Genomic DNA, 525,035 nt, shown 5'->3' with positions numbered 1-525,035 from the left:
AGCATTGCGGTCCTATGGAGCGTGTTTGAAGTGAACAGCAGAGACGAAAGGAACAAGGCAAAGTGTTGTGAAATAAAATATTACCTGTAATACGCATTTTGTTATTTGCTGATTGAGACTGCTAATTAAACTGAATTGAAACTAATAGGTGGAGAACTCAACTCTCGCTCTTTATAGAGCTGACGTGTCTTGCGCATCCGTTCTGCGCATCTGTAATGGCGGCCTCCGTATGATACCCGGTGTGCGTGTGTGCGCGTGTGTGCGAGAGCGAGAGAGAGCGAGAGAGAGAGTGCGAGAGAGAACGCTCAACCGTAGCGCGCCGCCGACCGCGCATTATTGTGACAGAGCCGTCGCTGAAATTTAGAAGATATTTTTAAAGTCCTGATGTACTTTCTAAAATTTAAGTAGACCTCAGTGCGCACTGCGCAGGGAGCTTAATTTGGTCGGGCGCTCACTGTCGCATTGCTTAAAGAGCGCCTTTGTGTTTTAGGATGAACAGCAGAGACCAAAGGAACAAGGCAAAGTGTTGTGAAATAAAATATTACCTGTAATACGCATTGGTGCTGCTTATTTATGATTTCGTTGGATATTGATCCGTAAACGCACTCGAAAACAGGAACGGAACAGCCTATTTTGAAATGAAATAGCCTCGCGGGTGCAACAGCTATTCAGTGACGCCCCCTGACCACGGTTGCCGTAATGCTGGGAAGCGATGCGACATTGTAATTTACTAGTCGTACTAAAACGTATTGAAACATTTTGGCAGAGCGCTGTGTACAACCAGTATGGATCAACAAATTCATCAATGGATCCATATATAAGGCGCTCTGCATTATAAGGCGCACTGTGGGTTTTTGAGTACATTTTAAGTTTTCAAGTGCGCCTAATAGTGTGGAGAATACGGTATATACATCATTTTGAAATTTAAACACCACTGTGTTGAAATTTCAGCACAATGGTGCACTGGTTTAGCACGTCCGTCTCACAACTCAGGGTGCGGGTTCAATTCCACCTCCGCATGTTCTCTCCATGCCTGATTGGGTTTTCTCCAAGCACTCCAGTTTTCGTCCACATCCCAAAAACATGCATGGCAGGCCGATTGAGAAATTGCCTGTAGGTGTGAGTGTGGGTGGTTGTTCAGCTCTGTGTGCCCTATGATTGACTGGCAACCAGTTCAGGGTGTCCCCTGCCTCCTGCCCAATGACTGGTGGGATAGGCACCAGCACGTCCGCGACCCTCGTGGGGACAAGTGGTACAGAAAATGGATGGATGTGTTGAAATTTCCAACAGGGTGTTTCTTCTTGCCCGCAAGAGGGCATAGGTGTATTGTAAGTTAATTAGAAGTATAGTTTATCTTGCAAAGCAATGCAAAGTGTCCGTCAAGAGAATTGCCACACTACACTAACCTGGGGGACATCATGCATAGAAGAAAACAAAAGTGAGTCATGGTTGCACATGAATCTCCTGTTGTGTTAATAATAATAATTCATTAAATTTGTATAGCGCTTTTCAAAAACCCAAAGACGCTGACAGGGAACAAGGCAAAGACATACATGAGGGGAGGGGGACGGGGAAGAGACAATGGGATAAAATTTAAAAGAGGAAACCAGTTATGGGTAGGGGAGGTCATAGGCTTGAGAGAAGAGGTAAGTTTTTAGACGGGACTTAAATATGGGGAGTGTGGGTGAGTCACAGACAGACTGAGGGAGAGAGTTCCAGATGTGCACGAGAAGGCTCTGTCACCGGAGGATTTGAGTTTAGATTTTGGGACTGTCAGACGTGAAGTATTGGAGGATCGGAGGGGACGGTTGGGGCAGTAGGAGACGAGGAGGTTGGATAGGTAAGTGGGAGCCAGGTGGTGAAGGGCTTTGGAGGTGAGGAGTGTCTTGAAGATGATACGCTCCTTAATGGGGAGCCAGTGAAGAGAGTTGGGATCCAATACACAATATTAAAGTTTTTTAAACCCTCCCCAGTACTTTGACGCTACATTAACCTTTACCTTTCCCTTAATAACCATTCCCACATTGTTCCGTGCATGTATTGTACCTTTACAGTAAATAAAAGAAAAAACATGTGATATTGTCACATGTCGCGACTCCTGCACTAGTTGGTGCTTTTTCCCTCGCGCATGACCACATGCCGCCTCCTGCACTTGAACTCAGTCACGTCTGCAGTGAAGCACATTGCTCAGAGGCACTTGCCGCGCTATCAGCGTGTATTTAAAGACGGTTTACCTATCACTTATGAAGCCGCAAAGTAGCACATTCGCGAAGGATGAAGCGTGAAATGGCGAGGGATCACTGTACTACAAAAATTATATATACATGCACACACAAGCACGCACGCACGTTCTATTATGTGCTTTCTAAGCTGTGGAGCCAAGGAGTATTTTGTGTAGGAACTTCTTACTAAGAAGGTATGTCATTTTTTTAAATTAAACACAATAGTTTGCTTTTTACTTTACCTGGAGTCTACTACAATAAAAGTGACAGCTGTTGGCCCTGACCATATAAACGTCACGATTACAAAATGCTGTTTCTCACAATGAAAGAAAATAATCTATCCCCCTTGACAAACATTAAAATCTTTTAAGTCAAAGTCAAAGTCAGCTTTATTGTCAATCTCTCCACATGTCACAACACACAAAGAGACCGAAATTACGTTTTTCTCTATCCCACGGTGACGAGACACATAACACGATAGACATACATGTACGCGACACAATATAAAAACAAGAAGGCAAAAATTCTAACAATCAATAGGAAGAGTGATGAATAAATAATAAATAAACAGATAACACAATAAATAACGGAGCCAGCAAACATAGCGCAAAAGTAAAAAACATCATAAACAAAAAGGCACAAACAATAAATAAGAGTAATAACAAATAATAAATAATAAGAGCCAGTGTGCAGTCAGACAGTCCAGACAGTAAAAGTACAGGACGCTACGCAGAACGGGGGAGCGAGTTCAGGATCCTAACAGCCTGGAGTATGAAGCTGTTTGAGAGTCTGGAGGTGCGGGAGCGCAGGCTTCTGTACCTCTTCCCAGAGGGCAGAAGCTCGAACAAAGAGTGAGCGGGGTGACTCGCATCACTCACAATCGTGGTCGCCTTGCGGGTGAGATGGGAGGTGTAAATGTCCTTCAAGGAGGGGAGCGAAGCACCAGCAATCTTACCAGCAGTGTTCACTATGCGCTGCAGGGCCTTCAAGTTGTAGTCAGTGCAGCCGCCACCCCAAACAGCAATACAGCTGGAGAGGACGCTCTCAATGGTGCCGCGGTAAAATGCAGTCATGACGGCCGGAGGAGCGCTCGCTCGCCTAAGTTTCCGCAGGAAGTACAGGCGGCGCTGGGCTTTCTTTGCCAGTGATGCGGTGTTGGTGGACCAGGAGAGATCCTCACTGATGTGCACCCCCAGGAACTTGGCGCTGCTCACTCGCTCCACCACAGCACCGTCGATGGTCAGCGGCAGGTGTTGGGTGTGACCCTTCCGGAAGTCCACAACAATCTCCTTGGTCTTGTCGACGTTCAGCAGGAGGTTGTTGTCCCTGCACCACGTGGTCAGAAGGTCAACCTCCAGCCTGTATTGAGTCTCGTCTCCCTTGGTGATGAGACCCACCAGAGTCGTGTCGTCAGCAAACTTCACGATACGGTTGTCGCTGTAGGTTGCAGTGCAGTCATGCGTCAGGAGGGTGAAGAGCAGTTTTAATTTGGCATTGGCAATAATTGTTTGATTTGTTTGGTCAACCTGCCTCAAATAAGTAAATGATGACTCATTGCCAGTCCACCCATGTCTTTCATTTGGCTTAGGCTTTTAAGGTACTTGACACTGACTAAAAATGACAATTCACTACGGACATGTCATAGCCAGTCAATGACGACTAAAGCTACTTTAAATTCAGACGCAAGGGGCACAGAATTAATCTTCAATCAGGTCAAGGACGCAAATTGAGTACTGTAATTTTAGCGGTGAGTCATTTAAAAATACCGTATTTTCCGGACCATAAATCGCTCCGGAGTACAAGTCGCACCAGCCATAAAATGCATAATAAAGAAGAAAAAAACCACTGTATTTTTCAGACTAAAAGTCGCTCCGGAATATAGGTCGCATTAGCCATAAAATGCACAATAACGTGGAAAAAAAACATATATACGTAAGTCGCTCCGGAGTACAAGTCGCATTTTGGGGGAAATGTATTCGACAAAATCCAACACCAAGAACAGACATGAACGAGCAACAACAGGCTAAACGATAGGTATGCTAACGTGACAAACACAAACGAAGAGCTGATAACGGGCCTGACGTAACATTCAGTGTTATTCAATGAACTATTACATAAATAACACATTTATAAAACCATCTGTGTCACTCCAATTCATTAAATTCATCGATCGTCCTTTATGGAAACGATGCCGCGTATGCGCTGCTGACGTCTAAATATTCTAAATATTCCACAGAGCCATATAACAATATATAAAATATATATCGAATAACTATCATATAAACAACAATATTATCAAACAATCTGTGTCACTCAAAATCATTAAATCCATCGATCAAATTCCTCGTCTTTTGTCAACAACGCCGCGCGTGCGCCCTGACGTTAGCCTCGTCGTTATTCCAAAGATCTAGTATATAACTATATTATAGCGTGAACAAAGTACAAGGAAAGACGTGGGTTTGGTAAACGTCTCTTTATTTAACAAAACAAGAGTTCAACGAGCCAACAAGTACTGAACTGTAACGATAAAAACATACAAGTTGCTATACGAAATAAAATATATCAAATAACTATTACATAAAGAGTTCACCACCACACGGCCCCAAGCACCGGCGTCGACTTTCAGGTGTGTGGCGGCGTGGACTTCCATCCCCGGAGGTGGCACTTCCAGCCACGGAGGTGGAAGAGCGCTCCATAGAATAGGACCGGGCGTGCGTAAAAGCCATGTCCGAGCCCCATCCACCGTCCCTGGACAGCCACCCGGCCGAGCGCCGGCCCCCAACTTCAATCCACGGAGGTGAAAGAGAGCTCCGTAGAGTAGGACCGGGCGTGTGTAAAAGCCATAATAGTTTTTCAAACCTTCTGTGTCACTCCAAATCATTAAATCCTTCAAACTCTTCGTTCTCCGTGTCACTTGCAAACAAAGCCGCTAATGATGCTGATAGTACGTGGAGCCCTTCGTCATCCCGTGATCGAATCTTTGTCCTTTATGTAAACAACCGCCGCGCCGCGCCACTGACGTCACTTGAAATTCAAATTACAGTACCGTGATTTTCCATGCATAATGCGCAAAATTTAACAAATTTATTGTCCTAAAATCTGGGGTGCGCATTATGCATGGGTACAACAATTTTTGAAGAAAATCTCCCTCGAAATAAAACTTGAAATCACCTTTCTTCTTGTTTGTTGTCAATCGCGCATCGCATTCAGCCATCCTGCCCAACACAGTCAGTAAAATTCATAATTGACGACACATCGTTTGATGCGATGGTGCAATCCTTGGTGTGTTATTGTCAAATATTGTTTGTTTTTTAATCTCCATCGCAGACCGGATATCATACGGAGGCCGCCATGACAATATGCGCAGAACGGATGCGCATGACACGTCAGCTATATAAAGAGCGAGAGTTCAGTTCTCTACATATGTTTGTTGTCAATCGCGCACCGCATTCAGCCATCCTGCCCAACACACTTAGTCAGTAAAATTCATAATTGACGACATCGTTTGATGCGATGGTGCAATCCTTGATGGTGTGATATGGGCAAATATACTTTTTTTTTTAATCTCCATCGCAAACCGGATATCATACGGAGGCCGCCATTACAGATGCGCAGAACGGATGCGCAAGACACGTCAGCTATATAAAGAGCGAGAGTTCAGTTCTCTATCTATGTTTGTTGTCAATCGCGCATTGCATTCAGCCATCCTGCCCAACACAGTCAGTAAAATTCATAATTGCCGACACATCGTTTGATGCGATGGTGCAATCCTTGATGGTGTGTTATTGTCAAATATTGTTTGTTTTTTAATCTCCATCGCAAACCGGATATCATACGGAGGCCACCATTACAGATGCGCAGAACGGATGCGCAAGACACGTCAGCTATATAAAGAGCAAGAGTTCAGTTCTCTACCTAAATGCGTATTACAGGTAATATTTTATTTCAGAACACTTTGCCATGTTCTTTTCTTCTCTGCTGTTCACTTCAAACACGCTCCACACGAACACAATGCTCTCGTATCAGACGCTTGCTCGATCACCTTCTCGTTTGCTGTCACAATGTACCCTACGCAAATCCGAAACATTTCTTCGCTATCGAGTTCGCTAGCGCATGCGCAGTGATACTGACCGGCAGAATAACATCCGGTTGTTCCCAAAGATGATCTTTTTTCTGACATAATTTTACGTTTACGGACTTAAGTAAAAGTCAAAATTTGGGTGCGTATTAGACATGGGTACAGGCTTTTTTCCAGTATCGACATGCCATTTTTAGGGTGCGTATTATGCATGGGGGCGTATTATACATGGAAAATTACGGTAATCGGTAATCCCTTGCTACATTGTGGTTCGTTTATCGCAGTTTAACTTTTTTCCTTTTTTTTTTTTGAATTTTGAAAATCTGTGAAAAAATTCACATATAAGTCGCTCCTCAGTATAAGTCGACTGGTCTTTGAATGCACCCCGCTTCAATGGCAGAACGCGGATGAATTTAAAGACATCAAATGAGAATAATCCTTTATAAAAATTAAAATTGACCGACGCAAACGTGAGTTCTTCATGTTTTTATTGAAAACAACATAGTGCCGACGGCGTACGACATCGGTTTTTCGCTATAATCTGTATAATTCGAAGTAGTCCACCCTCACCCAAAGTTAAGGTTTCATGGGAATATTATTGTCATAATTGTCTGGACCATGTATGATAATTGTTTAATGGTAGTTATTGATAGATCTTGAAGATGTCAAGTTATAGGTGCATAGGACTATGTTGTTCATGCATCAGGCAGGTTCATTGTAAGAGGGGAAGAGATGTTGTGTATTTTGGGCTAACTCAAATTCCGTTGTAGAAAAACCCCGGAAGTGGGATGGGCAGTCTGTGTTGTTGTGGTACGCCCTGTGAACGCACTGTGAGTAAGGAATAAAGCAGTTATCATTCACGTCGTTGTCCGACCTATTCTTGCTATCTAAGAAAATACCTGGAAAATAGTAAGGATATAACATATATCACGGGTCATTATGACGAGTTTGGTGGAGTTTTTACTGCTTCTTCCAACTCCTACCGCGCTGACTGTAACCTGACACTCTCTGGCTGCGTCCTGCCTTTTTTTTTTTATTGTCGGACTCGGTGGACTCGGTCAAAATCAGCACCGAGTCCGAGTCCGGCAAAAATGACCGAGTCCGACCGAGTCCGAGTCCGAACCGAGTCCACAGCCCTGGTGTGTACCCTCACTCTAACAACGCGCCCAGGCTCTCTCTTCCCGCAATCGGAAACTACAGAAATGTATCTATATACAAGTTACTACACTATAAACTACAGGACTGTCTCAGAAAATTAAAGTATTGTGATGAAGTTCTTTATTTTCTGTAATGCAATCAAAAAAACAAAAATGTCATACATTCTGGATTCATTACAAATCAACTGAAATATTGCAAGTCTTTTATTATTTTAATATTGCTAATTATGGCATACAGCTTAAGAAAACTCAAATATCCTATCTCAAATTATTAGAATATTTCCTCAGACCAAGGAAAAAAAAAGATTTATAACAGCAAAACAAAATCAAACATTTGAAAATGTCCGTTAATGCACTCAGTACGTGGTTGGGAATCTTTTTGCACGGATTACTGCATCATTGCGGTGTGGCATGGAGGCAATCCGCCTGTGGCATTGCTGAGGTGTTACGGATGCCCAGGATGCTTCAATAGCGGCCTTTAGCTCATTTGCATTGTTGGGTCTGGTGTCCTTCAGCTTCTCCTTAACAATACCCCACAAATTTTCTTTGGGGTTCAGGTCAGGGGAATTGGCAGGCCAATCGAGGACAATAATGCCATGGTCAGTACACCATTTACTGCTGGTTCTGGCATTGTGGGCAGGTACCAGATCATGCTGGAAAATGAAAATCATCATCTTCATAGAGCACTTCAGCATGCCAAGACACACAAAGAAATCGGAATTACGTTTCCACCATCCCGCGGTGACAAGACATAGTACACGACATACGTACAAGCAAACAACACAAAATAAAAACAAGGCACAACGAATGAATAATTCAGCTCAGCTCAGTGACCTAGTGGTTAGAGTGTCCGCCCTGAGACTGGAAGGTTGTGGGTTCAAACCGCGGCCGGGTCATACCAAAGACTGTAAAAATGGGACCCATTGCCTCCCTGCTTCGCACTCAGCATTAAGGGTTGGAATTGGGGGTTAGAAGGAGTGGAGCTCTTTACAAGCCCTAGGCTTCGTCTCCCTCCTTGCACAGTTATTGATATAATAATATGTGCTAAACAATAAACTAAACTAATAATAAGAGTGATGAATAAATAATAAATAAACAAATAACACAATAAATAAATAAATAAATAAATAAATAAATAAGAGGAGCAAGTGTGAATACAGCAGACAGTCAGAATATAGCGCAAAAGTACAGGACGCTACGCTACCATAAACAGCAATATTAAAATAATAAAAGGCTTGCAATATTTCAGTTGATTTGTAATGAATCCAGAATGTATGAAATTATTTTTTTAATTGCCATCCATCCATCCATCCATTTTCTGTACCGCTTAGTCCCCACTGGGGTCGCGGGCGTGCTGGAGCCTATCCCAGCCGTCATCGGGCAGTAGGCGGGGGACACCCTGAACCGGTAGCCAGCCAATCGCAGGGCACACAGAGACAAACAACCATTTGCACTCGCACTCACACCTAGGGACAATTTGGAGTGTTCAATCAGCCTACCAAGCATGTCATAAAATCCAATAAAATCTTCGTCCCCTTTGTCAATCTGTGCCCTGTGTTATAAACAACTCAGCTGACTCTGGAAATCAGTGGATGGATTCAGACTCATATTCAGTTGCAGTTCCAATTATTCCACAGGCCTAGATCGCCCTCATGGGGTTTAAAGTGAAAACAACATGTGAAGTGATAAACTACTAGTAAGTAAGTAATGTGTTAATGATCAAGGTATAATGTGTTAATAATTTCACATATAAGTCCCTCCTGATTATAAGTCACACCCCCCAGCCACAATATGAAAAAGAACTGCGACCGGAAAATCCGGTAAGTCTCTTTTTTTCTCATAGATTTGGACAAGTGCCATCCCAAATTTTGGTTTCACTTCCTTCCCAAAAATAAAAAGTACAGAAAAGTACATCATATGATTTCTACACTCTATTGTACTTTTAAATACGTAATTGTATTTTAAACACTTATTAAAACATTTTAAGCGTCACGGCTCCGCTCTGCTCTTGCAGTGTTGACCGGCTGACACACCCCTGGAGCCCAGCGTGAGGGCATCCGCACAAGACATTTATAATTCTATTTTTAAGTACTTTATTGTATTTTTAAAAATTTTAAAGTGTGAACGTGTCATGGCTGCACAAGACTTTTATAATTTTAATTTTAAATACAATAAAGTACAAGTAATAACTTTTAAACACTTTATTGTATCTTTAAATACTTCTTAAATAGCTTTAAAAAGCTTGCTATGCCCTTCTGCTTCAATGATGCAAGACGTGAGCTCGCTGACCGGCTTATCAGCTTGCCTCGTAGTCCTGCTCTGCCGGCATTCCAGACCACCTTGTTTCCTTTAAACTTTGCCCAATTAAGCCCATGTTGCATTTGGTTGTCCTGCCTCATTTGTTACAACAAAACAAAGCGCAATTCAGAGATGCTGCAGATTCTGGTGACACAAACGGAGTGGAAAAGTGGATACGTATAGGAGATTGAGATCTGCTCACACGTTTTGCCTGGTTTGTGATGTTTTCACCGATTCACGACCACAGTCCATTCTGCGCCGTTGAACTGGACTGCCCTTACACCTGTCTATGGACCCCGTGGAGGCTATTTTGTGTGTTTTGGGGTGTTCTCTGATATTGAGGGGTGCTGGTTGGCTGCTGTTACTTTTTTTCCCTTTGTCTTTTTGCTTTGCTTTGCTTTACTTTGCTGGCTTTTATCTTTCGCACTTTCTGGCTTTCCTTGTGGCGCCGTTGTGTGGCAGCCTTATGAGAGCCTATTGAGTTGCGCTCATGTCATCTGTGTGTCTTTTGTATACCCACTCTGTGGTATGGATACTGCTGGGGCCTGAATTTCCCCACCCCCGGGATCAATAAATGTTCAATCAATCAATCAATCAATCAATCAATGATAAAAATCCGCACTGCACCAAGGCCGCGATAGGTGACCCGCGAAGTAGTGAGGGATTACTGTATTCTCTTACAAATGGTAATTAAACATTAAAACACCTGCGGTTTATAGTCCGGTACATCCTATACTATATGAACAAAACAAGACTTTCTCTTCATTCATTTGAATTAATAGATTTCATTGTGTGCACGCACGCGCGCACACACACACACACACACACACACACACACACACACACACACACACACACACACACACACTGTATATATATTTATACATAACAGGTAATATGCTTACCTGGATGAATTTCATGAATCGACGGCACTTGCCACAGCGAGACATTGGCTTGCCTGCTTCAGCAATTGGTGAAAAGGACACTTCCATCAATTCATCCATACCTGCAAATTAGGAAGGCATATTATTGAATTTCAAGTTGGAGTTCCCCTTGGTACATCTGCACAAATCTGGACACACAAACAAAATACAATAAAATCATAATGAGTTTACATTCTTAAACTTGAAGAATAGAGCTTCACAAGCCTGCCTAAAATGATAGTGTTGTTATCTGAAATCTGTAAATCACCAGAAATATTAAATATGACTCATTTTATTTTAAAATGACATGTTGAGATGATAGAATGCATGGTTTTAGATGGTTAGACTGTGATTCTAATGACAGTCAATGTAGCATTTCTGGCTGCAAAGACGGAGGATTAGGCAATAGCATGAGACAGCTTAATTATTTTGGCACTTGTGGTATCTTGGTGGCAAGTAACTATATTGAAGTTAAATAAAGAAATTCTTAGTTAAAAATATCCACAAAGTTTTTTTACTGTATATCTGTATCTCTTACATTTGTCTTTTTTTGGGCGGATAACTTGTAAATAGCAAAACACGTACACACGCATGAGAGCACACGCACACGTCTCAAGATTTGTTAATAGGTTGTCAAATGTGAAAATGTATTATGAAATATGTAAATAAATGTCTTTGCCGTCCGTCCGTCCTTATATTTTATGAGTTGAACTCCTTTCGTTCAACAAAGTTCTTCTGATCTAGTTCCAGGGATGTCCTTAAACGCCTAATCAGTTTTATGTATCCTTCCTGTCCTTTCTGTTTGTTCTTGCAAGAGGCCTTCACTAGCTATGAGCAGAGCTCCTTCGCACAGGCAACATGTTCTTTATTTAGTTCAAAGGAATTCCTATCATTTTTGTTAACTCTGTAGTTGTGATTCATAGATTGTTGTTGATCGGAACTGTTTTTCTTTGGTAAGTGTTATAGAAAAGACATACAGTTTGAAATAGTTGCATGTAGGTTATCCCATCCATCCATCCATCCATCCATCCATCCATCCATCCATCCATCCATCCATCCATCCATCCATCCATCCATCCATCCATCCATCCATCCATCCATCCATCTTCTTCCGCTTATCCGGGGTCGGGTTGCGGGAGCAGCAGCTTCAGGAGGGACTCCCAGACTTCCCTCTCCCCAGCCACTTCATCCAGCTCATCCCGGGGGATCCCAAGGCGTTCCCAGGCCAGCTGAGCGACTCTACTCCGAGCCTCTCCCGGATGACCGAGCTTCTCACCCTATCTCTAAGGGAGAGCCCGGACATCCTGTGGAGAAAACTCATTTCGGCCGCTTGTGTCCTGAATCTCGTTCTTTCGGTCACGACCCATAGCTCGTGACCATAGGTGAGGGTAGGAGCATAGATCGACCGGTAAATTGAAAGGTTTGCCTTTTGGCCCAGCTCTCTCTTTAACAAGACGGACTGGTACAGAGTCTGCTTTACTGCCAACGGTGCACCGATCCGCCTGTCGATCTCGCGCTCCATCCTGTTACTCGTGAACAAGACCCCAAGATACTTGAACTCCTCCACTTGGGGCAGGATCTCATCCCCGATCCGGAGAGGGCATTTCACCCTTTTCCGACCGAGGACCATGGACTCGTATTTGGAGGTGCTGACCCTCATCTCGACCGCTTCACACTTGGCTGCGAACCGCTCCAGTGAGAGCTGGAGATCACGGCCTGAAGAAGCCATCAGCACCACGTTGACTGCAAAAAGCAGAGACGCGATGCTGAGGTCCGCAAACCGGACCCCCTCAAAGCCTCGGCTGCGCCTAGAAATTCTGTCAATAAAAGTTATGAACAGAAACGGTGATAAAGGGCAGCCTTGGCAGAGTCCAACCCTTACTGGGAACGAATCCGACTTACTGCCGGAAATGCGGACTAAACTCTGGCATCGGTGATACATGGACTGAACCGCCCTTATCAGTTGGCTCGGCACCCCGTATGTCACGCCTCCGCGTCACCTGACTTCCAGCCAAGCCCTACTCAGGGAATTGCCAGCACCTGCTACAGCTCGTTAGGTCCCCTACTTAACCTAACCTCTCTGTGTTCTGCCAGTGGTTGTCAGTTCGTCTGCTTACCCTGCCCGTGATACTCCTGCCTTTCTTCCCTGGACCGATCTGTGTAGCCACCTGCTTCCGTGATCTTCGACCACGCTTCTGCTCGCCGCCTGTCCTGACCACTTGCTCGCCCTTCGACCACGCTTCTGCTCGCCGCCTGTCCTGACCACTTGCTCGCCCTTCGACCACGCTTCAGCTCGCCGCCGGTCCTGACAACGTGCTCGTCCTTCGACTGCCTGCCTGCCTCCGACTACTCCTACGCGCTGTGCTCTGCCACGCCAGGCCGACTGCAGGTCCAGCGTTCCATTTCCCCTTTGGCAATAAAGGATTGTGCTGCACTTGGTTGCCCTGCCTTTGCCACCTGACACCGTACTCCCGAAGCACCCTCCACAGATCCCCCCGAGGGACACGAAGGCGGGAGTTGAAGCTCTTCCTGACAGGGGGTTCTGCCGGACGTTCCCAGCAGACCCTCACAGAGCGTTTGGGTCTGCCAGGTCGGACCGGCATCTTCCCCGGAGCCAACCCACCACCAGGTGGTGATCAGTTGACATCTCCGCCCCTCTCTTCGCCCGAGTGTTCAAAACATACGGCCGCAAATCCAATGACACGACTACAAAGTCGATCATTGCACTGCGGCCTAGGGTGTCCTGGTGCCAAGTGCACACATGGACACCCTTATGTTTGAATATGGTGTTTGTTAGGGTTTGCAGAATATCTTCATCGTATGATTATGTTGGAATGTAACCTGTAATAATTTAACTAGCTTGTCCTGTCTAGACAGAAGTAGTTGACCAAAGTGCTAAGATCTTTTCAACTGATTGACTAGACGCAGAGGAAACAATCAAAGCTGCTTTGTTTACAGAAAGTCGTAAAAGGCCCCCTGCTATGCTTTGATCAGCAGGGGAGCGGCTTCACCCTATCCTGTGTGTTCCCACACCCCCACTTTCAACCCCACTCTATTTCTCTCAATAAATATGCACCTGAAAAGGCCTGAGTCAGACCTCCATTCGACCATCGCTGTAAGCACAGCTATGAATGGACTCTCCGCCTGCAGGTGTTTGAAATGACTTGCTTGACTCCTGTGTGGTTCTTGCAAAATAAGTTAGAGTGAGCACCACCCTAACATTTTGGTGCCGAAACCCGGGACCCTCATTCCCGCCATCTGGCTGACGGAGGAGGACGTGCTGTATTGTCGACAAGCCAGCGTCCTTTAGGGGGACCTGGAAAAGAAAGTCCTGGGAAGAGAATTTCTTCGCTGGGCCAGCATCTTAGGTCTGCCTTCGTCTGCCAGAGGTGGATTGACGGGTTCCGGCAGTGCAACGGACCAGGGGTCAGGTAAGTTAAAAATTGTGTGGTGAAATGCGTAAAAGGTGCACAGGAGATAGCTTGGGTTCAAGTCCCAGGGGAAGAAACAGGCTAAGAAAAGCAGAGCTTCTTTTTCGTTCATCGAAGAAGTGCGTAGATTCTTCTTTGTCTGTTTTTCCAAGCTGAGGGATCAGGCTTGGGTTAGAGTCCCAGTGGAAGGAACATGCTAAGAAACACGGAGCTTCTTTTTTGGTAATCCAAAAAGAGTGTCGATTTTTCTTTGTACGTTTTTCCGGCCAAAGAACAGCTTGGGTTCAAGTCCCAGTGGAAGGAACGGGCTAAGAAAAAGAACAGAGCTTCTTTTTCTTAATTGAAGAAGGGCGTAGATTCTTTTTTCTTTTTGTCCGTTGTTCCAAGCTGTTTGCATGAATGTTGTGTGGTTGAGAGAGTGCAACTGGTGGGATAAATTGACTGCAAAGAGAATTTGGTGGAAGGTCAATTTAAACCTGCATTGAGGATCCTCAAAGAAAAGAAAAAATTGTAAAAATGGTATAAACCTAAAAAAAACGAATTAAGATGGGAAATAAGAACGGTAAATCCCTAGCTCTTGAAGGAGATGAGAAGTACATGGCAGGTAAATTTCTTAATTGTATACAATACATGCCAAAGTGGAAGAAAAAGTATGGAGTAGAAGGGAAGTTGAAAGTTGAAGTGTGGAAGATAGTGGTTGATGTTTTGGAGGAGAGTGTAGATAGGACGACAAAGGGACAGAAAAAGAAAAGGAAAGAGAGAGAGTTGGATTGTGCTAGAATGTGGTTGAAAGCTTCACAAGAGAAAAGAGAACAAATTCAAGAGACAAAAAATGGAAAGATAAAAAGTGATGAGACCACGATTCAATTAAGATTTGGAAAAGAATTCTGGGTGCACAGTGGCATCCCATTCGATGATGCAGCTGAGAGTGCTTATCTGCAACATCTTAGAAATGCGCTCCTCACTGTTTCACCCCCCGTCTTAGGCAACTGGGTGAGAAAACACTTGGTGGAAGCAGACACTGATTGTGTTGCGCCGATTGAGAAAAGCAAATGTTCTGATGTATTTTATCTAGATGATGGTAATGATCTAGATCACATATGTCAGAGTCAAGGCCCGCGGGCCACATCCGGCCCGCGGGAAAGTTTTTTACGGCCCCTGGGATGATCTTGATTTATTATTAGAACCGGCCCGCAGACCGCAGCAAGCCGGCAGCCCGCAGATCTTTTACACGCACCAATACTACATTTCCCACAATGCAACGGTGACGCACCGAGCAGTAGGCTGCTTCATTTCAATATTTATTGGCACAGCAGTCGTCAGCATCACAGTAAAATTAACTTTCAGATACCCATCAAAAATGGCAAAACGGAAGGTGGACACTGAGAACCGGGGGTTTCAAACAAGGTGGGAGTCGGAGTATATGTTCACGGAGGTAGCTGGAAAACCTGTGTGTCTTCTGTGTGGAGAAAGTGTGGCGGTACTGAAAGAGTATAATCTGAGACGACATTATGAAACGAAACACGCGGACAAAAACAAGAATATGGACATGGAACAAAGGCTACAAAAGGCAGAGGAATTAAAACGAGGCCTCAAATCTCGACAGGATCTGTTCAAAAAAGCCAAATCACAAGGCCAGGCTGCTGTCAAGGCCAGTTTTATTTTGGCAGAAGAGATCGCTAAATCAGCCCGGCCATTTACGGAGGGGGATTTCATCAAAAACTGCATGATTAAAGTTTGTGACGAAGTTTGCCCAGAAAAAAGGCAACTCTTTTTAAATGTGAGTCTGAGCAGAAATACCATTGCCGAGAGAGTAGACCAGTTGTCCATCAATCTAAAAGAGCAGCTTGTGAAAAAGGGAAAAGATTTCATTGCATATTCCTTGGCCGTGGATGAGAGCACCGACATTTCTGACATTGCCCAGTTGTCAATTTTCATCCGCGGAGTGGACTCCAGCCTAAGCGTGACAGAGGAGTTTTTGGCTTTACGTCCTATGCATGGCACAACTACGGGGCATGATTTGTATGAAGAGGTGTCAAGATGTGTAAATGAGATGGAGCTGCCTTGGGAAAAACTCGTGGGTTTGACAACCGACGGAGCACCTGCGATGTGTGGACACAGAAGCGGACTGGTGGCGAAGATACGGGAAAAGATGCAAGAGGAAAACGCGACAGGTGAGCTGACAGCTTATCATTGTATCATACACCAGGAAGCGTTGTGCGGTAAAGCCTTGAAAATGGAGCATGTAATGAGCATCATCACGCGCACAGTTAACTTTATCAGAGCCAAAGGTTTGAATCACCGCCAGTTCAAGGCATTTCTGACGGAGTTAGAAACGGAGCATGGTGATTTGCCTTATCAGAGTCAGAGTCAGAGTCAGCTTTATTGTCAATTCCTTCATGCCAAGACACACAAAGAAATCGAAATTACGTTTCCTCCATCCCACGGTGACGAGACACAGTACACGAGTAACATACAAGTAAACAACGGGGGAGAGAGTTCAGGACGCCAAAAGCCTGAAGATCACAAACTTCGCCAGAGGCGAGCAGTGCTTGCATCCCACCACAGAGTCCCGGCACCATTCGTCACGGATGTAGACACGCATTCCACCTCCTCGCGATGTTCCCCCTCGTACAATGGCCCGGTCCGCCCGATAGCACGCTAGCCGCTCCAGATGCACAGCAGTTACGCACTGTCCGTTTCATAGATCTCAGCAGGCATGTTGATGCCCAGCGATCGAACGTTCGCCCGAAGAAAGGAAGGCACGGCCGGTCGAGCTGGGTTGGCCGCCAGCCTGGCCCGGACGCCCCCGCTCTCGCTTCAGGACGGAGCAGACCGAGCGCCTTTAATGTCCCTGCTTCAAAGTCCAGATCGCCACAAAACTCGCTTCCGCCGATGTCGAGCTGAACCAGCCCGCTGTACTTGTAGCACAACCCGGTGCGACGAGACGAACACACAAAACTGTCGGACAAACCCACATTAAACGACAAAACAAAACACCGTTCGGGACAGAGAGAGGCCGCTGCGTGTGCACGCGCCGCCATCTTACTTCCATCCTAGGCTATAGGCTGGTTATCACACAGAGGTGCGATGGCTAAGCCAGGGAAAGGTGCTTCAAAGATGTTTCGAGCTTCGTGAGGAGATTTGTCTGTTCTTGGACAGCAAAGGGAAAGACACAACACAACTCCGAGACGAAATGTTTCTGTGTGAAATGGCTTTTCTGTGTGACAGTACGAGTCATCTGAATGCAATGAACTTGCAGCTGCAGGGTCGGGATCGTGTCATCTCTGATATGTACAGTACAGTGAAGGCATTTAAAACCAAACTGACTCTGTGGGAGACGCAGATGCGGAAAGAAAATTTGAGCCACTTTCCCAGCTGCCAGACCATGAAAGAGAAGCTCTCTACCAGTGCGTTCCCGAGCGCACAGTTGGCTGATAAAATAGGTATGCTTGCCGCTGACTTTCGACGCCGATTTGCTGACTTTGAAGCACAAAAAAGCAGGTTGGAACTGCTCGGTAACCCATTTGCTGTTGACGTGGAAAGCTCACCACCAAACCTCCAAATGGAGTTGATTGACCTCCAATGCAATGATGCACTGAGGGCAAAATATGCGGCAGTGGGTGCTGCGGAGTTCGCCCGTTTCCTCCCCGACACAATGCCCCAGCTGCGCATCCAGGCTGCTCAAACGTTGTCTATGTTTGGCAGCACATACCTGTGTGAACAACTGTTTTCTTTGATGAACCTGAACAAAACATCACACAGAAGTCGACTTACTGCTGAACACCTCCACTCAATTCTGAGGATTTCCTCAGCTCAGAGCCTTACCCCGAACATTGATGAACTTGTGGAAAAGATGGGACACCACCAAGTATCACCCTCAACCTCAAACAAGTGAACATTACTGTGCAATCACATATTTAGAGTTTTTACTCAGTTCAAGTTTAAAAGTTAAAGTTTAATATTTGTTTTCACTCCATGTTACTTCTCCTTATACAAAGTGTTGTTTTTGATTAATAGATTTTTGCACTTTATTTTATTGTATTTCAATCCAATTATATTTTAAAAATATTTCAGTTGAGTGGATGATAGAAAATTGCTATTATTGTTTTTTTCTTTGAAGTAAATTTAGCCCACTTTTGCTAAAATAGAAAATATAGGCTACTGATGGTGCCTTGAATACCGGTTTCTTTCATTTAATGTTCATGTTATGGGGATTTTTATATAAAGGAAATTTGTATTTTGTGTCTGTTGAAAATTAAAGATTACTGACAGAGCCATAAGAAAATATTGCTTTATTTATCTGATCATATTGGAATATATTTGTTAGGTTTTCAGTAGGTTCAATTAGGTTCACTAGACTATATGCGTCATTTAAAAATTTTTCAATGAACATTCGAACAGTCCGGCCCTCGGCTTGTAACTAAATTTTTTATTTGGCCCTCCGTCCATTTGACTTTGACACCCCTGATCTAGATGAAGATACAACGGTCTTCTTCCGAAGTTCCCAAAGGAGCAGAGGAAGAGTTAGAGACCAACAAGGTCGCAGGCCGCCATTCAATTCAAACTCCAGTTCAAATTTGGACTGTTGGAACTGTGGGAAACGGGGACACTTGGCAAGAGTGTGTCGTCGTGTAAAACAATACCAATCAAAGGGTGGAGGACGAGGCAGAGGAAGAGCCAAATTTTCAACATGTCAAGCTCCCCCCCCCCTTTTCTTTTTTTGACCGCTCATGCTAATACAGAGACATTGTATGCTACATTTAATAGAAATTATTGATTGGTTGTGTTGTAAGAATATACAAACTTCTATATGCGAGCTAAATCTGAGAGGTTGAGTTCTTTAAATTTGAAAACAAAGGAAAGATTCTGATTAATTTGCCAGCATTTTTTTTTTGTGTGGAGTTTTTTGGATTGGTGGATTGTTCTATCAGGAACCTTGAGTTGAAAATAGTATATAAATGTTGTGTGGAGAGCTTGGATGAATTGGGACCAATGTGATAGAAAGACTCCTTTTTGGAGGCTGTGTGTGAGATGCAAATGAGCATTGATGACTGAATGCCCGACTGAAGGGAAAATACAGGTTGAATGGTTGAAGTTGTTGGAGACTGCTATGGACAAGTAGTTGAGCGACTTTGAAGGAAGAATGATTTTGAGTAAGTTAGATGCTAGGAAGGAAAGAAAAAAAAAAGAAACAAATACAAACAAGAGAAAAATAAGGCTTGCTTTTGACAAGAGTTGCAAAGAACAGACGAAGAACAGTCCTTGACCCAGCATTTGCGTTTGGCGGTCGTTGATGTGGTTCCAAGACCTGAGTCTTGTGGTTTGTCATTTGTAACGTTTGGCTGTTGTGAATTCCCAAACAGACATAAGTGATTTGGGCTTTTGTTGTTTGTTGTACCGTTTTTTTCCATGTATAGTGCGCAAAATTTTACTAATTTATTGTCCTAAAATCCGGGGTGCGCATTATACATGGGTACAAAAAAAAAAAAAAAAAAAATTTTTTTTTTTTTAATTTTTTTTTTTAAGTCCCAATAATCGTCACACACGCAGGGAGGCAATGGGTCCCATTTTTATAGTCTTTGGTATGGTCTTAACTAGGCTGGATGTAATTTTTTTGTTGGCGTTGATTTCTCCGACTGCCCGTAAACGCACCACCGCGCTTCGTGCGCGCACGGGACAGCAAACGAGCAGGTGATCGAGCAAGCGTCTGATACGAGAGCATTGCGGTCGCATGGAGCGTGTTTGAAGTGAACAGCAGAGAAGAAAGGCAAAGTGTTGTGAAATAAAATGCACAGAACGGATGCGCAAGACACGTCAGCTATATAAAGAGCGAGAGTTGTTTTCTTCCTATTAGTTTCAATTCACAGTTTAATTAGCAGTTTCAATCAGCAAATAACAAAATGCGTATTACAGGTAATATTTTATTTCACAACACTTTGCCTTGTTCCTTTGGTCTCTGCTGTTCATCCTAAAACACAAAGGCGCTCTTTAAGCAATGCGACAGTGAGCGCCCGGCGCGCTGCGGTTGCGCGACCGCACCAAATTAAGCTCCCTGCGCAGTGCGCACTGAGGTCCACTTAAATTTTAGAAAGTACATCAGGACTTTAAAAATATCTTCTAAATTTCAGCGACGGCTCTGTCACAATAATCGGCCAGCCCGGTGCAGTTGGGCGGTCGGCGGCGCGCTACGGTTGAGCTTTCTCTCGCACGCTCTCTCTCTCGCTCTCTCTCGCTCTCGCACACACGCAAACCGGATATCATACGGAGGCCGCCATTACAGATGCGCAGAACGGATGAGCAAGACACGTCAGCTATATAAAGAGCGAGAGTTCTCTACCTAAATCCGTATTACAGGTAATATTTTATTTCACAACACTTTGCCTTGTTCCTTTCTTCTCTGCTGTTCACTTCAAACACGCTCCATGCGCACGGAGCGCGGTGGTGCGTTTACGGGCAGTCGGAGAAATCAACGCCAACAAAAAAAATTACATCCAGCCTAGTTAAGACTATACCAAAGACTATAAAAATGGGACCCATTGCCTCCCTGCGTGTGTGACGATCATTGGGACTTAAAAAAAAAAAAAAAAAAAAAAAAAAAATTTTTTTTAAAAAAAAATTCATAAAAATTCGGTGCGTATTATACATGGGTACAAGCTTTTTTCCAGCATCAGCATGCCATTTTTAGGGGTGCGTACTATACATGGGGGCGCACTATACACGGAAAAAAACGGTAATTGGTTAGTGGGAGGACTGCTGGAGCTTGCTCCTCCAGTGTCTCACCTGTGCCTTCCTGCCTTCCATTGTCTCCACTTAGACTGGACTGTGGAGGGGGGACTGTGGTATTGTGGTGTGAAAAGGGTGTAGGAGCCGGCTCCTGTGGTGATTGATATTGTAATTTGATTGTGGGGGAGACTGATGTAGGTGTGGGGCTCTGGACTCTGCAGGTAGCTGTTTGCTGGGTTGGCGCAGGTGGGGGACGACGGCATTGATGGTCCCAGTACTGGCCAGGCTGGGATAAATCAGTATGAAAATGCCGGGCCCCCCCTGTTGCTTCCCTTGCTGTGGCTGTGGGCTCGTACCCACTCCAGGGGTGTGCTGAGTGCGTGGGGGCAAGTGATATTGAAGCAGGGTGATGCCTAGGGAAGCTGTGACAATAGTTGCACGAAGGATAAAAGGCACTGAGGAAAGAAAAAAGAAAAAGTACAACCAAAACGTAAAAAAAAAAGAGGATGGCGTTTGCGCAGCGTTGTTTGTTGGTATTGTTTGTGAGCTGTCTCTGCTGTTTTTGTGTTGTCTGTGTGTTGTGTTAGGTGTTAAAAGGATGAAAATGGCTAATATAGATGCACTAAAGAATTTATCTATCTGTAGTCTATCTGATTTGCACCGCAAAACAAAAACGATTTTGTTAAGATAGGAAGGAAAAATAAAAAAGCGAGCAATTTGTTTATGGGCAGAAACTGGTCCACGCTCCTTTAATGCCTAGCCTTGGTTAAACAAAATTTGAGAGATGGAAGGAACTTGCTTTCTGGAATTGGATGATGAACAATTATGACATAACGACATTTCAAAGCTAAATTTAAAATTTGAGAATAAGAGAGCGATTGAGTTAGTTAAAGTTAAGAAACTACAACAGTTAACTATTATATTACTTTACCAGCAGTTATTTTGTTTATTTTTTTATTCGATTGGTGGATTGGGTTGTCACGTTGAGAAAGGAAAGGAAACGATACAAATGGGCAGCTGTATTGAGCCATGGTGTTGTCACGTGCCGTTGACACCTGGCTCAATAGGGGGGATGGAAGGGCAGTTCATTCAGCTTTATACAACATATGAATTTAATTCATGTTCAAAACGTTTATAAAAATGTTTTTGTAGAGCTTGTCTAACATGTGCTAAACACAATCCACAGGGTTATAATGCCTGGTGATAATAGATGCATTCTAAAAATGGATTGAATTGGCTTCAAAATAACCACTGAATGCCTTAACAGTGGCAAAAACGTTGTGTAAAGAAATAATACCTTGTCAACAACTGCTGTAGATGTTAAAGGATGGAATCACTATCTCTAAAATGAATGCGGATAGTTTGTTTTAGGTGACTATAAGAGTAACTGGTAAAATAAACAATTGATTGCTAATGGCAAAACAAGCTGCAAAGACAGGAAAAATAATGAATGTCATGTGTATGGGTTTACGACCGATTCTTTATGTTGTACCGTTGCCATTGATAAAAGATTGTGTGAAATCTGTCACGTCTACTGATTGTGAAATGTGCGACAGAGTGTTCTATATAATATCCGTTGAAGAAAAAAAAAGAAAAGTAACCATTGCTTTTAGAGAATGTAGTCAACCAAAATTGTATATGTACCGACATGCCAAGATCTGGGAAAAAGCTGGAAAAAACAAAAACATAATATCTTTAAATTTGAGAGGCGACGATGATCTGACTGAAATTGATGCAATTAAAGTCCCCAGAGGAGTTCCTGATAAATAAGAATTAATTGACCAAATTGAAGCGGGATGGGAGTCCTCCATTTGCTGCTGGTGGACGATGAACAAGAACGTTGACAGGATAAATTACATCCATTGCAACATGCAGAAATTGGGCAAACGGACACAAGCGGGACTTGAGGCAGTGCAGGAACAGCTAGCCACGCCTTCCCTAATGTCAATCCAGAACCGCAATGCTCCTGTTATGTTGTTGTCTGGGAAAGGAAGGGTCTGCGCAATGTTCAGGGAACAATGCTGCATTTTCATCCAGAATGACACCGCCCCTGATGGGAGCCTGACGAAGGTGATTGCAAGCTTGCAATCCCTCAACACAAGGATGAAAGCGCACAACAAGTGGATGACTGCTTTTGGGAAGTATAAAGCCCTTGTGTCCTCAATTACTGCTATACTCATCTTGTGTGGATGTTGTTGTATTCCATGTCTCCGTGCTCCGTTTAACCGTCTTATCACTACAGCAATCTCGCCCATCGACGACGAGATGGCCCGGGTATGCCTAATGTCTGAACGGCAGCATGTTGATGATAACGATGATGATGATGCAATTTTTGCACTTGAGTTTACAGACTTTTTCCCAGATCTGTGTGTTTCCGAATGATGATGTCGCAACATTTATCCTTTTGGGTGGAAATATTTGTGCGCATACTTGTGATCCGACAACTGAAAATCGAGAGAAGTGGTCGTTTTTGGTGATGTAAAAATTGAGCAAATATGTGATAAACAGGACAAGGTGGGCTTTTTGAGGATGGGGGTGATGGCTGCAAGTTTATAGACAGTGGGAAAGTGGCCTAGGGATAAAGACTGATTAAAAAGAGTGGTGAGGTAGGGGAGGAGGACAGGGAGGCAGGCCTTAGTTAAGGTCCTTGGAAGAGGGTCAAGAGAGCAAGTGGTTGTCTTGGATGAGGTAATGATGTCTAGGATAGTGGAGGAGTCAACAAGGGAGAAGGCAGTGAGAGAGGGAAAGGGCGGGCGGTCAGGAAGGGGGGGCAGGAGGGCAGGGGAGGAGGAGTTATTGATGGTGTCGGTCAGAGAACTGTTGATTTGGGCGATTTTGTTGTTAAAGTTGACAAGGAAGGAGTTACAGAGTGCGGGTGAGGAGGGTGGCTTAGTGACCGGTGGCTGGCGCAATTTGTTGATGGTGGAGAACAGTATGCGGGGGTTTCGGTTGGTGTTATTAATGAGAGATGAGAAGTAAGCAGATTTGGCAGCAGGAAGAGCATCACGATAGGAGGAGATGTGTTGTTTAAAGGTTTCGGCATGGACGGTGAGGCGGGTTCTTTTGTAGAGGCGTTCGAGTTGACGGCCAGTTTGTTTCATGGTGCGGAGTTCCGGTGTGTACCAAGGGTCTGAGTTAGTGAATGTAACAGAGGAGGTTTTCCAGGGGGCTAGGGAATCAAGGGAGTCAGAAAGGATGTTGTTGAGCGTGGTGGCAAGGTCATCAGGGGAGGAAGAAGTGGGGTCGGAGGGAAGAGCAGAGGATAAGAGCTGGCAAAGCGTGATTGGGTTTACAGTCTTGATGTTGCGGTAGGAGATGGTGCGCTTTGTGGATTTATGAGGCGAGGGTAGAGGGGCGGAGAAGAGGATGCAGAGATGATCTGACAGTGGAAAGGTGAGAGGACGGGGGTCGGATGTGAGTGGAAAGGAGGAGCATACTATATCCAGAGTGTGGCCTTTGGTGTGGGTGGGGAAGTTGATGTGCTGGGTGAGATGAAAGCAGTCCAGAACGGAGATGAAGTGAGACGTCAGTGGAGCAGTTGGCTGGTCGATGTGGATATTGAAGTCACCGATTAGTAGGAGGCAATAGGAGACTGAGGATACGATGGTGAGAAGTTCAGAGAGTTCAGAGAGAAAAGACGGATGTGACTTGGGGGGGCGGTAGATAAGAACAGCAGTGGTAGAGTTGGGGAGGGAAAAAGCGAGATATTCAAAGGATGAAATAGATGGGAGGTTGAGGTCCAATTCAGTGATTGATAGGGACCGCTTATGGATGACAGCAATACCACCTCCTCGCCCAGAGAGGCGGGGTTTGGCGATGTAGCTGTAGTTAGACGGAGTGGCTTGGTTGAGAGAAAAATAGTCCAGGGGCTGTTGCCATGTTTCACAGAGAAGGAGCAGATCCAAATTATTGTCCAATAGTAGTTCGAAAATAACTAGTGATTTGTTGGAGAGGGAGCGACAGTTCAGCAGTGCAAGGTAGATGGATGAAGGAGCGGGGGTGGGGGAGCGGAGATTGTTGAAGTTGACAGTACGGGAGGTGGGGTGACGGCGGGGCAAGAGGTAGTCCAGGAAGAGGGGATGGGTGAGCCATCAGGGAAATGTCGGCTAAAAGACAGTCTGGAGCTACGATGGATGTAGCGGCGACGGCGGAGGATCCCAGCCTTGCTGGCAGCTGAGGCAGCAGCAGCAGGGAGATGGTGATTATTGTTGAAATGATGAAGATCAGCAGCAGTGTAGACAAATGGACGGGAAGTTAGTGGAATGGAAGCCTGGAGTAGCAGAAGTGATAGTTCATGCAGGAGATGAGACGTGACAGCAGCAGGAAATAATCCAGATAAGATGGTAGAAATGGCTAGTAGCTGGTTAACTAGAAGTTGGTAGGCAGTGAAATGCATGGAAGCAGAAGTGGACCGAGTCGTGATGGTGATGGAGTGGGTGGTGGTGTTGGTCAATCCCGACTGTACCCGTGCAAACGGCACGCCCCAGTGTGTCATGGCGGCACACAGCCGAGCCACGACCGGCGAGCTCGCAGCGAGCGGGTGCTCCCCCCCCGAGGACGCCAGCCAAGTGGCCAGCAAGTTGGGTTGGAGCCATTTGCCGAGCCAAGAGCAAGCAGCTACAGGCTCAGAGCCGGGAGGTACGAGGGTCCGGTGGTGGGTTGGCTAGCTGGCTAGCGTAGTTCGTAGTCAGAGGGAGCGGGATCGGAGAGGTGCAAGCAGAGCTCCAGAGATACGCGGTGGGCAGGAGAAAAGGCGAGAAAATAAAAGAAAAAACGGGCACACTTAAAACGGGAAACACAAAACAGACGGGGGACAAACAAGTAGCGGACACGGTACGGGGTAGAAGCGGCAGTCAACAGTCCAGACGCCAGCGTTGCTCTAACTCGGAAGACAAGAAAAGGGGGGCGGGGCAATGTCATTTCGCCATTTCTTTCCTGACAACAATATGCAATGCAATATATATATCACACCTCACTATTAAAAGGAAATGTACTTTCGGCAGTTTGCAAACACATTTGATTAAGGCTGCGTTAGACACATATAATCATATCAATATAATTTCTAGTAATAGTAATGTGGTCGCTCGTCCCCTCGTCCAGGGGCGCTGTGCCGAGGATACCGCAAAGGCGGGGCTGGGTCCCCCGGGAGAGGTCAATGTTGAGGAGAAGTGAGAGAAGAGAGGGGGGCTAACTTGTAAATAGTGAGGAGATAATTGCTCAATTGATGGGGGTTAATAATTATCCCCATTTTAGTCACATGTTTTGAGGGACCACAGCAATAACATTGTATTTGCAGGCCATTAATTTAGTAGGTGATGACAGTGTTTAGATAAGTAGACTGTTTTATCAAAAAATGTGAGAGTGAAGGATTTGGGTGCCACTTTTAAGAGTCTGTGTAGGAGCATAGATTGTTTTTGGTTGTTTTTAAAGATATATTTAACAGTTTATTTCGGTGCAGTAAGGCAAAATTAAAAGAAAAAATGCATTTTAATTCTGACATATGCCAGCTAACATGAGGATGGCAAATAAATAAATGAATAAATACTAGCTCAAATGTGGCATGTGTTTTAAATTGGGCGATAAGGCATTCACTTTCGAGCACTATCATTTAGCGCTGCTGACAACAATAACTTATGAGATGGTAAATCAAGGAGGAATGTCATAGTTGGAACACAGGCGCTGTATGACCTATAGATTGAACAATAACATTCACCGCATATGTTGGTAGATTGTTAAATTATATTACAGTTTATTACAAAAGATTTCGGAACTATATTTGATGATAAACACTGGAACGAGGATTTTAGCCGTGTTGATGGGTAGAGTGGATGGATTGCTCAGAAGAAAAAAAGCATTTGATAAGGGCGGCTTGATAGTAAGATGATGTGTGTGCGCAACTGATAGGATACAAAATGTTAATAGGAAGATTTGGGGTGTAAGGAACAAATACTACACAGGAAGACTGATAACATGAAGATAGTTTTGTTAAATTTGTGTCCCAGTGTGTTCTTCCCTAGCGCGTGGCACGATTCCTGAACTGAGTCCTCTTACTCCACTGGCTGTCTCAAAATCAACAGAGGACTGTCCCTGGTCATGAGACACCTTTGACCTTTGGGAGAACAACAGGAGCTGTTGTCATGCTTGAAGGGAGCAAGCACAGCTCTTCACAGGACAAGAACTATACAGTTGGTGGAATACACACAGTTGCAGATCAAAAAGAAAATGGACTGAAAGAACAAAGACTAGATGGACGCATTTGAGAGTGGCGGACGGTCCAGCCCTGAATCATCATCATGGGAATCTAAGAGGAGAGGCTGCTAAAGACTTGCACGAGTCACATGAAGTCAAACTGGACACATTGCTAAAGACTGCTGAGGCATTACAAAGTTGGTGGAGTGTGGGACAAAAGGGATGGAAGTGTGTTTGGGTGCTGGGGCGGACATATCTGAGGAGTTTTGATAAAAGAGGGAATAATAAGGCTGCTTATTGACACTGAAACAGGGATAACAACAAAATAAATAGATATGGACAGTGAAGATGCACTAATAATAACAAATCATACGACAGCGTGATCAGAAACTTTGCAAAGTGGATATTGATCGATAGAAATTAAATTTATCAAACTGACAGAATTTAATTATACATCAATTGCGACTGATTTATAGGATGCATATTTTTGCTTGAAGGGGTGAGGGGCCATAAGAAAGTTGGAATTTTGGATAGTCAGCAAAATAGTAATACAGGGCACTACTTAATTAGAAAGGATACAGTTGGGTTTTAAATAACAAATACAGTAACATGACCCCTGCGACAATTGATTTAAATGACACTTTATCATAGGCATTTATGGTTAGGGTTAACAATCCATCCATCCATCCATCCATCCATCCATCCATCCATCCATCCATCCATCCATCCATCCATCCATCCATCCATCCATCCATCCATCCATCCATCCATCCATCCATCCATCCATCCATTACTGGTGCGGCTTGTCCTTACGAGGGTCACGGAGGATTAACAATAATAATTAGAATTTGTAATTTCTGGAGAAATTGTGTGTGAAGGCAAAGAGGCTGAATACAAATTCGGGGAATGCTACAAGATTATGTTTAAATTTGGAACGTGTTAAATTCGTCAGAAAATGGATGAAAATTACGAAAGAATTTTACAAAATTGGGCGTGAATTTTAAAGTTGAAAATTTGAAATTTTTCACAAGTGGGAAGTTTTGGAATAGGTAGGCATAAGATGAACAGTAAAAAAAAAATTTGCAAAATGTTACTGCAATTTTAATCTAGAAAGTGAGAGAAGGTGAATTGGAAAGTGAAAGAAGGTGAATTGGAGGAATTATGTGGAAGAAAATGAGAAATATTGAATGTGCCATGAAGAATGAATGGTGAAATATTGGCTTAAAATTTGTAAATTTCTCGAAAATCGTTAATATTTAGAATATTTGGCATGAATATTTGGAATGTGTTAAAAGTGGAATGAAGTGAATCGGATGAATTCGTAGAAGTAGTTAAGCTAAAAAATTAATGAATAAATAAAAAAGAGGCAGAAGAATGCAGAAGAAGTTGAATAATGATAAAGTCAAGGCAAGGCAAGTTTATTTATATAGCCCACAAGCAAGTCTCAAAGGGCTTCAAATGTACAAAAATTGACAATTTAAAGTACAGGAACAATAAGTGTGAGGGCCACAATGATGATCATGACAGCAAAAGTATTTCTAATTGGTTTTGATAGGTACAGAGGGGGAACGTGGAAGAAGGTTTTCAAAATTTGTGATATAGCGTGACTCCATTAGCAAAAGTAAGCATTTCTTTTTAATTCTAAGAATTGGCATCAACAAAAATGAGAACGATAATCTTCAAGATGATAGCGTAAGTGGCAGGAGGAAGCTGTGTATATTGTTTTTAAACATTATTTTTGGTGTCATTATTTTTTAGGAGGGTCAGTTATGCTTGTGAGAAGATGACTGAGGGAACAAGGTAACAGTAAAAGGGAGTGCTCTATAAATTTTTGGTTCTTTGCCAGAGGTAGTTATTTGGAGGGATGAATTTAAACTGAAAGCCAAATGGAACTGTTTAGTGGAAGAAATATGGAAATGTGGAAATATTGAAGTTACAGCTCAACACAAAGTGTCAAATAGTCTAAGTGGGAGATGTGAGCAAACTAAATGGGGAGTTAAATCATGTTCTAGCATTATGCATATTGGCAAACGATGAGAGGACAGGAAACCAGACAATTAGATATTAATTTTGGATTTAAAATAAAAAAGGGAAATTTTAATTGAGGAGAAAATTTTGCGTAGGGAGGATTCCTTTTACAATTTAATATTGTATGGGGTTTTATGTGTGTGTTGTGTAATGACAGTTTTTTTGTAATGGTGTATGAATGTCAAGTCTGTGCTTGTGGTGTGGTGTTTGTGTATTATGAATGGTTGACATGATTCAAAGTTGGGGTGATGTGATCACAGCAGAGGATAACATTCCTCTCACCTGAAAAATATAAAGATACTACAGATTTGAAAAAGCACGATTGATCAGGACTAATTTTGGACCAAATATGGGTTTAGGATTACTCAGGGGCACCATCGACAACAAAACAGTGCGATGGAGAAGGCCCATTTCAGTAATATGGTTAGACAAGACAGAACTAGTATTGAACATTAAGACTTTGGACGATTTGACGTGTGACGACTTTGAGCTCACCCGACGGGGTGACGGACTAGGTGGACAGTGACCAAATGTTTGACGCTTGAGCTTGCTTGCGACAAGTGCACGCTCTGCTTTGTTTTTCTGTGTGACTTAATTTTTTTGCAGCAGCAACAGCCACCAGCCAAGGAGCGGATTGCGCGCTGCTTGCGTAACTTGTTTTCGTTCTTGCGGGTTGTCGATTGCGTTCGTGGAAAATTTGTGTTGAATTTACAAGAATATGTTGACCCTTGCCCTTTTGGTTTTTATGATGAACTTGTTGATGACATGGTTTTCAGGACATGATCCGCGGGCGCCAGGATTCGTTTTATGACTGTTTTTATTTTGTTACTTGATGTCTGTTTTTGTGTGTACAAATGTCCGCTGTCAGCAGGGCTATAAGCTCAATGACAGGAGTGCGATGATTTTGTTTGTGTTGCTGAGTGTGTGGTAGAGGAGCTAGAGGTTCCGAGGGCCTGACTACAATGATGGTGATGAGAGGGGACGGATTTGCAGGTTCCTTTTGATACATAAAGACACATTGGATGAATGTGTCAAAAGGGGGAGTGGTAAAATAGAAATGGGTGAGTATGTTGTAAAATAGAAATGGGTGAGTAGGTTTCAATTTGTAATTGTGATATACAAAGTATTTTCTCCAAATTCACTTGTTTTTAAGCTTTAACAGGACATGCCAGAATTCAACTAGCAGTGATGGAAGGAGCAGAGGAAGACCAGCGACATCTGGTTGTAGTGTGGTGACAACAAATTATATCATCGCTTGCCAAAGGATGCATCAGGTATCTGTGCCCTCGTGTCTTTGATAATGCCTATGGTGGTTGTCCCCATTGAAATGCAGAATCTCAATTGGAACATGGAGTCCCCAATAAAGCCAATGGAGCCAATAAAAATGTATCATTTGCAGCGGTCCATGAACAATTGGCATTGATGTCGTTCCAAAATAGAATCGCGTTGGACATGCTATTGGCTAAGGAACATGGTGTGCGCGGAATGTTTGGTGATGCATGTTGTACTTTCATCCCCAACAACACGGCATCAGGGGGCCGACTGACCCAGGCGTTGGAAGGACTAAGGACACTGAATAAAAAGATGAAAGATCATTCAGGTGTACACGTAAAAACGTTCGGAAGCTGGAAAGGCCTCATTATGTCTGTGCTCGTTGCTGTGGCTTTACTGCAGTGATGATTTTCTGTGGTTGTTGTTGTATTCCATGTATTAGGTCACTCACTGTCCGGTTGATCGAGAAAACCGATGGCCCGTTGTCACCGAATGGCCAATATACCCTGGTGACTCAACATGAGCCGCGGGGGGGAAGAAAGGACCGACAGTGTGCTGGTCGCTGCTTGCTAGAGTAACGGGTGATGACCTCATAAATGAGGTCATGAGAGGGAATAAAGGGAAATGTACTTTCGGCAGTTTGCAAACACATTTGATTAAGGCTGCGTTAGACACATATAATCATATCAATATAATTTCTAGTAGTAGTGTGGTTGCTTAATAAGTAGAAAGGAATGTGCAGACTACATGAATTTGTTTTCTTCAAAGTATTGTGGAACAGGATGTCCAGAAAGGGAGGATATCTCAAGGCCGATGGGGAACGCGAAAAACAACTCGTCTTTGTGGTCTAGACACCTGTGCTGAGCAGGGGAAAACCCAAACGAGGAGGAGATGACCATCAACCATCGACCAATCACCACACAATATTTTGCATGCTTGAATATTCATATTGTGTTTCTTTAAAACTGGGCAACCTGGAAGAATGTGTTGTCTTTCTGGTTACGAAGGCACACGGGTTTTTGTGTTAAGGACCCAAGGCCCAAGGCGCCTGTATTAGCTTGCTTTGTCAGGATTAAACAATTGGTAAATTCGGTCTGATTGATCTACTGGTCTTCTCTTTGACAGAACGAACTCGCAAAATTGTTAGGTGCGCCAGTGTGTGGATTAGAACATAGCAATCTTTGGGTTAAGTGTTGATCATAATTTGGAGTCAGATCAATAGCTAAAATCCGTATCCTAACACTATGAAGAAAATTGTTGAATTTGTTGAGTGCAATTCAAGCTAATGTTTGCTATTAACTATTTGTAGATCTATTGAGTAAATATTTGATAAATTATCAGGGAAGTACGATTGTAATCCTTCTGTCTTTGTTTTCACAGATGATTTATCTAACTTTTTTTGTGGGGAACCTACACATGACAGACAACAGATGGGTAATTATGTCAGGTCTTGTTAACTAATGCATGTGATGATTAAGAATATATTGAATTACACATTCATTGTAAATTAATGTTATATTTATATTTATTAATGTAAATTGTTCTATGTTATCAACAGTGCACATTTTGATGTTTTTAACTTCCTAACGTGTAATATTTTAAAATGTATGTGCTGCATTGTATAATCTTGCTTTTTTTCTTTGTTTACCAGATTCAGTGTGACGAGTGTGACGAGTATTGCAGGTGGTTCCATCCATATGTGTCAGGGAGCCTCCAACCGAAGGCTCTTTGTGTACAACATGTACAGAGATTAAATGCTAAATATTTGAAGCTTGCTTGAAGAACATTTTGCTTTTTTTTTATTTCTTAATAAAGTTTAAAGTTATTATTTCTGATGTATAGTAGTTTGACCAAAATAAGGACAACGAAATTGATAAAGTGCAGTAATAAAGGTATCACTGCACAAATCATTTATTTTTTCTTCTCCGTTATTATTAAGTTCAAACTGCACAATGCATTCAATAATTTCTTCACTATGAGTACTCAGTCATACATCAGTTAAAAGGAACATTTGTAATCCTCTCCTAAAATATGTATTGGTTTAGCTTTTCAAACATGTAAATCTAAGTGCACCTCATTAATTAAACACACACACATATACACCGTTTTGAATGGGGGGAACACATCCTCACGGGGTGCCCCTTCTAATTTGCTAATTTGGCCTAGGAATGAGGGAATCTGTTCAAATTTGCCACACAACCTGAACAGACCCCCAGGAAGACAGAAAAAAACGGCAATCGATGTCTAGGACTCACCGTTCTCAAAATGGGAGGGGGGCACAAATTCTCACAGAGACTGTCACTTTGCTTGGTACAAAAGGACCCTTCAGAACTGAGATTTCTTCTCAATTATTAAATCAAATCAATTCACTCAAATCCTTCTTGTTATGAAAGATTTGATCACAAAACGTGTGTGGCTTTTTCTTAAACACGTTTGGCATTGCTATAGTGCAGGGGTGGGCAATTCCGATAAAACATGCAGGACACCGGCCTTCGAGGACCGGAATTGCCCACCCCTGCTATAGTGTCAGCTTTTAATTATATTGCGCTGTCATTTTAAAGCAAATTAATAAATGCAACAATATTAATTTGCTTTGAAAATCCCTGAGTAATAAAATGGATGGATGAATGATGATCACAATTAAGAATAAAGTCTCCTTTGTAATATATACTCCTTGTAGCATGTAATGGTACCCAAAAAGAGGAGTTTCTTTGTATCGAGGTTTATGCAAAGAGCTCACGTAATTATATCGTTGCTTTTTGATGAAGTGAAAATTTCTGGTCTTTGAATGCACCCCGCTTCAACGACAGAACGCGAATGAACTTAAAGACATTGCGGTGAATGGTCTTTGTTGTTTCGCTGGTCTCCAAAAAAACACTCAGTGGACGATGGCTGGCCCGGCCGGGTAAAGAAGCACTTCGGTGACACACGGAAAAGATTTTATTCAACCGATGTCAAAGTGATGTCTCTCCAAAAGTTAGAGTGGCCCCAAGAGCAAAGATGTTTCAGCTCTCAACAGCCAAGATGTTCGCCCCCAAAAAAGCCCTCGCGCTTCATGCTCTTGTCCCTTGCCCCTCTCTCCATCTGTTCTCTCCCATCATTTGTACCTCGTAAGAGAACAGATGCGGTTCGAGTCTCACTCTACTGGTTACTTCCGATGCCCTTAAAAGGGCATGGACATAGGTCTTCCTGGTCACGGACGAATGGCCCTTCCATATTCTAAGTACCTACACATTACTGAAACTAGAGCTTCTCTGTACCGCAAAAATAGCTTAGGGTCTTCTCACTGCTGCAAGGTCGCCATTTAAGGTGACATACAGAATCCAAACTTTACCTCAACATCAAGTGAGAATAATCCTAAAAATTAAAATTGTCTGACGCCGTACGCCGCAGGGGTGTCAGGATCCAGTCCTCGGGGGCCGAATCCCTACATGTTTTCCAAGTTTCCCTCGTTAAACACACCTGATTCAATTAATCAGGCTCCTGCTGAAAGTGAGGACGAACTGGACATTTGTGTAATGATATGTGGTTGCAGACGATCACCCACAGAGGGCTGTATAGCCTCAAGGGAACTCTGTAGGACGGACGGAATGTATGCACAGGCAGGAGAAGAAGAGTGTTAGCATGAGACTACGTGAGTGATTAAATAAACAACTAGCTGAAGCTAGTATAAAGTTCAACTGAAGCCTTATTTAAGGAGCATAAGAACTTTACATGGTACCAGGAAGGGGTTAAAAAAAAAATAAAAAATAAAACAAAAGAAGCAACACAATGGATGCAGTAAAACCGCCAGGTCAGTTAAAACTAACTGTAAGCGTAGATGCAAGTTGGAGGACATTCAAGCAGCAGTTCCTGCTGTACATCGCCGCGGTCGGAGTGGATCGAAGAGCGGAGGGAAGAAAAATAGCAATGCTGCTCACCATCGCCGGCCCAGAGGCAATTGAAGTCTTCAACACCTTTGTGTTTGCTCAACCCGAAGACGGAGAGAACTTTGAAGAGGTCTTAAAGAAATTTGACGAGCATTGCATGTCAAAGAAGAATGAAACGTACGAGAGATACGTATTCCGCTCACGTGTGCAGCGCCAGGGTGAGTCATTTGATAATTTTCTCACCGACCTAAAGATCAAAGCTCAGTCCTGTAATTTTGGAGAACTCAGAGACTCTATGATAAGAGATCAAATAGTTTTTGGAACAAATGAAAAGAAGCTCCGGGAGAAAATGTTGAGGGAGACAGACCTCACACTTAGCGGTGCCATAAAAATATGTCAAGCCAGTGAGCTTGCACGACAACAGGTACTGACTTTCAGGGAGCCTGCTCACGGAGCTGCGCACCAAGATAACGAGGATGTGAACGCTGTGTTTGTGAAAGGAAAGCCACAGAGCAAATTTAAGAACAGTGACACCAGGAATAAAAACAAGGACAAGGAGATGTTCACTTGCAAGAGATGTGGTGAGCGACACAGACCAAGACAATGTCCTGCCTTTGGAAAAACATGTGTAAAGTGCAAAGGACAAAACCATTTTGCCAGAATGTGTCTCTCTAAGAAGGGACGGGGTGTGCACACAGTGCAGGAAGAATCAGATGACAGTGATGATCTGAGTGACACATTTTTCATAAAGATGGTGTCACACGATGAAGACGTTAAGACAGTGTCTTCCAGAATCAATGGTTCAGATCAGGCTGTAAATACAGTAACAGATGACAAATGGACTGCTTCACTGTTAGTTAATGGGACAATTGTAACATTTAAAATTGACACTGGGGCTAAAGCTAATTTGATCAGTGAGAAAGATTTAAATGCACTGACTGAGAAGCCTAAAAAATTCACAGAAAGAGTCACACCCCTGAAGGCTTATAATAATCAGCCAATACAGACAAAAGGTGGATGCAGACTTAAAATAATGGCAAAAGGCAAACAGCATAACCTGTTATTCACCATTGTGCCAAATGGACACGAGTCTCTTTTAGGAGACAAAGCCTCTGAGGATCTAGGTCTAGTAAAGAGGATCTATCAGATTAATACTGACAACATTAAAGTAGTCATGCAAGACAAAGGACAGGAACAAAAACAGTGTGAGGGAAGTGCAAACATAGTGGAGAAGTTTTCTTCTGTCTTCAAAGGACATGGGACTTTACCTTACACTTACAAAATACAACTCAAAGATGATGCCAAGCCTGTTGTGCACGCCCCAAGGAGAGTGCCAGCACCACTCAGAGCTGGCTTGAAAAAAGAACTTGAAAGAATGACTCAAATGGTGGTCATTGAGCGAGTGGAAGAACCCACAGATTGGGTCAACTCAATCACGTGTGTCAAAAAGAAGAACACAGGTGCCTTAAGAGTTTGCCTTGATCCCAAAGATTTAAACGAAAACATAAAGAGAGAGCATTATCAGATCCCAAAACGGGAAGAGATCGTTAGTGAAATGACTGGTGCTAAGTTTCTTAGTAAACTAGATGCCTCTCACGGATTCTGGCAACTGGGGCTTGACCCGGAAAGCAGCAAGTACACCACCTTAAACACACCGTTTGGACGTTACTGTTTCTTGAGACTCCCATTTGGCATTAAATCAGCGCCAGAGATCTTCCACAGAGCAATGGAGTCCATGATAGAGGGTCTGGACGGCACCAGAGTTTACATAGATGACTTGGTCGTCTGGGGAAAAACACAACAATAACATGATGAAAGACTGGAGAAACTCTTTCAGAGAGTCAAAAAGCATGGACTAAAACTGAATAGAGACAAGTGTCTCTTTGGTGTCAAAGAGATGACTTTTTTGGGAGACAAAGTCACAAGTGAAGGTGTGGAACCGGACCAGTCAAAAGTGCAAGCCATATTGGATATGCCTGCCCCCACTGACAAAAAAGGTGTCCTGAGAGCCATGGGGATGATCAACTTCCTGGGCAAGTTCATCCCTAATCTTACCTCTAAAACGGCATGCCTCAGGGAGTTACTACAGCACAACACAGTATTTGAATGGACTTATCGACATGAGAGGGAGTGGAAAAAATCAAAGGAAACTGTAACTACAGAGCCAGTCCTCACATTCTTTGACCCGTCAAAACCCACAAAGATCTCCACTGATGCCTCGAAAGATGGTTTGGGAGCAGCACTGCTACAAATGAATGAGGACATATGGCAACCTGTAGCATATGCGTCTAGATCAATGACAGAAACCGAGCAGCGCTATGCTCAAATAGAAAAAGAGACTTTGGGGTTAGTGTTTGGATGTGGAAAGTTTCACAGTTATGTGTATGGACTGCCAACCTTTACAGCAGAGACCGACCACAAACCGCTCATCACAATCAGAAAAAAGAACCTTAACGACATGTCACCCAGAATTCAGCGCATGATGATGGCATTGCAGCGCTACGACTTTGAACTTATTTACACACCTGGAAAATATATTTTACTGGCAGATGCTTTATCTCGAGCACCAGCACCAAACAGTGACATGCTGGTCACCCCGGTGACTGATGAGTCTGAAACACACATAAACATGGTGACTGCTTCACTCCCAGCATCAGATGGTATGCTACAGAAAATTGTACAGGAGACAGCAAAAGATCCTCTGCTGCAGAAAGTTTCACACCATCTACAGAATGGATGGTCGAGAGGAGTCTGCTCAGGGTTTTACCCTGTGCGAGCGGACTTGTGTGTGGCGGATGGGCTGCTACTGCGACAAAACAGGATTGTCATCCCACAATCCATGCGCCAGGACATGCTTCAGCGAATACATGAGGGACATCTGGGCGTGGAGAAATGCAAAAGGAGAGCAAGAAGAGCAGTTTCTTGGCCGGGCATCAACAAAGACATTGAGGAGATGATACAGCAGTGTGAAACGTGTCTCAAACATCATTACAAACAAACAAAAGAGCCGATGCTAATCGTAGACCCACCCACTGCACCATGGCAAAAAGTGGGAACAGATTTGTTTCATCTGCATGGCAAGGACTATCTTCTGGTGATAGACTATTATTCTAACTATCCAGAAGTTGCACAATTATCCAGTACATCAGCACAGTCTGTCATCACACACATGAAAGGTTTTTTTTGCCAGACATGGAATTCCGCGATGTGTTGTCAGTGACAATGGTCCACAATATGACTGTGGGGAATTCAGTGAGTTTGCACAGGTATATGGATTTCAACATGTCACCTCTAGCCCGTTGTATCCACAGGCTAATGGACAAGCTGGAAAAGGGGTGCAAATTGTAAAGAGACTGTTGAAAAAAGCAAAAGACTGTAAAGCTGACCCTTACCTGGCTTTGCTAAGCTACAGGTCTGCAGCTCTGGAGTGTGGTGCATCACCTGCTGAGCTACTCATGCATCGCAAGCTGCGCACCACACTTCCACACATTTCAAGACACAATGATAACAAAAACACAGATGGACTGACTGACAAACAAATGAGACTCAAGTACAGACAGAAAATGAACTATGATAAAACCGCAACACAACTGGAACCTCTTCAGGAAAGGGATGTGAGGATTGAGGGTCCTGAGTCCTGGGACAGAAAAGCCAGAGTCCTCAGTGAAGTAGGTCCCAGGTCTTTTGTGGTCGAGACAGAGAATGGACAGGTATCAAGGAGAAACAGGAGGAGTCTGCTAAAGACTCGGGACATTGAGAATCAAGCTGAGGAGGTTGGAGCTGAACAGCCAGAAGGTGCTACTCCAGATGTGCACCACAGTGAGCCTCCTTCACCTTCCTCAATGACTGTGACACTCAGAAGGTCTACTAGACCTAGAAAGCCCTGGGAGGCTCATAGAACAAGAGTGAACTGTTCAACTAATATAAAGTGAAAGAAAGTTGTTGGCACTAGGCACTGTTACATTAAAAAAAATATTAAAAAAATAAAAAAGGTTCATACTTGTACTGAATTTGGTATGTTAAATGTGTTATTGACTTTTACAGTGGTGTAAATGTGAAGAACAATTCAGTGTTTTATATTCATTGGATTTGATCCAGAAAAGTTAATGGTATGTTGTCATCATATCGAGTATATGGGTTAGACGACATTTTGTGTTGCACGATATGTTCATGTTGTGTTTGCCTGTTTGGAAGGGGGATGTAATGATATGTGGTTGCAGACGATCACCCACAGAGGGCTGTATAGCCTCAAGGGAACTCTGTAGGACGGAATGTATGCACAGGCAGGAGAAGATGAGTGTTAGCATGAGACTACGTGAGTGATTAAATAAACAACTAGCTGAAGCTACTATAAAGTTCAACTGAAGCCTTATTTAAGGAGCATAAGAACTTTACAATTTGAATCAGGTGTGTTTAACAAGGGAAACTTGGAAAACATGTAGGGATCCGGCCCCCGAGGAAAGGAGTTTGACACCCCTGCGGCGTACGGCATCGGTTTTTCGCTTTCCAAACAAGGCGTGCGCACTCCCGCGGCAGGTTGAACAAAATCGAGCACAACACTTGTCCGCGTACATCTGATTCCCCTTGCCTATTTGGTACGTTCTTTGTTCCGTCTGCCTCGATCGCCCGCTTGCGTGGCCGATCATCTCAGTTGTTGTGTTCTAGCCCGCAGCCAGCCCGTCCCGCTGAGGAGCGCAGCTGAACGCTATTCTGCCTGGTCCGTCATCCAGCCACTCTCCCATGAGAACACCCCCGTCCGATTGCCGCTCCACTGATTCCTTCCAACACCCCTTTCCCGCAATAAAGTCTGTGACGCCCTACATTTGGCTGTACTGCTCGATCTTTCACAACTTCACGGCTTTTCAATTATCGTCTTGGAACCAATCATCAGCAATTGTTGTGTTCCTCAATAAAACAGTCTTTGTTTAACTTCAACTCCTTTATTTCCACATGTCCGTTTCTTGTTAGCTGCTAGTTCCTTGCTCGCTCTCTAGTCATTTGCTGTTCTCGCGATAACATAACAGCGATACTACATATTCCTCCTTTGTTTAGAATACAAAAACATTTTTTTTTCTTTTTACATCAATACAAGTTGTCTCACATATAACAACAAACAAACTTATAGTCTCTCTTTTCAAGTCTCTCTGTATCGGATGGGCTTTCTTATCACTCGGCCCTTCCTGGTAGTGATGATATCAGATACAGCTGGGTCCGGTTCAGGTGGTCTCTCGGTTGCATGGTCGGTATTAGCAATCGGCACATCCACAGAGTCACTGTTGATTTGAGCATGAACCAATGGATGCTCAGGAACATCAAAGTCCATTATAATGGGCGTATGTCGTAGATGTTTGACATTCCTGATCACTTTTGATCCATCCTCTGTATTGACCAGCTCAAAAGAATTGTCGGCTGTGTTTCTCAAAAGAACATATCTGACATCTTTAAAAGTAGAATCCAGCTTTCCGTTCTCCATACTAGCAATGTAAACAACATCACCAACTTTAAAGTTGTGCTCCTTTGCTCTGTTGTGCTGGTCAGCATACTGTTTCATTTTAGTTTTGTACTCCGTGTGATGGCGTCTGATATCAACAGTTTTCTCCTTTTCTTTTGGTACTTCACTCGCCTTCTCCAGAGTTGGACACTTGGTGCGGATGTCTCGTCCAAACATAAGCATGGCTGGCGTCTCTCCTGATGCTCTGTGTGGTGTAGAGCGATATGCCATTAAAATTTGTGAAAGCTCCTTTTTCCACACCTTTCCTTCACATTTAGTTGCTCTTAAGGCTTTCTTTAGGTATCTATGAAATCTCTCAATTTTCCCATTGCTCTTTGGATAATAAGGTGATGCTCTAATGTGCTTGATTCCACAGGATTTAAGGAAGTCTTCAAAACAGTTTCCTACAAACTGCCCGCCATTATCAGTGACTGCCTCTAAAGGGTAACCAAATCCAGCAAACACCTTCTTTACTTCTGCAACTACAGTGTCTGATGAAATGTCAGAAATGATGACAGCCTCTGGAAATGAAGTATAGTAGTCTATCATGGTTAGGATGTACTGGTTCTGGATAGGACCTATCAAATCAATACCTATCTTGGTCCATGGTCTAGGTGGTAGCTCTAATGGTTGAAGAGGTTGATCTTCATGTAATGGCTGGTTAAGAACACAGGCGGAGCAGTTTCTAATCAGTCTCTCAAAATCAAGGTCCATGTTGGGCCAATAGAATTTGCTCCTTAGATATTGTTTTGTACGGACCACCCCTTGGTGAGTCTCGTGTCCGATCCTCAGTGCTTGTTTCACCATTGCTCTCGGCAGCACTATCCTGTGTCCTCTCAGCACAAGTCCATCATACCTGCTCAAGTCTCCAGCACATCTGTTATAGGGCTGTAATTCCTCTGGAATTGGGTTTGGCCATTTTCCTGTCTCCAGTATTAACTTTAGTTTCTCCATTGTGTCATCCTCTGTCATTTTCTGTTTTATGTCATCGATACTTATGGCTTGTATTTCATTCAGGGTTACTGACAACACTCTGTCCACGTATGTTTCTACATACTCACAGCAGTCTCTTGTCTCTTGTAATGGAAGTCTCGATAGTGAATCTGCAACATTGGTCTTTCCAACTATGTGTTCTATTTTGTAGTCATATGGTAGTAGTCTTAAACCAAGTCTCTGTATTCGCGGTGGTGACAGTGTTGCTTTCTCAGGGTTGAACATGTAAATGAGAGGTTTATGATCTGTTTGTAAAGTAAACTTGGCCCCCCATAGGTAAGGTCAAAATGTTCCACTGCCCATACACATCCTAAAGCCTCCCGTTCTATCTGTGAATAACGACGTTCTGTTGGGGTCAGTGAACGGCTTGCATAGGCTATTGGCTTGTTCTGTCCATCCGATTGTGTCTGCATCAAAACAGCACCAAGTCCAACGGGACTTGCATCACTGATCACAACAGTTGGTGCCTCTAGTTTAAAGTAGGCCAAGCATGTCTCACTCACCAAAGCATCTTTCATTGCTTGGAATGCTCTTTCTGTTTCTTTTGTCCACTTCCATGCTTGTCCTTTTCTAGTGAGTTTCCTTAGTGGTTCTGATAAATTTGCATAATTTGGTATGAACTTCATCAGAAATCCACAAGTACCTAGAAATGAACGAAGCAGTTGAATGTTCTCAGGTCTAGGCGCTTTGCAGACAGCCTCAACCTTTTTTGGGTCTGGTTTGATTCCTTCGGAAGAGATCACATGTCCAAGTATCTCTATTTGTTGTAGTCCAAAAGCACACTTGTCTCTGTTCAGGGTTAAACCTCTGTTCTTGAATCTCTGAAAGACTTGTCTTAGTCTCTGTTCCAGTTGCTCATCATTCTCTCCAAAAACCACTACATCCTCCATGTAGCAAACTGTGCCAGGCATTCCGCATAACATAGAGTCCATAGCCTTCTGATAGGCTTCAGGTGCACTTGATAGTCCAAAGGGAACTTTCTTGAAACGGTAGCACCCTCTATGTGTGATAAATGTCGTCAAGGGTCTGGATTCTGGAGCTAGATCACATTGCCAAAACCCTTTCCTGGCATCCAGCTTAGCGAACACTTTTGCTCCCTGCACTGCTTGTAAGATGCTATCTACTGTTGGTACTGGGTGTCTTTCCCTAATCACTGCTTTATTCACTTCCCTGAGGTCTTCACATAATCTTACTTCTGGCGTTTCTTTCTTGGGAATGATTAGGATGTTAGAAACCCATTCAGATCCTTCATTCACTTCCTCTATAATATCTTGTTCTAGCATCTTGTCTAGCTCCTGGTTTACAGCTTCTATCATGTGGTAAGGGACTCTCCTTAGTCTCTGTGCTATAGGTGGTACTTTTTCATCGACTGTTACCTTGTGGCTGTATCCTTTAATCTGACCAAGTCCTTTGAAAACTTGTTGGACCTCGCTGACAAGTTTGTCAAATCTCTCTTCTTGTGATACTTTGTTCACCGTTTCTCCTGTGTTAAGTATTTCTAACTCAAAGCTTGTTTTTCTGCCTAACAGTGCTTCTACATTTCCTTCTATCACATATATGTTATCTTTGACTTCATTGTTTTTCCATCTAAATACTGCCTCAAAGTAACCTACACATTTAAGTGGAGTAGTTTGTGCATATGCATAAAATCTCTTTTTAGTTGGTTTAAGTTTTGTTAAAGTGGATAATGTTCTTTGGAACAGGTCCTCTCCTATGAAGTTTCAAAGTCAAAGTCAGCTTTATTGTCAAATCTCTCCACATGTCACAACACACAAAGAGACCGAAATTACGTTTTTCTCTATCCCACGGTGACGAGACACATAACACGATAGACATACATGTACGCGACACAATATAAAAACAAGAAGGCAAAAATTCAAACAATCAATAGTAAGAGTGATGAATAAATAATAAATAACGGAGCCAGCAAGCATAGCGCAAAAGTAAAAAACATCATAAACAAAAAGGCACAAACAATAAATAATAAGAGTAATAACAAATAATAAATAATAAGAGCCAGTGTGCATTCAGACAGTTCAGACAGTAAAAGTACAGGACGCTACGCAGAACGGGGGAGCGAGTTCAGGATCCTAACAGCCTGGAGTATGAAGCTGTTCGAGAGTCTGGAGGTGCGGGAGCGCAGGCTTCTGTACCTCTTCCCAGAGGGCAGAAGCTCGAACAAAGAGTGAGCGGGGTGACTCGCATCACTCACAATCGTGGTCGCCTTGCGGGTGAGATGGGAGGTGTAAATGTCCTTCAAGGAGGGGAGCGAAGCACCAGCAATCTTACCAGCAGTGTTCACTATGCGCTGCAGGGCCTTCAAGTTGTAGTCAGTGCAGCCGCCACCCCAAACAGCAATACAGCTGGAGAGGACGCTCTCAATGGTGCCGCGGTAAAATGCAGTCATGACGGCCGGAGGAGCGCTCGCTCGCCTGAGTTTCCGCAGGAAGTACAGGCGGCGCTGGGCTTTCTTTGCCAGTGATGTGGTGTTGGTGGACCAGGAGAGATCCTCACTGATGTGCACCCCCAGGAACTTGGCGCTGCTCACTCGCTCCACCACAGCACCGTCGATGGTCAGCGGCAGGTGTTGGGTGTGACCCTTCCGGAAGTCCACAACAATCTCCTTGGTCTTGTCGACGTTCAGCAGGAGGTTGTTGTCCCTGCACCACGTGGTCAGAAGGTCAACCTCCAGCCTGTATTGAGTCTCGTCTCCCTTGGTGATGAGACCCACCAGAGTCGTGTCGTCAGCAAACTTCACGATACGGTTGTCGCTGTAGGTTGCAGTGCAGTCATGCGTCAGGAGGGTGAAGAGCAGCGGACTGAGCACGCAGCCTTGGGGGGCCCCCGTGCTCAGCGTGATGCTGGCGGAGATTTTGTCGCCAACACGTACTACCTGTGGCCTCTGACAGAGGAAGTCCAGTAGCCAGTTGCAGAGGTAGGTACTGAGGCCCAGCGCGTCAAGTTTGCTGATGAGGCGTTGTGGCACAATGGTGTTGAAGGCAGAACGTAAGTCCACAAACAGCAATCTCACATACGAGTCCCTCCTCTCCAGGTGGGTGAGGGCCGAGTGGAGGGCAGAGCAGATGGCATCCTCAGAAGACCGCTTGGCTCGGTACGCAAACTGGAAGGGGTCAGTGGTGGGGGGGAGAACGGATCGGATGTGCTCCATGACAAGCCGCTCAAAGCACTTCATGATGATGGGCGTAAGTGCCACGGGGCGGTAGTCATTGAAGCAGGACGGAGCGGGTTTCTTCGGCACAGGTACGATGGTGGCAGCTTTGAAACACGACGGGACGATGGCCTGCTGCAGGGAAGTGTTAAAGATGTCCGTGAAGACATCCGTCAGCTCACCAGCGCAGTCCTTCAGCGCCCGACCCGGGATGTTGTCAGGGCCCGCCGCCTTACGGATGTTGATGGCGGCAAGCGCCCTCCTCACGCTGTCGGCGGAGAGGCACAGGGGCAGCTCGTGTGAAGGGGGAGTGGCCTTCAGCGGGCAAGTGCTGTTCTGAGCGTCGAAGCGAGCAAAGAAGCGGTTGAGGTCATCGAGCAGACGGACGTCGCCTTCACAGCTCTGCGGCGCGGGCTTGTAATCCGTGATGGTCTGAATGCCCTGCCAAAGGCTCCGTGCGTCCCTGCTGTCCTTGAAGTGGGCGGCAATTTTGCACGAGAACGCCCTCTTTGCTTCTTTGATGCCCCGGGACAGGTCGGCCCTCGCAGTCCTCAAGCCAGCCTCATCCCCTGCTCTAAAGGCTTTGTCCCTGGCCCTCAGCAGCCTGAAGACAGCCCCTGTCAGCCATGGCTTCCGGTTAGCCCGAGTGACGATGGATTTTGAGAGAGTCACATCATCAATACACTTCCTGATGTAGGAGGAAACAGAGTCAGTATACTCCTCAATGTCTGTCCGATCGTCGCAAGTGGCAGCCCTCCTAAACATGTCCCAGTCAGTAGAGCCAAAGCAGTCACGCAGTGCATCAGAGGCACCCTCAGGCCACACCCGTACCTGCTTGCGAACCGGCCTGGACGCTCTCACCATTTGTCTGTTTGCGGGCAAAAGCATAACAGTGATATGGTCAGAAAGTCCAAGATGGGGGAGGGGGGCGGCTTTGAAAGCTCCTTTATGCGAAGAGTAGACCCGGTCCAGGAAGCTGTCGCCACGCGTAGGAAAATTAACATGCTGGTGAAGCCTCGGAAAAACAGACTTCAGGTTAGCATGATTAAAATCCCCAGCGAAGATGGTGAAACCGTCAGGGTGCGCTGTCTCTTGTCCACTGACAGCCTGGTACAGTTCACTAAGAGCCGCGACCCTGTCGCCTTCGATGTTGGAAGGCGGGATGTAAACCGCGACTAGCAGAATCGCGGTAAATTCCCTTGGCAGGTAAAAAGGACGGCACTTAATGATCACGAACTCCGCCAGTGGCGAGCAGTGCTTGCATACCACTACAGAGTCCCGGCACCATTCGTCACGGATGTAGACGCATATTCCACCTCCACGAGATTTCCCCCCTTGTACAATGGCCCGGTCCGCCCGATAGCACGCTAGCCGCTCCAGATGTACGGCAGAGTCCGGAATGTTGACAGTCAACCAAGTCTCAGTGAACACGAGCACACAGCAGTCCCGCACTGTCCGGTTTGTAGATTGCAGCAGGCGAATGTAATCCATTTTGTTGTCCAGCGATCGAACATTCGCCAGAAGAATGGAAGGCACGAGCAGGGCTGGCCGCCAGCCTGGCCCGGACGCCCCCGCGTTTGCCCCTCTTCAGCCTCCTCGCACACCGCTTTCGACGCTTCCCAACCGGGGGAGGAATAGCAGACGAGCCCGGCGACGCTTCAGGACGTAGCAGTCCGAGCTCCTTTGATGTTCCCGCATCAAAGTCCAGAACTCGACAAAACTCGCTTTTGCCGATGTCAAGCAGAACCTGCCTGCCGTACTTGTAGCACGACTCAGTACGACGAGACGAACAAAAAAAACTGCCGGACAAACACTCATTAGACGGACAAAACACTTTCTTCCACTTCCTGTATCTATGACCTTTTTCAGCCATTGTCCATTTACATTGACTCTTTCTGTGCCTTCAGGATCTACAGCATGGATAAACTCATCTGAGTCTGAATCAGAAAGTTCCTGCACTACTGCTCTCACTGGTTTACCAGTCTTTGATTTATCTTTTTCCTTATTTCTGTCTTTATATTTGTCACTGTTACTTTCTCCCTGTGCTTTCTTTTTCTTCTTGAGACACATGCGAGCATAATGTCCCGTTTTCTTACAGAAAAGACACGTTGCTGTCTTAGCTCCACAGTCGTCTGCTGTGTGAGTGTCCATTCCACATCTGTAACACTGGGTGGTGCTGTTGGCTTGCCCTTGGCTGCCTCTCCTTCCTTGCTTCGCATCTCCGGTCCGTCTGGGATCCACACGCACACTCCTCTCGGTGAAGCGAATGCGGTCGTCTCCAGCTTTGTGATAAGCACTCTCCGTGAAAAGTTTAGATTCTGCCTGCGCTGCTTCAAAAGCTCTCGCAGTTGACAATGCTCTATCTAAACTCAGTCCATCATCCTGAAGCAGTTTGTCACGCAGCTTTCTCATTGCACATTTTTCCACTATTTGATCTCTTATCATATCGTCCTCCAGTGCACCAAAGTCACATGATTTCGCCAATTCTCTCAACGCATTCACAAAAGCATCTACTGACTCATCAGTACACTGAGCTCTCTGTCTAAACTTGTGTCTCTCCAGGACTACATTTCTTCGTGGTGTGAAATACGAGTCTAGAGCAGCAACAGTCTGTGCATACGTACTTTTGCTTCCAGGTAGATTGGCAAAAATTCTTTGCGTAGGTGCTCCAATGCAATGCAGTAATGTGGCCCTCCTCACTAAGTCTGGTGCATTAATAGTTCCACTGGCAACTTCGAAAAAACTGTAGGAGTCCTTCCACAGGCTATATTCTGTGAATAAATCAGACGCCCCAAGGTTCAACGCAGCAGGCGCGTTCAGTTGGGCGTACCTGGGTTCAGGTGCAGCTTGTCCCAGCGCGGCTCCATCGCCGCTCGACATGGTCAACACGATACAGTTGTCTTCTCACTTTTTTTTTTCCAGTATGGACGTAGAATCCCAGTCGTCCTTTCTTGCTTCTGGGTTCGCGATAAACCGTTTCCTCGTCGCCAAAATGTTGTGTTCCTCAATAAAACAGTCTTTGTTTAACTTCAACTCCTTTATTTCCACATGTCCGTTTCTTGTTAGCTGCTAGTTCCTTGCTCGCTCTCTAGTCATTTGCTGTTCTCGCGATAACATAACAACAGCGATACTACAGCAATAAACGAGGTGTGTGTGTGCATGCGTGTGTGTGTGTGTGTGCGCGCGCGCGCACACACTAATCTATCCATCCATTCATTTTCTGAACAGTTTAATCCAATAACAGGTCACACGTAAGGGGCTTTCACACCACAGGACATTACTCAGGAACTTCCCCATCTACCCTGGTAGTTTGTGTCGTTCTTGTTCACAAACACGCAACAAAGGTTCCGGTTCTGGAAGGTTCCACCAGGGTCTTCCTGAGTACATACTCGCTACCAGGGTCTTTGTTTAACTTCCTGGATCAGTTGAGGGGACATGCTGTGGCCGTGCTGTACTGACAAACGCTGCTTGGTTTCTTGAAGAAACTTTCTTCAACTTGGGGGTGAGTTGTTTTGGGTGTGGGTTGTTCTCATCACAAATATGCACAATTGTAAAACTTTTTTTTTTCATGGGTGAAGCCACAGGGCAAAGAAAGTCGGTAAAGAAAACCAACTTCCTAAATCTTTTCCAAAAGAAATGATGGTACATTCTTAATGTGTGTCGTGCTAGTATTCCACATTCGATTATCATAATTTGTTTTCTATGTGTGCGTTTAGTTAGTCTTTTTAACTTAATTTTCTGAGGAAATGAAAGCTGAATTCGGCAATATGATTTAAAAATCCAAGTTGATAAACAATACAACAGAATCTAGAGAAACATTTTATTTCACATGCTAAAAACAATTAAAAACATGTACAATTGTATACTAAATATTGTTTACAAGAGATGAATGATTTTAAATGCTGTAATTAGTAGAGTAGATGGCATATCACCTGTCTTTAAGAAAGTGTATTTAAATTGCTTTAAAAATAAAAAGCCGTATTCATTAAATGTTGCTTGAAATTAAATCAGATATTTATATGTACAGTACTTGACATCCTGTTTTCAATTGTTTTTCATAGTTCATGAATTTAAAAAAAATCCATAATCAAGAAAAGCCACACAAATCCCTGCTACCTTGACTCCGAAAAGTATATTATTTTTTGTATCCGCTTATGATGAGTCTTGAAAAATTTGAAAATCGGTTGCGAGACACTGCAGGTTTGCATCATTCACTGGGATACCAACTTGAGATTCAAGGTCGATGATCATAATCACTGATCATCCTTTTGATGTGGGACAGCTTGGACCTGAGATACTTGCACCGCTTCCTATTGATCAGGTAATCAGGGGACTGAAGGAAAGGAATGCGAAAACAGAACTCAAAATATATCAAATTACTAACAAAAAAACTGAAATAATATCATATAACAAAACAAAAAAAACTATGGCATTTGTAATGACTTACTTTCTTTAAGTTCTTCAGTCTGGTGTACTGTTCCATGGCATCCTGAAAATGAAAAAAAAAAAGAACTTAAATAACAAAAAAGGATTAAAGGTTTGACTATCATACAATCATGTGCACGATGAAATTGCCAATTCACTACGGTTCTGTATATTAGCAAGGACTAACCAACATAATTTTCTTCATAAACAGGTATTGTAGCTATATTTCTATTTATATTGTGCAGCAGCTGCATTTATGGGTGTATTATATTATTATCTATGTTGCGTAATCAAGCTGCCTTTTTTAGCAGCTAAGGAGAGTGTAAACATAATTAGATCTGACATTAACCAGCTTGTACCTTTCACACAGCAATGCATTCTACTACCGAATTTTTAAATTCGCAAATGTACTTCTAATATTTAGGATAAATTCACTTCCTAATTTTGTATTTATTTATTCTTGAGTTAATAAGGCCTCAAAATCTTGATCTTCTGAAGTAACAAAGGAATTGAGTACACCCAGCCCTCTTCCAAGTCAACTGTCCATATAAATTTGATAAATACTGAGGCTAGTAGACATGTTTCTTGCCATGAGTTGATATTTTACTGACTTTATCTCACCACAGAATGTAAGGCTCATGTTTCTGCTTTTTAATAGTAATTATCATTGGACACAGACAACGGACATCCAAGTTTCTTTTTCAAAACATGTCCACTGTGGAGTGTGGCTGGGTATGTCACAGCAACGCCAAAAAGACAACCTTCAACATTCTACATTCTGTTTTTGTAGTTCCCCTCACACGCATCCTACCTTTTTACTTTACTATTAGGAGTCTACTATCTTTATCTTTGTAAGCAGCAAACCATCAATCCTTGCCAGTTTCGACCACGTCACTGCTTGCAATTCAGCGGGGCTCCGTGGCTGTTTGTCTACTGTCGTTCACTGGACATGCAAGTATGGCTTCGGATAAACGGGTTTTTATGGCTCTGTGCACCAATTGCACCCTTCTTCTAGAGAGGCTGTCCCTGCTAGAGGGACGTGTCCGTGAGAACAGAACAACCCGATAACCATAGATGTGGCGGACACATATGCGGGCTGGCCCGGTTATCATTAAGCGGCTTGCCTTCAGCGATGAACCTGTAAAGAACCATACCCGTCCCAATCCACCTTGGTCATAGATGACTCCATTAACCGCAACATCACGCTTAAAAGTCCAGGCACAGTAATGTGTGTTCCTGAAGCCAGAGCACCTGACATTGAAGCTAACCTTAGGGAGCTGACTCGCAAAAGGCCTAGTCAACAGCGAAGCACCGACAACACTTGTACACAAATATAGTGATACACGTCCCCTCCATTGATACTAGGATAAGGCAATCAGAGATAAAAAAAAAACATAGCGAGGGCTTGCAGTCTCGCCAGAAAGATGAGTCGGCATCGAGTAATTATCTCTGGCCCCTTGCCTGCAAGAGGCAATGATGAGAGGTTTAGCAGATTATTCTTGCTTAATCGGTAGATGGCTGGTTTCTGCAAAATTTAAAGATTGCAGTATGTCGATAACTGGCCGCCCCGACCGGGTGAGGATGGACAGCCTTCACCCTAACCATGAAAGCGCCATCACTCTTTCTAGAAACATAGATTACTGTTTGAGCTGTTCATGAAAGTCCACAGTAAAGCAGGCAGGGTCACAGGTGGCTAGACCACCTGTTGGAATGGTTTGGAGTCTGCATAGTTAAAGTTAACTAGTGCTAGGCTAGAGTCGCATAATGCACATAGCTGTTTGTGTAGACTAGAGTGTCATGATTTGCCACACTTTCTGCTGAGGTAGTAGACAAGTCTAGTCACTCCTCCCTGACTGGTCTCATTGATGATATGGTGCTTGCTCCCAATAACGCATGTGCTGAAAATTAACTATCAAATTTCTACAATTGTCTCCTCCCGTTGCGTTAATAATATAATAATAATAATAATAATGGATCGGTTTTATATCAAGTCAAGTCAAGTTTATTTGTATAGCCCTAAATCACAAGCAGTCTCAAAGGGCTTCACATAGACAGAAATTGACAATTATTCTCAAAGCATCCCCTGATCTTAAGTGTTAGAATAATTAGTTTTGCTGAAGCGCTGGTCGGCCTGGAACCGAAGGTCACATATCTTCGGTCAAGTCAACATATGTGCCTTATGAGCCTTGGGGGAGTCCTTATACTCCCTTCCTTGTCTTATCTGTGAAGAGGCCCTCACTAGTTAGAAACAGAACACCTTTGTTCTTTGTTCTTTGTTAGTTCAATAGAAGTCCTTTCTCTGTTAATTGTTTTGTCCGAGACAGTTTTTAGTTATCCCATATTTACTCAATGTTTGTTTAAGTAGACTTCATGCAAGTTATCTCACATCTACTTAACGTTTGTTAGAGTGTTTGCACGAGAGGTATCTGATTATTTACTTATTATTATTACTATTGTGTGAAATGTAGCAAGAAAGTCTAGAGCATTGTTTTACAGAGACACGGCATCCAGGTTTAGAGATTGCACCCAGGAACAAGGATGCCAACCATCTAAGAACAGACTCTGCATTCCTGGGGTCACAGATCGGCCAAGGCCATGCGGCCTCGCACCACACAACATGATTAGCTAGCTGAAACAGCGTTGCTACAGACACACTCTCCCCTCCCTTTAGTGTAGCAACGCCTCTTGTAACCAGGGCAACCCAAAATAAAAAGAGGAGATGACGGTAGGGCAGGCCAGAATTAGTAGAGGACTGTGAACTGGGCCCTCTACCTAATTCTCCTCGCGAGCAAAAGAATACTGGTTGTCTTCTCCTCTTTGTTTCCAGCGTGTAAATAAATGTCTGATGGTATTTAGACCTGACATTTTATTGGTCCTTCGAGCCGGATGCCAATACACCCGAGGATTCCAGCGGGCGGCAGCGGAGATCCAGATAGACCGCGCGCGGCAGGACCTCCCTAGGTGAGGTCCTAGAATCCTTTTCAAGGGCTGGCTGTCTGCTCGTCAGCTGGGATCCAGAGGTTGAAGGCGATCCGAAGTGCAGAGGTGAAGAGAACCAGAGGGTGAGTTTGTTTTTGTTTAAAAGTGTGGTGCGGCCGAGGGCTCGTCGTGCCCTATAAAAGTCCTAGGACAGAACGGAGAGGTCCGTTCTAAAGGTACCAAAACGGAGAGGTCCGTTGAAATAAAAGGACAGAGGTGTCCAAGAAAAGTTACAAAACGGAGATGTCCGTCTAAAGTAACAAAACGGAGAGGTCCGTTGAAATAAAAGGACAGAGGTGTCCAAGAAAAGTTACAGAACGGAGACGTCCGTCTAAAGGTAACAAAACGGAGAGGTCCGTTTAAATAAAGGACAAAGGTGTCCGACGGAGAAGTCCGTTCAAAAGGGTTAGCGTAGTCCGCGGGAAGTTAAACCGAAAGTCACGCAAAACTGTGTGAATGAGAGTGTGAATGGGAATACATATCACTAGATATAGTATTCCATATTAAAGCAGTGGGGAACACATAACGTGGTTCTGTGGACACAATAGGCAAGGATTCTCCACCAGAACCCACCAGAACGCTGGTAAAAGTGAGAATCACCACAGGATCTTTTCGGTATCCCACTGGGAACACCCGACTTTAGAAACCCCTATGGTTTTACAGTTGGGACCAAATTGATTAAAATGGGGAACTTGCAGACCAAAAATAAGATCCGAGATGCACTTAAATGTAAGGATTGGAAAATAATTGAAAGGCAGGATCCTGACCGACTTAAAAATCTTGATAAATGGGTTAAAAAAAAATATAAATTTGAGGGTCAACTTAAAACAACCAAATTGACCGAACTTAGAGGTGCCATAAAAGAAAAGACTAAAAGAAACCCCAAAAAGATGAAGGAGGAGGGGGATGAGGATGTAGTGTTTTGGTTGAAAGTAGCAGGAGAGAGAGAGAAAGGAAAAGGAAAAAAAAAAGAAAACTCAGAAAGCGCTGTATTGCAGGCAGGAAGATGATGAGACGGGGCCTAACAGTAGGCAGGCAAGAGAAAAACAAAATTTACAGAGTTAGAGAAGAAGGGAGAGGTCTAGAGAAAGTAGAGAAGCACGTAGAGAAAACACATGCTACAAATTCAAAACTAAAGATCATAGCGGGAGGAATACATAAATCACGCCCTCCATGCAGAAAGAGTAGTAATAGACAAACGAAAACGAAAACAAATGAAAGCTTCAAAAAACACTTTTTTGGTAGACCAGGATAGTGACACTTTTTACCAAAATGCAGGCAGAGGACAGAAAGGCCAGAGAGGGCGAGCAATACCCAACAGAGAAGGCCTTAGAGGCCGAGGAAGAGGAGTTGTGCAACCTCGAATAGAATGCTGGAGTTGCGGAGAAAACGGTCACATGACACGTGACTGCACAAATTAACAAAGACAGTTATGACTAGGCCAAAGTCAAATCAAGTCAGGTTTCCATGTAATGAAGTGGGAACCTAGCTGGCAAAATTAAAAAGAAATTAGCTTAAATATACAGGAGATATTTGTGTTAAAAGGTTAAAGTAATATAAAGTAACACTGAAGTTAAAATTTGCAAAATAAATGGAAAGGAATTACAAATAGCTTCTAAAAGTAAAATAGAGAATAAATCTGACAAGTAATACGAGCAAAAAGGTGTTCTTAGTGCGTTCTATGTGTTCTTATATGTTGTGCGTCATCCTTTTGTGCTGGTGTGTGTGTGCGTGTGCGCGCAGAGGATCCTCATGAATGAGTGTGTGTATGAGTGTGAGTGAGATGTGTGTCCTATGGAAGAAATCAGTAATGGAGAATGTTCTGGAGGCTGTTGAGCAATAATAGGGAAATTGAGAAGTGGAAAATGGTGTGTTTAAGTTGGTTGGAGAGACTAAGATGAGCAGTGTGTGGCAGTAGAGAAAATAAGACGTGCGTGGCAGACAGTGACTAGGATGGTGGCTTGATAGGACGAGAATAAGATACAGCAAATGTTGTGTAGAAGACTGAAAGATGTTGAAGGTGAACATGATGGGGGAGGGCAACAGCAAAGTTGGCCTGCCCTTTGAGAAGGTGAAACTGATAAGCGTGCCTGCGCTCGCGCGTTGTCGCGGGGCGGGGCTGTCCGCGTGGGCTTTTGCTATGCTCGTGTGGGCGGTGGGCCGGCATCATGGTTGTTGCAGGAAATGGCCAGCCTGTGACCAATCAACATTGATGCTGCGCCCTCCCCCTCGCACGAGGGGTGCTATGGCTGCGGGCGGGGCAGGGACAGTGTGATTTTCTCAGAGAGTGATGCTTAAGGAAGATGTGACAATATTTGCATGAAGGATAAAAGGCACTGATGAGAAAACAAAAGTATAACCAAAACGTCAAGATAGAGGATGACGTTTGCGCAGCGTTGTTTGTTTGTTTGTATTGTTTGTGAGCTGTGTCTCTGCTGTAAGTTTTTGTGTTGTCTGTGTGCTGTCAGTGTTATGTGTTAAAATTGGCTAATGTAGGTGCACAAAAGAATTTGCTAGATTGTAGTCTATATGATTTGCACCGCAAAACAAAAGCAATTTAATGAAAATAAGAAGAAAAGAAAGGCAAGCAATTTTTTGTGGGCAGGAACTGGTCCACACTGCATTAATGCCTAGCCCTGATGAAACAAAATTTGAGAGATGGAAAGAACTTGCTTTCTGGAATTGGATGAAGCAAAATTATTAAATAACAACATTTCAAAGCTAAATTTAGAAGAAATAGTCGATTGGTTGTGTCAAGACTACACAAGTTTTTACATTTGAGGATAAGAGAGTGATTGAGTTAGTTAAAGTTAAGAAACAACAACAATTGACTATTATATCAATTTACTGGCGGTTATTTTGTTGTTTTTTATCTTTATCTTGATTGGTTTGACACCTGGAGGGAGGAAAGATTAGGATGTGGAACACGGGTTGAGACACCCAGTTACACACGCAAAGCATGTGTGCACTGGGACACTGAGAAGCATTTTGAAAGGTGTGTCAAAATTAAATGAAGATGAAATCATATGTAGTAATACAACGCTTTACTACATATGGATTCTCTAAATCGTTTGAGTAAATTGAGTAAAATAAAACATACCTTTTGATTTTTGTTCAAATTACTAAGATTCTTGTGATAAACGATGAGAAACTGATTGAAAAGAAACTACAAGAAACTACAACTGAGCTAGTTGTGGAAGCAGTCCAATTGCCACGAAAAATAGCTATATGCACGTGTGCAGGGCACACACACAAGAAGCTGATTAAATTCAAGAGGGAACGAGCTTGCAGACGGAACCGCATAGCTGTGGTGCAAGAGATGCTTCAAATTTTATACACACAAGAAGCAGATTAAACTCCTGAAACGTTTTTAAAGATGTGCAGCGACAAAGTCCATAAACTGAAATTCAATCATGGACAAAAAGAGGGGCAAGAGTAGAGAATGGCATCTATAAATGACCAGAAGACAGACCTATCCTACCAAAGAACCTATACCAATTGGCAGCAATATTGAGCCATACGTAGTGCGTGTCACATGGCTCAAGAGGAGGGATAGTGGGGCAGGTCAGTCGTCAGCTTTATACAACATACGGATTTGATTCATATTTAAAACATTTTCAAAACAAATTTTTTTGTAGAGCTTGTTTAACATGCAATCCACAGGGTTATACTGCCTGGTCATAAAAGATGCATTCTCAAAATGGTTTGAATTGGTTTCAACAAAAACACTGAATGCCTTAACAGTGGCAAACACGTTATGCAAAGAAATAATACAGAGATATGGGATTTCGGAGATAAATTCTCATGATAATGGGGGCACTTTGTAAATCAAGTAATGAGGAGAAGAAGCACAATGTTCAATAAAGATTTAAAAATCATTGTGCACACCATCGCCGAAGTGCAGGATTAGTATAAAGTGTGAAGAAGTGCATGGAAGAAACTGGAAGATAATGGACAAAATGTTTAGACCTGGTCAAACTGTACATAAATATTACAAGTATTGTGGGTTTAACCCCGTATGAAAGATTGTTTGGGCGACAATATAGATTACAATGTTTTAAAACCAAGTGGGAAACTAAGGATGATTCAAATTTGGCATTTACATTCTATATTTATAATTAATATTTTAAAGGCAAAAAGAACAAAGCACGTTCTCATTAAGAGCATTGAAAATGAAACACTGGTGTTCTTCCAAAGGGGAAGGGCCACATTGAATATTGATAATTACGTCAACTGCCATTAAAATAGCAGAAAGGTCAGTTGAGGTGGTCCTTGCAAATTACAAAAGGGTAATTTCTTTTGAGGTAACGTTCAATCGGGAAAAAGTGACCCAAAGGGAGCCTTACCTCTTAGAGAAATGCCGGGAACAAGAAAATGGAACAATGACGCTATTGCATGTAAGGTGGCCATCTTTGTTGCCACTTTGTTAACTTCAGCAATATGGTATTTGTGGGAACTAAGTCATAATGAGTAGGGGAGAGATGAGTGAACAACTTATATTGATCACTCCTAAAAAATTATGCTGCATTGTAGCGATTTAAAAGATCAATTTGACCTTTGCAGGATGATCTGCTGTGTCGGATCTGGACTGCCATGAAAGTATGATGTTTATATGTGTACTTTGTTAACAATCGCTGTAGATGTTAATGAATGGGATGAATATATCTAAAGCGAATGTGGATAATTTGTTTCAGGTAACTAGTATAAGAGTAAACTGCTAAACGAAACAATTGATTGCTAATGGCAAAACAAGCTGTAAAGACAATTGAATATGTCATATGTATGGGTTTGCGACCATTGCTTTATGTTGTACCGTCACCATTGATCAAAGACTGTGTGAAATCTATCTATTGGATTGTGAAATGTGTGACAGAACATTCTATTGAGCATCCATTAAGAAAAAAAAAAAAGAAGAAGCCATTGCTTTCAGAGAATGTAGTCAAGTGAAATTGTATATGCATCAACATGCCAAGATCAGGAAAGAAAGCTAGTAAAAACCAAAATATTTTTAAATTTGAGAGGCGACGATGATCTGACCGAAATTGATGCAATTGGAGTCCCTAGAGGAGTCCCTGATTAATAAGAATTAATTGACCAAATTGCAGCGCGATGGGAGTCCTCCATTTGCTGTTGGTGAGCGGTGAACAAGAACGTAGACAGAATAAACTACATCCACTACAATGTGAAGAAATTGGGCAATTGGACACAAGCGGGGCTTGAGGCAGTGCATGAACAGCTAGCCACAACCTCCCTAATGGCATTCCAGAACCGTATTGCTCTTGATATGTTGTTGTCTGAGAAAGGAGGGGTCTGCGCAATGTTCGGAGAACAATGCTGCACCTTCATCCCCAACAACACCGCCCCTGATGGGAGCCTGACGAGGGCTATTGCAGGCCTGCAATCCCTCAATGCAAGGATGAAAGAGCACTCTGGTGTGGACACATCAGTCTGGGACAAATGGATGGATGTTTTTGGGAAGTATAAAGCCCTTGTGTCCTCAATTTTGATATCAGTTGCAGTATTTGCTGCTATACTCACCTTGTGTGGATGTTGATGTGTTCCTTGCCTGCGTGCTCTGTTTAACCGTCTCATCACTACAGCAATATCGCCCATGGAGGACAAGATGGCTCGGATGTACCTAATGTCTGAGCGCCAAGATGATAGCGATGACGATGATAATGATGTCGATGACGGGATTTGTACACAGACGCTAGAGGACTTTTTCCCCGATCCATGCGATTCTGAATGATGACGACGCGACGTTTATCCTTTGAGTGTAAACATATTTGTTTTCATAAATGTGATCCGACAACTGAAAATCGAGAGAAGTGGTTGTTTACGGTGATGTGAGGATTTGAGCAAATATGTGATAAACAGGAGGGAAATGTTAGAATAATTAGTTTTGCTGAAGCGCTGGTCGGCCTGGAACCGAAGGTCACATATCTTCGGTCAAGTCAACATATGTGCCTTATGAGCCTTGGGGGAGTCCTTATACCCCCTTCCTTGTCTTATCTGTGAAGAGGCCCTCACTAGTTAGAAACAGAACACCTTTGTTCTTTGTTCTTTGTTAGTTCAATAGAAGTCCTTTCTCTGTTAATTGTTTTGTCCGAGACAGTTTTTAGTTATCCCATATTTACTCAATGTTTGTTTAAGTAGACTTCATGCAAGTTATCTCACATCTACTTAACGTTTGTTAGAGTGTTTGCACGAGAGGTATCTGATTATTTACTTATTATTATTACTATTGTGTGAAATGTAGCAAGAAAGTCTAGAGCATTGTTTTACAGAGACACGGCATCCAGGTTTAGAGATTGCACCCAGGAACAAGGATGCCAACCATCTAAGAACAGACTCTGCATTCCTGGGGTCACAGATCGGCCAAGGCCATGCGGCCTCGCACCACACAACATGATTAGCTAGCTGAAACAGCGTTGCTACAGACACACTCTCCCCTCCCTTTAGTGTAGCAACGCCTCTTGTAACCAGGGCAACCCAAAATAAAAAGAGGAGATGACGGTAGGGCAGGCCAGAATTAGTAGAGGACTGTGAACTGGGCCCTCTACCTAATTCTCCTCGCGAGCAAAAGAATACTGGTTGTCTTCTCCTCTTTGTTTCCAGCGTGTAAATAAATGTCTGATGGTATTTAGACCTGACATAAGCTCCCAAAAGGGCAAGGAAAAACTTAAAAACCCCTACCGGGGGAAAATGAGAAACCTTGAGAAGGGACCACAGATGGAAGGATCCCCCTTTCAGGATCACCAGGTTGAAATGGACGCAGATAGGGCACAAATGATACAACATGAAAATCAATGAAATAAAAAGTGGATGTCCATGTCAGAGCAGAGGGCTGCCGAAGGAGCCCTCAATTGTCCTGGCAGTGTCTTCGAGGAGGTTGAGCTGCAGTTCCCCCATCCTGAATTGGCCCACGAGAATCCAGATAGCCGCTGTCAGCAGGGGGGCCACCTAACCACCTCCCCGGCCGGGGAGGGGGGAGGGACGGGGTGGAGAGGGAGAGAAAACAAACTCCAGCCGAATCAGCCACTACAGGTTAGTTTAAGGCCATGTCATAGAAATGTGTCTTTAAACGTGTCTTAAATGTTTCTATTGAGGTAGCAGTCCTAATATCCATTGGTAGGGCATTCCAAAGCTCTAGAGCCCGAATAGAAAATGCCATTTTCTTGGCCCTCGGTGTCGCTAAAAGGGTAGCGTTTTGCGAACGAAGGTTACGAGACGGAACATAAGGAACAACTAGGTCGACGAGATATGAAGGCGCTAAGCCATGCAGTGATTTATAGGTTAATCGAAGAACCTTGAAGTCACATCTTAAATGGACCGGGAGCCAATGTAAGTTGGCTAGTATTGGGGTAATGTGATCAAATTTTCCTGCCAGAGAGAGCAGCCTTGCAGCAGCATTTTGTACTAACTGTAGACTTTTGATGCGGGACTTAGGAAGACCCGAAAATAGTACATTACAGTAGTCCAGGCGCGACGTGACGAACGCATGTATAATAGTTTCCGCATCACCGGTCGAGAGGATCGGACGAATCTTTGCAATATTACGAAGGTGACAAAATGCAATTCCGCTTATATTCTTAATGTGCTTTTGAAAGGAGAGAGTTTGGTCAAATATTACCCCGTGATTAGTTACAGTATCGCTTTGAGTGATAGTACGGTTATCCATAGTTATAGCGGTTTCCTTGAATAAGTGTTGATAACGAGTTGGACCAATTATCAACATCTCAGTTTTATCTGGGTTAAGACGAAGGAAGTTGAGAGACATCCATTGCTTGATCTCCGCAAGGCACGCCTCAAGATTACAACAATCCCGCGGATTTGTCATCGATAACGGCATATATAATTGGGTGTCATCCGCATAGCATTGAAAACAAATACCGTTTTTTTCCGTGTATAGTGCGCCCCCATGTATAATACGCACCCTAAAAATGGCATGCTGATGCTGGAAAAAAGCCTGTACCCATGTATATTACGCACCCAATTTTTATGATTTTTTTTTAATGAAATTTTTCTTTTTTTTTTTTTTAAGTCCCAATGATCGTCACACACGCAGGGAGGCAATGGGTCCCATTTTTATAGTCTTTGGTATGGTCTTAACTAGGCTGGATGTAATTTTTTTTGTTGGCGTTGATTTCTCCGACTGCCCGTAAACGCACTACCGCGCTCCGTGCGCGCACGGGAAAGAGCCGTGCGGACGTGAAAAAGGCGGCTCTGTATGGGAGAGACGTTGAAGAGGAATAAAAACACCCTTGGAAACCAAAACTTGCCCCTCGTTGTGACTCGGAGCCGCAACAAATGTTTCGGATTTGTGTAGGGTACATTGTGACAGACAGCAAACGAGCAGGTGATCGAGCAAGCCTTGTCTGATACGAGAGCGTTGCGCTCGTATGGAGCGTGTTTGAAGTGAACAGCAGAGACGAAAGGAACAAGGCAAAGTGTTGTGAAATAAAATATGACAGACCTGTAATACGCATTTTGTTATTTGCTGATTGAAACTGCAAATTAAACTGTGAATTGAAACTAATAGGTGGAGTGTAGTTGGTTGGCATAATTCACCCGGAATCTAAGTTCACGTTGCCGAGTTCCGGTGGGATGGTTTAGAGGTGTGGGAGTTTCCTGTTTGGTTTAGTTGGTGTTAGGATCTCGAGGGGAAAAGAGTCGGCCCGTGGTTGAATGAAGATAATTATAAATGTCATTAAAACAACTGCCGTTGGCACCGTCATTTGTCACTCCGCCTCCAACTCCAGTCCTTGCACACCACAGGAGAACTGAACTCTCGCTCTTTATATAGCTGACGTGTCTTGCGCATCCGTTCTGCGCATCTGTAATGGCGGCCTCCGTATGACGTCCGGTCCGCGATGGAGATTAAAAAACAAACAATATTTGACAATAACACACCATCAAGGATTGCACCATCGCATCAAACGATGTGTCGTCAATTATGGATTTTTTTGACTAAGTGTGTTGAGACAGGATGGCTGAATGCGATGCGCGATTGACAACAAACAAGAAGAAAGGTGATTACAAGTTTTATTTCGGGGGAGATTTGTCATGTCTCGTCCGCAGTTTTGCCTTTTTGTCTAGGTTGCCATAGTTTCTGTTTGCGTCGCCCCTCTCTTCCTGTGTCACCTCAATCGATGTAACGTGTTTTGTATTTAAGTCCTGTCTGCCCCTCTCTCACCGTCGGATCATTGCATGTGTTACTGTCATGATGTCTGCTTTCTGTTCCTGTCTTTTTGTTCCACGACTTTGTCGGTCAGTCCTGTTGTTGGTTTTGTTTTCTAAAAAAAATAAATAAATAAAAAATAAATAAATAAATGATTAAAAAAATTTTGTACCCATGTATAATGCGCACCCCAGATTTTAGGACAATAAATTCGTTAAATTTTGCGCACTATACACGGAAAAAAACGGTATTATATTTACGTATTATGTCTCCAAGCGGAACCATATAAATATAAAAAAGAATTGGTCCGAGAACCGATCCCTGTGGGACACCACACGTAACATTATAGAGCTCCGAGGACGCATTGCCATGGACCACTCGGTGCGTCCTCTTTGATAGATAGGAATGGAACCAGCCTAGTGCTGACCCTGAAATACCAACACAACTTTTAAGACGCCCTAATAAAATATCGAAGTCTACAGTGTCGAAGGCAGCACTAAGATCGAGTAGTAACAGTACAGACGAAGTGTTTGAATCCATAGCTATGAGGAGATCGTTAGTCACTTTAGCAAGTGCTGTCTCAGTGGAATGATTAACTCTAAAACCAGACTGAAAAGTGTCATATCGATTATTGGCGACCATGTAATCAATAAGCTGCTGCGCTACTACTTTTTCAAGAAGTTTTGCTATGAATGGGAGGTTTGAAACTGGCCTATAATTACTGACACAGTCCGGGTCAAGATTTGGTCGCTTAAGTAACGGTTTAATGATAGCGGTTTTAAAGGCTGTAGGCACTATCTCAGAGGAGACAGACAGATTGATTATATTTAAGACGGCCGGTCCCAAAATTTGAAATAATTCTTTAAGTAGTTTGGCTGGAAGAGAGTCGAGTAAACATGTTGTTTGTTTAGCCGCACTAACCAATTGTGTAAGCCTTTCAAGAGACACGCTTTTAAAAGTTGAGAGGGTTGTTGCATGATCATCAGCGTTGGTAAACGGCGGGCTCGACCGAGCGATTGGAATGGTATTCTTGATCTCATCCCTAATGGATTCAATCTTTTGAGCAAAAAATTTCATGAACTCGTCAGCTGAGTGGAAGGAACTATCGGGGGTCGGCTGGCGCAGAGTCAGCTTTGCCACTGTATCAAATAGGTGTTTCGGATTGTTTTTATTGAGATTAATAACTTGCGAAAAATACCGAGTTTTTGCTAAGATAAGCGCATCTTTATATTTCAGGAGGCTATCCTGCCATGCCTGATGGAAAACCTCAAGTTTGGTTAGACGCCATCTGCGCTCATGCTTTCTACATAATTGCTTAAGCGTACGCGTTTCATCTGTGAACCACGGAGTAGGCACTCTACGGCGAGTTTTCAGACGTAACGGCGCCACAGCGTCAATGGCATTTAACAATGTCGCATTGAATTCATTTGTAAGATTATCAATAGAGCCGGCGTGTGTGAGAAATATAGCGGTTGTCGGCGACAGTATCTCAGATAGCGCAGTTGCAGTCATGGAGTTGAAATGACGGCTCCTATAATGCTGATTGCTCTCTTGTCTTTGACAAGGAACTAGAATTTCAAACTTTATTAAGTAATGATCAGACAAAACAGTAGTGTATGGCAGTACTGCTATATTTGAGGTTGCAAGTCCTCGGGATAATACCAGATCTATGGTATTTCCATTCTTATGCGTTGCTGCCTGTACGGCTTGCGTAAAACCAAACGTATCAGTTAAAGTCTGAAACGCCGAAGTAAGTGGCTCTGACGGTAAATTCATGTGGATGTTGAAATCGCCCATGATAATTATATTATCCGCATTGGTTACTAGATCAGCCACAAATTCTGAAAATTGGTGGACGGTGTTAGGGTTTGCAGATGTTAGGGTTTGCAGAATATCTTCATCGTATGATTATGTTGGAATGTAACCTGTAATAATTTAATTAGTTTGTCCTGTCTAAACAAAATTAGTTTACCACTGATCGACTAAACGCAGAGGAAGCAATCAAAGTTGCTTTGTTTACAGAAAGTCGTAAAAGGCCCCCTGCTATGCTTTGATCAGCAGGGGAGCGTCTCCACCCTATCCTGTGTGTTCCAACACCCCCACTTTCAACCCCACTCTGTTTCTCTCAATAAATAAGCACCTGACGAGGCCTGAGTCAGACTTCATTCGACCATCGCTGTAAGCACAGCGACGAGTGAACTCTCCGCCTGCAGGTGTCTAAAACGACTAACTTGTCTCCAGTGTGGTTCTTGCAAAATAAGTTAGAGTGAGCACCACCCTAACATTTTGGTGCCGAAACCCGGGACCCTCATACCCGCCATCTGGCTGACGGAGGACCACGCGCTGTACACCGTCGACGGGCCAGCGTCCATTAGGAGGACCTGGTAAAGAAAGACCTGGGAAGCAAATTCTTCGCTGGGCCAGCATCTTAGGTTGGCCTTCGTCTGACAGAGGTGGATTGACGGGGACCCGACAGTCCAGCTGACCAAGGGAGACAAGTAAGTCATAGAAAAAAGCGCAGATACGGCTTTGGTTTGTCCGAGCTATGAGATACAGCTTTGGTTTGTCCTAGCTATGAGATACGGCTTTGGTTTGTCCGAGCTATGAGATACGGTTTTGGTTTGTCCGGGCTATGAGATACGGCTTTGGTGTTTCCAAGCTATGAAACAGCTGGGATTCTAGTCCCAGTGGAAGGAACGGGCTAAGAAAAAGGAGTTTCTTTTTCCTAATTGAAGAAGGGCGTAGATTCTCTTTTTTTTTGTCGGTTTTTCCAAGCTGTTTGCATGAAAGTTGTGTGGTTGAGTGAGCGACTGGTAGGATAAATTGACTGCAGAGAGAATTTGGTGGGAGGTCAATTTAAACCTGCATTGAGGATCCGAAAAGAAAAGAAAAAAGAAATAAAAAATTGTATAAACCTAAAAAAAACGAATTAAGATGGGAAATAAGAACGGTAAATCCCTAGCTATTGAAGGAGATGAGGAGTACATGGGAGGTAAATTTCTTAATTGTATGCAATACATGCCGAAGTGGAAGAAAAAGTATGGAGTAGAAGCAAAGTTGAAAGTGGAACTCTGGAAGATAGTGGTTGATGTTTTGGAGGAGAGTGTGAATAGGAAGTCAAAGGGACTGAAAAAGAATAGTAAAGAGAAATAATTGATTTGTGCTAGAATGTGGTTGAATGCTTCGCAAGAGAGAAGAGAACAAATCCAAAAGACAAAAGATAGAAAGTTGAGAAGGGATGAGGCTGCATCTATGTTTGTCAGGCCGGAAGACAATGAGGCCACAGTGCGCAGGCGCACTGTCCCGGCCACGGCTCCAGCCGCAGCTGGAAATGCAGCTCAAGCAGAGCAAGAGGGATCTTCCGCTCGTATGCAAAACTTGTATCCAGGTTTAACAGACCTGCACCCTCCCCCATATAACAGAAAGAAAGTCAGTGTCACATTGCTAGAAGTCCTGTACAAACAAGAAGTTTGACCACTGCTGCTAGGTTTTCCCAAAATTTGGACAATGTTGATGTGTGCCCAATGATACAGGTGCCAAACCCTATTGTAGGGGAAGGCCAACCTCCACATACGTATGTTTTTCGGCCATGGACTTTGGAAGAGGCAAGAAAAGCAGTTGAAGGGGTTACCCCTGTTGCTGAAGACCCAGATAAATGGGCAGAAGACATAGCTGGAATCATACATTCCTATAGACTGAATGGGCATGAGGCAGGAGAAGCTGCAATGTCTTCTTTGGGAAAAGACTGGGCAAAGGTTAGAGGTCATTATACAGGTAGAAATAATCAAGGGCCCTTTCCCTATCCCGGTGAGGGAAATCGATTGGTAGGGGAGTATGCAGCACAATGGAATGATCTTGTGCAAAGAGTGAGAACTATATTTCGAAGACGAGCGAATTATGGTCATTTGGCAGGAATTAAACAGAAGCCTGGGGAAGATACTGATGATTTTCGCTCAAGATTTGAAAAAGAATTCAGGGTGCATAGTGGCATCCCATTCAATGATGCAGCTGAGAGTGCTTATCAGCAACAGCTTAAAAATGCGCTCCTTACGAATTTCCGCCCTGAAATCGGCAACTGGGTGAGAAAACATTTGGTGGAAGTAGATGTTGCAAGTGTGACAACAACTATGCAATGGGCCAGACATGCTGAAAAAGTGATCAAAAGAGGCAAAAGTTCTGATGTATTTCATCTAGGCCAGGGGTGGGCAAACTACGGCCCGCGGGCCACATACGGCCCGTTGGGCTTTTTAATCCGGCCCGCCGAACTTGTCCAAATTATAGTAAAAACCTCCTTAATTTTCCCCTTTCCCTGCAATACCCACGTTCCCCAAAAGATGGCGCACTTAAAACACATTGACCGTTGTTGGAGTGTCGCGTGTTTCTCTTTATTTCACTTTAATTTTCACTTCGTTTCATGTCACCATTTGAGCCCTTCTGTGAAAATGAGTGGACCAAAGAGAAGGAAAGTGGACAGTGAATGCCGAGTTTTTAATAAGGAGTGGACAACAAAATACTTCTACACCGAAGTCCGATCAACGGCTGTATGTCTGATATGCCGAGAAGCTGTTGCGGTTTTCAAAGAGTACAATATCAGCCGTCACTTTGCCACGAAGCATACAAACTATGCTAGCAAGCAGTCAACACAAGAACGGGCGGCTACTGCTCAAAGGTTGGCAGCTAATTTACATAGTCAACAGAACTTTTTTCACAGGAAAACTACAATTCAAGAGTCAAGTACCAAGGCTAGTTATTTGCTGGCATTCAAATTAGCAAAGGCTAGCAAGCCTTTCTCCGAAGGCGAGTTTTTGAAAGCGTGCATGGTAGAGACAGCAGGTCTCTTGTGTCCGGAAAGCAAAGCCAAGTTTGAAAAAATCAGTTTAGCACGCAGGACAGTGACTCGCCGCGTGGAACTGATTGACGCAGATATAGTGAGCGAGTTAAACAAAAAGGCAGAGTCCTTTAAGTTATATTCACTAGCACTGGATGATAGTAACGACATAAAAGACACTGCTCAGCTCCTAATTTTTATACGAGGGATTAACGACAGTTTTGAGATAACGGAGGAGCTTTTGAGCATGGAATCACTGAAAGGGAAAACGCGAGGAGAGGACTTATATGAACAGGTGTCAGCTGTCATCGAGAGAATGAAGCTACCTTGGAGTAAACTTGCTAATGTCACTACGGATGGATCGCCAAATTTAACTGGAAAAAACGTCGGGCTGCTGAAAAGAATCCAGGATAAAGTGAAAGAAGAAAACCCTGACCAGGATGTTATTTTTCTTCACTGCATCATTCATCAGGAGTCTCTGTGTAAGTCTGTATTGCAGCTTAATCACGTCGTGGATCCAGTTGTAAAACTTGTTAACTTTATACGAGCAAGGGGACTTAATCATCGTCAGTTCATTACGTTCCTGGAAGAAACTGATGCGGATCACCAGGACCTACTTTACCACTCTCGCGTCCGCTGGTTAAGTTTGGGGAAAGTGTTTCAACGAATCTGGGAGCTCAAAGAGGAGATTCACTCATTTTTGTTGTTAATGGGAAAACCCGACGAATTCCCCGAGCTGAGCGACACGAACTGGCTTTGTGACTTTGCATTTGCTGTGGACATATTTTCACACATGAATGAGCTGAACGTGAAGCTACAGGGGAAAGATCAGTTTGTGCACGACATGTACACAAATGTGAGAGCCTTCAAATCCAAGCTGGGGTTATTCTCCAGGCAAATGTCAAACAAATCTTTCGCACATTTCCCCACACTAGCCGTGCAGAAAGAGGCCGCCCGCAATGCGAAGAAATACTGCAAATCACTGGACGACCTGCACAAAGAATTTTGCCGTCGGTTCTGTGATTTTGAAAAAATTGACAAGTCACTTCAACTGGTGTCCTGTCCCCTGTCACAAGACCCCGAATCAGCACCGCAGGAGCTGCAATTGGAACTGATTGATCTTCAGTCTGACTCCGTCTCAAAGGAGAAGTTCAAGTCTCTTAAACTGAATGACTTTTATGCTTCACTTAACGAGACCATGTTTCCAAACCTTCGAAAGACTGCACAGAAGATGCTGGTGTTGTTTGGCTCGACCTACGTGTGTGAGCAGACGTTTAGCGTCATGAAAATCAACAAAGCTCATCACAGATCCAAGTTAACAGACCAACACCTCAGATCTGTCCTGAGAATTGCCACAACAAAACTAACTCCAGACTTTGATGCACTGGCAAAAAATGGAGACCAACAGCACTGTTCCCACTGAAATTGGTGAGTTTTTCTGCTGTGTTATGAAAAACGAGTTTGCAGAGTTTGATTTTGCGGAGTTTAACACAAGTAGATTTTATTGAGCTTGAGTATATCGTTGTGTAATAATATGTTTTGAATGTTGAAAGTGATTTTTTTTTCAATAAATGTTGATTTATTTAACTTTGCACCTTCGATTGAAACTTATTAAAAACAGATGCAATCTTGATAAATCACAGTGCGTATGCTATTTTAATCTATTTACATTTTCTCCTCCCAGTATCATGCAAAATAGTATGTAAACGCTATGTCTTGCATATTGCTTGAGACAAACTTATTAACTGATAAGGGCTATTTTAATATTTGAAAGATAGTTAATAAATTGGGTTGTAGTGTTCTTACTGTGCTATGAGGTTTGCATACACTACATGTAATGCTTTAGTATATCCGGCCCAAACACTCCATCCAAATGCTCCTGGCCCGGCCCCCCAGTCAAATTTTAGAACCCAATGTGGCCCGCGAGCCAAAAAGTTTGCCCACCCCTGATCTAGGCAATGATGATGATGATGACCTAGAGGAAGATACAACAGTGTTCTTCCATGTGTCCCAGCAGGCCAGAGGAAGAGGTAGAGGCCAACAAGGTCGCAGGCCTCCATATAATTCAAACCCCCACCAGATTCAGAGAACTGTTGGAACTGTGGGAGACGAGGACACTTGGCAAGATCGTGTCGTTTTGCAAAACAATACCAATCAAAGGGTGGAGGAAATGGCAGAGGAAGGGGCAGAGGAAAAGCCAAATTCTCAGCATGACTAGATTGCCCCCCTGTGATCTCTTGTCCTCCTACAGAGGAAGAGATGGTAGATGTCCATGCAGCATGGGACATTTTGAATGCATTGAAAGAAAAACCATATGTTACCTTAAACATTGGAGGACGTGAGGTAGAGTTTTTGTGTGATACCGGAGCGTGTAAGACCGTAATAAAAACTAAAGTCCCAAATCTAAAGGCCTCCCAAAATACTATTTGGGTAAAATCAGCTGATGGGCAGGTACACAGGGAGAGTATCTCCAATCCAGTTGTAGTGAGAGATGATGAAACGTGAGTCATAGCTTCAGTCTCGATTGTGCTATCCCCAAAATGTCCCATAAACCTTCTGGGACGAGATCTGATGACTAGATTGGGAATTGCAATAATTCCAGTAAAGGATGGCATGCGAGCATGTAGTGAGAGATGTGGATTCATATGCTGCACAAGCAGGTGAGCGGATTTTCTGTTCCTATGACGTCTCAGCTGAACAGAATCCCAAGCTACCAGGCAATTTGCTGAGTGAAGCCCGAAAACAATTGACACGACCTGAATCAGAAATGCCTTGTAATCAATTACATGTCACCATGAATATCCTCACTGACCCACATGATGACTATATTGAAAGTTTTCTCAGTGACACAGAAGTAACTTTAACAATCACTGCTCTGTACACTGATCGCAGGTCATTTGCAGCCGCTGCTGTGCTTCTGCCCGCTCCTCAGGATGACAAATACAAGTTGTCGGCTGTACCCCACATTTCATTGTTTAAACCTCACAGTATAACATGGGCAGATGTGGGTTGCCGGATTAAACTTGCTGATTCTGTCACTGATTATGAGGATAAAGGTGATGGGTGGAGCTACAGTACCAGTTGTGACATGTGGAAGCGAACTGTGTGTGAAGTAGGTGTTGGTGGGGCAGGCGCGTATGCGCGTCCCTGACTAGTTAACATTTGTTTGAATGAAAAGGAGGAGGGGGAATTGGCTGGGCTTCCTGACAAGCTGTGGACAAAGGGGCCATCTGATGTAGGACAGTTAACATCCATTCCGCCAGTGCAGATCAAAACAAGATCAGAGTGGCGTCCAAGAGTTAAGCAATATCCTTTAAAACAGGAGGCAATAAACGGGATTGCCCCTGTTATAAATGATCTTTTGTCAGGAGGAATCATTAGGAAGTGCTCGGATTCTCCTTGCAACACCCCTATTTTTCCAGTTCGAAAGGCCAATAAAATTGATTGGCGAATGATACAAGATTTACGAGCAGTGAATGATGCAGTGCAGACAAGAGCACTTAATGTGCCTGACCCACACACACTTCTGAACACTTTGAAACCTACCCAGAAGTTTTTCACGGTAATTGATCTTAGCAATGCGTTTTTCTCGGTGCCAATTCACCCAGACTCACAGTTCTGGTTTGCGTTCACCTTTAAAGGGCAAAGTTATACGTACACCAGATTGCCACAGGGATTTGCTGATAGTCCAACTATTTTTATGCAAGCTATCATGGCCTGTTTGGCTGATTTTCAGATGTCAAACAAAAGCCAACTTCTAGTTTATGTAGATGATCTCCTGGTGGCCTCTGAAACTGAAGCTGCTTGCAGGGAAGACTCCTTAGCATTGTTACGCTATCTCTGCAAAACAGGGAATAAAGTGAACAAGAACAAACTCCAATGGGTCAGACAGGAAGTGAACTATTTAGGTCACACGTTGACAGCTTCTGGAAGACAGATACAGAAAACCAGAAAGCAAATCATTGCAGATGCACCAAAACCGGAGACGAAGAAACAAATTATGTCATTTTTGGGGCTCTGCAATTACTGCAGAGCATGGATCCCACATTATGCGGAAAAGACGCAACCGCTGTTAGATATTGCGCATGGAGTCCCCATGGCAATGACAGAAAAATTAATGTGGACTCCAGAAGCAGACGATGCTTTTGTAGTGCTGAAACAGGCTCTGATGGAAACCACATCTCTTATCTTGCCAGACTACAGTAAAACCTTTGTACAAACAGCAGACTGCAGGAATGGTTTTATGACCTCAGTGTTGCTGCAGAGCCATGGCAGCAAACTACGACCAATTGCATTTTATTCGAAAAAATTGGATCCAGTGGCTCTACCCTTGCCAGACTGTGTCCAAGCAGTATGCGCGGCAGCGCTTGCAGTGAGACAATCTGCAGATGTGGTGCTCTTTCACAAAATGGAGCTGCTAGTTCCACATGCTGTAGATGTGTTGCTACTGCAAAGCAAGATGAACTTTTTGTCACCTGCCAGTTACCTATCCTACACTGCTACGCTTCTGTCACAACCACACATTGTGATTAAGACGTGCACAGTCCTTAACCCAGCAACGTTGATTCCGTTGCCGGGGGATGGTACACCACATAACTGTTTGGATGCTACAGAACATCTACAGCTGCCCAGACAAGATTTAATTGACACACCACTTGACAAAGGGGAAAGGTGGTTTGTGGATGGGTCATGTTCGAAGGATCCTAGAGGGAACAATCAAAGTGGGTATGCAATTGTGAGATTGCCAGACCAGATTGTTGAAGCAGAGAAGCTTCCATACAACAGGTCAGCGCAGGCTGCTGAGCTGATTGCACTAACAAGAGCTTGTGAATTGGCGGAAGATAAGGAAGTCACTGTATACACAGACAGTCAGTATGCGTTTTCTACTCTGTTCTATTTTGCAAAACAATGGGAGCGCAGGGCGATGACAACATCAACTGGTAAGCCTCCTTGTTAAAATACTTGTTACAGGCCATTCATTTACCTGCTAAACTAGCTGTGTGTAAATGTCCTGCTCACACCACAGGCACAGAAGCCTCGAATGGAAACAGATTAGCAGACAGGATTGCTAAGGAAGCAGCGGCAGGGAAACATGGCCATGAATTTTTTTTAATAGATTCAGAGGACACGCAACTCATAGATAAGACTATACTGACAGATATGCAGGGCAATGCTCCAATGGTGGAAAAACAAATGTGGACAACAAAAGGTGCGATAACGGATACAGATAATATCCTCCGCATCAATGACAAACCTGTTTTACCTAAATCACTTTTTAAGGCAGCAGCAATTGCGACGCATGGGCCGTGCCATGTGTCGACAGGGGTGATGAGGTCCATTATACATCGACAATTCACTACTTTTGGTTTGAATGTTTACTTAAAACATTTTTGTAAAGCATGTCCCGTTTGTGTGAAACATAATCCACAAGGAAACATGAGACCTAAGAGAGGCTCATTTCCAAAACCGTCTTACCCATTTCAAATCATGCACATGGATTTTATTGAGCTCACACAAAGTGGACCTCACAAATACTGCCTAGTGATGATTGATGCATTTTCCAAATGGGTGGAAATAGTTCCATCTAAACATGCAGATGCCTTAACAGTGGCAAAAGCCATTTGCAAAGCCATCATACCGACTCATGGCATTCCCCAAACCATTTACAGTGATAATGGTCCACATTTTGTGAACCAAGTGGTACAGAACATGGCTGTACACCTTGGGATAACGTTAAAAAACCACTGCGCTTATCACCCTTCCAGCGCTGGCCTGGTTGAACGAGCAAACTATACTATTAAAAGCAGGTTGAAAAAATGCATGGAAACAACAGGCAGACCTTGGCCAGAGTGCCTAGACTTAGTGAAGCTCTATATGAGAATCACTCCCACTTCAGAAGGGCTAACACCTTTTGAAATCATCCACGGGAGGCCATATAGACTACCTGTGTTCCATGCAGATTTACAAAAGGCAGAGGAAGAACAGTCTTTGGCAGATTACATGGTCAGAACGCTCAGACTGACAGAGGTGTCAAATGCAAATTTACTGCCGCCTGATCTTTCATCCTCACAGGTCGACAACACCATCAAGCCAGGAGACTGGGTCTACATCAAAGTCATCAAAAGAAAGAACTGGGCCAGCCCACGGTGGGAGGGACCATTCCAAGCCTTGCTGACTACCCCCACTGCAGTAAAGATCGCTGAACGGCCCAGCTGGATTCACCTCAGCCACTGCAAGCTACAAGGAGCGCTGGACCCCTAATTCAAAACGTGGATTGCATAGATGCTGTTTGACTCGGCATTATTTTACGGAAACTTGATGATTTGACCATCGAAAATGCCTTGCAAGTGATGGATTCAATGATGTACCATTTCTGTGTTTTTCTTTTTCTTTTTTTATTGATAACAGTCTGGTCGCCTAAGGCAGAGGGACCGTGTAACTCTTTTCCTGCATTTAATCTGGCCGCAGGTTTTTTAAGTTGCACATACTTTGGACTGGAGTATTGTGGGAAAACCTCACCTTCACTGGAAGTTATTGCTTTCATTGTTATTTTCTTACTTATGCTTGATTGTTCGGGTTGACATAATCATATGATAAAACAGGAGGGATATGTTAGGGTTTGCAGAATATCTTCATCGTATGATTATATTGGAATGTAACCTGTAATAATTTGATTAGTTTGTCCTGTCTAGACAAAATTAGTTTACCACTGATCGACTAAACGCAGAGGAAGCAATCAAAGTTGCTTTGTTTACAGAAAGTCGTAAAAGGCCCCCTGCTATGCTTTGATCAGCAGGGGAGCGTCTCCACCCTATCCTGTGTGTTCCAACACCCCCACTTTCAACCCCACTCTGTTTCTCTCAATAAATAAGCACCTGACGAGGCCTGAGTCAGACTTCATTCGACCATCGCTGTAAGCACAGCGACGAGTGAACTCTCCGACTGCAGGTGTCTAAAACGACTAACTTGTCTCCAGTGTGGTTCTTGCAAAATAAGTTAGAGTGAGCACCACCCTAACAGACGGTAAATAACAGCAAGATAAAATGACGGTAAAGCGCTGGATCGGACAGTGAGAACCTCAAATGTTTTAAATACGTACGTATAGCGGCTTTCTAAATACTCAAAGCCGCTTTGCATAGAAAATTCGCACACACACACACACACACACACACACACGAAGAAGGCCCAGCGCCGCCTGTACTTCCTGCGGAAACTCAGGCGAGCGAGCGCTCCTCCGGCCGTCATGACTACATTTTACCGTGGCACCATTGAGAGCATCCTCTCTAGCTGTATTGCTGTTTGGGGTGGCGGCTGCACTGACTACAACTTGAAGGCCCTGCAGCGCATAGTGAACACGGCTGGTAAGATTATTGGTGCTTCACTCCCCTCCTTGAAAGACATTTACATCACCCATCTCACCCGCAAGGCGACCACGATTGTGAGTGATGTGAGTCACCCCGCTCACTCTTTGTTTGATCTTCTGCCCTCTGGGAAGAGGTATAGGAGCCTGCGCTCCCGCACCACCAGATTCAACAACAGCTTCATACTCCAGGGTGTTAGGATCCTGAACTCGCTCCCCCTTTCTGCGTAGTGTCCAGTACTTTTGCGCAATGCTTACTGTCTGCTGTATGCACACTGGCTCCGTTTTGCTCCTCTTATTTATTGTGTTATTTGTTTATTTATTATTTATTCATCACTCTTATTATTTATTGTGCCTTCTTGTTTTCATATTGTGTCGTTTACTTGTATGTCTATCGTGTACTATGTCTCGTCCCCGTGGGATAGAGGAAACGTAATTTCGGTTTCTTTGTGTGTCTTGACCTGTGAAAAGATTGACAATAAAGCAGACTTTGACTTTGACACACACACACACACAAACACACACACACACAAAGAGTTAGGGGTTATATGCAGAGTTGAAGAGGTGGGTCTTGAGATGGTGTTTGAAGGAGTGCAGGGAGTTAGCATTACGGATGGTCAGAGGGAGAGAGTTCCAGAGAGTGGGGGCAGCAATGGCAAAGGCTCTATCCCCAATGGTCCGCCGGTACTTGGTCGAGGTAAAGGGGGTGAGCAAGTTGGCGTCAGCAGAGCGGAGTCGGCGGGTGGGGGTATAGCAGTGCAGGAGTTCAGATAGGTAGGTGGGGGCAAGATTGTTTAGGGCCTTATATGTGGTTACAAGAATCTTGAAATGTATGCGCTGTTTTATGGGGAGCCAGTGAAGATGATGGAGGACAGGGGTGATGTGCTGTCTGCTGGGTGAGCGGGTGAGCAGTCTTGCAGAGATTTGAACATACGTATTGGTTAGAGTGTCCTCCCTGAGACTGGAAGGTTGTGGGTTCAAACCCCGGCCGGGTCATACCAAAGACTGTATAAATGGGGCCCATTGCCTCCCTGCTTGGCACTCAGCATTAAGGGTTGGAATTGGGGGTTAGAAGGAGTGGAGCTCTTTACAAGCCCTAGGCTTCGTCTCCCTCCTTGCACAGTTATTGATATAATAATATGTGCTAAACAATAAACTAAACTAAACTAATGTCTCTGCTGCAGGGGTGGAAAGAAAGGGACATAGGCGTGCAATGTTACGCAGATGGAAGAAGAATGTTTTGGTGACGTGGGTGATATGTGGTTTGAAGGAGAGTATGGGATCTATATAAAGTCCAAGATTTCTGACTCGAGTGGAGGGAGTGACAGAGTGGCCGTCAATGCAGAGTGTGAAGTTGTGGTAGGTGGGGAGGCTGGATTTAGGACCGAAGATGATGAATTCCATTTTCTTACTTTTTAGTTTGAGAAAGTTTTGAGTTATCCAGCCTTTAATGTATGTGAGGCAGCGAGTGAGGGTGGAGAGAATGGCAGGGGAGATGGTTTTGGTGGAGATGTAGCGTTGAGTATCATCAGCGTAACAGTGGAAATTGAAACCATGGCAGTGAATGATGTGTCTAATGGGAAGCATGTACAGAGTGAAAAGAATGGGGCCCAGAACTGATCCTTGAGGGACTCCGTGTGCAGCAGGGGTGGTGTAGGATTTGTGTTGTTCAATGGTGATGTAGTGAAATCTGTCAGACAGGTAGGATTTGAACCAGGAGAGGGCAGTGTTGGTGATGCCGATGGATTCTAGGCAGTTGAGAAGAATGGAATGGTTTACTGTGTCAAAGGCAGCACTGAGGTCAAGGATAGTGAGAGAACCAGAGTCAGAGGAAAGCAGTGGCTTGTTAGTGACTTTAAGTAGGGCCGTTTCAGTGCTGTGGTGTGTACGGAAACCAGATTGGAATGGTTCATACAGGTTATTTGAAAGGAGGTGGGTCTTGAGTTGAGATGTGACGGCTCTTTCCAGTAGTTTTGATAGAAATGTGAGATTAGAGATGGGTCTGTAGTTGTTGGGGTCCTCAGAGTCAAGGCCGGGTTTTTTGAGGAGTGATGGCTGCACGCTTAAGGGGTGAGGGGACTGTGCCAGAGGTGAGGGAGGAATTGATGAGTGAGGCAATGGGGGTGAGGCAGTCTTTAACTAATTAGGATGGCATGAGGTCCAGGGGAGAGTTAGAGGATTTCATGGTGGAGAGTATTTGGGAGAGGTCAGCAGAAGTTATGGGGGAAAAAGTTGATAGCCGGGGGACGGATGATGAAAAGAATGTCGGTTCAGGTTGTGGGGTACTAGAGGGGGAGGATAAGAGCTTGTGGTAGTTGTTTTCTATTTTTGAGTTGAAAAATGACAAAAGAGTGTCGCATTTCTCTGGGGTGAATGATGATGAAGTATTGTTGTGAGGTTTGAGGAGTTTGTTTATGGTCAAAAACAGGGAACGTGGGTTTGAAGAACCAGAGTAGATGATACCAGAGTAGTAAGATGAGTGGGCTTTGTTGAGGCCTGATTTGTAGTAATGCATAAGGTCTTTGTAGGTGAGGGCATGGACTGTGAGACCGGTTTTCTTGCATAGTCGTTCTAGCAGTCAAAGTTGTTTCTTAAGTTTATAGAGTTCCGGGTTGAACCAGGGCGCGGAGTGAGTAAAGGTGACTGTTTTGGTTTTCAGAGGAGCCACTGTGTGCAAGGAGGTACACATAATATTGTTTTAGGACAGGGGTGTCCAAACCTTTTGCAAGGAGGGCCAGATTTGATAAAGTAAAGGGGCCCGGGGGCCAATAGTTTTTTTGGACATTTTTTAACTACAAAAATGTCATGCAAATACACACTGTTATAAAACAAATTTCATTGTCACGATTGTCTTTATTTTTCAAATGACAAAATAACCAAATATGAGTCACTCAGGCAGATGTGAAAAACTCTAAAAACACAAATTCTGCCTTTCATTCATATCTGAAGAGTCGGATAACATTGAACAAACTGTATGAAATACCTGAAATTTACATGAGTTTAGAATTACTTATGCCTCATGAACATTTTAAACGGGAGGTATAAGTAACGCAAAGTTGTCTGTTATTATTAAAACTTAAATACTAGTGAATCTTGCTCTTGTCATTTACATTATCTTTCAGAAAATAATAGTTTGTGTCAGGTCTACAGGTCCATAACATCAACAGTCTTAACATGGCCACTTCGTAGCTTGCTTTAGTAATGTTTATTTTTGACTCACAGTCCCGTGTGAAGAATCGCTGTTGTGATGCCAGTTCAGCTTGGAGCTGCTTCACTTTATTAGCGCGGTCACTCCCTGTCAGCTGGTCGTTTGCGTTTGCATGGGTAGTCTGATAGTGTCTCTTTAAGTTGAAACCCTTAAACAAGGCGACCGTCTCTTTACAAATTAGACAAACACAATTGCCTTGATTTTCAGTGATGTACAGTAATCCCTCGCTACATCACGATTTGTTTATCGCGGTTTCACTACATCGCGGATTTTTTTCCCAAATTGAAATAAAGAATTAAAAGTCAAAATAAAACTTCTAAATTGAGGAATTATGGCACAAAACTTGCCCACACGGAAGCAGAAGGCAAGGAGTGCCCACACAATTGCAGTGCGTACACGTGTACCTTTAGTTTAAAAAAAAAAAAAAGGTTATTATAATAAGAGTTCTAAAAACATATTTACAGTGTTGTACCTTGTTATAGATTTTTTTTATAATAATAAGAGTTCTAATAACATATTTACAGTATGTACACTTCTACCTTGTTATAAAAAAATGTATAATAATAAAAGTTGTTCTAAAAACGCATTTACTACCGGAAGCCCTGTCAGAAAGCTCGGTGCACACTCACAAGTGCGTGTACGTACTCAGTAGTACGGACATGGCGCACTCGCGCTCTATTTGTATCAGTCCCGAATTTAGAGCGTGGGCTCTGACGACAGCATTCTTGTAATTCGCGCGCTGAGCTTTCAGATACAGTTTTACGCTAAAGCCACCCACAAACCTTCCCCTGGAATCCTTCTATTAAAATGAGTCGCCCAATGAAAAGCAAGGTGGACACAGTGCCGAGTGTTTAAAAAAGAGTGGCCAATTTGGCTCGACGTATGCGACGTGACGTTCAGCCACATGAACATCAACATCAACCCGTCACAGATCGAGGTAAACGGACCAACACCTCGGATCTCTCCTATGAATTGCCACAACAAATTTTACTCCAGACTATATGACGCACTAGCAAAAAAGGGAGACCAACAACACTGTTCCCACTGAAAATGAAGGGGAGGCTCTCAAGTTGGTTGTAAAAAAATGCATTTTAAATATGATTTGTACACATAGCAGGGATTGAAACTAGCGACCATTCTCATTTTCAAACAATGCAGGATGCTCAAGGACATTGATGCACCACCTGTTTGCGACTAATCTTAACCTGTAAAGTTCTTAAGGCTTACTTTAAGGAAGTGTTTCCCGTTTCCTCACCTCTGTTACCAGGTGTTTGTGAGTTAAAACTCTGCTCTGATGTTCAGATACCCCTCACCGTGTTGCCGTTTTGATTACTTTATTTGGATGTATGCTTTCACCGATTCTTCAAGATGATATATTTGGTCAGAATGTTTGCCGTTTGATGTGATCTCATAAGATCTTTCATTAATCTGACCTGCATGCACTGATGGAGACTGTTATTCATAATAACAGTGTCGTATTTTATGAAAATCACTGATAGCAGTTTTTTAGTGATTTTTTTTTTTAATGTTGTTAATAAATGCATTTGTTTTCAAAAAACTTGTTTGGAATATCCATGCTTTACTACCTACTAAAGGCCAAAATCTTTTATGCAATGACCTTTACAGGTCGCTTATATTACTTCACACAAACACTACGTCCATCTGCTCCTGGTTCGGCCCTCCGGTCCAAATTTAGAACCCAGTTCGGCCCGCGAGTCAAAAAGTTTGCCCACCCCTGGTCTAAGCAGATGGACTTAAGGTTGCGAAAGATTATTGTGCGGTTTTGTTTAGGTTCGAGGGTGGGGGTGTCAATGTTGTATAAGATGGCGAGGTGGTCAGATATGGTGAGGTCGAAGCTAGAAATGTTGTGGATGTGGAGGCCAGGGCTGCAGACCAGGTCTAGGGTGTGTCCATGCTTGTGGGTAGGGAAGGTAATGTGTTAAGTAAAGCCGGAGCAGTTGAGGAAATCCAGGAAGTCCCTAGAATGTTTACAGTCAGGGGAATCGATGTGCAGGTTAAAATCACCAAGAAGTAGGAGGGATGATGAAACAGAAAAGTGCAGTGATGAATTCTGAGAGGTCAGACAGGAAGGATGGGTTTGGTTTGGGGGGGGCGGTAAATAATAATAGTAATGAGGGGTTTTGGTCCTGGAAGTTTAAAAGCCAGATGTTCGAATGATGGGGCCGAGGGTAGGGACAGGGCGCGGAGTTTGAGTTTTTGATTAAAAATGGCAGCGATGCCACCCCCTTTGCCCTCAATGCGTGGGCTGTCCAAGTAAGAGTATCCTGAAGGGGTGGTTTGATTTAGTGAGAAATAGTCCAGGGTTTTTTCCCATGTTTCATTTAGGCAGAGCAGATCAAGTTTGTTTTCTATGATGAATTCGTTGAGGATAAGGCTTTTATTGTTGAGGGAACGTGTGTTGAAGAGGGCGATTTTCAGGGGCTTTTGTTTTAAGGCTGTTGGGGAGGTGATTGGGATTGTCAGGAGGTTGAAAAGTTTTGCAGAGGACGAGTTCTGATTACGTGTGTTGGTGTGATGACGCAAGGAGGAAGTGTGGAAGCTGTTGTGTGAGCTGCGGTCAGTCCAAATTGTTGGAATACAGCAGGGGTGGCCAACCAGTCAGAGACTAAGAGCCACATTTTTTACTGTGTCATCGCAAAGAGCCACAACATACACATGAGCACACACAAACACGCACGTGCGCGCGCACACACACACACACACACACACACACACACACACACACACACACACACACACACGCACACACAAAACCACAGACCAAAGACCACATTTTCAACAATGAACATTGTATGCATTGTCTCACACAGACAAACTCTCAGTTCAACAAATTCCACAAACAAAAACATAAGTTTTTTCACTTACTATGTGTGGCGGGACAGACCATTCGTTTTAGTTTGTCGTTTTCAGGAGACAAGATTTCAATAACGTCACCGAGGCATTTATTAACGAACTCCACTTCATTGTATGGCTTTTGTACCTATTCTTCTGTCTGACTTTTCAAAGTGTCCAAATTTGTGCTTGCGAAATTCAGTCCCTTTTGCAAAGTCCTTATTGATATTGGCATGAAGTGAGCTGAAGTGGTGCTGAACATTTGAAGCTTTTAAATGCGCTAATGACGTCCAACATATCAGGCAGATATGAACGTAAAAGAGCCGCAATTAACCAGCCAAAGAGCCGCATGCGGCTCGCGAGCCGCGGCTTGGCCACTCCTGGAATACAGTTTTCAGTATTTGAAGTGCAAATGAATTTTTGGCGAGCTCCGCGGTTGATGTAAGGGGGTTGGCGTAGAAGGGCAAGATCTCAGAGTGCGCTAACCAACTCCCTGGAAGGAGGAAGCGAGGGAACGAGTCGGCGAAGCTCGGCGGGCGTGTAATGGAGTAGTACCATGACGGACGTGGGGAAGTGGCATATCCTGGAGATGAGTGGGGGCGTTAGCCGCAGCCAAGAGCCAGATGGTGAGTAGCGCGAGCGGCAACGACGTCGTCCTCGACGGCGGCACGCCGGGCAAAGCCCTGGGGGCAGGAAGCCGCGGCAGCGCCGGCCAGCAATGCAGGGCCACCAAGGAGCCCACCACGTCCAGGTCGCGTCGATGGCTCCCACGCCAAGCCTCACGGCACCAACAAGTCCAGCCAGCACACAGCAGGCACCGATCACGCAGAGGTTCTTGAAACTGTAACCTCGGTATTTCGGCGGGTAATCTGATTTGAGATCGAGGTAAAAATCTGACGAAGTCGGAGCAGCGAGAAGCGGCAGCCAGGTGCGCCCACGTCCTCATGCATGCTCAGTCAATAATCATTTCAAATGTAATGTGGGACTTGGACAACGCATTTTCACTCAAATTTAATCTAAAAATTCTCCCATGGGTAAGAAATCTGATGAACCTTTTAGATTCAAACTCAGTTTTATTATTATTAGATCACTCTCGACAAAAGCGCTTCTAGTTAATGACCTCATAAGAGACCAAATTCTTAATATGATTGGTCTTTGTGAGACCTGGTTAAAACCTAATGAATTGCTGTGGCTTATTTAGGCCTCGCCTCCAAACTTTGCGAGCTTTCATGTTACGCTTCCGCGTGAGAAGGGTGGGGGTGTAGCCCTCATTTCCGATTCTGATCTCAGATTTAGCCCTCGCTTAAAGAAGGCATTTAAAACTTTTGAAGTTCTCGTCATCCGATCCACAGCCTTACTGTCGGATAGAGTGTCTGTGTGCTCGCCCCTCCCCTCCTGTGTGCCATGATCAGTGTGATCATTCTCACCTGCCTCTTATTACCTGTCGCGTATTTAAGTTCTGTTTGTGTGTTAGTCCCTGTCGGAGCATTGCATTCTGTTGCTGCTGTCATGGAATGCCACCCTGTCCGTTTTGTCTCACGTCGCCGTTCGGTTCCTGTTATTGATTTTGTCAGTAAGTTATGTTAGTTGCCGAGTATGTCTTTTGAGTTCCTGCTATAAACCCTGGTCTAAGCTGCACTTGGTCGCCCTGCTCCATTCTACACTCCATCCGTGACAGAATGCTCCGACCACTACAGCGACCAGCGCTTGGACTTTCCTCCACCACCAGCTCCCGTCTGCGACGCCCGAGCCACGTACGTCGTCCGAGCATGTTCCAGCGCGATCGGCTCCGCTGTCGCCATCGGGCTTCGCTCCAGCGACGCCGGCTCCACGGCAGCCATCGGGACCTTACTCCAGCGACGCCAGACTCGCGGCCGCCATCGGAGTTCCTCCCGTCGCCATCGGCTGCGAAAGTCATCGGACTTTGCTGCCGCGACGCCGGACATGCGGCCGCCATCGGGGTTCCTCCCGGCGTCATCAGACTCGCGGTCGCCATCGGATGCTTCTGGCGACAGCAGCTTCGCGGACGCGATTGGACTCCACTGCGGCGATGCCGGACCCCTGGCCGCCATCGGAGTGCCTCCCGGCATCATCACACTCGCGGGCGCCATCGGGCTCCACCCCAGCGTCGCAGGGCCCTTTCACGTCGCCTGACTTTAATGCCAGCTGCGCCGGAACCGCGATCGTCCCTGGCCCCACTCCCACTGCTGCGGCGCATGGTGGCTCTTACTGCTGCCACAGCTCCGCCTTACGAATGCCGCTGATCGCGGTCCGGACTTTCGAGTGCCGCTGATTGCGGTGAGGAATTTTTCTTTTTTTTGCCGCTCGAGTGCGGGTTTGTGTGAGTGGCCGCCCGAGTGCGGTTCGGTTCCCCTAGTCGCCACCCGAGAGCGGTTCTGTGCCCCACGTTGCCGCCCGAGTGCGGTTCTGCTCCCCAAGTTGCTGCCGTTTGCGGTTCTGTCCCTGAGTTGCCGCCGTTTGCGGTTCTGTTCCCCAAGTCGCTGCCGATTGCGCGTCAGGCCCCCAGTGTGTGCCGCGAGTGTGGCCCTGGGCCCCTGACCGCCGCTGCGTGCAGTTCTGTTCCCCAAGTTTCTGCCGATTGCGCGTCAGGCCCCCAGTGTGTGCCGCGATTGTGGCCCTGGGCCCCTGACCGCCGCTGCGTGCAGTTCTGTTCCCCAAGTGTCTGCCGATTGCGCGTCAGGGCCCCAGTGTGTGCCGCGATTGTGGCCCTGGGACCCTGGACGCCGCAGAGTGCGGTTCTCTGCCCCGAGTCTCCGCCCGAGTGCGGTTCTTTGCCCCGAGTCTCCGCCCGAGTGCGGTTCTGTGCCTCAAGTCTGCGCCCGAGTGCGGTTCTGTGCCCCAAGTCGCCGCCCGAGTGCGGTTCTGTGCCCCAAGTCGCCGCCCAATGCGGTTGTTTCTCCAGTCGCCGTCGTGCGCGGTCCAGGCTATTTTAGAGACCAGTAGGATCATCTGGACTGGTGCGCTGACTCCCCGCCCCCCCGCGTGCCGCCGTGGGGGATTGGGTTTTTGGGACGTTGGGAGCCTAGAAGCCAGACTTTGAGAAGGGCTGGAGTAGCCTTACCAACCTTACCCTTACCAGAAACTGAGGGCTGCCATCTGGATGTTTGTCCAGTTCTCGATCCAAACGAGCAAGTTTCTGGTTTATATTGTCCAGCTCAACTTGAATTCTTTTGTACTCATGGTAATCCTGCTCAAATTCATGTTTGTAGTTCAGACGCTCCTCCTCATCCACAATAGAAGGGAACAGTCTACAGAGGGAAGGAAGTTATATGCACATAGTTTTAGTACATGGAAAGTACGCTCCAGAAATACCAGGAATAGGCCGCCTGCAATCAGTATAATGACTGAAATAAGTCAAATCAAGTTCTGAAAGAAGCCTTCAGTCATATTAATAGAAAAAACAATCAAAATATTGTCCATGTACTAACTTGCTAAAGTTCTCCTCAAAGTCATCTCCTGAATCTGGACCAGTGTCATAATCGTTCAGTCTGGTCTTTAGGCCATCCATGGTGCTAGAGATATCGGAATTCCTGCAAAGAAAATTCACATGTACATATATTTGGCTTTTCCATCCCATTAAGAGATAGATGTTTATACTTGGGTGTCCAAACTATGGCCCCATTGTGGCAGAAGAGAGGAACACGTCTTTATTCCATGACTGTCTGCCAACAACGGAATTCATCAAAGAAACAAAGAGACATGACATCACACTGGACAAACATGACCCCACCACTAATTCTAAGCCTGCTGGGTGAGAGGCCTGGTTCTAAAGGTCTGCCCCCCCCCAAAAAAAAACACCCAGGAGGACACTCAAAACACACAAAAAGCATCAGGATCCAACACTATCCCTGCTTAAGACAAGACTCAGTACAGGCTGGAAGTTGACCTTCTGACCACGTGGTGCAGGGACAACAACCTCCTGCTGAACGTCTGCAAGACCAAGGAGGTTGTTGTTGACTTCCGGAAGGGTCACACCCAACACTTGCCGCTGACCATCGACGGTGCTGTGGTGGAGAGAGTGAGCAGCGCCAGGTTCCTGCGGGTGCACATCGTGAGGATCTCTCCTGGTCCACCAACACCGCATCACTGGCGAAGAAGGCCCAGCGCCGCCTGTACTTCCTGCGGAAACTCAGACGAGCGAGCGCTCCTCCGGCCGTCATGACTACATTTTACCGTGGCACCATTGAGAGCGTCCTCTCCAGCTGTATTGCTGTTTGGGGTGGCTGCACTGACTACAACTTGAAGGCCCTGCAGGGCATCTCCCATCTCACCGGCAAGGCGACCACGATTGTGAGTGATGTGAGTCACCCCGCTCACTCTTTGTTTGAGCTTCTGCCCTCTAGGAAGAGGTATAGGAGCCTGCACTCCCGCACCACCAGACTCAACAACAGCTTCATACTCCAGGCTGTTAGGATCCTGAACTCGCTTCCCCTTTCTGCGTAGCGTCCTGTACTTTTGCGCTACGCTTACTGTCTGCTGTATGCACACTGGCTCCGTTTTGCTCCTTATTTATTGTGTTATCTGTTTATTTGTTATTTATTCATCATTCTTATTTTATTGTTTGTGCCTTCTTGTTTTTATATTGTGTCGTTTACTTGTATGTCTATCGTGTAATATGTCTCGTCACCGTGGGACAGAGAAAACGTAATTTCGGTTTCTTTGTGTGTCTTGACATGTGAGGAGATTGACAATAAAGCTGACTTTGACTTTAAGAGTACAAGGCAGGAGGCCCTGCTGATACAGAAACTGACTTTGCTATTTCGGTCTTTGTGGCTTGAGGAAAAGGTCCCACAACAGTTCAGGAATGCCAGTGTCATCTGCATCTACAAGAGGAAGGGTAACCGCCAGTCGTGTGACAACCACAGAGGTATCTTCCTCCTGTCCGTAGCCGGGAAGCTCTTGGTTCGAGTGCTGCTCAACCATCTCCTGCAACACCTAGATTCTAGGTCCTAGAACAAAGACACCTCCCAGAAAGCCAGTGCAGCTTCCGTGCCAGTCGTGGGACAGCGGACATGATATTTTCTGCGCACTAACTCCAGGAAAAATGACGAGCAACACTGCGACCTCTACAGGACTTATATCAACTTAACATAGGCCTTCGATACAGTCAGCAGGGACGGCTTATGGAAAATCATGGAGAAGTTTAGCTGTAACTTCGGTCTCACAATCATTACCAAAAAGACTTAAGTAGTGTACCAGCCTGCCCCATGAAAGCAGTACCAGGAGCCTCATAAGCTCAAAGTCAAAGGGCAGAAGCGACAGTCAGTGGACAACTTCACCTATCTAGGCAGTACCCTCTCACGAGCGGTGAACATTGACGTTGAGGTCAACAGGGCAGCGCTGCTTTTGGGAGACTCCATGAGAATGTGTGGGAGCGAAGGGGACTCAGTCGGTCCACCAAGTTCAAGGTCTACCCTGCAGTGGTTCCAACCACCCTTCTCTACGCTAGCAAGACCTGAACGGTCTACAGCAACGCCTGACAGCTCAACCATCTCCACCTGAGTTGCCTCCGCAGACTCCTCTGTATCAGATGGCATGCCCAGCGTCTACACCCCCTTGCAGAAGGCACAGGTCAGATTTCAGCTGATGCAGATTGGCTCATTGATCAAGTGACATTTGTCCGGATTTTTGGCACGAATGCCATCGGACCATCACTATATTTACCAATTTACATATCCAGTGCATTAATACTGACCAGAATAATTTACTAAAATTATGCAGTCATCCCTCGTTATATCACGGTTGACCTTTCACGGCCTCGCTGCTTTACGTATTTTTTTCACTGTACATTGTGTTATGGCCTCAGATGAATAAGACACTGCAGAGCGGAGTCAGGCCGCAGATGTGCACTATGTACCTTGTATTGATGATTAAAATTATTATATTACTGTAATTATCTGGAAGAAAGTCTTTACTTCTCTCTGTTAAATAAATGTTTAGACCTGAAAACAAGTTTTGTACTTTGGTTTCAATGTTATACGTACCTGTATAATACAACCATAATATTACTTGGATTTCACCTATCAAGGTTTCTTTTCGGAACGTAACCCCAGCGAAAAACAAGGGATTACTGTATACCAGGGGTGCCCAAACTTTTTCGGCTCTCAAGCTACTTTTGAAATGACCAAGTCACAAAGATCTACCCACTAAAAAACTAATTACCGTTTTTTTCCGTGTATAGTGCGCCCCCATGTATAGTACGCACCCCTAAAAATGGCATGCTGATGCTGGAAAAAAGCTTGTACCCATGTATAATACGCACCCAATTTTTATGAATTTTTTTTTTATTTTTTTTTTTTTTTTAAGTCCCAATGATCGTCACACACGCAGGGAGGCAATGGGTCCCATTTTTATAGTCTTTGGTATGGTCTTAACTAGGCTGGATGTAATTTTTTTTGTTGGCGTTGATTTCTCCGACTGCCCGTAAACGCACCACCGCGCTCCGTGCGCGCACGGGACAGCAAACGAGCAGGTGATCGAGCAAGCGTCTGATACGAGAGCATTGCGGTCGCATGGAGCGTGTTTGAAGTGAACAGCAGAGAAGAAAGGAACAAGGCAAAGTGTTGTGAAATAAAATATTACCTGTAATACGGATTTAGGTAGAGAACTGAACTCACGCTCTTTATATAGCTGACGTGAACAGCAGAGACCAAAGGAACAAGGCAAAGTGTTGTGAAATAAAATATTACCTGTAATACGCATTTTGTTATTTGCTGATTGAAACTGCTAATTAAACTGTGAATTGAAACTAATAGGAAGAAAACAACTCTCGCTCTTTATATAGCTGACGTGTCTTGCGCATCCGTTCTGTGCATTTTATTTCACAACACTTTGCCTTTCTTCTCTGCTGTTCACTTCAAACACGCTCCATGCGACCGCAATGCTCTCGTATCAGACGCTTGCTCGATCACCTGCTCGTTTGCTGTCCCGTGCGCGCACGGAGCGCGGTGGTGCGTTTATGGGCAGTCGGAGAAATCGACGCCAACAAAAAAATTACATCCAGCCTAGTTAAGACCATACCAAAGACTATAAAAATGGGACCCATTGCCTCCCTACGTGTGTGACGATCATTGGGACTTAAAAAAAAATAAATAAAATAAATAAAAAAATTTAAAAAAAAAAATTAAAGTTTTTTTTGTACCCATGTATAATGCGCACCCCAGATTTTAAGACAATAAATTAGTTAAATTTTGCGCACTATACACGGAAAAAAACGGTATATATATATATATATATATATATATATATATATATTTCAAAGTCAAAAATGTCAAAGTCTGCTTTATTGTCAACATCTTCACATGCCGAGACACACAAAGAGATCGAAATTACGTTTTCCCTATCCCACGGTGACAAGACATATTACACGATAGACATACAAGTAAACGACGCAATATAAAAAACAAGAAGGCACAAGCAATAAATAATAAGAGTAACAATAAATAATAAATAAATAGATAACACAATGAAAAAAAGCCAGTGTGCATACAGACAGTAAAAGTACAGGACGCTACGCAGAACGGGGAAGCGAGTTCAGGATCCTGACAGCCTGGAGTATGAAGCTGTTTGAGAGTCTGGTGGTGCGGGAGCGCAGGCTTCTGTACCTCTTGCCAGAGGGCAGAAGCTCGAACAAAGAGTGAGCGGGGTGACTCACATCACTCACAATCGTGGTCACCTTGCGGGTGAGATGGGAGGTGTAAATGTCCTTCAAGGAGGGGAGCGAAGCACCAATAATCTTACCAGCCGTGTTCACTATGCGCTGCAGGGCCTTCAAGTTGTAGTCAGTGCAGCCGCCACCCCAAACAGCAATACAGCTGGAGAGGACGCTCTCAATGGTGCCGCGGTAAAATGTAGTCATGACGGCCGGAGGGGCGCTCGCTCGTCTGAGTTTCCGCAGGAAGTACAGGCGGTGCTGGGCTTTCTTCGTCAGTGATGCGGTGTTGGTGGACCAGGAGAGATCCTCACTGATGTGTACCCCCAGGAACTTGGCGCTGCTCACTCTCTCCACCACAGCACCGTCGATGGTCAGCGGCAGGTGTTGGGTGTGACCCTTCCGGAAGTCCACAACAATCTCCTTGGTCTTGTCGACGTTCAGCAGGAGGTTGGTGTCCCTGCACCACGTGGTCAGAAGGTCAACCTCCAGCCTGTATTGAGTCTCGTCTCCCTTGGTGATGAGACCCACCAGAGTCGTGTCGTCAGCAAACTTCACTATACGGTTGTCGCTGTAGGTTGCAGTGCAGTCATGCGTCAGGAGGGTGAAGAGCAGCGGACTGAGCACACAGCCTTGGGGGGCCCCCGTGCTCAGCGTGATGCTGGCGGAGATTTTGTCGCCAACACGTACTACCTGTGGCCTCTGACAGAGGAAGTCCAGTAGCCAGTTGCAGAGGTAGGTACTGAGGCCCAGCGTGTCAAGTTTGCTGATGAGGCGTTGTGGCACAATGGTGTTGAAGGCAGAACTGAAGTCCACAAACAGCAATCTCACATACGAGTCCCTTCTCTCCAGGTGGGTGAGGGCCGAGTGGAGGGCAGAGCAGATGACATCCTCAGAGGACCGTTTGGCTCGGTACGCAAACTGGAAGGGGTCAATGTTGGGGGGGAGAACGGATCGGATGTGCTCCATGACAAGCCGCTCAAAGCACTTCATGATGATGGGCGTAGGTGCCACGGGGCGGTAGTCATTGAAGCAGGACGGAGCGGGTTTCTTCGGCACAGGTACGATGGTGGCAGCTTTGAAACATGACGGGACGATGGCCTGCTGCAGGGAAGTGTTAAAGATGTCTGTGAAGACATCTGTCAGCTCACCAGCGCAGTCCTTCAGCGCTCGACCCAGGATGTTGTCAGGGCCCGCCGCCTTACGGATGTTGATAGCGGCAAGCGCCCTCCTCACGCTGTCGGCGGAGAGGCACAGGGGCAGCTCGTGTGAAGGGGGAGTGGCCTTCAGCGGGCAAGTGCTGTTCTGAGCGTCGAAGCGAGCAAAGAAGCGGTTGAGGTCATTGAGCAGACGGATGTCGCCTTCACAGCTCTGCGGCGTGGGCTTGTAATCCGTGATGGTCTGAATGCCCTGCCAAAGGCTCCGTGCGTCCCTGCTGTCCTTGAAGTGGGCGGTAATTTTGCACGAGAACGCCCTCTTTGCATCTTTGATGCCCCGGGACAGGTCAGCCCTCGCAGTCCTCAAGTCAGCCTCATCCCTCGCTCTAAAGGCTTTGTCCCTGGCCCTCAGCAGCCTGAAGACAGCCCCCGTCAGCCATGGCTTCCGGTTAGCCCGAGTGACGATGGATTTTGAGTGAGTCACATCATCAATGCACTTCCTGATGTAGAAGGAAACAGAGTCAGTATTCTCCTCAATGTCTGTCCGATCGTCGCAAGTGGCAGCCCTCCTAAACATGTCCCAGTCAGTAGAGCCAAAGCAGTCACGCAGTGCATCAGAGGCACCCTCAAGCCACACCCGTACCTGCTCGCGAACTGGCCTGGACGCTCTCACCATTTGTCTGTATGCGGGCAAAAGCATAACAGTGATATGGTCAGAAAGTCCAAGATGGGGGATGGGGGCGGCTTTGAAAGCTCCTATATGCGAAGAGTAGACCAGGTGCAGGAAGCTGTTGCCACGCGTGGGAAAATTAACATGCTGGTGAAGCCTCGGAAAAACAGACTTCAGGTTAGCATGATTAAAATCCCCAGCGAAGATGGTGAAACCGTCAGGGTGCGCTGTCTCTTGTTCACTGACAGCCTGGTACAGTTCACTAAGAGCCGCGATCCTGTCGCCTTCGATGTTGGAAGGCGGGATGTAAACCGCGACGAGCAGAATCGCGGTAAATTCCCTTGGCAGGTAAAAAGGACGGCACTTAATGATCACGCACTCCGCCAGTGGCGAGCAGTGCTTGCATACCACTACAGAGTCCCGGCACCATTCGTCACGGATGTAGACGCATATTCCACCTCCACGAGATTTCCCCCCTTGTACAATGGCCCGGTCCGCCCGATAGCACGCTAGCCGCTCCAGATGTACAGCAGAGTCCGGAATGTTGACAGTCAACCAAGTCTCCGTGAACACGAGCACACAGCAGTCCCGCACTGTCCGGTTTGTAGATCGCAGCAAGCGAATGTACCGTTTTTTTCCGTGTATAGTGCGCCCCCATGTATAGTACGCACCCCTAAAAATGGCATGCTGATGCTGGAAAAAAGCTTGTACCCATGTATAATACGCACCCAATTTTTATGAATTTTTTTTAAAAGAAAATTTAATTATTATTATTATTATTTTTTTTTTTTAAGTCCCAATGATCGTCACACACGCAGGGAGGCAATGGGTCCCATTTTTATAGTCTTTGGTATGGTCTTAACTAGGCTGGATGTAATTTTTTTTGTTGCCGTTGATTTCTCCGACTGCCCATAAACGCACCACCGCGCTCCGTGCGCATGGAGCGTGTTTGAAGTGAACAGCAGAGAAGAAAGGAACAAGGCAAAGTGTTGTGAAATAAAATATTACCTGTAATACGGATTTAGGTAGAGAACTGAACTCTCGCTCTTTATATAGCTGACGTGTCTTGCTCATCCGTTCTGCGCATCTGTAATGGCGGCCTCCGTATGATATCCGGTTTGCGTGTGTGCGAGAGCGAGAGAGAGCGAGAGAGAAAGCGTGCGAGAGAACGCTCAACCGTAGCGCGCCGCCGACCGCCCAACTGCACCGGGCTGGTCGATTAGTGTGACAGAGCCGTCGCTGAAATTTAGAAGATATTTTTAAAGTCCTGATGTACTTTCTAAAATTTAAGTGGACCTCAGTGCGCACTGCGCAGGGAGCTTAATTTGGTGCGGTCGCGCAACCGCAGCGCGCCGGGCGCTCACTGTCGCATTGCTTAAAGAGCGCCTTTGTGTTTTAGGATGAACAGCAGAGACCAAAGGAACAAGGCAAAGTGTTGTGAAATAAAATATTACCTGTAATACGCATTTTGTTATTTGCTGATTGAAACTGCTAATTAAACCGTGAATTGAAACTAATAGGAAGAAAACAACTCTCGCTCTTTATATAGCTGACGTGTCTTGCGCATCCGTTCTGTGCATTTTATTTCACAACACTTTGCCTTTCTTCTCTGCTGTTCACTTCAAACACGCTCCATGCGACCGCAATGCTCTCGTATCAGACGCTTGCTCGATCACCTGCTCGTTTGCTGTCCCGTGCGCGCACGAAGCGCGGTGGTGCGTTTACGGGCAGTCGGAGAAATCAACGCCAACAAAAAAAATTACATCCAGCCTAGTTAAGACCATACCAAAGACTATAAAAATGGGACCCATTGCCTCCCTGCGTGTGTGACGATCATTGGGACTTAAAAAAAAAAAAAAAAAATTAAAAAAAAAAAATTTTTTTTTTTTTTTTTTTTGTACCCATGTATAATGCGCACCCCAGATTTTAGGACAATAAATTAGTAAAATTTTGCGCACTATACACGGAAAAAAACGGTAATCCATTTTGTTGTCCAGCGATCGAACATTCGCCAGAAGAATGGAAGGCACGGCCGGGCGAGCAGGGTTGGCCGCCAGCCTAGCCCGGACGCCCCCGCGTTTGCCCCTCTTCAGCCTCCTCGCACACCGCTTTCGACGCTTCCCAACCGAGGGAGGAATAGCAGACGAGCCCGCCGACGCTTCAGGACGTAGCAGGCCGAACTCCTTTAATGTTCCCGCATCAAAGTCCAGAACTCGACAAAACTCGCTTTGGCCGATGTCAAGCAGAACCTGCCTGCCGTACTTGTAGCACGACTCAGTACGACGAGACGAACAAAAAAAACTGCCGGACAAACACTCATTAGACGGACAAAACACCGTTTGGGCGGGACAGAGAGAGGTCGCTGCGTATGCACGCGCCGCCATCTTGAAATATATATATATATATATATATATATATATATATATGTATATATATATATATGTATATATATATATATATATATGTATATATATATATATATATATATATATATGTATATATATATATATAATATATGTCATTGTGTAAAAAAAGTCCTACTCCCATTCCCTCTGAAAGTGATACTTCTTACTATTGCCAGCTGCCCCACTCATTTTTATACCCTTTCTTAAGTTTAAGAGAAAAAAACTGGGTTCTGACAATTGGAGGGAACTCGCGAGCTAGCGTGTTTGTGTTGTGTTGTTAGCGCCGTTGTTTGTACACGCGTCAAATCCGGAAAAAAAAAACATTTTAATATAACGCGATCGACCAATAGTGGCTTGGCGATCGACCGGTCGATCGCGATTGACGTATTGGGCACCCCTGCTGTATACACTTCTGTTACGTCCAATTCAGTTGTTAACCATACGTCGGTTAACATTAACATTAATAATGTTAACCATTTAAACGAACGTTAACAGGTGTGATGCTCAGCCGAATAACTCAAATAATGACCTTGAAATTTACCCGTTCTATTTTCACCTTTATCTCTGTACTGTAAATCTTATGTCGAAGAAGAAATCCGAGGCTGCTTTTCTTAAAATGAGCTACACAATTTTTTTTTAAGAAATCAATCATCCATCCATCCATTTTCTGTATCGCTTTGTCCCTACGGTGGTCGCGGGCGTGCTGGAGCCTATCCCAGACATCATTGGGCAGTAGGCGGGAGACACCCTGAACCAGTTCCCAGCCAATTGCAGGGCACACGGAGACAAACAACCATTCGCACTCGCACGCAAACCGAGGGGCAATTTGGAGTGCTCAATCAGCCTATCAAGCATGTTTTTGAGATGTGGGAGGAAACCGGAGTGCCCGGAGAAAACCCACGCGGGCATGGGGAGAACATGCAAACTCCACACAGGGAGGCCCGCACCCTCCTAACTGTGAGGCGGACGTGCTAATCAGTGGGCCACCGAGCCACTGATGACTGCAGTGTTGAATTTAATTATATTCAACAGTATAAAATATTTGACCACTTAATTTACATATTTTTCCAGGTTTAATACTTAATAATAATAACTAATGATACTTAAGAATTTAATAAAATTTTAAAAAGTTAAGGCTATACCTAATTTCTGTTAAGTGCCCCACCTGTATATGTTTATGCATGTGGCCCTCGTTGAAAAAAGTTTGGACACCCCTGTTCTAATATGTATGCTTGCCTGAACTAATTCTGTAACCTGAGTTGTTAATCATGAATGTTGATACTGGTTTGTAATACAAACATGCATGTGAAGTTATGAATAGTTATTGGCTACAGCATCATTGTAGTTTTTCTCAGAGTAAAACGATGTCTATTTTATCATACAGTCAAACTAAAATATGAGAAAGTATGCACACTTCTTGACAGAAGTTTAGGGAGCTACACCACTATCTAGTACATTGTATTCAAAAATCAAAGGCTAGGATTTCATGGCATATATTTGTGAGCCCATAATAAATCCTTTCAAAACTTTCCTCCTGAGGTTTTCTCAGGCTAAATAAGTGAGTCTTTTCAGCATGTCGCGAGTCCTCCCCAGAGCCTGCTCCCAATGGAAAGTGGCCTCAGTGTCCATGAGTCATCCTAATTACACCCGAGTCACCTCATCTGGGTCCTTACTTAGATGACTTTTCACTAAAGAGCCCAGATACCCTGCAGGTTAAAACAAATTTTGGTCGTTTGTATCCGGGATCTTTTTTTTTGTTTCACGACCCACAGCTCATGACCATAGGTGAGTGTAGAAACGTAATATCAAGCAGTAAATCAATTGTTTCACCTAACCCTAACCGTCTTCACAGACTGATACAGAGTCCGCATCAGTGCAGACACTGTTGATAGCTTGCTCAATTCTTCTGCATTTGTCACTCATACACAAAACATCGGAACTCCTCCAGTTGGGGCAGGATCTTCTCAACGTGTAAAGGCCACTCAACCTTTTTCCAACTTTGCACCATGATCTCAGATTTGGAGTTGCTGACCCTCATCTCAACAGTTTAACACTCAACTGCTAAACATTGAAGAGCTGTAAAACACAGTGTGATGAAGCTAACAGAGCCACATTGTCTGCAAAAAGGAGACATAATACTGAGGGCACAAAAGTGGACACTCTCAACACCTCGGCTGTGCCTAGAAATTCTGTCGATATAAGTATGTTCTGAAAAGAATCAGCGTCAAACCGCAATCTTGGCACAGACTCACTGGAATCAAATACAACTTGCTGCAATACGGACCAACCTCAAACACTGGTCAAACTGGGTCCAAACAGCTCATAATCAGGGCTTCGTGGTTGCCTTGCGGGTGAGTAAATGTCCTTTAGGGAGGGGAGTGAAGCACCAATAATCTTACCAGCTGTGTTCACTATGTGCTGCAGGGCCTTCATGTTGTATTCAGTGCAGCTACCACCCCAAATATACAGCTTTCAATTTTTTGTCGTTGTTTTTTTGCCTAATATCCTCGGTGTAGGTGTGTATTTAGGAAAATTCTGGTTCCCTTGAAATTCTGACTGTTGTTTGTGTCTATGCACCAAACAGCAGCTCAGAGTACCCACCCTTCTTGGAGTCCCTGGAGGAAGTGCTGGAGAGGGCTCCTTCTGGGGACTCCATCGTTCTACTGGGCGACTTCAATGCTCACGTGGGCAATGACAGTGAGACCTGGAAGGGCGTGATTGAGAGGAACCGCCCCCCCCGATCTGAACCCGAGCGGTGTTCTATTATTGGACTTCTGTGCTCGACATGCATTGTCTATAATGAACACCATGTTCAAACATAAGGGTGTCTATGTGTGCACTTGGCACCAGGACACCCTAGGCCGCAGTTTGATGATCGACTTTGTAGTCGTGTCATCGGATTTGCGGCCGCATGTTTTGGACACTCGGGTGAAGAGAGGGGCGGAGCTGTCAACTGATCACCACCTGGTGGTGGGTTGGCTCCGATGATGGGGGAAGAAGCCGGTCCGACCTGGCAGACCCAAACGCTCTGTGAGGGTCTGCTGGGAATGTCTGGCAGAATCCCCTATCAGGAAGAGCTTCAACTCCCACTTCCAGCAGAGCTTTTCCCACGTCCCGGGGGAGGCGGGGGACATTGAGTCAGAGTGGACCATGTTCCACGCCTCCATTGTTGAGGCAGCCGACCGGAGCTGTGGCCGTAAGGTCATTGGTGCCTGTTGTTGCGGCAATCCCCCGAACCCGCTGGTGGACACCGGTGGTAAGGGATGTCGTCAAGCTGAAGAAGGAGTCCTATCGGGGCGTTTAGCCTGCGGGACTCCGGAGGCAGCTGACAGGTACCGGACTGCCAAGCGGAACGTGGCTTCGGCGGTTGCTGAGGCAAAAACCCGGGCGTGGGAGGAGTTTGGTGAGGCCATGGAGAATGACTTCCGGACAGCTTCGAGGAAATTCTGGTCCAGCATCCGGCATCTCAGGAGGGTGGAGCAGTGCACTATCAACACTGTTTACAGTGGGGATGGCGTGCTGCTGACCTCGACTCGGGACGTCATGAGTCGATGGGGAGCCAACTGATAAGGGCGGTTTGGTCCCTGTATCACCGATGCCAGAGTCTGGTCCGCATTTCCGGCAGTAAGTCGGATTCGTTCCCAATGAGGATGGACTCCGCCAAGGCTGCCCTTTGTCACCGATTCTGTTCATAATTTAAAGAACAGAATTTCCAGGCGCAGCCGAGGCAATGAGGGGGTCCGGTTTGGGGACCTCAGCATTGCATCTCTGCATTTTGCAGATGACGTGATGCTGTTGGCTTCTTCAGGCCGTGATCTCCAGCTCTCACTGGAGCGGTTCGCAGCCAAGTGTGAAGTGGTCGGGATGAGGGTCAGCACCTCCAAATCCGAGTCCATGGTCCTCGGTCGGAAAAGGGTGGATTGCCCTCTCCGGATCGGGGATGAGATCCTGCCCCAAGTGGAGGAGTTCAAGTATCTTGGGGTCTTGTTCATGAGTGAGGGCAGGATGGAGCGCGAGATCGACAGGCGGATCGGTGCAGCGTCTGCAGTAATGCGGACTCTGTATCGGTCCGTCGTGGGAAAGAGAGAGCTTAGCCAAAAGTCAAAGCTCTCGATTTACTGGTCGATCTATGCTCCGACCCTCAACTATGGTCACGAGCTATAGGTCATGACCGAAAGATCGAGATCCAGGATACAAGCGGCCGAATTAGTTTCCTTCGCAGGGTGTCCGGGCTCTCCCTTAGAGATAAGGTGAGAAGCTCGGTCATCCGGGAGAGACTCTGAGTAGAGCCGCTGCTCCACCACGTTGAGAGGAGCCAGATGAGGTGGTTCGGGCATCTCATCAGGATGCCTCCTGGACGCCTCCCTGGGGAGGTGTTCCGGCCATGTCCTACCGGTAGGAGACCCCGGGGACGACCCAGGACGCGCTGGAGAGACTATGTCTCTCAGCTGGCCTGGTAACGCCTTGGGATCCCCCGGGATGAGGTAGATGAAGTGGCTGGGGAGAGGGAAGTCTGGGAGTCCCTCCTAAAGCTGCTGCTCCCGCGACCATACCCCGGATAAGCGGAAGAAGATGGATGGATGGATGGATGTTTCTTTACCTAAAAGCAGAAACTACATGTGTGCATGAACAAAACCTTTCAAATGTGCAACAATATGCTCCCCTGAAGCCAAAATGGAGCTTTTTGGCCAGATTTCCAAAGGGTAATATTTGCTAGTGAGTCAGTTAACATTGAGTAAAGCCTTGTTTTTTTTTTACTTTGTATATAATGGGTATAGTTAACTATAAGTAAAAATTACTTCAATGTTTACATGTTAAATCTCTATCCCACTGAGAGGGAAAAAATTGTGACGTCAGTTTGTCTGGGTTTGTTCCAGGTCGCAAATTTTCCTGTTCGCAGCTCAGCAGGATAAGGGGCTTTTGGATACATCTTACTGACTGGAAATAATACATTACTATATTAATAAGTGGGAAGAGCTACAAGAAATACCCATAGTGACCTGTAACATATTTTTGTATATTTGTAACATACCGTTAAGTGTACTTTCATGTTAGATTGGGACTTGATTGCTACTTATTATTGTTGTTTTCAGTTCATCAACACAATTATTATGGAACACCGACCACATTCTGATTTGGAAACTCTTTTTTTTTTTTTCAATGTGCTCATTATAATGCAAGGCTTACCCTGGCATGTAAAGAGGCTTGTTTTGTTCCATTTGGTCCATGTTGCTCTGAGGTGCCCCGACTTGATCGTTATAATCATTCAGCATTGCTTCTGGCTCGCCTGACACATTTTTTACCTGTACCAAGAGACAATGTCACACAATTGTTTATACTACAGCATTTTTTTTACTCCTCAGATGGTAGAAAACTTGTTCAGCAAGTCAAACATGTCCCATTACTCCACACATGTCTGAATACCAATGCACAAACATGTTGCCAAAGACAGCCATTACAGACACGTAAATGTCATCTTTGGGCTTTTTGATTGGGATGAGAAATCAACCAGGCAGGATAAGTACATGAATGGAAGCATTTTTGTGTTTATACTTGAATATAAATCAAAGTTTTTTTCTAATTACAGAAATCATATTGTTCCAAGCATGTCCACACATTAAAAAAAAATCTCAATCGACCACGCCCAGAAACTGCTGATGAAACCACTTTTATATCAATCTGTAGAAACAGAATTGCATTTTATATTCCAAAGCACATTGCATAAACCTAAAAGTATAACTGAAATATAAAAAAAACTGGCTAAATGTGGTGGAATGCAGGGATTAAGAAAACATTTAGGGCAGGATAGCTAAATTAAAACAACAACAACAACGTCAGATGTTTTTTACTCAGAAAGGCATATATCTACCGTTCATTAGTTTAGGGTCACTAAGAAATGTCCTTATTTTTAAAATAAAATCACCTATTTTCAATGAGGATAACACTAAACTAACCAGGAATACACTGTATCCATTGTTAATGTCGTAAATGACTATTCTAGCTGCAAACGTCTGTTTTTTGATGCAATAGCTAGGTGTATAAAGGCTCATTTAAAACAACCATCCTTCCAGTTCTAATGGTCCATTGTGTTTGCGAATTGTGTTAGAAGGCCAATGGATGATTTGAAAACCCTTGCGCAATTATGTTATTTTTCATGGAATACACTAAATTGTGTGATTGCGTGTGTGTGTGTATGTGTGTGCGTGTGAGTGTCTGTGTAAGTGAGGGGGGGCAGCGTGAACAGCGTGGATCAGTGATAATCTCCCAACTCAGGGGTCTCCAGATGGTATGTCGTGAGTAGGTGAATGAGGAAGAAGTGTGAATCGCTTTGAGGTACCAAAGGTGGAAAAACGCCATAAACGTACACCTCTTTATCCACTTAATATAGACATATTTTTGTGAGAATAGGCTTCCCTATATTAAGCAATGTTTTTTTATTTTACACCCCATGCCCTAAAAACCTCTGTGTGTATTTTAACAAGGGGTTGTATTTTTTTCCTGTTTTGTTTTTCTTTTTTTGAACATGTAATCATCATCTTTCCACCATCATCTATGGCATTCTGATTCTACCATACAAATTTACGCACTCACCCACTCTCCAATGCTGTGACTATCGTTGACAACCTTAACCTCCTCCCATAGAATACGGTCTCTGCCCCAGCGCCTGATGCTGGAGCGTGTCTTAACAGCAAACACCAGAAGAATGATGAGGGCTATAAACACCAGGAAGCCCAAGACTATTGCTATAGCCTGCAAAAAACAAATAACCAATTGTGTCAGTGTCAAGCCAATTTTAACCCACAAGTCAGGGACTGTTGAGACACCTGAACCTCGATTTTGCACGCTTCAATTCCATGCTGTCTAATGCGGTTTGGTCATGTACCCCAATTTCTTTCATTTTAAATACATTTTCAAGTAATATTTTAAATTGATGATATATGGACCGTAAAGCTAAATGACTAGCGCGTAAACCTTAGCATTAGTGATTTGATGAATTTCCGTGACCAATACAAAGGCGTTTTATAATAATAACTCGTGCTGTTTGAGCTTTATAACTGCTTTATTACAGTGTTACGGATAGCTAGGATTGTTTTTGATTCGGAAAAGGGGAAGTTTGCGGAAACACCTCATCCATACAGTCACGCTCAAGTAAGAGCGTGGCCGGACACAGTAGTAGAATAACTGGCTGCTTTATTCTCTCTTCCTTCCAATTCACAGAGCATCCAAAGGATTTAGTTACCGTTTTTTTCCATGTATAATGCGCCCCCATGTATACTACGCACCCTAAAAATGGCATGTTGATGCTGGAAAAAAGCCTGTACCCATGTATAATACGCACCCAAATGTTGACTCCTACTTAAGTTGATTAACGTAAAATTATTTCAGAAAAAAGATCTTTGGGAACAACCGGATGTTATTCTGCCGGTCAGCATCACTGCGCATGCGCTAGCAAACTCGATAGCGAAGAAATGTTTCGGATTTGTGTAGGGTACATTGTGACAGCAAACAAGCAGATGATCGCGCAAGCGTCTGATACGAGAGCATTGTGTTCGTATGGAGTGTGTTTGACGTGAACAGCAGAGAAGAAAGCGCATCTGTAATGGCGGCCTCCGTATCATATCCGGATTTAAAAAAAAAAAAAAAAAGAAATTCTTTTTTTTTTTTGTACCCATGTATAATGCGCACCCCAGATTTTAGGACAATAAATTAGTTACATTTTGCGCATTATACATGGAAAAAACCGGTAATCTGCCTGAGATTGTTATCTGCGTATTGCTTCTCTTTTAATAAAATGTCAACAGACTTCGATGAGTGGGGAGCATTCACGGTGACAGATGGCTGCACAACAACATGGCTGATGTAAGTTAATGTGACACAGGACCCCATCAGCTGCCTAAAAACATGCATTTCTAATAAGAAAAGACTTTCTATACAACTCGCTTTCGGGGTTAAGGCAATTCCCAAATTCTGGACCCCAAAGTCGGCGTAATTTCGATCTCTTTGTGTGTCTCGGCATGTGAAGATGTTGACAATAAAGCAGACTTTGACTTTGACTTTGAAAATCGAGATTTTGGTGTATCTTGCACAACATTAAATTTCTGTATATTCGATTAACTGAGGAGAGGCAGAGCCATAAGCATTCCAAAAGCATCAACTTCATACTAACAATTCATTTTAATACTCGTTCGAATTACAAACAATGTAAGCATACACACTTTACACACACTGAAAAAGTGCTCACGAAAGCTTGAGCTCAAGCAGAACAATGACGGTATCTCACCTCTTGGGGTTCCACCACACAGTAATGGTACAGATACTGGTTGAGAAAAATACCCTGGGCCTGGTTCTGGTTTTGATATTGAGCACACAGCTGTCGAACTTGATTGTAGTAAATAGACCCTGAGGACTGGGCGGTTGGGTTTACGGCACACAGGTACACAATAGTGGCGATGATCATCAAAAATCCCAAGATGGCACAGATGATGATTGTTGCTAGGTAGAACTTTGATGAATGAGCAGCACGTTGTCTTGACACAACCAACACAAAAATGATGAGCACAGCTATAAAGGTGATGGCAGAAATGGCAATAATGAAGCCTTTTCCAGCAACAGGATCTATTTGTGTTGATCCTCCATAGCCACCGTAGCCACTATAGGAACCGCCAACGCCTCCTCCAAAGGCGCCACCATAACTGCCACTGTATGCACCACCGTATGCGCCACCATATGAGGAGCCATAGCCTGGCAACAAGCTGCTGCTACCACCCAGACCAATGGCATTCATATCATAGTCCCAGGCAAGGGTGGAGGCTACACAAGCAAACACAGCCACGCACATGATGATGATCAAGATGCAAAGTATCTTCATCACGCCCGGTGGTGAACTCCAGCGATAGAAATGTAGCATGGTGTCCGCTGGATGGTAGGAAAATGCAGGATTTGACATGAGCTCACTATGCCTGTGTCTGTTGCTGTGGCTGCAACAAAAGAAAACAGAAATTGAGATTACATTTTGCAATATTAAAGGAGCAATATGAAACTACATCACCTTTTTTAGATATTAGCAATGTTAAAATGCTAATTCTTCACTAAAGTGGTGCTTTCCTCTATTCACTCATCTTCGAGCATTCATTGCTAAGGACCAGCTCCTCCGGTCTAAGAAAACGAACGGGACCTCACTGTGTGACGTCATAATGTGAAGAGCCACCCTGTGCCACCCCTGCAGACTAGGGGTGTAACGATTCATCGATACACATCGCTTAATCGATATAATGCTCTACGATTTGTTGGCATCGATGCTAAACGTAAACATCTATATCGCCCGTTTTTGACCTTGGACATTAGACGCGACTTTATTTTGAAATTCAGTTCATTGTTGCTTGCTTCCTCTTTCCGGGAGCAGTGCGCGGCGTCTTGTGTTGTGAGCAGAGCAGGCACGTGAAAGGGGAGCCGACAACTACGCGGCTCCTGGGCTGGTGCTACGGTGACTAGCCATTGGCTAGTGTCCAAGAAGACGAGGAAATTCGCTCCCCTTTGGGCTTCAAGTCATTCGTTTGGAAGCACTTGTCCGTTCAGAACGTAGTGTTTTGACACCTGACCATGTCGATCAGTTGATTTCCTTGAAGAAGAACCTAACAACGAATCACAAATTTCAATGCACTAAACAAACGTGACGAACTACTTGTGCTTTTGCACTACATGTTGTATTATTGGCCATATTGAACAGTTCAAAGAGTAGACACCGTGTAATGTTAAAATTCTATATAAAGAGTTATAAATTAAGCTATTTTTGTTTTATAGAAGATTTAGATAACATACCGTTTTTTTTCCATGTATAATACGCCCCCATGTATAATACGCACCCTAAAAATGGCATGTTGATGCTGGAAAAAAAGCCTGTACCCATGTATAATACGCACGCAAATTTTGACTCTTACTTAAGTCCGTAAACGTAAAATTATTTCAGAAAAAATATCATCTTTGGGAACAACCGGATGTTATTCTGTCGGTCAGTATCACTGCGCATGCAGTAGCAAACTCGATAGCGAAGAAATATGTGAGACTCTCAACTAACAGGGATCACCAATGTTTGAGTGATGTTCCAGTTATTTACCACAATTATTTATTATTATAATAATAATATATATAATAATTATTTATTTATTATTCACAATTGTCATGGTGATCTTTCTGGTGATTTCTTAACTAGGCTGGATGTATTTCTTTTGTTGGCGTTGATTTCTCCGACTGCCCGTAAAGGCACCACCGCGATCAGTTAGGTTAAAATGAAAAGAGAGGAAAGTGACGTGCGGACATGTGAAAAAGGCGGCTCTGTATGGGAGAGAAGTTGAAGAGGAATAAAAACACCCTTGGAAACCAAAACTTGCCCCTCGTCGTGACTCGGAGCCGCAACAAATGTTTCGGATTTGTGTAGGGTACATTGTGACAGCAAACGAGCAGGTGATCGAGCAAGCGTCTGATACGAGAGCATTGTGTTCGTATGGAGCGTGTTTGAAGTGAACAGCAGAGACGAAAGGAACAAGGCAAAGTGTTGTGAAATAAAATATTACCTGTAATACGCATTTTGTTATTTGCTGATTGAAACTGCTAATTAAACTATGAATTGAAACTAATAGGTAGAGGACTGAACTCTCACTCTTTACATAGCTGACGTGTCTTGCGCATCCGTTCTGCGCATACTGTCATGGCGGCCTCCGTATGATATCCGGTCTGCGATGGAGATTAAAAAACAAACAATATTTGACAATAACACACCATCAATGATTGCACCATCGCATCAAACGATGTGTCGTCAATTATGAATTTTACTGACTAAGTGTGTTGGGCAGGATGGCTGAATGCAATGCGCGATTGAGAACAAACAAGAAGAAAGGTGATTTCAAGTTTTATTTCGAGGGAGATTTTCTTCAAAAATTGTTGTACCCATGCATAATGCGCACCTCAGATTTTAGGACAATAAATTGGTTAAATTTTGCACATTATACATGCGCATCATGTTTTTTTGATGTATAGTTCTCTGGTATTGCAAGAGAATGTTTTTCTTTTGCATTTGGATTTGAACATATGGTCAAGGTGTAATGTTTACTACATTCATTATAAAGAACTTATTTTTGTTTTGTAATTAAATAGTTCAGTAATGCACTTTAAAGTTAATGGTACTACAAAAAAGAAAGAATATTCTTTTTTTTTTACTTATATGAGAAAAAATATAGGAATTTGATAAAGTTCAGTGTTAAAATAAGCACTTTGTATACTACAATACTCTTGTAATTTCCTAAATAAAGAGTTTGCAGTACCTTGTTGATTTTGCGTATGAATTGTTATAAATCAGGATATTGTTCTATATCGATCGTAGAGCACTATATCGTGATGTATCGTGAATGAATCACAGCAGGCTTTAAGATGTCGGCAAATATCGTATCGTGTTTCTTTGTATCGATATGATATTTTATGTGACAAAACCCGCGATTTACACCCCTACTGCTAAACACACGGCGCCAGTTTCTCCAAGCAGCTGTCCCTGCAGCTTGAGTTGACATGCAGCTGTTCTAATTTTTATGCATCAAATAAATTATAAAATATTTTCAGAGCCTTCTTTAATGTGCTCAAGTACAAGTCATTGCACTAGATGCTTTAAAGGAGATTTTTTTTAATTTTAGTAATTTTTCTAGTTTTGAGATGCCCTACTTTGTGAACGGTTATTGGACCTTGAATCTAAAATCCATCGGTCCATCCATCGGTCCATCCATCGGTCCATCCATCGGTCCATCCATCGGTCCATCCATCCGTCCATCCATCCGTCCATCCATCCATCCATCCATCCATCCATCCATCCATCCATCCATCCATCCATCCATCCATCCATCCATCACCTAATTTACTTTAATCTCCATGATCCCAAGTCAAACACTGGCCAAGGACAGATCTCAGTGTGTCTTTTACAATTGAGCCATTTGCTGAACTGGCTATTGTTTTGGTCCAATATTAAATCTATTGTGTTGTACAATTTATTAGTGCAATGCGTGTGTCCTTGCTCACTCCAGTGATTTCACAAAAGTGTTCAATTTCCCTTTAATAGCAACTGTTATGTAATCCTCCTCCCTATATGAGTAGGACACATGATTTCTTAGTAGGAAGCAGGTCTACTGCCATTTTCCACACAGGCTGGTCTGTAACTGTCTGATGACTAGCGCTAACAACAAAACAGCAGTTCTGACGGCGTACCATCTCATCCCAGTAGTTCTAGGAGTTTTTATTCTCACACATTAAGAAATACAATAGATTACAATACAATAGAGTCTGCAAATTATAAATTGATTATTAATATGCCAATATCCCAATCCAACGAGTAAATTCCGACTTATTTGTGCAAAGCACTAATACAAAGGTATATATTTTCCAGTCATAATTAATATTCTCTGCCTCATTAATTCATAATGAATAATGAAACTGAGGTTCAAATGCAAAATAGTAATGTGTATAGGGAGCTGTTCTCATTTTCGCTTGACTAAATACCTCTTTATACTTGTGCGGGCAACTAAGGCTGCATTGCATCATGTGACCAACGATGGCTGGGGATGAAAACCCTAACCTCTGGGGTCCCACCGCTCTAGCACTGAGCCACGCCACCCAATCACATTCCATAAAATACGTATTAGTATATCATATATCATGTTATATAAAAATAATAATACACTCACTGTTTGTTGCCACTTGGCTGGTATGGAGGGATGCTGACTTTATCGCGTGGCATTGTGAAGTCCACTTAGAATGCACTCTATAACAAAATCACACAGGTTCACTTCAAGGGGAACGAACTCAAGGCAAAGATTTTCTTTGAAATAATATACAAGTCTTAACATGTATTCTGGTTACTATCACATTTATGGACTAATAATTAAGCAGCTTAATCCATCCATTTTCATCAGTAAGAGGGTGCTGCCATTTTGCTCTTCACCATCCTCTGTTGTCAACTAAAATTGACATCACATGACCAAACCCAGAAAACAGATATACAGTGACGTTTACAATGCGAATTCGAGGGCACCTTTACATATGTCGATGTCAGGCATGTGGGATATATTATTGCAAAAATAATGAAAGCAGTTTTCCTTTTAAAAATGGAAAAACAGTGTCTATGTCAACAACACCAAGCAACTTTAATGACCCCCTGAGCTCTAAATATCCCTTTTATCAACCAATAAACATCCATATATTCACAGACGACAAATTGTCCAATATTTTTACTCCCATATTAATAACTGAGACAATGCAAATATGTATAGCACCTGCAACATGATACAGCACAATTTGACACCACTGTAAACTATAACCACAAAAATAAACAGTGAAACCGACTGTTGGTTGCCCATTGGTAGAGCAGATTTATCATCACAGGTTCATGCTCAACCGAGGTTAAGTTTTGTATATCATAACTTGATGATTTACGGTACAATAAAAAAACACTGTTTGATTTACCTTGTCTCCTCGATTAATGTCCGGATGTTATTTTATTGAAATCTTTGACCATGGCCTACAGACTTAGATTGACCATGATTTATATTTTATTATACTCGATTTAGCAGTATTGTGAAGAGAAAGTAATTTTTATAAAGGGGCAATTGAAACTGAGGTTATGAAACAACGGAACTAGAGCATGGCCACCCAGTATTTTCATGAAATCAGACATGAAATCACAGTGGACTGTTTGTGGCATGCACTTTTTTTTTACTTTAACCCAGTAGCTTCAAATCCAGCTTGCTCTCCTTCATTCTTTTTATTGTTATTTTAATCATGCTTGTATTACTTTCTAGTAATAAATTGTGCATACTAGTTGATGTTATTGTTAATGTTGGTAAAGTAATGAGCAAAAGTAATGGTATTCTGTGCACAGGGACGCAGCCTGCATTTCAGAGGTAGGGCAGCTAGGGCGTACAAATGGTCAGAAGTAAACCAACTTCTGTGAGAAAATGATCATCCACTCACATTGAACTGCTACTTTCCATAGTGACCCAAAAAACTCAAAAACCGAGCTGCTTGTCTGGTTGAGGTAAAACACTGACATCAATAGTTGGACAATTAAATGACCAAGGCAACAATGAACACAAAAATTCAGTCACCGCCCTCTTTCAAATAAACTAATCTAATCTAATTTAAAACATAATTACTGCCACAAAATGGAAATTAAGCTAGATGTCTAGGAACCCTTTTAAAATAAATAATTGATTGATAATTGAATAAATAACTGATTTCATATCTCAAATGTGATCGTCAATACCTTTTGATTTCTTAAATCCTCCGTGAAAGCAGACATATTGTCTTTGCCTTACCATACTTTCTTAGGTTTTACTCCAGTCATCTGAAAACTCAGTCACATTCCAGTCATACGCTTAGCCCTTGTATTAGGTTGAGATAAAAAAACATTTATTATTTTGCGGGTCATTTTGACCCGTATTGTGTAAATCCACTCAAAACAGTCATAAAATGAAGTTAAACCAATGCCAAAATGCCATTTCTGGAGAAACTGTGTGTGAAGGCAAAGATTTCGAATAACTTCTTGGGAAATGCTGCCGAACAGTGGCGTAGCCAAGCCGGGGCGAGCCGGGGCGGCGCCCCGGTTAGGACTCCCTGCGCCCCGGTTGAAAAAAATCTTTTTCGATTCTTCATTTGCATGCCGTTTTTTTCTTTCGGTCTTGCGCGAATGTGCTTGCGCTATTCTATGTGAGCGATGTTATCCATTCACCGTTTGCCTCCCGGACCCGGATGTTGTTTTAGCGATCAGTGAACGGCGTGGGTGATGTTCGATTTTTTTTCCTGTGGCCGCGCGCCCCTACTGGAAAAATTCCTGGCTACGCCACTGCAGCCGAATGATGTTGAAACGAGTTGAATTACTTGAGAAATGTAGAAAATAGAAGTGTAAAATGAAATTTTGGAGAATTTCTGGTGAATTCCAAAATTTCATATTTGTAATTTTTGGTAAGTGGGAAGTTGTGGAATAGGTAGGAAAATGATGAACAGTTGAAAGTTGGAACGGGTTGAATAATGGAGAAATTAGAGTTGAAAAATTTTGGAGAATTTGGCGTAAATTTCAAAATTGAAAATTTTGAACTTTTGGTAAGTGGAAAGTTGTGGAATAGGTAGGAAAAAGATGAACAGTTGAAAGTTGGAACGGGTTGAATCGTTTAAAAATGTAGAAGTTAGAGCAAATCTTGAATGCCTCATAGAGAATTAATGGGAATTAAAAAAAAAAAGTTGCGTCAACATTTTTGAAATTTGGAACAAAATGAAAACTACAGGTTCAAGAGGTTCACTTTGAAGTTCAAAAGTTAAACGGGTTGAATTGGACAAAAATTGTAAAAGTTAGAGCAAATGTTAAATTTAGGTCACTTCTGGCTTCATTTAGGGCACTTCTTGGTGAAATAAGGTCACTTCTGGTTTATTAAGGGAACTTCCGGTTTAATTTAGAGCACTTCTGGTTAAGATGAGGTCACTTCCGGTTTATGTGGGGTCACTTCCGGTTTATGTGGGGTCACTTCTGGTTTTAAAAGGGCACTTCCGGTTTATTTGGGTCACTTTCAGTTCACTTCCCGTTAAAATTAGGGCACTTCCGGTTCACTTCTTGGTCATATTGGGTCACTTCCTGTTCATTTTGGGGCCCTTCCTGTTTGTTTTGGGCATTTCTGGTTCACTTTGTGTTCATTTTGGGGCACTTCTGGGTCAATCCAAGATGGCCGCCACACTGTTGAAGTGGGGGTGAAGCGGTGAATTTGGTAAGCATAGTGGAAATGGGGGTGAAGGGGCTGAATATGGTAGGCATAAGGTGAACAAAGTGAATAAAGTTGGAATGGGTTGAATCGGTTGAAAAATGTAGAAATTTGAAAGGAAAAACCAAATTTTGGAGAATTAGCGTGAATTTCAAATTTGAAATTTTGGAATTTCTGGTAAAGGGGAAGTTGTGGAATGCAAGCACCCCTCACGTGAATGGTCATTTTTGGTGTGTTTCTCTAAGAACAGCCATCGAAAAAGTGACAAGGACAGGGGTGAGAAAGTCCCTCTTCCACACACACTTGGTTCTGAATGTTTATTCAGAGGCAATCAAAATGAAGTACATCAAAGAGACATGTTTATTTTGGATTTGAACAGCTACTTTGTGTCTGGGTCCACATGACCCTCAACATCATTTTTGTATACAAACTGTGTGCAGACATTTCACAACACATCAAAGTGTCCAGATTTTACATAGCAGTCCATGACCCTCGAGGAGAAAAGGTCACAACATTTCATGGAAAAAAAGAAAAGATAACCTGCACTTTGGTCAACCCAAAAATTGAAATGGGTCAGATTGACCCTTAACATAACACAAGTGTTAAAAAGCGTTTGAAAACTACCAAAACCTCAGCGCAAGAGACTTCAGTAAATAATTCTTATCGACTGTTTTTAGTGTTTATATGATAACAAAGGATATAATATTCAAATTAGCAATGAGACCAATTCAGTCCCACTGGTAATGACTGGATGAATGGATGGATATGCTTCGATCTACCTACATAAAGAAGCTAATATTTAAAATATTAAAATACAGTACTATGAAGAAGAAATCACACAATTTACTGACTGCAAGTATTTCAAAGCACAAATTGTATATATTGCAATCAATCACAGCTTCATAATTCTTAGATTATAAATACCGTATTGGCCCGAATATGAGATGACCCTGATTATAAGACAACACCCTCTTTTTCAAGACTCAAGTTTGAAAAAAAGGCTTTTTGAACACCAAATTAAATTTTTATACAGAAAATGATTACCGTAATTTTCGGACTATAGGTCGCATTAGCCATAAAATGCACAATAACGTGAAAAAAAACATATAAGTCGCTCCGGAGCATAAGTCGCATTTTAGGGGGAAATTTATTCAACAAAATCCAACACCAGGAACAGACATGAACGAGCAACAACAGGCTAAACGATAGGTATGCTAACGTGATATAAACACAAACGAAGAGCTGAGAACGGGCCTGACGTAACATTCAGAGTTATTTAAAAAAACTATTACATAAATAACACGTTTATAAAACCATCTGTGTCACTCCAAATCATTAAATCCATCGATCGTCCTCTGTCAACAATGGGTGCTCGCCGCTGACGGCGCTTTCACTTCAAAATATTTCACAGGCCTATATAACGATATATAAATTACATATCAAATAACTATTATATATCCACCTCCGGCCCTCCCTGTGTGCAGTTTGCATGTTCTCTTCCTCCCACATCCCAAAAACATGCTTGGTAGGCCGACTGAAGACTTCAAATTGTCCCTAGGTGTGAGTGCGAGTGCAAATGGTTGTTTGTCTCTGTGTGCCCTGCGATTGGCTGGTAACCAGTTCAGGGTGTCCCCCGCCTACTGCCCAATGACGGCTGGGATAGGCTCCAGCACTCCCGCGACCCCCGTCGGGACTAAGCGGTTCAGAAAATGATTGGATAGATAACTATTATCATCATCATCGGCGGTCACTCGGAACGAGTATGACGGTCTTCTTTTCAGGGTCGTCTACTTGTGGGTCCGCAGGTGGGCGTAGAGGCCGATCCGGGATCCACATATTTTTGTGCAGTGTGGGCAGGGGAAAGTGGTGGTGGGTTGTGGTCGTGCTGGAGCCAGTTTTTGTCTTTCCTTTCGGAGTTGTCGTTTGGTTTCTGCGACACGGCGGAGTTCCTTTTCGTGATGTGCTGCACCTTCTTGCACCGCTGCCCTCCAACAGTTCCTGTTCAAGGCGATGCGCTCCCAGTCCCGAGATGTTATTTGGAATTTCTTGAGATTGGTCTTGAGGTTGTCCTTAAAACGTTTCTTTTGCCCGCCCGGGGCTCGCGGACCTCTCTCCAGCTGGGAGTATAACATCTGTTTGGGGAGGCGGGTGTCAGCCATGCGGATGAGATGTCCTGTCCATCGGAGTTGGTGCTGCATTATTAAGGTGGTGATGCTCGGTATCCTGGCTTCCTCCAGAACGCTGATGTTTGTGCGTCTGTCCTCCCATTTGATCCGGAGTATTTTCCTCAAGGTTCTCTGGTGGTGTTGTTCAAGAGCTCTTAGGTGCCTGCTGTAGGTTGTCCATGACTCTGCCCCGTGAAGTAAGGTGGGGAGAACCACAGCTTTGTAAACCAGGAGCTTGGTGTCAACCCGGAGGTCTCGGTCTTCGAAGACTCTTTTCCGGAGTCTGGCATACGCTCCACTGGCACAGCTCAGGCGATGGTTGACCTCGGAGTCAATGTCCGCTTTGGAGGAGAGAAAACAGCCGAGGTAGGGGAAATGGTGAACATAATCAAGTGCAGTGTTGTCCACATTTATGATGGGCGGAGTAGATGGCTGGTTGGGTGGGGGTTGATGTAGCACCTGGGTCTTCTTGATGTTCACGGTCAGACCCAGGGCTCTGTATGCCTTAGCAAAGGAGTTCAGGATGCCCTGGAGGTCTTCTGCAGAGTGTGCTGCTATGACATTATCGTCTGCATACTGGAGCTCCACGACCGTGGTGGTTCTGATCTTGGTTTTGGCTTTGAACCTGTTAAGGTTGAAGAGCCTGCCATCAGTCCTGTACCATATTGGGATTCCGTGTGGTAGTTCTTTGTTGATGAGGTGGAGTATGGCGGCAATGAAGACAGAGAACAGGGTGGGTGCAATAATGCATCCCTGTTTGACCCCTGTCTCTACAGTGAAAGGCTCAGTCAAGGAGCTGTTATTGAGCACTGTGGCTGTCATTCCGTCATGTAATAAACGCAGTATTCTGACGTATTTGTCCGGGCAACCATACCTCAGAAGGATGCTCAATGACGGCTGGGATAGGCTCCAGCACTCCCGCGACCCCCGTCGGGACTAAGCGGTTCAGAAAGTGATTGGATAGATAACTATTATATAAGCAATAATATTAAACCATCTGTGCACGGTCATTAAATCCATTGATCAAATTCCTCGTCCTTTGTCAAAAACGCCGCGTGTGCGCCCTGACGTCAGCCTCGTCGTTATTCCACAGATCTACTATAGTAGATCATACATATATTGTAGCGTTAACAAAGTACAAGGAAAGATGTGGGTTTGGTAATTTATTTAACAAAACAAACTTCCAGGCGTGTGGCGGCGTGGACTTCCAGCCACGGAGGTGGAAGAGAGATCCATAGAATAGGACCGGGCGTGCGTAAAAGCCATGACCGGGCCCAATCCACCGTCCCTGGACAGCCACCCGGCCGAGCGCCGGCCCCCCACTTCAATCCACGGAGGTGAAAGAGAGCTCCATAGAGTAGGACCGGCCGGGCGTGCGTAAAAGCCATAATAGTTTTTCAAACCTTCTGTGTCACTCCAAATCCTTAAATCCTTCAAACTGTTCGTCCTCCGTGTTACTTAGAAACAAAGCCGCTAATGATGCCGGTAGTACGTGGAGCCCTTCGTCATCTTCGTCATCCCGTGATCATTCTTTGTCCTTTTTGTAAACAACCGCCGCGCCACGCCGCGTCGCGCTGCTGACGTCACTTGAAATTCGCGCCGGCCCACGACTTCCATCCACGGAGGTGAAAGAGAGCCCCGTAGAGTAGGACCGGGCATGCGTAAAAGCCATGTCCGAGCCCCATCCACCGTCCCTGGACAGCCACCCGGCCGAGCGCCGGCTCCCCACTTCAATCCACGGAGGTGAAAGAGAGCTCCGTAGAGTAGGACCGGGCATGCGTAAAAGCCATAATAGTTTTTCAAACCTTCTGTGTCACTCCAAATCCTTAAATCCTTCAAACTGTTCGTCCTCCGTGTCACTTAAAAACAAAGCCGCTAATGATGCCGGTAGTACGTGGGGCCCTTCGTCATCTTCGTCTTCCCGTGATCATTCTTTGTCCTTTTTGTAAACAATCGCCGCGCCACGCCGCATCGCGCTGCTGACGTCACTTGAAATTCAAATGACAGTAATCCCTTGCTACATCGCGGTTTCACTTTTTTTTTTTTTTTAGGAAAATTTTTGAAAAAATCACATATAAGTCGCTCCTTATTATAAGTCCCCCCCCAAACTATGAAAAAAAACGCAACTTATAGTCCAAAAATTACTGTACATCTGAAACAAATGATGACAACAATATATTCGAGAGAAAAAGTATGTTATTTTGCCTCATTCAAATCATGCAAAAAATGTCTGTCATCTTAATATCTGAACATTTAAATATGTAAACTGAAAAGGGAGCAACATCAATGTCTAAATATTCTATGTTAATTCTATATTAATTTAGACAAACATAGTTGCTCCATCAGAGCACAGAGACGGCACACACAGCTTGGTAACTTTAGCATTACACATAAGGCAGAGCTCATTAACGTCATGACGCATTGATACAAAACATTCAGTAGATAACAAGACATTCTTATGAGGATATGTTTTTCCTTCTTTTCCCCTCCCTTTTCTTCCCTTCCGTAGTTCTGCTTGCGGAGAGTATAAAATCTGATCTGGAGTCTGACCTTGTTGTTCTGCTGAAGTGCACTTGTACTGACGGCCATGAAGCAACCCAAGATCTTGCAAATAAAGAACCAACTACCGTTTTTTTCCGTGTATAGTGCGCCCCCATGTATAGTACGCACCCCTAAAAATGGCATGCGGATGCTGGAAAAAAGCTTGTACCCATGTATAATACGCACCCAATTCTTATGAATTTTAAAAAAAAAAAATGTTTTAATTTTTTTTTTTTTTTTTTTTCCCAAGTCCCAATGATCGTCACACACGCAGGGAGGCAATGGGTCCCATTTTTATAGTCTTTGGTATGGTCTTAACTAGGCTGGATGTAATTTCTTTTGTTGGCGTTGATTTCTCCGACTGCCCGTAAACGCACCACCGCGCTCCGTGCGCGCACGGGACAGCAAACGAGCAGGTGATCGAGCAAGCGTCTGATACGAGAGCATTGCGGTCGCATGGAGCGTGTTTGAAGTGAACAGCAGAGAAGAAAGGAACAAGGCAAAGTGTTGTGAAATAAAATATTACCTGTAATACGGATTTAGGTAGAGAACTGAACTCTCGCTCTTTATATAGCTGACGTGTCTTGCGCATCCGTTCTGCGCATCTGTAATGGCGGCCTCCGTATGATATCCCGTTTGCGTGTGTGCGAGAGTGAGAGAGAGCGAGAGAGAGAGCGCGCGAGAGAACGCTCAACCGTAGCGCGCCGCCGACCGCCCAACTGCACCGCGCTGGTTGATTATTGTGACAGAGCCGTCGCTGAAATTTAGAAGATATTTTTAAAGTCCTGATGTACTTTCTAAAATTTAAGTGGACCTCAGTGCGCACTGCGCAGGGAGCTTAATTTGGTGCGGTCGCGCAACCGCAGCGCACCGGGCGCTCACTGTCGCATTGCTTAAAGAGCGCCTTTGTGTTTTAGGATGAACAGCAGAGACCAAAGGAACAAGGCAGAGTGTTGTGAAATAAAATATTACCTGTAATACGCATTTTGTTATTTGCTGATTGAAACTGCTAATTAAACTGTGAATTGAAACTAATAGGAAGAAAACAACTCTCGCTCTTTATATAGCTGACGTGTCTTGCGCATCCGTTCTGTGCATTTTATTTCACAACACTTTGCCTTTCTTCTCTGCTGTTCACTTCAAACACGCTCCATGCGACCGCAATGCTCTCGTATCAGACGCTTGCTAGATCACCTGCTCGTTTGCTGTCCCGTGCGCGCACGGAGCGCGGTGGTGCGTTTACGGGCAGTCGGAGAAATCAACGCCAACAAAAAAAATTACATCCAGCCTAGTTAAGACCATACCAAAGACTATAAAAATGGGACCCATTGCCTCCCTACGTGTGTGACGATCATTGGGACTTTAAAAAAAAAAAAAAAAAAATTTAAAAAAAAAAAAATTAAAACTTTTTTTGTACCCATGTATAATGCGCACCCCAGATTTTAGGACAATAAATTAGTTAAATTTTGCGCACTATACATGGAAAAAAACGGTATTACTCCACATCTTTTTCTTACTCAACGACGGACATCTTGAACAAAACGCAACAATTGGTGACCCCAACGTGATGTCCAGTTGAGCGGTTTTAAGACTTCCGTGGGGGAGAGCTTCTTCTGCGGTCTGGAGGCCCGGGACCGCACCTTAAGAAGGTAAGAAGGCTTTTTCCTTCATAAACTGTGGCCTCCGTACCATAGAGGAATTGTCTTTCCTGACCCTAAATTTGATACTGTTTCTTTATGGTGTTTTCTTTCGTTTGTTCCCCCAAGGGGGAAACTGGAGTTTTCTTTCTATTGTGTTAAAACTTCAGAGGTGGAATCCGGAGTTTTCCTTCTAATGTGTTAAAACTTCCGAGGGGGAATCCGGAGTTTTATTTCTTTTGTATTAAAACTTCAGAGGGGCAATCCGGAGTTTTATTTCTAATATGTTAAAATTTCAGAGGGGGAATCCAGAGTTTCCTTTTTAATGTGTTGAAACTTCCGAGGGGGAATCCGGAGTTTTCTTTTTAATGTGTTAAAACTTCCAAGGAGGAATCCGGAGTTTTCTTTCTAATGTGTTAAAACTTCCGAGGGGGAATCCGGAGTTTTCTTCATGTTGTGTTAAAACTTCCGAGGAGGAATCCGGAGTTTTCTTTCTATTGCGTTAAAACTTCCGAGAGGGAATCCGGAGTTTTCTTTATATTGTGTTAAAACTTCCGAGGGGTAATCCGGGGTTTTCTTTTATGTTATGTCATTTGTGAGTGTTTTTGTGCTGTTGTGCTCATGTATTGTCTTGTTTGTACTGTGGAGGGCGATAGGGTGTTGGGTCTGTTGCTATAAAGCAGAGCAGACATATTTAGGGCGTTGGCCCTTGAATGTCTGATTGTAATATTGTTGCAGTTTTTTATTCATAATTGTTACATTAGTTGTTTTTATTATTACATATTATTAATAGTATCAATTTGGATTAATTGTGAAAATGGAAGGTGAATTTGATCGAGAGAAGGATTGGTTTGATCTGAAAGCACTCCCATTGGCAGATAAGAGTGTGAGAGATTAACTGATTGCCACTGTTGCAATTCAAGTAGAAAACATTCCGCCAAAAAAGTGCGATGAAAACCGAAAATAAATGACTGATTGGATTAAGAACTTTCAAAGATCTGGACACTTCTCTACTGATGATCACAAAACTGATGTGTGGCATTGTTACAAAAAACTGAAGCTAAATTGGTTGTCAGATTGGAAGAATTGACTGCTGTTATGTGTTTGTGCGTGATGTCTGTGAAATTTTAATGTCAGTCTGTTGTCGTCCTATTATATTTGTGCGCGCAGAGGATCCTCATGAGTGTGTATATGAGTGTGTGGGAGTGAGATGTGTGTTCTCTGGAAGAAATCAGTAATGGAGAATGTTCAGGAGGCTGTTGAGTGATAATAGGGAAATTGAGAAGTGGACAATGGTGTGTTTAAGTTAGAGAAACTAAGATGAGCAAGGTGTGGCAGTAGAGAAAATAAGACGTGTGTGGCAGAAAGTGAGTAGAACGGTGGCTTGATAGGACAAGAATAAGAGACAACAAATGTTGTGTAGAAGACGTGTAAGTGAAAGATGTCGAATGTGAACATGACGAAGGGCGCAACAGCAAAATTGGCCTGCCCTTTGAGAGTGGGAGACTGATGAGTGTGCATGCGCTCCTCCCGGGGCGTGTGGCCTGGTGTCTGCGCGTGGTCGTATGCTGTGCGCGTGCGGGTAGGGGCCGGCATGATCGCTACAGGGGTGGACGTATCGATGTTGCAATGCCGGGCCCTCTCTCGCTTGGGCGGGGCTGTGGCTGCACACGTAGTCGGGATGTGCCCGTTTCGGGGGCCGTGTGTGATGGCGAGGGAGACTAAGACAGGATGATGGTCAGAATGAATGATGACGGGCAAAGAATTCATACACGACATTGACCATTGAAACCGCCGCCCAGAGAGATGAACGTTTAACCGCTTGCCAACAGGTGTGAAAGAAGCATGCTTGGACTAATCATTGCAATACTATGTGTAACTGTGGGCCTAACGAACGCCCACATGATATATATTTTTTTATAATGCGATACAATAATAATTTCCAAAAGACGGTTAGATAGGCTTTTGTAACAGTAATATATGAGAGGAAGGGAGGAATCAGATAAGAGCTACAGCTCCGTCTGGAAGTTCAAGGAATTTTCTGGAGCTAGACAATGAGCTGAGTTGGAGCAAGGGGGGTCTGCTTGTGAATTGCAGCACAAATCCAATTGATCTATCTATCATATTGATATCTGGAAATATTAGGCACTCAAGAAAGACTGTTTTCGTGCTTGGGGGGAGGCAAGCACTGTTTTCCGGAAGAAAACCATCATCCTCAGAGATGAGTACAGCTGTTGAAAGGTGGAGGAGCTCACAAGATGAAAATTGACATTTTGTAAAATTGACTCAATCAAGAGTGTCGGACAGGTTGGCTCTGAGATGACTAAAGCAGAACTTGAGACAGTGAGGTGCTGCGAAAGACGCGTGAAACAAAGTGTCCAACAACCGAACTGGACTCCTTGCTGAAGCGTTACCAAACTTGGTGGGGCTTGGGTCAAAGAGGATGGAAGCTTGTTTGGCACTGAGTTTTACATAACTGAGGAGTTTTGATAAAATGGGAATAATGTGTGGAATAGATTTAGATAATACAAATAGTATACTAAAATGGTAGGAAAAAAGCAGTGGGATCAGATATTTTGGCTTGTCAAACTTAAAACGAGTTGAAATTTAGCCAATGGAATTTTTTAAATTGGTAATAAGACATTTGGACCCAATTGAATTCAGTCAAAAGGTGGCTAGGTTGCTCAATGTACCTAATCAATACAATAGTTAATAGTTAATTACACCTCAGTGGAAATTATGTTGTCAGAGAGTTGTGTCCATTAAAAGGAGAGTTAAAAGTGCCGTAAGAACTTCTGACCTTTAATTATGCATAAAAGCGACAGTTACGTAACAACATGCCAAAGTAAAACATCAGAGCCAGAGGAATTAGTCTGACTATTTTTTTTTTACTTTTTGATGAGAATAATTGATTAGGACAATTTTTTTGGGAGCTATCTGATGCGGCATGCTCCCGCATAACACAGACCCATACTTAGCCTCTCGAGTAGAAATATTTATTCTGAATTTTATTGAAACTTGGATTGATGTATTTACGAAAGATTTAATTGGCGAGACTGTCCAAACAGGTCGAATTATTTTTAGGATTCAAAGTTTGCTTGCTCACTTACATACTAAATTTGCTTGTTGTGGGATGAGAGTTGAGCTGGAAAGGTGAATGAATGGGTGCCCGTGTGTCTGTGAGTGTGTCGGTGTGTGCGTGCGCAATATGATTGGCCGGGATGGTTTGGAGTTGGGGTGTTGTTGTCACGATGGGGGATGGAATTCCTCTCACCTGAAAAGTATAGTACAGATACCTACGATTTCAAAGTCAAAGTCAAAGTCTGCTTTATTGTCAATCTCTTCACATGCCAAGACACACAAAAAAATCGAAATTACGTTTCCACTATCCCACGGTGACAAGACATAGTACACGACCTACGTACATACAAGCAAACAACACAAAGAAAAAACAAGAAAGCACAGACAATGAATAATAAGAGTGATGAATAAATAATAAATAAACAATAACAATAAATAAGAGGAGCAAAACGGAGCAAGTGTGCATACAGCAGACAGTCAGAATATAGCGCAAAAGTACAGGACGCTACGCAGAAGGGGGGGAGAGAGTTCACGATCCTAACAGCCTGGAGTATGAAGCTGTTGGTGAGTCTGGTGGTGCGGGAGCGCAGGCTTCTGTACCTCTTCCCAGAGGGCAGAACATCAAACAAAGAGTGAGCGGGGTGACTCACATCACACACAATCGTGGTCACCTTGCGGGTGAAATGGGAGGTGTAAATGTCCTTCAGGGAGGGGAGTGAAGCACCAATAATCTTACCAGCCATGTTCACTATGTGCTGGAGGGCCTTCATATTGTAGTCAGTGCAGCTACCACCCCAAACAGCAATACAACTGGAGAGGACGCTCTCAATGGTGCCACGGTAAAATGTAGTCATGACGGCCGGAGGAGCACACGCTCGCCTGAGTTTCCGCAGGAAGTACAGGCGCCGCTGGGCCTTCTTCGCCAGTGATGCGGTGTTGGGGGACCAGGAGAGATCCTCACTGATGTGCACCCCCAGGAACCTGGTGCTGCTCACTCTCTCCACCACAGCACCGTCGATGGTCAGCGGCAGGTGTTGGGTGTGACCCTTCCGGAAGTCAACAACAATCTCCTTGGTCTTGTTGACGTTCAGCAGGAGGTTGTTGTCCTTGCACCACGTAGTCAGAAGGTCAACCTCCAACCTGTACTGAGTCTCGTCGCCCTTGGTGATGAGACCCACCAGAGTCGTGTCGTCAGCAAATTTCACTATGCGGTTGGTGCTGTAGCTCGCAGCGCAGTCATGCGTCAGCAGGGTGAAGAGCAGCGGACTGAGCACGCAGCCTTGGGGGGCTCCCGTGCTCAGCGTGATGCTGGCGGAGATCTTGTTGCCAACATGTACCACCTGAGGTCTCTGACTGAGGAAGTCTAGTCGCCAGTTGCAGAGGTAGGTACTGAGGCCCAGCTTGGCGAGTTTGCAGATGAGTCGTTGTGGCACAATGGTGTTGAAGGCAGAACTGAAGTCCACAAACAGCAATCTCACATACGAGACCAAGATGGGGGGGGGGGGGGGGGGCTTTTTGAAAGCTCCTTTATGTGAAGAGTAGACCAGGTCCAGGAAGCTGTCGCCACGTGTTGGAAAATCAACATGTTGGTGAAGCCTCGGAAAAACAGACTTCAGGTTAGCGTGATTAAAATCCCCAGCAAAGATGGTGAAACCGTCAGGGTGCGCCGTCTGTTGTTCACTGACAGCCCGGTACAGTTCACTAAGAGCCGCGATCCTGTCGCCTTTGATGTTGGAAGGCGGGATGTATACCGCGACTCGCAGAATCGCAGTAAATTCCCTCGGCAGGTAAAAAGGACGGCACTTAATGATCACAAACTCCGCCAGTGGCGAGCAGTGCTTGCATACCACTACAGAGTCCCGGCACCATTCGTCACGGATGTAGACGCATATTCCACCTCCTCGCGATTTTCCCCCTTTTACAATAGCCCGGTCCGCCCGATAGCACGCTAGCCGCTTCAGATGTACAGCAGAGTCTGGAATGTTGACAGTCAACCAAGTGTCAGTGAACACGAGCACACAGCTGTTACGCACTGTCCGGTTCGTAGATCTCAGCAGGCGAACGTAATCCATTTTGTTGTCCAACGATCGAACATTCGCCAGAAGAATGGAAGTCACGGCCGGGCGAGCTGGGTTGGCCGCCAGCCTGGCCCGGACGCCCCCGCGCTTGCCCCTCTTCAGCCTCCTCGCACACCGCTTCCGACGCTCCCTAACCGGGCGAGGAACAGCAGGCGACGTTTCAGGATGGAGCAGTCCGAGCTTCTTTAATGTCCCCGCTTCAAAGTCCAGAACGCCACAAAACTCGCTTTCGCCGATGTCGAGCAGATCCTGCCTGCTGTACTTGTAGCACTACTCAGTACGACGAGACGAACACACAAAACTTTCGGACTAACACTCATTAAACGAACAAAACACCGTACGGGCGGGACAGAGAGAGGTCGCTCCGTGGCACGCGCCGCCATCTTGATGACAAAATGGTTTAATGTGGAAGGCCCGTTTCAGTCCTATGACCGGACAGGACTGGATCAGCTAGTCCAGCTACGATCAGTATGATACTGTGCCGGCACGCTTTGTTGGTCCCTTTTGAATGTGTTTTGTATGAATGTGTCAAAGGGGGGAGAGTTGAGTGTAAATGAGTAAGTAGAATCAATTTGTAAATTATGAGATTCAATGTTTTTTCAAATGTACTTGTTTTTAAAGCCTCGACAGGGCATGTAAGAATTCAACATACAGTGATGGAAGGAGCAGAAGAAGGAAGGGAGTGAACGAGAGGCAACAACATGGAATGGATACATTGCATGGTAACAATTTAGGGATAATAAGGTTTTATTTTTTTATTTTTTTATTTATTTAAAATGAAATGCAAACGGTGATGTATCATACAGCTACAAGATAAGCAACAAATATTTAGGTCATTTAATGTAGGAGATGAATAGACCAATTACAAGGAATAGGGAATCTGTTTGATAAAAGAATAATAACTAAATAATGCAATTTCTGGAGAAATTGCGCGTGAAGGCGAAGAAACTGAATAACGTCTGAGAAATGCTGCAGAATGATGTTAGAATGAGTTGAATTACTTGAAAAATGTAGAAATTAGAGGTGAAAAACGAAATTTTGTGAAATTTTGCGGAAATTTTAAACGTGACAACGTGAAATGTTTTAATTTGGCAATTTTGGGAATGTTGAGAATCTTTCCGAATGTGATTTGAATGTGCTGAATGATGTGAATTTAAGAAAAAGAAGGAAGTGAATGGTGTAAAATAACACAAGTGTGAATGCCTATTATTAAATTTTATGAATATTAAAAGAAATTTAGCAGTTGAACCCTGAACCTTTTTGGGAAAATGATGAATGATTTGAACATGAATTGAATTGAACATGACATAGATAACTGAAAGATACACTGAATTTGAATTGGGTTCAAGCACTCCCTCTCGCATTGATGTGTGTGCATATGTCTGTTAATGCCCAAACTGGGCACACCCCTTTTGAGTTTTTTTTATTTGATTTGACTTTATTAATTCATGCTTGCAGTGGAGCCAAAAAAAAGGCCCGACTGAAGAAACAGCAGAACTTTACAATAACAACAAACAGTAAAATATTATATATTTAAAAACATGTTTTTCAAGGCATCGGAGCATGGAAAAAGTTCTGGGCATGGAAAAGGTGTCAGTTTTGGTGGCCATGCTGTTTTGCTTGTTTAAGATACTGTCAAAATAATGTCATTATACAGTCCGACTGCAGTATACAATGTGGAGTTTCTCAGCCTGTTGGTCTTGGCCCTAGGTTCAGGTTCAGTCAGCTTTTGTTGGTTCCTCAAACTCCTAGCAGTGGCACTGCCTTGTGTCTGAGGTAACAGGTCATGCAGAGGGTATTGCTGATCATGCATGTCTCAGACCAGCTTCACTGCAGCCTCCTCCCTCCTGGTCTGAAGTGATGGTAGGGGTTGTGAGAAATTGCCTGCTCTCCTTGTCATGATTTTGCAGGCACGTGTCTGGACTCGCTCAAGCTCTGCTTGTTGTCTTTTAGAGCAGCCCACCAAGAGCACTGAACTGTACTCCAGACATGGCCTAATGAGAATGATGTAGATAGTGATAAGGTCATCTGCAGGTAGCCCATGTCTCCCAATCACAGTGCAACCGCTTGGAGGCAGTTTTTATTGTGTTTGCAATGTGTGCATCTCCAGTGAGGTTCTGGTCGAGATGGTGTCCTAGATACTTTGTAGTCTCCACAACAGGTACCTCCTGGCCCCCCCAGCATCAGTGGGGGGGTTGTGGTGGTTTTCGTGCAAAACATATCCGGAGTTCAACCGACTTTTTCCCGTTGAGTGTCATTTTGTGCTTTGCTGCCCATTCATCCAGCCTTTGTGTCTCCAGGCACATTGATGAGTCTGACATGATGCTGGATATGGGGATCGCTCTTGACAGCCTGATGTCATCTGCATATCCAACATCAAGAGTGTCCTCAAACAAAGCATCCCGGGTAACCATATAAAGGAGGAAGACATATGGTGAAACTACACCCCCCTTGTGGCACCCCAGATGTAACGTCAATCCAAGGGCTATAAACCCCATTTGCCACCACCACCATTTGCAGAAAGGTTGCTGTTTTCCTGGCTCAATTTCGGCGCTTCCAGTTGCTGATCCGGATGGTGGTAAGCGCACACACACACATCTTAGACCAATTGTCCAGTTTTATGATTCCAGGTTTGCTGAGCACACTGCAGCGGACCCAGATGGGTCCGCCGAGATTCAAATCACCCCAACTATCTGGCTGAAAGTCCTGAAGAGAAAGTGGACAGAGCCTCGGGGGACTGGACCCTTTGCAGTGGTGGAGCGCACATCGCATGCCGTCCGGCTGGCCGGCAAAGGAGACACGTGGTATCATCTATCTCAGTGTGCCCCTGTAAAGGATTCCTGTAAAGATCCAGATCCGCCATCGACAGCGTCCCCACTCCCAATTGAAAAAGAGGCAGAATAATCCTCTTCCCCTTTGTGGCCAGGTAGTCTACCCTGAGCCACTGCAGACAAAGACTGCACAGCAGACGTTTTCAGGTTCCTTCCGGACGGAGCAGAGCTGCAAAGGGGGTAAGAACTGTGCTAACCCTCCACCAGTGGGCGTTCCAAGCCCCCAACGGCTGAACTACTATGAGCAAGTGTTATCCCGGACTGATGTTATTGATAACATTTTGGTCGCCTAAGGCAAAGGGACCGTGTGAGCCTTTTCCTGCATTATAGCATGCCGCAGATCTTTCACTCACACACTCAAGTTGAACAGGAGAATTGAGGCGAGACCTCCTCCTCACGGCGGTTTCTTGCTGACATGTTTTTGACCATGCATCACCTTTGCAGCCCCCACCCTGTCCTCCCTCATTTACTCTCTTAATGCTAGGTATTTATGCTCTTGCTCTTTATCGTTTCTCCACTGATATGGCTCAAATTACAAACTTGGTACAAATTCCCGACGCACATTCTAATGACACCTGGACGGACATCGATACTCTCATGCCTACAGCCGCCACTATTCCTCCAACCCTGGCGTGAGCACGGGGAATCATCTGTGTTTGTTTTACATGATATATGGATGTTGTTGTATTCCTTGATTCCGCTCTTTGTGACACGGACTGATCACTACTGTAATTGAGAGCCATGAGTTAGATTGACTGGCCGCTAATCAGATGTTCCAATATTCCCATGTTCATGACACACTTTGTTAGTTTGTCCTTGTTTTTTGGTTGACCTCTGTCGAGGTCAAAATGGAGACTGAAAAGGGAGCAACAGCAATGTCTAAATATTCTATATTAATTCTATATTCATTTATAGTAAACATAGTTGCTCCATCAGAGCACAGAGACGGCACACACAGCTTGGTAACTTTTGCATTACACATAAGAAAGAGCTCATTAACGTCATGACACATTGATACAAAACATTCAGTAGCTAACAAGACATTCTTATGAGGATATGTTATTCCTTCTTTTCCCCTCCCCTTTCTTCCCTTCCGTATTCCTGCTTGCGGAGAGTATAAAACCTTCTGATCTGGAGTCGGACGTTGTTGTTCTCATCTGCTGAAGTGCACTTGTACTGACTGCTGTGAAGCAACCCAAGATCTTGCAAATAAAGAACCAACTATTACTCCACATCTTTGTTTTCTTGCTCAACGACGGACGTCTTGAACAAAACGCAACAATACTAAAGTGCAATCACATTTGTAAATAAATGGCATCTGTTTTTTGAAAGGGAAATAAACCAATCTACTGTCATAAAACAAAATTGCAATAACTGCATTAACCATTAAAGTGAAGTCTAACTGTAGTCTTGAAACAAATCTGAATAAGGAAAAACATTGCAATAAAATAATGCAAACTGCTACCCCTATTGTTGGGGAGCCTGAGGACTGTATAGGTGATTGGGTCGGATGATTATGCTCTTTTCGCCCCCGGGTGTCGGTCAGAACACAGGAGGGAAGACATGGTTCAGTTTTGATTGCTTTACTGAATTATTGGCAAAAAAGTAACAGGCACTGTGGCTCATAGGGGCATGCAGGCAAACTGGCAAAAGGGTATTGTGTGAAGCGTGTGAAAGGTGTGTGTGGTTTGTGGGGTGTGTCTGTGTGGTTCTGCATCAGACAGAATTACAGCACGTAAATCAACGCTCAACATTTGACGTCACACAACACTCGTAGACACCCATTACATAACTAACTCCGCGTAACGGTTCCGCTATACTAAGTAACCATAAATGGAATCCTCTCGGCAACACACAAAACATAAGTCATCGAGACAACAAAATACATTTGCTGCCGAGCGTTAGCCGCCTTGCCGCTGCGTAATGGCTACTCGTACGATGCGAGGCAAACTTAAAGGAGCGCGCCGGAGCTGTCAATCAAACGGCGCGCCCACGAAGCAAACCGCGATCGGACAATCGGCACAACAGTGGACAGCAGTAACAATGAAATGTATACACTCACTTTGTGTCAAAGACGCACACGATCACAGCAACATACTCAGTCGATACCAGCAACCTTTAATTTACCGCTGCGCACAAAGACGACCCCCAATTTTTCAGTCTTATTTCAGTGCAAAAAACATTGTCTTATATTTGGGCCAATACGGTACTACATGCATAGCACATGGTCTTTATGAGGAATGTGTAGAAATCTGAAAACAGATGGGAACAAATTCCAAGAAGAGAATATAGGATTATTTTGTAACATTAAAATTCTATTTGTTTTCCCATTTCATCACTGTGATATATTTTTCAATTGGCTATGAGAACAGATTTACGGAAGAGGATTAGGGCCAGTGAAGAAAAAAAAACGAGGGGTGACAGGATTCTGACTTTTTTCTCAGAATTCTGACTTTAAAGTGGGAATTCTGACTTTATTCTCAGAATTCTGAGAATAAAGTCAGAATTCTGAGAATAAAGTCAGAATTCCCACTTTAAAGTCAGAATTCTGAGAATAAAGTCAGAATTCTGAGTTTAAAGTCAGAAATTGGGAATTCTGACTTTAAAGTCTTTAAACAATTTGAAATTTGAATTTGAGTTTTATTTCGACGACACTATCAGTAGACTTTAAAGTCAAAAAAGACAAAAAACACTGCAATTAGTCTTGCTCTTGGTATTACCGTTTTTTTCCATGTATAGTGCGCAAAATTTTACTAATTTATTGTCCTAAAATCCGGGGTGCGCATTATACATGGGTACAAAAAAAAAAAAAAAAATTTTTTTTTTTTTAATTTTTTTTTTTTTTTTTTTTTTAAGTCCCAATAATCGTCACACACGCAGGGAGGCAATGGGTCCCATTTTTATAGTCTTTGGTATGGTCTTAACTAGGCTGGATGTAATTTTTTTTGTTGGCGTTGATTTCTCCGACTGCCCGTAAACGCACCACCGCGCTTCGTGCGCGCACGGGACAGCAAACGAGCAGGTGATCGAGCAAGCGTCTGATACGAGAGCATTGCGGTCGCATGGAGCGTGTTTGAAGTGAACAGCAGAGAAGAAAGGCAAAGTGTTGTGAAATAAAATGCACAGAACGGATGCGCAAGACACGTCAGCTATATAAAGAGCGAGAGTTGTTTTCTTCCTATTAGTTTCAATTCACAGTTTAATTAGCAGTTTCAATCAGCAAATAACAAAATGCGTATTACAGGTAATATTTTATTTCACAACACTTTGCCTTGTTCCTTTGGTCTCTGCTGTTCATCCTAAAACACAAAGGCGCTCTTTAAGCAATGCGACAGTGAGCGCCCGGCGCGCTGCGGTTGCGCGACCGCACCAAATTAAGCTCCCTGCGCAGTGCGCACTGAGGTCCACTTAAATTTTAGAAAGTACATCAGGACTTTAAAAATATCTTCTAAATTTCAGCGACGGCTCTGTCACAATAATCGGCCAGCCCGGTGCAGTTGGGCGGTCGGCGGCGCGCTACGGTTGAGCGTTCTCTCGCACGCTCTCTCTCTCGCTCTCTCTCGCTCTCGCACACACGCAAACCGGATATCATACGGAGGCCGCCATTACAGATGCGCAGAACGGATGAGCAAGACACGTCAGCTATATAAAGAGCGAGAGTTCTCTACCTAAATCCGTATTACAGGTAATATTTTATTTCACAACACTTTGCCTTGTTCCTTTCTTCTCTGCTGTTCACTTCAAACACGCTCCATGCGCACGGAGCGCGGTGGTGCGTTTACGGGCAGTCGGAGAAATCAACGCCAACAAAAAAAATTACATCCAGCCTAGTTAAGACTATACCAAAGACTATAAAAATGGGACCCATTGCCTCCCTGCGTGTGTGACGATCATTGGGACTTAAAAAAAAAAAAAAAAAAAAAAATTTTTTTTTTAAAAAAATTCATAAAAATTCGGTGCGTATTATACATGGGTACAAGCTTTTTTCCAGCATCAGCATGCCATTTTTAGGGGTGCGTACTATACATGGGGGCGCACTATACACGGAAAAAAACGGTATTCATCCAAAGTCAGAATTCCCAATTTCTGACTTTAAACTCAGAATTCTGACTTTATTCTCAGAATTCTGACTTTAAAGTTCTTCACTGGCCCTAATCCTCTTCCGTACAGATTTGTGTCATAATTATTCACACAAATATTGTACATCCACAAATTTCACATTTTTAAGGTCGACAAATGCATCTGTGATTTTCACGTGTTTTCAAATCCACAAATACATGTGTAATTTTCGCACAATTCTCCACAAAAATATGCGGAATGTTTCTTTTATTGTTGTGTGTGCATTTATCATGACTTCCATCCATCCGTCCATCTTCTGTACCGCTTGTCCCCACGGGGGTCGCGGGCGTGCTGGAGCCTTTCCCAGCTGTCATCGGGCAGTAGGCGGGGGACACCCTGAACTGGCTGCCAGCCAATCGCAGGCCACACAAAGACACTCAACCATCCGCACTCGCACTCACACCTACTATGGACGATTTGGAGTGCTCAATCGGCCTACGAGAAACGGGAGATGGCTCGTCCCCGTTCAAATGGAGACAGCCTTTTAAAAAATGAATATCTGAGACCCATCTGTACGTGTGCATCTGTGTGAGTCAAAAATGAATGCACATTTCTGCTGATCCACAAATGCACAGTCAGTAATTCAAGCACAGAACTGAATATTTACAAATGATAAAGTTATGATAAAAAAACATACAACAATAAAAAGCACATGTGAAAATTGCCCATATAATTTTAGTAACCACATGTGAAAATCACGAATATATCCATGGATCTGAAAAACGTGAAAATCACAAATACGTGGCTCTGAAAAACACGTGAAAATAGTGGAAGTATTTGTGTGAATAATTTTGACACAAATCTCTCCCCAAACGTGGCAGTTACTTAAATGTTCAATAGACCCACTGTTTTAAATAAAAACAAAATTAGTACAGGCTACAGATCAATCAATGGTCCTTGTCTGTCTGCTACAGTTCGCCGAGACAACTGCGCACCACGAATATATCTCAATAATTTGGTAGGCGTTCGCAAATGATAAATTAGGTGTCGTGTCATGGCGTTAGGAAACAGCTGATTAAACAAGCGACAAAAAGCAAGTTAGAAAAAAAATTCTTGAGCGTGCTAAAACACATAGATTTTTGTTTCTGTTCAATTGAGATTATCCTTATGAAGGAAAATAGTTTTTAAACTCACCTTTCAATGCTCTATATCCGAATCACAACGACGTCGTGAAAAATGATACCTGTTCTTTGTACCTGGGGGAAAATAAGGTTTCAAGGCGTGTGCTCGTGACACTTGCTCCTCCTTAATGCTACTAGACTAACCTGTTCGTCCCTCTCTCATCGACACAACAGCACACTGCTTTCATGAAAGCATAAGTACGTACTTATGTTTGCATTTCACCAGTAGCTCTATCATTTCTGATTTTGTTTTGTTTTTTGCCCAAAGAATTTCCCCAAAACTGTAATTAAATTTTATATTAAAAACAAGAACAACAACATGCAACATCGTCATTATCATTTCCATTTCCTATTTGGCATCAAAAAAATAACTAACTACCTAAATAAACTAACTCGGTTTGTGTCTCTTTCAGAACCAGTTATTAAGGCTCTTACTATCAGGCCCGACCGACCCCCCTCAAACCTTCCTCTGAGTTGCCATTATCTTCAATGACCACAAGTGTGGTGTAGTACAGAATGGAGATGGAGACATCCAACCAACACAACAAAAATATGAACTACATGTAGTGGGTGTGTGTAATTTATTGGTGTACCCCGTGTGAACGATGAAACCTGTGGAGCACATGAGCAACCTAAATCAATAAACCATATCTTAATCAGTTATCGTGGATCCTAAAGACTATCTCAATGTCGCTCTCTTTGTTGAATTCCTCCAGTCAAGGAACCTCCGGGACTGGCGTGACGAGATGCCTCCCACACCGGGTGGCCTGGTAGGCCGGGTGTACCCCCAAATTGCCCACCGCAGAATAGATATTCCTAATAAGGCCAAGTTCCAAAGGTTGTTACGCCGGGAGTGGTAGTGGGGATAAGCTCCCACTGCCTATAAAAAGCTCCCATAAGGCATGCGTCCCAAAGAGCCTCTGACAACCAGAGTCCAACTCCTGGCCTGCACGCGTGGCTTCGACTGAAAGCCCGGCAGAACTGCTTCTACTAACAGGAGAAGGGACGAAGGCGTGTGACTGGCGCCTCAAAACCAGTTGCTTCGGGTAGATGGAGCTTGTCAGCTTGGGAGGGCAATCCATCTAGGGGACGGAAAACCCTGATTCTCAAACCCCCACTGCCTTGTGGGTTGCCTATTCTCGGGAAAGGCTTCGGGAGACAACCCTGAGGAAAAATTCGGAGTGGAGACCCGAAGACGGTTGGATAGTCGACGTCGACATCTCTCCGGCAGCTCCTGCAGCTAAACCAGCTCCAAATGTAATGCGCAGCGTTCCCTTGGATCAAGTTGGTGCAGCCAAGAGTGGAGTCATGTTTAATGGGCAACGCATGATCTTCAAAAATTCTGCCCTGGCTAGCGCCCTGGAAAGGACACTCCAGCCTCGCCGTCTGGTGAGAGCACAACACGGAGGACAGCAGTTTACGAGTTATAAGTCCATGCTCAGTTGATGCAGAGTCGGACCCTACGGGTTGTCCTCGACGGTGGGAGAGACCATCGAAGTCTCACTGTTCAGCTATCGCCCGCCTAAAGCCGGGCAGCCCCCGGTCAGTAAGGTGCTGACCCATCACGGTTTACCTGCTTCAGAGGGTACCTGGAGTTAACCGTTAAGGCTCGACAAGTAGATCGTTAACTTTGCACCTGCGAACAAGATAAAAAACAGGATCTTACCAGCTCTCAAGCTGGGTACCTGGAATGTACGGACTATGAGACCCGGTCTGACTGAAGATCTTCAAGCAGTAAAAGACACTCGAAAGACGGCGGTGATTGATCGCGAACTGTACTGCTGAATATAGACATCGCTGCTTTACAGGAAACACGACTGTGGGAAGTGGATCATTGAAAGAAAAGCACTATACCTTTTTCTGGCAAAGAAAAAATGATGATCAACCAAAGGAACATGGAGTGGGCTTCGCCGTGAAGAATCACTTAATCAAAATGATCGAACCTCCTACCAATGGCACGGAAAGAACTCTCAAAATGCGTCTTGCAACAACCAAAGGTCCAGCTAACATCATCTGTGTTTACGCCCCAACGCTACAGGCTACAGCAGAAACAAAAGACAGTTTCTATGAATCTTTAGATTCCATCCTGAGTGCAATCCCTGTATCTGAGCAACTTTATGTCCTAGGTGACTTCAATGCGAGGGTGCGGACCAGCTGTCATGGCCCGAAGTATTAGGATCTCACGGTGTTGGAAAGATGAATGAAAATGGTCAAAGGCTTCTAGAACTATGCTCTGTTCGCAACTTGTGCGTGACCAACACCTACTTTCAAAGCAAGGCATGTCGCAAAGTGTCTTGGAGACATCCGAGATCAAAACACTGGCATCAACTTGACCTTGTAGTCACTCGACGTAACTCTTTGAATACCGTCTGCAAAACGAGATCTTACCACAGCGCCGACTGCAACACTGACCACTCATTGATTGTGAGCAAATTGAATCTTGAGCTCAAGAGGTTTCATCATTCGAAGTCAAAGTGTCAGCCACACAACAATATCGGCAAGACAAGCTGTGTAAACAAGAACGCCGAGTTTATCGCAAGACTGGAAAGCACGCTGTCAAATGATCATCGAGAGTGTGCTGAAGACAGGTGGAAGTTTACCTGCACTACCATTCAGACGGAAGCAACTCTGACCTGTCACGACTCACCCCAATCATGTCCATATTGTGATAGTGTCTGAACAACAAAAAAACTAAATAACAAAATAGGTTATGTTATTTGTTTTGTTTATTGTTCTGTTTAGTTTACTGATGTCATCAATGTAAAATAAAGTTATAAATATTGATGTTTATATTAAACATTCATTTATTTATCTTCAATAGTACTTATCAATAGGGCTGTATGTCTGTCTTTAAATATCCTCATAATCCATGCAGATATTTAATTCCATGAGACAAAATTACAAAATAACTTGTAATTTTCCTTTCACAAAGAAATAATTTTAGAAAAACAAGACTGGTACCCCAAACTACATAATCAATAATGCAAACAAATAAAATAATAAATTACAAGTTATTAGTTCATTAATTATAAGTTATTTCATTAATAATATTGATAGCCTGAAAGTGTTTCAGCACCCTAGCCAACTGTATTCCAAGATGAGAGATTACAATGCAGCAGTATTATGGTGACAATATAGGAATAAACTATACAGTCAAAATAGCAATATAAAATGTAATATTTGATGGCATGGGGCAGGAAAGATCATAGCCTGCAAGGACATTGTGTTAGATATCTGTTGGGGAAGGGACATCGGCATTAATAATCTTGCCGTTGATGTGAATATTCAATTTTGATAAACATTCTAAGGCTTATTTATATATGAAATCTCTTTGTCCATCTGACCTAGTGTGGTTATAGAAATTAAATAGAAAATGCAAAAGGAAAATTCAATTTCTGGCCGCATGCTCCCCTGCCCAGGTAACATGTCTACTAAATGCAATGAAATGTACAGAACTTGAAAACTACCTGTCTGCTTCATATATCACCATATTTACCAAATTAATATGATTTGTAATCTTATTTTGTACGTGAAATGCAATTCTAAATACCCCCCCATTACCAACAAATGAAAAAAGCGTTTAATACAAACAACTTATAACAGTTTAACCTTTATGTGTGTGTTTTTTTTCTAACTATTAAAAGTATTTTCAATAGAAATAAACAAAAAATATTATTTGCTCGACTAGATTGTAAAGCAAGGGTGGCCAATTCCAGTCCTCGAAGGCCGGTGTCCTGCATGTTTCCTGATTCAAATGATCAGGATTGTTATCCAGTGGAACGGAATTGCCCACCCCTGTTGTAAAGCCATTAAATAAATAAATAAATAAATAAATAAATAAATAAATAAATAAATAAATAAATAAATAAATAAATAAATAAATAAATAAATAAATAAATAAATAAATAAATAAAATAAAAATAAATAAATAAATAAATAAATAAATAAATAAATAAATAAATAAATAAATAAATAAATAAATAAATAAATAAGCGGAATCTGGTGGGCTGGACTGTTTCTAGAGCAGCTCCATCTGTCGACTCAACGGCGCTGTCCTATCTTTGTGTCGAGCACCTCCTACTGTCGTTTCTGACGGTTGGCATGTTCAGGCGCAGGAGCGGAATCTAGTTTCGCCGTTCACGTTTCGCACGGATTATTGAAATGAAGCACTCGTTGTTGAATTTGCCGAACACACTCCCGAAAAGGTACCAGGGATAGATGCACACTCCTATTGCGTTGTTGAATTCTAGGTATGTTCACTGTTTTTTCCCTCCCTCAACGGAAGTAACTGAATCATAATAAAGAGGAGCTATATTTATCCTCAGACTCCTCAATTATAGGCTTTAACACCAATGATAGCTGAACAAACGATTCCACAGACTCCTACTTTGTACTTGACTACGTAATTAGCGGCACACTACGGCTTGAATTTACAGTTTAGCATCAATGGTAATTTACTCCTGACTGAATTGCACATTTTGAAGTCAATTTTGTGGCCCTATTGATACTGTTTGCCTTGAAGACAAACAGAAACGTGATCTTGGACTTGTCCCACATATGGTAAACATCCTCACTGGTAGGTCCACTTGCACCTTCCCAAGATATTTTAATACAAATCTGTATCAAACAGTTTGCATTTATTGAGATGAATGATAGTGTTGAATGATATATTCAGAGAGATGTTCAGGGTCTGGCAAAATGATCTGACACATTTGTAGGTTTAACAAAATGCAATTAAATTAAAGAAACACAAAAGTTATTTTTTATTTTCGAAAGCTGCAAAATTTTGTTTTGGGTTTTTTTTAGTTTAATTTTATTTTCGTTTCGTTTTCGAATAATGTACCCTGTATATGATTTTCAGCAATGGAGAGTAATCCATATTGTTTCAAGCTGAGAGGTGTTTTTGTGTGACTTAATTCGCTAGATAAGAGTGGAAAATATGACAAGTCACTCGCAGATACATTTGCAATTGAACAAGTTTGTCTGTGGGTCCTAACCGATGTTTTTACTTACACTTTTGTTTTGATACATCGCCTGAACCGGATTACTTCCGATGGTGTATTTGAGTGTACCCCTGGGAACCCACTTAAAGTGAGAAAACATGTTGATTGACAAAAAAAATCATCTGGACTCAAGAGGACCAAGAACATACCGTATTGGCCCGAATATAAGATGACCCTGGTTATAAGACGACCCCCTCTTTTTCAAGACTCAAATTTGTAAAATGACTTTTTGACTCAAGTTTGAAAAAAGACTTTTTGAACACCAAATTCAATTTTTATGCCAAAAATAATTACAGTACATCTGAAACAAATGATCATAACAATATATTCGAAAGAAAAAGCATGATATTTTGCCTCATTCAAATCATGCAAAAACTGTCTGTCACATCCTAATATATGAGCATTTAAATATTTTCTGGTTTTTGAAATGTAAATAAACCAATCTACTGTGATAAAACAACAAAATTGCAATAACTGCATTAACCATTAAAGTGAAGTCTAATTCTAACTGTAGTCTTGAAACGAATCTGAATTAAGAAAAACATTGCAATCAAATAATGCAAACTGCTACCGCTATTGTTGGGGAGCCTGAGGTCTGTATAGGGCAGGGGTGGCCAACCCGCGGCTCGCGAGCCGCATGCGGCTCTTTGGCTGGTTTCATGCGGCTCTTTTACGTTCATATCAACATTTGTGTTTATTTTTTGTGGGTATTTGCTTCGCTTGAGTTCAATATGGTATCTTGGTCAAACGTGCATGCACGTGAGGTGAAATCCCGCAAAGGAGGAGGGACAAACCCATTTGAGGAGTGTCAATTTTGCTCTCAAAATGGCAAGGAAAAAATGCACAGCTAAACGAATATATGACGAGGAACACAGGACGTTTTTAACAGCGTTAAAGTTGTTTTTTGTTGAACGCAATGGCAAGCCATTCTGCCTGATATGTCGGACGTCATTAGTGCTTTTAAAAGCTTCAAATATTCAGCGCCACTTCAGCTCACTTCATGCCAATATCGATACGGACTTTCCAAAAGGGACTGAATTTCGCAAGCGCAAGTTTGGACACTTTGAAAAGTCAGGCAGAAAAATAGGTACAGTCTTTCCAAAAAATTATGAAGCACTCAGAGACTGTCACGCTTGCATTGTTTCAACTGGCTTGGAACATCGCACGGGCTAAAAAGCCATACAATGAAGTGGAGTTTGTTAAAAAATGCCTCAGTGACATTATTGAAATCTTGTCTCCTGAAAACGACAAACTAAAACGAATGGTCTGTCCCGCCACACATAATAAGTGAAAAAACTTATGTTTTTGTTTGTGTAATTTGTTGAACTGAGAGTTTGTCTGTGTGAGACAATGCACACAATGTTCATTGTTGAAAACGTGGTCTTTGGTCTGTGGTTTTACTACTGTAGGAGTCAATTTGTCATTATCATGTTGGTGCGTGGCATGATAATGTCACACAATAAATTTGGCTGAGCAGAGGTGTGTGTGTGTGAGTGTGCATGTGTGTGTGTGTGTGAGTGTGTGGGGGGGATGTTCATGTGTGCTCATGTGTATGATGCGGCTCTTTGCGATGACACTGTAAAAATGTGGCTCTTAGTCTCTGACTGGTTGGCCACCCCTGGTATAGGGGGTTGGCTCGGATGGTTATGCTTTTTTTGCCCCCAGGTGTCGGTCAGAACACAGGAGGGAAGACGTGGTTCAGTTTTGATTGCTTTACGCGGCAAAAAAGTAACAGGCACTGTAGCTCATAGGGGCATACAGGCAAACTGGCAAAAGGGTATTGTGTGAAGCGTGTGAAAGGTGTGTGTGGTTTGTGGGGTGTGTGTGTGGTTCTGCATCAGACAGAATTACAGCACGTAAATCAACGCTCAACATTTGACGTCACACAACACTCGTAGACACACATTACATAACTAACTGCGCGTAACGCTTCCGCTATACTAAATAACCATAAATGGAATCCTCTCAGCAACACACCAAACATAAGTCATCGAGACAACAAAATACATTTGCTGGCGACCGTTAGTCGCCGTGCCGCTGCGTAACGGCTACTTGTATAATGCGAGGCAAATTTAAAGAAGCGTCCCGGAGCTGTCAATCAAACGGCGCGCGCACAAAGCAAACCGCGATCGGACAAACGGCACAACAGTGGACAGTAGTAACAATGAAATGTATATACTCACTTTGTGTCAAGGACACACACACGATCACGGCAACATGTGTGCTCTGCGATTGGCTCGCAACGGTTTCAGGTTGTCCCCCGCCTACTGCCTGATGATGGCTGGGATAGGCTCCAGCACGCCCGCGACCCCTGTGGGGACAAGTGGTACAGAAAATAGATGGATAGATATTGTGAATTTGCTTATTGCTATTCAAATACATGGGCAAAATGCAAAATATGGAATACCCAACCACTCACAAACAAGGTTGTAATGTAATTAGCATGTGCCTGTTTGTGTCTCTCTTTATTTTTGATACTGATACTGCGGAAGAGAAGCGAACGCGCAGCGTTTGACGTCCCATCAGCACCAAGGAAGAGAAGCAAACGCGCAGCGTTTGACGTCCCATTAGCAACCCCCAGGAAGATAAGCGAACGCGCAGCGTTTGACGTCCCATTAGCAAAACCATTGGATAATTTAAACTTTTTTAATAAATAAAAAAGAAGAAGTGGGGCGTGCAATATTATTCGGCCCCTTTACTTTCAGTGCAGCAAACTCACTCCAAAAGTTCAGTGAGGATCTTTGAATGATCCAATGTTGTCCTAAATGACTGATGATGATAAATAGAATGCATCTGTGTGTAATCAAGTCTCCGTATAAATGCACCTGCTCTTTGATAGTCTCAGGGTTCTGTTTAAAGCGCAGAGAGAACCATGAAGACAAAGGAACACACCAGGCAGGTCCGAGATACTGTTGTGGAGAAGTTTAAAGCCGGATTTGGATACAAAAAGATTTCCCAAGCTTTAAACATCTCAAGGAGCACTGTGCAAGCAATTATATTGAAATGGAAGGAGTATCAGACCACTGCAAATCTACCAAGACCCGGCCGTCCCTCCAAACTTTCATCTCAAACAAGGAGAAGACTGATCAGAGATGCAGCCAAGAGGCCCATGATCACACTGGATGAACTGCAGATAACTACAGCTGAGGTGGGAGAGTCTGTCCATAAGACAACAATCAGTCGTGCACTGCACAAATCTGGCCTTTATGGAAGAGTGGCAAGAAGAAAGCCATTTCTCGAAGATATCCATAAAAAGTCTCGTTTAAAGTTTGCCACAAGCCACCTGGGAGACACCAAACATGTGGAAGAAGGTGCTCTGGGCAGAGGAAACCAAAATCGAACTTTTTGGCCACAATGCAAAACGATATGTTTGGCGTAAAAGCAACACAGCTCATCACCCTGAACACACTATCCTCACTGTCAAACATGGTGGTGGCAACATCATGGTTTGGGCCTGCTTTTCTTCAGCAGGGACAGGGAAGATGGCTAAAATTGATGGAAAGATGGATGGAGCCAAATATATACAGGACCATTCTGAAAGAAAACCTGTTGGAGTCTGCAAAAGACCTGGGACTGGGACGGAGATTTATCTTCCAACAGGACAATGATCCAAAACATAAAGCCAAATCTACAATGGAATGGTTCACAAATAGACGTATCCAGGTGTTAGATTGGCCAAGTCAAAGTCCAGACCTGAATCCAATCGAGAATCTGTGGAAAGAGCTGAAGACTGCTGTTCACAAACACTCTCCATCCAACCTCACTGAGCTCGAGCTGTTTTGCAAGGAAGAATGGGCAAGAATCCCAGTCTCTCGATGTGCAAAACTCATAGAGACATACCCCAAGCGACTTGCAGCTGTAATTGCAGCAAAAGGTGGCGCTACAAAGTATTAGCGCAAGGAGGTCGAATAATATTGCACGCCCAACTTTTCAGTTTTTTATTTGTTAAAAAGGTTTAAATTGTCCAATCAATTTCGTTCCACTTCACGATTGTGTCCCACTTGTTGATTCTTGATCTTTATGTTTGAAGCCTGAAATGTGGCAAAATGTTGAAAGGTTCAAGGCGGCCGAATACTTTCGCAAGGCACTGTATACGCCTACATACATGTATATATACGCCTACATGTATACACATACATATTTATACTCCTATACACATACAGGACTGTCTCCAAAAATTTGAATATTGTGATAAAGTTCTTTGTTTTCTGTAATGCAATTTAAAAAAACAAAAATGTCATACATTCTGGATTCATTACAAATATACTGAAATATTGCAAGCCTTTTATTATTTTAATATTGCTGATTATGGCATACAGCTTAAGAAAACTCAAATATCCTATCTCAAAATATTTGAATATTTCCTCAGACCAAGTAAAAAAAAAAGATTTATAACAGCAAAACAAAATCAAACATTTGAAAATGAACTCAGTACTTGGTTGGGAATCAGCATGTAGCATGGAGGCAATCAGCCTGTGGCATTGCTGAGGTGTTATGGATGCCCAGGATGCTTCAATAGCTACCTTTAGCTAATTTGCATTGTTGGGTCTGGTGTCTTTCAGCTTCTTCTTCACAATACCCCACAAATTCTCTATGGGGTTCAGGTCAAGGGAATTGGCAGGCCCATCGAGGACAGTAATGCCATGGTCAGTACACCATCTACTGGTAGTTTGGGCACTGTGGGCAGGTGCTAGATCGTGCTGGAAAATGAAATCATCATTTCTCCAAAAGCTCCATAGAGCTTTTCAGCAGACGGAAGCATGTAGTGCTCTAAAATGTCTTGGTACACAGCTGCATTTACTCTGGACTTGATGAAACACAGTGGACCAACAGGGCGCGATCCAGGGCGCTTGCTTGGAGCACACACACATATTGAGCTCTTGTTTTGTGAAATAACGAGCCGATTACTAAACCCACGTCTTTCCTGGTACTTTGGTAACGCTACAATATAGTTATATACATAGATCTGTGGAATAATTGCAGCCGCAACTGACGACAAAGCTGACGACGAGGCTGACGTCAGCGGCGCACGAAGGTCCCCAGTCAACAGCTGTTTTTGTTTTTTTTATTGACACAGAGGATGAATATTTCGATGGATTTACTGATTTGGAGTGACACGGACGGTTCGTTAAAATTGTTGTTTATATAACATTTATTTGATATATCTAGTCTGACGTCAGCGGCGCACGTAGTTCCGGCGTCCACAGCTGTTTTTTTTTGTTTTTTTAAGTGACACAAGACGAAGATTCCGATGGATTTTATGATTTGGAGGGACGAATGGTTCGATAAAATTGTTGTTCATGTTAAATTTATTTGATATACCGTAATTTTCGGACTAAAAGTCGCTCTGGAATATAGGTCGCATTAGCCATAAAATGCACAATAACGTGAAGAAAAAAACATACCGTATTTTCCGCCCTATAAGGCGCACCTAAAAACCTAAATTTTTATCAAAAGTCAACAGTGCGCCTTATAGTCCGGTGCGCCTTATATATGGATCAAGTGATGAATTTGTTGATCCATACTGGTAGTACACAGTGCTCTGCCAAAATGTTTTAGCACGTTTTAGTACGACTAGTAAATTACAAGGTCGCATCGCTTCCCAACATTACGGTAACTGTAGTCAGGGGGCGTCACCTAATAGCTGTTGTACCCGCGAGGCTATTTCATTTCAAAATAGGCTGCTCCGTTAATGTTTCGAGTAAATCTACGGATCGATATGGAAGGGAAACATAGGTAAGTAGTACCAATGCGTTAGATCGAACTTTAGTCAGTTCTGATCATTTTATAGGAGATCGTTTGAGAAACGCGATTGTTTACACTTTGCTGAGGCTCATGGGAGATTGCAAGCTGAGGGTCATGGGTTTTTGCGGATGGCTAATGCTATAACGATAGCTCCTATACGCGCGAGGCTAATTCATGTCAAAATAGGCTGCTCTGTTCATGTTTCGAGTAAATCTACGGATCGAAAAGGAAAGGGAAACATAGGTAAGTAGTACCAATGCGTTAGATCGAACTTTAGTCAGTTCTGATCATTTTATAGGAGATCGTTTGAGAAACGCGATTGTTTACACTTTGCTGAGGCTCATGGGAGATTGCGACCTGAGGGTCATGGGTTTTTGCGGATGGCTAATGCTATAACGATAGCTGCTATACGCGCGAGGCTATTTCATGTCAAAATAGGCTGCTCTGCTCATGTTTCGAGTAAATCTACAGATCGATATGGAAGGGAAACATAGGTAAGTAGTACCAATGCGTTAGATCGAACTTTAGTCAGTTCTGATTATTTTATAGGAGATTGTTTGAGAAACGCGATTGTTTACACTTTGCTGAGGCTCATGGGAGATTGCGAGCTGAGGCTCATAGGAAATTGCGGATGGCTAATGCTATAACGATAGCTGCTATACGCGCAAGGCTATTTCATGTCAAAATAGGCTGCTCTGTTAATGTTTCGAGTAAACGGATCGATATGGAAGGGAAACATAGGTAAGTAGTACCAATGAGTTAGATTGAACTTTAGTCAGTTCCAATCATTTTATAGGAGATTGTTTGAGAAACGCGATTGTTTACAAAGGGCTCGTTGGTTATTGGCTAGTGGGTGCATACCGCAACCCTAGTCAACCTCAGTTTGTTGCAGTAAAGCTTCTATTTTATGCGCCTTATAGTCCGGTGCGCGTTCTATATGGACAAAGTTTTAAAATGGGCCGTTCATTGAAGGTGCGCCTTATACCCCGGTGCGCCTAATAGGGCGGAAAATACGGTATATAAGTCACTCCGGAGTATAAGTCGCATTTTGGGGGGAAATTTATTCGACAAAATCCAACACCAAGAACAGACATGTACGAGCAACAACAGGCTAAACCAGGGGTGGGCAAACCTTTTGACTCGCGGGCCGAACTGGGTTCTAAATTTGGACCGGAGGGCCGGACCAGGAGCAGATGGACGTAGGCGTTGTGTGAAGTCATATAAGCGACCTGTAAAGGTCATTGCATAAAAGATCTTGGCCTTTAGTAGGTAGTAAAGCATGGATATTCCAAACAAGTTTTTTGAAAACAAATGCATTTATTAACAGCATTAAAAAAAAATAATTCACTAAAAAACTGCTATCAGTGATTCTCATAAAATACGACACTGTTATTATGAATAACAATCTCCATCACTTCAATGCCTGCAGGTCAGATTAATGAAAGATGTTTATCTCATGAGATCACATCAAACGGCAAACATTCTGACCATATATATCATCTTGAAGAATCGGTGAAAGCATACATCCAAATAAAGTAATCAAAACAGCAACACGGTGAGGGGTATCTGAAAATCAGAGCAGAGTTTTAACTCGCAAACACCTGGTAACAGAGGTGAGGAAACGGGAAACACTTGCTTAAAGTAAGCCTTAAGAACTTTACAGGTTAAGATTAGTCGCAAATAGGTGGTGCATCAATGTCCTTGAGCATCCTGCATTGTTTGAAAATGAGTGGTCGCTAGTTTCAATCCCTGCTATGTGTACAAATCATATTCAAAATGCATTTTTTTACAATAAACTTGAGAGCCTCCCGTTCATTTTCAGTGGGAACAGTGTTGTTGGTGTCCCTTTTTTGCTAGTGCGTCATAGTCTGGAGTAAAATTTGTTGTGGCAATTCTTAGGCGAGATCCGAGGTGTTGGTCCGTTTACCTTGATCTGTGACGGGTTGATGTTGATGTGGCTGAACGTCACGTCGCGTACGTCGAGTCAAATTGGCCACTCTTTTTTAAACACTCGGCACTCACTTCTTTTTTTCGGGCCACTCATTTTAATGGAAGGATTCCAGGGGAAGGTTTGTGGGTGGCTTTAGCGCAAAACTGCATCTGAAAGCTCAGCGCGCGAATTATAAGAATGCTGTCGTCAAAGCCCACGCTCTAAATTCGGGACTGATACGAATAGAGCGAGAGTGCGCCAAGTCCGTACTACTGAGTACGTACACGCACTTGTGAGTGTGCACCGAGCTTTCTGACACGGCTTCCGGTAGTAAATGCGCAGGCGAGCGCTTCGCCATCTACTGGGAAAACGCAGTCATTGCAGGCAAAATGACCCAAAAATTTAAGTTTAATAATACAATTTGTTCAGGGTTGGCGGGCCGGATTAAACGGTCCCGTGGGCCGGATGTGGCCCGCGGGCCGTAGTTTGCCCACCCCTGGGCTAAACGATAGGTATGCTGACGTGACAGAAACACAAACAAAACGCTGAGAACGGGCCTGACGTAACATTCAGTTATTAAAAAAAAAACATTAGATAAATAACACGGTATTAAAACCATCTGTGTCACTCCAATTCATTAAATCCATCGATCGTCCTTTGTCAACAATGGGTGCGCGCCGCTGACGGCGCTTGCACTTCAAAATATTCCACAGGCCCATATAACGATATATAAAGTAGATATCAAATAACTATTATATAAGCGATAGTATTATCAAACCATCTGTGCACTCTAAATCATTAATCCATCCATCCATCCAGCCATCCATCCATCCATCCATCTTCTTCCGCTTATCCGGGGTCGGGTCGCGGGGGCAGCAGCTTCAGGAGGGACTCCCAGACTTCCCTCTCCCCAGCCACTTCATCTAGCTCATCCCGGGGGATCCCAAGGCGTTCCCAGGCCAACTGAGAGACATAGTCTCTCCAGCGGGTCCTGGGTCGTCCCCGGGGTCTCCTACCGGTGGGACATGCCCGGAACACCTTCCCAGGAAGGCGTCCAGGAGGCATCCTGATGAGATGCCCGAGCCACCTCATCTGGCTCCTCTCAACGTGGAGGAGTAGCGACTCTACTCCGAGTCTCTCCCGGATGACCGAACTTCTCACCCTATCTCTAAGGGAGAGCCCGGACATCCTGCGGAGCAAACTCATTTCGGCCGCTTGTATCCGGGATCTCGTTCTTTCGGTCACGACCCATAGCTCGTGACCATAGGTGAGGGTAGGAGCGTAAATCGACCGGTAAATTGAGAGCTTGGCCTTTTGGCTCAGCTCTCTCTTTACCACGACGGACCAGTGCAGAGTCCGCATTACTGCCGACGCTGCACCGATCCGCCTGTCGATCTCGCGCTCCATCCTCCCCTCACTCGTGAACAAGACCCCAAGATACTTAAACTCCTCCACTTGGGGCAGGATCTCATCCCCGATCCGCAGAGGGCAATCCACCCTTTTCCGATCGAGGACCATGGACTCGGATTTGGAGGTGCTGACCGTCATCCCGACCGCTTCACACTCTGCTGCGAACCGCTCCAGTGAGAGCAAAAGCAAAAAGCAGAGACGCGATGCTGAGGTCCCCAAACCGGACACCCTCAACGCCTCGGCTGCGCCTAGAAATTCTGTCCATAAAAGATATATGAACAGAATCGGTGACAAAGGGCAGCCTTGGCCGAGTCCAACCCTCACTGGGAACGAATCCGACTCACTGCCGGAAATGCGGACCAAACTCTGGCATCGGTGATACAGGGACCAAACCGCCCATATTAGTTGGCTCGGTACCCCGTACTCTCGAAGCACCCCCCACAGAACCTCCCGAGGGACAGGGTCGAACGCCTTCTCCAAGTCCACAAAACACATGTGGACTGGTTGGGTGAACTCCCAAGCACCCTCGAGGCTCCTGTTGAGGGTGAAGAGCTGGTCCACTGTTCCACGGCCAGGACAAAAGCCACACTGTTCCTCCTGAATCCGAGCTTCGACCTCCCGACGGACCCTCTTCTCCAGCACCCCTGAACAGACCTTACCAGGGAGGCTGAGGAGTGTAATTCCCCTGTAATTGGAACACACCCTCCGGTCCCCCTTCTTAAAGAGGGGAACCACCACCCCAGTCTGCCAATCTAGAGGCACTGTCCCCAATGTCCACACGATGTTGTAGAGACGTGTCAGCCATGACAGCCCCACAACATCCAGAGCCTTTAATAAATCCGGGCGGATCTCATCCACCCCCGGGGCCTTGCCACCGAGGAGTTTTTTTAACTACCTCAGTGACTTCGACCCCAGAGATTGGAGAGTCCGCCTCAGAGTCCCCAGGCCCTGCTTCCACAATGGAAGGCGTGTAGGTGGAATTGAGGATGTCTTCGAAGTATTCTTCCCACCGACACACAACGTTCCAAGTCGAGGTCAGCAGCACGCTATCTGTGTTGACGTTGCACTGCTTCCCCCTAATGAGACGCCGGATGGTGGACCAGAATTTCCTCGAAGCCGTCCGGAATTCATTCTCCATGGATTCGCCAAACTCCTCCCACGCCCGGGTTTTTGCCTCAGCAACCGCCAAAGCCGCGTTCCGGTTGGCCATCCGTTACCTGTTAGCTGCCTCCGGAGTCCCCCAGGCCAAAACGGCCCGATAGGACTCCTTCTTCAGCTTGACGGCATCCCTTACCGCCAGCGGGTTCGGGGATTTCCTGGTGCCAAGTGCACACATGGACACCCTTATGTTTGAACATGGTGTTCATTATAGAAAATCCGTGTCGAGCACAGAAGTCCAATAATAGAACACCGCTCGGGTTCAGATCGGGGGGGCCGTTCCTCCCAATCACGCCCTTCCAGGTCTCACTGTCATTGCCCACGTGAGCATTGAAGTCACCGAGTAGAACAATGGAGTCCCCAGAAGGAGCGCTCTCCAGCACTTCCTCCAGGGACCCCAAGAAGGGTGGGTACTCTGAGCTGCCGTTTGGTGCATAGACACAAACAACAGTCAGGACCCATCACCCTACCCGAAGGCGGAGGGAGGCTACCCTCTCGTTCACCGGGGTGAATCCCAATGTGCAGGCGCCCAGCCGGGGGGCAATAAGTATACCCACACCTGCTCGACGCCTCTCACCGTGGGCAACTCCAGAGTGGAAGAGAGTCCAGCCCCTCTCGAAAGGGCTTGTACTGTATATCTAGTCGGAACTTTTCTGCCTCGCACACCAGCTCGGGCTCCTTTCCAGCCAGAGAAGTGACATTCCATGTCCCAAGAGCCAGCTTCTGGATCAGACCGCCAAGGTCCCTGCCTTTGGCCGCCGCCCAGCTTGCACTGCACCCGACCCCTTTGGCCCCTCCCACAGGTGGTGAGCCCATGGGAAGAGGGACCCACATTTCCTTTTCGGGCTGTGCCCGGCCGGGCCCCATGGGCGAAGGCCCGGCCACCAGACGCTCGCCTTCGAGCCCCACCTCCAGGCCTGGCTCCAGAGGTGACCCGCGTCCGGGCGAGGGAAAACGAGATCCATTTATTTTTTTCATCATAAGGGGCTAATGTGAGCCGTGCTTTGTCTGGCCCCTCACTTAGGACCCGTTTGCCATGGGTGACCCTACCAGGGGCATGAAGCCCCAGACAACATGGCTCCTAGGATCATAGGGGCACGCAAACCCCTCCACCACGATAAGGTGACGACTCATTAAATCCATCGATCAAATTCCTGGTCCTTTGTCGACAACGCCACGCGTGCGCCCTGACGTCAGCCTCGTCGTTATTCCGCAGATCTAGTATATAAGTATATTGTAGCGTTAACAAAATACAAGGAAAGACAATGGGTTTGGTAAACGGCTCTTTATTTAACAAGACAAACTTCCAGGCGTGTGGCGGCGTGGGCTTCCAGCCACGGAGCTGGAAGAGAGATCCACAGAATAGGACCGGGCGTGTGTAAAAGCCATGACCGAGCCCCATCCACCGTCCCCGGACAGCCACCCGGCTGAGCGCCGGCCCCCGACTTCTATCCACGGAGGTGAAAGAGAGCTCCGTAGAGTAGGACCGGGCGTTCGTAGAAGCCATAATAGTTTTTCAAACCTTCTGTGTCACTCCAAATCCTTAAATCCTTCAAACTCTTTATCCTCCGTGTCACTTAGAAACAAAGCCGCAAATGATGCCGGTAGTACGTGGGGCCCTTCGTCATCTTCATCATCCTGTGATCAATCTTTGTCCTTTTTGAAAGCAACCGCCGCGCCTCGCTGCTGACGTCACTTGAAATTCAAATTACAGTAATCCCTTGCTACATCACGGTTCATTTATCGGGGTTTCCCTTTTTTTTTTTTTTTTTGTGAAAAGTTTAGAAAAAATTCACATATAAGTCGCTGAAAAAAAACGTGATTTATAGTCCGAAAATTACGGTATCTAGTCTGACGTCAGCGGCGCACCTATTTCCGGAGTCAACAGCTTTGGTTGTTAGGTAGGATAGGTAGATAGGATACTTGAGTTATTTTTTATTGTATGCCATAATCAGCAATATTAAATTAATAAAAGGCTTGTAATATTTCAGTTGGTTTGTAATGAATCCAGAATGTATGACATTTTAGATTTTTTTAATTGCATTACAGAAAATAACTTTATCACAATATTCTAATTTTCTGAGACAGTCCTGTATACCCACAAGTATACACAGTAAACATAATACTTCAGTAAAAGTATGACTTTCACACCTGCAACCACTTTGTTTTTTGTAGGAATATAAGTCATAATGGATGAAGAGCCAGAGAGAACTAAACGCTGGGAAGGTGGCTATGAAAGGACATGGTAAGACGTGCACTACAAGACCATTTTTAAACATGCTTCTTTCTTAATGTTTTTTATTTATTTATTTATCTTTTTTTAAACAGGGAAATTTTGAAGGAGGATGAATCAGGATCACTCAAGGCCACAGTTGAGGAGATCCTTTTTCAGTCCAAAAGGGACAGGTATGTTTTTGAATGCTAATCATCCACCAAATATTCACAGCATTTTCAAAATTTAATTTATTTTAACATTCCTCATCGAATAAAACACAGTGGTAGGCGTCTCAGTAAATTTTACCTGTCTGTCATCAGTCATTTGCCATCTGCCGCCCTGTTAGTTTGTCTGTTAACATTTCAACATTAGTGAGATTGCTCTTTCGTCTTCTCTAATATACAGTTCTTCACTGCTGTTTTGGGAGGATGAAAAACTGTTTAACTGGGAAACAGCACGCAAATTTAGGCTACGTTCAGACTGCAGGCCTTAATGCTCAATTTAGATTTTTTTTGGTGAAAGTGATGCAAAGCAATGATTGGCCAGAATTACCACATCACTGTCAACTGTGAGCACCGTGAGTGCAGCGGTTCATCACTTCCTTGTTGTGCTTTGTTACTCAGGTCCTCCCCGAGTCTCATGTGTAGATTTGTACAACTTAACTCAAGTGTGTACTCTCTGCCTTTTATGCCTCTGCCCATACCCGTTGGTAATGCGTGGCCAAGAATACATATGTCATCATAAGAAAACATTCTGCTTCGCATCATGGTAGGAGGAGAAAGGCATCATGCACCAGAGTGTAGTTTGAAGCTAACGCGAGCCAAAGAGTCATCAACACACCTATTTTAGCTGTGGTGCAAGTTATATAAAATGATTTGTTTCTAACAAACAGGATTAAAAAAAAAGTAAAACACCTTTTTACCAACTAACATTTCAGCACATTGACGTCCAATGACACGTTAATATTTTCAAGTTGGAACTACAGTAAAATAATACAGTACCGTATTTTTCGGACTAAAAGTTGCTCCAGAATATACGTCTCATTAGCCATAAAATGCACAATAAAATGAAAAAAAACATATAAAGTCGCTCCGGAGCAATGTTCTCTCTAAGCTGCGCGCGTGCGCAATCGCGCTCTGCCCGCAAATTCTCAGCGCACAAGAAATCTATCCAGCGCATAAACATCTGACATCCCGAAGCCTGAAATGTCGCGAAATGTTGAAAGGTTCAAGGGGGCCGAATACTTTCGCAAGGCACTGTAACGATATATAAAGTATATATCAAATAACTATCATATATAAACAACATTATTATCAAACCATCTGTGTCACTCCAAATCATTAAATCCATCGATCAAATTCCTCGTCCTTTGTCAACAACGCCGCACGTGCGCCGCTGACGTCAGCCTCGTCGTTATGCCACGATCTAGTATATAACTATATTGTAGCATTAACAAAGTACCAAGAAAGACGTGGGTTTGGTAAACGGTTCTTGATTCAACAAAACAACATTTTAACGACCTAACAACTACTGAACTGTAACGATAAAAACATATGGAGGATATGCACTGACGTCACAGATCAAGGCGGCCATTATTGTTTGGGTGGCAAAAAGCCTCGTCCGCTGCCACTACTCGTGAGGATGGCGGCCTGGGTGGGTGTCGTGAGTGATTACCGTTTTTTTCCGTGTATAATGCGCCCCCATGTATAATGCGCACCCTAAAAATGGCATGTTGATGCTGGAAAAAAGCCTGTACCCATGTATAATACGCACCCAATTTTTATGATTTTTAAAAAATTTCTTTTTTTTTTTTTTTTTTAAGTCCCAATGATCGTCACACACGCAGGGAGGCAATGGGTCTCATTTTTATAGTCTTTGGTATGGTCTTAACTAGGCTGGATGTAATTTTTTTTGTTGGCGTTGATTTCTCCGACTGCCCGTAAAGGCACCACCGCGGTCAGTGCGGACATGTGAAAAAGGCGTGCGGACGTGAAAAAGGCGGCTCTGTATGGGAGAGACGTTGAAGAGGAATAAAAACACCCTTGGAAACCAAAACCTGCCCCTCGTCGTGACTTGGAGCCGCAACAAATGTTTCGGATTTGTGTAGAGTACATTGTGACAATAAACGAGCAGGTGATCGAGCAAGCGTCTGATACGAGAGCATTGCGGTCGTATGGACCATGATTTTCTTAAAAAAAAAAAAAAAAAAAATTGTTTTTTTTAAATTCAAAGAAAATTGTACCCATGTATAATGCGCACCCCAGATTTTAGGACAATAAATAAGTTAAATTTCCCGCATTATACACGGAAAAAAACGGTACTTCGTCCGGTTGGACCAAGAAAGCTGCAAGAGATACTGTTTTTTTCCATATATAATGCGCCCCCATGTATGATACGCACCCTAAAAATGGCATGTCGATGCTGGAAAAAAGCCTGTACCCATGTATAATACGCACCCAAATATCTACTTTATTTTTATTTATTTATTTATTTTACTTTTTTAAAGTCACAATGATCGTCACACACGCATCTGGGTGTGGTGAAATTTGTCCTCTGCATTTGACCCATCCCCGTGTGATTTTGATCCATCCCCTGGGGGAGAGGGGAGCAGCAGCGGCGCCGCGCTCGGGAATCATTTGGTGATCTAACCCCCCAATTCCAACCCTTAATGCTGAGTGCCAAGCAGGGAGGCAATGGGTCCCATTTTTATAGTCTTTGGTATGACCCGGCCGGGTTACTTAAGTCCGTAAACGTAAAATTATTTCAGGAAAAAAATCATCTTTGGGAACAACCGGATGTTATTCTGCCGGTCAGTATCACTGCGCATGCAGTAGCAAACTCGATAGCAAAGAAATATGTGAGACTCAACGGGATCACCAATATTTGAGTGATGTTCCAGTTATTTATCACAATTATTTATTATTATAATAATAATATATATAATATATATAATAATTATTTATTTATTATTCACAATTGTCATGGTGATCTTTCTGGTGATTTCTTAACTAGGCTGGATGTATTTTTTTTTTAAATAAATAAACTTGACTTTTGTTGGCGTTGATTTCTCCGACTGCCCAGAAAGGCACCACCGTGATCAGTTAGGTTAAAATTAAAAGAGAGGAAAGTGACGTAAAGAACCATCCGTGACAAGATTTTCTTCAAAAATTGTTGTACCATAATTTTCTTTAAAAAAAAAAAGGAAAAAAAAAATGTTTTTCTTTTTTTTGTACCCATGTATAATGCGCACCCCAGATTTTAGGACAATAAATTAGTTACATTTTGCGCATTATACATGGAAAAAAACGGTATTCATTTCTTTATTACTTTATTTAGATGTATTCTTTCACTGATTCTTCAAGATGATGAATTTGGTCAGAATGTTTGCCGTTAGATGTGATTTCGCCTCATTAGATAAACATTTCATAAATCTGACCTGCAGGCGCTGAAGTGATGGAAAATGTTATTCATCATAACAGTGTCGTATTTAATAAGAATCACTGATAGTAGTTTTTTGGTGAAATATTTTTTTAATGCTGTTAATAAATGCATTTGTTTTCAAACAGCTTTTTTTTAATATCCATGCTTTAGTATCTACTAAAAGCAAAAACCTTTTATGCAATGACCTTTACATGTTATTTATATTACTTCACACAAAAACTACATCCATCTGCTCCTGGTTCGGTCCCCCGGTCAAAATTTAGAACCCAATTCGGCCCGCAAGTCAAAACGTTTGCCCACCCCTGCACTACACTGTCCATACCCCAGCCACCGACCGTCCCCGGACAGCCACCCGGCCGAGCGCTGGCTCCCGACTTCCATCCACGGAGGTGAAAGAGAGGTCCGTACAGTAGGACCGGGCGTGCGTAAAAGCCATAATAGTTCTTCAAACCTTCTGTGTCACTCCAAATCCTTCAAATTCAAATTACAGTAATCCCTTGCTACATCGCGGTTCGTTTATCGCGGGTTTACTTTTTTTTGGGGGAAAATATTTGAAATATATTCACATATAAGTCGCTCCTTATTATAGGTCGCCCCCCCACCCAATCTATGAAAAACCCCGCAACTTATAGTCCGAAAATTACGGTATCTGGTCTGACGTCAGCGGAGCACATATAGTCCGAAAAATACAGTATATCCTGATAAAATTTGTCCAGACCTACGAAGGCAAATTTGCCCTTCAAATCTGCATGCCTTCGGCTGTTGTGGTGTCCATCATTGGCACCAACTCAAGAAACTGTTCAGTAACAGTCAATGAGTCATCAACTCCACGAATAAATGAGGCCAGTTGTGCCACGTCTGTGATGTCGGTGCTCTCGTCAATTGCAACAGAAATTACAATAAATGACTTGGCTCTCTGTTTAAATTGGCTGTCTAATTCTGCCGATAGGTCTGAAATCCTCTCTGCTATAGTATTCCTCGTCAGGCTAATATTAGCAAAAGCTTGTCGCTTCTCGGAACGTACAAGTTCAGCCGCCTTCATCATGCATCATTTAACAAAGTCACCATCGGAATATGGCTGTCAAAATGATAAGACAGCAACTGCTAACGTGAGTACAGAGACTATCAGAGACAATGCTAACCTAATGCTGACCCAGGGAAAATACCTAGGAAACATTGAGGAGAATTCTAACCCAATGCTAGCCCAGGGAAAAGTCATAGTAAACACAGCCAACCAGAATCAGAGTGGACCGAAGCAGAAGTCTACCTCCGGCAGATTAGTGTTTCCCGAAACCACGACTGCTCCGCTAATGCGAGAGAGAGAGAAGGACTAGAGAGATGCGAAGAGAAACAGACCAAAAGGCATCCGTCACTAAACAGGCTCATAAGGCCCCCAAGACCTCAAAACAGCACAAACCCACAGTCAGTAACAACATTGATCATTGGAGATCGCATGGTAGAGAACATCAAGATTGGCAGAAAGACCAAAACATACTGCTTCCCCCAGAACAAGATCTCTGACATAACAGGAAGTATCACAAAGCTACTAGAAACCCACAAAGATGTGTCCAAGATTATTGTGCATATCGGAGCAAACATCATCCTCAGATCAGAATCAGAGAAGCTAAAAGCTGACCTTCGCATACTGCTGAACATGCTAGCCTCCCTGGATAGTGCAGCTTTTATCAGCTGCCCCTGACCAACAAACTGGGGCTCAGAACGTTTCAGCAGACTACTAGGAATAAACACATGGCTCTCCACAGCCTGCCCCTTACACAAAGTGAACTTCATTGAAAACTTCAACCTGTTCTGGCTGTGCAAACACCTATTCACTATGGACGGCCGTTATCTCAATAGTGATGGTAAGACGCTGCTCACCTCTAACCTACATCACACCGTTGATTATACAAAGGCGCATAGCTCAGCACGACGTGACACAGCCTTCCTTCATAAACAGATAGCAGACGCTCCACAAACAATAGCTGACGACTCATCTCAACCGACCAACAAAGCTCCTAGTCCAGCTGGACAAACTAATGCCACACCGCCTACAACCTCTGGCCTACAGACTGGCTCAACACTTGACCCAGTGACCTCTGCCCTAGTAGAAGAAACCGACATATCAGCAGCAGCCACAGACTCTGATGGCAAGACGCTACTCTCCTCTAAACTACATCATACAGGAGATTATCACAAGGACAACCCCCACCACACAGACACAACGGCGCACAGCCCAGCACGACGTGTCCCCGCTCCTGACCATGATAAACAAATAGCAGATAAACAAACAGCAGACGCTAAACAGAGAGCAGAAGCTCCACAATTAGAAGATGATGACGAATCTCAACTCACAACTGATTGGACCGCCCCATCGCCTGCAACCAACGTCCAACTTCTACTGAATGGACCAACATCAGACGCAGAGACCACTGCTCCAGCAGAAGAAGCCCAAACCCTACAAACAGCAACCACAGAATCATCTCAACCACTAGACCGGACCCAGACCGACCCTCTATCGCCTACAGCCGCCGGCACGGAGACCAACCAAGCTCAGCAGCTCCCACACGCTTCGGACCCCCCCACCTCTCCAACTCCAGAAACCCATCACCCCCCTCTCCTCTCATCCACCCCCCACACTTCACCCTACACACCCCCAGAAACCCACTACCCCCCTTCTCTCATCCACCCCCACTCCCCACCCTCCTCCATATCCCTATCTCCCTCCCCCCCTCCACTGCCCCTCTCACCACACATGAACGAGAGGATTGAACGGGCAAACATCAATATAGCCAGCCCCCATCGACGCTCCACCCAGGCTCCCCAAACCGACCTGAACAAACCCAGCCCCCATCGACGCTCCACCCAGGCTCAACCCCTCCCCATAAGCAAACCGAACAGCTCTCTACACAAATCCCCTTTCCCTCACCTAACTCCCCCCATACGTTCCCCCTTGTCCCATTACTCCCCGCAAGCCAGAGTTCTAAAGAAAATTCCTCACCCCAAAACAGCAAGAACAAGGTCACACAGCAACATAATCCAGAAGCTATCACAACGCTGATCACTCCTAGAATAAACAACCCTATCATCCCAGTTCGTTCTGTCCCTGGATCAAACCTGATACCCATCCGTCAGAAACAGCTCCAGAAATCAAAACACTCCACCAGAACCAAAACAATTCGAGCGGCCCTGCTCAATATTAGATCATTAGTCAATAAATCACTTCTCATCAATTACCTCATTACGAGTAATGAATTAGATATCATGTTTCTTACAGAGACCTGGCTTGATCTAGATAACAGAAAATATATTCTTAATGAATCAACTCCACCTAATTTCAACTGCATTGACGCCCCCAGAATCGAAAAGAGAGGGGGATGCGTTGCCCTAATCTATTCTGATTTGTTTCAATGTAAACGGACGTCATTTGGAGATTGTCTTTCATTTGAGTATCTTGCAGTTGTAATGAAGTCTTCTCCTAAAAAAATCTCAATTCTAGTGTCACTAGACCTTAGTGCTGCGTTCGATACGGTTGACCATGAAATTTTATTAGACAGACTGGAAAACTGGGTGGGTCTTTCCGGCAAGGTTCTTGACTGGTTCAGATCCTATCTGCAAGACAGGAACTACTTTATCTCTATTGGCAATTTCATCTCTGACCTGACCGATATGACATGTGGGGTACCCCAAGGCTCAATCCTAGGTCCGGTCCTATTCAATCTCTACATGCTCCCAATTGGCCCAATACTCCAAAAAAAAAACATAGCCTACCACAGCTACGCAGATGACACACAACTTTACATAGCCCTATACCCCTATAAATACACTATGCCAAACCATTGAGCAAATAAATGACTGGATGTGCCAGAATTTCCTCCAACTAAACAAGGACAAAACAGAGATAATTGTCTTTGGCGCTAAAGCAGACAGGCTCAAAGTCACTGCTCCATTAGAATCCCTAGCCCTTAAACCAAAGGAACAAGTAAAAATTCTTGGCATTATTATTGACTCTGACCTGAATTTCAACTCCCACATCAAACTCATAAGAAAATGTGCCTTCTTCCAGCTAAAAAAAATAGCAAGGCTCAGAGGCTATACATCCAAACAAGATCTTGAAAAATTAATTCATGCCTTCATATCTAGCAGATTGGACTACGGGAACAGCCTCTTCGAAGGCCTACCAAAGAAAGCTATTAAACAACTACAGCTCATCCAAAATGCTGCTGCTCGAGTTCTAACAAGAACCAAGAAAGCAGAACACATTTCACCAATACTCAAGTCCCTACACTGGCTACCAGTATGCCATAGAATAGATTTTAAGATTCTGCTAATAGTTTATAAATCTCTAAATGGGCCAGGGCCAAAATACCTCTCTGAACTGCTCCAACACTATGAACCTTCTAGATCACTTAGGTCATCGGGAACAGGCCTGCTAATTGTTCCCAGGTACAAAACAAAACATGGTGAAGCTGCTTTTTGCCATTATGCCCCCCACAGCTGGAATAAACTCCCAGAGGACATTATATCTGCCCCTACCCTACCCATCTTTAAATCTAAACTTAAAACCTTTTTATTCTCTTTTGCTTTCTAGCTGCTACTAAAGCAATGATGTTGTTTTTGTTTCTGTTTGTTTATTATAATCTAAAATGGTCTTAAATTAATTTATGCCAGGCTATGACCTGATGTGATTCTGTTCTATAATCTATCAATGACGTAATCTATTTTCTTAAATGAATTTATGTAAAGGCTATGCTTTGCTTCACCTGCTTTCAATAATTTGTTTTGTAAAGCACTTTGAATTGCCTCTGTGTATGAAATGTGCTATATAAATAAATTTGACTTTGACTTTGGTAACCGGCTTGTTATTTCACAAAACAAGAGCTCAACATATGTGTGTGTGCTCCAAGCAAGCGCGCTGGATCGCCCTCACCCCACACCCATGCTGTCTTCGCGGCCTCGCTGGACAATCGGAAACTACCGTATTTTTTGCTCCATAAGCAGGGCTCGAAACTAACGATTGCCCGATTGCCCGGGGCAAGTAGCGATGGCAGACGGGCAAGTAGAATTTTTCCTCACTTGCCCGAACTTGCCCTGCCATAATACCATGTTTTCAAGCTGTAAAAAGACGATTTTGTGCATAATTTCTCGCAACTTCTGCCGCTTCTGGTCCGACATTTTGTTTTCTAGGGAGCGGTTAGTTTCTCGTGTAAGTCTGCAATACATTGATAACGGCAAAGCGCTTCGTAATTAAATGCATGCTGCCTCACCCGTCCCTGGCTCTTCTGCGCCTGCGCACCAGCAGAGCTTGTTTCCGGTTGGCGGATACGAAGGCATATGAAGGCAAAACTTATAGTGTTGTCTTTTTTATTGCAAAAATGTGTCGGGCAAGTAAAAATCCACTCCAAAAAAATTCGGGCAAGTAAAATTTTGTTTCGGGCAAGTAAAATTTTCTCCAACTTGCCCGAGGGCAACTTGGGCAAATAATAAGCTTCGAGCCCTGCATAAGGCACACTGGATTATAAAGCGCACCCTCATTGAATTTTTTATTTTAGAAATTATTCCATATATAGGGCGCACCGGATTAAAAGGCGCATAAAATAGAAGCTATACTGCAACAAACTGAGGTTGACTATGGTTGCAGTATGCATCCACTAGCCAATAACCAATGAGCCCTCAGTAAACGATTGCGTTTCTCCCCTATAAAAGTGATCGGAACCGACTAAAGTTCGATCTAACACATTGGTACTGCTTACTTATGTTTCCTTTCCATATCGATCCGTAAATTTACTCGAAACATTAACGGAGCAGCCTATTTTGAAATGAAATAGCCTTGCGCCTATAGCAGTTATCATTATAGCATTAGCCACCCGCAAACTCCCATGAGCTTCAGCTCGCAGACTCCTATGAGCCTCAGCAAATTGTCATGGCGGCCCCCTGTAAACAATCATGTTTGTCAAACTCTCTCCCATAAAAGTGACCGGAACCGACTCAAGACTGATTCAACACATTGGTGCTGCTTATTTATGATTCCGTTGGATATTGATCCGTAAACGTACTCGAAAACATTAACGAAACAGTCTATTTCGAGATGAAATAGCCTCGCGGGTACAACAGCTATTCAGTGACGCCCCCTGACCACGGTTGCCGTAATGCTGGGAAGCGATGTGACCTTGAAATTTACTAGTCGTACTAAAACGTATTGAAACATTTTGGCAGAGCGCTGTGTACAACCAGTGTGGATCAACGAATTCATCAATTGATCCATACACAGGACTGTCTCAGAAAATTAGAATATTGTGATAAAGACCTTTATTTTCTGTAATGCAATTAAAAAAAACAAAAATGTCATACATTCTGGATTCGTTACAACCCAAATGAAATATTGCAAGCCTTTTATTATTTTAATATTGCTGATTATGGCATACAGCTTAAGAAAGCTCAAATATCCTATCGACAAATATATTAGAATATCATGAAAAAGTATACTAGTAGGGTATTCAACTAATCACTTGATTGGTCTAATTAACTTGAAACACCTGCAAGGGTTTTCTGAGCCTTGAAAAACACTCAGCTTGGTTCAGTTAACTAAATCACAAGTATGGGGAAAACTGCTGATCTGACTGCTGTCCAGAGGACCATCATTGACACCCTCCATCAGGAGGTTAAGACACAAAAAGAAATTCCTAAAAGAGCAAGCTGTTCACAGAGTGCAGTTTCAAAGCACATCCACAAAAAGTCTGTTGGAAGGAGGAAATGTAGCAGGAAACACTGCACAACCAAGAGAGATGACCGCAGCCTTAACGGGATTGTGAAGAAGAGTCGCTTCCAGAATTTGGGGGAGCTTCAAAGACAGTGGAGTGAAGCTGGAGTCCAGGTATTAAAAGCCACTGTTCACAGACGTGTTCGGGAAATGGGCTACAATAGCCTTATTCCCATGGTCAAGCCACTTCTGAACTCAAGACAACGGAAGAAGCGTCTGACTTGGGCTATGGAAAAGAAGCACTGGACAGTTCCAGAGTGGTCTAAAGTCCTATTTTCAGACAAAAGCAATTTTGTACTTCACTTGGAAGTCAAGGCGCCAGAGTCTGGAGAAAGGCTGGAGAGAAGCAAAATCCAAGTTGCTTGAAATCCAGTGTAAAGTTCCCACAGTCAGCGATGGTTTGGGGAGCCATGTCAGCTGCTGGTGTTGGTCCACTGTGTTTCATCAAGTCCAGAGTAAACGCAGCTGTGTACCAAGAGATTTCAGAGCACTACATGCTTCCGTCATGCTGAAAAGCTCTATGGTAGGGGTGTCCAAACTTTTTGCAAGGAGGACCATATTTAGTAACGTGAAGGGGCACGGGGGCAAATATTTGTTGTCGCTTCACTACCAAGGGGGGGGGGGGGGCGCTAGTGGGACGTCCAACGCTGCGTGTTCCCTTCTCTTCCGGGGCGGGGCTGCTAATCGGACGTCAAGCGCAGCGCGTTCGCTTCTCTCCCGGGGGGAAAGGGGGGGGGGTGCTAGTGTGACGTCAAATCAAACGCTGCGTCAAGCGCTTTGTGTGGCGGGCTCCATCTAGTGTGGAAACTGAGAAGTGCTCAAGCTGTTGTGCGGGCCACATTCAATTATGTTTTCAGAATTTGCTGCGGGCCAATAAAAACTGGACCGCGGGCCGCAATTGGTTTGGACACCCCTACTCTATGGAGATGATGATTTCATTTTCCAGCATGATCTAGCACCTGCCCACAGTGCCCAAACTACCAGTAAATGGTGTACTGACCATGGCATTACTGTCCTCGATTGGCCCGCCAATTCCCCTGACCTGAAACCCATAGAGAATTTGTGGGGTATTGTGAAGAAGAAGCTGAAAAACACCAGACCCAACAATGCAAATGAGCTAAAGGTCGCTATTGAAGCATCCTGGGCATCCATAATACCTCAGCAATGCCACAGGCTGATTGCCTCCATGCTACACCGCATTGGTTGCAGTAATCCGTGCAAAAGGATTCCCAACCAAGTAGTGAGTTCATTTTCAAATGTTTGATTTTGTTTTGCTGTTATAAATCTTTTTTTTTTTTATATTTATTTATATTTTGAGATAGGATATTTGAGTTTTCTTAAGCTGTATGCCATAATCAGCAATATTAAAATAATAAAAGGCTTGCAATATTTCAGTTAATTTGTAATGAATCCAGAATGTATGACATTTTTGTTTTTTTAATTGCATTACAGAAAATAAAGAACTTTATCACAATATTCAAATTTTCTGAGACAGTCTTGTATGTGTATAGGGGTATAAATATGTATGTGTACACATGTAGGTGTATATGTGCATGTATAAGACTTATTTACGTATATACCGTTTTTTTCTGTGTATAATGCGCGAAATGTAACTAATTACTAACTAGACACATAGCAAAACTGGGGACGAGACATGACAAATCTCCCTCGAAATAAAACTTGAAATCACCTTTCTTCTTGTTTGTTGTCGATCGCGCATCGCATTCAGCTATCCTGCCCAACACACTTAGTCAGTAAAATTCATAATTGACGACACATCGTTTGATGCGATGGTGCAATCCTTGATGGTGTGTTATTGTCAAATATTGTTTGTTTTTTAATCTCCATCGCGGACCGGACGTCATACGGAGGCAGTATGACTGCGCATGCGCACTATGGATCCGATGCGCAGAACGGATGCGCAAGACACGTCAGCTATATAAAGAGCAAGAGTTGTTTTCTTCCTATTAGTTTCAACTCACAGTTTAATTAGCAGTTTCAATCAGCAAATAACAAAATGCGTATTACAGGTAATATTTTATTTCACAACACTTTGCCTTGTTCCTTTCGTCTCTGCTGTTCACTTCAAACACGCGCCATACGACCGCAATGCTCTCGTATCAGACGCTTGCTCGATCACCTGCTCGTTTGCTGTCACAATGTACCCTACACAAATCCGAAACATTTGTTGCGGCTCCGAGTCACAACGAGGGGCAAGTTTTGGTTTCCAAGGGTGTTTTTATTCCTCTTCAACGTCTCTCCGATACAGAGTCGCCTTTTTCACGTCCGCACGCCTTTTTCACATGTGCGCACTGATCGCGGTGGCGCCTTTACGGGCAGTCGGAGAAATCAACGCCAACAAAAAAAATTACATCCAGCCTAGTTAAGACCATACCAAAGACTATAAAAATGGGACCAATTGCCTCCCTGCGTGTGTGACGATCATTGGGACTTACAAAAAAAAATAATAATAATAATAATTGAGTGCGTATTATACATGGGTACAGGCTTTTTTCCACCATCAACATGCCATTTTTAGGGTGCGTATTATACATGGGGGCGCATTATACACGGAAAAAAACGGTAGTTCTTTGTTTACCAAAAAGTATTTCATTGATTTTCATATTATGTAACATTTGTGCCCTCTCTGCATCCATTTCAACCTTGTGATCTTGAAAGGGGCATCCTTCCATCTGTGGTCCCTTATCAAGGTTTCTCATTTTCCCCTGGCAGGTTTTTTTTGAGTTTTTCCTTTCCCTTTTGGGAGTTTAAGATTAGGGGATGCTTGTAGAATAATTGTCAATTTTTGCCCATGTGAAGCCCTTTGAAACTGCTTGATTTAGGGCTATACAAATAAACTTGACTTGACTATTACTCTTGTTTTGCTTAGGTTTAAGAATAATTTATTGCTGTCCAACCATACCTTTAATTTGCTTAATTCATTATTTATTAGTCTTGTTAAGGTGTGTAAATCACTACCAGAACAAAAAACATTTGTGTCATCTGCAAACAAAACCGTCTTCAAAATATGTGATACCTTACATATATCATTTATATATAAAATGTTTAGGGCCCAATACTGACCCCTGAGGGACGCCACAAGTAAGTGTCTCCCAAGTTCACAAACTGCTTCCTTTTAGCTCTTGATCCACTCTAATGGTTTCCCCCTGATGCCATACCGATGTAATTTATTGAATAATATTTCATGATTTATTGTGTCAAATGCCTTTCTTAGATCTATGAACATCCCAACTGTATATTGTTTTAGGTCTATTGCGTTAGTAATTTCCTCCACTGAGTCAATTAGTGCCAGTGATGTTGCTCTGTTGGATCTAAATCCATATTGACTTTCAGTGAGTAATTTATATTTATCTACCGTTTTTTTCCATGTATAATGCGCCCCCATGTATAATACGCACCCTAAAAATGGCATGTTGATGCTGGAAAAAAGCCTGTACCCATGTATAATACGCACCCAAATTTTGACTCCTACTTAAGTCCGTAAACGTAAAATTATTTCAGAAAAAAGATCATCTTTGGGAACAACCGGATGTTATTCACTGCGCATGGGCTAGCAAAATTGATAGCGAAGAAATGTTTCGGATTTGTGTAGGGTACATTGTGACAGCAAACAAGCAGATGATCGAGCAAGCGTCTGATACGAGAGCATTGTGTTCGTATGGAGTGTGTTTGACGTGAACAGCAGAGAAGAAAGCGCATCTGTAATGGCGGCCTCTGTATCATATCCGGATTTAAAAAAAAAATAAAAAAATAAAAAAATATATATTTTTTTTTTGTACCCATGTATAATGCGCACCCCAGATTTTAGGACAATAAATTAGTTAAATTTTGCGCATTATACATGGAAAAAAACGGTATGAATTTGTCCAGTCGGTTATTGAAAAGTTTTTCCAGTATTTTAGGAAATTGTGATAGTAATGATACAGGTCTGTAGTTTGTGAAGTGGTGTTTGTTCCCAGTTTTATACAAAGGTATGATTTTTGTTGTTTTCATTTTATCTGGAAATATACCGGTCTGAAATGATAGGTTACAGATGTATGTTAATGGTTTAGAAATCCCCTCAATCACTCGTTTTACAGCAGTCATATCAATGTCATCAAAGTCTTTGGATGTCTTGTTTGTGCATTGGGAAACTATCTTTATAATTTCTTTTTCATCTGCTGCTTTGAGGAACATTGAGCTCAGATTCCTGTCTATTAAACTATTACACTGCTCCTCAGATGTTACGGAATCTGGGATTTGTTTGGCCAGATCAGGTCCCACACTTACAAAGAATTTATTAAAGTTATTAGCCACTTCTTGCATATCATGCTTCTCAGTGTTATTGATAATAAAATATTTACCGTTTTTTTCCGTGTATAGTGCGCAAAATTTAACTAATTTATTGTCCTAAAATCTGGGGTGCGCATTATACATGGTTACAAAAAAAAAAAAAATATTTTTTTTTTAATTTTTTTTTTTTTTTTTTTAAGTCCCAATGATCGTCACACACGCAGGGAGGCAATGGGTCCCATTTTTATAGTCTTTGGTATGGTCTTAACTAGGCTGGATGTAATTTTTTTTGTTGGCGTTGATTTCTCCGACTGCCCATAAACGCACCAACGCACATTAAACCATTTTTAAATACGTTTATTGTTTCTTCTCTTTTAATTCTTCTGTATTCCTGTTTTTTTGTCCGGTTTAGTAATTTTATAGTTGTCATCAAAAACCATAAAAACTGGCAAATGGTCACTGATGTCGCTGACTAATAACTCGCTTATTGTGCTGTTTATAATGTCATTTGTGAATATATTATCAATAAGAGTGGCACACTGAGAAGTTATTCTGGTTGGTCTAGTGATTTTTGGATACAAGTTCATGCTATATATTGTGATTTGGATTTTATAAACTTGTTATTTATGTAATAGTTATTTGAATAACTCAGAATGTTACGTCAGGCCCGTTCTCAGCTCCTCGTTTGTGTTTGTCACGTTAGCATACCGTATCGTTTAGCCTGTTGTTGCTCGTTAATGTCTGTTCTTGGTGTTGGATTTTGTCGAATAAATTGCCCCCCAAAATGCGATTTATACTCCGAAGCAATTTATATATGTTTTTTTTCACATTTTCGGGCATTTTATGGCTGGTGCGATTTACACTCCGGAGCGATTTATACTCCGAAAATTACGGTACTGTATTTTCCAGATTATAAATAGCAGTGTTTTTCATAGATTGGCTGGGGGTCTGATTTATACTCAGGAGCGACTTATATGTGAAATTCTGAACACATTATTATATAATTTTACATTATTTTCACACTAAACTGCAAAAGGTCGCTCTAAGCCTGTAGAATAATTGGAATTGCAACTGACGTTGAATCTGACGTAAGCCACGTAGAAGAGGAAGCGCTGTATTTTCTACCTCCGGAGTTAGTGGAGTTGTTTAAAAATGACACAGAGGATGAAGATTTTATTGGATTTAGTGCCATGGAGTGACACGGATGGTTTGGTAAACTTGTTAACATTAGGGGTGTAAATCGCAAGTTTTGTCACGATACGATATAATATCGATACAAAGAACTACGATACGATATTTGCCGATATCTTAAAGCCTGCTGCGATTCATTCACGATATATCGCGATATAGTGCTCTACGATCGATATTTTTTTTTAAATAAAAAATATAGAACAATATCCTGATTTATAACAATTCATACGCAAAATCAACAAGGTACTGCAAACTCTTTATTTAGGAAATTACAAGAGTATTGCAGTATACAAAGTGCTTATTTTAACACTGAACTTTGATGTCGTGTTTTTTCTTTAAATATGCGGCGAGATTTGTGCTCCCTGAATATTTGATCACTGCATGGCAGGATTTACAAACTGCACGTGTCTTCTCCGTTGAGCCATATTTTCTTTGGAATCCAAAGTGCTTCCAAACGAATGACTTGAAGCCTAAAGGGGAGCAAATTTCTTCGTCTTTTTGGACACTAGCCATAGCACCAGCCCAGGAGCCGCGTACTAGTTGTCGACTCCCCTTTCACGTGCGTGCTCTGCTCACAACACAACACGCGCAGTGCGCTCCCGGAAAGAGGAAGCAAGCAACAATGAACTGGATTTCAAAATAAAGTCGCGTCTAATGTCCGAGGTCAAACACGGCGATATAAATCGATGTTTAAGTTTAGCATCGATGCCAATAAATCGTAGAGCATTGTATCGATTAATCGATGTGTATCGATGTATCGTTACACCCCTAGTTAACATGTTATTCATGCTATAATTATCTGAATAACACTTAATGTTACGTCAGGCACGTTCTCAGTTCGTTGTTTATGTGTCATGTAACGTTAGCATACGCCACAATTATTCAGCCTGTTGTTGCCTCTATTCTATTTTTTATTTAAATTGATTTTCAAGATGACATGTCTGTTCTTGGGGTTGGATTTTATCAAATAAATTTCCCCCAACAATGCGATTTATACGTCAGTATGACTTATATACAGTAATCCCTCGCTACATCGCGGTTCGATTATCGCTGCTTCAGTACATCGCAGATTTTTTCCCCCAAAAAATTCACAAATTCAAAATAAACCTTCTAAATTGAGGAATTATGGCACGAAAGTTGCCAACACGCCAGCAGAAGGCAGGGAGTGTCCACAATTGCAGTACATACACTTGTACCTTTTTATAAAAAAAGTTGTTATAATAATAAGTTCTAAAAACATAGTAACAGCATTGTACCTTGTTATTAAAAAAACTCATAATAAGAGTTCTAAAAGCATATTTACTAGGGGTGTAAATCGCGGGTTTTGTCACGATACGATATCATATCGATACAAAGAACTACGATACGATATTTGCCGATATCTTAAAGCCTGCTGCGATTCATTCACGATATATCACGATATAGTGTTCTACGATCGATATATTTTTTTTTTAATAAAAAATATAGAACAATATCCTGATTTATAACAATTCAAAATAAACCTTCTAAATTGAGGAATTATGGCACGAAAGTTGCCAACACGCCAGCAGAAGGCAGGGAGTGTCCACAATTGCAGTACATACACTTGTACCTTTTTATAAAAAAAGTTGTTGTAATAAGTTCTAAAAACATAGTAACAGCATTGTACCTTGTTATAAAAAAAATTCATAATAAGAGTTCTAAAAGCATATTTACTAGGGGTGTAAATCTCGGGTTTTGTCACGATACGATATCATATTGATACAAAGAACTACGATACGATATTTGCCGATATCTTAAAGCCTGCTGCGATTCATTCACGATATATCACGATATAGTGCTCTACGATTGATTTTTTTTTTTTTAATAAAAAATATAGAACAATATCCTGATTTATAACAATTCATACGCAAAATCAACAAGGTACTGCAAACTCTTTATTTAGGAAATTACAAGAGTATTGTAGTATACAAATTGCTTACTTTAACACTGAACTTTGATGTTGTGTTTTTTCTTTAAATGTGCGGCGAGATTTGTGCTCCCTGAGCAAATTTCCTCGTCTCTTTGGACACTAGCCATAGCACCAGCCCAGGAGCCGCGTACTAGTTGTCGCCTCCCCTTTCACGTGCGTGCTCTGCTCACAACACAACAACGCCGGGCGCACTGCTCCCGGAGAGAGGAAGCGGCGATATAAATTGATGTTTACCTTTAGCATCGATGCCAATAAATCGTAGAACATTATATCGATTAATCGATGTGTATCGATGTATCGTTACACCCCTACTTCACACTAATTACGCCAGAAACAAATTCTTCCTGTCGGAATCCCCTGAAAAGCTGAATGGAATGACTGTGAAGACTGGCAGTCTTTGCTTCCCTTTTCAAGCTACTGCCCCTGCAACGCGATCCTGAATAAGTGTAAGAAAATCAAAGGATGGATGATTCACATATTTAAATTGTGTGTAATTTTTTTCTTCACAGGATAATAAAAAGCTGTGGCCAAATAAGACTCGGAATGGTGAGTGCAACTTTTTCATGTGCCCTATTTTTATAGTTCATGAGAATCTTTAAGAATAATATTCTTCATTTATACTTTTAGATCATATCATGTCAGATTGTGGAATTTCTTTACAGTTGTTCACAAATTTGAATCAAAACTAGTTGTTACGTTCGCATATGTTCTTAAACAAAACTGATATTTTCACATAATTGGTGTTACCCTCTTATCAAGTCTGAAAAGTGAAAAATCTAAAAGAAAATAGAAAATGAGTCATTTCTACTTGCGCTTAAAGTGGAGCTGCAGAGACTTTTTGTAGATCGTGGTCTGTTACATTCCCGAATGTCTCCAAATTTTTGATGAACCATTCAACAATTTTGTTCAATATTTGTAGAGAGTGCAACTACCGTATTTTCCGTACTATAAATCGCTCTGGAGTACAAGTCGCACCAGCCATAAAATGTATAATAAAGAAGAAAAATATATACAGTAATCCCTCATTTATCGCGAATAATTGGTTCCAAGACCACCCGCGATATGTGAAAATCCGCGAAGTCGTTTTTTTTTAAATACACATTGTTGTGAGACATATGTACGTATATGTACCTAAAGTATACATACTATAATGTTTTTAGAACTCTTTTATTATTATAACAACTTTTTATAACAAGTTATATGTGTACATACTGTAAATATTAGGGGTGTACCGATTCATCGATACACATCGATTAATCGATATAATGCTCTACGATTTATTGGCATAGATGCTAAACGTAAACATCGGTTTATATCGCCCTGTTTGACCTCGGACATTAGACGCGACTTTATTTTGAAATCCAGTTCATTGTTGCTTGCTTCCTCTTTCCGGGAGCAGTGCGCGCCGGCGTTGTGTTGTGAGCAGAGCAGGCACGTGAAAGGGGAGTCGACAACTAGTACGCGGCTCCTGGGCTGGTGCTATGGCTAGTGTCCAAAAAGACGAGGAAATTCCCTCCCCTTTAGGCTTCAAGTCATTTTTTGGAAGCACTTTGGATTCCAAAGAAAAGATGGCTCAACGGACAAGACACGTGCAGTTTGTAAATCCTGCCATGCGGTGATCAAATATTCATGGAGCACGAATCTCGCCGCACATTTAAAGAAAAAACACGACATCAAAGTTCAGTGTTAAAATACCGTTTTTTTCCGTGTATAGTGCGCAAAATTTAACTAATTTATTGTCCTAAAATCTGGGGTGCGCATTATACATGGGTACAAAAAAAAAAAAAAATTAATTTTTTTTTTTAATTTTTTTTTTTTTTTTTTTTAAGTCCCAATGATCGTCACACACGCAGGGAGGCAATGGGTCCCATTTTTATAGTCTTTAGTATGGTCTTAACTAGGCTGGATGTCATTTTTTTTGTTGGCGTTGATTTCTCCGACTGCCCGTAAACGCACCACCGCGCTTCGTGCGCGCACGGGACAGCAAACGAGCAGGTGATCGAGCAAGTGTCTGATACGAGAGCATTGCGGTCGCATGGAGCGTGTTTGAAGTGAACAGCAGAGAAGAAAGGCAAAGTGTTGTGAAATAAAATGCACAGAACGGATGCGCAAGACACGTCAGCTATATAAAGAGCGAGAGTTGTTTTCTTCCTATTAGTTTCAATTCACAGTTTAATTAGCAGTTTCAATCAGCAAATAACAAAATGCGTATTACAGGTAATATTTTATTTCACAACACTTTGCCTTGTTCCTTTGGTCTCTGCTGTTCATCCTAAAACACAAAGGCGCTCTTTAAGCAATGCGACAGTGAGCGCCCGGCGCGCTGCGGTTGCGCGACCGCACCAAATTAAGCTCCCTGCGCAGTGCGCACTGAGGTCCACTTAAATTTTAGAAAGTACATCAGGACTTTAAAAATATCTTCTAAATTTCAGCGACGGCTCTGTCACACTAATGCGACCTGCGCGGTGCAGTTGGGCGGTCGGCGGCGCGCTACGGTTGAGCGTTCTCTCTCGCGCTCTCTCTCTCGCTCTCGCACACGCGCACACACGCAAACCGGATATCATACGGAGGCCGCCATTTCAGATGCGCAGAACGGATGAGCAAGACACGTCAGCTATATAAAGAGCGAGAGTTCAGTTCTCTACCTAAATCCGTATTACAGGTAATATTTTATTTCACAACACTTTGCCTTGTTCCTTTCTTCTCTGCTGTTCACTTCAAACACGCTCCATGCGCACGGAGCGCGGTGGTGCGTTTACGGGCAGTCGGAGAAATCAACGCCAACAAAAAAAATTACATCCAGCCTAGTTAAGACCATACCAAAGACTATAAAAATGGGACCCATTGCCTTCCTGCGTGTGTGACGATCATTGGGACTTAAAAAAAAAAAAAAAGAAATTAATTTTTTTTTTTTAAAAATTCATAAAAATTGGGTGCGTATTATACATGGGTACAAGCTTTTTTCCAGCATCAGCATGCCATTTTTAGGGGTGCGTACTATACATGGGGGCGCACTATACACGGAAAAAAACGGTAAGCACTTTGTATACTACAATACTCTTGTAATTTCCTAAATAAAGAGTTTGCAGTACCTTGTTGATTTTGCGTATGAATTGTTATAAATCAGGATATAGTTCTATATTTCTTATTAAAAATAAAAAAAATCGATCATAGAGCACTATATCGTGATATATCGTGAATGAATCGCAGCAGGCTTTAAGATATCGGCAAATATCGTATCGTAGTTCTTTGTATCGATATGATATCGTATCGTGACAAAACCCGCGATTTACACCCCTAGTAAATATGCTTTTAGAACTCTTATTATGATTTTTTTTTATAACAAGGTACAATGCTGTTACTATGTTTTTAGAACTTATTATTATAACAACTTTTTTTATAAAAAGGTACAAGTGTATGTACTGCAATTGTGGACACTCCCTGCCTTCTGCTGGCGTGTTGGCAACTTTCGTGCCATAATTCCTCAATTTAGAAGGTTTATTTTGAATTTGTGAATTTTTGGGGGGAAAAAATCTGCGATGTACTGAAGCGGCGATCATCGAACCGCGATGTAGCGAGGGATTACTGTATATAAGTCATACTGACGTATAAGTCGCATTGTTGGGGGAAATTTATTTGATAAAATCCAACCCCAAGAACAGACATGTCATCTTGAAAGTCAATTTAAAATAAAAATAGAATAGAGGCAACAACAGGCTGAATAATTGTGGAGTATGCTAACGTTACATGACACATAAACAACGAACTGAGAACGTGCCTGACGTAACATTAAGTGTTATTCAGATAACTATAGCATGAATAACATGTTAACAAGTTTACCAAACCATCCGTGTCACTCCATGGCACTCAGTCCAATAAAATCTTCATCCTCTGTGTCATTTTTAAACAACTCCACTAACTCCGGAGGTAGAAAATACCGCGCTTCCTCTTCTACGTGGCTTACGTCAGATTCAACGTCAGTTGCAATTCCAATTATTCTACAGGCTTAGAGCGACCTTTTGCAGTTTAGTGTGAAAATAATGTGAAATTATATAATAATGTGTCCAGAATTTCACATATAAGTCGCTCTTGAGTATAAATCAGACCCCCAGCCAATCTATGAAAAAAACTGCTATTTATAATCTGGAAAATACAGTACCGTAATTTTCGGAGTATAAATCGCTCCGGAGTGTAAATCGCACCAGCCATAAAATGCCCAAAACTGTGAAAAAAAACATATATAAATTGCTTCGGAGTATAAGTCGCATTTTGGGGGGCAATTTATTCGACAAAATCCAACACCAAGAACAGACATGAACGAGCAACAACAGGCTAAACGATACGGTATGATAACGTGACAAACACAAACGAGGAGCTGAGAACGAAAAGTGCGGACATGTGAAAAAGGCGTGCGGACATGTGAAAAAGGCGGCTCTGTATGGGAGAGAAGTTGAAGAGGAATAAAAACACCCTTGGAAACCAAAACTTGCCCCTCGTCGTGACTCGGAGCCGCAACAAATGTTTCGGATTTGTGTAGGGTACATTGTGACGGCAAACGAGCAGGTGATCGAATAAGCGTCTGGTACGAGAGCATTGCGTTCGTATGGAGCGTGTTTGAAGTGAACAGCAGAGACGAAAGGAACAAGGCAAAGTGTTGTGAAATAAAATATTACCTGTAATACGCATTTTGTTATTTGCTGATTGTATTAAACTAGACGGACCCGGCCCGTTGGGTGATTTGATCCGGCCCGTCATAAATTTCTGAGTATGTCAAAAAAAGAAGCGAGTCACTAGCTCATTTCTATCAAAAGTTATGATTCTTTAAAATAAATACAACTCAAATGCTCCCTCCGGCCGCTAGAGGGCAGTAAATGTGTAAAAGAGCTCACGTCCACCATGCATAAGTGCGTTCAAGATGAAACTGTCACTGTGGGAGACGCAGCTATCCAGCGGTGGCACCACGCACTTCTCATGTCTCACAGCTGTGCGTCCGAAGGCACCGGATCGTCCCGATTTGGATAAATATAAAGACAACATAACAGATTTGCTGCGAGAGTTTGAGCGGAGGTTTCAGGTTTTCAGTGAACTTGAGAACAAGTTCGGCTTTTTTCGCTCGCCATTTACAGTGAAGCCTTCTGGTGTGCCAGCTGACATTCAGCTCGAGCTTATTGACTTGCAGTGCGATTCCGCTATGAAGGATACATTTGGGTCCGTGGGATTGGATACGTTTTATCAGTATCTTGTGCCAGGTTACCCCAAATTAACAGCCATGGCTGCAAAGGTTCTCTCCATGTTTGAGACTACTTATCTTTGTGAACAGGTGTTCTCCGTGATGAACAATGATAAAACAAAGCAGCGCTCAAAGTTAACAAATGAACACTTGAATGACATTGTTAAATGTGCTGCTACTCAGGATTTGACACCTGATATCGACGCACTTGTAAAAGCAAAAAATGCCAAGTTTCAGGAGCCAGCAGCAGCAAGTAGACTGCAGGAGTGCAGTGAGAGAGAGAAAAAAGTGTGATGACACGACATTTGTTTGCACGCATGAATACAGATCATTAAAAATAAGATTAATCTGGTTTCATATTAAAGACAATTAATATTGTGCAGTATATTCTCAGCTTCAGTAGGCCCAGCCTAGTAGTTTGAGCTGATGTAGTCTAATCTTATTGCCCATGCACTGCTAAAACCTTTATTTTGTAATTTTATTTATTATTATTTCAAAGCAGTATGACAATTAAGGCAAAACATTTTTTTTCATAGCTCCCACTTGAGTTTGTTTAGTGTGGTGAGTTGGTTCAGGTGTAAAACTGCATTCACTCAACTGTTAAAATAAACCAGTTGTTAACACATTCAATGCCAAACATGAAAATCATTTTTTTTCTCCATTGTTTGTGAATAAATGTGTTATGCTTAGAAAAGATCCCTTGTCATCCGTGATTATAATATGTAGGGTAGGCTACAAATGTAGGCTGAATGATAAAGTATAGTATTGAAAAACAAAGCTAAATAGTTGGAGTTGACATTCTTTTACTGATCCGGCCCACCTGAGAAAAGAAACTCTGGATCCGGCCCCAGAGCCAAACTAAGTTTGACATGCCTGTATTAAACTATCACATTCATTGTCAGTCAAGAAGAGAAGAGGACTATTCGCATTGGATCCATAGTGCGCATGTGCAGTGATACTGCCTCCGTATGACGTCCAGTCCCCGATGGAGATAAATAAACAAACAAATCTGACAATAACAGGTTTCTGTTCCTGTCTTTGGTAATGTCACCCTGTCTTTTTGTTCCACATCTTTGTCGGTCAGTCCTGTTGTTGGTTTTGTTAGAGAGTTATGTTAGTTTACCAAGTCTGTGTTTGGAGTTCCTCCAATGAACCCTGGTCCAAGCTGCCCTTGGTCGCCCTGCTCCTTTCCACATTCCATCCGTGACAAGAATTTCTTCAAAAATTGTTGTACCATGATTTTCTTAAAAAAAAAAATTGTACCCATATATAATGCGCACCCCAGACTTTAGGACAATAAATTAGTTAAATTTTGTGCATTATACATGGAAAAAAACGGTAATCACTTTATTTGATTTTTTTCTCTCTATTTTTCATGTTTTGAATATGTTCAAGATAAAGATATCAAAGCATGTGAAGTGATCAACTATACTAAAAATAACATGTGAAGTGGTCAACTATACTTGTACCATGTACCAGTATGTGGTAATGATCAAGTAAAAATTTGTGAAAAAAAAAATATATATCTTCACCCTCCTGACGCATGACTGCACTGCAACCTACAGCGACAACCGTATCGTGAAGTTTGCTGACGACACGACTCTGGTGGGTCTCATCACCAAGGGAGACGAGACTCAATACAGGCTGGAGGTTGACCTTCTGACCACGTGGTGCAGGGACAACAACCTCCTGCTGAACGTCGACAAGACCAAGGAGATTGTTGTGGACTTCCGGAAGGGTCACACCCAACACCTGCCGCTGACCATCGACGGTGCTGTCTGTGGTGGAGCGAGTGAGCAGCGCCAAGTTCCTGGGGGTGCACATCAGTGAGGATCTCTCCTGGTCCACCAACACCGCATCACTGGCAAAGAAAGCCCAGCGCCGCCTGTACTTCCTGCGGAAACTCAGGCGAGCGAGCGCTCCTCCGGCCGTCATGACTGCATTTTACCGCGGCACCATTGAGAGCGTCCTCTCCAGCTGTATTGCTGTTTGGGGTGGCGGCTGCACTGACTACAACTTGAAGGCCCTGCAGCGCATAGTGAACACTGCTGGTAAGATTGCTGGTGCTTCGCTCCCCTCCGTGAAGGACATTTACACCTCCCATCTCACCCGCAAGGCGACCACGATTGTGAGTGATGCGAGTCACCCCTCTCACTCTTTGTTCGAGCTTCTGCCCTCTGGGAGGAGGTACAGAAGCCTGCGCTCCCGCACCTCCAGACTCTCAAACAGCTTCATACTCCAGGCTGTTAGGATCCTGAACTCGCTCCCCCGTTCTGCGTAGCGTCCTGTACTTTTACTGTCTGAACTGTCTGAATGCACACTGGCTCTTATTATTTGTTATTTGTTATTACTCTTATTTATTGTTTGTGCCTTTTTGTTTATGATGTTTTTTACTTTTGCGCTATGCTTGCTGGCTCCGTTATTTATTGTGTTATCTGTTTATTTATTATTTATTCATCACTCTTACTATTGATTGTTTGAATTTTTGCCTTCTTGTTTTTATATTGTGTCGCGTACATGTATGTCTATCGTGTTATGTGTCTCGTCACCGTGGGATAGAGAAAAACGTAATTTCGGTCTCTTTGTGTGTTGTGACATGTGGAGAGATTGACAATAAAGCTGACTTTGACTTTGACTTTGACTTTGAAAAAGACACGTCAGCTATATAAAAAAAAAAATATATATATATATATATATATATATATATATATATATATATATATATATATATATATATATATATATATATATATATATATAAGTCGCTCCTGAGTATAAGTCGCCCCCCCCCCCCCCCACCCAAACTATGAAAAAAACCGCGACTTATAGTCCGAAAATTACGGTAATCAAGTTTTTGCAATAAACCCATAACGTAATGATGAATTTACCAGGTGGAATGTGTGCACCAAGTCTCATACATTTTCAAGAATATGAAGACCATCAAAGTCCATTCATTTTCTCGGTCGCGGGCGTGTCTCAGGGTGGTAGGCGGCATACACCCAGAACTGGTCGCCATAAACAACCAACCATACACAGTCACACTGACGCACAAGTTGGAGAAGTCGGTTGGCCTACGTGCACTATGCGTGTCTTTGGAATTTGGGAGGAAACCCACAGGGAGAGCATGCAAACTCCACACAGGAAGGCTGGAGGTGGAATCAAACCCGGCACCTCAGAACTGTGAGCCGAACAATAGTTTTTAATGGTGTATCACATGACTGGGAAGATAGCCACAAGGTGGCGCAAATCCTCCAGCAAAGACTACAAAGCTGTTGTCTCGCATCCAGTATGCTGGACCGCTAAAGGGTTTGTGGGTGACTTGCACCACCTTGTGGCTACATGCCCGGTCATGTGATGCACTTTTAAAAACATTCCTAGAGATTTGAATAATGTCAAACGTTTTATGATACAATCATATCTGCTTGCTCAATGAGCCAGACAATCGCACAAAACAGGCATTTTAAGGGGTATTATATACTTTTTCAAGTGTTTTCCAGGTTGTTATTATGAAGCAAGTAATTCCTCACTGTGTCATCAGTGGTGATTGTTTTGTGTTGTCTTGTTTAAACTTAAAATCATAATGTGTGTCTTGTCTCGTAGATGCGACATCTTTTTGTAGTAATTGACTGCTCTAGAAGTATGGAGGATCAAGACTTAAAACCAAACCGCCTCACTGCAACTCTAAAGGTTAGTGGTTATGAGTTCTTCGCACATTTCTGCAGTGACTCAAATGACTCGGTTAAATGAATGTCATTCCTCTTGCTTCAGCTGATGGAAGCTTTTATTGAAGAATATTTTGACCAGAATCCCATAAGCCAGGTGAGTGATAATAATAACAGCTCTATTATAGTCAATTCCATAAGTCAGTCACTGCACAACTTTGGCAACTGTTGCTTGCAAGATGGTACTGTGAGGAGATGCAGCTTTTTTTTTTTTTTTAATGTGCACAAATGCTTATGGTAATTTGTTCTGTATGTGTTTTGCATATGGCTGTTGGGCAAATGTTTTTCTCACTTTTCCCCTTGTACTTTTGGTTTTTGCGCCATCGTGTTAAAAGGATTTGTTGCACAGATGCTCCGTTTGGGATAAATAGCACTTAGGATGCCAGACATACATCCTCTCCATGACAATGTAATGGTTTATCATTTAGAAATGATAGTCAGTGAGGCACTGCTCTTCAAGCCAGGATGCAGTTGGACATCCCAGGTGGATGCAGCAGCCATTCATATCGCTGCAGGGCAGATGCAACGGCCAATCATATTGCAGTGGGCCTTGTCCTGCAACTAAAGTTGCCTTCCTCCTATGCTCATATGTACAGTAGTGTTTGGAATAATAGTAGTGATATGTGACTAAAAAGATTATTCCAGGGTTTGACTTTATTTTTATGCTTACATGGAAAACAAGGTACCAGTAGATTCTCCCAAATCCAATATTCATATGCACAGTCATTCGTTTGTTTGTTCGTCTGTTTTTTCGTTCATTCATTCATAAATTCATAATAGGTACTGGTATTGACGCCAAAAACGGATAATTATTATGTTCAAATTGCTGTTTTTGTTTTAGCAATCCTGTGAATCACCGAAGTAGTACTTAGGTGTGTCACCTCAGTTTTTAATCACTTCTTCTCGGGCTGCACAATATTGGAAAAATATGCGATAAGGGATTTTGTGATATCAATATTATTGCCCATAAAGAAATTAAACTTTTACCATCTGTTGAAATATATTGTCTTTAGTGCTGTCAGACAATTACAGATATATAATTTGTTACAGGATTTTAATAAATTAACCAAATTATTCGCATTTCAATCTCATGTCTGATAAAGGTCCTCAAATAAAGATTTTGAATTCTAGGACATTACAAAATTGTAGCGCTTGACTAATATACAAAGAAGAGAAGATTTGAATGTCACATTTTACTGGTGAAGTGTGCTTGATGAATTACCGTTTTTTTCCGTGTATAGTGCGCCCCCATGTATAATACGCACCCTAAAAATGGCATGCTGATGCTGGAAAAAAGCCTGTACCCATGTATAATACGCACCCAATTTTTATGAATTTTTTTTTATGAAATCTTTCTTTTTTTTTTTAAAGTTCCAATGATCGTCACACACGCAGGGATGCAATGGGTCCCATTTTTATAGTCTTTGGTATGGTCTTAACTAGGCTGGATGTAATTTTTTTTGTTGGCGTTGATTTCACCGACTGCCCGTAAACGCACCACCGCGCTCCGTGCGCGCACGGGAAAGAGGCATGCGGACGTGAAAAAGGCGGCTCTGTATGGGAGAGACGTTGAAGAGGAATGAAAACACCCTTGGAAACCAAAACTTGCCCCTCGTCGTGACTCGGAGCCGCAACAAATGTTTCGGATTTGTGTAGGGTACATTGTGACAGACAGCAAACGAGCAGGTGATCGAGCAAGCCTTGTCTGATACGAGAGCATTGCGCTCGTATGGAGCGTGTTTGAAGTGAACAGCAGAGACGAAAGGAATAAGGCAAAGTGTTGTGAAATAAAATATGACCGACCTGTAATACGCATTTTGTTATTTGCTGATTGTATTAAACTATCACATTCATTGTCAGTCAAGAAGAGAAGAGGACTATATTGCTGAAGCCTTCGCTGTATCAAATTGATTTTTTTTCTTCCTCCAGAGTCTTATGTTTGACTCATTGACGTCAAATTGGCGCGCAGCTGCCCTATTGCCTAATTCTTCTGCCACTTCAATGACTTTCTTTCGAAATGCTACAGTATAACTTGCTCTCTTATCCATTCTGATGAAACTGCTAATTAGTAAATAGCTGACGTGTCTTGCGCATCCGTTCTGCGCAGCTGACCCATAGTGCGCATGCGCAGTCATACTGCTTTCGCGCATGCACAGTCATACTGCTTCCGCATGACGTCCGGTCCGCGATGGAGATTAAAAAACAAACAATATTTGACAATAACACACCATCAAGGATTGCACCATCGCATCAAACGATGTGTCGTCAATTATGGATTTTTTTGACAAAGTGTGTTTGGACAGGATGGCTGAATGCGATGCGCAATTGACAACAAACAAGAAGAAAGGTGATTACAAGTTTTATTTCGGGGGAGATTTGTCATGTCTCGTCCCCAGTTTTACTATGTGTCTAGGTTGCCATAGTTTCTGTTCGCGTCGCCCCTCTCTTCCTCTGTCACCTCAATCGATGTAACGTGTTTTGTATTTAAGTCCTGTCTGCCCCTCGCTCACCCTCGGATCATTGCATGTGTTACTGTCATGATGTCTGTTTGCTTTCTGTTCCTGTCTTTGGTAATGTCACCCTGTCTTTTTGTTCCACGACTGTCGGTCAGTCCTGTTGTTGGTTTTGCTTTCTAAAAAAAAAAATAATAATAAATTAAAAAAAGAAAAATGTTGTACCCATGTATAATGCGCACCCCAGATTTTAGGACAATAAATTTGTTAAATTTTGCGCACTATACACGGAAAAAACGGTAAATTCAAAAGAAAAAAGGTCAAGCACATCAGCTAACTAATTAGGCCAGGTGCATTTTTCAAAAACACTGAAATAAAAGCTGACTCGATACCGCAATTCAAAATTCTGTGAAGGAATGGGCAGTACAGCCAAATGCATAGCGACACAGACTTTATTGCAGGGAAGGAAGGGAGCAGTGGCGTGCTGGAGCGGCGATCGGACGGGAGGGTTGTCGTCACGGGAGAGTGGCTGGAGGACAGACAGCGCATTCAGCTGCGCTCCTCCGCGGGATGGGCTGGCTGTGGGCTGGAACACAAGTAAGATGATCGACCATGTAAGCAGATTGAACAAGGAACGTGCCAAATAGGCAAGGATAGTCAGATGTACGATGACCGGTGAGCGAACTAGTGGCATCACGAGACAGACTGACAGGGAGTGACCGGTTGACAGGGTTTAAATAGAGGGGCTCACAGGTAACAGGTGTGGGTGATTCAACTGATTGGGGACGTGGCCAAGTGACAGAACCCCCATCCCAGGGACGGCTCCTGACGTCCTCAGGAAATGCCCCTAACACAGAATCTCAATACTCTCAATACTGTCAAAGCGTCCGACCCCGCCGAAGTGCCTGATTCCTCGATGTCGGAAGCTGGTGCAGAAGGTGCAGGAGTGGATGATGCCGGCGGAGGGTGCCGTACACGACCGGCCATAGTGGACCTCCCGGACCCTCTTGGACGTCCTTACTGCAGAGCAGGCTGGTCCGCGATGAGAGTCGGATTGAGGATCCACCGGTTCTGCACCCAGGAGTGGCGCGCGTCATCATAATTCTACCAGTCCACGAGGTACTGGATGCCGCGTCCGCGCCGTCGTGACTGGAACAGGGAACAGACCGTGTATGCCGGCTCTCCGTCGACGAGCCGGAGCGGCGGTGGAGCGGGCGCCGGGGCCAACACGCTCTCATAGACACGTGACACGTGGAAGGTGGAATGAACCTTTATGGAGCCTGGAAGGTGCAGACGGACGGCAAACGGGCTAATTACCGTACTGGGAACGGTCCTACGAAGCCGGGCGCCAGTTTGTGGGATTCTGATCGTAGCTGCAGATCCCGCGTCGAGAGCAACACTCGCTGCCCCCCTTTGTACACCAGGGCCGGTGTTCGGCGCTTGTTCACCTGGTGAGCGTAGCTGGAATCTGTGCGTAGGAGAGAGACCCGGGCTCTCGCCCAGGCCCGATGACAGCACCAGACACAGGCCAGGGCCAACGGGCACGTCACACTTAGCTCCTGGTGGGCGAACAAGGGCGGTTGGTACCCGGAGACGCAGTGGAAGGGCGAAAGACCTATGGCCGAGCTGGAGAGTGCGCTGTTTGCATACTCCACCCAGGGAAGCTGTTTGGCCCACCCGCGCTGATCTCCGGAAGCAATGCACCAGAGGGACTTGCGCAGCTCCTGATTCAGGCGCTCTGCTTGCCCGTTAAACTGCGGGTGAAAGCCAAAGGAAAGGCTGGCCGAGGAGTCGACAGAACTCCGCCCAGAAGGCGGAGGCGAATTGCGGACTGCGGTTCGACACAACGTCCTGTGGGAGACCGTGGTGTCGAAACACCTCCCGCAGCAAAAGTGACGCAGTTTACTTCGCGAAGGGGAGCTTAGGTAAGGGAATACAATGTGCCATCTTGCTAAAACGGTCTACGACTGTGAGGACTACTGTGTTCCTTTCTGAGGGCAGGAGACCCGTGACAAAGTCGACAGACAAACGGGACCAGCGACGTCAGGGAACTGGCAAGGGTTGAAGCAGCCCAGTCAGCGGATGGTTGGATGATTTAGAGCGGTTGCAGACGGGGCAGGCCTAGACATAATCGCGGGTGTCCTTCTTCCAGGTGGGCCACCAAAAACGTTGAGCCACCACGTACTTCGTGCGGGGAGCCCAGGATGACAGGCGAGATGGGAGTCGTGCGCCCACTGGAGGACGGATGCCCAAAGGTTTTCAAGGACAAACAGGAGACCCTCGGGGTAGTTGCTGGCGCCGGGTTGGTCACGTGAGGCTCTCTTCAGCTGGCGCTCAATGTCCCATGAGAGGGTAGCGACCTGAACTGAGCTCGGCAAGATCTTGGGAGCCGGCTCCCGCTCCTCCTCCCCTCCAAGAAATACGCGCAACAGAGCGTCCGCTTTCTCGTTGCAGGAAGCCGGTCTGTAAGAGAGCAAGAAATTAAACCGATCGAAAAAGACCACCGAGCTTGCCTTGCGTTCAGTCTTTTAGCTGTTTTCAGATACTCCAAGTTTTGGTGGTCCGTCCAGAGGATGAACGGGGTGGTGGTGCCTTCCGGCCAATGTCTCCGTTCCTCCAGGGCCAGCTTAACTGTGAGGAGTTCTCGATTGCCGATGTCGTAATTTTGTTCAGCAGACAACAGGTGGCGAGAGAAGCAGGCGCACGGGTGGAGTCGATTGTCCTGGCTGCTTGCTGCCTGGCTGTACAAGTGTCCACTTGTACGGCGGGGCTGGTAAGGGCGGTGAGAGGAGCAGCCCCCGTACTGTAACCGCGAATGAAGCAGCGATAAAAGTTTGCAAAGCCCATAAATTGTTGCAGCCGCTTGCACGTCTCTGGGACAGGCCATGACGTGACCGCCCTCACCTATCCGGGATCCATTTCAATGGACCCCTCCCGTACCACGTACCCAAGGAACTTGACCGACGTGGTGTGGAACTCGTATTTCTCTGCCTTCACAAACAGTAGAAGACTTCACTGTGATTACCAGAAAGGAGTAACCGTTCAGTGATGGAGGTCACTTCGCCAATCAGCCGACCATCAAGGGGACGGGCCGGAATGGAGGTACCATTTTTCTCCGTGTATAGTGCGCAAAATTTCGCGAATTTATTGTCCTAAAATCTGGGGTGCGCATTACATGGGTACAAAACTTTTTTTCTTTTTTTTTTTCTTTTTTTTAAAGAAAGTCATAGTACAACAAAACCAACAACAGGACTGATCGACAAAGTCGTGGAACAAAAAGACAGGGTGAGATTATCAAAGACAGGAACAGAAACCACATCATGACAGTAACACATGCAATGATCCGACGGTGAGCGAGGGGCAGACGGGACTTAAATACAAAACACGTTACATCGATTGAGGTGACACAGGAAGAGAGGGAAGACGCAAACAGAAACTATGGCAACCTAGACACATAGCAAAACTGGGAACGAGACATGACAAATCTCCCCCGAAATAAAACTTGAAATCACCTTTCTTCTTGTTTGTTGTCAACCGCGCATCGCATTCAGCCATCCTGCCCAACACATTTACTCAGTAAAATTCATAATTGACGACACATCGTTTGATGCGATGGTGCAATCCTTTATGGTGTGTTATTGTCAAATATTGTTTGTTTTTAAATCTCCATCGCGGACCGGACGTCATACGGAGGCAGTATGACTGCGCATGCGCACTATGGATCCGATGCGCAGAACAGATGCGCAAGACACGTCAGCTATATAAAGAGCGAGAGTTGTTTTCTTCCTATTAGTTTCAATTCACAGTTTAATTAGCAGTTTCAATCAGCAAATAACAAAATGCGTATTACAGGTAATATTTTATTTCACAACACTTTGCCTTGTTCCTTTCGTCTCTGCTGTTCACTTCAAACACGCTCCATACGACCGCAATGCTCTCGTATCAGACGCTTGCTCAATCACCTGCTCGTTTGCTTTCACAATGTACCCTACACAAATCCGAAACATTTGTTGCGGCTCCGAGTCACGATGAGGGGCAAGTTTTGGTTTCCAAGGGTGTTTTTATTCTTCTTCAACGTCTCTCCCATACAGAGCCGCCTTTTTCACGTCCGCACGCCTTTTTCACATGCGCGCACGGAGCGCGGTGGTGCGTTTACGGGCAGTCGGAGAAATCAACGCCAACAAAAAAAATTACATCTAGCCTAGTTAAGACCATACCAAAGACTATAAAAATGGGACCCATTGCCTCCCTGCGTGTGTGACGATCATTGGGACTTAAAAAAAATAAAAAAATAATTTTTTTTTAAAAATTAATAAAAATTGGGTGCGTATTATACATGGGTACGGGCTTTTTTCCAGCATCAGCATGCCATTTTTAGGGTGCGTATTATACATGGGGGCGCATTATACACGGAAAAAAACGGTACTTGGAAGCAGGAACTTGATACGCCACTGACAGGCCAGACCGATATCCATGAGGTTGCCCTCCGCCCCGGAGTCCACAATGGCTGCCACGTTCCGGTCGCCCGCCGCAAGATGGGAACAAGCCTCCACTTGTTGAATGCACTGGGAATGTGGGAGCTGGTGCTGGTCGACCTCACGCAAATTCACCCGACGCCCTGGGGGCTCTGGCCCTTTAACAAACACTTTTCTGCCCAATGTCCTTCCCCTCTGCAATACAAAGTCAAAGTCTGCTTTATTGTCAATCTCTTCACATGCCAAGACACACAAAGAAATCGAAATTATGTTTCCACTATCCCACGGTGACAAGACATAGTACACGACATACATACAAGCAAACACACAACACAAAATGAAACCAAGAAGGCACAAACAATGAATAATAAGAGTGATGAATAAATAATAAATAAACAAATAACACAATAAATAAGAGGAGCAAGTGTGCATACAGCAGACAGTCAGAATATAGCGCAAAAGTACAGGACGCTACGCAGAAGGGGGGGAAGAGTTCAGGATCCTAACAGCCTGGAGTATGAAGCTGTTGATGAGTCTGGTGGTGCGGGAGCGCAGGCGTAAATGTCTTTCAATGAGGGGAGTGAAGCACCAATAATCTTACCAGGCGTGTTCACTATGCGCTGGAGGGCCTTCATGTTGTAGTCAGTGCAGCTACCACCCCAAACAGCAATACAACTGGAGAGGACGCTCTCAATGGTGCCACGGTAAAATGTAGTCATGACGGCCGGAGGAGCACACGCTCGCCTGAGTTTCCACAGGAAGTACAGGCGGCGCTGGGCCTTCTTCGCCAGTGATGCGGTGTTGGTGGACCAGGAGAGATCCTCACTGATGTGCACCCCCAGGAACCTGGTGCTGCTCACTCTCTCCACCACAGCACCGTCGATGGTCAGCGGCAGGTGTTGGGTGTGACCCTTCCGGAAGTCAACAACAATCTCCTTGGTCTTGTTGACGTTCAGCAGGAGGTTGTTGTCCTTGCACCACGTGGTCAGAAGGTCAACCTCCAACCTGTATTGAGTCTCGTCGCCCTTGGTGATGAGAACCGCCAGAGTCGTGTCGTCAAAAAACTTCACCATGCGGTTGGTGCTGTAGGTCGCAGCGCAGTCATGCGTCAGCAGGGTGAAGAGCAGCGGACTGAGCACGCAGCCTTGGGGGGCCACCGTGCTCAGCGTGATGCTGGCGGAGATCTTGTCGCCAACACGTAGCCCCTAAGGTCTCTGACTGAGGAAGTTTAGTAGCCAGTTGGAGAGGTAGGTACTGAGGCCCAGCTTGGCGAGTTTGCAGATGAGTCGTTGTGGCACAATGGTGTTAAAGGCAGAACTGAAGTCCACAAACAGCAATCTCACATACGAGTCCCTACTCCCCAGGTGGGTGAGGGCCGAGTGGAGGGCAGAGCAGATGGCATCCTCAGAGGACCGTTTGGCTTGGTACGCAAACTGGAACGGGTCTATGGTGGGGGGGAGAACGGATCGGATGTGCTCCATGACAAGCCGCTCAAAGCACTTCATGATGATGGGCGTAAGTACCACGGGGCGGTAGTCATTGAAGCAGGACGGAGCAGGTTTCTTCGGCACAGGTACGAGGGTGGCAGCCTTGAAACACGACGGGACAATGGCCTGCTGCAGGGAAATGTTAAAGATGTCCGTGAAGACACCCGTCAGCTCCCCAGCGCAGTCCTTCAGCGCTCGACCAGGGATGTTGTCAGAGCCTGCCGCCTTACGGATGTTGATAGCGGAAAGCGCCCTCCTCACGCTGTCGGCAGAGAGGCACAGGGGCTGCTCGTGTGAAGGGGGAGTGGCCTTCAGCGGGCAAGTGCTGTTCTGAGCGTCGAAGCGAGCAAAGAAGCGGTTAAGATCATTTAGCAGACGGACGTCGCCTTCACAGCTCTGCGGCGCGGGCTTGTAATCCGTGATGGTCTGAATGCCCTGCCAAAGGCTCCGTGCGTCCCTGCTGTCCTTGAAGTGGGCGGTAATTTTGCAAGAAAACGCCCTCTTCACTTCTTTGATGCCCCGGGACAGGGCGGCCCTCGCAGTCCTCAAGCCAGCCTCATCCCCCGCTCTAAAGGCTTTGTCCCTGGCCCTCAGCAGCCCGAGGACAGCCCCTGTCAGCCATGGCTTCCGGTTAGCCGAGTGATGATGGATTTCGAGTCACATCATCAATGCACTTCGTGATGTAAGAGGAAACAGAGTCAGTATACTCCTCAATGTCTGTCCGATCGTCGCAAGTGGCAGCCCGTCTAAACATGTCCCATTCAGTAGTGCCAAAGCAGTCACGAAGCGCATCAGAGGCACCCTCAGGCCACACCCGTACCCGCTTGCGAACCAGCCTGGATGCTCTCACCATTTGTCTGTATGCGGGCAAAAGCATAACAGTGATATGGTCAGAAAGTCCAAGATGGGGGTGGCTTTGAAAGCTCCTTTATTCAAGATTCAAGAGTTTTTTATTCGCCGTGTTTGAGCGTGCCAAACAAGGAATTTGACTTCGGTAAAAACACACCCTCTGTTCAACATTTAGGTGACTAACAACATTCAGGACATGTGAATAATGGCAAAAACAGTGTAGACAAATTCAAAAATGTGTGAAGAGCAGGATGTTATTGCACAGTAATGTCTCTGAGACTCTATGAGTGGTGTCAGTTCATCAGAGCAACAGCCTGGGGGAAGAAGCTGTCTCTGTGTCTGCTGGTTTTGGCGTACCGAGCTCTATAACGCCGTCCGGAGGGGAGTAGTTCAAACGGACTGCAACCTGGGTGAGAAGGGTCTGTAGAGATGTTCCTTGGACGATTCCTGGTCCTGGACAGGTACAAGTCTTGGATAGATGGGAGGTTGATTCCAATGATCTTTTCTGCAGTTCTGATTTTCTGTTGTAGTCTGTGCTTGTCTTGTTTGGAGGCCGATCCAAACCAGACAGTGATGGAGGTGCAGAGGACAGACTGGATGATGGCAGTGTAGAAGGTCTTCAGAAGCTCTCGCGGCAGGTTGAACTTCTTGAGCTGTCTCAGGAAGTACAGCCTCTGCTGGGCCTTCTTCCGGACAGAGTCTATGTGGCCGGTCCATTTCAGGTCCCGAGAGATTGTGGTTCCCAGGAACTTGAAGGTGTCTGTGGAGAGAATAGTATTACTGCGGATAGGGAGGGGTAAAAGTGGTGAAGGGTCTCGCCTGATATCCACTGTCATCTCCACGGTCTTAAGCGGGTTCAGCTCCAGATGGTTTTGACTGCACTAGTGGCCCAGCCGCTCCACCCCCTGTCTGTTCGCTGTCTCATCGCCGTCCTGGATCAGTCCGATGAGAGTGGTGTCGTCTGCATACTTCAGGAGCTTCACAGGAGAGTCACCAGAGTCACCTGAGGAGAAATCATTGGTGTAGAGAGAGAAGAGCAGTGGGGAGAGGACGCACCCCTGAGGGGCTCCAGTGTTGGTGGTCCGGGTGTCAGATGTGATGCCCCCCAGCCTCACACGCTGTCTCCTGTTGGTCAGGAAGCTGGTGATCCACTGATAGGTGGAGGCAGGCACCGCAAGCTGGATGAGCTTCTGTTGGAGGATGTCAGGAGCGATGGTGTTGAACGCCGAGCTGAAGTCCACGAACAGGATCCTGGCGTACGTTCCTGGGGTGTCCAGGTGGTGCAGGATGTAGTGCAGTCCCATGTTGACCGCGTCATCCACTGACCTGTTTGCCCGGTAGGCAAACTGGAGGGGGTCAAGCAGGGGGCCCGTTACCTCCTTCAGGTGGTTCAGCACTAACCTCTCGAACGATTTCATGACCACAGATGTCAGTGCGACGGGTCTATAGTCATTCAAACCTGTGATGGCGGGCTTCTTGGCCACTGGAACAATGGTGGAGCTCTTGAAGCACGAGGGCACCTCACACAGCTCCAGAGAACGGTTGAAGATCCGTGAAAAGATGGGCGCCAGCTGCTCAGCGCAGACTTTCAAGCAGGAAGGTGACACGCCGTCTGGGCCCGGTGCCTTCCTAGTCTTTTGTCTCCGAAACATCTGGCGCACTTCCTCCTCGCGGACCTGGAGTACGGGCGCGGCCTCTGCAAGAGAGTGAGTGGGTGACAACGATGATAGAGGTGTGGACAGAGCAGTTGTGGGGAGAGGTGAGTATGTAGATTGTGCTGCAGGAGGTCCCGTTGTGTGGGAGGACCGATCAAACCTGCACTAGAACTTGTTTAGCTGGTTAGCAAGCCTTGGGCTCTCTACAGGACGGGGGGTTCGATTCTTCTAGCCCGTGATGCTCTGCAGACCTTTCCAAACCGTTGAGGGATCAGGATTGGCAGAGAGGTGTCTCTTCAGGTTCTCCCCGTAACACCTCCTGGCTTTCCTGACCTCTCGGTTCAGTGTGTTTCTGGTCTGCCTGAACAGCTCGCGGTTGCCGCTCCTGTAGGCCTCTTCCTTGACTTTGCGCAGCTTCCTGAGGTTCAGTGTAAACCAAGGTTTGTCGTTGTTGTACGTGCAGAAGGTCTTAGTCTGCACACACAGATCCTCACAAAAACTGATGTATGATGTGACAGTGTCAGTGAGTTCATGCAAGTCTGAAGTTGCAGCTTCGAAACCTCCCCAATCGGTGCAGTCAAAGCAGGCTTGGAGGTCCTGCCTTGACTCCACTGTCCACTTCCTCACAGTCTTCCCCACAGGCTTAGCAGTTTTTAGTTTCTGCCTGTAGGCCGGGATCAGATGAACTAGACAGTGGTCCGAGAGTCCTAAAGCTGCACGAGCCGCAGAGTGGTATGCATCCTTGATCACGGTGTAGCAGTGGTCCAGAGTCTGTGCCCCTCTGGTGGGACACGTTACGTGCTGTCTGTATCTGGGGAGTTCGTGTGCGAGGTTCGCCCTGTTAAGATCACCCAGAACAATGATTAGTGAGTTTGGTAGAAGTTTCTCCATGTCTGTTACCTGGTCAGCCAGCATCTGCGTGGCTTCACTCGCACGTGCGTGTGGTGGGATGTAAACAGCCGCCATGACGATCGAGGAGAACTCCCGTGGTGAATAGAACGGCCGGCAGTTTATGAAAAGTGTTTCTAGGAGAGTGCTGCAAAACTCTTTCAACACCGTGACATCAGTACACCAACGTTCATTATGTGAAGAGTAGACCAGGTCCAGGAAGCTGTCGCCACGTGTTGGAAAATTAACATGCTGGTGAAGCCTCGGAAAAACATTAGCATGATTAAAATCCCCAGCAAAGATGGTGAAACCGTCAGGGTGCGCCGTCTGTTGTTCACTGACAGCCTGGTACAGTTCACTAAGAGCCGCGATCCTGTCGCCTTCGATGTTGGAAGGCGGGATGTATACCGCGACTAGCAGAATCGCGGTAAATTCCCTTGGCAGGTAAAAAGGACGGCACTTAATGATCACAAACTCCGCCAGTGGCGAGCAGTGCTTGCATACCACTACAGAGTCCCGGCACCATTCGTCACGGATATAGACACATATTCCACCTCCTCACGATTTTCCCCCTTTTACAATGGCCCGGTCGGCCCGATAGCACGCTAGCCGCTCCAGATGTACAGCCGAGTCCGGAATGTTGACAGTAAACCAAGTCTCAGTGAACACGAGCACACAGCAGTTACGCACTGTCCGGTTCGTAGATCTCAGCACGCGAACGTAATCCATTTTGTTGTCCAGCGATCGAACATTCGCCAGAAGAATGGAAGGCACGGCCGGGCGAGCTAGGTTGGCCGCCAGCCTGGCCCGGACGCCTCCGCGCTTGCCCCTCTTCAGCCTCCTCGCACACCGCTTCCGACGCTCCCTAACCGGGGGAGGAATAGCAGGCGAGTCCGGCAACGTTTCAGGACGGAGCAGTCCGAGCTCCTTTAATGTCCCCGCTTCAAAGTCCAGAACGCCACAAAACTCGCTTTCGCCGATGTCGAGCAGAACCTGCCTGCTGTACTTGTAGCACGACGAACACACAAAACTTTCGGACAAACACTCATTAAACGAACAAAACAGGTTTATTTGGCTTCGGCAGAGCTATGACAGAGGCACGGCGCCAAGTCTTTGGGAGCTTTAATCTCCGGTAGCATGATGTAAAGAAAGCACAGAGCCAACCAGATGTTGTGCTCTGGTGGATGACAAACTCTGGGTGGATGTTGTCACGGCCAGGGGATTTGCCTGGCTTGAGCTTGCTCAAGGCCTCACTGAGTTCCTCTGCTGTGAATTCTCCCGAGAGGTTGGAATCGACACTGGCCGCTCCCGAGAGGCCAGACACCTCACACGATATCAGTCGGGCAAAAACTTTGTCAGCATCCGGGAAGCGGCCGTTCTTCAGGAGATGGGATGCAATGGCATTTGCTGTGACTGGGCAGCTGTGGGGTGTTGTATTTCTGCCTGTGAGCTGGTTGATGGTCTGCCACGCCTTGCGACTAGAATGGGTGAAGTCGATAGATTCGACGACTTCCGTCCATCTGGCCCTACGAGTGATATCCAGCTTCTGGAGTAGTGCTGCTGCAGTCATGTCCACCTCTTCTCTGGAGATAGCCCTCTGCTGATCGCACAGAAGGCGGCTGCATTCCTTGTCCCAACCCGGGATGTAGTTCCTGTTATAGCCCCGTGGGATGGTCTTCTTTGCCGCACCCAGGAGGACCTGGCAGTAGGCTGCATAGGCCGCATCCAGATCGGCTGTGTCTGGGTCTGGCAGGCCAGCTGACCTTCTTTCAGTCTCCTCAGCATACGACTCCCAGTTGGCCTTTCGGAAGTTCCATCGCTTGACTGGTTTCCCTGGTACCGGTTCCACCAGTGCTGGAACTTTAATGATGGATGGCCGGTGATGTGATCGGGGAAACCTATTCAGGATGCGTCTCTCCGGTTTTGGGTCGTTACTGTGGCAGATGGCGAAGGCCAGGTCCGGGTTGGTGGAGGTGTTCCAGCGTGCAGAGAAGAACGTTGGAGGCTCCTTGGGGTCGTACAGCAGCAGAGCATCAGTGTTGGAGGCCCATTCACTCAGCGCCACTCCATTAGGTGTTGTGTGGTTGTAACCCCAGTCTGTGTGCTGACAGTTGAAGTCGCCTGCATAGATGGCAGGTGCAGTTGTTGATGGGAGTGATGTCACGGACAGCTCCGATGGTGGGGGTTTGTATACGTTGACGACTGATGTTTCCTGGATTTTTGTAACCAGCCACTCAATGTTAGAGCCTGGTGGGGATTGGCTGCTGGCTGACCAGCTTAATTCAGACCTGACGAACGTTGCCACACCGTGTTGCTTGCTGTAGATGGACCCAGCAAGATGGAACCCAGGGATCTTGAGGATGTTGTCGGATGTGCAGTGTGTCTCCTGCAGGAGCAGAACCGCTGCCTCGTTGGAGTCAGCCAGATGACGCAGGACTTCGAGTTTGGCGGTTGTTAGGCCCTCGACATTGAGTTGAAGAACTCTGCCCGTCCGCCGGTCCTGAGCCTGCCAGCTCGAGCTTGACGAGCTCGACGTTTGGTTGACGACATTCGTTTCACAAGTTGGTCTTGCACCATTTCTTGCTACTTGCAGAGGAGGCCACGTGGAGGCTGTCGTCTTCTCCTCCAGAAGGAACGGAGTACCGCAGGGGTCTGTCCTCTCACCGATGCTGTTCAATGTTTACATCTACGACCTACCTGATACAACATCGAGAAAGTATGGCTACGCAGACGACCTTGCCATCATGCTGAGCCGACCAACATGGAAGGCGATGGAAGAGGGTCTTAATGAAGATATGGGCACACTGGTAGCATACCTTCGGAGGTGGCGTCTACAGCTCAGCGTCGGAAAGACAGTCGCAGCGGCATACCATCTTAGCACCAGAGAAGCCAGGAGAGAACTTGAGGTGCGCGTAGACAACAAATGCCTGGAGGTCCAGCAAGCCTCGAAGTACCTTGGAGTACGCCTGAATCGGACATTATCCTTCAAACAACACCTGGAAGAAGTCAAGGCCAAGGTGACATCCAGAGCCGCGCTGATCCGCCGCCTCGCTGGAACAACCTGGGGAGCCTCCGCTAAGACTCTGCGAATATCCACCCAAGCCCTGGTCTTCTCTGCAGCGGAATACTGCAGCCCAGTCTGGAGCAGAAGCCCGCATGCGAGAAAGGTCGACGTGGCTATTAATACCTCCCTCCGGATAATAACTGGATGCTTGAAACCTACTCCTGTGTCCCTCTTGCCGGTCCTCGCTGGAATAGCACCGGCCGGCCTTCGACGGGAGGCTGCCACCCTCGCCCTGGCCAGGAAAGCACAAAAATATGACTGGCACATCTTGCACAACACCACAATAACACCAGCACCTCCAAGCAGACTCAAGTCCCGACACCCCTACAACAAGGCAGCACAAGAGATGCTCAACTCCACCTCTGAGGACATCTCCAGAGATGCATGGTTGGCAGCAGCTTGGAAGCAGGAGTGGGAGTCTGCCGGACCCTCCCGAGTCCACCGCTACATTTGGGACCCAGGAGATGGCGCCATCGGAGGAGCCGACCTACCACGCCGGCAATGGACCATGCTGAACCGCCTACGGACTGGGGTCGGTCGCTTTGGGTCATCAATGAAGACGTGGGGCTTGGCGGACAGTGCGGCATGTGAGTGTGGTGACCCTGAGCAGACCGCCGACCATATAATCAACATCTGCCCCTTATATGCTCCACCCTCGGAAGCCAGCCTCTTCAACCTAGGACTAGAGATGCGGACATGGCTACGCGACACCGAGTTGGACATTTGACATTTGACGTTACACGAAAGAAGAAGAAGAAACGAACAAAACACCGTACGGGCGGGACAGAGAGAGGTCGCTGCGTGTGCACGCGCCGCCATTTTGATCCCAAAAAATCTAAATGATTTTACAGGCACAGGCCTTGTGTGAGGCGTCGAACGCACTCCTCGGCAGGAAGGAGAGCTTGCCGCAGCTCCCTGTTCAGTCGGCGGATCTTGGACAGGTGGGAGAGGGCGGCTGCGCGAGTCCCGCTGTGATCTCCGTTCACGATCGCGCCACTGGTTTCGGATCTGTCGATTCACTCAGGCCGCCAGGTCCATCCCATCCTCCAAGGTCCGTGGACGCTCATAGGTCACCATTTTGTCCTTAATATAGTTGGCGAGCCCGTGGAAGAAGGTGCTCACCAGCGCCGGAGTGTTCCACTCGCTGCTGCCAGCTAACGTCTGGAACTTCAGGGCGTACTCCGGTACCGATCAGCTGTCCTGACGTAGAGTGACCAGTTCTTCGGCGGCCACTCAAAAAATGGCACTGTCCGCTTTGGAGAGCGCTTTTTCTAATTTTATTCTTATTTTTAATATATGAAAAGTTTTGACATGGTGTAATTTTTGACAACAAAGTTGTCAAACGCCCACTTTTTATCAAAGTGCCACCGGCTCCCCGGTAACGAGTTCAATAAGCCGGAGTGAAAGGACTCGTCCGTATCTAACCACCTGAGTTAAATTAATTCTACCAGAATCAATCTAATTTCTTAACTACGCCACTCCCTCTCAAGTCATCCGACGCGCGAGCCGAGTAACTCAATTCGAGGCGAGTCGTCGAAATGACCGCGCCATAATGATGGCTCCCTTCAGTTGTTTGATGCTTGTGTTATGTTACGGATATTTTTGGATGCTTTTGTTAAGGCCTCAGGGATTCGTTGTTCTAGCGCACCCTTGCACTAGTTTTGCCGAAGTAACTATTTATTCGAAGAAAAATCAAATTAGTAGAAGCATGACAATAATAGTATTTGAGAAGGAGTTTAATGCATTAAATCATTAATTCTAACATTATATATATAAACACTTAACCGTGGGAATGCTTCAACCAACTCGATTGTTTAAAAGGAATAGTATTTCTCTTAATACGAATCAAAATGATTTACACGAATTATAATTATCCTGCAATTAATTTTCTAATCCAAATAATCGAATTTAAACACCTTTGTTATTTTACTCAAATAAAGCAAATATTTAGACGAATTAAATGTTTAACGAGATACACTCATCCCTCAAATAATTATGAAGGCAATTTACTCCCCAAAATTGTCCGATTTGGCTTTTGACGCGGCCCGACAAAATAGGAACGGGCCCGCGCTCGAAGGACAATTAAATTACTTTTAACTCTACACTAGGGGTGTCCAAACTACGCAGTTGGCCCGCGGTCCAGTTTTTATTGGCCCGCAACAAATTCTGAAAACATAATTGAATATGGCCCGCACAAGAAGCTTGAGCTCACTTCTCAGTTTCCACACTAGATGGAGCCCGCCACACAAAGCGTTTGACGTCCCATTAGCACCAAACCCCCGGGAAGAGACGCGAACGCGCAGCATTTCACGTCCCATTAGCACCCCCGACCCCCCCGCCCCCTCGGAAGAGAAGCGAAGGCGCAGCGCAGTGAAGAGAAAATATTGGCCCCCGGGCCCCTTCACGTTACTAAATCTGGCCCTCCTTGCAAAAAGTTTGGACACCCCTGCTCTACACCAATCCGATTAATCTGATTTAAAAACCTTCGTTATTTTTATTTATTACTAGGGGTGTAACGATTCATCGATACACATCGATTAATCGATATAATGCTCTACGATTTATTGGCATCGATGCTAAACGTAAACATCGATTTATATCGCCGTGTTTGACCTCGGACGTTAGACGCGACTTTATTTTGAAATCCAGTTCATTGTTGCTTGCTTCCTCTTTCCGGGAGCAGTGCGTGGCGTTGTTGTGAGCAGAGCAGGCACGTGAAAGGGGAGTCGAAAACTAGTACGCGGCTCCTGGGCTGGTGCTACGGCTAGTGTCCAAAAAGACGAGGAAATTTGCTCCCCTTTAGGCTTCAAGTCATTCGTTTGGAAGCACTTTGGATTCCAAAGAAAAGATGGCTCAACGGACAAGACACGTGCAGTTTGTAAATCCTGCCATGCGGTGATCAAATATTCAGGGAGCACAAATCTCGCCGCACATTTAAAGAAAAAACACAACATCAAAGTTCAGTGTTAAAATAAGCACTTTGTATACTACAATACTCTTGTAATTTCCTAAAGAGTTTGCAGTACCTTGTTGATTTTGCGTATAAATTGTTATAAATCAGGATATTGTTCTATATTTTTTATTAAAAAAAAAAATATATTGATCGTAGAGCACTATATCGTGATGTATCGTGAATGAATCACAGCAGGCTTTAAGATATCGGCAAATATCGCATTGTGTATCTTTGTATCGATATGATATCGTATCGTGACAAAACCCGCGATTTACACCCTATTTATTACGGTATGATTGCATACCATAATAATCTCCCGTCAATAAATAGAATTATCAAACCAACCACAAACAATCGATTGCATATATCATACAAATTAGCGCACAACGAATTAATTGAGTATATGAAACACATTTATTGAAGAAGCATGAAATATAATTACAAATCTTAATTCCTCCAAATACTGAACAACTCCACTCACTGATACCCGTACAAATAAAATCATTCAATCTCGGAGTAATTTGATTCTAAAACATACATCAGAAAAGAAGGAAAAGGTAACTACCATTTGGGTGTTAATTTTTGGTGGAAATAAAGTCGAGTGATCAGTTCGATCTTATTTCTAAAATTCGAATTTGGGAACTAGACTGGCCTCGAGAGGAGCGACTACCCGATGACTGTTCCCCCCCCTCGCGGAAATACAGAAAAAGTCGTTCCCCTCACCTAGTTCCTCATGCAATGTTGTCCAGTCCAATTCTTTTGAGTAAATCCAAGTTAATCCAGGCAAGCGATCTTGCGTCTCACAAAGATCTCGGAGGCTTAGAAAAAGTCTTGGAACTCGTACGTATGAACGCGTTTTGGGAGAGAGAGCCCCGTAGCTGCCTATGGCGGTCTTTTTATAGACTTCTCTGCCCCCCTTTTCGCTGGCCTCTATACTGCCCAGTTTCCCACGCTTATACACCTGCTGGTTTCTGGCAGCTGTTTCCGTCCTTCATCTGTCCCACGCACTATCTTCCACCAAAGGTTCGGCCAATACCCTGGTGAGCCCTTACTTCCTCTTTTCTTCACTTCTCTTTTTATAAAAATAATACTTCAATCAACCATAAAATCAAAAATCCAAACCCTTGAGTCAATCTTTTAAAAAACATTTAACACACCACCATTTTCATAGTGGTGGGCACCTTAGTCTAACTGTGTGATAATATTGCTTTAAGCTGTTACAGAATATATTTTAGCCAAGCAAAGAAAAGAAAAGGAAAACCACATTTGTATCAATCTTTCAAACGACTTTTAACACACCACCATTTTCATAGTAGTGGGCACCTTGGTCTAATTGAGTGATAATATTGCTTTAAGCTGTTACAGAATATATTCTAGCCAAGCAAATAAAATAAAATAAAATAAAAACCACATTTATGCTTCCGTGCGTGACCCAAAAACCAACCCCGTGTTATTCTGTTTATTTCTATTTTTGCCAGTTCAGGTTGTCTTGCCCATCTTTGGTCTCCTGTAACGGTTTGGCACCATCTCTTGGAAAGATTTGGAATTTCAGCCCTGCCAATTTATTCCTGGGAGCAATCCATACTCACTTTTTGCACCATCTGTTCCCCCATACCCTATGTTACAACGCTTCTAGTCCCAGTACCCGTATGAAGCCTACTGACCAATATTTGTGTTTTATTATTTGCAGGTGGGAATTATATTTACAAAGAATAAAAGAGCTGAAAAGCTCACTGACCTATCAGGTAAGGCCAGCATGACAACGACAAGCTTGTGTGCAAAGAGTTGTAATAAGGTGTAATATGTTAATTTAAGGGTTGAAAATAAAAACAACATAAAACAACACAAAACCCTATTTTCAGGACTCTAAGTCACTCCGGAGTAACAGTCGCACCAGCCATAAAATGCATAATAAAGAAGAAAACAATAATTAAGTCGCATTGGAGTACAAGTGGCATGTTTGGGGGAACTTTATTTGACACCAAGAACAGACATGAATAGGCAACAACAGGCGAAACTAGGGGTGGGCAAACTTTTTGACTTGCAGGCCGAATTGGGTTCTAAATTTTGATCGGGTGGCCGAACCAGGATATAATATAAACTATATATATCAAATAACTATTATATAAATAACAAGTTTATCGAACCATCCGTGTCACTCCAAGTCATTAATTCCATCGAAATCTTTGTCCTCTCTGTCACTTATAAACAACTCCGCTGACTCCAGAAGTCAGTGGATGTATTCAGACTCCTCATCAATTGCAGTTCCAATTATTCCACAGGCCTAGAGCGTGTCACTCCAAATCATTAAATCCATCGAAATCTTCATCCTTATTGGAAACAACGCTGCTTCTGCATGTAGCGCTGACATTGGACTCGTCGTCAGTTGCAGTTCAAATTATTCCACAGGCCTGTAAAAATATATATAAACTATACATCAAATAACTATAACATAAGTTTTTCGAACCATCCGTGTCACTCCAAATCATTAAATCCATCGAAGTCTTTGTCCTCTCTGTCACTTATAAATAACTCTGCTGACTCCAGAAGTCATTGGATGGATTCAGATTCCTCATCAAATGCAGTTCCAATTATTCCACAGGCCTAGAGCGCTCTGATGCCGTTCCGTGTGAAAATTACGTGAAGTGATCTACTACTAAGTTAGTAATGTGTTAATGATCAAATAATAATAATGTGTTAATAATTTCACATACAAATTGATCCCGAGTATAAGTCGCACCCCCGGCTAAACTATGAAAAAATTCTGCGACTTATAGTCCAGAAAATACGGTAAAATAAAAAATATTTTTCATTATGAATTTCAAATGTAAAACAAAACTTGATTTAATTTTACATTTCCTCATTCATGAAGTTTTAAACAGTGAAAGATCCCACTCTTAACTGGCAAAAAAGTAACTGATGACTTACTATATTGCAGTGCTTCTCAAATAGTGGGGCGCACCCCCCTTGGGGTGCTATACCTGGGGGGGGGCGCGTGTTACCCTGGGGAACAGGCTTTTTTTTTGGCAGTACTAGAATAAAGTGTAATTGCGTATTTTCACAGCAGGGGGCAGTGGCGCTCTCATTGTTACTTCTGTGACGTTTGCGACAGTGCAACATTTTACGACTTACAAGTTAGGATAGTCACGGTGGGGAGGGGGGGCGCGAATAGTTTTCTTCTTGCTAGGGGGGGGCGTAACAGAAAATAATTGAGAAGCACTGCTATATCGTGAGGTCCTCCAGGTTATGCTATCCAGTGGAGCCCCGGTTTTTGAACGTCCCGATTCTCGAACAAATCGGTATTCGAACAAAAAATTCAAGATTTTTTTGCTTCGGATGTCGGACGAAATTTGGTTGTCGAACCACGCGAGATGAGCCGAGAGGACCTGCATGCCAACTGACTCCGTTCGTTATTACATTCTCGTTACTCTGAGGATTGCATCAATTCTAATCATGCCTCCAAAGGAAGCAAGTGGGAGCAGTAAAGCCATCCTAAAACACAAAGACGCTCCTAAAACAATGCGACAGTGAGCGCCCGGCACGCTGCGGTTGCGCGATCGGACAAAATTAACCTCCCGGCGCACTGAGGTCCACTTAAAATTTGGAAAGTCCATTAGGACTTTAAAAATATTTTCTAAATTTCAGCGACGGCTCTGTCACAATAATGCGACCAGCGCGGTGCAGTTGCGCGGTCGGCGACGCGCTACGGTTGCGCGTTCGGCGGTGCGCTGCAGTTGCACAATTGGACAAAAATGCGCAAATGAAAAAAATACTTAAAAAGGCGTTTTTTTTTTGTTTTTGCTTGGAACGGATTAATTATTTTTCCATTATTTGTCATGGGAAAACATGATTCGGAATTCGAACGATTCACTTGAACTTCTTTCTGGAACGGATTGTGGTCGAAAACCGAGGCTCCACTGTACTTGAATAAAGTATCTTGATAGCATTATTGAAATGGTACCATTGCACGTAACACATCACTAAAAAGTTGTGGAATGATACTTCACAGTTTTATGACTAAATGACTATTATTTTTATCAGTTTTATTATATCAAACAATTAATATAAAGATATAAATACATTTGCTAAAATAAAATCTAAGTTTTGAAAATTTTAGAAAAACCGAAGAGAAAATATTGGATTTTTTTTTTAACATTAATACATTTGTTTGTTTATGATTTAAGCCTTCAGGCAATAAAAAATCTCAGTGACTAGTTAACATTTGACATCCCAACCATGAATACTGGGACAACTTGAAGAATAGAGGATTTATGTACTTTACATAACATAGGTGACCAGATCGACCATTGATTGGAATAAAGTAAATAACCATGTGATTTCACCCTCATCCTCATTCTTGATACATGTCAGTTTTCCGAGAATGTTGGAAAGCCCACTTTGTTTGTATATTTTTTTATATTATTATTTTTTATATTATTTTATAGGCGGCTCGGTGGCGCACTTGGGTAGCACGTCCGCCTCACAGTTAGGAGGGTGCGGGTTCGATTCCACCTCCGGCCCTCCCTGTGTGGGGTTTGCATGTTCTCCCCGGGCCCGCGTGGGTTTTCTCCGGGCACTCCGGTTTCCTCCCACATCCCAAAAACATGCTTGGTAGGCCGATTGAACACTCCAAATTGTCCCTAGGTGTGAGTGCGAGTGCAAATGGTTGTTTGTCTCTGTGTGCCCTGCGATTGGCTGGCAACCGGTTCAGGGTGTCCCCCGCCTACTGCCCGATGACGGCTGGGATAGGCTCCAGCACGCCCGCGACCCCAGTGGGGACTAAGCGGTACAGAAAATGGATGGATGGATGGATATTATTTTATATTATTTAAACAGCTCAATGGACCCTGGATTGCACAAAACATTCATCTCTTGCAAAAAAACAAAAACAAAGTAGTGAGTGACTGGCACGCTGAAACAAGCGACTCGATGAGAACTATGCTTTTCTATGAAAATGTTCCATAGCATAAAAATACTGAAGACCAAAGACAGGTGCACATTTTCTATCATACTGAATTTTATTTCATGTGTCGTTAGAACAAGTTTGCCCTTGAAGAGCTCAGCCCTGAAGTAACATAATTCATTAGATTTTTAAGTAGTTGGATTAAGACACATTTAGCAAAAGTACAATGAATAACCCATTCGAGTTGATGTGAAATTTGTTTATTGTTGACACAAACAGCAAATGGGGCACATCCGGACCCTCCTTTTAATCAATAGTGTGAAAGTCTAAAAAAGTACAGAGACAACAAACAACACGGGCAAAAACAACTCCACGACAGACCCACACGATGCACAATAAACACCAAGCAACAAAAAAGGATGGAAAAGCACCATCAGGCATGTCATCATAAGTATGAAATAACTTCCACCCCTCACATTCATAAACTTTATTCTGTCAACATATTTTGCTTTAAATTTAGATTGTAAATTAATCCTTTGATTTAGATCAGGGGTATCCAAACTACCTTTTATTGGCCCGCAGCAAATTCTGAAAACATAATTGAATATGGCCCGCACAAGAAGCTTGAGCCCCCCCGGAAGACAAGCGAACGCACAGCGTTTGACGTACCATTAGCGCCCCCCCTCCCGGAAGAGAAGCGAAAATAAATATTGGCCCCCGGGCCCCTTCACGTTACTAAATCTGGCCCTCCTTGCTAAAAGTTTGGACACCCCTGATTTAGATGTTTTCTAATTTTTCTCAATACTCCGTTTTTCTCATCAAACAAGTCAAATATAGAGCGGATCAAATGGAATAAAAAGAAAACTGAAAGGCGAAACAATATACTGGGATCACCAGAATTACACTGGGATCACCAGAATTACAAAATCAGAAGGATCAAAATAAGTAAACACAGACTTGGAAAACAGCATCAACAACATAAAAACAATTATTTCCACATCGGAAAAGTTTGACAAGTTTGCCAGTCTACTTTTTGAAATCTTGGATTAAAAATCTGTTAAATTGCTTCATCTCTTCTGCTTTCTATTGGGGCCCAATGTCCCAAAAGGACTTAACACAAGTACCCAAAGCATTTGTAACTCAACAAACTTCTGTCCTATTGCTGTAGTATCTGAAAATAAAAAAACAGTGCCAATATTTGAGAAGAAATAAACATTATGCCAGGCTAAAGCAAATGTTCCATTTATTCTTAGGGTTAACTGTCCCATTACTTAGAAAAATAAAAAGACAAGGTCTCAAGACGAAACAGATCTTGATGGATTATGGTTTGCCATAATTTATGTCTTTGATTGACAAACAGGGAACCCAAAGAAACATATTGGTGTTTTGAAGAAAGAAGTGGACACTGTGTGTGTAGGAGAACCGTCCTTGTACAATTCCCTGAACTTGGCCTTACAAACCCTGAAGTAGGTCGCCCGACTGTGTGTGTGTTTGACTAAGCTTTACTAGTGACGTAATTTACAAGTTAGCTGTTTTGTTTTAATATGTGAAGACACATGCCTGGACACACAAGTCGAGAGATTTTGATCATCCTCAGCAGCCTCACCACATGTGACCCAGCCAACATCTATGAGATGATTCAGGTGATATCATACTGTATCATTTACTCGTTTCTACACTGCAAATTTGCCAGTGTTAAAGGTTCACAACATATGTTGTCGAGGATGCAACACTCTTGAATGGTTAAAATGCAGTCAGGTGTCACCTGGATTTAACACTCATTATACTATTTGAAATTATACTATATTTGAAATTGAAACCACATCCTTCGGTAAAGATTAAAGTTGACTGATTAGAATTGAGACAATTTTGTTTTGTGTCCATATTTTTCAGTTTTGCTGTGATATAGTAATTTTGAAGATCGCCCGACTGCAAATACCAATCATTATCTGAACAGCCATCACCCTAATTAAAGCTTGTCCATGATTAAATGTAATGGCACCATTCTCACACAGAGAGATGCTACACGATCCAGACCAAGGGGGTATTTCAGAAAGCGAGTTATTTGAAAAATCTGAGTACATTAACCCTAAAATGAGGGAAATTCAGAGTTATCCGTTCCAGAAAGAGAGGTAACTGAAACTCTGGGTCAGTTACTGCGGTAACTTACTCTGTGAACATAACCTGCTCGCTGGCAGGTTTACTACAAGAGACCTAGAGTTTCTACCTGTCCCCTCCCACACAAAGAAAGTGGTTTATCTTGGATTGGCCGCCCATTCAAAATCTGATTGACATCGAAGTAATAATTTGAAAAGCTTCACGTCACGAGAGAAAATTATGACCCATTTCTAGAAGAAAATCTTTTCGAATGCTACTACTTTTCTTTGAACAGTATAATTCATCTCAATCACCTTTTCCGGCCATGGAATGGCTGATGGTGTAGAGCTGGGGTGCCCAAACTTTTTCAGCTCGCGAGCTACTTTTGAAATGACCAAGTCACAAAGATCTACCCATTAAAAAAATATAATTTTATATATATATATGTACCGTATTTTCCGCCCTATTAGGCGCACCGGGGTATAAGGCGCACCTTCAATGAACGGCCCATTTTAAAACTTTGTCCATATATAAGGCGCACCGGACTACAAGGCGCATAAAATAGAAGCTTTACTGCAACAAACTGAGGTTGACTAGGGTTGCGGTATGCACCCACTAGCCAATAACCAACGAGCCCTTTGTAAACAATCGCGTTTCTCAAACGATCTCCTATAAAATGATTGGAACTGACTAAAGTTCAATCTAACGCATTGGTACTACTTACCTATGTTTCCCTTCCATATCGATCCATTTACTCGAAACATTAACAGAGCAGCCTATTTTGACATGAAATAGCCTTGCGCGTATAGCAGCTATTGTTATAGCATTAGCCATCCGCAATTTCCTATGAGCCTCAGCTCGCAATCTCCCATGAGCCTCAGCAAAGTGTAAACAATCGCGTTTCTCAAACAATCTCCTATAAAATAATCAGAACTGACTAAAGTTCGATCTAACGCATTGGTACTACTTACCTATGTTTCCCTTCCATATCGATCTGTAGATTTACTCGAAACATGAGCAGAGCAGCCTATTTTGACATGAAATAGCCTCGCGCGTATAGCAGCTATCGTTATAGCATCAGCCATCCGCAAAAACCCATGACCCTCAGCTCGCAATCTCCCATGAGCCTCAGCAAAGTGTAAACAATCACGTTTCTCAAACGATCTCCTATAAAATGATCAGAACTGACTAAAGTTTGATCTAACGCATTGGTACTACTTACCTATGTTTCCCTTTCCTTTTCGATCCGTAGATTTACTCGAAACATGAACAGAGCAGCCTATTTTGACATGAATTAGCCTCGCGCGTATAGCAGCTATCGTTATAGCATTAGCCATCCGCAAAAACCCATGACCCTCAGCTCGCAATCTCCCATGAGCCTCAGCAAAGTGTAAACAATCGCGTTTCTCAAACGATCTCCTATAAAATGATCAGAACTGACTAAAGTTCGATCTAACGCATTGGTACTACTTACTTATGTTTCCCTTCCATATCGATCCGTAGATTTACTCGAAACATTAACGGAGCAGCCTATTTTGAAATGAAATAGCCTCGCGGGTACAACAGCTATTAGGTGACGCCCCCTGACTACAGTTACCGTAATGTTGGGAAGCGATGCGACCTTGTAATTTACTAGTCGTACTAAAACGTACTAAAACATTTTGGCAGAGCACTGTGAACAACCAGTATGGATCAACAAATTCATCACTTGATCCATATATAAGGCGCACCGGACTATAAGGCGCACTGTTGACTTTTGATAAAAATTTAGGTTTTTAGGTGCGCCTTATAGGGCAGAAACTACGGTATATATATATATATATATATATATATATATATATATATATATATATATATATATATATATATATATATATATATATGTATATGTCATCGTGAAAAAAAAGTCCTACTCCCATTCCCTATGAAAGTGATACTTCTTACTATGGCCAGCTGCCCCACTCATTTTTATACCCTTTCTTGTTTAAGAGAAAAAACAGGGTTCTGACAATTGGAGGGAACTCGCGAGCTAGCGTGTTTGTGTTGTGTTGTTAGCGCCGTTGTTTGTACACGCGTCAAGTGCGAGAGAAAAAAAATTAAAAATTTATATCACGCGATCGACCAATAGTAGGTTGGCGATCGACCGGTCGATCGCGATCGACGTATTGCGCACCCCTGGTGTAAAGGAACACACACCTGTCTTGCGTGCAGCCACCATGAGTTCGGTTCCCACATATGGCGGTGTGCGAATTATTATTATTATTATTTTTTTTAAACCCTTTTCCGGCCATATAGCTCCAACCTCACACACTGTGGACGAGCACTCACACCAGAGCAAACTTATGCATAGCACTAAGTTCTTTTGCAAACGGCGTTTTCTTTAGAATATCGGGGATGCAGAGCATTTTTTTCTGTTGGCTGAGCTGAACTCAATGTTTGTTTTAAAATAGCATTTTATTGAGTGTTGGCTACAGCGTCACATTTTAAATTACTTCAATAGGTATAAAACAAATGCATTTGTGTCAAGTGTTAATCAACAAAGTATAGAATTAACTGAAAGGACGTTGGAAAATATTTTGTTTGTGGTTTTTATTATTTAAAGTAGCCACTGAATTAATATTTTAGTTTAAATTAATATTGACTTTGTTTAATGGTCCACATACATACAAAAGTCTCACCGAGTACTGTTTTTTACCGTGTATAATGCGCCCCCATGTATAATACGCACCCTAAAAATGGCATGTTGATGCTGGAAAAAAGCTTGTACCCATGTATAATACGCACCCAAATATATATATATATATATATATATTTTTTTTTTTTTTTTTTTAAGTCCCAATGATCGTCACACACGCAGGGAGGCAATGGGTCCCATTTTTATAGTCTTTGGTATGGTCTTAACTAGGCTGGATGTAATTTTTTTTGTTGGCGTTGATTTCTCCGACTGCCCGTAATCGCACCACCGCGCTCCGTGCGCGCACGGGACAGCAAACGAGCAGGTGATCGAGCAAGCGTCTGATACGAGAGCATTGCGGTCGCATGGAGCGTGTTTGAAGTGAACAGCAGAGAAGAAAGGAACAAGGCAAAGTGTTGTGAAATAAAATATTACCTGTAATACGGATTTAGGTAGAGAACTGAACTCTCGCTCTTTATATAGCTGACGTGTCTTGCGCATCCGTTCTGCGCATCTGTAATGGTGGCCTCCGTATGATATCCCGTTTGCGTGTGTGCGAGAGCGAGAGAGAGCGAGAGAGAGAGCGCGCGAGAGAACGCTCAACCGTAGCGCGCCGCCGACCGCCCAACTGCACCGCGCTGGTTGATTATTGTGACAGAGCCGTCGCTGAAATTTAGAAGATATTTTTAAAGTCCTGATGTACTTTCTAAAATTTAAGTGGACCTCAGTGCGCACTGTGCAGGGAGCTTAATTTGGTGCGGTCGCGCAACCGCAGCGCGCCGGGCGCTCACTGTCGCATTGCTTAAAGAGCGCCTTTGTGTTTTAGGATGAACAGCAGAGACCAAAGGAACAAGGCAAAGTGTTGTGAAATAAAATATTACCTGTAATACGCGTTTTGTTTTTGCTGATTGAAACTGCTAATTAAACTGTGAATTGAAACTAATAGGAAGAAAACAACTCTCGCTCTTTATATAGCTGTCGTGTCTTGCGCATCCGTTCTGTGCATTTTATTTCACAACACTTTGCCTTTCTTCTCTGCTGTTCACTTCAAACACGCTCCATGCGACCGCAATGCTCTCGTATCAGACGCTTGCTTGATCACCTGCTCGTTTGCTGTCCCGTGCGCGCACGGAGCGCGGTGGTGCGTTTACGGGCAGTCGGAGAAATCAACGCCAACAAAAAAAATTACATCCAGCCTAGTTAAGACCATACCAAAGACTATAAAAATGGGACCCATTGCCTCCCTACGTGTGTGACGATCATTGGGACTTAAAAAAAAAAAAAAAAAAAAAAATTAAAAATTTTTTTGTACCCATGTATAATGCGCACCCCAGATTTTAGGACAATAAATTAGTTAAATTTTGCGCACTATACACGGAAAAAAACGGTAGTTAAATTTCGCGCATTATACACAGAAAAAAACGGTATATACGTAAATAAGTCTTATACATGCATATATACGCCTACATACATGCACATATACACCTACATGTGTACACATACATATTTATACCCCTATACACATACAAGACTGTCTCAGAAAATTTGAATATTGTGATAAAGTTCTTTATTTTCTGTAATGCAATTAAAAAAACAAAAATGTCATACATTCTGGATTCATTACAAATTAACTGAAATATTGCAAGCCTTTTATTATTTTAATATTGCTGATTATGGCATACAGCTTAAGTAAACTCAAATATCCTATCTCAAAATATAGATAAATATATAAAAAAAAAAGATTTATAACACCAAAACAAAATCAAACATTTGAAAATGAAGTCACTACTTGGTTGGGAATCCTTTTGCACGGATTACTGCAACCAATGCGGTGTAGCATGGAGGCAATCAGCCTGTGGCATTGCTGAGGTATTATGGATGCCCAGGATGCTTCAATAGCGACCTTTAGCTCATTTGCATTGTTGGGTCTGGTGTTTTTCAGCTTCTTCTTCACAATACGCCACAAATTCTCTATGGGGTTCAGGTCAAGGGAATTGGCAGGCCCATCGAGGACAGTAATGCCATGGTCAGTACACCAATTACTGGTAGTTTGGGCACTGTGGGCAGGTGCTCGATCATGCTGGAAAATGAAATCATCTCCATAGAGTAGGGGTGTCCAAACCAATTGCGGCCCGCGGTCCAGTTTTTATTGGCCCGCAGCAAATTCTGAAAACATAATTGAATGTGGCCCGCACAACAGCTTGAGCACTTCTCAGTTTCCACACTAGATGGAGCCCGCCACACAAAGCGCTTGATGCTGCGCTTGACGTCCGATTAGCGTCCCCCCCCCCCCCCTTGGTAGTGAAGCGACAACAAATATTTGCCCCCGTGCCCCTTCACGTTACTAAATATGGTCCTCCTTGCAAAAAGTTTGGACACCCCTACCATAGAGCTTTTTCAGCATGACGGAAGCATGTAGTGATCTAAAATCTCTTGGTACACAGCTGCATTTACTCTGGACTTGATGAAACACAGTGGACCAACACCAGCAGCATACATGGCTCCCCAAACCATCGCCGACTGTGGGAACTTTACACTGGATTTCAAGCAACTTGGATTTTGCTTCTCTCCAGCCTTTCTCCAGACTCTGGCGCCTTGACTTCTAAGGAAAATACAAAATTGCTTTGTCTGAAAAGAGGACTTTAGACCACTCTGGAACTGTCCAGTGCTTCTTTTCCATAGCCCAAGTCAGACTCTTCTTCCGTTGTCTTGAGTTCAGAAGTGGCTTGACCATGGGAATAAGGCTATTGTAGCCCATTTCCCGAACACATCTGTGAACAGTGGCTTTTAATACCTGGACTCCAGCTTCACTCCACTGTCTTTGAAGCTCCCCCAAATTCTGGAAGCGACTCTTCTTCACAATCCCGTTAAGGCTGCGGTCATCTCTCTTGGTTGTGCAGTGTTTCCTGCTACATTTCCTCCTTCCAACAGACTTTTTGTGGATGTGCTTTGAAACTGCACTCTGTGAACAGCTTGCTCTTTTAGGAATTTCTTTTTGTGTCTTAACCTCCTGTTGGAGGGTGTCAATGATGGTCCTCTGGACAGCAGTCAGATCAGCAGTTTTCCCCCATACTTGTGATTTAGTTAACTGAACCAAGCTGAGTGTTTTTCAAGGCTCAGAAAACCCTTGCAGGTGTTTCAAGTTAATTAGACCAATCAAGTGATTAGTTGAATACCCTACTAGTATACTTTTTCATGATATTCTAATATATTTGGCGATAGGATATTTGAGCTTTCTTAAGCTGTATGCCATAATCAGCAATATTAAAATAATAAAAGGCTTGCAATATTTCATTTGGGTTGTAACGAAACCAGAATGTATGACATTTTTGTTTTTTTAATTGCATTACAGAAAATAAAGGTCTTTATCTCAATATTCTAATTTTCTGAGACAGTCCTGTGTATGGATCAATTGATGAATTCGTTGATCCACACTGGTTGTACACAGCGCTCTGCCAAAATGTTTCAATACGTTTTAGTACGACTAGTAAATTACAAGGTCACATCGCTTCCCAGCATTACGGCAACCGTGGTCAGGGGACGTCACTGAATAGCTGTTGTACCCGCGAGGCTATTTCATCTCGAAATAGACTGTTTCGTTAATGTTTTCGAGTACGTTTACGGATCAATATCCAACGGAATCATAAATAAGCAGCACCAATGTGTTGAATCAGTCTTGAGTCGGTTGCGGTCACTTTTATGGGAGAGAGTTTGAGAAACATGATTGTTTACAGGGGGCCGCCATGACACTTTGCTGAGGCTCATAGGAGTCTGCGAGCTGAAGCTCATGGGAGTTTGCGGGTGGCTAATGCTATAGTGATAACTGCTATAGGCGCAAGGCTATTTCATTTCAAAATAGGCTGCTCCGTTAATGTTTCGAGTAAATTTACGGATCGATATGGAAAGGAAACATAAGTAAGCAGTACCAATGTCTTAGATTGAACTTTAGTCGGTTCCGATCACTTTTATAGGGGAGAAATCGTTTACTGAGGGCTCATTGGTTATTGGCTAGTGGATGCATACTGCAACCATAGTCAACCTCAGTTTGTTGCAGTATAGCTTCTATTTTATGCGCCTTTTAATCCGGTGCGCCCTATATATGGAATAATTTCTAAAATAAAAAATTCAATGAGGGTGCGCTTTATAATCCAGTGTGCCTTATGGAGCAAAAAATACGGTAGTTTCCGATTGTCCAGCGAGGCCGCGAAGACAGCATGGGTGGGGGGGGGAGGGTGATCCAGCGCGCTTGCTTGGAGCACACACACATATGTTGAGCTCTTGTTTTGTGAAATAACGAGCCGGTTACCAAAGTCAAAGTCAAATTTATTTATATAGCACATTTCATACACAGAGGCAATTCAAAGTACTTTACAAAACAAGTTATTGAAAGCAGGTGAAGCAAAGCATAGCATTTACATAAATTCATTTAAAAAAATAGATTACGTCATTGATAGATTACCGTTTTTGTCCGTGTATAGTGCGCAAAATGTAACTAATTTATTGTCCTAAAATCTGGGGTGCGTATTATACATGGGTACAAAAAAAAAAAAAATGTAATTTTTTTTTTTTATTTTTTTTTTTAAAGAAAGTCATGGTACAACAAAACCAACAACAGGACTGACCGACAAAGTCGTGGAACAAAAAGACAGGGTGACATTACCAAAGACAGGAACAGAATGACAGTAACACATGCAATGATCCAACGGTGAGCGAGGGGCAGACAGGACTTAAATACAAAACACGTTACATCGATTGAGGTGACACAGGAAGAGAGGGGCGACGCGAACAGAAACTATGGCAACCTAGACACATAGCAAAACTGGGGACGAGACATGACAAATCTCCCCCGAAATAAAACTCACCTTTCTTCTTGTTTGTTGTCAATCGCGCATCGCATTCAGCCATCCTGCCCAACACACTTAGTCAAAAAAGTCCATAATTGACGACACATCGTTTGATGCGATGGTGCAATCCTTGATGGTGTGTTATTGTCAAATATTGTTTGTTTTTAATCTCCATCGCGGACCGGACGTCATATGGAGGCCGCCATTACAGATGCGCAGAACGTATGCGCAAGACACGTCAGCTATATTAAGAGCAAGATATGTTTTCTTCCTATTAGTTTCAATTCACAGTTTAATTAGCAGTTTCAATCAGCAAATAACAAAATGCGTATTACAGGTGATATTTTATTTCACAACACTTTGCCTTGTTCCTTTCGTCTCTGCTGTTCACTTCAAACACGCTCCATACGACCGCAATGCTCTTGTATCAGACGCTCGCTCGATCACCTGCTAGTTTGCTGTCTGTCACAATGTACCCTACACAAATCTGAAACATTTGTTGCGGCTCCGAGTCACGACGAGGGGCAAGTTTTGGTTTCCAAGGGTGTTTTTATTCCTCTTCAACGTCTCTCCCATACAGATCCGCCTTTTTCACGTCCGCAGCCCATGCGCGCACGGAGCGCGGTGGTGCGTTTAGGGGCAGTTGGAGAAATCAACGGCAACATAAAAAATTACATCCAGCCTAGTTAAGACCATACCAAAGACTATAAAAACGGGACCCATTGCCTCCCTGCGTGTGTGACGATCATTGGGACTAAAAAAAAAAAAAAAAAAAATTAAAAATTTTTTTTAAAAAAATTCATAAAAATTGGGTGCGTATTATACATGGGTACAAGCTTTTTTCCAGCATCAGCATGCCATTCTTAGGGTGCGTACTATACATGGGGGCGCACTATACACGGAAAAAAACGGTATAAAACAGAATCACATCAGGTCATAGCCTGGCATAAATTAATTTAAGACCATTTTGTCACGCTCTCGGGTTTGGTAGATTGTTTTGTTTGGTCCTGTTATCACTTCCTGTTTTATTTTGTATACGACCTATGCATTTCCCCTGCACTCCCGCCCGCTTGACATCCCCGTTATGATAACTACGTGCACCTGTCACCCGCCCTGATTGTCTGCACCTGTGTCCGCCCTCCTCCGTATGTCTATTTAGTCCGCGTCTTCCCATCGCCTTGTGCCAGTGCGTCTTGTTTGCCATGACCACCAGCGACTCCATAGCCACAGCTACCTCCCGAGCCTTGCCCGTGTGTTCTTGCCTTGTTTTTTCCCTCCATGTGAGGCGCCTTTTGTTTGCTGTTCCCGGCCCGTTTTTTCCCTCAAGTAGAGGCGCTTTTGGTTATCCCCTTTTTCCTCGTGTTGAGGCACTTTTTGTTGGCACCTTTTCCCTCCTTGCGAGGCGCCTTTTGTTCGGAGCGGCCATCCGCAGAGACAATAAAGCCAGTGGATTTTCCAACTCTGCGTTCGAGTCCTCTCCCTGCTCTGTCCGTGACACATTTTAGATTATAATAAACAAACAGAAACAAAAACAACATCATTGCTTTAGTAGCAGCTAGAAAGCAAAAGAGAATAAAAAAGTTTTAAGTTTAGATTTAAAGATGGGTAGGGTAGGGGCAGATATAATGTCCTCTGGGAGTTTATTCCAGCTGTGGGGGGCATAATGGCCAAAAGCAGCTTCACCATGTTTTGTTTTGTACCTGGGAACAATTAGCAGGCCTGTTCCCGATGACCTAAGTGATCTTGAAGGTTCATAGTGTTGGAGCAGTTCAGAGAGGTATTTTGGCCCTGGCCCATTTAGAGATTTATAAACTATTAGCAGAATCTTAAAATCTATTCTATGGCATACTGGTAGCCAGTGTAGGGACTTGAGTATTGGTGAAATCTGTTCTGCTTTCTTGGTTCTTGTTAGAACTCGAGCAGCAGCATTTTGGATGAGCTGTAGTTGTTTAATAGCTTTCTTTGGTAGGCCTTCGAAGAGGCTGTTCCCGTAGTCCAATCTGCTAGATATGAAGGCATGAATTAATTTTTCAAGATCTTGTTTGGATGTATAGCCTCTGAGCCTTGCTATTTTTTTTAGCTGGAAGAAGGCACATTTTCTTATGAGTTTGATGTGGGAGTTGAAATTCAGGTCAGAGTCAATAATAATGCCAAGAATTTTTACTTGTTCCTTTGGTTTAAGGGCTAGGGATTCTAATGGAGCAGTGACTTTGAGCCTGTCTGCTTTAGCGCCAAAGACAATTATCTCTGTTTTGTCCTTGTTTAGTTGGAGGAAATTCTGGCACATCCAGTCATTTATTTGCTCAATGGTTTGGCATAGTGTATTTATAGGGGTATAGGGCTATGTAAAGTTGTGTGTCATCTGCGTAGCTGTGGTAGGCTATGTTTTTTTTTGGAGTATTGGGCCAATTGGGAGCATGTAGAGATTGAATAGGACCGGACCTAGGATTGAGCCTTGGGGTACCCCACATGTCATATCGGTCAGGTCAGAGATGAAATTGCCAATAGAGATAAAGTAGTTCCTGTCTTGAAGATAGGATCTGAACCAGTCAAGAACCTTGCCGGAAAGACCCACCCAGTTTTCCAGTCTGTCTAATAAAATTTCATGGTCAACCGTATCGAACGCAGCACTAAGGTCTAGTGACACTAGAATTGAGATTTTTTTTAGGAGAAGACTTCATTAAAACTGCAAGATACTCAAATGAAAGACAATCTCCAAATGACGTCCGTTTACATTGAAACAAATCAGAATAGATTAGGGCAACGCATCCCCCTCTCTTTTCGATTCTGGGGGCGTCAATGCAGTTGAAATTAGGTGGAGTTGATTCATTAAGAATATATTTTCTGTTATCTAGATCAAGCCAGGTCTCTGTAAGAAACATGATATCTAATTCATTACTCGTAATGAGGTAATTGATGAGAAGTGATTTATTGACTAATGATCTAATATTGAGCAGGGCCGCTCGAATTGTTTTGGTTCTGGTGGAGTGTTTTGATTTCTGGAGCTGTTTCTGACGGATGGGTATCAGGTTTGATCCAGGGACAGAACGAACTGGGATGATAGGGTTGTTTATTCTAGGAGTGATCAGCGTTGTGATAGCTTCTGGATTATGTTGCTGTGTGACCTTGTTCTTGCTGTTTTGGGGTGAGGAATTTTCTTTAGAACTCTGGCTTGCGGGGAGTAATGGGACAAGGGGGAACGTATGGGGGGAGTTAGGTGAGGGAAAGGGGATTTGTGTAGAGAGCTGTTCGGTTTGCTTATGGGGAGGGGTTGAGCCTGGGTGGAGCGTCGATGGGGGCTGGGTTTGTTCAGGTCGTTTTGGGGAGCCTGGGTGGAGCGTCGATGGGGGCTGGCTATATTGATGTTTGCCCGTTCAATCCTCTCGTTCATGTGTGGTGAAAGGGGCAGTGGAGGGGGGGAGGGAGATAGGGATATGGAGGAGGGTGGGGAGTGGGGGTGGATGAGAGAAGGGGGGTAGTGGGTTTCTGGGGGTGTGTAGGGCGAACTGTGGGGGGTGGATGAGAGGAGAGGGGGGTGATGGGTTTCTGGAGTTGGAGAGGTGGGGGGGTCCGAAGCGTGTGGGAGCTGCTGAGCTTGGTTGGTCTCCGTGCCGGCGGCTGTAGGCGATAGAGGGTCGGTCTGGGTCCGGTCTAGTGGTTGAGATGATTCTGTGGTTGCTGTTTGTAGGGTTTGGGCTTCTTCTGCTGGAGCAGTGGTCTCTGCGTCTGATGTTGGTCCATTCAGTAGAAGTTAGACGTTGGTTGCAGGCGATGGGGCGGTCCAATCAGTTGTCAGTTGAGATTTGTCATCATCTTCTAATTGTGGAGCTTCTGCTATCTGTTTAGCGTCTGCTATTTGTTTATCTGCTATTTGTTTATCATGGTCAGGAGCGCGGACACGTCGTGCTGGGCTGTGCGCCGTTGTGTCTGTGTGGTGGGGGTTGTCCTTGTGATAATCTCCTGTATGATGTAGTTTAGAGGAGAGTAGCGTCTTGCCATCAGAGTCTGTGGCTGCTGCTGATATGTCGGTTTCTTCTACTAGGGCAGAGGTCACTGGGTCAAGTGTTGAGCCAGTCTGTAGGCCAGAGGTTGTAGGCGGTGTGGCATTAGTTTGTCCAGCTGGACTAGGAGCTTTGTTGGTCGGTTGAGATGAGTCGTCAGCTATTGTTTGTGGAGCGTCTGCTATCTGTTTATGAAGGAAGGCTGTGTCACGTCGTGCTGAGCTATGCGCCTTTGTATAATCAAAGGTGTGATGTAGGTTAGAGGTGAGCAGCGTCTTACCATCACTATTGAGATAACGGCCGTCCATAGTGAATAGGTGTTTGCGCAGCCAGAACAGGTTGAAGTTTTCAATGAAGTTCACTTTGTGTAAGGGGCAGGCTGTGGAGAGCCATGTGTTTATTCCTAGTAGTCTGCTGAAACGTTCTGAGCACCAGTTTGTTGGTCAGGGGCAGCTGATAAAAGCTGCACTATCCAAGGAGGCTAGCATGTTCAGCAGTATGCGAAGGTCAGCTTTTAGCTTCTCTGATTCTGATCTGAGGATGATGTTTGCTCCGATATGCACAATAATCTTGGACACATCTTTGTGGGTTTCTAGTAGCTTTGTGATACTTCCTGTTATGTCAGAAATCTTGTTCTGGGGGAAGCAGTATGTTTTGGTCTCTCTGCCAATCTTGATGTTCTCTACCATGCGATCTCCAATGATCAATGTTGTTACTGACTGTGGGTTTGTGCTGTTTTGAGGTCTTGGGGGGCTTATGAGCCTGTTTAGTGACGGATGCCTTTTGGTCTGTTTCTCTTCGCATCTCTCTAGTCCCTCTCTCTCTCTCCTCATGTCGGCTGTTGGTGATCCAGGTATTTGTAACCTTTGAAATCTGTTAGAGAGCTTAAGGTTTAGGAGCGGCTGAGGCTTGGCTTTTGGGAATTTAGGAGCAGAGGTCTGCGCTCTCTCTGGAGCTTTTTGGCAGTTCTTCACTTCTGGGCGCGGGGGAGGCACTTCAGAGCCTCTTTTGGTGATAGTAGTTAAGTCGTTTGGTACAACTGAGCACCGCAGGCTGGAAGCCAGGGAGGGCCAGCCTGTTGCTGAGCTAATTTCAGGCATTAGCGGAGCAGTCGTGGTTTCGGGAAACACTAATCTGCCGGAGGTAGACTTCTGCTTCGGTCCACTCTGATTCTGGTTGGCTGTGTTTACTATGACTTTTCCCTGGGCTAGCATTGGGTTAGAATTGTCTCTGATAGTGTCTGTACTCACGTTAGCAGTTGCTGTCTTATCATTTTGACAGCCATATTCCTCTGCACCGACATCACAGACGTGGCACAACTGGCCTCATTTATTCGTGGAGTTGATGACTCATTGACTGTTACTGAACAGTTTCTTGAGTTGGTGCCAAAGATGGACACCACAACAGCCGAAGGCATGCAGATTTGAAGGGCAAATTTGCCTTCGTAGGTCTGGACAAATTTTATCAGGATATACTGTATTTTTCGGACTATATGTGCTCCGCTGACGTCAGACCAGATACCGTAATTTTCGGACTTTAAGTTGCAGGGTTTTTCATAGTTTGGGTGGGGGGTTGACTTATAATAAGGAGCGACTTATATGTGAATTTTTTCAAATATTTTCCGCCAAAAAAAAGTAAACCCGCGATAAACGAACCGCGATGTAGCAAGGGATTACTGTAATTTGAATTTGAAGGATTTAAGGATTTGGAGTGACACAGAAGGTTTGAAGAACTATTATGGCTTTTACGCACGCCCGGTCCTACTGTACGGAGCTCTCTTTCACCTCCGTGGATGGAAGTCGGGAGCCGGCGCTCGGCCGGGTGGCTGTCCGGGGACGGTCGGTGGCTGGGGTATGGACAGTGTAGTGCAGGGGTGGGCAAACGTTTTGACTTGCGGGCCGAATTGGGTTCTAAATTTTGACCGGGCCGAACCAGGAGCAGATGGATGTAGTTTTTGTGTGAAGTAATATAAATGACATGTAAAGGTCATTGCATAAAAGGTTTTTAATTTTAGTAGATACTAAAGCATGGATATTAAAAAAAAGCTTTTTGAAAACAAATGCATTTATTAACAGCATTAAAAAAATATTTCACCAAAAAACTACTATCAGTGATTCTTATTAAATACGACACTGTTATGATGAATAACATTTTCCATCACTTCAGCGCCTGCAGGTCAGATTTACGAAATATGTTTATCTAATGAGGCGAAATCACATCTAACGGCAAACATTCTGACCAAATTCATCATCTTGAAGAATCAGTGAAAGAATACATCTAAATAAAGTAATAAAGAAATGAATACCGTTTTTTTCCATGTATAATGCGCAAAATCTAACTAATTTATTGTCCTAAAATCTGGGGTGCGCATTATACATGGGTACAAAAAAAAAAAAAAAAATTGTTTTTTCTTTTTTTTTTTTTTTTATGAAAATCATGGTACAACAATTTTTGAAGAAAATCTTGTCACGGATGGTTCTTTACGTCACTTTCCTCTCTTTTAATTTTAACCTTACTGATCGCGGTGGTGCCTTTCTGGGCAGTCGGAGAAATCAACGCCAACAAAAGTCAAGTTTATTTATTTAAAAAAAAATACATCCAGCCTAGTTAAGAAATCCCCAGAAAGATCACCATGACAATTGTGAATAATAAATAAATAATTATTATATATATTATATATATTATTATTATAATAATAAATAATTGTGATAAATAACTGGAACATCACTCAAATATTGGTGATCCCGTTGAGTGTCTCACATATTTCTTCGCTATCGAGTTTGCTATTGCACGCGCAGTGATACTGACCGGCAAAATAACATCCGGTTGTTCCCAAAGATGATTTTTTTTCTGAAATAATTTTATGTTTACAGACTTAAGTAACCCGGCCGGGTCATACCAAAGATTATAAAAATGGGACCCATTGCCTCCCTGCTTGTCACTCAGCATTAAGGGTTGGAATTGTGGGGTTAAATCATTAAATGATTCCCGAGCGCGGCGCCGCTGCTGCTCACTGCTCCCCTCTCTCCCAGGGGATGGATCAAAATCACACGGGGATGGGTCAAATGCAGAGGACAAATTTCACCACACCCAGATGTGTGTGTGACGATCATTGGGACTTTATATAAAAAAAAAAAAAAAAAAAAAAGTCAAAATTTGGGTGCGTATTATACATGGGTACAGGCTTTTTTCCAGCATCGACATGCCATTTTTAGGGTGTGTATTATACATGGGGGCGCATTATACATGGAAAAAAACGGTAGTATTGTTGGTTTCCCTTTTTTGCTAGTGCATCATAGTCTGGGGTAAAATTTGTTGTGGTAATTCTTAGGATAGACCCGACGTGTCGGTCCGTTAACCTAGATCTGTGACGGGCTTTGTTGACGTTCACGTGGCTGAACGTCTTCTCACACACGTAGGTCGAGCCAAATTGTCCACTCTTTTTTAACATTCGGCACTCAGTGTCCACCTTTCTTTTCTTCGAGCCACTCATTATAATGGAAGGATTCCAGGGGAAGGTTTGTGGGTGGCATTAGCGTAAAACTGTATCTGAAAACTCAGCGCGCGAATTACGAGAATATTGACGTTACAGCCGACACTCGGCACTGATAGATGAAATTACTACGTACTACTGCGTACGCACACGCACTTGTGAGTGTGCACCGAGCTTTCTGAAACGGCTCCCGGGAGTAAATGCGCGTCCCAATGATCGTCACACACGCAGGGAGGCAATGGGTCCCATTTTTATAGTCTTTGGTATGGTCTTAACTAGGCTGGATGTAATTTCTTTTGTTGGCGTTGATTTCTCTGACTGCCCATAAAGGCACCACCGCGTATTTTGCACCTTATTAGGCGCACCGGGGTATAAGGCGTACCTTCAATGAACGGCCCATTTTAAAACTTTGTCCATATATAAGGCGCACCGGACTATAAGGCGCATGAAATAGAAGCTTTACTGCAACAAACTGAGCTTGACTAGGGTTGCGGTATGCACCCACTAGCCAATAACCAACGAGCCCTCTGTAAACAATCGCGTTCCTCAAACGATCTCCTGTAAAATGATTGGAACTGACTAAAGTTCGATCTAACGCATTGGTACTACTGCTAATGGGACGTCAAAGGCTGCGCGTTCGCTTCTCTCCCGAATGGGGGGGGGGGGAGGCTAATCGGATGTCAAACGCTGCGTGTTCGCTTCTCTTCCAGGGGGGTGTTAATGGGACGTCAAACGCTTTGTGTGGCGGGCTCCATCTAGTGTGGAAACTGAGAAGCTGAGCTCAAGCTTCTTGTGCGGGCCATATTCAATTATGTTTTCAGAATTTGCTGCGGGCCAATAAAAACTGGACCGTTAGTTTCGACACCCCTAATTTAGAGCAAAGAACTGTGTAGTCTGCCTGATGCCATTGCCTTTGGTCTTTTCTGTTCCACATGTAGAGTTATGTAGCTTGTTAAGTCAACCATAATATCGGATCGGTATCGGGTATCGACCGATACGCAAAGCCACGGCATCGGTATCGGTATCGGAACTGAAAAAGTCGGATCGGTGCATCTCTACTACTTACCTATGTTTCCCTTCCATATCGATCCATAGATTTACTCGAAACATTAACAGAGCAGCCTATTTTGACATGAAATATCCTCGCGCGTATAGCAGCTATCGTTATAGCATTAGCCATCCGCAATTTCCTATGAGCCTCAGCTCGCAATCTCCCATGAGCCTCAGCAAAGTGTAAACAATCGCGTTTCTCAAACGATCTCCTATAAAATGATCAGAACTGACTAAAGTTTGATCTAACGCATTGGTACTACTTACCTATGTTTCCCTTCCATATCGATCCGTAGATTTACTCGAAACATTAACAGACTAGCCTATTTTAACATGAAATAGCCTCGCGCGTATAGCAGCTATCGTTATAGCATTAGCCATCCACAATTTCCTATGAGCCTCAGCTCGCAATCTCCCATGAGCCTCAGCAAAGTGTAAACAATCGCGTTTCTCAAACGATCTCCTATAAAATGATCAGAACTGACTAAAGTTCGATCTAACGCATTGGTACTACTTACCTATGTTTCCCTTCCATATCGATCCGTAGATTTACTCGAAACATTAACAGATTAGCCTATTTTAACATGAAATAGCCTCGCGCGTATAGCAGCTATCGTTATAGCATTAGCCATCCGCAATTTCCTATGAGCCTCAGCTCGCAATCTCCCATGAGCCTCAGCAAAGTGTAAACAATCGCGTTTCTCAAACGATCTCCTATAAAATGATCAGAACTGACTAAAGTTCGATCTAACGCATTGGTACTACTTACCTATGTTTCCCTTCCATATCGATCCGTAGATTTACTCAAAACATTAATGGAGCAGCCTATTTTGAAATACAACACCTATTCGGTGACGCCCCCTGACTACAGTTACCGTAATGTTGGGAAGCGATGCGACCTTGTAATTTACTAGTCGTACTAAAACGTACTAAAACATTTTGGCAGAGCACTGTGAACAACCAGTATGGATCAACAAATTCATCACTTGATCCATATATAAGGCGCACCGGACTATAAGGCGCACTGTCGACTTTTGATAAAAATTTAGGTTTTTGGGTGCGCCATATAGGGCGGAAAATACGGTACTTGGTTTTTCGTTTGGCAACGTTTGTTTTTTCCTGCCCCAACAAATGTGATGTAATGGATAAATAAACGTCATAGAGAATGGAGAAATCTGAACAGAGTAAAAAATATTACCCCAAAACGATCATAACAGTATCTCTGCAGCACCTGGAGGGATATATTACACCTTTCTACACTCCTGGATACTGCAGACACACAAGAAAAGGATTTTAAAAGCAAAAAAAGTCGATTTTCCATGATACGTGTTCTTTAAAGCCCCCAACCTTTTTTGCGCCACGGACCGGTTACATGTCAGAATACATGTCAGTAAATACATAAATACGATGAAATAAAATGATACGGCTGGCTTAAAAACAAATACAAACCACATAAAAATAAAACTCACCATTTAGTATCTGTTCCGTAGCTTTACTTTGGTTGCTGCAACTGCAGAAAATCCTGCTTCACAAAGAGGATGTTAGAAAGGGAAGCAGGGTTTTCAGTGCTTTTGTGGCGACCTCTGGATATTCTGCCTTGATTTTAATCCAGTTTTCTTTTTCTTGGAAGTTGTAGCCTCTTCTTCTGTCTCCTCATTGGGCCTTTTCCTCTTTCATAAGAAGCTTTCCAAACATCTCTTTTTCTTACTCATTTTTGCTAGCTTCACAGGTTCATGTCAGGTGACCGGGACGAGCATTTTGACCTGAATTAACCTGTGTCAAGAGGCACAGAGTGCCCAATTTTTTTTGATTTTTCAAAATATATACAGGACTGTCTCAGAAAATTAGAATATTGTGATGAAGTTCTTTATTTTTTGTAATACAATTAAAAAAATAAAAATGTCATACACTCTGGATTAATTACAGATCAACTGAAATATTGCAAGCCTTTTATTATTTTAATATTGCTGATTATGGCATACAGCTTAGCAAAACTCAAATATCAAATCTCCAAATATTAGAATATCATGAAAAAGTACCGTTTTTTTCCATGTATAATGCGCAAAATTTAACAAATTTATTGTCCTAAAATCTGGGGTGCGCATTATACACGGGTACAAAAAAAAAGAAAAATTAATTTTTTAAAAATTTTTTTTTAAATCCGGATATGATACTGAAGCCGCCATTACAGATGCGCTTTCTTCTCTGCTGTTCACTTCAAACACGCTCCATACGAACACAATGCTCTCGTATTAGACGCTTGCTCGATCACCTGCTCGTTTGATGTCACAATGTACCCTACACAAATCCGAAACATTTCTTCGCTATCGAGTTTGCTAGCGCATGCGCAGTGATACTGACCGGCAGAATAACATCCGGTTGTTCGCAAAGATGATCTTTTTTCTGAAATAATGTTACGTTTACGGACTTAAGTAGGACTCAAATTTTGGGTGCGTATTATACATGGGTACAGGCTTTTTTTCAGCATCAACATGCCATTTTTAGGGTGCGTATTATACATGGGGGCGCATTATACATGGAAAAAACGGTATACTAGTAGGGTATTCAACTAATCACTTGAATCGTCTCATTAACTCGAAACACCTGCAAGGGCTTCCTGAGAATTGAAAAACAGCTTGGTTCAGTAAATTAAATCACAAGTATGGAGAAGACTGCTGATCTGACTGCTGATCTGACTGCTGTCCAGAAGACCATCATTGACACCCTCCATCAGACACAAAAAGAAATTTCTCAAAGAGCAAGCTGTTCACATAGTGCAGTTTCAAAGCACATCCACAAAAAGTCTGTTGGAAGGGGGAAATGTGGCAGGAAACGCTGCACAACCAAGAGAGATGACCGCACCCTTAACAGCATTGTGAAGAAGAGTCGCTTCCAGAATTTGGGGGAGCTTCAAAGACAGTGGACTGAAGCTGGAGTCCAGGTATCAAAAGCCATTGTTCACAGACGCGTCCCTAAAATGGGCTACAATAACCGTATTCCCATGGTCAAGCCACTTCTGAACTCAAGACAACGGAAGAAGCGTCTGACTTGGGCTATGGAAAAGAAGCACTGGACAGTTGCAGAGTCATCCAAAGTCCTCTTTTCAGACGGAAGCAAGTTTTTTATTTCATTTGGAAGTCAAGGCCCCAGAGTCTGGAAAAAGGCTGGAGAGGAGCAAAATCCAAGTTGCTTGAAATCTAGTGTGAAGTTCCCACAGTCAGCGATGGTTTGGGGAGCCATGTCAGCTGTGTTTCATCAAGTCCAGTGTCAGGTTTATTTCGCTGACTGAATAAGTGAATAGAAGAGCAACAGCAAACAAACCACAAGTGAGACAGAATATTAAGTCTTTTCTCGCGAGGAGTGCAGTACAGATAGCTTGAGACAATCTCTACACACACTAAAAATCTGTAGGCACTCCCGCTCTTTTTATTTGGATTTGCCCTACCCACAGTGTGAGACACGAGCCACCAAGGGGAGGAGGAAGGCATGTGGGCTTTTTCTCGTAAGCAAAAATCACTAGGTGTTTACATACTGATAAGAACATCTGGGAAGAGGAGTTTGAGTGGACTGGATACAGAAGAAAAAACCTTTGACCTCTAGGTAAAACATAGCAAGGGAAGTTTTACGACATTGTGTAGGATGCAACAAGCTAAGTTATTTATTACTGGTTATATACATTCCAACCTAATCCTACGATAAAGATAGTTGGGAAACCCTGACTTTAATGGTCACTTGGAGGTTCCTCTGGGGTGCAGGACAGCAATGAGGCATGTTGTCTAACAAAGTCGCCTTTGTTAGAAAGGAACTGTCCTTCTGTGGTACATCATAAAAACAGCAAGGCCAAACAGCAAGCATATATTGCAGTAATATTGCGGTAAGGCATTGATTAGAGAACGCATGATAACATATATATACATTTTTCTAACATCCAGAGTAAATGTAGATTTTAGAGCACTACATGCTTCCGTCTGCTGAAAAGCTCTATGGAGATGATGATTTTCATTTTCCAGCATGATCTGGCACCTGCCCACAATGCCAGAACCACCAGTAAATAGTGTGCTGATCATGGCATTACTGTCCTCGATTAGCCTGCCAATTCTCCTGACCTGAACCACATGGAGAATTTGTGGGGTATTGTGAAGAAGAAGCTGAAAGACACCAACAATGCAAATGAGCTAAAGGCCGCTATTGAAGCATCCTGGGCATCCATAACACCTCAGCAATGCCACAGGCTGATTGCCTTCATGCCACGCCGCAATGATGCAGTAATCCGTGCAAAAGGATTCCCAACCAAGTACTGAGTGCATTAATGGACATTTTCAAATGTTTGATTTTGTTTTGCTGTCATAAATCTTTTTTTTTTATTTGGTCTGAGGAAATATTCTAATATTTTGAGATATGATTTTTTAGTTTTCTTAAGATGTAAGCCATAATCAGCAATATATTAAAATAATAAAAGGCTCGCAATATTTCAGTTGACTTGTAATGAATCTAGAATGTATTTTTGTTTTTTTAATTGCATTCCAGAAGATAAAGAACTTTATCACAATATTCAATTTTTTTGAGATGGTCCTGAATATATATTTTTTCCTGTGCGCCCCGGTACCAAATGCCCGGTGGTTGGGGACCCCTGCTTTAAAGTATGTTATTTTCGCAAATGACACAAATCGTTAGAGTGGTGCTCACTCTAACTTATTTTGCAAGAACCACACGAGAGACAAGTACCGTAATTTTTGGACTATAAGTCGCTCCGGAGTATAAGTCGCACCAGCCATAAAATGCCCAAAAATGTGAAAAAAAACATATATAAGTCGCTCCGGAGTATAAGTCGCATTTTGGGGGGCAATTTATTAGACAAAATCCAACACCAAGAACAGACATGAACGAGCAACAACAGGCTAAACGATACGGTATGCTAACGTGACAAACACAAACGAGGAGCTGAGAACAGGCCTGACGTAACATTCAGTTATTTAAAAAAAACTATTACATAAATAACACGTTTATAAAACCATCTGTGTCACTCCAATTCATTAAATCCATCGATCGTCCTTTGTCAACAATGCCGTGTGCCGCGCCGCAGTTCAGATTATTCCACAGGCCCATACAACGATATATAAACTATATTTTAAATAACTATCACATAAACAACAATATTATCAAACCATTTGTGTCACTCTAAATCATTAAATCCATCGATCAAATTTCTCGTCTTTTATCGATCGTACTTTGTCAACAATGTCGTGTGCCGCGCCGCAGTTCAAATTATTCCACAGGCCCATACAACGATATATAAACTATATTTTAAATAACTATCACATAAACAACAATATTATCAAACATTTGTGTCACTCCAAATCATTAAATCCATCGATCAACTTTCTCGTCTTTTATCGATCGTCCTTTGTCAACAATGCCGTGTGCCGCGCCGCAGTTCAAATTATTCCACAAGCCCATACAACGATATATAAACTATATTTTAAATAACTATCACACAAACAACAATATTATCAAACCATTTGTGCCACTCCAAATCATTAAATCCATCGATCAAATTTCTCGTCCTTTATGTCATCCTCGTGACAGAGGACATGTCCAGAGGATATGGCGCTTTAAAGTGTTAATTACTTTATTTGATTTTTTTCTCTCTATTTTTCATGTTTTGAATATGTTCAAGATAAAGATATCAAAGCATGTGAAATGATCAACTATACTAAAAATAACATGTGAAGTGGTCAACTATACTTGTAAGTGAGTGATGTGTTAATGATCAAGTAATAATTTGTGGAAAAAAAACGTATATAAGTCGCTCCTGAGTATAAGTTAAAAAACTATGAAAAAACCCGCGACTTATAGTCCGAAAATTACGGTAAGTCTTTTTAGACACCTGCAGGTGGAGAGTCCATTCGTCGCTGTGCGTACAGCGATGATCGAATAACGTCTGACTCTGGCCTCCTGCATGAGCATTTTTATTAAGAGAAACAGGGTGGGGGTGACAGTGGACTGGATAGAGAAGAGAAAGTTCTTGACCTCTAGTCAAAGCATAGCAAGGGAATGTTTTACGACGTTGTGTAGGATGGGATAAGATAGGTTATTTATTACTGGTTACATTCCAACATAAGCATAAAACTAATCTAGCTACCGTTTTTTTCCATGTATAATGCGCAAAATTTAACTAATTTATTGTCCTAAAATCTTGGGTGTGCATTATACATGAGTACAAAAAAAAATATATATATATATATATATATATTTTTCAATCCGGATATGATACGGAGGCCGCCATTACAGGTGCACTTTCTTCTCTGCTGTTCACTTCAAACACGCTCCATACGAACACAATGCTCTCGTATCAGACGCTTGCTCGATCACCTGCTCGTTTGCTGTCACAATGTACCCTACACAAATCCGAAACATTTCTTCGCTATTGAGTTTGTTAGCGCATGCGCAGTGATACGGACCGGCAGAATAACATCCGGTTGTTCCCAAAGATGATATTTTCTGAAATAATTTTACGTTTACGGACTTAAGTAGGAGTCAAAATTTGGGTGCGTATTATACATGGGTACAGGCTTTTTTCCAGCATCAACATGCCATTTTTAGGGTGCGTATTTTACATGGGGGCGCATTATACATGGAAAAAAACGGTAGGTTATTTATTACTGGTTACATTCCAACATAATCATACGATCAAGATAGTTCGGAAAACCCTGACACAAATGTTTTCTGCTCCGGAAAGAATCTGCAGCAGCTAATAAAAAGTTGGCCAAACTCAAATTGAAAATTTGAATTTGAAAATAGACACCAAAACCTAGAAAGTCTATATGAAAATTAATTTTTAGGAATTATTATTGACTCTAAGGTTTGCTCGAAACCACCAGTGAATTACATTACATATAAAATTGCACGGAGAGTTGGGATATTGGGGAAAAAGGTTAAGGTTATCACAATTCTATTAGTATTACCGTATCTTTCCTATTGAGTTGAGGTTAATACTCACAAGAGCACTGTACAACCAATATGGATGATGCAAAAACGAGCAATTAGAATACCGTTTTTTTCCATGTATAATGCGCAAAATTTAACTAATTTATTGTCCTAAAATTAGGACTTTTTTTTTTTTTTCTTTTTTCTTTTTTTTTTTGAAGAAAATCATGGTACAACAATTTTTGAAGAGAATCTTGTCACGGATGGACTGTGGAAAGGAGCAGGGCGACCAAGTGCAGCTTGGAGGAACTCAAAACACAGACTTGGTAAACTAACATAACTCTCTAACAAAACCAACAACAGGACTGACCGACAAAGACGTGGAACAAAAAGACAGGGTCACATTACCAAAGACAGGAACAGAAACCTGTGTTATTGTCAAATATTGTTTGTTTTTTAATCTCCATCGCGGACTGGACGTCATACGGAGGCAGTATCACGGTGCATGCGCACTGTGGATTCGATGCGAATAGTCCTCTTCTCTTCTTGACTGACAATGAATGTGATAGTTTAATACAAGCAGCAAATAACAAAATGCGTATTACAGGTAATATTTTATTTTACAACACTTTGCCTTGTTTCTTTCGTCTCTGCTGTTCACTTCAAACACGCTCCATACGAACGCAATGCTCTCGTATCAGACGCTTGCTCGATCACCTGCTCGTTTGCTGTCACAATGTACCCTACACAAATCCAAAACATTTGTTGCGGCTCCGAGTCACGACGAGGGGCAAGTTTTGGTTTCCAAGGGTGTTTTTATTCCTCTTCAACTTCTCTCCAATACAGAGCCGCCTTCTTCACATGTCCGCACGCCTTTTTCACATGTCCGCACTTTTCATTTTAACCTAACTGATCGCGGTGGTGCCTTTACGGGCAGTCGGAGAAATCAACGGCAACAAAAAAAATACATCCAGCCTAGTTAAGACCATACCAAAGACTATAAAAATGGGACCCATTGCCTCCCTGCTTGGCACTCAGCATTAAGGGTTGGAATTGGGGGGTTAGATCACCAAATGATTCCTGAGCGCGGCGCCGCTGCTGCTCACTGCTGCTCACTGCTCCCCTCTCCCCCCGGGGATGGATCGAAATCACACGGGGATGGGTCAAATGCAGAGGACAAATTTCACCACACCCAGATGCGTGTGTGACGATCATTGGGACTTAAAAAAAAGAAAAGAAAAAAAATTGGGTGCGTATTATACATGGGTACAGGCTTTTTTCCAGCATCGACATGCCATTTTTAGAGTGCGTATTATACATGGGGGCGCATTATACATGGAAAAAAACGGTATTCTTAATTAAGTATGTAATAGTAGCTATAGCAGATCCCATAGCACATATCTGCAACCTCTCGCTGAAACTGGCCTCCTTTCCCACTAAAATGAAAATAGCCAATGTCGTTCCCATCTATAAGGACGGTGAGAAGAATTTTTACACCAACTACAGGCCAGTCTCCTTGCTTCCCCAATTTTCCCAAATCTTGGAGAATATATTTGTTGTTAGATTGGACAGTTTTATTGATGTGTGTGAGATATTAACTGATACTCAATATGGTTTTAGGCCAAAGCGATCTGCATCTTTAGCTTTAATTGAGCTTGTGGAAGAACTGTCAACAAGCATTGACGACAAGAAGTTTGCCATAGGAGTTTTTATTGACCTTAAAAAGGCCTTTGATACAATTAAAAGTCAAAAAAGTCAAAGTCTGGTTTATTGTCAACGTCTGTGCCGAGAAACACAAAGAGATCGAAATTACGTTTTCTCTATCATAATCCCACGGATAATCATGACATTTTGCTTCAAAAACTGGAAAGGTATGGGATTAGGGGAATAGGGTTCAGTTGGATAAAAAGCTACTTAGAACATAGGCAACAGTTCGTGCAGATGGGAGAGAAAAAATCACTGCTTATAAATATAACCTGCGGTGTTCCACAAGGATCAATATTGGGACCAAAATTATTCATATTATATATTAATGATATAATTAACACCTCTAATATTTTGAAATTTGTCATTTTTGCTGAAGACACAAATATAATATTGTGAAGGAGAGAACTTACAACAACTAATGAAGAATTATGATGTATAAAAGGGGTAGGAAAAAACAAGCAATAGCTTCTTCCTTATCCTTTTTTGAACATGTTGATTTATTTGTCTTATTGGCATAACATGAAATTATGTGAAAATGTGAAAGAAAATGATTTTGTGTTTGGTCGATCTCATGTTAAAAAATAAACTTCAACATTTTTCAAACGATTCAACCCGTTCCAACTTTCAACTGTTCATCTTTTTTCTACCTATTCCACAACTTCCCACTTACCAAAAATTCCACATTTTCAATTTTAAAATTCACGCCAAATTCTCCAAAATTTCATTTTTCATTTCTAAGTTCTACATTTTTCAACTGATTCAACCTGTTCCAATTTTAAACATAGCATTCCCCAAATATGTATTCAGCTTCTTCGCCTTCACACGCAATTTCTCCAGAAATTGCATTTTCTAGTTTCTATTACCATTCATCTTTTTGAACTTTTTGAACAGATTTCACTAGTCTCTGTTTTCAAAAGTAGTCATTCATCAGTTTGTTGTGTAGCCTATACTGTATGTATATAGAAGCCGTTGACCGTCATAATGGCCCTCCAAGGGAAACTATGACTACAATGCGGCCCGCGACACAAATTAGTTTGTCACCCCTGCACTAAATGGACCAATCGCGAGAGATAATACGCAGGGCAGGGTATGCCACAGGCCGTGACAATTTTTCATGTGTGTGCGTCATGTCGTATGCGTCTGTCATGTGCGTCTGTCATGTGATGCGATGCAGCCGTTGTCATTTGCAGGAGGAAAGAAGTTAAACCGCGATGTAGCAAGGGATTACTGTAATTTCAATTTCAAGTGACGTCAGTGGCGCGGCGCGCCGCTTGTTTACCTAAAGGACAAAGATTCAATCACGGGATGACGAAGATGAGGAAGGGCCCCACGTACTGCCGGCATCATTAGCTTTGTTTGTAAGTGACACGGAGAACAAAGAGTTTGAAGGATTTAATGACTTGGAGTGACACAGAAGGTTTGAAAAACTATTATGCTTTTACGCACGCCCGGTCCTACTCTACGTAGCTCTCTTTCACCTCCGTGGATTGTAGTCGGCGGCCAGCGCTCGGCCGGGTGGCTGTCCAGGGACGGTGGATGGGGCTCGGACATGGTTTTTACGCACGCCCGGTTCTACTCTACGGAGCTCTCTTTCATCTCTGTGGATGGAAGTCGGGGGCCGGCGCTCGGCCGGGTGGCTGTCCGGGGACGGTGGATGGGGCTCGGACATGGCTTTTACGCACGCCCGGTCCTATTCTATGGAGCTCTCTTCCACCTCCATGGCTACAAGTGCCACCTCCGGGGATGGAAGTCCACGCCGCCACACACCTGGAAGTTGACGCCAGTGCTTGGGGCCGTGTGGTGGTGAACTATTTATGTTATAGTTATTTGATATATTTTATTTCGTATAGCAAGTTGTATATGTTTTTATCGTTACAGTTCAGTACTTGTTGGCTTGTTGAACTCTTGTTTTGTTAAATATAGAGACGTTTACCAAACCCACGTCTTTCCTTGTACTTTGTTAACGCCATAATATAGTTATATACTAGATCTGTGAAATAACGACGAGGCTGACGTCAGGACGCACACGCGGCGTTGTTGACAAAGGACGAGGAATTTGATCGATGGATTTAATGATTTGGAGTGACACAGATGGTTTGATAATATTGTTGTTTATATGATAGTTACTTGATATATACTTTACGTATATATCGTTATATGGGTCTGTGGAATATTTAGAATATTTAGACGTCAGTGGCGCGGCGCATACGTGGCATTGTTTCCATAAAGGACGATTGATAGATTTAATGAATTGGAGTGACACAGATGGTTTTATAAACGTGTTATTTATGCAATAGTTATTTGAATAACTCTTGTTGCTCGTTCATGTCTGTTCTTCGTGTTGGATTTTGTAGAATACATTTCCCCCAAAATGCGACTTGTACTCCGAAGCGACTTATATATGTTTATTTTCACGTTATTGTCCATTTTATGGCTAATGCGACCTATATTCCGGCGCGACTTTTAGTCCGAAAAATACGGTAGTCAAATATAAATAACTCCTCTTGGTTGTAGCTGATAGTTCTAAAATAAACTGATATACCATGTGAAATAATCCACCTAGCATGACTGGTTTAATACATGATTTTTTTATTTGAATTTTCCTATGCCATCATTTGTAATTGTGTTTTTTTCCTATTGCTGTTCCATGCCATTGTCAGACCATGAAATCACTGAAGGTTCGAGTGTCTGTAATCGGCCTGTCTGCGGAAGTTCGGGTGTGTACTATATTGACGAGGGAAACTGGTGGGTCATACCATGTCATCCTGGATGAGAGCCATTTCAAAGAGCTGCTACTGACGCTGCATGTGAAGCCTCCCCCTGCCAGCTCCTCATCTGAATGCTCATTAATACGAATGGGTTAGTATACTGATGTTCACCTTTGTTCATTTTCTGTCTTATCTCTGCTGCAAATGAGAATATGTACAGGGTCCGGCAAAATGATCGGACAAATTTGTAGGTTTAATAAAATGCAAATAAATTAAAGAAACAAAAAATGTTTTTTTTTTTTTTTTTTTTTTTTTTTTTAAATAATCAAATAAAATAATGTTATTTTGGTCTTACCGCTGCCACATTTTCTGGAGTTCTGGAGGTGCGAGGTTGGCCAGTTGATTTTGTTTCAATGCTGATACACTGGCTCTGAAATTAGTAACCCACAACAAGATCGTGTTTCGAGCAGGTACGGGGTGATGTCTACCAAGTCTTAAGCGTAAATGGAACGCTCATTGTGTTGCAGTTACAGATTTGTTCTTAATAAACATTTCCACAATGAAAGCGCGATGCTCACCGGTCCAATTCATGTTAGCAACTGAAACAAACCAAAATAACGTTATTCAAAAACGAAACGAAAATGAAATTAAACAAAACAAAATGGCAATATATGTCCATCCATCCATTTTCTGTACCGCTTAGTCCCCACGGGGGTCGCGGGCGTGCTGGAGCCTATCCCAGCCGTCATCGGGCAGTGGGCGGGGGACACCCTGAACCGGTTGCCAGCCAATCGCAGGGCACACAGAGACAAACAACCATTTGCACTCACACCTAGGGACAATTTGGAGTCTTCAATCGGCCTACCAAGCATGTTTTTGGGTGTGGGAGGAAACCGGAGTGCCCGGAGAAAACCCACGCGGGCCCGGGGAGAACATGCAAACTCCACACAGGGAGGGCCGGAGGTGGAATCGAACGCGCACCCTCCTAACTGTGAGGTCGACGTGCTACCCAGTGCGCCACCGAGCCGCCGGCAATATATGTACTTTTTGAAAGTAAAAAAACGTTTTTGTTTCTTTAATTTATTTGCATTTATTAAACCTACAAATGTGTCATCATTTTGCCAGACCCTGTAGTTCTAGCTGTGTCCTTGTAGTTCTAGCTAATTACTGATAAGCAGTGAGGACAATTTGTCCAGTATATACATTTGCAATAATTATAATTGTTAATAGGGGTGGCATGTTGGTGCACTGGTTAGCACGTTCACCTCACAGGTCAGAGTGGAGTTTGCATTTTCTCACATTGCCTGCATGGGTTTTCTCTGGGTACTTTCAATTTCCTCCCACATTCCACAAACATGCACGGTAGGCCGATTAACCACTCCAAATTGTCTGTAGGTGATTGTGAATGTTTTACCCTGTGGTTGGTTGGCGACCACTTCAGGGTGTACCCCGTCTAGCGCCCAAAGACCACTGTGATAGACTCCAGCACGTCCACAACCTTCGTGAGGCTAAGCCAGGGGTGGGCAAACTTTTTCACTCGCGGGTCGAACTGGGTTCTAAATGTGGACCGGAGGGCCGAACCAGGAGCAGATGGACCTTTGTGTGAAGTCATATAAGCGACCTGTAAAGGTCATTGCATAAAAGATTTTGGCCTTTAGTAGGTAGTAAAACATGGATATTCCAAACAAGTTTTTTGAAAACAAATGCATTTATTAACAGCATTAAAAAAATAATTCACTAAAAAACTGCTATCAGTGATTCTCACAAAATACGACATTGTTATTATGAATAACAGTCTCCATCACTTAAGTGCCTGCAGGTCAGATTAATGAAAGATGTTTATCTTATGAGATCACATAAAACGGCAAACATTCTGACCAAATATATCATCTTGAAGAATTGGTGAAAGCATACATCCAAATAAAGTAATCAAAACAGCAACACGGTGAGGGGTATCTGAAAATCAGTTTTAACTCACAAACACCTGGTAACAGAGGTGAGGAAACGGGAAACACTTCCTTGTTAAAGTAAACCTTAAGAACTTTACAGGTTAAGATTAGTCGCAAATAGGTGGTGCATCAGTGTCCTTGAGCATCCTGCATTGTTTGAAAATGAGAATGGTCGCTAGTTTCAATCCCTGCTATGTGTACAAATCACATTCAAAATGCATTTTTTTACAATAAACTTGAGAGCCTCCCGTTCATTTTCAGTGGGAACAGTGTTGTTGGTCTCCCTTTTTTGCTAGTGCGTCTGGAGTAAAATTTGTTGTGGCAATTCTTAGGCGAGATCCGAGGTGTTGGTCCGTTTACCTCGATCTGTGACGGGTTGATGTTGACGTTCATGTGGCTGAACGTCACGTCACGTACGTCGAGCCAAATTGGCCACTCTCTTTTAAACGCTCGGCACTGTGTCCACCTTGCTTTTCCTTGGGCGACTCATTTTAATGGAAGGAATCCAGGGGAAGGTTTGTGGGTGGCTTTAGCGCAAAACTGCATCTGAAAGCTCAGCGCGCGAATTACAAGAATGCTGTCGTCAAAGCCCACGCTCTAAATTCGGGACTGATACGAATAGAGCGAGAGTGCGCCATGTCCGTACTACTGAGTACGTACACGCACTTGTGATTGTGCACCGAGCTTTCTGACACAGCTTCCGGTAGTAAATGCGCAGGCGAGCGCTTCGCCATCTACTGGGGAAACGCAGTCATTGCAGGCAAAATGACCCAAAAAAAAAAATTTTAATAATACAATTTGTTCAGGGTTGGCGGGCCGGATTAAACGGTCCCGTGGGCCGGATGTGGCCCGCGGCCCTAGTTTTTTCCTCGTTTATCGCGCAAAATTGGTTCCAAAACCACCCCGTGATAAGTGAAACCTGCGAAGCAGGGTCACCCTCTCATCTGTACATTTTTTGTGTCAATAACTGTATATGAAACCATTTAAGTGCATATGTTATTATTAGACCATTAAAAAATAGTTTCAAACATGTAAATAATACATTATTATAGATAACATACAGAAAATATTGTATACATATTGAAAATATAAATATTATTTAGTATCTCAAAAGTGAGTACACCCCTCTCATTTCTGCAATGTTTTAATTATATCTTGTCATGGGACAACACTGAAGAAATGACACTTTGATCCAATGTTAAGTAGTCACTGTAGATAGCAAAGTAAATTTATTGTTACTTCAAAGTAACTCAAAACACCACAATGAATGTGTAAAATGGTGGCAACAAAAGTGAGCACGCCTCAACTGAAAATGTCAAAATTAGACCCAAATGTCAATATTTTGTGTGGCCACCATTATTTTCCAGCACAGCCGTAACCCTTTTAGGCATGGAGTTCACCAGAGCTTCACAGGTCGCCGCTGGAATCCTCTTCCATGATGACATCACGGAGCTGGTGGATGTTGGAGACCTTGCGCTCCTCCACCTTGCCCCACAGATGTTTAGGTTTGGGGGACATGCTTGGCCAGTCCATCACCTTCACCCTCACCCTCAGCTCCTTTAGGAAGGCAGTGGTCGTTTTGGAGGTGTGTTTGGGGTCGTTATCGTGTTGGAATACTGCTCCGCGGCCCAGTTTACGGAGGGAGGGGATCATGCTCTGCTTCAGTCTTCCACAGTACATGTTGGCATTCATTGTTCCCTCAATGAACTGTAGCTCCCCAGTGCCCGCAGCACTCATACAGCCCCAGACCATGACGCTCCCACCACCATGCTTGACTGTAGGCAAGACACACTTGTCTTTGTACTCTTCACCTGGTTGCCGCCACACACGCTGGACAGCGTCTGAACCAAATATGTTTATCTTGGTCTCATCAGACCACAGGACATGGTTCCAGTAACCCATATCCTTAGTCTGCTTGTCTTCAGCAAACCTTTTGCGAACTTCTTTGTCCATCTTTTTTAGAAGAGGCTTTTTCCTGGGACGACAGCCATGCAGACCAATTGAATGCAGTGTGTGGCATATGGTCTGAGCACTGACATACTGAACCCCCACCCCTTCATCCTCTACAGCAAGGCTGGCAGCACACATACGCCTGTTTTCCAAAGCCAACCTCTGAATAGGACACCGAGTGCGTGCACCCAACTTCTTTGGTCGACCATGGCGAGGCCTGTTTTGAATGGAACTTGTCCTCTTAAACCGCTGTATGGTCCACCTTGCTACAGCTCAGTTTCAGGGTGTTGGCAATCTTATAGCTTAGGCCATCTTTCTGTGACCAGTATCAGAGTGAAAATACCTAATTTAATACACCTAATCCCCAATAACACCTAATACCTCGGTACACTAACTAGTCGCATTACACAGGGAGGAAAAATGCCTAATTGGTCCCAATTTTGGCTCATTTTGAGATTTCCAGTTGGGGTGTACTCACTTTTGTTGCCAGCTTTTACACATTCATTATTGTATTTTGAGTTACTTTGAAGTAACAATAAATTTCAAAGTCAAAGTCTGCTTTGTTGTCAATCTTCACATGTCAAGACACACAAAGAAACCGAAATTACGTTTACGAGACACGGCACACAATAGACATACAAGTAAACAACACAAAATAAAAACAAGAAGGCACAAACAATAAATAATAAGAGTGATGAATAAATAATAAATAAACAAATAACCCAATAAATAAGAGGAGAAAAAACGGAGCAAGTGTGCATACAGCAGACAGTAAGCATAGCGCAAAAGTACAGGACACTACGCAGAAAGGGGGAGAGAGTTCAGGATCCTAACAGCCTGGATATGAAGCTGTTGGTGAGTCTGGTGGTGCGGGAGCGCAGGCTCCTGTACCTCTTCCAAGAGGGCAGAAGATTGAACAAAGAGTGAGCGGGGTGACTCACATCACTCACAATCGCGGTCGCCTTGCGGGTGAGATGGGAGGTGTAAATGTCCTTCAAGGAGGGGAGTAAAGCACCAATACTCTTACCAGCCATGTTCACTATGCGCTGCAGGGCCTTCAAGTTGTAGTCAGTGCAGCTGCCAGCCCAAACAGCAATACAGCTGAAGAGGACGCTCTCAATGGTGCCACGGTAAAACGTAGTCATGACGGCCGGAGGGGCGCTCGCTCGCCTGAGTTTCCGCAGGAAGTACAGGCGGCGCTGGGCCTTCTTCGCCAATGATGCGGTGTTGGTGGACCAAGAGAGATCCTCACTGATGTGCACCCCCAGGAACCTGGCGCTGCTCACTTTCTCCACCACAGCACCGTCGATGGTGTTGGGTGTGACCCTTCCGGAAGTCAACAACAATCTCCTTGGTCTTGTCAACGTTCAGCAGGAGGTTGTTGTCCCTGCACCACATGGTCAGAAGGTCAACCTCCAACCTGTATTGAGTCTCGTCCCCCTTGGTGATGAGACCGACCAGAGTTGTGTCGTCAGCAAACTTCACAATGCGGTTGTCGCTGTAGGTTGCAGTGCAGTCATGAGTCAGTACGGTGAAGAGCAGCGGACTGAGCACACAGCCTTGGGGGCCCCTGTGCTCAGCGTGATGCTGGCGGAGATATTGTCGCCAACACGTACCACCTGTGGCCTCTGACAGAGGAAGTCCAGTAGCCAGTTGCAGAGGTAGGTACTGAGGCCTAGCTTGTCGAGTTTGCAGATGAGACGTTGTGGCACAATGGTGTTGAAGGCTGAACTGAAGTCCACAAACAGCAATCTCACATACGAGTCCCTTCTCTCTAGGTAGGTGAGGGCCGAGGAGAGGGCAGAGCAGATGGCATCCTCAGAGCACCGTTTGGCTCGGTACGCAAACTGGAACGGGTCTATGGTGGGGGGGAGAACGGATCAGATGTGCTCCATGACAAGCCGCTCAAAGCACTTCATGATGATGGGCGTAAGTGCCACGGGGCGGTAGTCATTGAAGCAGGACGGAGCAGGTTTCTTCGGCACAGGTACGATGGTGGCAGCCTTGAAACACGACGGGACAATGGCCTGCTGCAGGGAAATGTTAAAGATGTCCGTGAAGACACCCATCAGCTCCCCAGTGCAGTCCTTCAGCGCTCGACCCGGGATGTTGTCCGGGCCCGCCGCCTTACGGATGTTGATAGCGGAAAGTGCCCTCCTCACGCTGTCGACAGAGAGGCACAGGGGCTGTCAGCCATGGCTTTTGGTTAGCCGTAGTGACGATGGATTTTGAGTGAGTCACATCATCAATGCACTTCGTGATGTAGGAGGAAACAGAGTCAGTGTACCGTTTTTTTCCGTGTATAGTGCGCCCCCATGTATAGTACGCACCCCTAAAAATGGCATGCTGATGCTGGAAAAAAGCTTGTACCCATGTATAATACGCACCCAATTTTTATGAATTTTTTTAAAAAAGAAATTTAATTTTTTTTTTTTTTTTTTAAGTCCCAATGATCGTCACACACGCAGGGAGGCAATGGGTCCCATTTTTATAGTCTTTGGTATGGTCTTAACTAGGCTGGATGTAATTTTTTTTGTTGGCGTTGATTTCTCCGACTGCCCGTAAACGCACCACCGCGCTCCGTGCGCATGGAGCGTGTTTGAAGTGAACAGCAGAGAAGAAAGGAACAAGGCAAAGTGTTGTGAAATGAAATATTATCTGTAATACGGATTTAGGTAGAGAACTGAACTCTCGCTCTTTATATAGCTGACGTGTCTTGCTCATCCGTTCTGCGCATCTGTAATGGCGGCCTCCGTATGATATCCGGTTTGCGTGTGTGCAATAGCGAGAGAGAGCAAGAGAGAGAGCGCGCGAGAGAACGCTCAACCGTAGCGCGCCGCCGACCGCCCAACTGCACCGGGCTGGTCGATTATTGTGACAGAGCCGTCGCTGAAATTAGAAGATATTTTTAAAGTCCTGATGTACTTTCTAAAATTTAAGTGGACCTCAGTGCGCACTGCGCAGGGAGCTTAATTTGGTGCGGTCGCGCAACCGCAGCGCGCCGGGCGCTCACTGTCGCATTGCTTAAAGAGCGCCTTTGTGTTTTAGGATGAACAGCAGAGACCAAAGGAACAAGGCAAAGTGTTGTGAAATAAAATATTACCTGTAATACGCATTTTATTATTTGCTGATTGAAACTGCTAATTAAACTGTGAATTGAAACTAATAGGAAGAAAACAACTCTCGCTCTTTATATAGCTGACGTGTCTTGCGCATCCGTTCTGTGCATTTTATTTCACAACACTTTGCCTTTCTTCTCGCGCGACCGCACCAAATTAAGCTCCCTGCGCAGTGCGCACTGAGGTCCACTTAAATTTTAGAAAGTACATCAGGACTTTGAAAATATCTTCTAAATTTCAGCGACGGCTCTGTCACAATAATCGACCAGCCCGGTGCAGTTGGGCGGTCGGCGGCGCGCTACGGTTGAGCGTTCTCTCGCGCGCTCTCGCTCTCTCTCGCTCTCGCACACACGCAAACCGGATATCATACGGAGGCCGCCATTACAGATGCGCAGAACGGATGAGCAAGACACGTCAGCTATATAAAGAGCGAGAGTTCAGTTCTCTACCTAAATCCGTATTACAGGTAATATTTCGTTTCACAACACTTTGCCTTGTTCCTTTCTTCTCTGCTGTTCACTTCAAACACGCTCCATGCGCACGGAGCGCGGTGGTGCGTTTACGGGCAGTCGGAGAAATCAACGCCAACAAAAAAAATTACATCCAGCCTAGTTAAGACCATACCAAAGACTATAAAAATGGGACCCATTGCCTCCCTGCGTGTGTGACGATCATTGGGACTTAAAAAAAAAAAAAAAATTTTTTAAAAATTAATTTTTTTTTTTGTACCCATGTATAATGCGCACCCCAGATTTTAGGACAATAAATTAGTTAAATTTTGCGCACTATACACGAAAAAAAACGGTACTCCTCAATGTCTGTCCGATCCTCGCAAGTGGTAGCCCGCCTAAACATGTCCCAGTCAGTAGTGCCAAAGCAGTCATGAAGCGCATCAGAGGCACCCTCAGGCCACACCCGTACCCGCTTGCGAACCGGTCTGGATGCCCTCACCATTTGTCTGTATGCGGGCAAAAGCATAACAGTGATATGGTCAGAAAGTCCAAGATGGGGGAGGGGGGCGGCTTTGAAAGCTCCTTTATGCGAAGAGTAGACCAGGTCCAGGAAGCTGTCGCCACGCGTAGGAAAATTAACATGCTGGTGAAGCCTCGGAAAAACAGACTTCAGGATAGCATGATTAAAATTTATTGCAATTTACTTTGCAATCCAAGCTCTACAGTGACTACTTAACATTGGATCAAAGTGTAATTTCTTCAGTGTTGTCCCATGACAAGATAATAATTAAAACATTGCAGAAATGAGACCGGTGTACTTTTGGGAAATAGTGTACGTGTGTGGGTGTGCAACATACAGTATGCAGATGTGACTTTCTGTTGTTAACCTTGGTTAAACAGTGACCTCTAGTGGGCCCAAGTTACCATAGCAGCACTACGCACATTTTGTAGCTGTAGATGTAGCTAAAGTATACATACTGTAAATATCATTTTAGGACTCTTATTATTATAACATTTTTTTATAACAAGGTACAATACTGTAAATATGTTTTCAGAAGTCTTTTACTATAACAACTTCTTTTATAACAAAGTAACTTTTTATAACGGTACAATACTGTAAATATACTATGTTTTCAGAAGTATTTTATTATAACAACTTCTTTTCTAACAAAGTACAACAACAAAGTGGAAATATGTTTTTAGAACTCTTATTATAACAACATTGTTTTGGCTGGAAAAAATCTGCGATGCAGTGAAGCCGCGATAAATGAACCGTGAAGTAGCGAGGGATCACTGTAATTCTTTAATTCTGTTACTGAAAACACACACAGGGAATTCAGGGCTCGAAACTAACGATTGCCCGATTGCCCGGGGCAAGTAGCGATGGCAGACGGGCAAGTAGAATTTTTCCTCACTTGCCCGAACTTGCCCTGCCATATTACCATGTTTTCAAGCTGTAAAAAGACGATTTTGTGCATAATTTCTCGCAACATCTGCCGCTTCTGGTCCGACATTTTGTTTTCTAGGGAGCGGTTAGTTTCTCGTGTAAGTCTGCAATACATTGATAACGGCAAAGCGCTTCGTAATTAAATGCATGCTCCCTTACCCGTCCCTGGCTCTTCTGCGCCTGCGCACCAGCAGAGCTTGTTTCCGGTTGGCGGATACGAAGGCATATGAAGGCAAAACTTATAGTGTTGTATTTTTTATTGCAAAAATGTGTCGGGCAAGTAAAAATCCACTCCAAAAAAATTCGGGCAAGTAAAATTTTGTTTCGGGCAAGTAAAATTTTCTCTAACTTGCCCGAGGGCAACTTGGGCAAAAAATAAGCTTCGAGCCCTGGAATTTCAAGTATTTATATTCAGTGCGTTTACATTATTTTCTGTACACATTAAAACAGTCCACCACCATTTCCCTGGACTTTGTGGTGTTTAGGTGCAGGTGGTTGGAGCCACACCATCGTACCGGACCATGCCCCTGTACTCCTCTTCCTGTCCACCTCTAATACAGCAAACAATGGTAGTGTTGTTCCCAAACTTCTGGATGCATACAGGAATCACATGAGCCCATTCGCAAGCTGATTCTCCCTCCTCAATTGCAAACATCATCTCCCTTTCCCCATACCTGGACCAGAGTTTGGACTGCAGTGTTCACCCAACTCTGCTCAGTCTGATGTTGCAGTCCTCTATGGTCTTTGCCAGGTCCATCTGTTGCTGCTTATCCAATGTCACTTCTTCCAGCTTACCCAGTAGGCCGAGTTCATAGCTGTAATTGATTCTGCCTCCTCAATTGCAAACATCAGCTCACTTTCCCCATAGCTGTCATTGGTACTGTTAACATCCCGTGCAAGTGAACTGAGAACTTTGAATTCCTTTTGCAATTCTGACCTTGTCAGGTGTCCAACAGCTCTGTTTAGGAAGTTGGCCTGCATGGAGAAAGCAATTTTAGCTGAGGTTCTCTCCTGCTTCAGCTGCTTGATTGTTTTACCACTGGGTTCTTCCGGCATACTCGCAGTTGTTCTTTGCGTTGACTGCGTTGACTTAAGGTCGTTTATCCTTTGTCTTTGCTGCCACGCTGGTTATCAACTGTCAAGCTGTCCTGATTTTTCATAGTTCTTTGCCCAAACTTGAAAAAGGCTTTGGTCTTTAGAATGCAAAAACAACTCGGATCTTCCTCTTTTCTTTTTCCTTTTGCAGTTTATTGCACAATTAAGGAGAGGGTGATTAGTTAGGTTGATAACCAGTTGGGCGTAACCAGGAATTGAGGAGTCGCTTTCTGTTTCTTTTCTTTGCATTCTCTGTTTAAGTTTTCTTTCTTTCACAAACAGGCAGGGAAGGCCTGTTTGTTACCCAGCTCTTATACTGGTCTGTAGGCAATATGTCCGTTCCCTGGCATCTGACAGGAAGTTTGGTGAATAGTGATGTGGCTGTTTTTTTCTCTGCCTCCTGCAGGTCAGGAGGGGAACCTATTCGATATTTTGTCTGAATGATCTCTGAATCTGTTATTCGATGGGACAGTGGCTCCAACCACCTGTATCTAAATACTGCCAAGTCCAGGAAAATAGCGGTGGACTTCAAGAGGCCCAAGCCTCGTCCTGAGCCAGTGACTATCAATGGAGACTGTGTGGAGATAGTGCAGACCTGTAAATGTCTTGGAGTGTTGCTGGACGACAAACTTGACTGGTCTGCGCATGTGGACGCTTTGTGCAAGAAAGGGCAATGTACTGTACTTCCTCAGGCCCAAAGCCAGTTGTTTACAATCCTAGCCAGGGCTCCACATTGGGCACTTAATTCTTAAAAATGACAAATAATCTGATATGATGTTAATGATAATGACACCTTGATGAACTGAATATTCGTTTAACAATATCATTTATTTTTTTTCTTTCTTTAATCAGGGTTCCCCCAGCATACCTTTAGCTCTTCGACTGATCAGAACGCCAAACCCTCTTTCAGCATGGCGTAAGTAAACCACTTGAAACAAGATAATACAAGAGAGCATGTACTGTACCCATCAAAAAACATTCGTTTATTGCCCCCAAAACCATAGCTATGTTCTAATTCAGGGTCTGACTTTGTGTAGCTAACGTACCTTTTCACCAGAATTTAAAATCTTGTAATGTCAGTTGTTTGTCTTACAGTCTGTTAGATGGCACCAATGATCCAGGTCTCTCTTTGGGAGGGTATTTGTGTCCACAATGCCATGCAAAGTACTTGGAGCTCCCAGTGGAATGTAAAGTCTGTGGTATGTCTGGCTGAAGCTATGTGTTATTAGGTTCCATGATTTCAATTGTATAATGACGAGACAGTAAGAATGCTAATGTTAATGCTAAGCTTGCATGCTGCTTTTACCTTATAAAATCGCAGTGTCCAAAGTAAAAACAAAATGGTAGTTACAGTGATAATAACGGCTTGTTATGTGTCTGTTGGCAGGCAGCATTGGGACACATGCTGCCTTTGATGGTTGTCATTACTGCTTCTTTTATTGCCATCACTAGTAACCTTAGTGGTAGTCATCAGAAAAAGAAGACTGTGGCGCTTGCGCCCAGTTTGGTCATGGACTTGGTACTGGGTAAAATTCCAAACTCCACCAATTTTAGGGTGTTTGACTTTAGTGATTCCACTATAGCCACGTATATATATTGCTTTAAATATGTTTAGGCTTAAAAGAAGCACAATATTTTTATGTCATGTTTTTTTGTCTCCAAGGTTTGACTCTTGTGTCAGCCCCACACCTCGCCAGATCCTTTCACCACCTCTTTCCTCTACATGTCTTCATTGAAACACCAGTCGAAAACACCCCAGAAAAAAGGTTAGTTACAAAATGTTAGTGCCACAGTTAATACCGGTATTTCTATTTATACCCTCTTTGAGAAGCTGTGTATGTTGTTCCCAAACTCCAACACAAAGGCTCTGTCTGGTACTGTTCGGTTATTCAGTGTGAACCAAAATAGGAGTGCTGGGATGCGCTCTAGAGCAGTGGTCCCCAACCTTTTTTGTGCCACTGACCGGTTACATGTCAGACAATAGTTTCACGGACCGGCCTTATATATATATATATATATATATATAAATACATTTATTAGAAATATATAAATACGATGAAATGCTCAAACATGACCAATAAAAATTCTTGAATCTTGAAATAAAACGATACGACTGGCATAAAAACAAGTACAAACCCCATAAAAATAAAACTCACCATTAAGTATCTGCTCCGTAGCTTTGTTTCGGTCGCTGTAACCGCAGAAAATCCCGCCTCACAAAAATAGGATGTTGGAAAGAGAAGCAGGGTTTTCAGTGCTTTTGTGGCGATCTCGGGATATTCTGCCTTGATTTTAATCCATCTTTCTTTTTCTTGGAAATTGTAGCCTCTTCTTCTGTCTCCACATTGGGCCTTTTCCTCTTTACAAAGAAGTTTTCCAAACATTTCTTTTTCGTACTCATTTTTGCTAGCTTCGCGGGCTTCACTGGGGTAGTAACATGTCACGTGACCGGGACGAGCGTTTTGACCTGAATTAACCTGTGTCAAGAAGCACAGATGCACCAACGGATGTAATTGGGAGAGAATCCCCAATTTTTTTTTATATTTTTCAAAATAAATTCGTACTTATATTTGCTAGCTTTGTGAGCTCGACTGGAAAAACATGTTACGTGACCGGGATGAGCGTCTTGACCTGAATTAATTGATCGTTGATAAAAAAAAATAATATTTTTTTGTGGTCCGGTACCAAATGATCCATGGACCGGTACCGGTCCGCGGCCCGGTGATTGGGGACCGCTGCTCTCAAGCTCCTTTTCCATTATATCTGTTCTACCCCGAAACAGCCTAGTTCTGCCCTGTGTAGTTGCTTCTTCATCACACTTTTTTGGGGCCATGCAGTTACTACATTGGTTACTGTTCCTGTGAATGAAACAAGTGAAGCTTGTGGTAAAGATTTTCGCAAGCCGTATGTACTTTACAATGTCCATTTTGAGCAAAGCAAACGAGAGTGAGTTTCCTCTTACCAATAAATGTACAAATTACCAATGAACAATACTAATTAAGCTCAATGTAAATCAACTAAATTTTGCATTTTGCAATTTTGTGAATACCCCGGACATGAGCTCATAGTTTCTATATTTAATACTTTTGCAGAAATCTCTGCAAATACCATAGTTTTCTGACTTGAAGTCGCTCCGGAGTACAAGACGCATCGGGCATAAAATGCCCAAAAAAGTGAAAAAAAACATATAGAAGTCGCTCCGGAGTATAAGTCGCATTTTGGGGGGCAATTTGTTCGACAAAATCCAACACCAAGAACAGTCATGAACGAGCAACAACAGGCTAAACGATAGGTATGCTAACGTGACATAAACACAAACGAAGAGCTGAGAACGGCCCTGATGTAAAATTCAGAGTTATTCAAAAATCTATTACATAAATAACATGTTAATAAAACCATCTGTGTCACTCCAATTCATTAAATCCATCGATCGTCCTTTGTCAACAATGCGTGCGCGCCGCTGACGGCGCTTGCACTTCAAAATATTCGACAGGCCCATATAACGATATATAAATTATATATCAAATAACTATTATGTAAGCAATAATGTTATCAAACCATCTGTGTCACTCCAAATCAATAAATCCATCGATCGTACTGTGTCCTCAATGGGTGCGCGCAGCTGACGGCGCTTGCACTTCAAAATATTCCACAGGCCCATATAACGATATATTAATTAGAAATCAAATAACTATTATATAAGCAATAATGTTATCAAACCATCAGTGCACTCTAAATCATTAAATCCATCGATCAAATTCCTCGTCCTTTGTCAACAACGCCGCGCGTGAGCCCTGACGTCAGCCTCTTCGTTATTCCACAGATCTAGTATATACTAACTATATTGTAGCCTTAACAAAGTACAAGGAAAGACGTGGGTTTGGTAAACGGCTCTTCATTTAACAAAACAAACTTCCAGGCGTGTGGCGGCGTGGACTTCCAGCCACGGAAGTGAAAGAGAGATCCATAGAATAGGACCGGGCGTGCGTAAAAGCCATGACCGAGCCCCATCCACCGTCCCTGGACAGCCACCCGGCCGAGCGCCGGCCCTCGACTTCCATCCACGGAGGTGAAAGAGAGCTCCCTAGAGTAGGACCGGGCGTGCGTAAAAGCCATGTCCAAGACCCATCCACCGTCCCTGGACAGCCACCCGGCCGAGCGCCGGCCCCCGACTTCAATCCACGGTGGTGAAAGAGTAGGAGTAGGACCGGGCGTGGGTAAAAGCCATAATAGTTTTTCAAACCTTCTGTTTCACTCCAAATCCTTAAATCCTTCAAACTCTTCGTCCGCCGTGTCAGTTAGAAACAAAGCCACTAATGATGCCGGTAGTACGTGGGGCCCTTCGTCAACTTCGTCATCCCGTGATCAATCTTTGTCCTTTATGTAAACAACCGCCACGCCGCGCTGCTGACGTCACTTGAAATTCAAATTACAGTAATCCCTTGCTACATCGCGGTTTCACCTTTTTTTGGGGGGGAAAATTTTAGAAAAAAAACATATACGTCGCTCTATTATAAGTCGCCCCCCCACCCGAACTATGAAAAAAAATGCGATTTATAGTCCGAAAATTACGGTACATTTCCTTAATAATGTCATTACACTGTCGGGTGTTGTGTATAAAATGTTGAGAAAACTAATTAATTTACCGTATTGGCCCGAATATAAGACAACCCCGATTATAAGACGACCCCCTCTTTTTCAAGACTCAAGTTTGAAAAAAGACTTTTTGAACACCAAATTTAATTTTTATACAGAAAACAATTACATCTGAAACAAATGATTATAGAAATGTATTCGAGAGAAAAAGCATGTTATTTTGCCTCCTTCAAATCATGCAAAGACTGTCTATCACATCTTAATATCTAAACATTTAAATATGTTTTAAAGTGGAATCACATTTGTAAAGGAATGGTTTCTGGTTTTTGAAATGTAAATAAACCAATCTACTGTGAAAAAACAACAAAATTGTAATAACTGCATTAACCATCAAAGTAAAGTCTAACTGTAGTCTTGAAACAAATCTGAATAAGGAAAAACATTGCAATAAAATAATGCAAACTGCTACCGCTATTGTTGGGGAGCCTGAGGTCTATATAGGGGGTTTGCCCGGATGGTTATGCTCATTTCGCCCCCCGGGTTTTGGTCAGAACACAGGAGGGAAGATGTGGTTCAGTTTTGATTGCTTTATTGGCAAGAAAAATAATAATAAATAACCATAAATGAAATACTCTCAGCTACACACCAAACAAGTCATCGATCGAGACAACAAAATACATTTGCTGGCAACCATTAGTCGCCGTGCCGCTGCGTAACGGCTACTTGTCCGATGCGAGGGAAACTTAAAGGAGCGCGCCGGAGCTGTCAATCAAACGGCGCCCACACAAAGCAAACTGCGATTGGACAAACAGTACAACAATGGACAGTAGTAACAATGAAATGTATATACTCAATTTGTGTCAAAGACGCGCACGATCACAGCAACATACTCAGTCGATACCAGCAACCTTTAATTTACCGCTGCGCACACGTGAAAATCGGTATAATGTCTAGACCCTGAATATAAGACGACCCCCACTTTCCAGTCTTATTTCAATGCAAAAAACATCATCTTATATTCGGGCCAAAATGGTAATCCTTAAAGCTGTAAATAAACAAAATGTGGATAGTGTTTTGGACCCACTGTGTATGCACACTAATCGGGATAATGAAATACCTGAAATACTGTAGTCCCATGGATCTCCACTGTGTGCAGAATTATTAGGCAAGTGAGTATTTTGCCTGTATGATTATTTTTATGCATATTTTCCAACTTCATGCTGTGTAAGCTTGAACGTTTACTCAATACAAGCATAACAAGTGATGTGTATTTGTGTTATGAGGGATGGTGGGGCAGCAGCAAATCAACACCCTATATCACCGTGTGCATAATTATTACGCAGCTTGTTTTCCTCAAGCAAAATGGGACAAAAAAAGAGAATAAGTGACTGAAAAATCAAAAATTGTAAAATGTCTTTTAGAGGGATGCAGCACTCTTGAAATTGCTAAGATATTGGGGCCTGATCACAGACCCATAGTCAACAATGTAGCAAGAAACGTGTTAAGGAAAAAAAGACGCAAATTAACTGACACAAATTTGAGAAGACTCAAACATGAAGCTACCAGGAACCCATGAACCTCCAGTTCTACCATATTCCAGAACTTTAATCTACCTGGAGTGCCCAGAAGTACCAGGTGTTAAGTGCTCAGAGACATGGCCAAGGTACGGAAGGCTTGACACTTGACCACCACTGAACAAGACATGCATGTTTAAACGTCAAGACTGGGCCAGGAAATACTAGAAGACAGATTTTACAAAGAGCTTGTTGACTGATGAAATGAGTGACTCTTGACAGACCACCTGGACACGTGGCTGGATCAGTAACGGCCACAGAGCTCCACTTCAAATCAGACAGCAGCAAGGTGGAGCACTGGTATTGGCTGGTATTATTTAAGATGAGCTGGTTGGATCTTTTTGACTTAAAGGTGGACTTAGAATTAACTCTAAAATTAAAACAAAAATCAATTCAAATTAACCAACTGCCAGTTTTCTAAAGACACTTTCTTCAAGCAGTGGTACAGTAAAAGTGTTATGGTAAAAGTTTTTTTTCTTGCAAGAAGACTTTGATTTTTATGCAGGACAATACTCCATCACATGCATCAAAGTACTCCACTGTGTGGCTTGCCAGTAAAGGCCTTAAAGATGATACAATAATGGTGTGGCCCCCTTCTTCACCTGACCTAGATTCTTTTGAGAACTTTTGGGCCCTTCCTAAATGGGAGATTAATGCTGAAAGAAAACCGTACACCTTTGTGAACAATGTCTGGGAGGCTTTGGTTGTTGCTGCACACAAAGTTCATCTTCAACAGATCAAGAAGCTGACAAACTCCATGGATGGAAGTCTTATAACTGTTATTAAAAAGAAGGATAGCTATAGCGGTCACTAAACTTCGAGTTGTTAGTTTTTTATTCTCACTTTAACGAATGAATAGAAACCCGATAGGGAAAATATCAGATTTTACTTTAGTTGCGTAATAATTCTGCACACTAATAGTTGCCTAATAATTGTGCACACACAGGAAGTTTCCCAAGATAGACAGAATCTCACTTTGACTCTCTTAAATATTCATGTTTAAGGTTTAGCAACATTTTGGTTGACTGAGAGCACTGTAGTTGTTCAAAAACAAAATTAATCCTCAAAAATTTGCATAATAATTCTGCCCACAGTGAAATAGTTGACAGAAAATTCAAATTCTTTGAAAATTTAGCCTTTATTGTTCCTTTTGAACAAAAACATTTGGGGCAGATGAAATCAACTTCCACATACGTATGTCTTTTGATTATTATATTTGATGCATCTGGTTACAATGCCTCAAAATTTTACTTCGATGAGCTGAAACATAATTATAAACATTTAAAAATAACATTTCCAAACATAAAAAATAAATTTTCCCACAATAATTCATAGTACCGTATTTTCCGCACCATAAGGCGCACTTAAAAGGCTATAAGTTTCTCAAAAACCTGAAGGTGCGCCTCTTAATAAGGTGTGCCTTTTGCGTGGGTCCAATTCCCAAATCTATATGATGCTTTGGTTATTGTGAACATGGTTATGTTCAGTTGTCGTTTGTAGAGAATGTATCTTTGTTGTATATTAAACTGCCTTGTTAATATTGTACAGCTTGCATATTTTCTAAAATATACACATTGGTAAAATATACTTTTGTAAATATTTGTGATTGTACTGTATGCATGTGGGTTGGGGCGGTTCCTCGGGAATGGAAAGAGAGCTGGGCCTTTTATCACCCCAGCGTCAGGGGCTGGTGCTTGCACCCCCACCTATACCCTAAATTTCTCAAAACAAAAAAACAAAAGCCATTTCCAAACCCGCTCCGGGGGAGTACCTCTGACGTCAAATGCATGAAGGCGGCGGATCAAAGCCTTCAGGGACCCCTGCAACTTGATTGGGGGGAAACCTCGGAGCAGCAAGGCTGGTGTGGGTGCTATGTCGCGTTGCGGTGGTGCTGACGAGTCGCACACAGGATCGCGAAGCTCTCGGTTGAACCTGAGGCGTCCGATCCGTGCAGCCGCTTGGAACGTGCTCTCGCCCAAGGAAGACTCTGACGTGCCTTGCTTGTCTGCAGAACTCCGCAGGTTGTGCATCGTGGTGGCGGTTTTCTCTGAGGTGAGGCGGCCTCGTTCGGCCAAAACCAGAGTGGGTGTATGCCGAGCTCAACTCGGCGGTTGTTAGGGTTGATAGATTAGTTTGATCCTATGCTTATGTTGGAATGTAACCTGTAATAATTAACCAAACGTATCCTGTCTTAACAAAGTAGTAGAACAAAGTGCTAAGATCCTTTGAACTGATTGACCAGCTGCAGAGGAAGCAATCAAAGTTGTTCTGTTTCCCCCAACGTCGTAAAGTACCCCCTGCTATGCTTTGACCAGAGGCCAGGGGTTCACCCCCATCCTGACCACTCTCACCCCTACCCTGCTTTCTCTCAATAAATACTCTCTTGCTAGAATCCAAAGTCAGACTTCGTTCGATCATCGCTGTATGCACAGTGACAAACGAGCTCTCCACTTGCAAGTGTTCAAAAGGCATACTGTCTCCTGTGTGGTTCCTGCAAAATAAGTTGGAGTGAGCACCACTCTAACATTTTGGTGCCGTGACCCGGATGCCTCACATACCCTTTGCTGGTGGACGGAGGACACCGTGCTGCATTGTCGACAAGCCAGCGTCCATTAGGAGGACCTGGAAAAGAAAGACCTGGGAAGAAAATTCGACGCTGGGTCAGCATCTTAGATCTAACTTTGTCTGACAACAGTGGATTGACGGGATCCGGAAGTGCAAAGGACCAGGGGACAAGTAAGTAAAAGCCCTCAATTAAAGGTTGTGGTGAAACGCGTAAAAGTGAAAAGTGCACGAGATATAGCTTGGGTTCAAGTCCCAGTGGAAGGAACAGGCTAAGAAAAGCAGGGCTTCTTTTTCGTTCATCAAAGAAGTGCGTAGATTTTTCTTTGTCTGTTTTTCCAAGTTATGGCATCTGGCTTGGGTTAGAGTCCTAGTGGAAGGAACGTGCTAAGAAACACAGAGCTTCCTTTTTGTTAATCAAAGAAGAGCGTAGATTTTTCTTTGTCTGTTTTTCCGAGCCAATGAACAGCTTGGGTTCGAGTTCCAGTGGAAGCAACGGGCGAGAAAAAACAGAGCTTCTTTTTCTTAATTGAAGAAGGGCGTAGATTTCTTTTTTACTGTTTTTCAATGCGGTTTGCCTGAAATGACTGGTAGGATAAATTGACTAAAGAGCAGTACTAGCAAATAACACAGGCAAGAAATTTGTTGAAAGGTCAATTTAAACCTGCATTGAGGATCCTCAAAGAGAAGAAAATTGAAAAAGAAATTGTAAAAACTAAAATATCAAATGAAGATGGGAAATGTAAACTGCAAATCTCCAAATAAAGGGGCTCTTGTAGGAGATGAGAAGTACATGGCGAGTAGATTTCTTAATTGTATGCGATACATGCCGAAGTGGAAGAAAAAGTATGTAGAAGAAAAGTTGAAATGTGGAAGAAGTGGTTTTGCAGGAGAGTGTGGCTGGGAAGAAAAGTAACTGAGAAAGGAAAGAATAGAGAGAGAATTGAAATGTGGTAGAGTGTGGTTGAAAGCTTCACAAGAGAAAAGAGAACAAATCCAAGAGACAACACACAGAAAGACGAGAAGTGATGAGGTCACAAGTGTTTGTCAGACCAGAACACAATAAGGCCCCAGTGCGCAGGTGCAAGGCCGCAGCTCAACCCGCAGCTCAAGCAAAGGGGCAAGAGGAGCTTCCGCTCCTATGCAAATCATGTATCCAAAGTTAAAGGACCTGAAGCCTCCCCCATGACAGCAAAACATGTTATTGTCAGATTAGTGGAACATTTTTTAGATTACTAGAGCTCCTGTCCATACAAGAAGTATGACAATGCTGTTTGTATGCCCAATGACAAATGACCACAGATCAAATTGTGTGTCTACACTAAAGTTAAAATTTGCAAATCAAGTGTTAAAGAAATGCAAATTGCTTCTAAAAGATAAATAAAGAATTAGAATGTGCTGTCCTCGCGTGCGTGGACGGGAAACCAGCTTCATGATCGATTGCAGGAAATGCCCAGCCTGTGACGAATCATTGGTGCCGGGCCCCCACCTTTCGCACGCGAGAGCTGTGCATGTGTGTGCGTATGTGTTAAAATGATGAAATTGGCTAAACTTGTGTGCAAAGAAATTTGCTAGACTGTGGTCTATCCAATTTGCACCGTAAAACAGAAACAATTTTGAAAAATAAAAATGAGAGGAAAAGAGAGAAATCTGTTTGCGGGCAGAAACTGATCCACACTAGTGCACATTAGTGTCGAGCCCTCATGAGAAATTCGAAAGAGAAAAAAAACACAGATAACACAGATATACTTGTAAGTAAGTCATGTGTTAATGATCAAGTAAAAAATTGTGAAAAAAAACATATACAAGTCGCTCCTGAGTATAAGTTGCCCCCCCACCCAAACTATGAAAAAAAAGCGACTTATAGTCCAAAGATTACGGTACACACGTTGATTGAGTTCAATCACAATTCTTGTTAGGAAAGCTCTGTTTTTAGGAAAGTACAATACAGCGCTGGGCCTTTCGTGCGACCATGCTCAAGAGCATTGTCATTTTGTACGGAATTATGTGAGCTTTTGGCTGTGACATCATCAATTTATTAATGTTCCCTGACTATGCAAAGTTTGTATTCACCACTTACCATGTTTTTGTTTGTTCGTTCTTTTGTTACTCCATGTACTTGCTTACGTCATCATATTCTTAGTTTAATCATGCTTTCAACCATATATTTTCTTTCTTAGGCAAAATATTTCCCTCTGTCCAGAATGTTCAGTAGTAATCGAAAACTGCTGTCTAGCATTAGTCAAAACATAAGGTACAATCAAGTACTAGGGGTGTAAATCGCGGGTTTTGTCACGATACGATATAATATTGATACAAAGAACTACGATACGATATTTGCCGATATCTTAAAGCCTGCTGCGATTCATTCACGATATATCGCGATATAGTGCTCTACGATCGATTTTTTTTTTTTTAATAAAAAATATAAAACAATATCCTGATTTATAACAATTCATGCGCAAAATCAACAAGGTACTGCAAACTCTTTATTTAGGAAATCACAAGAGTATTGCAGTATACAAAGTGCTTATTTTAACACTGAACTTTGATGTCGTGTTTTTTCTTTAAATGTGCGGCGAGATTTGTGCTCCCTGAATATTTGATCACCACATGGCAGGATTTACAAACTGCACGTGTCTTGTCGGTTGAGCCATCTTTTCTTTGGAATCCAAAGTGCTTCCAAACGAATGACTTGAAGCCTAAAGGGGAGCAAATTTCCTCGTCTTTTTAGACACTATCCATAGCACCAGCCCAGGAGCCGCGTACTAGTTGTCGACTCCCCTTTCACGTGCCTGCTCTGCTCACAACACAATGCCGCACACTGCTCCCTGCTCCCGGAAAGAGGAAGCAAGCAACAATGAACTGGATTTAAAAATAAAGTCGCGTCTAATGTCCGAAGTCAAACACGGCGATATAAATCGATGTTTACGTTTAGCATCGATGGCAATAAATCGTAGAGCATTATATCGATTAATCGATGTATATCGATGTATCGTTACACCCCTATCAAGTACTGAACATTTTTAGACGACTTTGGCAGTGTCTGTGATTTAGAAAATCATCCGGCAAGCATAAAACAGTTCTTTAAGGGTCATTAAGCTATTCAGGCAATATATCAAAAAACATTCGTTATTTCAAAGTGCTCAGAAATAAATATCAGATCATAAAGTTATAAAAACCTTTGTCATTACCCCCTATCAAACATTTCTAGTTATTTCTGCTTCATTGATTTGGTGTGTAGGTATAATTATATGCTTAAAATCTTTCTTTTTTTGCTTTAATATGTGAATATATTTGTCTGCTTATGTACTTTATTCAATGAGGTTTGAGCATATCTGTTTTTGTAGCTAGGCAGGACTTTTTGTATTTCGAACCCATTCGTTCACTATTCAATGACATCACTAAGTGGAAGCGGAACGTCACTCTCTTCTGAGCTACTGGGGAGCACTTTCTTTTTGCATTTGTTTTGCTTTGACCCTTTCAGGCTCCCCTTCTTATTTTCACTAATTTTCTTCTTTTCAGCCTGTTTCTTTTGTGGCACACTTACCCCAGGCCCTTTGGCACAAATTACCCCAGCCCCACCATTTTGAAAAAAATGCATCATTTGAGCAAGCATCATGCTAACTCTATGGACTCATGCTGTAGCTTACTAAAGCACTAAAACATGTGTGAACTGTTTTTAAAGTTGTTTATAATTGTTCAAACACAGCAATCAAAAAACCTTAATCATAGAAATTTTACTTTTGAGGGCAAACAATTGTTTTTTAACTTAAATGTGCTTACCTCTCAAGCCATGTGTCGCCCTTCTCTGCAGAATGAGTGAAATGGATGATCCTTCAAAAATAGGTGGTCACATGACCAACTTCTTCTATGGTTTTCTGGAAAACAGGATTGGCACTACTTGCCCCTTGGCAAATTACCCCACTCTCCCTGTGTGCATATATCATTGACAACATTGCGACTCTAGAGCAGATGGATAGACTGCATGCTCAGTTTCTGCATGATGATTGGTTGGCTCTTTGACAGTGAAATAAGCGTATCAGCAATCTTGTTCTATAAACTTCCACTAGCATTTTTCACATTTTTCATTCCATCGTACTGAACGGATCCGTAGATTTTTTGCGACATTGGTATGCATTTAGTGTCATTGTCTATGCTTTGTACTGTTCTTACCTTTTTAATCTGCTATGTAGAATTTTGTGAAAATACATCAATCTTAATCCTGCTCTGATTTCAGATTCTGTGAGTCTTGTCAAGGAGAATTAAAAGATAAAAGGGTAAGTGCTGCCTGTTTATTATATCAGCTCTGTATTTCTTTTGTAGTTGCTATGAAGTTGCCTCAGGACAATAGCATAATTCACATTTGATAATTAACCCATGTATCCTGAGCCTTAATATTAATGAGTAGCACTTCTAGTGTCACCGTCAGTACATGCTACTACCTATTATGCGGATGACGCAGGTTTGGTTCCTGGTAAGCGCACCAATTCCTGGATAAGAAAGGCTGGGTTCCATCAGGTATGGCGGAATAAAATCTGTGCTCCGCAAATCATGCAAGGGACTTAACTGTGGCGATTCCCTGACAGGGAAAAGCCAAAAGTCACATCTTCGTACCCTTAACTGTTCAATGCAGTATTTTACTGCACAACCTTTTGATGCAATTACTGTAATCAACCTATTTCTGCAACTCTCATTTATGACCACAACTTCTCCAGACTGTATTTTTCAACTTCTTTGACTGATGTCCAATTGTTTTTTTTAAATCAGGGCTCCTCTGAGTTGTCCATCAGTTTGTTCTTTACCCCTTGTTAGTGTCAGGTCTAAATACCATCAGACATTTAACCACACGCTGGAAGGAAGAGGAGAAAAGAACCAGAACAGGTTTACTCGCGAGGAGAACGATAGAGAGACGAAACTCAGTTACAATCTCCATCAATTCTGAGTTCTCCCTCCACGTGCTCCTCTATTTAATGTTTTGGTTGCCCTGGTTACAGAGGCGTTGCTATACTAAAGGGAGGGGAGATTGTGTCTGTAGCAACGCTGATTAGCAAAAGAATGTAGTGTGGTGTGAATTAGCACTTCATTGTCGGCCCGTGACCCCCGCAGAGTTTGTTCAGCTGTTCTTCTCCAGTTGTTGGCCGAGTCGTCCGCGAGTGAGCTCAGATAACTTCAATTGCCGCTTTCCTGTGAAACAATGCAACTAGACCTTTGCTAGTTAGCTTAAATTTAGCTTCAAAATGTCATAATTTTATAATTTTTCTTCATCCAATTCCAGAAAGCAAGTTCTTTCCATCGCTCAAATTTTGTTTCATGAAGGCTAGGCATTAATTCCTACCCTTAATGCTAGTTTTTAATTAAGTTTCATTAATATAGTTTCTGCCCATAAACTAATTGCTTGCTTTTTTTTTACTTCCTATTTTTACAAAATCGTTTTTGTTTTGCGGTGCAAATCAGATAGACTACAGTGTAGGAAATTCTTTTTTGCACCTATATTAGCCAATTTCACCCTTTTAACACATAACACCTACAACACTAAAACAGCAGAGACACAACTCACAAAGAATACCAACAAACAACGCTGCGCAAACATCATCCTCCTTTGATGTTTTGGTTATACTTTTTTTTTTCATCAGTGCCTTTCATCCTTAATGCAAACATTGTCACATCTTCCTTAAGCATCACCCTGCTCCAAATATTCAAACATTCTCTGAGAAACTCACACTTTCCCTGCTTCGTCCGCAGCCATAGCACCCCTCGTGCGAGGAGGGGGGGCGCAGCATCAATGTTGATTGGTCACAGGCTGGCCATTTCCTGCAACAATCATGATGCCGGCCCACCGCCCACACGAGCATAGCACGGGCCCATGCGGACAGCCCCGCGGCTACGCGCAAGCGCAGGCACGCTTATCAGTCTCACCTTCTCAAAGGGCAGGCCAACTTTTCTGTTGCCCCCTTCATCATTATCACATTCGACATTTTTCACTGTCTTCTACACAACATTTGTCGTCTCTTATTCTCGTCCTACCAAGCCACCGTTCTAGTCACTTCCTCCCACACACGTCTTATTTTCTCTACTTCCACACACTGCTCATCTTGGTTTCTCCAACCAACTTAAACACACCATCATCCACTTCTCGATTTCCCTATTATTGCTCAACAGCCTCCAGAACATTCTCCATTACTGATTTCTTCCATAGAACACACATCTCACTCACACCCATTCATGAAGATCCTTTGCGCGCACACGCACACACACACCAGCACAAAAGAATGACACACAACAAATAGAACACACATCGATCCCACTAACACGCCTTTTTGTTTGTCTTACTTTTCTGATTTATTCTCTATTTCACTTTTAGAAGCTATTTGTAATTATTTTCCATCTATTTAGCAAATCTGGACTTCAGTGTTTCTTTATATTACTTTATCCTTTTAACACAAATGTCTCCTGTATATTTAAGCTAATTTCTCTTTAATTTTGGCAGCCAGGTTCCCACTTCATTACATGGAAATATGATTTGATTTTGGCCTAGTCATAACTGTCTTTGTTCATTTGTGCAGTCACGTGCCATATGACTGTTTTCCCCGCAACTCCAGCATTCTATTGGAGGTTGCACAACTCCTCTTCCTCGGCCTCTAAAGCCTTCTCTGTTAGACATTGCTCGCCCTCTCTGGCCTTTCTGTCCTCTGCCTGCATTTGAGTAAAAAGTGTCACTTTCCTGGTCTACCGGAAAAGTCTCTTTTGAAGCTTTCATTTGTTTTCGTTTTTGTTTGTCTATTACTACTCTTTCCGCATGGAGAGCGTGTTTTATGTATTCCTCCAAAGTTCCGATGTCCATTCCTATATGATTATTGATCACCCTAATTTGTATTGCAGGCTTGGATCCTACATGGATGGCATTTTTTAATTGTTGCTGATAAGCTCCTTGGGGTGCATTATCTTCTACCAGTCCACTGTGTAATTTAAACACTTCTGTCATGCGCCCTCGATATTCATCAAAGGTTTCATTATCATTTTGCTTTGTTCTCCCTATTTCTTTATAATTTGCTCTGATTTCCTTTGACCTAACCATTTCTAGCGGGCTTATCTGCGTAGTAGCTTTGTCCATCAACCCATAAGGAGGGGGTGATTCCTGAATTTTGTGTGTGTCATGTATTTGCGGATACAACTTCGCTATGACCTTTAGCTTTGAATTTGTAGCATGTGTTTTCTCTTCCCGCTCTTGTACTTCTTCTAGTTCTCCCTCAAGTTTATATTTTTTAACCCATTTATTGAAATTTCTAAGTTGGTCGGGATCCTGACTTTCAATTATTTTCCAATCGTTACATTTTAGAGTATCTCGGATATTAGTTTTACTCTTCCCGTTCCCCATTTTAATCAATTTGGTCCCAACTGTAGAACCATAGGGGTTTCTAAAGTCGGGTGTTTCCAGTGGGATAACGAAAAAACCCTGTGGTGATTCTCACTTCTACCAGCGTTCTGGTGGAGAGTCCTTGCCTATTGCGTCCACAGAACCACGTTATGTGTTCCCCACTGCTTTAATATGGAATACTATATCTAGTGATACGTATTCCCATTCAAACTCTAAATCACACAGTATTGCGTAACTTTCGGTTTAACTTCCTGTTTCCCGCGGACTACGCTAACCCTTTTGAACGGATTCCTCCGTCTGACAGCTCTGTCCTTTTATTTAAACGGAGCTTTTCGTTTAGTTACTTCTCCGTTGAGTAACTTTTATTTAAACGGACCTTTCCGTTTTGGTACCTTTAGAACGGACCTTTCCGTTCTGTCCTAGGACTTTTATAGGGCACGACGAGCCCTCGGCCGCTCATTCTTTTAAAAGAAAAAACCAAACTCACCCTCTGGTTCTCTTCACCTCTGCACCTCGGATTGCCTTCAACCTTTGGATCCCAGCTGGTGGAGCAGACAGCCAGCCCTTGAAAAGGATTCCAGGACCCCACCTAGGGAGGTCCTGCCACGCGCAGTCTTTCTGGATCTCCGCTGCCGCCCGCTGGAATCCTCAGGTGTATTGGCATCCGGCTCGAAGGACCAAATAAATGTCAGGTCTAAATACCATCAGACATTTAACCACACGCTGGAAGGAAGAGGAGAAAAGAACCAGAACAGGTTTACTCGCGAGGAGAACGATAGAGAGAGGAAACTCAGTTACAATCTCCATCAATTCTGAGTTCTCCCTCCACGTGCTCCTCTAATTAATGTTTTGGTTGCCCTGGTTACAGAGGCGATGCTACACTAAAGAGAGGGGAGATTGTATCTGTAGCAACGCTGATTAGCAAAAGAATGTAGTGTGGTGTGAATTAGCACTTCATTGTCGGCCCGTGACCCCCGCAGAGTTTGTCCAGCTGTTCTTCTCCAGTTGTCGGCCAAGTCGTCCGCGAGTGAGATCAGATAACTTCAATTGCCGCTTTCCTGTGGAACAATGCAACTAGACCTTTGCTAGACTTTATCTACTTAGTAAATTAACACGCAATAACAAGAGTGACTTGTCCTAAACACTTAAACCAGTGCTTCTCAATTATTTTCTGTTACGCCCCCCCCCCCCCAGCAAGAAGAAAACTATTCGCGCCCCCCACTCCCCACCGTGACTATCCTAACTTGTCTTGTAAGTCGTAAAATGTTGCACTGTCACAAACGGGACAGAAGTAACAATGAGAGCGCCACTGCCGCCTGCTGTAGCAGATGCACAATTACACTTTATTCTAGTACTGCCAAAAAAAAAGCCTGTTCCCCAGGGTCACACGGGCCCCACTATTTGAGAAGCACTGACTTAAACAAACATTGAGTAAATATGGGGTAACTTGTACGCAACTACTTCAAACTGTATATAACGCTTGACAAGGAAAAACAGTTCTGACCAACAACAATCTGTGAACCAAATCAGAACACTTCGCCTATGCAAATATGCTCTGCTCACTGTTGGTGAAGACCTCTTACAGGAACAAAAACAGACACACATAACAAAAAGACAGTAAGGAGACATATGGTTGACAGGGAACAAAAGACATCTCTGTCGCTAAAGAGGAAGAATTTAAATACCAGGGAAGTCCTAAACTTGTAAATGACAAGGCTTTACTTAAATTATTCCAACAGTTAGCCATGTGTTTGTGATTTTATCTTGTGAAGACACAAGACCCATTTTATTGACGCAACAAGACTGCCAACAGTTTCCCCCGTGTCACAAGTACATAATAATAATAATAATGCAGGATGTGCTAAACAAGGTAGAATAAAATACAAAAACATAGTGGAGAGGACACTGACTTCAGGGAAGGCAAGGCAAGGCAATAGAATGATGGACAGGTTTGCCAAGCCGGAAACGGCTGTCTGTCCGGACCCTGGCTCTCTTACAGGGCAGCTATGGAGGTCCCACATGGAGGTCTTGCTGGAGAAAGGAAGCAATAATGGTTCCACATTGAGGTCCTGCTGAGGAAATTGACCAATCATGTAAGATTTGATCAATATTTGGTGTCCCCGTTTTTGTGTGTAGTCTCGTATTTGCCAAAATACTCCCCCTCTCTACCTTTAATGGCGCCATATTGTAACGAGTGATGTCATGTAGTTGACAGGATCCCTTCCACCTACCTGCTCTTGAGTGGATAGCCAGATTGCTTGCCTATGAATGGAAAACTTTACTCTCACTACGTGATATTATTTTCACTAGGTGATTTTAATATTTTCAATAGGTGACTTATGAGAGAAAAAGTTCACTGTACACCAGGCAGGCCGCCGAGCAAGCTCATCGCCATTGCTGCCACAGCACCTAATTCCTCGATGTACCCCAAATCCACACAGTCCCGGCAGTAGACAACATTTATTTTCCCAATTTTGCAGCGTCAATCTGTCATTGAAAAGCAGCTGCACAAAAACAAAGCCCGCTGCCTGCCAACTTGTAGGCGCCGCCATCACAGTGCTGCCGTCACTGCGTTGCTACGCCACCTCGTTCAGCATGCCCAGTGTTGTCTACACCCGATTCCAACGAGTTATTCTCGCAATTTTGCAGTGTCAATATTAAAAAAAAGCTCTCTCAATGTTGTTGTCAATGACGAGCTCTCTCTGTCTGAGTGTAGATGACAAGGTCTCAATTTAATTTATTTATTCCTTGGACCTCCATTCAACGTGACTTGGATTTATTATTTACTCCTTGTATGTTGAACGTAGGATCTCGACTTGGGATTATTTATAACGCATGCGGGGCTGATTATGTGCCGCACCTGTTTGATACAGACAGTGTGACAGAGAAGGAGCACGTCATCACTGACGGATTGATAGACTCTCTTTCAATATTGACACTCTAAAATCACGAGAACAGATTAAGTTATTTCATAAATGTGTATTAAATAGATAGCCCTTCGCATTAATCAGCACCTTTTCAAAACCTAAAACTTTCCGAAGTGTTCACATTAGGTTAGCTTTGGACATTCTTTTTCCCCATTATAAAAATCCTTTCAAAACTTCAAGTGGATGTACTTGTACGTATCTTGGTCTTACATTAAGATTACTGACAAATGATACAGAAAACATAATGCAACTAATACATATAATAATATATATTATTTCTCATTAAAATCTGTAAATGTTTGTTGCAGTATTTTAAACTTGTTGTATTTCTCTTCTGTTTCTAGATGTTCACCTGCCCATCCTGTCGCAGTGCATTTTGTGTGGAGTGCGATCACTTCATTCATGATACACTACACTGCTGCCCTGGTTGTATTCACTGTCAGCGCACCCCTTAAAACCACACCTAGAGGAGAAAAGAGAAGGAAAGAATTGATGATAATTGTAATAGATCATGATCAAGAGGAGCCTTATAAGATATGTACAAAGACCATGACCGATAGGAGCCCCATAAAACGAGTACAGTAGTACACTTTGCAGCATTTAAGTGGCGGGTTCTTTGGTGATCTAAAACATTTTTGGCTGCGCCACAAACACACGAACCCTTGTACTTGGGTGAAGTTGTTCTTTAAAGCAATCTTTCATATTTGATGTTGATTAAAGGGTATGGTTGACATTAGTAAATCTTACACAAAAGCTTTGCCAAACAAATCATGCTAGTAACTTGCTGTCGTGACCCCTGACAGGAAAATCCCCCAAAATCAGTCCTGTCCTGTGCACGGACATTTATATGAATGGACTAACTATGCCTCTTACCTGCTGTCATGTAGTCAGTACAAACCACATTTTGTCACCTTTCTGTCATGTGCATTTATTTTCAATGACTGAATTAGTATTATAAATAAAGCTAAATATATGTTAATTATGTTGTAACTTAGATTTTGCCATTCACGGACTGCATCTCCACGTGGTCGCCATTGTTGAGTGATTCACATTGTAGTTTGTCGGTGAACTCTGGGTCTTTTTTCAAGTTTGCAACTCTTACCCCCGACTTCAAAGTAGTGCGCTTTTCCAAGTTGGACGTTTGGTAGGTCCAACTTGTCACTCTCCTCAAATGCAGCACTAGTCCATTCATATGTTTGTCCGGGGTCTTGTGGGTGGCACACTTAATGTGCGTGTGTGTGTGTGCGTGCGTGCGTGCGTGTGTGCGCGCGATGCGTGTCCGCGCGTATGTACGTGCGAGTGTGTAAGATAAATACTTTGAATGGCTGATTTGGCCATTAGTTCACTAACAGTTACGGTATACCTGCCTGTTGTTAAAACCTTTCATCTGAGCTTCCGTACAACAGTGCATCTAGAAACCAACGCAATGACTGTTAGTGTGATGTCAATTACAATGAATAAAGTGGAAACGGTTTAATTTCTTTGAGTTTGGTGCAGTCTGATTTTCAGATGGTTTTTTTTTCAACCTCGTACCGATGTGATGATGTGTTCAGACCAGTGTCGTGTGGTGTGGTGCGTTTAGGACAGGGGTGGGCAAACTACGGCCCGCGGGCCACATCCGGCCCACGGGACCGTTTAATCCGGCCCGCCGACCCTGAACAAATTGTATTATTAAACTATTTTTTTTTTTGTCATTTTGCCTGCAATGACTGCGTTTCCCCAGTAGATGGCGAAGCGCTCGCCTGCGCATTTACTACCGGAAGCCGTGTCAGAAAGCTTGGTGCACACTCACAAGTGCGTGTACGTACTCAGTAGTACGGACATGGCGCACTCTCGCTCTATTCGTATCAGTCACGAATTTAGATCGTGGGCTGTGACATCTGCATTCTTGTAATTCGCGCGCTGAGCTTTCAGATGCAGTTTTGCGCTAAAGCCGCCCACAAACCTTCCCCTGGAATCCTTCCATTAAAATGAGTCGCCCAAGGAAAAGCAGTGCCGAGCGTTTAAAAGAGAGTGGCCAATTTGGCTCGACGTACGCGACGTGACGTTCAGCCACATCAACATCAACCCATCACAGATCGAGGTAAACGGACCAACACCTCGGATCTCTCCTAAGAATTGCCACAACAAATTTTACTCCAGACTATGACGCACTAGCAAAAAAGGGAGACCAACAACACTGTTCCCACTGAAAATGAACGGGAGGCTCTCAAGTTTATTGTAAAAAAATGCATTTTGAATATGATTTGTACACATAGCAGGGATTGAAACTAGCGACCATTCTCATTTTCAAACAATGCAGGATGCTCAAGGACATTGATGCACCACCTATTTGCGACTAATCTTAACCTGTAAAGTTCTTAAGGCTTACTTAAAGGAAGTGTTTCCCGTTTCCTCACCTCTGTTGCCAGGTAATTGTGAGTTAAAACTCTGCTCTGATTTTCAGATACCCCTCACCGTGTTGCTGTTTTGATTACTTTATTTGGATGTATGCTTTCACCGATTCTTCAAGATGATATATTTGGTCAGAATGTTTGCCGTTTGATGTGATCTCATAAGATAAACATCTTTCATTAATCTGACCTGCAGGCACTGAAGTGATGGAGACTGTTATTCATAATAACAGTGTCGTATTTTATGAGAATCAGCAGTTTTTTAGTGAATTATTATTAAAAAAAATTTAATGCTGTTAATAAATGCATTTGTTTTCAAAAAACTTGTTTGGAATATCCATGCTTTACTACCTACTAAAGGCCAAAATCTTTTATGCAATGACCTTTACAGGTCGCTTATATGACTTCACACAAAGCCTACGTCCATCTGCTCCTGGTTCGGCCCTCCGGTCCAAATTTAGAACCCAGTCCGGCCCGCGAGTCAAAAAGTTTGCCCACCCCTGGTTTAGGATGTGGGCCTTAAATGGGGATTTAAGGGACCTAATCCACTTAGCAATGCGGCCATTTTTTATTTTTTGTTTAAATTAGATTTTTTTTATTTAGGCAAGTACAACACACCCTAACCCTAACACTACAACTTCAGTTCACATTTTGTTTTACATGACCTGTCGAAAAGGGATGCGGGTTGAAGCAGTTCTGCTTATCTAGTCCCGTCCCAAATACAAACAAGGTTTTCACGGCCAGACACACAATCTATATTACTACATAGGGGTACTACTTATAACATAGGTATGTTTTTTTCTTCTTTATTATGCATTTTATGGCTGGTGTGATTTGTACTCCGGAGCAACTTATAGTCCAGAAAATATGGTACAAAAATATTATTGTGGTTGTGGAATGTAATTGCTGAGCGTATAATACATAAACAACAAAAGCGAGTTGCAGATCCCCTTGGGGAGGACTTTATTTGACTTAATCCAACACCAAGAACAGACATGAATAGGCAACAACAGGCTAAACAATATAGCATGCTAATGTTACATAAACGAGGAACTGAGAATTTGCCTGATGTAACATATAAACAGTTATTCAAATAACTATAACATAAATAACACGATTATCAAACCATCCGTGTCACTCCAAATCATTAAATCCATTGAAATCTTCGTCCTCTGTGACACTTAAAAAAACGTCGCTGCTGATTCCGGAAGTACATGCAGTGCTGACGTCAGGCTCATTGTCAGTTACGGGTCCAATTATTCCACAGGATGCTGTGGGGCTGTCCTGGCTGACACGCCTCTACAGTATTGCGGGGACAGTGCCTCTGGATTGGCAGACTGGGGTGGCGGTTCCCATCTTTAAGAAGGGGGACCGGAGGGTGTGTTCCATCTAAAGAGGAATCTCACTCCTCAGCCTCCCTGGTAAGGTCTATTCAGGGGTTCTGGAGAGGAGGGTCTGTTGGGAGGTCAAATCTCGGATTCAGGAGGAGCAGTGTTGTCAGGGTTTTCCAAAACTATCTTGATCATATGATTATGTTGGAATGTATGTAACCAGTAATGAATAACCTTGGTAGATTAGTTTTATGCTTATGTTGGTGTGTAACCAGTAATAAATAACCTAGCTTGTTCCATCCTACACAATGTCGTAAAACATCCCCTGCTCTGCTAATCTAGAGGTCAAGGGCCTTTCTTACTTGTCTATTCAGTCTACGGTCACCCCCACCCTTTTTCTCTTAATAAAGATGGTCTTGTGGGAAGCGAGAGTCAGACGTCATTCGATCATTGTTGTACGCACAGTGACGAATGGACTCTCCGCCTGCAGGTGCCCAAAACGACTAACTTGTCTCTAAGTGGTTCTTGCAAAATAAGTTAGAGTGAGCACCACTCTAACATTTTGGTGCCGAAACCCGGGACCCTCATACCCACCATCTGACTGACGGAGGAAGACGTGCTGCATTGTCGACAAGCCAGCGTCCATTAGGAGGACCTGGAAAAGAAAGTCCTGGGAAGAGAACTTCTTCGCTGGGCCAGCATCTTAGGTCTGCCTTCGTCTGACAGAAGTGGTTTGACGGGACCCGGCGATGCAACGAACCAGGAGACACGTAAGTTAAAAAATAAAAATAAAAAATAATAATAAAATAAAATAATTTTTTTTTTTAAAAAGCGCTGATACGGCTTTGGTTTGTCCGAGCTATGAGATACGGCTTTGGTTTGTCCGAGCTATGAGATACGGCTTTGGTTTGTCCGAGCTATGAGATACGGCTTTGGTTTGTCCGAGCTATGAGATACGGCTTTGGTTTGTCCGAGCTATGAGATACGGCTTTGGTTTGTCCGAGCTATGAGATACGGCTTTGGTTTGTCCGAGCTATGAGATACGGCTTTGGTTTGTCCGAGCTATGAGATACGGCTTTGGTTTGTCCGAGCTATGAGATTCAGCTTTGGTTTGTCCGAGCTATGAGATACAGCTTTGGTTTTTCCAAGCTAAGAAACAGCTGGGATTCTAGTCCCAGTGGAAAGAACGGGCTAAGAAAAAAGTTTTTTTTTCTTAATTGAAGATTCATTTTCTTTGTCCGTTTTTCCAAGCTGTTTGGAAGGGTTTTACGCCCATCCTGGATAGGCCTAAAAATAAAAAATAAAATAAAAAAGCGCTGGAGTTTGTGTGATTGAGAGTGACTGGTAGGATAAATTGACTAAATAGCAGTTCTAGCATTGATCCACGAAAATAATACAGGCTAGTAATTGTTCAAACGTCAATTTAATCTTGCATTGAGGATCCTCAAAGAAAAAATAAATAAATAAATAATAATAATAATAATAATAATAATAATAATAATAATTGTATAAACCTAAAATACCAAATTAAGATGGGAAATAAAAACAGTAGATCCCTAGCTCTTGATGGAGATGAGTTCATGGCGAGTAGATTTCTTGATTGTATGTAATACATGCTGAAGTGGAAAAAGAAAAGAGAGAGAGTTGAATTGTGCTAGACTGTGGTTGAAAGCTTCACAAGAGAGAAGAGAATAAATCCAAAAGACAAAAGTTGAAAAGTGCTGCGACCATGTTTGTCAGGCCGGAAGACAATGAGGCCACAGTGCGCAGGCGCACTGTCCCGGCCACGGCTCCAGCCGCAGCTCAAGCAGAAGAGCAAGAGAGGCATTCCGCTCGTGTGCAAAACGTGTATACAACAACTATGCAGTGGGACAGGCATGCTGAAAAAGTTATCCAAAAAGGCAAATGTTCTGATGTATTTCATCTAGATGATGATAATGATCTAAATGAAGATACAACGATCTTCTCCCAAAGTTCCCAAAGGGGAGAGGAAGAGAGAGAGACCAACAAGGCCGAAGGCCACCATATAATTCAAAACCCCCATCAGATTCTGACAACTGTTGGAACTGTGGGAAACGTGGACACTGGTCAATAGAGTGTTTTAGAAGAAAAGAAAAAAAGCGGTGCCAGTCAAGGGGCAGAGGAAGAGGCAGAGGAAAAATTTAACATAAAAAATATAACATTTACAGCATGACAAGCTTCCTCTCCTTTGACCCCTCATGCTAATACAGAGAAAGAAAGAATAGATGCCCATATGACAGCAAAACATATCATTGTCAGAATATTGGAACATTTTTTGGATTATTAGAGCTCTTGTCCATGCAAGAAGTATGACAATGCTGTTTGTATGCCCAATGACAAATGACCAGAGATCAAATTGTGTGTGTACACTAAAGTTAAAATTTGCAAATCAAGTGGTAAATGAATGCAACTTGAAGATAAATTAAAAAAAAAAAAAAAAATTAAAATGTACTGTCCTCGCGTACGTGGGAGGGACTAGCTCATGATCGACCACAGGAAATGGCCAGCCTGTGACGAATCATTGGTGCTGGGACCTGCCCTACGCGCGCGAGAGCTGTGCATGTGTGTTAAAATGATGAAGATTGGCTAAACTTTTAGTGTAAAGAAATTTGTTAGATTGTGGTCTATCCAATTTGCACCGCAGAACAGAAACGATTTGGAAAGATAAAAATGAGAGGAAAAGAGAAAAATGTGTTTGCGAGCAGAAATTGATCCACACTAGTGCATGTTAAGTGTTGAGCCCTCATGAGAAATTTGAAAAAGAAACGACAGAACATGCTTTCAGGAATTGGAAGAAGCAAAATTGTGAATTTAAGACATTGCAATGCTACATTTAATATAAATAATTCATTGATGGTGTTATAGAATTATACAAACTGCTATATGCGAGCTAAATCTGAGAAATTGAGTTCGTTAAATCTAAAAGCAAAGAGAACTTCAGATTAATTTGCCAGTAGTTTTTTGAGTTGAGTTTTTTTTGGGATTGGTGGATTGTTCTATCAGGAACCTTGAGTTGAAAATGGTATATGGATGTTGTGTGGTGAGCTTGGATGAATTGAGACCAATGTGATGGTAAGACTCCTTTTTGGAGACTGTGTGTGAGATGCAAATGAGCGTTGATGAATGATTGCCTTGAATGATAGGAAAATACAGGTTGAATGGTTGAAGCTGTTGGCAACTACTATGGAAAATTAGTAGAACGACTTTGCTGAAAGAGTGGTTTTGAGTAAGTTGAATGCTAAAATGAAAAACATAGCTTTTGGATTAATGATTAACTAGAGAAAAAACTGGAGAACCAGTAACACATGCAGAAGATGTGTGAACTGGGAAATTGAGAAGCGTTTTGAAAAGAAAGTCAAATTAAATAATGGAATCATATGTAGTAAAGAACACGTTCTCCCAAAACGTTTGTCAAGGTGTGAGGCATGGGCGTTGTCAAGCCTCAGAAGGAGGGAGTGAATAGGACAGATAGTGGAAGATAGTAATAATACAAACCTTTACGACATATAGATATTCTAATACATTTAGTGTCATACTGTGGTAAAATTCTATTCTGGTATCATGCAATGTATATCTCACTAGTAAGCCTAAGTGTGACCGCGTCATGTTTCGGGTCAGGTTCGTGCGGGATTGTTTGGGCCTTGGTCCATGATCTCATTGGCACGAGACATCTGGTTTCCATTAACAACTGACAAGATATGGACCCGAGTGAGGAAAGGGAGGCTAACTCATAAATAATGAGGAGATATTGGGAGTAATCTGTTGGTCCTTTCTTTAAGACCCTTCCTGGTGCAGATAGGTTAGCAACAAGAGAGATTTAGAGGTTCAACAGAAAGACAGTTAAAAGAAAACAACATTATTAATTTGGAAAATTGCAGGCTAACAGGAGCATGAGAAAGAAGAGCTAAGAAGCGGGATCCAATTTGATCAGGGAGATTGGAAATTCACAACACCATATTCTAAGTCACATTTTTGAGCAAGCATGACACAGGTAATAACGTTTGAGAGGTCAAGACATAGATCAGGGCTAGATGTGGAACGCAGACCTCGTTGAGTTAATTTTAAATAATGATACTGAAGATAATGTACTGTCTCATTAAATAGGAACTATAGACGAAACGTAGCTCGAAAATAGGATGAGTTGCAGGACTTACAATATAAAGACGAGATCGCTATTACTAGGAGAATTTGAAGTTTGGTAAACAAACGTTACTAGCGAATTGATGGCAGCAGCTACATTTGGTTACAAGTTTGATGTCCCAGTCTGTCACTCTCAGTGCCAGGATCCCTGAAAACTCGATCCCGAGACTCTGCCTGCAACCATGGACGTCTACAAAACGGTGCCTGGCTTTGAGGAACCTTTGACCTTTGGAAAGGACAAAGAAAGACTGTTGTTGTGCTTGGAAGGGGCAAGTACACTCCGGAGAAAAGACGACATCTTCGGGGACGAGAAAAGACAGTGAGAAGTGGAGGAACTCACAATGTTGAAGAAAACTCACAATGTTGAAGAAAAAATGGACACTTGAACAATGGACTCATTCGAGAGTGATGGATGTGTTGACTCTGAAGCAACAACAAAAGAACACCATCTTGAGAGGGTGAGGTGCGGCAAAAGATATGGACTTGAAATGTCCAACGGCCAAATCGCACTCCGTGCTGAAACTTCGTGGGGCTTGGGGTAAAGTGGAAAGGAGCTTCATTGTGCACTGGGTTTGACAGAACTGAGGAGATTTGATAAAAATTTTAATAATGCGTAGAGCTACAGAGAGAAGCATCATGGTCAGAGATTGAACAGATTGGACAAAACAAATAGGCTAAAACGGAGAGAAACAAGAGCGAGATCTGATGTTTTGGCTCATCAGGCATAAGAAGTAGAAATTGAGTTAGATACATTTTAGAATAGGACATTTGGACTAAAGTGAATTCAGTCAAGAGGAAGCTAGGTTGCTCAATGTACCTACTCAATAAAATAGTAAGTTCGTTGCACCACAGTGGAGTTTGGGTGGTCAGAATGTTGGATACGTTAATTTTTTTAATTTCACACAATCATGCATAGGAGTTGCACAAGGCGACAGTTAACAAGACAATGACTGCAATAGGGATCACTTACGACTGCACCGACATGGAAAAGTAGAAGCAAGGGAGTTGAGTAAGGGATTATATGCAGAACAGTCCGCTATACAGTTACCAATAGGAGGTTCTATCAAAAGGAGCTACATGAGAGATGTATAGAATCCCTTTGTCTGTGCTCTGTGTTTGTGCGTAATCTCTGTAAAGTTGTGTCAGGCTGTTGTCGTTTGTCTGAGCCTTGGGTGCGCGCTCGGTGTGTGTGCGTTTATGTGCACAACCTGTGTGGGTGCGAACGTGTTAGGAAGAAGACGGCATGGATAAGGGGATCCTTTAAGACAGGAGGCAATAAATGGGAAAGCCTCTGTCATGAACGGTCTTTGGTTAGGAGGAATCATTAGGAAGTGCTCAAACTCTTCTTTCAAACACTCCTATCTGCCTCGTTAAAAAGGGCATTACATTTGACTACAAGAGTTGCAAAAAGCAGATGAAGAACATAGGTAGCATGATCAGGGCCCTCAGGCTGAAGGATGTGTCAAATGCAAATTTACTGCCGCCTGATCTTTCCTCCTCACAGGTCGACAACCCCATCAATCCAGGAGACTGGGTCTACATCAAGGTCATCAAAAGAAGGAACTGGGCCAGCCATGGTGGGAGGGACCATTCCAAGTCTTGCTGACTACCCCCCTCCGCAGTGAAGATCGCTGAACGACCCAGCTGGAGTCACCTTAGCCAATGCAAGCTACAAGGAGTGCTGGACCCCTCATTTCGGGACGGTGACGAAGTCTGCGAACAACGATCCCACCTCCGCTAGGCGGGGGGATGTCTCGGTGTTCCAGTCATCTTGGTAGCAACGGGGCTCCACATGCCAGGTGGATCCTCTGCTGCGTTGTGGTTGGAGCATGCTATAGTCTATGGACACATCTGAACAGACCAAGTGATAATGTTGACCGTGGGACACGATGGTCACACGATGAGAACTTTGAGGACTGGTCATGAGACCCCAGAAACCCATACGAAACCAACGCTTGGTACCGGTATGTGACGGTCACTGTGAGAGCGCACACACAGGAGGGATGTTATCTGTGTTTCCAAAAAACTCCCCTTGCTCCACACAAGTTCACTTGGAGGCCAGAGCAATGAATGTCACTGAAGCGAAATGTACGGCATCCATGGGAGGAGATTGATATCAACACCGTACTGTCAGTCAGTGACACTACCCCTACCGCCCTGGACTCGCAGGAATGAATCTGTGATCAAACTATTTTGGATTAATCCCAATGTGACTGTTGGAGGACGACAGATGCCACAAGTGGCCTAAACCAGGACGCTACCTGGAATGAACTACACGTGTTTCATCCAAGAAAACAAGACCCACGGATGCATCCACGACAACTGCTCTCCAGGAGGGAACTGGATGGGAGCTTTGGACATCACCGCTGTGTGCCAGGATGGGAGAGCCATTTCAAGGTGTAAGGGCTCTCCTGCCAACATGGCTGTACCATTGGACGGGTCCTACTTCATTCGGAACGGATCGTGGCTTTATTTATATTTTCTTATTGATAGCATTCTGGTCGCCTAAGGCAGAGGGACCGTGTGAGACTTTTCCTGCGATTTAACATCGGCCAGCAGGTTTTTAGATCACACAATAAGTTTAATCTGGAGTATTGAGGAAAGTCCTCATCTTCACTGGAAGTTGTTGCTATCATTGTTTGTTGTTTTTGTCATGTTTCACCCTACACGCTCCCCAGCCCGTCCGCTGTCGTCTCAGTTTTTTATTGATTTTTTTATTATTGTTTTTACTATTCTTCTTTATATTTTCTTACTTATGTTTTATTGATCTGGTTCACATAATCGTATGATAAAACAGGAGGGAGATGTCAGGGTTTTCCAAAACTATCTTGATCATATGATTATGTTGGAATGTATGTAACCAGTAATGAATAACCTTGGTAGATTAGTTTTATGCTTATGTTGGTGTGTAACCAGTAATAAATAACCTAGCTTGTTCCATCCTACACAATGTCGTAAAACATCCCCTGCTCTGCTAATCTAGAGGTCAAGGGCCTTTCTTACTTGTCTATTCAGTCTACGGTCACCCCCACCCTTTTTCTCTTAATAAAGATGGTCTTGTGGGAAGCGAGAGTCAGACGTCATTCGATCATTGTTGTACGCACAGTGACGAATGGACTCTCCGCCTGCAGGTGCCCAAAACGACTAACTTGTCTCTAAGTGGTTCTTGCAAAATAAGTTAGAGTGAGCACCACTCTAACAAGTGTGGTTTTTGTCCTGGCCGTGGAACAGTGGACAAGCTCTATACCCACATCCTCGAGGGTGCATGGGAGGATGGAGCGCGAGATCGACAGGCGGCTCGGTGCAGCTACGGCTCTGTACCGGTCCGTCGTGGTGAAGAGAGAGCTGAGCCAAAAGGCAAAGCTCTCAATTTACCGGTCAATCTACGCTCCTACCCTCACCGATGGTCACGAGCTATGGGTCGTGACCGAAAGAACAAGATCCCGGATACAAGCGGCTGAAATGAGGTTCCTCCGCAGGGTTTCCGGGCTCTCCCTTAGAGAAACTCGATCTTCCAGGAGAGACTCGGACCAGAGCCGCTGCTCCTCCACGTTGAGAGGAGCCAGATGAGGTGGCTGGGGCATCTCACAGGATGCCCCCTGGGGAAGTTCTCCGACCCACACGCTGGAAAGACTATGTCTCTCAGCTGGCCTGGGAATGCCTTGGGATCCCCCGGGATGAGCTGGACAAAGTGGCTGGGGAGAGGGAAGTCTGGGAGTCCCCCCTAAAGCTGCTGCCCCCGCGACCCGACCCCGGATAAGCATAAACAGATGGACGGATGGATATTTTTGCTGTTTTTTTTTTTTTTTAAATCAAAATGAGGCAGCATGACAGAGACCATTTCCGCGGCTGCAGGTGGTATTAGCTCTTCTGCGATGCTGTGGGGTCTTTTTTTTCACTGAGATTGTTGGCAATATTCAGCAAGTTTTCGCTGAAAAAACGTAAGAATCTTATCAGCGCGATTGGTGTGCAATGTCTTTAAGTGCCGCCTTAATATTTTTTGCTTCATACTGTCCGCTGCCAACAGTTTAAGGCACAGCAAACACGAGGACCACCGTAGTCACACTGAAGCTTAGTGCTACGTACGCTTCATCATATTTCCTTGTCTTAGCTTTCGGGTGACTCTCATTTCTCTCATCTCCGTCTCTCTCCGCCGTTCTTTTCAACCCTGTTAAATATTTTTCCATGGTGTCCCACTGCACTTTTTATCGCCTGGTCTGTACTGTGTGCTGGCATGTTCCGTACGCTCTACACTATAGAGCAAAAACTCCCTACGCACACTCTTACAATGATACCGCCACTCCCACTTACTGCCGTAGCATGTTCCCCAGGGTTACACCCCGCACCCGGTGGGCATCGCCCCAGGAAGGACTGATTCATTAAAACACAGGTGTATTTAGTTCAATTCTGTCTTCTTTTTTTTTTGTCGGGTGCGATGTTTATATTATCTATCTGTTTATTTACATATATAGCTATTCATTTATTCTGCTGGCAACTGAATCGCCCCCTGGGGATCTTTGAAAATTAAATCTTGAAATAAAAAAAACTTGAGGTGAGTTATGCTTTCAGTGCACACTGTATGCTGACTATAACACAATGTATTTATTATTATTCTCCTTTCCTCCAACCAAAACCATGACAAGATGACTTTTTTTTAACTTAAAATAATTACTGCTGACTCCTCTTTTGCGTCTAATACCGCGATGGCATTGCTACAATAGCCCAACCCGGTGGTCACCCGGCTACAGCACATTCACAGGACAGTATGAAAACCACAAAAAATATATTTTGAAAATTTAATGATAACTAGAAAATGCAATTCCTGGAGAAATTGCGTGTGAAGGCAAAGACTATGAATAACTTCTTGGGGAATGCTGCCGAATGATGTTGAAACGAGTTGAATTACTTGAGAAATGTAAAAAACAGAAATGTAAAGGAGAATTTGTGGTGAATTTCAAAATTGAAAATTTGTCATTTTTGGTAAGTGGGAAGTTGTGGAATGGGTAGGAAAATGATGAAAAGTTGAACGTTGGAACGTGTTGAATCAGTTGAAAAATGTAGAAATTAGAGTTGAAAAACAAAATGTTAGAGAATTTGGCGTAAATTTCAAAATTGAAAATTTTAATCTTTTGATAAGTGGAAAATTGTGGAATAGGATGGAAAAAGATGAACAGTTGAAAGTTGGAACGGGTTGAATCGGTTAAAAAATGTAGAAGTAGATCAAATATTGAATGCCTCATAGAGAATGAATGGAAATTTAAAAAAAAAATTCCGCCCGACATTTTTTAACTTTGGAACAAAACGAGGTTCAAGAGGTTCACTTTGGAGTTCAAAAGTTGAAACGGGTTGAATTGGACAAAAATTGCAAAAGTTAGAGCAAATGTTAAATTTAGGTCACTTCTGGTTTCATTTAGGGCACTTCTCTTTGAAATAAGGTCACTTCTGGTTTACTTTAGGTCACTTCCGGTTTACTTTAGGTCACTTCCGGTTTACTTTAGATCACTTCCGGTTTATTTGTGTCACTTCCGGTCTATTTGTGTCACTTCCTGTTTATGTGAGGGCACTTCCGGTTTATTGTGGGTTCATTGGGGCACGTCAGGGTCAATCCAAGATGGCCGCCACAATGGAATTGGGGGTCAAGGGTTGAATTGTGTAAGCATAAGGTGAATAAAGTGAATAAATTTGGAATGGGTTGAATCGGTTGAAGTATGTGGAACTAGTCAAGCGTCAAAAAAGTGAGCAGAAGATGTAGAATAATAATAAAGGACAACAATAACAATAGTGTGAAGGACAGGAATAACAATAGTGTGAAGGTCTTCACCTTCACACTAACTAGAATTTGCAATTCCTGAAGAAATTGCGTGTGAAGGTGAAGAAGTTGAATAAATACTTGGGGAATGGGGCAGAATGCTTCTCCATGAGTCGTCACCTTATTGTGGTGGAGGGGTTTGCGTGCCCCTATGATCCTAGGAGCCATGTTGTCTGGGGCTTCATGCTCCTGGTAGGGTCACCCATGGCAAACGGGTCCTAGGTGAGGGGCCAGACAAAGCACGGCTCAAAAAGCACCTTATGATGAAAAATATAGATGGAAACAGATTTCCCTCGCCCGGACGCGGGTCACCGGGGCCCCCCTCTGGAGCCAGGCCTGGAGGCGGGGCTCGAAGGCGAGCGTCTGGTGGCCGGGCCTTCGCCCACGGGGCCCGGCCGGGCAAAGCCCGAAAAGGAAATTTGGGTCCCCCTTCCCATGGGCTCACCACCTGTGGGAGGGGCCAAAGGGGTCGGTTGCAGTGCGAGCTGGGCGGCGGCCAAAGGCAGGGACCTTGGCGGTCTGATCCCTGGCTGCAGAAGCTTGCTCTTGGAACATGGAATGTCACCTCTCTGGCTGGAAATGAGCACGAGCTGGTGTGCGAGGCAGAAAATTTCCGACTAGATATAGTCGGACTTGCCTCCACGCACAGTTTGGGTTCCGGTTCAAGCCCTCTCGAGAGGGGCTGGACTCTCTTCCACTCTGGAGTTGCCCACGGTGAGAGGCGTCGAGCAGGTGTGGGTATACTTATTGCCCCCCCGGCTGGGCGCCTGCACATTGGGGTTCACCCCGGTGAACGAGAGGGTAACCTCCCTCCGCCTTCGGGTGGGGGGATGGGTCCTGACTGTTGTTTGTGTCTATGCACCAAACGGCAGCTCAGAGTACCCACCCTTCTTGGAGTCCCTGGAGGAAGTGCTGGAGAGCGCTCCTTCTGGGGACTCCATCGTTCTACTGGGTGACTTCAATGCTCACGTGGGCAATGACAGTGAGACCTGGAAGGGCGTGATTGGGAGGAACGGCCCCCCCGATCTGAACCCGAGCGGTGTTCTATTGTTGGACTTCTGTGCTCGACACGGATTTTCTATAATGAACACCATGTTCAAACATAAGGGTGTCCATGTGTGCACTTGGCACCAGGACACCCTAGGCCGCAGTTCGATGATCGACTTTGTAGTCGTGTCATCGGATTTGCGGCCGCATGTTTTGGACACTCGGGCGAAGAGAGGGGCGGAGCTGTCAACTGATCACCACCTGGTGGTGGGTTGGCTCCGATGGTGGGGGAAGATGCCGGTCCGACCTGGCAGACCCAAACGCTCTGTGAGGGTCTGCTGGGAACGTCTGGTGGAATCCCCTGTCAGGAAGAGCTTCAACTCCCACCTCCGGCAGAGCTATTCACACGTCCCGGGGGAGGCGGGGGACATTGAGTCCGAGTGGACCTTGTTCCGAGCCTCCATTGTTGAGGCGGCCGACCGGAGCTGTGGCCGTAAGGTCATTGGTGCCTGTCGTGGCGGCAATCCCCAAACCCGCTGGTGGACACCGGCGGTAAGGGATGCCGTCAAGCTGAAGAAGGAGTCCTATCGGGCCGTTTTGGCGTGTGGGACTCCGGAGGCTGCTGACAGGTACCGGATGGCCAAGCGGAACGCGGCTTCGGCGGTTGCTGAGGCAAAAACCCGGACGTGGGAGGAGTCTGGCGAGGCCATGGAGAATGACTTCCGGACGGCTTCGAGGAAATTCTGGTCCACCATCCGGCGTCTCAGGAGGGGGAAGCAGTGCAACGTCAACACTGTTTACAGTGGAAATGGCGTGCTGCTGACCTCGACTGGGGACGTCGTGTGTCGGTGGGGAGAATACTTCGAAGACCTCCTCAATTCCACCGACACGCCTTCCATTATGGAAGCGGGGCCTAGGGACTCTGAGGCGGACTCTCCAATCTCTGAGGTCGAAGTCACCGAGGTAGTTAAAAAACTCCTCGGTGGCAGGGCCCCGGGGGTGGATGAGATCCGCCCGGATTTCTTAAGGGCTCTGGATGTTGTGGGGCTGTCATGGCTGACACGTCTCTACAACATCGCGTGGACATCGGGGACAGTGCCTCTGGATTGGCAGACTGGGGTGGTGGTTCCCCTCTTTAAGAAGGGGGACCGGACGGTGTGTTCCAATTACAGGGGAATTACACTCCTCAGCCTCCCTGGTAAGGTCTATTCAGGGGTGCTGGAGAGGAGGGTTCGTCGGGAGGTCGAACCTCGGATTCAGGAGGAACAGTGTGGCTTTCGTCCTGGCCGTGGAACAGTGGACCAGCTCTTCACCCTCAGCAGGATCCTCGAGGGTGCATGGGAGTTCGCCCAACCAGTCAACATGTGTTTTGTGGACTTGGAGAAGGCGTTCGACCGTGTCCCTCGGGAGGTTCTGTGGGGGGTGCTTCAGGAGTACGGGGTACTGAGCCAACTGATAAGGGCGGTTCGGTCCCTGTATCACCGATGCCAGAGTTTGGTCCGCATTTCCGGCAGTAAGTCGGATTCGTTCTCAGTGAGGGTTGGACTCCGCCAAGGCTGCCCTTTGTCACCAATTCTGTTCATAGTTTTTATGGACAGAATTTCTAGGCGCAGCCGAGGCGTTGAGGGTGTCCGGTTTGGGGACCTCAGCATCGCGTCTCTGCTTTTTGCAGACGACGTGGTGCTGTTGGCTTCTTCAGGCCGGGATCTCCAGCTCTCAATGGAGCGGTTCGCAGCCGAGTGTGAAGCGGTCGGGATGAGGGTCAGCACCTCCAAATCCGAGTCCATGGTCCTCGATCGGAAAAGGGTGGAATGCCCTCTCCAAATCGGGGATGAGATCCTGCCCCAAGTGGAGGAGTTTAAATATCTGGGGGTCTTGTTCACGAGTGAGGGGAGGATGGAGCGCGAGATCGACAGGCGGATCGGTGCAGCGTCAGCAGTAATGCGGACTTTGTACCGGTCCGTCGTGGTATAGAGAGAGCTGAGCCAAAAGGCAAAGCTCTCAATTTACCGGTCGCTTTACGCTCCTACCCTCACCTATGGTCACAAGCTATGGGTCGTGACCGAAAGAACGAGATCCCGGATACAAGCGGCCGAAATGAGTTTTCTCCGCAGGATGTCCGAGCTCTCCCTTAGAGATAGATAGATAGGGTCATCCGGGAGAGACTCTGAGTAGAGTCGCTGCTCCTCCACGTTGAGAGGAGCCAGATGAGGTGGCTTGGGCATCTCATCAGGATGCCTCCTGGACGCCTCCCTGGGGAGGTGTTCCGGGCATGTCCCACCGGTAGGAGACCCCGGGGACGACCCAGGACGCACTGGAGAGACTATGTCTCTCAGCTGGCCTGGGAACGCCTTGGGATCCCCCGGGATGAGCTAGATGAAGTGGCTGGGGAGAGGGAAGTCTGGGAGTCCCTCCTGAAGCTGCTGCCCCCGCGACCCGACCCCGGATAAGCGGAAGAAGATGGATGGATGGATGGATGCTGCAGAATGATGTTGAAACGAGTTGAATCGGTTGAAAATGTAGAAATTAGAGAAGAAAAACTAAATTTTGGAGAATTTGGTTGAATTTCAAGTTTGAAAGTTTTGAATTTTTGGTATGTGGGAAGTTGTGGAATAGGTAGGCAAAAGATGAACAGTTGAAAGTTGGAATGGGTTGAATTGGTTGAAAAATGTAGAAATTAGAGGTGAAAAATGACATTTTGTCATCGCCTTCACACAGTACTCCATTCTCTATTACACACAATAATAATAAAGTGAATGGTGTAGAACAGGGGTCGGGAACTTTTGGCTCGCGAGCCAGATGTGGCTCTTTTGATGATTGCATATGGCTCGCAGATAAAACAAAATATTCTCACTAGTTTTAATCCATCCATCGATTTTTCACTGCGCATGTCCTGTTCAGGGCTGCAGGAGCATTTGTCCATTATTTTAATTGGATGATACTGGCCTACGTTTGCCGTTGCTGGGTAAAACAGGTAAATGCCCCCTTTTGAATCAGTCTGAGACTGCGTCTGCTCGGTCATTAGCTCAAAGCTAACCCTTCGACGAAGAAGATGGCGAAAAGAAAAAAAGACAACGAGTATTGTACATTTCAGGACGAATGCACCATTGAGAGCACCCTCTCCAGCTGTATTGCTGTTTGGGGTGGCGGCTGCACTGACTACAACTTGAAGGCCCTGCAGCGCATAGTGAACACGGCTGGTAAGATTATTGGTGCTTCGCTCCCTTCCTTGAAGGACATTTACACCTCCCATCTCACCCGCAAGGCGACCACGATTGTGAGTGTTGTGAGTCACCCCGCTCACTCTTTGTTCGAGCTTCTGCCCTCTGGGAAGAGGTACAGAAGCCTGCGCTCCCGCACCACCAGACTCTCAAACAGCTTCATACTCCAGGCTGTCAGGATCTTGAACTCGCTTCCCCGTTTTGCGTAGCGTCCTGTACTTTTACTGTCTGTATGCACACTGGCTCTTATTTGTTGTGTTATCTGTTTATTTATTATTTATTGTTTGTGCCTTCTTGTTTTTTATATTGCGTCGTTTACTTGTATGTCTATCGTGTAATATGTCTTGTCACCGTGGGATAGGGAAAACGTAATTTCGATCTCTTTGTGTGTCTCGGCATGTGAAGACGTTGACAATAAAGCAGACTTTGACTTTGAATGGATCGAAGAATTCGCCTTTGTGGAGAGAGCGGAATTACATCGTTGAAACGGTCAAATGTAAAGCGGCACTTCGACACGTGCCACGCTACCTTTGCATCAAAATACCCTGCGGGAGACAGCAGAAAGAAAGCGTGCCAAGAGCTTCTGAGCAGGGTGCAAGCTAGCCAGCAGCAACTCCGCGTATGGACCCGGCAAGGTGACTATAATTCGGCTAGCTTTGCTGGTTCTTTAGCAATAGTGAGAAACGGAAAACCATTCACAGATGGCGAGTATGCTAAAACGTTCATGCTGGCATGCAGCACCAGAAGTCACATTAATGGTGAGTGTTATTACATTATTTAAAAGAATAAATTCAGAGGCTTATTATACTGACATTTAGTTGAATTCACTTTTAAAATATATTATATGGCTCTCACTGAAATAAATTTCCAATTTTTTTGCTTTCATGGCTCTCTTAGTCAAAAAGGTTCCCGACCCTTGGTGTAGAATAACATATGTGTGAAGGCCATCGCTTTCACACAATTATAATAATTCTAATAGTGAATGGTGTAGAATAACATGTGTGAAGGCCATCGCCTTCACACAATAATAATAACTAGAAAATGCAATTTCTGGAGAAATTGCGTGTGAACGTGAAGACCACGAATGGGAATTTAAAATAAATTTGCGCCAACATTTTTTTAAATTTGTAACAAAACGAAAACTGCAGGTTCAAGAGGTTCACTTTAAAGTTCAAAAGTTGAAACGGGTTGAATCAGACAAAAATTATAAAAGTTAGAGTAAATGTTATATTTATGTCACTTCTGGTTTCATTTAGGGCACTTCTTGTTGAAATAAGGTCAATTCCGGTTTATTTGGGGCACTTCCGGTTTAATTTAGGGCATTTCCGGTTTAGCAGAGGTTTATTTGGGGGCGCTTCCGGTTTATTTGTGTCTTTTCCAGTTTCATTTGGGGCGCTTCCGGTTTACGTGAGGTCACTTCCGGTCTATATTCTATAATGATACTAATAGTGAAAGGTGTAGAACAGGGGTGGCCAACCAGTCAGAGACTGAGCCACATTTTTTACAGTGTCATTGCAAAGAGCCACATCATACACATGAGCACACATGAACATCCCCCCCCCCCACACACACACTCACACACACACACACACACCTCTGCTCAGCCAAATTTATTGTGTGACATTATCATGTCACGCACCAACATGATAATGACAAATTGGCTCCTACAGTACTAAAACCACAGACCAAAGACCACATTTTCAACAATGAACATTGTGTGCATTGTCTCACACAGACAAACTCTCAGTTCAACAAATTCCACAAACAAAAACATAAGTTTTTTCACTTACTATGTGTGGCGGGACAGACCATTCGTTTTAGTTTGTCGTTTTCAGGAGACAAGATTTCAATAACGTCACTGAGGCATCTTTTAACGAACTCCACTTCATTGTATGGCTTTTTAGCCCGTGCAATGTTCCAAGCCAGTTGAAACAATGCAAGTGTGACAGTCTCTGAGTGCTTCGTAATTTTTTTGAAAAACTGTACCTAACTACTAAGCACTACTTGTGCTTTCGAAATTCAGTCCCTTTTGCAAAGTCCTTATCGATAATGGCATTAATAGAGCTGAAGTGGCGCTGACCATTTGAAGCTTGTTCAACAAAAAAACAACTTTAACTCTGTTAAAAACGTCCTGTGTTTATCGTCATATATTCGTTTAGCTGTGCATTTTTTCCTTGCCATTTTGGCCAGGTTGACCACCCCTGGGTTAGCGTCTTGTCAGCTTTTCTGGACCTAATGGGCCCCCGTAGTCATAGTCGCCATTCATTAAAAAGCCAGCAAAACCAATCGCTCTGCCCTGTGTTCATCGTCCTATATCCGTTTAGCTGTGCATTTTTTCCTTGCCATTTTGAGAGCGAAATTGACACTCCTCAAATAAGTTTGTCCCTCCTCCTTTGCGGGATTTCACTTCACGCGCATGCGCGTTTGACCAAAATACCATATTGAACTCAAGCGAAGCAAATACGCACGAAAAATAAACACAAATGTTGATATGAACGTAAAAGAGCCGCATGAAACCAGCCAAAGAGCCGCATGCGGCTCGCGAGCCGCGGGTTGGCCACCGCTGCTTTAGGCAATCGCCATTGCAGTACATAAATTTTTTCCAAAATAATGCAATCACCCTCCTGGATCATAGCAGTCCAAAGTCAATCAAAACAGACTTACTTGTACAAACCAGAAAGGTAGATGCCGAACACAAAAAGTTTCGCTTGGCAAGATGTATACTAATTCTAACAATAGATGCCATAAACCATCTGTTAAGGTGGTGCTCACTCTAACTTATTTTGCAAGAACCACACAGGAGTCAAGCAAGTCATTTTAGACACCTGCAGGCGGAGAGTTCACTCGTCGCTGTGCTTACAGCGATGGTCGAATGAAGTCTGACTCAGGCCTCGTCAGGTGCTTATTTATTGAGAGAAACAGAGTGGGGTTGAAAGTGGGGGTGTGGGAACACACAGGATAAGGTGAAGACGGTCCCCTGCTGATCAAAGCATAGCAGGGGACCTTTTACGACGTTCTGTAAACAAAGCAACTTTGATTGCTTCCTCTGCGTCTGGTCAATCAGTTGAAAAGATCTTAGCACTTTGGTCAACTACTTTTGTCTAGACAGGACAAGCTAGTTAAATTATTACAGGTTATATTCCAACATAATCATACGATGAAGATATTCTGCAAACCCTAACATATCCCTCCTGTTTTATCATATGATTATGTCAACCCCGATCAGTCAAACATAAGTAGGAAAATACAATGAAAGCAATAACCTTCAGTGAAGATGAGGTTTTTCCTCAATACTCCAGTCCAAATTGTGTGTGTAATTTAAAAACCTGCGGCCAGATTAAATGCAATAAAAGAGTTACACGGTCCCTCTGCCTTGGGAGACCAGAATGTTATCAATCAAGATAAAAATTGCTCGTGATTGTTCAGCCGTGGGGGGCTTGGCACGCCCACTGGTGGAGGGTGAGCACGATTCTCACCCCCTTCGCAGCTCTGCCCCGTCCGGGGAGAACTTGGAAATATCTGCTGCGTGGTCGTTGTCTTCAGTGGCTCAGGGTGGACTACCTGGCCACCAAGGGGGAAGAGGATTATTCTGCCTCTGTATGAACTGGGGGCGGGGACTGTCGATGGCTGATCTGGTTCCTTGCAGGAACCCTTCACTGGGACACACTGGGACAGATGATACCACGAATCTCCTTTGCCGGCCAGCCGGACGGCATGTGAGATGCGCTCCACCAATTTATAGGGTCCAGTCGACGCAGGCTCCGTCCCCCTCCTTCTTGGGACCTTCAGCCAGAACGTTGGGGTGATCTGGACCTCGGTCTTTGCTTCCGTAGCCGCAGTAGTTTGCTGACCAAATCCCGATCTGGATCCGCCACCGAAAGAACAGCAGCACGTCCGGAAAACAGCAAAAAACAACACCTTTTCTGCAACCTTTGCATTAGTCATTTGAGATGTTTCTTCTGCTCCTCTCATCACTGTTTTGGTTGCCCTGGTTACAGAGGTGTTGCTACACCAAAGGGAGGGAAGATTGTGTCTGTAGCAACGTTGATTAGCTAAGGAATGTAGTGTGGTGTAAACTAGCACCTCATTGTCGGCCCGTGACCCCCGCAGAGTTTGTCCATCTGTTCTTCTCCAGTTGTTGGCCGAGTCGTCCGCGAGTGAGATCAGATAACTTCAATTGCCGCTTTCCTGTGGAACAATGCAACTAGACCTTTGCTAGACTTTATCTACTTAGTAAATTAACACTCAATAACAATAAGTAACTTGTCCTAAACACTAAAACAAATGTTAAGTAAATGTAAGGTAACTGGTATGCAGTTCCTTAAACAAACATTGAGTAAATATAGGATAACTTGTACGCAACTACTTCAAACTGTGTTTAACACTTAACAAAGAAAAACAGTTCTGATCAACAACAATCTATGAACCAAACCTACAGTTAACTAAAAGGAATGAAGTTTCTTTCAACCAAATAAGAACTTTTCGCCTATGCAAATAAGCTCTGCTCATTGTTAGTGAAGGCCTCTTACAGGAACAAAAACACACAGCTAACATAAGGACAGGAAGGATACATATGGCTGACAGGGATCAAAAGACATCCCTGTCACTAAAGAGGAAGAACGTAGATAAAAGGAAAGTCATAAACTCGTAAAGACAAGGCCTACAGGTCTGGCGGGCCAAGGCTTCACTTAAATTATTCCAACATTTCCCTCCTGTTTATCACACATTTGCTACATTTTTACATTACCAAAAATAACCACTTCTCTTGATTTTCAGTTGTCGGATCACAAGTATGCGCACAAATATTTCCACCAAAGAGGATAAATGTTGCGACATCACACAGATCTGGGAAAAAGTCTGTAAACTCCAGTGCAAAAACTGCATCATCATCATCTTCATCATCAACATGCTGGCGTTCAGACATTAGGCATACCCGGGCCATCTCGTCGTCCATGGGCGAGATTGCTGTAGTGATAAGATGATTAAACAGAGCACGGAGACATGGAATACAACAACATCCACACAAGGTGAGTATAGCAGTAATTGAGGACACAAGGGCTTTATACTTCCCAAAAGCAGTCATCCACTTGTTGTGCTCTTTCATCCTCGTGTTGAGGGATTGCAAGCTTGCAATCACCTTCGTCAGGCTCCCATCATGGGCGGTGTCATTCTGGATGAAGGTGCAGCATGTTCCCTGAACATTGCGCAGACCCTCCCTTTCCCAGACAACAACATAACAAGAGCATTGCGGTTCTGGATTGACATTAGGGAAGGCGTGGCTAGCTGTTCGTGCACTGCCTCAAGTCCCGCTTGTGTCCGTTTGCCCAATTTCTGCATGTTGCAATGGATGTAATTTATCCTGTCAACGTTCTTGTTCATCGTACACCTGCAGCAAATGGAGGACTCCCATCCCGCGGCAATTTGGTCAATTATATCTTATTAATCAGGAACTCCTCTGGGGACTCTAATTGCGTCAATTTCAGTCAGATCATCGTCGCCTCTCAAATTTAAAGACATTATGTTTTTTTCTAGCTTTTTCCCAGATCTTGGCATGTCGGTACATACACAATTTTGGTTGACTGCATTCTCTAAAACCAATAGTTTCTTTTCTTTTTTTTTTCTTTTTTCAACGGATATTATTTAGAACTCTGTCGCACATTTCACAATCAGTAGACGTGGCAGATTTCACACACTCTTTTACCAATGGCAACGGTACAACTTAAAGAATTGGTCGTGAACCCATACACAGGACATTCATTATTTGTTTTCTGTCCTTGCAGCTTGGTTTGCCATTAGCAATCAATTGTTTATTTTACCAGTTACTCTTATAGTCACCTAAAACAAACTATCCACATTCATTTTAGAGATAGTGATTCCATCCTTTGACATCTACAGCAGTTGTTGACAAGGTATTATTTCTTTACATAACGTTTTTGCCACTGTTAAGGCATTCAGTGTATATTTTAAAGCCAATTCAATCAAATTTGAGAATGCATCTATTATGACCAGGCATTATAACCCTGTGGATTGTGTTTAGCACATGTTAAACAAGCTCTACAATTTTTTTTTATAAACGTTTTGAATATGAACCAAATTCATATGTTGTATATTAAAACTGACTGAACTGCCCTTTCATCCCCCCTGTTGAGCCAGGTGCCAACACCACGTGACAACACCATGGCTCAATACAGCTGCCCATTTGTATCGTTTTTTGTTTTCCGATCACAATGTGAAAACCCAATCCACCAATCGAAAGAAAAATCAACAAAATAACTGCCGGTAAAGTAATATAATAGTTAATTGTTGTAATTTCTTAACTTTAACTAACTCAATCGCTCTCTTATTCTCAAATTTTAAATTTAGCTTTGAAATGTCGTTATTTCATAATTGTTCATCATCCAATTCCAGAAAGCAAGTTCTTTCCATCTCTCAAATTTTGTTTCATCAAGGCTAGGCATTAAAGGAGAGTGGACCAGTTTCTGCCCGTAAACAAATTGCTCGTCTCTTTTTTTTTTCTCCTATCTTTACAAATTCGTTTTTGTTTTGCGGTGCAAATCAGATAGACTACAGACTAATAAATACTTTAGTGCACCTATATTAGCCAATTTCATCCTTTTAACACATAACACAACACACAGACACCACAAAAACAGCAAAGACACAGCTCACAGACAATACCAACAAACAATGCTGCGCAAACGTCATCCTCTATTTTGACGTTTTGGTTATACTTTTTTTTTCTTTCCTCAGTGCCTTTTATCCTTCGTACAACTATTGTCACACCTTCCCTAAGCATCACCTTGCTTCAATATCACTTGCTACCACACCCTCAGCACATCCCTGGAGTGGGTACGACAAGACATATTACACGATAGACATACAAGTAAACGACGCAATATTAAAAACAAGAAGGCACAAACAATAAATAATAAGAGTAATAATAAATAAACAGATAACACAACAAATAAGAGCCAGTGTGCATACAGACAGTACAGACAGTAAAAGTAGAGGACGCTACGCAGAACGGGGAAGCGAGTTCAGGATCCTGACAGCCTGGAGTATGAAGCTGTTTGAGAGTCTGGTGGTGCGGGAGCGCAGGCTTCTGTAGAAGCTCGAACAAAGAGTGAGCGGGGTGACTCACATCACTCACAATCGTGGTCGCCTTGCGGGTGAGATGGGAGGTGTAAATTAGTTAAGTTTTGTGCATTATACATGGAGAAAAACGATGTTTTGCAAGTTACATAACTATTGCATATCTGCATCTCTCCCTCCCTTTCTCCCTACCTACCTACCAAACATTTGTTTAAAAGTTTCACGTTGATTAGTAAATATTGAAATAAAGGGTGTGGGTGTGATGGTGAACAAAACAAAGAACAGTATGTCAACAATGAGCAAGGTTTCAAATGTTCTTTTTCTGAAGTGTTTATTCATATCATTAATTCAAGTGCAATTGAGGGAAGCTAGCTAAATAAAACCTCTTGCTCGAAAGATATAACAAGAAATAACATGAAAAAAAGTCGCTTCTCTAGAACCGACACCAAATAAAGAAATTGCTGTGTTTCAACTGGAAACACAAAAGGTTGGCTTATACTTGGTTAGTGTATCTGATAATGTAACATAAACCTATGAAACATTTCCTACCCAGTCCAACTTGAAATATTAATCACATACATGAACGCAATACTCCTACAACTGGTTCAGTTTCTAATCATGAACTCAGTCGGGGGCAAAATTAACAGTAAACTGATTAAATTAATTTAAGATATCCTAGTAGTTATGGGGTGAATATAATGCGAGTCATTTCAGTGTCAGACAGCATGTTGGCTGTGAAACCTATTCCATAAACTACAGCACTTGAATCACTGCATAATTGGTAGATGCATGCACAACAATGAGGTGAATTTATTGCTAACAAAGTGGATAATGCGGATTTGCAATGTTGCAGGACTTTTAACCTTGAAGGAACATGAAGGACGATGAGTCAGGAAATATGAAGAAACGTATCTTTTAAGCTGCTCTGTTCCAAGATAATAACATAGATGTTATAGAAAATAAATATTGTCCTCTTCCAAAATAAAGGGCTATTTCTTTGAAGCCCTTAATTTAAATGCCGGTAAACTATTATTTTCGTATTAAGCTAAGGCCACAATGAATTTTTGTCCTTGAGCTGCCTAAACTCTTAGCTTAATAACAAAAACAAATACCAGAAATGCACATTATGTTCAGTGTGGATGTGCGTTAATCACTGTTGTATTCTTCAATCATCATAGTCTTCTCATTTTCCGTGACACTGGTTGTTGGGTACTGCGGGTGATTGGCTGATAGACACTCCACCGATCCTTTCTGTACATCCTTAATGTCCTCCAGACTATCAATTTTTAGATGGACTTCTTGGTCTGTTAAGGCCTCCAGTTTTAAACTGCAAAAGCGCACAAAATGAATTGATGAAAAAACAAACACCACGTGTCTCACTGGACAAATGGTTTGTGATATGCTATATTTCTTAAAACAACTGTCTGGAAAGTTTGTTTACTCTTCTACAGAGAGTACCAGGCTTTTCGGAGGAACTGTTTATTTGCACGAATAATTGTGTAAGACGGGCGGAGCTAACCACACTGAAGTTAGTTGATTGGTCATTGGAGTGAGTAACTTGAATGTGTAGCTCTTTTCTTTTGTTTCTTTTGACACGTATTGAACAATATTGGGAAAAAAACAAAGGGGAACGTGCTTCAATCAAAAAGGGGAATGAACACAAAAGCGCATGACGAAGAGATTGTAGGTGTCAGCAGGAAAACAGAGTAATCTGATTAAAAAAATAAACAATTAGTTGACAATTAATCAATAAACAAATAATTATTGTAAATGGTGCTCCATGTTAGGCAAACTTATCAGATGCAAACAGCAATTGACATGAAAAAGCTTTTAAAAACAGCATGCCTTCAGTCATGGAGTGGGAGCAGCAGGAAACTACCAGGTAAACATTAACAGTAACTAACAAGTTCCCCTTAGTAGCTGATCCCAAATGCCGTGATCAGTCAGTTATTTGTACATGAATATGTCCTATTACACTATAAAGTTGCCAGTAATACTTATAATAATATATGTACAGACCATACATCTTGTAGACGTGGACAAATACAGGAGGCGTTTTTCTGGAGAATTTCTAGCTCTAACCAGACTGCTTTTGCAAGGGCTTACTTAATAAATCATGGTGATTCAAAGGGTACACCTAAACCAGGCTAAAAATAGATAGAATGGGAACTGTACCTTACAGAGAACCTCTTCATTGGCATGTGCCCCACATCTTGGATAAATGTTATCTCATCTGAAAAAAACAAAACATTATCCATCAACAAACATGGTTCTGGCAATATAACAACAATGAAAAAAGTTGTTTGTGTCTGGGGAAAATTACCGTTTTTTTCCGTGTGTAATGCGCCCCCATGTATAATACGCACCCTAAAAATGGCATGGTGATGCTGGAAAAAAGCCTGTACCCATGTATAATACGCACCCAATTTTTTTTTTTTCGTTTGTTTTGTTTTTTTAAGTCCCAATGATCGTCACACACGCAGGGAGGCAATGGGTCCCATTTTTATAGTCTTTGGTATGGTCTTAACTAAGCTGGATGTATTTTTTTTTGTTGGCATTGATTTCTCCGACTGCCCGTAAAGGCACCACCGCGATCAGTGCGGACATGTGAAAAAGGCGTGTGGAAATGTGAAAAAGGCGGCTCTGTATGGGAGAGAAGTTGAAGCGGAATAAAAACACCCATGGAAACCAAAACTTGCCCCTCGTCGTGACTCGGAGCCGCAACAAATGTTTCAGATTTGTGTAGGGTACATTGTGACAGCAAACGAGCAGGTGATCGAGCAAGCGTCTGATACGAGAGCATTGCGTTCGTATGGAGCGTGTTGGAAGTGAACAGCAGAGACGAAAGGAACAAGGCAAAGTGTTGTGAAATAAAATATTACCTGTAATACGCATTTTGTTATTTGCTGATTGAAACTGCTAATTAAACTGTGAATTGAAACTAATAGGAAGAAAACAACTCTCGCTCTTTATATAGCTGACGTGTCTTGCGCATCCGTTCTGCGCATCGGATCCATACTGCGCATGCGCAGTGATACTGCCTCCGTATGACGTCCGGTCCGCGATGGAGATTAAAAAACAAACAATATTTGACAATAACACACCATCAAGGAGTGCACCATCGCATCAAACAATGTCGTCAATTATGAATTTTACTGACTAAGTGTGTTGGGCAGGATGGCTGAATGCGATGCGCGATTGACAACCAACAAGAAGGTGATTTCAAGTTTTATTTCGAGGGAGATTTGTCATGTCCCGTCCCCAGTTTTGCTATGTGTCTAGGTTGCCATGGTTTCTATTTGCGTCGCCCCTCCCTTCCTGTGTCACATCAATCAATGCAACGTGTTTTGTATTTAAGTCCTGTCTGCCCCTCGCTCACCGTCGGATCATTACATGTGTTACTGTCATGATGTCTGTTTGGGTTCTGTTCCTGTCTTTGGTAATGTCACCCTGTCTTTTTGTTCCACGACTTTGTCGGTCAGTCCTGTTGTTGGTTTTGTTGTACCATGATTTTCTTAAAAAAAAAAAAAAAAGAAAAATTGTACCCATGTATAATGCGCACCCCAGATTTTAGGACAATAAATTAGTTAAATGTTGCGCATTATACACGGAAAAAAACGGTAAGTTAAATATATGTTGTATGTCAATCATCTTTTATCCGTTTTCTTTTACCAGCCACACTTAAGCAATAGAGTGAGAAACTCGGTAATCTGACAGTGACTCAGAGTCAAGTCAGACGAGGAGACAAATGATGGCTTGGACAGCTACACTCACATGCAAAGGTTTGGGCACCCCTGATGATTATCAATATTTTTCTTTATAAATCATTGGTTGTTCGGATCAGCAATTTCAGTTAAATATATCATATAGCAGACACAGTGATATTTGAGAAGAGAAATTAAGTTTATAGGATTTACAGAAAGTGTGCAATCATTTCTTGAACAAAAGTAGGCAGGCGCATACATTTGGGCACCCCAACAGAAAAATCCTCCTTTTGCGGAAATAACAGCCAGAACGTTGTACTTGTTCAGATGAATGCCTTAGTAGAATTTGAACAGTGTTTGGGGTCGTTGTCTTGTTGAGGTATCCAGTACCTGCGCAACTTCAACTTTGTCACTGATTCTGATTGTTTGCAAGGATCTGCTGATACTGACTTGAATCCATGCGTCCTTAAACTCTAACAAGATTGTCAGTACCTGCACTGGCCACACAGCCCCACAGCATGATGGAACCGCCACCAAATTTGACTGTGGGTTGCAACGAATGCTGTATTCTTCTTCCTCCATGAATACCGCCCCTTGTTATGTCCAAATGAGTCGATTTTAGTTTCATCACTCCATAGCACCTTATTCCAAAATGAAGCTGGCTTGTCCAGATGTGCTTTAGCATACCTCAAGCGACTCTGTGGCATGTGCACAGAAAAGGCTTCGGCAGCATTATTCTCCCATGCAGCATCTCCTTGTACAAAGTCCGCTGAATAGTTGAACAATGCACAGTGTCACCATCTGCACTAAGATCATGTTGTTGGGCTTTGGAGCTGCTCTGTAGGTTGACCTTGACTGTTCTCACCATCCTTCGCCTCTGCTTATCTGTTTTTTCTTGGCCTGCCACTCTGGGCCTTAACTAGAACTGTGCCTGTGGTCTTCCATTTCCTCACAATACAAACTGACAGCTAAAATCTTCGAGCTAGCTTTTTGTATCCTTCCCCTAAACTATCACATTGACCAACCTTTGTTTTCAGGTCATTCGTCAGTTGTTTTGAGGCTCCCATGTTGCCACTCTTCAGAGAAGATACAAAGAGGAGAACAACTTGCGACCGGCCACCTTAAATACCTGTAACTGGAGATGTTTTATATAGAAGAATTGTCAAAATACCTTCAACCAGAATCCAGACTCTCATTGGAAGCTAAAGGAAGAGTTTAGAGGCTGTTATTTCTACAAAATGAGGATTTTTCTGTTGGGGTGCCCAAATTTATGCACCTGCCTATTTTTGTTCAAGTAATGATTGCACACTTTCTGTAAATCCTATAAACTTCATTTCACTTCTCAAATATTACTGTGTTTGTCTGCTACATGACCTTTTCCACTTCATTTCCTTCTTTTCTCCTTTTTCTTTCTATTTGTCCATTCGGCGATGAATTGCTGATTCGAACAACCAATGATTTATAAAGGAAAATCTTGAAAAGTTCCGACTAGATATAGTCGGACTTGCCTCCACGCACAGTTTGGGTTCCGGTACAAGCCCTCTCGAGAGGGGCTGAACTCTCTTCCACTCTGGAGTTGCCCACGGTGAGAGACGTCGAGCAGGTATGGGCATACTTATTGCCCCCCGGCTGGGCGCCTGCACATTTGGGTTCACTTCGGTGAAAGAGAGGGTAGCCTCCCTCTGCCTTCGGGTGGGGGGACGGGTCCTGACTGTTGTTTGTCTCTATGCACCAAACGGCAGCTTAGAGTACCCACCCTTCTTGGAGTCCCTGGAGGAAGTGCTGGAGAGCGCTCCTTCTGGGGACTCCATCGTTCTACTGGGTAACTTCAATGCTCACGTGGGCGATGACAGTGAGACCTGGAAGGGCGTAATTGGTTGGAACGGCCCCCCAATCTGAACCCGAGCGGTGTTCTATTATAGGACTTCTGTGCTCGACACGGATTTTCTATAATGAACACCATGTTCAAACATAAGGGTGTCCATGTGTGCACTTGGCACCAGGACACCCTAGGCCGCAGTTCGATGATCGACTTTGTAGTCGTGTCATCGGATTTGCGGCCGCATGTTTTGAACACTCGGGCTAAGAGAGGGGCGGAGCTGTCAACTGATCATTTGGTGGTGGGTTGGCTCCGATGGTGGGGGAAGATGCCGGTCCGACCTGGTAAACCCAAGCGCTTTGTGAGGGTCTGCTAGGAACGTCTGGCAGAATCCCCTGTCAGGAAGAGCTTCAACTCACACCTCCGGCACAGCTTTTCCAACGTCCCGGGGGAGGCGGGGGACATTGAGTCCGAGTGGACCTTGTTCCGCGGCTCCATTGTTGAGGCGGCCGACCGGAGCTGTGGCCGTAAGGTCATTGGTGCCTGTCGTGGCGGCAATCCCTGAACCCACTGGTGGACACCGGCGGTAAGAGATGCCGTCAAGCTGAAGAAGGAGTCCTATCGGGCCGTTTTGGCCTGCGGGACTCCGGAGGCAGCTGACAGGTACCAGATGGCCAAGCGGAACGCGGCTTCGGCGGTTGCTGAGGCAAAAACCCGGGCGTGGGAGGAGTTTGGCGAGGCCATGGAGAATGACTTCCGGACGGCTTCAAGGAAATTCTGGTCCACCATCCGGCGTCTCAGGAGGGGGAAGCAGTGCAACATCAACACTGTTTACAGTAGAGATGGCGTGCTGCTGACTTCGACTCGGAACGTCATGTGTCGGTGGGGAGAATACTTCGAAGACCTCCTCAATTCCACCTACACGCCTTCCATTGTGGAAGCAGGGCCTGGGGACTTTTCAAACTCTGGGGACGAAGTCACTGGGGTAGTTAAAAAACTCCTCGGTGGCAAGGCCCCGGGGGTGGATGAGATCCGCCCGGATTTCTTAAGGGCTCTGGATGTCGTGGGGCTGACACGCCTCTACAACATTGCGTGGACATCGAGGACAGTGCCTCTGGATTGGCAGATTGGGGTGGTGGTTCCCGTCTTTAAGAAGGGGGACCGGAGGGTGTGTTCCAATTACAGGAGAATTACACTCCTCAGCCACCCTGGTAAGGTCTCTTCAGGGATGCTGGAGAGGAGCGTCCGTCGGGAGGTCGAACCTCGGATTCAGGAGGAACAGTGTGGCTTTCGTCCTGGCCGTGGAACAGTGGACCAGCTTTTCACCCTCAGCAGGATCCTCGAGAGTGCATGGGAGTTCGCCCAACCAGACCACATGTGTTTTGTGGACTTGGAGAAGGCGTTCGACCGTGTCCCTCGGGAGGTTCTGTGGGGGGTGCTTCAGGAGTACGGGGTACCGAGCCAACTGATAAGGGCGGTTCGGTCCCTGTATCACCGATGCCAGAGTTTGGTCCGCATTTCCGGCAGTAAGTCGGATTCGTTCCCAGTGAGGGTTGGACTCCGCCAAACCTGCCCTTTGTCACCGATTCTGTTCATAATTTTTACGGACAGAATTTCAAGGCGCAGCCAAGGCGTTGAGGGGGTCCGGTTTGGGTACCTCAGCATCGCGTCTCTGCTTTTTGCAGACGACGTGATGCTGTTGGCTTCTCCAGGCCGTGATCTCCAACTCTCACTGGAGCGGTTTGCAGCCGAGTGTGAAGCGGTCGGGATGAGGGTCAGCACCTCCAAATCCAAGTCCATGGTCCTCGATCGGAAAAGGGTGGAATGCCCTCTCCGGATCGGGGATGAGATCCTGCCCCAAGTGGAGGAGTTTAAGTATATTGGGGTCTTGTTCACGAGTAAGGGAAGGATGGAGCGCGGGATCGACAGGCGGATCGGTGCAGCGTATGTAATGCAGTAATGCGGACTCTCCCCGGCGACCCGACCCCAGATAAGTGGAAGAAGATGGATGGATGGAATCTTGAAAATGATAAGGGGTGCTGTTAGGGTTTGCAGAATATCTTCATCGTATGATTATGTTGGAATGTAACCTGTAATAATTTAACTAGCTTGTCCTGTCTTAATAAAAGTAGTAGACCAAAGTGCTAAGATCTTTTCAACTGATTGACTAGCTGCAGAGGAAGCAATCAAAGTTGCTTTGTTTACAGAACGTCGTAAAAGGCCCCCTGCTATGCTTTGATCAGCAGGGGAGCGGCTTCACCCTAGCCTGTGTTCCCACACCACCACTTTCAACCCCACTTTGTTTCTCTCAATAAATATGCACCTGAGAAGGCCTGGGTCAGACTTCATTCGACCATCGCTGTAAGCACAGCGACGAGTGAACTCTCTACCTGCAGGTGTCTAAAACGACTAACTTGTCTCCAGTGTGGTTCTTGCAAAATAAGTTAGAGTGAGCACCACCCTAACATTTTGGTGCCGAAACCCGGGATACTCATACCCGCCATCTGGCTGACGGAGGAGGACGTGCTGCATTCTGACAAGCCAGTGTCCTTTAGGAGGACCTGGAAAAGAAAATCCTGGGAAGAAAATTTCTTCGCTTGGCCAGCATCTTAGGTCTGCCTTCATCTGCCAGAGGTGGATTGACGGGATCCGGCAGTGCAACGAACCAGGGGACAGGTAAGTTAAAGTTCTAAAGTTACGCGTAAAAAATTAAAGGTGCAAGAGATATACGGCTTTGATTTGTTCGAGCTATGAAACGCGTAAAAATTTAAGGTGCACGAGATACACGGCTTTGATTTGTTCGAGCTATGAAACGCGGAGAAAATTAAAGGTCCACGAGATATACGGATTTGGTTTGTCCGAGCTATGAGATATACGGCTTTGGTTTGTCCGAGCTATGAAACAGCTGGGATTCTAGTCCCAGTGGAAGGAACGGGCTAAAAAAAAAAAAAAGGAGCTTCTTTTTCTTACTTGAAGAAGGGCGTAGATTCTTTTTTTTTGTCCGTTGTTCCAAGCTGGTTGCATGAATGTTGTGTGGTTGAGAGTGTGCGACTGGTAGGATAAATTGACTAAATAGCAGTTCTAGCATTGATCCACGGCAATAACACAGGCTAGTAATTTGTTGAAAGGTCAATTTAAACCTGCATTGACGATCCTCAAAGAAAGAAAAAATTTAAAAATTGTAAAAAGTGTATAAACCTAAAATACCAAATTAAGATGGGAAATAAAACCGGTTAATCCCTAGCTCTTGAAGGAGATGAGAAGTACATGGCGAGTAAATTTCTTAATTGTATGCAATACATGCCAAAGTGGAAGAAAAAGCCGGAACACAATGAGGCCACAGTGCGCAGGCGTACTGTCCCGGCCACGCCTCCAGCCGCAGCTGGAAGTGCAGCTCAAGCGGAGTAAGAGGGATCTTCCGCTCGTTTGCAAAACTTGTATCCAAGTTTAGCAGACTTGCACCCTCCCCCATATAACAGGAAAAAAAGTCAGGGTCACATTGCTAGAAGTCCTGTACAAACAAGAGGTTTGACCACTGCTGCCAGATTTTCCCAAAATATGAACAATGTTGATGTGTGCCCAATGATACAGGTGCCGAACCCTATTGTAGGGGAAGGCCAACCTCCAAATACGTATGTTTTTCGGCCATGGACTTTGGAAGAGTCAAGAAAAGCAGTTGAAGGGGTTACCCCTTTTGCTGAAGACCCAAATAAATGGGCGGAGGACATGGCTGGAATCATACGTTCCTATAGACTGAATGGGCATGAAGCAGGAGAAGCTGCAATGTCTTCTTTGGGAAAAGACTGGGCAAAGGTTAGAGGACATTATACAGGTAGAAATAATCAAGGGCCTTTTCCCTATCCCGTTGAGGGAAATCAATTGGTAGGGGAGTATGCAGCACAATGGAATGATCTTGTGCAAAGAGTGCGAACTATATTTCGAAGACGAGCGAATTATGGTCATTTGGCAGGAATTAAACAGAAGCCTGGGGAAGATGCTGATGATTTTCGCTTAAGACTTGAAAAAGAATTCAGGGTGCATAGTGGCGTCCCATTCAATGATGCAGCTGAGAGTGCTTATCAGCAACAGCTTAAAAATGCGCTCCTTACTAATTTCCGCCCTGAAACAGGCAACTGGGTGAGGAAACATTTGGTGGAAGTAGACGTTGCAAGTGTGACAACGACTATGCAATGGGCCAGACATGCTGAAAAAGTGATCAAGAGAGGCAAAAGTTCTGATGTATTTCATCTAACAATGAGGATGATGATGACCTAGATGAAGATACAACAGTCTTCTTCCGTGGGTCTCAGCGGGCCAGAAGAAGAGGTAGAGGCCAGGAAGGTCGCAGGCCGCCATATAATTCAAGACCCCCATCAGATTCTGACAACTGTTGAAACTGTGGGAAACGAGGACACTTTGCAAGAGTGTGTCGTTTTGCAAGACAAAACCAATCAAGGGGTGGGGGAAGGGGCAGAGGAAAAGTCACATTTACAGCATGACAAGCTTCCTCTACTTTGACCCCTCATGCTCATACAGAGAAAGAAGTAACAGATTTCCATATGACAGCAGAACATGTCATTGTCCGATTATTAGAACATTTTTTAGATTACCGGTTTTTCCATGTATAATGCGCCACCATGTATAATACGCACCCTAAAAATGGCATGTCGATGTTGGAAAAAAGCCTGTACCCATGTATAATACGCACCCAATTTTTTTTTTTTTAAGTCCCAATGATTGTCACACACGCATCTGGGTGTGGTGAAAGTTGTCCTGCATTTGACCCATCATTTGGTGATCTAACCCCCCAATTCCAACCCTTAATGCTGAGTGCCAAGCAGGGAGGCAATGGGTCCCATTTTTATAGTCTTTGGTATGGTCTTAACTAGGCTGGATGTATTTTTTTTTGTTGGCGTTGATTTCTCCGACTGCCCGTAAAGGCACCACCGCGATCAGTTCGTTTAAAATGAAAAGAGGAAAGTGACGTGCGGACATGTGAAAAAGGCGGCTCTGTATGGGAGAGAAGTTGAAGAGGAATAGAAACACCCTTGGAAACCAAAACTTGCCCCTCGTCGTGACTCGGAGCCGCAACAAATGTTTCAGATTTGTGTAGGGTACATTGTGACAGCAAACGAGCAGGTGATCGAGCAAGCGTCTGATACGAGAGTATTGCGTTCGTATGGAGCGTGTTTGAAGTGAACAGCAGAGACAAAAGGAACAAGGCAAAGTGTTGTGAAATAAAATATTACCTGTAATACGCATTTTGTTATTTGCTGATTGTATTAAACTATCACATTCATTGTCAGTCAAGAAGAGGACTATTCGCATCGGATCTATAGTGCGCATGCGCCTTCATATCTCGTCGACCTAGTTGTTCCTTATGTTCCGTCTCGTAACCTTCGTTCGCAAAACGCTACCCTTTTAGCGACACCGAGGGCCAAGAAAATGTCTGCAGGCTCTAGAGCATTTTCTATTCGGGCTCCAGAGCTTTGGAATGCCCTACCAATGGATATTAGGACTGCTACCTCAGTAGAAACATTTAAGACACGTTTAAAGACACATTTCTATGACATGGCCTTTAACTAACCTGTAGTGGCCGATTCGGCTGGAGTTTGTTTTCTCTCCCTCTCCTCCCCCCCCCCCTCCCCGGCCGGGGAGGTGGTTACGTGGCACCCATGCTGACAGCGGCTATCTGGATTCTCGTGGGCCAATTCAGGATGGGGGAACTGCAGCTCAACCTCCTCGAAGACACTGCCAGGACAATTGAGGGCTCCTTCGGCAGCCCTCTGCTCTGACATGGACATCCACTTTTTATTTCATTGATGTTCATGTTGTATCATTTGTGCCCTCTCTGCATCCATTTCAACCTGGTGATCCTGAAAGGGGGATCCTTCCATCTGTGGTCCCTTCTCAAGGTTTCTCATTTTCCCCCGGTAGGGGTTTTTAAGTTTTTCCTTGCCCTTTTGGGAGCTTAAGATCAGTGGATGCTTTGAGAATAATTGTCAATTTCTGTCTATGTGAAGCCCTTTGAGACTGCTTGTGATTTAGGGCTATACAAATAAACTTGACTTGACTTGGCATGCGCAGTGATCCTGCCTCTGTATGACGTCCAGTCCGCGATGGAGATTAAAAAACAAACAATATTTGACAATAACACAGGTTTCTGTTCCTGTCTTTGGTAATGTCACCCTGTCTTTTTGTTCCACGTCTTTGTCGGTCAGTTCTGTTGTTGGTTTTGTCAGAGAGTTATGTTAGTTTACCAAGTCTGTGTTTTGAGTTCCTCCAATGAACCCTGGTCCAAGCTGCACTTGGTCACCCTGCTCCTTTCCACACTCCATCCGTGACAAGATTTTCTTCAAAAATTGTTGTACCATGATTTTCTTACAAAAAAAATAAAAAATAAAAAGTAAAAAAATAAAAAAATGTACCCATGTATACTGCGCACCCCAGATTTTAGGACAAATAAATTAGTTAAATTTTGTGCATTATACATGGAAAAAAAATGGTATTAGAGCTCCTGTCCATACAAGAAGTATGACAATGCTGTTGTATCCCCAATGACAAATGACCAGAGATCAAAGTGTGTGTACACTAAAGTTAAAATTTGCAAATCAAGTGGTAAATAAATGCCACTTGCTTCTAGAAGATAAATGAAAAATTAGAATGTGCTGTCCTCGCGTGCGTGGGAGGGACTAGCTCATGATCGACCACAGGAAATGACCAGCCTGTGACGAATCATTGGTGCTGGGATCTACCTTACGCGCGCGAGAGCTAAGCATGTGTTAAAATGATGAAAATTGGCTTAGCTTGTAGTGTAAAGAAATTTGCTAGACTGTGGTCTGTCCAATTTGCACCACAGAGCAGAAACGATTTTGAAAGATAAAAATGAGAGGAAAAGAGAGAAATCTGTTTGCGAGCAGAAACTGATCCACACTAGTGCATTTTAAGTAGGAAACGACAGAACATGCTTTCAGGAATTGGAAGAATCAAAATTATGAATTTAAGACATTGACATTTAGTAGAAATAATTGACTGGCTGTGTTATAAGATTATACAAACCTCTATATGCGAGCTGAATCTGAGAGATTGAGTTCTTCAAATTTAAAAACAAAGAAAAAAATCGGATTAATTTGCCAGCAGTTTTTTTGTGTGTTGAGGTTTTTTTTGGATTGGTGGATTGTTCTATCAGGAACCTTGAGTTGAAAATGGTATGCGAATGTTGTGTGGTGAGCTTGGATGAATTGGGACCGATGTGATAGAAAGACTCCTTTTTGGAGACTGTGTGTGAGATGCAAATGAGTATTGATGACTAAATGCCTGACTGAAAGGAAAATACAGGTTGAATGGTTGAAGTTGTTGGAGCCTACTATGGAAAATTAATAGAGTGACTTTGAAGAAAGAGTGATTTTGAGTAAGTTAAATGCTAAGGAAAAAACAAGAAAAAACAAAAGGACCAAAAAAGGTTGCTTTTGGGGTGATAATTAACTAGAGAAAAAAACTGGAGAACCAGTAACACATGCAGAAGATGTGTGAACTGGGAAATTGAGAAGCGTTTTGGAAAGAAAGTCAAATTAAATGATGGACTCATATGTAGTAAAGAACACATTCTCCAAAAAAAGTTTGTCAAGGTGTGAGGCATGGGCGATGCCAAGCCTCAGAAGGGGGGAGTGAGTAGGACAGATAGTGAAAGATAGTAAAAATACAACACTTTATGGTCACCAAACTACGGCCCGCGGGCCGGATACGGCCCACGGGACCGTTTAATCCGGCCCGCCAACCCTGAACAAATTGTATTATTAAACTTTTTTTGGGGGGTCATTTTGCCTGCAATGACTGCATTTCCCCAATAGATGGGGAAGCGCTCGGTGCACACTCACAAGTGCGTGTACGTACTCAGTAGTACGGACATGGCGCACTCGCACTCTATTTGTATCAGTCCCAAATTTAGAACGTGGGCTGTGACGACAGCATTCTTGTAATTCGCTCGCTGAGCTTTCAGATGCAGTTTTGCGCTAAAGCCACCCACAAACCTTCCCCTGGCATCCTTCCATTAAAATGAGTCGCCCAAGGAAAAGCAAGGTGGACACAGTTTAAAAGAGAGTGGCCAATTTGGCTCGACGTACGCGACGTGACGTTCAGCCACATTAACGTCAACATCAACCCGTCACAGATCGAGGTAAACGGACCAACACCTCGGATCTCGACTAAGAATTGCCACAACAAATTTTACTCCAGACTATGACGCACTAGCAAACTTTAACAAAAAAGACAGCGGTGTCTACAAGCCTATTGGAACCTACAAAAGGATTATAAGGAAGGAACACAAGAACTTTAAGAGACTGCTCATATGTGTCAGAGAGATTCTGCGCTGACAACTGAGCTGAACTTTTATCTGTTAAGATTGTGCATGGCACAACAGAAAGTTAATGTTCCATGGCTTTCTTTTCTATGAAGAACCCAGAGAGAGTTATTTAATTATTATTTATTTCCTGTTTTTTCTGTGAAGAACTCAGAGAGGGTTATTTAGTTATTATTTATTTCATTAATAGTGTTATTTGTTTCCTGACCTTTTTTTCTGTAAAGAACCTGGAAAGGGTAATTAAACAACCGTTATTTGGTTATGTGTGGCTTTCTGGAAAACAATGATTTTTTTAAGCTCCCCTACGATCGTCACACTTTTTCTGTTACAAACTGACACCGGCCCCCCATCAGAGAAGGGAAACGTTATGTGGCCCTCACAGGAAAAGGTTTGGGGACCCCTGCTTTACGACATATGGGTTCTCTAATACATTTGGCGTCATACCATTAAATTAATGTTTTCTCAAGCTTTTCAAACTTTTGCTGTAAACAATTGGACGATGATGGAAAAATGACTAAAGAAGCTATGAGGAAGTGGTGTATGTGTTTGGAAGGGCACGCGCTTATGCGCTCCCCTGGCTAATCAACATTTGTTTGACTGATCAAAGGAACCATTTGCTAAAGGACTTAACATCCATTCCCCCGGCCCAGATCCGACCGAGACCAGAGAATCTCCTTTAAAACAGGAGGCAATAAATGGGATAGCCCCCGTCATAAATGGTCTTTGGTTAGGGGGAATCATTAGGAAGTGCTCAAACTCTTCTCGCAAACACTCCTACCTGCCTAGTTCAAAAGGGCAATAAAATTGACTACAAGAGTTGCAAAGAACAGGCGAAGAACAGTCCTTGACCCGGCATTTGCGTTTGGCGGTCGTCGATGTGGTTCCAAGACCTGTGTCGCGTCTTGTGGTTTGTCATTTGTAAAATTTGGCCGTTGTGATCCTCCCAAACAGAAATAAATGATTTGGGCTTTTGTTGTAATTGGTTTGTGGAAGGATTGCAGGAGCTTGCTCCTCCAGTGTCTCACCTGCGCCTTCCTGCCTTCCATTGTCTCCACTGAGACTGGACTGTGGAAGGGGGAGTGTGGTATTGTGGTGTGAAAAGGCTGTGGGAGACGGCTCCTGTGGTGTTGCACATGGACCGTTCTGTTCCATTGTCTCCACGGATGTTGGAAAGTGAGTGGGGTGATTGATATTGTAATTTGATTGTGGAGACTGATGTAGGTGTGGGGCTCTGGACTCTGCGGGTAGCTATTTGCTGGGTTGGCGCGGGTGAGGGACGACAGCATTGATTGTCCCAGTACTAGCCAGGCTGGGATAAATCAGTATGGAAATGCCGGGCGCCCCCCTCTTGCTTCCCTTGCTGTGGCTGCGCGCGGAATGGAGTCGTACTCACTCCAGGTATGTGCTGAGGGCGTGATAGCAAGTGAGAATACGGCAGGATGAATGAGGACAGGCAGGGAATGCATGTACGACATGGGATGTGCACGGCTGTAACTGAGGTCCGGTGGACTTCAATGTCTGCCTGCTCACGGCTATCATGAAGTTAAATGTTGTGGGACAGGGGTTGAGATGTGATGGTGAATGAATGGGTGCCTTTGTGTCTGTTTGTACGTGTGTGCGTGCATATGAATGGCCTAGGTAGGTTGATGTGGAGGCGACGTGATGACAATTGAAGATAAGATCCCTCTCGCCTGTAAGTGTAGTACAAATTGAGATGAATAGGATTTGATGATTACTCAGGGGCAACATTGACGTCAAATGGTTCAATGGAGAAGGCCCGTTTCCTGTGGCTGGACAAGACAGGACCATCTAGTCCAGCTGGGATGGGTATGATAATGTGTCCGGGACACTTTGCTCGTCCTTTTCGCTCCCCAACGACGCTATTGACACATCACGTGAATGTGTCAAAACCGTGGGGGAGTAGAATGATTTAATCTACTGTAAGATTCAATGTTTTGTCAAATGTAATTGTTTTTGGAGTCTTAACAGGACACGTAAGAATTCAACACACAGTGATGAGAGGAGCAGACGAAACATCTCGAATGAGCCCATCTCACGTGCCGTCTAGCTGGCCGGCAAAGGAGATACGTGGTATCATGTGTCCCAGTGCGCCCCAGTGAAGGGTTTCTGCAAGGAACCAGATCCACCTTCGACAGCGTCCCCGCCCCCAGTTCAAACAGAGGCAGAATAATCCTCTTCCCCCTTGGTGGCCAGGTAGTCCACCCTGAGCCACTGAAGACAACAACCACACAGCAAATATTTCCAAGTTCTCCCCGGACGGAGCAGAGCTGCGAAGGGGGGTGAGAATCGTGCTCACCCTCCACCAGTGGGCGTGCCAAGCCCCCAACGGCTAAACAATCACGAGCAATTTTTTCTTGAACTGTTGTTATTAGTAATATTCTGGTCGCCTAAGGCAGAGGGACCGTGTGAGACTTTTCCTGCATAATAATATCTAGCCGCAGGTTTTTAACTCACATAAAATTTGGACTGGAGTATTGAGGAAAAAAACTCATCTTCACTGGAAGTTCTTGCTGTCATTGTATTTTCTTACTTATGTTTGACTGAGGCGGCTCGGTGTCGCACTGGGTAGCACGTCCGCCTCACAGTTAAGAGGGTGCGGGTTCGATTCCACCTCCAGCCCTCCCTGTGCGGAGTTTGCATGTTCTCCCCGGGCCCGCGTGGGTTTTCTCCGGGCACTCCGGTTTCCTCCCACATCCCAAAAAGAGCATGCATGGGGTAGGCCGATTGAAGACTCCAAATTGTCCCTAGGTGTGAGTGTGAGTGCAAATGGTGATCGGCTGGCATCCGGTTCAGGGTGTCCCCCGCCTACTGCCCGATGACGGCTGGGATAGGCTCCAGCACTCCCGCGACCCCCGTGGGGACTAAGCGGTTCAGAAAATGGATGGATGGATGTTTGACTGATCGGGGTTGACATAATCATATGATAAAACAGGAGGGATATGTTAGGGTTTGCAGAATATCTTCATCGTATGATTATGTTGGAATGTAACCTGTAATAATTTAACTAGCTTGTCCTGTCTTAAAAAAAGTAGTAGACCAAAGTGCTAAAATCTTTTCAAGTGATTGATTAGCTGCAGAGGAAGCAATCAAAGTTGCTTTGTTTACAGAACGTCGTAAAAGGCCCCCTGCTATGCTTTGATCAGCAGGGGAGCGGCTTCACCCCATCCTGTGTTCCCACACCCCCACTTTCAACCCCACTCTGTTTCTCTCAATAAATATGCACCTGAGAAGGCCTGGGTCAGACTTCATTCGACCATCGTTGTAAGCACAGCGACGAGTGAACTCTCCACCTGCAGGTGTCTAAAACGACTAACTTGTCTCCAGTGTGGTTCTTGCAAAATAAATTAGAGTGAGCACCACCCTAACAGGTGCCCAAACTTTTGCATACGACTGTAGTTATGATGCGTCCTGAATGTCTCCCTGTTGTGGTGTTTCTTGCATGTCCCACCACCAGGAGGCCCCGGGGACAAACGAGGACATGCTAGAGACGTTCACACTGCAGCTCAATAACAATTTGTTTTGCCTATATGTGGTTTGTATCAGATAGTTTTTATAGGCATTTTAGATAAGATTACGTTTTCGTGGATTATGGCGGCACCATATGGACAAAAATCGGTAGTGTTTTGCATGAAGTCGACCACATTTCCTACGAGTGCCAGCGCGCAGTGCTGTGAAATCCTGAGCTCTTGCTCACCTGCAGTTGGACTGAATTACTTTTCTGTTTCCATGAGTGGTTGTATGATGGATGAATAGTACTGATATGATGCCAATTATTGTGTTTCAACAATACTGTATATTGATGTTAAAACAAAAGTTTATTTTTGGTTTTGTACCATATTCCATCGTACAATCCCCCTCGACCACTACTCATCAGCGACTGATGATTTTAGAGTCCCTTGACACAAACAGAGGTGTGCATTTAGTCTTCCTGGGCATCCCATTTTGCTGAAGAAGGTTGGTTGCGCTTCGCTCGGCATGGCGTGCTAGTTGTCTCTCGTCGCCCGTTTGCCTTCAAATCAGCAAATTTGTAGGCAGAATCAGGACGCAGTGTGGGCCGCTGCTGTGCCGTCCAGCTCGCTTGTGTTCTTCAATCGAGGAATCAACAAAACCTTGAGCTCCAAGCGATTTTCTTGGAACGCCGGAGTGACTTGATTGAAAGACGGCGGACTGGCGGCGAAGGAGGAGGCGCGTCCCAAGGTAGTGACGACGATGACGACGATAAAATCGAGATTAAGGTGGCCTTGAAAGACCTGGCAAAGAAAATGGACGGAATGGTGGAAAATGTAGGAAAAATAAGTGGTCTGGTTGAAGATGTGAGGAAACTAAACTAACTACTCGCGCTGAAGGACGAGAAAATTGCGGAGTTGGAAAAGAGAGTTGGAGCAATATACACGGAAAGAGGACGTGATCATCAGCGGTCTGAAAACAACACACCGCACATACTCCGTCACCCGAGGAGAGAACAACGAGGAGGACTTGACTGAGGGAGAAAAGCAGTCGCTGGAGGAACAGGTGATTCAGTTCTTTAACAGAAATGACATCACCATTCATAAGGAGAGTATCGCTGCCTGCCATACTCTTCCCAAAAGAAATGCACAATCAGAGCGAACCATCATTCTGAGATTTGTAAACAGAAGACACAAAACGGAGCTTTTGAAACAAGGAAAGAAATTGAAGAACACACAGGTGTATGTGAACGAACATCTTACGAAGAGGAACGTTGAGATAGCCAAACGTGCGAGTGTCCTGAAGAGACAAAAGAAAATCTATTCAACATGGACAAGAGACTGTAAAATCTAGATTCGCACAAATGGTTCACTTGGTGAGGAGGCGAGGGTCCTGCTTATCCGGGACCTCAAAGACCTGGAGAAATATGAAACTACACAGCCGAATAGAACATCCTCTTGCTGCCCAGATTTATTATTTTTGTAACTGTTCGGTATCCTTCCGCCAAATGTTTTTTTGGAATTACTGGAAAAAGTTCAATCCTATTGTCGCTGGACTCATCTTGGAAGTACTCTTTTTTTCATATTGTGGATGCTTTTTTTGCACTTGAAGAGCACGACTAGATAGTGGTGAGTAGGTGTCTTGCCGGATTACTGGTAATTTGTCTTTTTTGGCTAGGAACGCCGACTGACTCTATCACAATCACACTTTCTTTCAATATCCCCCGTGAACTAAAACTGGACTTGTTTTTCATAAATACACCTGCAGAATTTTTATACCACCATTACGCAACTTTTTTGCTGGATTTATATTGGTTAAATTGTCTCAACTATTTGGCTGCCATTACAAGTGATGTGTGTATGCGTGTGCGTGTGGACGTGGAGCTGTGGGTGTGCTCAAATCTGGATGTGGGTGGATGGGAAGACGACTGTTTGCATATAGCGTAAACAATTACCATGCAGATACAGGATATAGATATAGACCCGGAAAGCAATTTCTTTGACTAACTAGCAACTGTTATTACACTGAAAATCAATTCAAGGAGAAATTCAACTTAGAGCAAGATATATCAATATTACACTTCAACAGTAGGAGTTTATACGCAAACTCTGATAAGATTAAGAACTATTTACAGCATTACACCATGCAATTCAATATAACGTAATTTTCCGACTATAAGTCGCTCCGGAGTATAAATCGCACCAGCCATAAAATGCCCCAAAAAGTGAAAAAACCCATATATAAATCGCTCCGGAGTATAAGTCGCATTTTGGGGGGCAATTTATTCGACAAAATCCAACACCAAGAACAGACATGAACGCGCAACAACAGGCTAAACAATACAGTATGCTAACGTGACAAACACAAACAAAGAGCTGAGAACGGGCCTGACGTAACATTCAGTTATTTAAAAAAAACTATTACATAAATAACACGTTTATAAAACCATCAGTGTCACTCCAATTCATTAAATCCATCGATCGTCCTTTGTCAACAATGCCGTGTGCCGCGCCGCAGTTCAAATTATTCCACAGTCATTCCCATCTATAAGGCCGGTGAGAAGAATCTTTACACAAACTACAGGCCAGTCTCATTGCTTCCCCAATTTTCCAAAATCTTAGAGAAGGTATTTGCTATTAGATTGGACAATTTTATTGATAAGTGTGAGATATTAACTGATAGTCAATGTGGTTTCAGGCCAAAGCGATCTTCATCTTTAGCTTTAATTGACCTTGTGGAAGAACTGTCAACAAGCATTGACGACAAGAAGTTTGCCGTAGGAGTTTTTATTGACCTTAAAAAGGCCTTTGATACAATTGATCATGACATTTTGCTTCAAAAATTGGAAAGGTATGTGATTAGGGGAATAGGCGTCAGTTGGATAAAAAGCTACTTAGAACATAGGCAACAGTTTGTGCAGATGGGAAAGTCACTGCTTTTAAATATAACCGGCGGTGTTCCACGAGGATCAGTATTGGGACCAAAACTATTCATATTATATATTCATATAATTAACACCTCTAAGATTTTAAAATTTGTCATATTTGCTGATGACACAAATATCTTTTGTGAAGGGAAGAACCTACAGCAACTGATGAAGACTGTTTCTGATGAGCTTGCCAAGCTAAAACTGTGGTTTGACATGTTTTTTTTATCTCTTAACATAAAGAAAACCAATTTTATGATCTTTGGGAAACGAAAAATCCCAGAAGACATAACTATTGAAGTATTGTGTGGTAACACCAGATTTAGATAGAGTTTATGAAAACTCCTTTCTGGGAGTAATAATTGACCACAGTCTCAGCTGGAAACCGCAAGTCAAACACATCTGTTCAAAATTGGCAAAGACCGTGGGTATACTTTGTAAAGTCAGACGCTTACTGAACCAGAAAACAATGTACATTAGGGGTGTAACGATTCATCGATACTAGGGGTGTAACGATTCATCGATACACATCGATTAATCGATATAATGCTCGACGATTTATTGGCATCGATGGTAAACGTAAACATCAATTTATATCGCTGTGTTTGACCTTGGACATTAGACGCGACTTTATTTTTAAATCCAGTTCATTGTTGCTTGCTTCCTCTTTCCGGGAGCAGTGAGCTGCATGTTGTGTTGTGAGCAGAGCAGGCACGTGAAAGGGGAGTCGACAACTAGTACGCGGCTCCTGGGCTGGTGCTATGGCTAGTGTCCAAAAAGACGAGGAAATTTGCTTCCCTTTAGGCTTCAAGTCATTCGTTTGGAAGCACTTTGGATTCCAAAGAAAAGATGGCTCAACGGACAAGACACGTGCAGTTTGTAAATCCTGCCATGCGGTGATCAAATATTCAGTGACCACAAATCTTGCCGCACAATTAAAGAAAAAACACAACATCAAAGTTCAGTGTTAAAATAAGCATTTTGTATACTACAATACTCTTGTAATTTCCTAAATAAAGAGTTTGCAGTACCTTGTTGATTTTGCGTATGAATTGTTATAAATCAGGATATTGTTCTATATTTTTTAATTTAAAAAAAATATATCGATCGTAGAGCACTATATCGTGATGTATCGTGAATGAATCACAGCAGGCTTTAAGATATCGGAAAATATTGTATCGTGTTTCTTTGTATCGATATGATATCGTATCGTGACAAAACCCGCGATTTACACCCCTAATGTACACTTTATACTGCTCGCTGCTTCTTCCTTACATGTCCTATGGCAGCGGTGGCCAACCCGCGGCTCGCGAGCCGCATGCGTCTCTTTGGCTAGTTTCATGCGGCTCTTTTACGTTCATATCAACATTTGTGTTTATTTTTCGTGCGTATTTGCTTCGCTTGAGTTAAATATGGTATTTTGGTCAAACGCGCATGCGCGTCAGGTGAAATCCCGCAAAGGAGGAGGGACAAACAGAGCGATTGGTTTTGCTGGTTTTTTAATGAATGGCGACTGTGACTACGGGGGCCCATTAGGTCCAGAAAAGCTGACAAGACGCTTGCCAAAATGGCAAGGAAAAAATGCACAGCTAAACAAGTATATGACGATGAACACAGGACGTTTTAACAGAGTTAAAGTTGTTTTTGTTGAACGCTATGGCAAGCCATTCTGCCTGATATGTTGGACATCATTGGGGCATTTAAAAGCTTCAAATGGTTAGCGCCACTTCAGCTCACTTCATGCCAATATCGATAAGGACTTTGCAAAAGGGACTAAATTTCGCAAGCACAAGTTTGGACACTTTGAAAAGTCAGGCAGAAAAATAGGTACAGTTTTTCAAAAAAATTACGAAGCACTCAGACACTGTCACACTTGCATTGTTGCAACTGGCTTGGAACATTGCACGGGCTAAAAAGCCATACAATGAAGTGGAGTTCGTTAAAAGCTGCCTCAGTGACGTTATTGAAATCTTGTCTCCTGAAAACGACAAACTAAAACGAATGGTCTGTCCCGCCACACATAGTAAGTGAAAAAACTTATGTTTTTGTTTGTGGAATTTGTTGAACCGAGAGTTTGTCTGTGTGAGACAATGCACACAATGTTCATTGTTGAAAATGTGGTATGTGGTTTTAGTACTGTAGGAGTCAATTTGTCATTATCATGTTGGTGCGTGACATAATAATGTCACACACTAAATTTGGCTGAGCAGAGATGTGTGTGTCAAAGTCAAAGTCAGCTTTATTGTCAATCTCTTCACATGTCAAGACACACAAAGCAACCGAAATTACGTTTTCTCTATCCCACGGTGACAAGACATATTACACAATAGACATACAAGTAAACGACACAATATAAAAACAAGAAGGCACAAACAATAAATAATAAGAGTTTTAATTAGCGACCATGTTTAGAAGGTTGATGTATAAAAGGGGTAAGAAAAAACAAGCAATAGCTTCTTCCTTCTCCTTTTTTGAACATGATTTATGTGCCTTATTGGCATAACATGAAATTACACTTACGTTAAAAAATAAATTTCACTTCACTTCACAAGGTGGGAGAAAGTTGTCATCCGATCCTGCTTGCCGCTTAATTGTAGTTGGGAGATGCAGAGGAGACATTTCTCCAAGTACGGCGTAGCCTATGGGTTTGTGTCGAAGGAGGAAGCCAGCGGCCCAACAACACACCACAGGAATTCCAGCTTTCAGTTTCTGTTTTTGGCAAGTGACCCCTCCGTGAGTTGTCACCTTATCGTGGTGGAGGGGTTTGCGTGCCCGTATGATCTTAGGAGCCATGTTGTCTGGGGCTTCATGCCCCTGGTAGGCTCACCCATGGCAAACGGGTCCTAGGTAAGGGGCTAGACAAAGCACGGCTCACAAAAGCCCCTTATGAAGAAAAACATAAGTGGATTTTGTTTTCCCTCGCCCGGACGCGGGTCACCGGGGCCCCCTGGAGCCAGGCCTGGAGGCGGCGCTCGAAGGAGAGCGTCTGGTGGCCGGGCCTTCGCCCATAGGGCCCGGCCGGGAACAGCCCGAAAAGGAAACGTGGGTCCCCCTTCCCATGGACTCACCACCTGTGGGAGGGGCCAAAGGGGTCGGGTGCAGTGTAAGCTGGGCCAAAGGCAGGGACCTTGGCGGTCCAACCCCCGGCTGCAGAAGCTGGCTCTTGGGACATGGAATGTCACCTCTCCGGCTAGAAAGGAGCCCGAGCTGATGTGCGCGGCAGAAAAGTTCAGACTAAACATAGTCTAAACAAACTTGCCTCCACACACAGTTTGGGTTCTGGTACAAGCACTCTCAAGAGGGGCTGGACTCTTCCATTCTGAAGTTGCCCACGGTGAGAGGTGTCGAGCAGGTGTGGGTATATATATATATATATATATATATATATATATATATATATATATATATATATATATTGTTTGTGCAGATGGGAAAGTCACTGCTTTTAAATATAACCGGCGGTGTTCCACGAGGATCAGTATTGGGACCAAAACTATTCATATTATATATTCATATAATTAACACCTCTAAGATTTTAAAATTTGTCATATTTGCTGATGACACAAATATCTTTTGTGAAGGGAAGAACCTACAGCAACTGATGAAGACTGTTTCTGATGAGCTTGCCAAGCTAAAACTGTGGTTTGACATGTTTTTTTTATCTCTTAACATAAAGAAAACCAATTTTATGATCTTTGGGAAACGAAAAATCCCAGAAGACATAACTATTGAAGTATTGTGTGGTAACACCAGATTTAGATAGAGTTTATGAAAACTCCTTTCTGGGAGTAATAATTGACCACAGTCTCAGCTGGAAACCGCAAGTCAAACACATCTGTTCAAAATTGGCAAAGACCGTGGGTATACTTTGTAAAGTCAGACGCTTACTGAACCAGAAAACAATGTACATTAGGGGTGTAACGATTCATCGATACTAGGGGTGTAACGATTCATCGATACACATCGATTAATCGATATAATGCTCGACGATTTATTGGCATCGATGGTAAACGTAAACATCAATTTATATCGCTGTGTTTGACCTTGGACATTAGACGCGACTTTATTTTTAAATCCAGTTCATTGTTGCTTGCTTCCTCTTTCCGGGAGCAGTGAGCTGCATGTTGTGTTGTGAGCAGAGCAGGCACGTGAAAGGGGAGTCGACAACTAGTACGCGGCTCCTGGGCTGGTGCTATGGCTAGTGTCCAAAAAGACGAGGAAATTTGCTTCCCTTTAGGCTTCAAGTCATTCGTTTGGAAGCACTTTGGATTCCAAAGAAAAGATGGCTCAACGGACAAGACACGTGCAGTTTGTAAATCCTGCCATGCGGTGATCAAATATTCAGTGACCACAAATCTTGCCGCACAATTAAAGAAAAAACACAACATCAAAGTTCAGTGTTAAAATAAGCATTTTGTATACTACAATACTCTTGTAATTTCCTAAATAAAGAGTTTGCAGTACCTTGTTGATTTTGCGTATGAATTGTTATAAATCAGGATATTGTTCTATATTTTTTAATTTAAAAAAAATATATCGATCGTAGAGCACTATATCGTGATGTATCGTGAATGAATCACAGCAGGCTTTAAGATATCGGAAAATATTGTATCGTGTTTCTTTGTATCGATATGATATCGTATCGTGACAAAACCCGCGATTTACACCCCTAATGTACACTTTATACTGCTCGCTGCTTCTTCCTTACATGTCCTATGGCAGCGGTGGCCAACCCGCGGCTCGCGAGCCGCATGCGTCTCTTTGGCTAGTTTCATGCGGCTCTTTTACGTTCATATCAACATTTGTGTTTATTTTTCGTGCGTATTTGCTTCGCTTGAGTTAAATATGGTATTTTGGTCAAACGCGCATGCGCGTCAGGTGAAATCCCGCAAAGGAGGAGGGACAAACAGAGCGATTGGTTTTGCTGGTTTTTTAATGAATGGCGACTGTGACTACGGGGGCCCATTAGGTCCAGAAAAGCTGACAAGACGCTTGCCAAAATGGCAAGGAAAAAATGCACAGCTAAACAAGTATATGACGATGAACACAGGACGTTTTAACAGAGTTAAAGTTGTTTTTGTTGAACGCTATGGCAAGCCATTCTGCCTGATATGTTGGACATCATTGGGGCATTTAAAAGCTTCAAATGGTTAGCGCCACTTCAGCTCACTTCATGCCAATATCGATAAGGACTTTGCAAAAGGGACTAAATTTCGCAAGCACAAGTTTGGACACTTTGAAAAGTCAGGCAGAAAAATAGGTACAGTTTTTCAAAAAAATTACGAAGCACTCAGACACTGTCACACTTGCATTGTTGCAACTGGCTTGGAACATTGCACGGGCTAAAAAGCCATACAATGAAGTGGAGTTCGTTAAAAGCTGCCTCAGTGACGTTATTGAAATCTTGTCTCCTGAAAACGACAAACTAAAACGAATGGTCTGTCCCGCCACACATAGTAAGTGAAAAAACTTATGTTTTTGTTTGTGGAATTTGTTGAACCGAGAGTTTGTCTGTGTGAGACAATGCACACAATGTTCATTGTTGAAAATGTGGTATGTGGTTTTAGTACTGTAGGAGTCAATTTGTCATTATCATGTTGGTGCGTGACATAATAATGTCACACACTAAATTTGGCTGAGCAGAGATGTGTGTGTCAAAGTCAAAGTCAGCTTTATTGTCAATCTCTTCACATGTCAAGACACACAAAGCAACCGAAATTACGTTTTCTCTATCCCACGGTGACAAGACATATTACACAATAGACATACAAGTAAACGACACAATATAAAAACAAGAAGGCACAAACAATAAATAATAAGAGTGATGAATAAATAATAAATAAGCAGATAACACAATAAATAAGAGGAGCAAAACAGAGCCAGTGTGCATACAGCAGACAGTAAGCATAGCGCAAAAGTACAGGACGCTACGCAGAAAGGGGAAGCGAGTTCAGGATCCTAACAGCCTGGAGTATGAAGCTGTTGTTGAGTCTGGTGGTGCGGGAGCGCAGGCTCCTATACCTCTTCCCAGAGGGCAGAAGATCAAACAAAGTGTGAGCGGGGTGACTCACATCACTCACAATCATGGTCGCCTTGCGGGTGAGATGGGAGATGTAAATGTCTTTCAAGGAGGGGAGTGAAGCACCAATAATCTTACCAGCTGTGTTCACTATGCGCTGCAGGGCCTTCAAGTTGTGTGTGCGTGTGTGCACGCGCGCGTGCGTTCATGTGTGCGCGCGTGCGCGTTCATGTGTGCTCATGTGTATGATGTGGCTCTTTGCGATGACACAGTAAAAAATGTGGCTCTTAGTCTCTGACTGGTTGGCCACCCCTGTCCTATGGTGTTGAGGTATGGGGCAATACCTACAAAACCACCCTAAAGACGGTATGCACAATGCAGAAAAAAGCAATTAGAATTATCAACAATGTTGGCTATTGTGAACATACAAATCATTTATTTATTAAATTACAAACATTAAAATTGGATTTGGTAGATTTCAAGAGCGCAAAAATTATTTATAAACCTAAAAATAAAAGACTCCCTAATAATATACAAAAATGGTTCATAGAAAAAGAAAGTGTTTACAGTCTTAGAGAGGGAGGGGATTTTTTACAACCTAAGTAGCGCACCACCCTGAAAAGCATGTGCATATCTGTCAAGGGGGTAAAGCTATGTAATAAGTGACCTGTAACGATCAAAGAAAGTAAACACATTGCCCAATTCAAAGAACACTTTAAAAATTTTACACTAGAAAATTATAGTAATTGATTGATTGATTGAATATTTATTGATCCCCAGGGGTGGGGAAATTCAGGCCCCAGCAGTATCCATACCACAGAGTGGGTATACAAAAGACACATAGATGGCATGACCGCAACTCAATAGGCTCTCATAAGGCTGCTACACAATGGCGCCACAAAGAAAGTCAGAAAGTCCACAAGATAAAAGCCATTGAAGCAAATCAAAGCTAAAAGACAAAGGAAGAAAAAGGAACAGCGGCCAACCAGCACCCCTCAATACAAGAGAACACCCCAAAACACACAAAATAGCCTCCACGGGGTCCATCGACAGGTGCGAGGGCAGTCCAGTTCAACGGCGCCCAATGGACCGTGGTCGTGAATCGGTGAAAACATCACAAAGCAGGCAAACGTGTGAGCAGCGTCCTGGGCACCCAGTTGGGGCACGTGCAGATGGTCACCACGGGGCTAGCATGGCGAAAGTCGTTGGTTCCGACGAGCACGAGGGAGCGGACTCCCCAGAGGGGTTGCGGCTGCGAGGCCAAGGCGAGGGACCCGGTCATCACTGGCCGGATAAGCAGGAAGCCGTCGTCGAGTTACGCCGGTCTCGACCGATGATCCCGGTCCCAGGAAGAAAAACATAAAAATAAAATATCCGATCCGATAAAGTTTACCGAGGTGCGGTAGAAGGCACCAGCATTGCCGAATGGACAAAAAGACAGAAAGAAAAAGGATAAAAGAAGGAAATAAAGAGGAAAAGAGAGAACACTGCTGGGAGGCAGCCACTCACGGCGCCATACCAAGAGAAAATCTTGAAATCTTCTGCCCGTCTGTTTCCAGCTATATAGTCCATCCATCCATCCATTTTCTGAACCGCTTAGTCCCCACGGGGGTCGCGGGCGTGCTGGAGCCTATCCTAGCCGTCATCGGGCAGTAGGCGGGGGACACCCTGAACCGGTTGCCAGCCAATCGCAGGGCACAGAGAGACAAACAACCATTTGCACTCGCACTCATACCTACGGACAATTTAGAGTCTCCAATCGGCCTACCAAGCATGTTTTTGGGATGTGGGAGGAAACCGGAGTGCCCGGAGAAAACCCACACAGGCCCGGGGAGAACATGCAAACTCCACACAGGGAGGGCCGGAAGTGGAATCGAACCCGCACCCTCCTAACTGTGAGGCGGACGTGCTACCCAGTGTTCCACCGAGCCCTTATATAGTCCATATCTTATTTATTTATTTTTCTTTCCAGAATATTATTGTATGAACTGCTTTTCATTTCTAAAATTATCTTCCTCCAATAAATCAGGTTTCTGTACTTCGGAAAAAACTAATTAGCGACCATGTTTAGAAGGTTGATGTATAAAAGGGGTAAGAAAAAACAAGCAATAGCTTCTTCCTTCTCCTTTTTTGAACATGATTTATGTGCCTTATTGGCATAACATGAAATTACACTTACGTTAAAAAATAAATTTCACTTCACTTCACAAGGTGGGAGAAAGTTGTCATCCGATCCTGCTTGCCGCTTAATTGTAGTTGGGAGATGCAGAGGAGACATTTCTCCAAGTACGGCGTAGCCTATGGGTTTGTGTCGAAGGAGGAAGCCAGCGGCCCAACAACACACCACAGGAATTCCAGCTTTCAGTTTCTGTTTTTGGCAAGTGACCCCTCCGTGAGTTGTCACCTTATCGTGGTGGAGGGGTTTGCGTGCCCGTATGATCTTAGGAGCCATGTTGTCTGGGGCTTCATGCCCCTGGTAGGCTCACCCATGGCAAACGGGTCCTAGGTAAGGGGCTAGACAAAGCACGGCTCACAAAAGCCCCTTATGAAGAAAAACATAAGTGGATTTTGTTTTCCCTCGCCCGGACGCGGGTCACCGGGGCCCCCTGGAGCCAGGCCTGGAGGCGGCGCTCGAAGGAGAGCGTCTGGTGGCCGGGCCTTCGCCCATAGGGCCCGGCCGGGAACAGCCCGAAAAGGAAACGTGGGTCCCCCTTCCCATGGACTCACCACCTGTGGGAGGGGCCAAAGGGGTCGGGTGCAGTGTAAGCTGGGCCAAAGGCAGGGACCTTGGCGGTCCAACCCCCGGCTGCAGAAGCTGGCTCTTGGGACATGGAATGTCACCTCTCCGGCTAGAAAGGAGCCCGAGCTGATGTGCGCGGCAGAAAAGTTCAGACTAAACATAGTCTAAACAAACTTGCCTCCACACACAGTTTGGGTTCTGGTACAAGCACTCTCAAGAGGGGCTGGACTCTTCCATTCTGAAGTTGCCCACGGTGAGAGGTGTCGAGCAGGTGTGGGTATATATATATATATATATATATATATATATATATATATATATATATATATATTGCCCCCCAACTGGGCGCCTACATATTGGGGTTCACCTTGGTGAACGAGAGGGTAGCCTCCCTCCGCCTTCGGGTGGGGGGACGGGTCCTGACTGTTGTTTGTGTCTATGCACCAAATGGTAGCTCAGAGTACCCATCCTTCTTGGGGTCCCTGAAGGAAGTGCTGGAGAGCGCTCCTTCTGGGGACTCCATCGTTTTACTGGGTGACTTAGTTAGTTAGTTAGTTTATTGTTTAGCACATATTATTATATCAGTAACTGTGCAAGGAGAGAGACGAAGCCTAGGGCTTGTAAAGAGCTCCACTCCTTCTTCACTTCACTGCTCACGTGGGCAATGACAGTGAGACCTGGAAGGAAGTGATTGGGAGGAACGGCCCCCCCGATCTGAACCCGAGCGGTGTTCCATTATTGGACTTCTGTGCTCGACACGGATTTCCTATAATGAACACCATGTTCAAACATAAGGGTGTCCATGTGCGCACTTGGCACCAGTAGTCGTGTCAACGGATTTGCGGCCGCATGTTTTGGACACTCAGGCGAAGAGAGGGGCGGAGCTGCCACCTGTTGGTGGGTTGACTCCGATGGTGGGGGAAGACGCCGGTCCGACCTGGCAGACCCAAACGCTCTGTGAGGGTCTGCTGGGAACGTCTGGCAGAATCCCCTGTCAGGAAGAGCTTCAACTCCCACCTCCGGCAGAGTTTTTCCCACCCGGGCGGACATTGAGTCCGAGTGGACCATGTTCCGCGCCTCCATTGTTGAGGCGGCCGACCGGAGCTTTGGCCGTAAGGTCGCTGGTGCCTGTCGTGGCGGCAATCGCCGAACCCGCTGGTGGGCACCGGCGGTAAGGGATGCCGTACTTGCACAATTGGTGGCTGACTAAATACTTTTTTGTCCCACTGTATATGTTTTGTGTTATTGGGCCAATAAATGCAATTGTTATACAGACACCATGTCATTTGTGTCATAACATATGACTCTCTGACTTTGTCTCCAAACCATCCCACCTGAGCTGTCTCTCTGATATGTTCATTCCGAATCCTGTAAATCCTCGTCACGCCCAAAAATGTTGAACTTTGCAAACTTTAGTAAAATGCCCACCTCTGTTGGTGATAAGTTTGTGCATGTGTAAGTGTGTGTAAATGTGTGATCTTTCCTCTGCATTTGAATGAAGTAATTATATTTGATTGTAAAGTGTGTGTGTGTGTGTGCGTGCGTGTTACCTTGGTTGCTCAAGCGATTGGTGAATTTTGCCAGAAATGGTAGCAACTCAGTCTGAAGGCTGACAGGTGTCATACACAAGTGGCGAAACAGGCACTGAGCAGCCAGGCATTTTTCTCGATGCTAAAAAAAAAACATCAGTTTCCTTAGTACTATGTACAATTACAGCAAAGTGTAATTCAACAAGCAACATGGAATAAAAAGGATTTCTTAGTGGGACTTGTAGAAATTAACATTTAAGGGATTTACATTTATATATATATTCCCCTGACCTGAACCCCATAGAGAGTTTGTGGGGTATTGTGAAGAAGAAGCTGAAAGACACCAGACCCAACAATGCAAATGAGCTAAAGGCCACTATTGAAGCATCCTGGGCATCCATAACACCTCAGCAATTTCACAGGCTCATAGCCTACATGCCACGTCGCATTGATGCAGTAATCTGTGCAAAAGGATTCCCAACCAAGTGCTGAGTGCATTAATGGACATTTTCAAATGTTTGATTTTGTTTTGCTGTTATAAATCTTTTTTTTGTACTTGGTCTGAGGAAATATTCTAATACATATATACTTTTTCATGATATTCTAATATTTTGAGATAGGATATTTGAGTTTTCTTAGGCTGTAAGCCATAATCAGCAATATTAAAATAATAAGAGGCTTGCAATATTGCAGTTACTTTGTAATGAATCCAGAATGTATGACTTTTTTTTTTTTGAATTGCTTTACAGAAATAAAGAACTTTATCACAATATTCTAATTTTCTGAGACAGTCCTATATATCATTGAAGATTTGTTCTTTAACGATATGACAATATCATGAAAATATCATGACAATAGCGTAACATTAGCTTACATGTAACATCATGTTACTTTCTCAACCCACATGCTTGTAAAAGTGAAAAAGTACCTTTGTGTTTTTTTTGTTTCGATGTGCTCCTTAATGTTCCTAGCGTCGCAACCTCCATAGCTGATCATATATTGACAGAAAATACACAAAACCTACCCCGGGACATCTACTTTACGGATACCGTTTTTTTTCGTGTATAGTGCGCAAAATTTAACTAATTTATTGTCCTAAAATCTGGGGTGCGCATTATACATGGGTACAAAAAAAAAAAATTTTTTTTTTTTAGATCCGGATATCATACCGGGCGCTCACTGTCGCATTGCTTAAAGAGTGCCTTTGTGTTTTAGGATGAACAGCAGAGACCAAAGGAACAAGGCAGTGTTGTGAAATAAAATATTACCTGTAATACGCATTTTGTTATTTGCTGATTGAAACTGCTAATTAAACTGTGAATTGAAACTAATAGGAAGAAAACAACTCTCGCTCTTTATATAGCTGACGTGTCTTGCGCAGCCGTTCTGTGCATTTTATTTCACAACACTTTGCCTTGTTCCTTTCTTCTCTGCTGTTCACTTCAAACACGCTCCATGCGACCGCAATGCTCTCGTATCAGACGCTTGCTCGATCGCCTGCTCGTTTGCTGTCTGTCACAATGTACCGTACACAAATCCGAAACATTTGTTACGGCTCCGAGTCACGACGAGGGGCAAGTTTTGGTTTCCAAGGGTGTTTTTATTCCTCTTCAACGTCTCTCCCATACAGAGCCGCCTTTTTCACGTCCGCACGCGTCTTTCCCGTGCACGCGCGGTGGTGCGTTTACGGGCAGTCGGAGAAATCAACGCCAACAAAAAAAATTACATCCAGCCTAGTTAAGACCATACCAAAGACTATAAAAATGGGACCCATTGCCTCCCTGCGTGTGTGACGATCATTGGGACTTAAAAAAAAAAAAAATAATAATAATAATTTTTTTTTAAAAATTCATAAAAATTGGGTGCGTATTATACATGGGTACAGGCTTTTTTCCAGCATCAGCATGCCATTTTTAGGGTGCGTATTATACATGGGGGCGCACTATACACGGAAAAAAACGGTATGTTCCGAGTTGTACAATGACGCTGCTCTCGAGCCATGCCCATTTGAAGCAGTTCTTGATCCTGTTCGGCTTGTCTATTTCCCTGGCACGATCGTCATGCTGGCAAAAACTTTTGGAACAGTTTGGTCTAAATTTAGACACGGGCCGGATTTGGCCCACGTCTAAATTTAGACCGGTCCAAAGCATTGTGTCATAAAATCAATAATAAGTGGCCCGCTGTTGTGAGGACCTGCGCGCCCCAGAGCGAGCCACAGAAATGAAACTCATTCGAACAGGAACCCGCACATAAGCCAGCGCTCATGTTCGGTTGTGAGGGCGTCTCGCCCGTCCCTTCCCGGTTCACGTGCACACAGGTGTCTGTTTGCAAGATAATCAGTGACACAGACACTTCCTCGTTCAAATGTACACACACCAAGGACTAAAGCGAAGCTAAAATCTGAGACGCTGCAAGTGACACTGCACAGGAAAAAAACAAACAAAAAAAAAGACTACTGGTGAGAGCTGTCTACTTCGTACCAACTCTACAAACTATTGCGCATCCGCACCGCCCACTTACAGTGATTGCAAACAACAAAAAGACTATGGATTATTATTTTGTGATTATGAAGTGGTTTGTTGTGTATGAAGTTGAAATAAAAAAGATAAAATGGAGAATGATTTAATTTGGATTAAACATCTGACATGATGCAACCTGGCCTGTGTACAGCAGTCGAAACACCAATATCACCCGTCTCATTAATACAACAATAACAATAATAAAACAAACTTAATACATCTAATAAAAAAAATCATTCAACTTTCATAATTTTTTTTATTTTTACACATTTAATTTATTATTATTTTAATCTTTAACTTTTCTGGTAGTGCAATTGACAATAGATTCTTATTTACAATATCAACCGATCTGCAGACAGCAAAGGATATAGTTACATATAGTAACATAAGTTCATTTACAATGGTAATGGTTTGAGGAATGTCGGTGTGTGAATGGTCAGCCCCTCTACATTTTCATCAAACCTAATCTGACCCGCTTTGCAAAACGTTTGGACACCCCTGCTCTATAGAGTTGATTTTAAGTGGAGAGGTTATCTACCCATTAATAAAATAAAATATGTTGACGAGAATACTCTTTGACAAAATCTCTATCATTAATGTCAATGACGAGTATGCTCGTCGCTGGCATACAAAGTTAATGGGGCATACTGTAGTTTGTTTGATTGGCGTCGCTGTAGCGTAACGTCATTAGCTACTGGACGTCTTCTGCTCAGTGGTATATGGATTTGCGTTTTGGTCGCTAACAGCCAATCAGAATAAGCAATATTTTACATAATGTAATTTATGGATTAAAATTCATTCAAATCCAGCACAATGACTTTTCATTCTTCACAATTTATTTGATGGTTTTCACTTAGATTTATTCCTGCTTGTATTTCGGATATGTTTTTCATTTTTGTTTCATTAAATCATGACAGTGATTGATCTCGCAAATACTGACTTCTTAGTCATGTACGACAGTGGTTGTAGTAATTTTATAGAAATTATAGAATATGTAATGTATCCAAATCTGTTGCGTGAACTCAACCGGGAGGTAAGAATTCCTATTTATCAAACATATTTAAAACAAAATAAAAATGTCTTTTGGAAACATTTTGCTGAATGTATTTACCGTACTTTTCGGACTATAAATCCCGGTTTTTTTTCATAGTTTGGGTGGGGGGGCGACTTATAATAAGGAGCAATTTATATATGTTTTTTTTTTAAACATTTCCCCCCCCCAAAAAAAGTGAAACCGCGATAAACGAACCGCGATGTTGCAAGGGATTACTGTAATTTGAATTTCAAGTGTTGTCAGCAGCGCGACACGGTGTGGCGCGACGGTTGTTTATATAAAGTACAAAGATTAATAACGGGATGACGAAGATGACGAAGGGCCCCACGTACTACCGGCATCATGAGCGGCTTTGTTTCTAAGTGACACGGAGGATGAAGTGTTTGAAGGATTTAATGATTTGGAGTGACACAGAAGGTTTGAAAAACTATTATGCCTTTTACCCACGCCCGGTCCTACTCTAAGGAGCTCGCTTTCATCTCCATGGATCGAAGTCGGGGCCAGCGCTCGGCCGGGTGGCTGTCCAGGGACGGTGGATGGGGCTCGGACATGGCCTTTACGCACGCCCGGTCCTAGTCTCGGGAGCTCTCTTTCACCTCCGTGGGTGGAAGTCGAGGGCCGGCGCTCGGCCGGGTGGCTGTCCGGGGACGGTGGATGGGGCTCGGTCATGGCTTTCACGCACGCCCGGTCCTATTCTATGGATCTCTCTTCCACTTCCGTGGCTGGAAGTCCACACCGCCACACGCCTAGAAGTTTGTTTTGTTAAATAAAGAGCCGTTTACCAAACCCACCTCTTTCCTTGTACCGTTTTTTTCCGTGTATAGTGCGCAATATTTTACTAATTTATTGTCCTAAAATCTGGGACAATAAATTGTCCAGCATCAGCAAAGTCATGGTACAACAAAACCAACAACAGGACTGACCGACAAAGTCGTGGAACAAAAAGACAGGGGCAAGTTTTGGTTTCCAAGGGTGTTTTTATTCCTCTTCAACGTCTCTCCCATACAGAGCCGCCGTGTGCGCACGGAGCGCGGTGGTGCGTTTAGGGGCAGTCGGAGAAATCAACGCCAACAAAAAAAATGACATCCAGCCTAGTTAAGACCATACCAAAGACTTTAAAAATGGGACCCATTGCCTCCCTGCGTGTGTGACGATCTTTGGGACTTAAAAAAAAATAATATATATATATATATATTAAAAAATTTTTTTAAAAAAATTCATAAAAATTGGGTGCGTATTATACATGGGTACAAGCTTTTTTCCAGCATCAGCATGCCATTGTTAGGGGTGCGTACTATACATGGGGCCGCACTATACACGGAAAAAAACGGTACTTTGTTAACGCTACAATATAGTTATATACCGTAATTTTCGGACTATAAGTCGCGTTTTTTTTCATAGTTTGGGTGGGCGGGGCGACTTTTTCTCAGGAGCGACTTATATGTTTTTTTTCACAAATTTTTACTTGATCATTAACACATAACTTACTTTCAAGTATAGTTGACCACTTCACATGTTATTTTTAGTATAGTTGATCACTTCACATGCTTTGATATCTTTATCTTGAACATATTCAAAACATGAAAAATAGAGAGAAAAAATAAAATAAAGTAATTACCGTTTTTTTCCGTGTATAATGCGCAAAATTTAACTAATTTATTGTCCTAAAATCTGGGGTGCGCATTATACATGGGTACAATTTTTTATTTTATTTATTTATTTATTTATTTATTTATTTTTTTAAGAAAATCATGGTACAACAAAACCAACAACAGGACTGACCGACAAAGACGTGGAACAAAAAGGGTGACATTACCAAAGACAGGAATAGAAACCAAACAGACATCATGACAGTAACACATGCAATGATCCGACGGTGAGCGAGGGGCAGACAGGACTTAAATACAAAACACGTTACATTGATTGAGGTGACACAGGAAGAGAGGGGCGACGCGAACAGAAACTATGGCAACCTAGACACATAGCAAAACTGGGGACGAGACATGACAAATCTCCCTTGAAATAAAACTTGAAATCACCTTTCTTCTTGTTTGTTGTCAATCGCGCATCGCATTCAGCCATCCTGCCCAACACAGTCAGTAAAATTCACAATTGACGACACATGGTTTGATGCGATGGTACAATCCTTGATGGTGTGTTATTGTCAAATATTGTTTGTTTTTTAATCTCCATCGCAAACCGGATATCATACGGAGGCCGCCATTACAGATGCGCAGAACGGATGCGCAAGACACGTCAGCTATATAAAGAGTGAGAAATCTTCCCATTAGTTTCAATTCACAGTTTAATTAGCAGTTTCAATCAGCAAATAACAAAATGCGTATTACAGGTAATATTTTATTTCACAACACTTTGCCTTGTTCCTTTCTTCTCTGCTGTTCACTTCAAACACGCTCCATACGAACACAATGCTCTCGTATCAGATGCTTGCTCGATCACCTGCTCGTTTGCTGTCACAATGTACCCTACACAAATCCGAAACATTTGTTGCGGCTCCGAGTCACGACGAGGGGCAAGTTTCTGTTTCCAAGGGTGTTTTTATTCCTCTTCAACGTCTCTCCCATACAGAGCCGCCTTTTTCAAAACTTGCCCCTCGTCATGACTCGGAGCCGCAACAAATATTTCGGATTTGTGTAGGGTACATTGTGACAGCAAACGAGCAGGTGATCGAGCAAGCGTCTGATACGAGAGCATTGCGGTCGTATGGAGCGTGTTTGAAGTGAACAGCAGAGACGAAAGGAACAAGGCAAAGTGTTGTAAAATAAAATATTACCTGTAATACGCATTTTGTTATTTGCTGATTGAAACTGCTAATTAAACTGCGAATTGAAACTAATAGGAAGAAAACAACTCTCGCTCTTTATATAGCTGACGTGTCTTGCGCATCCGTTCTGCGCATCGGATCCATAGTGCGCATGCGCAGTCATACTGCCTCCGTATGACGTCTGGTCCGCAATGGAGATTAAAAAACAAACAATATTTGACAATAACACACCATCAAGGATTGCACCATCGCATCAAACGATGTGTCGTCAATTATGAATTTTACTGACTAAGTGTGTTGGGCAGGATGGCTGAATGCGATGCGCGATTGACAACAAACAAGAAGAAAGGTGAGTTTTATTTCGGGGGAGATTTGTCACGTCTCGTCCCCAGTTTTGCTATGTGTCTAGGTTGCCATAGTTTCTGTTCGCGTCGCCCCTCTCTTCTTGTGTCACCTCAATCGATGTAACGTGTTTTGTATTTAAGTCCTGTCTGCCCCTCGCTCACCGTCGGATCATTGCATGTGTTACTGTCATGATGTGGTTTCTGTTCCTGTCTTTGGTAATGTCACCCTGTCTTTTTGTTCCACGACTTTGTCGGTCAGTCCTGTTGTTGGTTTTGTTGTACCATGACTTTCTTTAAAAAATAAATAAATACATAAATAAATTAAAGATTTTTTGTACCCATGTATAATGCGCACCCCAGATTTTAGGACAATAAATTAGTTAAATTTTGCGCACTATACACGGAAAAAAACGGTATATATCGTTGTATGGGCCTGTGGAATAATTTGAACTGCGGCGCGGCACACGGCATTGTTGACAAAGGACGATCGATGGATTTAATGAGTTTGAGTGGTTTATTAACGTGTTATTTATGTAATCGTTTTTTTAATAACTCTGAATGTTACGTCAGGGCCGTTCTTAGCTCTTCGTTTGTCTTTATGTCACGTTAGCATACCTATCGTTTAGCCTGTTGCTGCTTGTTCATGACTGTTCTTGGTGTTGGATTTTGTCGAATAAATTGCCCCCCAAAATGCGATTTATACTCCGGAGCGACTTATATATATATTTTTCACTTTTTTGGGCATTTTATGGCTGATGCGACTTGTACTCCGGAGCGACTTATAGCCCAAAAATTCCGGTATTTTATTTTTTCAAGGCGGTCCAATTTTTGGCCTTATATAGCGGTCACATATTTATGAAGTCCTCCTAGTGGTTTCATCACGTTGTTTTGACACAGGGAGTGGCATGGGGACACCCCCCCACAAAAAACACTGCCCCTTCACCGGGAAGTGTCCCGGTTAGGAGCGAAACATCAGTGAACAGTGGCACCCGCTGACAACCCTGACCTCAAAGTGCACTGGAGGAGGTGTGACGGGCAGAATTGCCAAGCAGTTAAACCTGTACTACTCAAATGACACTTCTGGGGAACCAGTGACTACTGTGAAAGAGCCGTTGGCAGCCAGGAAAGTCTGGTGGGCAATCGGGAATGACTGGTGGATGGATGATGATGATAGAACTTCATTTATCCCACAGTGGGGAAATTTACTTGTCACAGCAGCATACAAGAGTGCAGGAATACAAGAGACAAGTGCCAAATGTAAAAATGGATAAATAACAGACGATGACAAAGACAAGTGCCACTAGTAGTGGTAGAGACGAAACACATGATCAGGTGCCATGCATGTTGTAAAGTCTGACAGCAGTGGGAATGAAGGACCTGCGGAATCTCTCTCACCTACACCGTGGATGTAACAGTCTGCTGCTGAAGGAGCTGCTCAGGGGCCGCACAATGTCATGGAGGGGGTGAGAGGTGTTGTCCATGATGGATTTCAGCTTAATTGTCGTCCTCCTCCTGACAGCCCAGGACAGAGCTCCCTCTACTGACCATCTTATTTAGTTTCCCCCTGTCCCGGTCCGTACTGCCCCCACCCCAGCAGACCACAGCGTAGAGCAGTGGTCCCCAACATATTTTGCGCTACGGACTGGTTACGTGTCAGAAATATTTTCGCGGACCGGCCTTTATATAAATAAATAATACATGTATGTAAATAAATAATACATTTATTATAAATATTTAAACATGATGAAATAAAATGATACAACTGGCATAAAAATGAGTATAAACGACATTAAAATAAAACTCTGGGGGACACCTGTGCTGCAGCGCACCACATCAGACTCACAGTGATGTAACCTAACATACTGCTGCCTGTTGGTGAGGAAGTCTGTAGTCCATGCAGCCAGGCATTGGTCCACTCTCGCCTTCTCCATCTTCACCCTGAGGAGTGACGGCTGGATAGTGTTAAAAGCGCTGGGGAAATGAAACAACATGATCCTCCCAGTGCTCCCGATGTCCTTCAGGTGAAGCAGTGATCTGTGCAGTAAATAAATCACTGCATCGCCCAGCCCAACACCAGGCCGGTAAGCAAACTACAGGGGGTCCAGCTGCGCTCCCACCAGTGAACCCAAGTGACCCAGGATGATCCTCTCCATAGTCTTCATCAGGTGGGAAGTCAAGGCAATAGGCCTAAAGTGGTTAGGATCCTTGGGGCGCGGCACCTTCGGTACAGGGACCACGCAGGAGGTCTTCCACAGGGCTGGAACTATGTTCAGGCTCAGGCTCAGGTTGAACAAGTACATGGCCACACCACTCAGCTGGCCCACACAGTCCCTGAGCAGTCTCGGACAGATGCCGTCTGGGCCCGGGGCCTTCCCTGCGTTGATCTTTCTGAGGTGACTCCTCACCTGAAGATCTGTAAAGGAGAAGGGGGGGGGGGGCTGGAAGACTGGGGTGGGGGAGTGAAGACTGAAGAGTGTCTTCGGAGGGGTGAGAGGGGGTTGGTGAGCTGGCGGGGGGGCTGGAGTGTTGAAGGTGGCAGGCTGAGTTGCGGTGGGGGGGGGGGGTGTCAGGCCGCGAAAGGTGAGGGGTGAAGGGGCGGGGGGGAGGCAGAATCAAATCTGTTGAAGAACAGATAGAGTTCATCCACGAGAGACCATAACAAGGGATGGGTGGCTAGTCACCGCAACCCACCAGCTTTCAAAGAGGACCCTAAAACAGACTACAAAAAGTACTGTGAGAAAACTACTACTCGAAGGCCTTCCGAGAGGCGAGATGGAAGATGGTCCTACTTTAACGGACCAAATGGTGACGAATGGAATGAACAACGATGAGGAGTTTCTCCGGGAGTGTAAATCCGGGTGGCAGAAGGTGACGTCATTCAAAGAAAGTGTGGAAGGACTCCCATCCAGGATGACTGGGCGGCTTCGGTAGGTCAGATGGAAGGGACCTGAGGAGAGGTGACAAACCAAAATGCACCAGGACCCAGCAATGCTGAGAGGGCAAGTTCAGCGAATGTAGGAAAGGAGATGGAAGCAGCTAATGAGCGGGACGGGACGCTCGTAATGTTTCCCCCTAGGGTCGCACAGCCTGTGAGCCCGTGCAAGTATCCAGAAAGACGTGCAAAGATCAAGTAGCAAAAGGCGAAAACCAAGATGAGTAGCACAGACTCAATCACTTGAAAAGAAGTGCTAGAGCACTCCCGGCAAGTAAAGCTGTGGACTCGGGGACTCGGACTCGGTCGGACTCTGTCATTTTTGCCGGACCCGGTGCTGATTTTGACCGAGACCACCGAGTCCGACAATAAAAAAAATACGTTCAATTTTATTTTCATCATGCTGCTGAGGATGCGCGTAGGAATACTGTACACAGTCCTGCTTACGATCAATGCGGCCACGTTGAGTTGCACTTAGGCTAAATGTTTACATTATGTACCAATGTCAAGGACGATTATGTCACCCATCTTATATCATTGATGTGTTTCGATAGTTGTGGGGTCGTCACTAATTATTTGTGTTTAGATAAATGTCTGAGCTATAATGGTGTAATTAATGATTACCGTTTTTTTCCGTGTATAGTGCGCAAAATTTAACGAATTTATTGTAAAATCTGGGGTGCGCATTATACATGGGTACAAAAAATGTTTAATTTTATTTTTTTTTAATTTTCTTTTTCTTTTTTTAGAAAACAAAACCAACAACAGGACTGACCGACAAAGTCGTGGAACAAAAAGACAGGGTGACATTACCAAAGACAGGAACAGAAAGCAAACAGACATCATGACAGTAACACATGCAATGATCCGACGGTGAGCGAGGGGCAGACAGGACTTAAATACAAAACACGTTACATCGATTGAGGTGACACAGGAAGAGAGGGGCGACGCGAACAGAAACTATGGCAACCTAGACACATAGCAAAACTGGGGACGAGACGTGACAAATGTCCCTCGAAATTAAACTTGAAATCACCAAGTTTTGGTTTCCAAGGGTGTTTTTATTCCTCTTCAACGTCTCTACCATACAGAGCCGCCTTTTTCACGTCCGCACACCTCTTTCCCGCGCGCGCACGGAGCGCGGTGGTGCGTTTATGGGCAGTCGGAGAAATCAACGCCAACAAAAAAAATTACATCCAGCCTAGTTAAGACCATACCAAAGACTATAAAAATGGGACCCATTGCCTCCCTGCGTGTGTGACGATCATTGGGACTTAAAAAAAAAAAAAAAGAATTCATAAAAAAAATTCATAAAAATTGGGTGCGTATTATACATGGGTACAGGCTTTTTTCCAGCATCAGCATGCCATTTTTAGGGTGCGTATTATACATGGGGGCGCACTATACACGGAAAAAAACGGTAAAACATATTATCTTACATGTCCTGTGTTTCAGAATGGTTATTTAATTAGGCGAGAGTGTGTGTTTTCAAGCGTTTTGCCTCATGCCAATGGCACTCAGGGCTAAGGGTGGGCTTCAATGACTATTTTTGTAAAGCCACGCATTTAATACCGTGTCAAACAATATATTAGAGTGTAGGTCATGTTCCAATGTATCCACTTCTATCGGTTAAATTGTCAACCGTACATTTATGACTACACCATGAGTGATCTACGTTATGAACTAGCACAACTCTGGTAGGGCAGGGAAAATGTTATCGATCCGATGTCCGATTGGAACGTCGCCTCACTTTTACGTCCGCGCTCTCAGCAAGGGATCCTATATAAGCCGAACCAGCCAGTGTGAAAGCAGTTGCGTCTGATCAGCGCGGCGCGATGAAGGCTGACTTGGTTGAGGCGATTTTGTTCCTAAGAACAAACTCAAGTCGTTGATTTGAAACTTGAAAGTATCTGTTTATTGTATTCGTTTATATGTTTAATAAAGACAAAGCCATCACAAAACTGTTGTAATTATTTAGATTTTGATCTAAATTAGCCTTGAATAAAGACTAAGCAGTCACATGAATTAACAGAAAAAACTGGACAGCCGGACTCGGACTCGGTGGTCAAGAGGCCGGACTCGGTGCAAAAATCCGACCGAGTCCACAGCCCTGCCTCCAAGGAACGGTTAAGCGCAAACTAACCTTGCTATCAATCTATGAGGCGTGCAAAGAGAGGTTTGGAGTGTGCAAGAGGGGCAAGAGGGATCCCTCCCGCCTGGACAAACTAGTGAAGAAGGCGGCTTTTGATGTGGGCACGAAGCTACCTGATCTGGTGTCTGTGGCAGAGCAGTGGGTGTTGGCTAGGCCAGGGGTCCCCAACCACCGGTCCGCGCACCGGTACCGGTCCGTGGGTCACTTGGTTAATTAATTCAGGTCAAGGCGCTCGTCCCAGTCACATATGTTTCCCCAGTCAAGCCCGCAAAGCTAGCAAAAATGAGTAAGAATTTATTTTGAAAAATATTTTAAAAATGGCGATTCTTTCCCAATTACATACGTCGGTTCAGGTCAAGACGCTCGTCTCGGTCACGTGTCATGGCACCTCAGTCGAGCCTGTGAAGCTTGCAAATATGAGCAAGAAACAGAGATGTTTGGAAAGCTTATTCAGAAAGGGAAAAAAGCCCAACGAGGAGACGGAAGAAGAAGAGGCTACGAGTTCTAAGAAGAGGAAAGCTGCTTTTAAAAGAACATTTCTGGAGTCCTACTTAAAATATGGATTTAGCGCCACAGGTGACTCTTACACGCCAAGCCCACTGCATAATATGTGGCGACAGGCTATCTAACGAGGCAATGAAGCCTTCAAAACTGCTTGTGCACATGGAGACCAAGCATCCTACATTAAAAGACAAACCTTAACCACTTCGGGTGTCATTGTCCCCGATTACGCCTACATGGGACCGGCTCGTTTCTGAGAAACAAGCTCAGTGCTCCCACTAATTCAACGTAATGGTGAGTTTTATGTTTATATTGTTTATACTTGTTTTCATGCCAGTCGTATCATTTTGTTTCATTGTATGTATATAGTATTTATTATAAATGTATTTATATAAGTGTATTATTTATGTAAAGGCCAGTCCGCGAAATATTTCTGACACGTAACCGGTCCGTGGCGCAAAAAAGGACCACTGGGCTAGGCTACTGTCCATCAAAGACAACCCTGAACATTCACTGTACAGCATCGTCACTGGGCAGATATGCAGATTCAGTGACAGGTTGCTGACACCGTCTCGCTCCATGGCGAGGGTTCAATCTTTCCCTATGCTGTGCGACTTTTTAACTCGTCACGGGAGTTGGGGCGCGCTCACGGTCGTGACACAGTTTATCGTTTATATATTTGATCCATTAATTATTACCGTTTTTTTCCGTGTATAGTGCGCAAAGCTTAACGAATTTATTGTCCTAAAATCTGGGGTGCGCATTATACATGGGTACAAAAAATTTTAATTTTTTTTTATTTATTTATTTTTTTTAGAAAACAAAACCAACAACAGGACTGACCGACAAAGTCGTGGAACAAAAACACAGGGTGACATTACCAAAGACAGGAACAGAAAGCAAACAGACATCATGACAGTAACACATGCAATGATCCGACGGTGAGCGAGGGGCAGACAGGACTTAAATACAAAACACGTTACATCGATTGAGGTGACACAGGAAGAGAGGGGCGACGCAAACAGAAACTATGGCAACCTAGACACATAGCAAAACTGGGGACGAGACATGACAAATCTCCCCCGAAATAAAACTTGTAATCACCTTTCTTCTTGTTTGTTGTCAATCGCACATTGCATTCAGCCATCCTGTCCCAACACACTTAGTCGAAAAAATCCATAATTGACGACACATCGTTTGATGCGATGGTGCAATCCTTGATGGTGTGTTATTGTCAAATATTGTTTGTTTTTTAATCTCCATCGCGGACCGGACGTCATGCAGAAGCAGTATGACTGTGCATGCGCGGAAGCAGTATGACTGCGCATGCGCACCATGGGTCAGCTGCGCAGAACGGATGCGCAAGACACGTCAGCTATTTACTAATTAGCGAGAGTTCGGTTTAATTAGCAGTTTCATCAGAATGGATAAGAGAGCAAGTTATACTGTAGCATTTCGAAAGAAAGTCATTGAAGTGGCAGAAGAATTAGGCAATAGGGCAGCTGCGCGCCAATTTGACGTCAATGAGTCAAACATAAGACTCTGGAGGAAGAAAAAAAATCAATTTGATACAGCGAAGGCTTCAGCAATGTAGTCCTCTTCTCTTCTTGACTGACAATGAATGTGATAGTTTAATACAATCAGCAAATAACAAAATGCGTATTACAGGTCGGTCATATTTTATTTCACACCACTTTGCCTTATTCCTTTTCGTCTCTGCTGTTCACTTCAAACACGCTCCATACGAGCGCAATGCTCTCGTATCAGACAAGGCTTGCTTGATCACCTGCTCGTTTGCTGTCTGTCACAATGTACCCTACACAAATCCGAAACATTTGTTGCGGCTCCGAGTCACGACGAGGGGCAACTTTTGGTTTCCAAGGGTGTTTTTATTCCTCTTCAACGTCTCTCCCATACAGAGCCGCCTTTTTCACGTCCGCACGCCTCTTTCCCGTGCGCGCACGGAGCGCGGTGGTGCGTTTATGGGCAGTCGGAGAAATCAGCGCCAACAAAAAGAATTACATCCAGCCTAGTTAAGACCATACCAAAGACTATAAAACTGGGACCCATTGCCTCCCTGCGTGTGTGACGATCATTGGGACTTAAAAAAAAAAAAAAAAAAAAAAAAGAAAGAAGAATTTCACTAAAAAAAATTCATAAAAATTGGGTGCGTATTATACATGGGTACAGGCTTTTTTCCAGCATCAGCATGCCATTTTTAGGGTGCGTATTATACATGGGGGCGCACTATACACGGAAAAAAACGGTAATCTATTTATTCATTTGATCTATTTATTATTCATTAATATTACGTTATCTTCTGTTATCGATGTTAGCATTGTCCATCTGTTCAGCTATTTGTGTTTCTGTATCTAACAGCTGGCTCCTGAATTCCTGCCCGGGATCAATAAAGTGCCTGCCTGCCTGCCTGCCTGCCTGACCGAGCCCGCCCGCCCGCTTGCCTGCGGTATTGCTCGACCTGGCAAATGCCTACAGCTCAGTACCACACAAGCTAGTAGAGTTCGCTCCGGAGTTCTTCCACATCCCTGGATGCATCAAAGACATCATCTGCTACTACTTTAACTTCCACAAGTATTTCACAGCAGATGACATCATGACGGAATGGCAGCAACTGGAGGTCGGAATTACCATGGGCTTTGCCATATCAACCATTCTCTTTGTGGCGGCATTCATTACTTATCCGGTTAAGGCAGGTGGCCAGAGGCCTAAAATCCTCATCAGGCGGAAGACTATGCACGCTCAGAGGGTAAATGTACGATGTAACAAGCATCTTACAAACGCTCCATTAAGCACTTTGATGAACTGACAGCCTGGGCAAGGATGCAGATCAAGGCAGCCAAGTCCAGGAAAGGGGTGAGGAACGACAGACTTGGACTCAACTTTATTCATCCCTTTGGATTGCCCCCTAGGTAATTCTGGTTCCAGTAACTCACACAGAAATGTTATGTGTTAATCTAGAACAGGGGTGGGCAAACTTTTTGACTCGCGGGCCGAACTGGGTTCTAAATTTGGACCGGAGGGCCGGACAAGGAGCAGATGGACGTAGGCGTTGTGTGAAGTCATATAAGCGACCTGTAAAGGTCATTGCATAAAAGATCTTGGCCTTTAGTAGGTAGTAAAGCATGGATATTCCAAACAATTTTTTTGAAAACAAATGCATTTATTAACAGCATTAAAAAAATAATAATTCACTAAAAAACTGCTATCAGTGATTCTCATAAAATACGACACTGTTATTATGAATAACAATCTCCATCACTTCAGTGCCTGCAGGTCAGATTAATGAAAGATGTTTATCTTATGAGATCACATCAAACGGCAAACATTCTGACCAAATATATCATCTTGAAGAATCGGTGAAAGCATACATCCAAATAAAGTAATCAAAACAGCAACACGGTGAGGGGTATCTGAAAATCAGAGCAGAGTTTTAACTCGCAAACACCTGGTAACAGAGGTGAGGAAACGGGAAACACCTCCTTAAAGTAAGCCTTAAGAACTTTACAGGTTAAGATTAGTCGCAAATAGGTGGTGCATCAATGTCCTTGAGCATCCTGCATTGTTTGAAAATGAGAATGGTCGCTAGTTTCAATCCCTGCTATGTGTACAAATCATATTCAAAATGCATTTTTTTACAATAAACTTGAGAGCCTCCCGTTCATTTTCAGTGGGAACAGTGTTTTTGGTCTCCCTTTTTTGCTAGTGCGTCATAGTCTGGAGTAAAATTTGTTGTGGCAATTCTTAGGCGAGATCCGAGGTGTTGGTCCGTTTACCTTGATCTGTGACGGGTTGATGTTGATGTGGCTGAACGTCACGTCGCGTACGTCGAGCCAAATTGTCCACTCTTTTTTAACATTCGGCACTCACTTCTTTTTTTCGGGCCACTCATTTTAATGGAAGGATTCCAGGGGAAGGTTTGTGGGTGGCTTTAGCGCAAAACTGCATCTGAAAGCTCAGCGCGCGAATTATAAGAATGCTGTCGTCAAAGCCCACGCTCTAAATTCGGGACTGATACGAATAGAGCGAGAGTGCGCCAAGTCCGTACTACTGAGTACGTACACGCACTTGTGAGTGTGCACCGAGCTTTCTGACACGGCTTCCGGTAGTAAATGCGCAGGCGAGCGCTTCGCCATCTACTGGGAAAACGCAGTCATTGCAGGCAAAATGACCAAAAAAATGTTTAATAATACAATTTGTTCAGGGTTGGCGGGCCGGATTAAACGGTCCCGTGGGCCGGATGTGGCCCGCGGGCCGTAGTTTGCCCACCCCTGATCTAGAATGACCAATTTGACACCGGACGGCGTTACAGAGAGCTGGGCGCCAAAACCAGCAGACACAGACACAGCTTCTTGCCCCAGGCTGTCGCTCTGATGAACTCACACCACTCAGAGTCTCAGACAAATTACTGTGCAATCACATCCTGCTCTCAATGGTTTACCTTTGGATTGTCCATATTATGCGTTCTATGTGTCCTCTCTGCATCCATTGCAACCCGGTCATCCTGGAAGAGGGATCCTCCCATCTGTGGTCTCTTCTCAAGGTTTCTCATTTCCCCTAGTAGGAGTTTTGAGTTTTCCCTTGCCCTTCTGGGAGTTTAAGATCAGGGGATGTTGAGAATAATTGTAAATTTTTGCACATGTCGTCCTGAATGTTGTTACCTACCTAAATATTGTACAGAGGCCGAGATCTACCAGAGTCAAATTCCTTGTTTGGAATGCTCAAACTTGGCAAATAAAAAAAAGATTGAGATTGTATACACAATTTGGTCATGTCTACATGAAAAGGACCGAGTCAGTGCTCATCTAACAGTGTTGCATATTTTATACAGCTTATTATCCACACAACCATCTTCAGCTTGCCATGTCTCATTTATGTAACACAGTAACACAGTGGAGGTTTCAAATCAGAGGCCGGGATCTGACACTCAGAAATTACATCACTCAAGACCTGTTTAGCCGCTTTATCTGCCTAGTCCTACATGGCCAAGAACCCAACAAAAAAACAATGTTCGAATTCATGTAAGCCAAATGATCCACTTAAGTATTTCCACAATAAGCGGGTGATCATCTTTAGAAACTCCAGGGCTTGAAGACATGACTTAAGAGTCCGTATTAAGAGTCAGATCAGTTCATTGATTTCCTCTATGTACTCAACATTTAAAAGCAAGGTTTTAGCTTCTGTTGTAAGAGTAGAACAGTGTAAGAATATGCAGGCCACACTGAGTGGAATTCACTACCATTGCTGAGGACACAGAATTCTCAACGTTTGATCTGTCAGTATAAATGGGAGTATGTAAAGGAAAACGTTGTTGTATATCAAAAAAGGCACCTTGGTAATCATTTGGATGAGTGATTGTTGTTTGCCTTTGGATTAGAGCCTTTACAATTACAGGTCGTCTTAAAGTCGAAGGGGGAGTCGGGCAGACGTGCGGATCGCAGACTGTCCAGATCAATGTTTCAGTCCTCCAGGAAAGGTTTTATGTTAAGACCAAAAGGTCTGATGGACCTGGGTCTAGCTTCATGAAATTCCAAAAACTGGGGGTTAAAGACAGTACGGTAAGCAGGATTTCCTTTTTTTGCTTTGAGCTAGATCACATATTGCAGAGCAAGTTTAAGGCGTCGTAACTGAAGGGGGGGGGGGGGGTCCCCACCTCCACATGAAGGCTCTGAACAAGTGAGGTTCTGAAGGCTGCCAAGGCCAGTCTTAAGCCTTTATGATGTACAGTGTCCAGATATTGGATATACGAATTCCTTGCTGAGCCGTAGACAATGCTCCCATAGTCCAAACGGGACCTCACTAGTGCTCAATAAAGGAGGAGCAGCACAGGCCACTCAGGTCCCCACTTTGTCCTCAATAGAACTTTTAAAATATCCAAAGTTTTAAGGCATCTTTTCTGAGACTTTTCAAGTGTGGAATGAAGGATAGCTTGTTATCAAAGGTATATAAGCCCAAGAAATTTAACTTCTTTCACCACTTGGATAGTTGCTCCATCTATGTAGAGCAGAGGATCAAGGTGCAACCTAAGCTGACAAAAATGAGTAAGGTAATTTTTAATGTAGAGAACTTGAAGCCATTTTGGATCGATCAAGCACCGATCTTATTTACCGTATTTTCACGTGTATTAGGCATGGATAAAAGTCTTAGATTTTCTTCAAAATGTGCGGCGCGCCCTATCATGCAGCGGTCCCTATGTGTGTTGTTGTAAGGCGGACGTATTAAAGAGCGCCATGAGAACGTTAGAGGGAGAATTGTGGGCGTGGATTTGCAGTATGAATGAATTAAACTTTGATCTGCACCACAGTTTTGTTTCTTATAATTTTTGCGGGAGCTAGAAGCAATGTATAAAATAACATCTATAAAAAAGGAGATGTTAGAGGGAGTGGAAAAACCCCTGCCCCCACATACAATGGTATGCCCCAGCGGCACTGCTGTGTTGTGTTACGTCATGACGCAATACAGTCCCACTTGAGCACTCGCTGTCGTCCTCTGTCTCATTGTTATCTATACATATACACACAAACATATGTAAGGAGACCAGGTGTTTTTTTCAACGCATCACCATTGCTGTGACTATATGCGAGCCCTTCTCACAGCTGATGTGAAAAAACAAGTGAAGCAAGTGAACGCCGAGTTTGCTAACATGTCTGCTGGCACTGTTGTTCGAGCTTTCGTAAAAGCCAGCATCATATCCGAGGAGCCACACGGCACGGAAAGTGACTCTGTAAGTGAACCTGGCATGTTTGTTGAAGATTTAGCGCTGCTGTTTGTTAGGGTTTACAGATTATCTTCATCGTATGATTATGTTTAACCTGTAATAATTTACCTACCTTGTCCTGTCTTAACAAAAGTAGTAGAACAAAGTGCTAAGATCTTTTCAACTGATTGACTAGCTGCAGAGGAAGCAATCAAAGTCGCCTTGTTTACACAACGTCGTAAAATACCCCCTGCTATGCTTTGATCAGCAGGCCAGGGGCTTCAACCCCACACCCCCACTCTCAACCCTACTCTGTTTCTCTCAATAAAAATGCTCCTGCATGACGCCAGAGTCAGATCTCATTCGACCATCGCTGAACGCACAGCGACGTGTGGACTCTCCACCTGCAAGTGTCTAAAAGGACTTACTTGTCTCCCGTTTGGTTCTTGCAAAATAAGTTAGAGTGAGCACCACCCTGACATTTTGGTGCCGAAACCCGGGATCCTGGCTGACGGAGCAGAACGTGCTGCATTGTCGACAAGCCAGCGTCCTTTAGGAGGAACTGGAAAAGAAAGTCCTGGGAAGAGAATTTCTTCGCTGGGCCAGCTTCTTAGGTCTGCCTTCGTCTGCCAGAGGTGGATTGACGGGATCCAGCAGTGCAACGAACCAGGGGACAAGTAAGTTAAAGCCCTAAAGTTGTGTGATTGTGTTGTTGTGAAACGCGTAAACGTAAAAGTGCACAGGGAAAACATAAAAAATAGGCAAGACAGAAGATTTTAAGTCTTGTGGAAGGAGGGGGTGTTGTAGAGTCCCGCTCCGGATGAAGTGGCTCTTCTGGAGCAGTGGTTCTCAAACTGTTTTATATATATTTTTGTGAAATCTCACGTACCCCCTAGAGTACCTCCGTGTACCCTCATTTGACAACCACTGTTCTAAAGAGTACAACTTCGCGTTGGCAGGGCTGGGTAACAGGACTGTTGTCTTTAGTTCCTAGGGAAGGAAGGGGTGTTGTAGAGTCCCCTCTCCGGATGAAGTAGCTCTTTTTTTTTTTAAAAGAGGACTTCGCGTAGGCAGGGATAAGAAACTTGTGTTGTTGAGTGTGATAAATTGACTAAAAAGCAGTTCTAGCATTGATCCACGGCAATAACACAGGCTAGTAATTTGTTGAAAGGTCAATTTAAACCTGCATTGAGGATCCTCAAAGAAAAAGAGAAAAAAAAAAGTGAAAACAATTGTATAAACCTAAAAAATACCAAATTAAGATGGGAAATAAGAACGGTAAATCTCTAGCTCTTGAAGAAGATGAGAAGTTCATGGCGAGTAGATTTCTTGATTGTATGCAATACATGCCAAAGTGGAAGAAAAAGTATGGAGTAGAAGGGAAGTTGGAAGTTGAAGTGTGGAAGATAGTGGTTGATGTTTTGGAGGAGAGTGTAGATAGGACGACAAAGGGACTGGAAAAGAGAGAGAGTTTAATTGTGCTAGAACAGGGGTGGGCAAACTACAGCCCGCGGGCCACATCCGGCCCGCGGGACCGTTTAATCCGGCCCGCCAACCCTGAATAAATTGTATTATTAAACATTTTTTTGGTAATTTTGCCTGCAATGACTGCGTTTCCCCAGTAGATGGGGAATCGCTCGCCTGCGCATTTACTACCAGAAGCCGTGTCAGAAAGCTCGGTGCACACTCACAAGTGCGTGTACGTACTCAGTAGGGGTGTAAATCGCGGGTTTTGTCACGATACGATATCATATCGATACAAAGAACTACGATACGATATTTGCCGATATCTTAAAGCCTGCTGCGATTCATTCCCGATATATCACGATATAGTGCTCTACGATCGATATTTTTTTTTTAAATAAAAAATATAGAACAATATCCTGATTTATAATAATTCATACGCAAAATCAACAAGGTACTGCAAACTCTTTATTTAGGAAATCACAAGAGTATTGTAGTATACAAAGTGCTTACCTTAACACTGAACTTTGATGTCGTGTTTTTTCTTTAAATGTGCGGCGAGATTTGTGGTCCCTGAATATTTGATCACCGCATGGCAGGATTTAAAAACTGCACGTGTCTTGTCCGTTGAGCCATCTTTTCTTTGGAATCCAAAGTGCTTCCAAACGAATGACTTGAAGCCTCGTCTTTTTAGACACTAGCCATAGCACCAGCCCAGGAGCCGCGTACTAGTTGTCGACTCCCCTTTCACGTGCCTGCTCTGCTCACAACACAACGCCGCGCACTGCTCCCGGAAAGAGGAAGCAAGCAACAATGAACTGGATTTCAAAATAAAGTCGCGTCTAATGTCCGAAGTCAAACACGGCGATATAAATCGATGTTTACGTTTAGCATCGATGCCAATAAATCGTAGAGCATTATATCGATTAATCGATGTGTATCGATGAATCGTTACACCCCTAGTACTCAGTAGTACGGACATGCCGCACTCGCGCTCTATTTGTGTCAGTTCCGAATTTTGAGCGTGGGCTGTGACGACAGCATTGTTGTAATTCGCGCGCTGAGCTTTCAGATACAGTTTTACGCTAAAGCCACCCACAAACCTTCCCCTGGAATCCTTCCATTAAAATGAGTGGCCCGGAAAAAAGAAGTGAGTGCCGAATGTTAAAAAAAGAGTGGCCAATTTGGCTCGACGTACGCGACGTGACGTTCAGCCACATCAACGTCAACCCGTCACAGATCAAGGTAAACGGACCAACACCTCGGATCTCTCCTAAGAATTGCCACAACAAATTTTACTCCAGACTATGACGCACTAGCAAAAAAGGGAGACTAACAACACTGTTCCCACTGAAAATGAAGGGGAGGCTCTCAAGTTTGTTGTAAAAAATGCATTTAGAATATGATTTGTACACATAGTCGGGATTGAAACTAGCGACCATTCTCATTTTCAAACAATGCAGGATGCTCAAGGACATTGATGCACCACCTGTTTGCGACAAATCTTAACCTGTAAAGTTCTTAAGGCTTACTTTAAGGAAGTGTTTCCCGTTTCCTCACCTCTGTTACCAGGTGTTTGTGAGTTAAAACTCTGCTCTGATTTTCAGATACCCCTCACCGTGTTGCCGTTTTGATTACTTTATGTGGATGTATGCTTTCCCCGATTCTTCAAGATGATATATTTGGTCAGAATGTTTGCTGTTTGATGGGATCTCATAAAATAAACATCTTTCATTAATCTGACCTGCAAGCACTGAAGTGATGGAGATGGTTATTCATAATAACAGTGTCGTATTTTATGAGAATCACTGATAGCAGTTTTTTTAGTGTTTTTTTTAAACATTTTTTAATGCTGTTTGTGAGCTGTGTCTCTGCTGTTTTTGTGTTGTCTGTGTGCTGTAAGTGTTATGTATGTGTTAAAAGGATGAAATTGGCTAATATAGATGCACTAAAGAATTCATTAGACTGTAGTCTATCTGATTTTGCACCGCAAAACAAAAACGATTTTGTAAAAATAGGAAGTGAAAAAAAAAAAAAAAGCAAGCAATTTGTTTATGGGCAGAAACTGGTCCACACTGCATTAATGCCTAGCCTTGATGAAACAATTTTGAGAGATGCAAAGAACTTGCTTTCTGGAATTGGATGAAGAAAAATTATGAAATAACGACATTTCAAAGCTAAATTTAAAAATTGAGAATAAGAGTGTGATTGAGTTAGTTAATGTTAAGAAACAACAACAATTAACTATTATATTAATTTGCTGACAGTTATTTTGTTGATTTTAGTGGATTGGTTTGTCACCTTGAGAAAGGAAAAATTCTGATACAAATGGGCAGCAATATTATCTGCCCATACAAATGATTCAAATGGCCAGCGATATTGAGCCATGGTGTTGTCACATGGTGTAGACACATGGCTCAACAGGGGGGATGAAAGGGCAGTTCAGTCAGCCTTATACAACACTTGAATTTGATTCATATTCAAAACATTTATTAAAAAAAAAAAAAATTGTAGAGCTTGTTTACATGTGCTTAACTCAATCCACAGGGTTATAATTCCTGGTCATAATAGATGCATTCTCAAAATGGATTAAATTGGCTTCAAAATAAACACTGAATGCTTTAACAGTGGCAAAAACGTTATGTAAATAAATAATACTTTGTCAACAACCACTGTAGATGTTAAAGAATGGAATTAATATCTCTAAAATGAATGTGGATAGTTTGTTTCAGGTGACTATAAGAGTAACTGGTAAACAAAACAATCGATTGCTAATGGCAAAACAAGCTGCAAAGACAGAAAAAAATAATGAATATCATATGTATGGGTTTACGACCGATTCTTTATGTTGTACCGTTACCATTGACCAAAGATTGTGTGAAATCTGTCACGTCTACTGATCGTGAAAGGTGCGACAGAGTGTTCTATACAATATCCGTTGGAAAAAAAAAAAAGAGAAAAGAAAATAAACCATTGCTTTTAGAGAATGTAGTCAACCAAAATTGTATATGTATCGACATGCCAAGATTTGGGAAAAAGCTGGGGGGGGGGGGGTTAGTCTTTAAATTTGAGAGGCGACGATGATCTGACTGCAATTGATGCAATTAGAGTCCCCAGAGGAGTTCCTAATTAATAAGAATTAAATGACCAAATTGAAGCGGGATGGGAGTCCTCCATTTGCTGCTGGTGTACGAGGAACAAGAACGTTGACAGGATAAATTACATCCATTCCAACATGCAGAAATTGGGCAAACGGACACAAGCGGGACTTGAGGCATTGCACGAACAGCTAGCCCTGCCTTCCCTAATGTCAATCCAGAACCGCAATGCTCTTGTTATGTTGTTGTCTGAGAAAGGAAGGGTCTGCGCAATGTTCAGAGAACAATGCTGCACCTTCATCCAGAAGGACACTGTCCCTGATGGTAGCCTGACGAAGGCGATTGCAAGCTTGCAATCCCTCAACACGAGGATGAAAGAGCACTACAAGTGGATGACTGCTTTTGGGAAGTATAAAGCCCTTGTGTCCTCAATTACTGCTATACTCACCTTGTGTGGATGTTGTTGTATTCCATGTCTCCGTGCTCTGTTTAATCGTCTCATCACTACAGCAATATCGCCCATGGAAGACGAGATGGCCCGGGTGAGCCTAACGTCTGAACGCCAGCATGTTGATGATAACGCTGATGATGATGATGCAGGTTTTGCATTGAGTTGTTAAAAAAATGTATATATATGTTATCATGCGTTCTCTAATCAATGCTTTACCGCAATATTACTGCAATATATGCTTGCTGTTTGGCCTTGCTGTTTTTATAATGTACCACAGAAGAGAAAAGTTATGGCTGGGTCAGACAGGACGCAGCTGGCAACTCAGTGGCAACTCAGCAAAAAGAAGACATCTACCGAGACAGTTCCTTTCTAACAAAGACCACTTTGTTAGACAACATGCCTCATTGCTGTCTTGCACCCCAGATGAACCTCCAAGTGACCATTAAAGTCAGGGTTTTCCAAACTATCTTGATCGTAAGATTATGTTGGTGCGTATCCAGTAATGAATAACCTAGCTTGTCTCATCCTACACAAGGTCGTAAAACATCCCGTGCTATGTTTTGACAATGGCTTCCTCTTCTCAACTCAAACTCCTTTTCTAACATGTTCTTATCAGTATGTAACACCTGGTGATTTTTTGCTTACGAGGCAAAGCCCACGTGCTTTCTTTAGGGGCCTTGTCTTACGATTGTGGGTAGGGCAAATCCAAATAAAAAAAGCGGGAGTGCATACAAATATTTAGTGTAGTGAGAGTGTTGTAAGCTATCTGTACTGCACTCCTCGCGAGAAAAGACTTAATATTCTGTCTCACTTGTGGTTTGTTTGCTGTTGCTCTTCTTTTAACAGTTATTCAGTCAGCGAATTAAACCTGACAGTTTCCAGACTTTTTCCCAGATCTGTGTGTTTCCGAATGATGATGACGCAACATTTATCCTTTTTGGTGTAAACATTTGTGCTCATACTTGTGATCTGACAACTGAAAATCAAGAGAAGTGGTTGTTTTTGGTAATGTAAAAATCGAGCAAATGTGTGATTAACAGGAGGGAAATGTTGGAATGATTTAAGTGAAGCCTTGGGCTGCCAGACCTGGAGGCCTTGTCTTTACGAGTTTATGACTTTCCTTTTTCTATGTTCTTCCTCTTTAGTGACAGGGATGTCTTTTGATCCCTGTCAGCCATATGTATCCTTCCTGTCCTTATGTTATCTGTGTGTTTTTGTTCCTGTAAGAGGCCTTCACTAACAATGAGCAGAGCTTATTTGCATAGGCGAAATGTTCTTATTTGGTTCAAAGAAACTTCATTCCTTTTAGTTAACTGTATCTGATCGCACTCGAGGACGAGTCAGCCAACCATGAGAGAAGAACAGCTGGTTGAGTAAAGAGGACAAATTCTGCGGGGGTCACGGGCCGACAATGAAGTGCTAATTCACACCACACTACATTCCTTGGCTAATCAGCATTGCTCCAGACACAATCTTCCCTCCCTTTAGTGTAGCAACGCCTCTGTAACCAGGGCAACCAAAACATTAAAAAAAAAAAAAGGAGATACGTAGTATCATCTGTCCCAGTGCGCCCCAGTGAAGGGTTCCTGCAAGGAACCAGATCCGCCATCGACAGCGTCCCCGCACCCAGTTCAAACAGAGGCAGAATAATCCTCTTCCCCCTTGGTGGCGAGGTAGTCCACCCTGAGCCACTGAAGACAACGACCACGCAGCAGATATCTCCAAGTTCTCCCCGGACGGAGCAGAGTTGCGAAGGGTTTGAGAATTGTGCTCACCCTCCACCAGTGGGCGTGCCAAGCCCCCAACGGCTGAACAATCACGAGCAATTTTTATCCTGAACTGTTGTTATTGATAACATTCTGGTCGCCTAAGGCAGACGGACCGTGTGAGATTTTTCCTGCAAAATAATATCTAGCCACAGGTTTTTCACTCATACAGAATTTGGACTGGAGTATTGAAGGAAAAACCTCATCTTCACTGGAAATTATTGTTGTCATTGTATTTTCTTACTTATGTTTGATTGATCGGGATTGACATAATAAAACAGGAGGGATATGTTAGGGTTTACAGATTATCTTCATCGTAGGATTATGTTGGAATGTAACCTGTAATAATTTACCTACCTTGTCCTGTCTTAACAAAAGTAGTAGAACAAAGTGCTAAGATCTTTTCAACTGATTGACTAGCTGCAGAGGAAGCAATCAAAATTGCCTTGTTTACACAACGTCGTAAAAGACCCCCTGCTATGCTTTGATCAGCAGGCCAGGGGCTTCAAACCCACACCCCCACTCTCAACCCTACTCTGTTTCTCTCAATAAAAAATGCTCCTGCATGACGCCAGGGTCAGATTTCATTCGACCATCGCTGAACGCACAGCGACGAGTGGACTCTCCACCTGCAGGTGTCTAAAAGGACTTGTCTCCCGTTTGGTTCTTGCAAAATAAGTTAGAGTGAGCACCACCCTGACACTGTTCAATTCGGAAACAGAGGATAAGGACTTCAATGGGTTTAATTGATGACCATTACCAGTAATAAAAATGTGAATACCAAACTCAGTTTTGCTCCCGCTTCATTTTTAAATATGTGTTGAGAACGTTCACGGGGGAAGTGTGGCCGTGGATTTGCAGTGCGTGTGTGTGTTTGTTGTTGTAAGGCGGACGTAGTTGAGTGCGCCATGAGAACGTTAAAGGGGTAAGTGTGGGTGTGTATTGTATATATAAAACTCGCGCCCTATGAGCCGTTGCGCCCTATGTGTGTGTTAAACACAGTCATGGCACACAACTGAGACTGCGCCTTTTATTACAGTGCGCCTTTTGAACGTGAAAATACGGTATACATAGTTGGAGTTGTCCCTCAATCGTACTCATGCATTTACCTCTATAACAGATACAGAGGTCATGGACATAAAAGGCTACAAAACAGATATTGGCCGATTGCGTACGCGATACTATTGATTTTAATACTGACTAAAATGACAGAGAGAATACTGCCCTGCGGAATCCCTAGCTCTTGAAAGTGCGGAGTCGAAACGGTAGTACCCAGTTAGACAAAAGGTTAGAGACAAAAATGGGCACATGACCTCGAAATCCCACGCAGTACAGATCATTTAGAATGCCATATTTCCATATTGTATCATATGCTTTTTCGAGATCAAAGAAGACTGCCACCACATGTTCCTGATAAATCCTTCTCGTCTAAAAGTCTCCAGTTGGACAAGATGGTCCACCGGACTCTTCCCCTTCCTAAAGCCACACTGACATTCAGTCAAATGTACTGTTGTTTCAACCATCCAAACTAAGTCTATTACCGTTTTTTCCATGTATAATGCGCCCCCATGTATAATACGCACCCTAAAAATGGCATGTTGATGCTGGAAAAAAGCCTGTACCCATGTATATATAATACGCACCCAAATTTTGTCTCCTTCTTAAGTCCGTAAACGTAAAATTATTTCAGATAAAAGATCATCTTTGGGAACAACCGGATGTTATTCTGCCGGTCAGTATCACTGCGCATGCGCTAGCATACTCAATAGCGAAGAAATGTTTCGGATTTGTGTAGGGTACATTGTGACAGCAAACAAGCAGGTGATCTAGCAAGCGTCTGATACGAGAGCATTGTGTTCGTATGGAGCGTGTTTGAAGTGAACAGCAGAGAAGAAAGCGCATCTGTAATGGCGGCCTCCGTATGATATCCGGATCTAAAAAAAAAAAAAAATTTTTTTTTTTTGTACCCATGTATAATGCGCACCCCAGATTTTAGGATGATAAATTAGTTAAATTTTGCGCTTTATACATGAAAAAAAACAGTAGTTAAATTTTGCGCGTTATACATGGAAAAAAAACGGTATTCACCATCCTTTCCATGGTTTTACATAAACAGGTAGTTTGTGGGGTCAGCCTTGCCTGCTTTAGGGATAGGAACAATAGTTGCTTCCTGGCAAGACAGAGGAACATTTCCTGAGAGACAGTTCACACTAAATATCGTCAGGAGATAGGCCAATAGCACTAGCTGGCAGGTGTTTCAAGACATGATAGTGGATCACATAAGGGCCCACTACAGTGTCATTGGAGAGTCTTATGGAACAGAGATATTCATCCATTGAGAAAGGCTGATTGTAAGGTTCTGTATTATCTGATAGGAAATTCAAGTTCTTTCCCACCTCCTTCCGGCACGAACCTTGAAATTCAGGTCGACAATTATCTACAGAGGCATTCACAAACGTTTCAGCGAGCCTGTTAACAATCTCTTCCTTTGTTGTAAGAAGTCCATCTTAACATTTCAAGTGCTGAACTTGCACGGTGCCCCTTTTTACCTTCATCATTAAATAAAACACCACGATGCATCGGATGCAAGACTAGAAACGTATTGTCTCCAGCTTTGATCTTAAGACTCATTAACAGTCCTTCGTGCTGGAGCCCGGCAGATCTTCAATTTGATGGGATTTCCCGTCAGATGTTTGTTAAACATTCTCTCTGCCTTCTTCTGGAAGTCAATGGCCTTCTTGCAGTGGCCATCAAACCATGGGTTGGACCTAGGGTGGGGGTGTCCTGGGGTCTTAGGGACAGTTTCCTCCGCAATTACTATCAACGTCTCAATGAAGTGCCCAACAGGATTTTTAATATTCCAGGGTGAGTGGCCAAGGTGGGTATCACAAAGGTGTTGGAAGACATTCCAGCTGTTTTTAAGTTGCCATCTTGGAGGTCTGAACAGCAGCATATCTGCTCCAGCAGGTGTCATGATCAAGAGGAAATGATCGCTCCCACAGTCATCCAAGGATCGCCAAGAGAAGTCGAGCAAGAGGTCAGGATCGCAAATTGATAACTTGATTGCAGAATAAGTATCATGGTCCTGATGTAGATAAGAGGAGGGACCGACGTGCCACAGGCATAAGTCATTTTTGATGATAAAATCTTCCACAGTCCTCCCTGTAGCATTCAAACAATTTCCATCCCACACAGGATTATGTGCATTTAAGTCCCCTAAAAGGGGATAGGGTAGAGGCAACTGTCCAGTTAAGCCGTCCAGGTCCTGCAAGGTTACAGTGACTTTATGAAGTGTAATACAGACTGCCACCACTTGCAGATAAGTAGTTAGTACAAGATGACTATGAAGTATGTTGTTCCGGCCCAGGACATCTGCTCCACCTGAGGGACGATGGACATGTGGGACATAAGCAATAAACATACTGTCACGGCTCAGTTTCCTCCCGAGGGCAGTGTAAACCCTTCTATGCTTTTGAATGCTCGCCCAATGGTTCAGAAGGGAGGGCAAGTGTCTCCTGTGCACCTCTAGTTCAATGTGTTTCTTGTACAGCCCTTGCTTTTTAGATCTTGTTTATGGTGGTATATAAATAAAATTAAATAGTATTTTAAGGCATGAGCTTCTGTATTACTGTTCTGAAATAAGGCATATTTGGCCAATATTGTATGGTGTGTATATAAACTTTTCCGCACTGGTCAATGACAAATTGTCAAGGTCTTTGATCTCGACATATACTTAAAAAAACATAATCAATTATTTGAGAGCTCTGGGATATTAACATGTCATCCTGTGTGTGTACTTTTCATGACTTGGAAATAAAAAAAGCTGATTAATAAAAAAAAATTTGATTGAGAAAGTGTCACGTTTCGTCCCCGGTTGTTTTATTATAGTGCAAATACATTCAAATAACATTGCTGGTATCAATCGGTTTTTGACCTCCAGTTCCTGGTCATTGCTGAAGTCAGCTGTGAGCCATTAATTTCCGTATTTCCATATTAATTAAATACAAATATTTTGTTCTTAACTAGTTGCTCTCTGCCCTCATACTGTTTATGACCAACTGTGTGAAAACTGTACTGTGCACTTAAGCACTTATTTTGGGCATTCCTGACTCCATTTTATAATAGCAATTAGTATTAACTTCTCATGAAAGCATTACGGCAATAAAACGTTTTTTATTCTTTTTAACCAGATTGTTGCTGCCTGTGTAACCTGCCCACAGTAGAACTGGGGAGCTTGTAGGATTAGAGTGCTTATAAAATAAATAAAAAAACACGGCTTCGACAATCACAAAATTCTGCTGAGATTTTGATAGCAATTCATTGTAGAGACAATGTGTACACACTTAAGCAAGACAGATATTTTGGGGGAGTCTTTTCCAAAATGGCTTACTCTGGAAAGTGCTTTAAAACCTAATAATCTCTCAAATTGGCTTGGTTTGTTTGTGTATAATGTTTCATCAGTGCAGTTTTGTGCCCCCTGAAAGCATCATCATAGTACCGTGTTTTCAGGATCATCAGGTGCTTCGGGTTAAAAGGTGCAGACTAAATTACGGTGTCTATTTTATATTTAATCCACACATAGGGCGCACCGCATTATAGAGCGCATGCATGCCATGATTTACAATAAACAAAAACAAAAAAAAAGTCACAGGAGCAAGACAGTGGGTTCGGTTGTACTTTATTCTACTGTTTAACCATGTACTCTACTCTACTCACATTATTGTTAATCGATATTCATACGCAAATCCGTCCAAGTCCTCATCTTCTGTATCCAAATTAAACAGTTCGACATCTGACAATAGCGAAGGCGGTACGTACTTTGCACGGTATTATATACCAATGGCGGCGGAGGTACGTATTCCTCTACTTGTCACGTCCAGTCTTCTGATTGGTCTACCGCCCCAAACTACGTAAAATGTAGTGTCCTCTGATTGGGTTATCGCGTGCCTGTATATTATGTCTCTGCGTGGCGGAAGTCACACAAAACAACTTTACAGATTTGCACAAACAATAGTATTTATTTACCAATGGCGGCGAAGGTACGTACTCATCTACGTGTTACGTCTAGTCCTCAGTTGGTTTTTTTTGTCCCGATCTACGTACGTAAAACACAATGTCCTCTGATTGGCTCATCAGGTCTTGATATTACGCCTGTATATTACGGAAGCCACACAAAACAACTTTACAGATTTTTGAATTTAGTCCACACAAAAGGTGTACCTTATTAAAAGGCGCAATTTCGTTTTTTGAGAAAATTAGAGGCTTTTATGTGCGCCTTACAGTCGTGAAAATACGGTGTATAGCAGTGGTTCTTAACCTGGATTCGATCGAACCCTAAGCGTTCGGTGAGTCAGTCTCAAGCGTTCGGCAGAGCCTCTTCTCTTGTTTGGAGTTCATGCATTTTGTTGGTTTTGTTCTTTGAACAATGGGATGTTCATGCACAGCTCATTTTGTGCACCAGTGAAAACATTGATGTCTTGAATTATTATTTTTTCACCAAAGAGGGGTTCGGTGAATGCGCATATGAAACTGGTGGGGTTCGGTACCTCCAACAAGGTTAAGAACCACCGGTATATAGTCATGAGTCCACTAAGAAGTATTTACAAGTATTACATATGTACACAGTATAATGAACAACAATTGATGCCTCAGTCCTACCTTCTTGTTGACGAGCAACCAGTTGGGTTTGTGAAGTGGTCTGAAGCCAACAGCTACTTGTTGAGAGTTGGTGTGAAGAAGTCCTCTGGTGGCCACTGCAGACGCGTATTTGTCCAGAGTATTACTACTCTGAGGACAGACCAGTGCAAAAATAAAGCAGATACATACACAAAGTCTGAGCTTAAAGGAAAGGGAAAGGGAAAGGGAGGAGAGGAGATGATCAGAATCAGCTTTATTGGGCAAGTTTGTGCATGCCAAACAAGGAATTTGACTCCGGTTGATCTCACTCTCTGTACAATATTTAAGTGAGAGGAGAGGAATTTACCAAGCATTGGCTTGTTCACCTACTCATATCGAATGTGAGCTGGGGTTAGACCGTCATGAGAGAGGTTAGTTTTACCCTACTGATAATAGAGAGAAAGGAGAGCTAACCATCCAATCTGATGTGAGGAGGTCAGCATCTGACATATACTCGCTCGCTTTGTGGACGTCTTCCACCTCAGAGAAGAAGTCCAGGTAATTCTGATGAAGGTACAGGTTGAAGAACTCCCCAGACACATACGAACGTTCTATAACCCTCTGTGAGACAGTAAGCAGAAGAGATCATCTCAAAAAGTTAATAAAAGTTCATAGTATGTTAATGTCATGTTCAAAATGCGTGTACCTCAGGATCCACCAGTAATGACTCTCTATGGTGTAGAGAAAGATGTGATGGTAACCCAAGTCCAAAGGCACTTTCAGATGTTTTAACACACTCAGGAGCCACCCCTAGATTTATACAGTAAAAGATATTTGTCTTTTGGGTTATATAACATTTATCATTTGGATTGCCCACATTCGGTTTGCTTAACGCAAACTCAAGAGAAACAAGGTGTACAAATTTAGTACTTTCTCTTATTGATCACAATGCAAGACTGCTTCAATTACAATGGCAAATGGCAGGGACATCAGAGATCCAACTATTTGTCTTCAAGGAATTACAAAATACATCACCCCATCCTATTTTGTAAATTAAGCAATTACCAGAATGTGAGAAGACTGGGGAAGGTGCATTATGTATATGATATATAGATGGAGACGTTTCATCTCTAAGGGAGAGCTCGAACACCCTGTGGAGAAAACTAATTTTGGCCACTTGTATCCCGAGGATCTTGTTCTTTCTGTCAGGACCAATAGCTCGTGGCCATAAGTGAGTACGAATGTAGATCGGCCAGCAAATCAAGAGCCTTTCGGCTCAGCTCTTTCTTCACCACAGAGTTCACTTTACATTGGATGCTACACCAATCCGCCCGTCGATCTCATGCTCTGTCCTGCTCTTACACTCATGAACAAGACCTTACATACTTTAACTCCTCCACTAGGGGCAAGAATGCCTTGGCTACACCTAGACATTATGTTATGAACATTTAAGTTCTGAACAGAATGGGTGACAAAGGGCAACTCTCACTGGGAATGACTTACTGGTCGCAATGCATACCAAACTCTGGCACTGGTGATACAGGGAAAGAACCACTATCACAGAGCCAGACCAACTCCTCATTCACTGCATGAGCAACATGGGAGTTAAGTATCTTCCTCAAAGATATTTAAACATGGTTACAATATCATGCAGCCCCAATTGTACTCTTCTTTTTTAAATAAATCTATTACAAGCATTTCTAAGCCCTATAGATGATGTCCCATCAAAGATGTTTGTGGTAGCTGAGCATGTTTTTATGTCTGTTTTCGGACTATAAGTCGTGATTTTTTTTCATACGACTTACTATGTGAAATTATTCACAAATTTTTACTTGATCATTAACACATTACTAGTATAGTTGATCACTTCACATGTTATTTTCACGTTAAACCGCATGGGGGCGCACTAGGGCTGTGGAATAATTGGAGCCTCACTGACAATGAGTTGCATTCACTGACTTCCGGAGTCAGGAGATTTAATGATTTGGAGTGACACAGATGGTTCGATAAACTTCGTATTTAAATAATTATGTTATAGTTATTTGACATTTATATTGACAGTTTATTTAGAGTAGCAACGTGTATGTTGTTAGACTTCAGCAGTTTCTGATTGTCTCGCAAGGCCGTGAAGGGGGGGGGGGGGGGGCGATCCAGGGTGCTTGCTTGGAGCACACACACATATGTTGAGCTCTTGTTTTATAAAATAAAGAGCCGGTTACCAAACCCACGTCTTGCCTGGTACTTTGGTAACGCTACAACAGGGGTGGCCAACCCGCGGCTCGCGAGCCGCATGCGGGTCTTTGGTTGCTTTCATGCGGCTCTTTTACGTTCATATCAACATTTGTGTTTAGTTTTCGTGCGTATTTCCTTCGCTTGAGTTCAATAGGGTATTTTGGTCAAACGCGCATGCGCGTGAGGTGAAATCCCGCAAAGGGGGAGGGACAAACCCATTTGAGGAGTGTCAATTTCGCTATCAAAATGGCAAGGAAACAATGCACAGCTGAACAAATATAAGACGATGAACACAGGGCAGAGCGATTGGTTTTGCTGGCTTTTTAAGGAATGGCGACTCTGACAACGTTAGGTCCAGAAAAGCTGACAAGACGCTAAGCCAGGGGTGGGCAACACGGCCAAAATGGCAAGGAAAAAATGCACAGCTAAACGAATATATGACGATGACCACAGGACGTGTTTAACAGAGTTAAAGTTGTTTTTTGTTGAACGTAATGGCAAGCCATTCTGCCTGATATGTCGGACGTCATTAGCGCATTTAAAAGCTTCAAATGTTCAGCGCCACTTCAGCTCACTTCATGCCAATATTGATAAGGACTTTGCAAAAGGGACTGAATTTCGCAAGCACAAGTTTGGACACTTTGAAAAGTCAGGCAGAAAAATAGGAACAGTTTTTCAAGAAAATTACGAAGCACTTAGAGACTGTCACACTTGCATTGTTTCAACTGGCTTGGAACATTGCACGGGCTAAAAAGCCATACAATGAAGTGGAGTTCGTTAAAATATGCCTCAGTGACGTTATTGAAATCTTGTCTCCTGAAAACGGCAAACTAAAACGAATGGTCCCGAAATGTCCTGCCACACATAGTAAGTGGAAAAACGTATGTTTTTGTTTGTGGAATTTGTTGAAATGAGAGTTTGTCTGTGTGAGACAATGCACACAATGTTCATTGTTGAAAATGTGGTCTTTGGTCTGTGGTTTTAGTACTGTAGGAGTCAATTTGTCATTATCATGTTGGTGCGTGACATAATAATGTCACACAATAAATTTGGCTGAGCAGAGGGGTGTGCGTGTGTGTGTGTGTGTGTGTGGGGGGGGGATGTTCATGTGTGCTCATGTGTATGATGTGGCTCTTTGCGATGACACAGTAAAAAATGTGGCTCTTAGTCTCTGACTGGTTGACCACCCCTGCGCTACAATATAGTTATATACATACCAGTGACGTGCGGTGAGGTTCATGACTGGGGAGGCTCTGATGTCACCCCCCCCCCGGTAAAATTTGTCCGGCACCTAACCGTGTCACAAAAACGGTTGGGGAACGCTGCTCTAGTGTGGCTTATTCATTATTAAATTTGAACTAATTTATTATTAAAATCTCATATCAGCAGTCTTCACACATAGAAACACTCAATAAAGCACATGGAATCAAAAACTTGTTTTCGATCGTGCGTACCACTCTGTTTGAAAAGACATGCTCCTAAGTCCCGTTGTCCAAATCAAACCTTTTAACTCCGGAGTTGCTCTTCCTTTACTGATGACCTGATGATGAGTTGAAAATCGTTTGGATGTGTAATCCTCAATTGTAAGACGAAATGTAAAAACGAAAAAAACTAAAGTAAAATGAAATAAATGGACGACGATAATTTGAACTGGAGATATCTTATTCATAAGGCTGGAGAACCTTTTTTTCGTAGCCTCCGTAAATTCTCTTTTCAAAGTCGTTTTGTTCATCTAAAGAAACACGACGTTACAGACAGATGACAAAAAACACAAGATATTATATACATCAGCTTAACTACGGAAATTAGTTAATACAGCCACAGTGTTTGAACACAAACAGGGACATAAAGACAGACAACAGTTCAGTCTAACTCAGTGCTTCTCGATTATTTTCTGTTACGCCCCCCCCTAGCAAGAAGAAAACTTTTCGCGCCCCCCCCTCCCCACCGTGACTATCCTAACTTGTCTTGTAAATCGTAAAATGTTGCACTGTCGCAAACGTCACAGAAGTAACAATGAGAGCGCCACTGCCCCCTGCTGGGAAGATGCGCAATTACACTTTATTCTAGTACTGCAAATAAAAAGGCTGTTCCCCAGGGTCACACGCGCCCCCCCAGGTATAGCAAGGGGGGCGCGCTCCACTATTTGAGAAGCACTGGTCTAACTGCATAACCTGTCAACATAGGCAGCCGTGTGATTACACAGTCCTCAGAGGAGGACTAGGCAGGAAGTTGGCTCCTCCGAGCGAACCATGATCGGTTTTAAAATAACTATAAGAAATCAGCGATTTTGGTTCAAAATCGTACAAAACTATTGAAATTAAAAAGAAATGACTTTATAATAAAAACAATTGAATTTGTTTTTCCCATTTTCATGATGGCAGGGGAGGTGTGGCCTCCCTTGCCTCTGACCGCACGTCCCTGTTATATACGTAGCTCTGTGGAATAGTTGGAGCCGCAACTTACGACGAGGCTGACGTCAGTAGAGCACGTAAGTCCGGAGTCAACAGCTGTTTTTTTTTTTCTTTATTGACACAGAGGATGAATATTCCGATGGAATTAATGATTTGGAGTAACACGGATGGTTCGTTAAAATTTTTACATTTACCGTATTTATTCTAATTATCGCCAGGGAGAACACTTTTTGTCCGATTTGCGCAATGACGTCGGCATGCGGTACCGGAGGAAAACGTAAGATTTGGGGGAATTTTTTAGCAGCATGGGGTATAACTAGAGGTATCAATGTTTTTTATTTATGTCATCGCTAACACACACTGGGCGATTATTAGATTATGGGCGATAATTAGAATAAATACGGTGTTTGATATGTCTAGTCTGACGTCAGCGGCGCACGTACGTCCGGCGTCAACAGCTGTGTTTTTTTTTTGTGTGTTTAAGTGACACAAGACGAAGATTCCGATGGATTTAATGATTTGGAGTGGCACGGATGGTTCGATAAAATTGTTGTTTATACGACATTTATTTGATATACGTATCTAGTCTGACGTCAGGGGCGCACCTTGTTCTAGAGTCAACAGCTGTGTGTTTTCTTTATTATTTTTTTAAGTGACACAAGACGAAGATTCCGATGGATTTAATGATTTGAAGTGACACGGATGGTTCAAATTGTTGTTTATATTATTCTTATTTGATATAAAGTTTATATATTGTTATATGGGCCTGTGTAATAATTTGAACTGCAACTGATGACGAGTACCACGTCAGCGGCCCGCTGCACACGCGGCATTGTTTACAGAAAGGATGACAAATTCAGTCGATGGATTTAATGATTTTGATGACACAGATGTTTGATAAACATGTTATTTATGTTATACCGTAATTTTCAGACTATAAGTCGCACCGGAGTATAAATCGCACCAGCCATAAAATGCCCAAAAAAGTGAAATAAAAACCATATATATGTATATAAGTCGCTCCTGAGTATAAGTCGCCCCCCCCCCCAAAACTATGAAAAAAAACGCAACTTATAGTCCGAACATTACGGTAGTTATTTGAATAACTGTAAATGTTGCGTCAGGCCCGTTCTCAGCTCCTCGTTTGTGTTTATGTCACTAAAACATACCGTATCGTTTAGCCCAGGGGTCACCAACACGGTGCCCGCGGGCATCAAGTCGTCCTTGAGGCCTGCATGAGTCGCCCGCAGTACTGTTCTAAAATTAGCTCAAATAGCGGCACTTGTCAGTGAGCTGCATCTATTTATTTTACAGTCAAACCTTGGTTTTCGAACAAATCGGAATTCGAACAAAAAATTCGAGATTTTTTTGCATCTGTTGTTGAACAAAATTCGGAGGTCAAACCTTGCGAGATGAGCCGGGAGGACCCGAGAAAACCCAACCGCACGGCCCGGATGCCGACCAACTCCGTAGTTATTGTATTTTCGTTACTTTGAGGATTGTATTAACCCCTAATCATGCCTCCAAAGAAAGCAAGTGGGAGCAGTAAAGCCATCCTAAACAAAGACGCTCTTAAAGCAATGCGACAATGAGCGCCCGGCGCGCTGAGGTTGCGCGATCGGACCAAATTAAGCTCCCCGCGCACTGAGGTCCACTTAAATTTTGGAAAGTACATCGGGGCTTTAAAAATATTTTCTAAATTTCAGGGACGGCTCTGTCACAATAATGCGACCAGCGCAGTGCAGTTGCGCGATCAGCGACGCGCGAGGGTTGCATGTTCGGCGGTGCGCTGCAGCTGCGCGATCGGACAAAATTAAGCTCCCTGCGCACTTAGATCCACTTAAATTTTGGAAAGTACATAAGGACTTTAAAAATATTTTCAAAATTTCAGCGACGGCTCTGTCACAATAATGCGACCAGCGGGATGCAGATGCGCGGTCGGCGACGCGCTACGGTTGCGTGTTCGGTGGTGCGCTGCAGTTGCGCGATCGGACAAAAATGCGCAAATGAAAAAATGCTGAAAAAAGCCGTTTTTTTGTCTTGAAACAGATTAAAATTGTTTCCATTATTTGTAATGGGAAAAATAGATTCGGAATTCGACCGATTTGCTTCTCGAACCGCCTTCTGGAACAGATTGTGGTCAAAAACCAAGGTTTGACTGTATTTTTGTTATTCTTGTTAAAATCACACTTACATGTGAACTGGAAATGACAATAACAACACATAGTGAAAGCCCAATTGAGCAAATTGGCTATTTCAGAAGTGTGTCAAACTGATAGCCCTTTGCCTTAATCAGTACCCAGGAAGTAGCACTCGGTTTAAGAAAGGTTGGTGACCCCTGATTTAGACGGTAATTATTTATTTGTTTTGAAAATAAAGTACGATGCCGAAATTGAAGGGTGAATTATAAATGACAGATGACTCACTTGTCTGTGATAAAAGAACCAATAAAATAAATGATAGATGACTCACTTTTACAATGCAGAATCTTTCCCAGCGCTCTAAATAGGAACAAACCAGTGTCCCTCATTCCAACAGTTGGCTCGCCTTCCTGCCCCTTCGTTGGCTTAGTGTTCTTCCTTAATACTAAATTGGAACCCGAGACTGCCTTACCCTGTGATATAAAAAGATTGTTCCTCCTCACCAGCCCCTTTTCCAGTGAATGGTCTGAAAAAAATAGTTATTTGCAATGAATTGGTATTAAGGGACGGAAGCATAATTATTGTGTAGATTTACCCCATACCTGGAACGGAGGCAAATTGCAGGCAGTTAATAGCACTGCGAATGTCTCCTGAACTTCCTGAGCAGATCATCTCCAACACTGTCTGATCTGGAACAATGACCCTTCCAATGCTCTGTGTACGCCAAAAAGTAATTAAAAAGTAACATCATATTCAAAACAGCTGCAGTAATAGATCACCTTTCTATCCTCATTGGCTAATATACGAGTCAGAACCTTCATCATGGTAGTTGGAGCCACTGGATTAAAACTGGAAATAGAATGAAAGATATTGGTAATAAGATAATGATAAAGATAATTGAATTTAGACGAGAAGAAGCGATCAACATCTGGTTTTGTTTTGGCAACAATGCTGGTGGAAGATGCCAGTCTGACCTGGCAGACCCAAAAGTACAGTGGGGGTTTGCTGGGAACGGCTGGCAGAATGTTAGAATTTCAACTCCCAACTTTGGCAGCGCTTGATCTACATCCCGGGGGAGACGGGGGACATTGAGTCTGAGTGATCGTGCTACGTACTACAGTCATTTAGGCGGCTAATAGCCGCTGTGGCCATACAGTGGTTAGTTTCTGTCAAGCCGGAAATCCACAAACCCACTAGTGATGTGGTAAGTGATAACGATGCCGTCAAGCTGAAGGAGTCATTCAAACGGGACATTTCAGTGCGATTGTTTGGTTGAAATTGATGGGTAAAAAGAACTGTGTCAGGCTGTCAGCATCAAAGGGTGCAGCATCATATTTGTCTATTAAACTGTCTTTGAAAAGTAGTTGGACTGTGATTATCAGCCAAAATTGCACACATGCTTAGCAGTTAACTGGTAGCTATTAGCTGCTAATGAATGAAATTAATATATAATGTGTGTGCGTGTGTGGGCATGGAGGTATGCATGTATGAATATATGTAAAGATGCAGTTGCTTATTTATTTGCAACCCAACTCCTGTCCAACGAAAAACAAGACAAAGAAATCCACCTAAACACACGCATGCACATGTGCGCGCGTGTACACACACACACGCATACGCACGCACGCACAGATCAGTAGGTAAAACAGAAAACAACTGGATTTTCCCTGAAAAGACCAGAAGCTCGACACAGGGCATCCAAATGATGAATCCACCACCTGAGGAGCCATCTGCGCCAGGACCGCACCATAAGCCGCGGAGTTCCCAATCCATCAGCACTACAAGTACCGTTTTTTTCCGTGTATAATGCGCGAAATTTAACTAATTTATTGTCCTAAAATCTGGGGTGCGCATTATACATGGGTACAATATATATATATATATATATATATTTTTTTTTTTTTAAGAAAATCATGGTACAACAAAACCAACAACAGGACCGACCGACAAAGTCGTGGAACAAAAAGACAGGGTGACATTACCAAAGACAGGAACAGAAACCAAACAGACATCATGACAGTAACACATGCAATGATCCGACGGTGAGCGAGGGGCAGACAGGACTTAAATACAAAACACGTTACATTGATTGAGGTGACACAGGAAGGGAGGGGCGACGCGAACAGAAACTATGGCAACCTAGACACATAGCAAAACTGGGGACGAGACATGACAAATCTCCCTCGAAATAAAACTTGAAATCACCTTTCTTCTTGTTTGTTGTCAATCGCGCATCGCATTCAGCCATCCTGCCCAACACACTTAGTCAGTAAAATTCATAATTGACGACACATCGTTTGATGCGATGGTGCAATCCTTGATGGTGTGTTATTGTCAAATATTGTTTGTTTTTTAATCTCCATCGCGGACCGGACGTCATACGGAGGCAGTATGACTGCGCATGCGCACTATGGATCCGATGCGCAGAACGGATGCGCAAGACACGTCAGCTATATAAAAAGCGAGAGTTGTTTTCTTCCTAATAGTTTCAATTCACAGTTTAATTAGCAGTTTCAATCAGCAAATAACAAAATGCGTATTATAGGTAATATTTTATTTCACAACACTTTGCCTTGTTCGTCTCTGCTGTTCACTTCAAACACGCTCCATACGACCGCAATGCTCTCGTATCAGACGCTTGCTCGATCACCTGCTCGTTTGCTGTCACAATGTACCCTACACAAATCCGAAATATTTGTTGTGGCTCCGAGTCACGACGAGGGGCAAGTTTTGGTTTCCAAGGGTGTTTTTATTCCTCTTCAACGTCTCTCCCATGCAGAGCCGCCTTTTTCACGTCTGCACGCCTTTTTCACATGTGCGCACTGATCGCGGTGGTGCCTTTAGGGGCAGTCGGAGAAATCAACGCCAACAAAAAAAATTACATCCAGCCTAGTTAAGACCATACCAAAGACTATAAAAATGGGACCCATTGCCTCCCTGGGTGTGTGACTATCATTGGGACTTAAAAAATAATAATAATAATTTAAAAAAAATCATAAAAATTGGGTGCGTATTATACATGGGTACAGGCTTTTTTCCAGCATCAACATGCCATTTTTAGGGTGCGTATTATACATGGGGGCGCATTATACACGGAAAAAAACGGTACTTGCATCGGTTGAAGTCGAGGATGTCGCGGGTCAAAGCCACGACCGCGGCCCATAACGGCTCCCTCCAACAAAACACTGAGGAAAGTGAACTATTGCTAAAACAAACCTGATGTTACTGATGTCGAGCTCCTCCATGAGTTCTCTGGGAAAAAGGACTCTTGAGCTACTGTCTCCACTTGCGCTATTGGACACAATGAACACAAGGAGGCATCGCCTGGTCTTCACAAAGTACCTTGAAGAAACAGCAGAATGTCGTCTCATCTTATACATGAAATCACAGCATATTTATCAAAGACCAGTATGTTCATTGAAAACAGTTATCTTCATCAAGTCTTAATGCCGAGATCAATGCGATCAATTTCAATTGCATTGTGAGCCTCAAAGCTGTATCCTGTTCCAGGGTTGACATCGGCACTGGGCTATGAAAACAGTTAGCAAATGTGGTTAACCAGTGTAACATTCACCAAGTCACACTTGAGCGTAGTTAGCCAAATGTTTATGTTTCGCCCCTGTCTCCCCTGTGTGTCGTGCATGCGGAGCCATGGCAGTGACATTGAAACCCAAACAACACCAAATGTCGTCATCTTGCTCCACGGAAAGGCTGAGGGGTTAATTTATCCCCCATGCCGTGAGAGTTTTTAACTCCTCATGGGGTAACGGGTGCGTTCACGGTCATGATCTTGGGTTGACAAATGAATAATGTTTGTTTTTGTTTATTCATATATTGACATTTTCATCTGCTGTTGATTGTATATTTATTTGATCACGGGTGTATTTTGCATCCACTGCATATCTATTCTCTTTTTTTGTCTATCATTTTGTTGTCGTATACGATGTTTATATTATCTATCTGTTTATTTCTGTATTTAATATTTAATTTATACTGCTGGCAACTGAATTTACCCCTCGAGATCAATGAAGTATCTACCGACCTACCTACTTAAAATTCTTGCTTTGGATAGTCATGTACCAGACCTGAAATAACACACATCAGAATTATAATCTGAATTATTAGGCAAATTGTAGTTTTGAGGATTAATTTTTGTTTTTGGACAACTACAGTGGTCTCGGTCAACCAAGATGTTAATAAACCCTAAACTTAAATATTTAACAGAGCAAAAGTGAAATTCTGGCTTTCTTGAATACATTTCTGCGTGTACAGTTATTAGGCAACTATTAGTGTGCTCCTTCTGCTGGCACCTTAGCATTGGTGGAGAGGCTTGCATATCTCAGTGACCCCTGAAAGCTATACCGGAAGGGGGGATGACACCTTTGGCAGGTTTAACCATGGGGTAACTTGAACCCTTATTTACTGAAAGATGAACTGTTGGATTTTCGGGATAGAGGCCAGACAAATGTCAGCACCCGGTCCTCCAGGTTACAAATAATGGAAACAATTTTAATCCCTTTCAAGACAAAAAAACCCCCCCGCCCTGAACCATTTTTTCATTTGCGCATATTTGTCTGATCGCACAACTGCAGCGCACCGCCGAACGCGCAACCATAGTGCGTCGTCCACCGCGCAACTGCACCGCGCTGGTCGCATTATTGTGACAGAGCCGTCGCTGAAATTTAGAAAATATTTTTAAAGTCCTGATGTACTTTCCAAAATTTAAGTTGACCTAAGTGCCCAGGGAGCTTAATTTTGTCCGATCGCGCAACTGCAGCGCACCGCCGAACGCACTACTGTCGCATTGCTCTAAGAGCGTCTTTGTGTTTAAGAATGGCTCCCTCTTGCTTTCTTTGGTGGGATGATTAGGGGTTAATACAACCCTCAAAGTAACGAAAATACAATAACAACGGAGTCAGTCGGCATCCGGCTGTGCGGTCAGGTTTCCCGGGGTATAAGTCGCATTTTGGGGGGCGATTTATTCGACAAAATCCAACACCAAGAACAGACATGAACGAGCAGCAACAGGCCAAACGATACGATATGCTAACGTGACAAACACAAACGAGGAGTTGAGAACGGGCCTGACGTAACATTCAGTTATTAAAAAAAAACTATTACATAAATAACACGTTTATAAAACCATCTGTGTCACTCCAATTCATTAAATCCATCGATCGTCCTTTGTCAACAATGCCGTGTGCCGCGCCGCAGTTCAAATTATTCCACAGGCCCTTACAACGATATATAAACTATATTTTAAATAACTATCACATAAGCAACAATATTATCAAACAACTTGTGTCACTCCAAATCATTAAATCCATCGATCAAATTTCTTGTCCTTTATGTCAACCTGGTGGCAGAGGACATGTCCAGAGGATATGGCGCTTTAAAGTGTTAATTACTTTATTTGATTTTTTCTCTTTATTTTTCATGTTTTGAATATGTTCAAGATAAAGATATCAAAGCATGTGAAGTGATCAACTATACTAAAAATAACATGTGAAGTGGTCAACTATACTTGTGTTAATGATCAAGTAAAAATTTGTGAAAAAAATCATATATAAATGTATAAAGTATAAATGTCAGCACCCGGTCCTCCAGGTTACAAATAATGGAAACAATTTTAATCCCTTTCAAGACAAAAAAAAAAACCCCGCCCTGAAGCATTTTCTCATTTGCGCATTTTTGTCCGATCGCGCAACTGCAGCGCATCGCCGAACGTGCAACGGTAGCACGTCGTCGACCGCGCAACTGCACCGCGCTGATCGCATTATTGTGACAGAGCCGTAGTTGAAATTTAGAATATATTTGTAAAGTCCTGATTTATTTTCCAAAATTCAAGTGGACCTAAGTGCGCAGGGACCATTATTTAGTCCGATCGCGCAACCGCAGCGCGCCGGGCGCTCACTGTCGCATTGCTTTAAGAGTGTCTTTGTGTTCCAAGTTGTAAGATGACGCAGCTCTCGAGCCATGCCCACCTGAAGCAGTTCTTGATCCCGTTCGACTTGTCTATTTCCCTGGCACGATCCTCGTCTTTTTTCTCTATAACCTTCGCCATCCTGGCAAAAACTTTTGCTAAATAGGCAAATGAGTAGGCAAATGATATCACGAAAGTAGCGCCAAAATGCTGCCGAAAAAAAAGGCGGCTGTTGTCGCAGTACTGCTGCCAGCCCCCCCCCCATATAAAGACAATTTTCTCAACGATCTACACGATTCACGAAAATGATACTGCCGATGGAAAAAAACACGGAAATCCGCGGATCTACGGAAGATTCTCATCCCTGATGAATGCCCTCGGCGAAAATGTACAAGGCACCCAAAGACACGGATCGGTTAACAAATCTGAACAAATTATACATGTATAGTCTTTTTTGTTTACCGTTTTTTTCCTTGTATAATGCGCAAAATTTAACTAATTAATTGTCCTAAAATCTGGGGTGCGCATTATACATGGGTACAAATTTTTAAAAAAAAAATTAATTCTTTTTTTTTTTTTTTTTTTTTTTTTTAAGAAAGTCATGGTACAACAAAACCAACAACAGGACTGACCGACAAAGACGTGGATCAAAAAGACAGGGTGACATGACCAAAGACAGGAACAGAAACCAAACAGACATCATGACATCATCCGACGGTGAGCGAGGGGCAGACAGGACTTAAATACAAAACATTACATTGATTGAGGTGACACAGGAAGAGAGGGGCGACGCGAACAGAAACTATGGCAACCTAGACACATAGCAAAACTGGGGACGAGACATGACAAATCTCCCTCGAAATAAACCTTGAAATCACCTTTCTTCTTGTTTGTTGTCAATCGCGCATCGCATTCAGCCATCCTGCCCAACACACTTAGTCAATAAAATTCATAATTGACGACATCGTTTGATGCGATGGTGCAATCCTTGATAGTGTGTTATTGTCACATATTGTTTTTTAATCTCCATCGCGGACCAGACGTCATACGGAGGCAGTATGACTGCGCATGCGCACTATGGATCCGATGCGCAGAACGGATGCGCAAGACACGTCAGCTATGTAAAGAGCGAGAGTTGTTTTCTTCCTATTAGTTTCAATTCACAATTTAATTAGCAGTTTCAATCAGCAAATAACAAAATGCGTATTATAGGTAATATTTTATTTCACAACACTTTGCCTTGTTCGTCTCTGCTGTTCACTTCAAACACGCTCCATACGACCGCAATGCTCTCGTATCAGACGCTTGCTCGATCACCTGCTCGTTTGCTGTCACAATGTACCCTACACAAATCTGAAACATTTGTTGCGGCTCCGAGTCACAACGAGGGCAAGTTTTGGTTTCCAAGGGTGTTTTTATTCCTCTTCAACGTCTCTCCCATACAGAGCCGCCTTTTTCACGTCCGCACGTCTTTTTCAAATGTGCGCATTGAGCGCGGTGGTGCCTTTACGGGCAGTCGGAGAAATCAACGCCAACAAAAAAATTACATCCAGCCTAGTTAAGACCATACCAAAGACTATGAAAATGGGACCCATTGCCTCCCTGCGTGTGTGACGATCATTGGGACTTAAAAAATAAAAAAAAAAATAAAAAAAAAATAAAAAAAAAATAAAAAATTTAAAAAAATTGGGTGCGTATTATACATCGGTACAGGCTTTTTTCCAGAATCAACATGCCATTTTTAGGGTGCGTATTATACATGGGGGCGCATTATACACAGAAAAAAAACGGTATTTCTAACACTACTCTACTTTTTTTAGTTTGAAAATATTATAGTTTTGAAATATTTCATGTCCCCTTATTCTCCTCAATGACTAAAAATAGTATCAGAATTGTCATAAATAAACCTCTGCATTACATTATAACCTAATTAACATACTTGAAAACGAAAATGATTTGCCGTTTTATGGCTGAGCAAGAAATTGGCAGCCTCTCTGTAACTAAAGATCCCTGTCACGTTTATTTTCTTTCATCAGTCACCAACATACGCAAATACGACACGTTCTGAGAGGCTTTATGTTGACTTGTTCATAAGTCATTATATATTCAATTGAAATTTGGTTCGTTTGAGTTTGAGTTTGAGTTTATTCACGCGATATCCAAGACATACAACATGGAACAACAAACAGTAATTCCGGATGCGTGAAAGGTCACCCCAAGCAAGCTATTTAAAGCTTTTAATAGGGGGCCTGGTTTCCCATAAGTATCAGATATTGGCCAGATATCCTTACATTTTGGACAACATACAGATATATAATAGACAACAATAATAAACACACAACAAGGTACAGCACACAACAACCATACGACAAGCAATAGACAACCTCAGTATTCTGGTTACTCTGGATTTGATGTAAAGTACATTTGCAATTTATAAATTAACAACTAATATATTAACAACAGGACACAGGTGTTCATGCAATTTATAACCAGCACATTAAATATACATTGATAGGAGTTGATTTTTTAGATTTGCCTTGAAGATGGATTGCAACATTTTTAGTGTTTCATCAAGCTCATTCCAAATCTGTGGCCCTCTGCACACAATACTAAAGCTTGTAGATTTTAGTTTCCGTTTTTTCCCAATGATTAGATTTCTATTCCTGGTGGTGTGGGTGTGGCTGGGAGTACAGATTGGGATGAGTTGACAGAGTTTGTGGTTTCGTTTATGGACAGTCTGATACATGACGCAAGCATTCTGGAAATAGTTATATTCAACAAGCCTCAGAAGATTGTGTTGGTGAAAGATTGTTTTAGTGGGGGCGTTAAACTCAGACCATGTTATGGCGCGTATGACCTTTTTCTGAAGTATCTCCAGCTTTTTTAGATGGGTTGGAAATGTGTTACACCATATAATATTGCAGTTTTTTAAATGAGGTTCAAATAAGGATTTGTACAGAATAAGAAGTGCAGTGAGTGGGAGATAATGTCTCAATTTGAAGAATAAACCCACATATTTAGACAGTTTGATTGTGAGATCATCAATATGTTTTTTAAAGTTCAAGAATTCGTCAATGTGGATCCCCAGGAATTTAGTAGAGCTGACTCTTTCAATGTTTTGTCCGTTAATTTCTATGCAAATTTGGTCAATGTCCTTTTTTTTATGGGACCGGAATACAATGTAGTATGTTTTATTGACATTTAGGGAGAGTTTATTGCATTTAAACCATGTGTTTATTTTCGCTAACTCACTATTTATAATTTGTTCAAGTGTATTTGGATTTTTGTGGGAAAGAAACAAGTATGTATCGTCAGCAAATAATACTTTATGTAGTATGGGTGAAGTATTAACAATGTCATTTCTGTACAAGATGAACAGGAGCGGCCCTAAGATGGACCCTTGAGGAACTCCATAATTGATGGGCTTGTATGAAGATTTATGGTTGTTAATAGAGACATATTGATGTCTTCCAAACAGATAGCTGCGGAACCAGTCTAACGCCAGGCCTTTAATACCATAGTGTTATTTATAAGAATATCAATCGTGATGGTGTCAAAAGCTTTAGACAAGTCCAGAAAAATCCCAATACCATATTCGCCTTTATCGATTGCCCCGTAGATTTGATCAGTCAAGTCAAGTACTGCCATATATGTAGTGTTTTCCTTTCTGAAACCATACTGGGATGGGGCAATGATGTTTAGTTTGTTTAGATAGTTGTTAAGTTTATTGTAAACTACTCTTTCCAAAACCTTGGAAAGAGTAGGCAAGATTGATATTGGTCTGTAGTTGCTAAGATCGTTTTTATCTCCTGATTTAAAGACCGGTGTGATACGTGCTATTTTTGCTATTTGTGGCACTACTCCAGAGAGTATAGACAGATTGATGCAATATGTAAGAGGTGCAGTTATTATATTGGAGATGCTTTTCAGAATTTTACTTGAGATACCATCTATTCCAGCTGAGTTTGAATTCTTCATATTCATGATTATTTTATACACTTCATTGCAGTTAGTTGGATTCAGAAAGAAAGAGCCCAGGTAATTACCTAATAGATAGTCTTTAAACGAGGCATCCTGAGGCTGACTGATTTTACTGGATATGTTTCTACCGATAGAGACAAAGTAGTTATTGAATTCGTTGGCAAGACCATTATTTCTGATGATGTTGACCATATTATGATCGTGGTCAGGGAATACAGGAGTTTTTTGGCTTCTGTTCAAGACCCCGTTCAGTACTCTCCAAGATTTCTTGGAATCACCCTGTGATTCATTTATCAAGTCGGCAAAATGCTTACTCTTCCGCTTTCTGATAATATGTGTAAGTTTATTTCTATAATTAATATATGCATTTTTATTTTTATGGTTAGGTTCATTTATGTATCTTTTATATAATTTATTTTTATGCTTAATAGACTTTAATATGCCCTTAGTGATCCATGGATTTTGAGTAGTTGTATTACATATGATTACTTTCTCAGGAATTGTTCTTTGAATAGAGTCGGATATTTCTTTGGTTAGAGTTTCAAATGCAGTATCAACATCACTACAGTCATATATTCCAGACCATGTCTTGGTCTGCAGGTCCTCACCTAGACGTCGTATGGTTTCTTCATTAAGTATTTTTAATCTTATTGAATGACGAGTAGGTGGGGGCTTAGCAGGGAGGTCAATGAATAATACAATAGGGAAATGATCAGAAATCTCAGAGAATACAGTCCCAGAAGTAAGTGTGGTGTTTGTAAGATTTGTGATGAAATTATCAATAACTGATTTAGTTGAGTGAGTGACTCTGGTATAAGCATCTATTGTGGGAAAGAAGGATGAAGAGTGTAATGTGTTTATAAAGTCATTTTTGGCTGTATCATCCTTGGAAAGATCAACATTGAAGTCGCCAAGGAGGACACAGCTTTTGTTGTTATCATTTATAGAAAATAATGCTTCCTCCAGTTTGGACCTAAAGGTTTCGAAGTCAGCGTCTGGGGGACGATAGATTATACCAATCATGAGGTTTTGCCTGCTTTTCCCGCTTATTTCAACAAAAAGGGAGTCACAGTGGTTGTCTACTATGATAATGTCATCACAAATCCTCACGTTGTATGTAGAAGAAATATATTGGCACACGCCACCGCCAGGTCTGCCACATCTGTTCTTAATCAACAACTTATAGCCATTTAGACTTAAGATGTCAGTGTATGAGCGATCATTCAGCCAAGTTTCACTGCAGCCAATCACGTCAAAGCTACAACCTGTGTTTGTAAGTAGAGTAACTAGATCATCATGATGTTTATTCAAGCTCCTGATGTTTAAATGCAAAAAGGAGCAGTTTTTTATATTTGTTAACTGTTTTAATTGTTCGGGAGTATACTGATTACAACTTATATTTCGATGATAGTCAATGCAATTTATCACCTCGTCTCCTTCACTGTCCATTTCATTAAGTGCCATGCACAGGGTACCGAGTGGGATTTACTGAGATCCAACAACAAAGACACACACTTAAGACCATGGACATATACATACATTCACCCATCCCAAAACTGGCCTGACAGACGTACACACATACACCTACACACTCAAACACACAAGAACACTCTGTAGACATTACCCGCTGTATTGTCACAGAGCAGACAAATAGACAATTGCTTCGTCCTGCCCAGTCAGTAGTATTCAGGCCAGTTCCCAAGCCAAAATGAGAAATATATGTATGAGAGAGGAAAAGAGAAAAGAGAAAAGAGGGGGGCGAGTGGTGAGATGGTGGGAAAAAGAGAGAAATCAGTCATTCACCGTCAGGTTCAGTGGTTGTCATGACGACAGGGACGCTGGTTTTGGTGACGTCATCATCACGCGCCTGTGTTTACAGTTATGGGGAGGCGGCATGTTTCAAGTTAGTAGACACTTCTTCTTGGAGTTGAGAATTAATGTCTCCATCTCCTCCACTCAGCCAATAAGTTGTTTGGGGGTTCCTGTACAGTTTGCCGTCGATGTAAAGTTTGTCAATGAACAGTCGAGCGGTCTTTTTGGCTTTCTTTGCCTCGGCCATGATCGGGTGAACCAGCCTCCGTCTATTCATGATCTCCGGAGGGAACTGGTCGCTGATGGAGTAGTTGGAGCCTTTGAGCTCTCTGCCCCTCGACATGACGGCAGACTTCATCTTTGAGTCAACGACTTTAGCCACAATGGGACGGGGCCTCCTCTGTTGGTCGGTCCTAATCCTCCCGATTGGATTGTTTGACTTACAATTTCCCCGACATTCACGTATGGGGAATCCCCAGCCTGGCAAATGTGTGCACCCTTATTTTCAAAATGCAGAAAAAGAAGGAGAAAGCAGATTTGCACTTACCTCAGAATATCATGCAGCCCACTAGGATTGCGGTAAAACTGGTTTGGGAATTCCTGTGGAAAAATGCGTGGATAAATACATTTTGCACAGCAAAAGTTTTAATTGATTAATTTAATTTATTTTCCGTACCAAAAGGTGCACTTAGAAGACTTTAATTTTCTAAAAAAATGAAGGTGCGCCTTTTAAAAAGGTTCACCTTTTGTGTGGACCGAATTCCAAAATCTGTAAAATTGTTTTGTGTGGCTTCGACCACACAGGGACATTATGTTTTACGTAGATCGGGGCGGTAAACCAATCAGAGGACTGTATGTAATACAACCCTCCACCGCCATTAATAAATACAGGACTGTCTCAGAAAATTTTAATATTGTGATAAGTTCTTTATTTTCTGTAATGCAATTAAAAAAACAAAATTGTCATACATTGTGGATTCATTACAAACCAACTGAAGTATTACAAGCCTTTTATTATTTTAATATTGCTGATTATGGCATACAGCTTATGAAAACTACACGTATTTTATCTCAAAATATTAGAATATCATGAAAAAGTATACTAGTAGGGTATTCAGCTAATCACTTGAATCGTCTAATTAACTCGAAACACTTGCAAGGGATCCTGAGCCTTGAAAAACACTCAGCTTGGTTCAATAAACTAAATCACAAGCATGGGGAAGACTGCTGATCTGACTGCTGTCCAGAGGACCATCATTGACACCCTTCATCAGGAGGGTAAGACACAAAAAAAAAATCTCAAAGAGCAAGCTGTTCACAGGGTGCAGTTTCAAAGCACATCCACAAAAAGTATGTTGGAAGAGGGAAATGTGGCAGGAAACGCCGCACAACCAAGAGAGATGACCGCACCCTTAACAGCATTGTGAAGAAAAGTCGCTTCCAGAATTTGGGGGAGCTTCAAAAACAGTGGACTGAAGCTGGAGTATCAAAAGCCACTGTTCACTGACGTGCCCGGAAGATGCGTCTGACTTGGGCTATGGAAAAGAAGCACTGGACAGTTGCAGAGTGGTCCAAAGTCTTCTTTTGAGACGAAAGCAAGTTTTGTATTTCATTTGGAAGTCAAGGCGCCAGAGTCTGGAGAAAGGCTGGAGAGGAGCAAAATCCAAGTTGCTTGAAATCCAGTGTGAAGTTCCCACAGTCAGCAATGGTTTGGGGAGCCATGTCAGCTGCGAGTGTTGGTCCACTGTGTTTCATCAAGTCCAGAATAAATGCAGATTTTAGGATACTACATGCTTCCGTCTGCTGAAGAGCTCTATGGAGATGATGATTTTCATCTTCTCGCATGATCTGGCACCTGCCCACAGTGCCAAAACCACCAGTAAATGGTGTACTGATCATGGCATTACTGTCCTTGATTGGCCTGCCAATTCTCCTGACCTGAACCCTGCCATAGAGAATTTGTGGGGTATTGTGAAGAAGAAGCTGAAAGACACCAGACCCAACAATGCAAATGAGCTAAAGGCCGCTATTGAAGCATCCTGGGCATCCATCAGGGATGAGAACGGCAAATGGAAAAAAGCACTGAAAAGTAGCCGGGGTCTGGGGACCGCATGATAATACTATTATTTAGTCCGATTGCACAACCGCAGCGCGCCAGGCGCTCACTGTCGCATTGCTTTAAGAGCGTCTTTGTGTTCCGAGTTGTAAGATGACACTGCTCTCGAGCCATGCCCATCTGAAGCAGATCCTGATCCCGTTCGACTTGTCTATTTCCCTGGCACGATCCTCGTCTTTTTTCTCTATAACTTTCGCCATCCTGGCAAAAACCTTTGCTAAATAGGCAAATGAGTAGGCAAATGATGTGACAAAAGTAACGCCAAAATGCTGCCGAAAATAAGGCGGCTGTTGTCGCAATACTGCTGCCGCCCCCCCCATATGAAAAAAAAATTTTCAACGGATCTACACGATTCACGAAAATGATACTCCCGACGGAAAAAAAACATCCGCGGAAGATTCTCATCCCTGATCCATAACACCTCAGCAATGCCACAGGCTGATTGCCTCCATGCCACGGCGCAATGATGCAGTAATCCGTGCAAAAGGATTCCCAACCAAGTACTGAGTGCATTAATGGACATTTTCAAATGTTTGCTTTTGTTTTGCTGTTGTAATTCTTTTTTTACTTGGTCTGCGGAAATATTCTAATATTTTGAGATAGGATTTTTGAGTTTTCTTCAAATGTAAGCCATAATCAGCAATATTAAAATAATAAAAGGCTTGCAATACTTCAGTTGACTTGTAAAGAATCCAGAATGTATGACACTTCTGTTTTTTGATTGCATTACAGAAAATAAAGAACTTTATCACAATATTCTAATTTTCTGAGACAGTCCTGTAAATACTATCATTTGTGCAAAGAAAACAGCTTTAAGACCCTCTAAAATGGCATCGACAAAGAGACATGCTTACGAGCTGCAACTCAAGTTTTCTGGAAAGCTGGGATCATTGCCGAAAAATAATATGACAACGACGAGACAATGACATGAGGGAACCTGTAAAGTTTAATGGCGAATTTGCCCAACTGTTTGATGGATTTGCGTATTAATATCGATTACAATATCGAGTACAATAAAGTAGATGGTTAAATAGTAGAATAAAGTACAACTGAACTCACTGCCTTGCTCCTGTGATGTTTTTTTACCGTAAATCATTGCATGCATATATATGTGCCACCTTAATAGACAACATTTTCACAAACGTAATAAAGGAATAAATGGTGGTAACTCAAAACCTAAGTGACATTACAGACCACCCAGTCTTTTCTATCTGTGAATATGATCAAACAAAGGGCACACACACCCTACCGAAGTCCTTTACAGAAGAAGAAAAAATAGAAATGTCAATAAAAGACTTGGAAAAGCAACTATAGGTACAGGATTGGAGTACGATTTACAAGGAAACTGATGCCATTTCAGCATATGAATGCTTCTTGAAAATCCTGCTACAGCTGTACGATAAATATTGCCTATTAATCAGGGTAATGGATAAAAGCAAAAAAAATAATAATTCAGCTCCATGCTTTAATAAAACCTCAGCTCAGTGTCCGCCCTGAGACTGGAAGGTTGTGGGTTCAAACCCCGGCCGAGTCATACCAAAGACTGTAAAAATGGGACCCATTCCCTCCCTGCTTGGCACTCAGCATTAAGGATTGGAATTGGGGGGTTAGATCACCAACTGATTCCCGAGCGCGGTGGCGCTGCCGCTCACTGCTCCCCTCTCCCCCAGGGGATTGTTTAAAATCACACGGGGATGGGTTAAATGCAGAGGACAAATTTCACCACACCCAGATGTGTGTGTGACGATCATTGGGACTTTAACTTTTAACTTTAAAAGCCTGGGAAAAGAAATACAACCTACTGTATTTTTCGGACTAAAAGTTGCTCCGGAATATACGTCGCATTAGGCATAAAATGCACAATAACGTGGAAAAAAACGTCGCTCCGGAGTATAAGTCGCATTTTGGGGGAAATTTATTCGACAAGATCTCACACCAAGAACAGACATGAACGAGCAATAACAGGCTAAACGATAGGTATGCTAACGTGACAAACACAAACAAAGAGCTGAGAACCGGCCTGACGTAACATTCAGAGTTATTCAAATAACTATTACATAAATAACACATTTATAAAACCATCTATGTCACTACAATTCATTAAATCCATCGATCGTCCTTTATGTCAACAATGCCTGCCGGGTGCGGGCCGCTGATGGCGGTTGCACTTAAAAATATTCCACAGGCCCATATAACGATATATAAATTAAATATCAAATAACTATTATATGAGCAATAATATTATCAAACCATCGGTGTCACTCCAAATCATTAAATCCATCGATCGTCCTTTATGTCAACAATGCCGACCGGGTGCACGCCGCTTACGGCGCTTGCATTTCAAAATATTCCACAGGCCCATATCATGACATATAAATCATATGTCAAATAACTATTAAATAAGCAATAATATCATCAAACCATCTGTGTCACTCCAAATCATTAAAATCATTGATCAAATTCTTCGTCCTTTGTCAACAACGGCGCGCGTCTGCCGCTGACGTCAGCCTCGTCGTTATTCCACAGATCTAGTATACAACTATATTGTAGCGTTAACAAAGTACCAGGAAAGACGTGGGTTTGGTAAACGGCTCTTTATTTAACAAAACAAGAGTTCAACGAGCCAACAACTACTCAACTGTAATGATGAAAACATATACAAGTTGCTACACGAAATAAAATACATCAAATAACTATAACAAATAGTTCACCGCCACGTGGCCTCAAGCACCGGCGTGGACTTCCAGGCGTGGACTTCCATCCTCGGAGGTGGAAGAGAGCTCCATAGAATAGGACCGGGCGTGTGCAAAAGCCATGTCCGAGCCCCATCCACCGTCCCCGGACAGCCACCCGGCCGAGCGCCGGCCCCCAACTTCCATCCACAGAGGTGAAAGAGCGCTCCGTAGAGTAGGACCGGGCGTCCGTAAGAGGCATGCCTGAGCCCCATCCACCGTGCCCGGACAGCCACCCGGCCGAGCGCCGGCCCCCGACTTCCATCCACGGAGGTGAAAGAGAGCTCCGTAGATGTCCTTCAGGGAGGGGAGTGAAGCACCAATAATCTTACCAGCCGTGTTCAGTATGCGCTGCAGGGCCTTCATGTTGTATTCAGTGCAGCTACGACCCCAGACAGCGATACAACTGGAGAGGACTCTCTCAATGGTGCCACCGTAGAATGTAGTCACACGTACCACCTGAAGCCTCTGACAGAGGAAGTCCAGTAGCCAGTTGCAGAGGTAGGTACTGAGGTCCAGCTTGTCGAGTTTGCAGATGAGGCGTTGTGGCACAATGGTGTTGAAGGCAGAACTTAAGTCCACAAACAGCAATCTCACATACGAGTCTCTTCTCTCCAGGTGGGTGAGGGCCGAGTGGAGGTCAGAGCAGATGGCATCCTCAGAGGACCGTTTGGCTCGGTACGCAAACTGGAAGGGGTCTATGGTGGGGGGGGGAGAATGGATCCGATGTGCTCCATGACAAACCGCTCAAAGCACTCCTGAAAACGACAAACTAAAACGAATGGTCTGTCCCGCCACACATAGTAAGTGAAAAAACTTATTATGTTTTTGTTTGTGGAATTTGTTGAACTGAGAGTTTGTCTGTGTGAGACAATGCACACAATGTTCATTGTTGAAAATGTTGTCTTTGGTCTGTGGTTTTAGTACTGTAGGAGTCAATTTGTCATTATCATGTTGGTGCGCGACGTAATAATGTCACACAATAAACTTGGCTGGGCAGAGGGGTGTGTGTATGTGTGTGTGTGTGCATGTTTGTGTGTGGGGGGGTGTTCATGTGTGCTCATGTGTATGATGTGGCTCTTTTCGATGACACAGTAAGAAATGTGGCTCTTAGTCTCTGACTGGTTGGCCACCCCTGGCCTAAAGGAACTAACAAATCATGGGTAAAACTAACTTACATTCCTAGAGAAATGGCAGAGGAGTTTGAGGAAATACAGACAACTTTACTTAACTATGTTGGTCAAGAGAGCGCAAAGCCACTTAATTATTCAGTTGTGATATAATGTGGAACTGCCTGTTTTTTATTTTTTGTCTTGTTTACTTGGTACGTTACTTTTGTCTTTTTGATTGTTGTTGTTGACATACACGTATATACATGTATATATATATACATATATATCATATGTATATATGTGTTCAGAGTGATGAGTTGTGTTGCTTTTACGCCAAACATATCGTTTTGCATTGTGGCCAAAAAGTTCAATTTTGGTTTCATCTGACCAGAGCACCTTCTTCCACGTTTGGTGTGTCTCCCAGGTGGCTTGTGGCAAACATTAAACGAGACTTTTTATGGATATCTTTGAGAAATGGCTTTCTTCTTGCCACTCTTCCATAAAGGCCAGATTTGTGCAGTGCACGACTGATTGTTGTCCTATGGACAGACTCTCCCACCTCAGCTGTAGTTATCTGCAGTTCATCCAGAATGATCATGGGCCTCTTGGCTGCATCTCTGATCAGTCTTTTCCTTGTTTGAGATGAAAGTTTGGAGGGACGGCCGGGTCTTGGTAGATTTGCAGTGGTCTGATACTCTTTCCATTTCAATATAATTGCTTGCACAGTGCTCCTTGAGATGTTTAAAGCTTGGGAAATCTTTTTGTATCCAAATCCGGCTTTAAACTTCTCCACAACAGTATCTCAGACCTGCCTGGTGTGTTCCTTTGTCCTCATGGTTCTCTCTGCGCTTTAAACAGAACCCTGAGACTATCAAAGAGCAGGTGCATTTATACGGAGACTTGATTACACACAGGTGCATTGTATTTATCATCATCAGTCATTTAGGACAACATTGGATCATTCGAAGAGCCTCACTGAACTTCTGGAGTGAGTTTGCTGCACTGAAAGTTAAGGAGCCGAATAATATTGCACGCCCCAATTTTCAGTTTTTTATTTGTTAAAAAAGTTTAAATTATATTAATAAATTATAATTAGTGAGAAGGTGAAGACTCTTTGGGTAACAAAATTGGGTTTTTCTACTCTATTTCTACATTTTTCAACCGATTCAACTCGTTTCAACGTCATTCTGCAGCATTCCCCAAGTATTTATTCAACTTCTTTACCTTCACACGCAATTTCTTCAGGAATTGCACATTCTAGTTAATAAATGTCGTTCCACTTCACGATTGTGACCCACTTGTTGTTGATTTTGAGTTCCTCCAATGAACCCTGGTCCAAGCTGCACTTGGTCGCCCTGCTCCTTTCCACACTCCACCCGTGACAAGATTTTCTTCAAAAATTGTTGTACCATGATTTTCTTACAAAAAAAATATATATATTTTATATATTTTTTTAAAAATATAAAAAAAAAAAATAATTGTACCCATGTATAATGCGCACCCCAGATTTTAGGACAATAAATTAGTTAAATTTTGCGCATTATACATGGAAAAAACGGTATTAGAGCTCCTGTCCATACAAGAAGTATGACAATGCTGTTGTATGCCCAATGACAAATGACCAGAGATCAAAGTGTGTGTACACTAAAGTTAAAATTTGCAAATCAAGTGGTAAATAAATGCCACTTGCTTCTAGAAGATAAATGAAAAATTAGAATGTGCTGTCCTCGCGTGCGTGGGAGGAACTAGCTCATGAGCGACCACAGGAAATGACCAGCCTGTGACGAATCATTGGTGCTGGGATCTACCTTACGCGCGCGAGAGCTGTGCATGTGTGTTAAAATGATGAAAATTGGCTTAGCTTTTAGTGTAAAGAAATTTGCTAGACTGTGGTCTATCCAATTTGCACCGCAGAGCAGAAACGATTTTGAAAGATAAAAATGAGAGGAAAAGAGAGAAATCTGTTTGCGAGCAGAAACTGATCCACACTGATCAGGATCCTGGCGAGGAATTAACAAAACCAAGGCATTCAAGAGTGAAAGAAAACAAATGGAAATTTAACTGAACCAAGTTTGTTAGATGCCAGATTTTTTTCCTTTGGATGTCGGAAGAAATTCGGTTGTCGAACTTCGCGAGATGAGCCTAGAGGACCGGCATGCCAACTAAACTCCGTTCGTCATTACGTTCTCGTTACTCTGAGGATTGCATCAACTCTAATCATGCCTCCAAAGGAAGCAAGTGGGAGGAGTAAAGCCATCCTAAAACACAAAGACGCCCCTTAAAGCAATGCGACACTGCGTGCCCGGCGCGCTGCGGTTGCGCGATCAGCCAAATTGAGCTCCCTGCGCACTGAGGTCCACTTACATGTTGGACTTTAAAAACATTTTCTAAATTTCAGTCACGGCTGTCACAATAATGCCAGTGCGGTGCAGTTGCGCGGTCGGCGACGCGCTACGGTTGCACGTTCGGTGGTGCGCTGCAGTTGCGCGGTTGGATAAAAATGCGCAAATGAAATTTTTTTAAAAAAGGCAATTTTTTGGGGGGGGGCTTGGAACGGATCCTTTTTTTTCCATTATTTGTAATGGGAAAATATGATTCGGAATTCGAACGATTCACTTCTCGAACAGCCTTCTGGAACGGATTGTGTTCGAAAACCGAGGCTCCACTGTATTTTCATATTTTTGAGGCAAATACATAAGTACTTTTTACCTAGCATTGCGTATCGGGCTGAAAAAGTGATCCATTGAGCTCAAACCACATGCCTCGACATCATCTGTTGGCAGTTTTTCAAATTGGTTGCAGCTAGATGACATTGCTTATGTGGTAAATATTAAATGGTATTCACTCTTCCCTCTGAACTACTGTTTGAACTACTCCCCTCCGGACGGCGTTATAGAGCTCTGTACGCCAAAACCAGCAGACACAGAGACATCTTCTTCCCCCAGGCTGTTGCTCTGATGAACTCACAGCACTCTTAGAGTCTTAGAGTCATTGCTGTGCAATAACATCCGGCTCTCCACACCTTTTTTGAATTGTCTACACTGTACTGTACTATGTGTCCTCTCTGCATCCATTGCAGCCTGGTCATCCAGGAAGAGGGACCCTCCCATCTGTGGTCTCTTCTCAAGGTTTCTCATTTCCCCTACCTGGAGTTTTGAGTTTTTCCTTGCCCTCCTGGGAGGTTAAGATCAGGGGATGTTTGAGAATATTTGACATTTTTCACATGTCCTGAGTCACCTAAATGTTGAACAGAGGTTGTCATGTACCGAAGTCAAATTCCTTGTTTGGCACGCTCAAACATGGCGAATAAAAACTCTTGAAGTGCTCCTCCGGCCATCATGACCACATTCTACCATGGCACCATTGAGAGCGTCCTCTCCAGTTGTATCGCTGTGTGGGGTGGTAGCTCCACTGAATACAACATGAAGGCCCTGCAGCACATAGTGAACACAGCTGGTAAGATTATTGGTGCTTCACTCCCCTCCCTGAAGGACATTTACACCTCCCATCTCACCCGCAAGGCGACCACGATTGTGTGTGATGTGAGTCACCCCGCTCACTCTTTGTTTGATGTTTTGCCCTCTGGGAAGAGGTGCAGAAGCCTGTGCTCCCGCACAACCAGACTCACCAACAGCTTCATACTCCAGGCTGTTAGGATCCTGAACTCTCCCCCCCCTCCACCCTCGGCGGCATAACGTCCTGTACATTTGCGCTATATTCTGACTGTATGCGCATTTGCTCCATTTTTGCTCCTCTTATTTATTTGTTATTTGTTTATTTATTATTTATTCAGCGCTCTTACTTATTCAGGTTGTGCCTTCTTGTTTTTCTTTTTTGTACTGTTTACTTGTATGTATATTGTGTAATTTGTTTTGTCACCGTGGGATAGTGGGAAATGTAATTTCGATCTCTTTGTGTGTCTTGACATGTGAAGAAATTGACAATAAAGCAGACTTTGAATCTTGAATCTCTACTTTGCACTGAATTCCTTTACAATGGCCAGGGATCAAACGCCTACATCGAGACGACCACCGACTGGCACTGTGCGACACACATTAAGACAACTACAACTCCCAATTGACTGTTGAACGAGTGGTGGTGCATTAATACTGAAATAAATACTTTTTTTTTCTTCCTGCCGCAGTCGTGTGTACCAGCAGTTCTCTCTCTTGTCAAAAACTTTCTATCATTTTCGGTGTTATGGCGACTATTGCCTAATCAAGGGATTTTCTATCTGACCTAAAAGCCTGGTCCCAGGAAGGTGTGGCCCCACACTTGCCTGTGGAGGTGAAAAAGCACTATCGTGGCTGCAGAGCTGGCGCTAAGCTAGAGGATAACCTAGGCGGCTCGTTGAGAAGTGGCATTTTAAGCCTCTTGTACCCTCCGTGAGACGGGGTCTTTTCTCGTCTGCTGAAGGCTTGCGCTCTGGAGCTGGGTGACCCTCTGCAGCATATCTTTAACATCAGTCTAGTGAAAGGTGTGGTGGCTCAGCTGTGGAAGACATTGTGCATAGTCCCTGTTCCAAAGAATCCGTGACCTGCAGAGCTAAATGACTTCAAACCAGTTGCGCTGACTTCTCACTTGATGAAGACTCTGGAGCGATTGCTGTTTCACCACCTCAGGGTTCAGGCATGGTCTCGACCCTCTACAATTTGTTTATCGGGAGGATGCTATTGCCTATATGCTGCATTGCTCTCTCTCACCTGGACAAGGGAAAAAGGGCTGTTTATCGATTTCTTTCCTGGATTTCTCCAGCACCTTTAACACCATTCAGCCTGTGCACCTGAGTGACAAAACGTTGGTGATGGGTGTGCGCTCACACCTGAGGGCAAGGATCATGATCTGACGGGCAGACCTCAGCATGTGTGCATGGGAGGCTGTAGATCAGGCACGGTGAGGAGCAGCAAGGGAGGACCGCAGAAAACAGTGCTCTCTCCCTTCCTATTCACCCTGTACACCTTTGACTTCCAGTGCATCTCTGAGTTATGCCATGTGCAGAGGTTTGCGGACGACACTGCTTTTGTTGGCTGTATTAGAGATGAACGAGAGGAGGAGTACAGGGGCTTGGTCCGGCGCTTCGCCAGGTAGTGTGGCTCTAACCACCTGCACCTAAACATCATGGTGGACTTCAGAAGGCCCAGGCCTTGTTCTGAGCCAGTGACCTTCAATGGAAACTGTGTGCAAACCTGTAAATAACTTGGAGTGTTGCTAGACGACAAACTTTACTGGTCTACGCATGTGCACGCTTTGTCCAAGAAAGAACACTGAGAGAGGCGGTTGGCATCCTTCAGTGTCTGCAATGTGATACTGTAGATGTTTTATCATTCTGTTGTGGCGAGTGCCTTCTTTACGGTGGTGTGCTGTATGGGGGGGCTTCAAGAAGAGGTATGCCTCCCGCCTGGACAAAGTGAGGAAGGCGAGTTCTGTTGTGGGCACGGAGCTGCCTGGTCTGACGACTGTGGCAGAACAGCGGGTGTTGGCCAGGCTGCTGTCCATCAAAGACAATCCTGTCCACCCGCTGTACAGTCATTGGGCAGAGGAGTTGCTTCAGTGACAGGCTGTGGGGTTAATTTCTTCCCCTTGAGGAAGAAAGGATGAGGGGTTCATTTCTTCCTCGTATCGTGAGACTTTTTAACTCGTCGCAGGGGTTAGGGGCGCGTTCAAGGTCATGACAATGTTTATTTTTTATTTATTTGATCTATTTATTTATCATTATTATTAACCTATTTATTTGATCTAATCAGATCTATTCTCCTGTTGTCATTTTTGTCGTGTCCAATGTTTATAGTCTATCTGTTTATGTCTTTAACTGCTGGCTCCTGAATATCCCCTCGCAATCAATGAAGTACCTACCTACCTAATTACCCAAAGGCTCGTGTATTAAATGAATTGCCAAAGACGAAAAGGATATTTTAATTTTAATTATAGTTTTCATTTTTATTGCACCTGGATTTTGTTGAGGAAAATGTGTATTAGTTTTTTTCATTGGTGGAAATGAGTAATCTTGATAAGAAAAGTAATGAAGGATCTATTCCAGCACGTACCTCAACCAAGATCAGGGGCCTGCCTGTAGAACTTGTATCACCCACCATCTTTAGGCAGTTGTACTTGTTGGCCCTCAGGAGAAACTCTTGGAATTGGGCAGACTGGGAAGTACTGGATAGAACTGTTGTCCTGTCTAACACTTAACAGAGATAAAGCAAAATCAGCCTTAATAAAAAACACGTAGATACACTGACACGACACTGTCAAAAGAAACCATATTTTTCCATAAAAAATGTTTCCAATTTTGATTACCGTTTTTTCCCATGTATAATGCGCATAATTTAACTAATTTATTGTCCTAAAATCTGGGGTGCGCATTATACATGGGCACAATTTTTTTAATTTTTATTTTTTTTGGAAGAAAATCATGGTACAACAATTTTTGAAGAAAATCTTGTGACGGATGGATTCGATGCGAATAGTCCTCTTCTCTTCTTGACTGACAATGAATGTGATAGTTTAATACAATCAGCAAATAACAAAATGCGTATTACAGGTAATATTTTATTTCACAACACTTTGCCTTATTCCTTTCGTCTCTGCTGTTCACTCCAAACACGCTCCATACGAACGGAATGCTCTCGTATCAGACGCTTGCTCGATCACCTGCTTGTTTGGTGTCACAATGTACCCTACACAAATCCGAAACATTTGTTGCGGCTCCGAGTCACGACGAGGGGCAAGTTTTGGTTTCCAAGGGTGTTTTTATTCCTCTTCAATTTATCTCCCATACAGAGCCGCCTTTTTCACATGTCCGCACGCCTTTTTTACATGTCCGCACTTTTCATTTTAACCTAACTGATCGCGGTGGTGCCTTTACGGGCAGTCGGAGAAATCACCGCCAACAAAAAAAATTCATCCAGCCTAGTTAAGACTATACCAAAGACGATAAAAATGGGACCCATTGCCTCCCTGCTTGGCACTCAGCATTAAGGGTTGGAATTGGGGGGTTAGATCACCAAATGATTCCCGAGCGCAGCGCCGCTGCTGCTCACTGCTCCCCTCTCCCCCAGGGGATGGATCAAAATCACACGGGGATGGGTCAAATGCAGAGGACAAATTTCACCACACCCAGATGCGTGTGTGACAATAATTTGGACTTAAGAAAATAAATAAAATTAAATAAAAATTTTGGATGCGTATTATACATGGGTACAGGCTTTTTTCCAGCATTGACATGGCATTTTTAGGGTGCATATTATACATGGGGGCGCATTATACATGGAAAAAAACGTTAGTCGAAGTCCCAGATATAGATATTGGGATGATGCGAGCCTTATTTATGAATGAATGAATAAATGAATGAAGGAATCTTTATTTCAAACATTATTTAAAGAATAAAAAACAATAAAAACAAATAACAAAAAACAAACAACAAACAATATACATCACTGTTCGAAAAGGAGTAGGAAGAAACCTCAGCTTATCATGTCCTACCCCAGTGCTTCTCAATTATTTTCTGTTACGCCCCCCCTAGCAAGAAGAAAACTTTTCGCGCCCCCCCCTCCCCACCGTGACTATCCTAACTTGTCTTGTAAATCGTAAAATGTTGCACTGTCGCAAACGTCACAGAAGTAACAATGAGAGCGCCACTGCCCCCTGCTGGGAAGATGCGCAATTACACTTTATTCTAGTACTGCAAAAAAAAAGCCTGTTCCCCAGGGTCACACGCGCCCCCCAGGTATAGCACGGCGCCCCCCAAGGGGGGCGCGCCCCACTATTTGAGAAGCACTGTCCTACCCCTATCCATCACTTAATTCCAAGTGAGAACATTAAACTACAAAATAACAAGCGAAAACAACAAAAACAGTTTATAATCCAAACGTTTGGCAGTAGTCACCTTCATTTTCCTCTTTTTGGTAATTAGCAATTATCATTCCTTTATAAAAAAAAATTAAATAGAACTATGTTTCTGCTTTCCTTCATTTTATCTCCTAGCCCACAGGTGTCAAACTCAAGGCCCGGGGGCCAGATACGGCCCACCACATCATTTTATGTGGCCCGCAAAGACAAATTGTGCATCAAATTCGTGTGTCATTATTAGAATTGCAAATTGTCTTCACTTTTAATAATATATATTTTTTAAATATTTGACCAGTTTTTACTCGTCTGATTTAAAAACGAGTTATTTGTTTTGTAGCTTTTACTGTATATAATATGAGGTGCTCAAACGTTTATTTGGGTTGACTGTCATAATGGCCCTCCGAAAGAAGCTATGACTACAATGCGGGCCACGTAAAAAATGAGTTTGATACCTCTGTACACAGTTACTCCATACGATGCTAAGCACCTGCTCCTGAGATTGGTGCGAGCATACCCCTTATCAAAGTTACATTTTCCTCTCAAATTATGTCCCTTATCTTTTTCAACAAATAATTTTTGAATGTTCCCTGGGAGTTTTTGAGTCTTGGCTCGATACATTATCTGTGCCAGTCTAAATTTGAATAAGTCCATTAGCTTTAAAGCGTTTGATTTTAAACAGAAATTATTTGTATGATCTCGAAATCCAACCTTGTGTACAATTCTCACAGTTTATTTCTGTAGTATAATTAATGGTTTTAAAGTGCTTATGTATGCATTTCCCTAAATCTCCACACAGTAAGTCAAATATGGTAAGACAAGACAACAATACAGTGTACAAAATGCTTTGCTCCAGAATATGTTTTGCACTGCACAATACTGCAATACTCCTTGCTACTTTGGTTCTAACGTATCTTATATGAGGTTTCCAACAGAATTTATTGTCTAATATTACTCCTAAAAATTTGATCTCATAAACTTGTTCAATATTGACATTATCTATTGTTACTTGAACCTGTGTATCTATTTTACAGTTTCCAAATACCATCAGTTTTGTTTTGTCTACATTCAATGATAATTTATTAATGTCAAACCATATTTTTAGTTTGGACAATTCAGTTGTAATAGTCTCCAATAGTTTCTTTAAGTTATTTGCAGAAGATGTTGGTGTCGTCCGCAGAAATAATACATTTAAAGATAGTTGACACCTTACAAATATCATTTATGTACAAAATAAATAATATGGGGCCCAGCACTGACCCCTGAGTGATTCCACAGGTAATGTCTACGCATGAGGATATATGATTACCCCTCTTAACAAACTGTTGTCTATTAGTAATGTAACTTTTTAACCAGCTCAATGCTACACCTCTCATCCCATATCTTTCCAATTTATACAATAATATGTTATGGTCAATGGTATCAAAAGCTTTTTTCAAATCAATAAATACTCCTACCGCATATTCCTTATTTTCAATAGTTAGTTATTTCTTCCGTCAAATCCATTAGTGCCATAGTTGTTGATCTATTTGTTCTAAATCCGTATTGACTGTCAGTTAGCAAGTTGTGTATCTTAGTGAAGCTAACCAGTCACACAATGAAAAGCTTCTCCAAGATTTTAGAGAATTTACATACTAGAGAAACAGGTCTATAATTTGTAAAGAGATATTTATCTCCTACTTTATACAGTGGGATAACCTTCACCGTTTTCATTTTGCTGAGGAAGGTACCTGTTTTAAAGGACAAATTACAGATGTATATCAGAGGGTTTACCACTCCATCAACAACTTCCTTATTTAAGGCCATATCAACATCATTCCCATCTGTAAATGTTTTATTTTTGCATGGTTTTCTAATAGCTAAAACTTCTTTCTCATCATCCGCTCTCAAGAACATTGAACTTGGATTAATTTCAATACCATCTCCTACTACTCTCGCCTGCTCTATCGACGGGTCACTGATACCCTCAGCCAATTTTGGTCCTACATTCACAAAAGAATGCATTCAAATCATTGACCGCATCTTCCATATTGTTTATGGTCTTGTCATTATGCATGAAGTGTTCAGGATACTTTGTGTTAGCAGCTCTTTTCCGGATAATACCTCCCATATCCCTTTACTATTGTTTCTATTTTTCTCTATTAACTTGCTGTAGAATTTCTTCTTGCACCTCCTCATAATTTGCATCATCGTATTTTTATATCTTATGTACTTAATTTCTGTCTCTATGGTTCTATGCTTTATACATTCTCGATACATACCATTTTTCTTTTTACTGGCATTTTGTAGACCTTTTGTGATCCATGGGGACACTGTATACTTATGCTTCCTATTGCATTGCTTTAGTGGCCGTTTTTTATCATACAATGACAAATCTTTCTAGGAATATGTGGACTTCCGGAAGGGTCACACCCAACACCTGCCGCTGACCATCGACGATGCTGTGGTGGAGCGAGTGAGCAGCGCCAAGTTCCTGGGGGTGCACATCAGTGAGGATCTCTCCTGGTCCACCAACACCGCATCACTGGCAAAGAAAGCCCAGCGCCACCTGTACTTCCTGCGGAAACTCAGGCGAGCGAGCGCTCCTCCGGCCGTCATGACTGCATTTTACCGCGGCACCATTGAGAGCGTCCTCTCCAGCTGTATTGCTGTTTGGGGTGGCGGCTGCACTGACTACAACTTGAAGGCCCTGCAGCGCATAGTGAACACTGCTGGTAAGATTGCTGGTGCTTCGCTCCCCTCCTTGAAGGACATTTACACCTCCCATCTCACCCGCAAGGCGACCACGATTGTGAGTGATGCGAGTCACCCCGCTCACTCTTTGTTCGAGCTTCTGCCCTCTGGGAAGAGGTACAGAAGCCTGCGCTCCCGCACCTCCAGACTCTCAAACAGCTTCATACTCCAGGCTGTTGGGATCCTGAACTCGCTCCCCCGTTCTGCGTAGCGTCCTGTACTTTTACTGTCTGAACTGTCTGAATGCACACTGGCTCTTATTATTTATTATTTGTTATTACTCTTATTTATTGTTTGTGCCTTTTTGTTTATGATGTTTTTTACTTTTGCGCTATGCTTGCTGGCTCCATTATTTATTGTGTTATCTGTTTATTTATTATTTATTCATCACTCTTACTATTGATTGTTTGAATTTTTGCCTTCTTGTTTTTATATTGTGTCGCGTACATGTATGTCTATCGTGTTATGTGTCTCGTCACCGTGGGATAGAGAAAAACGTAATTTCGGTCTCTTTGTGTGTTGTGACATGTGGAGAGATTGACAATAAAGCTGACTTTGACTTTGATATGCTATATATATATTACACTCATTATACACACAATTTTAGTCTTCCATCAATAGATCTGCTCTGAAAGCACTCAGGGATTCTGTGGTCCTATTGGATCCTCTCAGCATTTTCTTTTGTTTTAACAGTGCCGTTTTATGTCTCCGGTTTGCAAATCTCAGTATTACAGCAGGTTTGTCGCTCGTCCTTCTCTGCAGGAGTGGGTGACAGGCCTCTATGCTATGCCCGTCCAGGTCTATGCCCTTGGACAGGAAAAAGGCTGTCACCTGTTGCTCGGCCTGGTTTGTCTAATCGAAACCCGCCACCGCCCGGGCAAATGATCAGGGTTTAATCTCAAATCCAGTGACAATTATGTTGTTCAATCTTGTGTATTGCTCGAGGTCCGACACTCGATTTTCCAAATGTGCGATTGTTTTCTCCTTCTCATTGAATTGTAGTCGTAGTGTTTTAACTTCTTCAACGAAGTTGAGAATTGTTTTCTGCTCTAGTCTGACGGCTTCCATCTCCGCAGTCAGAAAATCGAGCGCTTCCTTAGGCTCTTTTTTCACTTTCATTGGCATGGTAAAAAGGTGGTAAAAAGAGTGTCCAACAGAGTTTCAACACTGGCTCAGAGGCGCCGTGATGGCAGCGCGTCCAGGCTAGGTGGAAAATATTGCTCCAAGCGTATTTTCTTTTCACTCGAGATCCTTGTTTTTTTTAATTCCACTCCACATTAGTTTCTTTCACTCTTGAAATCTACTGCGTGGCGAGCGTTAGCTGCGTGGCGAGCGTTAGCTGCGTGGCGAGCGTTAGCTTATTTAAATGTATCAAGGTCTCTCAAAGCCTGCTACTATAATACCAGCCACTATAAATGGCATGCCACACTGACAGAAGATTTTTTATCTTTGAAGTGCATTACTCCCTATTCTCTCATATTACCATTAAAATGGGATTTCTATAAGTGTCCATATGTTTATAGCAGGGATGAGAATGGCAAATGTAAAAAAATACCGAAAAGTAGCGGGGGGATTATATATATATATATATATATATATATATATATATATATATATATATATATATATATATATATATATATATATATATATAAAAATTCCCCTCTCACCCTCCGCGGGTGGTCTCCCACTCCAAGCTCGGGTCCTCTACCAGAGGCCTGGGAGCTTGAGGGTTCTGCGCAGTATTTTGGCTGTTCCTAGCACTGCACTCTTCTGGACTGAGATGTCTGATGTTGTTCCTGGAATCTGCTGTAGCCACTCCTCCAGTTTGGGGGTCACTGCCCCAAGTGCCCCAATGACCACGGGCACCACCGAGGCCTTCACTTTCCAGGCCTTCTCAAGCTCTTCTTTGAGGCCCTGGTATTTCTCTAGCTTCTCAAGTTCTTTTTTCCCGATGTTGCCATCGCTTGGTATTGCTACATCCACTACCACGGCCTTCTTCTGTTGTTTATCCACCACCACAATGTCCGGTTGGTTTGCCATCACCTTCTTGTCAGTCTGGATCTGGAAGTCCCACAGGATCTTGGCTCGCCCATTCTCTGTCACCTTAGGGGGTGCTTCCCACTTTGAACTTGGGGCTTCCAGTCCATACTCTGCACAGATGTTCCTGTACACTATGCCAGCCACTTGGTTATGACGTTCCATGTATGCTTTCCCTGCTAGCATCTTACACCCTGCTGTTATGTGCTGGACTGTCTCAGGGGCCTCTTTGCACAGCCTGCACCTTGGGTCTTGTCTGGTGTGGTAGATCTTGACCTCTATTGCTCTGGTGTTCAGAGCCTGTTCCTGTGCAGCCATGATGAGTGCCTCTGTGCTGTCCTTCAGTCCAGCTTTTTCCAGCCATTGGTAGGATTTCTTGATGTCAGCCACTTCACTTATCTGTCGATGGTACATCCCATGTAGGGGTTTGTCCTCCCATGATGGTGTCTCTAGCCACTCCTCCTCTGTTTGCCATTGTCTGAGACATTCACTGAGCACGACATCCGTTCGGGCCTTTTCCTTGATGTACTCATGGATCTTGGCTGTTTCATCCCGAACAGTGGCTCTCACACTCAGTAGTCCTCGGCCTCCTTCTTTGCGGCTAGTGTACAGTCTCAGGGTGCTGGACTTAGGGTGGAACCCTCCGTGCATGGTTAGGAGCTTCCGTGTCTTGACATCTGTGGTCTGAGTCTCTTCCTTTGGCCATCTTATTATTTCTGCAGGGTATCTGATGACTGGCAGGGCGTAGCTGTTTATTGCCCGGATCTTGTTCTTGCCATTTAGCTGACTTCTGAGGACTTGCCTTACTCGTTGTAGGTATTTGGCTGTGGCTCCTCTCCTTGTGGCTTCATCGAGGTTGCCATTTGCTTGTTGGATACCGAGGTACTTGTAGCTGTCCTCAATGTCTGTTATTGTTCCTTCTGGGAGTGAGACCCCATCTGTATGGACTACCTTCCCTCTCTTTGTCACCATGCGACCGCACTTCTCTAGTCCGAATGACATTCCAATGTCTGTGCTGTAGATCCTGGTTGTGTGGATCAGTGAATCGATGTCTTGCTCGCTCTTGGCATACAACTTTATGTCATCCATGTATAGGAGGTGACTGATGGTGGCCCCATTTTTGAGTCGGTATCCGTAGCCAGTCTTGTTGATTATTTGGCTGAGGGGGTTCAGACCTATGCAGAACAGCAGTGGGGACAGAGCATCTCCTTGGTATATGCCACATTTGATGGAGACTTGTGCAATTGGCTTGTAATTGGCCTCAAGGGTTGTTTTCCACAGTCCCATCGAGTTTGCAATGAAGGCTCTCAGGTTCCTGTTGATGTTGTACAGTTCCAAGCATTCAGTGATCCATGAGTGTGGCATGGAGTCGTAGGCTTTCTTGTAATCAATCCAGGCAGTGCACAGGTTGGTGTGTCGAGTCTTGCAGTCTCGGGCGACTGTTCCGTCAACCAGCAGCTGGTGTTTGGCTCCTCTGGTATTGCTGCCTATGCCTTTCTGTGTTGTGCTCATGTATTGAGCCATGTGCACACTTATCTTAGCCGCTATGATGCCTGACATGATCTTCCATGTTGTAGGGAGACAGGTTATTGGCCGATAGTTGGATGGGACTGTACCCTTCGTGGGATCCTTCAGGATCAGGATTGTGCGTCCTTCAGTTAACCATTCGGGGTGAGTTCCAACTTTTAGTAGCTGGTTCATTTGTTCTGCTAGGCGCTCATGGAGTGCAGTGAGCTTCTTAATCCAGTAGGCATGGATCATATCTGGCCCGGGTGCTGTCCAGTTCTTCATACCTGAGACTCTCTCTTGGATGTCTGTCACAGTGATGGTAACTGGGTTCTGCTCAGGGTGGTTGCTGTGGTCTTCTCTTAGAGAGACTAGCCGTTGTGCCTCCCTGTTGTGTGATGTGTTCTTCTCCCATATGCCCTTCCAGTATTGCACAGTCTCCAGTCTTGGTGGGTCTGCTCTGCTGTTGTTACCCTGCCATTGAGAGTACACTTTTCCTGGTTGGGTTGTGAAGAGCCTGTTTATTCGCCTGGCTTCACTTTCTCTTGTGTATCTCTTTAGGCGGCTGGACAGGGCTAGGAGCCTCTGTTTGGCAGTTTCCAGTGCTTCAGGTACGTTCATCTGGCTGTACTTCTTGGGTGCTGGTTTCTTCATTGCACCTTTCTGGATCTCCGATAGTTGGCTCACGTCTCTCCGCACTGTCTTGATCTTAGCCTCCAACCTTGTTTTCCATGGTGGGTTTTGTATCTCATGCTTGATATTGTTCTTGTAACCAAGCATCTCCAGGATCACTGTTGCTGAAGTGTATATCAACTCATTGGTTTCAGTGATGGTGGTTGTAGGGATTGCTCTCAGTGCTGCATTCAGATTTTCAACCAGATCTTCTGGTGGTGCTTCTCTTAGCCTTTGTAGTTGGCGTCGGGGTTGGCCGCTGTTCATTCGAGTCATGATCTTATTTTTCAGGTCAGTTGCTGACTTGTTCAGGCTTGCATATTCTCTTGGAGCTGTGTACCCAATTACTTGGGCAGTTGATGTTGACTCCTCTCTGACCTGGTATTCGGGTTCCTGTGTGACTTGGCATCTGTGTTGTACCTCGTCAATCTCAAGTTGTGATATCAATTGCTGTTTCTGGATATTGGAGCACTGAGTTACTAGTTGTTTAGCGGTTAGTGTTGAGTGTGGATATCGCCCTTGCCATTGCTCCCACATTCGCTTCATGTACCCTCTCTGTCTTGGTTCACTGGAGTAGTAGCACTCCAACAGTGTTAGGTTCTCACATCTCGCCCATTTCCGCCTTGTTCCAGTAGCCCACTTTACATCTAGGCGTTCTGGTTCCCCAACGCCTGACGCAGACCTTGTTTGTCCGGGCGACGTCTGAGCCGGCATCTCATTTGATTCTTTATCTCTCATCATGTTTATGAGGTAGGCGATATCGTCAAGGGTCTTGCCCACAGACCCACACTGGATGATGGTATGGCTCCGCCCCGACCTGGTCTCGAACCCGGGTCCCGCTGGTTGATAGTCTGGCGACTATCCTACTGAGCTATCCAGCCGATATATATATATATATATACATATATATATATATATATACATATATATATACATATAAAAAAAATAAAAAATAAAAATCCCCTCTCACCCTCCGCGGGTGGTCTCCCACTCCAAGCTCGGGTCCTCTACCAGAGGCCTGGGAGCTTGAGGGTTCTGCGCAGTATTTTGGCTGTTCCTAGCACTGCACTCTTCTGGACTGAGATGTCTGATGTTGTTCCTGGAATCTGCTGTAGCCACTCCTCCAGTTTGGGGGTCACTGCCCCAAGTGCCCCAATGACCACGGGCGCCAAGACCCTTGACGATATCGCCTACCTCATAAACATGATGAGAGATAAAGAATCAAATGAGATGCCGGCTCAGACGTCGCCCGGACAAACAAGGTCTGCGTCAGGCGTTGGGGAACCAGAACGCCTAGATGTAAAGTGGGCTACTGGAACAAGGCGGAAATGGGCGATATATATATATATATATATATATATATATATATATATATATATATATATATATATATATATATATATATATATATATATATATATATATATATATATATATAATGGACCAGAAGGAACAATAACAGACATTGAGGACAGCTACAAGTACCTTGGTATCCCACAAGCAAATGGCAACCTCGATGAAGCCACAAGGAGAGGAGCCACAGCCAAATACCTACAACGAGTAAGGCAAGTCCTCAGAAGTCAGCTAAATGGCAAGAACAAGATCCGGGCAATAATCAGCTACGCCCTGCCAGTCATCAGATACCCTGCAGGAATAATAAGCTGGCCAAAGGAAGAGACGCAGACCACAGATGTCAAGACACGGAAGCTCCTAACCATGCACGGAGGGTTCCACCCTAAGTCCAGCACCCTGAGACTGTACACTAGCCGTAAAGGAGGCCGAGGACTACTGAGTGTGAGAGCCACTGTTCGGGATGAAACAGCCAAGATCCATGAGTACATCAAGGAAAAGGCCCGAACGGATGACGTGCTCAGTGAATGTCTCAGACAATGGCAAACAGAGGAAGAGTGGCTAGAGACACCATCATGGGAGGAGAAACCCCTACATGGGATGTACCATCGGCAGATAAGTGAAGTGGCTGACATCAAGAAATCCTACCAATGGCTGGAAAAAGCTGGACTGAAGGACAGCACAGAGGCACTCATCATGGCTGCACAGGAACAGGCTCTGAACACCAGACAAGACCCAAGGTGTAGGCTGTGCAAAGAGGCCCCTGAGACAGTCCAGCACATAACAGCAGGGTGTAAGATGCTAGCAGGGAAAGCATACATGGAACGTCATAACCAAGTGGCTGAGATAGTGTACAGCAGGGGTCCCCAAACTTTTTCCTGTGAGGGCCACATAACCTTTCCCTTCTCTGATGGCGGGCCGGTGGCAGTTTGTAACAGAAAAAGTGTGACGATCGTAGGGGAGCTTAAAAAATTTATTGTTTTCCAGAAAGCCACACATAACCAAATAACGGTTATTTAATAACCCTTTCCAGGTTCTTTACAGAAAAAAAGTCAGGAAACAAATAACACTATTAATGAATGAAATAATAACTAAACCCTCTCTGAGTTCTTCACAGAAAAAACAGGAAATAAATAACTAAATAACTCTCTCTGGGTTCTTCATAGAAAAAAAACCATGGAACATTAACTTTCTGTTGTGCCATTCACAATCTTAACAGATAAAAGTTCAGCTCAGTTGTCAGAGCAGAACCTCTCTGACACATATGAGCAGTCTCTTAAAGTTCTTGTGTTCCTTCCTTATAATCCTTTTGTAGGTTCCAGTAGGCTTGTAGACACCGCTGTCTTTTTTGTTAAAGTTTGATAGTGCGTCATAGTCTGGAGTAAAATTTGTTGTGGCAATTCTTAGGCGAGATCCGAGGTGTTGGTCCGTTTACCTCGATCTGTGACGGGTAGATGTTGACGTTCATGTGGCTGAACGTCACGTCGCGTACGTCGAGCCAAATTGGCCACTCTCTTTTAAACGCTCGGCACTGTGTTCACCCTGCTTTACTTGGGCGACATTTTAACGGAAGGATTCCAGGGGAAGGTTTGTGGGTGGCCTTAGGGCAAAACTGCATCTGAAAGCTCAGCGCGCAAATTACAAGAATGCTGTCGTCACAGCCCACGCTCTAAATTCGGGACTGATACAAATAGAGCGCGAGTGCGCCATGTCCGTACACGCACTTGTGAGTGTGCACCGAGCTTTCTGACACGGCTTCCGGTAGTAAATGCGCAGGCGAGCGCTTCCCCATCTACTGGGGAAACGCAGTCATTGCAGGCAAAATGAGCAAAAAAAAAAAAAAAAAAGTTTAATAATACAATTTATTCAGGGTTGGCGGGCCGGATTAAACGGTCCCGCGGGCCGTGTCCGGCCCGCGGGCCGTAGTTTGGTGACCCCTGGTGTACAGGAACATCTGTGCAGAGTATGGACTGGAAGCCCCAAGTTCAAAGTGGGAAGCACCCCCTAAGGTGGCAGAGAACGGGCGAGCCAATATCCTGTGGGACTTCCAGATCCAGACTGACAAGATGGTGATGGCGAACATACCGGACATTGTGGTGGTGGACAAACAGCAGAAGAAGGCCGTTGTAGTGGATATAGCAATACCAAGCGATGGCAACATCAGGAAAAAAGAACTTGAGAAGCTGGAGAAATACCAGGGCCTCAAAGAAGAGCTTGAGAAGGCCTGGAAAGTGAAGGCCTCGGTGGTGCCCGTGGTCATTGGGGCACTTGGGGCAGTGACCCCTAAACTGGAGGAGTGGCTACAGCAGATTCCAGGAACAACATCAGACATCTCACTCCAGAAGAGTGCAGTGCTAGGAACAGCCAAAATACTGCGCAGAACCCTCAAGCTCCCAGGCCCCTGGTAGAGGACCCGAGCTTGGAGTGGGAGACCACCCGCGGAGGGTGAGAGGATAAATGTATTATATATAGATATAGATATATAGATATCATTGAAGATTCATTCTTTAACAATATCATGATAATAGCCTACCATTAGCTTACATGTAACATGTTACTTTCTAAGCCCACACGCTTGTTAAAGTAAAACCGTACCTTTGTGTTTTTTCATTTCGATGTGCTCCTTCATGTTCCTAGCGCCGCAACCTCCATAGCTTAACACATCTTGACAAAGAATGCACAAAACCTTCCCCGGGACATCTAATTCACGGATACGTTCCGTCAGGTAGGTGGTTACGGACTGCGTTCCGAGTTGTAAGATGACCCTGCTCTCAAGCCATGCCCATCTGAAGCAGTTCTAGATCCCGTTCGACTTGTCTATTTCGCTGGCACGATCCTCGTCTTTTTTCTCTAAAACCTTTGCCACGCTGAAAACTTTTGCTGATTGGGCAAATGAGTAGGCAAATGATATGACGAAAGTAGCGCCAAAATGCTGCCGAAAATAAGGCGGATGTTGTCGCAATACTGCTGCTAGCCGCCCCACCCCATACATATATAAAAACAATTTTCTCAACGGATCTACACAATTCAAGAAAATGATACTTCAGACGGAAAAAAACACGGAATTCGCGAATCCACGGAAAAGTCTCATCCCTGTTATAGGCTTTTATTAATCCCTTCATCTCTTTTCACATTCGTCCGTGTTGCACATGGTTGTCCTGCTTCGTTCGTGACAGGCTGTCTGCCGCGCTTCCCGCGCTTGTCCGCAGTGACACATTTTGCTCAGAGTGAAAATGATTAGAATAAAAAGTATATTAAGAAAAGATACAAGAGATACTTAAAAAAGGTGGGGTACAAGCTGGGCTCAATGCAATTTTTCAAACCCAAACGGAGTACAAATAGACTCATGTGTATTTGTAAGTGTGCAATACAGCTATATTACAGCTCCGCGATTACAGCGTGTATTTAAACACCTTTCCCCCGGGACTTTTAAAGCGGTGAAGTAGGGCTTTCGCAAAAGGTAAAATGCTTAGTTGCGAGGGGTTACTGTAGTTGGTTTAAGTTTAACTGTAGCAATAATTTCACCGTTGCAAAATTGACATATCATCAGTCCAATTTGAATAAACCGCCCACGGTGGCTCAGTTTGAAAAAAAAAAAAAATAGTGGGGCATGAACAAGTTCCTACTAATAGGAACCCCCGTTACCAAGAACTGGGCTTTTTTGTCTGAAAGCCACAAAGGTCATACTTTAGATCTTGAGCTTGCGTTTGGTCTACTGGTCTCCAATTTGAAAGTGTTGCACAATGTTCTCTGATGTAGTGTTTACCTGTGATGCTGTTGAATCTACCATTAGTGATTGCAGCTGTTGGCATTTTAACCCTTTCACAGATTTTTTTTTTTTTAATGCCTTTGATCAGCTTTGTGTTCTATTTTCTAACAAAGAAGATATTAACTGTTGGTTCCACTCATCCTACTGTAATCTGTGGCTTCAGTAAAAACTGCACGGTCTTAAATTAGACCTGAGCCATGGTATTATTAGAACTTTCGTATCTAATCAAGAATGCCACAAAGCTGAAGGCTGGTAAAAAGACCCAAAAGACTGCTGGCGTTGTTACCAAAGAAACATTACAGAGCTAAGAGGCAACACCTGTTAAACTTTATTCAGAGAAATTGTCATAATCAATATGTTCAATTTAAAATAATTGATTCTGCACTTAAACCTCAACACCCTATTTGTACTGACTCTTCCCCTGAAATTGTGCAATAGATTTCCATTGTTTTACATTGACAAAGTTGTTACAGCTAGGGTTCTTGTTTCAAATGCCCCCTTGACCATTCTGGTCCATGTTCCGTGTTCTGTGGTGTTAAAATCCTGTGAGGCAGTTTACTTGATGTTTTCAGAGGATGTGATTCATCAGAAGCTGCAGCAGAACAGCATTAAGGAGCTGTGGGAGGCAATAAGGTTGGCTGTGAGGCTGTGATCTCTGTGCCATCTTTGCTGCTAACCTTACATCCCAGCCTACTTTCGTTGTGTAGAGCAATGACTGGAACAGCAACCACTTTTATAGCGTTTATAGCGTCCCCTTCTTCTCTGTGAAAGGGTGCCTCTTCCACTTCTATAGCATCCCCCACATCTCTGTGTGAGGGTGCAGCCTCCACTTCTACTGCATCCCCTTCTTCTATGTCTGATGTGACGTCATCGGAGCTCGAAGATGTTCCTGCATCTTCTTCGGTATCACTGCTTGTTGAGACGTCATTAAACATGTCACCAGAGATGTCATCGTCACTGTCTGTATCAAGCAGGTCTAAAGATGTTCGAGAGCCTGTTTGGCAGTGTCGCGCTGTGGGCGCGTGCTTTGTTGTTGTAGTTGTGATGAACACGGGTCGCCTAGCGTTTCAGCCGGCATACTTTCTTTTGAAGGCTGATGCGACTTTGATTTTGTTCTCTTCATCTCTATATCATAATACAATTACACTCGTCATTCCGCTACGATATCGTCACACAATTACGTTCTCGGGACGTGCGCGCAAACAAGACGTGCGCAACATGTGATGTGTGACAGTAATGTGTTGCATTGGTGGAGCGTCAATTGATGCACCCCGCTGTTAGAGGTAGATCAAAACAACCGCTGTTCTAGTATTAAGCCATCGACATATGCAAGATGGCGCCGCGGATGGCCGCCTCGGTGACTCGTTCTCTGCTACTTTGTCTTATTTTGTGTGTTTTCTGCGTCTTCTGCTGCCCATCCCGGATCACTTTTACCAGAGAAGAACTGTTGCCACTCTTCTGTGAAGCTCTTGAAGTATGCGGACGACACCACTCTCATCGGACTGATCCGGGACGGTGACGAGCCTGCGTACAGACAGGATGTGGAGCGGCTGGTCCACTGATGCAGCCAAAACCACCTGGAACTGAACCCACTCAAGACCATGGAGATGACAGTGGACTTCAGGAGTGACCCTTCACCACTTCCTCCCTTCACTATCCACAGTAATGATATTCTCTCCACAGACACCTTCAAGTTCCTGGGATCCACAATCTCTCGGGACCTGAAATGGACCAGCCACATAGACTCTGTCCGGAAGAAGGCCCAGTAGAGGCTGTACTTTGAGACAGCTCAGGAAGTTCAACCTGCCACAGGAGCTGCTGAAGACCTTCTATACTGCCATCATCCAGTCTATCCTCAGCACCTCCATCACTGTCTGGTTTGGATCGGCCACCAAACAAGACAAGCACAGACTGCAACTGACAATCAGGACTGCAGAGAAGATAATCGGGACCAACCTCTCATCTATCCAGGACTTGTACTTGTCCAGGACCAGTAAACGCACAAGTAACATCTCTACAGACTCTTCTCATCCAGGTCGCAGTCTGTTCGAAATACTCCCCTCCGGACAGCGTTACAGAGTGCTGTATGCCAAAACAAGCAGACACAGACACAGCTTCTTCCCCCAGGCTGTCGCTCTGATGAACTCACACCACTCAAAGAGTCTCAGAGATTACTATGCAATAACATCCTGCTCTCGATGCTTTACCTTTGGATTGTCCATATTATGTGTACTATGTGTCCTCTCTGCATCCATTGTCGCCTGGTCATCCTGGAAGAGGGATCCTCCCTTCTGTGGTCTCTTCTCAAGGTTTCTTATTTCCCCTAGAAGGAGTTTAGAGTTTTTCCTTGCCCTCCTGGGAGTTTAAGATCAGGGGATGTTTGAGAATAATTGTCGATTTTTGCACGACGTCCTGAATGTTGTTAGCTATCTAAAGTAGCCGAGATCTACCGGAGTCAAATTCCTTGTTTGGCATGCTCAAACTTGGCAAATAAAAGATTGATTGATTGATTGATTGGACACTCCTTATGACTCTGGTCCTCCTCATTTATTGAAGGTGATTATCCCGAGTATAGTGAACTGCTTTTGGCCAGCAGTCTTTCTTCTGGTGTCGTCTCTCAACATTTTAAAAATGCTGTAGTATAACGCCATCTTAAGAAACGTGGCTTTGATTAAGGTGTGTTGTCGGATTTTAGACCCATTTCCAGGCTGCCTTTTATTTCTAAAATAGTGCAAACACAGTTAAACTACTTGGATGAACATGGAAGTTTTTCAATCTGGTTTCAGGTTTATGCAAGCGCAGAGTCAGCTCTGTTATAACTTTAATGATATCCTTCTGGCAAATGACACTGGGGACTATGTGTGCCTTGTTTTGTTGGACGGAACTGCAATGTTCGATACAGTGGACCACTCTAGTCTCCTGGCTCATTTGCAGCACCAGGTTGGTGTTCGTGGTAGTGCTTGAGAGCGATTTGGATCCTATTTGGCTGGCAGGAGTTTTTGTGTTAGCCTAGGTTGCTTTGAGTCCCACTCTGTCCCTCTGTCATAAGTCTTTGAGAGTGTTCCATTCTGGAGCCCTGGCTGGTTTCATTGTATTTTCTGCCACAAGGTTTTATCCGCCAAAAACATGATATTTCCTTGCACTGTTATGCGAGTGACAGTCTATGTCACGCTGAGCAAAAAAGATGTGTGCTCATTTAGTGCAATCTTTTCCTCTTTAGAAGAAATCAAAGCCTGGATTTCAATGAACTTCCTAAATTTTAATGAAAAGAAAACAGAAGGTATAGAAGTTATGGTGTTTGGTCCCAGTGTCCCTTGTACAAGCTCTATTGACCAACAGTTGACCCAGGTCCCCTGGCGTCTTATCTAAATCCATGAGTCTCAAACTTGGATTTTAAATTTGACGGATTTTGAATTGGACCGGCAATTCAGTGCTGTTAAACTCAGCTTCTTTCATTTTAGGCAGCAAGTTAATGTAAAGGCCTTCCTTCAGGTTTCATCCTTTTAAGACCATTATGCATATAAATTTAAGACCAACACCTGTATCACTAGAAAAATTCTAATTATCTCAGATTCTCGAAGCAAGTCATTTATTGAATCCGTCACACAACACTAGTACGGAAAGTAAATCCTAACCCTACATATGTCTGAGTTTATCACCTTACAGCAGGGCTCGAGAACCTTTTTGGCCAACAGAGCCATAAACGTTATTTTTTTTAAATAATTTCCCGTGAGAGCCATACCATTTAAAAAAAGGATAGGCAAATGCATGTATTTTAATTAAGACCAACGTTTTTTTGAGTGTACTAATGTATTCTTTTTAATAACGTTTTTATATTGAAGCCTAGACAGGGGTCGGCAACCTTTACTTAACTTTTACTGAAAGAGCCATTTGGGCCCGCCCCCCAATGAAAAGAAAGCACCCGGCGCCACAACCCATTTTGACATCATATTATGCATGTATATATTATGCTATGTACAAAAAACTATTGCATTTATGAAAATGAAATCAACAAACTGCTGCAGAGAACACAGAATTGTATTTCTGCATGTAACAAAAAGCATTTTACACTTGGATGATGCTTAATTTCTAATAAAATACCCGTTGTCTATTTGACTCCTCGTATTTAAGAAATAAAATCCAAACTTACCTAACCCACTGAACAAAAAATGCAAACAGCCTGCAGTCACCTGTCCTCTTATTTATGAGATAAAAGTCCAAACTTATCCAAATATTATCCACCAGCACTGAACGAACAATGCAAACCAATGCAATCTGTCCCATTGCGTGTACTGGAGTGTGCAGCCACTTGTCCTCCTGAATTAAAAAAAACGACTACTTCACTTAATATATAGTTATCACGCTGGTCGTGTGCTGGAAAAACGCTGGCTGCCAGACGTGAGGGACGCCAGGAATTCGAATGTCGCACATCCGCCGATGTATATGCATATTTTGGGCTGTAAAAATATTAAAAACGTTTAATTTTAATGTTACAAGTTTACCATAATCTTCAAATTCAGAATTATATTTTAAAATGAACAAACTAAAATAAAATTTAATTTTTATAAAATACTCATTATTTTCCAAAGTCACAGGGAGCCACAACAGAAGGATGAAAGAGCCACATGTGGCTCCGGAGCCATGGGTTGCCGACCTATGAGCCTAGAAAATAAACCTCAGCATTAATGAGACTTCTGGGGCTGCATCGTTTTGCTGATGGCTTTGTAGTCCGATTGATATGTGGTGAGGTTGAGATTCATGCAGGCGTTGAGGCTCTCATCAGTCATAATGGACCGATCATGAACGGTTCTTGCTGACAGAGGCATGTCTTTTATTCGTTTGAGTATCTTTTCTTTATCCGTGAAGTAAAAAAGTTCATTAGCCACATCAAGCATTAATGTTAAAATACTCGCCATCAGTGAATGGCTTTCCGTTCCTCACAATTGCTAATGCGCCAGCAAAACTAGCTGAATTAAAGTCACCTTGTCTGTTCCATACACGGAGCTGCTGTTGACTAGCTTGGACCTTCCTCTGGAGGTCTTCACACGCTTTCTTTCTGCTGTCCCAACTGGGTATTTGGTTGCAAATGTAGCATGTCGTGTCTCAAAGTGGCGCTTGATATTGGAGTGTTTCATGGATGCAATTTTGTCATTGCATATGAGGCACGTAGCAGAGCCTACCGTAATTTTCGGACTATAAGTCGTGTTTTTTTTCATAGTTTTCATAAGGAGCGACTTATGTGGTTTTTTTCAAAGCTTTCCCCCCCCCCAAAAAAGTGAAACCGCGATGAAGCAAGGGATTACTGTAATTTGAATTTCAAGTGACGTCAGCAGCGCGACGCAGTGGTTGTTTACATAAAGGACAAAGATTGATCACGGGATGACGAAGATGACGAAGGACCCCACGTACGACCGGCATCATTAGCGGCTTTGTTTCTAAGTGACACGGCGGACGAAGAGTTTGAAAGATTTGAGGATTTGGAGTGACTTTTCTTAAACCGAGAGCTACTTCCTGGGTACTGATTAAGGCAAAGGCCTACCAGTTGGACACACACTTCTGAAATAGCCAATTTGCTCAATTTGGCTTTCACTATGTGTTATTATTGTCATTTTCAGTACACATGTAAGTGGGACTTTAACAAGAATAGCAAAAATACAGTCAAACCTTGGTTTTTGACCACAACCCGTTCCAGAAGGCGGTTCGAGAAGCGAATTGGTCGAATTCCGAATCTATTTTTCCCATTGCAAATAATGGAACATTTTTTTAATCCGTTTCAAGACATAAAACTCCCCTGCCTTTTTTAAGCATTTTTTACATTTGCGCATATTTGTCCGATCGCGCAACTGCAGCGCACTGCCGAATGCGCAACCGTAGCGCGTCGCTCACCGCGCAACTGCACCGCGCAACTGCACCGCGCTGGTCGCATTATTGTGACAGAGCCGTCGCTGAAATTTAGAAAATATTCAAAGTAAAAAAAAAAGTCAAAGTCTGCTTTATTGTCAATTTCTTCACATGCCAAGACACACAAAGAAATCGAAATTACGTTCCCACTATCCCACGGTGACAAGACATAGTAAGCAATATACGTACAAGTAAACAACACAAACAAATAAAAAGAAGGGACAAACCGTGAATAAATAAGAGTGATGAATAAATAATAAATAAACAAATAACATAATAAATAAGAGGAACAAAAATGGAGCAAGTGTGCATACAGCATACAGTCAGAATCACATAGCGCAAAAGTACAGGACGCTACGCAGAAGGGGGGAGACAGTTCAGGATCCTAACAGCCTGGAGTATGAAGCTATTGGTGAGCCTGGTGGTGCGGGAGCGCAGGCTCCCGTACCTCTTCCCAGAGGGCAGAAGATCAAACAAAGAGTGAGCGGGGTGACTCACATCGCTCACAATCGTGGTCGCTTTGCGGGTGAGATGGGAGGTGTAAATGTCCTTCAGGGAGGGGAGTGAAGCACCAATAATCTTACCAGCCGTGTTCACTATGCGCTGCAGGGTCTTCCTGTTGTATTCAGTGCAGCTACCACCCCAAACAGCGATACAATTGGAGAGGACGCTCTCAATGGTGCCACGGTAGAATGTAGTCATGACGGCCGGAGGAGCACTAGCTTGCCTGAGCTTCCGCAGGAAGTACAGGCGGCGCTGGGCTTTCTTCGCCAGGTATACGGTGTTGGTGGACCAGGAGAGATCCTCACTGATGTGCACCCCCAGGAACCTGGTGCTGCTCGCTCTCTCCACCACAGTACCGTCGATGGTCAGCGGCAGGTGTTGGGTGTGACCCTTCCGGAAGTCCACAACAATCTCCTTGGTCTTGTCGACGTTCAGCAGGAGGTTGTTGTCCCTGCACCACGTGGTCAGAAGGTCAACCTCCAGCCTGTATTGAGTCTCGTCTCCCTTGGTGATGAGACCCACCAGAGTCGTGTCGTCAGCAAACTTCACTATACGGTTGTCGCTGTAGGTTGCAGTGCAGTCATGCGTCAGGAGGGTGAAGAGCAGCGGACTGAGCACACAGCCTTGGGGGGCCCCCGTGCTCAACGTGATGCTGGCGGAGATTTTGTCGCCAACACGTACTACCTGTGGCCTCTGACAGAGGAAGTCCAGTAGCCAGTTGCAGAGGTAGGTACTGAGGCCCAGCGTGTCAAGTTTGCTGATGAGGCGTTGTGGCACAATGGTGTCGAAGGCAGAACTGAAGTCCACAAACAGCAATCTCACATACGAGTCCCTTCTCTCCAGGTGGGTGAGGGCCGAGTGGAGGGCAGAGCAGATGGCATCCTCAGAGGACTGTTTGGCTCGGTACGCAAACTGGAAGGGGTCAATGGTGGGGGGGAGAATGGATCTGATGTGCTCCATGACAAGCCGCTCAAAGCACTTCATAATGATGGGCGTCAGTGCCACGAGTCGGTAGTCATTGCAGCAGGACGGACCAGGTTTCTTCGGCACAGGTACGATGGTGGTAGCCTTGAAACACGAAGGGACAATGGCCTGCTGCAGGGAAATATTAAAGATGTCCGTGAAGACACCCGTCAGCTCCCCAGCGCAGTCTTTCAGCGCCCGACCTGGGATGTTGTCAGGGCCCACCGCCTTACGGGCGTTGATAGCGGCGAGCGCCCTCCTCACGCTGTCGGCAGAGAAGCACAGGGGCTGCTCGTGTGGAGGGGGAGCGGTCTTCAGCGGGCAAGTTCTGTTCTGAGCGTCGAAGCGAGCAAAGAAGCGGTTGGATGGTTGAGCAGACGGATGTCGCCCTCACAGCTTCGCGGCGCGGGCTTGTATTCCGTGATGGTCTGAATGCCCTTCCAAAGGCTCCGTACGTCCTTGCTGTCCTTGAAGTGGGCGGTAATCTTGCAAGAGAACGATTTTTTCGCCTACTTGATGCCCCAAGACAGGTCGGCCCTCGCTGTCCTCAAGTCATCCTCATCCCCCGCTCTGAAGGCTTCGCCAATAATCGATATGACACTTTTCAGTCTGGTTTTAGAGCTAATCATTCCACTGAGACAGCACTTGCTAAAGTGACTAATGATCTCCTCATAGCTATGGATTCAAACACTTCGTCTGTACTGTTACTACTCAATCTTAGTGCTGCCTTCGACACTGTAGACTTAGATATTTTATTAGAGCGTCTTAAAAGTTGTGTTGGTACTTCAGGGTCAGCACTAGGCTGGTTCCATTCCTATCTATCAAACAGGACGCACCGAGTGGTCCATGGCAATGCGTCCTCGGAGCTCTATAATGTTACGTGTGGTGTCCCACAGGGATCGGTTCTCGGACCAATTCTTTTTAATATTTATATGATTCCGCTTGGCGACATAATACGTAAACATAATATTAGTTTTCAACGCTATGCGGATGACACCCAATTATGAGCTAAAGGTAAAGATTGACATGTAGTCCAATTATGATCTCTCCGGCAATCTCAATCTGATTGAATCAGCTGCGTGTGGACCAAGGCGGAAGTAATCTGGGGAGAGGACGCTGGCGCTGCTTGTTCGCCGCTTCTCCACCAGAATTAGAATTAGTTTAGTTTTAGTGTTTTTATTTATTTATTTTTTTAGCCATTATTAAGTTTAGTTTTTAGCTTCTAGTTTTAGTGTGCAGTGCGCCTGGACCGCGGCGAACCTCCACAGATCCTGCTACCTACTACGGCGCGCCCACCCCACCACCCCCCGCCAAGGCATCCTGGCTAGGCTAGCCAATGGCTAACACTCAAGTTCAGTGTTCTCCAACCGGCACTATATTAACTTACTCCATCCCCCGCTTGCTGGAGCTGAGTAATCACACCATTCCAGGGTGTGTCTCAGTCATCAAACAACTCGGACTTCTCCGCAGACCACGTTACATCCACAGAAGCACCCGTCGTAACTTTGTTTTCTCCCAACCCGTCCATAACAGTGTACCATCCATCTGCTCCTCCTCCGCCCGACACCCCGTCGCATGTAAAACACGTCATCAGATACCTGGCGCACTTGGATCTTATCTTAGCAACCATGCGGGGCTGCAGTACTCCAGGTGGCCTGGAAAACATGGTGCGGACTGTACTCCTACACGGAGCAGACTCCGACACAAGACGGACACCGGGTCGCCGGGAAAACACGGAGTGTTAATTTCTCCAGCACGGAACGGACACCAACACGGAGTGGATCTTACTCCAACCCAGAGTGGATTGCACTGCATGCGGCACAGAAAACGTGGAGTGGATTTCTCTCTACTTCGCCCCCTACCTAAACACAGCCCCACAGCCACAATCAAAATGGATCTCCTCAACATCCAAGCACTCACCCGTAAATCATCATTTATTCACGACCTCATCCTGGACAAAGGCCTAGACATAATGTGCCTGACTGAGACCTGGCAACCACCTGATGTCTATCAATCCCTCAATGAAGCCTGTCCCTCTGGTTATAGATACATAACTAAACCTCGCAGCATTGGCCGTGGCGGTGGCCTGGCTGTACTCCACCGTCTTGATCTAGAGCTGTCCCCCCTCCCTCTACCTGACCACTCCTCATTCGAATCCCTTGCATTCAAATGTAAACCTCCATATCCCATCACAGTTTTACTTATTTACCGCCCTCCTAAACCAAACTCCTCTTTCATTCCAGAACTACACGATCTACTCACTACCCTCTGTACCTCCACTTCCTCTAATCTAATCATACTGGGTGATGTTAACATCCACGTCGACACCCCCTCCAGCCCCTCTGCCTCTGACCTGTTGCAACTATTGGACTGTTTACACCTCACCCAATATGTAAATGTCCCCACACATGACAAAGGGCATACACTTGACCTTGTCATCTCCTCATCGGCAATAAGCAACCTGCAAGTTCTCGAGGTCGGTGTGTCTGACCACAAACTTATTCAAATGGAACTTCCTTTCCCACGCCCCCACTCCAAACCCAAGCGGCAAATCTCATTCAGAAATTTCAAAAACATCAATCAAGACACTATAGCACAGGACCTCCAGTTTCTCTCCTCCTCCTCTGCAACCTTTACATCAGTCAGCAAGGCAGTGGACCATTACAATAACTCTTTGGCCAAACTTCTAAGTATCCATGCCCCCCAAAAAACCAAAACAGTCACTTTTTCACACTCAGCCCCCTGGTACACCAGTGAGCTGCGTCTGTTGAAGTCGACTGGGCGCATCCTGGAGCGTCGTCTTAAAGCCTCAGGACTGACCGTGCACAAACAGGCCTACAAAGAACACCAGAAGGCCTACTCAAAAGCCCTTGGGACTGCACGTGCCCAGTTCTATTCCAATATCATAAACAATACCCCTGGAAACTCAAAACAACTCTTTTCAACCATCAATCACTTTCTCAAACCCCATCACACCACTCCAACAGAATCCTCAGAGGTAGTGTCCAATAACTTTATGACCTTTTTTACCGCTAAGGTTAACAACATCCGCACCCAGCTCCTCTCCTCTTCTGGCACCACCACTTCACCTCCTCCCCCCTTCCTTCCACCCGGGATAGTCCAGCCTCTCCGCTGCTTCTCCCCTATCTTGCAGTCGGAGGTAGAGGACATCATCAAAAAGATGAAGCCCTCCACATGTGCCCTGGACCCTTTCCCCACAGCCCTCATTAAACAACAAACCTCAGCCATTAGTCCCCTAATAACCAATGTCATCAACCTCTCACTCCAGTCTGGCTCTGTACCCCCTGCACTGAAGACTGCCATTATTAACCCCCTGCTCAAAAAACCCTCACTTGACCCGGACAACCTTGCCAACTACAGACCAATATCTAAACTCCCGTTCCTCTCCAAGGTTCTGGAAAAAGTGGTAGCTGCCCAACTTCACACTCATCTTACCCGCAATAACATCGCTGAGAAATTTCAATCCGGGTTCCGCTCTGGCCACAGCACTGAAACAGCACTTGTTAGGGTCACCAACGACCTTCTCATGGCTGCCGATGCAGGCTCCCCGTCACTTCTCATCCTGTTGGATCTGTCCGCTGCATTTGACACTGTCAACCACAATATCCTCCTTAACCAGCTTCACTCCACTGGATTCTCTGGCACTGCTCTAACCTGGCTTCAGTCCTACCTCTCAAACCGGACCGAGTACGTTTCCCTGGGGGGGAAAAAATCCGACACTCACACTGTCACCTCCGGTGTCCCCCAGGGATCTGTACTCGGTCCTACCCTCTTCACTCTCTACATACTACCCCTCGGCAATATAATCAGGAAGTTCGGCATCTCATTTCATTGTTATGCGGACGACACCCAGCTATACCTCAAACTTGACCCCCCGCCCTCCATAACCCAGCCTTCTCCATCTCCCTCATCCATCCTCTCCCTGTGTCTGGAGGAGATAAAGGCGTGGATGAATCTCAGCTTCCTGCAAGTTAACAGTGACAAAACCCAAGCCATGTTAATTGGCACTCCCCATCAGATCCATACCTGCCCAATAACAAGCATCTTATTCGCCGGTCTCACTATTCCCCTCTCAGCCACTGTCACCAACCTGGGTGTGAAACTGGACCCTCAACTCAACCTTGAGTCACACATAAAACACATCTGCAAAACCTCCTTCTTCCACCTCAGAAATATCTCCAAACTCCGCCCCACACTTACCCTGACGGATGCTGAGAAACTTGTCCACGCCTTTGTCTCCTCAAGGATAGACTATTGTAACGCACTCCTCATCGGGATCCCTAGCAAGAGCCTCCATAGGCTTCAGTACATTCAAAACAGCGCTGCTAGGATCCTGATGGGGGTGCGGAAAAGCAATCACATCACACCCATCCTCCGTTCTCTGCACTGGCTCCCCATCAAATTCCGAATTGATTATAAGATCGCCCTCCTCACTCACCATTGTATCCTTGGACATGCTCCCCCATATCTCAAAGAACTCCTTGCCCCAAAACCTGCCACCCGAAGCCTCCGCTCATCCAATTCACACCTTCTCCACGTTCCTAAAACCAAGCTGCGCACCATGGGCGACCGGGCCTTCTGCCATACAGCCCCTACACTATGGAACTCCCTCCCCGACCACCTAAGAGCACCCCAATCCACTGACTCTTTCAAAACTGGACTTAAAACTCACCTCTTTACCTTAGCATTTCCGTAATTTCTCTCATATCTTGGTTGTCGTTGTTCTAAACTTGTCCTTGTTTTGTTTTCTTGTTTTTTATCTGCCATGTAGCACTTTGAGATTACCCCAAATGTAAAGTGCGTTATAAATATAATTTATTATTATTATTATTATATATGCCGTTATCAATGACAGATCCGCGGGATTGTTGTAATCTTGAGGCGTGCCTTGCGGAGATCAAGCAATGGATGTCTCTCAACTTCCTTCGTCTTAACCCAGATAAAACCGAGATGTTGATAATTGGGCCAACTCGTTATCAACACTTATTCAAGGAAACCGCTATAACTATAGATAACCGTACTATCACTCAAAGCGATACTGTAACTAGTCTCGGGGTAATATTTGACCAAACTTTCTCCTTTCAAAAGCACATTAAGAATATAACCAGAATTGCGTTTTTTCACCTTCGTAATATTGCAAAGATTCGTCCGATCCTCTCGACCGGTGATGCAGAAACTATTATTCATGCGTTCGTCACGTCGCGCCTGGACTACTGTAATGTACTATTATCGGGTCTTCCTAAGTCCCGCATCAAAAGTCTACAGTTAGTACAAAATGCTGCTGCAAGGCTGCTCTCTCGGGCAAGAAAATTTGATCACATTACCCCAATACTATCCAACTTACATTGGCTCCCGGTCCATTTAAGATGTGATTTCAAGGTTCTTCTATTAACCTATAAATCACTGTATGGCTTAGCGCCTTCATATCTCGTCGACCTAGTTGTTCCTTATGTTCCGTCTCGTAACCTTCGTTCGCAAAACGCTACCCTTTTAGTGACACCGAGGGCCAAGAAAATGTCTGCAGGCTCTAGAGCAATTTCTATTCGGGCTCCAGAGCTTTGGAATGCCCTACCAATGGATATTAGAACTGCTACCTCAGTAGAAACATTTAAGACACGTTTAAAGAAACATTTCTATGACATAGCCTTTAACTAACCTGTAGTGGCCGATTCGGCTGGAGTTTGTTTTCTCTCCCTCTCCAATCCCTCCCTCCCCCCTCCCCGGCCGGGGAGGTGGTTAGGTGGCACCCATGCTGACAGCGGCTATTTGGATTCTCGTGGGTTAATTCAGGATGGGGGAACTGCAGCTCAACCTCCTCGTAGACACTGCCAGGACTGCTCTGACATGGACTTTTTATTTCATTGATGTTCATGTTGTATCATTTGTGCCCTCTCTGCATCCATTCCAACCTGGTGATCCTGAAAGGGGGATCCTTCCATCTGTGGTCCCTTCTCAAGGTTTCTTATTTTCCCCCAGTAGGGGTTTTTAAGTTTTTCCATGCCCTTTTGGGAGCTTAAGATCAGGGGATGCTTTGAGAATAATTGTCAATTTCTGTCTATGTGAAGCCCTTTGAGACTGCTTGTGATTTAGGGCTATACAAATAAACTTGACTTGACTTGACTAGATAGTGAAATCAGTCCACACCGCAGACATGCTGGCTCTTATCCCGTTTTCCCGCGTGCTGGCTGCGCTGTTTGCTCACGTCATCACAAGTTTCGGCCGTGTTGTTTCGGTGATTTAGGTCTTTCGGCCAAAAACCGAAAATGCACTTTTGGGTCATTTTCGGCCGAAGTTTTTCGGTGGCCGAATTTTCGGTGCATCCCTAGTACTATGTCTTGTCACCGTGGGATAGTGAGAACGTTATATCGATTTCTTTGTGTGTCTTGGCATGTGAAGAAATTGACAATAAAGCAGACTTTGACTTTTTGACTTTGATTCTCTCTTTTGCAGTGGTCTGTGATGGCTGACTTGTTGTGTTCCTGTTCTGCTTGTTGTTTTATTGCTCTTGTTTGTCTTGTTGCTGTCTCCTTCTCACACTCGTTCTTGTGTTCTGTTTTTCTTGTAATGAAGGTCCTTCCTGTCTCCCCGATGTATGATTTATTCCATGACTTTCATGGTGTCTCGTATATGGAGTTGCATTTGTTTACCGGGTGGATTCTGTCCTTTGGGTGAACCAGTATCAGACGGAGTGTTGTATGTGATTTGACAGGTGTGTTAAGGTTGTATTTTCTCATGGTTCTTTGGATGCGTTCCGTAATCCCTCTCACTTATGGCAACGTCACCATTCCTCTGTGTTCTTCGTTTCGTTTCGTTTATTTATTTCAAACATGTGAAAAAAGAAGAATAAGCTTATTGTACACAATAAAGGACATGACAAAATACATGCATATACACATACAGACGTACCTACATTCATACATATACATATAGCCGCAAAAGAACCATAAGTCACATTCACATGTCTGAAAAGGAGTAGGAAGAAGTATAATTTATTTAATCCCACCCCCTATTTAATAATCCCTAAATACCCAGCCATAAATCATTTTGCCTCAGTTATCCCAACAAAGTACTAAATTACTAAATTATCCCCCACCTGCTGCTCACTAGACACTAAACATGCACCAACACACTATTAATACGTACGTATATTTCACACACAGACACTTAACATTCATACATACCTCAAATACAACACAAAATACCTGAATGGTAGAAATAAACCAAATAAAAACAGCCTGAACAAGACAAACAGACAAACAAAACCAACAAAGAAACGTAAATCAATAATTACTAAGGACCCCTTATTCTTATACACCCTCATTCCTGTACCTTGTAAAAATAATTTCTTCTTTATATCCTTTTTTAAACTGATAGATGTTTGAACATTCCCTGAGCGTTTCCTCCAAAGTATTCCATAATTTAACTCCACATATTGAAATACAGAATGTTCTTTTTGTTGTACGTGCCTTCCTAATCCTGTAATTAAATGTCCCCCTTAATTTATAACCCCCTTCCCTCCCAATGAAAAGATTCTGAATATTAGTTGGCAACAGATTATTTTTTGCTTTAAAAAGTATTTGTGCTGTCCGGAATTCCACTATATCTTTGAGTTTGATGAGTTTTGACTTTAAGAATAATGAATTTGTATGATCCCTGTATCCTGCCCCATGAATGATCCGTATTGCTTTTTTTTGTAAAATAATAAGTGGATATATTGTGCTTATATAATTATTACCCCAAATTTCTACACAATACATAAAATATGGAAGGACTAATGTATTATAAAGGATGCGAAGTGTTGTATGATCCAGAACCTGTTTTGCTCTATTTAATACTGCGATGCACCTTGAGATTTTAGTTTGTACATGTTTAACTTGTGATTTCCAACTGATCTTATCATCTATTATCACCCCTAAAAATTTAATCTCATTCACTCTTTCAATATTAACCCCATCCAGCTTTATCTCTATTTTCAAATTAGTTCTGTGATTACCAAAAAGTATTACTCTTGTTTTGCTTAGGTTTAAGGATAATTTATTGCTGTCCAACCATACCTTTAATTTGCTTAATTCATTATTTATTAGTGTTGTTAAGGTGTGTAAATCACTACCAGAACAAAACATATTTGTATCATCTGCAAACAAAACCATCTTCAAATTATGTGATACCTTGCATATATCATTTATATATAATAGAAAAAGTTTAGGGCCCAACGCTGACCCCTGAGGGACGCCACAACTAATGTCCAAACACGTTGAACAAGTGTCACCCAACTTCACAAACTGTTTCCTTTTTGTTAAATAGCTCTTGATCCAAGCTAATGGTTCCCCCCTGATGCCATACCGATGTAATTTATTGAATAATATTTCATGATTTATTGTGTCAAATGCCTTTCTTAGATCAATGAATATCCCAACTGTATATTGTTTTAAGTCTATTGCTTTAGTAATTTCCTCCACTGTGTCAATTATTGCCAGTGATGTTGCTCTGTTGGATCTAAATCCATATTGACTGTCAGTGAGTATTTTATGTTTATCTATAAATTTGTCCAGTCGGTTATTGAAAAGTTTTTCCAGTATTTTAGAAAATTGTGATAATAATGATACAGGTCTGTAGTTTGTGAAGTGGTGTTTGTTCCCGGTTTTATACAAAGGTATGATTTTTGCTATTTTCATTTTATCTGGAAATATACCGGTCTGAAATGATAGGTTACAGATGTATGTTAATGGTTTAGAGACCCCCTCAATTACTCGTTTTATGATACTCATGTCAATGTCATCACAGTCTTTGGATGTCTTGTTTGTGCATTGGGAAACTATCTTTATAATTTCTTTCTCATCCGCTGCTTTGAGGAACATTGAGCTCAGATTCCTATCTATTAAACTATTACATTGCTCCTCAGTTGTTACTGAATCTGGGATTTGTTTGGCCAGATCAGGTCCCGTATTTACAAAGAATGTATTGAAGTTTTCAGCCACTTCTTGCATATCATGCTCATCAGTATTCCTGATAGTAAAATATTTAGGATAATTAATTTTTTTAGAGCCATTTTTTATTACAGTATTCATTATATTCCATATTTCTTTGGTGTTGTTTTTATTATCATTTATTATCTTACTATAGTATTCTTTTCTAGCAGCTCTTTTAATATGAATTAGTTTATTCTTATATTGTTGATATTTATTTTCTGCCACTTTAGTTCTTTGTCTTATAAATTCTCTGTAAAGTGTATTTTTCTTTTTACAGGCATTTTGTAAGCCCTTTGTAATCCAGGGATGATCTACATACTTTAGTTTCCTATTATATACTTTTACAGGGCAGTATTTGTCATATAACCTTTTGAAAATTTTTAAGAATTCCTCATATGCACAGTTAATATTATTTTCATTGTATATAATGTCCCAATTCTGTGACATTAAACCATTTTTAAATGCGTTTATTGTTTCTTCTGTTCTAATTCTTCTGTATTCCTGTTTTTTGGCCAGTTGGATAGTTTTATAGTTGTCATCAAAAATCATAAAAACTGGCAAATGGTCACTGATGTCGCTGACTAATAACCCACTTATGGTGTTGTTTAAAATGTCATTTGTGAATATATTATCAATAAGAGTGGCACAGTGAGAAGTTATTCTGGTTGGTCTAGTGATTTTTGGATACAAGTTCATGCTATATATTGTGTTAAAAAAGTGTTCGGTCAGTTTGTGCTTGTTTGGATTGAGTAAATCAATGTTGAAGTCTCCACAGATGAAAATTGTTTTGCAACTGACCTTTGAAAATACCTCCTCCATCCATTCTGTGAACAGTTCAATGCTGGAACCTGGTGTCCGATATATACAGCTAATGATTACATTTTTCTTTTTTTCCTTAAGTATTTCAATTGTTATGCATTCCAATATGTTGTTAACTACCATTGACATATCCTGTATCACCCTGAGGTTTAATGTCTTTTCCATATATATCGCAACTCCTCCTCCACCTTTGTTTTGTCGATCTATGTGTATAAAGTCATATCCCTCCAGCTCAAAGTCCGCCTCTTTTACTGCGTTGATCCATGTTTCCGTTATTGCAATAATGTTGAATGGGCGAGTAAACTGATGAAGATAATCCTTAATGTTTGTAAAGTTGGCATAGAGACTCCTACTGTTAATATGTATAATAGACAGTCTACTATCTGTATTGATTCTATTAAATTCCTCATTAGTATGATAACTGCAGTTATTGTTGATTGAGTTAAAGAAGTTGTTATCCGGGTCTATATCATGTTCCATATCCAGTGAACTGTGGTCAGTGTATTGAAATGATTGGAGTTCCAGTTTGTCGTGTTCACTAATCCTCTGTGTTATGTTACTGATGTCTTCAGGTGTAGATGCTTGATTTCTTTCGATGCGTGTCATGGTTGTGAGTAGAGTTTACCTTACAGTCCTGCATGATGATCATTGGTATCTATCCAGCTCCTCGATACTCCTTACCATCAGCACTTTTGCTTCCTCCGGTGATCCATTGAGCTTGATAAATATTTTACAGTTTGTAGTCCAGGTATGTTGAATTTTTTTCTGCTTCCTCAGGTAGCGTGCTTTTTTGGCAATATCAGCGTTGTGCTTGGTCAGGTGCTCATTGATGTAGACGTCGGTTCCTCTCAGTTTTCTTCCTTGTTTTAATAGTGCAATCTTGTGCTTTCTGTTGACAAACCGCATGATGACAGCGGGTTTGTCTCCGGGACTCCTCTTGGGCAGAGGGTGGCAAGCTTCGATGTTGTCGCAGTCCAGCTGTATCCCCTTGGACTGCAGGAAAGTAGCCACCTGTTGCTCCGTGGAGCTAACATCCAGTTCGTCGGGCTCACCTCCCTCGCCAGCGGCCACTGCCCGGGCGTATGATCGGGCTTTGATATTAACTCCGGAGATGATCACGTCATTGATTCTGGTGTATTGCTCCAGGTCAGCAACCCTGCTTTCCAGGAAGGTGATTTTCTTTTCGTTCTCCTCATTCCGACTGCGGAGAGCTTTGACCTCCTCGACCAGCTTGAGGATAGCTTTCTGCTCCATCCTGATAACCGAGACTTCTTCAGTGAGGAAGTCCAACGCCTTTTTAATATCTTCGGTCTCCTCCACCGAAAAGAGGGGAACCGCTGACGCCTTCTTCGGACCCATGTTTGGAACGCGCTTGTTGGTTTTTTTAGCAATGAAGCAGTGTGTTGTAGCTTTCGCGGCTAGTTGTGCACTTCCCCTCTGAAACAAGCGATGCTGCTTCGGTGTACTCACGAACAAGTCTTTCGTGCTTTGCCTTGCCGATTTCAAGTCGGGCTTGATAACTTTTCAGACAGTTTTGTCAGTGTTAGAAGAACGAAGGTTGTCGATGAAACTGATCTGTCAGTTGAACGAGCTGTCACTCCAACCTCGAGCTGAAACACAGCACACCTGGCGAAACTCCCGCGCTCTGTCTGACTTCCGACTTCCCAACGGGTCTGTCAGTGACCCGTTCACGTGGCGGGAAATTCACAATGATGAGGGTACGGCTCTCCTCTTGTTCTTGTTTACTTGTTTGTATTTTCTTTCTACCCTGTGTTGTTTTTGACCTGTCCTGCACCTTTAGAAATTGCCCATTGCGGATACTGACATATTTTAAGTGCGTGTTGTAAGTGGTTTTTCTTTCGGTCACGACCCATAGCTCGTGACCATAGGTGAGGGTAGGAGCGTAAATCGACCGGTAAATTGAGAGCTTTGCCTTTTGGCTCAGCTCTCTCTTTACCACGATGGACCGGTACCGAGTGCGCATTACTGCTGACGCTGCTCCAATCCGCCTGTCGATCTCGCGCTCCATCCTCCCTTCACTCGTAAACAAGACCCCAAGATACTTGAACTCCTCTACTTGGGGCAGGATCTCATCCCAAAACCGGAGAGGGCATTTCACCCTTTTCCGACCGAGGACCATGGACTCGGATTTGGAGGTGCTGACCCTCATCCCGACCGCTTCTCACTCGGCTGCGAACGCTTCAGTGAGAGCTGGAGACCACGGCCTGAAGAAGCCAACAGCACCACGTTGTCTGCAAAACGCAGAGACGCGATGCTGAGGTCCCCAAACCGGACCCCCTCAACGACTCGGCTGCGCCTAGAAATTCTGTCCATACAAATTATGAACAGAATCGGTGACAAAGGGCAGCCTTGGCGGAGTCCACCCCTCACTGGGAACGAATCAGACCTACTGCCGGAAATGCGGACCAAACTTTGGCATCGGTGATACAGGGACCAAACCGCCCTTATCAATTGGCATCCCGTACTCCCTAAGCACCCTCCACAGAACCTCCCGAGGGACACGGTTGAACGCCTTCTCCAAGTCCACAAAACACATGTTGTCTGGTTGAGCAAACTCCCATGCACCCTCAAGGATCCTGCCGAGGGTGTAGAGCTGGTCCACTGTTCCACGGCCAGGACGAAAGCCACACTGCTCCTCCTGAGTCCGAGGTTCGACTTCCCGACGGACCCTCCTCTCCAGCACCGCTGAAGAGACCTTACCAGGGAGGCTGCGGAGTGTGATTCCCCTGTAATTGGAACACACCCTCCGGTCCCCCTTCTTAAAGAGGGGAACCACCACCCCGGTCTGCCATTCCAGAGGCACTGTACCCGATGTCCTCGCAATTATTTATTTTCCTCTTTATTATGTTAATTGTTAATTTATTATTTTTTCATTACTCTTCTTTAATCATTGTTTGTGCCTTCTTGTTTTTATTTTTTTTATTCATTTTTTATTTTTTTGATTTATTCATTGTTTGTGCCTTCTTGTTTTTATTTTTTTTATTCATTTTTTATTTTTTTATTTATTCATTGTTTGTGCCTTCTTGTTTTTATTTTTTTATTAATTTTTTATTTTTTTATTTATTCATTGTTTGCCTTGTTTTTATTTGTTTTGTGTTGTTTACTTGTATGTATATTGTGTACTATGTCTTGTCACCGTGGGATAGTGGGAACGTAATTTCGATTTCTTTGTGTGTCTTGGCATGTGAAGAAATTGACAATAAAGCAGACTTTGACTTTGAATGTTGTAGAGGCGTGTCAGCCATGACAGCCCCACAACATCCAGAGCCTTTAAGAACTCCGGGTGGATCTCATCCACCCCTGGGGCCTTCCCAAGGTGTTTTTTAACTACCTCAGTGACTTTGACCGCAGGGATTGGAGTTTCCGCCTCAGAGTCTCCAGGCCCTGCTTCCACAATGGAAGGCGTGTAGGTGGAATTGAGAAGGTCTTCGAAGTAATCTCCCCACCGACTCACAACGTCCCGAGTCGAGGTCAGCAGCACGCCATCCCCACTGTAAACAGTGTTGAAGTTGCACTGCTTCACCCTCCTGAGACGCCGGATGGTGGACCAGAATTTCCTCGAAGCCGTCCGGAAGTCATTCTCCATGGCGTTGCCAAACTCCTCCCACGGCCGGGTTTTTGCCTCAGCAACCGCCGAAGCCGCGTTCCGCTTGGCCATCCGGTACCTGTCAGCTGCCTCCGGAGTCCCGCAGGCCGAAACGGACCAATAGGACTCCTTCTTCAGCTTGACGGCATCCCTTACCGCCGGTGTCCACCAGCGGGTTCGGGGCATTGCCGCCACGACAGGCACCGACCTTACGGCCACAGCTCCGGTCGGTCGCCTCAACAATGGAGGTGCGGAACATGGTCCACTCTGACTCAATGTCCCCCGCGTGGGAAAAGCTCTGCCGGAGGTGGGAGTTGAAGCTGGTGTTCATTATAGAAAATCCGTGTCAAGCACATATGTCCAATAATAGAACACCGCTCGGGTTGAGATCGGGGGGGCCGTTCCTCCCAATCACGCCCGTCCAAGTCTCACTGTCATTGCCCACGTGAGCATTGAAGTCACCCAGTAGAACAATGGAGTCCCCAGAAGGAGTGCTCTCCAGCACTTTCTCTAGGGACTCCAAGAAGGGTGGGTACTCTGAGCTGCCATTTGGTGCATAGACACAAACAACAGTCAGGACCCGTCCCCCCACCCAAAGGCGGAGGGAGGCTACCCTCTCGTTCACCGGGGTGAACCACAATGTGCAGCCGGGGGGGCAAGAAGTATACCCACACCTACTCGACGCCTCTCACCGTGGGCAACTCCAGAGTGTAAGAGAGTCCAGCCCCTCTCGAGAGGGCTTGTACCGGAACCCAAACTGAGTGTGAAGGCAAGTCCGACTATTTCTAGTCGGAACCTTTCTGCCTCGCACACCAGCTTGGGCTCCTTTCCAGCTAGAGAGGTGACATTCCATGTCCCAAGAGCCAGCTTCTGCAGCCCGGGATCGGACCGCCAAGGTCCTTGCCTTTGGCCGCCGCCCAGCTTACACTGCACCCGACCCCTTTGGCCCTTCTCACAGATGGTGAGCCCATGGGAAGGGGGACCCACGTTTCCTTTTCGGGCTGTGCCCGGCCGGGCCCCATGGGCGAAGGCGCGCACTTTGAGCCCCGCCTCCAGGCCTGACAACATGGCTCCTAGGATCATAGGGGCACGCAAACCCCTCCACCACGATAAGGTGACAACTCACGACGACTCACGCCTCAGCAATACTCAGCTGTCCCCAGCTGGGTATTTGGTTGCAAATGTAGCATGTCGCATCTCAAAGTGGCGCTTGATATTGATGCAATTTTGTCATTGCATGTGAGGCACGTACCAGAGCCTCTTCTCTCCGCAAATGCTAATTCTTCAGTCCACTCACTCTGATATATTCGGTAATCGTCATCTTTTTTTCTCTTCGTTATCTTTCTTGCTTGCCTGGCACACACCAGCTAGCTAGCTTAAATTTTAAATAAAGTGGATGGAATTTTATCTCTCACGACCCTGTAGGCACCGTATTGTCCAATAAAAATCACGCTTTTTTTTGTCCGACCTGGCGTCACCCCTCTGTACAACGAAGGGCAACTGGGATTGGCTGATATGACGCAACCTCGGTTTTCGAACGTCCCAGTTCTTGAACAAATCGGTATTCGAACAAAAAATTCAAGATTTGTTTGCTTTGGTTGTCCGACGAAATTCGGTTGTCGAACCTCCGTTCGTTATTACATTCCCGTTACTCTGAGTTTTGCATCAACTCAAATCATGCCTTCAAAGGAAGCAAGTGGGAGCAGTAAAGCCACCCTAAAACACAAAGACGCTCCTAAAGCAATGTGACAGTGAGCTGCGGTTGCGCGATCAGACCAAATTAAGCTCCCTGCGGACTGAGGTCCACTTAAATTTTGGAAAGTCCATTAGGTTTTTAAAAATATTTTCTAAATTTTAGCGACCGCTCTGTCACAATAATGCGACCAGCGCGGTGCAGTTGTGCGGTCGGCGGCGCGCTACGGTTGCGCGTTCGGCGGTGCGCTGCAGTTGCGCAATCGGACAAAACTAAGCTCCCTGCGCACTGAGGTCCACTTAAATTTTGGAAAGTACATCAGGACTTTAAAAATATTTTCTAAATTTCAGCGACGCCTCTGTCACAATAATGCGACCAGCGCGGTGCAGTTGCGCGGTCGACGACGTGCTACGGTTGCACGTTCGGCGGTCCGCTGCAGTTGCGCGATCGGACAAAAATGTGCAAATGAAAAAATGCTTAAAAAAGGCGTTTTATTTTGCTTGGAACGGATTTTTTTTTTTCCATTATTTGTAATGGCGAAACATGATTAGGAATTCGAACTTCTCGAACAACCTTCTGGAACGGATTGTGGTCGAAAACCGAGGCTCCACTGTATACCAAAAATTACGTATAACAATAAATTTGTACTTTGAGCCTCATTGTTAGCCTCACCTTGCTGACTACACCAGACCAGGTTAGGTGGGTTGATCCACTCCTGAATTCTGAAGCCCAGCTCGCGAGACAAAACATGCATTGTAGCAGTCTTTCCACACCCCGATGGTCCTCTTAGAAGCAGTAGTCCACCCTGCCAGGAAAACAGGCAATATGTGGCAATGAGTGCATGCGCACATATACTGTATGTGCATGTAAATGCATGCATGTATATAGTAGTGTTCAGAAGATATTAAGATGAGGAACTATTTCCTCTCCTCCATGCCATCTACAATGAAGCCCTATTGACCAACTATCTTCCACCAACATTACGACAGGCTGCCAGGCTGCCAAAAAGGTTTTACAACAGATCATCTCAATGGACAAAACTAGGTTCATAAAAGGAAGAAATTCCACCTCTAATATTAGAAGAAGCAATCAGAAGAAAATCATTTTTATTTTCCCCAAGGCAACCTTTTTTCATCCACGGCACACCTTTTCATTGGAAAAAATCTGTTAGGTGTTACACCATCTTCTGTATTAAAATGTGTTATATTACGAAAGACGTTGTGAACATGCTATATGAATAAAGTCCTATTCTTATATATGTACAGTGCCTTGCGAAAGTATTCGGCCACCTTGAACCTTTCAACATTTTGCAACATTTCAGGCTTCAAACGTAAAGATATAAAAGTTTCATTTTTTGTCAAGAATCAACAAGTGGGACACAATCGTGAAGTGGAACAAAATTTATTGGATAATTTAAACTTTTTTAACAAATAAACTGAAAAGTGGGGCGTGCAATATTATTCGGCCCCCTTGCGCTAATACTTTGTAGCGCCACCTTTTGCTGCAATTACAGCTGCAAGTCGCTTGGGGTATGTCTCTATCAGTTTTGCACATCGAGAGACTGGAATTCTTGCCCATTCTTCCTTGCAAAACAGCTCGAGCTCAGTGAGATTGGATGGAGAGTGTTTGTGAACAGCAGTCTTCAGCTCTTTCCACAGATTCTCGATTGGATTCAGGTCTGGACTTTGACTTGGCCATTCTAACACCTGGATACGTCTATTTGTGAACCATTCCAGTGTAGATTTGGCTTTATGTTTTGGATCAATGTCCTGTTGGAAGATAAATCTCCGTCCCAGTCTCAGGTCTTTTGCAGACTCCAACAGGTTTGCTTCCAGAATGGTCCTGTATTTGGCTCTATCCATCTTCCCATCAATTTTAGCCATCTTCCCTGTCTCTGCTGAGGAAAAGCAGGCCCAAACCATGATGCTGCCACCACCATGTTTGACAGTGGGGATGGTGTGTTCAGGGTGATGAGCTGTGTTGCTTTTACGCCTAACATTGTTTTGCATTGTGGCCAAAAAGTTTGATTTTGGTTTCATCTGACCAGAGCACCTTCTTCCACATGTTTGGTGTGTCTCCCAGGTGGCTTGTGGCAAACTTTAAACGAGACTTTTTATGGATATCTTTGAGAAATGGCTTTCTTCTTGCCACTCTTCCATAAAGGCCAGAAGGCCAGTGCACGACTGATTGTTGTCCTATGGACAGACTCTCCCACCTCAGCTGTAGTTATCTGCAATTCATCCAGAGTGATCATGGGCCTCTTGGCTGCATCTCTGATCAGTCTTCTCCTTGTTTGAGATGAAAGTTTGGACGGACGGACGGGTCTTTGTAGATTTGCAGTGGTCTGATACTCCTTTCATTTCAATATAATTGCTTGCACAGTGCTCCTTCAGATGTTTAAAGCTTGGGAGATCTTTTTGTATCCAAATCCGGCTTTAAACTTCTCCACAACAGTATCTCGGACCTGCCTGGTGTGTTCCTTTGTCTTCATGGTTCTCTCTGCGCTTTAAACAGAACCCTGAGACTATCAAAGAGCAGGTGCATTTATACGGAGACTGGATTACACACAGGTGCATTCTATTTATCATCATCAGTCATTTAGGACAACATTGGATCATTCAAAGATCCTCACTGAACTTCTGGAGTGAGTTTGCTGCACTGAAAGTAAAGGGGCCGAATAATATTGCACGCCCCTTTTTTCAGTTTTTTATTTGTTAAAAAAGTTTAAATTATTCAATAAATTTCGTTCCACTTCACGATTGTGTCCTACTTGTTGATTCTTGACAAAAAAAATAAAAAAATGTATCTTTATGTTTGAAGCCTGAAATGTGGCAAAATGTTAAAAGGTTAAAGGGGGCCGAATACTTTCGCAAGGCACTGTATGTATATATCTTTACATTTCATATATTTGTCTATCTTTTAGGCAAAAAGTAGGTGTAGGAAGCTTTGGGGCCCTCGCGATTGATTGCCATGATTTGATTACAAGACGATTTTTGATACAGCTTTGATTTATCTATAATGATGCACTTATCACAACACACATTTTTATTTGTCCAACTAAATGTTCATCACAAAGTGTATTTGTAATACCGTTTTTTTCCGTGTACAGTGCGCCCCCATGTATAGTACGCACCCCTAAAAATGGCATGCTGATGCTGGAAAAAAGCTTGTACCCATGTATAATACGCACCCAATTTTTATGAATTTTTAAAAAAAAAAAATTTAATTTTTTTTTTTTTTTTTTTTTTAAGTCCCAATGATTGTCACACACGCAGGGAGGCAATGGGTCCCATTTTTATAGTCTTTGGTATGGTCTTAACTAGGCTGGATGTAATTTTTTTTGTTGGCGTTGATTTCTCCGACTGCCCGTAAACGCACCACCGCGCTCCGTGCGCATGGAGCGTGTTTGAAGTGAACAGCAGAGAAGAAAGGAACAAGGCAAAGTGTTGTGAAATAAAATATTACCTGTAATACGGATTTAGGTAGAGAACTGAACTCTCGCTCTTCATATAGCTGACGTGTCTTGCTCATCCGTTCTGCGCATCTGTAATGGCGGCCTCCGTATGATATCCGGTTTGCGTGTGTGCGAGAGCGAGAGAGAGCGAGAGAGAGAGCGCGCGAGAGAACGCTCAACCGTAGCGCGCCGCCGACCGCCCAACTGCACCGGGCTGGTCGATTATTGTGACAGAGCCGTCGCTGAAAGTCCTGATGTACTTTCTAAAATTTAAGTGGACCTCAGTGCGCACTGCGCAGGGAGCTTAATTTGGTGCGGTCGCGCAACCGCAGCGCGCCGGGCGCTCACTGTCGCATTGCTTAAAGAGCGCCTTTGTGTTTTAGGATGAACAGCAGAGACCAAAGGAACAAGGCAAAGTGTTGTGAAATAAAATATTACCTGTAATACGCATTTTGTTATTTGCTGATTGAAACTGCTAATTAAACTGTGAATTGAAACTAATAGGAAGAAAACAACTCTCGCTCTTTATATAGCTGACGTGTCTTGCGCATCCGTTCTGTGCATTTTATTTCACAACACTTTGCCTTTCTTCTCTGCTGTTCACTTCAAACACGCTCCATGCGACCGCAATGCTCTCGTATCAGACGCTTGCTCGATCACCTGCTCGTTTGCTGTCCCGTGCGCGCAAGAAGCGCGGTGGTGCGTTTACGGGCAGTCGGAGAAATCAACGCCAACAAAAAAAAATTACATCCAGCCTAGTTAAGACCATACCAAAGACTATAAAAATGGGACCCATTGCCTCCCTGCGTGTGTGACGATCATTGGGACTTAAAAAAAGAAAAAAAAAAAAAAATTAAAAAAAAAAATTTTTTTTTTTTTTTTTTTTTTTTGTACCCATGTATAATGCGCACCCCAGATTTTAGGACAATAAATTAGTTAAATTTTGCGCACTATACACGGAAAAAAACGGTAATAAAAAAGTGTTGAATTAACTTATATTTTATGAAACTAATAGGAATGCGTGCAAACAATATAATACAAGGAGCTAAGGCAGGGGTGGGCAAACCTTTTGACTCGCGGGCCGAACTGGGTTCTAAATTTGGACCGGAGGGCCGAACCAGGAGCAGATGGACGTAGTGTTTGTGTGAAGTAATATAAGCGACCTGTAAAGGTCATTGCATAAAAGATTTTGGCCTTTAGTAGGTAGTAAAGCATGGATATTCCAAACAAGTTTTTTGAAAACAAATGCATTTATTAACAGCATAAAAAAAAAAAAAAAATCACTAGAAAAAACTGCTATCAGTGATTCTCATAAAATACGACACTGTTATTGAATAACAGTCTCCATCACTTCAGTGCCTCCAGGTCAGATTAATGAAAGATGTTTATCTTATGAGATCACATCAAACATTCTGACCAAATATATCATCTTGAAGAATCGGTGAAAGCATACATCCAAATAAAGTAATCAAAACGGCAACACGGTGAGGGGTATCTGAAAATCAGAGCAGAGTTTTAACTCACAAACACCTGGTAACAGAGGTGAGGAAACGTGAAACACTTCCTTAAAGTAAGCTTTAAGAACTTTACAGGTTAAGATTAGTCGCAAACAGGTGGTGCATCAATGCCCTTGAGCATCCTGCACTGTTTGAAAATGAGAATGGTTGCTAGTTTCAATCCCTGCTATGTGTACAAATCATATTCAAAATGCATTTTTTTACAACAAACTTGATAGCCTCCCCTTCATTTTCAGTGGGAACAGTGTTTTTTGCTAGTGCGTCATAGTCTGGAGTAAAATTTGTTGTGGCAATTCTTAGGAGAGATCCGAGGTGTTCGTCCATTTACCTCAATCTGTGACGGGTTGATGTTGATGTGGCTGAAGGTCACGTTGCGTACGTCGAGCCAAATTGGGCACGCTTTTTTAAACACTCGGCACTGTGTCCACCTTGCTTTTCCTTGGGCGACTCATTTTAATAGAAGGATTCCAGGGGAAGGTTTGTGTGTGGCTTTAGCGTAAAACTGTATCTGAAAGCTCAACGCGCGAAATACAAGAATGCTGTCGTCACAGCCCACGCTCTAAATTCGGGACTGATACAAATAGAGCGCGAGTGCGCCATGTCCGTACTACTGAGTACGTACATGCACTTGTGAGTGTGCACCGAGCTTTCTGACACGGCTTCCGGTAGTAAATGCGCAGGCGAGCGGTTCCCCATCTACTGGGGAAACACAGTCATTGCAGGCAAAATGACCAAAAAAAATGTTTAATAATGCAATTTATTCAGGGTTGGCGGGCCGGATTAACCGGTCCCGATGGCCGGATGTGGCCCTCGAGCCGTAGTTTGCCCACCCCTGAGCTAAGGGGTCGCACCCAAAAAGAGTATGATGCAAACCTGCGCACCATTTTGGAAAAATCGAGAGGGAGGAATAAAGCCGAATGACAACAATATCATCATCTACATATCATAGCGAGATATTCTGATTCATACAGGCATCCGTCCTGACCCTAACAAGTTTAAGGCTATAAACTTGGCTCCCCCGCGCAACAAAGTCAAACTGGAGACCATATTGGGCATATTCACCTACCTTTCCAGATTTGCCACCAGACTATTAGAAGCAACAGCCTCCTTGAAACAGCTGTTAATTATTAGACCCGGGAACACAGGGCGGAGAAGAAAAGAATTACAAAGAATAAAACAATGAACTGAAATTAATTTGTTAATTTAATATACGTATAAGACTACTGTTAACATTTACAACGTTAAATTAAAAAGAAAGGCAAGTAATTTCTTAAAGATGGATTTTCCACAGAAGAAGTAATATAATTATTAATCAAATAAGATTGCAAAAGAACTATATTATGTTTTCCTTTTGTTTTATTTACTACCCATACAGATTTTATTTGTATCTATTTAAATTTACTTTAATCTATATGGGTATATATGCTTTAATCTAACGTTGACCAATAATATGCAACCTAATTTCACATCTCCCTTCAGTGGAAGAACAGTATCCAGGGTCATTACTAACACAGAGTTCACACTGAGAGCAGTAAAGATACTAATGGTGTCTGTACAGCATACTTAAAGATTGCTATTCACACAGAGTGGGGTGCGTGAGCTTTATGTGTCCGGAAATCTGCACCTGCGCGACCACAAGATTAACCCTTCATGCTGAAGAGTTGAGTTCACTCAATAAGAACCGTGTATATACAGATCTACTTGTAAACAACGGCCACACTTTACCGTTTTTTTCCGTGTATAGTGCGCCCCTATGTATAATACGCACCCTAAAAATGGCATGCTGATGCTGGAAAAAAGCCTGTACCCATGTATAATACCCACCCAATTTTTATGAATTTTTAATTATTTTTTTTTTTTTAAGTCCCAATGATCGTCACACACGCAGGGAGGCAATGGGTCCCATTTTTATAGTCTTTGGTATGGTCTTAACTAGGCTGGATGTAATTTTTTTTGTTGGCGTTGACTTCTCCGACTGCCCGTAAACGCACCACCGCGCTCCGTGCGCACATTTGAAAAAGGCGTGCGGACGTGAAAAAGGCGGCTCTGTATGGGAGAGACGTTGAAGAGGAATAAAAACACCCTTGGAAACCAAAACTTGCCCCTCGTCGTGACTCCGAGCCGCAACAAATGTTTCGGATTTGTGTAGGGTACATTGTGACAGACAGCAAACGAGCAGGTGATCGAGCAAGCGTCTGATACGAGAGCATTGCGGTCGCATGGAGCGTGTTTGAAGTGAACAGCAGAGAAGAAAGGAACAAGGCAAAGTGTTGTGAAATAAAATATTACCTGTAATACGGATTTAGGTAGAGAACTGAACTCTCGCTCTTTATATAGCTGACGTGTCTTGCGCATCCGTTCTGCGCATCTGTAATGGCGGCCTCCGTATGATATCCGGTTTGCGTGTGCGCGTGTGCGCGTGTGCGAGAGCGAGCGAGAGAGAGAGTGCGAGAGAGAACGCTCAACCGTAGCGCGCCGCCGACCGCCCAACTGCACCGCGCAGGTCGCATTATTGTGACAGAGCCGTCGCTGAAATTTAGAAGATATTTTTAAAGTCCTGATGTACTTTCTAAAATTTAAGTGGACCTCAGTGCGCACTGCGCAGGAAGCTTAATTTGGTACGGTCGCGCAACCGCAGCGCGCCCGGCGCTCACTGTCGCATTGCTTAAAGAGCGCCTTTGTGTTTTAGGATGAACAGCAGAGACCAAAGGAACAAGGCAAAGTGTTGTGAAATGAAATATTATCTGTAATACGCATTTTGTTATTTGCTGATTGAAACTGCTAATTAAACTGTGAATTGAAACTAATAGGAAGAAATCAACTCTCGCTCTTAATATAGCTGACGTGTCTTGCGCATCCGTTCTGCGCATCTGTAATGGCGGCCTCCGTATGACGTCCGGTCCGCGATGGAGATTAATAAACAAATAATATTTGACAATAACACACCATCAAGGATTGCACCATCGCATCAAACGATGTGTCGTCAATTATGAATTTTACTGACTAAGTGTGTTGGCCAGGATGGCTGAATGCGATGCGCGATTGACAACAAACAAGAAATAAGGTGATTTCAAGTTTTATTTCGGGGGAGATTTGTCATGTCTCGTCCCCAGTTTTGCTATGTGTCTAGGTTGCCATAGTTTCTGTTCGCGTCGCCCCTCTCTTCCTGTGTCACCTCAATCGATGTAACGTGTTTTGTATTTAAGTCCTGTCTGCCCCTCGCTCACCGTCGGATCATTGCATGTGTTACTGTCATGATGTGGTTTCTGTTCCTGTCTTTGGTAATGTCACCCTGTCTTTTTGTTCCACGACTTTGTCGGTCATTCCTGTTGTTGGTTTTGTTGTACCATGACTTTCTTTAAAAATAAAAATAAAAAATAAAAAAATTAAAAAAAATTTGTACCCATGTATAATGCGCACCCTAGATTTTAGGACAATAAATTAGTTAAATTTTGCGCACTATACACGGAAAAAAACTGTACTTTCATTCACATTGATACGCTTTTTGGACATTATTTCTAGGACTTTGGCTCATCAACCATGGATTTAAACAATATGTGTTTAAATAGTGTCATTTTGTCATGTTTAATGTGTTTTTATTCATATTTATTACCGTATTTCTCGGACTAAAAGTCGCTCTGGAATATAGGTCGCATTAGCCATAAAATGCACAATAACGTGAAAAAAAACATATATAAGTTGCTCCGGAGTATAAGTCGCATTTTGGGAGACATTTATTCGACAAAATCCAACATCAAGAACAGACATGAACGAACAACAGGCTAAACGATAGGTAAGCTAACGTGACGTAAACACAAACAAAGAGCTGAGAACGGGCCTGACGTAACATTCAGAATTATTCATATAACTATTACATACATAACATGTTTATAAAACCATCTGTGCCACTCCAATTCATTAAATCTATCGATCGTCCTTTATGTCAACAATGGGTGCGTGCCGCTTGCACTTCAAAATATTCCACAGGCCCATATGTTGATACATAAATTATATATCAAATAACCATTATATAAGCAATAATATTATCAAACCATCTGTGTCACTCCAAATCATTCAATCCATCGATCAAATTCCTCGTCCTTTGTCAACAACGCCGCGTGTGCGCCCTGATGTCAGCCTCATCGTTATTCCACAGATCTAGGATATAACTATATTGTAGCGTTAACAAAGTACAAGGAAAGACGTGGATTTGGTAAACGGCTCTTTATTTAACAAAACAAGAGTTCAACAAGCCAACAACTACTGAACTGTAAAGTTCAACGAGCCAACAACTACTGAACTGTAACAATAAAACCAGATACTACAAGTTGCTAAACGAAATAAAATATATCAAGTAACTATAACATAAATAGTTCACCGCAACACGGCCCCAAGCACAGGCGTTGACTTCCAGGCGTGTGGCGGCGTGGACTTCCATCCCTTGAGGTGGCACTTCCAGCCACGGAGGTGGAAGAGAGCTCCATAGAATAGGACTGGGCGTGCGTAAAAGCCATGTCCGAGCCCCATCCACCGTCCCCGGAGAGCCACCCGGCCGAGCACCGGCTCCCGACTTCCATTCACGGAGCTGAAAGAGAGCTTCGTAGAGTAGGACCGGGCGTGCGTAAAAGCCATGTCCGAGCCCCATACACCGTCCTCGGACAGCCACCCGGCCGAGCGCCGGCCCCCGACTTCCATCCACGGAAGTGAAAGAGAGCACCGTAGAGTAGGACCGGGCGTGCGTAAAAGCCATAATAGTTTTTCAAACCTTCTTTTTCACTCCAAATCAATAAATCCTCCAAACTCTTCGTCCTCCGTGTCACTTACAAACAAAGCCGCTAATGATGCCGGTAGTACGTGGGGCCCTTCGTCATCTTCGTCATCCCATGATCGAATTGTTGTCCTTTATGTAAACAACCGCCGCGCTTCCTACATCGCGGTTTCACTTTTTTTTGAAAATTTTTGAAAAAATTCACATATAAGTCGCTCCTCAGTATAAGTCGCCCCCCCACCCAAAGTATGAAAAAATGTGCGACTTATCAAAGTCAAAAGTCAAAGTCTGCTTCATTGTCAACATCTTCACATGCCGAGACACACAGAGATCGAAATTACGTTTTCCCTATCCCACGGTGACAAGACATATTACACGATAGACATACAAGTAACCGACGCAATATAAAAAACAAGAAGGCACAAACAATAAATAATAAGAGTAACAATAAATAATAAATAAATAGGTAACACAACGAATAAAAGCCAGTGTGCATACAGACAGTAAAAGTACAGGACGCTACGCAGAACGGGGAAGCGAGTTCAGGATCCTGACAGCCTGGAGTATGAAGCTGTTTGAGAGTCTGGTGGTGCGGGAGCGCAGGCTTCTGTACCTCTTCCCAGAGGGCAGAAGCTCGAACAAAGAGTGAGCGGGGTGACTCACATCACTCACAATCGTGGTCGCCTTGCGGGTGAGATGGGAGGCGTAAATGTCCTTCAAGGAGGGGAGCGAAGCGCCAATAATCTTACCAGCCGTGTTCACTATGCGCTGCAGGGCCTTCAAGTTGTAGTCAGTGCAGCCGCCACCCCAAACAGCAATACAGCTGGAGAGGACGCTCTCAATGGTGCCGCGGTAAACTGTAGTCATGACGGCCGGAGGGGCGCTCGCTCGCCTGAGTTTCCGAGAATTACGGTAATTGCTTAATGTATTTAAACATATTTCACAATTTTATTCATATGTTCAACATCATTGTGTTCTCTGAAATGGGAGGTCTCTATTTTGTAGATACATAATGTTTTTAATGAATAAAAAATATTGCAGAAATGTTTTATTTTTAAATATACTGGATCAACCTGACATGCTGATGTCTGACTTCCTGTTTGGTCCTTGTGTGCGTCTGGTTTACATGCATGCCGAATCTAGAGAAAAAAAGAAACCTTGCGGAGGCCTTCCGGAGCCCCCAATCCTAATACACACAGCACTGCGTCTGAGCACTGAGGCAAATGCTTTCTTTTCCTTGAGGCATCTTTACGGAGCCTGTTCACTATCCCTTTTGCCTTCAGTGTGAACTGCGAGTAATTTATTTAGATGATAATAGACTCTAGAGTCTTCTTGTTTTTCTGCATGAAAAACATATTAATTTCCTCAGATAATAAATATTTATATACCGTTTTTTTCCGTGTATAATGCGCAAAATTTAACTAATTTATTGTCCTAAAATCTGGGGTACGCATTATACATGGGTACAATTTTTTTTTTTTTTTTTTTTTTTGTAATATTTATTTTTTTTATTTTTATTTTTTAAGAAAATCATGGTACAACAAAACTAACAACAGGACTGACCGACAAAGTCGTGGAACAAAAAGACAGGGTGACATTACCAAAGACAGGAACAGAAATCATGACAGTAACACATGCAATGATCCGACGGTGAGCGAGGGGCAGACAGGGCTTAAATACAAAACACGTTACATTGATTGAGGTGACACAGGAAGGGAGGGGCGACGCAAACAGAAACTATGGCAACCTAGACACATAGCAAAACTGGGGACGAGACACGACAAATCTCCCTCGAAATAAAACTTGAAATCATCTTTCTTCTTGTTTGTTGTCAATCGCGCATCGCATTCAGCCATCCTGCCCAACACACTTAGTCAGTAAAATTCATAATTGACGACACATCGTTTGATGCGATGGTGCAATCCTTGATGGTGTGTTATTGTCAAATATTGTTTGTTTTTTAATCTCCATCGCAGACCGGACGTCATACCGAGGCAGTATAACTGCGCATGCGCACTATGGGTCAGCTGCGCAGAACGGATGCGCAAGACACGTCAGCTATTCACTAATGAGCGATGAATGTGATAGTTTAATACAATCAGCAAATAACAAAATGCGTATTACAGGTAATATTTTATTTCACAACACTTTGCCTTGTTCCTTTTGTCTCTGCTGTTCACTTCAAACACGCTCCATACGAACGCAATGCTCCCGTATCAAACGCTTGCTCGATCACCTGCTCGTTTGCTGTCACAATGTACCCTGCACAAATCCGAAACATTTGTTGCGGCTCCGAGTCACGACGAGGGGCAAGTTTTGGTTTCCAAGGGTGTTTTTATTCCTCTTCAACGTCTCTCCCATACAGAGCTGCCTTTTTCACATGTCCGCACTGATCGCGGTTGGTCCTTTACGGGCAGTCGGAGAAATCAACGGCAAAAAAAATAAAATACATCCAGCCTAGTTAAGACCATACCAAAGACTATAAAAATGGGACCCATTGCCTCCTTGCGTGTGTGACGATCATTGGGACTTAAAAAAAAAAAAGAAAAACATTTTTTAAAAAAAAAGAAAAATTGGGTGCGTATTATACATGGGTACAGGCTTTTTTCCAGCATCAACATGCCATTTTTAGGGTGCGTATTATACATGGGGGCGCATTATACACGGAAAAAAACGGTATATTATACATCTATTTTTTTACGTTGCGCCTTGATTACTGTAATGTATTGTTCCCTGGTCTTTCTAAGTCTAGTATTGAAGGTCTACAGTTGGTACAAAATGCTGCAGCGAGACTGCTCACAAGGACTAGCCAACTAGCATTGGCTCCCGGGCCAGGTAAGATGTGACTTCAAAGTTCTTTTACTAAGCCATAGTTGTACAATATGTTCTGTCCCAAAACCTTTGTTCGCACAACGCTTGTGTTTAAAAAATTCAGGAAAAGAAGATCATCCCGAGTTGTTGAAACATTTTTCATGTAATCAGAGGATTTCCGCCATAAAAAATGAGTCTGTGGGACACGAGCAGCTAGATGACGCAGGCTCAAGAAAGGCTCCTACCTTGCTCTATAACTGAGAATGAGAACATAAAGTGATACCTGTGTTGGTTCTGTGTGGAGTTTCAGCCAATTCTCCACTTCTTCTACCTTCTTCTTGTGAACCGCTAAATCAACCTACAGGAAACAACGCAATAAACATTAGAAAGCTAACAGCTGCTGTAGTTCAAAATGGTGTACTTTGCACATCCCTCTGTGATAGAACAATCATGGGCCTTTCCATGATTATTATCATTAAGGCCCAAGGAGTGATCAAGTAGGAGCAAGTAGCAGTGAACCAATATATCGTTATGGCGCTATGTTGTAATATTTCTTCACCCGATCAATTGTCGATGCCCACTTGTTAAGTATTGATCTTCTAAATCAATATTATGCTGCTATAAAAGCCTCCATTCATATTTCATTGCCAGGTTATTCCATTGTAGTCAGACAGGGAACGCTTGTTGCGTCAGTGGTTGTAAATTGGGTGGAAACACCAACACAAACCGCATACACGCAAACCAGAACATGCCGGAGCCCAGCGAGGAAAAGACGTCTGAAAAAAAACTTAAAGTACTAATGTTGCTGTTGAAAAGACCGTAATTTTCGGACTAAAAGTTGCACCGGAGTATAAGTCGCACCAGCCATAAAATGCCCAAAAAAGCGAAAAAAAACATATATAAGTCGCTCCGGAGTATAAGTCGCATTTTGGGGGGCAATTTATTCGACAAAATCCAACACCAAGAACAGTCATGAACGAGCAACAACAGGCTAAATGATAGCTATGCTAACGTGACATAAACACAAACTAAGAGCTGAGAACGGCCCTGACGTAAAATTCTGAGTTATTCAGAAAACTATTACATAAATAACACGTTAATAAAACCATCTGCGTCACTCCAATTCATTAAATCCATCAATCGTCCTTTGTCAACAATGCGTGCGCGCCCCTGACGGCTCTTGCACTTCAAAATATTCCACAGGCCCATATAACGATATATAAATTATATATGAAATAACTATTATTTAAGCAATAATGTTATCAAACCATCTGTGCACTCTAAATCATTAAATCCATCGATCAAATTCCTCGTCCTTTGTCAACATCGCCGCGCGTGCGCCCTGACGTCAGCCTCGCCTTCTTCTTCTACTACTACTTTGGGATTTGGCTTCATAGAGATACATAGAAACACTAGATCAGGGGTCACCAAACTACGGCCCGCGGGCCGGATACGGCCCGCGGGACCGTTTAATCTGGCCCGCCAACCCTGAATAAATTGTATTATTAAACTTTTTTTTTTTTTTTGCTCATTTTGCCTGCAATGACTGCGTTTCCCCAGTAGATGGGGAAGCGCTCGCCTGCGCATTTACTACCGGAAGCCGTGTCAGAAAGCTCGGTGCACACTCACAAGTGCGTGTACGGACATGGCGCACTCGCGCTCTATTTGTATCAGTCCCGAATTTAGAGCGTGGGCTGTGACGACAGCATTCTTGTAATTTGCGCGCTGAGCTTTCAGATGCAGTTTTGCGCTAAAGCCACCCACAAACCTTCCCCTGGAATCCTTCCGTTAAAATGTCGCCCAAGTAAAGCAGTGCCGAGCGTTTAAAAGAGTTGCCAATTTGGCTCGACGTACGCGACGTGACGTTCAGCCACATGAACGTCAACATCTACCCGTCACAGATCGAGGTAAACGGACCAACACCTCGCATCTCGCCTAAGAATTGCCACAACAAATTTTACTCCAGACTATGACGCACTATCAAACTTTAACAAAAAAGACAGCAGTGTCTACAAGCCTACTGGAACCTACAAAAGGATTATAAGGAAGGAACACAAGAACTTTAAGAGACTGCTCATATGTGTCAGAGAGGTTCTGCTCTGACAACTGAGCTGAACTTTTATCTGTTAAGATTGTGCATGGCACAACAGAAAGTTAATGTTCCATGTTTTTTTTTCTATGAAGAACCCAGAGAGAGTTATTTAGTTATTTATTTCCTGTTTTTTCTGTGAAGAACTCAGAGAGGGTTTAGTTATTATTTATTTCATTAATAGTGTTATTATTTGTTTCCTGACTTTTTTTCTGTAAAGAACCTGGAAAGGGTTATTAAATAACCGTTATTTGGTTATGTGTGGCTTTCTGGAAAACAATAATTTTTTTAAGCTCCCCTACGATCGTCACACTTTTTCTGTTACAAACTGCCACCGGCCCGCCATCAGAGAAGGGAAAGGTTATGTGGCCCTCACAGGAAAAAGTTTGGGGACCCCTGCACTAGATGATCGCTTTAGCTGGTTGACGACATGCAGACCTGTCCACCATCTTGAGTGAGTCACGGGAAATGGGCATGCTGCCGTCAGCAGCGCGACGCAACGTCGCGGTCGCGCGTCAGCAGCGCAACGTCGCGGTCGCGCGTCAGCAGCGCAACGTCGCGGTCGCGCGTCAGCAGCGCAACGTCGCGGTCGCGCGTCAGCAGCGCAACGTTGCGTCAGCAGCTTGGCGGTTGTTTACATAAAGGACAAAGATCGACTCGTCCAGGGGCGGTGGATGAGGCTCGGGCAATGCTTTTACGCACGCCTGGTCCTACTCTACCGAGCTGTCTTTCACCACACGCCTGTAAGTTTGTTTTGTTAAATAGAGAGCCGTTTACCAAACCCACGTCCTTCCTTGAACTTTGTTAATGCTACAATATAGTTATATAGTAGATCTGTGGAATAACGACGAGGCTGACATCAGGGCGCACGCGCGGCGATGTTGACAAAGGACGAGGAATTTGATCGATGGATTTAATGATTTAGAGCAGGGGTGTGAGGATCCAGTCCTCGGGGGCCGAATCCCTACATGTTTTCCAAGTTTCCCTCGTTAAACACACCTGATTCAATTAATCAGGCTCCTGCTGAAAGTGAGGACGAACTGGACATTTGAATCAGGTGTGTTTAACAAGGGAAACTTGGAAAACATGGAGGGATCCGGCCCCCGAGGAAAGGAGTTTGACACCCCTGATTTAGAGTTTTACGTCAGGGCCGTTCTCAGCTCTTAGTTTGTGTTTATGTCACGTTAGCATAGCTATCGTTTAGCCTGTTGTTGCTCACGTGTTGTTGCAACGCTGCGTCAGCAGCGCGGCGGTTGTTTACATAAAGGACAAAGATTGACTCGACGAGCTGCTGCTGACGCGACGTTGCGCTGCTGTCGTCACTTGAAATTCAAATTACAGTAATCCCTTGCTACATTGCGGTTTCGTTTATGGCGGTTTCACTTTTTTTTTTTTTTTTTGAAAACAAACAAACATATAAGTCGCTCCTGAGTACAAGTCGCCCCCCCACCCAAACTATGAAAAAAAACGCGACTTATAGTCCGAAAATTATGGTAATTTTTATTTCCTGTTAGACGTGGCTAACAAATACCAAATACTAGCGTTGGGCTTCAGCATGATCCGAGCCAACAGATATCAAAGCCTGTGGGAAGAGTAAAGGTGGTGGTCTCGCTCTCTTTGTGAATGTTAGGTGGTGCCACCCTGGGCATGTGTGCATCAAGACTTCCATCTACTGCAGGGACATTGAATTTTGGCGGTGAGCCTGCGTCCTTATTATCTGGCCGGTGACTTCGGACAAGCCATTGCTGTTCTTGTTTACGTTCCTCCGCGTGCTGACACGGGAGTAGCGATTGCTGACCTGAAGACGTAGCACTCTGAAGCGCTGCTGCTGATCTCCGGAGATTTACCGTATATATTCTAATTATCGCCCAGGCCGATAATTAGAGGTTTTTGTCCAATGGGGGGTGGGCGATTAATAGAGAACACTTTTTGTCCGATCGCCAAGGGGCACTGAAATGGGCGAAATGTTTATATTCCTTCTGTAGTATGCAATACCTGCATCTCACTGGTGTTCTTAACACTAGAACAACGGCTATTTTGATCTACCTCTAACAGCGGGGTGCGTCAATTGACGCTCGATCGATGTGACACGTTACCGTCCCACATCACATGTTGCGCATGTCATGTTATCGCGATCGTCTTGTTCGAGCGCACACCCCGATAACGTAATTATCACGGAGCTGAAGAGCATCACGGGCTACAAGAAACGACCCCCCCGTCCTGTGGAGAGCCCAAGGCTTGCTAACCAGCTAAACAGGTTCTACTGCAGGTTTGATCGGTCCTCCCACACAACGGGACTTCCTGCAGCACAATCTACATACTCACCTCTCCCCACAACTGCTCTGTCCACACCTCTATCATCGTTGTCACCCACTCTCTCTCCTGCAGAGGCCGCGCCCGCACTCCAGATCCGCGAGGAGGAAGTGCGCCAGATGTTTCGGAGACAAAAGACCAGGAAGGCACCGGGCCCAGACGGCATGTCACCTTCCTGCTTGAAAGTCTGCGCTGAGCAGCTGGCGCCCACCTTTGCACGGATCTTCAACCATTCTCTGGAGCTGTGTGAGGTGCCCTTGTGCTTCAAGAGCTCCACCATTGTTCCAGTGGCCAAGAAGCCCGCCATCACAGGTTTGAATGACTACAGACCTGTCGCACTGATATCTGTGGTCATGAAATCTTTCGAGAGGTTAGTGCTGCACCACCTGAAGGATATCACGGGCCCCCTGCTTGACCCCCTCCAGTTTGCCTACCGGGCAAACAGGTCAGTGGATGATGCGGTCAACATGGGACTGCACTACATCCTGCACCACCTGGACACCCCAGGAACGTACGCCAGGATCTTGTTTGTGGACTTCAGCTCGGCGTACAACACCATCGCTCCTGACATACTCCAACAGAAGTTCATCCAGCATGCCTCCACCTGTCAGTGGATCACCAGCTTCCTGACCAACAGGAGACAGCGTGTGAGGCTGGGGGGCATCACATCTGACACCCGGACCACCAATACTGGAGTCCCTCAGGGGTGCGTCCTCTCCCCACTGCTCTTCTCTCTCCACACCAGGGGTGTCTAAACTACGGCCCGCGGGCCGCAGTTTTTATTGGCCCGCAGCAAATTCTGAAAACATAGTTGAATATGGCCCGCACAAGAAGCTTGAGCTCAACTCTGTTGCACTTCTCGGTTTCAACCCTAGATGGAGCCCGCCACACAAATGAAATCAAGCCAGTCACTAGAAATGGCTGCACCCCTTCATGTTACTAAATCTGGCCCTCCTTGCAAAATTTCCAACATCAAAGGCGACAGGATCGCGGCTCTTAGTGAACTGTACGAGGCTGTCAGTGAAAAACAGACAGCGCACCCTGACGGTTTCACCATCTTTGCCGGGGATTTTAATCATGCTAACCTGAAGTCTGTTTTTCCGAGGCTTCACCAGCATGTTAATTTTCCGACACGTGGCGACAGCTTCCTAGACCTGGTCTACTCTTCGCATAAAGAAGCCTTCAAAGCCGCCCCCCTCCCCCATCTTGGACTTTCTGAGCATATCACTGTTATGCTTTTGCCCGCATACAGACAAATGGTGAGAGCATCCAGACCGGTTCGCAAGCGGGTACGGGTGTGGCCTGAGGGTGCCTCTGATGCACTTCGTGACTGCTTTGGCACTACTGACTGGGACATGTTTAGGAGGGCTGCCACTTGCGACGATCGGACAGACATTGAGGAGTATACTGACTCTGTTGCATCCTACATCACAAAGTGCATTGATAATGTGACTCACTCAAAATCCATCGTCACTCGGGCTAACCGGAAGCCATGGCTGACAGGGGCTGTCTTCAGGCTGCTGAGGGCCAGGGACAAAGCCTTTAGAGCGGGAAATGAGGCTGGCTTGAGGACTGCGAGGGCCGACCTGTCCCGGGGCATCAAGAAATCAAAGAGGGCGTGCTCTTGCAAAATTACCGCCCACTTTAAGGACAGGAGGGACGCACAGAGCCTTTGGCAGGTCATTCAGACCATCACAGACTACAAGCCCGCGCCGCAGAGCTGTGAAGGCGACATCCGTCTGCTCAATGACCTTAACCGCTTCTTTGGTCGCTTTGACCCTCAGAACAGCACTTGCCCGCTTAAGGCCACTCCCCCTTCACACGAGCTGCCCCTGTGCCTCTCTGCCGACAGCGTGAGGAGGGCGCTTGCCGCTGTCAACGTCCGTAAGGCGGCGGGCCCTGACAACATCCCGGGTCGAGCGCTGAAGGACTGCGCTGGGGAGCTGACGGGTGTCTTCACGGACATCTTTAACATTTCCCTGCAGCAGGCCATCGTTCCGTCGTGTTTCAAGGCTGCCACCATCGTACCTGTGCCGAAGAAACCTGCTCCGTCCTGCTTCAATGACTACCGCCCTGTGGGACTTACGCCCATCATCATGAAGTGCTTTGAGCGGCTTGTCATGGAGCACATCCGATCCGTTCTCCCCCCCACCATGGACCCCTTCCAGTTTGCGTACCGTGCCAAACGGTCCTCTGAGGATGCCATCGGCTCTGCCCTCCACTCTGCCCTCACCCACCTGGAGAGAAGGGACTCGTAAGTGAGATTGCTGTTTGTGGACTTCAGTTCTGCCTTCAACACCATTGAGGCACAACGTCTCATCAGCAAACTCGACAAGCTGGGCCTCAATACCTACCTCTGCAACTGGCTACTGGACTTCCTTTGTCAGAGGCCACAGGTGGTACGTGTTGGCGACAAAATCTCCGCCAGCATCACACTGAGCACGGGGGCCCCCCAAGGCTGTGTGCTCAGTCCGCTGCTCTTCGCCCTGCTGACGCATGACTGCACTGCAACCTACAGCGACAACCGCATTGTGAAGTTTGGTGACGACACGACTCTGGTGGGTCACCAAGGGAGACGAGACTCATTACAGGTTGGGGGTTGACCTTCTGACCACGTGGTGCAGGGACAACAACCTCCTGCTGAACGTCGACAAGACCAAGGAGATTGTTGTTGACTTCCGGAAGGTGCCGGTGACCATCAACGGTGCTATGGTGTAGAGAGTGAGCAGCGCCAGGTTCCTGGGGGTGCACATCAGTGAGGATCTCTCCTGGTCCACCAACACCGCGTCACTGGCGAAGAAGGCCCAGCGGCATCCGTAATTCCTGCGGAAACTCAGGCGAGCGAGCGCTCCTCCGGCCGTCATGACTACATTTTACCGCGGCGCCATTGAGAGCGTCCTCTCCAGCTGTATTGCTGTTTGGGGTGGTAGCTGCACTGACTACAACATGAGGGCCCTGCAGCGCATAGTGAACACGGCTGGTAAGATTATTGGTGCTTCACTCCCCTCCTTGAAAGACATTTACACCTCCCATCTCAGCCGTAAGACGACCACGATTGTGAGTGATTTGTTTGATCTTCTGCTCTCTGCCCGCACCACCAGACTCACCAACAGCTTCATACTCCAGGCTGTTAGGATCCTGAATTCCTCTTATTTATTGGGTTATTTGTTTATTATTTATTCATCACTCATATTATTTATTTATTATTTATTGTTCGTGCCTTCTTGTTTTTATTTTGTGTCGTCTACTTGTATGTCTATCGTGTACTATGTCTCGTCACCGTGGGATAGAGGAAACGGAATTTCGGTTTCTTTGTGTGTCTTGACATATGAAGGGATTGACAATAAAGCAGACAAAAGTTTGAACACCCCTGCTCTACACCAATGATTTCTCCTCAGGTGACTCTCCTGTGAAGCTCCTGAAGTATGCAGACGACACCACTCTCATCGGACTGATCCAAGACGGTGATGAGACTGCGTACAGACAAGAGGTGGAGCGGCTGGTCCACTGGTGCAGCCAAAACCACCTGGAGCTGAACCCGCTCAAGACCGTGGAGATGACAGTGGATTTCAGGCGAGACCGTTCACCACTTTTACCCCTCATTATCCGCAGTAATACTATTCTCTCCACAGACACCTTCAAGTTTTTGGGAACCACAATCTCTCGGGACCTGAAATGGACCGGCCACATAGACTGTCCGGAAGAAGGCCCAGCAGAGGCTGTACTTCCTGAGACAGCTCAAGAAGTTCAACCTGCCGCGAGAGCTTCTGAAGACCTTCTATACTGCCATCATCCAGTCTGTCTTCTGCACCTCCATCACTGTCTGGTTTGGATCAGCCTCCAAACAAGACAAGCACAGACTGCAACGGACAATAAGGACTGCAGAAAAGATCATTGGAATCAACCTCCCATCTATCCAAGACTTGTACCTGTCCAGGACCAGGAAACGTGCAAGGAGCATCTCTGTAGACCAGGGGTGGGCAAACTACGGCCCGCGGGCCACATCCGTCCCACGGGACCGTTTAATCCGGCCCGCCAACCGTGAATAAATTGTATTATTAAACATTGTTTTTGGTCATTTTGCCTGCAATGAATGCGTTTCCCCAGTAGATGGGGAACCGCTTGCCTGCGACTTTACGACCGGAAGCCGTGTCAGAAAGCTCGGTGCACACTCACAAGTGCGTGTACGTACTCAGTAGTACGGACATGGCGCACTCGCGCTCTATTTGTATCAGTCCCGAATTTAGAGCGTGGGCTGTGATGACAGCATTCTTGTAATTCGCGCGCTGAGCTTTCAAATACAGTTTTACACTAAAGCCACCCACAAACCTTTCCCTGGACTCCTTCTACTTAAATGAGTCGCCCAAGGAAAAGCAAGGTGGACACAGTGCCGAGTGTTTAAAAAAAGAGTGGCCAATTTGGCTCGACGTACGCAACGTGACGTTCAGCCACATCAACATCAACCCTTCACAGATCGAGGTAAACGGACCAACACCTCGGATCTCTCCTAAGAATTGCCACAACAAATTTTACTCCAGACTATGACGCACTAGCAAAAAGGTGAGACCAACAACACTGTTCACACTGAAAATGAAGGGGAGGCTCTCAAGTTTGTTGTAAAAAAATGCATTTTGAATATGATTTGTACACATAGCAGGGATTGAAACTAGCGACCATTCTCATTTTCAAACAATGCAGGATGCTCAAGGACATTGATGCACCACCTGTTTGCGACTAATCTTAACCTGTAAAGTTCTTAAGGCTTACTTTAAGGAAATGTTTCCCGTTTCCTCATCTCTGTTACCAGATGTTTGTGAGTTAAAACTCTGCTCTGATTTTCAGATACCCTTCACCGTGTTGCCGTTTTGATTACTTTATTTGGATGTATGCTTTCACCGATTCTTCAAGATGATGATATATTTGGTCAGAATGTTTGCCGTTTGATGTGATCTCATAAGATAAACGTCTTTCATTAATCTGACCTGCAGGCACTGAAGTGATGGAGACTGTTATTCATAATAACAGTGTCGTATTTTATGAGAATCACTAATAGCAGGTTTTTAGTGTTTTTTTATTTATTTTTTTAATGCTGTAAATGCATTTGTTTTCAAAAAACTTGTTGGGAATATCCATGCTTTACTACCTACTAAAGGCCAAAATCTTTTATGCAATAACCTTTACAGGTCGCTTATATTACTTCACACAAACACTACGTCCATCTGCTCCTGGTTCGGCCCTCCGGTCCGAATTTAGAACCCATTTCGGCCTGCGAGTCAAAAGGTTTGCCCACCCCTGCTGTAGACCCTTCTCACCCAGGTTGCAGTCTGTTTGAACTACTCCCCTCCGGTCGGCGTTATAGAGCTCGGTACGCCAAAACCAGCAGACACAGAGACAGCTTCTTCCCCCAGGCTGTTGCTCTGATGAACTCACACCACTCTTAGAGTCTCAGATTCATTACTGTGAAATAACATTCTGCTCTCCACACCTTTTTTGAATTTGTCTACACTGTTTGCACTATGTGTCCTCTCTGCATCCATTGCAGCCTGGTCATCCTGGAAGAGGGACCTTCCCATCTGTGGTCTCTTCTCAAGGTTTCTCATTTCCCCTAGCTGGAGTTTTGAGTTTTTCCTTGCCCTTTTGGGAGTTTAGGATCAGGGGATGTTTGAGAATATTTGCCACTTTTCACATGTCCTGAGTGTTGTTAGTCACCTAAATATGAACAGAGGGTGTGATTTACCGAAGTCAAATTCCTTGTTTGGCACGCTCAAACATGGCGAATTATAAACTCTTGAATCTTGAATTGTGTGAGGATATTGTAGCGGAGTGACGAGTGTAATTGTTTCATAGTTTATGGAGAAAAACAATTTAAAAGGGACATTCGATGTGCTGTCAAATCAGTCATATTTAAACTTGCGCAATGACGTCTGCATGCGGTGGCGGAGGAAAACGTACGTTTTTGGGGGAATTTTTAGCAGCATGGGCGATATTAGATGTATTAATGTTTTTTATTTACGTCATCGCTAACACACACTGGGCGATTATTAGAATATGGGCGATAATTACCGTAAATTCCGGACTATTAGCCGCACCGGATTATAAGACGCACCAGCTAAAATTGGGGGATATTTTAGTTTTTTTCTAATATAAGCCGCACCGGACTATAAGACGCACGTGCACACGCGTTTTTTTACAAAGAAAGACCGTTCACAGAAAGCCTTTTTAAAGTTTTAATAATATACTTTAACATGTCTTTCTAAACATTGCCTGTGACGCAGCAGTAGTACCGCAGCAACACGGAAGTGTGCACGCGAGTTATTAACCAAGAAAGACTGGACACAGAAAGCTTTTTTAAAGTTTTAATAACATACCTTAACATTTCTTCCCGACGCGAGTTATTAACAAAGAAAGACTGGACACAGAAAGCTTTATTAAAGTTTTAATAACATACCGTTTTTTTCCGTGTATAGTGCGCAAAATTTAACTAATTTATTGTCCTAAAATCTGGCATTATACATGGGTACAAAAAATCTTAGATTAGTCATGGTACAACAAAACCGACAACAGGACTGACCGACAAAGTCGTGGAACAAAAAGACAGGGTGACAGAAAGAGGAAGCAAGCAACAATGAACTGGATTTCAAAATAAAGTCGCGTCTAATGTCCGAGGTCGAACACGGCGATATAAATCGATGTTTACGTTTAGCATCGATGCCAATAAATCGTAGAGCATTATATCGATTAATCGATGTGTATCGATGAATCGTTACACCCCTAATACCTTAACATTTCTTTCCAAACACTGCCCGTGCCGCGGCAGTAAAAAAAAAACAAAAAAAAAAACATACCTGGTAAAAGTCACTGAGACGCGGCGGTAACACAGCAGCAACACGGTAGTACAGCACCAACAGGGCTCGTTAAAAAACATACCAGTAAAAGTAAAAAAAGAGCTTCATCGTCTTCATCTTCCTCCTGTGCAATGGTGAAACCATCGAAGCCTTCCTCCTCAGCGTCCGATTGGGATAGCGTTAGATATCCTTCGCCTCACACTTTCTCAGTCTCTCTTTCGTCGTCGCTTTTATGCATTTCTTCGAGTGTAATGAGGGTCTGTTCATGTTTATTTTATTCATACACGAAGCGCTAAATTACATTAAACTAGCGAGCGACACGTATAGCTCCCGTAGACGGACGGGACCACGAAATAAAGAAAAGGGTGACGCAACCGTCTTGACAAACTAGCACGTCTTCTTCGGCGCATTATCTCTTCTTCATCTGTCTCGCTCTTGCTTCCTGCTAGAGCGCCCCGGAGGCCGTAAAAATCCATAAATACGCCGCGCCGCCATTTAAGCTCTATTTCCCTCTTTGACAGCCAAATCGATTGCTTTTAACTTAAAAGCTGCATCGAATGCATTTCTTCGTGTTTTCCATGAGGGTGTGTGCATGATGCGCGAAATGTTCAAAACACAAACTAGCACGTCTTCTTCGGCGCATTATTTCTTTTTCGTCTGTCAGTGAGACAGACGAAGAAATACCGTTTTTTTCCGTGTATAATGCGCCCCCATGTATAATACGCACCCTAAAAATGGCATGTTGATGCTGGAAATAAGCCTGTACCCATGTATGGAAGGTAAAAGCTTTGCCATGCAGCTCAGTGCGCACCCAATTTTTAAAAAAAAAAAATAATTTTTTATTTTATTATTTATTTTTTATTTTTTTTAAGTCCCAATGATCGTCACACACGCAGGGAGGCAATGGGTCCTATTTTTATAGTCTTTGGTATGGTCTTAACTAGGCTGGATGTAATTTTTTTTGTTGGCGTTGATTTCTCCGACTGCCCGTAAAGGCAGCACCGCGCTCAGTGCGCACATGTGAAAAAGGCGTGCGGACGTGAAAAAGGCGGCTCTGTATGGGAGAGACGTTGAAGAGGAATAAAAACACCCTTGGAAACTAAAACTTGCCCCTCATCGTGACTCGGAGCCGCAACAAATGTTTCGGATTTGTGTAGGGTACATTGTGACAGCAAACGAGCAGGTGATCGAGCAAGCGTCTGATACGAGAGCATTGCGGTCGTATGGAGCGTGTTTGAAGTGAACAGCAGAGACAAAAGGAACAAGGCAAAGTGTTGTGAAATAAAATATTACCTGTAATACGCATTTTGTTATTTGCTGATCGAAACTGCTAATTAAACTGTGAATTGAAACTAATAGGAAGAAAACAACTCTCGCTCTTTATATAGCTGATGTGTCTTGCGCATCCGTTCTGCGCATCGGATCCATAGTGCGCATGCGCAGTCATACTGCCTCGGTATGACGTCCGGTCCGCGATGGAGATTTAAAAACAAACAATATTTGACAATAAGGATTGCACCATCGCATCAAACGATGTGTCATCAATTATGAATTTTACTGAGTAAGTGTGTTGGGCAGGATGGCTGAATGCGATGCGCGATTGACAACAAAGAAGAAGAAAGGTGATTTCAAGTTTTATTTCGAGGGAGATTTGTCATGTCTCGTCCGCAGTTTTGCTATGTAGCTAGGTTGCCATAGTTTCTGTTCGCGTTGCCCCTCCCTTCCTGTGTCACCTCAATCAATGTAACGTGTTTTGTATTTTGGTCCTGTCTGCCCCTCGCTCACCGTCGGATCATTGCATGTGTTACTGTCATGATGTCTGTTTGGTTTCTGTTCCTGTCTTTGGTAATGTCACCGTGTCTTTTTGTTCCACGTCTTTGTCGGTCAGTCCTGTTGTTGGTTTTGTTGTACCATGATTTTCTTTAAAAAAAAAAAAAATTAAAAAAAATAAATTAAATTTTTTTGTAGCCATGTATAATGCGCACGCCAGATTTTAGGACAATAAATTAGATAAATTTTGCGCATTATACAAGGAAAAAAACGGTAATAATAATAATAATAAGAAGAAGCAATCCTGCTAGAGCGCCCCTTGGAGGCCGTAAAAATCCATAAATACGCCACGCCGCCATTTAAGCCTCGGGGTTCAAAGTAACCTTCTGAATAAAATGCATTAAAAGTTCACGTTCATTACAACTTGTTTTTGGTGAGCAAAATGTCAGAAGAATTTAATTTAAATGCTGATTGATTGGGTTTTAATACAATGCAGATGGTCCAAACAGCGCCACTGCTTTGTGTAATCTCTGAGTCACATGGCAGAGTAAGAGAAAGGGTTTAGAGCCCTTTGACGCAGGTCACCTAGCGTACATTCCTTCTAAAGCTCATAATAGTCACAAGCAACACAGCCAGAATAAGCAGCAGCCATAGTAGTGTTTCAAAATAGTATTTTTGTTGTTGTTTTTTTCTTCAAGATACCGCAGTGTATAAAAGTGAATTTTATTTTATTTTTTGCCATTTTTCACATGTCCTGAGTGTTGTTAGTCACCTAAATGTTGAACAGAGGGTGTGTTTTACCAAAGTCAAATTCCTTGTTTGGCACGCTCAAATATGGCGAATAAAAAAACTCTTGAATCTTCAAGTGATCAAGTCATCACAAAAATCACGAAAAAAATCCTTATATAAGCCGCACCTGACTATAAGCCGCAGGGTTCAAAACTTTGGAAAAAAGTCGCGGCTTATAGTCCGGAATTTACGATAGAATAAATACGGTAAATCATGTGACTTTGGACAAGACTTTACCTGCGTTCACCCAGTATGCGGATTGCTGCACCTGAGGAAACAGGACTATTGACCTGCTGTATGCAAGTGTTGAGGATGCGTACAGTGCCACCCCTCTGCCTGCACTTGGAGGGGGGGGTTCACAAATTGTTCCTACTTCGGCCGCAATACGAGACAAAATTGAGGAGACTTCCAAAGACCACGCCTGTTCAGGAAACGGTCGCCTGAGGCTGAGCAGTCTCTAAGAGACTACTTTGGGTCTACTGACTGGGATGTATTCCTGGTGGCATGCATTGAGGATATCGAGGAGGCTGTTGACTGTACCACTGAATACATCAACTTCTGCATGGATGTTGTGGTTCCAGTACGGACAGTGCACTGCTATGCCAACAACAAGCAGTGGACTACGAGTGGGAACTAGGTCCTCCTGAATTGAAAGAAGTGGGCTTTCATGGACGGTGATGAGCGGTAGCTCAAGCAAATGCAGCCGGAGCTCAGGGTTGGCTCAAGGTGGCGAGGTCACTCTATAGGAAGAAGTTGGAACAGAAGCTGCAGCGGAACAGCATGAAGGAGGTGTGGGACGGGATGAGGTTGATCACCGGCTAAGGTCCAAAAAGTCACTGTTAGTGGCAGTATGGAGAGGGCAAACCAGCTGAATGACTTTTTTAATAGATTCGACAACACCTGTTCGTCTTTGCCCTCGGCCTCTTCTGCTCCCCAATCTACCCCTGCTCCATCACTCAGCAGCAAGCTGGTGGGGGGCATGCCCTTCCGTTCAGGGTGACGGAAGCTCAAGTGAGTGGGCAGCTGAGGAGACTCCGTCCTGGAAAGGCTACGGGTCCAGACAGGGTCTCTCCTCGTCTGCTGAAGGCCTGCACTCTGGAACTGGGTCACCCTCTGCAGCATAGCTTTAACATCAGTCTCGAGAAAGGTGTGGTGCCTCAGCAGTGGAAGACGTTTTGCATCGTCCCTGTTCCGAAGAAGCAGCGACCTGCGGAGCTAAAGAACTTCTTACCCGTGGCGCTGACTTCTCCCGTGATGAAAACTCTGAACTGTTTGCTGCCTCACCACCTCGGGCCTCAGGTTCGGCATCCTCTACAATTTGCGTATCGGGAGAATGTAGGGGTGGAGGATGCTGTTGCCTATATGCTCCATCGCTCTCTCTTACCTGGAGGGGAATACAGGCTGTGAGGATTCTTTTCCTGGATTTTTCCAGCCCCTTTAATACATTAAGCCTGTGCTCCTGTGTGACAAGATGTTGATGATGGACGTGAGCTCACACCTGAGGGTATGGATCATGGACTACCCATTGGCAGACCTCAGTATGTGCGCATGGGAGGCTGTAATACAGGCACGGTGAGGAGCAGCTTGGGAGGACTGCAGGGAACGGTGCTCTCTCCCTTCGTGTTCATCCAATGCATCTCTGTCCTCCAGTCCGACTCTGAGTTCTGCCATGAGCAGAAGTTTGTGGACAACACTGCTATTGTTGGCTGTATTAGAGATGGATGGGAGGAGGAGTACAGGGGCCTGGTCTGGCGCTTCGCCGGTTGGTGTTGCTCCAACCACTTGCATCGAAACATTGCCAAGTCAAGGGAAATGGGGGTGGATTTCAGGAGGCCCAAGCCTCGTCCTGATCTAGTGACTATCAATGGAGACTGTCTAAAGATATCTTTTAATGTTGCTGGATGACAAACTCTACTGGTCTGCGCATGTAGACACTTTGCCGGCTGTACTTCCTTAGGTGGCAGCCTTAGGCGTCCTTCAATGTCTGTGATGTGGTGCTGCGCATGTTTTATTGTTCTGTTGTGGCGGGTGCTCTCTTCTTTGCGGGGGTGTGCTGGGGGGCAGCGTCAAGAAGAAGGATGTCTCCCGCCTGGACAAATTATTGAGGAAGGCGGGTTCTGTTGTGGGCACAGAACAGCGGGTGTTGGCCAGGCTGCTGTCCATCAAAAACAGCCCCGTCCACCCACTGTACAGCAATGTCACTGGGTAGAAGAGTGTTTCAGTGACAGGCTGTTGACACCGTCTTGCTCCACGAAAAGGCTGAGGGGTTCAATTCTTCCCCGTGAAGTGAAACTTTTTAACTCATCGCGGGGGTAAGGGGCACGTTCACGGTCATGACACTGTTTATTATTTATTTGATCTATTTAATTGTCAATTATTATTATAACCTATCTGTTCAATATAATAAGTTATTCTCTTCCTCTCTTTTGTTATTTTTGTCGTGTCCGATGTTTATATTGTCGTGTCATGTAGTTAAATGCTGGCAAATAAATTCCTCCCCCCGCTGGGGATCAGTAAAGTATCTACCGTATTTTTCGGACTATAAGTCGCGTTTTTATAGTTTGGGTGGGGAGGCGACTTATACTCAGGAGCGACTTATATGTGAAATTATTCCCAAAGTTTTACTTCATTCATTACCACATCACTTACTTACTAGTATAGTTGATCACTTCACATGTTGTATTCACTTTAAACCGCATGAAGGCGCACTATGGCTGTGGAAACTCCTGGGAGTTTAAGATCAGGGGATGTTTGAGAATATGTCAAGTTTCGCACATGTCCTGAGTGTTGTTAGTCATCTAAATGTTGAACAGACGCTGAGATGTACCGAAGTCAAATTCCTTGTTTGGCATGCTAAAACATGGCCAATAAATATTCTTGAATCTTGAATAATTGGAGCCTCACTGACAATGAGTTCCATTCACTGACTTCCAAAGTCAGGAGATTTATTGATTTGGAGTGACACAGATGGTTCGATAAACTTGTTATTTATGTTCAAGTTCAAAGTTCAAAGTCAGCTTTATTGTCAATCCCTTCATATGTCAAGACACACAAAGAAACCAAAATTCCGTTTCCTCCATCCCACGGTGACGAGACACAGTACACGATAAACATACAAGTAGACGACACAAAATAAAAACAAGAAGGCACATACAATAACTAATAAATAATAAATAAATAAAATGAGTGATGAATAAATAATAAACAAATAACCCAATAAATAAGAGGAGCAAAACTGAGCCAGTGTGCGTACAGCAGATAGTAAGCATAGCGCAAAGTACAGGGGCGAGTTCAGGATCCTAACAGCCTGGAGTATGAAGCTGTTGGAGAGTCTGGTGGTGCGGGAGCGCAGGCTCCTGTACCTCTTCCCAGAGGGCAGAAGCTCAAACAAAGAGTGAGCGGGGTGACTCACATCACTCACAATCGTGGTCGCCTTGCGGGTGAGATGGGAGGTGTAAATGTCCTTCAAGGAGGGGAGCGAAGCACCAATAATCTTACCAGCCGTGTTCAATATGCGCTGCAGGGCCTTCAAGTTGTAGTCAGTGCAGCCGCCACCCCAAACAGCAATACAGCTGGAGAGGACGCTCTCAATGGCGCCGCGGTAAAATGTAGTCATGACGGCCGGAGGAGCGCTCGCTCACCTGAGTTTCCGCAGGAAGTACAGGCGGCGCTGGGCTTTCTTTGCCAGTGATGCGGTGTTGGTGGACCAGGAGAGATCCTCACTGATGTGCACCCCCAGGAACTTGGCGCTGCTCACTCTCTCCACCACAGCACCGTCGATGGTCAGCGGCAGGTGTTGGGTGTGACCCTTCTGGAAGTCCACAACAATCTCCTTGGTCTTGTTATAGTTATTTAGCGTAGCAACGTGTATGTTGTCGATTTAGACAATCGAGTATGAAGCTCGAGGCCGTGAAGTCGGGGGGGGGGGGGGGGAAGCGATCCAGGGCGCTTGCTTGGAGCACACGCACATGTTGAGCTCTTGTTTTGTGAAATAAAGAGCCGGTTACCAAACCCACATCTTGCCTGGTACTTTGGTAACGCTACAATACAGTTATAGTATAGTATAATTATATACTAGGGGTGTAAATCGCGTGTTTTGTCATGATACGATATCATATCGATACAAAGAACTACGATACGATATTTGCCGATATCTTAAAGCCTGCTGCGATTCATTCACGATATATCACGATATAGTGCTCTACGATCGATATATATTTTTTTAAATAAAAAATATAGAACAATATCCTGATTTATAACAATTCATACGCAAAATCAACAAGGTACTGCAAACTCTTTATTTAGGAAATTACAAGAGTATTGTAGTATACAAAGTGCTTATTATAACACTGAACTTTGATGTCGTGTTTTTTCTTTAAATGTGCGGCGAGATTTGTGGTCCCTGAATATTTGATCACCGCATGGCAGGATTTACAAACTGCACGTGTCTTGTCCGTTGAGCCATCTTTTCTTTAGAATCCTAAGTGCTTCCAAACGAATGACTTGAAGCCTAAAGGGGAGCAAATTTCCTCGTCTTTTTGGACACTAGCCATAGCACCAGCCCAGGAGCCGCGTACTAGTTGTCGACTCCTCTTTCACGTGCCTGCTCTGCTCACAACACAACAACGCCGCCGCTGCTCCCGGAAAGAGGAAGCAAGCAACAATGAACTGGATTTCAAAATAAAGTCGCGTCTAATGTCCAGGGTCAAACACGGCGATATAAATTGATGTTTACGTTTAGCATCGATGCCAATAAATCGTAGAGCATTATATCGATTAATCGATGTGTATCAATGAATCGTTACACCCCTATTATATACGTAGATCTGTGGAATAATTGGAGCCGCAACTGACGACGAGGCTGACGACGAGACTGACGTCATCGGCGCACGTAGTTCCGGAGTGAATAGCTGGTTTTTTTGGTTTTTTTTTTAAGTGACACAGCGGATGAAGATTTGGATGGATTTAATGATTGAGTGACACGGATGGAATCTCTACTTTATAATCATTTAATTTCTATTAATGATTATTTTGATCTTTTATGCTTTAAATCTCTTTTGTTTCTCTATCATAGTTATACTTTAAACCGTTCAGTTCTTTTTTAAATGAAGACAGCTTTAATCCTTGACATCAGGAAGTGTCAGAATCTGGTTCGAAACAGTTAATTTAAGCTCAGCTAGAGTGAGTGTACGCTAGTGAAAATAAACGAGTTCCCGCGGTCTTAACAAAGACAGCTAAACTATTCCGAGTGGATAACAAAAGCAACAATCTTAATAGGAAAGGAGAGCCGCTGAAACGGCCGGGATCGAGGGGATCCTGGGTCTCGACAAAGTATCGTTTTTTTCCGTGTATAATGCGCCCCCATGTATAATACGCATCCTAAAAATGGCATGGTGATGCTGGAAAAAAGCCTGTACCCATTTATAATACGCACCCAAATTTCTTTATTCTTTTTTTTTTTAAGTCCCAATGATCGTCACACACGCAGGGAGGCAATGGGTCCCATTTTTATAGTCTTTGGTATGGTCTTCACGAGGCTGGATGTATTTTTTCTTGTTGGCGTTGATTTCTTCGACTGCCCGTAAAGGCACCACCGCGATCAGTGCGGACATGTGAAAAAGGCGTGCGGACATGTGAAAAAGGCGGCTCTGCATGGGAGAGAAGTTGAAGAGGAATAAAAACACCCTTGGAAACCAAAACTTGCCCCTCGTCGTGACTCGGAGCCGCAACAAATGTTTCGGATTTGTGTAGGGTACATTGTGACAGCAAACGAGCAGGTGATTGAGCAACCGTCTGATACGAGAGCATTGCGTTCGTATGGAGCGTGTTTGAAGTGAACAGCTAATTAAACTGTGAATTGAAACTAATAGGAAGAAAACAACTCTCGCTCTTTATATAGCTGACGTGTCTTGCGCATCCGTTCTGCGCATCTGTAATGGCGGCCTCCGTATGATATCCGGTTTGCGTGTGTGCGCGTGTGCGAGAGCGAGAGAGAGCGAGAGTGCGAGAGAGAACGCTCAACCGTAGCGCGCCGCCGACCGCCCAACTGCACCGCGCTGGTCGCATTATTGTGACAGAGCCGTCGCTGAAATTTAGAAGATATTTTTAAAGTCCTGATGTACTTTCTAAAATTTAAGTGGACCTCAGTGCGCACTGCGCAGGGAGCTTAATTTGGTGCGGTCGCGCAACCGCAGCGCGCCCGGCGCTCACTGTCGCATTGCTTAAAGAGCGCCTTTGTGTTTTAGGATGAACAGCAGAGACCAAAGGAACAAGGCAAAGTGTTGTGAAATGAAATATTACCTGTAATACGCATTTTGTTATTTGCTGATTGAAACTGCTAATTAAACTGTGAATTGAAACTAATAGGAAGAAATCAACTCTCGCTCTTAATATAGCTGACGTGTCTTGCGCATCCGTTCTGCGCATCTGTAATGGCGGCCTCCGTATGACGTCCGGTCCGCGATGGAGATTAATAATCAAACAATATTTGACAATAACACACCATCAAGGATTGCACCATCGCATCAAACGATGTGTCGTCAATTATGAATTTTACTGACTAAGTGTGTTGGCCAGGATGGCTGAATGCGATGCGCGATTGACAACAAACAAGAAGAAAGGTGATTTCAAGTTTTATTTCGGGGGAGATTTGTCATGTCTCGTCCCCAGTTTTGCTATGTGTCTAGGTTGCCATAGTTTCTGTTCGCGTCGCCCCTCCCTTCCTGTGTCACCTCAATCGATGTAACGTGTTTTGTATTTAAGTCCTGTCTGCCCCTCGCTCACCGTCGGATCATTGCATGTGTTACTGTCATGATGTGGTTTCTGTTCCTGTCTTTGGTAATGTCACCCTGTCTTTTTGTTCCACGACTTTGTCGGTCATTCCTGTTGTTGGTTTTGTTGTACCATGACTTTCTTTAAAAAAAAAAAATTAAATTTAAAAAATTAAAAAAAATTTGTACCCATGTATAATGCGCACCCTAGATTTTAGGACAATAAATTAGTTAAATTTTGCGCACTATACACGGAAAAAAACGGTACTTTCATTCACATTGATACGCTTTTTGGACATTATTTCTAGGACTTTGGCTCATCAACCATGGATTTAAACAATATGTGTTTAAATAGTGTCATTTTGTCATGTTTAATGTGTTTTTATTCATATTTATTACCGTATTTCTCGGACTAAAAGTCGCTCTGGAATATAGGTCGCATTAGCCATAAAATGCACAATAACTTGAAAAAAAACATATATAAGTTGCTCCGGAGTATAAGTCGCATTTTGGGAGACATTTATTCGACAAAATCCAACATCAAGAACAGACATGAACGAACAACAGGCTAAACGATAGGTAAGCTAACGTGACGTAAACACAAACAAAGAGCTGAGAACGGGCCTGACGTAACATTCAGAATTATTCATATAACTATTGCATACATAACATGTTTATAAAACCACTCCAATTCATTAAATCTATCGATCGTCCTTTATGTCAACAATGGGTGCGTGCCGCTTGCACTTCAAAATATTCCACAGGCCCATATGTTGATACATAAATTATATATCAAATAACCATTATATAAGCAATAATATTATCAAACCATCTGTGTCACTCCAAATCATTCAATCCATCGATCAAATTACTCGTCCTTTGTCAACAACGCCGCGTGTGCGCCCTGATGTCAGCCTCGTCGTTATTCCACAGATCTAGGATATAACTATATTGTAGCATTAACAAAGTACAAGGAAAGACGTGGATTTGGTAAACGGCTCTTTATTTAACAAAACAAGAGTTCAACAAGCCAACAACTACTGAACTGTAAAGTTCAACGAGCCAACAACTACTGAACTGTAACAATAAAACCAGATACTACAAGTTGCTAAACGAAATAAAATATATCAAGTAACTATAATAAATAGTTCACCGCAACACGGCCCCAAGCACAGGCGTTGACTTCCAGGCGTGTGGCGGCGTGGACTTCCATCCCTTGAGGTGGCACTTCCAGCCACGGAGGTGGAAGAGAGCTCCATAGAATAGGACTGGGCGTGCGTAAAAGCCATGTCCGAGCCCCATCCACCGTCCCCGGAGAGCCACCCAGCCGAGCACCGGCTCCCGACTTCCATTCACGGAGCTGAAAGAGAGCTTCGTAGAGTAGGACCGGGCGTGCGTAAAAGCCATGTCCGAGCCCCATACACCGTCCTCGGACAGCCACCCGGCCAAGTAAATAGCTGATGTGTCTTGCGCATCCGTTCTGCGCATCTGATCCATAGTGCGCATGCGCAGGTCATACTGCTTCCTTCCGTATGACGTCCGGTCCGCGATGGAGATTCAAAAACAAACAATATTTGACAATAACACACCATCAAGGATTGCACCATCGCATCAAACGATGTGTCGTCAATTATAAATTTTACTGACAAAGTGGGGGCAGGCTGGCTGAATGCAATCCGCGATTGACAACAAACAAGAAGAAAGGTGATTTCAAGTTTTATTTCGAGGGAGATTTGTCATGTCTCGTCCCCAGTTTTGCTATGTGTCTAGGTTGCATAGTTTCTGTTCGCGTCGCCCCTCCCTTCCTGTGTCACCTCAATCAATGTAACGTGTTTTGTATTTTAGTCCTGTCTGCCCCTCGCTCACCGTCGGATCATTGCATGTGTTACTGTCATGATGTCTGTTTGGTTTCTGTTCCTGTCTTTTTGTTCTACGACTTTGTCAGTCCGTCCTGTTGTTGGTTTTGTTGTACCATGATTTTCTTAAAAAAAAAAAAAAATTTGGGGGGGAAATTGTACCCAAGTATAATGCGCACCCCAGATTTTAGGACAATAAATTAGTTACATTTTGCGCATTATACACGGAAAAAAACGGTAGTTACTCAACCCTCTGGTTTCTTTGATTTCAGCGGGACTGGCATCCGGAAATGATGGAATTAATCTAACAATAGATTAGTTACCTGAACAGCGGTTAGACTCGGAACGAATCTTCTTTCCGTACCGGTTTGAATCAATTCTCGTCTTCCCTACAGACTGCGTTACTGCAGAGGGGCTAAAGTACAGAATTTTACCCTTTAAACGGAGAGCCAGTCGCTTACATCAGATAAGTGCACGATTGACATTTTTCTTTCATTTATTTGTATTTTATTAAACCCACAAATGTGTCAGATCATTTTGCTTGACCCTGTACATACATCTGTTACGTTGTATTGTTCTCTGCTCTTCTTAAGTCTAGTATTAAAAGTCTACAGTTGGTACAAACCAGCGTAGCTAGACTGCTCACAAACATGAGAACGTTTGATCATATTAGCCCGATAATTGTCAGCGTGCATTGGCTCCCGGTCCACTTAGGATGTGACTTCAAGGTTCTCTTACTAACCTATAAAACACTGCGTGGTTTAGCGGCGTCCTATTTCGTCAATCTTATTGTACCTTACATTCCATCCCGAAACCTTCGCAAAACTGTTTTGCAATACCGTATTGGTATTGGGGTGTTTCATGCAGGTATAGTCAAAGGTAACAGTAATGTCAAACTTTTAGTAATGTGACAACTCCACCTGGTGCGTGCAAAAATTGCACTGCACAGTAAAATTATTAATGATGATTGTTGGGAAAAATATACTTTTTATCATTGGATTCTATGTATCTACTTGTGTGCAAGATTTTCCGTAGTATGTGACAGTTTGGCCTCGTGATAATGACTTTGGAGCATATGGCTGGCTAAGGAACTCATGTCCGGAGTCACGAGTCGCGCTATACAATAAGCCCCATTGTTAGCTATCCATACACGGGACATGAGGTTGTCATGCGATAAGCTGAAGCAGACAAACGTCCTATTTAAGTGGAGATCATGAGACCGCCACAGGGGTATCCGTCCCATTTGTCTAGCTAAAGTCACGAGCCGACCATACCGCTTCTGTCCGAGATAGTATCCTGTTGTGCTGTGGAATGTCCTTCCTGTCTAAAGAAGCTATGCATTCATGTACACTTGCCCCATTGTTTGTTCCTCAATAAAAGGCACGACCAAACTGAGGGAATGCGCAGATCCCATCCACATTCGCTGTGGCTGGGGTGTGTCCTTCTGCAGGAGTCGCACGCCAACAAAGACATATCCCGCCTCTGTGAGATTCTGCTCAGATAAATGTTGTGAACCCAACATTTTGTGGTGGCCCGTACGGGGATTCCTGAAAATCTGCTCGCTGATCCGAGGAGTGTTGAAGACGCCGAATCCGTGCACGGCAGAAGTCATCACAGGACCCTGAAGGAAAGCCCCGGGGAGCTGTAGATCCTTGGGATAACATTAAAAAACCACTGCGCTTGGCATCCTGCGAGCGCTGGCCTGGTTGAACGAGCAAACTCCACTATCAAAAGCAGGTTGAAAAAATGCATGGAAACAACAGGCAGATCTTTGCCAGAGTGCCTAGACTTAGTGAAGCTCTACATGAGAATTACTCCCACTTCAGAAGGGCTAACACCTTTTGAAATCATCCATGGGAGACCATATAGACTACCTGTGTTCCCTGCAGATTTGCAAAAAGCAGATGAAGAACAGTCCTTGGCAGACTATATGATAAGGACGCTCAAACTGAAAGATGTCAAATGCAAATTTACTGCCGCCTGATCTTTCCTCCTCACAGGTCGACAACCCCATCAATCCAGGAGACTGGGTCTACATCAAGGTCGTTAAAAGAAAGAACTGGGTCAGCCCACGGTGGGAGGGACCGTTCCAAGTCTTGCTGACTACCCCCACCGCAGTGAAGATTGCTGAACGGCCCAGCTGGATTCACCTCAGCCACTGCAAGTTGCAGAGAGTGCTGGACCCCTAATGCGGAGTGGTGGGGAAGGCTGACTTCAAAGGGGTCCTATCGTTTAGGGTGGGACGTCTCAATGTTGGTGAAGAAAACAACGATCCCCACTCCGCTAGGCGAGGGGATGTCCCGGTGTCTCTGCCATCCTAGTATCAAAGGGGCTCCATATGCCAGGTGGATCCTCTGCTGCGTTGTGGTTTGACCGTGCTATGGTCTATGGACTCATTTGAACAGACCAAGTGACAATGTTGACTGTGGAAAACGATGGTCACACGATGAGAACTTTGAGGACTGGTCATGGGACCCCAAAAACCCATACGAAACCAACACGTGGTACCGGTACGTTAAGTTCACTGTGAGAGCCCACACACAGGAGGGATGTTATGTGTGTTCGAAACTCCCCCCTTCCTCCACGCAAGTTCACTTGGAGGCCAGAGCAATGAAAGTCACTGAAGCAAAATGTATGGCATCCATGGGAGGAGTTGGATATCAACACCGTGCTGTCAAAGTGAGTGATGACGACCCTTTCCGCCCTGGACTTGTGGAAGGCACCTGTGATCAGCTTTTCTGGACAAATCTTAATGTGACTGTTAAAGGACGAACATTACCGCAGGTGGCCTACACAGAGCGGCGGCCTGGAGCGAACTATACATGTTACAAGACCCACAAATGCATTGACAGTGACTGCTCTCCAGGAGGAAACTGGATGGGAGCTTTAGACATCGCCGCTGAGTGTCAAGATAGGAGAGCCATTTCAGTTGGGGAGGGCTCTCCGACTAACATGTCTGCACCATCGAACGGAACATACTTCATCCAGAATGGCTGGTGGCTTTGTGGTCACAAGGTTTATCCAATGCTGCGCGCCAACTGGACAGGAGTGTGTGCACCAGTGTGGGTGACAGACCACACCTACAGGATACGACATCGACAGCTGACGACAGCACAACTCTTCTGGACGTCAACGCAGAGCAGTTGCAACCTTTGACGCTCATGACCCTATCTGAGGTGCGAATGTTCCAGACGACCATAAAGTATGGTCCGTTGGACACAAAGTTGTTCATGCGCTTTTTCCCTGGGTCGGAGTTGGAAAACATTCACTCTTCATCGAGACACTGAACTATCGTTTTCAATCCTTTGCGAATCTGTCGCTACAAGTCAACGATGGACAAAATAGAGAGATTCAGGCTATTAGGCTGATGGTCTTGCAAAACAGGATGGTTCTGGACTTGTTGACGGCAGCACAAGGTGGTGTGTGCCACATCATTGGGACTTCCTGTTGCACATACATTCCTGGAGAAAATGACACACACATCTACGACGCCATGGCTTCACTGAAGAACTTACAGCAGGCCATGTCGAATGACAAAGTTCCACAACAGTGGGGTTTCTTTTCATGGCTATTCTCTGGCAACTGGTGGCAACTGCTGTTTAAACTAGTGTCTCCTGTGCTTGTTGTGCTGTTGTTGTTGTTCTTGTTTACGACCTGTGTTATCCCATGTTTGAAGTCTGCTGTGACGAGGGTCGTCTCTTCTACCGTAGCACACGTACATATACAACTTCTTAGTCGTGACGGATGTGATGACCATAATGAAACGCGGATTGCGTAGGTTCTATTATACTGAGCGTGTTTTACAGAAACTTGATGATTTGACCATCGAAAATGCTTCGCAAGTGATGGGTACAATGATATACTGTTTCTGTGTTTTTCTTTTTCTTTTTTTATTGGTAGCATTCTGGTCGCCTAAGGAGAGGGACCGTGTGAGACTTTTCCTGCATATTAACATCGGCCAGCAGGTTTTTAGATCACACGATAAGTTTGAACTGGAGTATTGAGGAAATACCTCATCTTCACTGGAGATTGTTGCTATCATTGGTTGTTGTTTTTGTCGTGTTTCACCCTACACGTTCCCAACCCGTCCGCTGTCGTCTCAGTTTTTAATTGATCTTTTTTTATTATTGGTTTTATTCTTCTTTATATTTTCTTCCTTGTGTTTGGTTGATTGGGTTCACATAATCATATGATAAAACAGGAGGGATATGTCAGGGTTTTCCAAACTATCTTGATCTATGATTATGTTGGAATGTATGTAACCGGTAATAAATAACTTAGGTAGATTAGTTTTATGCTTACGTTGGTATGTAACCAGTAATAAACCACCTAGCTCTGTCCCATCCTAAACAATGTCGTAAAACATCCCCTGCTCTGTTTATCTAGAGGTCAAGAGCTTTAACTTGTTTATTCAGTCCACTGTCACCCCCACCCTTTTCCTCTTAATAAAGATGCTCTTGTGGGAAGGGAGAGTCAGACTTCATTCGACCATCGCTGTAAGCACAGCGACGAGTGAACTCTCCGCCTGCAGGTGCCCAAAACGACTAACTTGTCTCCGTGTGGTTCTTGCAAAATAAGTTAGAGTGAGCACCACCCTAACAGTGATTTCAAGTTTTATTTCGAGGGAGATTTGTCATGTCTCGTCCCCAGTTTTGCTATGTGTCTAGGTTGCCATAGTTTCTGTTCGCGTCGCCCCTCCCTTCCTGTGTCACCTCAATTAATGTAACGTGTTTTGTATTTAAGTCCTGTCTGCCCCTCGCTCACCGTTGGATGATGTCATGATGTCTGTTTGGTTTCTGTTCCTGTCTTTGGTAATGTCACCCTGTCTTTTTGTTCCAAGTCTTTGTCGGTCAGTCCTGTTGTTGGTTTTGTTGTACCATGACTTAAAAAAAATAATAAATAAATAAAAAATTTGTACCCATGTATAATGCGCACCCCAGATTTTAGGACAATAAATTAGTTAAATTTTACGCATTATACACGGAAAAAAGCGGTATGTTGGTTTACTCTCAGCGAAAGGGAGAACAGTGCAATGAGGCAGGAAACAGACTATATTAGATGTTAACTTGTTCCATCCCACAGACCTGTTTGTACCACATGCTGTTGATGTGTTGTTACTTCAAAGTAAAATGAATATGCTGTCTCCAGCCAGACATTTGTCTTATACAGTTCTGTTATTGTCACAAATCATTACACTGACCAGAGCCTGTACTTTAGAAGATGGACAAGACCTAATTGTATACACTGACAGCTAGTATGCATTTTCAACAGTGTTTTACTTTACAAAAAATGGGAAAGGCGTGGAATGATAACTTCAACAGGAAAGCAAATAACACATCCACAATTTCTAATCCAGCTCCTCCAGGCAGTAATGTTGCCCACAAAGCTTGCAATTTGCAAATGTGAGGCACACACACGGAGGAAAGATTTTGTATCACTAGACAATGCCTTCGCAGATAAAATAGCAAAGGAAGCTGCTATAGGCAAATACGGAACCTCAGACCTATTTCTGAGATTGCGTCAGAAAAGGAAGAACTAATAAATACACAGATCTTGCATGATATGCAACATTTAGCCCCTAAACAAGAACAGAAAATGTGGATTGCTAAAGGTGCACATCTGACAGACAAAGACATATACGTTGTAAATAATAAGCTTGCTCTCCCTAAATCCCTTTTTAGAGCAGCTGCAATTTCGACACAAGGAAGTACTCGTGTCAACAGGGGGGATGCAGGAGCTAATATCACAACACTTTACAACATATGGTTTCAATTTGTACTCAAAACTTTTTTGTAGAGCAGGTGAAGTCTGTATAAAAAAATAATTTACAAGGGAATGTAAAACCAAAAAGAGGAAAATTCCCAGAACCGACATATCCGTTCCAAATGTCGCATATGGACTTCATAGAACTAAACAGGTGTGGACTGTACAAATACTGTTTAGTCCTAATCGATGCCTTTTCAAGGTGGACAGAAATAATCCCAGCAAAGAAGGCAGATGCTATAACAGTAGCAAAGGCTGTCTGCAAGACCATCATTCCCAGTTATGGGATCCCAGAGACCATTTATAGTGACAACGGACCACATTTTGTCAATACGGTCATCAACCAAATGGATGGCAGAAACGGGAAGACCATGGCCCGAATGTCTAGATTTTGTAAAATTCTTTATGAGGATTATGCCCTGTGGCAAGGGTTTAACCCCTTATGAGATCATTCATGGCAGAGCATACAGGCTCCCACTGTTCTCACATGATTTAGACAGCCACAGAAGAGCTAACTCTAGCTGACTACATGATCAAAACCATGCAAACGGAAAACGTGTCAAATGCAAATTTACTGCCCTCCACTCCTTTATCTCCACAGGATGATTCAGCGAAACCAGGTGACTGGGTCTTCACCAAAGTAATCAAAAGAAAAACATGGTCTTCACCCCGGTGGGAGGGACCATTCCAAGTCCTACTCGCCACACCCACAGCTGTGCAGAAAGACCCAGCTGGATTCATCTCAGCCACTGTAAGCTGCAGAGAGTGCTTGGCTCCTAGGCCCCAGTCAGGGCGAAGTATCCGGCTGCAAAGGGGGCGCCAATTATAGTTTGGCATCAGTCTCAAACCGGTGAAGAACTAAGAACCCTGACCATTTAGCTCCCTAGGGGTTCAGGTGGCTCTGTGGAACTGAACGGAAAATGGCACTCAGTGGAGTGCTTGTCTGTGCTGTGGCTGTAGCATGCTTGCCAATGACATGGAGTGTCCAGGGTCCCCAAGGGGAGAGTGGAACTTCCGCTCGAATCAAGAGAATGACGACCGAACTGTTGACAAAGTATATAAAGATAAACCCAGATATACCCCATGCAGACAACATGTGGTACCAGTATGTATCCATGTTGGCCGAAACATACAATCAAACTGAATGTTATGTATGTTCCATAATGCCACGATCAAGTCAACAGCCCGTCCTACATGCCCGACCCATGCCAGAGAAAAATGGATGGTGTTTCGCAATACTAAGGGCTTTTGGGTTTAATCCCATCAAAGGACTCAGACGGTCGGAAATTAATGAGGCACAACTAGCCGCCCATCCCTGTTACAACATCTCAAGGCCATTCACAATAGTGTCAAGAAGTTCTGACGTCACACCCGCACCAGTGACTCTCGAAGTGAGTGAAATCATCTCACATCCCCTGTGCTTCCGACGAAGACGTGTTGATGGAATAAAGGTGGGAGATACAAAGCGCTGCATCACCACCGCACTTCTAGAACCTTCCAGCAAGACCTCGATGAATACTACCTTAGCAATCAGACAAATCCTAGCAGGAGGCGAAAATCCCCACTCCATCATCGAAGGGGGATGGTGGCTCTGTGGTCGCCGAGGCTACGCAGTCCTTCCAGGACAATGGGATGGCACATGTGCCCCCGTATATGTGTCAGATCACACTGTGTTCCTCAGTCTGACACATTTTCAGGAACATCATCAGCGAAAGACACGTGCAGCTGTTGCCCCCACCTTCCGTCCCTACGACAGTGTCTGGGGCTCAGACGTACCAGATGAATTCAAGCTTTGGAGCACGGGACAAAAGGTGGCACTCACACTCTTCCCACAGGCGGGTGTGGCTAAGACTATTCTCCGAATAGAAACTATGCTTGACTTCAACTACAGGTTGAAGACCTTTGCCAATTTTACTCTAGAGGCCCTTACAGGTTACCAGACGGAGCTGCAAGCCCTGAGACTAATGACACTACAGTCCCGAATGGTTTTGGACCTCCTGACTGCCGAAAAAGGAGGTGTGTGTGAAATAGTTGGTACCTCCTGTTGTACCTACATCCCAGGAGAAAATGACACCCACAGGCAGGCTCTACAAGGACTTCGGAACCTCCGTAAAGCTATGTCCCAGGACGAAACCGCAGCCAAGGATGTCCATCCCTTTTGGTGGCTGTTTTACGGGAATTGGAGGCAACTTCTCTTGAAAGTTGCAGTTCTTTTAGTTCTCATACTGTTATTTCTCTGTATTTTTACATCATGCATCATACCTTGTATTCGTCACACGATGACTAAAATGTTGACATCAGGGTTTGCTGTCCAGAATATCATGTTGGTCCAGCGTAAACAAGATGAGTGGGACCACCTTGCGTAAATTGCCTGCCTGTTTGTTTTCTCTTTTTGATGATCCAAAACAAAATACATTCCATTATGATGAACATGGCCAGAGCCGAATGGAGAGCTGTAGTTCTGATAAGCTCTGGAATGTAAACTTTCATACTTTTTGAGGTTACTATACTATATTGTGTAGGCCTATACTCATTTATACACACATGTAGTTATTAGTTGTTGATGTTTTGTTTTCCCATGAATTCCAATGTTAAACAGGGGGTAATGTTGGGGAAAAATATATTTTTTATCATTGGATTCTATGTATCTACTTATGTGTGCAAGATTTTCCGTAGTATGTGACAGTTTGGCCTCGTAATAATGACTTTGGAGCATATGGCTGGCTAAGGAACTCATGTCCGGAGTCACGAGTCACGCTATACAATAAGCCCCATTGTTAGCTATCCATACACAGGACATGAAGTATGTCATGCGATAAGCTGAAGCAGACAAACGTCCTATTTAAGTGGAGATCATGAGACCGCCACAGGGGTATCCGTCCCATTTGTCTAGCTAAAGTCACGAGCCGACCATACCGCTTCTGTCCGAGATAGTATCCTGTTGTGCTGTGGAATGTCCTTCCTGTCTAAAGAAGCTATGCATTCATGTACACTTGCCCCATTGTTTGTTCCTCAATAAAAGGCACAACCAAACTGAGGGAAGGTGAAGATCCCATCCACATTCGCTGTGGCTGGGGTGTGTCCTTCTGCAGGAGTCGCACGCCAACAAAGACATATCCCGCCTCTGTGAGATTCTGTTCAGATAAATGTTGTGAACCCAACAATGATGACTAATCTAAGTGGTTAAGTCAATTTAATATCACATATTTAAAGAGCAAGAATGTGTTCATTTATTTCTTTATAAAATTTCTACTGGTACAATCGGGCTATATTCAGTGAACTTCTAGCGGCCTGACAGTCATGTAGTGGCTGTGAGCAACTTTTAGTGTAGAACACTGACTAACTATATGAGCTAACAAATGCAAAATAAAGTAAAATATGTTTCCATCCATTCAAGCATTTTCCGCTTTGTCCCCATGGGGGTCGCGGGCGTGCTGGAGCCTACCCCAGCAGTCATTGGGCAGTAGGCGGGAGACACACTGAACCGGTTGCCAACCAATCACAGGCCACACAGAGACGAACAACCAGTCGCACCCGCACTTAGAGGCAATTTGGAATTTTTGGGATATAGGAGAAAACCCATGCGGACGCGGGAATAACATGCAAACTCCACACAGGGAGGGCCGGAGGTGGAATCGAACTCACACCCTCCTAACTATGAGGCTGACGTGCTAACCAGTGCGCCAACCTAGCCGCATGTTACCATCCATCAATAGTACCGTAATTTTCGGACTATAAGTCGCGTTTTTTTTCATAGTTTGGGTGGGGGGGCAACTTATACTCAGGAGCGACTTATAAGTTTTTTTTCACAAATCTTTACTTGATCATTAACACATCACTTACTTACAAGTATAGTTGACCACTTCACATGTTATTTTTAGTGTAGTTGATCACTTCACATGCTTTGATATCTTTATCTTGAATATATTCAAAACATAAAAAATAGAGAAAAAAAAATCAAATAAATTAACACTTTAAAGCGCCATATTCTCTGGACATGTCCTCTGTCACCAGGATAACAAAGGACGAGAAATTTGATTGATGGATTTAATGATTTGGAGTGACACAAATGGTTTGATAATATTGTTTTTTATGTGATAGTTATTTAAAATATAGTTTATATATCGTTGTATGGGCCTGTGGAATAATTTGAACTTCGGCGCGACACACGGCATTGTTGACAAAGGACGATCGATGGATTTAATGAATTGGAGTGACACAGAGGGTTTTATAAACGTGTTATTTATGTGATAGTTTTTTTTAAATAACTGAATGTTACGTCAGGCCCGTTCTCAGCTCCTCGTTTGTGTTTGTCACGTTAGCATACCGTATCGTTTAGCCTGTTGTTGCTCGTTCATGTCTGTTCTTGGTGTTGGATTTTGTCGAATAAATTGCCCCCCAAAATGCGACTTATACTCCAGACTTATATATGTTTTTTTTCACATTTTTGGGCATTTTATGGCTGGTGCGACTTATACTCCGGTGCGACTTATAGTCCGAAAATTACGGTAAATGTAAATTTATTTCATTGATTTACAATGAGTAAGAAAAAAACAAACCAAATATTGATGTTGATAGGGAAAATTGCATGTATGCATGTTGTATGCATGGTGTATGCGTGTGTGCGCGTGTGTGCGTGAACATGCATGTGCGTGAGACGTATGGATACTTACTTTATAATATGGCATGTATCTGTCTACCCAGGGTTCATCCTTATCCTTGTGGCCAGAGTGTACCTGTCGGTACATGGTACAAGGGTCTGATCTGCTGGTCTCTTCTTTCCTTGTGTGAGGCCTCATTAGTTCAATTTGGGGGCGTAAAACCTGACTCCTTATCTTTTTAGAATCAATTATGTTATGTCCTATCAAATCAATGAATGCTGGATCCACCCACCTGCAAGGCAGATCACATTTCAATTAACTTTTCATTACAGCAGTTCTGTCTAACACACATTCAGATTAGTATAAAATGATTAGTAAAGTATATTTTAGGTGTTTGTGTTTTTTCATTTAAATGCAAATATTAATCAGCCCACATCATGTGTTTTTATCACACACAGTCCCTTTACCTGTTCCTTAAAACAGTGTTTTTCTACCGGGGTAAATATTGTCATGGGTGCCGTGGGAAATCCTCCAATTTGTGCGACTGTGCGGTGTAGCACCCGGCAGAGTAATCATATCTTCCATATCAGAAGGTGGCAGCAGCAGGTAGCAATTTGCCTTGTGCTTGCAGACGAGAAAATTGGTGACGCATGGATGCAGCGGCAGGTATATGGGATGCCCATGCAGGTAGCATTGACAGCGACGTTGTCATTGTAGATAGCGAGACAAGTCGATAGTGACAGTGATGGAGAAGTTTTTGAAGAGAAAAAATGCTGCCACTCTACTCACCACACACTGGTGTGCCGTGAGGTGAGAGACGTTCAGATGTGTCGTGGGATTGTCCAAAATTAATTCCGGAACGCATTGTAAACAGGATCGCAAACTGGTCAGTTCGCGCAAGGCCTGGTCAGCCACTTGCTAATCGTGCATGCGTGGAGAATCGGAGAATCTTGAGATTTCATACTGCGTCGGTCTGATTGTATTGCATCGGCACATATTCAGTTTATGTGTGTGTTGCTGTGTGGTTTTGCTAACAGTGACAGACACTATGACGGTTGTGATGCGTTTTGGTCCAATGAAAATCAGAGCATGCAGTTCAACCGGGGAACCTGGATTGGTTATTTTTCACATACATAAAATAAACAGTCAAGTCGAGACACCTCGACTGTGATAGCCACTCAGCTGCTGTCAGAACAGCAGAGCGTCTTTAAAAGTGACTTTGTTCTTATTGTTGCAATATTTATAGACCTAGTCTAAAACAGTAAACAAAATCACGTTGATTCTTTTATTTTAATCACAATCACTTTAAATAGTTTATTTCTTACACCGTCTAAAACCTTTTTAAAAAAACTGTCACTTTTATTTAAAAAAAGGAATACAATTTAAGGAATATTTTGTATTTATTTCTATTGAATTATTTGACTCTCCATACATATATAGGAATAGGACTTTACGTCGTTCGTTGTAATATAACTGATTTTAATATAGGATTTTAACAGATTTTTGTTGGCGGTGTGCTGCGAGATTTTTTCCAATGAAAAGGTGCACCGGGAATGAAAAAAGGTTGGGAAACACTGCCTTAAAACACGATCACCAAGGGAAACAAAGGCACCCTAATTGATGGCCAAACCAAGACTGCTGGAATCAGCATCTCAATTTATTTGAGTTTGGTTTCAAGAAAGGCCACTGGAATTAGGATTTAAATCACCTGCCCAAATCTAGGGATTGAAGTTACCATAATATCCATTTATAGCCTATTATATTAGGACTTTTTAAAAATGACTGCCTGAAGCAACTTTCCCTTCTCATGACGACTTTTCCATACATGACTGTGGTGCTTGATAACGAAGGAACAAAAAGGAGCACACCGAAATGAGCCCTCGTAATTTTCAGCATTTGTTTTCATTACATTACACGCAACATTCCCCATAGTTTACGTCTCACAACAATCCAGTGGAGTTAATTCCCCTATGCCTCATCAAAAATAGGTTGAGGATAATATTACCAAATCCAACTACCTTTAGTCAAATGTACTCAGCAAGCCACATTATCTATAAGGAAATTCGACAATAAAAAGGTGGCAATATTTCTCACCTTTATGATTGCGCTGGCGCAGGGTACTTCTGACTGACGACGAAAATTGTCGTAAATTGCGGGACAGTTAACGTAAACTGCGATGACACATCGATTTACGGCAAGCTTGTCGTAAATTGTGCGACAGTTAACGTAAACTGCGATGACGTCAATTTATGGCAACGTTTCCATGTGCAAAGGCAATTTCACCCGAGACTTCTGATAAAGTAAATTACTGCAGAGCTATCCCTGGTGTTATTTTTCCAGGTCAGTATGTCAAGTAATGCTAAACGCAAATATTTAGCACAATATTGCAAACACCATAGCATGTGATTTATGTATTTATTTATTTCCAATTGGTCAAAGCAAATGTTTAGGATATTTCAAACACCGTAGCATGTGATTGATTGATTTATTTACTTTCAATTTCAGGTTGCTATTAACAGGGCACGCGTTGGATGCTGTGTATAAAAATGAGACAACCAAACATCTTGATAACAGGTTCGTTAAAGCCTCGACCATGTTACTGTTGTGTCTTTGTACATCACATTTCGACAAAAGTAATACAGCAACAACAGCGACGCGTTTATCATGGATGAGGATTATACACGGATCCGCGGATTTCCGTGTTTTTTTTCCGTCGAATGTATCTTTTTCGTGAATCGTATAAATCCGTTGAGAAAATGTTGTTTATATTGGGCTATATCAGTGCTTCTCAATTATTTTCTGTTACGCCCCCCCTTAGCAAGAAGAAAACTATTCGCGCCCCCCCTCCCCACCGTGACTATCCTACCGTTTTTTTCCGTGTATAGTGCGCCCCCATGTATAGTACGCACCCCTAAAAATGGCATGCTGATGCTGGAAAAAAGCTTGTACCCATGTATAATACGCACCCAATTTTTATGAATTTTTAAAAAAAAAAAATTTAATTTTTTTTTTTTTTTTTTTTTAAGTCCCAATGATCGTCACACACGCAGGGAGGCAATGGGTCCCATTTTTATAGTCTTTGGTATGGTCTTAACTAGGCTGGATGTAATTTTTTTTGTTGGCGTTGATTTCTCCGACTGCCCGTAAACGCACCACCGCGCTCCGTGCGCATGGAGCGTGTTTGAAGTGAACAGCAGAGAAGAAAGGAACAAGGCAAAGTGTTGTGAAATAAAATATTACCTGTAATACGGATTTAGGTAGAGAACTGAACTCTCGCTCTTCATATAGCTGACGTGTCTTGCTCATCCGTTCTGCGCATCTGTAATGGCGGCCTCCGTATGATATCCGGTTTGCGTGTGTGCGAGAGCGAGAGAGAGCGAGAGAGAGAGCGCGCGAGAGAACGCTCAACCGTAGCGCGCCGCCGACCGCCCAACTGCACCGGGCTGGTCGATTATTGTGACAGAGCCGTCGCTGAAATTTAGAAGATATTTTTAAAGTCCTGATGTACTTTCTAAAATTTAAGTGGACCTCAGTGCGCACTGCGCAGGGAGCTTAATTTGGTGCGGTCGCGCAACCGCAGCGCGCCGGGCGCTCACTGTCGCATTGCTTAAAGAGCGCCTTTGTGTTTTAGGATGAACAGCAGAGACTAAAGGAACAAGGCAAAGTGTTGTGAAATAAAATATTACCTGTAATACGCATTTTGTTATTTGCTGATTGAAACTGCTAATTAAACTGTGAATTGAAACTAATAGGAAGAAAACAACTCTCGCTCTTTATATAGCTGACGTGTCTTGCGCATCCGTTCTGTGCATTTTATTTCACAACACTTTGCCTTTCTTCTCTGCTGTTCACTTCAAACACGCTCCATGCGACCGCAATGCTCTCGTATCAGACGCTTGCTCGATCACCTGCTCGTTTGCTGTCCCGTGCGCGCAAGAAGCGCGGTGGTGCGTTTACGGGCAGTCGGAGAAATCAACGCCAACAAAAAAAAATTACATCCAGCCTAGTTAAGACCATACCAAAGACTATAAAAATGGGACCCATTGCCTCCCTGCGTGTGTGACGATCATTGGGACTTAAAAAAAGAAAAAGAAAAAAAAAATTAAAAAAAAAAAATTTTTTTTTTTTTTTTTTTTTTTGTACCCATGTATAATGCGCACCCCAGATTTTAGGACAATAAATTAGTTAAATTTTGCGCACTATACACGGAAAAAAACGGTAACTTGTCTTGTAAGTCGTAAAATGTTGCACTGTCGCAAACGTCACAGAAATAACAATGAGAGCGCCACTGCCCCCTGCTGGGAAGATGCGCAATTACACTTTATTCTAGTACTGCAAAAAAAAGCCTGTTCCCCAGGGTCACACGCGCCCCCCCAGGTATAGCACGGCGCCCCCCAAGGGGGGCGCGCCCCACTATTTGAGAAGCACTGGGCTATATCAACGTTAGCCTCGGCGACTCGCCCGCCCGCCGCGACGGCATCTTAAGGAAATCGAATTGCCTCAGTAAACCTAACTAGGGATGGGCGGATCGATACCAAAATATCGATATCTCGATCCAGGCTGCTCATTTTTGAGTATCGATCTCCCTAGCTAAAATATCGATACTTACAATTATTTAATTATATTTTTCCTTTTTTTTTTTCTGCTCCAATTTGACGACTTGCACTCATGCTAGCACTACTTTTCCTTCCGGCTGCTGCACTGGCGTGTCCTGCTCTGCTCTGCTCCCGCCCCCTTTTCTCACAAGCCAAGCCCTCCCCCCCCCCCCCCCCCCCGTTCCAATCCAAACAAACACAAACAAGCATGGGCACGGCGGCGGCCCAGTCCGAACGCAAGAGAAGTCTGGTTTGGGGATATTATATTTTACTTAATAACAACGAGGCAAAATGTGAAATATGTCACAAAACAATTAAATATTGTGGCAACACCACAAACTTGACAAAACATTTAAGCAAAATTCACCCCACGGTTCATGAAGAGCTGCAGTTGAAACGTGCCGCAGACACTAAGGCAGCGACGGAAAACCCTGCAGCCACACCGAGGCTAAGGTACCAAAGTACCTTAGAAGCAGCGTTTCAGAAAGGCAAGACATATCCAGGTATCAGGTGCTAACCAAAAACCGTAAGCATTTGTGGTTGATGTGCTATTTGAAGCAATAATTACTACGCTTTAGTCAGTCATTTATAAATAAAGTTTTCCCCTTTTCAATTTGTGGTCGAACGCCATACGTTTTATTTGTAACTCCACTTCCTATAAACAACACTAAAGTATTACAATATTAAATGTAAGTATCCAGTGGCTTTACAAATTGATAGTTTTGCTGCTCATGACGATTAAGCCCTGCATCTCTGTTGGTACCATGTCTCTTTTTAGATTATACTAAAAGACAAAACTTTTTCCCAACAACAGAGAGAGAGAGAGAAAAAAGTAAAGAATAGCTCCTTTTTATTAGTTAACTATTAATATGCATCTTCCACTAATGCACTAATGTCTAAAAAGGTTAATAATTCATGTACATGACGTAATACTTTTTTCTACAAAATTCAATAGATGACTCTCCAAGAGCAAGAATGCCACTGCATTTAAATTGTTTTCTTGGCGGGAAATTACACTTCCGGTATCGATATCGGATCGAATATCGGGTATTTTGGGTAGGAAATACTTGGTATCGGATCGATTCCAAAATCATTGGTATCGCCCATCCCTAAACCTAACTAACTGGCAGCACTGACGCGACAACATCTGCCTTATTTTCGGCAGCATTTTGGCGGTACTTTCGTCACATCATTTCTGCTTAGTTACGCAGAGAACTGTTTTTACACCGCCACAATGTGAATTTGTGATGGGGTTTTCTTCACTTGTAGAAGAGTCATTTACAAACCGGATCCGGTTGAAGTTGTGAAATTGTGTAAAATGTAAATAAAAACAAAATACACTGATTTGAAAATCCTTTTCAACACCTGCGTGAAGCTGGCCCCCCACCCCACGCAAAATTTAATGAAAATAGTATGTTTTGTTTGTGCCGTAAAAGTTTTCGTTTGTGGAACAACGGTTTTCTAGTTATAAAAGATTATTTTATAGGTCATCCAGAGTTTACCCAGCCCCCCATCTGCTCAAAACGAACCCAAAATGGTACCATTCGTTTGTGCTGGTTTGTGCTGCAAAAACCTTCGTTTGTGCTGCTACAGTTTCGTAGATATTACACATTTAATTTATTTCGATGACGTCACCCATCCCCCCATTTTACTCCAAATGGATCCGAAATGGTACTGTTCCTTTGTGCTTCGTTTGTGCCGTAAACTTTTTTGTTTGTGCTGCAACGGTTTCATAGGTATTACACATTTGATTTATAGTGATGTCACTCAGCCCCCCATTTACTTCCAAATGGACCCAAAATGGTATCGTTCGTTTGTGCTGGTTTGTGCTGCAAAATGTTTTGTTTGTGCTGCTATGGTTTTTTAGTTATGAAACATTATTTTATAAGTCAGCCACTGAGTTCAACCAGCCCCTTATCTTCTCCAAATTAACCCAAAATGGTACCGTTCGTTTGTGCTTCGTTCTTGCTGGTTTGTGCGCAAAATTCTTTGTTTGTGCTGCTACGGTTTCGTAGATATCATACATTTAATTTATAGCGATGACGTCACCCAGCCACCCATTTTACTCCAAATGGACTCAAAATGGTACCGTTCGTTTGTGCTTTGTTTGTGCTGGTTTTTACTGCAAAATATTTTGTTTGTGCTGCTATGGTTTTGTAGATATTACATACAGTTTATTTCCTTGTATAATGCGCGAAATTTAGCTAATTTATTGTCCTAAAATCTGGGGTGCGCATTATACATGGGTACTGTTGAGAGATGCTCTCAATTATACATTTTCCTATTGTATGTTTTGTCAGAATATGTTTAAATCGTGTTATTTTCTTATGACAGCATCTTGATTTATTGTGTGATTGGAACCACCTGTGATGACCTGTTAAGTGGGCGTGTTTAATAAAAAGCCTTCCTGCATGCTGCACAGTGGGTCCCTACAAGCTGTTGCCGCAGTAGTCGCAGTGAATGGTGTGCAAACAGAGTTGATCTTCCTCCTCGTCTTTCTTTGTTTTATTCCACTGAGTTTGGTGCGATTGGGTTCCTCACAAGTACCTGCTGCTGTATGGCTACTCTGCCACCAGGTACAATTTTATTTTCTTTTTTTTTTTTTTTTTAAGAAAATCATGGTACAACAAAACCAACAACAGGACTGACCGACAAAGACGTGGAACAAAAAGACAGGGTGACATTACCAAAGACAGAAACCAAACAGACATCATGACATCATCCGACGGTGAGCGAGGGGCAGACAGGACTTAAATACAAAACGCGTTACATTGATTGAGGTGACACAGGAAGGGAGGGGCGACGCGAACAGAAACTATGGCAACCTAGACACGTAGCAAAACTGGGGACGAGACATGACAAATCTCCCTCGAAATAAACTTGAAATCACCTTTCTTCTTGTTTGTTGTCAATCGCGCATAGCATTCAGCCATCCTGCCCAACACACTTAGTCAGTAAAATTGTTAATTGACGACACATCGTTTGATGTGAAGGTGCAATCCTTGATGGTGTGTTATTGTCAAATATTGTTTGTTTTTTAATCTCCATCGCGGACCGGATGTCATTCTAAGGCAGTATAACTGTGCATGCGCACTATGGGTCAGCTGCGCAGAACGGATGCGCAAGACACATCAGCTATTTACTAATGAGCGATGAATGTGATAGTTTAATACAATCAGCAAATAACAAAATGCGTATTACAGGTAATGTTTTATTTCACAACACTTTGCCTTGTTCCTTTCGTCTCTGCTGTTCACTTCAAACACGCTCCATACGACCGCAATGCTCTTGTATCAGACGCTTGCTCAATCACCTGCTCGTTTGCTTTCACAATGTACCCTACACAAATCCGAAACATTTGTTGCGGCTCCGAGTCACGATGAGGGGCAAGTTTTGGTTTCCAATAATGTTTTTATTCCTCTTCAACGTCTCTCCCATACAGAGCCGCCTTTTTCACGTCCGCACGCCTTTTTCACATGTGCGCACGGATCGCGGTGGTGCCTTCACGGGCAGTCGGCGAAATCAACGCCAGTAAAAAAAATACATCCAGCCTAGTTAAGACCATACCAAAGACTATTAAAATGGGACCCATTGCCTCCTTGCGTGTGTGACGATCATTGGGACTTAAAAAAAAAAAAAAAGAAAAATTGGGTGCGTATTATACATGGCTACAGGCTTTTTTCCAGCATCAACATGCCATTTTTAGGGTGCGTATTATACATGGGCTGCATTATACACGGGAAAAAAGGGTATTTAATTTATAGCGATGACGTCACCCAGCCCCCCATTTTACTCCAAATGGACCCAAAATGGTACCGTTCGTTTTTGCTTTGTTCGTGCTGGTTTGTGCTGCAAAAACCTTCGTTTGTGCCGCTACGGTTTTGTAGATATTACACATTATATTTATAGCGATGACGTCACCCAGCCCCCCATTTTACTCCAAATGGACCCAAAATGGTACTGTTCGTTTGTGCTTTGTTTGTGCTGCAAACATTTCCGTTTGTTCTGCTACAGTTTCGTGAATATTACACATTTGATTTATAGCAATAACGTCAAGTAGCCGCGCCCATCCATTCACTTCCAAATGGACCCAAAATGGTACCGATTGTTTGTGCCGCAAAAGATTTAGTTTGCGCTCAGTGAATCATTCAATCTTATATATATTTATTATTAATTTATTTTCTAGAGATGTCAAATCCTTGCTCCATGTTAATTAACCATTTGTTTGTGCCATTGCAATTTTTTATTATTAAAATCATGCATCTTCATTAACCCCCTGTCATGTATTTTATTCTAACAATTTTTCACTTGACATCCTGATAACTCATCAATTACACATGTATTATCCAACTACCGTATTTTGCGCCCTATTAGGCGCACCGGGTTATAAGGCGCAGCTTCAATGAACGGCCCATTTTAAAACTTTGTCCATATATAAGGTGCACCGGACTATAAGACGCACTGTCGACTTTAGATAAAAATGTAGGTTTTTAGGTGCGCCTTATAGGGCGGAAAATACGGTACTCATTTATCGCAGATAATTGTTTCCAAGACCACCTGTGATAGGACAGCTCGGTGACACACTGGTTAGCACATCTGCCTCAAAGTTAGGAAGGTGCGGGTTTTATTTTGCATGAGAGTTTGCATGTTCTCCCCGTGGCCGCGTGGGTTTTCTCCAGGCACTCCGGTTTCCTCCCACATGCCAAAAACATGCTTGGTAGGCCGATTGAGCACTCTAAATTGTCCCTAGGTGTGAGTGCGGATGGTTATTCGTCTCTGTGTGCCCTGCGATTGGCTGGCAACCGGTTAAGGGTGTTGTCCCCCGCCTACTGCCCGATGACTGCTGGGATAGGCTCCAGCACGCCCGTGACCCCTGTGGGGACAAGCGGGATGGATGGATGGATAAGAAAATAAATAAGAGTAAATATATTGTTACAATATCCACACAAGACTTTTATGAACCTTTATTGTAGTTTTATACACTTTTTTTTTTAAACGCTTTTTGTATTTTTAAACACTTTCGTAAACTGTTTAAATTCAAACTGACTTGCAGAAACATTATTTATTTAAATAAATAAGAAAATAAATATGAGTAAATATATTGTTACAATATCCACACAAGACTATTATGAACCTTTTTTGAAGTGTAAACCTGTCTGGCTCCTCTCTGCTCTGACTGACGCAGCCCAGCGTGAGCGCATCCCCACAAAACTTTTATAATTTTACTTGTATACACTCTATAGTACTTTCAAATACGTTATTGGTCTTCCATCCTCCTAGCATCGGAGCCTCCTCTGTTCTCTTTTTATCTTTGCCATTTTCCTTTCATCAGTCAGTTTTCAGGTCTTATTTGTTATCCATCTCTCTTTATTGGTGCCCCTTCTTCTGCCTAAAACTGTTTCCGCAGTCTCAATGATGGCACAGAATAACAGACTCCACTGCTCTTCAATGGATGAAGGATGTTGTGGTACCTCAAGTTTCTTTCTCAACTCCTCACAATAGCTTCTCGACAGGTTGATATTCTTCAGCTTGTCCACTGCATAAGTTCTCTTAGGCTGCACCTTTTGAACCTTTTTCAGCTTCAGCCTGATTTTATCCACCACAAGAAAGTGATCTAAGCCAACGTCCTTTTCACATCGTCATACTGAGCCAATAAACCAACGAGGAAACCGTCCAAGACCGTCTTCCGGGTTAGAACAACGCTGGCATCTGGATTGTCGACTGCCGCTTCTACCCCAAACAGTGTCCGGTACTTGTTTGTCCACTATCTGTTTTGTGTTTCCCGTTGTAAGTGTGCCCGTTTTTTCTTTTATTTCTCTCGCCTTTTCACCTGCCCACCGCGTATCTCTGCAGCTCTGCTCACAGATCTCTGTTCCCGCTCCCTCGGACTACGAGCTACGCTAGCCAGCTAGCCAAACCACCGCCGGACCCTCCTATCTCCCGGCTCTGAGCCTGTAGCTGCTCGCTCTTGGCTCGGCAAACAGCTTTAACCCAACTTTCTGGCCACTTGGCCGGCGTCCTCGGGGGGAGCACCCGCTCGCTGCGAGCTCGCCGGTCGTGGCTCGGCTGTGTGCCGCCATGACACACTGGGGCTTGCCGTTTGCACGGGTACAGTCGGGATCGACCAACACCACCACCGACTCCACAAACATCACTACTCGGTCCACTGCTGCTTCCATGCATTTCACCGCCTACCAACTTCTAGCTAACCAGCTACTAGCCACTTCTAGCATCTTATCTGGATTATTCCCAGCTGCTGTCACGTCTCATCTCTTCCATGAATTTTCACTTCTGCTACTCCGGGCTTCTAATCCACCAACTTCTCGCCCAATTGTCTACACTGCTGCTGATCTTCATCACCTCAACAATAATCAACGTCTCCCTGCTGCTGCTGCCTCAGCTGCCAGCAAGGCTGGGATCCTCCGCCGTCGCCGCTACATCCACCGTAGCTCTGGACCAGGGGTGTCAAACTCATTTTTTTCGCGGGCCGCATTGTGGTCATAGCTTCTTTCAGAGGGCCATTATGACTGTCAACCCAAATAAATGTATGAGCACCTCATAATATATACAGTAAAAGCTACAAAACAAAATGACTTGTTTTAAATCAGACGAGTAAAAACTGGTCAAATATTGAAGAAAAAAATATATACTAAAAGTGAAGACAATTTGCAATTCTAGTAATGACACACGAATTTGATGCACAATTTGTCTTCGCGGGCCACATAAAATGATGTGGCGGGCCGTATCTGGTCTACTTATCAGTGACTTCAACATCCACATCGACCAGCCAACTGCTCCACTAACGTCCGACTTCATCTCCCTTCTGGACTGATTCCATCTCACCCACCACATCAACTTCCCCACCCACACCAAAGGCCACACCCTGGATATAGTATTCTCCTCCTTTCCACTCACATCCAACCCCCGTCCTCTCGCCTTTCCACTGTCAGATCATCTCTGCATCCTCTTCTCCGCCCCTCTACCCGCGCCTCATAATTCCACAAAACGCACCATCTCCTACCGCAACATCAAGACTGTAAACCCAATCACGCTTAGCCAGCTCTTATCCTCTGTCCTTTCCCTCCGACCCCACTTCTTCCTCCCCTGATGACCTCGCCACCGTGATCAACAAAATCATTTCTGACTCCCTTGATTCCCTGGCCCCCTGGAAAACCTCCTCTGTTACATTCACTAACTCTGCCTCTTGGTACACCCCGGAACTCCGCTCCATGAAACAAACTGGCCGTCAACTCGAACTCAACCGTCAAACCTTCAAACAACACATCTCCTCCTATCGTGATGCTCTTCTTGCTGCCAAATCTGCTTACTTCTCATCTCTCATTAATAACACCAACCGGAACACCCGCATACTGTTCTCCACCATCAACAAATTGCTCCAGCCACCGGCCACCAATCCACCCTCCTCACCCGCCCTCTGTAACTCCTTCCTTGTCAACTTTAACAACAAAATCGCCCAAATCAACAGCTCTCTGACCGACACCATCAATAACTCCTCCTCCCCCACCTCCCCTGCCCTCCTGCCCCCTCTTCCTGACCTCCCGCCCTTCCTCTCTCTCACTGCCTTCTCCCTTGTCGACTCCTCCACCATCCTAGACATCATCACCGCATCCGAGACAACCACCTGCTCTCTCGACCCCCTTCCAACGACCTTAACTAAGGCCTGCCTCCCTGTCCTCCTCCCTCACCTCACCACCCTTTTTAATCAGTCTTTATCCCTTGGCCACTTTCCCACTGTCTATAAGCTTGCAGCCATCACCCCCGTCCTCAAAAGGCCCACCTTGGACCCAGTCAACCTCTCCAACTACCATCCCATCTCCAACCTTTCAATCCTTTCCAAAACCCTTGAACGCATTGTCTCTGCCCAACTCCACACCCACCTCCAGTCCAACAACCTCTATGAACTTTTCCAGTCCGGATTCCGCTCACTTCACAGCACCGAAACAGCTCCTGTTAAAGTCACCAACGATCTCATTTCTGCAGACTCTGGTGCTCTCAACATCCTACGACTACTCGACCTTAGCACAGCCTTTGACACTGTGAACCATTCCATCCTCCTTCAAAGGCTGCGCCAACTAGGTGTTGAGGGCACAGCACGCGACTGGCTCACCTCCTATCTCGCCAACAGAAACCAGTTCATCTCTCTCTCCGGCCACACATCCATCCTCTCCCCAATTACACAGGGGGTCCCCCAAGGCTCAGTTCTTGGCCCTTTCCTATTCATCTGTTACCTCTTTCCCCTTGGTAATGTCATCCGCAAACTCAATCTGGACTTCCACTGCTATGCTGATGACACCCAGATCTATATATGCACCACACCAAACCAAAACCCTCCCCTCACCCACTTGGAAACCTGTATCTCTACAATAAAAACATGGCTGACCCACAACTTTCTCAAACTCAACAGTGACAAAACAGAGGTCCTCCTCATTGGCAATAAATCCTCCCTTAATAAAACTGGATCCATCACACTCACCATTGACTCCTCAAGCATCACTCCCTCCCCTCTGGCACGCAACCTTGGCGTTGTTTTTGACCCTGCACTGTCCTTCCACCCTCATGTTAGCTCAGTTGTTAAGACCTCTTACTTCCACCTCCGACGCATTGCCAAAATCCGGCACTGCCTTTCTCTCCCTGCCGCTGAATCCCTCATCCACGCCTTCATCTCATCCCAGCTTGACTACTGCAACTCCCTTCACACTGGAATCACGCTCACTCACTCCATAGACTTCAACTAGTCCAAAATTCTGCTGCCCGCCTCCTTACCCGCACTCGATCCCGTGAACACATCACTCGTGTTCTCCACTCTCTTCACTGGCTCCCCATTAAGGAGCTATCATCTTCAAGATACTCCTCCTCACCTTCAAAGCCCTTCACCACCTGGCTCCCACTTATACCTATCCGACCTCCTTGTCCCCTACTGCCCCAACCGTCCCCTCCGATCCTTCAATACTTCACGTCTGACAGTCCCAAACTCTAAACTCGACAGAGCCTTCTCCTGCACATCACCCCGACACTGGAACTCTCTCCCTCAGTCTGTCTGTGACTCACTCACACTCCCCATATTTAAGTCCTGTCTAAAAACTTACCTCTTCTCTCAAGCCTATGACCTTCCCTACCCATAACTGGTTTCCTCTTCTTCTTAATTTTATCCCATTGTCTCTTCCCCGTCCCCCTCCCCTCCTGTATGTCTTTGCCTTGTTCTCTGTAAGCGTCTTTGGGTTTTTGAAAAAGCGCTATACAAATTTAATGAATTATTATTAACATCTGCACCCCTGTGTGAGCGAACGTCTACCTTATGTTTATGCAGATGTAGTCCAGCTCGTTTCGGGTTCCGCCCCCAGGTGAAACCCATGTCATCTTATGGATCTGCTTGTGTTTGAAAAAGGTGTTGCCGATGCTGAGGCCGTTGGTGCTTGCTAGCATCAACAGCCTCTCACCGTTGTCATTGGTAGAACTTGCAGACGTCATTGGTAGAACTTGCAGACCCGTGCGGTCCCACTGTGGCATTGAGGCCCCTTCTGTTGCTATCCACTTTTACATTTAAGTCTCCAATCAGCATCTTGATGTCGTAGATGGGGATCTCATCAAGCATGACTTGGAGCTGGCCGTGGAAAGCGTCCTTGTCCTCCTCTGAGGCAACTTCAGTTGGGGCATAGACTTGCACAATGGTGACTTTGGCATGTCTAGTATAGAACCTCGCTGTCATGATGCGGTCAACTAGTGCTTGCGCTGCACAGCTGGAAAGGATGATCCCAACTCCATGGGTATAGTGGTCTTGTTTCCCAGAGTAGAGAATGGGCCATGCGACCACATGGGAGCAGTGTGGGTATGTTCCAGGGTACTGTGATGTTGGTTTTGGTGTTGAAGATCAAGATCATCAGGGGTCGGGCTTCCTGCCGGATTTCGCCTGGCCCCGTCATTGATACATCCAAGGATGTGCCCTCTCTTCTCCACCGCAGTATACCGGAGTGGCTTCTTCTTGTCGTTTCTGTAACATGCTGTTTTTTTTACGGTATGAGGTTGTTAACCTCACGCCCAACCCCCAACCTGGAGGACCGAGTACTGACTTTTGTCTCGCCTCTATCCCAAAACCTGCCCAGCATGGTGTCAAGCGTCAGTATAGCTTTCAGGGGTCACTGAGACACGCCAAGGCACCAGCACAAAGGCGAAGTTAGATGGTTTGATGAAATTGTTTATATTTAGTTATATTAATAACTGCTAACATGTTACGTCAGGGACGTTCTCAGTTTCTCGTTTGTGTTTATGTACCGTTAGCATACCATATCGTTTAGCCCAGGGGTGGGCAAACTTTTTGACTCGCGGGCCGAACTGGGTTCTAAATTTGGACCGGAGGGCCGGACCAGGAGCAGATGGACGTAGGCGTTGTGTGAAGTCATATAAGCGACCTGTAAAGGTCATTGCATAAAAGATCTTGGCCTTTAGTAGGTAGTAAAGCATGGATATTCCAAACAATTTTTTTGAAAAGAAATGCATTTATTAACAGCACTAAAAAAATAATAATTCACAAAAAAACTGCTATCAGTGATTTTCATAAAATACGACACTGTTATTATGAATAACAATCTCCATCACTTCAGTGCCTGCAGGTCAGATTAATGAAAGATGTTTATCTTATGAGATCACATCAAACGGCAAACATTCTGACCAAATATATCATCTTGAAGAATCGGTGAAAGCATACATCCAAATAAAGTAATCAAAACAGCAACACGGTGAGGGGTATCTGAAAATCAGAGCAGAGTTTTAACTCGCAAACACCTGGTAACAGAGGTGAGGAAACGGGAAACACCTCCTTAAAGTAAGCCTTAAAAACTTTACAGGTTAAGATTAGTCGCAAATAGGTGGTGCATCAATGTCCTTGAGCATCCTGCATTGTTTGAAAATGAGAATGGTCGCTAGTTTCAATCCCTGCTATGTGTACAAATCATATTCAAAATGCATTTTTTTACAATAAACTTGAGAGCCCCCCGTTCATTTTCAGTGGGAACAGTGTTGTTGGTCTCCCTTTTTTGCTAGTGCGTCATAGTCTGGAGTAAAATTTGTTGTGGCAATTCTTAGGCGAGATCCGAGGTGTTGGTCCGTTTACCTTGATCTGTGACGGGTTGATGTCACGTCACGTCGCGTACGTCGAGCCAAATTGGCCACTCTTTTTTAACATTCGGCACTCACTTCTTTTTTTCGGGCCACTCATTTTAATGGAAGGATTCCAGGGGAAGGTTTGTGGGTGGCTTTAGCGCAAAACTGCATCTGAAAGCTCAGCGCGCGAATTATAAGAATGCTGTCGTCAAAGCCCACGCTCTAAATTCGGGACTGATACGAATAGAGCGAGAGTGCGCCAAGTCCGTACTACTGAGTACGTACACGCACTTGTGAGTGTGCACCGAGCTTTCTGACACGGCTTCTGGTAGTAAATGCGCAGGCGAGCGCTTCGCCATCTACTGGGAAAACGCAGTCATTGCAGGCAAAATGACCAAAAAAAAAAAAGTTTAATAATACAATTTGTTCAGGGTTGGCGGGCCGGATTAAACGGTCCCGTGGGCCGGATGTGGCCCGCGGGCCGTAGTTTGCCCACCCCTGGTTTAGCCTGTTGTGCCTATTCATGTCTCTTCTTGGTGGTTTATTTTGTCAAATAAAGTTCCCCCAAAAATGCGACTTGTACTCCGGTGCGAATTATATATGTTTTTCTTTATTAAGCATTTTATGGCTGGTGCGACTTGTACTCCAAAGCAACTTATAGTCTAGAAAATATGGTATATTGAGTTAGCCACATGGTTAGCGGTGATCACATAACGACCCTAGAATATTTAAATTGGTGTCATCAGCTAAGAAGGCACTGCGTGTTGTTTCTGTTTTAAATAAACAACAATAAAAACAAATAAAAAATGTTCAGTACTTATCGTCCCTTTCTGTCTTATAGGGACCCCTGGTGTTGGAAAAACAACTCTCGGCAAGGAGCTAGCGCAGCAGACTGGGCTCACCTATGTTAATATAGGTGTTCTGGCTCAGGAAGGTAAAAAATGACTTTGAGATCTCTGCCACTCCAGAGAGGATTTTTTCTTTTTACTTTAAGGCAGTATTCTTGATTTTTGCTTTTAGTCACAGGTTTGTTTTGCACATTCATTGAAATTGTATGTCTTCTATTGATAATCGAGCCCAACTTCGGTTTTCGACCACAATCCGTTACAGAAGGCAGTTCGAGAAGTGAATCGTTCGAATTTACAAATAATGGAAAAAATTTAATCCGTTCCAAGACAAAAACACGCCCTTTTTAAGCATTTTTTCATTTGCTTTTTTTGTCCGATCGCAACCGTAGCGTGCCGCCGACCGGGCAACTGCGCCGCGCTGGTCGCATTATTGTGACAGAGCCGTCGCTGAAATTTAGAAATTATTTTTTAAGTCCTGATGTACTTTCCAAAATTTAATGTGACCTCAGTGCGCAGAGATCTTAATTTGGTCCGATCGCGCAACCGCACCGCGCCAGGTGCTCACTGTCTCATTGCTTTAAGAGCGTCTTTGTGTTTTAGGATGGCTTTACTGCTCCCACTTGCCTTCTTTGGAGGCATGACTAGGGGTTAATACAATCCTCAAAGTAATAAAAATACAATAACGAACAGAGTCAGTCAGCATCCGGGCCACGCGGTCGGGTTTTCTCGGGTCCTTTCGGTACATCTCGCGAGTTTCGCCCTCCGAATTTATTGTTCGAATTCCGATTTGTTCGAGAACCGGGACGTTCGAAAACCGAGGTTTGACTGTATTATCAATTACATTATTTTTTTCCTCAGGAGATCTTTATGATGGCTATGATCAAGAGTACCAGTGCCCTATTTTAGATGAAGACAGGGTGAGTCATGCTTGAATTCCCTTTAACTCAAGCCTTACTATTTCTCTTGATGAAATAAAACGAAATTGTACATACTCCCCTCCTGTTATGTGAAGCGTTGGTTCTTACAAATCAGTGATATGCTACATAAATGATCGAGAAGATTATTTTTGTGCGATGTAAGCCGAATACAATTTTAAATTATGGGCATGTCTTGTTGCACCAATGTATTGATATATCTTACTGCTCAAATGCCTATGAACAATGCACTTATCAAACAAAAATAATACTGTGATTTGTTATAAGTGCGCAAAGGGCTCTCTGTTCACGTCAAGAAGTGGTTTGGAGGTCCACACTGCTTAACCATCATAGGCCTCTGGAGACAGTGTCCTCTAGTTGCCCCTTACCAGTCTTACAGAGGAGTTCAAGTGTGCAAAAACACGACTGCAGATGACCTTGAACATATCCAAAGATCCAGTGGTTAGGGAAAACGCACCAACCTTAGCTATGGGACGCAAATGGACACCAGCAAGACAGCAGCTCTCAGGCATGCCAACATTATGGGGAACGATCAGTAAGGAAGGGGAGGCCTTGGTTTAACAACTAGCCATCCAGCCTGGAGAGGTGCCACTCAACCAGCACGAAGAAAGATGGTGAAGGAGGAAGTGCAGCATCAGGAAGAGGCCACAAGATGGGCCAAGGCATGCGTCCTGTGCGCCAAGCAAATGGACACCAGCCTCCCTGTGACGCATACTCACAGGGTGTAGAACTAGTCAAACTGTAATCCGTGTTCTGTTTATTTATACTATTTTGTACTAAATGTTGCTTATTTGTAATAACAGTTTATTCTTACCGTTTTTTTCCTTGTATAATGAGCGAAATTTAACAAATTTATCGTCCTAAAATCTGGGGTGCGCATTATACATAGGTACAATTTTTTTTCAATTATTATTATTTTTTTATAAAAAAATCATGGTACAACAAAACCAACAACAGGACTGACCAACAAAGACGTGGAACAAAAAGACAGGGTGACATTACCAAAGACAGGAACAGAAACCAAACAGACATCATGACAGTAACACATGCAATGATCTGACGGTGAGCGAGGGGCAGACAGGACTTAAATACAAAACACGTTACATTGAATCAGGTGACACAGGAAGGGAGGGGCGACGCGAACAGAAACTATGGCAACATAGCAAAACTGAGGACGAGACATGACAAATCTCCCTCGAAATAAAACTTGAAATCACCTTTCTTCTTGTTTGTTGTCAATCGCGCATCGCATTCAGCCATCCTGCCCAACACACTTAGTCAGTAAAATTCATAATTGACGACACATCGTTTGATGCGATGGTGCAATCCTTGATGGTGTGTTATTGTCAAATATTGTTTGTTTTTGAATCTCCATCGCGGACCGGACGTCATACGGAGGCAGTATGACTGCGCATGCGCACTATGGATCCGATGCGCAGAACGGATGCGCAAGACACGTCAGCTCTATAAAGAGCGAGAGTTGTTTTCTTCCTATTAGTTTCAATTCACAGTTTAATTAGCAGTTTCAATCAGCAAATAACAAAATGCGTATTACAGGTAATATTTTATTTCACAACACTTTGCCTTGTTCCTTTCGTCTCTGCTGTTCACTTCAAACACGCTCCATACGACCGCAATGCTCTCGTATCAGACGCTTGCTCGATCACCTGCTCGTTTGCTGTCTGTCACAATGTACCCTACACAAATCCGAAACATTTGTTGCGGCTCCGAGTCACGACGAGGGGCAAGTTTTGGTTTCCAAGGGTGTTTTTATTCCTCTTCAACGTCTTTCCCATACAGAGCCGCCTTTTTCACGTCCGCACTTCTTTTTCACATGTGCGCACGGATCGCGGTGGTGCCTTCACGGGCAGTCGGAGAAATCAACGCCAACAAAAAAAATTACATCCAGCCTAGTTAAGACCATACCAAAGACTATAAAAATGGGACCCATTGCCTCCCTGCGTGTGTGACGATCATTGGGACTTAAATTTTTTTTTTTTTAAAAATTACAAATTCATAAAAATTGGGTGCGTATTATACATGGGTACAGGCTTTTTTCCAGCATCAACATGCCATTTTTAGGGTGCGTATTATACATGGGGGCGCATTATACACGGAAAAAAACAGTATTTGCATATTTTCCTGATGGTGATTTGGTTTAAAAAAATCTATTCAGTGACGTTTGTCAGGGACCGTATACCTGGCGCCACAACCAAGACTTGAAGCCTCCACACTAGATGGAAAACAATCCAACATCAACGCCCTGCCACTGCCAACATCAAATGCCTCATGAGGAATTGCCATTGTTCGTGAAGGGCCAGGAAGCCAGGAAGAACTCTAAACCAACAGAGAGAAGCCAGCTGTGCCCAGCACCTGACTGGAAAATGCTGCCAGACGTTGGCCTAGTGGTAGAGTGTCCGCCCCAAGACTGGAAGGTTTACCTTTTTACCACCAGGCCTGAACTGGTGTTCTGGTCCCTTTCCCTAAAGAAGCTATACATAGTCAAACACACTGTACCCTGGTATAACTCCATGGAGGAGACATTCAAGGGGGCCGTGGAAGCTAGACATCGTGGCTGGAATGCATATGTATACCCAGTGGAGGTTGGATGCAGAGGCTTCATGGGAACATCTACCACAAAACATATGAGGGACTTGGAAATTAGGGACCCAAGCCTGCGCATATTCATGTGGCAGCTGAAAGGAGCAGCCAGTGGCTCTGGCTGAGGAGGAACAACCCTAAATGTAGTGCAACAGGAGGTATGTGGTCAGCCAGTCTAGGCCTGACTCAGAGAACCGGACGCCCATGCCGTGCCTAGTCCCCTGAGATGTCTGCCAACACGGAGACTCTCATTGCTAATTGGGCTTGCGACACAAGCTCGGGTTTCGTCATCCCAAAGCTGGCTAGACCTCTGGAGAGTGTGTAACGTGTTGAGGGCCAAAACACCCAGAGGGAGGAGAAGACGACAGCCTCCACGTGGCCTCCTCTGCAAGTAGCAAGAAATGGTGCAAGACCAACTTGTGAAACGAATGTCGTCAACCAAACGTCGAGCTCGTCGAGCTCGTCGAGCTCGAGCTGGCAGGCTCAGGACCGGCGGACGGGCAGTCATCCCGACCGTCGAAAACCGAGGCCTGTCAGTTCTTCAACTCAATGTCGAGGGCCTAACAACCGCCAAACTCGAAGTCCTGCGTCACCTGGCTGACTCCAACGAGGCAGCGGTTCTGCTCCTGCAGGAGACACACTGCACATCCGACAACATCCTCAAGATCCCTGGGTTCCATCTTGCTGGGTCCATCTACAGCAAGCAACACGGTGTGGCAACGTTCGTCAGGTCTGAATTAAGCTGGTCAGCCAGCAGCCAATCCCCACCAGGCTCTAACATCGAGTGGCTGGTTACAAAAATCCAGGAAACATCAGTCGTCAACGTATACAAACCCCCACCATCGGAGCTGTCCGTGACATCACTCCCATCAACAACTGCACCTGCCATCTATGCAGGCGACTTCAACTGTCAGCACACAGACTGGGGTTACAACCACACAACACCTAATGGAGTGGCGCTGAGTGAATGGGCCTCCAACACTGATGCTCTGCTGCTGTACGACCCCAAGGAGCCTCCAACGTTCTTCTCTGCACGCTGGAACACCTCCACCAACCCGGACCTGGCCTTCGCCATCTGCCACAGTAACGACCCAAAACCGGAGAGACGCATCCTGAATAGGTTTCCCCGATCACATCACCGGCCATCCATCATTAAAGTTCCAGCACTGGTGGAACCGGTACCAGGGAAACCCGTCAAGCGATGGAACTTCCGAAAGGCCAACTGGGAGTCGTATGCTGAGGAGACTGAAAGAAGGTCAGCTGGCCTGCCAGACCCAGACACAGCCGATCTGGATGCGGCCTATGCAGCCTACTGCCAGGTCCTCCTGGGTGCGGCAAAGAAGACCATCCCACGGGGCTATAACAGGAACTACATCCCGGGTTGGGACAAGGAATGCAGCCGCCTTCTGTGCGATCACCAGAGGACTATCTCCAGAGAAGAGGTGGACATGACTGCAGCAGCACTACTCCAGAAGCTGGATATCACTCGTAGGGCCAGATGGACGGAAGTTGTCGAATCTATCGACTTCACCCATTCTAGTCGCAAGGCGTGGCAGACCATCAACCAGCTCACAGGCAGAAATACAACACCCCACAGCTGCCCAGTCACAGCAAATGCCATTGCATCCCATCTCCTGAAGAACGGCCGCTTCCCGGATGCTGACAAAGTTTTTGCCCGACTGATATCGTGTGAGGTGTCTGGCCTCTCGGGAGCGGCCAGTGTCGATTCCAACCTCTCGGGAGAATTCACAGCAGAGGAACTCAGTGAGGCCTTGAGCAAGCTCAAGCCAGGCAAATCCCCTGGCCGTGACAACATCCACCCAGAGTTTGTCATCCACCAGAGCACAACAACATCTGGTTGGCTCTGTGCTTTCTTTACATCATGCTACCGGAGATTAAAGCTCCCAAAGACGTGGCGCCGTGCCTCTGTCATAGCTCTGCCGAAGCCAAATAAACCTGCAGAAGATCCTAAGTCATACAGACCAATCTCGCTGCTCTGTGTCCCATTTAAGATCTTGGAGAAGATGTTCCATAGCCGCATCGAGCCAGTGGTGGACTCACAGCTCCCACGGGAACAAGCTGGTTTCCGTTGTGGAAGATCAACAGCAGACCAGGTAACACTACTCTGTCAGGACATCGAGGACAGCTTCCAGGACAGGGAGAAAGCTGGGGTAGTGTACCTGGATCTGACGGCTGCATATGACACCGTGTGGCACCGGGGACTCCACCTGAAGCTGCTGAGGACAATACCAGACCGGCACATGGTGAAGTTCATCATGGAGACAATTTCCAACCGCAGCTTCATCCTCCAGACCAGCAGTGGCCAGTGCAGTAGGCTCAGAAGACTGAGGAACGGGGTACCGCCAGGGGTCTGTCCTCTCACCGATGCTGTTCAATGTTTACATCTACGACCTACCTGATACAACATCGAGAAAGTATGGCTACGCAGACGACCTTGCCATCATGCTGAGCCGACCAACATGGAAGGCGATGGAAGAGGGTCTTAATGAAGATATGGGCACACTGGTAGCATACCTTCGGAGGTGGCGTCTACAGCTCAGCGTCGGAAAGACAGTCGCAGCGGCATACCATCTTAGCACCAGAGAAGCCAGGAGAGAACTTGAGGCGCGCGTAGACAACAAATGCCTGGAGGTCCAGCAAGCCCCGAAGTACCTTGGAGTACGCCTGGATCGGACATTATCCTTCAAACAACACCTGGAAGAAGTCAAGGCCAAGGTGACATCCAGAGCCGCGCTGATCCGCCGCCTCGCTGGAACAACCTGGGGAGCCTCCGCTAAGACGCTGCGAATATCCACCCAAGCCCTGGTCTTCTCTGCAGAGGAATACTGCAGCCCAGTCTGCAGCAGAAGCCCGCATGCGAGAAAGGTCGACGTGGCTATTAATACCTCCCTCCGGATAATAACTGGATGCTTGAAACCTACTCCTGTGTCCCTCTTGCCGGTCCTCGCTGGAATAGCACCGGCCGGCCTTCGACGGGAGGCTGCCACCCTCGCCCTGGCCAGGAAAGCACAAAAATATGACTGGCACATCTTGCACAACACCACAATAACACCAGCACCTCCAAGCAGACTCAAGTCCCGACACCCCTACAACAAGGCAGCACAAGAGATGCTCAACTCCACCTCTGAGGACATCTCCAGAGATGCATGGTTGGCAGCAGCTTGGAAATCAGGAGTGGGAGTCTGCCGGACCCTCCCGAGTCCACCGCTACATTTGGGACCCAGGAGATGGCGCCATCGGAGGAGCCGACCTACCACGCCGGCAATGGACCATGCTGAACCGCCTACGGACTGGGGTCGGTCGCTTTGGGTCATCAATGAAGACGTGGGGCTTGGCGGACAGTGCGGCATGTGAGTGTGGTGACCCTGAGCAGACCGCCGACCATATAATCAACATCTGCCCCTTATATGCTCCACCCTCGGAAGCCAGCCTCTTCAACCTAGGACTAGAGATGCGGGCATGGCTACGCGACACCGAGTTGGACATTTGACATTTGACGTTACACGAAAGAAGAAGAACAACACCCAGAGGAACACTACTGATGATGCATACCCGTAAATTTACTTCCCCTTCAAGTCTACCTTCCACCATTCACCTACAAGTCCACCAAGTGTACGCACAAGAATAACAAAACCTCATTCTGTGTTTTCTGGAATCAAAGCAAAAAGACAATGGAAAAGATAAATTGTTTATCATTCAGCGTTAATCTTTTTATGCCGACTAAAATTATGTAAAGTGAATTGCTGTTTTAGATCGTGTTAGAACGCCAGAAATATCTGCGTTTTGAGGCAAATGATTCACTAAAGTTTGCTTGAACTCAAAAATGTTCAATTTTTGAATTCAATTTGTAGATTTTAATTTGTTTTTATAGCAACAATAATACATCTTCAATGTATTGGAAAAGTGATGGTTCTTTTGTTATCTGCAGGTGGTGGATGAACTTGATGAGAAGATGACGCATGGAGGTGTAATCGTAGACTATCATGGCTGTGACCTATTCCCCGAACGCTGGTTTCACGTTGTTTTTGTCCTCAGAACAGACAATACTCATCTGTACACACGGCTCGAAAGCAGGTAACTCATGCCTCTGTAAATGTTCATGATATTAACCATACATATATGCAGAAAGACATATTTTACAGATTTACTTCTAAATCTGTAAAACATTGAAATTAATGTTTCGTACTACAAGTACGGCAGGCAGGTTCTGCTTGACATCGGCCAAAGCGAGTTTTGTCGAGTTCTGGACTTTGATGCGGGAACATTAAAGGACCTCAGCCTGCTACGTCCTGAAGCGTCGCCGGGCTCATCTGCTATTCCTCCCCCGGTTGGGAAGCGTCGAAAGCGGTGTGCGAGGAGGCTGAAGAGGGGCAAACGCGGGGGCGTCCGGGCCAGGCTGGCGGCCAACCCTGCTCGCCCGGCCGTGCCCTCCATTCTTCTGGCGAATGTTCAATCGCTGGACAACAAAACGGATTACATTCGCTTGCTGCGATCTGCAAACCGGACAGTGCCGGACTGCTGTGTGCTCGTGTTCACGGAGACTTGGTTGACTGTCAACATTCCGGACTCTGCTGTACATCTGGAGCAGCTAGCGTGCTATCGGGCGGACCGGGCCATTGTACAAGGAGGGAAATCTCGTGGAGGTGGAATTTGCGTCTACATCCGTGACGAATGGTGCCGCGACTCTGTAGTGGTATGCAAGCACTGCTCGCCACTGGCGGAGTTAGTGATCATTAAGTGCCGTCCTTTTTACCTGCCAAGGGAATTTACCGCGATTCTGCTCGTCGCGGTTTACATCCCGCCTTCCAACATCGAAGGCGACAGGATCGCGGCTCTCAGTGAACTGTACCAGGCTGTCAGTGAACAAGAGACTGCGCACCCTGATGGTTTCACCATCTTCGCTGGGGATTTTAATCATGCTAACCTGAAGTCTGTTTTTCCGAGGCTTCACCAGCATGTTAATTTTCCTACGCGTGGCGACAGCTTCCTGGACCTGGTCTACTCTTCGCATAAAGGAGCTTTCAAAGCCGCCCCCCTCCCCCATCTTGGACTTTCTGACCATATCACTGTTATGCTTTTGCCCGCATACAGACAAATGGTGAGAGCGTCCAGGCCAGTTCGCAAGCAGGTACGAGTGTGGCCTGAGGGTGCCTCTGATGCACTGCGTGACTGCTTTGGCTCTACTGACTGGGACATGTTTAGGAGGGCTGCCACTTGCGACGATCGGACAGACATTGAGGAGTATACTGACTCTGTTTCCTTCTACATCAGGAAGTGCATTGATGATGTGACTCACTCAAAATCCATCGTCACTCGTGCCAACCGGAAGCCATGGCTGACGGGGGCTGTCTTCAGGCTGCTGAGGGCCAGGGACAAAGCCTTTAGAGCGGGGGATGAGGCTGGCTTGAGGACTGCGAGGGCTGACCTGTCCCGGGGCATCAAAGATGCAAAGAGGGCGTTCTCGTGCAAAATTACTGGCCACTTCAAGGACAGCAGGGACGCACGGAACCTTTGGCAGGGCATCACGGATTACAAGCCCGCGCCGCAGAGCTGTGAGGGCGACGTCCGTCTGCTCAATGACCTCAACCGCTTCTTTGCTCGCTTCGACGCTCAGAACAGCACTTGCTCGCTGAAGGCCACTCCCCCTTCACACGAGCTGCCCCTGTGCCTCCCCGCCGACAGCGTGAGGAGGGCGCTTGCCGCTATCAACATCCGTAAGGCGGCGGGCCCTGACAACATCCCGGGTCGTGCGCTGAAAGACTGCGCTGGTGAGCTGACGGATGTCTTCACAGACATCTTTAACACTTCCCTGCAGCAGGCCATCGTCCCGTCATGTTTCAAAGCTGCCACCATCGTACCAATGCCGAAGAAACCCGCTCCGTCCTGCTTCAATGACTACCGCCCCGTGGCACTTACGCCCATCATCATGAAGTGCTTTGAGCGGCTTGTCATGGAGCACATCTGATCGGTTCTCCCCCCTACCATTGACCCCTTCCAGTTTGCGTACCGAGCCAAACGGTCCTCTGAGGATGCCATCTGCTCTGCCCTCTCCTCGGCCCTCACCCACCTGGAGAGAAGGGACTCGTATGTGAGATTGCTGTTTGTGGACTTCAGTTCTGCCTTCAACACCATTGTGCCACAACGCCTCATCAGCAAACTTGACACGCTGGGCCTCAGTACCTACCTCTGCAACTGGCTACTGGACTTCCTCTGTCAGAGGCCACAGGTAGTACGTGTTGGCGACAAAATCTCCGCCAGCATCACGCTGAGCACGGGGGCCCCCCAAGGCTGCGTGCTCAGTCCGCTGCTCTTCACCCTCCTGACGCATGACTGCACTGCGACCTACAGCGACAACCGCATAGTGAAGTTTGCTGACGACACGACTCTGGTGGGTCTCATCACCAAGGGAGACGAGACTCAATACAGGCTGGAGGTTGACCTTCTGACCACGTGGTGCAGGGACAACAACCTCCTGCTGAACGTCGACAAGACCAAGGAGATTGTTGTGGACTTCCGGAAGGGTCACACCCAACACCTGCCGCTGACCATCGACGGTGCTGTGGTGGAGAGAGTGAGCAGCGCCAAGTTCCTGGGGGTACACATCAGTGAGGAACTCTCCTGGTCCACCAACACCGCATCACTGACAAAGAAAGCCCAGCGCCGCCTGTACTTCCTGCGGAAACTCGGGCGAGCGAGCGCCCCTCCGGCCGTCATGACTACATTTTACCGCGGCACCATTGAGAGCGTCCTCTCCAGCTGTATTGCTGTTTGGGGTGGCGGCTGCACTGACTACAACTTGAAGGCCCTGCAGCGCGTAGTGAACACGGCTGGTAAGATTATTGGTGCTTCGCTCCCCTCCTTGAAGGACATTTACACCTCCCATCTCACCCGCAAGGCGACCACGATTGTGAGTGATGTGAGTCACCCCGCTCACTCTTTGTTCGAGCTTCTGCCCTCTGGGAAGAAGTACAGAAGCCTGCGCTCCCGCACCACCAGACTCTCAAACAGCTTCATACTCCAGGCAGTCAGGATCCTGAACTTGCTTCCCCGTTCTGCGTAGCGTCCTGTACTTTTACTGTCTGTATGCACACTGGCTTTTATTCGTTGTGTGATCTATTTATTTATTATTTATTGTTACTCTTATTTATTGTTTGTGCCTTCTTGTTTTTTATATTGCGTTGTTTACTTGTGTAATATCGTGTAATATGTCTTGTCACCGTGGGATAGGGAAAACGTAATTTCGATGTCTTTGTGTGTCTCGGCATGTGAAGATGTTGACAATAAATCAGACTTTGACTTTGACTTTGACTTTGAAACCTGAAAATGTAAAGAGATACATACTTGTATACTGACTGAAGGATATTAATATTAGTGCTGTCAAGCGATTGTTTGTATTGTTAACTCGAATTTTATTTATTGTAAAAAAATCCCTTGGTTTTTTTTTCTGATCCATTATTTTAGGAGATTTTGTTACCCTTAATAGGAAAAAGATTTTCTTAAGCAGACACATCTTTTAATGAAATTGATTCATCCATCCATCTTCTTCCGCTTATCCGGGGTCGAGTCGCGGGGGCAGCAGCTTTAGGAGGGACTCCCAGACTTCGCTCTCCCCAGCCACTTCGTCCAGCTCATCCCGGGGGATTCAAAGGCGTTCCCAGGCCAGCTGAGAGACAAAGTCTCTCCAGCGCGTCCTGGGTCGTCCACGGGGTCTCCTGCCGTTGGGACATGTCCGGAAAACCTCCCCAGGGAGGCGTCCAGGAGGCATCCTGAGAGATGCCTGAGCCACCTCATCTGGTTCCTTTCAACGTGGAGGAGCAGCGGCTCAACTCCGAGTCTCTCCCGGATGACCGAGCTTCTCACCCTATCTCTAAGGGAGAACCCGGACACCCTGCGGAGGAAACTCATTTCGGCCGCTTGTATCCGGGATCTTGTTCTTTCGGTCACGACCCATAGCTCGTAACCATAGGTGAGGGTAAGAGCGTAGATCGACCGGTAAATTGAGAGCTTTGCCTTTTGGCTCAGCTCTCGCTTCACCACGACGGACCAGGACAGAGTCCGCATCACAGCCGACGCTGCACCGATCCGCCTGTCGATCTCACGCTCCTTTGTAGTTGGAACACACCCTCCAGTCCGGTCCCCCTTCTTAAAGAGGACAACCACCACCCCAGTCTGCCAATACAGAGGCATTGTCCCCGATGTCCACGCAATGCTGTAGAAGCGTGTCAGCCATGACAGCCCCACAACATCCAGAGCCTTTAAAAACTCCTGGCAGATCTCATCCACCTCTGCGGCCTTGCCCCGAGGAGTTTTTTTTAACTACCTCAGTGACTTCAACCGCAGAGATTGGAGAGTCCACCTCAGAGTCTCCAGGCCCTGCTTCCACAATGGAAGGCGTGTCGGTGGAATTGAGGTCTTCGAAGTATTCTCCCCACCGACTCACGACATCCCGAGTTGAGGTCAGCAGCACACCATCTCCACTGTAGACGGTGTTGACGGTGCACTGCTTCCCCCTCCTGAGACGCCGGATGGTGGACCGGAGTTTCCTCGAAGCCGTCCGGAAGTCGTTCTCCATGGCCTCGCCAAACTGCTCCCACGCCCAGTTTTTGCCTCGGCAACCGCCGAAGCCGTGTTCCGCTTGGCCATCCGGTACCCGTCGGCTACCTCCGGAGTCCCACAGGCTAAAATGCCCCGATAGGACTCCTTCTTCAGTTTGACGGCATCCCTTACCGCCGGTGTCCACCAGCGGGTTTGGGGATTGCCGCCTCGACAGGCACCGACCACCTTACGGCCACAGCTCTGGTCAGCTGCCTCAACAATGGCACGGAACATGGTCCACTCGGATTCAATGTCCCCCGCCTCCTCCGGGACGTGGGTGAAGCTCTGCCGGTAGGAGTTGAAGCTCTTCCTGATAGGGAATTCTACCAGACGTTCCCAGCAAACCCTCACGTACGTTTGGGTTTGCCAGGTCGGAATGGCATCTTCCCCCACCATCGGAGCCAACCCCAACCACCAGGTGGTGATCAGTTGACAGCTCTGCCCCTCTCTTCACCCGAGTGTCAAAAACATGCGACTGCAAATCCGATGACACGACTACAAAGTCGATCATTGAACTGCGGCCTAGGGTGTTCTGGTGCCAAGTGCACACATGGACACCCTTATGTTTGAACATGGTGTTCATTCTAGAAAATCCGTGTCGAGCACAGAACTCCAATAATAGAACACCGCTCGGGTTCAGATTGCGGGGGCCGTTCCTTCCAATCACGCCCTTCCAGGCCTCACTATGATTGCACTTCCTCCAGGGACTCCAAGAAGGGTGGGTACTCTGAGCTGCCATTTGATGCATTGACACAAACAACAGTCAGGACCCGTCCCCCCACCCGAAGGCGGAGGGAGGCTACATTCTCGTTCACCGGGGTGAACCCCAATGAGCAGGCGCCCAGCCGGGGGCAATAAGTAGATTGAAGTAAGATCGCGGCGCGTACACACGGTCCCGAACGGTGTTTTGTTTTGTCGTTTAATGTGGGTTTGTCCGACAGTTTTTTGTGTTCGTCTCGTCGTACCGGGTTGTGCTACAAGTACAGCGGGCTGGTTCTGCTCGACATCGGCGAAAGCAAGTTTTGTGGCGATCTGGACTTTGAAGCGGGGACATTAAAGGCGCTCGGTCTGCTCCGTCCTGAAGCGTTGGAAGCGGTGTGCGAGAAGGCTGAAGAGGGGCGAGAGCGGGGGCGTCCGGGCCAGGCTGGTGGCCAACCCAGCTCGCCCGCCCGTGCCGTTTTTTCTTCTGGCGAGCATTCGATCGCTGGACATCAACATGCCTGCTGAGATCTACGAACCGGAGTGCGTAACTGCTGTGCATCTGGAGCGGCTAGCGTGCTATCGGGCGGACCGGGCCATTGTTCGAGGGGGAACATCGCGAGGAGGTGGAAAGTGCGTCTACATCCGTGACGAATGGTGCCGGGACTCTGTGGTGGGATGCAAGCACTGCTCGCCTCTGGCGAAGTTTGTGATCTCCAGGCTGTTGGGGTCCTGAACTCTCGCCCCCGTTGTTTACTTGTATGTTACTCGTGTACTGTGTCTCGTCACCGTGGGATGGAGGAAACGTAATTTTGATTTCTTTGTGTGTCTTGGCATGAAGGAATTGACAATAAAGCTGACTCTGACTCCTTTGATAAGTATACCCACACCTGCTCGACCTCTCTCACCGTGGGCAATTCCTGAGTGGAAGAGAGTCCAGCCCCTCTCGAGCGGGCTTGTACCGGAACCCAAACTGTGTGTGGAAGCATGTCTAGTCGGAACTTTTCTGCCTCGCACATCAGCTTTGTTCATAAGGTGTTCTTTGAGCCGTGCTTTGTCTGGCCCCTCACCTAGGACCCTTTTGCCATCGGAGACCCTACCAAATTGATTCAATTAATAATAAGTCTCACAAACAGCCCTTCAACAGTCCATTCTAAGAATTCAAAATGTCGGTAATATAAAAAACATTACATGCATATGAAATGTAAACAGGGACTCAGACTTTTTTTTTTATCCACCTTTCATTTCTACATATTTCCAAACTTGACAAGCTGAGCCTCACTACCTACCTCTGCAACTGGCTACTGGACTTCCTCTGTCAGAGGCCACAGGTGGTACGTGTTGGCGACAAACTCTCCGCCAGCATCACGCTGAGCACGGGGGCCCCCCAAGGCTGCGTGCTCAGTCCGCTGCTCTTCACCCTCCTGACGCATGACTGCACTGCGACCTACAGCGACAACCGCATAGTGAAGTTTGCTGACGACACGACTCTGGTGGGTCTCATCACCAAGGGAGACGAGACTCAATACAGGCTGGAGGTTGACCTCCTGACCACGTGGTGCAGGGACAACAACCTCCTGCTGAACGTCGACAAGACCAAGGAGATTGTTGTTGACTTCCGGAAGGGTCACACCCAACACCTGCCGCTGACCATCGACGGTGCTGTAGTGGAGAGAGTGAGCAGCGCCAGGTTCCTGGGGTGCACTTCAGTGAGGATCTCTCCTGGTCCACCAACACCGCATCACTGGCGAAGAAGGCCCAGCGCCGCCTGTACTTCCTGCGGAAACTCAGGCGAGCGAGCGCTCCTCCGGCCGTCATGACTACATGACATTTACCGTGGCACCATTGAGAGCGTCCTCTCCAGCTGTATTGCTGTTTGGGGTGGCAGCTGCACTGACTACAACTTGAAGGCCCTGCAGCGCATACTGAACACGGCTGGTAAGATTATTGGTGCTTCACTCCCCTCCTTGAAAGACATTTACATCTCCCATCTCACCCGCAAGGCGACCACGATTGTGAGTGATGTGAGTCACCCCGCTCACTCTTTGTTTGATCTTCTGCCCTCTGGGAAGAGGTATAGGAGCCTGCGCTCCTGCACCACCAGACTTACCAACAGCTTCATACTCCAGGCTGTTAGGATCCTGAACTCGCTTCCCCTTTCTGCGTAGCATCCTGTACTTTTGCGCTATGCTTACTGTCTGCTTTATGCACACTGGCTCCGTTTTGCTCCTCTTATTTATTGTATGTTTATTTATTATTTATTCATCACTCTTATTATTTATTGTTTGTGCCTTCTTGTTGTTATATTGTGTCGTTTACTTTTATGTCTATCGTGTAACATGTCTCGTCACCGTGGGATAGAGAAAACGTAATTTCGGTTTCTTTGTGTGTCTTGACATGTGAAGAGATTGACAATAGAGCTGACTTTGACTTTGACTGACTTTGACTTAACTATTTCAAAATTTTAAAGTAAAACCCGATCTTAAAAATGTTGCCTATTATACCTGTAATTTCTAGAGGTGTAACGATTCATCGATACTCATCGATTAATCGATATAATGCTCTACGATTTATTGGCATCGATGCTAAACGTAAACATCAATTTATATCGCCGTGTTTCACCTCGGACATTAGACGCGACTTTATTTTGAAATCCAGTTCATTGTTGCTTGCTTCCTCTTTCCGGGAGCAGTGCGCGGCGTTGTTGTGTTGTGAGCAAAGCAGGCACGTGAAAGGGGAGTCGACAACTAGTACGCGGCTCCTGGGCTGGTGCTATGGCTAGTGTCCAAAAAGATGAGGAAATTTGCTCCCCTTTAGGCTTCAAGTCATTCGTTTGGAAACACTTTGGATTCCAAAGAAAAGATGGCTCAACGGACAAGACACGTGCAGTTTGTAAATCCTGCCATGCGCTGATCAAATATTCAGGGAGCACAAATTTCGCCGCACATTTAAAGAAAAAACACGACATCAAAGTTCAGTGTTAAAATAAGCACTTTGTATACTACAATACTCTTGTAATTTCCTTATAAAGATTTTGCAGTACCTTGTTGATTTTGCGTATGAATTGTTATAAATCAGGATATTGTTCTATATTTTTTATTTAAAAAAATATATATATCGATCGTAGAGCACTATATCGTGATATATCGTGAATGATTCGCAGCAGGCTAATGTGAAAGCAAATATCGTATCGTAGTTCTTTGTATCGATATATCGTATCGTGACAAAACCCACGATTTACACCCCTAGTAATTTCCTATCTTTTTTATGTCAAAATATTTCAACATAAACCGTTCATCAAATGCAATTTTTCACATTGCAAGAGTCAGCAGTCCAATTCAATATTATTTCTGGACTCTTATTATTAGGCTTATCAAATCACATGCTAAAGTCATCTATTTGGGTTTACTCCACTCACAAATTTCAAAATGAACTGCACAGCAAGTCATCTTGTTTTGCGGACGTAATCCAGGTTGCGCCCATTTGGTTGCTCAGCATCCACGTTTGTATGTGAAATAGCGGTGTAAATCGCGGGTTTTGTCACGATACGATATATCGATACAAAGAATCTCGATACGATATTTGCTGATATCCCAAAGCCTGCTGTGATTCATTCACGATATATCACGTGTTCATCACGTATAGTGCTCTAGGATCGATATATATATAATTTTTTTTAAATAAAAAATATAGAACAATATCCTGATTTATAACAATTCATACGCAAAATCAACAAGGTACTGCAAACTCTTTATTTAGGAAATTACAAGAGTATTGTAGTATACAAAGTGCTTATTTTAACACTGAACTTTGATGTCGTGTATTTTCTTTAAATGTGCGGCGAGATTTGTGCTCCCTGAGGCCGTACGACATCGGTTTTTCGCTATAATTCGGTATAATTTGACGTAGTTCAAACGCACCCAAAATTAAGGTTTCATGGGAATATTATTGTCATAATTGTCTGGACCATATATGATATTTGTTTAATGGTAGTTATTGATAGATCTTGAAGATGTCAAGTTATAGGTGCATATAGCATGTTCATTGTAAGAGGGGAAGAGATGTTGTGTATTTTGGGCTAACTCAAATTCCGTAGTAGAAAAACCTCGGAAGTGGGATGGGCGCATTCTGTGTTGTTGTGGTATGCCCTGTGAACGCACTGTGAGTAAGGAATAAAGCAGTTATCATTCACGTCGTTGTCCGGCCTATTCTTGCTATCTAAGAACCTGGAAAATAGTAAGGCTATAACATATATCACGGGTCATTATGGCGAGTTTGGTGGAATTTTTACTGCTTCTTACAACTCCTACCGCACTGGCTGTAACGTGACACTCTCTGGCTGCGTCTTGCCTCTTTTTTTTTTTTATTGTCGGACTCGGTGGACTCGGTCAAAATCAGCACTGAGTCCGAGTCCGGCAAAAAAAACCGAGTCCGACCGAGTCCAAGTCCCCGAGTCCGAACCGAGTACACAGCCCTGCTAGCCATAGCACCAGCCCAGGAGCCGCGCACTAGTTGTCGACTCCCCTTTCACGTGCCTGCTCTGCTCACAACACAACGCCGCGCACTGCTCCCGGAAAGAGGAAGCAAGCAACAATGAACTGGATTTCAAAATAAAGTCACGTCTAATGTCCGAGGTCAAACACGGCGATATAAATCAATGTTTACGTTTAGCATCGATGCCAATAAATCGTAGAGCATTATATCGATTAATCGATGTGTATCGATGAATCGTTACACCCCTAATGTGAAAGCAAGTTTGTTTGGTTGCTCAGCGTCCACATGTATTTGTATGTGAAATCAAGTTTGCGCCCATTTTCACATGCACAAATGTGTAGTAAATCAGGTGCTAAATTGGACGTCTCATTCTGTTAACATACACTTTATTCTGTCTTCAGAGGCTACACAGGAAAGAAGCTGCAGGACAACATGCAGTGTGAAATCTTTCAGACTATTTATGAGGAGGCAAGTGAGGCCTACAAAAAGGAGCTTATCCACCAGCTACCCAGCAACACTCCTGACGACCTGGAAAGTAACTTGGAACAGATAGTACAGTGGACTAAGCAATGGATAAAAGACCACAATTAGAGCAGAGAAAAGTGCTGCCTGGATGACTGGAAATAAAATGTTTGAACACAAGTTGTACCCATTTTCAACCATTTTTATTAACCCATTCAACCCTAAGTTATTTCTCAAACATCACCCCCTCCATGACATTGTGCGGTCCCTGAGCAGCTCCTTTAGCAGCAGACTGTTACACCCACGGTGTAGGAAGGAAAGATTACGCAGGTCCTTCATTCCCACTGCTGTCAGACTCTACAACATGCTGTTCTTCAATGCCTGATAAAATTGTCTTTCGTCTCTACCGCTACTAGTGGCACTTGTCCTGTCTGTTATTTATCCATTTCTACATTTGGCACTTGTCTCATATTCTTGCACTCTTGTACGCTGCTGTGACGAGTAACTTTCCCCGCTGTGGGATAAAGTTCTATCATAGTCAACATCAAAATCAAGTGTCATTGGTAGCCCTTAGACGCAATGAAAAATAATTATAAAAATATGGAAACATAGGTGACAAAGCATGTTTTATGATTGGTCACACTTGTGACAATTGTCAGATGTCACCAGTGAGTTTTGTTTTATTTGTAAATACAATGCAATTATTTGCATATTTTGGAGATGTCATGTTTTTAGTACAAAATTCGGGAAAACGTACATTTCACTAATGACGTTGACTCACACGTCATTTGAAAAAAGTGATACGATTCTGCTAGACAATTTTGGACCCCTCTATCGGTCATTACAATAATAGAACATACACGCAACTTCTACTGCTCTTCTCTGCTCACGGGTTGCCACATAATGTGAGTCACATTTTTGTAAGCAGCAAACTCAATCCCTGCCAGTTTTGGCCACATCACTGCTCGGACTCCAGCGGGGCTCAGTTGCTGCTCGTCTACTGTCGTGGCACACATGGCTTTGGATGAACAAGTCAGTACGGCTCCATGCACCACTTCCAGCCTTCTTATACAAAGGTTTTCTATGTTCGTCAGCGAAAGCAGAATAATTCAATACCGTAGACCAGGGGTGTCAAACTCAAATTCACAGTAGGCCAAAATTTTAAATCGAACAAAGCCGCGAGCCAAGTTTGAACAAATGAACCTTTTAATATGGAATCAAACAAGTTTTGATTTTACAATGAATATTGAACAAGCAAGGCTTGTATAACTTAAAAGTGCAGGAGTGCAAAATCAAGTTGATAACACTAATAATACTAATAATAACAGTAATAGTAATGTTAGGGTTTGCAGAATATCTTCATCGTATGATTATGTTGGAATGTAACCTGTAATTTAACTACCTTGTCCTGTCTTAACAAAAGTAGTAGACCAAAGTGCTAAGATCTTTTCAACTGATTGATTAGCTGCAGAGGAAGCAATCAAAGTTGCTTTGTTTACACGTCGTAAAAGGCCCCCTGCTATGCTTTGATTCAGCAGGAAGCGGCTTCACCCCATCCTGTGTTCCCACACCCCCACTTTGAACCCCACTCTGTTTCTCTCAATAAATGTGCACCTGATGAGGCCTGAGTCAGACTTCATTCGACCATCGCTGTAAGCACAGCGACGAGTGAACTCTCCGCCTGCAGGTGTCTAAAACGACTAACTTGTCTCCAGTGCGGTTCATGCAAAATAAGTTAGAGTGAGCACCACCCTAACATTTTGGTGCCGAAACCCGGGACCCTCATACCCGCCATCTGGCTGACGTGCTGCATTGTCGACAAGCCAGCGTCCTTTAGGAGGACTTGGAAAAGAAAGTCCTGGGAAGAGAATTTCTTCGCTGGGCCAGCATCTTAAGTCTGCCTTCGTCTGACAGAGGTGGATTGACGGGATCCAGCAGTGCAGCGGATCAGGGGACAAGTAAGTCATAGAAAAAAGCGCTGATACGGCTTTGGTTTATCCAAGCTATGAGATACGGATTTGGTTTGTCCAAGCTATGAGATATGGCTTTGGTTTGTCCAAGCTATGATATATGGGTTTGGTTTGTCCAAGCTATGAGATACTGCTTTGGTTTGTGCGAGCTATGAAATACAGCTTTGGTTTGTCCGAGCTATGAGATACGGCTTTGGTTTGTCCGGGCTATGAGATACGGCTTTAGTTTTTCCAAGCTATGAAACAGCTGGGATTCTTGTCCCAGTGGAAGGAAGGGGCTAAGAAAAAACAGAGCTTCTTTTTCTTAATTGAAGAAGGGCGTAGATTCTTTTTTTGTCCGTTGTTCCAAGCTGTTTGCATGAATGTTGTGTGGTTGAGAGTGTGCGACTGGTAGGATAAATTGACTAAATAACAGTTTTAGCATTGATCCACGGCAATAATACAGGCTAGGAATTGTTGAAAGGTCAATTTAAATCTGCATTGAGGATCCTCAAAGAAAGAGAATAAATTTAAAAAATATATATAATAATAATACGAATTTTGTATAAACCTAACATACCAAATTAAGATGGGAAACAAAACCAGTAAATCCCTAGCTCTTGAAGGAGATGAGAAGTACATGGCAGGTAAATTTCTTAATTGTATGCAATACATGCCAAAGTGGAAGAAAAAGTTTGGTGTAGAAGGGAAGTTGAAAGTTGAAGTCTGGAAGATAGTGATTGATGTTTTGGAGGAGAGTGTGACTAGGAAGTCAAAGGGACTGAAAAAGAAAGGTAAAGAGAAAGAATTGATTTGTGCTAGAATGTGGTTGAATGCTTCACAAGAGAGAAGAGAACAAATCCAAAAGACAGAAAGTTTGATCATAAAGTGCCGTCCTTTTTACCTGCCTAGGGAATTTACCGCGATTCTGCTGGTCACGGTTTACATCCCGCCTTCCAACATCGAAGGCGACAGGATCGCGGCTCTTAGTGAACTGTACCAGGCTGTCAGTGAACAACAGACAGCGCACCCTGACGGTTTCACCATCTTCGCTGGGGATTTTAATCATGTTTGGTTTTCCGAGGCTTCACCAGCATGTTAATTTTCCTACGCGTGGCGACAGCTTCCTGGACCTGGTCTACTCTTCGCATAAAGGAGCTTTCAAAGACGCCCCCCTCCCCCATCTTGGCCTTTCTGACCATATCACTGTTATGCTTTTGCCCGCATACAGACAAATGGTGAGAGCATCCAGACCGGTTCGAAAGCGGGTACGGGTGTGGCCTGAGGGTGCCTCTGATGCGCTTCGTGACTGCTTTGGCTCTACTGACTGGGACATGTTTAGGAGGGCTGCCACTTGCGACGACCGGACAGACAGTGAGGAGTATACTGACTCTGTTTCCTTCTACATCAGGAAGTGCATTGATGATGTGACTCACTCAAAATCCATCGTCACTCGGGCTAACCGGAAGCCATGGCTGACGGGGGCTATCTTCAGGCTGCTGAGGGCCAGGGACAAAGCCTTTAGAGCGGGGGATGAGGCTAGCTTGAGGACTTGACGACCTTTCCCGGGGCATCAAAGAAGCAAAGAGGGCGTTCTCTTGCAAAATTACCGCCCACTTCAAGGACAGCAGGGACGCACGGAGCCTTTGGCAGGGCCTTCAAACCATCACGGACTACAAGCCCGCACCGCAGGGCTGTGAAGGGGACGTCTGTCTGCTCAATGACCTTAACCGCTTCTTTGCTCGCTTCGACGCTCAGAACAGCACTGACTACCGCCCCGTGGCACTTACGCCCATCATCATGAAGTGCTTTGAGCGGCTTGTCTTGGAGCACATCCGATCCGTTCTCCCACCCACCATTGACCCCTTCCAGTTTGCGGACCGAGCCAAACGGGCCTCTGAGGATGCCATCTGCTCTGCAGTTATGTTGTGAACTTCCGGAAGGGTCACACCCAACACCTGCCGCTGACCATCGACGGTGCTGTGGCGGAGAGAGTGAGCAGCGCCAAGTTCCTGGGGATGCACATCAGTGAGGATCTCTCCTGGTCCACCAACACCGCATCACTGGCAAAGAAAGCCCAGCGCCGCCTGTACTTCCTGTGGAAACTCAGGCGAGCGAGCGCTCCTCCGGCCGTCATGACTACATTTTACCGCGGCACCATTGAGAGCATCTTCTCCAGCTGTATTGCTGTTTGGGGTGGCGGCTGCACTGACTACAACTTGAAGGCCCTGCAGCGCATAGTGAACACGGCTGGTAAGATTATTGGTGCTTCGCTCCCCTCCTTGAAGGACATTTACACCTCCCATCTCACCCGCAAGGCGACCACGATTGTGAGTGATGTGAGTCACCCCGCTCACTCTTTGTTCGAGCTTCTGCCCTCTGGGAAGAGGTACAGAAGCCTGCGCTCCCGCACCACCAGACTCTCAAACAGCTTCATACTCCAGGCTGTTAGGATCCTGAACTCGCTTCCCCATTCTGCGTAGCGTCCTGTACTTTTACTGTCTGTATGCACACTGGCTCTTGTTTGTTGTGTTATCTGTTTATTTATTATTTATTATTACCGTTTTTTTTCCGTGTATAATGCGCAAAATTTAACTAATTTATTGTCCTAAAATCTGGGGTGCGCATTATACATGGGTACAATTTAAAAAAAAATAATAATAATAATTAAAAAAAAAATTTAAAAAAAATCTTAATTTTTTTTTTTTTTTTTTTAAGAAAATCATGGTACAACAAAACCAACAACAGGACTGACCGACAAAGTCAAGTCAAGTCAAGTTTATTTGTATAGCCCTAAATCACAAGCAGTCTCAAAGGGCTTCACATAGACAGAAATTGACAATTATTCTCAAAGCATCCCCTGATCGTAAGCTCCCAAAAGGGCAAGGAAAAACTTAAAAACCCCTACTGGGGAAAATAAGAAACCTTGAGAAGGGACCACAGATGGAAGGATCCCCTTTTCAGGATCACCAGGTTGGAATGGATGCAGAGAGGGCACAAATGATACAACATGAACATCAATGAAATAAAAAGTGGATGTCCATGTCAGAGCAGAGGGCTGCAAAAGGAGCCCTCAATTGTCCTGGCAGTGTCTACGAGGAGGTTGAGCTGCAGTTCCCCCATCCTGAATTAACCCACGAGAATCCAGATAGCCGCTGTCAGCATGGGTGCCACCTAACCACCTCCCCGGGCGGGGAGGGAGGGAGTGGAGAGGGAGAGAAAACAAACTCCAGCCGAATCGGCCACTACAGGTTAGTTAAAGGCCATGTCATAGAAATGTGTCTTTAGACGTGTCTTAAATGTTTCTACTGAGGTAGCAGTTCTAATATCCATTGGTAGGGCATTCCAAAGCTCTGGAGCCCGAATAGAAAATGCTCTAGAGCCTGCAGACATTTTCTTGGCCCTCGGTGCCACTAAAAGGGTAGCGTTTTGCGAACGAAGGTTACGAGACGGAACATAAGGAACAACTAGGTCGACGAGATATGAAGGCGCTAAGCCATGCAGTGATTTATAGGTTAATAGAAGAACCTTGAAATCACATCTTAAATGGACCGGGAGCCAATGTAAGTTGGCTAGTATTGGGGTAATGTGATCAAATTTTCTTGGCCGAGAGAGCAGCCTTGCAGCAGCATTTTGTACTAACTGTAGACTTTTGATGCGGGACTTAGGAAGACCCGATAATAGTACATTACAGTAGTCCAGGCGCAACGTGACGAACGCATGAATAATAGTTTCTGCATCACCGGTCGAGAGGATCGGACGAATCTTTGCAATATTACGAAGGTGAAAAAACGCAATTCTGGTTATATTCTTAATGTGCTTTTGAAAGGAGAGAGTTTGGTCAAATATTACCCCGATATTAGTTACAGTATCGCTTTGAGTGATAGTACGGTTATCTATAGTTATAGCGGTTTCCTTGAATAAGTGTTGATAACGAGTTGGCCCGATTATCAACATCTCAGTTTTATCTGGGTTAAGACGAAGGAAGTTGAAAGACATCCATTGCTTGATCTCCGTAAGGCACGTCTCAAGATTACAACAATCCCGCGGATCTGTCATCGATAACGGCATATATAATTGGGTGTCATCCGCATAGCATTGAAAACTAATATTATATTTACGTATTATGTTGCAAAGCGGAATCATATAAATATTAAAAAGAACTGGTCCGAGAACCGATCCCTGTGGGACACCACACGTAACATTATAGAGCTCCGAGGACGCATTGCCATGGACCACTCGGTGCGTCCTGTTTGATAGATAGGAATGGAACCAGCCTAGTGCTGACCCTGAAATACCAACACAACTTTTAAGACGCCCTAATAAAATATCTAAGTCTACAGTGTCGAAGGCAGCACTAAGATCGAGTAGTAACAGTACAGACGAAGTGTTTGAATCCATAGCTATGAGGAGATCGTTAGTCACTTTAGCAAGTGCTGTCTCAGTGGAATGATTAGCTCTAAAACCAGACTGGAAAGTGTCATATCGATTATTGGCGACCATGTAATCAATAAGCTGCTGCGCTACTACTTTTTCAAGAAGTTTTGCTATGAATGGGAGGTTTGAAACTGGCCTATAATTACTGAGACAGTCCGGGTCAAGATTTGGTCGCTTAAGTAACGGTTTAATGATAGCGGTTTTAAAGGCTGTTGGCACTATCCCAGAGGAGACAGACAGATTGATTATATTTAAGACGGACGGTCCTAAAATTTGAAATAATTCTTTAAGTAGTTTGGCTGGAAGAGGGTCGAGTAAACATGTTTGTTTAGCCGCACTAACCAATTGTGTAAGCCTTTCAAGAGACACGCTTTTAAAAGTTGAGAGGGTTGTTGCATGATCATCAGCGTTGGTAAACGGCGAGCTCGACCGAGCGATTGGAATGGTATTCTTGATCTCATCCCTAATGGATTCAATCTTTTGAGCAAAAAATTTCATGAACTCGTCAGCTGAGTGGAAGGAACTATCGGTGGTCGGCTGGCGCAGAGTCAGCTTTGCCACTGTATCAAATAGGTGTTTCAGATTATTTTTATTGAGATTAATAACTTGCGAAAAATACCGAGTTTTTGCTAAAATAAGCGCATGTTTATATTTCAGGAGGCTATCCTGCCATGCCTGATGGAAAACCTCAAGTTTGGTTAGACGCCATCTGCGCTCATGCTTTCTACATAATTGCTTAAGCGTACGCGTTTCATCTGTGAACCACGGAGTAGGCACTCTACGGCGAGTTTTCAGACGTAACAGCGCCACAGCGTCAATGGCATTTAACAATGTCGCATTGAATTTATTTGTAAGATTATCAATAGAGCCGGCGTATGTGAGAAATATAGCGGTTGCCGGCGACAGTATCTCAGATAGCGCAGTTGCAGTCATGGAGTTGAAATGACGGCTCCAATAATGCTGATTGCTCTCTTGTCTTTGACAAGGAACTAGAATTTCAAACTTTATTAAGTAATGATCAGACAAAACAGTAGTGTATGGCAGTACTGCTATATTTGAGGTTGCAAGTCCTCGGGATAATACCAGATCCATGGTATTTCCATTCTTATGCGTTGCTGCCTGTACGGCTTGCGTAAAACCAAACGTATCAGTTAAAGTCTGAAACGCCGAAGTAAGTGGCTCTGACGGTAAATTCATGTGGATGTTGAAATCGCCCATGACAATTATATTATCCGCATTGGTTACTAGATCAGCCATAAATTCTGAAAATTTATCCAGGAAGCCAGAGTAAGCCCCGGGTGGACGGTAAATAACAGCAAGATAAAATGACGGTAAAGCAGTGGACCGGACAGTGAGAACCTCAAATGTTTTAAATACATTGATCGAACGAGGCCTAAAACTAAGCTCGGAATTCGAGATGAGGGCGACACCCCCACCCTTTTTTCGAGGACGCGCCACATGCGAGCTCACAAAATTTGGAGGCGAGGCCTCATTAAGCGGCATCAGTTCATTAGGTTTTAACCAGGTCTCGCAGAGACCAAAAACGTTTAGATTATGTTCTGTGATGAGATCATTAACGAGAATGGCTTCCGTATGAAGCGATCTAATATTTATAAAACCAAGTTTAAGTGTAATTGGTCGATCCGGGTGCGTATCTATCGAAGGATATTTATACGAGATGCGAGTAAGATTGTGTTCTCTAGGCCTGACATCACCTCTCAAATGTTTGTTAGTGCGGTGGGATGACACGACCGTGGGAATCTGATAGTAAATATTTGTTACACGTGTAGAATTATCTGAAACCGGCACCGTTTCATCAGCAAAACCGGTCGGGGTGGAGTGATTGGATTTGTCTACTACCCCAGTAGAAAGTGCATTTATGTGTACTGTAGCACTATTCAAACTATCACGCTCTAGTCTACACAAGGAGCTATGTGCATGCTGGGAGTCTAGCCTAGCGCTAGTTAACTTTATCTTAACAGACTCCAAACCCATTTTGACAGGTGGTCTAATCACCTGTGACCCGGCCTGCTCTAAAGTGACCTGTCATGTGTGGCTCAAACAGTAATCTATGTTCCTAGAAAGAGTGAAGGCGCCTGCACGGTTAGGGTGAAGGCCGTCCTTCCTCAGCAGGTCGGGGCGGCCCCAGAAGGAAGGCCAGTTATCTATAAAATACAGTCCCTGCTTCTTACAGAACCCAGCCATCCATCGATTAAGGGAGACTAATCTACTAAACCTCTCATCAGTGCCTCTCCCAGGCAGGGGGCCAGAGACAAATACTCGATGCCGACTCATCTTTCTGGCGAGATCACAAGTCCTCGCTATGTTTCTCTTTGTGATCTCCGATTGCCTCATCCTAACATCATTGGAGCCGACGTGTATCACTATGTCCGAGTAGCTAGTGTTGATGGAACTACGCTGTTGACTAGACCTATTGCGAGTCAGCTCCCTAAGATTAGCTTCTATGTTGGGTGCTCTGCCCCCAGGAATACACATTACCGTGGCTGGATTTTTAAGCGTAATATTCCGGGTAATGGAGTCACCTATGACCAAAGTGCGAGGGCCAGTAGACCGAGATGACTTTGGACGGCTATGCGTCTTACCTGGCTCATCGCGATTAGCAAGCCGCTTGGGGCTAATGCTAACTGGGCTAGCGGGCTGACTACAGCCCGCGTCTGTATCCGCCACATCTACAGTTATCGCGCAATTTTGCTCTAACTGGCGGACACGTCCCTCTAGCAGGGACAACCTCTCTAAGAGAAGGGTGCAGTTGGTGCACGAAGCCGCACAAACCTCTTGATCCGCAGCCATACTTTGCGTCCGATGATCGACGGCAGACAAACGGCCACGGAGCCTCCGCTCTCCCAGGCACTCCGGCTGTGAAAAACAAATTCGACAGTGTAATAAAAGATTCAAACTTACTTTAGAGTCAGGGAGATGAGTTCCACGGTGGAGAAAACAAGATCGTCCAAGCCTGAAAAGTATTGGGAGCCTGGGCTGAGAAGGAAGAGGGCGTCCGGCAGAGAACCCGGAAGTCACGAGATGGGCGTCTTTCTCTCGAGGCCGAAAAGTCGTGGAATAAAAAGACATTACCAAAGACAGGAACAGAAACCAAACAGACATCATGACGGTAACAGATGCAATGATCCGACGTTGAGCGAGGGGCAGACAGGACTTAAATACAAAACACGTTACATTGAGGTGACACAGGAAGGAAGGGGCGACAATTTAATTTAAAAAAATAAAATAAAAAAATTGGGTGCGTATTATACATGGGTACAGGCTTTTTTCCAGCATCAACATGCCATTTTTAGGGTGCGTATTATACATGGGGGCGCATTATACACGGAAAAAAACGGTACTCTTATTATTTATTGTTTGTGCCTTCTTGTTTTTTATATTGCGTCGTTTACTTGTATGTCTATCTTGTAATATGTCTTGTCACCGTGGGATAGAGAAAACGTAATTTCGATCTCTTTGTGTGGCTCGGCATGTGAAGACGTTGACAATAAAGCAGACTTTGACTTTGATAATTCAAAACCACCATCAGGTTCTGTCAACTGTTGGAACTGTGGGAAACGTGGACACTGGTCAAAAGAGTGTCGTCGTGCAAAACAATACAAATCAAAGGGTGGAGGAGGAGGCAGAGGAAAACCCAAATTATCAACATGTCAAGCTTCCCCCCCCCTTATTTTTGACCGCTCATGCTGATACAGAGACATTGTAATGCTACATAGAAATAGTTGATTGGTTGTGTTGTAAGATTATACAAACTTCTATATGCAAGCTAAATCTGAGAGATTGAGTTCTTTAAATTTGAAACCAGAAAAAAATTCTGATTAATTTGCCGGCAGTTTTTTTTGTGTTGAGGTTTCTTTTTTGGATTGGTGGATTGTTCTATCAGGAACCTTGAGTTGAAAATGGTATGTGAATGTTGTGTGGAGAGCTTGGATGAATTGGGACCAATGTGATAGAAAGACTCCTTTTTGGAGGCTGTGTGTGAGATGCAAATGAGCATTGATGACTGAATGCCTGACTGACAGGAAAATACAGGTTGAGTGGTTGAAGTTGTTGGAGACTACTATGGAAAATTAGTTGAGCGACTTTGAAGGAAGAGTGATTTTGAGTAAGTTAAATGCTCAACGTTTGTTTGACTGATCAAAGGAACCATTTGCTACAGGACGTAACATCCATTCCCCCAGCCCTGAGCCGACCAAGACCAGAGAATCTCCTTTGAAACAGGAGGCAATAAATGGGGTAGCCCCTGTCATAAATGGTCTTTGGTTAGGGGGGAATCATTGGGAAGTGCTCGAACTCTTCTCGCAAAGTTCAAAAGGGCAATAAAATTGACTACAAGAGTAGCAAAGAACAGGAGAAGAAGAGTCCTTGACCCGGCATTTGCGTTTGGCGGTCGTCGATGTGGTTTGTCATTTGTAGAATTTGGCCGTTGTGATCCTCCCATCCGGCGTCTCAGGAGGGGGAAGCAGTGCAACGTCAACACTGTTTACAGTGGAGATGGCGTGCTGCTGACCTCGACTCGGGACGTCGTGTGTCGGTGGGGAGAATACTTCGAAGACCTCCTCAATTCCACCGACACGCCTTCCATTGTGGAAGCGGGGCCTGGGGACTCTGAGGCGGACTCTCCAATCTCTGGGGTCGAAGTCACCGAGGTAGTTAAAAAACTCCTCGGTGGCAGGGCCCCGGGGGTGGATGAGATCCGCCCGAATTTCTTAAGGGCTCTGGATGTTGTGGGGCTGTCATGGCTGACACGTCTCTACAACATCGCGTGGACATCGGGGACAGTGCCTCTGGATTGGCAGACTCGGGTGGTGGTTCCCCTCTTTAAGAAGGGGGACCGGAGGGTGTGTTCCAATTACAGGAGAATTACACTCCTCAGCCTCCCTGGTAAGGTCTATTCAGGGGTGCTGGAGAGGAGGGTCCGTCGGGAGGTCGAACCTCGGATGCAGGAGGAACAGTGTGGCTTTCGTCCTAGCCGTGAAACAGTGGACCAGCTCTTCACCCTCAGCAGGATCCTCGAGGGTGCATGGGAGTTCGCCCAACCAGTCCACATGTGTTTTGTGGACTTGGAGAAGGCGTTCGACCGTGTCCCTCGGGAGGTTCTGTGGGGGGTGCTTCGGGAGTACGGGGTACCGAGCCAACTGATAAGGGCGGTTCGGTCCCTGTATCACCGATGCCAGAGTTTGGTCCGCATTTCCGGCAGTAAGTCGGATTCGTTCTCAGTGAGGGTTGGACTCCGCCAAGGCTGCCCTTTGTCACCGATTCTGTTCATAGTTTTTATGGACAGAATTTCTAGGCGCAGCCGAGGCGTTGAGGGTGTCCGGTTTGGGGACCTCAGCATCGCGTCTCTGCTTTTTGCAGACAACATGGTGCTGTTGGCTTCTTCAGGCCGTGATCTCCAGCTCTCACTGGAGCGGTTCGCAGCCGAGTGTGAAGCGGTCGGGATGAGGGTCAGCACCTCCAAATCCGAGTCCATGGTCCTCGATCGGAAAAGGGTGGAATGCCCTCTCCGGATCGGGGATGAGATCCTGCCCCAAGTGGAGGAGTTTAAGTATCTGGGGGTCTTGTTCACGAGTGAGGGGAGGATGGAGCGCAAGATCGACAGGCGGACCGGTGCAGCGTCGGCAGTAATGCGGACTTTGTACCGGTCCGTCGTGGTAAAGAGAGAGCTGAGCCAAAAGCTCTCAATTTACCGGTCGATTTACGCTCCTACCCTCACCTATGGTCACGAGTAGGGGTGTAAATCGCGGGTTTTGTCACGATACGATATAATATCGATATAAAGAACTACGATACGATATTTGCCGATATCTTAAAGCCTGCTGCGATTCATTCACGATATATCGCGATATAGTGCTCTACGATCGATTTTTTTTTTTTTTTTTTAATAAAAAATATAGAACAATATCCTGATTTTTAACAATTCATACGCAAAATCAACAAGGTACTGCAAACTCTTTATTTAGGAAATTAGGTACAAGAGTATTGTAGTATACAAATTGCTTACTTTAACACTGAACTTTGATGTCGTGTTTTTTCTTTAAGTGTGCGGCGAGATTTGTGCTCCCTGAATATTTGATCACCGCATGGCAGGATTTACAGACTGCACGTGTCTTGTCCGTTGAGCCATCTTTTCTTTGGAATCCAAAGTGCTTCCAAACGAATGACTTGAAGCCTAAAGGGGAGCAAATTTCCTCGTCTTTTTGGACACTAGCCATAGCACCAGCCCAGGAGCCGCGTACTAGTTGTCGCCTCCCCTTTCACGTGCGTGCTCTGCTCACAACACAACAACGCCGGGCGCACTGCTCCCGGAAAGAGGAAGCAAGCAACAATGAACTGGATTTCAAAATAAAGTCGCGTCTAATGTCCGAGGTCAAACACGGCGATATAAATCGATGTTTACCTTTAGCATCGATGCCAATAAATCGTAGAGCATTATATCGATTAATCGATGTGTATCGATGTATCGTTTCACCCCTAGTCACGAGCTATGGGTCGTGACCGAAAGAACGAGATCCCGGATACAAGCGGCCGAAATGAGTTTTCTCCGCAGGATGTCCGGGCTCTCCCTTAGAGATAGGGTGAGAAGTTCGGTCATCCGGGAGAGACTCGGAGTAGAGTCGCTGCTCCTCCACGTTGAGAGGAGCCAGATGAGGTGGCTCGGGCATCTCATCAGGATACCTCCTGGACGCCTCCCTGGGGAGGTGTTCCGGGCATGTCCCACCGCTAGGAGACCCCGGGGACGACCCAGGACGCGCTGGAGAGACTATGTCTCTCAGCTGGCCTGGGAACGCCTTGGGATCCCCCGGGATGTGCTAGATGAAGTGGCTGGGGAGAGGGAAGTCTGGGAGTCCCTCCTGAAGCTGCTGTCCCCGCGACCCGACCCCGGATAAGCGGAAGAAGATGGATGGATGGATGGATGAATTTGATTCATATTCAAAACGTTTATTAAAAAAAAATTAACGTGTGCTAAACACAATCCACAGGGTTATAATGCCTGGTCATAATAGATGCATTCTCAAAATGGATTGAAATGGCTTCAAAATAAACACTAAATGCCTTAACAGTGGCAAAAACGTTATGTAAAGAAATAATACTTTGTCAACAACTGCTGTAGATGTTAAAGAATGGAATTAATATCTCTAAAATGAATGTGGATAGCTTGTTTCAGGTGACTATAAGAGTAACTGGTAAAAGAAACAATTGATTGCTAATGGCAAAACCAGCTGCAAAGACAGAAAAAATAATGAATGTCATGTGTATGGGTTTACAACCGATTCTTTATGTTGTACCGTTGCCATTGACAAAAGATTGTGTGAAATCTGTCACATCTACTGATTGTGAAATGTGCGACAGTGTTCTAAATAATATCCGTTGAAAAAAAAACAAAAAAGAAAAAGAAAAGAAACCATTGCTTTTAGAGAATGTAGTCAACCAAAATTTTATATGTACCGACATGTCAAGATCTGGGAAAAAGCTGGACAAACAAAAACATAATGTCTTTAAATTTGAGAGGCGACGATGATCTGACTGAAATTGACGCAATTAGAGTCCCCAGAGGGGTTCCTGATTAATAAGATATAATTGACCAAATTGCAGCGGGATGGGAGTCCTCCATTTGCTGCTGGTGTACGATGAACAAGAACGTTGACAGAATAAATTACATCCATTGCAACATGCAGAAATTGGGCAAACGGACACAAGCGGGACTTGAGGCAGTGTACGAACAGCTGGCCACGCCTTCCCTAATGTCAATCCAGAACCGCAATGCTCTTGTTGTGTTGTTGTCTGAGAAAGGAAGGGTCTGCGCAATGTTCAGAGAACAATGCTGCACCTTCATCCAGAACGACACCGCCCCTGATGGGAGCCTGACGAAGGTGATTGCAAGCTTGCAATCCCTGAACACGAGGATGAAAGAGCACAAGTGGATGACTGCTTTTGGGAGGTATAAAGCCCTTGTGTCCTCATTTACTGCTATACTCATCTTGTGTGGATGTTGTTGTATTCCATGTCTCCGTGCTCTGTTTAATCGTCTTATCACTACAGCAATCTCGCCCATGGACGACGAGATGGCCCGGGTATGCCTAATGTCTGAACGGCAGCATGTTGATGATAACGATGATGATGCAATTTTTGCACTTGAGTTTACAGACTTCTTCCCAGATCTGTGTGTTTCCGAATAATGATGTCGCAAGATTTATCCTTTTTGGTGGAAATATTTGTGCTCATACTTGTGATCCGACAACTGAAGATCAAGAGAAGTGGTTGTTTTTGGTAATGTAAAAATTGAGCAAGTGTGTGATAAACAGCGGGGAAATCTTGGAATAATTTAAGGGAAGCCTTGGCTTGCCAGACCTTTAGGCCTTGTCTTTACGAGTTTAGGTCTTTCCTTTTATCTAGGTTTTTCCTCTTTAGCGACAGGGATGTCTTTTGATCCCTGTCAGCCATATGTATCCTTCCTGTCCTTATGTTGTCTGTGTGTTTTTGTTCCTGTAAGAGGCCTTCACTAACAATGAGCAGAGCTTATTTGCATAGGCGAAATGTTCTTATTTGGTTGAAAGAAACTTCATTCCTTTTAGTTAACTGTAGGTTCGGTTCATAGATTGTTGTTGATCAGGACTGTTTTTCTTTGCTAAGTGTTATATACAGTTTGAAGTAGTTGCGTACAAGTTATACTATATTTCCTCAATGTTTGTTTAAGGAACTGCATACCAGTTCACTTACATTTACTTAACATTTGTTTTAGTGTTTAGGACAAGTTACTTATTGTTATTGTGTGTTAATTTACTAAGTAGATAAAGTCTAGCGAAGGTTTAGTTGCATTGTTCCACAGGAAAGCGGCAATTCAAGTTATCTGATCACACTCGAGGACGAGTCAGCCAACCGTGAGAGAAGAACGGCTGGTTGAGGAAGGAGGACAGATTCTGCGGGGGTCACGGGCCGACAATGAAGTGCCAATTCACACCACACTACATTCCTTAGCTAATCAGCGTTGCTACAGACACAATCTTCCCTCCCTTTAGTGTAGCAACGCCTCTGTAACCAGGGCAACCACAACAGTGATGAGAGGAGCAGAAGAAACATCTCAAATGACTAATGCAAAGGTTGCAGAAAATGTGCTGTTTTTTGCTGTTTTTCCGGACGTGCTGCTGTTCTTTCGGTGGCGGATCCAGATAGGGATTTGCTCAGCGAACTACTGCTGATATGGAACCAAAGACCGAGGTCCAGATCACCCCATCGTTCTGGCTGAAGGTCCCAAGAAGGAGGGGGACGGAGCCTGCGTGGACTGGACCCTATAAATTGGTGGACCGCATCTCACATGCCGTCCGGCTGGCCGGCAAAGGAGATACGTGGTATCATCTGTCCCAGTGCGCCCCAGTGAAGGGTTCCTGCAAAGAACCAGATCCGCCATCGACAGCGTTCCCGCCCCCAGTTCATACAGAGGCAGAATAATCCTCTTCCCCCTTGGTGGCCAGGTAGTTCACCCTGAGCCACTGAAGACAATGACCACGCAGCAGATATATCCAAGTTCTCCCCGGACGGAGCGGAGCTGCGAAGGGGGTGAGAATTGTGCTCACCCTCCATCAGTGGGCGTGCCAAGCCCCCAACGACTGAACAATCACGAGCAATTTTTGTATTGAACTGTTATTATTGATAGCTTTCTGGTCGCCTAAGGCAGAGGGACCGTGTAACTCTTTTCCTGCATTTAATCTGGCCGCAGGTTTTTAAGTTACACACAAAATTTGGACTGGAGTATTGAGGGAAAACCTCATCTTCACTGGAAGTTATTGCTGTCATTGTATTTTCTTACTTGTGTTTGACTGATCGGGGTTGACCTAATCATATGATAAAACAGGAGGGATATGTTAGGGTTTGCAGAATATCTTTAATTCTCTTATCTTTAATTAAGATATTTTAAGCATATAATTATACCTACACATCAAATCAATAAAGAAGACATAACTAGACATTTTTGATAGGTGGTAAATACAAAGGTTTTTATAACTTCATGACCTGATATGTATTTCTGAGCACTTTAAAATAAATGTTTTTTGATATATTGCCTGAATAGCTTAATGACCCTTAAGGAACTATTTATTGTATGCCTGATGATATTCTAAATCACGGACACTGCTGAAGTCGTCTAAAAATGTTCAGTACTTGACTAGTGCCAGTTTTCGATTACTACTGAACGTTCTGGACAGAGGGAAATATATTGCCTAACAAAGAAAATATATGGTTGGAAGCATGATTAAACTAAGAATATGATTGTTAGGGTTTACAGATTATCTTCATCAATCATATGATAAAACAGGAGGGATATGTTAGGGTTTGCAGAATATCTTCGTTTGATTATGTTGGAATGTAACCTGTAATAATTTACCTACCTTGTCCTGTCTTAACAAAAGTAGTAGACCAAAGTACTAAGATCTTTTCAACTGATTGACTAGCTGCAGAGGAAGCAATCAAAGGTCCTTTGTTTACACAACGTTGTAAAAGGCCCCCTGCTATGCTTTGATTCAGCAGGGAAGCAACTTCACCCCATCCTGTATTCCCACACCCCCACTTTCAACCCCACTCTGTTTCTCTCAATAAATATGCACCTGATGAGGCCTGAGTCAGACTTCATTCGACCATCGCTGTAAGCACAGCAACGAGTGAACTCTCCGCCTGCAGGTGTCTAAAACGACTAACTTGTCTCCAGTGTGGTTCTTGCAAAATAAATTAGAGTGAGCACTACCCTAATAGGTAATGATAATAATAATAATAATAAAACATATCAATGGCCTATTAAATAAAATTTAAATAAAAATTGAATGCCTCCTTTCTGTTTGCAGCCTTCTGAGGTAAATGTCAAAATTAACTTCTTACACAGGCTAATAAATTTGAAAATAACCTAACTATGAATAAATCAACCATTCAGGCCTTGGAGTAGCAAGAAGATGTGCATAGAAAATATATTTACTGCTCATTTTGCGACACACTGATCTACTCTGATGCGGCCAAGCCAGATACCTGGCCTCTTTTCTTGGATGCCAGTTCATCAATGTCGGGGCTTAGGGTTTGAGCTGAGGAAACCGTCATTCAGTCAGTCAGACGTCTCCTGTGAGAAGTTTTCGTCATCTTCATTGAGGAAAAAGTTGCTCACATAGGTAAGTGCTACCAAACATGGAGAGCAATTGAGCAACTTCAGTGCGAAGCTGAGGCATCGTGTCAGGGATGAAGTGTGGAAACTGCGCCCCCAACAGCATAAAACTTTGACTTCAGCGTTTCATCACACTGAAGTTCAATCAGCTCCATTTGCGAAGGGATTACTAAGCAGTTCAAATCTAATTTTCTGGACATCAAAGTCGCCAAACCGCCGGCTAAACTCAGGGCCGAGCGCACTGAGTTTTTCAGCAAACTGTGCGCACACGGCGATAGAGATCTGCTCGGAAGCCAATAGTATCGAATCTAGGCAGCGCCATCTTGAAAATTTCAGGTGCATTCTGGGAAAAAATTAACACGGATTCTACTTATATGGGCATGAGGCGGAGTCATCAACGGACGTATGGGCGCCAAAGCAACAGCAGAGCATTATGGGATTTGTAGTACAAGCGATGAATGCGGTGTTACAGGGCTGCCGCCGTATAATACCGGCGGGCCAGCTCTAATATTAATTTGAAATTGTCTCGCGAGCCAAATATAATTACACTGCGGGCCAAATATGGCCCGCGGGCCAGTTTGACACCTATCCCGTAGACTCAAATGTGGCCTGTAGCCAGCCTGCCAGCCCATTTAGAATTACCGTTTTTTTCCATGTATAATGCGCCCCCATGTATAATACGCACCCTAAAAATGGCATGTCGATGCTGGAAAAAAGCCTGTACCCATGTATAATACGCACCCAAATTTTGACTCCTACTTAAGTCCGTAAACGTAAAATTATTTCAGAAAAAAGATCATTTTTGGGAACAACCGGATGTTATTCTGCCTGTCAGTATCACTGCGCATGCGCTAGCAAACTCAATAGCAAAGAAATGTTTCGGATTTGTGTAGGGTACATTGTGACAGCAAACGAGCAGGTGATCGAGCAAGCGTCTGATACGAGAGCATTGTGTTCGTATGGAGCGTGTTTGAAGTGAACAGCAGAGAAGAAAGCTTATCTGTAATGGCGGCCTCCGTATGATATCCGGATTAAAAATAAAATAAAAAAAAGGAAAAATAAAATGTACCCATGTATAATGCGCACCCCAGATTTTAGGACAATAAATTGCTCTTCCAAAATAAAGGGCTATTTCTTTGAAGCCCTTAATTTAAATGCCCGTAAACTATTTATTTCGTATTAAGCTAAGACCACAATGAATTTTTGTCCTTGAGCTGCCTAAACTCTTAGCTTAATAACAAAAACAAATACCAGAAATGCACATTATGGTCAGTGTGGATGTGCGTTAATCACTGTTGTATTCTTCAATCATCATAGTCTTCTCATTTTCCGTGACACTGGTTGTTGGGTACTGCGGGTGATTGGCTGATAGACACTCCACCGATCCTTTCTGTACATCCTTAATGTCCTCCAGACTATCAAATTTTAGATGGACTTCTTGGTCTGTTAAGGCCTCCAGTTTTAAACTGCAAAAGCACACAAAATGAATTGATGATAAAACAAACACCACGTGTCTCACTGGACAAATGGTTTGTGATATGCTATATTTCTTAAAACAACTGTCTGGAAAGTTTGTTTACTCTTCTGCAGAGAGTACCAGGCTTTTCGGAGGAACTGTTTATTTGCACGAATAATTGTGTAAGACGGGCGGAGCTAACCACACTGAAGTTAGTTGATTGGTCATTGGAGTGAGTAACTTGAATGTGTAGCTCTTTTCTTTTGTTTCTTTTGACACGTATTGAACAATATTGGGAAAAAACAAAGGGGAACGTGCTTCAATCAAAAAGGGGAATGAACACAAAAGCGCATGACAAAGAAATTGTAGGTGTCAGCAGGAAAACAGAGTAATCTGATTAAAAAAATAAACAATTAGTTGACAATTAATTAATAAACAAATAATTATTGTTAATGGTGCTCCATGTTAGGCAAACTTATCAGATGCAAACAGGAATTGACATGAAAAAGCTTTTAAAAACAGCATGCCTTCAGTCATGGAGTGGGAGCAGCAGGAAACTACCGGGTAAACATTAACAGTAACTAACAAGTTCCCCTTAGTAGCTGATCCCAAATGCCGTGATCAGTCAGTTATTTGTACATGTTTACATGTACTATTACACTATAAAGTTGCCAGTAATACTTATAATAATATATGTACAGACCATACATCTTGTAGACGTGGACAAATACAGGAGGCGTTTTTCTGCAGAATTTCTAGCTCTAACCAGACTGCTTTTGCAAGGGCTTACTTAATAAATCATGGTGATTCAAAGGGTACACCTAAACCAGGCTAAAAATAGATAGAATGGGAACTGTACCTTACAGGAAACCTCTTCATTGGCATGTGCCCCACATCTTAGATAAATGTTATCTCATCTGAAAAAATTAAAACATTATCCATCAACAAACATGGTTCTGGCAATATAACAACAATGAAAAAAGTTGTTTGTGTCTGGAGAAAATTACCGTATTTTTCCGTGTGTAATGCGCCCCCATGTATAATACGCACCCTAAAAATGGCATGGTGATGGTGGAAAAAAGCCTGTACCCATGTTTAATACGCACCCAATTTTTTTTTTGTTTGTTTTGTTTTTTTAAGTCCCAATGATCGTCACACACGCAGGGAGGCAATGGGTCCCATTTTTATAGTCTTTGGTATGGTCTTAACTAGGCTGGATGTATTTTTTTTTGTTGGCGTTGATTTCTCCGACTGCCACCGCGATCAGTGCGGACATGTGAAAAAGGCGTGCGGACATGTGAAAAAGAGAGAAGTTGAAGAGGAATAAAAACACCCATGGAAACCAAAACTTGCCCCTCGTCGTGACTCGGAGCCGCAACAAATGTTTCAGATTTGTGTAGGGTACATTGCGACAGCAAACGAGCAGGTGATCGAGCAAGCGTCTGATACGAGAGCATTGCGTTCGTATGGAGCGTGTTGGAAGTGAACAGCAGAAACGAAAAGAACAAGGCAAAGTGTTGTGAAATAAAATATTACCTGTAATACGCATTTTGTTATTTGCTGATTGAAACTGCTAATTAAACTGTGAATTGAAACTAATAGGAAGAAAACAACTCTCGCTCTTTATATAGCTGACGTATCTTGCGCATCCGTTCTGCGCATCGGATCCATAGTGCGCATGCGCAGTGATACTTCCTCCGTATGACGTCCGGTCCGCGATGGAGATTAAAAAACAAACAATATTTGACAATAACACACCATCAAGGATTGCACCATCGCATCAAACGATGTGTCGTCAATTATGAATTTTACTGACTAAGTGTGTTGGGCAGGATGGCTGAATGCGATGCGCGATTGACAACAAACAAGAAGAAAGGTGATTTCAAGTTTTATTTCGAGAGAGATTTGTCATGTCTTGTCCTCAGTTTTGCTATGTTGCCATAGTTTCTGTTCGCGTCGCCCCTCCCTTCCTGTGTCACCTCAATCAATGTAACGTGTTTTGTATTTAAGTCCTGTCTGCCCCTCGCTCACCGTCGGATCATTGCATGTGTTACTGTCATGATGTCTGTTTGGTTTCTGTTCCTGTCTTTGGTAATGTCACCCTGTCTTTTTGTTCCACGTCTTTGTCGGTCAGTCCTGTTGTTGGTTTTGTTGTACCATGATTTTCTTAAAAAAAATAAAAAAAATAAAAAAAAAAAATTAAAATATATATATATATTTTAAATCGTACCCATGTATAATGCGCACCCCAGATTTTAGGACAATTAATCAGTTAAATTTCAGGCATTATACACGGAAGAAAATGGTATGTGTGCACACTAAAGTTAAAATTTGCAAATCAAGTGGTAAAGAAATGCAACTTGCTTCTAAAAGATAAATAAAGAATTAGAATGTGCTGTCCTCGCGTGTGTGGGCAGGAACCAGCTCATGATCGACTGCAGGAAATGGCCAGCCTGTGACGAATCATTGGTGCCGGGAGCTACCTTTCGCACGCGAGAGCTGTGCATGTGTATGCGTTAAAATGATGAAATTGGCTAAACTTGTGTGCAAAGAAATTTGCTAGACTTTGGTCTACCCAATTTGCACTGCAAAACATAAACAATTTTGAAAAATAAAAATGAAAGGAAAAGAGAGAAATCTGTTTGCGGGCAGAAACTGATCCACACTAGTTCATGTTAGTGTCGAGCCCTCGAGAAATTTGAAGAAAAACTTTCAGGAATTGGATGAGGCAAAATTGTTAATTTAAAACATTGCAATGCTACATTTAATAGGAATAATTGATTGGTTGTGTTATAAGATTATACAAATTTCTATATGTGAGCTAAATCTGAGAGATTGAGTTCTTTAAATTTAAGAACAAAGACAAAATTCTCATTGATTTGCCAGCAGTTTTTTTTGTGTTGAGTTTTTTTTTAATTGGTAGATTGTTCTATCAGGAACCTTGAGTTGAAAATGGTATATGAATGTTGTGTGGAGAGCTTGGATAAATTGGGACCAATGTGATAGAAGGACTCCTTTTTGTAGACTGTGTGTGACATGCAAATAAGCATTGATGAATAATGCCTGAATGAAAGGAAAATACAAGTTGAATAGTTGAAGTTGTTGGAGACTACTATGGAAAATTAGTAGAGCGACTTTGAAGAAAGAGTGATTTTGAGTAAGTTAAATGCTAAGAAAATAAAATAAGTAAATAAAGAAAAAGAGAAGTTTGTTTTTGGATTGATAAAAAACGTTTTTTCCAATGTATAATGCGCAAAATTCAAATAACTTATTGTCCTAAAATCTGGGTGCGCATTATATATGGGTACAATTTATTCATTTATTTATTTATTTTTTTAGGAAAATCTCCATCAAAATAAAACTTGAAATTACCTTTCTTCTTGTTTGTTGCCAATCGCGCATCGCATTCAGCCATCCTGCCCAACACACTTAGTCAGTAAAATTCATAATTGACGACACATCGTTTGATGCGATGGTGCAATCCTTGATGGTGAGTTATTGTCAAATATTGTTTGTTTTTTAATCTCCATCGCAAACCGGATATCATACGGAGGCCGCCATTACAGATGCGCAGAACGGATGCGCAAGACACGTCAGCTATATAAAGAGCGAGAGTTCAGTCCTCTACACGCTCAAACACGCTCCATAGGAACACAATGCTCCCGTATCAGACGCTTGCTCGATCACCTGCTCGTTTGCTGTCACAATGTACCCTACACAAATCCGAAACATTTCTTCGCTATCAATTTTGCTAGCCCATGCGCAGTGATACTGACCGGCAGAATAACATCCGGTTGTTCCCAAAGATGATCTTTTTTCTGAAATAATTTTACGTTTACGGACTTAAGTAGGAGTCAAAATTTGGGTGCGTATTATACTACATGGGTACAGGCTTTTTTCCAGCATCGACATGCCATTTTTAGGGTGCATATTATACATGGGGGCGCATTATACATGGAAAAAAAACGGTAACTAGAGAAAAGGCTGAAGAACCAGTAACACATGCAGAAGTTGTGTGAACTGGGAAATTGAGAAGCGTTTTGGAAAGAAAGTCAAATTAAATGATGATAGAATCATCTGTGGTAAACACAACCTCCCAAAAGGTTTGACAAGGAGTGAGGCATGGGCGTTGCCAAGCCTCAGAAGGAGGGAGGGAGTAGGACAGATAGTGAAAGATAGTAATAATACAACACTTTACGACATATGGATTCTCTAATACATTTGGCGTCATACCATTAAGTTAAAATTTTCTCAAGCTTTTCAAACTTTTGCTTGAAGCAATCGGAAGATGATTAAAAAGTGACTATATAACGGTTATATAGTTATATTATAACCTATGAGGAAGTGGTATAGCAGTTAAGGGCACGTGCTTATGTGCTTCCCTGGGTAATCAACATTTGTTTGAATGAAAAGGAGGAGGGGGAATTGGCTGGGCTTCCTGAAAAACTGTGGACAAAAGGGCCCATCTGATGTAGGACTTTTAACGTCCATTACGCCAGTACAAATACAACCAAGATCAGAGAATCTCCTTTAAAACAGGAGGCAATTAATGGGATTGCCCCTGTCATAAATGGTCTTTGGTTAGGACATAGGTCGGCAACCCATGGCTCCGGAGCCACATGTGGCTCTTTCATCCTTCTGTTGTGGCTCCCTGTGACTTTGGAAAATAATGAGTATTTTATAAAAAATTAAATTTTAATTTAGTTTGTTCATTTTAAAATATAATTCTGAATTTGAAGATTATGGTAAACTTGTAACATTAAAATTAAACGTTTTTAATATTTTTACCGCCCAAAATATGCGTCACATCCGCCGATGTGCGACAATCGAATTCCTGGCGTCCCTCACGTCTGGTAGCCGGCGTTTTTCCAGCACATTACCAGCGTGTGAACTTTATATTAAGTGAAGTAGTCCTTTTTTTTAATCAATGGTCGGGAGAAAGGCAGGCAGTGTCACAAAATTCCATGACAAAGTACAGACCGCAAAGGCAGAACAAGAGTTTTGGGCTTTTCATTGTATTTTGCATCTACAGGCATTGGGTTGCAAAACACTGCAAATGGGTGTGGTTGTGAAAAATGTCAATTTCATCAGAGCGCGTGCTCTAGACCAGTTGACATTCTTTTACTGATCCGGCCCGCCTGAGAACAGAAAGTCTGGATCCAGCCCCAGATCCAAACTGAGTTGGAAATGCCTGCTCTTAACTCTTTGATTTATCGGTGTTCTATCATTTATTGGTGTTCTGTCCAAATTGTAAACTGCCTCTTGACCAAAACCAGCTGGCATAGGCTCCAACTCACTTAGGGTCAGAGGTGTTATGGTGGGTGGGTGGAGATTGAGGAGTGCCAAGTGCACACATGGACACCCTTATGCTTGAACATAGTGTTCATTATTACATTCCAATAATAGAACACCGCTCGGATTCAGATCAGGGGGGCCGTTCCTCCCAATCACGTCCTTCCAGGTCTCACTGTCATCGCCCACGTGAGCATTGAAGTCACCCAGTAGAACGATGGAGTCCCTAGAAGGAGCGCTCTCCAGCACTTCTTCCAGGGACTCCAAGAAGGGTGGGCACTCTGAGCTGCTTCTTTGATGGATAGACACAAACAACAGTGAGGACCCGTCCCCCCACCCGAAGGCAGAGGCAGGCTACCCTCTCGTTCACTGGGGTGAACCCCAATGTGCAAGCGCCCAGTTGGGGGGCAATAAGTATACCCACACCTGCTCGACGCCTCTCACCGTTGGCAACTCCAGAGTGGAAGAGAGTCCAGCCCCTCTCGAGAGGGCTTGTACCGGAACCCAAACTGTGTGTGGAGGCAAGTCCAACTATGTCTAGTCGGAACTTTTCTGCCTCGCACATCAGCTCGGGCTCCTTTCCAGCCAGAAAGGTGACATTCCATGTCCCAAGAGCCAGCTTCTGCAGTTGGGGATCGGACCGCTAAAGGTCCCTGCCTTTGGCCGCCGCCCAGCTCACTTTGCACTCGACCCCTTTGGCCCCTCCCACAGGTGGTGAGCCCATGGGAAGGGGGACCCACGTTTTCTTTTCGGGCTATGCCCGGCCGGGCCCCATGGGCGAAGGCCCGGCCACCAGGCGCTCGCCTTCGAGCCCCACCTCCAGGCCTGGCTCCAGAGGCGGGCCCCAATGACCCATGTCTGGGCGAGGGAAATCTGAGTCCATGTATCTTTTTCGTCATAAGGGGCTTTTTGAGCCGAGTTTTGTCTGGCCCCTCACCTAGGACCCTTTTGCCGTGGGTGACCCTACCAGGGGCATGAAGCCCCAGACAACATGGCTCCTAGAATCATTGGGACATGCAAATCCCTCCACCACGGTAAGGTGACGACTCACGGAGCGGACAGACCATTTGGAATTGTTTATTATTGAAATAAATTTTTAATAGATTTTGCCCATGAATACGTATTATATGAATACATATTCATGATCAAAATATAATTAACAACAGTCTGTGATTCAGATATCTTTAGACGAGTAGAGAAGGCCTTGCATGCCCTGACAGCCCACCACTGGTTGTATTAGGTTTAACGTTACTGCTCAATTATCACCAAATGTATTGCATTCAATTGTATTATGCAATTCAGACATAATGTTATGGAAAATGTGTTCGATAAGCAATGCTGGCTCACATTGGGAGAGCTTTCAGGTCAGTCCTGTTGCTCAGGTTAGTTTTCTCTGCATATTCCAATTTGAAAGTGTACTGAAATATCTTGAAATTGTGTGTGAATATGTGTGTGTGTGTGTGTGTGTGTGTGTGTGTGTGTGTGTGTGTGTGTGTGTGTGTGTGTGTGTGTGCGTGCGTGGGTGTGTGCGTGCGCGGGTATGTGCATGCATGCGTGTGCGCGCGTGTGTGTGTGTTTTACTAACAGGGAATTTAACTGTAGCCCTTCAGTAGCCGCTTGTTTTTTTTACAGGTCTGTAATTGGCGATCAAATTATCCTCAGTGTGCCAAGCCCAAAGGTTCTCCAAAGTCAGTTGTAATAGGCTCAAAGTCACTCATGACTAGAAGAGAGAATGAGTGATATAGAAAATGGATGAGTAATGGACAGTAATACACTTACTAGAGCCTGCAAATGACCACTAGGTGACAGTATTACTCTACAAAAACATGTTCCTCGATGTGGACTTTTCTGTATGTCAGTCATTGGCAAAGGGTACATATCTTAACTTTATCGAAGGGTGGTTAACTTCTCTTTAAATTTTCATGATAAGAATTTTTAAATTGTTACATTAAGCATCTGGCATGAATGTTACAATTTATGCCTGGACTGAATAAATCCTCTTAATATTTTATACAAATTGAAAGTTATAGAACAGATCAACCTTGAAGCCAAATTGCCTCCAAAAATGATAGGATCACCTCTTGAGGTTGCACTTTACTCTTCTTACCTCATTTAGTGATTGTACATGATACAGACACAGCTGCAATTCTACACCACTGCAAAGTACATTAACATTAAGCATGATCTTATATACTTACCTACCAAATAACTACGTACTAATAGAAGAGATTAAAATATGATTAAAATATAAACTTGGAGCAAGAACAGTGGACTTTATGTTCTGTCAGCGCAAAGGATTACTTACAAGTAGTGGGTCAAAACTGCAGTATTATACATTAATCCCTCGCTACATCGCGGTTTATCGCTGTTTCACTACATCGCAGATTTTTTTTTCCAAATTAAAAATTAATTAAAATTCAAAATAAAACTTTGAAATTGAGGAATTATGCCACGAAAGTTGCCCACACGCCAGCAGAAGGCACGAAGTGCCCACACAATTGCAGTGCGTACACTTGTACCTTTTTATAAAAAAATATAATAAGAGTTCTAAAAACATATTTACAGTGTTGTACTTTATTATAGAATTTTTTTATGATAATAAAAGTTCTAAAAACATATTTACAGTATGTACACTTGTACCTTGTTATAAGAAAATTATAGTAATAAAAGCTGTTCTAAAACCATATTTACAGTATGTGTTAAGAATGATCTGTTATTTATGTTATTCAGCCGTGCTTTGATTTGAGGTAGGGTGCTTTATTTTGAAGGGCATTTTCAGGCGGTACCACTTCCTGTTTCATGTTCGCGGACATGCGTCTGTTACAGTGATACAGCAGTCATTGGCAATGTAAGTGGGTCTCCTAAGAAGAGAAATGAACGATCACGTGTCTAACTCAGGGGTGTCAAACTCGTTTTTTTCGCGGGCCGCATTGTAGTCATAGCTTCTTTCGGAGGGCCATTATGACTGTCAACCCAAATAAATGTATGAGCACCTCATATTGATGATGATGGAGTCTCCCGTCGACCCGACGGATGAGTAGACCAGCAGTTATTTCTTTTTAGCGTGGCTCCTCATGTGGGAGCATAGCCCTATCCCTGGGACACACAGTCTTCCACAGATACTGCAGGGGATTTTGTCCAGTGTTGACGAGAGAGAACCACATTTCCTGTGGTCTCTCTTTTCTTGAATGTCTTCTGTCCTTGCCTGTTCAAAGCTCTTGAGTCCTTGGGTGACCATGTTGTCAATGGACACTGATGGTGGGGGGAGCACAGTAGGGGTCTGAGGTGACGGGGGCGGTTGGAACATGGCCTCTGTCTTCCCCAGGCTTATAGTCAGCCCAAAGCGCTTACAGGATTCTACAAATGTGCTGGATGTCATCTGAAGTTGTAGCTGTCAGAGCACAGTCATCAGAAAAGAGGAATTCCCGCAGTAGAGCCTCAAACACATTAGTCCTTGCCTGGAGCCTCCGCAAGTTGAAAAGCTTGCCACTGCAGCGGAACTGGATGTAGACACCTCGGTCACAGTCTGTGAACGCGTCCAGCAGCATTGCAGAGAACAGGATTGAGAAGAGGGTTGGCGCCAGGACACATCCTTGCTTCACTCCGTTCCTGACTGGGAATGGCTCAGATGCTTCACCATTTTCTAGGACCCTGGCTTGAATCCCATCATGAAAGAAAGCAATGAGAGAGGTCAACTTCTCTGGGCAGCCAAACTTGTCAAGGATCTGCCATAGGCCCTCGCGATTGACTGTCAAAGGCCTTGGTGAGGTCGGCAAACACCATATAGAGACCCTTGTTCTTCTCTGCACTTTTCTTGCAGCTGTCGGACGGCAAAGATCATGTCACAGGTACCTCTGCCTCCACGGAAACCACGTTGGGATTCAGGGACAACGTTCTCAGCAACATGGTTTATGAGCCGATTGAGGATGATTCTTGCCAAGATCTTTCCTGCGATGCTCACGAGGGCTATACCGTGATGGTTATCGTAAGATGCCCTGTCCCCTTTTCTCTTGTAGACATGCACTATGGATGCATCCTTAAAGTCTTGAGGGACTTCACCCTTCTTCCAGATGACCTGATACAGGGGTATTAGCTTCTCTACTAGTGCCATGCCTCCATTTTTGTAGATGTCTGAAGGCAACCCATCACTTCCTGGTGCCTTCCCAGAAGTGGTCTGTTGGAGTGCTTTCACCGTCTCTGCACTGGTGGGGGGGGGGGTCAGCCAGTTCACCTTTCACTGGCAGCTGAGGGATCGTGGCAATTGTCTCTTCAGAAATTGAGGACTCTCTATTTAAGAGCTCACTGAGCGTGCTAGAATGTTGCTCTTGTCGGTGAGCAGGACAGACCTATCATCAACTGGGGTTGAGCCATTGGTTTTGGACCCATACACAGCACGCAGGCCTGCATGGAAAGCCTCAAAGTCCTGCATGTCATCAGCAAGCTGAAGATCTTCTGCAATTTTATCCCACCAGTTGTTTTCCATCTGCTGAGTCCTACGCTGCAGCTTTTGCTTGGCTTCTTGGTATCGCTGCTTCTTCTGGTTGCAAGCCTTATCATCAGGATGTTGTTTGTGGGCTTCATGGAGCCTGTTGATGAGGGTGTTGATCTCTGGGTCATTCTCAGCAAACCAGTCTTCGTGCTTCCTTTTGACGTAACCGAGTGTATGAGCAGCAGCATTGTAGACACTTTCCTTAAAGACTTTCCACTGTACTTCCATTTCACCGTTCTCTGGGTCAAAGCTGCACAGTGCTTCCGTGATGTTCTCTTCTAGCGCCGGGCTGTCACGTATCAAGGCTCCTATATTGAGCTTACGCATGGGCCTGCCATGGGCTGTCTACCTCTTCTGGGCAAGCTGGATGTTTATCTTGCTCCTGAGTAGACGGTGGTCTGACCAGCAATCCGCACCTCTCATGCAGCGTGTTATGTGCACATCAGCTCTGTCCCTCTGGTGTGGGTGTCAGGTGCCAAATTGTCTTAGGTGTCAAGCGGCCGTGCCACCCTCTCGCCTTCAGAGGGTTGTTGCCCAGCAGGTGCAGGTACTGCCACATTGTTTGGAGTGTGCTTCTCCTAGCCCGTTCCTGAAGAGGAATGACCTCCCAGGCAGCAGGTGGTTTGTAATCAGAATTTCCCTCTCCTATCCGATGTGTTGGGAACTCCTCCACTTGGGGCAGGATCTCATCCCCGATCCTGAGAGGGCATTCCACCTTTTTCCGACCCAGGACCATGGACTCGGATTTGGAGGTGCTGACCCTCATCCCGACCGCTTCTCACTTGGCTGTGAACCGCGCCAGTGAGAGCTGGAGATCACGGCTTGAAAAAGCCAACAGCACCACGTCGTCTGCAAAAAGAAGAGACGCGACGCTGAGGTCCCCAAACCAGACACCCTCAACGCTTCGGCTCCACCTAGAAATTCTTTCCATAAAAATTATGAACAGCATCGGTGATAAAGGGCAGCCGTGACGGAGTCCAACCCTCACTGGGAACAAATCTGACTTACTGCCAGAAATGCGGACCAAACTCTGGCATCGTTGATACAGGGACCGAACCGCCCTTATCAGTTGGCTCAGCATCCCGTACTCCCGGAGTACCCTCCACAGAACCTCCTGAGGGACACGGCTGAACGCCTTCTCCAAGTCCACAAAACACATGTGGACTCGTTGAGCAAACTCCCATGCCCCTTCGAGGATCCTGCCGAGGGTGTAGAGCTGGTCCGCTGGTCCACTGCTCCACGGCCAGGACGAAAGCCACACTGATCCTTCCGAAACCGAGGTTCGACCTCCCGACGGACCCTCCTCTCCAGCACCCCTGAATAGACAGGGAGGCTGAGGAGTGTGATTCCCCTATAATTGGAACACACCCTCCGGTACCCCTTCTTAAATAGAAGTCCCCGATGTCCACGCAATGTTGTCGAGGGGTGTCAGCCATGACAGCCCCACAACATCCAGAGCCTTTAAGAACTCCGGCCGGATCTCATCTACCCCTGGTGCTCTGCCACTGAGGAGTTTTTTAACTACCTCAGTGACTTCGACCCCAGAGGTTGGAGAGTCCGCCTTGTCAAGTGGCATGGTGGTACAAGATGGTGTAAAATTGGGTATTGAATTTGGCCCAGGCACATTGGCTATCCCAAGACATGTAGTAGTTCCAAGATTTCACCAGGAGATGGTGTTAAAGCCTGACATAGGGGTGACCTGCTGGTGTTAGGGTGGTGCTCACTCTAACTTATTTTGCAAGAACCACACGGGAGACAAGTAAGTCCTTTTAGACACCTGCAGGTGGAGGGTCCATTCGTCGCTGTGCTTACAGCGATGGTCGAAGGAGGTCTGACTCTGGTCCCATGCAGGAGCATTTTTATTGAGAGAAACAGAGTGGGGTTGAGAGTGGGGGTGAAAGTTAAAACAGGATGGGGTTGAAGCCCCTTGCCTGCTGATCAAAGCATAGCAGGGGGTCTTTTACGACGTTGTGTAAACAAAGCAACTTTGATTGCTTCCTTTGCAGCTAGTCAATCAGTTCAAAAGATCTTAGCATTTTGGTCTACTACTTTTGTTAAGACAGGACAAGCTAGGTAAATTAAGCCAGGTTACATTCCAACATCATGATACGATGAAGATAATCTGTAAACCCTAACATCTCCCTCCTGTTTTATCATAGGATTATGTCAATCCCGATCAAGCAAATATAAGTAAGAAAATACAATGAAAGCAATAAATTCCAGTGAATGAGGTTTTTCCTCAATACTAGATATTACTTTGCAGGAAAAGTCTGACACGGTCCCTCTGCCTTAGGCGACCAGAATATCATCAATAACAAGTTCAAGAAAAGATTGCTCGTGATTGTTCAGCCGTTGGGGGCTTGGCACGCCCACTGGTGGAGGGTGAGCACAATTATCACCCCCTTCGCAGCTCTGCTACATCCGGGGAGAACATGGAAATATCTGCTGCGTGGGCGTTGTCTTCAGTGGCTCAGGGTGGACTACCTGGCCACCAAGGGGGAAGAGGATTATTCTGCCTCTGTTTGAACTGGGGGCGGGGACGCTGTCTATGGCAGATCTGGTTCCTTGCAGGAACCCTTCACTGTGTCGCACTGGGACAGATGATACCACGTATCTCCTTTGCCGGCCAGCTGGACGGCACGTGAGATGCTCATCTGAGATGTTTCTTCTGCTTCTCTCATCACTGTGTGTTGAATTCTTACATGTCCTGTTAAGACTCCAAAAACAATTACATTTGACAAAACATTGAATCTTACAGTAGAGTTAATTATTTTACTCCCCTACCCTTTCGACACATTCACGTAATGTGTCAATAGCGTCGTTGGGGAGCGAAAGGGACCAGCAAGGTGTCCCGGACACATCATCATACCCATCCCGGATGGACTAGATGGTCCTGTCTGTACAGGAAACAGGCCTTCTCCATCGAACCATTTGACGTCAATAGTGCCCCTGAGTAATCATCAAATCCTATTCAGCTCAATTTGTACTATACTTAGCAGCGAGAGGAATTTTATCTTCAATTGTGATCACGTCACCTCCACATCAACCTACCTAGGCCATTCATATCCGCACACACACGTACAAACTAACAGACACAAAGGCACCCATTCATTCACCATCACAGCTCAACCCCTGTCCCACAACATTTAACTTCATGATGGCCGTGAGCAGGCAGACACCGAAGTCCACCGGGCCACAGCCAGCAAGCTCCTGCAGTCCTTCCACAAACCAATTACAACAAACAACAAAAGCCCAAATCACTTACTGTTTTTTTCCGTGTATAATGCGCCCCCATGTATAATACGCACCCTAAAAATGGCATGTTGATGCTGGAAAAAAGCCTGTACCCATGTATGATACGCACCCAATTTTTATGAATTTAAAAAAAAAAAATCTTTTTTTTTTAAGTCCCAATGATCGTCACACACGCAGGGAGGCAATGGGTCCCATTTTTATAGTCTTTGGTATGGTCTTAACTAGGCTGGATGTAAAATTTTTTGTTGGCGTTGATTTCTCCGACTGCCCGTAAAGGCACCACCCCGATCCGTGCGCACATGTGAAAAAGGCGTGCGGACGTGAAAAAGGCGGCTCTGGGGCAGGGCGTTGATGTTGGATTGTTTTCCATCTAGTGTGGAGGCTTCAAGTCTTGGTTGTGGCGCCAGGTATACGGTCCCTGACAAACGTCACTGAATAGATTTTTTAAAACCAAATCGCCATCAGGAAAATATGCAAATACTGTTTTTTTCCGTGTATAATGCGCCCCCATGTATAATACGCACCCTAAAAATGGCATGTTGATGCTGGAAAAAAGCCTGTACCCATGTATAATACGCACCCAATTTTTATGAATTTTTAATTTTTTAAAAAAAAAATTTTAAGTCCCAATGATCGTCACACACGCAGGGAGGCAATGGGTCTCATTTTTATAGTCTTTGGTATGGTCTTAACTAGGCTGGATGTAATTTTTTTTGTTGGCATTGATTTCTCCGACTGCCCGTGAAGGCACCACCGCGATCCGTGCGCACATGTGAAAAAGAAGTGCGGACGTGAAAAAGGCGGCTCTGTATGGGAAAGACGTTGAAGAGGAATAAAAACACCTTTGGAAACCAAAACTTGCCCCTCGTCGTGACTCGGAGCCGCAACAAATGTTTCGGATTTGTGTAGGGTACATTGTGACAGACAGCAAACGAGCAGGTGATCGAGCAAGCGTCTGATACGAGAGCATTGCGGTCGTATGGAGCGTGTTTGAAGTGAACAGCAGAGACGAAAGGAACAAGGCAAAGTGTTGTGAAATAAAATATTACCTGTAATACGCATTTTGTTATTTGCTGATTGAAACTGCTAATTAAACTGTGAATTGAAACTAATAGGAAGAAAACAACTCTCGCTCTTTATAGAGCTGACGTGTGTTGCGCATCCGTTCTGCGCATCGGATCCATAGTGCGCATGCGCAGTCATACTGCCTCCGTATGACGTCCGGTCCGCGATGGAAATTGAAAAACAAACAATATTTGACAATAACACACCATCAAGGATTGCACCATCGCATCAAACGATGTGTCGTCAATTATGAATTTTACTGACTATCGTTTTTTTCCATGTATAGTGCGCCCCCATGTATAATACGCACCCTAAAAATGGCATGCTGATGCTGGAAAAAAGCCTGTACCCATGTATAATACGCACCCAATTTTTATGAATTATTTTTTATGAAATTTTTTTTTTTCTTTTTTTTTTTTTTTAAGTCCCAATGATCGTCACACACGCAGGGAGGCAATGGGTCCCATTTTTATAGTCTTTGGTATGGTCTTAACTAGGCTGGATGTAATTTTTTTTGTTGGCGTTGATTTCTCCGACTGCCCTTAAACGCACCACCGCGCTCCGTGCGCGCACGGGAAAGAGGCGTGCGGACGTGAAAAAGGCAGCTCTGTATGGGAGAGACGTTGAAGAGGAATGAAAACACCCTTGGAAACCAAAACTTGGTGATTTCAAGTTTCATTTCGAGGGACATTTGTCACGTCTCGTCCCCAGTTTTGCTATGTGTCTTGGTTGCCATAGTTTCTGTTCGCGTCGCCCCTCTCTTCCTGTGTCATCTCAATCGATGTAACGTGTTTTGTATTTAAATCCTGTCTGCCCCTCGCTCACCGTCGGATCATTGCGTGTGTTACTGTCATGATGTCTGTTTGCTTTCTGTTCCTGTCTTTGGTAATGTCACCCTGTCTTTTTGTTCCACGACTTTGTCGGTCAGTCCTGTTGTTGGTTTTGTTTTCTAAAAAAAAAAAAAAAAAAAAATTAAAAAAAAAATCAAAGTTTTTTTGTACCCATGTATAATGCGCACCCCAGATTTTAGGACAATAAATTCGTTAAATTTTGCGCACTATACACGGAAAAAAACGGTAAGTGTGTTGGGCAGGATGGCTGAATGCGATGCGCGATTGACAACAAACAAGAAGAAAGGTGATTTCAAGTTTTATTTCGAGGGAGATTTGTCATGTCTCGTCCCCAGTTTTGCTATGTTGCCATAGTTTCTGTCCGCGTCGCCCCTCCCTTCCTGTGTCACCTCAATCAATGTAACGTATTTTGTATTTAAGTTCTGTCTGCCCCTCGCTCACCGTCGGATCATTGCATGTGTTACTGTCATGATGTCTGTTTGGTTTCTGCTCCTGTCTTTGGTAATGTCACCCTGTATTTTTGTTCCACGTCTTTGTCGGTCAGTCCTGTTGTTGGTTTTGTTGTACCATGATTTTCTTAAAAAAATAAAAAAATAAAAAAAAATTAAAATATATATATATATATATTTTAAATCGTACCCATGTATAATGCGCACCCCAGATTTTAGGACAATCAGTTAAATTTCGCGCATTATACATGGAAAAAAATGGTACCGTTTTTTTCCGTGTATAGTGCGCAATATTTTACTAATTTATTGTCCTAAAATCTGGGGTCCGTATTATACATGGGTACAAAGAAAAAAAAAATTATTATTTTTTTTTTTTTAATTTTTTTTTTTTTTTTTTTTTTAAATAAAGTCATGGTACAACAAAACCAACAACAGGACTGACCGACAAAGTCGTGGAACAAAAAGACAGGGTGACATTACCAAAGACAGGAACAGAATGACAGTAACACATGCAATGATCCAACGGTGAGCGAGGGGCAGACAGGACTTAAATACAAAACACGTTACATCGATTGAGGTGACACAGGAAGAGCGGGGTGACACGAACAGAAACTATGGCAACCTAGACACATAGCAAAACTGGGGACGAGACATGACAAATCTCCCCCGAAATAAAACTCACCTTTCTTCTTGTTTGTTGTCAATCGCGCATCGCATTCAGCCATCCTGCCCAACACACTTAGTAAAATTCATAATTGACGACACATCGTTTGATGCGATGGTGCAATCCTCGATGGTGTGTTATTGTCAAATATTGTTTGTTTTTTAATCTCCATCGCGGACCGGACGTCATACGGAGGCCGCCATTACAGATGCGCAGAACGGTTGCGCAAGACACGTCAGCTATATTAAGAGCGAGAGTTGTTTTCTTCCTATTAGTTTCAATTCACAGTTTAATTAGCAGTTTCAATCAGCAAATAACAAAATGCGTTGCCTTGTTCCTTTCGTCTCTGCTGTTCATTTCAAACACGCTCCATACGACCGCAATGCTCTTGTATCAGACGCTCGCTCGATCACCTGCTAGTTTGCCGTCTGTCACAATGTACCCTACACAAATCCGAAACATTTGTTGCGGCTCCGAGTCACGACGAGGGGCAAGTTTTGGTTTCCAAGGGTGTTTTTATTCCTCTTCAACGTCTCTCCCATACAGAGCCGCCGTGTGCGCACGGAGCGCGGTGGTGCGTTTAGGGGCAGTCGGAGAAATCAACGCCAACAAAAAAAATGACATCCAGCCTAGTTAAGACCATACCAAAGACTTTAAAAATGGGACCCATTGCCTCCCTGCGTGTGTGACGATCTTTGGGACTTAAAAAAAAAAAAAAAAAAAAAAAAAATTAAAAAAAAAATTAAAAGAAATTCATAAAAATTGGGTGCGTATTATACATGGGTACAAGCTTTTTTCCAGCATCAGCATGCCATTGTTAGGGGTGCGTACTATACATGGGGGCGCACTATACACGGAAAAAAACGGTATGTGTGCACACTAAAGTCAAAATTTGCAAATCAAGTGGTAAAGAAATGCAACTTGCTTCTAAAAGATAAATAATTAGAATGTGCTGTTTAAAAAAAGAAAAAATATATATTTTTTTAAATTATACCCATGTATAATGTGCACCCCAGATTTTAGGACAATAAATTAGTTAAATTTCGCGCATTATACAAGGAAAACAACGGTATGTCTGTTTGGGAGGATCACAACGGCCACATTTTACAAATGACAAACCACAAGACGCAGGTCTTGGAACCACATCTGTTCTTTGCAACTCTTGTAGTCAATTTTATTGCCTTTTTGAACTGGGCAGATAGGTGTGTTTGCAAGAAGAGTTTGAGCACTTTCTAATGATTCCTCCTAACTAAAGACCATTCATGACAGGCGCTGCCATTTGTTGCCTCCTGTTTTAAAGAAGATTCTCTGGTCTTGGTTGGATCTGGGCTGGGGGAAGTCCTGTAGCAAATGGTTCCTTTGATCAGTCAAACAAATGTTGATTAGCCAGGGGAAGCGCGTGCCCTTCCAAACACATACACCACTTCCTCACAGCTTCTTTAGTCATTTTCAATCATCTTCCAATTGTTTACAGCAAAAGTTTGAAAAGCTTGAGAAATTTTTAACTTAATAGTATGACGCCAAATGTATTAGAGAATCCATATGTCGTAAAGTGTTGTATTTTTACTATCTTTCATTATCTGTCCTACTCACTCCCTCCTTCTGAGGCTTGGCAACGCCCATGCCTCACACCTTGACAAACGTTTCTGGAAGATGTGTTCTTTACTACATTCTTTCCAAAACGCTTCTCAATTTCCCAGTTCACACATCTTCTGCATGTGTTACTGGTTCTCCAGTTTTTCTCTAGTTAATTATCAATCCAAAAACAACCTTCTCTTTTTCTTTATTTACTTATTTTATTTTCTTAGCATTTAACTTACTCAAAATCACTCTTTCTTCAAAGTCGCTCTACTAATTTTCCATAGTAGTCTCCAACAACTTCAACCATTCAACCTGTATTTTCCTTTCAGTCAGGCATTCAGTAATCAATGCTCATTTGCATCTCACACACAGTCTCCAAAAAGGAGTCTTTCCACATTGGTACCAATTCATCCAAGCTCTCCACACAACATTCATATACCATTTTCAACCAAGGTTCCTGATAGAACAATCCACCAATCGAATTTTTTTTACAGAAAAAAAAATATATATCAACGATCAATTAATTCAGGTCAAGACACTCTTCCCGGTCACGTGACATGTTTCCCTAGTCGAGCCCGCAAAGCTAATATGTGGCGACAGGCTAACGAACCAGGCAATGAAGCATTCAAAACTGCTTCAACACATAGAGACCAAGCATCCTGCAATATAGGACAAACCTTAATCACTTCGGGTGTCATTGTCTCCGATTACGTCTAGATGGGACCGGCTCGTTTCTGAGAAACAAACTCAGTGCTCCCACTAATTAAACGTAATGGTCAGTTTTATTTTTGTCATTTGTACTTGTTTTTATGTCAGTCGTATCATTTTATTTCATCGTATTTATTTATTTATATAAATGTATTATTTATTTATATAAATGCCGGTCCGCGAAAATATTTCTGACATGTAACCGGTCCATGGCGCAAAAAAGGTTGGGGACCACTGTTCTACACAACATTTGCTGTCTCTTATTCTCGTCCTATCAAACCACCGTTCTAGTCACTTTCTGCCACATACTGCTCATCTCAGTTTCTCCAACCAATTTAAACACATCATCATCTCCTTCTCAATTTCCCTATTATTCCTCAACAGCCTCCTGAACATTCTCCATTACTGATTTCTTCCATAGGACACACATCTCACTCGTGCACACATATACACAACATTTCTTGAGGATCCTCTGCGCGCACACGCGCACACACACACACCAGCACAAAAGGATGACGCACAACATATAAGAACATCTTTTTGCTCGTCTTACTTGTCAGATTTATTCTCTATTTTACTTTTAGAAGCTTTTCCATTTATTTTGCAAATTTTAACTTGAGTGTGCACACAATTTGATCTCAGGTCATTTGTCATTGGGCATACAAACAGCATTGTCATACTTCTTGTATGGACAGGAGCTCTAATAATCCAAAAAAATTCTAATAATCTGACTATGACATGTTTTGCTGTCATATGGGCACCTTATTCTTTCTTTCTCTGTATTAGCATGAGCGGTCAAAGGGGAGGGAGCTTGTCGTTTTGAAAATTTGGCTTTTCCTCTGTCCCTTCCTCCACCCTTTGATTGGTATTGTTTCGCCTGATTACGCTCTCTTGCAAAGTGTCCTCGTTTCCCACAGTTCCAACAGGTCTCTGAATCTGACGGGGATTTTGAATTATATGGGGGCCTGCGGCCTTGTTGGTCTCTAACTCTTCTTCTGTCCCTTTGGGAACTTTGGAAGAAGATCGTTGCATCTTCATTTAGATCATTATCATCATCTAGATGAAATACATCAGAACATTTGCCTTTCTCAATCGTCGCAACTAGAGATGCACCGATCCGACTTTTTCAGTTCCGATACCGATACCGATGCCGTGGCTTTGCGTATCGGTCGATACCCGATACCGATCCGATATTATGGTTGACTTGATTGATTGATTGATTGTATATTTATTGATCCCCAGGGGTGGGGAAATTCAGGCCCCAGCCGTATTCATACCACAGAGTGGGTATACAAAAGACACACAGATGGCATGAGCGCAACTCAATAGGCTCTCATAAGGCTGCCACACAACGGTGCCACAAAGAAAGGCAGAAAGTGCTCAAGATAAAAGCCATCAAAGCAAAACAAAGCTAAAAGACAAAGGAAAAAAAGTAACAGCGGCCAACCAGCACCCCTCAATACAAGAGAACACCCCAAAACACACAAAATAGCCTCCACGGGGTCCATAGACAGGTGTAGGGGCAGTCCAGTTCAAACTTAACAAGCTACATAACTCTACATGTGGAACAGAAAAGACCAAAGGCAATGGCATCAGGCAGATTACACAGTTCTTTGCTCTAAATTAGAGGTGTCCAAACTAACGGTCCAGTTTTTATTGGCCCGCAGCAAATTCTGAAAACATAATTGAATATGGCCCGCACAAGAAGCTTGAGCTCAGCTTCTCAGTTTCCACACTAGATGGAGCCCGCCACACAAAGCGTTTGACGTCCCATTAACACCCCCCCGGAAGAGAAGCGAACACGCAGCGTTTCACATCCGATTAGACTCCGCCCCCCCCATTCGGGAGAGAAGCGAACGCGCAGCCTTTGACGTCCCATTAGCAACCCGAAGAGAAGCGAACGCGCATGGTTTGACGTCCGCTTAGCAACCCGGGGTGAGAGAAGCGAACGTTCGCTCCATGTTTGCGTTTGTTTAGAAAACTCTCGTGGCATGCGGCACACGTGCTGCTGACGTATGACGTAGCCCGCGTCCCAATAGATTAAGGAAAGTATCGGCTCACAGATCGGCTGTATTTTCCGATACCCGATCCATCTATTTTGTTGATATCGGGGCCGATATCCGATCCAGATATCGGATCGGTGCATCTCTAGTCGCAACACAATAAGCTGATAAGCACTCTCAGCTGCATCATTGAATGGGATGCTACTGTGCACCCAGAATTCTTTTTCAAATCTTAATTGAATTGCAGCCTCATCACTTATCTTTCTATTTTTTGTCTTTTCAATTTGTTGTCTTCTCTCTTGTGAAGCTTTCAACCACATTCTAGCACAATTCAACTCTCTCTCTTTTCCTTTCTTTTTCAGTCCCTTTGTCGTCCTATCTACACTCTCCTCCAAAATATCAACCACTATCTTCCACACTTCAACTTCCAACTTCCCTTCTACTCCATACTTTTTCTTCCGCTTCGGCATGTATTGCATACAATCAAGAATTCTACTCGCCATGTACTTCTCATCTTCTTCAAGAGCTAGAGATTTACCATTCTTGTTTCCTGTTAGATAAATTGTATATATATGTTATCATGCGTTCCCTAATGAGTACTTATTAATAAGTTATTGCGCAGAATGCTTACTGTTTCGCCTTGCAGACGTCCACCAGTCCACAACAAGTCGTACGATGCTGTCTGGGGCTTCCTGACCTTCTACACCTCTGGGAATCCAAGAAAGTTGCTGATAGCTCAATCTACTCTGTTGATGTCTGCACATGACATTCTGTCCTTGCATTCCTTTCCCATGGCGTCCTGTCTGTAACTACTTGTTTCACATAGAATACTTGTTTATGTCCTTGCGCTCCTTTATTTTCTCATGAGACTAGGCCATGCTTT

General features: G+C 43.8%; 7 protein-coding genes across 40 annotated transcripts in view; 5 read left to right on the top strand and 2 right to left on the bottom strand.

Annotated features, from left to right (window-relative positions):
- The first annotated feature begins 15,189 nt into the window (after window positions 1-15,189).
- On the top strand, window positions 15,190-18,091 carry LOC133154745 (general transcription factor II-I repeat domain-containing protein 2-like). The gene is made up of 2 exons (XM_061279697.1): window positions 15,190-16,464; window positions 17,182-18,091. Exons 1-2 carry the CDS (start codon window positions 15,470-15,472, stop codon window positions 18,005-18,007), a joined length of 1,821 nt encoding a protein of 606 aa, XP_061135681.1. The 5' UTR covers window positions 15,190-15,469; the 3' UTR covers window positions 18,008-18,091.
- Window positions 18,092-47,652: 29,561 nt separating this feature from the next.
- Window positions 47,653-126,111, bottom strand: oclnb (occludin b). 2 transcript variants are annotated; one of them, XM_061279862.1, is made up of 9 exons: window positions 125,956-126,111; window positions 103,307-103,383; window positions 98,866-99,562; window positions 97,176-97,334; window positions 95,772-95,887; window positions 82,130-82,231; window positions 81,778-81,949; window positions 48,294-48,335; window positions 47,653-48,179 (listed from the first exon to the last, which is right to left on the bottom strand). In XM_061279862.1, the coding sequence occupies exons 2-9, from the start codon at window positions 103,357-103,359 to the stop codon at window positions 48,081-48,083; spliced, it is 1,440 nt and encodes a 479-aa protein (XP_061135846.1). In that variant the 5' UTR covers window positions 103,360-103,383; window positions 125,956-126,111; the 3' UTR covers window positions 47,653-48,080. The 2 variants fall into 2 exon arrangements, with proteins under 2 accessions (XP_061135846.1, XP_061135847.1); XM_061279863.1 differs by lacking the exon at window positions 103,307-103,383 and having other exon boundaries at window positions 125,956-126,106.
- Window positions 126,112-130,038: 3,927 nt separating this feature from the next.
- gtf2h2 (general transcription factor IIH, polypeptide 2) lies at window positions 130,039-252,746 on the top strand. Of its 7 annotated transcripts, none has more exons than XM_061277656.1 (16): window positions 130,094-130,192; window positions 130,465-130,518; window positions 143,364-143,433; window positions 143,517-143,594; window positions 161,546-161,582; window positions 169,867-169,953; window positions 170,035-170,085; window positions 189,503-189,557; window positions 194,076-194,181; window positions 194,268-194,358; window positions 222,169-222,367; window positions 233,081-233,144; window positions 233,324-233,427; window positions 233,892-233,994; window positions 245,201-245,240; window positions 251,610-252,746. In XM_061277656.1, exons 3-16 carry the CDS (start codon window positions 143,378-143,380, stop codon window positions 251,718-251,720), a joined length of 1,182 nt encoding a protein of 393 aa, XP_061133640.1. In that variant the 5' UTR covers window positions 130,094-130,192; window positions 130,465-130,518; window positions 143,364-143,377; the 3' UTR covers window positions 251,721-252,746. The 7 variants fall into 7 exon arrangements, with proteins under 7 accessions (XP_061133644.1, XP_061133638.1, XP_061133641.1 ...); XM_061277658.1 differs by lacking the exon at window positions 130,465-130,518 and adding an exon at window positions 135,508-135,591 and having other exon boundaries at window positions 130,129-130,192; XM_061277654.1 differs by lacking the exon at window positions 130,465-130,518 and having other exon boundaries at window positions 130,041-130,192.
- Window positions 252,747-271,979: 19,233 nt separating this feature from the next.
- Window positions 271,980-452,621, bottom strand: rad17 (RAD17 checkpoint clamp loader component). Of its 25 annotated transcripts, none has more exons than XR_009714352.1 (17): window positions 452,516-452,621; window positions 450,494-450,713; window positions 417,909-417,983; window positions 405,748-405,880; window positions 368,728-368,867; window positions 357,271-357,323; window positions 348,224-348,349; window positions 345,787-345,856; window positions 345,610-345,721; window positions 345,339-345,533; window positions 338,927-339,030; window positions 338,695-338,841; window positions 338,263-338,391; window positions 306,845-306,965; window positions 278,435-278,492; window positions 273,251-276,329; window positions 271,980-273,173 (listed from the first exon to the last, which is right to left on the bottom strand). XR_009714352.1 is itself a non-coding variant. In XM_061277643.1 (17 exons), exons 5-17 carry the CDS (start codon window positions 405,827-405,829, stop codon window positions 277,406-277,408), a joined length of 1,518 nt encoding a protein of 505 aa, XP_061133627.1. In that variant the 5' UTR covers window positions 405,830-405,880; window positions 417,909-417,983; window positions 435,073-435,242; window positions 450,494-450,713; window positions 452,516-452,621; the 3' UTR covers window positions 276,574-277,405. The 25 variants fall into 25 exon arrangements, 17 of the variants coding, with proteins under 17 accessions (XP_061133625.1, XP_061133631.1, XP_061133627.1 ...); XR_009714351.1 differs by having other exon boundaries at window positions 271,980-273,029; XM_061277643.1 differs by lacking the exons at window positions 271,980-273,173; window positions 273,251-276,329 and adding exons at window positions 276,574-277,586; window positions 435,073-435,242.
- Window positions 421,921-426,064, top strand: LOC133153670 (uncharacterized). The gene is made up of 2 exons (XM_061277653.1): window positions 421,921-425,007; window positions 425,426-426,064. Exon 1 carries the CDS (start codon window positions 422,903-422,905, stop codon window positions 424,283-424,285), a length of 1,383 nt encoding a protein of 460 aa, XP_061133637.1. The 5' UTR covers window positions 421,921-422,902; the 3' UTR covers window positions 424,286-425,007; window positions 425,426-426,064.
- On the top strand, window positions 452,608-485,201 carry ak6 (adenylate kinase 6). Of its 3 annotated transcripts, XM_061277635.1 has the most exons (6): window positions 452,608-452,761; window positions 452,927-452,995; window positions 466,976-467,068; window positions 467,841-467,899; window positions 474,468-474,613; window positions 484,729-485,201. In XM_061277635.1, the coding sequence occupies exons 2-6, from the start codon at window positions 452,953-452,955 to the stop codon at window positions 484,916-484,918; spliced, it is 531 nt and encodes a 176-aa protein (XP_061133619.1). In that variant the 5' UTR covers window positions 452,608-452,761; window positions 452,927-452,952; the 3' UTR covers window positions 484,919-485,201. The 3 variants fall into 3 exon arrangements, 2 of the variants coding, with proteins under 2 accessions (XP_061133619.1, XP_061133618.1); XM_061277634.1 differs by lacking the exons at window positions 452,608-452,761; window positions 452,927-452,995; window positions 466,976-467,068; window positions 467,841-467,899 and adding an exon at window positions 470,865-472,632; XR_009714350.1 differs by lacking the exons at window positions 452,608-452,761; window positions 452,927-452,995; window positions 466,976-467,068; window positions 467,841-467,899; window positions 484,729-485,201 and adding an exon at window positions 472,639-474,151 and having other exon boundaries at window positions 474,468-474,605.
- Window positions 485,202-524,701: 39,500 nt separating this feature from the next.
- LOC133153998 (uncharacterized) overlaps window positions 524,702-525,035 on the top strand; it is an 8,154-nt gene continuing 7,820 nt past the window's right edge. Inside the window, exon 1 of the mRNA XM_061278364.1 lies at window positions 524,702-525,035. This exon is cut by the window's right edge and continues 374 nt beyond it. The gene's annotated coding sequence lies outside the window, so the exon portion shown is untranslated.

The sequence above is a fragment of the Syngnathus typhle genome, linkage group LG5 (genome assembly GCF_033458585.1).
Source record: "Syngnathus typhle isolate RoL2023-S1 ecotype Sweden linkage group LG5, RoL_Styp_1.0, whole genome shotgun sequence".
Classification (NCBI taxonomy): domain Eukaryota; kingdom Metazoa; phylum Chordata; class Actinopteri; order Syngnathiformes; family Syngnathidae; genus Syngnathus; species Syngnathus typhle.
Note: the sequence above shows the minus strand (reverse complement) of the source record. Positions and strands in the feature narration are given on the sequence as shown.

Excerpts from the sequence above, each read along its gene's own strand:
- LOC133154745 (XM_061279697.1), top strand. The coding sequence starts at position 15,470 with ATGGCAAAACGGAAGGTGGACACTGAGAACCGGGGGTTTCAAACAAGG. Across the intron at positions 16,465-17,181 it reads ACGGAGCATGGTGATTTGCC|TTATCACACAGAGGTGCGAT; the intron begins TTATCAGAGTCA and ends GCTATAGGCTGG.
- oclnb (XM_061279862.1), bottom strand. The coding sequence starts at position 103,359 with ATGCCACGCGATAAAGTCAGCATCCCTCCATACCAGCCAAGTGGCAAC. Across the intron at positions 81,950-82,129 it reads TTTGAGGAGAACTTTAGCAA|ACTGTTCCCTTCTATTGTGG; the intron begins GTTAGTACATGG and ends TTCCCTCTGTAG. Across the intron at positions 48,180-48,293 it reads GACTGAAGAACTTAAAGAAA|TCCCCTGATTACCTGATCAA; the intron begins GTAAGTCATTAC and ends CCTTTCCTTCAG.
- gtf2h2 (XM_061277654.1), top strand. The coding sequence starts at position 143,378 with ATGGATGAAGAGCCAGAGAGAACTAAACGCTGGGAAGGTGGCTATGAA. Across the intron at positions 143,595-161,545 it reads TTTCAGTCCAAAAGGGACAG|GATAATAAAAAGCTGTGGCC; the intron begins GTATGTTTTTGA and ends TTTTCTTCACAG. Across the intron at positions 169,954-170,034 it reads GCCTCACTGCAACTCTAAAG|CTGATGGAAGCTTTTATTGA; the intron begins GTTAGTGGTTAT and ends CTCTTGCTTCAG.
- LOC133153670 (XM_061277653.1), top strand. The coding sequence starts at position 422,903 with ATGGAGCCCGCCACACAAATGAAATCAAGCCAGTCACTAGAAATGGCT.
- rad17 (XM_061277636.1), bottom strand. The coding sequence starts at position 450,619 with ATGAGGCCTCACACAAGGAAAGAAGAGACCAGCAGATCAGACCCTTGT. Across the intron at positions 339,031-345,338 it reads AAAGATTCTGCATTGTAAAA|GGGTGGCTCCTGAGTGTGTT; the intron begins GTGAGTCATCTA and ends GTATAAATCTAG. Across the intron at positions 277,587-278,434 it reads ATGAAGAGGTTCTCTGTAAG|TTTAAAACTGGAGGCCTTAA; the intron begins GTACAGTTCCCA and ends GCGCTTTTGCAG.
- ak6 (XM_061277634.1), top strand. The coding sequence starts at position 470,920 with ATGGTGCAAGACCAACTTGTGAAACGAATGTCGTCAACCAAACGTCGA. Across the intron at positions 472,633-474,467 it reads GAAGATCAACAGCAGACCAG|GTGGTGGATGAACTTGATGA; the intron begins GTAACACTACTC and ends TGTTATCTGCAG. Across the intron at positions 474,614-484,728 it reads TACACACGGCTCGAAAGCAG|AGGCTACACAGGAAAGAAGC; the intron begins GTAACTCATGCC and ends TTCTGTCTTCAG.